Source organism: Pongo pygmaeus, chromosome 8, assembly GCF_028885625.2.
Source record: "Pongo pygmaeus isolate AG05252 chromosome 8, NHGRI_mPonPyg2-v2.0_pri, whole genome shotgun sequence".
In the NCBI taxonomy this organism is placed as follows: Eukaryota; Metazoa; Chordata; class Mammalia; order Primates; family Hominidae; genus Pongo; species Pongo pygmaeus.
In genome coordinates, this window is record NC_072381.2 from 20909942 (window position 1) to 21452758 (window position 542817).

At 40.1% G+C, this 542817-nt stretch overlaps 1 protein-coding gene, 1 long non-coding RNA gene and 1 pseudogene across 11 annotated transcripts; 2 read left to right on the plus strand and 1 right to left on the minus strand.

The window, feature by feature from the left end:
- Positions 1 to 420: 420 nt before the first annotated feature.
- Positions 421 to 400186, minus strand: NEBL (nebulette). Of its 10 annotated transcripts, none has more exons than XM_063669619.1 (31): positions 183178 to 183461; positions 170749 to 170836; positions 154512 to 154613; positions 125529 to 125601; positions 123105 to 123176; positions 116286 to 116390; positions 114544 to 114654; positions 107318 to 107428; positions 90191 to 90292; positions 89115 to 89216; positions 80122 to 80235; positions 78632 to 78736; positions 72916 to 73020; positions 70778 to 70885; positions 65649 to 65759; positions 61126 to 61236; positions 55671 to 55781; positions 51639 to 51749; positions 51362 to 51472; positions 49092 to 49196; positions 47010 to 47102; positions 43672 to 43764; positions 39886 to 39978; positions 38063 to 38155; positions 36085 to 36177; positions 34266 to 34370; positions 33098 to 33269; positions 30157 to 30249; positions 28861 to 29010; positions 7646 to 7752; positions 5768 to 6368 (listed from the first exon to the last, which is right to left on the minus strand). In XM_063669619.1, the coding sequence occupies exons 4-31, from the start codon at positions 125559 to 125561 to the stop codon at positions 6192 to 6194; spliced, it is 2997 nt and encodes a 998-aa protein (XP_063525689.1). In that variant the 5' UTR covers positions 125562 to 125601; positions 154512 to 154613; positions 170749 to 170836; positions 183178 to 183461; the 3' UTR covers positions 5768 to 6191. The 10 variants fall into 10 exon arrangements, with proteins under 10 accessions (XP_054359185.1, XP_054359188.1, XP_063525689.1 ...); XM_063669622.1 differs by lacking the exon at positions 154512 to 154613 and adding an exon at positions 174948 to 175014; XM_063669621.1 differs by lacking the exon at positions 154512 to 154613 and having other exon boundaries at positions 183178 to 183262; positions 183343 to 183357.
- LOC129044944 (uncharacterized) lies at positions 65980 to 136948 on the plus strand. Its single transcript, XR_008504861.1, has 5 exons — positions 65980 to 66096; positions 73387 to 73527; positions 85821 to 85903; positions 134832 to 134906; positions 136622 to 136948. It is a non-coding gene; the product is annotated as an uncharacterized LOC129044944 (long non-coding RNA).
- Positions 255684 to 257454, plus strand: LOC129006467 (eukaryotic translation initiation factor 4B-like; annotated as a pseudogene).
- Positions 400187 to 542817: the final 142631 nt, after the last annotated feature.

A 542817-nucleotide genomic window follows, 5' to 3' on the forward strand; every position in this document is an offset into this window, starting at 1 on the left:
TATACAAAGAAAAAAACAAAAATTTCCCTTTTACCTACTTTTTAGTTTATTATATGAGTATTTTTGTAGAAACTTATTTTGGTAGAAAAGTTGTTTGGTGTGCATGTCATAGTTACCTGTAAAACCTCAAAAATGTTTAAGATAATAAAATTATAAGCACAGCCTATTTAAAAGCTAAATTATTTTTTGTCAGAAAAAAAAAAAATCTAAGGTATTCATTTCCTCTGTGGCCTGGGTTCCAAAGAGTAAATTTATAATCGAATGGAAAAAATAAAAAATCTCAGAGGGAAAAAAATGTAGTGAATTCTTCAAATAAATAACTGTGCTGTCTTGTGATTTCAAATACAGTGTGCTTGATTCACAATACTACTAAAATATTCATTTCATACTTATGGAATATAAAAAACAGAAAATCCAATATTTGGAAGAAGTGTTTATTCTATGAGCAGATGTCATCCGCAAAGTTTATCAATTTACAATTAGGAAGGATTATGAGCCAAAGAGAAAGTTTTACAAAATAATACAATAAGACTAGCATCCAAATCGCATAGATTTATATGCGAATGAAAAATAGGGACTCACTTTTTCAATTATGGGAAGCGTGGGGGGGGAGAAAAGCAATTGTGTTCTGTGATAAATGAGCCTTTCTTAGATGAGAAATCAGAGTTTCTTCCCATTTTATGTACCCAATTTGTGCACTTTCTATTCTATGCTCCAAGCCATTTCTTTCATCTTATGAATATAAGAAAATTAGAACTGTACTGTTGAGGACATATGAGGAATTTATTCTTGAAATAAGTTAACTACAATGACGCATTGTTGCAGTGCTTTGATATAAAATCAGAAAGATACTGAGCTTGGAAAAGCATAATATTGTTATCACTTACAACTAAGTTTATTTGGGGGAGGAAAATATCTTGACTGATTCACCAGTGTAAATGCACTGAAGGCAGCACACACCTCTGATGTGATTTGATGTGAGTTGTCATGTTAAACCTCAGACCTGGGGTATTATTAGGGTGCATTGCTTGCATCTAACAACCCATGCTCCAAGAAACCACGGTGAGAGCCAAGAAGTGAACCATTTTTTTTATATCCTGCATTTATTTAAGCAAACCAAATGTGTAGAGATAGGAAATTAATGTGTTATAATGTTTTACAAATACAGAGAGAAAACACAGAATATTAAGACCCTGAAGAGAGTGCATTTGAGAACGCAGTTCTATCATAGGAGACCACTTGCAGGGAACACGTTAAAGCCATTGCTGACACAGCCATCTGTCATTCCTGGTTTGCCATCATTCAAGTAGTTTCAATAGATAAATCAGTGATTTGCTTTTAAACAAATATTAATGTTAATGATTAGGGTAGCCTTGAAGGGTTTGTGAGTGACTGTACTATACAATGTGATGCTAGGCTTAATGTGTCATTTCAATGCTGTTGTACATTATGCAGGGGAAATAATGTCTTATTACACATTAACTGCGACATCCACTAAAATGTGAACTAGTTTGCATAGGTTAGTCCTTTGGGCAGCACGATGTTGCTCTAGTCCACCAAGGCTTAAAGATTCACAGTGTAGAGGAAAAGAATATGAATTAAAGCATTTCTACTAAAATATATTTTAATAGCTGGTGTTAACAATTTGCATAACAAAAGCCAAATTATATTAGTAACATTGTAACATTCCGTGAAGCCCCTTCATTTGGAAAACATTCAATGTTTTCTTCAAAACTGTTACACTCTCAAAGTTAGTCTCGCAAATTAATCATCAACCACAATTCTACATATTTTGAAGCAAATAGAAGCCAAACTGCACAATGGTTTAATTTTGATCACAGGTCAAATATCAAGTTTCACATCATGCCTGTAATACACTTGGTGCTGCTTCCTAAATGCTCAGTAATTCATTACATGGACACTGGAGAATGGGACTGTGATGCAGTTTTCTCTTTTCCTTTAAAGTACATCATTCTTAACAGCAACTGGATTACAAAGAAGTGATACTATGCAAACTGGATACCATGTATCAAACACAAAAAATCCTATGGCATTCCCAGGAATATACTGAAGTCATACAGACAACTGAGAAAATTTGCTCAAAGATTCTTCCAAGTTTATGGGTTCAAGTAGTCTAAGCATCATGGAATAATAACCACAGAAGCAACATACAATGCCTTGACTTTTTTGATCAATAGTTGACAGTTAGTTGCGAGGAAAGGGTCCAAAAGGCATGGAATACTTCAGAGACTTTTATTTTAGCATCCTTGTTAGTTTACATAGCTTCTTACTTAACTAAAAGCTCTCCCACCTCCATATCACCTTACCCAAAACAACCACAATCTAGCTACTTTTAGATTATCAGAAGCAAATCGCTAAGGTATAATTAATTTACGAAGTGAAGTTCATCTTGCGTAGTGAATCCAGCCTCATAATTATTCTATCTTACAACAGGCATTTTAAATCCCAAATCTAAGGTTAATGTTTATATAGCTCATCTCTACATAAATCCACAAAGAACCTTTCAGAAATAGATGGAAGAAGTCGGCATTTTCTAAAGTTCTAAATCTTTAGGGATAAAATACAATCAGCTAACACCTTTAATATCTGAGGAGCATCCCACTTCCCTACCACAAAAATATCAATCATGTATAATAAAATATTACTATAGAATAGGCAGCAACTTGCTTGCTTGGTTTTCTTTCCAAGACCATACTAGACAAACAAGAGTAATCAAAAAGGCACCTATATTTGTATATATCTGTATTATAGTTTTGGTATATCTTTTATCCACTTTCTATAGGGATGTGTTATTAAAGATCATACACATTTTCTTCATCTTTTATTGAAAACATTCCACTGGAGATGGATGAACCTGAAAAAGAGGTACATCCCTTGAACTTCCACTATCTTTTTAGAAAAAGTATTGTTCCTCATTCCCAGAGTGTTGTCAAGCTCAGCACGGAGAGGATAAGGAAAGACTGTGGCACATTGGAAAAACCAGATCTGCATCTTCTTCAACAAATAAACCCAGTGGACAGAGAGGGGCTGGTCTAATCTTATCCATATTCCTACAAGGTGCTTGTGGAAACTGTGCTTACAAATGCCTGTGTGGTGTATGGAGGTCGAGGAGACCTGGGACCCTCAAGAGCCTCCTCCATGGACAGTTGATAACCAGATAAACATTTCAAACTGGGCTACACTGCAAGTGTGTAAACAATAACAAGAAGACATGAAGGATTCATTTTGCCATAGGTTAGAAATAGAAAGCTTTCTAGAGAACAAGAATTATTAGTAAAAACATGTACTACAAAAGCTTACAACAAAAGCAATATATTCTGTTGCTATACTTTGCTCAAGAGAAAGGGGATCCCTATACAGCTTTGTTTTCAGAACCTTTTAAAAGTGTATCAAACTGTTCCTTGTGCTTCTGTCAGGCTTGAGAACACATCAAACTTTAGAAAGGCAGGTGCATGCTCTCTCTGCTTGGACATTTACACAGTCATCTTTAACTCAATTTTTAAAATCTTCTTTAGCTGTCAGCTTCATGCACGAGATACTTGTTGCCAAATTGAAGGTGGGAGGGAAGCATGTGGAAAGTGGAAAAGTTGTTCAGGCATGTAATTTTTTTTAAATGATGCTTTTAAAAATAGCACTTTGGTTTTATACATATATTTTTCCAATATTTCTCCTGAGATGCTTAACATCCTGACAAGCTTTATTAACAACTGCCAACACTAACAAATTATGGCCTCAAGAGCATGCAACATCTTGTTCAGTTTTAGTCTTCATTGTAAAACAACTACCCTCTAGGTAAATTCTGATCAGATCTTAATTCCTAAAGGCTTGAAGCAGAAATATTTTGCTATGCAAACATTATTACGTGAAGCTTAAAATTTTAGGAGACTTATTCCTCAAATATGTATTGACTTTTATGCTCAGTCAATCTGGTTTTGAAACTGGTGGATGAAATTACTTTCCTGATTACAAGCATTATTTCAAGTCAGTTTTCATTGCGGTTCCTATAAATGTGCTATTTATCCAAAATTGTACCTGTCCTACATTTAGTGTGAAAATTTAATCAACAACTACCCTTTCTTACAATCACAAAAGAAAATGGCCTGCCTGGGTGAAATGTAAATATATACTTAGTAAAATAAAATTGAGCAGTTATTTTACCCTCAGTTTTAATGACAGATTTTTTTGCAAAAATATTGCAAGTTCAGTTTATTTTTGTAGGTTTGTGCACAATATACCAAAACAGATACGGGGTTTTATCACTTTAATCACGACTGGCCATTTCAGTGAGAGAAAACCAGCCAAACCCCCTTAAAAGAAGTCTCTAGTTATTTGCCTGCATTTATTTTTTCAACTTTATGTCAGTGACATATAGATGCAGCTTCAGTATAATAAAGCTTATTTACTCTTTTAGCCTAATAAAATGAAATCACAGATTTTCAAAAGCATGTGCTAACTTTTCTAAAGTGTAAATAAATTAAGCTTTGGCCTTTGGACTAGTAAACGTTTCCTTAAAAGATGTTTTACAGGATGTTTTGTTAATTTCCTTGAATATCATGTATAAGGCAGATATCCCCAAGACCCATACATTTTAGTACTTTTTTGCAATTTTGCTTTTCAGTTTTATCATAACTGTGAAGTCAGACCCTAAATGAATGCTGCCCTGTTGCAGGTCACAGTAAAGGGCACAATCAGAAAAACACAGGGTTGCTGATGGGTGCCAGTGGCTTGGTGACCTTCACTGCAGGCTCTGGATGAAATTTCAAGACCCACCAGCAAGGGCTAGCAAAAGCCTGCAAAGTCACTTATTTGAAAATCAAAACATGGCAACAATTTCTTTCTTAGAGAACAGGCTCTTGGGCCTGTACTGAAAAATCTCTGATGACATTCCTGTTTCATTTCCTTAAAGATGATTTAGAAAATAAAAGCCAAAAAATGGAAAAGGACATCTTTTGATTAACCAGTTTTGGTGGCTAGATTTCCATTCCAGAATTTGAATACCATTTTCCAAGAGAAGATACCAGATCATCTCTGTATGGAATTGATAACTTTGTTTGCTGAGTATTTTTCCAGTCACACTCCAGCTTCCATTGCTTCACTGGCTTCTGTTACATTTTCTTCACTTTGAAATCAATGGTGGCATTAAGTTAATCAAAGCTGTTCAATGGAACACCTAAATCGCTTATTTACTAGAGTATACATGTTATTTCCTAAGGTGTAAATCCTTCAAAACTAGAGTGCAATGCAGCAGGAAAATCTCAAGCATCTTTTCAAAGTATGTTTTTCTGATGAGCTGGCGACTAGAGGAAGAAAGGGCTTTTAGGTATCAGTCACCCTTTTTGCTTCAATAATAGGAACGCGCAGTGCAGCTGCCTATGTTACAGAAGCTTGAATCTACATGACATGCAACAGGGTAAACGCTACTAGGGAAATTATATCAATGACATTATAATTTGCCCTTTGCAGAGTAGCTGTGAAGTTATTTGGTCCTGACATTCTGTGGAACTGAGCATAGACTTGGGTCCATAGAATATAAATGGAGAGTAGAAGATGCCTTGGTACAAATGAGAAATAAATAGATCCCAGTCAGCCTAGGGAACAAGGAAATTTCTCTGTTTAGTAGAAGTTTCTAGATCCCTAAGGCCACCAGTCAATATAATTTTAACCAGACTGTCCTTCTGCCACTGTTTACACTTATTATATTGGGCAATTTTCACTAATATTGGAAATTGCCTCATGACTCAAAAGCAAAACGGGTTTTAAATTATTGGCTGCATTACTGAGTTAAGAGAATTGGCTTGGGGTGATTCCAAAGTGACAGCTAAGAAGTTTCATATACACGCTACATTTATGGAACAATCAACATCTCTATTAAAGTCTACAAAAATACATTTCCCAGAAGGGTTCAATAGCCAATCAAAGGAAACCATGAACACAATTAGCAGCACCAGGTGTCCAGACACAATGATTTTTGTTTGTAGTAATTACTGAAAATGCTGCTGTTTTCAGCCCAGAGGTCATTCCTTCTTTCTGGTACCTGTGTGTCTAATTGTCAAAGGAAGGATACATCATTGTAAAATAATGGCCAAGTTGTCTTAAAAGTATCTTCTATCTTTTAAAAAGATTAGGTTTGGGATACATTAGAATAAAGCTCAAAGGGCAGGGAGAAATAATTAATTAACAAACTCAATGTAATTCGCTGGGAGCATTCCTGTTCTCCCTGTTCTCTGCACTGTGCCGTACATCCAGCCATCATCAATGGGCTGCACGTTGACAATGTAGTCGCCGTCTCTAAAGGAGACCTCGTCTTCATCCTGGGCACTGTAATCGTACATGGCTCGGTAGGTCCTCTGAGAAAGGAAGAAGGGATTATACAATGAATACCAAAATAGCTACAGCCACAAATTCCAATCACAACACACCGACCCACACATAAAGTAACTATTAGGAATGTTTTCAAACACATGTATCTCTGGAAATCTGTAAACCTAGCATCTCATTGTGCTGATCTCAAGTTTACTAGTCTAGCAAATAGCTTAATATTTGTGGAAGAGGGATAGAAAAGTCACTAAATACGACAGCTAGCCCATCAAAAAGTAGGCTTTGAAATAATAAAGCCAAGTTCCCCCCAACTTCATATAACCCCAGAAACCTTAGATAATACATGATTTCATATTCTTCAGAGAACAAAACTCGTCATATGTCAGAGAAGTCCAAATCTCTCCTGGCAATGTACTTTTCTTAAGTTGATGCTAAAAATGTTCATTTCCTCTTAAAACTATGTAAAACAAATGAAAGAAAAAACCCATAATATACTCACTATATAGGTTTCTGTATCACTGTGAGAGAAATTTAGCATGTAAGTGTCCTGAATGCTAAGGTACATACTCAATTGTACTTATTATATTATGATTATAATGAGTTTTCCTATATTTGTTTTGTTTAAGGCTAAGCATTTAGCTAACATCAACATCAGACAATCTCAAAATCAAGTACATTCACAGACTGAGGACATGGCTGGGACCCAAAGAATTTTAGAACGATTCAAGTTACCGGACAGTGTAGAAGAGTTTTCTAGGTGTTGAGGCAAAGACCAAGAGACTATGTTGAAGGCTTATAGAAGAAATTTCTGCATGAGAAGCCAAGTATAACTAGCAAATGTTGAACACTTCTTCCAAGTTTTACACTGAATATATGAACCAGTTCTTCAAGATTTCCAATGGGGGATTTGAAGATATATTTTGGCCACATAATTTAGGCTTTTGTGTTCATTTTGATTAAGATGAACTTGTAAATACAACCATCAAATACCCGTGCTCCTAAGGCCTGAGTAAAGATCATAATCAGCTAGTACCAATCATGAAGTAACAACTAGGATACTGTAGTGGTAGATTCTTTGTATGTTTTATTGTTTTATATAATGCTTATTAATGCCTTCCTTTCTCAACAGTTTACCTCTGTAAGTTTTTTGCTTCCTTCAAAAGAGTTGTATAAATGGCAACACATCATCATTTATCTTTAAATGAAAATACCCAATATTCAATTCAACTCTATTCCACATGTATTTACATGCTTGAGGGGAAATGGGAAGACCAGATAAGGAGGAACGTATCAAATGGACACTTACTAGATTTGGTGAATGCTGCATTGATCTCATGGATGACACACTGGTCTGGTGCATGTAGCCATAGCCTTGGGAATGGCTTTGCTGATAGGCTCCGGGAAGAACAGGTGCTGCATGTTAAACATACACACACACAAAGATTCCTTAAAGCTAGCCTCGAAATACCCATACCAAGCCCTCAGAGTGATGTTATGCTCTGCTAGAAGCTTCTGAAACAAAATGCCTTTTCAGTGTTGTAAAATTTAAGTTGCATTGTTATAAGTGATCTCTAGATTAGTAGAAATCTTAGTAATTAGGGACACATAAAGAAACTCAGCTTAGCATGCAGTTAAATATACTTTAAATATTCTTGTTGCTCTATTGTAGATGCTATGTTAAAAACATAAACAAAAATTTTTCATACCCCCTTAATGAAATCATGTTTTTATTCGACCATGTGATCCTTTTAGGCATTTTCCAAAAGAAAAATAAGAATTTTAAAGGAATTTAATGACAGAGTATAAATGTTTTCACAGGGTATTTCTCATATAACAGATACTGTCAATATTTCAAGACATACAGCTGAATGTTACTTTTACAAAGATGGCAAACATAACGTATGTTTAGCAAAACGTTTGTTCAGTAGTTAACAAAAAGTCCATACCCTTTAAAGAAACATTTACTTAGAATATATGAAGTCTTTATTTTATGAAGAAGTGATATTCAGCTGACTTATCAAGGCTAAATAAGTCAGCTAAATATGTTACAAAAGCCTGAGAAACCAAATCCTTAAAGAATTTCATAAACATTATTCTTCTATATTAAAAAAGTATCAAAATAGTATTCATTTAGTATGTGCTCTCCAAACCACTAATTATGACACTGAAAAGGCATAGTTCCTGTTTTGAAGAACTCGGAATTCTAGAGAAGCCAACACAGAAGCTAGATTTTAAAATCCCACAGTATCAGCAGACATATGCTTGTGTGTTTCTCTGTGAATGTGTTTAAGTTATCTGTGACCAGAAACATGAGCTATAAATGAGGGTATTTTCGTAGCATGCCCTTCATTGTCTTTTGAATAATTTATATGCTACATTAGTAAAACTTATAGTCATATGTGCTATAAAATATATAATAGTTTGCCATTTTTGTTTAATCAGGTGGCGTATATAAAGTAATTATAATGGGTTGATTTATTCAGAACAGTTTTTATAATAAAAAAGATTTAATTCTGAGTGTTATGAATAATTAAAATTTTATAAGTAGAAAATTCACTCTAATAAGTGAGATCATCAATACCTTAAAGAAGTTTAATCATCAGAAAATTACAAATCATTCAATATGTTCTCCAGATGATAATTATATTAGATTGAAAGGGGAGTTTTTTAAAATAGTTCTTGAGTGAATTTATCTTATAAAGTTATTACAAATTATGCTTAATGTCCAGATAGGGGACCAAAGAGAAACTGCCAAGATCTCCACTTGAATTACAGTATATTGCAAAGTCATTAAAACATTATTAAATATCAAATACTTCAGAAAAGAACACTTTTTAACATCATCAACAAAATTTAAATATTTGATGTCAACAGATGTTAAGGATATTGTCAAAATCCACTCACGAAGAAAAAAGAATGAAATTCCCATAGATCTCCAGGTCCAATTAATTAGCTGAGCAGGGAGGCTTTTCTATGTATTAGAATCTGGAAGCCTTGACCATTGATTCATTCACTGTCTCTGCTCTCAGCAAATATTTATCAGTTAATGTGTGCACAGAGCACACTGCATTTCCTGGCACATAGTAAGCCTTCACAAATGGTAACAATAATTATTACTGTCCACTATGTTCAAGGCATGCCAGGAAGAAAACGGGTGACAAAAACAATTGCTATCCTGGAGCACCGAGGGTCCTGGGCACCTGGCCTTCTACCCAATTAACGAAATGGCACTGGCTACTCAGGGTATTTCCAATTAAATGATTCAGGCTGCATACCCCAGACTGTTAGTCTTACTCTGGTTTTTAACCATTTAAACAACTCATGGCTTCATTAATTACTACTTGAATCTATTTGTAAAGTTTGAAAGATTAAATATAAACATCTCTGTAAATTTATAAAAATTAAATTCTAATTCATTGTTATACCATTTAACTATGAACTTTAAGCTTTGATGTGTAGAGGTAAGCACAGCCATCTTTAAATGTTTAGGAAAAACTTTCAGGAATGGACACTGAAAAATTTGGGAAAATAGGCTATCTCACACTCTGTAATACATTTAGGTTCACCTAGTTTCTACATCACAGTCCCAGCTTAGTGCCCGTTAAGTACTGACAATTCAAGAATGTTGCTTAACAATGTTCTCTCATTTTGGTTTTGAAAAATAAGTATGCTGGGTATGATGGCTCACACCTGTAATCCCAGCACTTTGGAAGGCCAAAGCAGGAGGACTGCTTGAGCCCAGAAGTTTGAGACCAGCCTGAGCAACACAGCAAGGCTCTGTCTCTACTAAAAAATAAAAATAAAAAAACAGCTGTGTGTGGTGGTGCATGCCTGTGATCCCACCAACTTGGAAGGCTGAGGTGGGAGGATTGCTTGTACCTGGGAGGTCAAGGCTGCCATGTGATCTCACCACTATACTCCAGCCTGGGTGACAGAGAGCAACCTTATCTCAAATTTTATATATTTATATATATATATATACACACACACATACACACACACACACACATATATACACACATATATATACACACACATATATATACACACGCACACACACATATGTATATATGTATAGATATATGTGTATATATATGTATAGATATGTGTATATATATATATATACACACACACAAGGTATATTTATGCCTACTCCTTACTTATATCTGACTTTCAAAGGGAACCTGTGCTACTGTCAAATATAGCAAGAAAAGAAAGTAATGTATGAGTCCTAAATGTGTATATGTTGGAGAGAGCAGGGAAGAGAGTTTAGAATAAGAAACTTGGGAGTAAATATAAGCCATCTATCTAGCCCTTGCAGTTTATCTTCATGCCTTTATTGATTATTCTCATCTGCCGTCTGGCTGAATTCTGATGGGTCACACCTGTAATCCCAGCACTTTGGTAGGCTGAGGTGGGTAGATCACTGGAGGTCAGGAGTTCAAGACCAGCCTCACCAACATGGTGAAACCCCCATCTGTACTAAAAATACAAAAACTTAGCTGGGCGTGGTGGTGTGTGCCTGTAATTCCAGCTAATCAGGAGGCTGAGGCAGGAGAATCACTTGAACCTGGGAGGAAGAGGTTGCAATGAACCAAGATCATGCCACTGCACTCCAGCCTGGGCGACAGAGTGGAGTCTCTGTCTCAAAAAAAAAAAAAAAAAAGACAAACATAATTGAAAGCCTAAAGAAATCAACTTAGTAAAAGCAAATGGCAATTTAAGAAGAGGCATAAACACTGCTTTTCTATTGTTATGCTACAAGAATGCCTTTTTTGGAAACTTAGGTAAATAAAACAAGCAAAACGAAATCTAAAGCCATGGCTTTACATTGGGTTCACTGAGAATTTGGTTGAAAGATAGCTATTCCATGTATGAGATTTCTTCCATGAACATGTGGAATCAAAGGATTTTTAAAAAGTAAGATGTTAGGTTAATTTGGCAACAAACAAGGGCTTTTTAATCAAAGAGTAAAAGCATAGCGCCCTGTTTATTAAACTAGTAATCAGACACCATTAGCATTGCTAAAAATGGGGGACAATGGCTTTTCTAACCAAAGAGTTTGAGTTTGACAGGTTGTTTTATGTCAACAACATTAAAGCCACAAATAATAGTTTCAGTTATACTAAGTCAATGAAAATACACAGAAGTGTGCCTCAACTTTCACTTCACATTGGTAAGATTTATTGACCAAAGATCTAGAAGCTGACTAAAGCTCTAAGCATTTCAGGCTCTATTTAGAATATTCTACGATATTTATAATATCAAAATGCCTCTTCTACTGTACAATAAAGTACTTCCACAGATAGGCTATTTTCTGTTTAATGTTTATTATTAAAATGGAAAGAGATAAAACCAAGATAAAGAAGTGAATACATGTGAAGATCATAAAAGAGAAGATGAAAAGGGAGGAAGAAAAGTTTTGTTTGTTTGTTTGTGTTTTTTGAGATGGGGTCTCACTCTGTCACCCAGGCTGTAGAGTAGTGGTATGATCACAGCTCACTTCAGCCTCAAACTCCTGGACTCAAGTGATCCTCCTGAGGACTCAAGTGATCAGCCTCCCAAGTAGCTGGACATATGCCACCATGTCCAGCTGATTTTTTTTTTTTTCCCTACAGACAGGATCTTGCTACGTTGCCCAACCTGGTCTCAAATTCCCAGTCTCAAGCAACCCTCTTGTCTCAGACTCCCAAAGCACTGGGATTATGGACGTGAGCCACTGCACCCTGATAAGAACATTTTAAGAGGCTCACCAAATCTGAAACTGGAAAAAAGAGGAAATATATGTAAATACACAAAGATTACAGTAAATGAAAGGAAGAAATGTACCCAGAAGAAACGTTGAAGAGTACTCAAAAAGTTCACTGTGGGGGACGTACGCAGAGTGCGTGAAAGAAGAGAATATGATTAAGTGTCCTTGGTGTGCATGGTGCTTTGTATGCCGTCATTTAATTACTGCAACAATTATCTAAAACAGATACCATTCCCACTTTACAGAACAAAATACAACAGAGGCTGAGAGATTGAACAGGAAGGCAGCAGAAAAATTATTTGTGTAGTGAAGCCACAGTTAAGGTTTCAAGTCATCAAAGAAAAGGTGAAGGTTTTGAAGGCCCCTCAATGACTATAGAGATACAGTCGATGGCCAAATTCCAAATAGAAAAAAAAAAAGAAAGAAAGAAAAAGAAAAAGAAAAAGAAAAAGAAAAAAAAATAGTACTTTAACTATAGATGTAATGTGAAAAAAGAAAATAATTTGGGTTTTTTTCTATGGGCTTACTTTTTGAAAAAATCCAGAAAAAGGGAGAAAATCACCATTCAGAAATTTCCCAATAAAAAGTCTAGGATACAATGCAATTATTGTCATATTTTCTAACACTTGACTACTGTTTTATCAGCTAATGTACGTCAACTTAATGAGGTTTTGTTTTTCTTTTTAGGACAAAGAACCCCTATTTAGACAATCAGAGAGGAATTGCTAAAAGAGAAAGTATGACTATGCTGCTAGTTTTGAAGTAAGTATTAAATAATGAACTAGATCATAGTTAAATCCTATCTAGTCCTGGCCGGGCACGGTGGCTCACTCCTGTAATCCCAACACTTTGGGAGGCCGAGGCAGGCAGATTGCTTGAGCTCAGGAGTTTGAGACCAGCCTGGCCAACATGGTGAAACCCCAACTCTACTAAAATTACAAAAAATTAGCTGGGCTTGGTGACAGGTACCTGTAATCCCAGCTACTTGGGAGGCTGAGGCAGGAGAATTGTTTGAACCTGTGAAGAGGAGGTTGCAGTGAGCTGAGATCATGCCTTTTCACTCCAGCCTGGGTGACAAGAGCAAAACAATTCTGTCTCAAAAAAAAAAAAAAAAAAAAAAAATTCCTCTCTAGTCCATGAGCAAGGTGGCTGTGCTGCTTGGTTATAACATAGGGCCATGGTATGGACCTTTCTGCTCAAATTGCTCTTACACGTGTCACTGAGAGTTTCATGTCAAAGCCTCAAGTCCTATTCACATCTGATCACAAGCCGTAAGTGGGAGCTAAGTCCACAAAGTTTATATGCAATCTAGAAACAAGATGCTATTTTTTAATCTGAAAGGATTCTTAGCACTACAGAAACCCCTTTTCCTTCCCTGCAGGATACAGAAGCAAGCCAGATTGCCTCTAGATTTTAGTTTGCAGATTCTTAATTATAAGCTCTGAATACGGAACTGCCGAAGAAACAGGCTTACTGCATAATAAACTAAGAATACACAGACTTCAACATAAAAATGAAGTGCTCTATAATTGAGTTAAAACCACCAAGTTTTAAAGACATGCCTAATCATCGTGATACAAAATAATCAAGCTCAAGCTTTGGGGATCATTTAAAAATAAAAGCAGTCATTACTGTTTTATATGTTAAATCTTCAGTTTCAGCAGGAGCAACAAACCCTGGAAAGGAAGGACAGGAGATTAAGGACTGAGGACAGAGGAAGAATCAGTTACTTGCAGTGTTTTCAACCCTGACTGCATATGATGTTCAGGTCCCCCACACCAATTATAATAAATCAGAATCTAGGGTGGCGGTAAAGGAAATTGCATAATGGTGTCTTATTTTTCTTTTTTCTTTTTTCTTTTTTTTTTTTTGACACAGGATCTGGCTCTGTCACCACCCAGGCTGGAGTGCAGTGATGCCGTCTCAGCTCACTGCAGCCGCCATCTCCCAGGTTCAAGCAATACTCCCACCACAGCCTCCCGAGTCGCTGGGACTACAGGTGCATGCTACCACACCCAGCTCATTTTTCTGTGTTTTTCATAGAGATGGGGTTTTCCCATGTTTCCCAGACTGGTCTCAAACTCCTGGGCTCAAGCCATCCATCCACCTTGGCCTCCCAAAATGCTGGGATTACAGGAGTGAGCCACTGTGGCTGGCTGGTGTCTTGTTTTTTCAAATGAACAGCCACAATGCAGACCTACTGAAATGGCGGGCTTCATTCGCCCCCATTTGACAGGAATTTAGGCGCATATGCGGCTCTATTTGAAACATGCTACTCCCCAATTCCCTCTTTTCCCCCAGTGCTTTGTTTCCAATATCTGTGGAGGCGAATGTTTGAACCTGGGCCTCGGGAAGCAGCCTGGGACTGCAGGAAGAAATCCAAGTCAAGAGAAAGCTCATTGTAGAATAATTTGGAGGTTAGCGTGCAACATTCCTGGGAAAGCCAGTGCCACGAGGCGAGGGGAAGCGGACCCCATTTCCTTGGGGCGGAGCAGAGCAGGACCTGGCGGGCATCAGCTGAGAGGAAGGAGGAAGTGTACAGCCTAAAATGTCTTTGCAAAATCAAAAATCCTCTCTCAAGCCAATGCTAGGATCCTAATAATCAATTCTCTTCTTCTAGACTCTCATATTTTCTTTGTTTTAATTTTCTAGTTTTAGCTAAATTTTATTACCATTCCTGTAATATATCCTGTTTATAGTATATACTGTATCCTGCTTACTGCTGACCATACTACAGTAATACATACATTTATAGTGATAAAACAATTATTGCCATCATTAAAGATTGCAAATCTATTTATTGTGGTGAAATATACATACCATAAATGTATCCTTTTAATCATTAAGTGTACAGTTGTTTGACATTAAGCATATTCATACTGTGCAACCTGCAAATCTTTATAAGAAAATGCAACCTACATAAAAGTATTTAAGCACTCAGGTGTATACCCCTGTGAAAGTTAGTGGGGGAAAGAGGTAACATAAGACTCTACTTCCCCAGGAATACAGAATCTGCATACAATAAAAGTTTAATAATATAAGTAAGATGCTTACAACCCTGTTAGCTCAAGATTTTACTAGTTTAGCTCTTAAAGTTCTGCTTTTCAGGAACATCCTTAGTCTCGGGCAATTTGGGATGTTCGGTTTGCTTCCTTACAATGTTCCAGCCCTGCACTTAGCATGTCGCATGCTTTAGTTGGTGTAATTGTCACCACAATCTTCTTTTCACCAACAAAGGAGCTGAAGGTTAGCAGATTAAGTAATTTGGTCAAATATCAGAAATAAGGGGGAGCCAGAATTCAATGCCAAAAATCTGACTTCAGAACCCAAACTCTTGACTGTACTAAACCCAAATTATTACAGAAGAAATGACAAAACAGTGTGAGATTAATTTCAAAATAACCACTGTGAATTCAGAAAAGTGTAAGGGCACTATGGCATGTTGAGCAGAGGAGCTTCTAGGAGTAAGAAGACTGGATCTGAAGTTTGAAAAGGAGGCAGTCAACCCTTCCTGAGAAAGAGGGAAAGGTAAAGAAAAATGAGTTTAAATGCACGGGATATGTGCCAGCCAGGCTTGTTAGGCTCATAGAGGTTACTCTATTTGTCATTAATTTGTGTGTATATGTGTGGTAAACAACCAACCAGAAGTTTATGTGTATGTGGTTGATGAGGTATGCTAAAACATCTCTGGAAGAAATTATAGAAACAGCAATTCATCCACTTTTGGAAAAGCAAAATCAAGGTAGCATCATTTCTGAAGCAATGACTTTTAGATTTATTATAAGAGTCATTTTAGCATCTGACAGGTCTCTGGGGAGACAGAGAGTGTGTGCATGTGCGTGTGCAGTGTGTGTGTGTGTCTGTTTAATTTTTGTTTCTTTTTGCCATTGCCAATACCAACATATTTTATCCAGGGCAAATATTTAGTCGCCTTATCTTGTATGATAAATTTCAAGCCTATGTTCAATATCACGTCGCCTAATGTGACTTCAACCACATTCCCACTGAGTGACAACGGCTGCATAATGATGGCACCTAACAATCTTCAAAGTCACTGTGTACAACGCTGCCTGAAAAAGACCTCCCACCATCAGTATTAGAATAAGCAATGCTGCCACCAACATATGAAAGATTTAGTTGAAAATACAATTAATTCCAGAAGATTTTTAACCATTTTCTTCCCTAAATATAAATAACCAGGTTTATAATATTCCTTAAATATTAATGAATTAAAGATTCTTTACTGCCTGTGAACTGCAAAAGGAAACATACGTACTTTGTACTTTTTAAACTACATATGCAGCATTTCATTGATATATTTGACTTAGTTGTTTCAAATGAGAACTTCTAGGCTGGGCGTGGTGGCTCACGCCTGCAATCCCAACACTTTGGGAGGCTGAGGTGGGCGGATCATTTGAGGTCAGGAGTTCGAGACCAGTCTGGCCAAAACAGTGAAATCACACCTCTACTAAAATACAAAAATTAGCAGGGCACAGTGGTGGGTGCCTGTTATCCCAGCTTCTCAGGAGGCTGAGGAGAATCACTTGAACCCAGGAGGCAGAGGTTGCAGTGAGCCAAGATTGCACCATTGCACTCCAGCCTGAGGCGACAAGAGTGAAACTCAGTCTCAAAAAAGAAAAAAAAAAAAAGAATTTCTCTAAAATATTATTTTGGGGAATCTGCCGTTCCTAAATATTGAAAAAACACACAACATTAGTTGTATTTTTAATTTTCCACCAGTTAAACTTAATTAGCCTCAAAAACCAAGAAAATCAGTACATTTTGATTTTGAAGCCAACTGCTTTTTCTCTAGAAAAAATTAGTCTGCAAATGTTCTGACAGAACTGAGCTAAACCATAATATGGTTTAAATACAACTAGATAGCTTTAGATGTTAGAATTTCTGCTATTTTACTTCAGAATAATCTAGCCCATTTACTTCTACATTTAGATTCGAATTGCCACTTCCATTTTTTTCCCTCAGATTTGTTTCTCATTTTAGCTCTCTTAGGATAAACTCTCCAAGTTGTAACTATAATTCAAACCACAAATATAAGCAGGATTGTCGGTGAAGGAAAAGAAAATAATTTCTTCCCCAAATTATAGTCTTTAATAATTATTCTCATGGCACAAAATCCATATGGTATATGTCTGTGCGCACATGAAGACGTGTGAGCTATCCCCCAAAACAAGATAAAGAGAAAAGAAAGGAATGTACAGTGCAGATACATATTTAGCTTCCGGATAAGAACTACATAACTTTGGGAAGTTCTTTGATAAGGTGAAAGCAATTCAGAACATACAACTGGCAGGTAGACAGAGATGCTATTTCCACTCATGTATCCCTATCACTAAGACTAGCTTGTAGATGCAAATTATGCCATGACTGAAGAGTCAGCTCACAGCAAATCCCAACTTTCCTCAGTAAATACTACTATCCATGTTGTATAAATCAATATTTAATATGAAGATTCATCACTCGAGTACAATGAAAGAAATTGTCATTCCACTGCAGAAGATATTCTAGAAATACTTATTGGATCAATGCATGTAACATTTTTTAAAGACTTAAAATGGCATTGCCTTTGGTTTTTCTTGAACTGATGTATTCTAATACTGACCCTTAGATAATACCATCAATCCATAAGGAGTTCCGATATGTAGTTTTACACTAGACATCCTAAGTGACAAGCCACACTAAGTATCATAAATAGACATATCTTGCTGCTGATTAAATTGCTGAATGGGCACATATATATTGTCCAACAAATAGACATACATAAAACTGACTCAATGTGTCCCCGACATGATTTGAAGATAGAGAAATACGAGAAAGTAACTGTGAATGATTATCTGGGTCTCAGAGAGCCCAAATTCTCTATGTGGGTCTGAACAAATAGGCAGGTATGAAGATTCCCTGCCAGGTAGGGAGGTCAACAGGTTGGCTGCACACAATTTTAAGGATAGTTAGACAGGAGCAAGGTAAGAACTTGACAGACAGAACGGTAGACAAGTTTAACGCACATGGGTCAGGTATGGCACAAGAATAAGATCAAGGACCAGAATGAAAAATATAGGCACAGTGGTTCCATGCCTGTAATCCCAGCAACTCAGGAGGCTGAGATGGGAGAACTACTTGAGGGCAGGAGTTCAAAACCAGCCTGGGCAATAGAGCAAGACCCATCTCTGCAAAAAAACTAAAAAATACTAGCCAGGCGTGGTGGAGGATGCCTGTCCTCCCAGTGATTCCAGAGGCTGAGGCAGGAGGATCCTTTGACCTCAGGAGTTAGAGGTGCAGTGAGCTAGGATAGTGCCACTGCACTCCAGGCCCTAGATGACAGAGCAAGACCCTGTTTCTAATTACAAAAAAAAAAAAAAATGTAGCATGGGCATATCAGAAATACTAGGAGGAAAGATCAGGCAGTAATAAGTAGCAAATCTGGCCACAAGGGATGAAGTACATGACAAACAGCCAGGGCCACAGATAACGGGCAAGCAAAATGCAGAAAATTCATACACTATTTCCCCACTGTATTATCTCCAGCACGTGGAAATTTTACAGAGTTCCTCTAAAGTAAGGAACCAATCCCCACAACCTACACGCCTAGGGCTTGATGTGGGGTACCTGGCTGAAATGGAAAATGGGAGAAAAGCAGGGAAATTTGTGACTGTGGGGATCACATTATGACTCTACTGTTTTGCACGTGAGACAGGTGAGTATGCATATCTGTTCAGTCTATGATCCAACTTGGATATTGATTTTAATCTATATAAATCAAAAATGACTATTTTCATTTCATTTGCTAATGTTCAACCATCCGATAAGCAGGAATATTTATTTTCTCCTTTACATGCATGTCACTTTACAGTTTATGAAGCTCTTCCCAAAAAGTTTTCTCATTTGACACATATGCTAGAGCCACATTTATGTCCTTTCTGACGATCAAAACTTCTCTTTCTCCGAATCAACTCAGCCTCACAGGAAATATATTTTTAATGTTTTATTGTTTCTACTTTAAGTGTCAGATGTTTCTCCTTCACACACATACGGATCCCTTTGACTGAATCTTGGCAAATCGATGAAAGACACATGTGCATTCTAGAACAAGTGCTATTCATTAGTATTTGATCCTTTCCCCAACTTCACACTCAGAAAAGAAAACGTATGACACTTCTTTCATTCCATTTCTATTGAGACTAGGAATACAAGTTTCGCTAAGGGCTTCAAATTCAATCAGAAGCCCGAAACTTTTTCTTAGGTAAGTAATAGAATGAACGAATACTTGCTAACAATGTACAATGTGTGTTTTTTCACAGGCTAGATGTACAGACTAGATGGTAAAATATGATCATGTGATAGCCTACAAATCGGAATTTACATTATAAAGAAATAATTCATTTTTCTAATGATTAGATTCATCGCAGAAATTTATTTATTTTATTTTTGAGGCAGAGTCTTGCTCTGTCACCCAGGCTGGAGTGCAGTGGCACAATCTTGGCTTACTGCAACCTCCACCTCCTGGGTTCAAGTGATTCTCCTGCCTCAGCATCCTAAGTAGTGGGGACCACAGGTACGTGCCACCACACTCAGCTCATTTTTGTATTTTTAGGAGATACCAGGTCTCACCATGTTGGCCAGGCTGGTCTTGAACTCCTGGACTCTAGTGATCCACCCACCTCGGCTTCCAAAAGTGCTGGGATTGCAGGCGTGCCCGGTTCATCACAGACATTTAGTATTTCAATCATCAATTCTTCATATCTTCCTAAACTTAAATGAAGATAGCAGTTTTTTGGACAAATTTAAACACAACAGCATTTTTGGGACAAATTTAAACCAACTTCTCAAATTCAGTTTGGAAATAACACTCAAATATAGTTGGGAAGTACAACTGAAATTCTGAAATTCTCTTGCTGACTGCACATTCTTTACAGAAGTCAGGCTAGCAAGGAGTTGGATTGGGGAGTGATCTTGAAGGGTCACCAATCAGTAGTCAGAAAACCGAAGCAGTGGCTAAAATAGAAACACCAGCAAGTTTATTTTAAATGAAGATACATAGTTCTAAATCAGGAGTGTGTTTTCTTTTTGTTAAATAAAGCTCATGTATATTTGAAGTTTACAACATGATGCTATGGGATACACATAGGTGGTAAAATGGTTACTATAGTGAAGCAAATTATCATACCTACCATCTGGCACGTGTGTGTGTGTGTGTGCGCGTGTGTGTGTGTGAGAGAGAGAGAGTGCGCGCGTGAGAGAGAGAGCGAGCAAAGGGCAGCTACAATCTACTTAACAAAAATCTCTAATATAATTTTATTAACTACAGTCCACATGCTATATGTTACATCTCTAGATGTGTTTATCTTACATATCTGCTACTTTGTATCATTTGAGTTACATCTCCCCATCCCCCCACCCCATTGTAACCATTGTTTTATCTTCTATCTCTGTAAATTTGACCTTTCTTTTTCAGATTCCACATATAAGTGGGATCATGCAATATTTTTCTTTCTATGTCTGGCTTATTTCACTTAGTATAATGTCCTCTAGGTCCACCCACATTATGGCAAATGGCAGGGTCTCCTTTTTAAAGGCTAAACAATATTCCATTGTATGTGTATATATACCACATTTTCTTTACCCATTCATCCTTTGATGGGCATTTAAGTTGTTTCTATATCTTGGCTATTACGATAAAAATGCAATGAACGTGGGAGTACAGATATATTTACAAGGTGGTGGTTTCATCTACTTTGGGTTGGGTATATACCAGAAGAGGAACTGCTGAGTTGTATGGTAGTTCTGTTTTAATTTCTTTAGGAACTTCCATACTGTTTTCCACAACGGCTCTACCAATCTACATTCCCACTGTGTGCTAAAGTTTCCTTTTCTAGGAGTGTATTTTCTAATAGGTTTTTCTGGTTATCTAATTTCAGTGTTTCTGCTCTTCTGCATAAACAACAAATCTCACAATAAGAGAGGTTGCGATATTTGAAAAAAAAAAATCTACCAATACTATTTCTACATCATTAATCCCTCTAGCAGACCACTGAGAAGGTCTCTTGATGCCTGAGGAGTCAATTTCTTGGTAAAAATCTAAACAATGCAATGCAGACCAGATTCTTAGAAAAGCTCCAGGAATGGATTAAACCTCCAAGGAAGAGACTCCGCTCACCTACAAGTGTAGGTCACTGGTCCTCTAAATAGCGTTTAAGTCTCCTACAGGATAAAATCCAAGGAAAGTGTGCTGGGACCATGTTCCCTTGAGCCGTATCTCTGCAGAGATTGGGGTTCAGCACTGCCCGCGCTCTAGTTCCAGACTTCTTCTTCAGCCCATCTAGACACACAGCCTCAAGATATGCTGAACTATACCAAGTTCCCACGTGCTATGCTCTCTCTCGTCTGCTCTTTTTCTGCCTAGTACGTTCCTTTCCCATTTCTCTACTTGGCTATCTCTCTCTCTCTCTTTTTATTTTATTTATTTTTATTTTTATTTTTTTTGAGGCAAGGTCTTACTCTGTCACCCAGGTTGGAGTGCAGTGCTGTGTTCTCAGCTCAGTGCAACCTCCACCTCCTGGGTTCAAGTGATTCTCATGCCTCAGCCTCCTGAGTAGCTGGGATTACAACCAGCTAATTTTTGTATTTTTAGTAGAGACGGGTTTTTGCCATGTTGGCCAGGCTAGTCTCGAACTCCTGACCTCAAGTAACCTGCTTGCCTTGGCCTCCCAAAGTGCTGGAATTACAGGCATAAGTTACCATACCTGGCCTCTACTTGGCTATTTCTAACCCTATGCAATACTCCATCACAATGCGTTCCTGAGCACGATGGTTTTATGCAACTGGTTCACCTAACAGAATGTGAGTTCTCTGAAAACAATAACTGTTTCTTTCATTTGTGTGTTCCCAGTATCTCACACATACAAGAGATACTAGATAAATGTTTGGTGACTGAGCAGATGGAGTTACGGGTACCAGTAAAACACCAGGGCAATTGGCCGCGCAGTTGGTGCACTGCCCTCTTGATATACGCTATGAACGATAAACTGAGAATTCCAGAATGTACTGAAGCATCTCTTGCAACTCTTGAATACGTATTACATGGGATGAAATGCCAGAAGCATAGCCTGGCTAGGGTGGGTTAAACTGCTACGAAATTCAGAAACTTACTTTTAGTCAGTTAAGGCAGGACTAGGGCATCCCCATAAGATTCTCTCACAGCAAAATGGGAAAGGTCACGAGGTTGGAAAGCTGAAAATATCTATTTTGAAAAGTGCATCTGTTTTTCATTCCTCATCACACTCCCATATCCTTTTATGTTTTCCGGAGGAAAACAGAAACACATAGCATACCTGAAGCAAAACTGGATACAAGTTCAAATCGAGGCAGGTAAACACCAGGTGAGATTGCAAGCACATATGAACACTTTCAATACCAGAAAACTGCAAGTTAAGGAAAACCAAAGAAACACAAAGTAATACCGGGAAGCAGATACACGTTGCAGGCAATGAACTAGAGGCAAACACAAAGATCAAAGGAAACCTCACAGTGAAATAAGCTGAAATCATCAGGATCCTTTTCACCAAAGGAGCTGTGTGTCAAATAAAGTATAAGTTAAGCGAATCTAATACCAAAAGGCAGTAAAGATAATTTCAAGTAATACTATTCATGAATCAAAACAAAATTGGGTAAAGGTTAAATAAAAGCCTCTGTTCTTAAATCAAAGTAACACAGTAGAGATGTAAAATGAAAACCCTTTGGTAACTTAATACATTGAAAAGTAAAGAAAGTTCAAAATAATCACATAGGAAAATGAAAATACTGAACAATCAAAGTAAGATGGGAAAATATCATGGGAAACACATAACCAAAATGATGATAAAAACTTAAAGGAGAAGGCTTATCTGTTAATGCTCATGAAAACCAAATGTGAATGATGAAAACCTTGTACTTCTGCCTTAATGAAATGAGTTGATTGTTCAACCCTTTGTCCTAACAATCAGAACTTCCTCTAACTCGAAAGAAGGAACGAAAACTGTGACTCTCATAACTGCCCAAGTACTTCATTCATAAAGAAAAACAGACCACTTTCAGAACAGAAACACATTCTTACACATAGAAAGAAAAGAAAAAAAGTTTATTTAGGGCACTTAGCTGAGGAAATGTAAAATATCTGCTTCTTGTTCTGCGCCATTCTTACGACACATGCAAAATTTAAGCCTAATAAGGTTAAATGACCTCTTTGATAATCCGGACCAAGTCGTGAGAGCACTGGGACTTAAGTCCAATGTCTCGTCCTCCAGTTCAGGGTTCGGCCACCGCAGGACACCACTGCCACACAACCCACCCCAACCGCAAGCAGGCAACCAAATATTAAAACACGTCTTTCTGAGATATAACACATTTTATCATGTAAATTACAGCCAGACAGGAGGAATAAATTCTAGTGTTCTATACCACTGTAGGATGACTATAGTTAGCAAGAATATATTTTATAGTTTCAAATAGCTAGAAGGATGTTTAATGTTCCCAATACAAAGAAATGATAAATGTTCAAGATGATGAATATGCTAATTACCATGTTAGGATCACTATATGGTGTATATATCGAAACATCCCTTGGTACCTCATGCATATGTATAATTATTATTTATCCATTGAAACATTAAAAAAGAAAAATCAATCCTTAAAATAGCCCATTATATCAGTGGTATTGGGAAGATGATCTTGAACCAAAAAATTTTAACTACATTTTGTTTTTAAAAGTAAATAAATTTAAAAGAATCAACAACATCCAGAAGAAAAATAGCGTTTCTAAATATTTATAAACATTTCTTCATCTTACCCCTAACTAGTATTGTTATAAAATTCTTTTCAATTTCTAGGATAAAATTTAAACAAATGCATATGATTGACTGCTACTGTTAAAAGCACTAAAGATTTTCATCACTCCACTTTTTATAGAGTCAATCAGCACCTTCTCACCAGAGCCCAGCAGGGGACCCTAAATTTCAAAGCCACTGAGAAATCATGGAGACTTCTTTCCTTCTGTACGAAAAAAAAAAAAAAAATATATATATATATATATATATATATATATATATATACACACACACATACTGGGAATGTTTCCACTTTAGAGTATTTTTTCAGCTATGCTTTAATGTCATTGAAACATATCAAAAATTTAAGAATCTTCTTCAAAGCCTTCCCCAAGAGAATTTTATAAAAATAATTATATTTACATATATTTATGCATGTGGTCCTTGTTTTTAAAATATTCATTTGGCCATTTTATTCCCTCTCCAAATAGTTGCTGAATGCTTATTCTAAGAGCTAGAGATACAACAGTCAACAAAACAGCCAGTATCTCTGATCTTGTTGGGCATGCAGAGAGAACCAAATAAATAAATCAATATATAATATCTGAAGTAGTACCAGGTGCTATGAAGGAAAAAATTCAAAGAAACGGGACAGACAGTCAGGAAAGGGGTGCTATTTTATCTCTAGTAGTTAGAGAGGGTGCCATCTGAGCACTGGACATTCAATTCAAAATATGTACTCATTGGCGCACTTCAAGCAGTAGCCCAAACAATTCCATACAAAGTTCCCCTAGCAATCATCCTCCTGTTAGTTTTCTTGATAAGTGGATCATTTGCTTTATCAACCCTCATCACCACACAAGGTTCACATGACTAACCCTACCATAATGGCCTCTATCTGTAACATGATTTATTTCAACATTAGCAGAAACTAACCAAGCACCATTGCACTTAAGAGAGGGTGAATCAGAATTAGTCTTGGGCTCCAATGCTGAATATGCTGCAGGCCCACTGAAACATAAAGAAAAATGGCACTTAGCTAAGCAAATATCTGGGGTGGCAGGAGTATTCCAGGCTGGGGGATCAGTGTGTGCAAAAGCCCTGGGGGGAAGCATTCTTGGAAAGTTTGAGTAAAGCAAGGGGACTGGAAATGGTGAGAATGGATAGATATACTCGGAATGGCAGAAAATTAGTTCAGAGCAGTGGCCGGGGCCCAAGATCGGACATGGGTCTTGTACACAATGATGAAAATTTGGGTTATATTCAGAATAAAATGATAGAAGAGTGATATGATGTCACCAGGGTTTCAAGAAGATCATTCCAGATGTCAGGTGGAGAAGAGATCAGAGCAGGAGGTGGGTGGAAGATGGTATGACCAGAGCAGAAGCAGGCAAACCAGTCAGGCGGCAACTATGATTGTCCAAATGAGAGATGACAGTGGCTGACATAAGGGTAGGGCCAAGCATTCAGATTCTGGATATTTTTGTCATGGTCCAGCTGACAAGATTTGCCAATGAACTGGACATGGGGTATGAGTGAAAGACAAGAGTCAGGGATGACTCCAAAGGGTTTAAGTAGCTGGAAAGTTGTAGTTGTCACTTAGCAAACTGGGAAGCTCAGAAAGGAGATTTCTGCAGGGAAGGGGGAAGCAGAGAGGGGGTATTGAACTTATAAGGTTTGATATATGTCAGTAATCATTTGAATACCGACATCAGGTGCCAATTGGTAGAATGTGCTTTGCTTCACTTAAATTAAATTAGCATATTCCGATGTATCCTAAAATCTTTTCAAATTCATATGGATCTTTTGCGGGCACATGTCACTTGTGTTTATGTTATAAAACTTATTGGTACATCTTGACTTTTGCTTCATACCCCAATATCTATTTTTTAAAATAGGCAATGTCCCTAAAGACAGAGCATCTTGGCCTCAAAACAGAGGACTGAGAACAACAGAAATTTATAAATGACCCCAAAGAGTCAACTTTTTGGCCGGGCACAGTGGCTCATGTCTGTAATCCCGGCATTTTGGGAGGCTGAGGCAAGCGGATCACTTGAGATCAGGAGTTCAAGACCAGCCTGGCCAACACGGCGAAACCCCATCTCTACTAAAAATACAAAAATTAGCCAAGTGTGGTGGCGTGCACCTGTAATCCCAGCTACTCGGGAAGCTGAGGCAGGAGAATCATTTGAACCTGGGAGGCAGAGGTTGCAGTGAGCCAAGATCACGTTACTGCACTCCAGCCTGACTGACACAGCGAGACTCCAACTCAAAAAAAAAAAAAAGTCAACTTTTTCTTACAAGGCATTATTTGAGTCACTGAGTCATCGCTGCTGTCCAAAATCTCCCCCCATCTTTGAAGGAGTATGAAATTCCCCCTTTAAAAACAATATGATTATTCCCTCTTACCCATCCATGTGTTACTCTTACTCAAATTCTAGTATAAATGCAAGAATATTTGCCTATACCTTCTTCCAATGAGACATTTTCTTATTCAGCTTGGCTTAGGATAGGGTCCTCTTGCTAGAAATAATTAGAAAAGAGAAGGAATGTGGGCTTAAGAAAAAGAGGTGATTAACTAACAGCAGCAGGTTTTTACAGCCTCAGAGGAGAGAATGCAAAGAGACAAGTGACGTGGGTGTGGTCTGCTGCTGCAGAGGGAGTAGAGGCATCCAAGCAGAGGGCCTCCAAATTCCTGATATCTACACAGATTCATTCAGGACCTAAATCATAGACTTGGATGGATGATTTCCAAACTGACCTCCAGGGCGGCCTCCTCTTCTAAACTCTAATTGTGTGTGTGATGCTTCCATTTGAACATCTCAATGTTCTGCCCTATCCAATGCATGCTTCTATCCAATCAGATATTGCATGCTCTGTCCTATCAGAAACATTTTTCTCCCAAAGCCCCACAGCCTCGTTAACGTCCATCAGCATTCACATCTCTACTCAAATATCCCCTCCCCAAGGAAGGCTTCCCTGACATCAAGGCCAGATGCAGCTGCGCTGTTATTGTAGCCCTCTTTCCACCCCCTCACAGGCCTGATTCTGCTCTTCATTATGTATTACTTGTTTAAGTGTCTGCTAAATGTCAAGGTCCCCCCACCAGCCTCTAAGCCCCTTACAGCGGATGCATGTCTCTTTTGCTCACTGCTGTGTGCATTGCCAGATCTAAGCTCTTGGCCGGTGCACAAACAGCACTCGGTAAACATTTGGTGACTAAATGAATGAATGATGGGCTGGGGAGGATAGACATGAAATAAAAGGTCATTCATGAAACAAAGACTCTCTGGTAATTGCCTTTGGGAGAGACATTAATTCCAATATGCTGAACTGAGTAACATTAAATAGGTTGATCAGCATTTGTTCTTGTGTTTGCTTTGGGTTTTATTTATCTCTTTAAATATCAATATTATTCTGCATCTACAGAACCAGGAAGGACACTGAGGGGAGAAATCAGTGACCCCATGTCCAAAAAAAGTAATCAGAGGTCGGGCACGGTGGCTCATGCCTGTGATCCCCGCACTTGGGAGGCCGAGGTGGGTGGATCACTTGAGGTCAGGAGTTCCAGACCAGCATGGACAACGTTGTGAGACCCCCGTCTCTATAAAAAAATACAAAAATTAGCTAGGTGTGGTGGCACACACCTGTAGACCCACCTACTCGGGAGGCTGAGGCATAAGAATCACTTGAACCCGGGAGGTGAAGGTTGCAGTGAGGTGAGATTTTGTCACTGCACTCCAGCCTGGGCAACAGAGCAAGACTCTATCAAAAAAGTAATCAGAAGTTACTGAACCCTTCATTAGCAATTCAGACGGACACAAAAATGGGAGATTTTCTCATGTATATTTTACCCACAATAAAACAACCAGTTTATAATGATTTCATTAGTTACACAGAAAGGAGACCTTTAATAAATTTCGGCCAAAGTAAGGTCAGTCCAGTTTTACAATTCAAGATGTATAGAATATAATAAATTTTATTCCCATTCATGTTTCACTGTAATGAGGGCAAAAAAACTAATTACACAATTATAAAATCTTTTCGCAGCTTGGTCATTTCCTCAGTCACATTACTTTTTACCCACCAAGGTGTTAAGTTGCTCAACCTCAAAATTTCCTGCCTTTGGGATTTCAACAACATGGCCTTTGAGTTGAAAGGGAAATTCAGTATTGCTTTTGTTCTCATATGCTTCAGTCCTTTCCCCCTCCTTGCTGTACTAAATATAACTGCAATGAGGTGAGGAAACATTTTAGTCTTAACCTTTAAAAACAGATTTATAAGTAAAATTAGTTTAATATCCTAAAGAAATTCACTGAAGTTCTAGGCTTAATCCATCAGCCTGGATGCAGAAAACAGAAGATACAGGAAAAGAGTGGGTATATAAAATAGAGACAAGATTATTACCAATCAGTAGTATTTCTCATTTAAAAAAAAAACCCCTCTCATATCCCAAGTATTATGCCCTATTTCTTTTGGCAAGATCTAACTCTGTCTGCAAGTTTATATTAATATTTAAACATATACACATTCATTGTAACCTCTTAGGCACCCCAATATTACTGTAAGATTGATTTTTTTCCTTAATGGAAATCATATACAAACTATGCAGAACTCAAGTTTCTGCTATGACTGTGTAGTGTGTATATTTATCACATATAACTCCTGTGAAACAGACTCAAGTAGCAAATCTCAAGACCCTTCTGTCATTACAAATCCATTGCTGTGATAATAGTGAAGTAAGACAGGGAGAAAAAAGCCATGCAAAAATGCAAATTAGTAGCGTTTTTTCTTTAAAAAAAAAAGACTATTAACTTTTTTGAACTTAATTTTAAATTCTCAAATACAGCCAGGATAGATGTTCATGCAAAAGTGAAAAGAATTTTAAAGACACTCTTGTGACACACTTAAAAAACGAATCGACTTTGTTTGTAAGCGGTGAATGTTTGATACCTCCTTCATCAGACGGTCTTGTTACCTCACTGCAGCATGAAAAGCTAGGGTAAATCTCGGAGATTTCTGACCTGTCGTCTCCGAGACCTGTACCGAAAGTACTGCTGGAATGGGATCGAGACCAATGTCGCCTATAGTGACTCGCCTTTTCTATATTGGAGGGAAAATATTTACACGTGTGATTAAGTGACTCGAAAAACAAAAAAACAAAAAATTACTTAAAAGCTTAACAGAGAAGAAAAACAATCTCTTAGTAAAGAATAACTCAAAATCTCAGCTCTAGGCACCTATTCCCAAACTTCAGCATGCATTGCATCAACTACATGAATGACATAACCGTCGTTTTATGCTTTTTTTAAGTCTCAATTAAAAAGGATGGGTAAGGGATAGGAAATTGACAAGGACTAAGAAAACATTGGTAGACTAATAAATTTTTGTTAATTGTAATGCCTGGTTTTCAATAATTCCTTTAAACTATCACCAGATATATAGTATGTGTTGCCTTTTCTTTATTTTTAGAAAATCAAGTGACACTGTTTGGCTAACTATATGAATGAAATCGACTACAAAAGTACTAGAATTCCTGCTTTGCCTCGGGTATTCAATTCTATTCACATCAACAATTAAATATAGAGTAGAAATCGGGGTTAGAGCAGGATCTAAATGACATAGCTATCTATTGTTTAACATAACTGTATAACTGTCAGAGAAAATTTGAAATGTCAAATCAAGCCATCATTCATACCCCAACTATTCATTTTTTTGCCTTTAATTATGAACTTGCAATCTAAGTTAAAAGCCAACTATGCTTCCTATGTAAACTATTCATTTTACATTACATAAAGTGTCAAAGAAAATTTTAAAGGTACTTGAAAATGTATTTTAAGACATCTACGATGCCCTATAAAAAAACCTTTGTACTGTTCTATATATAATTCTTTAAATCTACCTTTAAAAAATTATAACAATGTATTTCATGAAACAAATCTCCTTTTGTATCGGCAGTTTTGTGCAATCCAAATAACTGTATTTGTAAACCCAGAAATAATATAAAAGCATTCTTACTAATAAAAAGCTTATTTAAATGAATCTAGGACAGACTAATTAAGATACATTAAAAAGTTTTCTTTTCGTAAATGACTAATTGTGTTTAAAAGTAGCACAGCATTTTTTTGGTTTGCCAAATTCTCAGCTTTAAAATTTACATTACACAGTACAATGAACCTCTACAGTTCATAGTGGTTCGCTTTTGGGACAAAACCACATAAATGGGATGAACTAAAAAGTGAGCAATACCAGAGAGCATATGGAGACTTCTAGACTGAATATTGTCTTCCAGGGGATCAAGGTCGAAGATGGAGCCAGGATCTGTGCGCCAAACTTTGAGGTCTTTTGCCAAAAGGAAAAAATCAACATTCATCAAGAAGGAATTAAAAAAAGGAAAAAAAAAAAAAAGCCAGTACCCAAAAGAGTCAAGACAAAGTCTGCAAAGGAATAGATAAAAAAAACAAACATGTAACAGACAAACTCACAGTGCTGCTGACTTCAGAAGAGAATGAAAAGATACTTGCCTTCACAAGTATCTGTTAAGAAATCTTTGTAATCAGATTAAAGTTGCCTGCTCTATTTATTGAGCTGCCCTGTCAGACCTTGCTGAAGTACCTGTGACCCATCACACAACACAGGAGCACATGGGGCAGCTATACGCAACCCCTCACAGCGCCCCCGAATCCCCAGTCACTCTTGTTCTCCACAGGCTGAAACAAGCAAAATGTTTGATTATAGTTTCTGATTCAGGACATGTGAGTAATTCATAGGAAACAATTGAGAAGTTTATGTTTAAAAAACAAAACAAAACAAAACGTCCCTTTCTATAACAGAAATAAATATTTAAAATGTGGAGTGGTGGCAAATCTAGTTTTCATTCTGAGTCTGTGAGTGCAAGCTAAGTGTATCTTAGGGGATGCATATCTTATTAGACACACTTATTTAAAAAGTGTTATAAGCAAGGCACACAGCAAGGAAATATGATGAATGACAACAGAAATAATATCACCTTCCTGCTATCAATGGACCCCTGCTATAGTCAGTGATCAGACTGTGCAAACCACTTTATTCTCCTCTTATTTTAATAACTTCTGAATTCATCAGTCTCTCCAACAAAAGGGCATCAGATCCTAAAATAAGCTGTTTACAGCTGTACCAACAACTGGAAAATAAAAACCTAGTTACAGACATACGGCAGAAATGGGGCTACAGCAAAAACAATTAATTTGTAAAAGGGAACTGGAAATTTTCTTGTCTGTTTTTAATTAATATTACGTAGTGCTGACCATATGCCAGGTACTATTCTCATTTAACACCTAATTAATTTAATAGTTTATAAAAATTTTAATAGTTTATAAAAATTAATTTAATAAGTTTCATACATATTATCCTCATTCTGTAGATAAGAAAACTGAGGCACAGAGAAATTGAGTAGCTTGGCCAAGGTTACACAGCTCGTAAGAAGTAGCAGAGCCTCTAACAAAAATAGAAGCAGCACAAATTGGCTTATCTGAATTACTCAGAAAATATCTAAACGTGTATTTTCACACCTGATACAGAAGCTGGCTCATTGGAAAGTTTAATGTTGGCCAATTATGGAAATGTCAACGGAAAACAGTTCTTCCCAATAAGAATAAATAAACTGACTTCTGGATTGCCAAGTAAGTAAATAACTTAGAGTCATACATCTTATATTTTATAAAACAATCATAATTTCAACCTCAACGGTTTTGAGTACTGAATTCTGAGAGCCCACGGTCTAGACAGTTTCATGGTTTTTAGCAATGACCTCACCATTATTCCTGACCTCCAATGTGTGCAAGGCCTGGGAGTAAGCTGTACAGACTAGCAGTTCCACCCTAAGTGAGATAAATCAGAACCCCTGCACTGTCCCTTAAGATAGTTCCATCCCTTTAGCACAAAGCAATGAAACTCTAATTTGGTGTCACATTTAATGAAAACATCACAACTCATCCATCCAACTTAATGTGATCCTTTTAAGTAATCAACTCAGGCAGATCAGCGAAGCTATCCATTGTCTACAAACATGTTTGGAATCCTTCTTCGGAAAATACTTTCAGAGTCACTTTAGTATAATCATCGAAGTTACTTAGTGCTGCTCTGACTTTAGTGCCCTGGTTTTGTAAAGATATTACCCTGTCAAATTTACACTTTCCCCACGTAGCTTATCTCTAAATGGCCTTTCACTAGTACCAAAAAATAAGCTCCTACTTTTGAAGATGAAGAAAACCTAACACTGATATTACTGATTGGCATATACCAAAAATATTCTTTAAGCTACATAACTACATAATTCAGAGGTTAACTGCTCTGAAGGAGACAATAGTCTTCAGTTGTTGATACAGATTGGAAAATCAATAACCACCCTTCCTAGCCCTCCCTGCCTTATACTTCAGTATGATCTTTTCTGATATCTCAGCCACCATTAACAAATATCTTTCCAGGATTTCTCCTGACTATAAGAAACAGATAGCAGGAAAAAGTTTGCTCTCTTAACTGCAACGCTTTCAGATGGCTCTCAACTATTCCAGTCCAGAAATAATATTTTTAAAATGAGCTATTACTATTATGGAATACCATCAGAATGCCCATGGCATGTCTGTTTGTGATAAAAGGACCTAAACGCAATATGGTTATTTCTGCCACTTATGCACGTGATGTCAACAGAACAACACATCAACCAGCAGAAAAACAATTCTGCTGCTTCTTTGCTTAACAAGGAGGAACTTTTCTTTTATTATACTTTAAGTTCTAGGGTACATGTGCACAATGTGCAGGTTTGTTACATATGTATACATGTGCCACATTGGTGTGCTGCACCCACTCACTCATGATTTACATTAGGTGTATCTCCTAATGCTATCCCTCCCCACTCGCCCCACCCCACAACAGGCCCCGGTGTGTGATACAAGGAGGAACATTCTTAAGATTAGCAAGGTATTAAAGACAGAGCTTCCAATAATAGAAGACTTGAGATGATACCAGGTGAACGCCAGAAATCCCATTCCACATCGTACAAAAATAATACTTTACCTGCAGTCCATTTTAAATTGGGTACCACAACAAACACGTGATGAGGACTCAGATGACTAAAGAGGGTAATTCTGAAGCTAGAGCAAGCACGATCTTTTCGACCACACACACCTGCCGAGAAACGCCGTCAGCTTACCAACAATGATTCCAGGTCTCCTGTCCATCTCCACGATGTGAGGGTGGACCCCTTTATAGGCAGCATCGCTGACCACCTGGGTGTTCTTCCTCACTCTCTCTGTCACAGGATCGTCCACGACAGGAGTAAAGCCTCTCCCCTTTGTTTTTTCAAAATCTTCATGGTATTTTACCTGAAAAAGGAAAAATCATCATACTGAATTTTGCGGATAGTTACCTCTTTCACAACATTTTTGTTAAATGACAGGTGTACACTGCACTGGTTGCACGCAGATTGTCTGCATGTATGTATCTTTTCCAAATACTCCAAAACTAAAGTCTGGAACTTCAGTTTCTTAGCATCAGAAATCAAGTGCTGATATTTTCACAAAGTTTTTAATCATTATAGCTCATATCTATTTTAAATTATATATAAAACTATATATATTATTAATGAAGGTTGTAAAAGATACATATTCTCAAATCCTGGTCACTTCCTAAACTATACTAATTTAAATATAAATTAAATTTCCTATCTCTTAACCTTCAGTATGCAATAAAGTGATATCTATTTCCAGGCAATCATTCATGAAAATGGCATTATTTAAAATTAGTTTGAAACTGTATAGGTAACAATATATACCATTTTTAATATAACTACAAAAACCTATACTTCAAAATACACTCTTTTCATGTCCTGAAATTAGGTCCAGGAGATAGTCGTATAACTGTAAATTATACTAGAAACCACTGAATTGAACACTTTAAATGGGCAAACTTTATGGTAGGTAAATTACATCTGATAATATAATTTTTAAAACACACATTTTTAAAAACACACTTTTAAAAACACACTACTTTTCATATCCCTTATGACAGGCAAGCAGACCAAATTTTGTTTTAGAATTAATTGGAAAGAAATCTACACAAATATCTTTCACACCATAAGTTTATAGCAGTCACGTTAGAAATAAAGACACACCAAAAAAAGTCACTGAGAAAAATCATTTTATTAGACTAAATGTTTCCATTGCATTTCAGTGTGATTAGAAATGCCCCTCCCTCAAAAGACAAGCCAACCACATTTCCATGCTTTGTTAGTTATCGGATTAATAGTGAAGTAATGCCATCCGTGCACTGGATCCGGCCATTCCTTAGCATGTTTTAAGAATGATCTGGTTGGACCCTACCATTGAAATATGATTTTGTGCTTCTTTAACATGTCTCATAGCAGGTGTATCTAAAATCAGACTTGGTCTACCTTTCATCTGTTTATGGTCCTGGGTATATTTTACCTGCAAAGTAAATAGTAGGCATAAGACAATGATAAGAAAACACATGATATAACATTTTTAAGCTTTACAAATGAGTGAAACATAAGCAACATACTTGAAATTATTTTCCAGGTAACTTTTTCAGTGAATTAAATTTTGTTCTATAATAGCAACCTAAAATTTTACATTCAAAGATCTCCACCACCGCCTACTGCAAAATGACCTAAATCTATCAACTGAAAACAAATGTGTGAACGATCAATAGTAACTAACTATCTAGTCTGTAAACCTCGGCAGGCCCGAGGACTCATGTCTGTAGTCACAGCACTTTGGAAAGCTAACATGGGAGGATTACTTGAGGCCTGGGATTTCAGACCAGGCTGGGCAGCACAGTGAAATCCCCCATCTCTACAAGTAAAAATTAAAAAAAAAAAAAAAATTAATTGGGCATGTGCCTGTAGTCCCAGCTACTTGAGAGGTTAAGACAAGACAGCTGCTTGAGCCCAGGAATTCAAAGCTGCAATGAGCTATGATTCTGCTATCGCATTCCAGCCCGGGCAACAGAGACTGTGTCTCAAACACACACACACACACACACACACACACACACACACACACACACACACACACACACACACACACACACACACACACACACACACACACACACACACACACACACACACACACACACACACACACACACACACACACACACACACACACACACACACACACACACACACACCCACCCCTGGTTATCATATTTGAGTTAAACAGAGAAAATCCAAAACTATTAAATAGAACCCAAAGTTATTTTGTTTCTAAATTTCCCCATTTTCTACCATAAGAGTGTTGAAAACTGCATAGAAACTACTCTCTATTTCTTTTTATTTTTTTCTCTGCTTAGGGAATAAGAAACAACGAGGAACAAATTTAGTTGTTCTTCTAAGCAGCCACAACTTAAAGGAAATTTACGTTAAATACGCACAGCATCTCTGGACAGAAATGTCACTAGGAAGCTGTAAATTGCAAAGCCTAAATGCTGATTCTCAGGCAAACAGCTATTCAGGGTGTGCTAAGAAAAGGGCCTGTGTTCTTCACAACTGCCCATCAGAACAGCCATTTATGAAACTGATTAGGTGTAAGATACGGATACCACTTATTGTGGACCTGAGGGCATTATGTACAATTCAGAATTCAAGCCCTGATATTCACTAAGAGGAAGCACAATATTCAAATAAGATACTAATGCACACCATTGGACTCTGGTGAGCAAATGAATTCTATGTTAATTGTATTTAAGGATTTTTTTCTGTAAGTCTTTAGTGGGAGTAATGATTCATCTCCTCTTTTGTTTTGCAGACAGCATTTAACAATCCATGTTCAATGAAATATTTCAGTAAAATGACAATTATTTAACGTACACATCAAAGGCTTTATCACTTTCAAAGACATGGCTAACAGCATGAATCATTGTTTAAATGAATATAATTTTAAACTAAGCTTTGAATGTAACTGTTGGTCACATCTGGAAATAACAAAGAGTTGCAAGATGATGTAAATGTTTGCAGTGGCAGCTCTTGGAAGTCATCTGAAATAACACATGTACTTATTGGACACATCACAAATGTTTCTTGAAAATAAGCTTTATTTTCACAAGCAAAAGAGGACCGCAAGTAAATAATAAAAGACACATCCTTTGTGATAGTCTAAAATGAGGAAAACCACTTGCCGAGCTAATATTTTCTTGATTCTTCTTCACTCTTTCCATTTCAGGAGTTACACGTAAAGCAGTAGCTCTTCCCAGCTGACCTTTGTAATAAACCTATCATTTCAGAGAACAAAAAATAGAATACTATGAATCAATTCAACTAAGAGACTTATTTATTTATTTAAGACAGGGTCTTGCTCTGTCACCCAGGCTGAAGTGCAGTGGTACAATCTTTGCTCACCACAACCTCGACCTCCCAGGCTCGGGCAATCCTCCCACCTCAGCCTCCCAGGTAGCTGGGATTACAGGCACGTGCCACCGTGCCTGGCTAATTTTTGTATTTTTGTATTTTTGTAGAGATTGAGTTTTGCCATGTTGTCCAAGCTGATCTGAAACTCCTGGGCTCAAGTGATCCACCCACCTCACCTCTCAAAGTGCTGGGATGACAATCCTGAGCCATGGTGCCTGGCTCATAGTATTTATTTTAATGAGTTAGTCAGGGAAGTTTTGTAGGAAACTACAAAAAATATTTTCAGAGGTTGAGTTGTATTTAAAATGCTGGCATCTTAAATCAATCTATTTCATTTCAACCCATAAGAGAGTACATGTGTCCAAATCACTGTGGATGTACTCGAATACACAGGCATACCATCCGTAAAGTTGTAATAAATATTTAATCACAAAAGGAAATGAGAATAAATGTCTTCATGGATATTACTTAAAGGTATTCACCATAGAGTGGTACTACATGGTCGTGGTTTCTTAGGAATTAACTGCGGCAGAATTTTTGTAAAGATGTATTTAAATAGGTGACTGTAGGCGTCCTTAAAAAAGCCAGCATGCTTCTCACTGGTCCATTCCTTGTCTCAATAACCATGTTCCTTTTTGAGAGTAATGGAGTCATATCAAGTGTGACTCTAAATATATGGGGGAAAGATGAGCGTCTACTTCTCTAAAATATAGTTGTTGGGAAAAGTATCAATCACCTGCCTTTGCATTATAAACTGGTAAAATGACTTTAAAGGTGTGAAGAATAAAAGATTTCTTTGAACGTAATAGATTTCCAAGTTTCCTCTTCCAAAGAACCCAATCTGTATGTTAATGACTTTAAAAGAGGACTTTCTTCTTGAAATGCATCCATGAATTATTTCAACAACAGGGAATAGGAGCAGGCCACAAGTTGGTGTCTAGGTAAAAACTGCCAGCTCCTTATTAAGTGCCCCCAGAATGGTCCTGTCCAATATAACCTATTCAGCCATACACACATTATCATTTCTTCCTAGACGTTGCCCAGAAATGGAGTCATAATTGTGGGGAGTGGAAAGTGGGGCTCAGAGGAACCACAAGAACAGGAACACATGCTGGTAGAAAAGGGAGGGAAAATGTTTGTAGGGCCAGGATTCCAGAAGCTACGACTGTGGGCCTTGAGGGGACCATAGCACCCATCAGCTAGATGACAAGATAGAAGGGATACACAACAACCTGTCAAAAAAAGTCACCCAGGCCCGGTGGCACACATCTGTAATCCCAGCACTTTGGGAGGCCAAGCCGGCAGGATTGCATGAGCTCAGGAGTTAGAGACCAGCCCAAACCCCATCTCTACAAAAAATACAAAAATTAGCCAGGTGTGGCAGCATGTGCCTGTAATCCCAGCTGCTTGGGAGGCTGAGGTGGGAGGATCACTTGAACCCAGAAGGCAAAGGTTGCAGTGAGTCAAGATTGTGCCACTGCACTCCAGTCTGGGTGACAGAGCAAGACCCCGTCTCAAAAAAACAGAAAGAAAAAAGTCATCCTGATGAGTCACTGGGAACCCTGAGGTGGGGAACACCTGACTGTACCCACAATACCAAAGTCCCTGAAATCTTTCAAATAAGTTGTTAGTCAAATGAGAACAGGACATCAGCTCAAGGTTATGAAAATTCTATAAATATAATCCCTTCGTTCACACATGGACAATGCATTTGATAGTGTAAGAAAAAAGTTACTAAGATGATCACACATTGCTGATGTTTTTCTGGTTTTCTTTTGCCCTCTTCAGCTCTGGTGGATCAGAAATTGCAGTTCCCCGTTGAAGTTCTCCCTTATATTTTACCTAAGAAGGATAAATAAGAACTTTAACAGATAGCACAATGGGCTCCACTGAAATACCACAGAGGGCGAGGCTCAAAATTAACACCATCTTTTTACACATTTTTTTCCACAGCTGATTACATCAACCTTCACGCTTACATATACGCCCACATTCCGATGGGTCTGATTTAGCAAGCACAAGTTGTTGGTGGTACTGTTTAAATAAGTCTTCAATAAATGCTTTCCTCTTAAATATCAAAATTAACCGTAAATTCCACAAATAAAAGTAATGGAATCATAAGGCAACGTGCTTTAAAAGAAAAGCCAGAATGAAGTCATTACAAGAGAACTCTTGTGAAGTCCATTCCCTGTCACCCTAGAAGGCTTTTTACTGTCTTCTGACCCTGGGGCTTCTCCCTTCTATAGAAGATAACGCTCTCTGACTCCTGCCACCTCCCAGGGATACTATAGGGATAAACAGTGTTGAGCCTCATTATCTCCACCCAGGAGAACCTGCTCTTACATTTTAAAGTCTTTCCAAAGTACTTGTTTTGGAAAAAGAAGGCTTTTGTTTGTATTGGTGAAAGTTCAGCAATACGTTCCAATCTCAGCTCTGCCTGTACTAGCTGGGTGGGGGGCCGGGGGTGGGAGGCCAGCATGTCCTCTGACCTTCCCAAGACTCAGTTTCCCATATCTTCCAACCAGAGGAACAAACAGTGCTGACCTCATGGGTTTACATAGAACATTAGTACAGGGCCCAGCACAGAGTAGCGGTGCCTTGTTAACTATTTTTGCTTTATTCACAACAGACTATTGAATGATTGAAAAATGTTTTCCATTTATAAGGCTCTTTGACTTGATACTATGTCTTAGAATGCCAGTCAAGCCAGGTCTTCTTTTGCCCTGTTCCAATACATATTTTTTCATTTCATATTGACATCAGATCCAGTATTCTCCATTAACTGCATTTTTTAAGGGATTTGCCAACTGAACTATGAGGTCCTTGAGGATAGAAAGTGGGTCTTATCCATCTTTGTGTCTGGGTGACCAGGGCAATGACCAGTACATTTGGGTACTTAATGAAGATCTCTTGAATAAGCATACACAGCTAAGATAGAGCAACACAGTCCCAAATTTCCTGGACACACAGTTCATGCCCTTCAACAAAGAAATGTGAAAAAGAACATCCAAAAATGCAGAGGGTGCAAAGCTTTTCCTTTTTAAATTTTTAGATAGTTTTATTAAATCTGGAGGTACTCCACTTATCATCATCATTATTATTGCAGTTGTTAAATTTTACAAAAGAATTAATGCTGCATGTACATATTCACTTTTTCATATTATAATGATATGATTCATCCATGTAATTGCATGTTGCTCAAATTCATTTTTTTTTAAACTTCTATTTTTAAGTTCAAGGGTACGTGTACAGGTTTGTTACACAGGTGAACTTGTGTTACGGGAGTTTGTTGTACAGATGACTTCATCACCCCGGCATTAAGCCCAGTACTCAACAGTTACTTTTCCGGATCCTCTCCCTCCTCCCATCCTCTCCCATCCAACAGGCTCCGGTGTCTGTTATTCCCCTCTATGTGTCCATGTGTTCTCATCATTTAGCTCTCATTATTATGCATTATTTGGTTTTATGTTCCTGTGTTAGTTTGCTAAGGATAATGGCCTTCCAAAGGGCATATTTTTAAATAAAAATATGTTATATTTGAGAAAATATAAAAGGAAACAGAAACGACTTGCCACACTCAGCTGCTCCTGGTTTCGCCTCACTCTCTCTATCTCCGGGGTCAGGCTTACCGGAGTGGCCTTGTAGTTTTGCTCTTTATACTGGAGCTGAGAGACAAGGTGCAAGACAGTTTGAGATTATGGGAAATAAATACACCCCAAAACATTGGAACAGATTTTTTTAAATGTCACATGGCTACAGAACATTCATTAATAAAATCATCAGGATTTCACAGTGATATATGTATTGCTTATAGATTTTATCTTCTTGGCAATGCCAGTCTTTTCCTTGTCAAGTGGTTTTGTTGTTGTTGTTGTTTTATTTTTGAGACGAGGTCTTGCTCTGTTGTCCAGGCTGGAGTGCAGTGTCGTCATCACAGCTCACTGCAGCCTCAACCTCCCAAGCTCCAGCAATCCTCCGACTCGGCCTCCCAAAGTGCTGGGATTACAGGTGTGAGCCACCACACCCAACCGTTATCAAATGTTTTAAGTCACAACTTTCATTGTTTTCCTTCAGATTATATTATTTATTGGTGGCCTCTCTGAGTTTGATCTCATCAGTAACAATGAATAATCCCTTCATCAGTAAGAATGAATTCTATGAATTCATTTCTTCATAGCACTAAAGCAACATTTATCAAATTGCCGTTTTATATTTAAAAATAATAATTCTACATTCTTATCATTGGGAAGGAGAGTCACAAAATGCTGTACCTGAACTTTAGTGATAGACTATTACTGTATAAAGAAACCATGAACTTCAAAGGTTCTTCTCTATGCCGTTCTAACATTGGAAGCCCCATCTCTGACCTAGCATTATAGAAATTTTCCTGACTTAATGCACAGAGGTGTTTTTCTTAGCTGGGGATTTAACTCCATTGTTTGTGGTCAGCTTTCCCAACAATTCCACAACACCTCCCAAAATAAATGAGCATCAAAAGAGAAAATCAGAACGGCAAATGAACTTTTGGCAGGCAAAAGTAGAGCTGGAAGTTAAGATCTCATTAGAAGAAACTTCACAGGGACAGTTTTAATGTCTTTGTAGACCTTAAAGTTCAGGTTAGGGAATTTTCTTTTACAAGAAATCCCCACAAGACCTACAGGGCCTGCTGATGAAACAGACTTGAGGTCAGGTGTGGTGGCTCACGCCTGTAATCCTAACAGTTTGGAAGGCTGAGGCAAGTGGATCAACTGAGGTCATGAGTTCGAGACCAGCCTGACCAACATGGTGAAACCTCATCTCTACTAAATAAACAAAATGAGCCAGGCAGGGTGGTTTGCATCTGTAATCCCAGCTACTCGGGAGGCTGAGGCAGGAGAATTGCTTGAACCCAGGAGGCAGAGGTTGCAGTGAACTGAGATCATGCCACTGCACTCCAGCCTGGGCGGCAGAGTAAGACTCTATCTCAAAAAACAAAAAACAAAAAAAAATAAAGAAAGAAAAGAAAAAGAAATAGACTTGAGATGCATACTCTTAGTAGTGAACATGAGAGTGAAGGGAAGTTGGATAAGTTTAAAAAATAAATGAAAAGGGGTAAGGTTCCTGTGGTCTCTTTCCTCGATATGTAACTTTCTTTGTGCCATGGTATGTAGTTTGAGATGTTAGGCAGATCCTTGTGACTGGGTGATTGAGCTAAAGGAAGGAAAGTTTCAGTTTAATCTATATTAATGGCAAGCTCCAAAGAAATCACTCTGGCTAAAGCTCAAAGGGGGTACATCTGAATAGTAAATTCACATTATTGACATAGAGAAACTCTTACTGCCAATTTCTAGTGGATGTAAGTTTGGGTACATAAGTTTGATAGAATCTTCACGTCTTGTATTCATCCCTTCACAAACATGCTGTGTGCTTCACAGGCAATATCTCTTCAATACTCTTATCCTTGCTTTATATAGAGAAAATTTAGGTTTCGAGAGGTGAATGGCTTACAACAATTATACAACAAGTAAGATCTGGAGTAGGATCAAACCGTCCAACAGTCCAGGGTCCATGTTCTTATCCACCATATGAGTGTTATCCAAATTTCCCAGATTTCTGCCATTTGCATGCCCCTTTCTATATGTCATACCAGATAAATACTACAAATAACACCTACACTGTTAAACTTTTTCATTAAATTAATTCACTGTTTATTTTCAAATAAAGTTATTTCTAAGAGATTGTTATATTTCTACCATCAATTGAAAACTAGTCACCCTTCTTTTGGAAGAAGGTAAACATTAAAACAATTTAATCATGAAGTCAACTGCTCTTAAGCATTAAGATTATCAGTAAGCCACATAATATCTACCGGAATGCCATAATGGTATATGAACCACACTTTAGAGACACTGTGGGAATCCACACTACCTTTTTGTGATCTGTATCTCAACTTCCCTCTCTAGCATCCTCTCCTGCCATCTTTCACCCCAAGTACTCATCACACTAAACCCTCTTCTTGAATCCTGGAACAAGCCTTGGATCCTGAACATATTTGGTTGCTCTGCCAGGAATGCCTTTCTTCACAAAACTCAGCCCTAAACCTTTTATTACTTTTTCAAGATCTAACTCCAACATTACCCCTTCCCCAAGGCTCTTTCTCTCTGCCACTGCATAGCCTTCCTTCTGCGTTTGCACAGCACTTTGCAAGAGGCATTATTACTTATGACTAAATGAGATATTGCAATGTAAAGTACTCAAAATGCATAGTAAGCACCCAAAAATAACGGTTATTGTAATGGCACTTAAACAATGAATCATAGCTATATACTCCTATCTCTGTTTCTCCTAGAAACCTTGAGGATGCCCACGACCCCTAATCTCAAGGCATACCTCTCATCTTTAAAATCCCCCAAGAACAAGAACAGAGAAGACATTCAATAACACATTTCATTTTTAGTTTTGTCACTTGTTTTGTTTTGTAGACTTATATATATATATATATATATATATATATATATGTTATCTATCTATAGATAGGTCTATGTATAGATAGATATCTATACCTATTTTCATAAATATATATATTCATAGATATCTATACCTATTTTCAGAAATAGGTATAGATAAAAGAAATAGAAAATGTTCTTTTTTGTGATTTGTTTTGCTTTGTAGACTAATATATATATAGTCTATATATCTATATAGATACGTAGTAGTCTAACTAGATACAGAAAGACTATATAGAGATATATACAGACTATCTAATATAGACTATATATAAACTATCTAATATAGACTATATAGAGATTTATGGACTACCTAATATAGGCTATATATAGATATATAGAGTCTATAAATATATAGATATATAGAGATTATATATATATATATGACTACAAAACAAATGAAAAAACAAAAAAGAAAATATCAATATATGTTTCTGAAAATAGGTTTCATTCTTTTTTAGTTTTTATAGATTCAAAGGTACAAGAACAGTTGTGTTACATAGATATATTGCATAGTGGTGATGTCTGGGCTTTTAGTGTAAACATTACTCCAGATAGTGTACATTGTACCCAACAATATTTCACCTCTCACCCTGTTCTCACCCTCCTACCTTTTGGAGTCTCCAATGTCTATGATTCCACTCTGTATGTCTGAATAATATGTGTCTTTAATAAATAAATGCTGACACAAGGCATTAGGCTAGGCGTCATGGAGGGCATACAGATGTGTAAAATGCTAGCTCCACTTTTAAGGAACCGATCCTCTCGCAATGAGGTTCATTGTGATGGGATTTGACCTGTACAGGTTTTATGCTGTCATTATATGTTGATATACAATAAAATTTTTTTAAAATACTTAAGAAATATGATCACATTGCTGATGTTCTTCTGGTTTTCTTTAACTCTCTTTAGTTCTGGAGGATCAGAAATGGCTGTTGCATGTTTAATCTCTTCTTTGTATTTCACCTGCATAATTTATAAGAATATAATGTTAACTTTATTCTACTCAAGGCTTTAAAATATTGAGAATTCTTCAATTGTAACTATTGCATAATTGAATTTTATTAATTCCAACATTACTTCTCCTTCACTGGGGACATAATTCTTAATTTTATCTGATGCTTTCAGGATTCCTTATTCCTAAGGTAAAAATAAATCCATATCTATTCACTTATTCATCACTATAGAAGTTTTTGAAGTAAAATAAGCAAATGTTGCTTATGAAAATAAATTTTATTATTAGGCAGATGCAGGAAAAAAACCTTGTAAATTATCTTAAATAAAATGATTATTTCCTATCCAAAAAGCAGTTTCTAGTAATGTGGTAATTAAAATGTAACAAGTATTTAAAGGCAAAAGTCAAACTGATTTAGCCACAGAGTCTGGGGAGCACTGTTTGTCTGACTGAGAGCACATAAATAATAAGGAAATAAATAAGGAAATAAGGAATTTCCTTATAAGGAAATAAGGAATTTCCTTATAAGGAAATAAGGAATTTCCTTATAAGGAAATAAGGAAATTCCTTATAAGGAAATAAGGAATTTCCTTATAGAATAAGGAAAAAAATAAAGTGAGCACAATAAAAGAAGAGAAAAAGGGAGACGGAAGGAAATGTACTAAAAGCATAGACCACTGGGTCCTGCATCACTATAAGGAAGGTCAGTGCCAGGAAGTCAGAGAGATCTGCTATCCACACAATCACATTAGGAAAAGCTCACCTTTATCCGGCTTCTACTTCACTCAAAATCTCCCCCATCAAATATATTTAGAGGAAGATCAATCAGGCAAATGGTAATACGGGCATACAGTTATGCATGGGACAAGAAAGATTCCTTTGAACTCATAAAATGATTAGTGATACTATCACTTCAGGTGGTATTTTAATATGTCTACAATTCATGGAAGATGATTCATATTCAATCTTCCTTGAATGAAAAGGATACATATATATGTAAATATATGAAAGCACAGGCTCAACTTAAGAGGCCGTGTTGAAATTTAGCAAATATCTAAATCTACATGAAACATGATTCAGAAATCACTTGGTAATGTTTAAAATGATTAAGGGTGAAATCCATGCAGACTGTCATAAAGAAACAGTACCTAAATATCTCAGATATCATCTACGTCTTAGTATCTATGGATTTCATATAAGTAACAATGCCAATATTAGTCCACACCCAAAACAGTTAAATTGGAAGTTCACTGAGACAGGCTACCTCTAAATAAAATTCAAAAATAGTTCTTAAGACAGAGAGCTAACAGCTAAAAGGCTTGTACTCTGGAGGTGGAAAATGTCGAGATCTTTAAATGTTAGAGAATCATATCTTGGTTTGACAGATCTAGCTAATCTTAAAAGGGCAACTTTCCATTTGAATACTAAGCAGGTGTTTATGGCCCAACCTCATGCAGATACAGAACTATGCATTTATTGTTTGCTGGAAGAGGCTGTGGGATGCTAAGAGACGAAATGATATACTGTAATACTCTGTGGGATTTTCCTCGGGTGAGAAGCTTAACATGATTAAAGATGAACACTTCTGTTTTTCAAAGCGAATCTAACCAAAACAGCACAGTTATTTCACTGTAGTCTATAGAATTGCACACTACAGAATATTTATAATATTAAGTCACAGTACATCAATGGGTGCATTTTAAACATTATCATTGGAAAGTGAAGCAATGAATATTTTATACTTCTCTCCCAAACTAATTTATCTACCAGGCTAACACAGGCTCTCACCATGAAAGATCAGAAGAACACACCATCCACTCTCAGTCACACCTTAAGCCTAGGTCCTCCTTACACTTTCTTCAAGAGACAGCTCCATGCGTGCTACAGAGGTTTTATTGCACTCATATTCTGCAGACTTTTTATACTTTTATTTTGAAGTATGCTTTACTATTGCATTCTCTTGCCTCTCCTACACTTTCTTCACAAATGCTGACCCACACTGATATTCTCTGGATGCTGCATAATGACCAAGTGACCCACAGATGAGTCTAATCAAGGCCATTCTGCTTGGATTACTTAAAGGGGAGGTGCTCTTTCCAAGGATGAAGGTGAAAAGATAAGTCAGAGTAAGGGATTTAAAGAACGAATCCTTTTTACTTCCTCAAGAAACTAAATGTAATGGACAGGCACAGTAGCTTATGCCTGTAATCCCAGCACTTTGGGAGGCTGAAGCGGGAGGATCACTTGAGGTCAGGTGTTCGAGACCAGCCTGGCCGACATGGTGAAATCCCATCGCTACTAAAAATAAAAAAAAATAAAAATAAATAGCCAGGCGTGGTGGTGTGTGCCTGTAATCCCAGCTACTTGGGAGGCTGAGGCAGAAGAATCACTTGAATCTGGGAGGCAGTTGGGGTGAGCTGAGATTACGCCACTGCACTCCAGCCTAGGCAACAAAGCAAGACTCTGTCTCAAAAAAAAAAGAAAAGAAACTCAATGTACTAAATATACATGGGAGAATATCTAATTGGTAAGGAAAGCAATTATCCATCGCAAATGTCAAATACGCAATGGAAAAAAAAATTTATCCATAACATGAAGCACCTTAATGTTAGAAGGACCCTTCTAACAGAAGAGGACCCTTCCCCCGAGTCTGAAGGTTATTGGAAGGTAAGTTATTTCACAATTTATAGTGAAGATGTGTGATTCGTTTTCATTTTTGCTGGAAGAAGCAGAAGGTAAAACGGGCTGGAAAGAAGAAATGGGCAGAAGTGTGTCTGATAAAAAGCTTAGAGATGCGACTGACATCCATTAAAAATGAACTGGTACTATTTGCCTTTTCAAATCTAAACCTTCACTTAAGCTGCCAAATAAATGTTCTGGGGCCTTTAATCATTGTATCAGGGAAAAATTTCTTTCTTCCAACTTGTGGAGAGGTACTGAAATGTATCCTTTCTTTGCAAAATTTAATAGAGTTAAAATTCTCTTCAAAGAGATGAAATCTAATCCTAGGTTTCATTAAAATGATCTAGCTCTTCTTCACTGTGATATATCAAAATGAAACACTGCTTCAGAGTCAAGGCGAGCAAGGATACAGTTTTTGTTCTGAAAGTTAGATCTTTGATATATGATGAAATAGCATTTCAATAAAGTGAAGAAGAAAAGGAAAAAAGCCACCAGTTGAGTAAAGAACTAAAAACATTTGTCTGTAGTTTCTGTTTGCTTTTAGAAAAGATAACTAATGCTTTAGAGAACTTACTGAACTAATATTCTGCTGATTTTTCTTCACTCGTTCGATCTCTGGGGTATCTTTTACTGCAGTGCCAGCTCCCACTTCTTTCTTATAAAATACCTTTATTATAAGAAAAGGAAAAGAATAACTAAGCTTGTCAGAATTCAAGTCCTAGATCCGCTTCTTAGAAAGACAATTTCTCAGGTTTTATAATAATACGAATACTGCATCTATTTATGAGTGCTGGAATTATAGGAACCAATTCAATAATCCATTAAGATAATCCATTAAAACTTTGGATTTATATCCCATAATCTTACAAATAACCCTCTCCTGCTCTAGGGCTAGACCACTACCATGGCTGACTGCAGATTATTTGCTTTAAGAGTACACACTGGCAAACCAGAGTTCCTTTCTTCAAATATAAATATATGGCCCACGTGTATTTGAGAAAAAGCAGATATTACAAAAGCCCATTAAGCCGTTATCACGGAATTCAAAAAGAGAATGACATTTTAGGCAACTTCTATGCTCCAAACACAAGGATGCCCACATTCTCTTCCAAGAAAATGCTAGCTCATCGTCAATATCGATGTTAATTTCAAGTCTATCTTCTTCATCTTCCACTTATTTTTTAACCCTCTCCCATGTGTCTCCACCCCTACTAACGTCTACCCTTCCAAACCCAAAACAGAACAAAAACACAAGAGTATTTATGAGTGCTCTCATTATGAGTACTCTGCAGAAAAACAGAGTAATTATAAGAAAGGTAAATGAAGACAGAATTACTCCCTTTCTTGACATTTGGTAATCCAGTGGCCCCTGCGTGGGTGGGAGAGCACGGTAGGAGAGATGGTTTCCTCCAAAGGCTAGAACTATAGAACACTATAGACTCACACAGCCTCCTTTCCTCATCCTTCCAGCAAGACTTTCCCATTTCTCAGTACAGCCTGGCCATCCCTGTGGAGACCCAGCAGACACCTGACCAGCTTACTCTGAGAGCTGGCGCTTGCCATCTAATTAGGAGGTAGGAAATATTCCAGAAGTCCTCACACTTAATAGAATTTATATTTTGATGAGATGCTTAACTATTAATGACTGAGCTAATTCTATGTTAAAATATTAGTTGTATGGTCAATTTTTACAATTTTAGAACAGAAGTCAAGTTTATACATTTATTAATGTTGGACCCAGCCTCTTAATTAATAGTGCTGATGCACTATTTACAATAGCAAAGACATGGAATCAACCTGAATGCCCATCAATGACAGACTGGATAAAGAAAATGTGGTACATATACACCATGGAATACTATGCAGCCATAAAAAAGAATGAGATCATGGCCTTTGCAGGGACATGGGTGGAGCTACATGTCATTATACTTAGCAAACTAATGCAGGAACAGAAAACCAAATAGCGCATTTTCTCACTTACAAGTGGGAGCTAAATGATGAGAACACATGGACACATAGAGGGGAACAACACACACAGGGGCCTATCAGAGGGTGAAGTAGGAGGGGAGGGAGAGGATCAGAAAAAATAACTAATGGGTACTAGGCTTCACACCTGGGTGACAAAATAATCGTACAACAAATCCCTATGACACAAGTTTACCTATGTGAAAACCTGCACGGGTACCCCTGAACTTAAAATAAAAGTTAAAAAAAAAAGTGCTGATGCAATTCCTCTTCCTCAAAATAAAAATATAGAAGTTTAGAAATTTATTAAGAATGAGTAAATCGTTAGATATATTATCAGTAAAAACAATCAATAACCAGGAATAAAATCACTTCATATGACTATTTTCATCTTCAAAGTAAAATCTGTGTAGAAGACAGACTTCTTTCCTGAGTTCAATTTTAAAATTTAGTTAATAACTGTCATTTACACCAAAGAGGAAATTTTGAATTTGTAATTCCAAAAAAATCATGAAAAATTATAATTTGTAAAAATTATCAGTATTCTTATTATTTTAAAGAAATAAAGATAATACACTTGACAGAAAATTCAAGTAAGACAGCAGAAAACATCAGACAATGAGGAAAAAAGACCATTTCTTACAAAACAAAATTTCAAGGTGGCAACTGAAAAGAAGTAATGGCTACTCACCGCACTAATGTTTTGTTGAGTTGTCTTAATTCTCTGAATTTCAGGAGTATCTGCTATGGTAGAATAGTTAGAAAGCATCTTCTCTGCTTCATCTTTATACTTTCTCTAAAAATATAAACAGTTAATATAATTCTGAAACTATGTGTGTGCACACGCATGAGAGGGAGGGAGGGACGGAGGGAATGAGGAAGGGAGACAGAGAGAGAGAGAGAGTAAAAAACTGTTTTTACTGAGTTACACTCCCAGAGAGAGACAGAGAGAGAGAGGCGGAGAGACAGAGATCGAATGATACCATACCACATGGCTTCTAGATTTATGCTTTGCTTCCTACTTCAGGTGAAGATAGATTTGATTAAGGGAAAGTTACCAGTATTTTGAAAATGAGATTAAAATCTTAATTTTCTCTCCACTAAATGAGCTACTATGAGCTCTAATACAACCCAGGCAGTATCTTATCCTAGTACCAGCACTTACGTTGTAGTTACTATGTAATGGGTACTGTTCTAAATACTTAACACACATTAACTCATTTAATCAACCTGACAAACAGATACTATTATTATTTCCATCTTACAGATGGAGAAACTGAGGTACTAGATAGTAAGTATCAGAGCTACAACTTGAAACCAGGCTCTCTGATTCCAAAATCAGTGAAGTTAATTATTCTGGCAAACTACTGCTTATTAAGAAAGGTAACTACTATTCATGTTTAAATGCACCAGGCTTCATTACACCCTCTTAAGTATCCCCATTGAATTTCAGTGATTAAAATCCCTTAAAATTAGATATATTCTCACATCACACTAAAAAAAATCTATGCTGTTAAGTTAAGGCAGGAAATCTGACAGCTCACGCACCTTCACTCTCAATACTTTTACTTTCAGGTATATATATCATGGTTGTAATACTATATTTACATGATTATTAGATTTGTCTGTAGCTTTCCAAGAGCAAGCCATGTCTAGTTTTGCATGCAAATGGGTGCTTAGGAGGTATTTACCTACTGAAGGAATGAATTTGGCATTCTTGAGAGAGTAAGTAACTCTTCTCCACTGACTCAAATGTCCATTTGTTGTTTAATGCATTGACCTAGGATTTTAGTTAAGCTGATATGGCCAAGCCAATGTCTCCAAGTTCACGGACACTGAGAACAGAAGAACACACATTTCAGGACCATCCCAGCGGCTGTGTCGTCTGCGGAGGCTGAAAGGCATACAAGTCCTCTGACATTTGACTCTGCCATCTTGATACTACCTTTTTGAACTAGTGGATGGTTAATGTCCTTGCTTATGTCTTAATCAGAATTTTAACAAATTTCACCAAATGTTGTTACACATTCCTTTCTGCATGAACTCCATTAATCAAAGTAAATTCTATGGTCAACTTTAAATAACCATTTTCATTTTTTTCATTCCTTCTATTTTTTTCCATTGGGAGTCATTCTTTTTTAGTAAATGTTACAGCAAAGATATTATTTGCTAATGAATGTTTTTGCCCAAGTCAGATTTTATAAATAAATTCTTCTTCCATAAATTTTTGTGGTCATTACTTCTCCCACATCCAGCTTTGTTTACAGAATATGGGACAAGTATATTTGACAAATCTAAATTTTACCAAGAAAACCTCACTGTTCCCTTAATTTTTACCTAACGCTAAACTTCACCTTATACCTTGTGCAGCTTTAGCCACTGTTAGTTTTATTTGGAACTATTTTAATATTAATATTCACTATGAAATGGTTAAAAGACAAATAGTTTGTAATTTATTTTTCTGTAGTATGAGCAAAAGCATTTGAGCCAAGTGTCCATAGAGTCAAAAAAAAAAAAAAAGAAAGAAAGAAAAGGTTAAAATATCCTTGGGCTGGGCACAATGGCTCATGCCCACTGAGGCAGGAAGATAAGCTTGAGCCCAAGAGTTTGAGGCGGCAGCAAGCTATGATGGTGCCACTGCATTCCAGTCTGGGTGAAAGAGTGAGACCTCCATCTCTAAAATTAAAAAAAAAAAAAAAAAGTTTTAATGTCCTTGGACTCAAAACAAGGAGCCCCAACAGAGAGGCTGTAGCTCTCCATAATGTCTGTTGCATTGAATCTATGACAGTTGTCCTATTAATTAGTAAGGTTAATCAAGTTTGGCCAATGGTTTCTTAGTGAAAGAATACACTAACTCTGAATGCAATGCCCTCAGAAAGATATCATTCATAGAGACATACAAAGCACATGGCAACATGACATTGGAATACACGATTCTGAGCATCTTCATTCTTGACCAACCTGGCTATAGATTTCAGATGTCCTCTTGGCTCGAAGGATATCCGGGATATCCATGCTCACTTGCATTCCTTTCCCTTTAATTTCATTTTCTAAGTCCTTCTTGTATTGCTTCTAAAAGAACAGAAAATAATCTTAGAGCTTTGCTTAAACTTTAATAGCAATGTTGAAATTTACGTGTTTGAATCTCAAAGCCACCCATGTGGAAAGAACACTTATGCTCTTTCTAGCTATGATTCACGGCATTTATTTTAAACTTTGTATCTCGCTGCTGTCTTACCTGGCTGGCCATCTCGGATGCTTTCTTAGCTCTCTGGACATCAAGAGTGTCTGTGCTCACCTGCATCCCTTTCCCTTTAATTTCAGTCTCCAGATCTCTTTTATAGTCTTTCTGCAGAAAATGAAACACAGTTAGTGCTCTCCAATCATTTGAGAAACTGCTCAAAAATCGAGATGTCATTTTGACATCAATACCATGTCTTTTGGAATGAAGTTGAATCCTTATTTCTTTTATTTCTATAGAATAATAGAGTTTTTACTTGTGGTAGGAATACAACTTAGTATAACTTATTCACCAGTAATCAGAAGAATTTTTTTCTGCTAATCTGAATTAAGAAGAAGAAAAAACAGAGCTAGCCAAGGGGGAAATTTAACATTTCAATATGATAAACTTGATATATTATTGGGTCATATATGGCTTAGTTAAGTGTCAGTCAAGAGTGATTGTAAAATTGCTGTTTTTCAATCTGTAGTGAATAAGTGTTGGGTGCTTCTCAGGAATCCACCCCTTCTTTTCCCTTCATTGGCTCCCTAATTTGCCACTGGACAACTCAATGTTCCCACTCCTAAACCATCCAGCTTAGGTGAGACTGGCTCAAATCTCTGGACTCCACTGGAGTTAAATAAATCATTATTCCCTTCAACGGCTCTCTGATTTGCCACTGGACAACTCAATGCTCCCCCTCCTAAACCATCCAGAAACTGGCCCAAGTCTCTGGTCTCTGCTGGACTTAATAAATCATTATCCCTATCACCCACACTGTAGAATTGGTTCCGGGATGCACACATCTTTTTTTCCACATAAGAGCCACTGGAAGCCTCTTTGCAAACAAGAATGTCTACCTAAGAACTGAAAGCTGAAACTAAATCTCATTATTTGAGTCCTAGATCAAGTCGTGCCTAGGAATTTTTCTACTGTTCAATCATAAGAACAACAAATAAGTTACCTGTGTTTTCTGTTTAAGCCAGTTGGAATTGGATTACCTATTGCTTACAAGATAGTCATAATTACACAGGCACACATGTCTTTAGGGACTTTTGTCACATTTGAAAACTGATTATAAAATTCAGCAAGCTGTACATATATAAATTTGCATTTTCTATATGTATATTATTCTTCAAAGAAAAATGTTATTTTTAAAAAAACTATTAACTATAGCCAATTAAATTTGCTTTAAAACAATTATTTATTATGCTGACACACTCCAGATTTGTAGATTCTCTGCTGCAAAGTAAATGTTGGTTTGCTTATTAGTAGATCCTCAAATTTAGACAAGTGGTAAACAAAAATCTCAGTCTTGGAGTATTTTGCCTCTTGTCTTCCACTCATAACCCTTCCTGTTTTTACTGACTTACACTCCCAGTATCACTTTTCTAAATAAAAATTTAATTATGTTTAACTTTCAAAATAATAATATTCAATTATTACTATGTCTATAAAAAGCACTCTGTTTTAGTCAGCCTGTTTAAAGCCCCAAGATAAAATGTTTCATTTGAAGGCCAACAAATATGATGAAACTGAGGCACTGATAACAGACAGCCACCAAGGTCCGATGGTAAAAGAATGTAACAATCTTCCAATATGAACTTTCAAATGTAAATGTGTTCTAAAGCACATAGACTACATTAGACACCCTTTGCATCAGTTATTTGTTGTCTGCATAACAAAACACACCAAAACTTAGAAGGTTTAAAACAACATGGCGGCATCCACATTCCAAGACGGCAAACCCTAATGCAGAAGTGTGCTTATAGTCTGAGTCACATTTGCTGATGTCTCATTGGCTAAAGAAAGTCACATGGTCAAGCCCAGCAATATGGGAAGGCCTGACTCTTGAGGGTCATTTGTGTCACAATATGATCCATTGACTTTATCTGAAAAATAAACTTTTGATATTAAACTATGGCAAAGTCCCGAACACTGGTTGAAAAGGATCTGAGCCTGTCATTTAGGCAAAATGGGACTTGACTATGATTATATGCAAATGAGATTATTATTATTATTATTATTTGGGGGGTTTTATTGACTAAGACTCTCAGCCTGAGAGTGGAGACTTCACCAGAGCCAAGTTAATCAATTTACACTGGATGTGACTGGAAACCACTAAAGAATTGCATGTGAGGAGATTAACAAAATTTCATTTAATTCCCTCAAGGATTCTACTCCTGCTGGGTTAAGAATGTCTACTAGGACCTGGGAGGCAGAGCTTGCAGTGAGCCAAGACTGCGCCACTGCACTCCAGCCTGGGTGACAGAGCAAGACTCTGTCTCAAAAAAAAAAAAAAAAAGAATGTCTACTAGGAAGGCAATAATAGCAGAATTCTGGTTAGGAAGCTATGGCAATGATCTAGAGGATAGAGATGGTGGCTTAGGACTAGGGTGGCAAGAAAGATGGACTTAGACCACCACTATGGGGGTGGCATCAATAAAGCATGCTGATGACAGGAATCAAAGTGACTTCTGTGCTTTGGTTGGTGCCATTTGCAGAGAAGCAGATCGGGGAAAGCTAACCTAGGGGAAAATTAGGGATTCTAGTTTTGGCCTGTAATGTTGAGATCCCATTACATATTTCCCTTGTAGACAACAAAAGATAAATGGTCACATATTCACATCCATGTTATAGAACTCTTCATTTTTCTGTAAGAATGAGGTAGACCTATACGAAGGAACACGGAAAAAAATCCTTAATATAAAGTGAGAAAACAATCAACCACTTAAATGGGGTCTGACCCCATTTAAGATTTTTTTAAGTCTCTGTGTGTACATGTGTATGTTTATCTATATAAACACAAAATAAATTTGGAAGGTTCCATAACAAACTTATAACAATGACTACATCTCAGGAGGAGAACAGAAGTAGGAAAGGGATAAAGGAGGTTTTCAAGTACCTGTTCCTCACGCTCCTGGCCGTCCACACCTGGTCACCACTTCAAAATGGAACATTTATTGATCAGGAAACCTATACCATCTCCACTTCCTTTGTCTTATTCAATCATGGCAATCCCATTTCCCTGGCCAGTGCCTAACTCTGGGGATGTCAGTCATTTTCAAAACAACAGTAACTTCCCTAGCAGCTAAGCAGCTACCTCTAGCCTTCCAGATTTCCTGTAAGGTGTCAGTCCTGAGTCAGCTCTTCCTAAGTGCAAAGGTCACACAACGGGTCTCAGAATACTCCACTGAAGCCCCCATCTAACCAGCCTTGAGATAAGTGAGCAGGACCCCTTCACCTGCACCCTGATTTTTTCTTCACATACACTGTTTATAAAATCATCACATCCCAAGTCTTCTTTACTCCAGCGATCCTTTTATATTCTCAGATTTTCTGGGGAAGTTCAAGAGGTACAGAGAAAGTTCTAGGGTATTTCCTTTGAAAAGTATGCATATGGTCTGACTCCTACAACCTTGTGATGTGATATCCATCCTGTCACAGAATTTAAGACAAAACTTCTAAATCAATATCCTGTATCGCATGAAGAAAAAACTGGTGTTAGATGAATGAACATGGTCATTCAGGTTATATCATACCTCCACCCAAAATGCTGACTGTGTAGAAATTTCAGGCATGCTGATCATGTCAACAAAGTCTATTTTAAGAACACGCAATCAAACAGAAATGACTATTGTTCTCATGTTAACTGTCCATATATGAAGTTCTGCTCAGAAATTTGGAAATACAGATATGCCAAGCAGCACACGATCCATCAAAAAACACCATGAAAACATTTATCATAGCCTAGATTATCATTAAATCTATTGTATTCTGAAATAAGGCGTGCAGGAGAGTGTATGTGTGTGTGTGTGTGTGTTCAATTAAAATGCCTCCCACCAAGCTTTTTTGATATATTGGAAGGATATGAGCAAAGCAAAAACTGTAAATTTTCAAACAGGCATAATGCTTTGGAAGAGTCTCCATTCCAAACTGTTAAACCAGCCACAATGCTTTGAGAAATTCCATATAGTAATCAAGTTGCTAATACAATTTGTTAGGTTCCAAAATCTGAGTCTTAAGGCCTGCATCACGCACCCTACTAACCTCACTCGCTATCTCTGCAGCCTTCTTGGCATGCTGCATTTCAAGGGTGTCAGTGCCAGCTTGCATTCCTTTCCCTTTAATTATTGACTCCAGGTCTTTCTTGTATTCTTTCTGCAAAAGACAACATTTTACGACATTCAAACACTCAATGGGCAAACATGCATCTGCAGTCAATGATACCAAAAAAAATATATAGTTAAACATATTTTACAAAAGAGGTAACGAAGCTCCTTGAGTACTATGAATGATCACTCACAACTAAATTTTCTGAACTGCTTAGAACGATTATCTCGTTCTCACTGAAGAAGGGCATGCAAAGCTCCGAAGACGTTTAGTATACAAAGGCAGTTGCCATGTGAAAATCTTCACTGGCAATTTTCTTTGGGGCTGGAAGATAGGGAGGTGGGTTTAAATGAGCTGCTGTTGTACAAAACAGATGAACTTGGGGGCCAGAGCACTCACCAGCTGTATGACACTGAGAATGCTTAACTTTTCCAGTTTACTCATCTGCAAAATGAAGGTAGTAATGCAAGCATACCTCATTTTTATTGTGCTTTACTTTATTGTGATTTGCAGATATTGCATTTTTTTACAAACTGAAGGTTTGTGGCAAGTCTGCTTGTCAAGCAAGCCTATCGGTGCTATTTTTCCAACAGTATGTGCTTACATGGTGTCTCTGTGTCACATTTTGGTAATACAATATTTCAAACTGTTATAGTGGTTTGTGATCAGTGATTTTTTTTTTTTTTTTTTTTTTGACAGAGTCTTGCTCTTTTGCCCAGGCTAGAGTGCAGTGGAGTGATCTCGGCTAACTGCAACCTGTGCCTCCTGGGTTCAAGCGATTCTCCAGCCTCAGCCTCCCAAGTAGCTAGGACTACAGGCATGAGCCACCGCATCCAGCTAATTTTTGTATTTTTAGTACAGACCAGGTTTCACCATGTTGGCCAGGCTGGTTACGAACTCCTGACCTCAGGTGATCCACCCACCTTGGCCTCCCAAAATGCTGGGATTACAGGTGTGAGCCACAGCGCCTGGCCGATCAGTGATCTTTGACGTTACTATTGAGACAGACAGATAGGATGGGGTCGCTGGCAAAACTCCAACTGGCCTGCACACTGGGAAGAGCATGTACTGGGGTGGAGCCACAGAAGTTCGGGCAGTTTGCAGCAGGGAGGAGCCTGGCCCCTCCTCTTCCTGTGTGGAACCTGGTATTCAAACTGTGAGGCGGGAAGCACTCTAGCAGGGACTCTGGCCTTGCAAAGAGTCCCTGTTTCCCCCTTTTCTTCCTTTACACCCAATAAAACTCTGCTTTACTCACCCTTCAAACCGTCTGTGAGCCTAAACTTTCATGGCCATGGTACAAGGATCCTGTCTTTAGCTGAACTAAGGAGAAGTCCTGCAACACTATTTTAATTGTTGGGAGATGCCACCAAATGCACCCCTATAAGTCAGTGAACTTCATCGAGAAATGTGTGTGTTCTGGCTGCTCCACTGATCAGCTGTTCCTCTATTTCTTTCCCTCTCTTTGGGCTTCCCTATTCCCTAAGTCAAAACAATATTGAAATTGGGCGGATTAGTAACCCTACAATGGCCCCTAGATGTTCAAGTAAAAAGAAGAGACGTGCTTTAAATCAAAAGCCAGAAATGATTGAGCTTAGTGAGGAACGGATGTCAAAAGCCAACACAGGCCCAAAGCTAGGACTCTTGTGCCAAACAGTTATTCGAGTTGTGAATGCCAAGGAAAAGTTCTTGAAGGAAATTAACAGTGCTACCCCAGTGAACACATGAATTATAAGAATGTGAAACAACCCTATTGCTGACATAGAGAAAGTTTTAGTGGTCTGAATAGATCAACCAGACAAAACATTCCAGACACAACATCCCCTTAAACCAAACCTAATCCATAACAAGGCCCTAACCCTCCTCATTTCTGTGAAGGCTGAGAGAGGTGAAGAAGCTGCAGAAGAAAAGTTGGAAGCTAGCAGAGGTTGGTTCATGAGGTTTAAGGAAAGAAGCCATCTCCATCATATGAAAGTGCAAGGTGAAGCAGCAAGTGCTGATGGAGAAGCCACAGCAAGTCATCCAGAAGATCTAGCTAAGATAATTAATGAAGCTAGCTACACTAAACAACAGATTTTTGATGCAGACAAAACAGCCTTCTATTGGAAAAAAATGCCATCTAGGACTTCCATAGCTAGTGAGGAGAAGTCAATATCTGCTTCAATTCTTCAAAGGACAAGCTGACTCTTACTAGGGGCTAACGCAGCTGTTGACTTTAAGTTGCAGCCAATGCTCATTTACCATTCTGGAAATCCTAGGGTCTTTAAGAATTATGCTAAATATACTCTGCCTATGCTTTATAAATGGAATAACAAACCCTGGATGACAGCACATTTGTTTAAAGTATCGTTTACTGAAGATTTGAAGCCCACTGCCAAAACCTAATGTTCAGAAAAGAAAGACTCCTTTGAAAATATTAATGTTCAGTTACAATGCACCTGGTCACCAAAGAGCTCTGATAGAACTGTATAAGGATATTCATGTTTTCATGCCTGCTACACAACATCCATTCTGCAGCCCATGGATCAAGGAAAATTTTTACTTTCAAGGCTTATTATTTAAGAAATACATTTCATAGGGCTATACCTGTCATAGATTGTGATTCCTCTGATGAATCTGGGCAAAGTAAATTGAAAACCTTCTGAAAAAGATTCACCATTCTACATGCCACTAAGAACATTAGTGATTCATGAGAGAAGTACAAAATATCAACATTAATAGAAGTTTGAAAGAAGTTGATTTCAACTCTCATGGATGATGTTGAGGGGTTCAAGACTTCAGTGGAGGAAGCAACTGCAGATGCAGTGGAAATAGCAAGAGAACTAGAATTAGAAGTGGAACTTGAAAATGTGACTGAATTGCTGCCATCTCATGATCAAACTTGAATGGATAAGGAGTTGCTTCCGATGGACAAGCAAAGAATGTGGTTTATTAAGATTAAATCCTTGTGAAGATGCTGGGATCACTGTTGAAATGACAACAAAAGATTTAGGATATTACAAAAACTTTGTCATTAAAGCAGCAATGGGTTTGAGAGGATGGTCTCTAATCTTGAAAGTTCTGACACAGGAAGGGGAACATCACACTCTGGGGACTGTTGTGGGGTGGGGGGAGGGGGGAGGGATAGCATTAGGAGATATACCTAACGCTAAATGGCGAGTTAATGGGTGCAGCACACCAGCATGGCACATGTATGCATATGTAACTAACCTGCACATTGTGCACATGTACCCTAAAACTTACAGTATAATAAAAAAAAAAAAGTTCTACTGTGGGTAAAATATATCAACAGCATCACATGCTACAGAGAAATCTTTCATGTGAGGAAGAGGCAATTAATGTGGCAAACTTCATTGTCATCTTATTTTAAGGAATGGCCACAGTCACCCCAACCTTCAGCAGCCACCATCCTGATCAGTCGGCAGCCATCAACATAGAGACAAGACCCCCTGCCAGCAAAAAGATTACCACTTGCTGTAGGATCAGATGATCATTAGTACTTTTATCAATAAAGTACTTTTAATTAAGATATGGATGTATTTTGAACATAAGCCTATTGCATACTTCTTAGACTACAGTGTGGTATAAACATAACATGTATATGTACTGAGAAACCAAAAAGTTCATGCGAATCACTTTATTGTGATATTTGCTTTATTAGGGTGGTCTGGAACCAAACACATAATATCTCCACAGTATGTCTGTACCTCCATGGAGGATTCATTGTGAGGATCAATGAGAGTGCATAGCACAGAGGAGATGATCAACACCTGACACCTTCTTCCAGTTTTTCAATCTTATTCTCCTAGGCCAGTCCTTCTTTCTCCTAATAAGGCCCAATTAATGCTGCTCCAGCCGCCATCCTGCCATTCAACTGCATCTGTCTGTACTTTGCCATTGAGAGAATAAAACAACTTTTACACATGCTACTGACAAGTAATTACAAGACAATCTCTGCATGTGGATTGGACATGTCATGGCAACAGAAGAATTTGCAGAAAATGACTAATGTAGGGATAATGTGATGACAATGTTAGCCACAGACCTCACCATGGGGATGTGTTGTTTATGGCTGACCGGCATCCATTCCTCCTCCTTCTGGTAAAAAGTTCCATGATTTCCTTTTGGGAAATGACCTCTAAGTTATCTCAATCCATACCCTTGGGAAGGATTGATTTCCATCACCTTCCTAGTCCCCACATATATTTTTAATTCTACTAAAGTGCCTTTTAAATGTTTCCTTTACTTAAAGAATGTGAACATAGCCAAGATTAAGGTCATGTTTTAAACACATAAAAATTTAGAATGTTTTATATAAGACACTGTTAAACTACCTCAACAAATGGGTGACCACGAGAGGATAATCAGCACATTCTACTCCCCCAACCCCAGACACAATGATTAGGTCAGGTGTGAGCACAGGATAGAGATTAATCCAAGGAGATTCAAACCTAAGACTTTAATTGGAACTATAAAAAGGGATGTTCACTTCCCACTGGGATTACTGGCCATAGATATGAGTTATCCTGTTATTAAGAGGGTTCATTGCAATGGAGACAGCCTTCCAGAAGCAAAGCCAATAGTGAAGATAACAGAACCAAGAGATGAAGGAAGACAGACATCATTTGAATTCCAACTTGACAGTAACTCAATCTTCGGATTTCTATTCCATGAGCGAATGCATCTCCTTTGTTGCCTACCCTAGTTTGAGTTGGGTTTCTGTCATTTGTAATCTAAGAGTCACCATCACCATCATCATCGCTATCATCATCATCATTATAATCAGAGTTTCAAAATATGGGGACAAGGCTTTAAGCTCTTTCACTACTAAATTCAGCCAAAGTCTCTTAAAAGCACAGTGATACTATATGACCCAAAGTAATGACATAATACAAGGATTACAGGACTGAAAACACTTCAGAGACATTTCAGTTCTCCTTATAAAGTGCATGAAAAGTGAGCAGAAACCACTTTCATTTGATAAAGAGGCTGAATAAGGTTCATTCAGCAGCCAGGGAAAGACTGGGAGAGTCAGTTGGGTTATGAGTGGCAAAGCATGTGAACTTTCTACCTGCAGTTACTGATGGACCATAATAACATACCTTCCCAATCACCTGCCTTTTACCTGCTTAAAAGATGAAGTTAAATCTCATTAAACTATTTTCGTTTATTATATGGATTTTCTCCAAAATGGGGAAATGGCCATTTTTCTCACATCACATAGAAAAGGGATTTTAAAAAAAATTAATAGTCCAAGAAAAGACTACAAGGATATAGCTATTTACAATCACTTACATATAAAAGTTATAGATGTATAGAACCTTTGAGAAAGATTGACAGATAAGAAAATTAGCTAAAAACATATTCATCTAAGGTGTTAAATAAACATACTCACCTCACTCGCCATTTCAGAGGCTCGCTTTGCTCTTTGGATATCAAGAACTTCTGAATTAAGTTCCATTCCTTTCCCTTTTATTTCATTTTCCAAATCTTTTTTATATTCTTTCTATGAGACAAGAATATCACAGTTCAAAACTTAGCAGGAATCACTTTATTCAGTGTGCTATTCCACATGTTTTCTAGAGATCACAGAAATGAGAAAATATTACTAGGAAGGAATGAATCAGACAGCTAAGTATTCATGCTTTTTTCCTACAGACACTTCATTTTCCCGTCTACCAAGTTCAGAGTGGCTTCCCATATTTTCAGCCTTTTCCTTTTCATACTTTTAGTCAATATGTTTTCGTACCATAGTGGATTTTTTTTAAAGACATCTTCTCTTTCAATGGTGAGGAAGATCTTAAGAATACATGCTCCTTATTAATTATTTAAAGTATTTTTGAAAGTTGTCTATAAAACATGCATTACCAAAAAAGAACATGGTTGCAAAAGAATGGAAAATTACAAAATCAAAAGGACTGACGTAGCCAAAGTTTTTTTTTAAAGTTTAAAAAGTGAGCAGAAACCACTTTCATTTGACTCAGGTCATTCCAAAATTATAAGCAGCCCATTTCAATGTCTAATAAGCTATTAGGAGTTTCAATTACTTGGGCTCACCACAGCCTGATAGATGGTACTTGAAAGCAGATACTTCAAGCACTATCCATCACAATTACTTCAGGTATTTACTTTACCCTTCTACAAGCCTCAGAATATTTCAAGGCCCTCTTTACTATCTCTGATGGAATCTACGGCTCAACATTCATGACGATGAATGGAATCATCCATAGATAATGAAATCTGCATAGATGATGGAATCTATGGCTCACGATGATGATGATGATAGTGATGATGATGGTGATGGTGACTCCTAGGTTGCAAATGACAGAAACCCAACTCAAACTAGGGTAGACCAAAAAGGAGATGCATTCACTCATGGAATAGAAAATCCAAAGATTGAGTTACTGTCAAGTTGGAATCCACATGATGTCTCTCTTCCTGCATCTCTTGGTTCTGTTATCTTCTCTATTGGCTTTGCTTTTGGAAGGCTGTCTCCTTGCAGTTTAAAGAATTGTAAAACCAAAATATTTTCTACAAATTAATAATAGTTTGAATTTCACCCATTTGAATTTCATATTTTAAGTAGATCCAAATGTCTTCTATGAATACTTACATACAACTTATTTTTCTCTGCTAATGAGTTGCTTGTTTTCTTACTTAATTGCATATGAAAATCATAAATATCTTACTCCTATTCAACTAAGTTGCATTTATGATTAACTTGCTAGATGAAAGATGAAAATTTCCTTTATTGATAAGAAATCAGGTTCCAGTTAATTCTAGGGTTAATTTCATGTTACTTTCCCTTCATCCAATATAATTAAATTAGCCTGTCCTCTGCTCAACTAATAGCTTACTAGACATTGGAATGGGCTGTTTTATAATTTTGGAACGACATGAGTCAAATGACCCAGGTGAAAGTCAGACCTCTTTCATTTATTTGGTGGTGTGACCTTTGGGAGGACTTTTAAGTAGCTCAACCTTGATTTCCACCCTGGTGAAACGAAAATAAAAATACTTGTTCTAGTAATGTCAAAGGGCAATGGGGGAAATCATAGGAAATGAAGTATAAAATAATACTTTGAACACTCTAATGCAATGTCAATGTAAAAACCACAAAGTAAAAAATGCAAAGTTCATTTGAAGCTAAATGCTTACACTTAGAAAGGGAACTAATAATTTAATTAAGTTACCAAAAGTCCTCTTTTTCAAATTAGACAAGCTATAACTATTTTTTAAGTTAATTTTTTAATTTTTAAAAAATTGTTATTGGAAGTTGACAATTTATGCTTGTGTATATTTATGGGGTACAAAATTATGTCATAATTTATGAATACAATGTGGAATAATTAAATCAATCTAAATAATATATCCATTACCTCAAATATTTACTTTTTTGTGGTGAGAACATTTGAAATTTACTCTCTTAGCAATTTTGAAGTGCACTATGTACTATCTTCACCACACTGTGCACTAGATCTCAAAAAAAGTATTCCTCCCGTTTAAAGATTTTGAACTCTTTGACTATCACCTTCCCATTCCTACCACCCTGCAGCCTCTGTAACCACCATTCTACTTTCTGCTTCTAGGAGTTCAAGTGTTTTAGATTCCACATAAAATTGAGAATATGCAGGATTTGTCTTTCGGTGCCTGGCTTATTTCACCTGGCATCATAGTTGTTATGAACTAAACGTTTCTGTCCCACCAAAACCCATATGTTGAAGCCCTAGCCCCCATTGTGACCGTACTTGAAGGTGGGACCTTTGGGAGGTGATTAGGGTTAGATGGGATTGTGAGAGTGGGACTCCCTTGATAAGATTAATATCTCTAAATGAAGGAGGAAAAACACCACAGTTCTATCCCTCTACTGAAGTCACAGCACAAAGGTGTCTGTCTGCAAGCCGGGAAGAGGGCCCTCGCTAAGAATCAAATCTGCCAGCACCTTCATCTTGGACTTCCCAGTCCCCAGAACTTTGAGAAAAGTCTGTTGGTTAATCCACTTAGTCTGTGGTATTTTGTTATAGCAGCCAGAACAGACCAATACAATATAGTGTTCTGAGCCTTTTCCTACCTTGATGCATGTATTCTGAATTAATAAATCAAGACTCACTCCAAAACAGGAATAAAAGAAAAAGGCAATGGCACATAGTAAAGTCATTTATGAATCTCAAAATAGACTTCACATTGCCATTAGTATATAAGTGATAAAAAAAAAGATTCTCCTTTAAAAAAATTAACATAAATAGTGTATTTTTAAATGGAAGACAACAGTAGTAGGAAGTTGTCATTATTTAAAATTCTTTTAAAAATTATTATTAAACTTTTTTCTTCCGAAAAGCCTTATGGCCAACTATTTCTCTTTTTTCCTCTTATTTTTAGTTGACACATAATTGTACATATTTATGGGATACAGAGTGATATTTTAATACATGTACACAACATATAATGATCCCATCAGGGTAATTAGCATATCCATCACCTCAAACATGTATCATTTCTTTGTGCTGTGAACACTCAAAATCCTCTCTTCTAGCTTATTAAAAATATCCAATCAATTATAGTTAACCATATTCAACTTACAGTGCTGCAGAACACCAGAGCTCATTCCTTTGTATCCATTAACCAACCTCTCCCCATTCTCTCCTCCTGCCACTATGTCCCTAGCCTCTAATACCCACAGCTCTACTCTCTAGGAAGTTGCCATTTGCTTAGCCTTCAACTTCAAAAATTTTACCAGGAACTAGAAGTGAGAAAAGATAGTGTAGCAAGATAACTCTTATAGGAATTACATGTCTATTTCAGCACAATATATATTACAACACTGAATCACATTAAATTTCTAAAACCAGTTAGATGGTATGGCCAGTTAGCATTTGCTTATTAAAGAAGTTCATGATGATGTGCTCCTATAGGTAATTAATCTCAAATTTATTTCACTGGTCTAAGAGATTTCCTTCAGGAATAGTTTTCTCAGTTCAAAAATTCAAAATGAAATGAAATCTCATATATATAGGTAATATATATTCCATTTATATATCACATAATATATATTATTATATTGTGTATAATATATATACATATATTACATTATGTACTACATTTATACTTATGGAACACTTTCCCTTAATATAAAGAGTATGTAAGCAGATTTGGAAAAGCTATGAGCTACATTTTGGCCATTTAAAAAACAAAAAAAAAATAGCTTTTAAAGGGGTGAACTATAGACATGATATTTTTAATTTTAAGGTCTTAATATTAAGAAAGTTTAATATATTACTTGTGAGCAAAAAGTGCAACATTATGTTTTTGGGGAAATTTTTGCAGAGAATAAAATAAAAAGTGGACATGAGTTCCTCTGTTCTATATGTTAAGTATATTATTTTTCCCTACTTAGAACACAAACTACTTATAAGTAATGTAGCATTTATCCAGACCTTCACATGTGAGCATCTTATTTCTGATATCAAATGTCAAGAGAGGGAGAGAACTCTGGTCTTTTTCCTCCTTCCTTTAGAGACATTTGCTGCAGGAAAGTGACAGGAAAAGCTGGTTCTAAAATGTTTTTATAATAATTAAATTTGAAAGAATCAAGCTCTCTCCACCCATATTCAAAACGTTTTTTTAAAAACTGCTATAAAACTATAAAACTATTTATAGAGCTTCTGAGCTACAATTAAAACAAAAAACAAGGCTGTTGCAAGTTTTCCCAGGAAATCTGGAAACTTTAACTGGAAATGTTAACACACACTTTCTTGCTTTTAATGAAAATGCAAAACTTTATTATTGAAGATCAAAGTGAAAAAAAAGAGTAATGCCTTAATATCTCAAACACTGAATTAGTAGAGAATTAGGTAAATATTTCCTGGGTTATTTCTTTACTTTTCTTGTGATATTTAATAATAAACACCAAGATCGTACCTCCCTCAGAAGACTGGTGATGTACTTTACATGTAAAAATTCTGGAGTTTTGTCTAAATCCAGTGATGACCTTCCTTTAATCTCCTTCTCAAAATCCTCTTTGTAAACTTTCTGTTAAATAAGACCACATAATTTTAAAGTTAGCAAATATTAGTGACCATTGAAAAGAGATTTGAACAAGAGTTCCCAGAACAAAAATGATGTTTTCTTAGGTAGTTCTACCACCTAAGGGGCATTCTATCAACAGGGAAATAAGTTCAACTTTATCACAAATTTTAGAATTCTACCAAACAAAGGAGAATTATTAAGTGGACACTGCCTCTGGTAAATCATTCTAAGTGAGGCTTCCTAACATCTTACAAGCTTAGGATTAACATCGGCCCATTTTTTGGAGGAGAACCAACAAGACTGGCTATTTGACTGGTTGCCCCAATTGGTTTACTCCAAGGTGAGTGGATCCACTGACGGGAAAATCTGGTGGCACGGAAGCCATTCAAACCACCATCAAACCCAAGCAGTATTAACGTTCATGTCCCCATCATCCTTCTTCATCAGATTTTTGCAAATTCAGGAAATATGACTTCTAAAATGTAATGATGCCTGAGGGTTAGGGAGGTGGTTTCCCTTTAATGATTTTGGACTTGAGAATATTTCTCTACCATCTATGGTGTTTGAAATGAATGAAGTTGTGCTGTGAGGAGAATTTTATCTTGAACCTTATAACTGAACTCCTCCTTTAAGTGAGAGTTCACAACAAGAAATGAAAGGTAGATGCGACGGTGATAGTTGGGGGCTTAGATTCAGACCACCATTACCCTTTTTAACACACTCTACCACTCTTTGGCTATGATTCTCTAAATACTAACACTTGAACTACACATTTGAAAAATCAGTGATAATGCATGCTTTATGACCATAAAGACAGCCTCTCTAAATAACAAAAATATCCATCCATGTGAAATATGGAAATACTAAACAAGGGCCCAGATTTTTTCAGCCAAATATTTTGTTCAAATTGCATCTCTAAAATGATAAAAGTAAATAAATTCTGCATGAAATTGTTATTCAAGCAAAATGAGAAGCTATTTCCCGGTTCATTATTTATTCATTACAGAGATAGGTAATTTTATAAATAATGTCTCTAAAACATGAAGGAGAATAAGAGAAGCATGCTGTCTCCTCACTTAGCACATGTGTTCCATACAGCAATCTAACAAACGATGTGGATACAGCCACAAGGAGACAAACAAAGGATGTTCTGAAAGTCTAACAAAGCTAAATAACCAGTTGCATTGAGAACATCCTGAACTAAAGAACTGAGATACAATGACCAAAAACAACGACTAGAAACTTTCCTCTTCCTTATGTGGAATTAGTAGAGATAACAGTTACAAGGCTGAATGTAGGGCATCTCCAGGCTAAAAAGGACTCTTTAAATGGTGAAACAGAAATATGCCTATGCATTCATGCATTCATTTACATCAGCTATTTCACTTCAAAAAGCCCTTCTGGAAAAAAAAAAAGTTATTTTACTGAAGTAAGTCATTAAGGGAGGTTAATTATGACTAGAAGTAGCCAAAATATATAGCTAGAAAAAAAAAAAACCTTTTGGGTATGCTTTTTGAAGAAAGCTGTATTTGTGAAATAAGACAAAGAACTTTTCAAGCCAAATTTAAAGATTTCCTCCAGAAAACACACACATTAAACCTATATCTGGCATTGGAAGAAAGCATGATAAACTTAATTATAGGCCATAGCAAAGATACCAGTGGCTCCTCCTGGGATCATAAATACTTAAGTTTACCTGTAAGAGGTTCCTTGAGAAACTCATAGTCAAACCTACCTCTCGGGAATAAAAAAAACATCTCTAAGACAGATGATTCTCTTTATACCTACTTAATCAGTCCTATATTTAAAAACATTTTTTACATCAAACTTCGTCTAAGATTTTTAGCTACTTTATTTTTCTAGCCTTTAGCATATGAATTGGGTCCAAAGATACTTTCTACTGAAAGATTTCACTCTTCTCAAGAAATGATGGTTGAGCCTAAAATATCTAATAGTCAATGACTATAATTAAAGGGAATATATGTCAGGGAAAACATGTCTCACTTGGCAAGAGTGAGAGAAGAAGTTGGGTGAAGAAAAGAGAGACTATCTAAAATCCCAAATCATAAATTACTGTCATTTCTACTACAGAAACATAGTATTCAAATATATTAATCATGAATTATAAGTTTCTGGATTTATCGGTGAAAGGAAAGTTATCCACAGAAGGAAATAAAAAAGTTAAGAAACTGTGCAAGCAGAATGATAAAACGGCGCTCAGCATGAATGTTTCTAGGGCTGAGGATCAAAGAAGAGGGGAGGGGGTAAACGGAAAAGGGCAGGGGAGGAAACTGGAAGAGGAGGCCCAGCCTGAAATACTGATGCTGCCAGAAGTGTTCTCAGAAAACGAAAGTGATTTTTGATCCCTGTGTCTTTCAGTGAAAATGTATGTTAACAACTTCATATTGTCTTAACCCATTTCCCTTTCGCCTCAAGAATACTCTTGTCTCTAATCCTAATGTAACATTATAAACCTGTCTGTTCCATTAGAATTAGAGACAAGGTCTGTTTAGAAATAACTCCAAGAACAGTTTTTATATTTTTTTTTCACGTTGAAAATCAGGTCCGATTTGCTTCAGCCTCAAAGAGTATGTTTATGTAAAATTAAATCAGTGCTGGCAGCAAACTGCACATTTTTTTTTCTAAATGGGAAATGGGTTAACCTTTCAGAAGACCCACTAAGCAAAAGCACTATGATAGCTCCTGAAAATAGAAACCTTTCTCTGGGCTGTGAGTCAGTGACAATGGCCACATTATCTCTACAAAATGGGGACATTCATTGGGTGGCTCTACTCCATCCAAAAAGTACTGCTGCAGTGGAAGATAGTAAAGCAATGAAAAGAATGTATAAAATACTTTATATACTTTATACAGTGTTTACAAACTATTATTTAAAGGAAGAAAAGATATTCTAGGGAAATTTATTCCATTAAATGTAAATTTTTGTAGGGTTTCTGAACTTTGACCAAATTCACTAGTATCAATTCACTTGAAACAAATAACTAATTTAATCAAAATGGTTACTTGATATTGCTTTATCAGATTCCTCTTCATTGGCTTAAGAAGATACAAGACAGAAGTCCCCAATCCTTAGACCATGGACCAAGAGCAACCATGGCCAGTTAGCAACCCGGTAGCAAAGCAGGAGGTGAGCAAGGGTGAGGGAGCATTCCTGCCTGAGCTCTGCCTCCTGTCAGATCAGTGGTGGCATTAGATTCTCATAGGAGTGCAAACCCTATGATGAACAGTGCATGCAAGGGATCTAGGTTGTGCACTCCTTATGAGAACCTAACTAAAGCCTGATGATCTGAGATGGAACAGTTTCATCCTAAAACCATCCCTTCCACCACCACCACCACCACTCGCCAGTCCATGGAAAAATTGTCTTCCATGAAACCAGTCCTTGGTGCCAAAAAGAATGGAGACCACTGAATAAGACATGAAAAATACAAGTAATTTTTTTTCCTTTTTGCTTGAAGAAGAAATTAAACAACTTTGTCTATTCAATAAACCACGGTAATATTTGAGTGCCTTTTTCCCAAGAAGATGAATTATAACATTTCAACGAATAGCATGGGTAATGCTCACAAAATTCCTGAGAGTATTTTTGCCCACAAGTTATCATTTCTGCCTGTTTTGATGTTGTTATTGGGCAACACAAAGGATCTTATTCATTGAGCATGCCTAGCATGAAGCATCAAGGTTGTATTGGACTGAGACCAGCATCCACTATTTCTGTCCCTTTGCATTAAGAACCCAGCTGCACCCATAAAACTTTGATATAGGTTGCAGACAAAACCTTGTGCGTCTGATCCTGAAAAGGAAGGAAAACACACACACATACACACACAAATAAGTCCCGCTGGAACAGAGGAAAAAAAAGTGTGGGGAATATTGAGATGTTACTTAGCATAATCTTAGGTTGAGAATAAAGTAGGTAAGTAGAAAACACCCTTAACTGTTAATTGAAAAAAAAATAATCAATCAAATATGTTGCCTATGCTTTGAATGTGTCCCCCCAAAGTTCGTGTGTTGAAAACTCAATCCCCAATGCAACAGTGTTGGGGGGTAGGAACTCTAAGAGGTGATTAGGCCATAAGGGCTCTGCCTCATGAATGGATTGATGCCAGTATCATGGGAATGGTTTTGTTATCATGGGGTTGGGTTCCTGATAAAAGGATGAGTTTCCCATCTCCTCCTCTAAGGCGTGTGCAAGCACTCTCTGTCTTTCCACCTTCTGCCATGGGATGATGCAGCAAGAAGACCCTTGACAGATGTGAATCCTTGGATTTTGAACTTCCCAGCCTCCAGAACTGAAAGAAATTAATCTCTGCTCTTTATAAATTGCCCAGTCTGTCGTATTCTGTTATAGCCACACAAAACAGACTAAAACATAAACTAAAGAAAAAAGGGAATCATTCATGATTTTGACCAGGTCCTAAAACATTAACATTTACTGGATACAGAATTTCATCTAAGACAATTTCAGTAGACACATTCTTAATCTACAGAGAACACCTTCCTAGCATCATTACTTTGAGGATTAAATGAGCTGACATGTATAAGACTCTTAGCATATTACCTAGCATGCATTAAGTATTTTTAAAATGTTAGTTCTATTTTCATTGAAAAAAGAAAGGGCCAGGTAAATAAAGCAACCTGCTATTCGTTTTTAGTTTTTATGAACTCATCATAGTTTTACATTAACATCTGAAAGGCAAAAGCTAAAATTAACATCTGAAAGTGTCAGTTATATTATCATAGAAAATTAGAACTGAGGGGGACTTTAAAAGCTCTTCTAGCTTGAGATCCATATTCACCAATGAGAAAAGCTAAGGACCAGATAAACTCAATGACCTAGACAAGATCCCAGACAGTGGGTGGCTGGGTCTAGAAAGCAGGTCCTTGAATCTACCCAGAGCAGCACTCTTTCTTCTAGACCCACTGAACATTCTGCATCCTTTCAAATGACAAAACATCAAATTTACATTAAACAATTAGTAACAAACTAATTGACCTACTTCACTTTGCATCTTTTGAGCCTCCTTTGAAGCTTGATATGATGGTGTCTCAACAAATTCAAGCATTGGCTTTCCCTTATTTTTCTCATATTCTTCTTTATATTTAACCTTCATTGGAAAAAGAAAAGCATATATAAATCGAAAGTCCTTATACAAACAGAGCAAAGTAAGAAAAAATATATGTTCAAAACTAGTCATCTTGTTGTCTAAAATCATATTATTCTGGCCATTTAGGTTGATCACTGGGTTCCCTTTGGTTAATGACATACAAGGAAAGTAAACAGGTAATATAAAATTTCTTAAGGGATAAAAATAATTTAAAACAACTAACTAATGTAGTTCTAGGAGTAGTATAAAGTGTCCTGTCAAATGGCTGGAATATATAGATATGTATCATATATATGGGGTTTTACATGTATATGCAAATGGCATACACACATAGGTAGCAGGTGTGGGAAAGAGAGAGATCCTTGAAGTTGCATTGATGTCTATTGGTAAATCAAGAACAAGAAAGAAAACATGGGTATGATTCTCTATTTCTTCTGTCAAAGGGAGGATGATGTCCTCCAAGGATGCTGAATTTTTTCATAGACACTGAGTAAAACACACAGACCTTATATGATTTATATCAATTTCACTATGCAATATTTAATATCATATTGTGAATTATTTAATTCAATTACAGTCAATCCTCATCTTACTTCGGTTTATAAAATGAGTGATATTTTTATCTTCCAATAACAAAAAATAATATGTAAGCCATCAGAATGGTTGGCTTTTTAAGCAATATACTGTTTAAAATTAAACTCATAGAAGTTTTTATACTTCATTTCATTCAGAAATGTGCTCTTGATAAAATTTGTTAAATAATTATCTATAAAATTATTTCTTATTAAAATAATAATGTTAATGATAATTCAACCCAAGAGAAATTTTTCAAACTTAGAACTTTATGAAACAGGAAATATGACACATTTTAAAATACCTATTTGTAGACGTAATTTTGTTGCAAAGAGTATGATAGAGTGATCAATAAAAGTATCGGGAAGTATAATAGCATACACCACTAGGATAGAATTTTGTGAAACGGCCGGGTGCAGTGGCTCACACCTGTAATCCCAGCACTTTGGGAGGCCAAGGCAGGCAGATCACAAGATCAGGAGTTTGAGAACAGCCTGGCCAATACAGTGAAACCCCGTCTTTACCAAAAAAAAAAAAAAAAAAAAAAAATTTAGCCAGGCGTGGTGGCATGCACCTGTAATCTCTGCTACTCAGGAGGCTGAGGCAGGAGAATCGCTTGAACCCAGCAAGCAGAGGTTGCAGTGAACCGAGATCATGCCATTGCACTCCAGCCAGGGTGACAGTGCGAGACTCCATCTCAAACAAAAATTTTGTGTAATAAATGAAATGAAAATAAGAAATTTTTAGAAACGATGTATATTTGCAAACTTAAAGGGGAACTGTTCTGTATATTTTTAAAACCAATGAAGGTGAGTATGAAATTATTATGGACTTTAAGTTCCACAGAATACATTTAAAAGAGTGATATAATATTTTATCTTAACAGATGCTGGAACTGACATCTTTTGCAACCATTGAAGCTCAGAATTTAAAAAAATAGATAACGACTTTAAAGTATGCTAGAGAGAATTCTTTTTTAAGTTTATTCAGGGGGTACGTAGAATTTCATACTGGAAAAAATATTAATCAAGAATACATTAGTAGTATTGTATTCCCTTTTTAATAACAATTATAATTGAAATAAGAAATTATAATAAACCTTGCATCTGGAAAATTAATGTTACTGCTCAAAATGACAAATCAAGACACTAGAAAAATTTAAATCATCATGTAGTTTGACCATAGTTTAATTAATTCCTATCTTGTAACTTTTTAATTATGTGAAGTAACGGTTATTTTATAAAATGCCTCTAGATTGAAATATGGTTCAAGCTCCCCTGACCCCAATACACACATAGCAAATAGTGTTTGAGATTTTCAAAAGTAATGTTAATATTCTCAGGATTTATTCTTTTCTGCAACTGTACATTCTCAGTTAAGACGCACGGCAGTGAGCGACAGGCCTCAGGATGGTTACAGGTTCCTGGCAGGGAGGGTAGGTGCCAGCAAGTGCGTACCTGACTTTGGAGGATGGCATTGCCTTTATGGTGCAGATGTTCCACAGCATCTGCATCAAAATGATACATTCCTTTGTTTTCCTCAAAGAGCTTTCTATATTCTCGCTAAAATACAGAATGTGAAAATAAATTTAGAATCAAAGAGACTGATAAGAGCAATCAATACTTAGAAATGCAAACTGCACATTACAAGCCACCAAGAGCCGCAAAGCTGTTGCCAAGTTCCCATCTGCAGTTGGCTGGGAGGTAGGAGGTTTCTGACACTGAGATACACAGACAATGCAAGACAGACCTGCTCTAGGTCAGCATATGAAACACGTAAGAGAGGCAGAGGACAATTAACCGCAAACATAATGTAAAGGATATGCACAACACCAGGGAGTGGCAACAGAAAGCTAGCGCTGGGACGCGTGGAAATAGGTAAAGTGGGGAAAACTAAAGTTAATTTGTCTTGCTCTTATCTTATGACAGGAATATATTTAATACTGTTCAAAAGAAGAGAAGGAAAGAAAAGCAAAAAGAACAGAGGAAAAGAAACCCAGAGGCAAGGAAGAAAAAAGTCCTATACAAAAAGACTCTACCATGAAGAAGATTGACGGTCACAAGGAAAATGTAAGAGAAATAATTCAACTATTTTTCCTAAAAGGAAAGGGTAAAAGGTGCCTAGAAGAGAAATTGAGAAATCTTGGAACAGTCAGTTGAGTTTTCAAGGTGAAAAAATTGGATGAAGGCTACTATTTGGACATATAGACAAAAAGTTGAATTTGGAAGACACCAAATTGAACAGGATGCCAAGTTTGGCCACTGAAAGATGCTAAATGTAACAGGCAGCAATACGACAAAAATTGTTTCATTAGCAACCTAAGTGTCCATCAACAGATGAATGAATAAAGAAAATGTGGTACATATACACAATGGAATACTATACAGCCACAAAAATGAATGAGACCCTGCCATTTGCAACAACATGGATGGAACTGGAGGTCATTATGCTAAGTTAAACAAGCCAGGCACAGAACAACAGATTTCACATGTTCTCACTCATATGTGGGAGCTAAAATAGTGAGACACCAGTTCTACAAAAAATAAAGAAATTAGCTGGGCGTGGTGACATGCACCTATAGCCCCAGCTACTTGGGAGGCTGAACTTATGAAGACAGAGTAGAATGATGGTTACCAGCAGCTGGGAAGAGTGGTGGGGAGAGGAGATAAAGTGGAGATGGTTAAGGGGTGCAAAAATACAGTTAGAGAGAATGAGTTTAAGATCTAGTATTCAATGTCACAATAGGGTGACCATAGTTAACAATAATTTATTGTACATTTTAAAATAACTAAGAGTGGAATTGAAATGTTCCTAACAGAAAGAAATTACAAATGCTTGAACTGATGGATACCTCAATTATCCTAATTTGATCAATACACACTGTATGTCTGTATCAAAACATTACATTTATCCCATAAATATATACAACCATTATGTATCAATAACAATTATAAATTAGAAAATTTTAAAAATGATTATTTCATGATTTCTACCATTGGAGATTGGACACTTTGTTATTTTGCCTTATTTGGAAAAGACCTTTAGAAGCAAATGGTAGCTCTTAAAGACGCAAGGCTATAGAGACTTAAGAAGCTAAAGATAGTTAGTTGCTTATTAGGCAACAACGGGGTGCCAGTAAAAATGGCAATAGAGTAGAGCGATCCAAAAACAGTATTTGAAAGGGAGCAGGAAAGAGCTGGCCATAAGGAAATTTGCATTTTGATCTTAGGGGATGCTCCAGGGATTTCAGAGTGAAAAAGGAAGAAAGCCCAGTGCTAGGAATGGAACAGATGCTCAAGTGGCCTGCCACAAGACAGCTGCCCTTTCATGTGAGATAAAGCAATAGTCCTCATAGGGAGCCTGGCCTCAAGTGCTTGCAGTCAATTAGGGAGCTGCAATATATGTTCCCCCAAACCTAACCAGAATAAAATCAGGGAGGCAAGCACCCACCACGAAGGTCATGAAAATGTTCATATAGTACTTTTTTTTTTTTTCCTTTGGACAGGGTCTTGCTCTGTCACCCAGGCTGGAGGGCAGTGGAGGGATCATGGCTCACTGCAGCCTTGACCTCCTGGGCTCAAGCAATCTTCCCATCTTAGCCTCCCAAGTACCTGGGGCTATAGGTGCATGTCACCATGCCTAGCTAATTTCTTTATTTTTTGTGGAGCTAGGGTCCCACTATGTTGCCCACGCTGGTCTCAAACTCCTGGCCTCAAGCCATCCTCCTGCCTTGGCCTCCCAAAATGCTGGGATTACAGACAGGAGCTACTGCACCTAGCCCACAGAGTACATCTTGATTGAAAGAAACAAGTTATAAATTTTGGCTCCTCTAATTGTTTTTTTAAAAAGCCTTTTTTTGGCTAGGCATGGTGGCTCACACCTGTAATCCCAGAACTTTGGGAGGCAGAAGCAGGTGGATCACGAGGTCAAGAGATCGAGACTATCCTTGGCCAACATGGTCAAACCCCACCTCTACTAAAAATACAAAATTAGCTGGGAGTGGTGGGGCGCACCTAGTAATAGTAGTAGTAGTAGCCCCAGCTACTCAGGAGGCTGAGGCAGGAGAATCGCTTGAACCTGGGAGGCGGAGGTTGCAGTGAGCTGAGACCGTGCCACTGCACTCCAGCCTGGAGACAGAGGGAGACTCCGACTTAAAAAAAAAAAAAGGTGTTTTTTTTTTAACCAGTTAAAATCTGGAAAGAAAGATAATAATATAGACTTTATAATCTGATTAGAAGTTATCTTATAACATGTATTTATAAAATAATCATGAATGTAACAAGCTACAATATAGTCCATTACTGAGTTAAAATCCACAACAAATACATATTAATATATCCAAAATAATGAATATATACTGAAAAATTCAGTAAATATTGTTCCCAACACAATTATCCATTTTAGTTACAAAGAATTTCAGAAACTCCTATTTAAGAAAACAAAAACAAAAAAAAACAAGGAAAACTTAATTGTATTAAGATCTGCAAAAGAACTTCGAATATGTGTCTTTCCTTATATAACAGTCTCTGTTGCCTCCTAGTGGGAGATACACAGAGTAACACAAAATATATATTTCTTACTTTATGTAAAGTTATAAAAGAAACTGAACACTACCAGAGGTCCATTTTCCAGGGAAAATGTTTTCCAAAACTTTAATTAGAATGGTTTCACACACTAATTAAGGCACTCATATCACTCTATAGAGTTTGGGTTAAAATAAAAGTAATTCTAATGTTGCTAAAGACATCTAGGGGTCTTTAAAACAATAGCTACTATGACAAATGGATAATTTTGGCAGAATATCTCTTGTTGAGCAATCTTATTCAATCTTTTAATTTATAAATCAACAAAATTTCAATTTTTTACATTAAAATGTTAAAGTAGGCTATTCTTTGTTTCTTCACAAATGCTAGATAAAGGAGGCCATTCTAACATACAATAAAGTTGAGCAAATGTACACAGCTTGGATACAATGTACACAACTTTGTAAGCAGACACTTCAAAAGGAACACATTTTTAAATCTTTCTCTCCCGTGAAGTAGTCACTAAATCACAATTTGTCTATGGGGAAAAATAAATCTGTCCTCTAGGCAAAAGCACCACCTAAATGAAGATCTAAACTTTATATATGATATATGAAATAAGTAACATATGACTTTGCTGCGTTTTCTCTGTTGAAGAGATGATAGAAACAACTTATATTAGACTGCAATTTTTTTCTCTGTTATTATAAAATAAAGGTCAACGTTCTTGAAAAGAAATATCGCGTAGGAGTAGCACGCTTTCTTCCAGCCACCAAATGTTGAAATTACCACCATGATATTTTTATTGGCTTATTTACACATGAATCCCCACGTCCCTAGGAAATTGAAGCTAAGTATGGCTAGAGAAAGGTCAAGGGCAAATGCCACTTCCATGATGAAAACCGGATGCCAAAGAATGAATGTGAAGAAAGCAGGGGGCTCAGGGAATAGAAATATATCAATTTTAGGAGCATATCTATGAGTCGTGGAGAAAAAAGAAACAGAGACACTCAAGGAGTAGAGGAATGTACAAAGAGGTGTGGGAATGAAGACTGAAGTGCAAGCCAGCATGATGTAAGTGTCCTGGAACTGACTGCCAATTCTGGGCCCTCCAAATGCTCCTCCAACCTCCATTCCCTGTTCAATAGCCTGGAAATGCTAATGTACTGCTTTTCATCCAAGGACCAATGATTAAAGAAAAAAATAAATTTATTTTTATTTTCTTTTACTCTATTTATTTGTTTATTTTTTAGAGAGAGTCTCACTCTTGCCTAGGCTGGAGCGCACTGGTGCCATCTCAGCTCACTGCAACCTCCCAGGTTCAAATGATTCTCCTGCCTCAGTCTCCTGAGTAGCTGGGATTATAGACACCCACCACCACACCTGGCTAATCTTTATCTTTGTAGTAGAGACAGGGTTTTACCGTGTTGGCCAGGCTAGCCTTGAACTTCTGACCTCAAGTGATCCACCCGCCTCCCTCAGTGCTGGGATTACAGGCATGAAACACCATGCCCAGCCAGAAAAAAAAAAACTTTCAAAAACTCTGTATGAATTATTTGCATGCATAATACCATTAAGGAAGGAAGACAGTGGCAGTGATATTCCAGAAAGGAGGCTTAAAAAATAATAAACATACATTTCAAAACACTGACGCCAAGTATAGATTATTTCTAAAATTGACCTGAAGCTGTATCTCATTATTTAACTGTCTGGAAACTAAGTTTTGCCTATAGATTTCTAAGTCTAGGCCCATCAACTGAAGACAACTATCTTCATTTTTTCTCATGTCTTCCCCAACATATATTTCTGCATCTGATCTACGCCTGGCCCAAAGCAAATATTCAATAAATTATGATTAATTTTGAGCAAGTGAGTGAATGAGAGAGTGATTGTTAAAATAGGTATGGAAATAATTTATGGTCAAATAAGAGCTCATTGCCAGCATGGGGCATCCTGAGATGTACAAAATGGAGCCAAATGTGACTTAGGGTTGTCAGTTATGAGAGCTAGCGAAGTCAGGGTCCTGATGTACTTATGGGTTGAAACAGCATTCAGGGTAGTGAGAGTCCTGCGGGACTGACCGTGCAGGCAGTGCACCCAGATATTTTCATCAAGACATGAAGAACTCACCCTTCTCTTCTGGTTGCCTTGACCGAGAACATGGAAACCATGACAAGACTAAAAGCAATGTGTCAGTGCAGTATAAATGCTGTTAGGAATTATTTTCAGAGAAAATACAGTTTAGACTAAGACAATTTTTCATGCTAGTGAAGGCGAACTAAATACAAGACACTCTGGTCTGGCCTGCATAAAATAAAATATCCCTGACTTGAGAGCCTCAACTTCAAGCGGCTTTAATCTAACACAGATGAAGTAAGGGAAAGAAGGATGATGGAAAGGCCACTGTGCAGACACTTTGAAGTATAGTTGTATGCAGGAGATACTGGAGAGCAAGCAAGAACCTCCTTTGCAAAGTGACAGCTCCAGTGGGATTTCTGCAAGCAGAGGACTATTTTTCAATGAGTTAGTTATCGAGGGAGGAGTGAGGCACAGGCCTTCTAAGGAAGCAGGTGAGCACGTGAACGCTGCAGACATATGGGCTTCTTGGAACCACAAGGCAACTACGGTTGCCACTAGATGAACCACTTACGCCGCTGAGCATTTTGCTGGCTTTCAAAACATGGTCTAGAAACAACAAATTTGGGAGATCTGAAACTGGATCATGCATATTTTGAATGTCTTTCTTGTACTTCACCTATGAAAATAACATGGAACAAAATACCATCTAGGAGAAGAAAATATTATGCTTTTGCATTATTGCATTTTTCATACGTCATAAAGTAGGACTATTTAGTGGTAAATTGACAGACGAATTTACAAGGAGCCACTAGATGGTGCTGATTTACTACTGAATGAATTTTAAAAAGTTATTTCTACATGGGCTTGAAAATACTTGGATAATTCCTTTTGTTGTTTACATATTCAGGAAGGGTAATATTAACAGAATAAAGTAATTTTCACAGTAACTCTGCTTTCAAAAAATAAAGAGAATAGCCACTTTATTCTTTAGAAATTACTACAGTATTTCAATCATGCTTTGCGGAGATTTGAGGATTTTGATGTTTCCCATCCTATCACCACAGACTTTTTTAAAGCAACTTTTTGAAAATATAATAACAGTAATAATAAAATATTGATAGCAAACATATCACACACTTACGATGTGCCACTTTTCTAAAATCCTTTATATGTATTAAGTATTGAATCTCCACAATAACCTCTTTATTAAGTAGGTATTTTAAGTAGCCCCATTTTATAGATAAGAAAACTGAGGCACAGAAAGACAAAGACATAGTAATACGTGATGAAACAGGATTTAGAGCCAAGCAATCTGATGCCAAATCTTCAGCTTTCAGCACTACGTTCCATGTTCCTTTAAGTATATTTCATCTCTATTTCTAACAAAGCAACAGATCAATAATACATAATTTTTATACTTGAAAAGGAAATCTAAATATTTTCAACTATAGCAAAGTAATCAATTTTTTGATGTTGCTGTTTTTATACTCTGTCTAATTCTAACAAGAATTTAAAACATCATTTCTTGTAAAATGAATTTTGATTATTTTTAAAAACACGGAATGAAAACAAATCACTTAAGGAAGTATTTCACAGCATTTACACAAGGGATAAAAAATAAATTGTAAGGCATTAAAGTAAAATTTCTAAAAACTTCTTTATATGATAAATTACCATGTACCAGGCAGTACTTTACAATAAACTCAATTTCATAGCCATAATTACATGAGGTAACTACTGTCCTAACCACTAATTTGTGGTAATACAGACCACTTCTCCGCAAAATTCTACAATCTATTTCCACTCTTGAACAGATATAATAACTTCATTTGCAACACTATTCCTACTTATTAACTAATTAGTAATCAGTAGCCATTAAAAATTAATTACAATAATATATTTTTCTCAGAAAAAGCTTTAGAAAAATATGCTTCAGTTCAACTACAAATTACTTGGAAGCTACATTATTTTGATTAAGTATCAGTAATTACAACACAGTCGATTCTAAAAAAAAAAGAATCAAAAGATATTGAAAATAATTTTCTATGAATTACAACTTACATTGCTTGCCAATGTCGCAGCAAGCTGATTCTGCCTAAAAGAAGCACTTTCAAGAGGATTGTAATGATGTTTCTTATCCTTCATTTCATTATCAAATTTTTCTTTGTATTTAATCTGTCATAAAAGAAAAGATAAATAGTACATGTATCTTTACATTTAAAAGTAACACATTTGATTTTCATGTAGATAAAATAAAAGCTACCTTAAAAATGAATGGTTGCAAAGTTTAAATTCCTGGTATCCATCTCCTTCTATAAAGCTTAATTAGGGACAAAAGTTTTTATTTTTAATTAAAAAACTCTACTTCTACATTGATCACAAATGCAATTAGGCATGAACTCAAATCCTATTACTGAGAATTATGCACTAAAATACGAAGATTTTTAAATGTCAGTTTTCATTTCTGCATTTCTATAATCTATGATCAATTAGAAACCTAGACCACAAATGTCTTAAGGTCTAACACATTTAGAAAATAGATTCTAGGCCCCAGAATTTAAATATAAATTTTCCTAAGGGAATTATTCCAAATAAAGAGCATGACATGTACCACAGTTTTCCTCATCATCTCCTATACTTCATTTGCTCAAAAATTTAGTTTTAGGAATTACATTTTCTGAAATGTCCTGGGTCAATTTAACCTCAATTTAAAACTTTCTCTGCTTTAACTCCACAATTTATTCAGCAGGAAAACCATCTCCAATACTCTCTCTAAATTATTTTTCTCCTTTTAAAGGACCCTTAGAACAACCAAAAAGGGATTATCAACTTTTTTGGTAGGACTATATTTTTCTCCATGTATAGAGAAATATGAGAATTCATGTCATAACTAATTAGAATATAAACACAAGTTTACTACAAAAAAAAAAGAAAACCTAGCTACTCACATGTCACACCCCCTCTAACTTACTGTAGCCAGGAAAGGGTGTATTGATTTCACAGGTCAAAGTAAGCTGTTTTGTTCTCTCATAATATTTTTCTCATGTTATAATTATTACCATGTTTTGTTTTCTAACAGCATTCTGATAATGCACCTTTATTCATACATCTAAATGCTCTGTCTTGCAGAAGACTTTATTAAAAAGCAATTTGGGATGGCTCTCATCATATATTTTAGGCGTACATAGGGTGATGCTCTCCTTCAGGGACACATGTTTGGAACCTATGAGAGAGAGCTAGAGAAAATCTTGGTGGGAATACAGCATTTGGTAAATATTTTGAGATGGTTTATAGGGAATATTTTCTGGTCCCATTTGATAATAACAACTTTCTGATATTTTCAATACCTTACAAATTGATTTTAAGTAATCAGCAAGACCTCTTTAAAAAAAGAAAAACTGACTTTATTATTTTGTGTCTTGAAATCAATAACAAAATTACAAATGAAATAAATTTAGATTTCCTTCAGTACTTTATACAGTAGCTGGAACAAAAGCAATGATTCACTCTGCCTGGTCCTCCCTTAAATATACAGTCTTATTCTTTTTTTTTTTTTTTTTTTTTTTTTTTGAGATGGAGTCTTGCTCTGTCACCCAGGCTGGAGTGCAGTGGCGCGATCTCGGCTCACTGCAAGCTCCGCCTCCCGGGTTCACGCCATGCTCCTGCCTTAGCCTCCTGAGTAGCTGGGACTACAGGTGCTCACCACCACGCCCAGCTAATTTTTTGTAGTTTTAGCAGAGACGGGGCTTCACCATGTTAGCCAGGATGGTCTCGATCTCCTGACCTTGTGATCCACCCACCTTGGACTCCCAAAGTGCTGGGATTACAGGCGTGAGCCACTGCCCCCAGCCACAGTCTTATTGCCCTCTTCACCCTTCTGTTATATGTTTACCATATTTTATTCACTGGTTCTGTCTCTCCTAAGTTTGTAGGGCCTAAAGGATATTAATTGAACAAAGATGGTAGACTCTTCAACAGCTTTCTGCTGGAATGACACTTCTGACTCAGCCAGATTCATTAACACTGTATTAGCTAAATGGCAAAAGTAGGTTATATGATCTTTGCACACAGAGAGCCCATCATACTGTTTTTGCAAACTCTGAGGTTTCCAGCATAATTACACTGGAGTACTTGAAAATGAAACTGATAAATTCCTTTGTTATTAAACCTTGCATATGCTCTCCCAAGTAAATGTACAGACACCCCTTCCTCAACTTATGATGGGGCTGCATCTCAATAAACCCACCATAAGTTAAAAATGTAAGTTAAAAATGCACCCTATACATCTAACCTACCAAACATCACAGCTTAGCCTGGCCTACCTTAAACATGCTCAGAACAATTGCCTTAGCCTACAGCTAGGCAAAATCATCTAATAACAAGCCTGTTTTACACACGTTGAACATCTCATATAATTTGTTGAATACTGTAATGAAAGTGAAAAGCAGAATCGTTATATGGGTACTTGAAGTATGGTTTCTACTAAATGTGTATCACTTCCGCGCCATGGTAAGGTTAAACAGTCTTAAATTGAACCACTAGAAGTCAGGGACCATCCATACATTTCTAAGAAACAATAATCTATCTGTCATTCATATATTTATATTAAATGTAATAATAAGCATTGTATTGTGAAATTTATCTTGTTTGAATGTTCACTACAGTGAGTGATTTGATTCAAGATGCCTAAGGAACAAAAACACAAGTTTCCCTCATTAACGAACCACAATAGTAACATAACTACATCATATAAAAAAATGCATGGACCAGACACTGACACTCAATTGTTTCTAACCTTGCTCTTTCTGTAAGGAATGCAGGTAAAATGAACTAAGAAGATAACCAAATGGTTGAAGTGAGTCACATCACTCACCTTCTGACTTGTTCACTCGCTAGACTACACAGACACACTCAACATTCTATTGTATTTTCAACCTAGAGTTCATACATTTGTGTGTCTACCTCCTCATGCAGGTTTGCATCTTCTGAGAGATCCAGGAAATGCTTTTCCTTGACTATAACTTGTTATCCAACCACGGAACAAGGCATAACCCTTTCAGTTTTAAGATCATTTGAGAAAGGGGGGAACAGGTATTGGAGTGACTTTGCCATGGTTTTAAGACACAATGTTACTCCTTATACCTACATAATTATTCTGGAAACAAATGAAGTTACTCCATATGACTGGCTTTATTTACATTATGACTAGTGTGCCTAGTGGTCCTAATATTTATCACCTTTTTTTATTAATTTTTTTTATTTTTAATCTTTGTGGGTACATAGTAGGTGTATGTATTATATTTATGGGGTACATTATATGTTTTGATACAGGCATGCAATGCATAATAATCACATCAGGGAAATAAAACCTTTAAAAAAATACTGTATAGGTATATAGGATCAAACTCCTAGATGTTTTTTAAAGAATTATAAGAGACAGCAGGATTTTCAGAGGCTCACACTTGGAGAAAACATGGATACTGTTAAGCTACAGTGACAGCATTGTAGCTCTCCTTAACTGCACAACTTCTCATATAAAAAAATGAGAAGTTACATCTGCATATCCTCATATGAGGATCCAGATCCTCATAACTGCACTTGGGTATGTGTGAAGTCTAACACGCAAACCCAAAACTTTATACTGACATCATCTGTGACTCAGACTCGCAAAAAGCCAGCAAAGGCACAAAAAAGCAGACCCTGAATGAAGGTGTTTCACCATAGCCACATAAACACATTTTAGCGAAGAAATAGCTTGATAAGTATACCTTAATTATCACTGAAAATGAAAAGTAAGCAAATAACACAATACTACGTATCTATAGATATCAATCCCCAGCAATCTTGGATGAAATCAAACTAAAAGCTGTCAAGGAAGACAGGACAGATTTTTACATAGAACTCATCATAAAATCAATAATATCTTTAAGTCTTAATTTTACACAATACAATATCTCTGCTCTAATTGTCCTTGCAAAATAACGTCTTACTGACTTTGCACCAAATGTTAATGATCCAGAGAATATTGGTTTAATCAGGCTCTATACATCTATTGGCAGCCTAATCTGTTTTCCCATAATAGTGGATCAAAGGCATATGAGCCCTGTCTCCATGGAGCCTGCCTTGTGGGAAGTGAAATGGATTTCTAAAACACACACATACACGTATATATTATGCAACTACTACAAATTGTATTAAGAACTGTAAAGGAGAGCAGAGAATAAAGGGGAGGAGAGCAATATTTCAATTGGCGAGTCAGGAAAATGACATTTGAGCTGATACTTGGGTGTGACGAGGCTGGCGCAGGGAGTGCTTGCCAGGATGGGAGAATGGTAGATTCTCCAAACCAATTAATACCCCTTGCAATTTAAGGCCACTGCTTATTACTAAATTTTCATGGCAATTTATAATGTGATTTTTAGGTTTAAAACCCATTCTTTTCAATGTATTAATGCAATTTTAGAACAATGCTAATTATTATAAATACATAGCTTTTCCTTGAGGTTATAAAACTGAACAAGGAATCTATTCATCATATAGACAAATTCCAAGTAACAAGATGATCAGTAGATATATTAATTAATAAACTACTCTTAGAATTTTTAAAGTCAATGAATTCAACAGTTACTGTACTTACATTTGAGATACATATACACCAATCCCTTCATCTTGGCACAGGACATTTTTGCTTTAGTTTTTTAATGACTTTTTTTAATAACCTGGCCATAATTTTATGTATATTGCAAATTTTAAAAAGGGAAAGTTTACAACTATGGGAACAAAGCTATTGTAGAAGCTAATATAAGAAGAGTTTGGTATGTGTTCCCATTATCTTTCCTGGGTAAAATCCCACAGAGTTCAATTTACAGATGAAAGGTGAGAATCCTGCCCATTCACTCTCTGTTCCCATCCTTTCATCAGACAGGTCTTAACCCCACATACCTTGATCATTGTCTTGTCATTGCCTTCTCTGTTACAATGCTTCTGGTGCTCTGGTGCTCTTTTTCCCCCTGCATTCTATCCATTATCATCTCCCTACTTATTAAATCCCTAAATCATTTGCCTTCTATGTATTTATGTGACTTTATCATTAGTTTAGGAGCAGACTAAAAGTTTTAATGCTCTCAATGAAAATAAGAAACTAAACTTGCTGCCCAAATTTCTGTTATAATTGATAGACCTGAAAACACAAATGGAATATACTGAGTTCATCCAAGAATTCCTATTATTTATTTTCCCAGCTTTCCCCTTTTCTTGTGAGTTTTATACAGCTTATAAAATCTTACATGACATGAAAAAATAAACACGATAGCTATAATGTAACTTAAAAATTACAATCTGCTTAAGAATCTGATTACTCAGTTGCTAAATGATTTGAGATTGAAGAAAAAAAATCTGTTTTCAAGCCCAAGTAAGGATCAAATGGGGGAATTTTTGTGGATTGAATTTGAAATGTGAAAATAAAGCTCAAATGTCAAAACTTTCTTCTAAGGGTTCTCAAACAGGATTGTGATGGAATGAATTTAAGGCCAGAATCTCACAGACAGTGTTCATATTCCTTCTCCATTCTGTGCATGAATTCATCTAAAAATGTAGAATAGAAAACTATTTTGAATACCTAAAGTAAAATTATTCCTATGAAATTATGTCATGTTTCTATGGGCCAGGCACCATTTTAAGTGTTTTACTCACAGTAACTCATTAAACCTTCACAGCAACCCTGAGAAGTAAGTACTGTTGCTGTCATCCCCATTTTACAGGTGAGGAAACAAAAATAGAGAAATGAAGCAATTTGTCCAAGATCATTCTGATAGCAAGCAACAGAACCAGGAGTGTAACCCAGGTACGGCCCTGCTCCAGGGTACATTTTCTTAACCACTAGACCAAACCATACTGCTTCTCCGGAATTTGTTTTCTCTCCTATGTAACTGATGGGGAATCTTTGTCCCCAGAAAAGGGTGAAGTTGTAAGAGGCCAGGTAGCTATGCTGGAAATCTGAAGTGATGCCCATATCTCCTGTCTCTTCAACAAGCACTACTGGGAATATGTAGAGCTTAGAGTCACAGCCCTTTAATGAGAATGTCACCCAGACATGTCCCCAACCTCTTGCGCATCAGTAGCCTCCTGAGTTATAAAGTTGCTTTATAAGTGAAAGTCCCTTGTTAACTGTAAAACAATTACTATGAGGCATAATTGCATTTGGGCATCTCTCATGTCTGCCTCTCCCAGGGAGCAGTTGTGTCCACTTCATTTTCATTCCTACTGCCACAGAGTCTATTCAGGTTCTCATCACTTTATGTACAGGTTACCACTGTCACAGCCCAGCTGGCTTCTGGGAGGTTCACCACTTGTGAGCCAGACTTTCCTGCCCAGTGACACCACGTTAACCTTCCCTAAGTATTTTCTTCACAATCAATCTTTGCTCAAAATCTTCAGTGATGTCTTCTTTCTTCCCTGAGAGACTACAGTTAACATGGCAAAAGGTAGTTCTGATGTTTACTTTTTGGAATTGAACCCTAAAATGCTTCCTATAATTGCGTTCTGAAATCACTTTTTTTTAAATCATTATTTGCTCATAGAACACACTATTCTGGGAAGGGGGCATTGGGATGAGTTATTATTTAACGGGTATAGAGTTTCACTTTTACAGGATGGAAAGAGTCCTGGAGATGGATGGTGGTGAGGGTAGCACAACATTATAAACACATTTAATGCCACTGAAATGCACACTTAAAAATGGCTCAGATGGTAAATTTTATGTTATATATATTTTATCACGATAAAAAAATGGGGAAAAATTATATATATGAACACATTATTCCTATTCTGTTCTCTAAGCAATGGCTTATAGTCAAAATCAATACACATTGACCCATCCATCATCACACAATACCTAAACTCCTCTCAAAATCCTTTTTATACGTGCACAACTATATCCTCCTGCTCAGAGGCTCCGCCATCAGATTTATGTCCCTTGGCATGCTTACTCCCAGCCTGTATTTGGGGCCTTCCCCTTGACTAGAGTTTACTTCTCCCATTAAATCCAAATTAGCTAAAATCTACCTCCGACACATGAACTTTCTAAGGACGCTTCTTTCTTCTCCACGCTAACAAGACACATTGTGATGGGTATAAATGGGTGTACAAGACATTTTGCTTTCACTTTGTTGGTATTTCCCTTTCTACTAATAAATTTGGGCATCTTTTCGCCTGTTGATTGGCCATTTATGTTTGCTCTTCTGTGACTTATCTATTCATTTCACTTACCCCTTTTTCTACTGGGCCGTTAATCTTTTTCATTCATGGTAAGAACAACATTGGACCCAAATCTTAAACCATATGCAAAAATAAATCCTTTTAAAGAATGTTTATATATTACAGATATTGTATATTATAGATATTTTATATTTAAAATAGTAAAATGTTCTCATCAAATGCATTAGAAGTACTTTTCCAAATATTTGAAGACCACTACTTTTTTTTTTATATTTTAAAAAACTATTCTCAGATACATCCTTCTCTGTATAAACTCTGAATTATTTAATTTATTCAAGTTTTTCATTTCATTTAAATTTTTTAAAGCCTTTTTTGGATTGCAATTGGAATTGCATGGAGCTTTTAACATTAACTTTGAAAGAATTAACATTTTTAGGATGTTTAGTATCAAGGCTCTTTCACCAACAGAATAGTATGTCTTTTCATTTGTTTGGGACTTATTTTATGCTCTTCAATCAGACTTCATACCTTTCATCGTTTACATCTCTCCACTTTGAAATGTAATTCAAGTAAGACTTCTGAAACTTGAGAAATGAGTATTTCCAAAGTCAAAAACACTATAAATGTGAAAAAATTACTGTTTGTTAGCATTATTGTTGGCTCTACAACCGTTACCTTTTTCATTCGGAGAGTTTTTCATTTTTACATAGTTAATGTGCCTACCTATCATAGCTTCTGGATTTCTGGTCTTGCTTAAGAACAACTCTGTTATCCTTATGTGGTATATAGAGTCTCCTGGATTTTCTTTGAAGATTTTAAAATTATTTTATTGTTTGCATTCACATTTTTAATCCACCTGGAATTCATTTTTGTATATGGTTTAAGATTTGGGTCCAATTTTGCTCTTCCCATGACAGATGGTATGTTATGTCAGCACCATTTATTAGCTAATCCAACTTCTCCCCACTGACTTGAATCGACACTTTTATCATATATTAAATTCTTATACATGTTGGAATCTATTTCAGGACTCTCTATTCTATCCTACTGATTATTTAATCTCTCACTACACCAATCCCATATTGACTTAATTTCAGTGGTTTTCTATTAACTTATAGTAACTCATAACTTAAGTTCCCCTTCACTGGTCTTCATTTTCATACTTTCAAAGGCTATTCCCTGGTATTTTCTTTCCACACAAACTTTAAGATCATTTTATCCATATTAAAAAAAAAAAAACACACTGTTGGATTCTAATAGAAGTTGCATGACATTTATATAGCTCTGAAAGAACTGACATCTTTATCTATTGAAACTTTCAGCCAAAAACATAAACTGCCTTTATACTTTTTCAGATCTTATTTTATGCTCTTTGATAAGACTTCAAAGTTTTCTTCATTTTCATCTCCCCTTTTAAATTTTGTGATTAAACAAAAACACTTGACAATTGGGAAAATTAATATTTTTATTACTAAGTTAAAAACTGTGTGTGTGTGTGTGTGTGTGTGTGTGTGTGTGTAGATTAAAACACAATTATTTGGTATGACTATTAATGACTTCTGGAAATCCAGGGAAATGTGACAACATGGCTAGAGACATTGAAAAATGTTCAGATTTATGCCTGGAGAAAAGAAAACTTTGCTTTATGCTTAAAATTAGACTTAATTTTTTTCCTTTATTGAAATTCATGATTGCAAGCCCATCTGAAATGGGTTCAGTAACATTATCTCTGTTTATCCTTGCAATTAAAGATATTATCTAAAATGAAATATTTTCCTGTGCTGCTAGAAACAAAATATCTGAATAAAGTCATTATAGAATCATCACTAAAGCCTTACTTGACTAGAAAGTTTAGAAGCTTCCACGGCATGTTCAAAATCTGGTCTTCCAATTACAGCGGGCTCTTTATTCATTATTCCTTGCCCTTTCTTGTATTCTGCCTAAAATGAATAAATAAGACAATGTTAAATATTTCTACCCTCCAATGATGAACTACATTTACATTAGCCAAAAAAAAAATAACAGACCTTCATCTCATTAATATTCCTTACAACACATCAAACACTAAAACGTTGACTGCTAAAGCAGAAATTGATTTTATCCTGTGCTTACATGAACAAACTCAACTTTTTGCAGTAAAATCATTACTAATTTTGAGGCTAAGTGTTCAGTCATCATCATCTTTGTAATTATATATAAATACTAAAACAAAATATTAGGGAAATTTTCTGGGGAATTGAGACCCTGTACTCTCCATATAGGTAGCTTTTATAGTTTTGTTTATTCTCAGGAACTGTTCTGGTCATACTTGATTGACACGCAGTTGAATACAGTAACGATTGATTTTAGGGTGAATTTAGCCAATGTTATGAAAATTTTTGGTTCAAGTTAAATCATCATTTCCAACCAGGGTTTTCAGCATGTTTAAGTAAAATGGTATTAACAAAAGCGGGCACCTTAGAGAAGATAAGAAACAGTTACGCCATGTAGGAAGTGGACAAAGGTAAGTGTTGGTGGAACAGAATGTACGCAATGAACAGCAGCAATATGGAAACAAGGCCAAGCAAGAGACTTTGGAGCAGGGTGAGGGGAGAGATTATATGGGACCATATGACTGATAACCTTGACTTTCAGGCTGAGACATCTGAATGTCAACTTATACCTAAATAGTATTTATTTCTCTAAAAGTATGATGACACTAACCATAGGCAATTTGAGTTTGGGCTGTTTCTGCATATACCCAAATAATTAACATAATAAAATAGATAATTTAGGGGGGGGAAATTGAGATGTATTCATTTATATTGATTAGTTACACTAATTAAACGAACAATCCAACCACCACTGAAGCTATGCTTTGCCTCCTACAAAAGTAAGAAATCATTTCTGTTCAAGGTTTAGAAAGAGAAGTTACATTGCTTATGATCTTAGAGATCTGGGTTGCCATCTTGATGTCCGGTCGGTCAAGCTCTGCACTGTACGTGTGGGTGTCCTGCACGTCTTTCCTATAAGAAATCTGATCAGAGACAGTTTTGGTTAAAAAATAAATAAATTAGTAATTTCACATAGCTACTAGTCTTAGTGTTCATAACATTATTTATTCTCATAATAATAGCTTAGAGAGCCTACTGACCTTAAGTTGGCTTTTTGTGCATCTATTTGTATAGCTATATTAACTCTTTATACTATACCTATGTCTCACTGATATTAACATATTTGGGCCAGGCACAGTGGCTCATATCTGTAATCCCAGAACTTTGGGAGGCCTAGGTGGGCGGATCACTTGAGGTCAGGAGTTCGAGACCAGCCTGGCCAACATGGTGAAACCCCATCTTTACTAAAAATACAAAAATTATCTGGGCATGGTGGTGTGCGCCTGTAATCCCAGCTACTTGGGAGGCTGAGGCAGGAGAATCACTCAAACCCGGGAGGCAGAGGTTGCAGTGAGCTGAGATAGCACCATTGCACTCCAAACTGGGCAACAGAGTGGGACTTTATCTCAAAACAAAAACAAAAACAAAAACAAAACTTGAACTGAATTTATGCTACCTAAGAAATAAGACTAAGATCAAAGCACAAAACCAATCTTAAAGGGTCTTTATATCTACCACTTTATGAGCATGTCTTTGTATCTAAGTGTATATATTTATACTCATAAGCAGAATATCCTCATCAAGAACTTCAACTTACCCATCACAAAGTCTCAAGCCCCAGTGGGTGCAAGATAAGCCCAAGCACAAGAATATTGCAAATTATTTCCTTGGGGATGGTGGGTGGTGAAGCTCTGTAGTTCTCCAGCATTTGCCCTTTCAACTACACCCTTCTCTCCCTTCAAATGTTCAAAGGCCCATGCCTAGGAGATCTAAGGTACTGATAGCTTTATCACCCAATAAATATCACTGCAATGACTTAAGCCTCCCAAAATAAAAACAATCACATTGAGTAACATTCTCCTTCTGAATGCATGTTACACACAAGCCAAAGTATGGTAAGTAGAGATTTAAAGAGAAAAATACATAAATTTTGCCAAATGTACTTTAGATCACATTCGTCATTTAGATTAACTGGACTGGCAATCGGAAAGAGAGACAAGAATTGAACTGGCATAATGTCCGATGGCCCATGTTTCACTGGTCAGCTCACTTCTTTATTTCTTGCGATTTGTCTTGAGCTGAAGCAATATTTGCCAGATGTGGTTCTATTTGGCAATATCCCCAGGGACCAGCTGGCACTTAAAGTATATTCTATTAAAGTCATAATGCAAAGTGCACAGTCATGGACATTCTTAAAATCCATCTTCATTTTTTCAGAGCACAGAAAGATCACAGAAATGTATCACTGGACATATGTACAAAATGCACAGTTAATTACATTGTGTACAAATATTTCTAATGTCACCTGCAACCTTTCTAAAATAGCATCATTTTGGGGTACTTATTAAAGATTTAGATTCCTGAGGTCCAGCCACAATCCTCTATAACAGAATTTTGATAGATGGTGCCCAAAAATCTAATTTTAATGAATTCCCTAGTTGACTGCTATAAACCAGTGTTCTGAGTAATATTAATATATCTTGTTAGTTTCCTTTCAATCTAGCAGAATTAAAAATTTCACCCTTTCTTACTCCTTTTAAAAATAAGATCAAGTGTAAGAAGTGACACTGCATTAATACATCAACAGGCTCCCTGTGCATTATGTTATTTTATTTCAATGAAACATTTACATACACTTCTATTTACTCTTTTATGAGCTTACATTTGCTTCACCACCAGGACTATTTTTTAAACTACATTTATAATCATGAATCTGTCTGACAAGTGAACACAGCTGAAACACAATTAGTATAATTTCAGAAAGAACATCTGTTTTCTTCCATATTTATATTTTCAGAGGTTTTATGTTAACAAGTCATTTCAGGTAGGTTTTATGCATACAGGTAGTAAAAGGAACATAAAAATAAGCTGGAAACTGAGTTATTTTGCTGGGCGGATTTTAAATCTTTAGGGATTTTTTTTTAAGCAGGCCAATTCCATTGGCTTCAAAAAGCAACATGCTTATCCACAAATGATGGTAAATCAATCTCATCCTACGCCGAGTTAAATACAAGCTGTGTAAACAAAAACTGGCTCTCAGGTGAAAACAAACCCAAATTATTATCCACCTACAAGACTAACTGTTTCTAAGTTACTACATTCATACGAAAACCGCAGGGGGGAAATGTCTTTTTGTTTAGAAAAGAATGAGGGTAAAAATGGAAACCCTTACTTTTTGAAAAGAACCGCAACCTTTCAGAAATCTAAGCTTTACATGGGTTACCTAATTATATGCTGTTCAGCCTAATGACTGCGTGAAGAGAGGTGAACGGCACAAAGGCGGCAGGAGCAGGACTTTGAATAGGGCCCCATCATCCATGTAAATTGCAAATTAGAGGCCGGCATATGTGACTCAAAACAAATATTAAGATTGACATGAACTGCAAATTCAAACAAGAGGACACCACGGAGCCACACAGAAAAAAGCTTCCGCGCCTGATCACTTGTCAGATCTTCCAGAATATCACTCCTTGGGACTATTCCATAGGAAAGGGGGCTTATGTTGGGGGACATTCAAGAGGGTTACACTCCTAATGTCACTATCTACAAGGGTGTCTGAATATATATGGAATGGCAACATGGCTTCCTGCACAGATGTCTCATTGTCCTACACGTAACTCATTGCTAGTGTCAGAGGCGTCTGAACCAGAGCAACTCCATCTTGAGAAGGGAATGGGTAAAATGAGGCTGAAACCTACTAGGCTGCATTCCCAGATGGTTAAGCCATTTTAAGTCACAGAATGAGATAGGAGGTTGGCAAAAGATATATGTCATAAAGACCTTGCTGACAAAACAGTTTGCAGTAAAGAAGCTGGCTAAAACCCACCAAAACCAAGATGGCGACGAGAGTGACCTCTGGTCATGCTCAGCGCTACACTCCCACCAGCATCAAGACGGTTTACAAGTGCCCATGGCAACATCAGGCCGGTACCCTATATGCTCTAAAAAGGGGAGGCATGAATAATCCACCCCTTGTTTAGCCTATCATCAAGAAATAACCATAAAAGTGGGCAACCAGCAGCCTTCGGGGCTGCTCTGTCTATGGAGTAGCCATTCTTTTATTCTTTTACTTTTCTAGTGAACTTGCTTTCACTTTATGGGCTCACCCTGAATTCTTTCTTGTGTGAGATCCAAGAACCCTCTTTTGGGGTCTGGATCAGGACCCATTTCCTGTAACACTAGGTTTAAGGGAACCTCATCTGACATTTCTCAATATGTATTTGCTCCAATCTACCATCCATCAGAGCTCAGGAAGAATAAAAAATGTAACAGCAGAAGAGAGGCTTGGAGGTCAAAGCGTGTGTATGCATATGTTTTTTTCTATTCCTTAATAAATTCAAACCCTAAATACTAATCATATTGGAACAGTGGACTGGCCTTCACTCTTCAGTCTTCTCATGACAATGTGGTGCTCTATAAATCTTGTTTTGCATAAGGACAGGGAAAAGAAGAAATCATCAACTCAGCAGAGATGTGAACTTGAGGGTCAATCATTGCTTTTACATCATTTTCCTTAATGTCTTGTTCCCTGCTCTGTCCTCGGAGCATAGCAGAGAACAAACAAGGAGGAGGAAGAACAGGAGGAGGAGGGGGAAAAGAGGAGGAAGAAGAAAGAAAGATTAAAGAAGAGAAAGAAGGAAGGAGGAGGGGAGAAAAGGAAAATAATAATAATGATAGTCTCAATTTTAGACTATTACGTACCATATTAAGGACTTAACGTTCACTCCCTCACTCAAACATTTTTTCAAGGTATGACCGTACGAAATTTTTCAATCATAATATCTGCTAAATTTTGATTTCCTTACTACTCATCTACTTCATTTATTTTCTTATTTTTATTAGAATAATTTTAGTCAATTCCACAAAAGAAATAACTGTAATTTTAATGAGCATTGCACTGATTCTATAAAATGCCTTAAAGAAAAATGATATCATAACAAAATGTCAGCCTTTTCCTAGGAGAAGGTGGTATATTCCTCCATTTCTTTAAATGTTTTATTATACCTTTAAATGAAGTTTCATCATTTTGTTCTATATGTCTGGCACTGGGCAAAGAAATTATCATATTATCATTTTTTTTTCTTTTATTATTATTATTATTATTATCATTATTATACTTTAGGTTTTATGGTACATGTGCGCAATGTGCAGGTAAGTTACATATGTATACATGTGCCATGCTGGTGCGCTGCACCCACCAACTTGTCATCTAGCATTAGGTATATCTCCCAATGCTATCCCTCCCCCCTCCCCCCACCCCACAACAGTCCCCGAAGTGTGATGTTCCCCTTCCTGTGTCCATGTGTTCTCATTGTTCAATTCCCATCTATGAGTGAGAATATGCGGTGTTTGGTTTTTTGTTCTTGCGATAGTTTACTGAGAATGATGATTTCCAGTTTCATCCATGTCCCTACAAAGGACGTGAACTCATCATTTTTTATGGCTGCATAGTATTCCATGGTGTAGATGTGCCACATTTTCTTAATCCAGTCTATCATTGTTGGACATTTGGGTTGGTTCCAAGTCTTTGCTATTGTGAATAATGCGGCAATAAACATACGTGTGCATGTGTCTTTATAGCAGCATGATTTATAGTCCTTTGGGTATATACCCAGTAATGGGATGGCTGGGTCAAATGGAATTTCTAGTTCTAGATCCCTGAGGAATCGCCACACTGACTTCCACAAGGGTTGAACTAGTTTACAGTCCCACCAACAGTGTAAAAGTGTTCCTATTTCTCCACATCCTCTCCAGCACCTGTTGTTTCCTGACTTTTGAATGATTGCCATTCTAACTGGTGTGAGATGGTATCTCATTGTGGTTTTGATTTGCATTTCTCTGATGGCCAGTGATGGTGAGCATTTTTTCATGTGTTTTTTGGCTGCATAAATGTCTTCTTTTGAGAAGTGTCTGTTCATGTCCTTCGCCCACTTTTTGATGGGGTTGTTTGTTTTTTTCTTGTAAATTTGTTGGAGTTCATTGTAGATTCTGGATATTAGCCCTTTGTCAGATGAGTAGGTTGCGAAAATTTTCTCCCATTTTGTAGGTTGCCTGTTCACTCTGATGGTAGTTTCCTTTGCTGTGCAGAAGCTCTTTAGTTGAATTAGATCCCATTTGTCAATTTTGGCTTTTGTTGCCATTGCTTTTGGTGTTTTAGACATGAAGTCCTTGCCCATGCCTATGTCCTGAATGGTAATGCCTAGGTTTTCTTCTAGGGTTTTTATGGTTTTAGGTCTAACATTTAAGTCTTTAATCCATCTTGAATTGATTTTTGTATAAGGTGTAAGGAAGGGATCCAGTTTCAGCTTTCTACATATGGCTAGCCAGTTTTCCCAGCACCATTTATTAAATAGGGAATCCTTTCCCCATTTCTTGTTTTTCTCAGGTTTGTCAAAGATCAGATAGTTGTAGATATGTGGCATTATTTCTGACGGCTCTGTTCTGTTCCATTGATCTATATCTCTGTTTTGGTACCAGTACCATGCTGTTTTGGTTACTGTAGCCTTGTAGTATAGTTTGAAGTCAGGTAGTGTGATGCCTCCAGCTTTGTTCTTTTGGCTTAGGATTGACTTGGCGATGCGGGCTCTTTTTTGGTTCCATATGAACTTTAAAGTAGTTTTTCCCAATTCTGTGAAGAAAGTCATTGGTAGCTTGATGGGGATGGCATTGAATCTGTAAATTACCTTGGGAAGGATGGCCATTTTCATGATATTGATTCTTCCTACCCATGAGCATGGAATCTTCTTCCATTTGTTTGTATCCTCTTTTATTTCCTTGAGCAGTGGTTTGTAGTTCTCCTTGAAGAGGTCCTTCACATCCCTTGTAAGTTGGATTCCTAGGTATTTTATTCTCTTTGAAGCAATTGTGAATGGGAGTTCACTCATGATTTGGCTCTCTGTTTGTCTGTTATTGATGTATAAGAATGCTTGTGATTTTTGCACATTGATTTTGTATCCTGAGACTTTGCTGAAGTTGCTTATCAGCTTAAGGAGATTTTGGGCTGAGACAATGGGGTTTTCTAGATATACTATCATGTCATCTGCAAACAAGGACAATTTGACTTCCTCTTTTCCTAATTGAATACCCTCGATTTCCTTCTCCTGCCTAATTGCCCTGGCCAGAACTTCCAACACTATGTTGAATAGAAGTGGCGAGAGAGGGCATCCCTGTCTTGTGCCAGTTTTCAAAGGGAATGCTTCCAGTTTTTGCCCATTCAGTATGATATTGGCTGTGGGTTTGTCATAAATAGCTCTTATTATTTTGAGATACGTCCCATCAATACCTAATTTATTGAGAGTTTTTAGCATGAAGGGTTGTTGAATTTTGTCAAAGGCCTTTTCTGCATCTATTGAGATAATCATGTGGTTTTTGTCTTTGGTTCTGTTTATATGCTGGATTACATTTATTGATTTGCGTATATTGAACCAGCCTTGCATCCCAGGGATGAAGCCCACTTGATCATGGTGGATAAGCTTTTTGATATGCTGCTGGATTCTGTTTGCCAGTATCTTATTGAGGATTTTTGCATCAATGTTCATCAAGGATATTGGTCTAAAATTCTCTTTTTTTGTTGTGTCTCTGCCAGGCTTTGGTATCAGGATGATGCTGGCCTCATAAAATGAGTTAGGGAGGATTCCCTCTTTTTCTATTGATTGGAATAGTTTCAGAAGGAATGGTACCAGCTCCTCCTTGTACCTCTGGTAGAATTCGGCTGTGAACCCATCTGGTCCTGGACTTTTTTTGGTTGGTAAGCTATTGATTATTGCCACAATTTCAGCTCCTGTTATTGGTCTATTCAGAGATTCAACTTCTTCCTGGTTTAGTCTTGGGAGGGTGTATGTGTTGAGGAATTTATCCATTTCTTCTAGATTTTCTAGTTTATTTGCATAGAGGTGTTTGTAATATTCTCTGATGGTAGTTTGTATTTCTGTGGGATCGGTGGTGATATCCCCTTTATCATTTTTTATTGCATCTATTTGATTCTTCTCTCTTTTTTTCTTTATTAATCTTGCTAGCGGTCTATCAATTTTGTTGATCCTTTCAAAAAACCAGCTCCTGGATTCATTTATTTTTTGAAGGGTTTTTTGTGTCTCTATTTCCTTCAGTTCTGCTCTGATTTTAGTTATTTCTTGCCTTCTGCTAGCTTTTGAATGTGTTTGCTCTTGCTTTTCTAGTTCTTTTAATTGTGATGTTAGGGTGTCAATTTTGGATCTTTCCTGCTTTCTCTTGTGGGCATTTAGTGCTATAAATTTCCCTCTACACACTGCTTTGAATGCATCCCAGAGATTCTGGTATGTTGTGTCTTGGTTCTCGTTGGTTTCAAAGAACATCTTTATTTCTGCCTTCATTTCGTTATGTACCCAGTAGTCATTCAGGAGCAGGTTGTTCAGTTTCCACGTAGTTGAGCGGTTTTGAGTGAGATTCTTAATCCTGAGTTCTAGCTTGATTGCACTGTGATCTGAGAGACAGTTTGTTACAATTTCTGTTCTTTTACATTTATTGAGGATAGCTTTACTTCCAAGTATATGGTCAATTTTGGAATAGGTGTGGTGTGGTGCTGAAAAAAATGTATATTCTGTTGATTTGGGGTGGAGAGTTCTGTAGATGTCTATTAGGTCCGCTTGGTGCACAGCTGAGTTCAATTCCTGGGTATCCTTGTTGACTTTCTGTCTCGTTGATCTGTCTAATGTTGACAGTGGGGTGTTAAAGTCTCCCATTATTAATGTGTGGGAGTCTAAGTCTCTTTGTAGGTCACTCAGGACTTGCTTTATGAATCTGGGTGCTCCTGTATTGGGTGCATATATATTTAGGATAGTTAGCTCTTCTTGTTGAATTAATCCCTTTACCATTATGTAATGGCCTTCTTTGTCTCTTTTGATCTTTGTTGGTTTAAAGTCTGTTTTATCAGAGACTAGGATTGCAACCCCTGCCTTTTTTTGTTTTCCATTTGCTTGGTAGATCTTCCTCCATCCTTTTATTTTGAGCCTATGTGTGTCTCTGCACGTGAGATGGGTTTCCTGAATACAGCACACTGATGGGTCTTGAGTCTTTATCCAATTTGCCATTCTGTGTCTTTTAATTGGAGCATTTAGTCCATTTACATTTAAAATTAATATTGTTATGTGTGAATCTGATCCTGTCATTATGATGTTAGCTGGATATTTTTCTCGTTAGTTGATGCAGTCTCTTCCTAGTCTCGATGGTCTTTACATTTCGGTATGATTTTGCAGTGGCTGGTACCGGTTGTGCCTTTCCATGTTTAGCGCTTCCTTCAGGAGCTCTTTTAGGGCAGGCCTGGTGGTGACAAAATCTCTCAGCATTTGCTTGTCTGTAAAGTATTTTATTTCTCCTTCACTTATGAAGCTTAGTTTGGCAGGATATGAAATTCTGGGTTGAAAATTCTTTTCTTTAAGAATGTTGAATATTGGCCCCCACTCTCTTCTGGCTTGTAGGGTTTCTGCCGAGAGATCCGCTGTTAGTCTGATGGGCTTCCCTTTGATGGTAACCCGACCTTTCTCTCTGGCTGCCCTTAACATTTTTTCCTTCATTTCAACTTTGGTGAATCTGACAATTATGTGTCTTGGAGTTGCCCTTCTCGAGGAGTATCTTTGTGGCGTTCTCTGTATTTCCTGAATCTGAATGTTGGCCTGCCTTGCTAGATTGGGGAAGTTCTCCTGGATAATATCCTGCAGAGTGTTTTCCAACTTGTTTCCATTCTCCCCGTCGCTTTCAGGTACACCAATCAGACGTAGATTTGGTCTTTTCACATAGTCCCACATTTCTTGGAGGCTTTGCTCGTTTCTTTTTATTCTTTTTTCTCTAAACTTCCCTTCTCGCTTCATTTCATTCATTTCATCTTCCAGGGCTGATACCCTTTCTTCCATTTGATCGCATCGGCTCCTGAGGCTTCTGCATTCTTCACGTAGTTCTCGAGCCTTGGTTTTCAGCTCCATCAGCTCCTTTAAGCACTTCTCTGTATTGGTTATTCTAGTTATACATTCTTCTAAATTTTTTTCAAAGTTTTCAACTTCTTTGCCTTTGGTTTGAATATCCTCCCGTAGCTCAGAGTAATTTGATCGTCTGAAGCCTTCTTCTCTCAGCTCGTCAAAGTCATTCTCCGTCCAGCTTTGTTCCGTTGCTGGTGAGGAACTGCGTTCCTTTGGAGGAGGAGAGGTACTCTGGTTTTTAGAGTTTCCAGTTTTTCTGCTCTGTTTTTTCCCCATCTTTGTGGTTTTATCTACTTTTGGTCTTTGATGATGGTGATGTACAGATGGGTTTTTGGTGTGGATGTCCTTTCTGTTAGTTTTCCTTCTAACAGACAGAACCCTCAGCTGCAGGTCTGTCGGAGTACCTGGCCGGCCGTGTGAGGTGTCAGTCTGCCCCTGCTGGGGGGTGCCTCCCAGTTAGGCTGCTCGGGGGTCAGGGGTCAGGAACCCACTTGAGGAGGCAGTCAGCCGGTTCTCAGATCTCCAGCTGCGTGCTGGGAGAACCACTGCTCTCCTCACAGCTGTCAGACAGGGACATTTAAGTCTGCAGAGGTTACTGCTGTCTTTTTGTTTGTCTGTGCCCTACCGCCAGAGGTGGAGCCTACAGAGGCAGGCAGGCCTCCTTGAGCTGTGGTGGGCTCCACCCAGTTCAAGCTTCCCGGCTGCTTTGTTTACCTAAGCGAGCCTGGGCAATGGCGGGCGCCCCTCCCCCAGCCTCGCTGCCGACTTGCTGTTTGATCTCAGACTGCTGTACTAGCAATCAGCGAGACTCCGTGGGCGTAGGACCCTCTGAGCCAGGTGCGGGCTATACTCTCCTGGGGCACCGGTTCCTAAGCCCGTCGGAAAAGCACAGTATTCGGGTGGGAGTGGCCCGATTTTCCAGGTGCCGTCTGTCACCCCTGGAAGGGGAACTCCCTGACCCCTTGCGCTTCCCGAGTGAGGCAATGCCTCGCCCCTGCTTCTGCTGGCGCACGGTGCGCTCACCCACTGACCTGCGCCCACTGTCTGGCACTCCCTAGTGAGATGAACACGGTACCTCAGATGGAAATGCAGAAATCACCCGTCTTCTGCGTCACTTGCGCTGGGAGCTGTAGACCGGAGCTGTTCCTATTCGGCCATCTTCCATATTATCATTTTTATACATTTATCTTGTACTCAAGATGATCCACTTTTTCCTTTTAATAGTGAATAACAGTATAGAGTCTTATCTGAAAATAGTGATTCTGGTTTCTTCCATAGGAACACCTAGAATTATTACCTTATGTGCTTGATCTCTTCCTCTTGGCTTCTTCTCACTGAATGTATCTCTTTATTCTTTCTCATTTATCTAAGTCATTCTCCTATCTAATCCCTTTGTAGTGGGCATGTGTTAAATTTTTTTGTCAGCCTAGGTTTTTTAATTTGGAAACAGCTCCCCCATCACTCCATGTGATTGGTGGGCCTCTGAAGTTCAGCCTGCCTTCATGTTGACTTAGGCTGTCCAGTCAGATACCCCATCCATTTGGAAACCATGATTAATGAAATTGGACAGACACATAACCCAACCAAGGCCAGAGTCATTTGAATGATCTGAGGCTGGAGGAGAAAGAGCTGCTCTTCTTTTCTCTGAGATCAGCTGCTCTAAGGATGATTCAAGTTTGGAATCACCAGCTGTCACCTTGAATCCACAGAGAAAGCACCTGTCTGAAAGTGTCATACACAGCCCAGTGCCCAGAGATGGGGAGAGAGGAAGAGTACTGGTAACACTGTGAAGCCTCCAGCCCACTTATGCCTGACGATAGCTTGGATTTGCCAATTACATACACAACAGAATCTCATTTTTCACTTGCACTAACTTGAGATAGATTTGCATCACAAAATCTAGAGAGTTCTAACACGGCCTCCATTTCACTTTTTTTTTTTTTTTTTTTCTTTTTTGGAGATGAAGTCTTGCTATGTCACCCAGGCTGAAGTACAGTGGCATGATCTCAGCTCACTGCAACCTCCACCTCCTGGGTTCAAGCAATACTCCTGCCTCAGCCTCCTGAGTAGCTGGGATTACAGGTGAGCACCACTACACCCAGATAGTTTTTGTATTTTTAGTAGAGACGAGGTTTATCATGTTGGCCAGGTTGGTCTCAAACTCCTGACCTCAAGTGATCTTCATACCTTGGCCTCCCAACGTGCTAGGATTACAGGCGTGAGCCACCACACCCAGCCTCACATTTTTCTACAGTGTCAAATCTGTTTTTTGTTGCTTCCAACGAATATTTGAATTCCATCAAAATCTGTCTCTGAATTTCTTTATCTCACCATATTCACTTTCACCCTGAGCTCATATTTTTATCTTATTTTATTGTCTTTTAATCTCAGCTTGTTCTCTCCTTATAATCCTTCCACTTCTGTTTCATAAGAGCCATGTCTTTTGCATGTTCCCTAAGCTCATGCAGAACCTCCAAGGTGCCCGGCTATCCTTTTCTGCATCAATTCATTAAATCCTCACTTCATCCCTGATGTGTCTTGACTCAACTGGGCTACATCAACACTCCCTTCTAAGGCTGGAACTACATCCTCCAGAATACCTTTCCTTAAATAGTTCTGGGTTAGACATGGCCAGTAAGAGAAATGCATATGAGATTGTGAAAGCGGACGTGAAATAGACGCCTTTATTCTGCAGGTATAGGCAGACACACGTGCAGTTGGAGGATTCACAGTGGCCTTCCAGCAAGCTTTTTATACTCAGGCAACAGTGATTTGAGACTCTCTGGTAGGTGAGTTAATAAACCAGAGAAAAGCAAAACCTCCACAGACTCTCCCTGAAGTGAAAGTCAAGGAGATGACTTTCACTTGGAGATGAGAAGATTGAGACAGCTCAGGAATGGCAACCTTGCAGGAGCGATAGCCAGCCAGCCAGCCAGCCAGCCAGCCGTGGGGTCTAAGGTCTGCATGAGCAGACAGACCTTAAAGAAAACAAATCCAGCTGACCCAGAACCCTTTGAAGGTTAAACTGATTCTTGGTGAGAAGAAACTAGACAGGATATATAACCTTTTAAGTTTGTGGAACAGAGGCAAATCATGTAACTGGTATATAGTGGTAATCTTTAAGCAATGGTTCAACCCATCTCAGGAAAACCTTCGTCTTTAGCAAAACTCTCACATTAGAGAAGCCCTCCAGGTATCATCAAATAGGCATGTGGACTGCTAATTCCATCTTAAATGATGCTTATCTTTGTCTAGGCATGCTGTGCGTAGAAACCTACTAAATTATTAAATTGTAAATATTATTTTTCTGTAAGAGAATATAAGCCTTTTAAATATAAGTAAAAGTAGGTTCTGATACTATTCAGAAGAGATAAAAAGTTTTCAATCTTCCAAAAGGAGGAGTAAAATACAGAGTTATGGCCAGAATGGCTTATCATTTAGGATTGCTGTCACTGTTTATAAATCTATAGTTGATAAAAGTTGTCTTATTTTCTTATTCATGATTTAATTTTATCACCACCATATTGTGGCATAGAAGGCAGAATAAGTATTACTAACTATTCTGTCTTAGAGATGAATAAAACACTAATATATCTAATTTTAATGCTAAATCCTAAAGCACCATTATTGTAAGTCTCATTGGGGAACTACAGAGAGCCACAATTGTTTTTCTAGTATCATTTTACTGATTTATCTTTAAGCTTTCTCACTTTCTGATGGAATAGAAATTGTTTACCGATAAGTTTTTATTAATTTTAAGAAAGTACATGTATCATTCTTGAAAAGAACATTAAGTCTTTCATTTCCCACGCTGAATACTTCTTTCTAATACACATTGAATCGATTACCAATATGGTGTTTTGGAAAAGTTTACCACTCCAATTTCATCACAAGTCTGTATAGACCACATTACTTACAAAACTTAAAATAGAGTTTAAAATTTGTTTGACTTATTTCAGAACTATTGGACTTCATGTCTCTGATAAGACTGATGAGAACTAATAATGTAACTAGGGCTTTCATTATAAGCCCATCTTTAGGGGAAAGTCACTGGATAGAATATCTCCAATTTCTCTAATTACATTAGAAAAAACTGGCAGGGGTATGTCCCTTAGGGTACAAAAAGATTTCGATTGGCTGTTTTTAATCATCTTCTGATTATAGTATTAATAAGATAGGTTCAGGAAACTTTTGGATATGCCCTTCCGACCTAAACATTTCTTAACATAAATTTCATATTGATTTGGCCTTTTATAAATTGAACTTCCTTTAATTGTTTCAAATTAACTATGACATCACTCTAAACTCCCAAATCATCCTTTAAAAATAGAAGGAGGACCAAATAGAACCAATAATGTATGCCAGCGAATTTTAAGATGGAGGCTCTGCTGTGAAGCTCCTTACACATGTTTCATTTAACACTTGTGAGAATCTTCAGAGGTAAATATCGTTGTCCCCATTTTACAGATGAGAAAATTGAGATTTAGAGACATTAAGTAACTCATCCAGGGTCATCCACACAACGTGTGCCCAAGAAGCATTTTAACCAATGTCTGACTCCAAATTCCTTTTTTAGTATATGCTACTGATACAGGAGTTAAGAGCAAATTATTTAGGCAGATAGTAAGGGTAAGGAAGTCCTTGATAAGGCTTTCCTTTTAATGAAAAGCAGCCCCAAAGTCTTTTTCTTTTCTAACAAAGAGCAGCCTGTAAAATCGAGCTGCAGACATACGCAAGTGAGCTGGAAGCTTGCAAGTGTGAATGTTAGCAGTTGTGACAATAGGAAAACGCTACCTGGTAGTAGGCATGTTCAAAATGGCAGCTCCATCTTCCCTTTTCCTTTCCAACATTGTGTGCAGTAGGGAGCAGACAACATGGAAACCGCCAGGCAAAGACTCCATTTGCATAATATGATTAGGGCGGGGCAACCAGCTTCCTCGCAGTCTATGTAAACGTCACACTGGTCCAACCAATCTGTGGGCCCTATGTAAATCAGAAACCGGCTCCTCAAGCCTATCTATAAAATCTGGTGCACTCTACCACAAGGCACAAGTCCCATTTGGGTGCACCTCTCTCTCACAAGAAAGAGAGCTGTTCTCCTTTCTCTTTCTTTTGCCTAGTAAACCTCCACTCCTAAACTCACTCCTTGTGTGTGTCCCTGTCCTTAATTTTCTTGACATGAGACGATGAACCTCAGGTATTACCCCAGACAATGACGCCACTTCACTACAGTAGAGGATATTCTAAGAAATAATTATTTTTACTGTTTGGAGATCATTTAATTTTGGGGTGGCGCAAAAGACCACTGCCTCCAGAAAACTCTTCCCCGGGAACTCCAATACTCAGAGGTGGAAATTCATCCATGCAGTCACATGAGCCCTCTCCCTCATTCTTTTCTGCTTACTCACATTACCAAAGGCACAAGAGAGAGACATCTTGGTTCACTAAAAGATATTAGAAATCTGACTTGATTTTGGTGGAAACATAAAAAAGTTAGGCAAAGATGTTGACTTCCATTGTTTTCAGGTGAATCAGATACACATATGACACACTTTTATTTTAAATTAAATGAAGTCATTTATAGCCATAGTGCAAAGTGACAGTCTGCATTATGAAAGAGTAATTCTACTAGTAAATTCTCTGCTATGAGTTTCATTGGGCTGAACTTTTACAGGAGACAGGTTTATGGGAGATTGTCTTTTATAGAGATTCCGTAGATCCACCCACTGATCCAAGAGATGCACTTTCAAGACTTATGTTTAAATTTCATATTGTAGGGACAACAAATGTATTATTCTAAGTGGCTTGACTCCAGAGGAATATCAACTACTTCACAGGTAGAATACAAATATCATTCTCACTTTAAATCTGAGTAAATAGTCTTAAACACTTTCTAAATCCTATTATATGTACAAACTTTGCATGCAAAGGTTGAGTCAAGTCGGCAGAGGAGTATAAGCAAACACAGCCTTCTCCCATAAGTACACAGTATTGAATGAAGGAGAAAAGGGCTTTATACTCTATTCCCTCAATCCCTCAATCAAAGACCTTTTAGAAGAAAAGGCAGAGTTAAAATAATAAGCCCAGTTCTATGATAAGGAACTTCCGTATTTGAATTTCATTGAATTATAGAGTTGGAAAGAGCCTCCTGGGGATCCGTGTAACACCAGACCTCAACCCAGATCACCAGACCACCTTCTATCCCGTGGCCTTTTGTGTGAATTTCGTCTCTTCAGTGCCAAAATACTGGAAACTCGGGGTTTCTCTGTCATTCTTTCCTGCAGTGCATTTGAAATCTGAAGATAACCTATTTTGCTCCCCGTTTTTAAAAACTGCATTTAAAACCTTGACTAATTGCCAGTGACCTTTAAGGTGGAGACAGCAAAGTGGAACAGACAGAGCAGACTCAGGAGTTTGATTTCTTAGTCTCATTTTCCTCATCTACAAAATAAGAATCAGTACAGGGTTTTCATGAGAATCGGAAATGATCAAAGTCCTGGCATAGTTCCTGGTGCACGGCTATGCTCAGTAAGTGGTAGTTATTATGATTATTACAGTCATCCTTAAGCAAACAGTTCTTATAAAGCACCCCCTTAAAAATAACCCTTAAAATAATTACAGACATGTAGCTTCTTCATCTCCTAGCAATCTTAAACAATGTTAGAAAAGTGCTCTGCTATTGGCATATGTTTGTATATTTGGGATAAAACGTAAAACCTCATTCCACTTTTTTACTTAAACATTTGCTTACTGCAATTTAATATCAAATAACAGTTGCCATTCTGTGGAAAACACTGAACAGTGGGACTATGGGGGCACATGGTCAGCCAAGCACCATTCCATTAAGGGACTAAGTGGCAGAACAGACTCGATGTGAGATGACAACTGTACTTCAGGTACTTTTCCAAGAAAGGGAGTTTCTTGACCCAAAAAAGACAGGCATTTTATCTTAACTGATTTTAACGCATAAAGAACCTGACCAACAGTTCACACATTCCTCTTGGAGAGAAGTCAGGATGAGGAGATTAAAAAAAAAGCTTCCCCTACAATTCCAGGAAGAAATTACTCTTCTAGGCCACCAGGATGGTGGTGGTAATTGAGCAACTGCATGCAAACCTTGATGCAACTGCTAACCTTTACCAAAGAAGAAACTGATTTTCTACTGACTGACTTCCTCTGTCTTGGCTTTAAAGTCAGCCATTAGGCATCTATTGCTGTCATATTCCCCATGGGTCTTAGGTTGGACCATTTGTTCTTACAAACATCCTAAAAGAAACAATAGGCCAGGCATGGTGGCTCATGCCTGTAATCCCAGCACTTTGGGAGGCTGAGGCAGGTGGATCACGAAGTCAGGAGTTCAAGACCAGCCTGGCCTAGATGGTGAAACCCCGTCTCTATTAAAAATATAAAAATTAGCCCGGTATGGTGGCGGGCACCTGTAATCCCAGCTACTCGGGAGGCTGAGGCAGAGAACTGCTTGAACCCGGGAGGCAGAGGTTGCAGTGAGCCGAGACTGAGCCACTGCACTCCAGCCTGGGTGACAGAGCAAGGCTCTATGTCAAAAAGAAAAGAGAAAGGAAAAGAAAACAGTAGTGGGTACAATATAGCTGGTGTTCATGAATGATCCTTCTGTGGGCCATTGATTCCTGATGCCCTTTCTTCCAATTCTTCTGTGATTCTAGACTTAGAAGCCATGAGCTTCAGCATCAAGTCAAGGAAGCTCTGGAAATGCTTGATAACCCAATAGGTCTGAAGGATCTACATTCGTCTTGTGCAAAGCAAAATTCCAATGCCTGAAAGTGCCTGACAACATAAAGGCATTCAGCAAGGTGTTAATGACTGTGGATAGAATAATTCAGATGTACCTCTGACTGATAAGAAATATTACAGTCTTTTTTGAATAGGGCTGTTGTAATGTTTAAATTTCAGCAAAATAATCATAAGCCCTGATATGACTTAACTACAGTTTGCTAGAAAATCATGAGAAATGAGCTTCCTTACATTACTCTGGTGTTTATTGACCTCCATGGCATGTTTAACCTCAGGGGGCTCCTTCATGTGGGCATAATCTGAGAATCCTTTGGCGGCATCATGTTTCTGCTTGTAGGCCACCTGAAAAACACAAATAATTGTTAGTCCCATTTAGAGGCATATAAATTATTGCCTGCTAATTTCAGTGTTTTGCCAGGACTTTATATATTTGAATACCACCACTGATAGTTAATTTACCTAAATCTCTGTAACAAGACAATATCCACAATGCATTCATCTTTGTGCTTCTGTTTAGATTCCTAATTCTACCTCTTTGTTGTTTACTTCAAAATGTCCTTGACCAAAGATGAAATTTCCTTTTTATTCATCTAGCTTAAACCTTAGGTGTAGTTTTGGGAAATCATCCATATCCAAGAGCTTTCTGGGATATGGATGTCAGAGATTTAAATCTTGGAAAAACAACTAAGTAGAAGGGAATTATAGGATATTTGAAAGCAAATTGTTTGTTTTCAAATGATTGGGTCTGATTTTATGTAGGCACAGCTATAAGATAACATAAGCCTCATTAAGTGCACAAACCTTTGGGAGAAAATATAGCATGCAGGCAAAATTCTCAGATATGTCAAGTCTCGGCCTCCATTAGGGAAATGGACCAGTGCCATCCATTACCACCATGTTGAATTTCCTCCATACTAGGATGGAGAGGGGATATGAGAAAGATATCTCAGAAGTAGATGTAACCAAACTCAACCACAAAGTTGGAAAGTAAAGAAGAACCTAAAGACAGCAACCAAGTTATCCCCTTGGTCTCCATTAATATTATTAACCTATTTATTTCCTTCATAATGTTTAATTACTTTGTTTAGTTTATGTATAATTACTTATCTATCTTCCCTTACTAAACACAACTGTCATGTTCACTGAATCCTCAGAACCCAGAATAGTGCCTGGCACAAAACATTTGCTCAGTGAATGAATAAATAAATGAATGAATAACTAAAAGAATGAGAATAAGACAATAACAAATGAAGGACAGAAAGGCAATATTAATTTTAAAATATACTAAACGTTTAATACTAAAAGGATGTTAAATGGAGTTGGAATTACTTGACATGAGAAAAATGGCAACTTAAGAAAGAAAAAGTAGGCTGGACTCAGTGGCTCATGCCTGTAATTAGGGAAGTCAAGGAGAGAGACTCACTCACAACAAAGTGAGGTCCCCATCTCTACTAAATATCGAAAATTAACCAGGTGTGGTGGCACATGGCTGTTGTCCCAGCTACGTGGGAGGCTGAGGCAGGAGGACTGCCTGATCCCAGCAGGTAGAGGCTGCAGTGAGCCACGGCATTCTACCCTGGGTGACAGAGCAAGATCCTGCAAAAGAAAGAAAGAAGGAAAAAAGAAGGAAAGAAAGAAGGAAGGAAGAAAGGAAGAAAGGAAGAGGAAAAGGAAAAGAGAGGAGGAAAGGAAGGAAAGGAAAGAAGGAAAGAAAGGAAACAAGGAAAAGAGAAAAGAAAGAAGAGAGGAGAGAGGAAAAGGAAAAGAGAAAGGGAAAGTAAAAGAAAAAGAAAAACTAGAACAGGCTTTACCAAGAACAAAACAAGATCTAGTTTTCAATGAAAAGAATATATAAAATTAAACTTAAGGAGAAAGTTTTTACCAATATGAGCTCCTTGGGCACATGTCTGTCTCACACATCTTTTTATCCTGTGCCTAACATAGTGAATGACAGAGTAGAAATGCAATAAATGTTTAGTGAACAGATGAATAAATGAGTTTACTAAACATTCTTGTGAGCTTAAACTCTTCACTGGCTTTTATAAACAGTATTAACCACCTATTCAACTTGGATAATATACCTATCTAAAGGATTAATGTGCTAAGTCTGATTTTTACAACTAAAGTCATCGAATCTTGTCATCCAAAAAAAAAATGTCATCTGGTATAACTATCAATGTTTAAATTCCCTCTCTGGACCGCCGTCTAGTTTTTCAAAAATTTCCACTGAAAGAGAACTCAACCTGGGCCACCACAGCCTCTAAATTTTGAAAGCTCAGATTGAAAGTTCTTTCTTTACTGAAACCCCAATCTATCTCCCCGCTAGCTGCATCTATGTGGCCATATGAAAAGAGCCTAGTTCATGAGACAGAACTTTCAATGTGGGAAGACAGCCGTCAATGACTTCTGTTCCTCCAGACTCACAGTATGGATTAAAGTGCTGCGCTCCTGAACACCTTACATGCTCTCTTCAGCCCAAATCCCAATTTATCAATCTCTTTCTTAAGGTGCTCACAATGGTCGGACCAATCTTAATTAGAACTGTTAGATTTAATCCAGGTTATCACCTCCCACATGCTAAACGTTATTAACACATCCATAGATCACAACATTTTTCTTTTGATGGCTATGCTGAGACTTCTGTCAACTGATGCCTTTAAGTCTTATTCAGTCCTGCCCAGCCATGTTTCTACCTCCAATCCTGTGGATTTGGTTGGTTACCAGGACTCAGAAGCAGCACCTCACAATGTTCCAGGGATAATTCATCTTGTTAGAGTCTGTCCACCAACATACTCCATCAAGATATCTCCCTCTGGTGACTGTATCTTTACATTTTCACCAATTAATTATGTTAAGCAGGAAACCCTTTAAGAACCTCCATTCAGGTGGAGAAAGTCCATTATCTCAGTTCTATTACATTCTGTGTTATAACTCAGAGGTAGGGAAAGGAGGAGTTTCATGGGTACCCAAGTCTATAAAGCCAAAAACCTCTGTGAGATTTGCTCCTTCTTCTTAAATGAAAAGAACTAGTATATGCCTATTTCCTTTTTCATGGTTGCCTGGTTTATTTTGTACTTTAGACCTACTATCATATACTTGTGACTTTATAAATGTAACCAATGCAGCTGATCATTTTGTGGGTTATCACAGAAATGATGAGTCATCAAGCACAATTTTAAAAAGCACTGTTTCTAAAAAGGCTATGTAATTTTCTACTTGCAGCATTAAAATCGTCATTTCATTTATAGCCGCTACTAAGTACCACTTTAGAATTAAGATTACATCAAATTGGAGGGAGCTGAACTTTAATTTATCATATTCATTTTCTTCCTTAAAATAGCTAATGGAAAATTGTGTCAAGCTAATAAATTTGCTGATAAATTTGATTTCTTAGGATTTGTCTTTATTGTGTGGCATTTCCCTAGATTAAAGCTGTTTTCTTCATACTTTGAGAACTGAGATTGTCATGTTACTGGGAACCTGGAGACAGGAGTCCACTTGGAATAGTCATATACACTTTGTTTATATAAGTGATAAATACATTTATTTTATATTTTTGATCTTACAGCATATTTTATATTTCATATGTATACAGATAAAATGCACATTTATGTTTAACTTATAGATTTTTTTTGGCATTTACTTATTTATTCATTTATTTTAGAGATGGAGTCTCACTATGTTGCCCAGGCTGGTCTTGAACTCCTGGGCTCAAGAGATCTGCCCACCTTGGCCTTCCAAAGTTCTGGGATTACAGGCATGAGCCACAGCATCTGGCCAAATTTGGCACTGAAATTGGGGGTTTCACAGATGCCCTGAAGCTTCTCCCTGTCCTCGCTTTCAGAAAATTCATAGATCTCTAAATTAAAGTTTACTGGACAAGGAGGTCAAGTATGAAAATTAAAATAATGGCTTTGCCTCTGAAAAGTAGGATTTATCTGGCTCCTTAATTCTACTTGATGGTTATTTATTGTGTCTAACAACATAGCATAGGATGCTACAAAGACGATCAGAATAATAACATAACTTACATTATATTTTATATGACACAGGTAAATGTGCTGTTATTCCCATAGCATAGACACCTCTGGACTTCTGAAACAGAATCCTGTGACCACCGTGGATGAACATAGACTCTCATTAAGCTGCAGTTCCAATGCCTGAGTAGCCTGAATTGCTTCTATGATAAGGCATTATTTAGCCTTTGCCTGAAACAGCCCTAATGGGAAGGATCTCGCCACCTCATGGCATGGTCCATTTCATTTTCAGAAGCTTTCTTTGTAATCTGTGCTTATAAAATTGTTAATAGGGGATAGCTAATAAAATGGCCTCCTAAAAACTCTACATCTCTCTCTTTTTCTGGCATTTCTTCCTTTCAGGCATTTTCTGTAAGTGTTCATCTAGCAAACTTTACCTTATCATTCTAGTTTGAATTTAAGCATCTGAGAGTGTTTGCAAATTGACTTTAAGATAATAGTTTGTTGTAATAATTTGTCAGAAGTTACAGAGACTTTTCATTAGAACCCAGAATATCATTAAATTTCTGAATTCATCCAATACTCCGAGTTAGGATATCACAAATCTGATACTATTTGGACACAGTAAATGTTAGTTCTTTAATTATCATAGATACTGTCAAATGGTTCTTATACTTTCTTGCCCCTCTGATTAGGTAAACTCTAAGAATCACAATTTTAACAATAATAAAATTGATGTACGTAACTCTAAAGAAATGTTATGAGTTACATAAATCTTTGAAATAGCTACCTTATTCAAAATCTAGGTTTTTCTTTATTAATAAGTTCAGTGACTAATTACAACAATGGAAATCAATGCTAATTGTGAGTGCATACGCACCTTTCCCAGTGGTGCCTATTTTAGTAAAGGATAACATGTTAACAATGTCAGTGGGAACCTATTCTGACAAAACAAATGATAGATTCCAAAATATACAACCTGGATTATTTTTCATGTTAAGTTCTATGTTGAGAGCTGTTGTGTGCTTCCAAAGAAATGAGGATGCAAACATCGGAAAAGTTGCCTTCCCAAGGAAGTATAAAAGCAATAATAGATTGTTTTCCTTTTCTTTCTTTATTGCTTAATTGTTGCTTGTCACATATCAAGTGTTGAGTTGTAATTATCTGCTTTTTAAAGTAACCCACATTATCAGCAAGTGCTTAGGTGGCCAGATATTGGCAGGAAAAATAAAGGACATTAGTCACAGTCACCCATGCAGAACCTTGACATCATATATTTTAAGCTGCATGTTGCATAACTGAGATTAGTTTACTGCCAAGTCAGGTACACAGTGGACATTTAAATGTGTAATAGTGAAATACTTAAAGGTGTTCTGCAAAGAATAACTATGCTCAGCATTTTTCAAGAGTAATGTATTTTCAGACTACTTAAAAATAGCTAATGCACGCTGGGCTTAATACCTAGGGGATGGGTTGATATTAAATAGGTGCAGCAAATCACCATGGCACACGTTTACCTATGTAACAAATCTGCGCATCCTGCACATGTACCCCAGAACTTAAAAAAAAATTTTTTTAAATAAGATTATCTACGTATCTCTACTTAAAAAGATTCTGGGGAAAGGTAGGGTGCAGTGGCTCACACCTGTAATCCCTGCACTTTGGGAGTCTGAGGTGGGCAGATCGACTGAGGTCAGGAGTTCGAGACCAGCCTGGCCAACATGGCGAGACCCCTTCTCTACTAAAAAAATACAAAAATTAGCTGGGTGTGGTGGTGTGCGCCTGTAATGCCAGCTACTCAGGAGGCTGAGGCATGAGAATAACTTGAACCCGGGAGGCAGAGGTTGCAGTGAGCTGAGATCAAGCCACTGCATTCCAGCCTGGGTGACCAAGCAAGACTCCATCTTAAAAAAAGAAATTCTGGGGAAAGAAGTAAACTTGCTTGCTTAATAAGAAAAAGAGGGTTGGAAATGGTAGGAAAAACATAGCATAGTGTGTGGTTAAAAACCTAGACTCTGGGGCCAGACTGCCCATATTCATGTGCTGGCGCTGCCATTTACTGGCTGTGCCACCTTGGCCAACTGACTTAACCTCTCTGTGCTTCAGTCTCCACAACTCTAATCTGGGGACAGCTCATTGGGTTGTTGTGAGGACTGACTGGCATAAATACACATGAAATGCATAGAACAACTTCTGTGTGTTTACTATTATTAACCTAAAATGTGAAATGAAGAATACAAACTATGTAAAAGGAAGCACATCCTTAGAAAGAAAATTTTAAAATTCCACAAAATCCATTTTACAAGTTTTTACTGAGCACTCTCTATGTGCCAGGACTCTTCCGAGCACAAGACCAGAGCAAGGAACAAGACAGATGAGGTCCCTGCTCTCATGTAGCTGAGAGAGCTAAAGAATAGATTAACAAAATAACCTCCCCAAATTTGATTGTTCTGTGAAGAAAACACAATATTAAGATGAACAAGAAAGAGGTGAAACATTCCATTTAGAAATTCTGTTCTAGGAAATGCAATAGATTAAGAATGCCTTATGTGTTGATATGCTACAAAGAGAAAATTACTCCTAAACCCTTCTGGATTCAAAATGAGTTTACATGATGACAATTCTTAAGTTCCTCTGCAACTGGCAATCATCAAATAGTAACTTCCACCTGATGGGGGCTGTTTTTGGTAGCCTGAGATATCCTAAAGGAAAAACACAATCCACAGAAAAGGAAATTCAGGAATCACTTGTCTAATTGATGAAGCAGATCTGTGGATCCTGAATTTAACCATTATCTTTTTTTTTTTTTTTTTTTTTTTTGAGACAGAGGCTCACTCTGTTGCTCTAGTTGAAGTGCAGTGGCATGATCTTGCTTCACTGCAGCCTCAACTTCCCAGGCTCAAGCAATCCTCCCACCTCAGCCTCCTGAGTAGCTGGCATCACAGATGCATGCCAACATATGGCTAATTTTTGTATTTTTGGTAGAGACCAGCTTTTGCCGTGTTGCCCAGGCTTGTCTTGAACTCCTGAGCTCAAGCAATCTGCCCACCTTGGCCTCCTGAAGTACTGGAATTACAGGCCTGAGCCGGAGTGTCCAGCCCCATTATCTCTTTATGTGGCTTTTAACAAGCTATTCAAATATTCTCTACTTAGGGATCATATATCAAATCAGAGAATAGTTTAATATTTACTATGAGAATTTCATCCATGTAAGCTGTCTAAATGAGATTAAGATTTGCTCTATAAATTGCGCTGAATGGGACTCAGAAAACAGTACCATGTGACTGACATAAACCTGCGTGTCCTTTTCATTTTCTGCAATTTCAACAGCAACTACTGACAGCACATTAATCAGTTGCTTTCAACTTTCATTTGGTATTTAACACCCACGATGAAAACATTTTATTAAAATGCTGAGTAACTTTTTTCCAGTTATATGGTTTATCTACAAAATTATGAAACACTTTAGAAAAACCCCACCTCACTCTGGAGCTGTGTAACTTCTCTTGCAAAAACACTGTCAATTGTGGCTGGCATCCGCTTGTAAAGAGAATTAGAAAGGTCCGCTTTAATGGTGCCTTTGTATTTTGCCTGGGGGAGAAAAAAACAGGAAAATAAATAAATACATAAACTTCCATTTTTTTTTAACTGTGATTATAAGAAGAAAAGAAGAAACTTTCTTCCAAAACAGAATTGATTTTAAAATCTGCAGACCATTTTAATTTTAGATACTGGAGCTGACAAACTCCAGTATTCTGAAGAGATAGAAATAAATCCAATTTATCATAGAGAACACTTTCTATGAGACATGCAGGATATAACGGCTTTCCATTTAAATGCAAGCACATTCTAAAAGTAAATCTATTTGTGTATATTGACAGTTTCATGCTGGATGAGTGAGCAAACAATTCGAGTTGTTCCAGAAAATACAAGTCGTTAGAATCTACTATCTAGAACATGACAAAGGACAGTGTTCTTTTATTCAGGTCTTCTCAGCCTCCTCCTGCTCCAGGGGGAGGGGTGAGTGAGTGCTTTTTTTGTTGTTTATGTGCCTACCCACCTCTAGCCTGCACTGTCTTTAAGCCATCTCAATCACTACTCTAAAGACAAACACTCTTTCCTCTTGGGAAAACTAAGGTTCAAGGGAACACAATAGATTGCTCACTTCCAATATTTTGCTCTGCAATTAACTCCTTCAGGAAACATAATCAATAATTGAGAACATCGAGTATTCATGTGCACGGGAGAATGGAACATAGCTAAGACAAACAAACTGTGTTCTTCCATTATCTGCAGATGAGTTCCTGATGTTCTTCCTGCTCAGAGCTAGATTTCAGTATTGATTTATTGAACACAGATCCTGTGCAAGCCTTCTGCTACCACACTCTTTGGATTTTGGTACTTAATGAAAGAAAATGTACTGATTTCATTCAAAATTGTTTCGCATTAGCAGAAATAATCCCAAGAACATCCAGTTGATCTTTTTCCAACATAATTTATGAAACACTAGAGGTCAGTCATTTACAACATTATTTCATTCATTTTCTTTTCAAACATATCTAAGTGATCTATTCACAGACTCCAGTAATGCCTCATCACAGAAATCATCATCGTTAACATTATGCTTTACAATGCAACATAAACTGTAGTTCTAAATGCTCTCAGAAAGAAACTACATAATTTTTCAGCTGGAAAATGAATATAGCGTATTCCTCAGTCTGTGATTTTATAACAGGTATCACTGTTGAACTGAATTTTATCCTACTCCAAAATAGTTTAAATTCATTTAAAATTATTTATCAAAGATATCACATTTTAGAAAACTGGTAAATCTTATTTATTTCCAAAATGATATTCAATCATTTATCTCTAATATATCTATTAGGAAACAAAATAATGGAACTTCTAAAGTGAACTATTGTGCCAGTGCTTTACTTATTTGATAAAAAGATGCCTTTTCAAGAGGAATCGTATATAAATAAGAAAGATTTAGAGTCAAAATATAGACATATATAATAGAATATATGAAGCATACATAGTAAAATATGTCAATCTATATGAGTTTAACGACAGTCCATCACATTAGATAATTATGTAGCTATTACTAACATTCAGTAGTGCTTTTGAAAATATTATTCTTCATCTCTTTAATGCACAGACTTTCATCTATATAATAAGAAAAAGATAAATGCAAGCCAGTTTGCAAGCTTTTGATACCTTACCTCAGAAATAAAAGCACCAATATTTTTTACATGGTTTAGCATCGGAGTGTCAGTCACAAATGTACACTTATCCTTGGACTTTTTAAACTCTTCTTTATAATGGATCTAAAAAAGAGAATGATTTACATAAGAAGAGAAAAAGAAAAACAATTCTAATGGCCTTTTTTGAATGAGAATTAGGTTGATAAAGTCCATTTACTGAAGTAAATACTCAAATGTGAAAGGGGCCTCAAAACAAGCCAAGTTAAATAAACGGATATCCAGCACAGGATTGCAAAGATGATGAGGCATAGTGAGGAAAGACCATTCTTTAGATAAGCGAGGGTCCAGTTAAGCATCAACACCAGGCGTGCTGGCTACGGGTGATGGGTCCTGTTTACCCAGCCTGCCCAGTGCAATTAGCAAGCATGTGCCATCTCACTCCTACAAGTGTCCTGGTGTTTTGTTGCTTTTTAGCCTTGACATGTAAGCCTTTGGCCAAACAGAAACACAGCTGCCTATCTCAAGGTAGAAAATAAGTAGTCAGCATGACAGATGTGACCAATTAAGAAGTAGAGGCAGAAATTAAATGGGGATCACTATTAGCGTTATTACCTAGACATACTTGATTACAAGAAGAGGCTTAAATTGTGGCCACCATGGGCTTCCTGTTACTAATTCCTCCCAATTTATGAGCACCCATAGGCTTCCCAATCCTCCTCCCCAGTGCAGAGAAGAACTGAACCTGCCCAGAAAGCTTGCTATGTAGTGGAGATCATTCCAGAAGACCTTCTTGCTGGAGATCAGCAAAAGAAAGCCCAGTGAGGCTTAGCTAAGCCTGCTCATCTCTTCTCTGCAACTCACAAGTCAAATGACTCACTCTCTTTCCCTTCGGGGAGAGGCCAGAATTGTTATGCTGGGGGAAGACCTGGGTGGATATTTGAGCCCAAAAGAAGTCAGGAAATGTGGAGAAGGACCTAAAATATAATCACACTGTCACACTAATTGCTGCACAATCTGGAAACTGGGAAGGCAAAACTATGACTCATTGAGAAGATGGAGGTAATTTGCTAGAAGTTGTATCACTCTGTAATATACTCGTGTTTATCCTCCCAAGACCGTAAATACTTAGACTGAAAAAGTGTTCCTGTTTCAGATGATAAATTATATGTTCTCCCTAATTATAACCCAAAAGCGGAGTTGAATTGCATATACTACCTGGTTCTTAGAGGACGTGAATAATATTGATGTTATATACTAAGAGTACATGGAGATTTTCCCATATGCAAACCTGATTTGAGGGGCATTACTTAACCTGCGGTAGAACTAGATACAGATTAAGTGAAGTTATTTCAAAACGCCATATTTCACTGCTGTGACTCTTGGATATCAGATGCCTGCCACATTAAACATTTGCTTTATTCATGAAATCAACATGAGAACATATTTATCTTATCTGAGCACTAAATTACTTTTTTTCTTCTCAGAGATTAGCCATAATTTTAGGTTCCTGCAAATCACCCTCCTCAGCCACTAGTAATTAAACTGTTAATGGCAGTATGATAAATAGTAGGCTATTTTGATCATATGGAGAAAAAAGTATCTCCGTTATGTAATTAAGTGTGAGAGAAAATAGCCTATCATTAGGCTTAAGTTTGACTCATTATTTTTATCTTTTGCCACCATCTATTCCCCATCACATTCACATTCTTCACTGCAGTGGTATGTGCTTGTGCCTACAGCCTCCTGATAAAGTCTGACACATGCAGAATGTTCAGGACAGGAGGACTGGATAAGGGTGAGGTATTTACTTCTTCTGTTAGGCAGACAAATAGCTCAGTCTTAATTGTAGACTCTATTTTTTTTCTTGGGTCTTTATTAAAAAGATACATATATTTGTATATTTTAATTGAAGGTGTATTTAAAATTTAAGATCCTTTACAATTTGTACAATTCAAGAGAAATTGTACAATTTGTTAGAAGTCACAATCATGCGTGATTTCAAGTGAATTGTGCAATATGAATGAAAATAAGCAAAGAATCTTAGATTTTTAAATACATAAGCAATATTTATATAAATATTAGATACATATTAGTAGCCTTCCTACACCAAGATAATAGGAAATGATCGTTGAAAGGGAACTATATTGGTCAATGAAACAAATCTTAGGTAAAATAAAAATCACTGAATAGATTGCTATATTTTATTACAGCCATGTCTACATCTTACAATCTCAGGTTGACGCCATCTATTGGATAGACTGGCCACTCCCATTATCTCCTATTAAAAGAGCCCAGATGGATTAATGAGAGCAGCCAGGCTCCTGCCCAGCCCCAGAGGACAAACTGATCTAAACCAGGCATGGTCATGCCATTCAGTGTTTGGCCTGGGGACGCCGCACGCTCTGTGACTTTAGTGGAAATCTTCCCAGAAGTGCTTCTAGCGTTTCTGGTATAAAGGGAGAGATGCTGCACAACCCTTTGACATTCTGTCTTCCACATTTTTCCTTCTCAATCACAGGGAAGGCAGCAGCAATGATGTCATTACCAAGGAAAAAGCCACCATACTAATGACGACAGAATAGAAGGAAAGGAGCCTGGGAGACTGATAACACCCATAGTACCCAGACTGAACTACCTACCTCCAGGCTCTGTATGTGGAGGCTGGGGAAACAAAAACCTACTTGTTAAGCCATTGTGTTAGAGTTTTCCTGTTTTTCCAGTCATCTGCACTCCTACCCAATACACAACCCAACACCAAAAGACAAAAAGGGCAAAATTGATGACTTCATGATCATTAAGATGTCCCAAACATTGACCTTCTCTTTTGCCCTCACCCACAAATCCCACATGTCTCCATTACAATTAGGATGAATTTGGTGCAGGGTCGCTTCCTCCTCCTGGCCAAGTTTCTTTGAATGAGTATGACATTAGCTAAAGGCTGAAATCAGATGACAGACATGGAGATGTTTGAGGATCTTTCCTTTCACAAGAATTCTTAACTGAAAGTATCTGGAAAGCCTTTTCACAAGTGAAATCACACAAGTTAAATTCAATAAACCCTGGAAGGAAGAACTATGGCTCCATCATTATTTAACTGGGCTGGACATAGCTAAGGTCACTCTCCCAGGTTTTCTGATACCATCTAAGCTTTCTCTGGAGGAGTAACCACAGAATTTAATGTTTTTGGCATTGAAAGGATTTACCCACAACAACGTTCATTTGCCTGGAAAATATTCTTCCTGCTGCCATGCAGATGAACACCCTAAACAGCCTTGAACTAAACACTGAGTGAGAGGCTGCACGCAGATGCGGTCCACCTGTTGCGGCAGAAGTCTCTTTCTGCCTAATCTACAAGAAACATTCAAAAGATTCCCTTTTGCCCAATCTTTTTTATGACTCCCCACCAGAAGGCTACTAGATCCATGATTCTGAATACTCAATAGAGAGGATAGGTTTAACTTATTCAAGGGATTGATTAGATATTGTTAGATTAGACTAACAGGACTAAATATGAGAGAGAGTATATCTGCGAAAATATATCTGAGAAAATACTAGTATTATGTGATTAACAGAAAAATAAAAGAGGCTGCCTCAGAAGACCAGCTGTTCTTCAAAATTGGGAAGTGAGTTGTGCAGAGAGAAACCCCATAACATGGATAGAGCAAGTGCAAAGCAGAAACTAGGTGGGGGGAGAAACAGAAAGAAAGAAAAATGCCTTATACTGATTCCCAAAGTGAAGCCACTTGACCTGAAAAACTGACATTTCTCTCTATGGAGAATTCTAAGCAGGCAGGCTTCCTAGGGCTGATCTCTAGGCCAATCTTGCTTAACATTTCTATAAATTGTCTGACAAGGGGATGATACAGCAGTGTCTACAGGTCTGCTGACTCCAAGCTGTCTCAGTAAGGGAAATGGCAAACTGAGACGAACTTCAGAAGTTCTCAAAGGGCCAGGCAAGAGGGCAGAAAACTACAGATTAGATCTAGTCCTAGTGTGGTTAAAATAATTCAAACTATTATTTAAAGATGGTGGGTCCTAAGCTATCAGCTACAGGTCAGAAATTAGGAATGAAATGGCTCTGATGGTCTACAGATCATCAAGCTGATCTAACAGCTTTCTGCATCTCCCAAGTCTAAGAAACTCTTCATAGCATCGTAAAGGGTGCTAGAAGCTAAGCATAACATCATCCTGCTCCAGACATGATCTAGACCATCCACATCTGTACCGCTCTGCACAGTTCTGATTATTACATCTTGGTTATTAAGGATATATGAAAGCTGGAAGAAGTCCATAGAGTAATAATTAGGCCGTACGAGGAAGAGAAGTCCATGAAACCATCCCTCTCATCTACAGAAACGAAGCAGGGCCAGCCCGGTGGCTCACACCTGTAATCCCAGCATTCTGGGAGAACGAGGCAGGAGAATCACTTGAAGCCAAGAGTTCGAGACCAGCCTGAGCAACATAGTGAGACTCCATCTCTACAGAAAAGAAAATGAAAATTAGCCAGGCATGGTAGCACACACCTGTAGCCCTAGCTACTTGGAAGGCTAAGGCTGGAGAATCACTTGAGCCCAGGAGATTGAGACTGCAGTGAGCTGCGGTCACACGACGGAACTCCAGCCTGGGCAACAGAGTGAGACCTTGTCTAAAAAAAAAAATAAAAAATAAAGAAGAAGAAGAAGGAGGAAGGAAGGAAAAAAAGAAAGAAAGTAAAGAAGAGAAAAAGGAAAAAAATCTAAAAATTAAATAAGTGTCTTAGCAAGTACAGAATTCTATTTGGAAGCAAAATGTGAATGTGTACAAAGATATAAATTAAGCCAGAATAATCATGTCCTAAATTTAAGTAGTACATTGTACCATGCAACAAAAATCTGTAATAAACGGAAAGTATGTCTATCTGTTTAATTTTACCTACATGGGTGTGAAATGTATGGCTTTGGCTTTTGCAAAATGACAAAGGCCACCACCCCTCATAACATGTTGGTTTTAAAGTCACTGATAAACAATCTTATCCAAAACAACTCCAACCAAATCACCTACTAACTACAGTTACCACTTTAGTCCTCATGGTTTGCACTTCAATAAAAATATATCAAAGCTGGAAGAGGTTAGGAACTTAGGGTTTTAGTTGGTAGCATTATTACTAATAATAGTAACATAATAAGGCGAATAACAACATTTCATGGAAATCTACAGTGAGAGATAACTTGCAGTGTAAGCCTTTGTGTTCAAATATTACTGCCGCTGCTTAACTGTGTGACCCAGGCAAGCTACTGAACCTCTCTGTGCCTCTATCTCCTCACTTCAAAAAGGAGAAAAAGCATAGCGCCTACCTCGCAAGCTGCAATCCCTGGCACACAGTAGTCACTAAATCTTAACTGTTGCCAATATTGTTATTGTTGCTGTTGTTGTCATTGTCATTTATTATTACTGCAATTTACAGAGACCTTTCACATACAATAGCTAATGACTATTAAGTAATAGCACAAAGAAATACTTAATTTAAAGGATAATTACATCACATGTCAAGTATATGGGAAAGGGTATGATTTCCACCACTATCCTTTGTGCTTGCCTTCTGGTTTGTCAGAAAGAGCCAGTCATATCTAAACTGTGATTGGATGGATGTAAAAGGAAGTGACAGACAGAGTAGTTAATAACAGCTAACATTTATGGAGTACTCACAATGTTCCAGATAGTTTATTCAGCATTTTAGATGCATTACCATTATTTAATCTTATTATAAATGTTACAGCTGAGGGATGGAGCCCAGCCAGGTTCCATAACCTTCCCAAGGTTACTGTGGAGTCAACCCAGGCAGGTTGACTTTGGAGGATGTGCGAGACCACTGCCCTCCTGCCCAGGACCGACTTCCCTTAGAAAACAAAGGTGCAAAACATTCTGATCATTTTGCTTATTATCAACAACAGAAACAACCAGTACTGTGCTCATCTCTCTAAATGAAGACACAGGCACATATTCACTTTACAGGAGTTACCCTTTCTCTAGACCAGCAATCCTCTTAGAACCGTTAATGAGGATCATCTAAATTCTCATCCCTGGTGAGCAATATTTTTCCTTGTACTTCTTGAATTCTAGCTTACATATTTAACATAAAATTATATGTTCAATCATTCAATAATTCTGGGATTCCCTTAAAGTGTAATATCAACCAATCCCAGTTACTAAAAAATGTCACAACAAAAATGGCCCTTGCACTAATATCCTTGCACTAATATCAGGGTTCTTAGCAAGCAGCTCAGTAATCCACAAATCCTGAATTGTAAGTAAATATTATGTGCATATATATATACATATATATGTATATATACATATATATATATACACACACACATATATATACATATATATACACACACACACACATATATATATAAGTGCATTTTCCTGTTCTGGAAGACAAGTCCATTCATTAGATTCTTCAGAAGGCCCCAAACTGTTAAAAAATGACTATTCATTTAGATAGAGGGCCTCCCAAGACAAATTACATCATTATATTCATTCTAAAATCTTTGGGGGTTCTCAAATGGAATAAATACTGCAATTCAATGCCTTATGATTTCATGCCAGAGTGACAGCAAAACTCATAAGGGACAGGATTCTGGATTAAGAATGAGGAGACTTGCTCTAGCAGAAATTCTCTGTATAGGTGACCTTGGGGAAATCACTTAAAATTTCAGGACTTTGTTCCATGATCTGGAAAGTGACTGTTTTAAAAGGTGATTTCAGGGTTTCCCCCACAGCTCTATGCCTCTATAACATAATAATACCACAGGTGCAATGCAAAATAAGACAAAAATTACTCCAGCCACTTACATCGCTAATGAGTTCCGTGCATTTTCTGGCCAATTCCATGCTTAAGTCTTCAATAACAGGCTTATAGAAGACCTATTTGAAAAAAAAGAAAAGAACAGAAAGAACATTTTTCTCATTGTCAATTTAGAGGAACAAACGCTGGTCTGAGTATGTGTTTTCTCACTCACCTGGTCTTCTTCATTTTCTTCTTCCCCTATTTTTTCTTCTTCCGTTTCATCTTTTACATCCTCAAACACAGGGACCCTCATTTTTACCCTTTAAAATATTTATATTTTTAAAATTTACTCATGTGGCGTCCTTTTTTGTACCACAGTGCCCTTGAGATGCTGACGTCTCTAGTGCTCTGGCAGAAATGCCCTTGCCCAAGCCTCAGCCCTATTTAGCCCACACTTCACTCCTTATCTCAGTGGTGTGTGAGTGAACAGAACAGGATCTCAGAGGTCTACCAGGCTGGCCTCACGAGTGGAAATAACGTATTCTTAAGCAAAATTTGATCTTATGAACTTTTAAAGTCAACATTTTTTTCCACTGGTTAAGAAATCCAAAAGAGAAAATTTATCTTTTACTAATTCTATTCATTCATAAAAGAGCATAAAACGGACTTAGAGATTCTGGGAAAACTGCTCAGCTCTAACACTCAAGATAGCACAGTCCAAAGCCTGTTATCTCAAAGATTCCTCGTCTCTGTCTAAACAAAGCTTTCACTGGAATGTCAGACTTCTTTCTGACTTGGGGTAGTGAATCTGGATCATTCAAACTCATTTTGTTAACCTAAATTATATGTTTTATCAGATATACCAGTACTTCTCACATCCTAAAAAATACCCACTTTATATTAGCTGATTAGAGGCTACTTATTTATTATGAAAAGCCCTTTGAACCACTTCAAAGAATCTATTGTGAGTTAATTATGACTGTTAGTCTTATACTGGCGAGTATGGTATTGTATTAATTGTAAACATCATTAAACATGAGAAGTTGCAGTTAACATATGTTGATACATAATTTAACAATTCTAGAAACATCGTTTCAAAAATAATCATCATCACTGAATTCTGCAGTTCTACTCATCATGTCAATTTTTACAAAGTCATTGGTGATTTGCATTATTACTCAATGGGCACCCCACATTCAGAAAAGTTTGGAAAAATAAACCATCACAATATTTATAATGTGGTATATGTCCTTGGTTACGTAAAACTAAGGTTAAAAAAAATTTCTCAAAACAAATATTTTAATGTCAATTCAGGCAATTCCAAGACTCTCTACAACTCATGATTTATTAATCTGGTTATGTAAATCCCAGGGTAAATTAATTTTACCAAGTCATAGCACATTAGCATTGGGCATAAAAAATACCCTACACTGAATAGTAATACTGATGATACAAAATACAAATTTATTAAAAATAATACGTCATTCTAAGTAGCCAAGCATAATTTTTTTCTCTTGATATCATATCTAGTTTTCAATGTACTGTAAAAAAAAAAAAAATGCCTTGGCCTTACCTAAACTGAAAATCCTAACAAGAAAAACATTCTACACAGTCATCATGTATAAATTATTTCTGAAATTGCGTTCCATGAGGCAAAAGTTCCACAAAAGATTCTGGGGGAAAAAAGCAGGTTTCTTAAACAAATGTGTTTGGGAAATCTGTACCCCAATCTCTGTCCCTGCCACTTAGAGATCTACAAGGCATATTGACATACTAGAAGTTCTGAGAAGACCTTCAACCAAAAAACCTGCTTAGGCTTGCTTAACCTCGTGTTCCCCTGAACACAAAACCTATCTATCTCATCAAATCTAATCCAATTTAATCTAATCTACCTACCTACCTATCTATCTACCTATCTTTTTTTTTAATTATACCCACTACCCCAGAAAACTAACACTGCTCTGTGAAATTTTACCTGTTACTTAGGGAAACATTGCTCTATTCTGCTAAAATACTGTGTTCTAGAAGGAGCTGTTGGTCTTGAACTAGTTTTTGATACAGGCTAAATTAATGGTATCACATATCCTGTTCACCAACAAAATACCAAAAAGAAATTGCCTCAAGCATGCTGAACTTGGAAACCACAACTCTAAGACTACAGCCATATCATGCTGGCCCAGTGTAGTGGATTCCACAAGGACATTCCTTGTACATTTTATTTGTTCCATAAAAGGAAAGAATGTGTGTATTCTAATTATTTCCCTCAAGTCCTCTGCTGGCCAGAAGACTATTCTAATATTCTATAGATCTATTACATTATCTTTATTTGGAAATAGGGAGGAGTAATTTCTGTAAACTTGTCTTGCAAATTTCTAGGAGAGCAGGGAGAAAATCTTGCCAAAACTGCCTGAGACACAGCTTTTGGCTCATATTTGAGGAGACAGTACTGGTGTTGCTCAGGGTGACACCTATTCCCCAAGGTGAATTACCTTCATCAGGCTTGCAGTGCAGTTATTTCTCATTTCCCATCACGTAATATGTTCTTAAGGACTCTTCACTGTGCTGCAAGAAAATAAGCTGTTGAGATTTAATGCACAAACTTTTGAAAACAAAAACCAAACACCACGTGCATTATGAACACAAATTTTCCATTTGAGATTCTAGAATCAGAATTTCAAGCCAAAGGGATCCTTAAGGAATCAATACACCTAAAGCCCTCTCTTTCACAGATGACAAAATGAAGGCTATGAAAACTTATCTGTCTCATTTACAAAGCTATTCAATGAAGTACTAGGATCAGAACCTAACTAGAGACCTGTGTTCATTTGTTCAACAAATAAATGTTGTTATGCCAGGCACTGTGCTTGGTGTTAGAGATACAATGGTGAATAAAATATTCTTCATACTAAGATAGAATTGGAAATAAAATACTCATCACTCAAGACTTGCTGGATGAAGTCTTTAATGGATTGTTTGGCAAGCTAGAGACACCGTTACTTTTGATTGAATGCATCTTTTTTCCTTTCACCTATAATATAAAATTCATGCAAAGTTTTCTCTAAAAAAATGTTAAGCCCTGCACTTCATCACAGCAAAGTTTTCTTGTCAATAGCTCTAAAATATGACATGGAGAATATGAAGAAAGTGTTCCTCATGGACAGCTATCATGTTTCAAAATCCCCTATCAACTTTTCCAAAAACCAAGCTTAATGTATTTTAATAGATATTTTCACCTTGGGTTGCTCCAAAAGGGAAAATCTCTGTAGCTGCTCATACCCTTTACTTATTGGGCACTTCTTTTATGTTATTTACTTTTCTACTTTTGTACTCTACCCATGCCTTGATACAGAATGAGACCAAGACACATCACTTATGGCTAGACTCTCAAAGTCCAGGTCTGGCTATGCCATGTCCTCTAGGGCAAATTATTTAACCCCTCACTTCCTCTAATTCTTCAGAGTTAAACAGAAAAACCGAGTTGACAGAAGTTAATAAAAAGAAAGCACCAGCGGGGTGCAGTGGCGCACGCCTGTAATCCCAGCACTTTGGGAGGCTGAGGCAGGCAGATCACAAGGTCAGGAGTTCGAGATCAGCCTGACCAACATGGTCAAACCCCGTCTCTAGTAAAAATACAAAAATTAGCCAGGCGTGGGCTGGGTGTGGTGGCTCACGCCTGTAATCCTAGCACTTTGGGAGGTCAAGGCAGGTGGACTGCTTGACCTCAGGAGTTCGAGACCAGTCTGGGCAACATGGTGAAACCCCATCTCTACTAAAATACAAAAAAAAAAAATAAGAAATTAGCCGGGTGTGATGGCAGTAGATGGGATTACGCCTGGAGTCCCAGCTACTAGGGAGGCTGAGACAGGAGAATCGCTTGAACTTGGGAGGCGTAGGTTGCAGTGAGCCAAGATCGTGCCACTGCACTCCAGCCTGGGTAACAGACTGAGACTCTGCCTCAAAAAAAAAAAAAAAAAAAAAAATTAGCCGGGCGTGGTGGAACACACCTGTAATCTCAGCTACTCTGGAGGCCGAGGCAGGAGAATCACTTGACCCAGGAGGTGGAGGTTGCAGTGAGCCAAGATCACACCACTGCACTCCAGCCTGGGTGACAGAGCGAGACTCCCTCTTAAAAAACATAAAAAGAAAAAGCACCTTAAAAATAGTGGAGCCCCTCACAAACACAAGCTTTTTTTCAACCACCAGTAAAGGTACACAGTGATGGGAAAAACACTTGGCATGAAAAGGTCTTCTCATTCTCTGTGCCATTACTATCCTTTTAAAGTCAAGAAGGGCCTTCTGCAACTAGACAGCTTAAAGATAAGAGCTCACTTGCATATTTATAATTCAGAAGTCTTCTGATCTTTTGATACTTTGATGTTTACGTGTAAGCAAATATATTTCCTTAGCAACTGTCAGGTGGGTAATTCAAGTCTCTGCAGACACAGCCCTGGCCAAGGGAACGTATCTGTGCCGCCATCTTGAGTCGTGCAGTGCACAACTGTCTTTACCTTCCTTGAGGTCACCTATGACAAGACTTTCTTGGTTTTTGACTAATGTTTCATACTTATTTCACTTTTTTCTCCTTTTTTTCATAATGATAGAACATGTACTTTTCCCCAACATGGTGATACATGATTTAAAAATAAAAATTTATAATAAACAATTAAAACAGATCCAGATTCAGTTCTGAGTGGGGGGAAAAAAGTACAGAGATAAACTGTTTTTCTTTTAACTTTAAAAATGAATTCAACATTTCTTATTATAAAATATTCATTCTAAATGGTTAGGTGAAAGAAGAATTTGTTTGCCTGATTTGTTTCCCTGCCATGATGGTTTCTTCACACTCATTTTTTGTTGCCTGGTTTTTGTTTTGATGACTCTCTTCCAGAAGGTTCCTGCTTCTCAGTTGAATCCCTAGTCATTCCAACTTTGCCTCACCTATTTACTCAGTAACTGGTATCTTCCCAAAAGAGAACTTTACTAATGGATGAGGCAAGATAAATCATTTCTTGAAAGAAGAAATGTAAGCACTCTAGGACAATTTGTCTCCTTTATAAAAGAGAAGAGTTTTGCTTAATACTGGTCCAATCAACTTTTACAATTTAGAATTCATGAACATATTTTCTCCTTTTTAATGGCTATTTCATTACTCTTTATTAATCAGAAATCAAAAGAACACAAAGCAACCTAAACATGTGTCACCATGACCAATTATGCTATTAAGATTTAATAAGATGGCCGGGCGCGGTGGTTCACACCTGTAATTCCAGCACTTTGGGAGGCCGAGGCGGGTGGATCACAAGGTCAGGAGATCGAGACCATCCTGGCTAACATGGTGAAACCCCGTCTCTACTAAACAAAATACAAAAAATTAGCTGGGCATGGTGGCGGGCGCCTGTAGTCCCAGCTACTCAGGAGGCTGAGGCAGAAGAATGGCGTGAACCTGGGAGGCAGAGCTTGCAGTAAACCGAGATCGCACCACTGCACTCCAGCCTGGGCGACAGAGAGAGACTCCATCTCAAAAAAAAAAAAAAATTAATAAGGTATATTCCATATTTATATTCCCCTTTTCACAGATGTAGATCCCATTCACAAATGAGAGCTACATAGTTAGATGGATGTTGGAGGAAGTGAAGAACAAGAAACTGGAAATAGTATGGGGCACAACAATTTCCAGTTTGGGTGTGGTGGGGAAGCCCAAATTAAAACGATGTACTCTGCTTCTAGAGGGGGCAGGAAAGTATTCTCAATGTCTACATTAACATAGCGCCCATTGAGCTGAAAGACTTTGGTTTCATTTGCAGCTTAAGACATCAGTTCAGTTTTCATAGCAATTAAGCTAATACCATGATCACTCCTGCAATCTTCACCACCAAGAGGAAGAAGCCTAAGCTCTGTGTGGTCTGTATGTGGCTTATATCCAGAACCAAAGGGTCAGGCAGGATCAAACAGCTTGACTCCCACAGAGTGTCCCTTTCCTAGAGTTTTATGTGAGATGTGTCAGGAATAATTGAGAAAGACTTTGAAATGGGCACAAACAAAACAAATTACTGAGTGTTCCCTTCAGGACTATACTGTTCTTTCATTATATTTGAACTACTTCACGATTCCATAAACTGTTGAAAACCGATAAGAATGAGAATGATTCTTATCCATAGAAATGCAAATTATAGTAGCCCCCAGACCTTATCCATAGAGGATGTGTTCCAAGCCCCCCAATAGAAGCCTGAAAGTGCAGATAGTATCAAACTCTATACATAGTATGTTTTTCCCATACATACATACCTATGATAAAGTTTAATTTATAAGTTAGGATAGTAATGACACGAAAAGACATTTCTCAAAAGAAGATATACAAATGGCTAACATATGAAAAAAGTGCTCAGTATCACTAATCATCAGACAAATGCAAACTAAAACCACAATAAGATACTGCCTTACCCCAGGCAGAATGGCTATTACTAAAAAGTCAAAAAACAATAGATATTTGTGTGGATGTGGTGAAAAGGGAACACTTAAACACTGCTGGTGGGAATGTAAATGAGTACAACCTCTACAGGAGACAATATGAAGGTTTTTTAAAGAACTAAAAGTAGAGCTACCATAGGATTCAGCAATCCCACTACTGGGTATCTACCCAAAAGAAAAGAAGTCCTTATATCAAAAAGACATCTGCATGTATTATGTTTCTCACAGCACAATTCACAGTGGCAAGGATAAGGAACCAAACTCACTGACCATCAACCAATAACTGGATAAAGAAAATGTGGTATGCGTACACCACGGAATACAACTCAGTCATAAAAAGAAGAAAATAATGTATTTTGTAGCAACTGGGATGGAGCCGGAGGCCATTATTCTAAGTGAAGTAACTCAGGAATGAAAAACCAAATACTGCATGTTGTCTGTCACTCATAAGTGGCAGCTAAGCTATGGGTATGCAAAGGCACATAGAGTACTGTAATGGCCATTGGAGACTCAGAAGGGAGAAGGGTAAGGGATTAAAACCTATAGATTGGGAACAACTACACTACTCAAGTGACAAGTGCACTAAAATCTCAGACATCAACACGATAAAATTCATCCATGTAACCAAAAACCACTTGTACCCCAAAAACCACTGAAATAAAAATAAATTTTAAGATGTCACAGTAAGAGATCAACTAGTAATAAAATAGAATAATTATAACAAAATGCTGTAATAAAAGTTATGTGCATGTGTTCTCCTTCTCTCTCAAAGTATCTTCTGCTGTACTGACCTATTTTCAGACCTTAGTAACTGAAACCTCAGAAAGGAAAACCGTAGATGAGGGAGCATTACTGTAGCTGTGTTCTTGGGAAGGCAACTGAGTATTGTCCATGAGACAGACTCTTTTTGCACCTATTTGTAAATGCATCTCAGCATTCCTTACTATGCATTTATATGTGGTTCTTCAGATTCACCTTTGAACCAACTGTAAGGTCTTACTGGTAACCTCATTTATTAATGAGTTAAAAATCTTTGAAATGTGTTTATGTTTTATGAGAGTCATGACTTTACCATTTAAAAAATTCTTTAATGATGCAAGTGATTTGATTATCCTCATTTCTTTAACATTCAGGAAAAATAGAAAGAAAAAAAGGCATTACTGGAGAAAGCCCACCTCTCAATTGTGAAATTTAGCTGTAAAAATTTCTAGCATTTATTGATATCAGCTTTTGGTTTTGTTTTATTTTCAGGTGGGATCTCATTTGACTATTGGCAAATGTCACATGTGTGCTTGTACATATGTACGTTCACACATGCAACACACACACGTAACAAGCAGAGTTAACTCACCACAGCTGCCAGTTCTCACTTGAAAAGCATAAAAGGCTTCAGTAAATGCAATGACTTAATTACTTCTCACATCTGGAAAAACTTGAATACGAGAGTGGATTTATTGAAGAAGCTCTTTGCTTGGCTGTCAACACCGCATCAAGAGCCAGAGAGAGAGCAGGCTTGATCACTCTTGGCAATTCTTTAACCCATTCAGAGATAGACGATCTACCAATTAATTCATAACATGTCCTGTTTATATGATTTATGAATTTTATGAAAACACAGCAATGTAAATAGTTTCCTAGTAATTTATGGAGAAAAGCTGTTTTTGTCACGTTTCCAGGAGGAAAAAATATCATACATTAAAATGGGGGAAATAATGAAGAAGTTTTTACATTCAAGGAAACAAAGGAAAGCGTTTTGGGAGTTGTAGAGCATATTGCGAACAACCATTAGAACTATAACTTACACAAACACATGCAAAACTAGATGATATGGCACTTTTTGGAGAAAGTGTAATATAGTGCTCCTAAAAGGGAATAGGAGATTTATATGAACTCATAGCAAGAAGGTTTAGCAGAAATCAAGTGTATTAGTCCATTTTCACATTGCTATAAAAACATACCCGAGACTGGGTAATTTATAAATAAAAGAGGTTTAATTGACTCACAGTTTTGCATGGCTGGGGAGGCCTCAGGAAACATACAATCATGGCAGAAGGGGAAGCAGGCACTTCTTACATGGTGGCAGGCAAGAGAGCCAGCAAGAGCAGGGAAAACTGCCTTATAAAACCATCAGATCTCATGAGAACTCACTCACTATCACAAGTGCAGCATGCGGGAAACTGCCCCCATGATCCAATCATCTCCTTCCCTCAACACATGGGGATTACAATTAGAGCTAAGATTTGGGTGGGGACACAGAGCCAAACCATGTCACCAATAAATGACCAGATCTCCCCTAGAAAAGGGTACTGAAACTGGAATTAGTCAAAATGATGATCAGGCATCCAAAGAGCATTTGCAAAGACCCAGAGACAAGAGTTGAAAGAACCAAAAGTTCTATGTCACTGGAGCAATACAATAGGACAGAGATGAGGGAAGGAGAGGAGTTGAGGACCCTTCAGCCTCCAGGATGTCGGGGGAGAGCTACATGAAGGAAATGTATAGAAATCACTTACCCTAACACAAAAAGCTGAAGTCAGTTTGAACCATGAACCCTTTGCAGATATAACAATTCCTAGTCAACTAACTGTGGAAGCAGCACTACTACAGCTTCTCTATTCCCTTTATGTGCCTTGAACATTATTTTTCCTTCTTCAGGTTATTGTTAGCCCTTCAGAATACTCTTTGTGTATGTGGACTTTATGAAAATTCTTAGTGAAGGAAGTGTTTCCAGATTCATGAGTCTTTGGAAGAAAAATATTTAAGGGAAATCCATTTGTATTATGTAGACCCTGAAATAAAATTTATGTTAAATGTGTTTATAATATAAATTTCACACTTTTACATTTCTATAATTACAGCTTTATTATTAAAATGCACCTCTTTTTTCTATTCTTTACTAAACAAGTGATGTCAATGTTCCTTCTCAAACCTTAAGCGTCAAGTTACTAACACCTATGTTCACTAAGGATTCCTTCCTCCTGAAATCATGATTTCATCCCACTTTAAGCCAGGGAAAACAATACTACTGATGCTCAAAAGTTTGGAACTTTTAAAACACTAATTTATGAGCCTTATTCCAATTATTTCCATGGAGCTTTTCCATGTTTAACTTAAACTATAAGACAATAGCAAAATAAAATTCTAATTAAAGTAAATAAGTCATTAAAACACCTATGAAGTTAATGATGCTTTAAAATAACTGGTACTCTCTGAAGACTGAGAACTAGTTTAACATATATTGGGGTGATTTCTCTCTGAGGACTTTATCTTCTTTATTATTTGTGTCAGGGTATGTGTTGGGGGTGTGGGTGTGTCTATGTTCATTCATTCATTCACTCCTTTGTTATATGAATGAATGAAGATGGACATGAATGAATTATAACAAATATAATTCAACAAATTTTGTTTGTTACTAAGTTCACAAATGTTTCTTGTGTGCATTTTACAGGCCAGGCACCATGTTAATCTCTCCAGTCAACGAACAAAACCAACAAAAATCCCTAAGTGTCTCTCCTATTGCAATCATACATTCATTTATGAATTATCTATGAGTATCTACTTCATACTATGCACTACAACGAGACATTTTATATTTTTTCCTACTAAGTCTTTAAAATCCTGTGTGTTTTAACTTCACAGTTACAGCACAACTCAATTCCAACTAGCCACATTTTAAGCGTTCAATGGTCAGATGTAGATAGTGCTGACCATGTTGGACAGTATAGCTCTATAGTAATGCTATAAGACTGGAAATAATTAGCTATTTTTCAATTTGATCATATATACCTCAAGCATGTAAAAAACATTTAAAATTAAATTTAAGATAATGATCTCAGGGTCTTAATAAGCAAGCAATAAAATCTACAATCTGATTTTAATTTCCAGACCTGTCTAAATAAGTCTTCAGTGTGGAAATGTATTTTATTAAGGGTTTAAATTTTTATTATAATCAATTAATTTTTAAAATTATGTTTTAATTAAGTTTACCAAAGACGTATTTTCAAAATGCTATCGTTTCATTAATGAAATCATGTAAAGTCCCACTAGTTTTCAGGATATTCACCCTCTAATTTTCTGTCTAATGAATAATTATATGACTGAATAATAAACATTCTATAATTCTCTATCTAAATAGCAAAAAGTCCAAATAGTGAAATATCTTCCATCCATACTCCCATTTTTAACTCAGACAACCGAATTTAAGCAAACCGTTCGTTCATCACGGTGGCTAGATAAGTCCTTTTAAATAATATTGTGAAGTAATGTCACCAGGAAGTATATGAGATTTTTAATAAAGAGGTTGATGTCTCATGAAAAGAACCTAAGCTTTACTGAAACCAGATTTTCCTATTTTAAAAGAATCTTTAATATTTTCAAGTGTTCAACAGAAAAGATCTTCATCAGTGAGGAAAAACACAGTATTTCTGACTTCTGCTCCCAGCGAATTCACCTCTTGCCCTGACAGAGCCAGCACAATTGGTACTTTAAAACTGCTGGAATCTTGAATAATATCCAAATGCAACGAAGTGCTTCGAATCTAAAAATACTGTTATGCAGAATGATATTCAAGGTCTTAAATTTTATTTGTGTTATACCTCATCCAAGCTATGCTGACATTTTTGGGGAAAGAGGAACTCCATATAAAAATGATGGGAGGCAGCCAAGAAGTCTTTGAAGTTCTTGAACTCTCCACTGACCTATACCAGGTACCAAGAAAAGGTACCAAAGGACGATCACTGCATGCCAAGCACTGTGCTGTGAGCTTTACATACAGTATCCCATGTGATCTTCAGACACCCATTTCACAGATGAGGTCACTAGGATTTAGACTGATAACTTGCTCAAGTTCTCACAGTAAGAGATTCATACCTAGGTCTTACTACTTCCATTTGTGTAAAACCTACTAGACCATAGGGCAGTAGAACACTGAATGGATGGATGCTTTTTATTTCTTTCTGGTAGTGATATTACTTTCTCTCACCTCCTTCAATTTCCAACTTCAAAGGAATTGTCATTACGGATGGTTATATAAAGGAAGAGTAGTCCTTGCGGTATGGAGACAATTTGGTCCCTGTGATCAGTGAAAACAAGCCCCCATGGGCGTTAGAAGCAACAGGAAAGGCAGGCAATAATGAAAGCATTATGGGGATCCTTGATCTAGCAGGAACCTAATTTGAGGAACTTTTCGTGCTTTTCATTCATTAAATGGCACATTTATGAGCAGTAGTGAGCTGGCAAATGCTTAACAATCAACTCTCTCAGGGTTTATATTTTTTAATTAAGAAATAAATTTTTAATTAAAAAACAAAATCTCTGCTCTGCAGCATAATCATGGAGTCGGGAAGAGATGAACACAATCTGCTCTGGTAAGCTGATAGGAGCCAGCGCCACACAGCACTGTGAGTAACAACAAAAGCCTATATCTAATGTTAAATGGACCAAGAAATGCCAATCAACCTGAGGCTAATCTTCCACATTTTTAAACGGGCATTTCAAGGTATACAGTTATGCCCTGCTGCTATTCTGTTCCTTACCTGTATGTTGATGAACTCATTCTAAATGGTAAGATTTCAAACTTATTTGTGCCACACTTTTTGCACTGATCACCAGACGCTGAGATCATAAAATTTGTGTTTGTGGCACTCTTTTTTTTAATTTTTAATTTTTTGGGTACACAGTAGGTATATATATTCATGGGGTACATGAAATGTTTTGATTCAGGCATACAATGCGTAATAATCACTTCATGGAGAATGGGGTATCCATCCCCTCAAGCATTTATCCTTTGAGTTACAAACAATCCAACTACACTCTTTGCATTATTTTAAAATATACAATTAAGTTATTATTGACAGTCACCCTGTTGCTATCAAATAGTAGGTTTCGTTCATTCTGGTTTTTTTTTGTGTGCCCTTTAACAGTTCCTACCTCCCCACCACCACCCCCACTACCTTTCCCAGTATCTGCTAACCATCCTTCTACTCTCTATGTCCATGAGCTCAATTGTTTTGATTTTTAGATTCTACAAATAAGTGAGAACATGCAATGTTTGTCTTTCTGGGTGGCACTCTTAATAATTTAGATGCCTCTAAGATATTGTACACACAAATGAAGCAAATGAAATGGAAAATACTTTTAAGAGGCAGATTTTCTTGCACCCAAATAGAGCCTGCCTTTTCTACATAGCTGTCTTCACACCGAAAAGGATTAAAACTTAAAATTTTCTTTAAGTAGGATCTAATACATAAAAATTTAGAATATAGTAAATGCTAATTGAAAATAGTATTATAGTAGTGACTTTTATACTATACAGTCTCTGATTCGCAAAAAGCTAATGAAGGTAATTTACAGAATAACTCAACAATTCTCTCAATTGGGCTAGAATATTAGGAGAAATTCACCACTAAATATTGGAACAATAATATATATAAAAGAAATACAGAATTGTCAGAGGAAACAATTTATGTAACGGCTTTAAGTCTTAAAATAAGGAACCTAGTACAGCCCTGATCCAAAGCACATACAGTGATATTTCTGCAGGAAAAAAAGAGTGTTTTATAGAATTATAATACTTGTCTAGTATCAAAGCTTAATTAAAATAGTGAACAAATATGTCCTTTGTATTTCACTGTGTGTCAGCAAAAATATCCCCTTTTCAGCAAACTTTACACTTAGGTAAAAATTTTGACATAGAAAAGATCCTCAGGGTAGGACTGTACTTTAAAAAGTTGAATTTTGGGGGCAGTTTGTCATGGAAAGTCTTAAAGCAGCTTCTCTGTGCTTTTCAGATGGATCGATTTAGAAGAAATGAATTGAGGACATACTTTTTTTAAATTATCTATATAGTTAAGCAAAACTGTCATTTTCAGCTCAAGGTTCATACAAAAGCAGTATTTCTTTTATATATGTTATCATGGCTCTGACAATTCTTTACAGTATTTATCTGCCATGATTTGACAAAGATTATAACTAACTCATGAGCTATTTAATCATGTAGCTTCCACTTAAGTTCCTTATGTTATACTCAAAAGCTAAAACACATGCATCAGATGTCGTGAGGCTGTAGTCCACAGTGACTGATGGCAGAACTGTATGCTGTTTTTTGGCCTGGCAGAAACACTACAACTGACCAGACAAGGATGACTAAGGACAGAAGAGATTTGAAGGCAGCTAAACCCTCACTGCATGAACCATGGTCAGAGAGATACTGTTTGAAAAGGAGCAAGCATTGGAAGCGCCACATTTGGGGTGGGCAGTGGAAAGCATGCCACACAGAAGGAGTCCTAAGACCTACCTTCAAAATCCTTATATTGTAAAAAATTAGACCGATCTTCCTAGTTCTAAGATTGTATGATTACCAAATTTATCTACCTATCTACTAATCAGCAGGGTACAAGGAATTCAAAGACGAAAAGCTCTTCTATTAACAAATTCTTTTGTCAAATCACTTTTTTTGTTTGGTGTTTTTTGTTGTTTTGGCCAAAGGCGGACAGAAGTAACCTATGCTAAAGAGTAGGCACTGGCCAGGCATGGTGGTTCATGCCTGTAATCCCAGCACTTTGGGAGGTCAGAGTGGGAGGATGGCTTGAGCCCAGGAGTTCAAGACCAGCCTGGGCAACACAGCAAGACCCTGTCTCTAAAACAGAAAAACTAACTGGCTGTGGTGTTGTGAGCTTGTAGTTCCAGCTACTCGGAAGGCTGAGGCGGGAGGACTGCTTGAGCCTGGGAGGTGGAGGCTGCAGTGAGCTGTAATTGTGCCACTGCACTCCAGCCTGGGCAACAAAACAAGATCCTTTCTCAAAAAATAAAAACAAAATATAAAGAGTAAGCAAAGAGTAAGCACTGCAGTAAGTCCTTTACACATCTTATCTCATAAAACACTCATAAACTCTCTGGAAAGTAAATTCTATCAGGATCCCCAAACTGAAGTTCAAAGGTAGCATGAACAAACTTAGAATAAGATCTTCTATGTTGATGTATATACCTGTTGTGAGCATTCAACACTGTGAAATGTACATATCCGTTGTGCGCATTCAACACTGTGAAAATGGCTGAAACCCACATTTTAAAACTCTCTTTGTATTATGATTACATTTCAGCAACTAACCAGGTATGCTTGAATGGCCAATAAAATATAGGACATTTATGAAACCTATTCCTACATATATCAAAATATTTTTAACTGTTATAAAACCATAGTCTTCAAACAACTACAAGGACATTCTCATAGTCTAGTTTTAAAACTAGAGCATTTAACTCAAGTACATATAAATAAGAAAGTATAAGTGGATTTTATATGTACATAAAATAGGAACGTATTCCCAAGGCATGGGAAATCATCAGTGATGTAGCTGTCCTCAGTGTATTCATGACTATGTGTTCCAAAATCGATATAAACATAATCAGTGGGAAATTAAATTCTGATAGAGCCAAGAGTATGACTTTGAAAAGCTTTTAAGCATTTATCTCCACAATGATCTCATGAGGAGTTCAAGTTTGCTTTTCAAGCAACAACACCGTCAAAGGCTCTAAAAAGCAGATATTTATCATAGCATTCAATCTGTTGCAAAAATTTCTTGGCAGTTTGACTCAATATAAGAAAAATAAGTTTTCGTGTCATCGCAAATGGGGAAATAAATTATTATCTTAAACACCACCTTTTATCTCCCAATTTAATTAACATTCTCCCTCTTAAGGTTATAATAACTTTTCTTATTCTTCACCCTAACACTATTTTAGTTTTTCTGCAAATATGAATGTAAATGTAAAAACATGAAAATTACCTTTAAAAATAAACTAGATAACCAACACAACTTTTTTTTATATTGCTTCTGTTTTATAGTTTCAGTTGTATTACCATGTCTCAGAGGAATGCCCACAGATGTGGCTTGCAAGAAGAGCAAGTCAATGGCATTGCTATGTTTGAAATGAAAATGCATTAGCTGGGTGTGGTGGTGTGTGCCTGTAGTCCTAACTACTCCAGGAGGCCGAAGTGGGAGGATCACTTGAGCCTAGGAGTTGAGGCTGCAATGTGCTACGATCGTGCCACTGCACTCCAGCCTGAGTGACTGAATGAGACCCTGTCTCTAAAAACAAACAAACAAAAACACCTTACAATATCTCAACACAAGCTTTCTTTTCTCATTCTTCACATGTTATCTGTTGCTCTGTTTACATTTTTAATATCTCTCAAATCTTTATCAACCACTTTCATGAATCCAGTATAAGTCTTTATCCCTTGCCGGCCTCTAGGTCATTTTGCAGAGGTCTTCTGATATCTTGTTCCTCTCATTTCAGCATTTCCTACTTACGTTGCACCTAGATTACTCTTTCTATATTGGATTTGTATGTCACTCCCCTGGTTAAAACGTTGTGACTTGAGATTTCTGATTGAATTATATACGCAGCTGTTGGCTTGACATTTGAAGCTATCTCCATTCTGCCTTTCCTTCAATCTTTACTCCTTCACTTTCCCTATGCCATGCTGAACTTGTTCCTCATGGGGGCCATAGTATCGCAATTCTTTTTTTTTTTTTTTAGACAGAGTCTCTCTCTTTCACCCAGGCTTTAAGTTTTTTTTGGTAGACACAGGGTCTCACTATGTTGACCAGTCTGGTTTCAAGCTCCTGGCCTCAAATGACCCTCCTGTCTCAGCCTCCCAAAGTACTCATATTACAGGCATGAGCCACCATGCCCTGCTGTAAATTGTTTTGAACAGAGGGTGAAACAGGCTTAGGGAGGAGCATACTGAGTCTGAAATAGAACATCCAGGTGGAGGATCAGCCATCAGTGAGAGCTGCACAAAGGTTATGATTAGAGAGCATTGACTCAGCTTAGAGAAGGGAGTCAGAGTTCAGAGAGCCACAGGCAATTCCTAGAGTAAGTGAAGAGAACAATTTTGAAAGGCACCTGCTGAAGAAAAGCAATTATTCATTCCTAAAATGCACTGCCGATCCTTCACATTGAACATCAGAAAAGGTACACTCCTGAAACAAGGTCTCCTGTGGGACAAAGAAAAACTCTATTCTGTTTCTTAATAATTCTCAAAAACCAGACCACTTTAATGGAATGCTTCATTAAAAGTATTTATTAAGAGATCATTATGTGAATTAGGAACTTGGAATATAAAAATATTTATTATGTGCATTAAGAGGCTTTAAACATCTTTGATATATTGTCTGGTTATAAAAATGAAAAAATGTTCAGTTTACTGGAAATAACAAAAAAGTACAAAAACCAAGTGTACGAAATATCGTATCAGGAATTGTTAAATTTTATCAGCTGTTTTTCCAGCATCAGATGGCATATTTGACTTTTTGATCAATATCAACAGCATATTAATTTTATTATATTAATAGATTTCCCAGTATTGAATCACCCTGCATTCTTGGGTTAAATACTATTTGCCTGTGGTAGGTTGTTGAATGAATATGATTTTATAGTATTTGTTTATACGATCATATATATGAGACAATGAATATTTATGCTCATGTAATGGAGCCATTTATGTTCAAAAACTGGAGTTTTCTTTTTCAGGCTGTTAGCCTTTTTTGTGCTCAATACCAATATACATATTTTGGAAATGGTCATTCTTGAAAATAGGATAGACTCATCAATAGAGCTACAGCAGACATGTCAATAAATTCACCAGTCCAAACTACACTCAGGTTCAACCTCCTCTGCACAGACTATGAATCAATCACATACCCTGATTATCCACCCACAGCTCATCAGACCAAAAGCAGACACTGCACTTGAGGAGAGGAAACACATTGGTCATTTGGTGACCAATGAGAATGTGTTTTGCGAGTTTGAACTAAGAGATATTTAGCTGTGGATAATTAGATGTCAGTAAGTGCTGGAGCTAAATGCTGGGTAAACTCGGGTGGGTCGCTATTATTCAACTATATACAGGCTAAGAAAACCTGTATTTGGAGAAAAGCAGAGAAAAAGAGCCATAGAAACCTTAAAAGATACAGTGAATAAGATTTGCTTTTTAATGACTTCACAGTTTACATGAAGTCCAGCCCTACTTATTGCAAAGGTTTTCTATGAGATTACCCTCTATGCTTCCTATAAATCCCTTTTCCCTTTAGTCATTCCTTGGAAGCAAACATTCGTAATACAATATTCATCAGGGACAGGAACCTTTCATAAAGCAAATTGTTTAATGATATTGTTCAATGCTTTCCTTGGTTATTGCTTTGTTCAGGTTTTCTAATTCCTCAAGTCTATTTTGGTAGTTTATATATTTCTTTTAAAACTCCATTTATACTTTCCAGGTTTGTTAACATAATGTCTTCTTGTGGGTTTTGAATTTAATGATAACCTAAGTCAGATTCTGAGCTAGCGGTAACTGCATATCCAGACAGAAATTGATGAGAGAGTAAAAACAATAGAAATGGGAATTTTAAATAATTGAGACAATTTTAATACCAAATTTACTATACATTGTGGGTAGTGGTTCTCAAGATGTATTTTTCATAAATTTTCTGGGGTTGTTTTGTTTGTTTTTTGAGGCGGAGTCTCACTCTGTCACCCAGGCCAGAATGCAGTGGCACAATCTTGGCTCATGCAATTCTCCTGCCTCTGCCTCCCAAGTGGCTGGGATTACAGGCATGCGCCACCACACCTGGCTAATTTTTTTTTTTTTTTTTTTTTTTTTGTATTTTTAGTAGAGATGGGGTTTCACTATATTGGCCAGGCTGGTCTCAAACTCCTGACCTCAGGTGATCCACCCACCTCAGCCTCCCAGACTGCTGGGATTACAGACGTAAGCCACCATGACTGGTTTTTATATTTTTTCTCAGTAAAAGTTATTTATCATAGTACAGACCAAGGATGCAATGAATGAAAATAAATGAACCCATCACTGCAATAACACCTCACCAACAAATACTTGTTAGACATTTATATATGCAATGAACCAGGCTTTGAAATTTTTAAACTTTTGAATTGGATCTGCAAGCTAACCAAACATTTATATCCAGGTAGTCAACGAACATTCTATTTAAAACAAAATTGTTAAAATGCATTACCAAATGTTGTCATAACCTTATCACTTAGTTATATAGGACAGTAAGACATAATAGACTGTCTTTCTCTGATAAACCCTTATTAACTAAGTCAGCCCTAATTTCAGAAATAATCTTTTATTTCCTAGATGAGAAGTAAAACACAATGAATCATGAGGTGATTAATCAGTCATCTAGTTTAACTAGATGTTTGATGGGTGCAGACTGCTAAATGTGAGAATTTTAGAACTACAGGCAAGAACCATGGGTTATGGAGTTGCCAACACCTTAATCTATACAATTCTGAAAAACAACTATACCTGAGAAACTGCAAAGTGGGGAAGGAGGGAAACAGAAGCAAACTATCACTTAAAAATTAAATAATTAAAAATATAAAAATAGCTAGAGTTCTATTATGAAATATTTCTTAGATAGCTCTGAAGAAGAAGAAAATGACTTAATTTTTTGTTTTCTTTTGTTTCTTGGGAAAGGGTCTCAATCTGTTGCCCAGACTGGAGTGCAGGTGCAGTGGCACGATCTTGGCTCACTACAACCTCCACCTCCCAGGCTCAAGAGACTCTCCTACCTCAGCCTCCCGAGTAGCTGGGATTACAGGCATGCACCACTACCACTTGGATAATTTTTCTGTAATTTTAGTAGTGACAGGGTTTCAACATGTTGGCCAGGCTGGTCTTCAACTGCTGACCTCAAATGATCCACCCACCTCAGCCTCTCAAAATGCTGGGATTACAAGTGTGAGCCACCGCGCCCGGCTTGATTTAACTTTCAAATATTCTCTCGATTAAAAGCTTCTAACCTGGCTTAGGTATAAAATGTATGCCCGACTGAAGTTCCTCAAGGAAACAGGCTATTTTATACTTTACCACTAGAGTGACACATTATGAAAATTTGAAGAAGAATATACAAATCCTGTAGTGTATTGACGTGGGAAAAAAAGTTAGACTTTTTAGAATATTTATTGACTTTTTTTAGTTCCAACATTCAGAAAAGAAAACTTTATAAAGCATGTGCATATAATTTATAGTAAATATAAAATATCCTGGGGAATGAACTCAGACTATTATTTAGTGAAAGGGACCGTATACTGAAAAAAAAAATACATTATGTACATTAAATTATAACCCTCCTGATTATGGAAACTAGACCTGCTTTAGCCTATTAGTCCATGTGTGCCTAGCACAAAGCTGGTAAGAACACTAACTTTTTATGAAGTTGAAAATCAGCTTGTAAACCCAAAGTCTGCCATTTTGTCCTCTCCCAGCATACACACAAACACAAAATTACACTTAAAATGTTACAGGCAAAACACTGTCCTCTAACAATCACTAATATTGTATTTTCACATTGGCCTGATACATTCATTTCTTTCTTCAAGGGTCCTCTGAACCATTTCTCTAGGGGCACAAACCCATAATGGCAATGAATTTTTCATCTTTTTCACTGATATACCCATTGGCGTCACAACGGAAGAAAAGGGTAGAAGGAGCATTGCTGAATTAGGCTAAAAGCTGAGACCGTTCAGGGGATGTCTATTTATTTCTCAATGTACGCAAAAAGTCCAAATTATTCACATGCTGGCCACACATTACTATGCATCATGTACCTGATTTTTAACTTGGATTTTGAGACAATGTGGATCTTAGAAGGGCTAGGAAAAATTAAGAAACTTATGCAAATTTTGACATAAACAAAACTTGCAAGTTCAATTAACACAGGAAAGTGAATGCTCTCTAAACGTCATGTAAAACACTTAACAACCATGTCTATAAAATTAATGTGTGTTTCTGTCTCACGGTGACCTTGTCCATAATTGTTCTATTTTATATTTCACTTTCAAGATACTTCTTTGAGAAGCCAAGATTCTATGCTAACTGAAGAAAAAATATTCTTAACTTCCTCTTATTAAAATCTGGTTTAGGTCATTTAATTGCGTTAAAAGAAAGATGTTATTATAAATAAAATTTAATATGATCATTGAGAAAATGAGGATGAACATTTCTGGTAAAATACTAATAAAATAACAGGATCCAAAATGATATATGCACGACACAATGAAAATAGTGGCTGAAATACAGTTTTTGGAGAAAACACACAGGAATTAGAATCCAAGCTCCAGGCCAGGTGCGGTGACTCATGCCTGTAATCCCAGCACTTTGGGATGCCAAGGCGGGCAGATCACTTGAGGTCAGGAGTTAAAGACCAGCCTGGCCAACATGCTGAAACCCCATCTCTACTAAACTATAAAAATTAGCTGGACATGGTGACAGGTACCTCTAATCCCAGCTACTCAGGAGGCTGAGGCAGGAGAATCGCTTGAACCCAGGAGGCAGAGACTGCAGTGAGCTGAGATTGAGCCACTGCACTCCAGCCTGGGTAACAGGGCAAGACTCTGTCTCAAAAAAAAAGAATCCGAGATCCACTGTTCACCAAGTCTATGAGTTTGGGAAAGTTATTTAATTTCTCAGAGCCAATCATTACTCACCAGTAACAGTGAAATAATAAAGATTGCATCTTCAGATGAGTTTTGTGATAATTAAATAGGATAATATACTTAGAGCACTTGAATCAGTGCACTTAAGTAAGTACATAATAAATGCATAATATTGGGGCCGGGCGCGGCTGGCTCATGCCTGTAATCCCAGCACTTTGGGAGGCCGAGGTGGGCGGATCACAAGGTCAGGAGATCGAGACCATCCTGGCGAAGGCGGTGAAACTCCCTCTCTACTAAAAATACAAAAAAACTATCTGGGTATGGTGGCGGGCGCCTGTAGTCCCAGCTACTCGGGAGGCTGAGGCAGAAGAATGGCGTGAACCCGGGAGGCGGAGCTTGCAGTGAGCCGAGATTGCACCACTGCACTCCAGCCTGGGCGACAGAGCGAGACTCCATCTCAAAAAAATAAATAAAATAAAATAAATAAATAAATAAATGCATAATATTACTGTCGTTCTCTCAAAATTGTTCCCACTTAACATGACGATAATAAAGTGAAACATTATGCATAGGAAAATTCTGGAAGGAATTGACCCAAGTAACACAATTCCGGAGGTCAGTAGTAGAATTCTGGAATATTTTTTCCTTTGGTATTACTATTACTCATTTCAAAAAGTTTCCAAATGCCTTAAGATGCAATATTATAATTAAAAAATAAGCTAAATTATGTATTATCCTAAAAATTCAAAACTAAAAAAAATATTTTGTGGCAAGAGAAGCCATCTGAGCTGTGGTTAAGTCTTTGCTGGGAGATTAGTCTCTCTTGCTTTCTGAGAAAATTATGTACTTTTTAGAAAATTATGCAATGTATTGCTTGAGAACACAGGTTCCAGTCCCATTGCTGACTAACTGGGAGACATTGGATAGGTTTGTACAACCTCTCTAAGCCCCACTTCCCTTCTGTGCACATTGGAAGAATAAGGGTAGCCCATTCACAGGGTATCTCTAAAAATTCTATCATTTCAAACTTTATGTTTCTATAATCATGGGAATCATGTCATGGTGACTTTTAAAGTACTTTTAATCCATTTTATGGAGAAAACTTCCATTATTAAAGCTGTGTGCTCCTGAAACATTAACCAATAGAATGAGATAAACAGTCCAGAGATAGACCCGTGTCCACAAGACAAAAGGCATCCAAGAAAAGGGAGAAAAGGACAACCCCTTAATAAATAATGTTAGAACAACACAGGAAATGCATATAATTGGATCCATTTCTCATGCCTCACACCAAGATAAATTCCAAAAGAGATCCAAATGCAGAATATGAAACCGTGGAACAAAACATAGGGGAATTGCTTTACAACCTGGGAGTGGGAAACCATTCCTAACTCAAAATCCAGAACCTACAGGAAAAATAACAACTACATAAAAATAAATTTGACTACATGAAAATAAAAATGAATAATAATCTAAAATGTACACAGAAAAAGAAAACCACCACTGCAAGCAAAAGAAAGGTAGTGGGGGGAAATTGCATCATGAAGGGCTAAGAGTCCTAACATAAAAGAAATGTCTAAAAACTGAGAAAAAATCAACAACCCGATATGGACAAAAGATGAACAGTTCACAGAAAAAAGATACAAATGGTCCTTAGCGTAAGAGAGGATGCCCAAGCTTCTCACTGGTGATAAGAGAAATACAAATTAAAAGAACATGACATTTTGTACCTTTCAAATTAGCAAAAACTGCAAAGTTTAACAATGTGTTCTGTTGGACTGTGGAAAAACAGGCCCTGTCATATATTACTGTTGGAAACATAAATGGTTCAACCCCAGTGGAGGAGAATTTGGCAATATCTAGAAAAATGACATATGCATTTACTTTTTAGCCCATCAGTCACTCTTATAACAACCAACCCTCAGGGGTACTGGTAAAAAATATGAGATGATAAATATACAAGACTATTCATTACAATACTAGCAATAGCAAAAGACTGGAAATAACCCAAATGCCCATCAACAAGGGACTAGTTAAAGAAATTGTAGTCCAGCTACACACTGGAGCTCTCACAAGGTATAAGGCAGATTTCTGCATACCGCTAAGGAGTCCAGGATATAGCAATAGAGGAAAAAAGCAAAGTACAAAAGAGTGTGTACTGTACATTACCATTTGGTTAAGAGAGGAAAGAATATATGCTATATGAACACATTTACTTCTGTATTCAAAAGAAATAAAGGAAAGACAAACAAAAACTAATAAAAAGAAAAAAATATTTACCAAGAAAAGGTCAGAATAGGAAGAAAGAAATGGGGATAAAAGTGAGATCTCTTTTAATACACATCATTTTGGAAAATCATGGAAACTTTTATACAATTAAAAATATATAAATAACTCAGAATACAAAACAAAGCAAACTCCACCATTTGAAATCAAGCTGAAATAAATGGAACTAATTATACACACACATTTTATAAATCTAAATTTGATGTACAATTAGGTCCATTTATTTCTAGCCAGGTTGCTATTCATATTTTGAAAATACTATATTTTTTCTCTTTCAAAGAAATACGTGTTTACCAGCTCCGTCCACTGAAAATGTCTGGAGTAACGACAGTAGGAACAGGGAATCAAAAAAGTAGAAAGAATATTTCCAATCTACGTTCATGAATAGTCTGAGATAATCACCCAGAAAGTGAAGTTACGCCTTTTCCTAACTCAGGAAACAAATGCTGATATTTTATTTAAACTGTGAAGCCAACACAGAGTAGTGCTGATCCATGCCAAATTTTTCAGCTCTAAGGTGAAATTCGAAAAATAAGGACAAATTCACACACACACACCTACCTGAGTATTCTCCATTTGCCTCCAGCCCAGCTCCATTCTTCCTCCCCTGCCCTGTTCCATGTTCCAGAAGGAGAACCTGAACCTGAGCACTGCTTCTCCTGGGCTTCCTTGCAGGTTGCCATCTAACTGAGTTTGGCCAATGGAGGCAGGGACAGGAGATCAGGTGACAGGGCAAGAGGGAGGTAGGGTATTTCTTCCCCACACCCTCCCTTCTTTGCAGTTTTTTCTCTGCCAATAGCCTCATCCTCTCAACTAAGTCTCCCTCTGGCAGCACCCCCTCCCACAATTCCAGTTCTCCATGGGCTTCAGCCCAGGGGATGGTCATGACTTCCTGAATCCCGAGGCACCTCACTATCCCTCGCTTGTTCCCCTAATCATGCCCACAGCTCTGCAAACTCTATTTGCCAATAAGTGGGTTTACTTTGTTTCCTGCTGCACCTTAATACGTGACAACACACACACACAACACATGCACACACATATCCATACACACACATACATGTACATGCACATACACACACATGCGTACACACATTCACACCCCCACACACATAGCTATACCTATATTTCCACATCCATACATCCATTCACTCACATTCATATACACACAAACATATACATATACAAATAAGTACATATATAAATATGTGTAAACATATATGTGTCTATGTAAGGTTGGTAATAAACCTCACTACAATTTTATGTCAAAATGCACTTTTTTGGAAAGGAAAATAGAGCAAGTAATGGTCTTCTAAGTAGGCTCCTAAAATTGTTTTGGCTCTGAAATGTTATGGCTCCAAATCAATTGTCTGGACACTGTATGACAGAGCAAAAACCACAAACACAAAGAAGCAACAGGGTCAAGAGAAAAGCACATGTGCTGGAGAGCAGGCAGCCTGGAATGGCAACTCTGCTCTGCATCAGCCAGGCTGTGACTCTGGCTGAGAATTAAACGATTCTGTGCCTCACCGACTCCTCTCTGTGTCGTAGCGACCCAAAAATAGGCCCTCCCTTCACCCCCTACCCATGGCTGTTGTGAGGCTCTGAATGCACTAAGTGCTTCAGAAACATTAAAAGCATGAGAACGACGTGTTTTATTCTCCATTTATCCGGGATGTGTACAGTGATACTCCAATAAATTCACAGAGTGTCACTTTACATCCCTCCCTCCTATACCAAAAAGCAAACTCATCCATTTAAGAGCACTCAAGACTGAAACCAACCTTGACAGAAAAATCTAGTCTATTCCTTCTAATCAGCAGGACTGCATCGAAGCCATTACGGACAGATGGGCATTTTGTTCTATTTCTGAAGACCTCCAGGGAAGGAGATTCTACAAACTGCCTTGGCAGCTGACGTGCTAATGCAATGTAGGATAACTTATAAATATAGGCAGAGTCAAGGAGGCCGTCCAGAATGCAGCCCAGCATGGGTGTGCACTTGCCCAGCCTGACACACAGCTAAGGAACATTCTGAGCACTCGAGCCATTCCTTCCACTGCTCCCCTTCCTTTTAATTATAATTGGTCCTTCAGAAACCAAGTCAATTAAAGGGAAAGGGAAGAGAAGACTTTGTGCTAGACAGATTCTGAAAAATGTAAAATGAAATGATAATACCAAACACACAGAAACCAATGACTTCAGGCAGAGATAAGGCAGACGGGAGTACAGGGAAGCACTTTTCCTTCCAGTACATGGTAGAATGTTTGTTCAATGAATATAAATACTTGTTAAATGAATGCATTCATAGAAATACAATCTCTCTCTTGTTCTTCTTTTTCTTTTCTTTTATGAGACAGGGTCTCGTTCTGTCACCCAGGCTGGAGTGCAGCGGTGCCATCAGGGCTCACTGCACCCTTAATCTCCCATCTCAATCAATCCTCCAGCCTCAGCTTCCCAAGTAGCTGGGACCACAGCCATGCACCACTGCAATACAAGAAAATTTTTGTATTTCTTGTAGAGGTGAGGTTTTGCCATGTTGCCCACGCTGGTCTCAAACCCCTGGGCTCAAGAAATCTGCCTGCCTCAGCCTCCCAAGTGCTGGGATCATAGGCATGAAACACCACACCACTTATTCATATTAATAAGAAATGTCTTCTGGCCAGGCACAGTGGCTCATGCCTGTAATCCCAACACTTTGGGAGGCTGAGGTGGGCGGATCACGAGGTCAGGAGATCAAGACCATCCTGACTAACACAGTGAAATCCCATCTCTACTAAAAATACACAAAAATTAGCCAGGCATAGTGGCACACGCCTGTAGTCCCAGCTACTCAGGAGGGTGAGGCAGGAGAATCGCTTGAACCCGGGAGGTGGAAATTGCAGTGAGCCGAAATCATACCACTGCACTCCAGAACAAGACTCCGTCTCAAAAGAAATGGTTTCTTGACATGCTATTTGGAAGTAACCACAGCACAGCTGATTTAATGTTGAAGCTGTCAAGCCTGCACTTCATCCCTTTGCATGAGTACTGGCTCCAAGAACCTGTTCTCTATCAATACAGGGCAGACCCTTGACTTAGAGCTCCTCATATCTAGGAACCCAGCAGGAATAAAAGGAGGGGAGAACTGGAGGATGAAACCCAGCCCACATTCCCAGCCTACATTTCCTATCTAGCCCTTTTCTAATTCATCTGGGTGTCTTCTAATTCTGCACAAAGACACTATGTAAGCTTTCAGGAGCTTTACTGGGCCCCACCTCTAGGTCCCCAGGATTTGAAGAGTTTCCTCTCGATATACAGCAATTCTTGGACAATGAATAGCAAATCCAAAATCACTCTAAATTGCTGATTGTCAGCTAGGGAGATTTTGCTCCCAGGGGACATTCAGCAATATCTAGAGACTTTTTCATTGTCATGATTAGGGGTTCTTATTGGCATTTCATGGGTAGGGGCCAGGGATGCTTCCAAACCTGTATAATACACAGCCCAAGATGTCAATAATGCCAAGATTGAGAAGCCCTGTGTCTTCTGAGACCCTGAAAGTTTCACCTGTGACAACTTACAGCACCTATCTGCTTTGTATCCACACCTTAAGTTACCGATTTGACAGATGTGTATCAAATGCCTGTAGTTCTCGATCAGGCATGAATTTAAAAAAAAAGAAAAAAGGCAACACCTTTCCTTTGTTTTGCACTTCATTCACTAAAATAAGTTCCTCGGAAGAGAAAGTGCAATACAGAGAGTATCTTGTTAAAAAAAAAAAAAATCCCAGCAGGTAGCTAAGCACCAAGCACATAACTACATATAGGGTTCTGGTCATTTCTGATGAAATGAGTGAGAATGTGAATGAATAGGGCCTCCTGGAATAAATCTGAAGTTCTTTTTTTAAAAAAAAATAAGGTGACGGAAGGTGAGGAAAGTGATAGACATGAAAGGGAGAGAAAATGGCTGGAGGCAGTTTGGTTTAGTGTGCTCTCTGGAACACTGTAGAGATTCCCCCATAGAAAGAGATTACAAACGGTCGTTCAGTTCCAGGTCAGCCCAGAAAAGCTTAGTTAACCAAAATCCAGCTGGCGCTATAAAACTGCAGGAGTCGAGGGGCACATGGTCCCTGAGGTTTGTAACTTGGAAGAACAAAGGACAAAGAGATGATCTGTCCCTTCCCTGTCTCCTCTCCCAACTCTGCAGACCCCCAAACCCCTGCTCTATACCACCTCTCTTAGAGATGAGAGTAATCCTATAAAACTAACTAGCATATTAAAAAAAAGTTAAAAGTAATATACACAAAAATGCAAAGTGTAGCCCCGGAAATAAAATAATACCTCAGACCCAGATCCCCCAGGCTCCCTTTGTAGAGACAAAGTCACTGTTTATTACATGTCTTTCAGATATATTCTCAGCACATACTCAAACATATACATGCATATATGCATGTATCACCTTTCAAATTATATCCAGAAATGGAAATATACAATGCAATCTGTTCCGTACTTTCTTTTTACTCTAAATTTACTTTATTTCTTTAATGACTATGGAATATTCCATGGTATGGATGGAATATTTGTATCAACATTAGGATGGCTCCTAGGAATACTCTGAAACAGCAAAAGTTCATCTTTCCCCTCTTATGACCTAGTATCCCACCCTCCATCCCCCTTGCAGAGCTTCCCTGAACCCTTCACCTTCTCTCTCTTGACTGGTTCTACTCTATCCTTTTTCCCAAAGGGTCCACCCTCCAAAAGCATGGACCCTCACACCAATAAATACACTTACCTTCTTTCAGAGTGGCTGGCCTGACTTACCTTATTCTGAAAGAAAGCAATCTGATTTCCCACTAATTATTATATGAATTGCTGCCAACTCCTTAACCCACACATTTAGAAAGATGTTTGTTAACTAAGTTGAACTCATTATTGGAATTCCAGAGAGAACAACAATTAAAAAAACAACAAAAACGCAGAACAGAAGCTATCAAGAGCACAGAGCACACAATTTGGAGTTGAGGTCAGCCATATTGGCTATTGTCTCATGCTGGAAAATCTAGACATAGAGCTTTCTCTAATTAACGATATTTTGGGCAGTTTTTTTGTTTCCTCTAGCTAAAAGTCAAATTATTCTTCAAAAGCTCTAAGATTTTTCACAATACTCTTATTCAGTAGGTGTCCTGGAAAGAGTAGGCCAGCTGTCTATAGGTGTGGGCCATCTGTAAACAGGTGTCCATAACATATGGACCCACCGTTCCCAGCCTGCCACCAGTAAATCGAGAAAGAGCAGAAAAGAACATTTTGTTTAACTAAACTCTCCATTATGCCTCTTATGAAATCTTATAGGCCATATAAAAATACCAATATCTCTTCATCATATGCACAGAAAAATGGCCTGAGTCGCTACTGGCATCTTTTGCTATGTTACAGGCAGAAAGAACCGGTTCCCTTTCACCAGGGACAGGATTGCTGCAGATTCATTTCTGAAATGATATCCTGTTTGGAGACAGACCCAAAGTAAATGCTGAAGTAACCTGGTACCACAGAGCTCTGAGCAACATTTATATTCGTGGGATTCTTTTGCAATCCTTTATAAAACTTGACTAATTTTTCTAAGAGGGCTTAAACAAACTTGTGATTTGATTATGTGAAATTTTGCTTCTTTTATGATCTTATTTTTCCTTTTTTCACTTTCCTATCAAACATTTTGGCTCATAAACAATGTGCCTGATGCTCTGTCTACACCTATATGAAAATTATCCACAGTTTGCCCCAAGGTTATCAAGTATGAGATATTGTATTCCAAGGATTTCTATCACATTCTATTCCTTAGGGGCATATTACTATAGGACTTATGCTCCAAGAAAGAAATCTGTCCCTCATTCGTTGGAGTAGCCAGGGAGGGATTTTAGCTGGATTCATGTGAGCTGAGCGGGTGCAGGGGGAGAGTGTATGATCTTGCATTCAGCAATGGCCAGCGGCATTACTGCCGATAGCACATCCAGCTGAAGAGTGATGCTGAATAAGCTTTGCTAACAGTATTCAGGAGAAAAGAATGCAAACAGAGAGTAAACACAGATCAGTTTCAATTTCTGAATAAAAGAGAAACACAACCTATGAATATTCCCATCGACTAAGCACAAGCTCTCAGATAAGACCTAAAAATGCATAGATGAAAGAGACAAAGGCCCCTCTCCTAAGAGATCACAGATGAGTGGGGAGGAAAAATCATTGAACGATCACAACTGAATGGAGAAGGTCTGAATTGGGCAGTGGTGGTGGTGGAAAGAAAGGATGGGAGGGACTGGAGAGATTTGGAGAGGAGTTTCAACATGACTGCATGTAGAGTGACAGAAGCTCAGGAGCAGAGGGTACCTGAAGTTTCTACTCTGGCCACTGTGTGTCCAGTGATAACATTAAATAAGATGGGGAATGAAGAATAAAAGGAATGGACCATGAGTTCAAGTTTGGGATGTGCTGACCCCCAGATGTCCACAGAACATCATGGTCGACTATGAACTTCAACCCTTTAAAATTTATATTAACTTTAAATTATTCCTATTAAAATAAATAGATCTTTCCTTCACAAAGATTCTTCATGAAATCTTAATCTGAAGACAGAAAAAGAATGTCATCAAATATGGAAGAAGCTTGGTTCTTGTAGATCTACTCCACAGAGCAAATGGTGATCATCACTGATAGTAAATAAGACACATAAAAGAGTTGACTGTTAGCCTATGGGCTCAAGGACAAGGAGAGCCCTAACTATAAACTGTGTATCCTCAATTTGATCAAAGCAAAGTCAGTAACAGTACATTAAAACCATACTCTGAGAGTCATAATTTCAACTATGAGTTAAAAACCAAAACCTATCTTTTAAGTGTTCATGTAAATATCCTTTGCCAGTGTAAACAAAGAATAACTCAAGTGCAAGACCTCACAGAATGACTTATGTGTGGTATACAGTCCAGAGCACAGCCTGTGGCAGCCAGACAGCCAGGGTTCAAATCCCAGTTTTGCAGCCCTGAGACCTTAGGCAAGAAGAATAAACTCTCTGAGGCTGTGTTTCCTAAACTGTTTCTGCTCCTCGTGGTGAGATACGAATTACTCCTAGATAGGCACGACCAAGTATACACATAAAATATGAAGCTTTCATCCTGTAAGATAGTGTCACCCAACAGAGATACAATGTGAGCCACATATTATATTTAACTTTGCTAGTAGGTACTTTTAAAAAGTTTCTTTTTAATCTAGCGAAATGAACTTAATAATATATTTTTAACTCAGCAGATCCAAATTGTCATTTCAACATGTTATTGATATAAAATTATTAGTGGAATAGTTTACATATTTTTTAGCCAAGTCTTCAAAATCACTGTACAATTTATACTTACAGCACATCTCAATCCAGATGCTAAACATCATCTGAAATACTTGGTACAGTTTAAAAAGTAGATTCACACGTCCCAAACATAGTAAAATTTTTCCAGTAACTGAATTGAGTATCAGTGTTTACATTTAAACTAAGTAAAATTAAGTGTTCAATTTCTCAGTTACACCAGCCACCTTTCAAGTAGGCAGCAGTCACATGTGGCCAGTGGCTACCATGCTAAACAGCTGAGTGCTAAGGTAAAAAAATTACTCTGGGTCAGGCTATGCCATCACTTGCAGGCACCACAAGAGAACTCAGACATATACACAACATAGACAACTGAATTGAGACTGCAGATGTGCAGAAACAAATCTTAAGTGCTAAGAAAAAGGACTGGAGAGAAAAGGAGAAGAAATAGCAGGCAGAGCCCATGAGAATACAGAAAGTAGAAGCAATCCATTGTGGGTGTCTCACTTTCCCCTGCCCATAACTGTAGACATATTTTCTGCTTTCCCTTCTGATCCAATGGAAGGAAATATTCCTGGATTCTACAGAAGGCCAACACTATACTTGTGCTTTGAATTCTATCCCCTTCTTTCCACCCTTCTCTAGAACTTTGCTCCTGCTGTAATCCCTCTCTCATATCACCGGTTTCTCCTACTCTATGAGATCAATTCCATCAACGTTAATTAAAACATGCTTTTGTAGCTCCCGTATTTAAAAACAAAGATGAAAAATGCAACAAAAATATTTTGATCTTAGACTACTTCCATCTTCAGTGCCATTTCTCTTTGCCCTTCACAGCAAAACTTCTTAAATGATTATCTCTATTCACTATTTCCAATTCATCCCCTCCTCTCTTAGCTTCTTAATTCTCTCTCATCTCAGTAGACCCACCTTTGCTTGTTCCTCCTCTTCCACCAGGCCTCTAAAGGTTGGAGATCTTTGAGAAACCTCCATACCTTACCATTTTGATCCAGCAATCCCACTACTGGGTATCTAACCAGAGGAAAAGAAATCAACATATCAAAAATATGTCTGCATTAGTATGCTTATCACAGTACTATTCGCAATAGCAAAAATACGGAATCAACCTAAGTGTTCATCAACAGATGACTAGATAAACAAAACGTGAGAGAGATAAATATATATATATTCCTATCACTGATTAAAGGAACTTCAATAGAGTTATTCACAGCTATTAAGTATATTTACATAAAACCATTTTATTTGTCAATATTAATGGTTATGCTATTTCTCCACCTGCCTTTCCTAGTCAATAAAATTTTGTTAAAAGGACAAAAGTTGAAAATTGTAACCTCAGCAATCCCTAACTTTGAGGACTTACCCCCTGATACGAATGTTCATGCATATGCATATTTTCATCACAGATGCAGACAGATGCCCTTGCATCTATGTATACATATACACATACACCATGGAATACTACTCAGCCATAAAAAAGAATAAAATCATATCTCTTCAGCAATGTGGATGGAACTGGAGGCCATTATCGTTAAGTGAAATAACTCAGGAAGTCAGATACCACATTACCACATGTTCTCATTTACAAGTGGGAGCTAAATAATGTGTACACGTGGACATACAGAGTGGAATAGACACTAGAGACTTGGAAAGTGGGGAGGGTGGGAGGGGATGACAGATAAGAAATTACCAAATGAGTACAGTGTATACTAAGGAGTACAGTGTATACTATTGGGGTGACAGTTACACTAAAAGACCGGACTTCACCACTGTGCAATATATGTATTTAACAAAACTGCACCTGTACCTTCTAAATCTATAAAAACTAAAAAAAAAAAAAAAAAAAAAAAAAAAAAAAAATTAAGGTTAGAGAGCTTCAGGCTTGGTACTGGGCCACTTCTCATTTCTATCTAAACTTTCTTGCTGGGTGATCTCACCTCATTCCAGGGTTGTAAATGCCATCTAGGTGCTGATGACTCTCACATTTATGCCTCTTCTCTGCCTTCTCCCCTAAGTTTCACACTAGTAGAGAGAACAGCTTAACGGCCACCTCCATTTAGATATCCACATCCAACCAAAATGTGTCTACCTTTAATTTATCCCTTCCCTAGTCTTCCTCATCCAAGCTAACTGGCCATTCCACTCACTCATTTACTAGAAACAAAATTCTAGGAGACGTTCTTGTTTTCCCTACTCCCTCATTACAAACATTTCATCCTTTGACATGTTTTATTGGATCTATTTCCAAAGCAAAACTTAAATTCATCTTCTTTTCTCTATTTCTATGGCCACCAGGCTTAGTCCAAACCACCCTATCTCAACGTGTCTCCTGTACTCATTCTCTGTGTACATTCTTGCACCATAAAACCCATTTTTCCTAGACATCAGCCAAGGTAGTCTTTTTGAAAATACAAATTAAATTGTATCATACCTCTACTTCAAAACTTTCATGACAGTGACAGTAAAACCCTAGCTCTACCATGGCCCTGCCTAGTCTCTCCTACTAAATCCTACACCAGTTCCCCTCTTACTCAGTCCAGCCTTCTCTCCACTTACGACACACCATGCTCCTTTTCACTGCAGAACTTCCCCACTTGCTACCCCTTCTGCCTTGAGCCTAAATAGATGGCTTCTGCTTAGACATGAGCCACATAAATGCCAACAGGAGAGACAAATCTTCCTTACAAATGATTCTAAGCCTCTTCTAACACACAGGAGTATGGAGATCCAGGACCCAAATCCCATACCATAAGGTTTGCCTAGAATGATGCTAAGTGGAAAACATTCAAAGCAGGCAATATTGTATGTCCATTTGCAATCTGGAACATCTAATCAATCGACGTCTGTTGTGTGGACAGTCACAGCCTTACCCTAAACATATAAAATATAGAAACGCACGCCTGTAACTTTACTCCAGTCAATCGTGGAAAATCAGTACTGATTAGGCTTTCAGAAAAGACATCACAACTCTGAGCAAGCCAGTCCTTTCAGATTCACACCTCAGTCATTCATAATTTTCTCAACCTTTCCTTTCCCATAAGAAAAAAAAATAAACTCTCTAGCATTTCAGCTCAAAATAAACTAACCAAAATTTCATTGGGAAGATGTTATCAAAGTATGACAAAGACACACCATAATTCTCAATCCTTCTAAACAGCTAGTAGATATTAAATTCTTCTGCAATGAAATTTTAAAAAAAGTCTTTAACACATCTTTAAATGGCAAAACTGATGTTTCAGAATCAACTCTGTTTATTCTTGGCCTGCCATGAACTGTTAACATAGAAGGCTGGAGCTTTACCAGTATATAAATAAGTTTATAAATTAAGAGAAACACTTTGCCATTTGAAACTAATAAATGGACAAATCAGAATTGAAAATATAAGAGATCAAAGAGAAATGTTCCTCTAAACTAACAAAGATATGGGATGAGAGTCAGTAGATCATCAAGGAATGAGGACTGTCAGCTCTTTTGCGCCATGGCTGTGGCCTGGAAAAAGTCCAGGCCTCCTGGGGGAGGGTCCTTGGCCTGCCTAGGGCGGTAAATCCCAGACGCTGGAGTTTCCAACCTGGGAAAGAGTCTCCGGCCCATGCAGGGCGCAGAAGTGAGAGCCACCTGACATGACATGGACGAGGGTCTCAACAGTGACCACAAAGAACTCGAAATCAAAACCCTTCTTCCCCACCCCAGCCCCATATTCTATCAACCTTTACATTCTTATGTGCATCTGGAAGGAGGTAAAGAAAGTCCCACACTAACCAAGCCTATTTATTTCTATAGGTCAAATTCAAGCCAAAGTACGTAAAGAAATAATAAAAAAAAAAATCAAACATTTCTTACACAAATTATTTTATTACTAACAGCATATTCTTTCACTCACTCCTTCCCTGGTGTTCCTCACCTAAGCTAACTGGCCACACCACTCACCCATTTACTAGAAACAATATTCTAGGAGACGTTCTTGTTTCCTCTACTCCCTCATTACAAACGTTTCATTCTTCAGCATGTTTTATCCATCTATCTCCAAGGCAAACCTAAAATTCATCTTCTTTTCTCCATTCCAATGGCCACCAGCTTAGTCCAAACCACCATATCGTACCTGTCTCCTGTACTCATATATAAGAATAAGTGCCCTTCATATACACCATGGAATACTATGCAGCCTTAAAAAAGAATGAGTTCGTGTCCTTTGCAGGGACATGGATGAAGCTGGAAACCATCATTCTCAGCAAACTAACACAGGAACAGAAAACCAAACGCCGAATGCTCTCACTCATAAGTGGGAGTTAAACAATGAGAACACATGGATACTAGGAGGGGAGCATCACACACCAGGGCCTTGGAGGGGGGTGGGAAGAAAGGGAAGGGAGAGCATCAGGATGAATACCTAATGCATACAGGGCTTAAAACCTAAATGATGGGTTGATAGGTTCAGCAAACCACCATGGCACATGTATACCTATGTAACAAACCTGCACATTCTGCACATGTATCCCAGAACTTAAAGAAAATTTAAAAAAAAAATTTTTTTAAAGAATAAGTATTCTTGCCGAAAACTGCTACACATTCTAAAATAGCATTTTCTAAAAATCATATCACTGATTAAAGGAACTTCAACAGACTTGCTATTAAGTATATTTATACAAAACCATTTTATTTGTCAATATTAATGGCTGTGCTATTTCTTCACATGCCTTTCCTAATCAAGAAAAGTTTGCCAAAAGGACAAAAGTTGAAAACTGTAACCTCAGCAATCCCTAACTTTGGGGACTTATCCTCTGGTACAAATGTTCATGCATATGCATATTTTCATCACAGATTCAGACAGATGCCCTTGCATTGATTTGAATACTTGCATAAATATTAATGTGTACAAATGCTTGCATGCAGAAAACCCATTTATGAAATATCCAATTGCATAAATTAGGTACATTAGATACTAACTGCATCAACACTTCAGAAAATACACGCAAAAGTTTGCATGACAAAAAAAAAAGGTACAATCCATTAGAAGAACCTAGATTCTCTCGATGTGTTTGCCATTCTGTGGGCATGAACTGGGGATCCCCAGAAACGATTTGAAGCTTTTAGATTACTTATGGTTCACCATTTGCATCAGTCCCTCCTGACCCAAAAACTAATTAAGCCCTTTTTTATAGTAAATTTATAAATTGTTGCCTGTGACCCTGAAAGAAAGTGTCAATTTTTTAAGCCATCAGATGCCCTTAAGAACTAGTTTTTTCACAACAAATATGACTCCGAAGTAATTTTCACAAAACAGCCTCAAAACTTACCTGTACACTACTAGACTATACGACTGACTCACTCTCAGGAGTGTCAGGTAAATATAAACCTTAAAAAGTAACAGAAGATGGCTGGGTGCGGTGGCTCATACCTATAATCCCAGCACTTTGGGAGGACAAGGCGGGTGGATCACCTGAGGCCAGGAGTTCAAGACCAGCCCGGCCAACATGGCTAAACCCCATTTCTACTAAAAATACAAAAATTAGCCAGGTGTGGTGGCACGTGCCCGTAATCCCAGCTACTTGGGAGGCTGAGGCAGAAGAATCACTTGAACCTGGGAGGCAGAGGTTGCAGTGAGCCAAGATCACACCATTGCACTGCATCCAGACTGGGTGACAGAGGGAGACTCCATTTCAAAAACAAAAAAAGAAAGTTACATAAGAAAATACAATGAAGCCTCACAGTTTGGTGAATTTAGATACAACACAAATGACATTGGCACTCAGTTCTAGTTCTCAAGTGGGGACAGTTCTTATCTTGGGGAGATGAGTGTTTAAGAAGCCATTTCCTTGTCACCAACTATTCAGAGTTTTTCAGTTCAGTATATGGCCAGTTGGGTACACTATCAGTTTCACTATCTTTACTTTTGTATTTTTTGTAAAAGTACAGGTTGATTTTAAAATATGTTTTCATTAATGATGAAATTTTTTTAAAAAGCCCCATTTTACACTTCAACTTTTTGTGCCTGATTTATGAAATGATTGCAAGTTCTCGCTCCCTGCTTCAGACTGGACTTTAGTCTCATCTGTGACTGAGCAAGCCTTCAGAGAAAGGTCTACGGCCAAAACAAAGGGCAAAGAAGATGGGTTCTGAGCCCGAAGTATTCCTTCTATTATAGAGAGTGCCTAGGTCTCCCTGAAACTCAAATTCGGCTCTCATGAGAATATGACAAGCATCTCAAGAGCTGAAGGGATATATAAAGTGTTTGGGACTATTTCTGCCTAGTCTCAAAGGATGTACTTTTTGATCAAAGAGTGTGCTGCAGGGACTTACTACTGTGCACTAACGCAGACTCATTAGTCATTCTCCTTGGCACACCATTCCACATTTTGAGCCTTCCACAGTGAAGTGAGTCCGCAAAACTGAATTCTAGCCTGTGGGATATGGATGGACGTGACGTACATGACTTCCAGACTGAACCTGAAACCCATGCTATCCACGGGTGCTAGAGAGAAGGGGCCTGGATCCCTGAATGACTGCATGGAACAGAGCCCTTTTAAGCCCCCTCCCTGCTACCAAGCTGTGTTGGTTTGCAGTGTCAGAGTAAAATAAACCTCTATTGTACTGAGATCTGAAGGTTGTTTATTTCAGCAGCTAACTTCCTGACTCATACAAGGTGCAACCACAGCATATAAAACGCACCTACTATTTCATTAACAGACAAATCTTTAAGACATAGCAACATTTCTGTCAGGAACAAAATGGGAAGAGAGATCTAGGAGAGCATCAAGACAAGTCAAGAGTTGTGATTGGAAATGAATCTGGAAATAAACTGGCATGCTGTGCAATAGTGAAGCAAAGTGCCACACGATTTTATTTATTCGTTAAAGCACTTACTGAAGGCCAATACATGCCAGGTACCATGTCTGGTGCTGGGGTTAAAAATATGACTGGCCACATTCCCTGAGCTCAAAGAACCACAGTCTAGCTGGCTGGAAAGAGAGGAAATTCAATCAGTCCTTCGACACAGTGTGTTAAGTATCAGAAAAGTCACCCTGAGGAAGCATCCATCATCTCCTCTCAGATGGAGAGTCTGTATAATACACAACATGGGTATCAATAACAAAGATCACAACATAGATTCATTTCTGGATAAAAAATAACAGAAATTTTGAATCTTCTCAAGACTGTGCTAAACATGACAAATCGCAACTGTGAGCCTACAAGTGATGCTAATATCAACTAAGGCAGCAGATGATTATCAGCATCTCTTCATCGAATTCACTAAGCACCACATGGAAGAATGCAGATAACAGAACTGAGAACACCCCCAAGAACATGCTCCCCTTGGTAGTGAGCCTTAAAATATCTGCATCACATGGAAATCACACGGACATTGGCAGATCTCCTCCTTTGCAAGGATACTGTGCAATCAGAGACTGAATCTGGAATCTGTCCTTTTAATGAAATGTAAGCAGAATTAAAACATTGTTACCTCTTTAAATTAAAATACAGAATTTCAGAAGAAATATACGGTTTTCTCCATCCCATCTTAAATAATCTTGATGCTTATCACAATGCTTGTAAGGATGCAAAGAATCATTAGGAAATTATCTAAAAATCTTAGGGTCCTGAGTTCAAATTGCAAAATAGCTCATTTGTGAACTAATAATCTAAGAAGAATTTTTTTCACCTTCAATACATGAGAATCATTATAGGCCCAATTTCCACTCTTATCATTGAAAGTTCTATAACGGACATTAGCTTCCAGAAAAAAATTGCAGTACTCTTTAATAAAGATATTATATCTAAAACTGTAAGGGATGGTAATCAAAATAATGTGCCTTCTAAAAAATCCAAATAAATATAAAATAAACTGTTGCAAATGGCAATAAATTTGAAAACTGGAAATACTGCTGCCACTTCTACAAATTCAAAATGACATGACTAATTAACGCATTTCCATGCCAAAATCTTTCCTCCATTTTCAGTTTATTGCATAATAATAGCAAAACTATCAATTATTAAGCACAATGACAAATCTTACACTCATATTGTAAGAGCTAATATTTAATTCTCATAAAAACTTTGCAAGTATTTTCATTTCCATTTTACACATGTGGAAACTTAGACATAATAAAGTGAATGAAACGGAACCACTTTATTACTCTATTTCCTATGGTAAAAGGGGCAATACAAAAAGATGTGGGCATTACAACTCAGGTCTTGTCTGCCTCTCAAATCAACTGTTTATGCTCAACAGGCTGTTGCGAATGGAACCTAAAAAATGGTGGACAACGATTATGAAATCTGTATAAGCAGAATCCAAATTCAGTCTACTTGTCACTCTGGCCCATGTCTTTTCTGTCCTGAATCACATAGTTAACTATGTCTGTTCCCCAATTCCTTTTACAATTAGGTCTGGCCTTAGAGCAAAAATTAAGTGACAGCTTAAATCCAAGGGACAGCTCCTTCTCTAGTGTACAAACATTCCAAAAAGCAGAAAGCCAGCTGCCTTTTTCTTGGCAACTTCCCACTGAATCTAAATAAATAATGCAGTGTTTTCTGTGTTTTAATTTTCTTTAGCATTACCGTTCATTATCGTTTAATTTCTGCCTGTTTTAATTATTGCCTTTTCTGACCTTCCAAATGACCTTGTAATCCAACACTGTTTAATAGGCTTGAACATCTCCCACCTTATGAATAAGCTTGGGTCGATTCTTTTTCAGCAACATAAACATTAGCTCATATCACATACTCTTAAAAAGAACAAAAGCATAAGAAGGAAATGGGACCTTTCATCAAACATCCCACTTTTTTGCCTGGTATTAATCCTCATTTCAAAGCAAAACATTTTGGAATCCTTAGGAATAATTAGCACCACTTTGCTTTCGATGTGTGATCTGGAAGGATTTAAAATTGCACCTGCCAAGTGCAGCCCAATGACATAGGCTGAGCTTTCTCCTGCCCTACATGAGGGCACACAGACGTCTCCAACTCTCCCAAACCAGGCTAAACAGTTTTTCCCATGTCTCTCAATTACATGTTAATAAAATTCTTAAAGGCCCAAAAGGAAAGCCTATCATCCCTTGGTGTACCCATCTCCATTGAAAAAGCTCAATTTCACATTTTTATTTAACAGCACCTTTCTTCTGAGCCATGCAAAGGACTTTTCCATCATGCGTTCATTCATCCTCGCAACTTAAAATAAGCATCAGATATTATCATTCCCATTAGAGATGTAGGAGAAAACAGGCATAGTGATTGAGGTACAATGTTCAGCTGAAACAGGTCACTTCAAAAGTTGAAAGAGCTGGGGGGGTGGAGACAAGATGATCGAATAGGAACAGCTCCAGTCTACAACTCCCAGTGTGAGCGATGCAGAAAACGGGTGATTTCTGCATTTCCAACTGGGGGACTGGGTTCATCTCACTGGGGACTGTCGGAAAGTGGGTGCAGGACAGTGGGTGCAGCACACTGAGCATGAGCTGAAGCAGGGCGAGGCAACGCCTCACCCAGGAAGCGCAAGGGGTCAGGGAATTCCCTTTCCTAGTCAAAGAAAGGGGTGACAGACGGCACCTGGAAAATCCAGTCACTCCCACCCTAAAACTGCATTTTTCCAATGGTCTTAGCAAACAGCACACCAGGAGATAATATTCCACGCCTGGCTCAGAGGGTCCTACGCCCACCGAGCCTCGCTCATTGCTGGCACAGCGGTCTGAGATCAAACTGCAAGGCAGCAGCGAGGCTAAGGGAGGGGCGCCCACCATTACTGAGGCTTGAGTAGGTAAACAAAGTGGCCAGGAAGCTCGAACTGGGTGGAGCCCACCACAGCTCAAGGAGGCCAGCCTGCCTCTGTAGACTCTACCTCTAGGGACAGGGCATAGCCAAACAAAAGGCAGCAGAATCCTCTGCAGATTTAAATGTCCCTGTCTGACAGCTTTGAAGAGAGTAGTGGTTCTCCCAGCACACAGCTGGAGATCTGAGAACAGACAGACTGCCTCCTCAAGTGGTTCCCTGACCCCCCAGTAGCCTAGCTGGAAGGCACCCCCCAGTAGGGGCAGACGGACACCTCACACAGCCGTGTACTCCTCTGAGACAAAATTTCCAGAGGAACGACCAGGCAGCAGCATTTGCTGCTCACCAATGTCCGCTGTTCTGCAACCTCCACTGCTGATACCCAGGCAAACATGGTCTGGAGTAGACCTCCAGCAAACTCCAACAGACCTGCAGCTGAGGGTCCTGACTCTTAGAAGGAAAACTAACAAACAGAAAGGACATCCACACCAAAACCCCATCTGTAGGTCACCATCATCAAAGACAAAAGGTAGATAAAAACCACAAAGATGGGGAAAAAACAGAGCAGAAAAACTGGAATTCTAAAAATCAGAGTGCCTCTCCTCCTCCAAAGGAACGCAGCTCCTCACCAGCAATGGAACAAAGCTGGATGGAGAATGACTTTAACAAGTTGAGAGAAGAAGGCTTCAGACGATCAAACTACTCCGAGCTAAAGGAGGAAGTTCGAACCCATGGCAAAGAAGTTAAAAACATTGAAAAAAAATTAGACGAATGGATAACTAGAATAACCAATGCAGAGAAGTCCCTAAAGGACCTGATGGAGCTGAAAACCAAGGCACGAGAACTACGTGATGAATGCACAAGCCTCAGTAGCCGATTCGATCAACTGGAAGAAAGGGTATCAGTGATGGAAGATCAAATGAATGAAATGAAGTGAGAAGAGAAGTTTAGAGAAAAAAGAATAAAAAGAAATGAACAAAGCCTCCAAGAAATATGGGACTATGTGAAAAGACCAAATCTATGTCTGATTGGTGTACCTGAAAGTGATGGGGAGAATGGAACCAAGTTGGAAAACACTCTGCAGGATATTATCCAGGAGAACTTCCCCAATCTAACAAGGCAGGCCAACATTCACATTCAGGAAATACAGAGAACGCCACAAAGATACTCCTCGAGAAGAGCAACTCCAAGACACATAATTGTCAGATTCACCAAGTTGAAATGAAGGAAAAAATGTTAAGGGCAGCCAGAAAGGTCAGGTTACCCACAAAGGGAAGCCCATCAGACTAACAGCTGATCTCTTGGCAGAAACTCTACAAGCCAGAAGAGAGTGGGGACCAATATTCAACATTCTTAAAGAAAAGAATTTTCAACCCTGAATTTCATATCCAGCCAAACTAAGCTTCATAAGTGAAGGAGAAATAAAATCCTTTACAGACAAGCAAATGCTGAGAGATTTTGTCACCACCAGGCCTGCCCTAAAAGAGCTCCTGAAGGAAGCACTAAACATGGAAAGGAACAACCAGTACCAGCCACTGCAAAAACATGCCAAATTGTAAAGACCATCAAGGCTAGGAAGAAACTGCATCAACTAACGAGCAAAATAACCAACTAACATCATAATGACAGGATCAAATTCACACATAACAATATTAACCCCAAACGTAAATGGGCTAAATGCTCCAATTAAAAGACACAGACTGGCAAATTGGATAAAGAGTCAAGACCCATCAGTGTGCTGTATTCAGGAAACCCATCTCACGTGCAGAGACACACATAGGCTCAAAATAAAGGGACGGAGGAAGATCTACCAAGCAAATGGAAAATAAAAAAATAAAAATAAAAAATCCTAGTCTCTGATAAAACAGACTTTAAACGAACAAAGATCAAAAGAGACAAAGAAGGCCATTACATAACGGTAAAGGGATTGATTCAACAAGAAGAACTAACTATCCTAAATATAAACGCACCCAATACAGGAGCACCCGGATTCATAAAGCAAGTCCTTAGAGACGTAGAAAGAGACTTAGACTCCCACACAATAGTAATGGGAGACTTTAACACCCCACTGTCAACATTAGACAGATCAACGAGACAGAAAGTTAACAAAGATACCCAGAAATTGAATTTAGCTCTGCACCAAGCGGACCTAATAGACATCTACAGAACTCTCCACCCCAAATTAACAAAATATACATTCTTCTCAGCATCACACCACACCTATCCCAAAATTGACCACAAAGTTGGAAGTAAAGCACTCCTCAGCAAATGTAAAAGAACAGAAATTATAACAAACTGTCTCTCAGACCACAGTGCAATCAAACTAGAACTCAGGATTAAGAAACTCACTCAAAACCGCTCAACTACATGGAAACTGAACAACCTGCTCCTGAATGACTACTGGGTACATAACGAAATGAAGGCAGAAATAAAGATGTTCTTTGAAACCAACGAGAACAAAGACACAACATACCAGAATCTCTGGGAATCATTCAAAGCAGTGTGTAGAGGGAAATTTATAGCACTAAACGCCCACAAGAGAAAGCAGGAAAGATCTAAAATTGACACTCTAACATCACAATTAAAGGAACTAGAGAAGCCAGAGCAAACACATTCAAAAGCTAGCAGAAGGCAAGAAATAACTAAGATCAGAGCAGAACTGAAGGAAATAGAGACACAAAAAACCCTTCAAAAAATTAATGAATCCAGGAGCTGGTTTTTTGAAAAGATCAACAAAATTGATAGACCACTAGCAAGACTAATAAAGAGGAAAAGAGAGAAGAATCAAATAGACACAATAAAAAATGATAAAGGGGATATCACTACCAATCCCAAAGAAATACAAACTACCATCAAAGAATACTATAAACACCTCTATGCAAATAAACTAGAAAATCTGGAAGAAATGGATAAATTCCTGGACACATACACCCTCCCAAGACTAAACCAGGAAGAAGTTGAATCTCTGAATAGACCAATAACAGGCTCTGAAATTGAGGCAATAATTAATAGCTTACCAACCAAAAAAAGTCCAGGACCAGATGGATTCACAGTCGAATTCTACCAGAGGTACAAGGAGGAGCTGGTACCATTCCTTCTGAAACTATTCCAGTCAATAGAAAAAGAGGGAATCCTCCCTAACTCATTTTATGAGGCCAGCATCATCCTGATACCAAAGCCTGGCAGAGACACAACCAAAAAAGAGAATTTTAGGCCAATATCCCTGATGAACATCGATGCAAAAATCCTCAATAAAATACTGGCAAACCGAATCCAGCAGCACATCAAAAAGCTTATCTACCATGATCAAGTGGGTTTCATCCCTGGGATGCAAGGCTGGTTCAACATATGCAAATCAATAAACGTAATCCAGCATATAAACAGAACCAAAGACAAAAACCACATGATTATCTCAATAGATGCAGAAAAGGCCTTTGACAAAATTCAACAACCCTTCATGCTAAAAACTCTCAATAAATTAGGTATTGATGGGACGTATCTCAAAATAATAAGAGCTATCTATGACAAACCCACAGCCAATATCATACTGAATGGGCAAAAACTGGAAGCATTCCCTTTGAAAACGGGCACAAGACAGGGATGCCCTCTCTCACCACTCCTATTCAACATACTGTTGGAAGTTCTGGCCAGGGCAATTAGGCAGGAGAAGGAAATAATGGGTATTCAATTAGGAAAAGAGGAAGTCAAATTGTCCCTGTTTGCAGATGACATGATTGTATATCTAGAAAACCCCATTGTCTCAGCTCAAAATCTCCTTAAGCTAATAGGCAACTTCAGCAAAGTCTCAGGATACAAAATCAATGTGCAAAAATCACAAGCATTCTTATACACCAATAACAGACAAACAGAGAGCCAAATCATGAGTGAACTCCCATTCACAATTGCTTCAGAGAAAATAAAACACCTAGGAATCCAACTTACAAGGGATGTGAAGGACCTCTTCAAGGAGAACTACAGATCACTGCTCAATGAAATAAAAGAGGATACAAACAAATGGAAGAACATTCCATGCTCATGGGTAGGAAGAATCAATATTGTGAAAATGGCCATACTGCCCAAGGTAATTTATAGATCCAATGCCATCGCCATCAAGCTACCAACGACTTTCTTCACAGAATTGGAAAAAACTACTTTAAAGTTCATATGGAACCAAAAAAGAGCCCGCATCGCCAAGTCAATCCTAAGCCAAAAGAACAAAGCTGGAGGCATCATGCTACCTGACTTCAAACTATACTGCAAGGCTACAGTTACCAAAACAGCATGGTACTGGTACCAAAACAGAGACATAGACCAATGGAACAGAACAGAGCCCTCAGAAATAATGCCGCATATCTACAACCATCTGATCTTTGACAAACTTGACAAAAACAAGAAATGGGGAAACAATTTGCTATTTAATAAATGGTGCTGGGAAAACTGGCTAGCCATATGTAGAAAGCTGAAACTGGATCCCTTCCTTACACCTTATACAAAAATTAATTCAAGATGGACTAAAGACTTAAATGTTAGACCTAAAACCATAAAAACCCTAGAAGAAAATCTAGACGATACCATTCAGGACATAGGCATGGGCAAGGACTTCATGTCTAAAACACCAAAAGCAATGGCAACAAAAGCCCAAATTGTCAAATGGGATCTAATTAAACTAAGGAGCTTCTGCACAGCAAAAGAAACTACCATCAGAGTGAACAGGCAACCTACAGAATGGGAGAAAATTTTTGCAATCTACTCATCTGACAAACGGCTAATATCCAGAATCTACAATGAACTCCAACAAATTTACAAGAAAAAAACAAACAACCCCATCAAAAAGTGGGCGAAGGATATGAACAGACACTTCTCAAAAGAAGACATTTATGCAGCCAAAAGACATGAAAAAATGCTCATCATCACTGGCCATCAGAGAAATGCAAATCAAAACCACAATGAGATATCATCTCACACCAGTTAGAATGGCAATCAGTAAAAAGTCAGGAAACAACAGGTGCTGGAGAGGTTGTGCAGAAATAGGAACACTTTTACACTGTTGGTGGGACTGTAAACTAGTTCAACCATTGTAGAAGTCAGTGTGGTGATTCCTCAGGGATCTAGATCTAGAAATACCATTTGACCCAGCCATCCCATTACTGGGTATATATCCAAAGGAGTATAAATCATGCTGCTATAAAGACACATGCACACATATGTTTACTGCGGCACTATTCACAATAGCAAAGACTTGTAACCAAGCCAAATGTCCAACAATGATAGACTGGATTAAGAAAATGTGGCACATATACACCATGGAATACTATGCAGCCATAAAAAAAGATGAGTTCATATCCTTTGCAGGGACATGGATGAAGCTGGAAACCCATCATTCTCAGGAAACTATCACAAGGACAAAAAACCAAACACCGCATGTTCTCACTCATAGGTGGGAATTGAACAATGAGAACACATGGACACAGGAAGGGGAACATCACACACCGGGGCCTGTTGTGGGATGGGGAGAGGGGGGAGGGACAGCATTAGGACATATACCTAATGTTAATTGATGAGTTAATGGGTGCAGCACACCAACATGGCACACGTATACATATGCAACTAACCTGCATGTTGTGCACATGTACCCTAAAACTTAAAGTGTAACAAGAAAAAAAAAGTTGAAAGAGCCTTACGAATTTATCACATAATCCATATAGCATAGGAAGTTATTTCTTGTTTCTTACCCACATGTCCTGCTACAATGCAAAGCTAACTTCGTTTGCTTTCAACTAGGATCAAGTCGTCGATTCCTTACACACGTAAAACTAAGTCGTTCAAAACTCTTCAGTTACTAGGATCTTACTTCTCTGTATTCTGACTTTAAGAGTCAAAGTTAAATGACCTCAAGCAAGCATCCTCATAAGCTGCCAAAAAATGGTAATTCCAGACAGTGTCCTGAGGACAACAGGGACCCAGGGCCATCTCTTGGATCATCTATATCCACCAAAATGACCTGTGCTAGTCAATCAATGTCTACGGTCTAGTCTCTGGTCGGTTTAATGAACAAGAGGCGGTTAAGTTTTGGAGTTAAAGTTAGCTGCCTTATGGTTCACCATCTAACTTTCAGACACACAGTCAATAAAAACAACAAAAGTTAAGGCTTAACTTGTATTTAAATATAGTTAAATATAGGCCGGGCACAGTGGCTCAATGCCTGTAATCCCAGCACTTTGGGAGGCCGAGGCAGGCAGATCACCTGAGGTCTGGAGTTCAAGACCAGCCTTGCCAACCTGGTGAAACCCCGTCTCTACTCTAAGTACAAAAATTAGCCAGGCGTGGTGACAGGTGCCTGTAATCCCAGCTACTTGGAAGGCTGAGGCAGCAGAATCACTTGAACCTGGGAGGCGGAGGGTGCAGTGAGCCAAGATCGCGTGACTGCACTCCAGCCTGGGCGACAAGACCAAGAGTCTGTCTCATAATAAAATAAAATAAATTATATAAATAAATAAAATTAAATATAATAATTGGTTTACCAGAACACCCCACATTGCAGACATTTTAGGTTAACTGAGATTTTCTGTGTTTGCATGAGAACTAATGTAGCATTTCTCCATATTTTCATGAGAACTAATGCAGCATGCAAGGCTAAAGGCATACATATTTATATGGGTTTGCACTCTCTCACACCTGCCAACCTGAGAGCATGTCTGAGACTAGCTATCCCAGGCTTGTATCACAGTTGGAGCATGAGCACACCATTGCCCAATTTACAAACCACAGACACCTTTGCTCAACATTTGTCATTCAATTCTAAATCAATGCAAAAAAAGTGCCTACTTTTTTCATTGGCATTGCTTCAACATACAGAGATACAAGAAATCATAATTGTTTCCCTTTTATTCTCCAAAAGCAGACACCTACAAATCCTAGTGCCATAATCATACCCGGCTCAACAGTCAGACATAAGAGGCCATAAGATCCCATATGACAGTTAGAGTGAAATCCAATCCACATAAGGGCCAAGTTGACCACAGGACTAGATCAAGCACTCTCAATATTTAAACAAACAATAACCCTAAAATGTAGGATCATTTCCTTACTAAAAAATACTTTTTAGTTACTCTTCAAAACTTTCAGGATAAAATTAGTATTTGCAGCTCATTAAACACCACGCAGTCTCATTCTTCATTCCTGTATGTGCAGTTTCCCTACATGTGAAGTTTTTTGCCACCCACCATTCACCACTGCCAAGTCCTCACTTGTGTCTGTCCTCATTCATTCTTAAAAACTCATCTCAGGACACTTTCTTCTGTAAGCCATCTGGGACCGTCACCAAACCCCAGCTAGGGTTAGGTGCCTTACTCTGTACTCCACAAATTCCCACTCTTAACACACTTACCAGGCTATGTTCTGTGTTCTGCGTTGACGGCTGTGCTTAGATCTTGTATCCTCAGCTCCTAAGATAGTGCCAAGCTCAGAAAAGGTACCTTCAGAGAATGGAGGAACAAGTAAAGTAAGCATATTCTGAAGGAGAAGAAGCATCAACCCTTAATAACATCATGCATCACATGAATAAACCACATGTAAATTGTCTGGGAAAATGAAAAGCCTTCTTATATCCCAGCACATAAAGGAACATCTGAATGAGAGATTCTCCTTGGGGATGAGAAGCCAGTCTGGTTCCCAGTGTTAAGAAATTTGGAACTTCAAAATCTGGTCCTAATACTCACTATGCAGACCCCAAAATGCCGTTTAAGAACACACTAGCTTCCGTACCGACAAAAAGAAACCAAAATCTTTGGACATTTGCTCTATGACACAAGGGCTCCAGATATAACATATAATCAATGCTCCCAAAATCCTGGTGTAGAGGAGTCAAGTACTGGACTTTGAAGTCAGAAAAAAGAAAAACAAACCAACAAACTTGGACTCCAATCCCAGCTCTGTTCTTTACTCATTGTATGCAATTAAATAATTCATTTATCCTCTCTAAATGCCAGTTTCCTCATCAGTGAAACGAGAATAATTACAAGTATTTCCAGGGATTGTTGCTAAAAATAAGTGAAATAACAAACATGAAAGATGGCCCAACACACAAGAGCCCTTCACGAATGTTCATTCTCATCTCTTCCCTCTATTCGGGTATGTGAGTGTCACCTACGTATGAACAGGGATGCACAGATGATTGACAGGCCCCTGCTTGAGTCCTGAACAGCTAAATGAGGACAAGGAAGGTGAGAGGCAGCCCTTATAGGCTGTATGATCAAGGAGCCAATCATGTTTCCTCCAAAGTCTATATGTTGTTTCTGCACATGGAAATTGGATTTTCAAATAATCTTTTCATCTTTTCAGGAGCTCACTATGAAAATCTATGTTTTGAAGAAACTGTGGCCCTCGTGCTGCTGGTAGTTAGCAGGATGAAGTTGAGTCAAGGAACACACAAAGGCCTTCAGAGGTTTTTCAAATATTCCACTTCTTGAGCCAGGAGTAGCTACGTGGCTACCCATTTTATTATTTTTGTTTTTTGTTTGTTTGTTTTGAGACAGGATCTCACTCTGTCACCCAGGCTGAAGTGCAGTAGTGTGATCTCAGCTCACTGCAACCTCTGCTTCCTGAGTTCAAGCAATTCTCCCACCTCAGCTTCCCAAGCAGCTGGGACTACAGGCGCACGCCACCACACCTGGCTAACATTTGTATGTTTGGTAGAGACGAGGTTTCACCACGCTGTTGGCCAGGCTGGTCTCAAACACCGCACCCAGTGGCGTTTTATTATTCTTTAAACTGGACATATGTTTCTATCAACTGTTTTGTATGTGTAATATAGTTCACAATCTAAAAGTGGGGTAGAGTGTTAATATCAGGAGGCTGGAATCAGGGATCCTAGATGTGGAAATCCTGGCAGCATTTAACAAAGGATAACATTTATTTTTTTGCCTCCTAAACTGATGGGTTTTTTTTGAATCGTTAATAGCTACTTCTGCGGAACCCGTACAAGTGCCAGGAAGCTCACCACCCCAAGACTCCCAGAAACTGACTGACTCCAAAGCATTTGGTAGTGATACATACAAAGGTCCCCTAAAAAATAACTCCAAAGCATTTGGTAGGGATACATACAAAGGTCCCCTAAAAAATAACCAGGAGTACAGGGTGCATCCTGAGAAGAGGATGATGCTGATGATATTTGAAGGATTTACAGTTTAATACTTATGAGTCCTTTTTTGAATACACCTTGAAAGTCTGTTTCTGAATGACTGGGAATTTCAGCAATGCCTGTGGATGTGAGTTTCAAAGAGTCACATGTCGAAAATGAAAGGCAACCTGGACTAGAGGTCAGAATGCCTCGGTGCTAGCCCCGAGTGTTTCACAGACAGCCTTAGGGGAGTTGTAGGATAACTTTCAAAGTATTCAGGCAGCACAGACTTAAGATGAGACATTACTTTGTCTGACATCCTCATATCCTCACTGGCTAGAACAGCAAAACATAGGCTATTGTATGAGGGCAAGCTAGAAAGTGTCAAACTCACCTGCTCGCCTCTTCTTGTGCCTTCTCTTAGGACAACATTCCCCTCCCCACCCCACTACCTCCCAGTTTTTGGTGTATGTATGACAAGTACAAAATAATTTAACAAAATATTTAACTTCTGAAGATATAATTGTAACAGTCACAGTAATAATCGATGGAGTAATCTGCAAAAGTAAAACAGCACTGATGAGCTTCATAGTTGTTTATTATCATTGTGCCAGGCTTTGTTTGCTATTTATAAATCACAGCCATTGACATTTTTACTGAGAAATCACACACACACACACACACACACGGTGTCAGGAGACAAACGGGTAATAGTGTAGGAAGCAGATGGAAGGATGGCTTCATAGCAGACTGAGCACATGCTTCATGCATAAGTGAGGTAAGGGGCACCCAAAATAGAAAAGAATTCAACAAACTTACACAGAAGTCTGCAATCAGACAATCTAACAAACACTGAATTATTTTCAGGTTATCAGTATGTCTTATGCTTTAGAGCAGGGGTGTCCAATCTTTAGGATTCCCTGGGCCACACATAAAATACGTTAACACTAACAAAAGGTCCATGTATAAATCTCATAATGTTTTAAGAAAGTTGACAGATTTGTGCTGGGCCACATTCAAAGCTGTCCTGGGTCGCATGTGGCCCAAGGGCCATGGGTTGGACAAGCTTTAGAGGTTGAGTGTTGTTCCTATTGATTTTTAAATTTCTTTCATTTAGGGAGAAGTATCATCTTTTTTATAGAATTTAGAGTCTTTAATGGTTTTAATCTAACCCTGAAAGCAGAAATAATAATGGGATAGAGGTTAGAAGCAATGTAAATAATTTTAACCATCTGTCCGGCCTCTTGCTAAATATTTCATGCCTTTCAACCAATAACGTAAAGCCTAGGATCAGAATCCAATATGCTAGTCAGTTTACTCCAAATAACCCAGTGGTGTGGTTTATTTCATTATACCCATGACACTAGTCCTTTCCTTTTATAAATACCAAAAAATACTATTTTCTCCCTTAAGTAAATCAAGTAAATAATGGCTTACCCTTCACAGTACTCAGTTATTTAATGTATCAAATGCCTTATCTGGCAAAACCTGAATGTGAAATAGTTATGGAAGTGTTTACAATAAAGGCACAGGGGTGGACGAGAACAAGTTTTGGAGAAAATGAGGGGAATAAATGGTTAACTGCCAGCAGACACACACTCACGCTGGAGGACACAAAAAGGTTCACAGCAGTTTTGAAATCCATTTAGAGAAACTCACTTTATTTCTCCAACAGAGCTCTCACCAGCTAATCTGTATTACAACCTGCAGGATTCTTAATATTCTCAGCAGGATCAAGATTTGGGCCACACTGATTCAGCTATTTAATCTTGCAAGAGAACAATATTTGGCAGGAAAAGACCCCACAGCACTGAGGGGATGTCCCAGTGGTTTGTCGTTAACACAGACTGGGCCAAGAACGCCAAAGGTGGAAACCAAACAGCACTAAAACCAATGTTTCTCTTTTCCTTTCACTAGCTCTGTCCTCAAACACATATGTGCACTCTACGCATACGTGGCAAACACATATGTCACATGTGCAAAGACAGCTATTTCAGATGCATGTACGTTTTTAAAAGGCAAAATATTTCCTGAATATTTTGGGCCCTGTCATGAAAAATTTAAAATTCAAAAGTATTGACTTCCTCTCTTCCTATTTGAATACCCTTTATTTCTTTGTCTTGCCTGATTGCCCCGGCCAGAACTTCCATTCTCAGCAAACTAACCCAGGAACAGAAAACCAAACACTGCCTGTCCTCATTCATAAGTGGGAGTCGAACAACGAGAACACGTGGACACAGGGAGGGGAACATCACACACTGGGGCCTATTGCGGGATGGGGGGAAAGCAGAGGGAGAGCATTAGGACAAATATCTAATGCATGCGGGGTTTAAAACCTAGATGACAGGTTGATAGGTACAGCAAACCACCATGGCACATGTATACCTATGTAACAAACTTGCACATTCTGCACATGTATCCCAGAACTTAAAGTAAAAAATAAAAAAAAATTCAAAAGTATCACTCACAGGTTGGAGGCAGGAAAAGAGATGAAGGAACAACAGCTAGAGTTTCACTTTCGAACTCTTTAATCTTCTTAAGCATTGAAAATCAAAATAGTAAAAACATTTATGAATTTTTAATGTATACAAATTTTTAAGATTTTTTTAACCATCTTGAAATTAATAAGCTGAACAACACTCTTCTATATTGAACATTTGTGATGTTTTATATAGAATACTGTGGTTTGATTTCCTTTTGTGTTTTGTTTTTTTCTGTTGAGGACATCTTTATTTCTTTATTTAAATGCCTGTTAAGCGATTTAGATGGTTTGACTTAATTTTTTGTGGTATTTTCTGGAATACTGATAGGCAAATAGGGAATAAAGAAAACAGACATACAGAAGCGGACAAACTTAAAAATAAGATATATAGCTTCTATTATTAAACAAAGATTATAAATCACTCTTGAAATCAATGATTCAGTAAAGTTTTTAACAACTAATAAAATAGTATGACTCGTGTTCAATTCCTTTCCCTCCTAAACCTGAGTTTGTTACCCTCTGATGTTAACACAGCGTTTCCCTCTATCTGGCATTTCTCCCATTTAGAACATTAGATGTATTATCTCATATACAGAGCTTGTTGCTCTAACATCGTCTGCTTGCCTGTCAGGCTAACTACAAGCCGCAGGGCATCAGGGGTCATCTGTGCTTTATTCCTCATTAATCCCACCTCCTAGCAATGTGCCTGGCACATAGTAAACACTTCAAAACATGTTTGTTAAGTCAATAATTAAGTTCTCAAAAGTGGTATCTCCTAGAAATGTTTATTATGGATTTATAGATGCCCAAAGTATGCACATTTGAAAATACGATAACTACTCCTTCAACAATCCTGCTTCAACCTGTATTTCAGGAATGGGATCTCTCCCTGCACTCTAACAAGGAGACGCCGGGTGTTCCTAACCTTATATTCATCTCTTCCTTCCTTCTGCCTCTTCTCCCTCATAAACACTTTTACATCCAACCGAGGCCCTCATGCATCGTAGGATGAACATGAAACACATCCAGAAAAGTGGTTTTTCACTTTTTCTGAAATCCACACGGCCTGATGCAATGTCATGTCCAGAGCCAGTGTTTCATGAATGAAGGTGTATATGTGTCAGGTAACTGTGAAGGTAATTTCTACTTCTGTCTTATACTTTACAGTCAAAGCCCCAGATTCTGGAGGATTTAAACATGATCAAGAAATGCCACTTATCATCAAAGGCCTCACCACAATTACACAACAAAAATAAATATTTCAATCACTTTGTTTATGGGAAATCGATTCTATCAAAAATGACAGTGTTGAGAATAATAGAATGGTTTTTAAGGTTTTTTGCCTGTATTCTTTTTTCTAAATCCATACTCTTTTTCCTGGTTTGCTAAACACAGGCAAATTCTAACACCTTTATAATTCTAAGGACGCAATGATACAAAGCTTAATTCAAATGAGTTAAATATTCCTTTGTGGCCTGGTATGGTGGCTCATACCTGTAATCCCAGCACTTTAGAAAGCTGAGGTGGGAGGATGGCTTGAGCCCAGGAGTTCAAGACCAACCTGGGCAATATAGGCAAACCTTATCTCTATTCGAAAAAAAAAAAAAAAAAAAAAAAAAAGAAGAAGCTGACTTTGTTACAATTGATATAGCCACAAAAGGAAAAATCAATCAAAAATATAAAGAAGCAAAAAACATGACTTCCTACTTCTTGTCCTTGGAACCAAATAGAGTCTGGAGGCATTTCACAAAAGCAATAGGTCCTTCAGACAGAAATTTAGATATCTTTGTGCAAGCAGCATTGCATATGATTCTGTACAAGAGAGAAAAAGGCTACAAAGCAGGCCACCTGACAACCATGAATGAAAAGAAAGCTATAGAAGAAAATATGAGCAAAAAAAAAAAAAGAAAGAAATGCAATTTTTATGACATAATCCTTCTAGGAAAATGCAAAGCAAATTAGAGAGCATAGTTGCATACTTTAAAAAAAAAAGACAGTCTTGTTTCTAACTTCCAAATCATAAAATTTTTTCTAATTGTATAAACTTGGCTTAGATTACCAATGGATTTTGAATTAAATCTCTACACAATGTCTCCCTTGACTTATGACCCTCCAATAAGCTAAAATAACACTCAACTATTACTCTTAAGAACTAAGAAAACAACAGGTTTTAAACCTGCCTCTAAAACTTCATTGACATTGTAATTATATGGCCTAATTATTAATGATAGTCACATCTGGGACTTCAAAAATATATACATAAGAGTTCTGGTTTTTCTTTAACATTCAGGATATTCTGCTCACTGTGGCTATGTCCCAAAAGGTATAATAAAATCTGGAAGAAAATTTAGATACTTTCAAAGTTCTAAATCTGCATCATGCACTGGAAATCGAGACATGAAGCTAGTCTGTGTTAGACTTTCCCTGCGTCCTGGAAATTTTTTTTCTATTCTCACCTCTCTGTCCTCCTTTTTATTCACATCTGCCCAGGCTAAACTGCTAGCACGGGACATGTGAAGTCTACATTCTGAACTACATAATTCAACCAAAATCTGGAAAACTTAAAAACTTCACTACTACCCTAAAGTATCTGTGTTTCTATCAATGACTAATGGCTCAAACCTGGAAATAAAAAGTTTGAAAGGTTCAGTTAAGAACTGGGGCAGGGCGCGGTGGCTCACACCTATAATCCCAGGACTTCAGGAAACCGAGGGAGGTGGATCATCTGAAGTCAGGAGTTTGAGACCAGCCTGGCCAACACGGTAAAACCCCGTCTCTACTAAAAATACAAAAATTAGCCGGGTGTGGTGCCAGGCACCTGTAGTCCCAGCTACTAGGGAGGCTGAGGCAGGAGAATCACTTGAACCCAGGAGGCGGAGGTTGCCTTGAGCCGAAACTGTACCACTGCACTCCAGCCTGGGTAACAGCATGAGACTCTGTCTGGAAAAAAAAAAAAAAAAAAAGAACTGGAAATAGGATATAGGAGGAATTTTTTTTCTTTTTTTAGTTAAGAATATTCAGCTTGAAAATAGGGAAAAGTTTAAAACTGAATGTAGACGTTTTCCTGGAAAGGCAACAGGTAGAGGGTAGTGTTATCTAACTTCACTAAAGAAACTAGCTCATCTGTCAGGGTACAGTGGCTCACGCCTGTAATCCCAACACTTTGGGAAGACGAGGTGGGCGGATCACTTGAGGACAGGAATTTGAGGCCAGCCTGGTCAACATGGCAAAACCCCATTTCTACTAAAAATACAAAAATTAGCTGGGCATGCTGGTATATGCCTGTAATCCCAGCTACTCAGGACACTGAGGCACGAGAATTACTTGAACCCGGGAGGTGGAGGTTGCACTAAGCCGAGATTGCGCCACTGCACTCCAGCCTGGGTGACAGAGTGAGACCCTGTCTCAAAAAAAAAAAAAAAAAAGAAAGAAAGAAAAAAGAAAAGAAAAGAAAAAACAAGAAATTAGCTCATGATAGCAGCTTATATTATAATTATGTGACACTTTGGATATTTCAAAGCACGTTCACAAAGTGTATGTCACTTAAATACCTCAAAATTTCCCTGTTATATATGCAGATCATTCCCCATTCAGCCCTGGTATGGACTGAGCTGTGTGCCACCCCAAAATTCATACGTTGAAGCCCTAACCACCAATGTGACTGTATTTGGAGAGGGTGAATTTAAGGAGGTAATTAAGTTTAACTGAAGTCACAAGGAAGCCCTGATCCGATTGGGTCTGTGTCCTTCTAAGAGGAGGAGACACAGAGATCTCTCTTGCTCTTCCTCTCTCTCTCCGCATGCACACACCAACGAAAAGCCACATGAGGACACTGCGAGAAGGCAACTGTCTGCAAGCCAGGAACAGAGCCCTCACCAGCCCTACCATACCTTGATCTGGCACTTCCCAGCCTCCAGAAATGTGAGAAAAATTTCTGTCGCTTTACGCTGCCCATCCTGTGATATCTTGTTATGGTGCCTGAGCAGACTAAGACAAGCCCTAATTTTTTTTTTTTTTTAGGTTCTTGGATTAGACACCAGAAAGAATTCCCTATGATATATTAAATAGGGGAAGTCCTGGCATTTGTAATGTAATTAGAAAATAAATTATCCTGCTTTACTGAGGAAATGTTGCTACAATCCTTTGATAAAACTATAGAAGTCACTGAACACTTAAGGAGCAGAGAATAAAAGATTGTGTTTATCAAGCAGCACCAAAAAGAAAAGAATCATAAAACTGAAAGCAACTTGAGAAACTAAAAATATCCTTGCAAAGAGGAGTTTCAAGAAAAAGAATGTACAAAATTAGTCAGTATTTTACATATTACTGCCTCATTCATTTATTCCACATGCATTTACTGAGTACGTGCTCTGTACTGAGCTCTATTCTAGGCATAACCAATCTTGCGTTGAAGGGGTAGACTCATTCGTTGCTCCACTATGGCAGATATTCCAGGAAAGATTTTATTTGCCTAGACTGAAAAGTGGATGGGATGGCAAACTCTTCTTAAGGAAAAAAAAAAAGAAAGAAAAAACACCCTGGATATAGAGAAAGTAATCCCATAAAATAATCCAGCTATTTACTGAATAAATATTTATTTGATAACTACTTTGTGCTAGAAAATGATACAATAGAAAAAAAAATCTGGGAGCTTTCAAGAAGAAAACTGATGTGCAATGGATATCTAGACCTTGAAAGAGATTAGAACTCCTAGTAATAATCTTCACTGTAAGATGAAATTCACACAAGGCCAAGAGATTCACTCATCAAAGTAAAAAATAAAAAGATTTGTTGACACAAATGGTCGATTCATTTGTTTATTAAATTTGGCAGTAGGCTAGGCCCTGGGTCTGTAGAGAAAAAAGACACAGCCCATTTCTTCAAAGAGTTCAGTCTGAGGGTAGGAAAACTCATAATGCAGCTATAGAAGCTGACTGTCAGAGCAGCTAGGGAAAGATGGTGTTGCAGGACTTTTCCTTAGTTCCACTAAAGACGGGGTCTTCTGTCCCACGGCAATGAAAATTCAGGCTCGCAGACAAATTGAATGATGAGTAAGACAGGGTTTTGCTGGGTGAAAGGAAGAAAAGGGGGAAACAGGGACTCCCTGTAAGGCCAGGGTCCCCTGCTAGAGAGCTTCCTGCCTCATAGTTCGAATTCCAGGTTCCACACAGGAAGAGGAGGGGGCCTGGCTCCCCCACCACCACCCCGCCCCCCGTCTGCAAACAGCACAAACTTCCCGAGGCTCTACCCTAGTGCGCAGGCTGGTTGGAGTTTTTCCGGGGACCCCCTCCCATCTGGCTGTCTCAATGGTAGCCTCTGAGCCAGTGTGGATGGGGAGAGGTATGAAGGGCCTTGCAGGCAGAAGTGTGAAATGGATGGGTTCAGGTTGCAAGAGGGCCTCCCAGGCTAGAGGTCTCAGCTAGCACTAAGCCAGGGACAGCCTCACATTCCAGGCAAAAGATTTTACATTTTATCCTAAAGGCAGTAGAGAGACTTAACAGATTTTAAAAGAGGATGTGACATGATCAGATGTGCATTTTAGGAAAACCTTGCAAGAAACTATAAGGAGAATAGCCCAAGTCAAGAGACTATTCCCATATTCCTATCAAGGGGTAGGGAGGGCCCTAAATTAGAGAGGTGACAAGAAAGGCAAAGTATAAAGCACCATCTGGCGCGTTCTTGCAGACATAAAACATAAATGGAAAGAGGCATGGATGATCTTCACCTATGGGAAGTTAAGGAGGTCAGACATATAGACACATAATATGCTAACTAAAACCAAAGTGGAGAATATGATTTGTGAAATGAGTGGTACAAATGATAGTGTTATAGCACAAAGCCCCACAATAATTCAGAGATGAGACACATCACTGTAGCTGGGTTTGAGTATGTGTCTGGGATCAGGGGGCTGGGCTGTCATTTACAGATAGTGTGAAATTGTCCTAAACATGCAGAATGACTCATGCAAAAGCCCAGAACAGAGTAAGCAGGCAGGCCTAAAAGAAATCGAAGAACAGTGATGAAGGGCAGTGAAAGATAAGGTGAAAAATAGCCATTTAGGAGCAGATTGTGGAGGGTCCTTAGAGTCAGAATTAAAGGGTTTAGGAGATTAGACTTTATCCTACTCAAACTGGAGGTCCATGGAAAGCATTTTAGTGGGTCATAATTAGGGTCTTGATGAAAAAGATATTTTAGAACAACTCATCTGGTGATTGTGTTTTAGATGCAATGAAAGGAACAGAAGGAGATAAGGCCAATTAGGAAGTTACTGCAGTAACTCAGGCAAGATAATGGCCTGAACACAGCGAAACTGAAAAGAAAGGAATATGGGAAAAAAGGATTTCATGAAAAACGGATCTTCACAAATTGTTTGCTGAATCCCTCATCTCTGTTTAAAAAAAAAAAAAAAAAAGTCATATGTGTTAATTCTTTTATTACCGGGGCTCTTCTCAAACCTCCCCTTTAGACAATGCCATTTTACAACCAAAACTCTTTTATTTGACATGCACAAGTAATTATTGGTCTGGGATGTATTTGTTTCTTTAAGTGACTGTGGCTGAAAAATTGAGGCTAAAAAGAAGAGATCAGCCTTTGAAGTTCTGCTCTACATGGAAAAATAAAGCAAAACCAGGTGTAAGGGAAACCACGGATTTGGAAACAAGAAAGGACCAAGAGGTAATTTTCCGTACATTTCTCACATGAAAATATAAGTAATCCTTATAGAAATACTTTTCCCGAGGAGCAGTTGTTCAGAGGATCTAATTAAACAGGGTATGTCAAAGTGTTTCAAAATAAATGAGGTATTCATACATGTGTTAGGTATTATGAGAAAATATGTGTTATTGCCCTATCACTTTCTCTTTTTTTAATCTTTGTCTTTAAAGATAATGCTACTGACCACACTATTCACTGGGAATTCATCAGAGTTATTGGTTGAGATGAGCTACAGATAAGGTCTAGTCCACTAAAGCAATATAGAGATTCACTCTGTAAAAATACTAGCCTTCAAGAGCTTAAATCTAAACCACTGACCTCATAACTAATCATCTATGTTAATCAACCCACTTATGACTTACACTAAAAATAACATTCATTCTCATGTCAAACTGCTTAGTATACTAGATTTTACTACTCAAAATCAGAAGCTTTTACATAAATGTTTCAGTAGTTATAAAACTTCTGCTTCTTGTACAAAGAGCAAAATTAACAAATAATGTATTTCAACAAATGACTTTATAATTTTTACCTTTCTCATATTTAAAGAAAAAAGTTTGCTGAATATAAAAAGAAAAAAAATCTCCTTCAGTGTCAGTTGTTCAGATTCATATAAGACCTAATGCCTCATACACAATAATTTTGCCACCAGTTTACAATTAGCATGCATTGCTCATGCATGAGTTGACCCAATTACATAACAAATTTCGCCTTTGGTGATTTCTCTTGACTGCTTGTCTTCTGTCCACCATACAACTCAATTTCACACTGTCAGCAGCCTGAACATGGTTACAGTCAGTCTCTGGCAAAATGATTTATTTAAATTTCAAACAGAGACCAAATCCCTAGATAATTGTCCCTACCCTCATGTTCAGCCTTGCACTCAATCGAACTTTGAATCAAATCTTTTAATAGCCCATAGACACTACTATTCAATTATTAGGCAATGTTTAGTCCCAATAATCTAATATTGTTGAAGCTAACTCACAAAATCTCAGGGAACTAAATCAGCAGTATCCGTGTGAGCTTATTGGTGGGCATATAATTTATTTTACATTCTAAGAAGTCAGTGAAAAATTATGTAGTGTAGGAGAAGAGCTAAAAATAATTATATTGCAAGATCAAATTATAGAGAGGTTACTTTTTGGCATACTTTTTTTAAAGTGCCATTCTTAGCTTTTCTTGTAAAGTAGGCAAGCATTTCTTATGAATGGGTATGCAGAATTGAAAGTGGTAGCAAAAAAGGATATTTGGGAAAGCAGACAGATAACCAAAATTGTGAACATTGACAAGGTAAGGGAAATAATATAGGGCAGGTGAAACACTAATGTCTATAGACATTAGTCTATAGTGATCTAGGAAAATGGGGTTTTAGACACTCTCATTGAAGTCAACACACAGAGGTACATACACAGATATACACACACAGACATGCAAAACTATTTTCTCCATTTGTCAAGAACACGCAGAAATCCTGACAAATCAAATAATGGTACACTCACCATTTCAGTCAGTCTTTAAAATACACGATTTTGTCATCTGGTCGATTTTTGTTTCTTTCCCGTTCACTTGATATTTCTCTTCCCCCTGAAATAAATTAGAAAATAAACATCCAGTTTTCATCTATGGCACAAAGTCTGTAAAAGTCTCTTGGGGTTTGACTTCACCATTTTATTTCACAATTTATCCCCAGACTGTCTCAGCTAATTGAAAGTGCAGCTGATATGAGTGGGTAAACAGCCAGAACGAAACATCAGTAATTTTCCCAAGGCTAGCCTGAGTCCCTTGAACGTCTGGCGATGGTTCTGCTTTGAGATCCTGCTGCAGGTACCCTGAATGCATTGCTTGTAAACTTGAAGGTGGGAACCACCTGAAATTAGAAAGAGCGTTTACAGTTACCCACATGAGCTAGCCCTGTAGCAGCCACAGAAAGGCGTGTTTTGTTTTTTTTAATGCCCATGGGCACAGTATTCCTCAATTCATATTTGGACACTGTCCCTTAAGAATATTTTCCTAAAATATTGGTAAATAAAGAAAATGTGATGTACAAAGATACTTCTGCCATTTCTGAATTTATGCCCTAGAGTCTGGGGGCAAGGAGAGGGTGGATGGCAATTAAGTGACACAGTTGTGAAAATCTGTAGGGCAGGGCTTTCTGGCCCACAGTTCCTAAGTCAGTGCTGAACACATTGGCTGTCAGGTTTCATTCTGCTGAAGAGATACAGTTTAAACAAAACCTAGACTTCTAAACATTATCTTCAATTAAACGATTTGGCTGGATTTCCTGACTTCCTATAAAAACTGTTCCCAAGCCTAACATTCAATTTCATAAGCAACCAAACCCCATCTGAATATTAATATATTCAATGAGATGAAGACATCTTCTGGAATTTCGTGGGGAAAAAAATAATTTTCCTTTATTTTAGAAGCCAAGTTCTTTTTCTTCCTAGCCATTTAGTCAATTCTGAAATCCTGCCTCTTTTCTTGTTTTGTTCTGTGGCTACACTAAGTGGGTAACATAGCAGAAGAATTATCAATTGCAGTATTTAATAAATCTCCCATGTTCAATATGTTGTCATTATAGCTACCCAGAGAAGGCAAGTTCACCCACTCTCACCTCTTTCATCACACTCAATTTGAAATTTACGGTTGTATTTTATCCCACACCTCAGTAACATATGCAGACTGAGTGGTCATTTCCAAATGATTTCAAATCCTCAATAAACGATCATAAGAATAGCTGAAAAAATTTCAAAACATTGACATAGACATAAGCAATCAAAAATTTCCATTCATCCGTAACATATTACCCAAAACACCTAGGAGTTGTCATTAAATTCACTGCTTTATGTCTTTATACAAGAGAGATTAAAAGCAGCTAAGAAAGAGCCACACAATATTCAGAGATAAACCAGAAACAAATAAGAGAAAATGAAACACAGGGAAACATAAAGATAGCAAAGACTGCCAATCTTAGTTAACCTACCTACATTAACCTATATTAAACTTGGCACTCAAATGCAAGACTCACAAATTTCATACCCCTAATAATCTTCAGGATTTATAATTTTCAGGATTATAATTTCCCAGCATCTCTAGCCGGAAGATTCTGGGTCTTTCCAGTCTAGACACTTTCTCACCTGTTTCCTCTCATAACAGACACAATCCAGCCACTGTCAAAAAATATCTGTTTGGGTTTTAGCCAATATTGTTCAGTGGGTTTAGATTAAAGTAATATGGAAAACTGGACTTGCCAAAGTACTACTTTTTGGATCAACCCAAGTTTCTTATAGAAAAAGATCCTTGAGTAATATGGAAAACCTAGTGAGGTAAGGGAAAAAGTTCATGAAGTGGCAGTCTTATAAATGAATAATAAATTCACCAGACCTCAGAGCACTTAACAGCCTCCCTTCTTTAAGAGTTGGTCCCTAATGGTAATATTATGAAGTCTATATTTTTTACAGCTATCCAAACATTTAATATGCCTCATCTTGGCTAACAGAACTACTTATAAAACTGCTATGGCTGCTAACATCAAGACATCGCAAAAAGTTTTTTTTAAAAAAGAGATGTTGTCTAAGTTACATGCTTTTAAAAACCAGTGTTGTCTAAATAATAGGCTTAATCTAAATGGTGCTTTTTATACTGCTGTCTATATAACATATTATATATGATAAATATAGATTAATACATACCTGTGTGATAAGGGTATTTTGCATAATTAAGAATGGATCTGCAAACGACCTCTGGTATTGAATAAAATGTATATTCCTGCTAATGATAAAGGTTGGTAAAATGATCAGTATTTTCTAATTAAACATGAATATTGACTAAATTTGAATAAAAATTAAAAGGCTTACCTTTGATCAGCTGCAATCCTTATGTTAGCTGTCACATGGATGTCTTAGGTAGAAAGGTTTAGTTCTTTTTGAAATAAAATTCAGTGATTGTTGAAGATGTATGATATAACTGTTTTTGGCAGAATTATTTTTTAAATAAACATTTGCCAAAAATAATCCAAAGAAAGAACTGTTATTAAATGTAACTGCCAGTGAAACAGATCATTGATTTGCATTTTTAAAAGCAAAAATAGGTTTTTGGTTTAAGGAAAGAATAAAGAGGAAGAAAAATAAGGCAGTGATCTTCAGTATTCATGACTGATGGATTGCTGGGATGGGGTAGAAAAACTAAGGGACAAATGTCATGAAGTCTTAAAATTCAACTCTCTTTCTTCAAAGGAAATCCCTACTAATATAAAATGTACACTTAAAGAGCAAAAAACAATGTGTACTTTGCATCCTCCCACTTCCTAATAAATTGTTTAACATGAAATAATTCTGTTTTTGAACTTTAGGCATATAAAAAGTTTTTTCTCAAATTATATATAATTCTAGCTTCAAATTATATATGTATGTGTGTATATATTATATATGTATGTATATATACACATATTTATATATAAACACATATATAATATATACACATGTATTATATGTACACACACACATATATACATGTATACATACATCTCATGATGATGACCAAATATCAGTGAGTTTAAAACCATCTGCTAATTAAACATGTCCTGGAAATTAAGGCTACATCAGTTATAACACCTAGATATACAAACTTTAGTGACTTTATAAGTGACGCACAAAATACAGTTCTCATTAAAAATGGTATGAGTGTTGCCTGTTTGCTCATACTTTTATGTCACTCACACATTTGTTAATTTTCATTCATATTTCCTCTTGGATATCTAACATTGAATTAATTTTTGTGAAGAAAAATACATCCTGACACACTTCACATAATATTTTGGAAGAAACATAATCACAGGTGTGAATTACAAAAACTAAGAAGAGCTGTTTATCCACCTTTAATAAGTACTGAATTAATACCTCCCTAATATGTTTTGAACTTCTGCTAGTCTCCATTTTCTCTTTCAAGGAAACTATATTAATAAACAAGGCACAGCTTCAAGTACAAAGCAACTACATATATAAATGTTTATTTCAAAAGTAAGATGTAATACCTGATTTCAACAAATAACTAATTCAAAGTATGAAATCTTATGGACACATAGTCAGCAAATAGGAGATTTTTTTTAAGACTCCTAACCTTATATGTATATTTTATATGCTTATCCACAGTCAAAACTTAACTTTCAAGTTTCTTATTTTAATTATAAAAGGCCTATTTTGGAAAAATTTGAAAGCTGAGAACCATTCAAAATGGAATAAGGAGACCTTCTATTAGGTAACTAAGCACTGGGCCCTAGATAACTGTAATGGAACCAGAGGGCAGGGTTTACCAGATGAAATTGGCATAGTCTATGCGTGCACAGAGTACTGCTTGCACCCCACAGCAACACAAACACTTCCAAGTCACCCAGCCTCCCTTTCTCATCCGGAAATGCACGTCAGAGCCATCATGCTATTGAATAAACAGGCACCTACGTTACTGATTTGCTCCTGAGTCCTCTTCAGTCTCTGTAGCTCAGGAGTGTCCGTGACAATGCTGAAGCCCCTCCCTTTGCTTTCTTCAAAATCTCTTTTGTACTTGACCTAACAAGAAGGGGGAAAAGAAAAGTGAACAGAGGGATCCCAAATCCCACTCAGGATAGGCTGGGCCAACGAAGCTGCTGGAATTGGAAACAATGGCTAAAAACACAGGTCTCGGCCGGAGGTGCAGTTAAGAGCCAGAAGGAAACAGCCAGGCTACCTGGTTTGTGTCCCAGAAACTCCACTTACTATTTGTGTGACTTTAAGCAAGTTCTTTAACCACTCTGTGCTCAGTGGTGTCATCTGTACAGCGGCAATAACAACAATGGCTATTTAACAGGTTGTAGGGATGGGATCGGACTAATTGATGCATGAATCCGGCTGACAGAAACAAGTACTCCATACTAGCTATTATGATTATCACCACTAATACCATTACCACTGTGAAAGGAAAGAAAATGTGGAAAAAGAAAGCTAAATCTTCTTCTCCTCTTGTGCCCACCTGTCAGTGAAAAAGCCTCATTTTGAGCCTAAACTGCCCTATGGAGGAGGGAGACGAAGAATTGACAGCTAGCCCTGTCCAAGAAGTTTTTATTCAACTTCAGAAGGCAAACATATGGATACAATTACACAATGCTGTATTGCCAAATGGCAAGTATATAAATGCTTATGAAAATATTTATAAAATAGGCCACACCTAGAGATTAAAAAGCTGCTCACACATGCCCTCGGCATACTGTGTGCCGAAGTAGCGAAGACTTTTTTCAGTATTTAAATATACTTCTTTTCTAATTACAACCCAATGGAGCTTAATTTTACTGTTTCCTCGGAGGACTGGAACAGCTTATGCTTCATCTTACAGAACCCCATCTCCTGTTATTAGCATAATGACAATAACTGTCCCACCAGTTAAAGATTCGGCTTGTTAATGATTGAGATGGTTACATCACTTTGACTGTTCTTTTTTTAAACCTAAATATCAAGAAATGTGGAAACATATTTTGATAATCCATAGAATCCCCATTTTACATTCAAAATTACAAGCTCCCAATTAACACTTAAATTGATCATTAAAATTAATTAAGTTAATTTAGGGTTGCCTATTCAATATGATTGTTAGTGTAGTGTAGTCTTCTGCAGAAGGTAGAAAAGTTCACTTCGTTGAACATGGAATGGCTGTTTCTGTTGAGTCATGTCTGTATTTAAATACACAATTCTATCAAGCATTATTATCCTCAAGGATACTGCAAGATTTTCTTTTACCGGACAAGCTTGAAAGAAAAACAAACACACACACACACACACACACACAGGGAAATCGAGATACTCTCATCGCTTTTAGCTTAAGAATACCTAATTCTTCTCTCTGTACTTTCGATCTGTAAAAGCACTAAACCCCTTACTTTATTCCCATAAGTAAAAGGTCAAATAAACTGCAATATTTTTCTCCACATAAAATGCTGAGAGATTAGCCTTCTCACCCTCCATCTCCCAGCATGGGTAAAGATCCACACGCTGGCACATTCTCAGTGTTTCATGCCTAACTAAGCAGGCAAGCTATTTAGCTTTGCTGGTAGTAAGCACTGGAGCTCAGAGTAGTAAAATAATAAAAGTTAAAAGGATGACAAGGTTGGAATAGCAACAAGCATGAAGGCATAGGAAGAAATGCCTGTGAAACAAGTTCTAGCATTCCTAACACCAGTCTCACAGAAGGCACAATCACATATTATTTTTGTTACTCGTTTGTATTTTTTAATAGCAATTTCCAAAGACAGAGGTGAAAAGAAAAACCAATAAATTCTAGAATCATAGGTATTTTTGGTTTTTTCTTTTTGTTTTGGTAGTGATGGGTTCTCACTATGTTACCTAGGATGACCTTGAACTCCTGGCCTCAAGTGATCCTCCTACCTTAGCCTCCCAAAGTGCTGGGATTGCAGACATCAGCCACCACCACACCCAGCCTAGGATCACAGGTTTTGAGCTGACTACTGTTCAACAATCCTTTCTACATTCACAAGACACAAAAGAATCATCTGACTTTGGCTTGCCTGGTTGGGTGACTAGCTTTGAGAAGTGTACAATCACCTCTATAAATGGCTTGCAGAATGTTGCAGGATTCCTATTTCTTTTGAATGGTGTGAAACACAGCCAAGCCTCTTACCCTCTCAGCACCAGTTCAAGCACCAGCCCACCAGTATTTCTTTACTACACATAGGGAAACTCCGAGCCACTCGTCAGCTCTCTCTCTTCCACACTCCCACCCACTTTCATCCTATTTACTTAGGTCTAATTTTAAATGTGGTATCAGATGGTTTGTCAGTCATGTGTAGTCTGATTCTAGGAGGCAAGTGGATATAAAAAGAGAACAGAGGACAGAGGGAAGTAGCAGGATGCCTCTCTCCAATCTCATGTGGCCCCTTTGCCCTTACGTGACCTCATCCAGCCAAAAACGACACCACATCCACAGACCCTGTGATAGATCTTGGGAGGGCCACATAATCTTGCAAGCATCCAGGACCCTCAGTTCTGGGACTCTGGCAGGAACTCTTGGGAAAGGGGTTGTGTCATTTATTTGTGCTGCTATAAAGGAATACCTGAGACTGGGTAATTTACAAAGAAAAGAGGTTTATTTGGCTTGTGGTTCTGTAAGCTGTACAGGAAGCATGGTGCCAGCATCTGCTTCTGGTCAGAGCCTCAAGAAGCTTCCAATCATGATGGAAGGTGAAGGGGAGCCAGCGTGTCACATGGCAAGACAGGGAGCAAGGGCAGGGGAATGTGCCAGGCTCTTTAAACCAGCTCTCACGTGAACTCATTGTTGTGGGGAGGGCACCAAGCCATTCATGAGGGATCCACCCCCATGATCCAAACACCTCCCATTAGTCCATACCTTCAATGCTCAGGATCACATTTCAACATGAGATTTGAGGGGGACAAACATCCAAACCATATTGGGGTGCTCTTTTGCTATGGTCTGGCTAGTTTAATTGGCTGTAAAAGTGGAGTTGCTGACTACCATGTGGCCACCATCTGATAATGAAGTCAACACAGAGGCAAGCAAAAGAGTGATTGAGATAGAGTCCTGACATCACCATTTGAGCACCTGAATTTAACTCTTCCAAAAGCCAGAAATACCAGGTTTGCCGGTTACGTGAGCTAATCTCTTCCTTTTACAATCAAAAGAATTCTGATGAACATAACCAGCCCCCGTGTCCATGTGTTGTACACACGTATGACAAGGCTCCCAGTAAATACAAACATGTAAATTTCTCATTGACTTCTATGCCCTGATTCTTCCTATGCATGTTACAAGATGTAATTGTTTAGATAAATAGCAGATTCTATCAAGGAAAGGGCATTACTTTCATGGACAATCCTTTGCTCATTCAGCAAATCTTTACTGAGCACCTTCTATAGGCCAAGACCTGTTCCAGGTATAGAAATGATGTGACAAAGAGAAGTCATTGGTCCCTACCCTCGTGGGGCTTATGTTAATTACAATGCAAGAGATGAAAAAGACACAAGATCTATGTAGGTCATAAATGGTATGTTAGTGTGAAGCGCTAAGAGAGAAAAATAGCGAGACAAGGGGACGTGAAGTGTCAGGTAGTCTGCCCTTCTAGACAGGGTGGTCAGGGAAGTCCCCAGTAAGAAGGTGATATTTCAGTAAGGCCTCAAAGAGGGAGGAAGAAAGCCACACAGAGTTCTTCCAGGAGACTATGCAGGCAGAGGGAACAGACAGAGCAAAGCCCTAAAACCCTTTAGAAAGGTCAAGGAAGGCCACTGTGAATGGAGCAACCTTAGTGGGAGGGAAGAGGAAGAGGACTGCAGACAGTGGTCACACGGGGCTTTGCAGGCCCTGAGGATGTTGGCTTTTCTTCCCTGTGGGGCATGAGGCCTGTGGAGGTCTGTATGCGGAACAGCGGCATGCCCTGACTTGTGTTTTAAAAGGCTTTCTCTGACTGCTGTCCTGCAAACTCCTTGGAAGTGTGCAGGACAGAAGCGAGAAGCCCAGGTAGGAGCAGGCAATGTCAGTCCCCTCCCCCAGTCAGCCACTGTCAGAGAACTGTCTCAGGACCACAGAAAAAAGCAAAAGTTCTTGGGCCCAGCCTCAGGGCCCTGGCGTCCCCGAAAGACCCCACCAGGCATGCTACACACTCTTGTCAGAACGGAGCAGGAAGGGCAAAGAGGAGAGAGGACAGAATTAAGTTACCAACCTGAGCTCAGAAAGAGAATGTGCCATACCTGGGAAGTAACACAGTCTTATCTCCCTACAGTCTTATCCCTTCAAGATTGAAGAAAGGCACTTTGAAAACGCATTCAAAGTCAAATGTGAGAAATTCACGTAATAGGCAATTTGCTTTGCCATATTTGCCTTCAGAAGTAACTTCAAAATGTCTTATTGCAAATATTGAATACTATATATTATGGACATTCTATGTATGTCTATATGTGTTGACATTCTACTTGTCTGTGTGTATATGTTGCATGTATGCGCAGACACATGATAGGCATGTGTACATATATAACTTCCTGCAGCATAGATTAGAACGCTAAAGCAAGAATCAAGAAACCTGAATTTAAACCCTGATTCTTTTCTGTGATCTTAATTTGCTCTATTTCTCTACCACTCCTGATCCTCACTTAGAAAATAAAACAAGAAAATATGCAATATGCTACACATTAAATGAATGTTTTGCAAGGTTAAAATAAATAACATGTGAAAATACCAAGCAAGGATATGACCCTTCAGCAAATATTAGTTTCATTCTTTTCACTAAATTTTAAAAACAGCCTTTGCTGCTGAAGCATGCGCACCTCTGCCAAAGTGCGCACCCTTGGTGATAGTTTCTGTTAATGAAGTCATCAGCAATTAGCCCTCCCAAGTTCATGCAGGGTGACAGCCTAGACACCAGAGCAGTTCTGGACCAGCTTAAGGAAAAGGCTCACAGTGACTAAAAAGGAAGACTTCTGAAAAACAAAATAACGGGCAGAGTGGCAAATGTAATTATTTACTAACGCTGAGATAAAAGTTCTCTTCCCCAAATGCTGCAAACAGCACAATTATTACTATTATAAGACATCAGTAAATGGAGACAATTGAATCCACTAAAGAGAAAGGCCACTGTTAGGCAGAAAGCCATCGTGGATGAAGGAAGACGGAAGCCAAATGGGACCAGAGACTGGTAAATTGTTGAATGACAAACTAAAAGGAGATTAAATAACACTTGGCAATGAATTCAAGGATGGGCACATCCTACAGCTCACCAGCTCTACACCAGATCATGCTTCTCTCCAAAGAGAGAGCATCTGGAGACCTGGACCGACATGTTCTTAATAACATTGTTTCTATTTTCAAAGAAAAAAAGATAGGAAACAACCTAAATCTCCATCCACATGAGAATGAATAAATCCAATGTAATATTATTTAAGAGTGTGGATGAGTCTCAGAAACATTATGTTGAGGGGAGGAAAAAGCAAGAAACGTAGACACAGGGCTGGACATGGTGGCTCACGCCTGTGATCCCAGCACTTTGGGAGGCCGGGGCAGGTGGATCACTTGAGGTCAGGAGTTTGAGACCAGCCTGGCCAACACGGCCAAACCCTAGCTCTACTCAAAATACAAAAAGTAGCTGGGTGTGATGGTGCACCCCTGTAGTCCCAGCTACTTGGGAGGCCGAGGCAGGAGAATCACTTGAACCTGGGAGGTGGAGGTTGCAGTGAGCTGATATCACACCGCTGCACTCCAGCCTGGGTGACAGGGCGAGACTCCATCTCAAAAAAAAAAAAAAAAAAGTGCATACTGGTGAATGTATGGTGGGAGGGAGCTTGATAACACAACATTCAGGGGAATACTGACAAGACCTGCTCGTGGAAAAATGTACAGGGAGCTTCCCTATTACTGGTGATGTTCTAGCTCTTACATTTGATGGTGAATTCACATGTTATCTTTTTATCATCACACTATAAAACTTGCATGTACACATTATATATAATCTTTTGTGTTGATCAACTATCTTACGATAAAAATATTTTCAAAGAAAGCAGGGATGGAGTTTTAAAAGTCCTGATGCAGAAACTGAGGAACCCAGAGGTTAAACAAAAAACATGAGTGAGAGAAGAGAAAATGAATATTATAACCAGGAATTCAGTTGATATTTTCAGTCAGCCAAAGACTTGGGTTTTTTCATAAATGGCAGGTGAGCTAGTCAATGGGTATCCACCATTTGCAGAAAGTTAAATCAGCCACTCTGAGTTTCTTCATCTTAGTGAGGCTGTTTATATCAGCAACAGACTTGAAGCAAAAAGGTAGGAAAAATTGCATTGAGAGAGTGCAAAAGGGTGGTGTTAAAGGGATTCCAAATATGGATTAGGGCCAGGCTCATGCCTGCAATTGCAGGACTTTTGGAGGCTGAGGCAGGAGGAGTGCTTGAGGCATGGAGTTTGAGACTAGCCTAGGCAACATAGCAAGGCCTCACCTCTTAAAAAAAAATTAAAAATTAAAATCAGCCAGGCATGGTGGTACATACCTGTAGTCCCAGCTACTAGGGAAGCTGAGACAGGAGGAATGCCTCAGCCCAGAAGTTCAAGGCTGCAGTGAGCGATGTTCACACCACTGCACTCAAGCCTGGGCAACAGAGCAAGACCCCATCTCTAAAATAATTAAATAAATATATAAATATGGAGGAGGGAGGAATCATAGAAGTTCAAGGGGATGCATCGCATGTATCACAACAGACAAGAGCAGTGAGAACTATGCAAGGACGGAAGTATATATAGGAGGAGAACAGTATTTGCTTTAATGCAGCTTGTCAGAATATGTTTAACAGAAGCCTAAAATCTCAGGCACATGTATTATTGACTCTCGTTATTCTGCTCTTTATTTCATACATTTCTGATACAATGAAATCCATGACTAATTTCATTACCTTTCATGACATGATAGATACTCCACATTTCTTTAAAGGGAGATGGTGAGGGTCGCAATATATTAAAACTACATGCAAAATTCTTAATTCGATCTGCAAAATTTAGTGCCCAATTATGTATAGTTCTTGTATAGCTCGTCCTCATCTTGTATCTTTCCACAGATTTTAAGGTACTAGAAAATGTAGACCACATGCTTCTTTCTCTCTCACTGCATTTTGTTTGGTGCTAAGCATAGATTAAAAGCTTAATAACCATTTCATGATTGATTACTATCTAGTTTTTTATGTTTAAGGTCTAAAATGCAGAAAATTGGTTAATCTCACAATGTTAGACGGGAATTAAACAGTACAAAAGAAAATCTGATTAAGAGTTTTTTTTTAAGGTGAAGTTAATTTTAGCAAATGTTAAGTCAAAGGAATGAGCTCAAAAGTAAATTTGCTTTTTTATAAATTAATCTCATAATTTGTAAATCTATAGTTAATTAAATAAAATTAAAATTATAATTACCTGTTTAAACATAATTAAAAAGCATTAAAAATCATGTCCATAGATTTCTAAGCTTTCAATTAAACTTCTACTGCATTCCCAGAGGCTCTTAGTGATATTTACTGTTTTGTCAGTTTTCCATGCATATTCACAATCCAACTTTACCAGATTTGGGGTTCTTTTACTTAAAAAAGAATGAAAGATTTTTTTTTATTCTAAACAAAAATGCTAAATACATTAAAAAGGACTTTTTTTCTTTTCTTTCTTTTTTTTTTTTTTTTTTTGAGACAGAGTCTCTCTCTGTCACCCAGGTTGGAGTGCAGTGGCACAATCTTGATTCACTGCAACCTCTGCCTCCCGGATTCAAGCAATTCTTGTGCCTCAGCCTCCTCAGTAGCTGGGGTTACAGGCGTACACCACCACACTGAGCTAATTTTTGAATTTTTAGTAGAGACAGGGTTTTGCCATGTTGCCAGGCTGGTCTCAAACTCCTGACCTCAAGTGATCCGTCTGCCTTGGCTTCCCAAAGTGCTGAGATTCCAGGCGTGAGCCACCGTGCCTGGCCCCAAAAAGCACATTTCAATTTCTCAATCAGTTAAGATAATTAAAAATTACTCCTAAGACACTCAAGTGTAGCTTAGTGTTTAAAAACATAGCCTCAGAAATTACACAAACTTGTCTTGGGCCCTGACTCCACCATATTAGCTGTGTGACCTTAGGCAAGTTACTTAGAATCTCTGAGATTCAGTTTCCTCATATACAAAATATGCATAATTTTAGTACAATATGGACAGCACTTTTGTGAGAATTAAATGAGGTAATACTAGTGCCTGACATCTATTAAGTGGCTCCTGGGTTCCAAGCATAGTACTGAGTGCTTTACATTATTGTGTGAGCAGAGCGAGGATGGGAAGCCCAGCGGATAAGCTGTAAGAAGTGCTCAGCACTCCTTATTGTACACACATGTTGACTCACTCACTCATCATAACTCAACATCCTACCCCATGGCCAGGGGCTGTGCAATCTGCATTTAGGAGCTCCTTCAGTCCTTTTTGGATCAAAAAAAGAATATAAATAGGCTGGGCACAGTGGCTCACATCTGTAATCCCAGCACTTTGGGAGGCCAAGGCAAGAGGATCACTTGAGCCCAGGAGTTCAAGACCAGCCTAGGCAACATAGCGAGACCTTGTCTCTGCTCCCCCCCAAAAAAAAAATTAGCTGGACATGGTGGCACATGCGTGTGGTCCCAGCTACTCAGGAGGCTGAGGTGTGAGGATTGCTTGAGCCTGTGAGGTGAAGTCTGCAGTGAGTTGTGATCATGCCACTGCACTCCAGCCTGGAAAACAGAGCGAGACCTCATCTTTAAAAAAAAAATTAATAGAATATAAATAAATAAAGGCAACAATAATTACAAGGTACATATATCATCTTCAGATAAATCTTAGCAGGTATGCACATTAAGGTCCATTTTACAGATGAAGGAAGTTTGCAGAAGTCATGGAGCTGATAGAAGGCGGAAGTCTCTCTGACATCCACCTGCCCAGCATCTCCCCAGATGTTGTCTTTCAATTCATCTGACAATGAAAAAGATGCCAAAGTGAAAAATATCAAAGTGAACACAAGTAAAACATAAACAACATTCTGTAAATAAGCAGAAGTGGAAGTGGAACTAATTGAATATTTCTTAGTATAGGATACCAAAAGATTTGCATAACCTAAAATTAGTTAATTTATTATCTGTAATGGATCCTGTAGTGCCACAAAAGAGACAAATTATCACCCAAAGTAAAGTTTAACACAATCTACATTTCAATAAAAGTGTTTTCGGGTCTTTCTGTTGAAGTCAAAAATTGTTCAAATTTTCTTTTAGGAAAGATCAGATTAGCAGGGAAATACCATTGCCAAAATGGTAGCACTGGCAAAAATACTAATTCAAGGCAAAAAATTATATCTATATTAATAAAGAAAATTGAAGCCTAAAATAATTCACTAATAGCATTTAATAATTTGGACAATTGATAAATTTTGCTTCTGAACACGTTCTCTTAATCCTTTAGTCACATCTTTATATGATTATAATTTTTAAATATAAATAGCTTAATTCACACATAGAATAGAATTTTTTTTTTTTTTTTTTTGAGATGGAGTCTCACTCTGTTGCCCAGGCTGGAGTGCAGTGGCACAATCTCGGCTCACTGCAAGCTCCGCCTCCCGGCTTCATGCCATTCTCCTGCCTCGGCCTCCCTAGTAGCTGGGACTATAGGCGCCCGCCACCACGCCTGGCTAATTTTTTGTATTTTTAGTAGAGACGAGGTTTCACTGCGTTAGCCAGGATGGTCTTAATCTCCTGACCTCGTGATCCGCCCGCCTCAGCCTCCCAAAGTGCTGGGATTACAGGCGTGAGCCACTGCGCCCGGCCATAGAATAGAATATTATTGAAATTACTTTGAACCAGAAGGTACCACACAAGGTTAAAATAAGGAGAGAATAAGAAATCACAACAGGGAATGGTCCTGTGTACATATTCTGAATTATAAAGTATTAGGAAATAAGTAATTTCCAGTTAGAAAATAACTAATTAGGAAATGAGTCATTCAGAAAAGAAAAGCTACATCCTAACTAGCTTAAAGAAAAGAAACAGGATAAAACAAGAATCAAGCAAATATAAACGAAGTGAACTAACACAAAACAGTCATGAAAGTGAAAATAACCTGTCCTAAATCTCAAAGTCTCGTCACAGCTGATAAAAGTGACAGATTATTCCTCAGCGTTTCTAGATATGCAGATTGATAATGTCATTAAAATTGTTCCTAACCTCCCTCCCATACCTGCAATGGCATTATTCATCAGGCAAACACCAACTGTTTTTCTATAACAAGATATACTTCTTCCACTCTACAAAACTGAAAAAAGAAGAAAAAAACCCTGTAAACAGCAGAAGAGAAAAAGAAATACAAATTCAAAAACCAATATAGGCCAGGTGCAGCGGCTCATGCCTGTAATCCCAGCACTTTGGGAGGCCAAGGTGGGCGGATCATGAGGTCACGAGATCAAGACCATCCTGACCCACATGGTGAAACCCTGTCTCTACTAAAAATACAAAAAAAATTAGCTGAGCGTGGCAGTGCGCGCCTGTAGTCTCAGCTACTCGGGAGGCTGAGGCATGAGAATTGCTTGAACCCGGGAGGCAGAGGCTGCAGTGAGCCAAGATCGCGCCACTGCACTCCAGCCTGGCAACACAGCAAGACTCTGTCTCAAAAAATAAAATTAAAATTAAAAAAAAACAACGTAAATGCATTACACTTAGTGTGTACAAAAATGACACAAAGGGATGACAGACAGCATGGATCTCAACAAGTCATTTTAATCAAAGCATGTAAAAGATTATTTCCTTAATGCTGAATTTCATTTAAAATATAAATCTCCTAGAAATTTTTACAGGTTATTAAAAAAATCTATGTTACAACTAGAAATAGAGCACTAATTCACATCTTCCATAAGAAAGAAACTATTAAAAATAAATATATTAGAAGTGTTGAAGAGTTACGTGAAGAATTACGGCTTCTTAGCTAACAGTAAGAGCTCCACATTAATTACACTGTCAGTGGTAAGAAATGCTGGAATGTTGCCTCCCTGCTATGTAATAGCAGCTATGATTCATTGAAGACCTATAAGGTATCAGACATTGTTATAGGCACTTAACAGACTATCCTGATTAATCTTCAAAATTACTCTGTAAAAAAGATATTTTACCTTTTTCTTTTTTTTTTTTTTTTTTTTAAGAGACAGAGTATTGCTCTGTCACCTAGGATGGAGTGCAGTGGCATGATCATGGCTCATTGCAGTCTCCAATCTCCTAAGCTCAAGCAATCCTCCCACCTCAGCCCTCGGAGTAGCTAGGACTTTGGGCATGAGCAACCATGTCCAGCTAACTTTTTCTTTCAATTTTGTAGAGACAGGGTCACACTATATTTCCCAGGCTGGTCTCAAATTCCGGGCCTCAAGTGATCCTCCTGCATCTGCCTCCCAATGTGCTGGGATTATAGACATAAGCCATCGCTCCCAGTCTACCATTTTTTTACATATGAGAAATGTATCGGAAACCTATAATTTGATCTACCCAAATCCTCCCTCCTTCTAGTAATGGTCCTGAGCCTCTTTCTCTTCATGTAGACTTTGTCAAGAGGTGCCATTTTTTAATTTAACCTCCTTCTTTAACCACCATGGATTGGCCTCATTTGGCCTAAGCCAGTCCAAGTCAAGATATTTGATCTAGGAACTAGAACCCAAAGTCTGGAGTGAATCTTTCTCTCTAGTGACTAAAACTCTAAGACATCAAACTTTAGAACTATCAACAGCCATGTTTGCCATCACAGATGTGGAGGAACAGATGCAGTTCATTTGCCAAAAACAGTCTTGGTCTGATGGCATTTGAATCCTGACCTCCCACTGTTCCTGAAGCCCAAGCAGGCACACTTCTACCCTTGGATTTTGTACCCCAATATCCTCAAAATTCTCATTTTGTTTGAGTTAATGAGCATTGGGTACTTTTATCACTTGTGACCAAGAATTCTAAATAATATGAGAAACTGAGACTTAGTGGTTTAGTGGTTACAACCCAGGACTAGCGTTGCCATCTGTGAATAGTACAGTCAGGATTCAAACCCAGATATGCTGTCCCCAAAGTCTTTGCCCTTCCCACCCTATCATGCTACAAAATGGCAATTCAAATATTTCATAAACTTCAAAGACCATCGCTTAGTTTTTTTGTTTTTTGTTTTTTGTTTTTTCTTTTAGACAGGATCTCACTCTGTTGCCCAGACTGGAATGCAGTGGTGCAGTCTTGGCTCACTGCAGTCTCAACCTCTTGGGCTCAAGCGATCCTCCCATCTCAGCCTTTCGAGTACTTGGGACTACAGGCATGCTCCACCACACCCAGCTAATTTTTGTATTTTGTGTAAAGATGGGGTTTTGCCATGTTGCCTCTCGAACTCCTGAGGTGGGCAAGTAATCTGTCCACCTCAACCTCACAAAGTGCTGGAACTATAAGCATGAGCCACTGCACCCAGCCTTGAAATGTAATTTAAATTAAAATGAATCATTATTTTTTAAAAGACTAGATTCTAAACAACAATGTAAACAAGATCTTAATTTTTAAATTGTTCTTACATGTTAAATACATTAGCCAATATCAGACCTTTAATGGTTACCCATACTTCCAATTAGATGCTCAGTAGCTGTCCATCAAATGAGTAAATAACTAAGATAACTACTTAAAATGACCTGTAAAATAACTGCAGTCTTAAAGCACCAACTTAGAAAAGTGTGTAGGTTAATTCGCTAGTTTGACTTTTAAAAATTAACGTGAATTTTCAACAGGAAAAAAACGGATACTAAATAATTCAAGAAAATCCCAAACTTTGTTAACATTATAATTAGAAAAACTATTGCATGAGTTTGTGCTTCGGTTAATCTATTATCTTGACTGTATTTCTGCGAAGTTTCAAGTTTCATGATTCAATATAATTTCATGGTGTTACAGGTACAATTATATTTGTCCTTTGCTGACTCTAAATGGTCCCCTCAGCCTGAAGACACTAACGGACTCCAAGCAAGTCCAGTTCTGGGTCAGTTTCTCAAAATGACATAGGATCATTCTTTTTCCTCCACAATAAATACCTCAAGAGCCCATCATATTGTTTTCTTTGTAATGTGGATATAAAGAACTGGATTTTACAATTACAAAGAGAAAGAATTAAAAATAAGATCTTAAAACTACTAGAAGTGGGAAAGGGGGGCCAGTTTGAGGTTGACATGGATAAGTGTTTCTACTTCTCTTAAGAATCCTAATCTTGGAATGTCATTCTGCCTGGGCCCATGAACAGCTCACTCCTATATTTCATAGTTCATGAGAGTACAGCTATTTGAGAAAAGCAATAAGTTGGCATTGCCAATGAGCCAGGTGGTTCCACTATTTGGAAACCATCTGGTCCGAGTTTTCTCTTTGTCAGCACCATCAATACATCAGTAGCAAGAGCTATTATAGGGATTGTGTATGTTTCGTTTCTTTAAATAAACTCAAACAAAACTACCCTGAATATAAATTTGTTATTTCTTTGAATTGTTCTTTCAGAGTATAACGAAACCCATGTCAAGATGAGTTACACTTGAATACCTACAGTCATTACATAACTTTATAAAACAAGGTGGCAAAAGACTGGAAGCCTGCCTCCAACTCCAGCATCTCTTGGTCATGTTAACCATTCATGAGGTAACTACTGCCCAACCTAGCACTAGCAAAATGAGGACTTTTCTGCTGAGGCAGCTGCCAAAGGAAATCTATGTGTCCTTATAGACATATATGTGGGCTGTAAAGAGATTTAGATAGAGGTGTTATTTAATCAGTCAAGAAAAACTAAAAGAAAGGGCTCTGAGAAACTTAAACCTAATTAATCAGAGGCCCTACTGACCCCATCCAGTAGACAATATGACAAGCCAATGAGCAATACTCATCAAATCACTGCCCGTATTGTGAAAAATATATGACAAAAATGTGCTTCAAAGTTTGGAGATTTCAGCTGGGTATGGTGGCTCACACCTGTAATCCCAGCACTTTGGGAGGCCAAGGGAGGCAAATCACTTGCGGTCAGGAGTTCAAGACCAGCCTAGCCAACATGGTGAAACTCCATCTCTACTAAAAATACAAAAAAAATAGCTGAGCATGGTGGCAGGCACCTGTAATCCCAGCTAGGGAGGCTGAGGCAGGAGAATCGTTTGAACCCAGGAGGCAGAGGTTGCAGTGGGCTGAGATCACACCACTGCACTCCAGCCTGGGCGACAGAGAGAGACTCTGTATCAAAAAAAAAAAAAAAAAGTTTGGAGATTTCTCAAAGAACTGAAAAATAGAATTACCATTCGATCCAACAATCCCATACTAGGTACATACCCAAAAGAACATAAATTGTTCCACCAAAAAGACACCTGCACTTGTACATTTATCATAGCAGTATTCACAATTGCAAAGACATGGAATCAACCCAGGTGTTCATCAACGGTGAACTGAAGAAAGAAAAGGTGCTACATATACACCATGGAATACTATGCAGCCATAAAAAATAATAAGATCATGCCCTTTGCAGCCACATGAATCGAGCTAGAGGCCATTATCCTAAGCGAATTAACGCAGAAACAGAAAACCAAATACCACATGTTCTCACTTATAAATAGGAGCTAAACATTGAGTACACATGGACACAAAGATGGGAACAATAGACACTGGGGACTTCAAAAGGGAGGAGGGAGGGAGGCAGGCAAGGGTTGAAAAACTACCTGTGAGATACTATGCTCACTACTCAGGCAACAGCAACATTAGAAGGTCAAACCTCGGCATCACACGATATACCCATGTAACAAACCTGCATATGTATTCCTGAATCTAAATTAAAAAAAAAAAAAGTGCCTTACCTGTACCTAAACAAAGGAACACAGCCAACCAAAAATACTAGGCTTTCTGTAATACACGTATATGAAGAGATACTGGCATTAATAAACCTTGTCTTTTAAGCCCTTAATCTCAGTTTCAGTCAAAGATAAAGTTTCCAGTCCAGGTGTTTTTATCAGAACACCCAAAGTCAAATCTCCCTAAATGCCAGCATCTACCCTCCAAAGGCCGACCTCCATTTCACTGCCCTTTAGATAGAAGCCGGAAGTCAGCATGTCATATTCACTTAAGAAGGGACAAATTAAAGAGGTTAAAGTACTGACTTAAAGTTAAAAGAGAAAGAAAGTGAGGCTGTAAGGGATTTTGCTTTCTTCTAGTGGCAGGTCATCTTCATTCCCCCACTTCTTAACCAATGTTTGACTTGTCAAAATTGCTTTGCTTCATCTGCACCTGACATCTAAATCATGTGACAGGCATATAACCTTATCAAATTTCTAGTTATAGTACAAATAGAGGTAACAAACCATATCCACTGAAATTGATAACGGCTCACATAAAGAGCTGAAAGGCTGGGCTTGCAAGACAAGGGAGAGGCACCACAGACAGGCGAGCTGGCCTGTGAGCCCACAGAAGGAGGAGGAGGAGGAGCTGGCCAGATGAAAGGCTAATTTCACCAAATCCAATTGGTACTCAAATCCTTCTGCCAGAGATTGAATCAATCAAAAGACCCCGCACTGGGGTGAAAAAAAATTGTGATATCAGTGGTGTCAGCTTGTTCCAACTAGCATTTAAACTTAAAAGGCAAATGTAACAAAAGCATCAGAATGGTACCTTTGAAAGTTGTCTGCCATAGTTCGCCCTAATACGTTGCCAGGTTATGAAGTACCACTTCCTAACTCAGTCTTGCAATGCAAGGAATACTAAATACAGTCCCGGTTTTATCTGTAACTCAAGCCTAATCTCCCTGCTCATCTCTAGGATTTGCTCGGAAACAAACAGGGAAAATAGGGTCTGCCACGAAAAGAATACAGTATTTTAAGGGAATATAGTACATCGAAAATTAATCTTAAAATGTGGTATGAAACATACATCCTTTTAAAAATCTTTTTTGTTTGTTTAAATGCTCTGGGCTCCTAACACTTCAGGAAATACTGCAGAAGAAAAAAAGGAAATAGATATGAAAAATAGATGTAGTCAGCTAGGCAATCCCCCAGCTAAAAGACAGACCCGAAATTAGATTCAAGTTTATCCAACCATAAATATTCCATCTTCCCCAAGACTTCCCTGGTCTGAGACCTTTTATCCTACCTAGTCTCAGGAAGGGCTCCTCTAAGACTGAATACTCTAATCAGAACACCAAATCTTTTTAGTTTTCTAAATGAAGACAGATCAATAATATCCCAAAGAATAGAGAGCTTATTCAAGTAATATACAAGGCCACTTGTGAGTCTATCCTATTTATGACATTTCTCCGTAAAATTAACAAGAAAAGCTAACCAAAAAAATAACGAGATATTTGATGAAATCAAACATTTAGAAAGGGCTGGGTGCAGTGGCTCACATCTGTAATTCCAGTGCTTTCAGAGGCCAAGGTGGAAGGACTGCTTGAGGCCAGGAGTTCGAGAACAGCCTGGGCAACATAGCAAGACCTGGTCTCTACTAAAAATTAAAAAAAAAATTAGCCAGGCATAGTGGTGCATGCCTGTGGTCCCAGCTACTCGGGAGGCTGAGGTGGATTGCCTGTACCCAGGAGTTTGAGGCTGCAGTGAGCCGTGATTGTGCCACTGCACTCCAGCCTGAGAGCCAGAGCGAGACCCTATCTCAAAAAAACCAAACAGTTTGGAAAGGTGTGGAGCATCCAGTAATCGAAACAATTGCTGCTAAAAATAAAAATTGGAGCCACTCGAGAGCAAGAGGAGTACCATGTCTCCATATCTACCCCTAGAAAGCCTCCTCATGCACAAGGATAAAGAGCAGAGTGAAATCTGCAATCTAAATGTCTCAATACACAGATAAGCCGGCGTACAGTCATATTACGGCATCTTAGGCATCAGTTCAAATTAAGTAAATAAGTAAAAATTAAATCAATTCTATTTCTCTAGCTGAATCACAACTCTGCAAAACATTATTAGATAAAAAAAAGCAAGCTGGAGGATAAATATAGGATATGAAATCTTTTATTAAAATAATATATATAGGACTGGGCATGGTGGCTCACGCCTGTTATCCCAATACTTTGTGAGACTGAGATGGGAGGACTGCTTGAGACCAGGAGTTGGAGACCAGCCTGGGCAACAGAGCAAGACCGTGTCTCTACAATAAGAATAATGATAATACACATATAATATTGTATTTTCTATGAGTATTTATTTAGGTATATAAATGCAAAAAAAAAAAAGAAAAACCTGGAAAAAGGTACACCAAAATGCCAAAAGGTAGGAATGGTCCTTTGAGAGCATGAAAGAGAAGAGGCAAAAGGTGGTCAAGAGAGCCCAGGTGGTCATTAGCCTTGTCTATAATATTTTTATTTCTTACATGTAATGTATTTGTGTTTTACTCATATAATTCTCAGAAGAGATCTAATATTATTACTTCAAGAAAACATGCCATATTATTTTAGATCTTTCAATGTATAGAGTAGAATTGCATCATGAAATGCTTATCCCATAGATTCTCTTTATTCTGATTGACTGAATAAAGGTAAATAGTGATGTAGACATAAATAATGTTTTAAGCAAACATAATATAACACAGTTTTTTTAAATTCATTTATGTGTTTGTTTAGTAGAGACAGGGTATCACTCTGTCACCCGGGCTGGAATACAGTGGTGCAATCATGGCTCACTGCAACCTCTAACTCTTGTGCTCAAACAATCCTCCTACCTCAGCCTCCTGAGTAGCTGGGACTACAAAAGCACATGCCACCATGCTCATCTAATTTTTAAATAAAATTTTAATACAGGCCTGGGCTGGTCTCGAACTCCTTGCCTCAACCAAACCTCCTGTCTCAGCCTCCCAAATCACTGAAATTAACAGAAGTTAACCACTACATCTGGTCACAGTTTAATTTAAAATTTTAATATGTGAATATATTCTTTTAAAGTGTCTCATTTCCACAAAAAAAAAAAAACATAAAATTCACCATGAGATGAGTTTCTATAGAAATTCCATAGGGTTTGTATTCAAAGAACTCAATTTAAATGGCTTAACCTGCTAGCAAATATTTGTGTGTCTGTAGCCTATACAGAAGTGTACAGTGTTGGAGTTGGTATCACCTACAAAACTCAAATGTCATCAGTGAATGGGCTAAGCCACACTTTTGTCCACCTCTGGTGGTCACAAAGAAAAGTTTCTTTTTTTTCAGAAACATAAAAAAGTTTTTTTGTTCTGGAACAAAAAGAACAAAAGAAAAGTTTCCTTTTGTTCAGAAACAAAAGAACCAGGAAAAGAAAAAAAAAAAAGAAACATTTAGGTGCTTGAGAAAGAAGAAGAGACACTGAAAGAAAAGTAGAGAAGAAAGAAAAACAGGCAGATGTACAAACACCTGCAGTGCACATACAATCTGTTGGTTAAGGTCATGTACATATAAGTGTGCATGGTACAAACAGTGCAGGTAGCATGGAGGTGACCACCAGTAACGAGTAACCTTATACTCGGTAAAGTACCAGCCAGGGCCCCTAGAACAGAGAGAGCTTCTATACCTCAAGACCAGTGTGACGGCAAAGATCCACATCTGCCATTCCCTCCCCAGGCTCTAGAAATTGCATCGGGTACAAACTTAGCAGGTTGATCACTATCCTAGCTCCCAGCTCTTCCTGGCTGCTTTTGTTAACAAAAGTGGCACTGATTTTCTTTATAAGTATCAATGCTTTTTGAATCATCTTATAAACAAAGCATATTTTAAGTTTATTACTTCTTCCTTCTAACAGGCAAGAATTTAATATTTTTCCAAGGCTGGTAAGAACTGTGCTTAAGACATTCCATCAAGGTCTCAGAGTCTAATCTAACATTTTTTAATCCTTTTTAATAAATAGAGATGGGGCCTCACTATGTTGCCCAGGCAGATCTCAAACTCCCGGCCTCAAGCGATCCTACCACCTCAGCTTCCCAAAGTGCAGTGATTGTAGGCATAAGCCACTGTGCCCAGCCCCAACAAATTATTTATTCAAAGCCACCTCACTAAAATTCCACTTAAACACACAGGTTAATTCACTGTCTTACAACATAGTACCTGGTCAAACTTCATGTGTCCTGAAGATAGAGAACACATAAAGTTCAAAATATAGATATATTGATTTGAGGACAGGTCCTGCTGGAGGCACAGTCTACCCGAAATGGCTTCAAACACTGATACAGGCCAGAAAAGAAAAAAAAAAAAAGACATTCTAATGTTGACTTCACAAACACAGGAAAATTATTTATCTCTCCCCCTTCCTAGTATTATGAAGAATTCTACTGCATCTTATAAAAAAAACCACAAAATTATAAAATAATCACTTTATAAAGTAGAAAACAAAAATTTCATATATACTGTGGTCAGCATTTGTCATTCCTTGAGCAGTCAACATCCTACATCCCTTCTTTGGGTAACAGCACCCTGACTTGCTTTTGAAAACTCAGCACTCCTTATCTCTCCCAAGGCTGGATAACATGACTTGGGACTGGCTAATCAGAGTACCATACTTCCCCATTTCAGTGACTTGTTCAGCCATGGACATGATATCCAATCAGGGTCAGAGAGACCCAGTGACACCGGTGATAGGGGCCTCTCTTCCACTGGACTGACAGCTACAAGGATGTAGGCTGAAGGTCTGGCAGCCACCTTGCGACCATGAGGTAAGCCTGCCTGAAAATGGAGTTGTCACAGAAGACATGAATTGAGAGATAGAAATAAACAGCCTATAAGCCCCTCTTAGCAGCCTTGCCCTAATGCCAGTTTCACCCCCCCGGACTCCTCAGGCACCAGAACCAACAATGTTAATGACAATTGGAGTTTAGATTTCTGGCACTTCCAACAAAAAGAATTCCTAACTGATACACTCATCTACATTTTGTTAGCATTAAAACATATCTCAATGGGTTTTAGAGTCTTCCAGATTACTTTTCTCCTGTATCATACCTTTCATCTGCCAGGCTAAGACTTAACACAGCTGTTTGTAATTAAAGTTCAATCACCCACCCTAACAGCAAAGTGGTTCAGAAAATCCTAAACAGCAGGTACTCAAAAATCATTTGCATATGGTTTAGGAATGCATCGTGTAGTTATAGAAAATTCGGAAACATCGTCAAATGTTGTTTAAATATTTTTTTTGACAGATCCTCAGACCGGACTCCCCTTCTCCAAACTACTGCATGTAAGTCTAACTTCAGGCATCAGTGCTCACACAAATTTTAAAAAGTCTCAATTTCGGCAAGGGTATCCTATTTTTTTATTTGTAGAACGTTGAACTTGAGCAAGAATTCTTTTTCTAGAATTTGCTGGGGTGTTACTATTTGAGCTTCTGGTGATAACCATATTTAATAAGTACACTATAATATCACTAAAATGGTATTTAAAACAATTTTCAGAGGAGAGAATAATTCCACAAAATGACTGAAAACAAGATAACTGTGATTTAGCTGTGTATATTCACTGATTCTACATTTCTGTTGAAAAGATGTTTTCTGGATTATGCAAAATTCCTAAAAACCCTAAAAGCAAGAACTGACAAGCATCTTACTTATACCTTTTTGGATATCTATTAATCACTTAGCATACCATAGGTATTCAAAAGTTCTTAGTATCACCTTCCCCCAAAAAAAATTTCTCACTATCTTTTATTTCCAGCCATTTTAATATTTTATTTTTCAACCATAGTGTTGTTTAGTAATGTCCATTAAAAGGGATAAAAGATAATTTCTGATATCAGGGCAATCATATCTTAAGAATGCCAGGTTTTACATGGGTTTGAGAAGCTTGACAATAAACTTAGTATTTAAACTGATCACAGTAAGACCTCAGAACATTCACTAGAATGTTTTATCTACAATCTAATTTCAAAAAAAATAAAGAAAATGTGAAGGCTGGAAACTGATCTTCTAGGATGGGTAGGGTAAGGTAGATACCCTAATCCTTGGGAACTGAAGTGGGGAGTATGGCAACCTGGTGAAAAATCCTGGATTTCCAACTTGGAGCTGGGCCTATCCCATGGTGAGACCTTAGCAACTATCTGGAGAAGCATGTCTCTTCACTTAGGAAGTGAGAAAATCAAATTAGATAATCTCCATAAGTCTTGTAGAATGCTGAGACTTTATGATTCATTCCAGAGAATTGCCTGGAAAATTAACCATGAAAGACAGAACAATTATCTTGAGACCATTTATAATAATCACCAAATACACATAAAATCAGTGTACTGCAAAAGTATGTGCTAAACTTCAATGCAAAAGTATGCACTAAACTCCAATGATAGCTTAATTTTGATTTATGGTAGAATGATTTTCAAAAATCATCAGTGAAATAAAGAGAGTTTTCTGATTAATCTTTGGCTAGCCAAAACAGTGAATCTGGAAAAACCTCTCTTTCTGTAAGTATTCCAATTTTATTTGGCAATAAACTTACTAGTTGTTATCAAATTGCAAATCATTGTACCCAAAATATCTGTCCATAGGTATTCACAAGCATCCGGTAATAACCAGTGCAGTCTAATTGTGTACAAGGCAAAGAGAAATTAAATTAATTGGTGTGTCCAGGGACAGAACCCAAAACTTGGCCTCATTAATATTGGCTAGGCCAACTGAGCAGCCCATTAGACACAAACTAATGAGACATATACACTTACCCCTGGTATGAGAGTCTCCAGGAAAATGCTACACATGACATGTACAATAAGTAAAAATGGCTAAAATCATCAGACACTAAGAAATCCTGGGTGACTATAAGTTACACTTTAGTTAATCAAGTCCTATTTAAAATGCCTCAGGGAACTGGTATTTAAAATTTTTTTATAGCAATTACTTTTTTAAAGAGAAAGTAATGACCCTAATTTATCTATTTTGCAAATCTATGTAGTTTTTCAAAAGGTAAAAACATTAAACAGCTCACCCAATAATTAGTTTTTTAATCAAAACCTACAAGGGAGGGAAAGGTACTTTTTAATAATGAAGTTTTACAGGCAAACATCCAAAAATCCAACAGAAAATGTACCTGGAAAAAGAAAAAAGCTTCAAACTTCTAAAAAGTAAAGATTATACTAAAAACAGGTACACCAAAAACACATAGTAAAAATCTAATATCAAACTTGTGTATGCTACATTGATTTCCACCATCATTTTAAAACAAACTATCATGATGTTATCTCAACTTAATAACAAAATTATTTGTTTCCAAGCTATAGGAACAATGTAGTTGTCAGTTTGTTTGACAGGGTCCAAGGGACAAAACTAATCTAGAGGAATGGAATGTTATTTATGTTTTTCATGTAGGACAAAATAAAATATTGAACTAAAGCTATTATTTCTAGAGAGAAGGCAAATTGGTGAAAATTTTCAATCTGACACAGAAGAGTACCTTTGTTTCATCAGGTTTTGACAATGAGATTTCTCTCTCCTAGTTGAAATTCGACTTGTTTTAAGCCAGAAAATTGAAGAATTGGAGCATTCTACAAGGCAGAGTCATTCTTTTTATTCTGAGATACTGAAGGAGCCCTGAAAAATCTTCCCCCATTCATTCTCTGTGCACTTGGGCCCTGCAGTTCTTCCTCACCAAGCAGAAGTCAGCCTTGGTCTTATGCTGTAAAGCAGAAGTCCCCAACCTCCAGGCCACAGACCGGTACTGGTCCATGGCCTGCTAGGAGCCGGGCTGCACAGAAGGAGGTGAGCCACAAGTGAGCTAGCAAAGCTTCATCTGTATTTACAGCCGCTCCCCATAGCTCCCATTATCGCCTGAGCTCCGCCTCCCTTCAGATCAGCAGTGGCATTAGATTCTCATAGGAGCACGAACACTATTGTGAACTGCACGTGTGAAGGATCTAGGTTGCTTGCCCCTTATGACAGTCTAATGCCTAATGATCTGTCACTGTCTCCTATCACCCCCAGATGGGGCTGCCTAGTTGCAGGAAAACAAGCTGGGGGCACTCACTGATTCTACATGATGGTGAGTTGTATAATTATTTAATTACGTATTACAATGTAATAATAGAAATAAAGTGTACAATAAATGTAATGCACTTGAATTATCCTGAAACCATCCCATGCCCCATCTATGGAAAAACTGTCTTCCACAAAATTGGTCCCTGGTGCCAAAAAGGTTGGTGACCGCTATGCTGAAGAAAATGCCCCACATCTGTAATGCCCTTCAACCTCAAATGGATCGCAGCAACTCTATCCTCATAGGTTAGGTGGTCAAGGAAACCTCCTTTACCCACTCACAAAAAATTTTGTTCAAAAAATATTTTTTATTCAGTCTTTAACATTCTAATAAGATTATCTTCATATAAAATACCAGAACATGGATCAACTGTATTACCATGAAATCTCAATCTAAGCTGCTAATTAAATATCAGACTAACCAGCCACATTTCTCCTTGAATCCTGCTACTCATTTCAGGCAGTCAGAAACATCTATTAGTAGTGAAAACACTCTACTGTTTTAGTTGAAATAAATAAATAAATAAATAAATAGTATTTATTTATTTCCCACAATCTACTAGTACTCAGCTATACTGAACATACAATATTCAGGATGGAGAGTAGCTCTGACTAAAAAGGTAAGTGAAAGCTATAATGAAAATTATGTTTTAAAAAAAAAAACCAGTGTACATCTCTATATAAAAGGACCAGTAGGAAAATAAAAATGTTGATGCATTAGATTCTTAGAGAATGGGCCTACGGGTGAGTTCAGATTTTTATTTTCATTATTGTTGTTATAAAATTATTTGTGCAAGAATTAAAAAGTTTAAAAACACATCCCTTTAGGTTAAGGGGATTTGATCTATTCTGGACCTGGTGGCATTACAAGCATGGAGAATGGACCCTGCTCTACAAGGCGGAAATGAACTGCAACTACATAAAAGCAGGCCAAGTGCTAAATGGAAAATACATCAGAGGCAGTGATACATCATAATTCGTTGTCCTCCTGCCAAGTTCTAATACATATGCCGTTGTGTATAGGTGCTTTTTCCAAATGAGTACAATATAACCAGGAAATATCATACCATATATATAATTCATGCAAAGCAACCCAACAGTTCAAAGGTTGGTTCCGCTGTTGCAATAACTAGATTAGTCTACTCCAAAACAAACACAGATTTTAAAATAGGGATAACAGTAATGGAAATGTCACATATCTCATTGACCTAAGCAAAATAATTAAGCCAAAAATAATTCAGCAACTGTTCGCTTCCCTTCAAAATCCCCAAAGTACATTTCGGTTAGATCCTAACTGAGCAACTTAATGCCTATTAGTGTTACAATCAACCCAGCTAATTATTGCTCAAAGTTTGCCAGCCTTCCGATGCCTTAAATGTTCCTAAATAATGGCTAAGGAAGATTTCAACAAATGATACCTAAAATCCCTTTCAAAAATAAGTTCTGTGTTTCCCTAGTATCTTAATATATCAAAACATTGATGCACACACGTACAATTTATAGGTTCTTGAAATAAACTAGCATCAATTAAATCATAATGAACAAGTCATTCTCATTTCATATGTTTAAATAAATGACAGAGAACCTTGTTTTCTCTTGAGTATGAATTTCTATGACAGAGCCTAAATAAAACTTGAAAATGTAAAATGAAATAAATGATACTGACAATATAAAAACATACTCTCTCCAAATAGAATCAGAATAATAAATCCAAGCATCTGCTTTATAGTCACAGGAACTTCTTTTCTTCTTTTTATTTCATTCAACTATGGGGACTTGTTAGCACAGAACTCCCAACACCCACCAAAAAAATGTTATCGACTTACTATCTTTGGAGTCCTATTTTAGCAATCGTAAAGCATCGTTATTTGAATTTAGAAATTCATTTCTGATATTACATTTCTCAGGTATTTGCTAGATGAAATGTGGATTAAATGGATAAAAATATTCATGTATTTTTCTAAGCTATTATACCATGTTGCTATAATTGCATATATACTATCTGTAGGACTATCATGGGTAAACCTATAAACAAGATTATTGCTTCTTTTTTTTTCCTAAGACATTGACATATAGCTTCCATTCTAACCAAACCCTAAGTGGGTATTTCCTAAGGACAGTGTTTCCCTTGAAGCCCCTCAAATGATAACAAGTTGAGTTGGATGACCCCATTCCTGCCCATTGCTGCTTCCAGGCCTTTGTTCATCTCTCCTCCCTGCTCTTTTGATGTACATGTTGCTGGATGACACACCCATTACTCCAGCCACATCTCTTCATTTAATCTTTCTCACTCCTTCACCTCTCTTTGTGCTTTCTCAGTGACCTCAACGTCACTTATGTAATGCACCGCACATCTTCACTCCTCAATCCTTAACCACCTCTCCCAAACACTATATCCTCCACTCAGCTCTGCCTCCCACCACCAGAGCCACAGCCTGGAGCATGGTGCCAATAGCTGTGCTGCCTCCCAAGTCTATTTCAAGCATCTCAGTCTATACTAGGATCCATCTGAGACTGAAGGGATTATAGCAATGTGGGGCATTTTCTTTAGAGCATAAGACCAAGGCTAACTTCTGCATGGTGATGAAGAATTGCAATGAACAAGTGCTCAGGAATAAATGGAAGGAGATTTTCCAGGGCTCCTTCTGTACCAGCACCCCTTATTTTTCCACTCACTCCTTTTAACACTTCAACAATCCTCTGACATCACTAGGACTTCCACTGACTCCACCTACTGGAATTGCCCACCAGTCTCCACAGCTTCATTTGTTTCACATGAAACTTATATTCCATGGTACAGCATTATGGTTACTTCCTTATGAGATGATATACCATCTTCATGGACTGGAAAACTGGATAAATATGTCAAGTCTTCCTCAAATTGATATATGGCTTCAATGTAACGCCAATCAAAATCAATTATCCTCAAATACTCTTCCCTTCTGCTCTCTGTGGGACTCTCCTAGCAAAACCACAATTCTGGTAAAATCCAATCTCTTCCTACTTGGCATTGTATCCAAAAGGCCCAGTGTGGTAGAGAAAAACACATAGCCATGCTCTCTGGCTCCAGCTTATGATCATTTCAACTAAGCCCTTAGCCATATCTGGCAACCCCATGACTTGTCCTGAGTCCATGACTTTCCCACTCCTCAGAAAAACCCTTTCCACACTACTCTGCCTCCTCAACATTCCACAGCTGTGCCTTCACTCATTTTCAATTGATAATAATTTTTACTTTACTGAAAAAATGGCACTACTTAGAAGAAAGCTTTGGCATTTTCCCACCAAAAAAAAAAGTGACCAACCCTGTGCCTTGTCTCTGTTTCAACAGATGAACTGTCCTGGTTCCTAGCTAAAGCCAACCCCTCCCTCCATTGTGCAGTAAGTCCTATCCCCCCTTGCCTAGCCAAGGACTTTGCCCCCAAAAATTAACCTCTCTCCCGTCCATCATCAAATTGTCTCTCTCTATTGGGTCATTGCCATTAGCATACACACATACTATGTCACCTAGATCCCTGTTTTTCTGCTACTCTATAGCAAAAACTCCTCAAATAGTTATCTAGATTCACAGCTTTGACTTCTCTTCTCTTACATGGGCATGAGCACACTGCAAGCAGATGTTTGTCCCACCACACCATGGAAACCACACTTGGCAAAGCCACCAGTGAACTCCACATTGCTAAATCCAGTGGGCAATTCTGCCATCAACTTCTTGGGAGCATTGTAGCAGAGTTGAAACCACCCTTCTTGAATGATTTCCTTCACTTGACTGCATCCCAGTCCACAGAGAAGTGCATGGCACACATTAGGTACTCAATACATATTTGCTGAATGAATAATTAGTCCATTGAAATTTACACTGCTCTTATTTTCATAACTAAATATTATCAGTATGAATTTACAGTAAATGTCAAAACCATGATTACTTTAAGAATTTTTGCTGCCAGAATCTGATTTGTCACTTATTTAAATAAGTGGTCAATTTTCTAAAGTGATGCTTTTAGTACAAATGAATAGAAGATTTGTGATCTTGGGAGATGGGTGCATAATAAATACTTGTATCTCGAGGCAGCCAAAATCTTAAAATCACCATTTCCCCCCAACTTACCTAGTTTAAAAACATATTTAATCCAACTTTACTTTGGGGAGGTTTTTTTTGTTTTGTTTTTGGAGGAAATGATTTCCAAAGGTGATCATTCAAAACATGTCTTAGCCTTCATTAGCAATTTGTGAAAACCAAAATAAAAGATGATATACCATTCTCATGGACTGGAAACCTCAATAAATATGTCATAGTCTTCAAATCGATATATAGCTTCAATGTAACTCCAACCAAAATTCCAAAAAATGTTTTTTTAGAATGCAGTAATTTATATGGATGAATAAACAACCAAAAGAAACCATAAATTTATGAAGTTTGAGAATACAGGGAGGAAGGGAGTGCTGGCCTTTCTGGAGAAGAAAAACATTATAAAAACTTCATGAATTACTAGCACGGGACTAGACAAATTGATCAACAGAAGAAAGCAGAAGGCCCAGCAATAGAACCCCACTTATACTGACATTTGATTTATGACCATTATATCTGAGGGATTCTTGTTCCTTGGAGGATCACATGCTCAATGAACATTTACAGGAGTAAATCTTTTGGAGCAGGAGTCCTTACCCTAACGTCTGCAGAGGTTAGGGGGTGGGCTGTGGATAAAATTCAGAGAGTCAGTAAATTCAAATGGGGAAAAGGAACATCTTTATTTTTACTCACCTCTAACTGAAATTTAGCATACCAATTACTGCTGAAATATGAGCAGAACCTGTGATGTTAACATTGATAAAAATCGGAAATATTTTCCTGTCACATTAGAGTTGTTACAGATATCTTGAAGTATTATTTATACTTGTCATTAAATTGAAGTTATGTTATTTGGCATCTTAATAATGAAGCCATATTATTCTATTATGAATTCTTTTTTAATATTTTGATAACTATATTTTAATATATTTCATTTCCATGTGATCAATTCTATTTAATGGAATTAAAAACATTTTTTCTAAATAGCAGCTGATAAACTTTATACAACTGCCAAAAGGGTCCATGGCATACAAAAAGTTTAAAACCCCTGCTTTGAAATCTAACAACACTTACAGCTATGTTTGTGTCCTCCCCAAATTCATATGTTGAAACCTAATCTCCAGTGTGATGATATTTGAAGGTGATGGCCTTTGGGAGGTAATCAGATCATGAGGACAGGGACCTTGTGAATGGGATTAGCCTCCTTATAAAACCACAGCACTAGCTCTCTCTATCTCTACCATGCGAGGATACAGAGAGAAGACAGCCATCAGCAAACCAGCAAGAGGGCCCTCACCAGACACCAGATCTACTGGTCCCTTGATCTTCAACTTCTCAGCCTCCAAAACACTGAGAAATAAAGGTTTGTTGTTTAAGCCACTCAGTCTATGGTATCTTGTTGTAACAACCCAAACTAAGACACTTACCTTCAGGCCAAAGATATCTCAGAGAACCAACACTATGCAGAGAATTTATGCAAGTTAAAATTACTCACTAAATGCAGCTTAGCCAGCCTAGCAAAATGACAATTTTCTGTCTCACCCAGTGTGACTCAGTCACTAATCTTCAGCCAGAAAGAATGCTTGCCACTATTTACTACATCCAGCAGATAATCCCTTGGTTTCAGATCATTCATCCCTGCTCTGATTTTCTGATTACCAATCTGACTGCCAAGTCCTCTCCACTTCCTGCTTTTCTCCTTCCCTTGCTTCCGGCCCCACTACTCAGTCCACAAACCTGGGCACTCTATTTTGCATGCTGTCCATCAATCAAGCTCTGCCCTATACAACAAATTAGCATCCCTAACACATACTCTGACATTTGACAGCTTTTCTCTACAGGGACACAGGGGCTATAATTTAATAAACAAAACCTATAGAGAAGTATGAGATATTTCCACATTGGTTCATTTAACAATTTTCTCTGCAGCAAATGAAATGTTCTAGACTTCATTCCTATTTCCTAAATGGGGAATTGGCTCTCTGACTTAATGAAGAATGTATATAGGAGATTTTTTGCAGTACATTTATAACTGTCAAGCCCTCAAAAAAAAAATTCTATTAGCTTGATGACAAAAAAAATGTTGAAAAATTATCTATAAATAGGTGGTTCTAAAGTTTGAAAATTTTTATGACAGTGTTATAAACACTGTCATATTGTGGAACTGACAATCAATTTAGTCACATTTATTATCATAAATTTTGAATAAAATTTAAATCAATTAGATTTTCATGGAAAAGAGAAAATTTTACTTGATATTTGCTTTTTGAGGCTGTTTTAAAGAAAGTGCCCAGCTGACAAATATATGCCTATAAGACCAGTGGTTCTATTGAGATTTTTAATTTGTTTATATAAATGCTCATTTTTCCTTTTTTTGTTTTGTTTTTAATTTTTTTAATTTTTTTTAATTTTTATATTCAGGGGGTACAGGTGCAGATTTGTTACACGGGTATGTTTCATGATGCTGAGGTTTGGGCTTTTAATGATCTCATTGCCCAGGTAGTAAACACAGTACCCAATACTTTCTCAACCTTTGCTCCCTCCCTCCCCTCCCCTTTTTGGAATCCCCAGTGTTTATCATTCCCATCTTTGTGTCCGTATGTACTGAGCATTTAGCTCCCACTTACAGATGAGAACATGCAGTGTTTGGTTTTCTGTTCCCACGTTAATTTGCTTAGGATAATGACCTCCAGCTGCATCCATGTTGCCACAAAGGACAAGACTGTATTCTTTTTTATGGCTGTGTACCATTCCATGGTGTATGTGTACCACATTTCTTTACACAGTCCACCACTGATAGGAACCTAGGCTGATTCCATGTCTTTGCCATTGTGGATGGTGCTGTGATAAACATGAATGCAGGTATCTTTTTGGTAGGAATGCTAACCCTTATGTTTTTAAAAGTAATGAAATAAATTACATTTTCACTTTTTAAAAAATACTACGCTAATTAGTAGTAATTAAACGTTGGTTTAAAAATAGATATTACAGATGTATATGAACATTTTTTATGCTTTATGACTATCTAGCATCTTTTGAATGTCTTTCCTAAGCTTCATCAATTTTCCACATTTTAAGTCTTGCTTCCCACCAGGTTGAAGTTATAGATACTTTCTCAACCCCCCTTGCAGTTCAGACACAGGCATGTGACCTAGGCAGCATGAATTAGATGGACCCATAAGAGTCTTTAATTCCAAAGAGAACATGGGGAAGCAGGCACCATGCAGAATTTTTATTTTGAGTGACGACAGAGGCTCCTGGGCTCACAGGCCCCAGTGGCAGAGGTTCTAGGACCCAGAAGCCCATGAGAGCAACAGGAGCTGTGAACTCTTATCAGCAGATTTAATAGGGTTCTTGCTGACGGTCACTGTGCACTTTGAGAGCCCTATCCCTGACTGCTTAGCCTCCAGACCTAGCTCTCCTACCCTCGCCTTGAGCTGCCTTCCTTCCCTGAGCTACCTACTATCCTCTACTAAAATTTACTTTCTCCGTAGACCAACTACAATGAAATCAGTCATTTGCAACTACAAAGTCTTTTTTTTTTTTTTTTTTTTGAGACAGAGTCTCGCTCTGTCACCCAGGCTGGAGTGCAGTGGTGTGATCCCTGCTCACTGAAGCTCCGCCTCCCAGGTTCATACCATTCTCCCACCTCATCCTCCCCAGTAGCTGGGACTACAGGCGCCTGCCACCATGCCCGGCTAATTTTGATTTTGTATTTTTTTAGTAGAGACGGGGTTTCACTGTGTTAGCCAGGATGGTCTCGATCTCCTGACCTCATGATCTGCCCACCTTGGCCTCCCAAAGTGCTGGGATTACAGTCGTGAGCCACCGCGCCTGGCCTGCAACTACAAAGTCTTTTAGGGATTTTTCAAAGTCTTTTTAAAACAATCATGTCTACATGATGTTTTAAAACATGTAAAATCCCAAATAAAAAAGATTAAATAGGGGTGTCTAATTCTATTAATATTTAAGAGGATATATTCATGCAACCTCTGGTCATGAAAGTTTTGCTAGCAAAGGACATTACCACATTGCAGGCAAAAGATACCACTAAGTTATGAATGACGTTGATTTACTGGTAAGGTGAGAACAAGGATCTAAATGTAAAAGGAGCTTATTAATCCAAATGAAAATCTTACAAGGAAAGGGAATTTTTAACATAGGTACACATATTAGCTATTTCCACAATTACACTGCATAGCAAACTAGCCCAAAAGTCAGTGGCTTACAATAATAGGCATTCATGCATCTTGCTCATGAGTTATAGTCTACTTAGTTTTAGGTTTCAGGGTGGCTTTATTTCTGCTCCACATGTCTCCACACCCTGCTAGACGGCAGCTATACAGAACATGTTCTCACAATGGGTTGCAGGGATGCCATCGAAGCCTATCTAAGTCCTCTGCTAGTATCATGTTTATTCAAAGCCCATTGGCTGGCATGAGTCACATGACCATGGCCAACATCAATGGGGCAACAGTACCTTCTCTAATAGAAGATCCTACAGAGTCACATGGCAAAGATGTGGGCATACGATTCAAAAAGGGGGAGGTGACGAAGGGAAGGAAAACACTTCAACAATTACAGAGGCACCCACTCCCTGATCTGGGGCACTGCCACCCTAACTAACTCTCTAAAGAATATAATACATTGGTTTATCACAGCTTAACAGGCTTTAGCCACCCATCGTCATCTCACCCAAGGGCACCTCACATTACTCATAAAGGTCAGACCAACCCCTCACAATGGCATGTTAAACCACAGCCACATAAACAACTACAGCCATCTCACAACAGAATCATCTCACGGCAGACAAAATAAAATGTTACATAACTCCAATTACTGAACCTCAGAATGCAAAGCGATCCTTCCCATCCCGTAATTTAAACTGTCTTTCAGTTCAGCCAGCTAAATCATGTTTTCTCACACTTTGAATTACGCTGACCTGAAAGGAATACACCTTGTCACTGAGTCATTTATTTTATGTCATACTTAATTGCTCTCTTTAGTCTCTCCATGTGTACTCAATTTATCAGACAAAATGTATTTGAACTTGAAGCTGATTCCATATAAGAGAAGCTAGAGGCAAAGTACAGCGAAGCCAACTCCAGGGGGATCTTTCAATGAATTTAATCTATGAGATCCAAAAAGAGTAATTGCGTCTGTAATATACATTAATTCAAGCCTCAAAAATCACTGCATTAATTAATGGATAAGATTTAAATGTAACTAATTCAATGTCTTTTTGCATTCAAAATCCAGACTCAAAGATAATTCCTTTCACTGGCCATAATCTAAAAAGCCAACAGTTGACCCTTGAAGAATGCAGGGATCAAGGGCATTGACCCCCTGTGCACTCAAAAATCTGCATATAACATTTGGCCCCCCAAAAACTTAACCACATATAGCCTGCTGTTCACTGGAAGCTTTACTGATAACATAAACATTCGATTAACACATATTTAGTATGCTCTATGTATTATATACTATGTTCTTACAATAAAGTAAGCTAGAGAAAAAATGTTATTAAGGAAATCATAAGGAAGAGAAAACACATTTACTATCCATTAAGTGGAAATGGATCATCATAAAGGTCTTCATCTTCACTGTCTTCATGTTGAGTGGGCTGAGGAGGAGGAGGAAGAGGAGGGGTTGGTCTTGCTGTCTCAGGAGTGGCAGAGAGGGAAGAATATCCACTTATAAGTGAACCCATGCAGTTCAAACCCTTGTTGCTCAAGGGTCAAAAGTAGTTATACCAAATTAACTTATAAAAGTAACTAAAAAGGCTTACAAACACCTCTCCCAGAAGCCAACCACAGACATCCACATTGGATTGGAGAAAACACGGAAGGCATGGGGACCCCCTCACCTTTGAAGCAAAGTCTGAAAGTCAGGACAGGGAAAAATGCCAAGGGAAAATGATCCTGAAAAGAAATGGTTATTCCCCTCTGAGAAATGTACAGCACCCCCCAGTGTCTGAGAACAGGAGCCCAGAGCTGACAGAGCCAGCATGCAGGGCAGACATCATAAAAAAATGATGTTTCCAGTCCCTGGGGGTGGGGACAGCAGCTAGTGCTGTTTTCTTGGGAAGGCAACAGATTAGCAATTGCAGCCGTGTGAAGGTGGCTGCTTGGTCACCTTTTCGGTGCAGGACAATCACTGTCGTTTTTGTACAAAATGAGAGCTGCCACATACAAGGAAAAAGGGTCCCTGAGCATAAGCAAGGCCTAAAAAGTAAAGATCCTCCAGTTCAGTGTAATTATGAGGGGATTTGCAGCAGCACCGCACGCTGAGGAATACCAATGAGCAGCTCTATGGTAACCGAGCAGACAAATCTATCAGCAAGATAAATAGGAGGATGCTGGAGAAACGAAATGAACTCCCAACTTCACTGTTCTATATTTTTGTAAACTGTTGCTAATAAACCCTCCACATCAAAACATCCTTGAATTCCTTTTTAAATTTCCAAAACCTACTTTCAGGGTTTATTCTTGAGCAGTTTTCACACACGCTAAAGCTGACGCAGCTGTTGCCGAGCCACCTCTACAGATGCTGCTCGGCTTGAAAATAATTATTTCTGAGTGGAGAAGGCCTGCTCTGAGCTAGATGTCGTGAGCAGTAATTCTTACTGCTGTACCCACCAACTTACCCTTTGTGGGACTAATTCTTTTTCCTTTACAGTTTATTATGAAAAAAAAATCTGCACCTCCATACTTCCAATTTTAATCTTATAAAGGAAGAGTACGTTTTATAAGATTCCTTCTGTGGCCAGATTCCTTCACACAACTCATCTTCACCAGCAAGGTTCAGAGAACAGCGCGTTCTGGCTCCTAACTCAGGCAATACTAATGGGGGTTCTCAGGTCAAACACAGCACAAACCAAAGAAGGCTGGAGACTTCTAGATGCTCCTTACATCAAGTGAAACAAAACTGGTTAATGTGCCACTACCATGTGACACCCTTTCAAAACTCTCCCATATGAAGCTTTAGGAGAGGACTTTTCCCCAGGGGATGGGGCAAACTAACAAATTTTGGGGATATGATTTCCAGAATCCTTTTTACTTGCAATTCCCATCCCACTCCCAAATATAAGAGTAACATCTGTCATTTTCAACACTGATCAATATCACTTTATAGACAGTGAAGTGAAAATGCAGAGTATCCCAAAGATAGTGATTGTGGTTATTTCCTGAGCGCCTGGAAGTGCCAAGGATTGTCCTAGGTCTACTGGCTTGATGCCTTATCACCAACCTTTTTAGAGAGATAAACATCACCATTCTAAAATAAAGAAAATGAGAGTTTAAGTAACTTGTCCAAGGACACACAGTATTAAGTGGCAGAGATAAATTGAAACCCAAGTTTAACTTCTCCCAAAACCCTCACTCTTTCCTTCACATTCCACTAGTTCTCAGGGGGCTAGACTGTAATGCCAAGCTATTAAACTGAAAAAGTTACCTTCTTAAAAGTATCATATGGACTGCCTAAAAACAGCCAGAAATTTTACAGGGATATTTTTGATATCCCTCAATATCAAGACTAATGGTAAATCTAAAAATCTAAAAAGCAGTTCCAACTCTCAATACTGTTTTTGTGCAAAGATTTTTTCTCTGGTCTCTTTCTCTCTTTGTAAACCACAGAATAAATTTGGAAATGTGTATGCAATTGATCAATGCCTTGGCCATTTTGAAAAATAAATGTTCAAACTGGATAACAGTTCATCATACATAATCTATAAAATGTGGGTTATTTATCCATAATCATAAACATTTAGTTTCAAAAATCCATCTTTCTATACTGTAACCAAACATAATTTTAGAAAGCTTTGGTCACTACTTGGTTTTTACTTTACTACCACTGTTTGTCCAACAGTATGAAAGTCATTTCCCCTTAAACAATAGCCAAACTCTTTAATCCTAATCCTGAACTCACTCACTCACTCACTCCTTTATTCATTTAAACATTTACAACTGTGGGGTTGCAGAGACAATGAGATTAGCAGGCCCCCTGCCCTCTCAATCTGACCACAGCCAATAACAGTCCCTGTTACTCAGGTCTAGAATCTCAAAGGCATCAATGACATTAGACTTCCATCTCTCTCCATGGCACTACCAAGGGGGGCGAGGTGGGGAAGGAAGTGGCCACAGTCACCATTAGGTACCCCCATCCCTACAGCTGCAAACCACACCAAATAAACGCGCAGTCTCAGTTAAAAAAAAAAAAAAAAAAAAAAACACTACGGTGGCTAGCGAACAGAGCATCTGGACATGATGTCTAAGTGCCTAAGTGCTCCTCCCTACTTCCCGCCGGTTTTCCAATCATAAGCTCCTCCAAGGGAGATTCGAGCCACCACCACCTTTTCCACTCGTTTATGATCACTCTTCAATACTTGCCTCCTTCATGGTCCCGTCTCCCTTCCTTTCCATTTTCTTGATTAACTGTTTCATTATAATGCACTTTCACTACAGCAAATACGTCCTAACGTGGCTCCATACTTCAAATCTCTCCCAGTCCCATCTATTTGCTGCCAGATTCATTAGCAGCAAATCACTCTCCTGCCCAGCACCTTGCAGATCTCTGCACCTCATAATGGAGCCCAACATTCTTGCGTGTCATTCAGGTCCTCTGCAACCCATTTCACCTCCCCTCTTCTCTTCTGGACTTTCCATAGTCACTGCTCCATGAATGGTCAATTAACACATCTATCACATTCCTAGCTAGGATATACTAGGTAAACCTAGAATATCCATCTCTCCTGCCACCGGCTGATGCCCCCTTCCTCCAGCAAGGCACCTCCTCCTCCAAAAGGCCTTGGTTTCTTTCTGATTTTACTCATAAATATCCTTTAAGTGTGTTTCAGTGAGTTACTTTCAAATCTCTTTGGTGCCAGCAGACTGCAGAGTAAAGACCCTTCATGCATGCAAGCAGGAGCACACATGCAGAAACCCCCAGTGAGCCCAACCATAGCAGGGAGCACAGCTCATGTTCTCTTGTCGACAGTACCCGTAACTGTAACTGCACTAGCTTTTCTCCTATGGAACTTTGCTTGCCAATAACAAGCTGAGCAAAGTCAGAAACTACAACTCACGCTGCTTTGATGCTTTGGAGCCCCCAGAAGCAGCGCCCTAATAGTTGTGAGATAAACGGATGCTGTGGGTTGCTGAGGAGTCTCAAGAGAAAGACAATGAAGTCATGAGATGGGAAGCATCTTCAGCAATAAAAATGAACTCCTGGGTTGGGCATGGTGGCTCACACCTATAATCCCAGCATTTTGGGAGCCCAAGGTGGGCAGATCACTTGAGGTCAGGAGTTCGAGACCATCCTGGCCAACATGGTGAAACCCCATCTCTACTAAAAATACAAAAATTGGCCAGGCATGGTTGCAGGCACCTGTAATCCCAGCTACTCAGGAGGCTGAGGCACAAGAATCGCTTGAACCCAGGAAGCAGAGGTTGCAGTGAGCCAAGATCACGCCATTGCACTCCAGCCTGGGCAACAGAGCGAGACTCCATCAAAAAAAAAAAAAAAAAAAGAACTCCTGAAGAATCTAGGATTTGGATTAGTGGTCAACCCTCCAATGCATTATGGATTAAAGTGTTCAACCAGTTCCAAACAAAGTATCATTACACAGAAAAGCAAATTTCTAATATAACTGGGTACTTCCTATGATCAGATCTACTTTTTAAAATGTTTTTGAAATGTGAATAATTTATTCTTTCATTGGTCTTATAATAGCTTCAATGGTAATGTTCTGATCAGTAGTATAGCAATAACTGAAAACATTAGATGCTTGAGATAGGATCCTATACAGAATTTGAATTTAAAAATCAGTAAGCTCAGAAAACATGAGGATATTTATTCAATACCAGTTATGATGGGTGCAGCCAACAAAATGGAGTGCTGCTAAAATAATAAACTGGCTAAAATCATTGCACTCCAAATGAAAAGTTTACTACATAACTTAATTAAAAGTATTAAAAACATTCAGGAATGATGAAAATCAAATGGAGCCAAAAAAAATTAAACACAATAAAAGGCTATTTACCAGAAATCACAATTTTTAAAAGTCCAAATATAAAAATTTCACCTAATGAAGAGATCCTGGAGAATTTTAAACCTAAATTGTCATATCACTGATACGATACGGTATGGAAATCACAGAAATGTCATAATAATGACTATGCTGAGACAGCTAATAAGAAACATCTCAGGCTTTGGAGTCAGAAAGTCTTAAGGCCAAATATTAGCAAGGACCCTGCGTAGCTGTGTGGCCTCAGGCAGTTTACATGACTTCTCTGAGACACAGTTCCCTCATCTACAAAATGAGAACAATCATGCTAACCTAAGAAAGTTATGGGGAAGATTAAAAGAGATACTGTACAAAAAGCCTTAGCAAATGACTGGCTCATCGTTAACTCCCAGTAAATAATGTCTGTTATTGCGTCCAATAACTTATTCATTCATCTAGAAGCTACGGGGAGTCCAAAGATAAGGTCTCCACTCTTGCCAGGATCTCAACAATAGGCATTTAGAAACCATGGCTCCTGGCTGCTTCAAGAAATGTGCAGATACACGTATGTTTATTGCAGCACTATTCACAATAGCAAAGACTTGGAACCAACCCAAATGTCCAACAATGATAGACTGGATTAAGAAAACGTGGCACATATACACCATGGAATACTATGCAGCCATAAAAAATGATGAGTTCATGTCCTTTGTAGGGACATGGATGAAATTGGAAGTCATCATTCTCAGTAAACTATCGCAAGGACAAAAAACCAAACACCGCATGTTCTCACTCATAGGTGGGAATTGAACGATGAGAACACATGGACACAGGAAGGGGAACATCACACTCTGGGGACTGTTGTGGGGTGGGGAGAGGGGGGAGGGATAGCATTAGGAGATATACCTAATGCTAAATGACAAGTTAATGGGTGCGGCACACCAGCATGGCACATGTATACATATGTAACTAACCTGCACATTGTGCACATGTACCCTAAAACTTAAAGTATAATAATAAAAAAAAAGAAATGTGCAGATAAAAGAAGGCAGGGGAAATGATAGAACAATAAAAATGCTATGTCTACATCTCATACTTGACATCAGAATTAAAATACATATAACCAAGCAGATGGCCAGGAAGAAGAGAAATTACAATAATGCACACAGCAATAATACTATCCAATCTGCATATCACATTAAAAATCCAACTGGCATTGCTTTGAACACTCTGCAACATGTCAACTCTGACACCCCCTAAAAGTCACAATCTGGATTCACAACTAGCCCCAATGAAGTCCCTTAATTCGATCACTTCGTTTGTCTATGGAGTAACTTCTGTCAGTCCGATATATGGATCATGAGGACCGTGAGATGACAAGGATGGAAGGTCACACCCCAGCAAGTTCTGGGGGCCACCGACAAGACAGGATCTGCCATATGGAACAAGTGAAAATACGCTGGGTGTTCGGGGTCAGGCAAGGCCTGGAGTCAGAGCCAGTAAAGAAGTCCAAGCAAACAATAATTCATTCCCTTTTCCAGACTTAGGTTTCCCAGACTTATTTTTATCTGCAACACCAAAAATTTCCAAATCCTTGGCTTTTACCGTACAAAAACTATACAGAAACCCAGAGGTGTGTGGGGGAAAAAAAAAAAAAAAAAGGCTGTCAGGGAAGAAGGGCATACTCTCTGAGTAAGACTCTGGTTTATTCCAACAATCATTTATTGATTGCCCAATTATGTGTGAGAAGACCTGCAGTGATGCTATATTCTCCCAGCCCCACATGAAATACAAGCCAGGATGGATGCAGTGACTCACGCCTGTAATCTCAGCACTTTGGGAGGGTAAGGTGGGAGGGTTGCTTGACCCCAGGAGTTCAAGACAAGCCTGGGCAATATGGCAAGACTCCATCCCTACTGAAAATTTAAAAATATTAGCCAGGCATGGTGATGCATGTCTGTAGTCCCAGCTACTCAGGAGGCTGAGGTAGGAAGATCACTTGAGCCCAGGAGGTCGAGGCTGCAGTGAGCTGTGATTGCACCAATGCACTCCAGCATGGGCAAGAGAGTGAGACCCTGTCTCACCTCACAAAAGAAAAAAGGAAAAGAAATACAAACCAAACTGATTCTATATCCAGGATTTATATACCCAGGGTTGTAAAAGCCAGAGCATTTTCCCTACACTCACTGGGACTCATCTAAGGCAATGAGGTCCGATGGCTCCATGTTCTCTTACAACCCCCGCTTTAACTGCCATGGAGACTGTGAAGCCTGTCGTATTTCTTCAAATATAAACATGAACGCTGCTCCTTTAATGTCTTTCTTCTCCCATAATAACCTATACTCTAATTCAAAGAAATGCAATTTCATCAATGGTTCCCCATGCTGATGTTTGAGAAAAGATCATGTGATGCAAACCGTAATGACTAAGGAATATAATCAAGACAACGCCAGTAAGTGATTTCCAGCAATGTAGTCATTTACTATAAAGCACTTCCTCCTCTGATGGAAGGTTTTAAAAAATTAAGCTGTCACTGCTGCCACGAACTGTTGTAGTTTGGAAGGCGGCCCATGGCAGTGTCACCATCTTCGGTGAATCTAGTGAAGAACTTTGGCCACTAGGACAAGGAAAAAGCCAGGCAGAGCGGGGCAGAGTGGGGGCAGAGGGGGATAGAGGGGGAATAGAGGCGGTATAGAGGGGGGCGGGGGGGGCAGAGGGGGGCAGAGAGGGGCAGAGGGAGCTGCAGCTACCACAACAGGTTTATTCTTGCCCTGCCCTCAAGGGGCCATATGGCCCCAGCATGACCCCAGGAAATGACTACTGAGAGGCCCTTAGTGCTAGCTGGGTGGGGTGGTTTATAGTGTTCCATGCTGCACTATGGTAGGGGGGATTCTGGTCCCCTCATTAGTCCCCAGTCAAAAGTGACTTTTCCTGGCCAAACAAATTTATCCCTCCCCATCTACACAGGGTTGCAGAATGTTGACCTTCTGCAAAGAACAGAGGTCTCTAAAGAGAGGGAAGCCACCCATTCCCAGGTAAATGAGTTAAGCAGGAGACCAGCCTTTGCAAAGGAAGGAGCAAAACATTTGTAGAAAAATAAAATCAAGTGGGTAAGAATTTGTTTAAATTGAAACTCTGAACATTTTGAGATAGAAGGTTAAATACTTACTGGAAACAGAAATAAGGCTCCCAAAACAAGAAAGCAACACCCCAAAATGACTAAGTGAGCAAAAGACTGCAATGGAGCAGATGACATCAGGTAAGATGTCTCTTGTCTTTCTGGATGCTGTTTTTGTAGTCTAATATATGGAAGAAAGCTGATTCACTGGAGAGAAATCAAGTGCATTGAAGGGAGAGAAAGAAGGTAGGAATCGGATGGCCAGGAAGGGCCACATTGGGATTTAAGGGCAGAGAAAAAGGGTAGAAGCCCCAGATAGAGCTGGAGAGCTGGCCTCCTGCAGACAAAGCCAGCACAGGAGGCTCCTGACTTCCTGGTCAGGAATTCGCTCCTGCACACCCAATCTTCTGCAGTTCCCTCTGGAAACCAATGCAGATCCCCATGAGCTTGTATAGATCCTCCCTTCTCCACAGAAAGTAGCAGCTAAGATGTCAGAGGGATGGAGGTGGTCAGGAAAATGCTAGTCTAGCCCCAGGCCTAGACTCCATTGCCTACTTCCCCAGGTCCAGCCAGCTGACAGACCGCCAGAGACAAAAAGCTGGCAACACCTGGTTGTCACATTCCAGGTGAAAACAGGTACCTAGTGCTAGAGGAAAATCGGCAAGTAAAGAGAATGTCTTGTCCCACAGACATTCCCTGGGACAAGCTGGGAGCCATGTAGCAGCTGGGAATCAGAGAATCCAGGGAGGTGGAACACAGCCAAAGTTCTTCCTATCAGAAAGATTTTTCCAACTTGTAAGGTGGACATCATTTCATAGCTTAGCAAAATAAATGATTTGCCGGACAAGCTATGGCATTATCACAGATACTCCAGGGAAAGAAACCCCCAGGAACATCATGCCACTACTGATAAAGCCCGATTTTCAGTAATTAGGAGGTAACTAACATGCAATCCACAGGTGAACCAACTGCAGAAGCCTAGTGCTCCTTGGGAAGTCAATATACTCACAACTTTTTTTTTTTTTTTTTGTCTTTAGCCCATTTATGCCTAGTGTTCCATTATTGGAACTCTAAGCATGTGGGAGTTATTTATATCCTACGGCTCAAGGTCATCGCCAAGGTCTGATTGCAAAAATTCAAAAACCTGCAACCTCAGACATGAATGGATTAATTGCCATTTGTTTTGTTTTCTAACAGAAAATAAGAACTGATTTCCTCGCTCTGTTAGGTAGCAATCTGATGTACCCTTTCTCTCCACCCACCATACCACATATAAGCAAAACTGGTCTCTGTTTTTCCACCAACACTTATTTCTCATTTGTAGATTGAGCTAAAAACACACACAATTAAAAAAGAAACATAAAGCCAACCTTTTCTCTGCAGGTAGTAATTAAGGTGATTTGTTAGTTAGTTGGGTTTTTCTACATGTATTTCTTTTTCAGAGATGAAAGGTACTCGCTCCATGTAAATGTCAACCTCCAAAAAGGAGTAGGTGCTTCTTAGACAAGAGGAAGATATTCTTGATGTGGGAAGGAGAGAGTGTTTTTTTTTTTTATGGTGATGAAACATTGTTTTTTTTAAATGTTGATTTACAGTAATCTTACTAACATGAGTCATAAAAAAGGTTATTCCTAAATAATCGTAGCAGAACTTCGTGTCCTATGCAGGAAAAAACGTCATATAGAATTGCAGATTACTTTCCAAGATAAACACCAGAATTCAGTCATCTAGCACTTACTCACCACCTACTACTTAAACCTTATAAAGTTATCCTACACTGTAGAATATTTACCATGTCAAAGGTCTGTTAGATGATATTTGTATTTTATTACAGAAATAAATTCTTAAATTATAAATCAACAGAAAATTAAAGATTTAAAATTGTATTAGTCCATTCTCACGCTGCTATAAAGAACTGAGACTGGGTAATTAATAAAGAAAAGAGGTTTAACTGGCTCACAGTTCTGCAGGCTGTACAGGAAGCATGGACGGAGAGGTCTCAGGAAACTCACAAGCATGGCAGAAGGCAAAGGGGAAGCCAGCACATCTTCACGCAATGGAGTACGAAAGACAGCGAGCAAAGGGGAAAGCGCTACACACTATTAAACAACCAGATCTCGGGAGAACTCACTTACCATCACGAGAACAGCAAGGGGGAAATCTGCTCCCATGATTCAATCACCTCCCACCAGGCCCCTCCTCCAACACTGGGGATTACAATTCCACATGAGATTTGAGTAGGGATACAGAGCTAAACCATATCATCAATTAATGAGGTCTCTTTCACACCACTACCCACAGCATTCACTCTAATTTAAAATGCCTTAGACTAAACCCATCGTGATGAGTTTAATAACGTCACAGGTATTTTCATTATGCGGCTTTTTTTTTTTTTTTTTTTTTTTTCAAATTTAGCCCTAATATCCCATTTTCTCCAACAGGAGCTGTAAGTTTTTCTTCTCTGTTTTCACAGCGACCACCTTGATCCTGCCTGCTAACTTCTTCACATTGGGCTTCTTTAATTTTCCAAGGTTTGCATTTCATAAAATCCCTAGACCACAGCTCTTCTGCAGTGTTTCCCTACCCTAATTAAAGAATTCATCACCTGTTTCTACTAACGCTTCTCCCACCCTGGGGAACACAGGTACCCACCTGCCTGACCTCCCACACCACGCAGCTGACACCTTTGGAGGGAAAGAGCTTTATGGATTAAGCTCACACTTTTCTCATGTCTTGTTTCTGTTCCATTGTCTCCTGACAGCCCATGTCCCTGCTGCCAACACCTCGCCTGCCCCACAAACTCTCCTTTAATGCTGGTTTCCCTAGCATTTTGGTTGAAAGGATCTTTTGTTATGAAGCCATGTCAAAACATGCACATTTGAAGTATTTTCTGAACCAGATTATTCTTCAAAGACAGAAACCATGATTTTCCTCCTGTATCCCTACTGGTACCTAATACCTACATCTGAAACCAACTCTATTCAATCAATGATTATTGACTGAGGGATGACATCATGAGTTTCTTGAATCGACTTCGGTTGTATACATCCTGCTGTGCAGCTAAAAGGTTCTCAGGCAGGATCTTTCTAATCAGAATAGGGTTGTTCTCTGCACAGGTACAATCGCATGAGGAATATAGGAAAATTGTCATATAATTCTGTTTTTCATAGGAACTAGACTTTGCTTAAATTATTCAATTATTTAAAGATTTTACGAAAATCTCAAAATGTATCTAAATTTCTTGGGGAAGAAATGTTTGAAAGGGAATAAAAAATATCTGAAAAACACTTTCAGTTCTTGTCTCTATTATGGAACTTTATAAACAAACCAAAAGTAGTCCAAAAAATCAAGAATCCATGAATGTATCAAATGTGTATCACGGGTGAAAATTCTGGTTTGATTCCTGTAGTTCAAAACAACAGAATGCATTGTAACCTGAAATTTTTTCTTATATGTATGCACATAAATACATGTATATTAAAGACATTTGAATTTGAGCATCAGATTGTTGATTTTTTAAAACCATTCTAGCCTTTAACTGACCTACATTGATTCCTTTACATTAAGAATGCAGTGGATATTTGGTAACAACAGTGTTGTTTGAAGAAGTTTCCTCTTCATGAACTCTCCTCTAAAATGCAGACATTGTTATGAATAAATGCATCATTAATTAATAAAAAAATAAAAATTCAAAGCCATTGAAATATTGGAAAAATTTATTAAAAGAGTAAAATTTTGGAAAAAAAATGCCAGGAGTGTTCATTATTTGGGACAACGTTTTATGGAACTGGTTCTCAAATATTAACAAGCATAAATAAGAATCACCTGGGCCAGGCACAGTGGCTCACGCCTGTAATCCCAGTACCTTCCGAGGCCGAGGCAGGTGGATCATGAGGTCAGGAGATCGAGACCACCCTGGCTAATACGGTGAAACCCCGTCTCTATTAAAAATACAAAAAATTAGCTGGGCGTGGTGGCGGGCGCCTGTAGTCCCAGCTACTCGGGAGGCTGAGGCAGGAGAATGGCATGAACCCGGGAGGTTGAGCTTGCAGTGAGCCGAGATTGTGCCACTGCACTCTAGCCTGCGGCACAAAGTGAGACTCATCTCAAAAAAAAAAAAAAAAAAAAGAATCACCTGGAGAATTACCAATGCAGATTTCCCGGCCTCCCTCTCAGTGGGTCTGGGGCCAGGCCCATGAATAAGCATTCTCACCATATTCGCTAGGTAACTGTGATGTATACAGGTAGGCAGGAAAAGACTATTTGGAGAAACACTGACTCACAGAAAGCATCTCACCTTTCTTTTTCCTCTAAAACCCTTTCAGTATTATCCTCTCAAGGTCTTTAGGCATTTCTATGGAGAAACTGGTGAATTAAGGGCAGGCCATTTAATAGAGGTAAAAAAGGAAATCAAGACCTCACCCAAACAAATTCTTAGGTTCTTACTGGCCTGAGAGTAACACCTTATGCCCTCCATTTTGCATGCTCACAACCAAATAAACAGACAAATACCAAATTGAAGACAGAACGTTCAACTGCAGCTGTTGACAGCCCCTGAGTTGTGCAGACACACACACACTCACATCTTAGTTCTTTAAGGAGCACGAAGCCTAGTATATGACATAAAATAGACATCCAATAAACATTTGCTAAAAGACCTAATGCCTTTAGAGCAATAACTCACAGAATATCCATCTAAGAAGTCAGCAGGGAGACCCCCAGCTGGTCAAATTGGCCAGGTCAGCCCCCAGCAGCCTGAATGGTAAAGCCTCAGTGTTACTGACTGTGAAGAAGTAAAACAGTAAAATTTTAAATATACATAAGCAAATCTGTTTTAAAATCATTATCTGGCCAGGCACAGTGGCTTGCACCTGTAATCTCAGAAGTTTGCAAGGTCAAGATGGGAGGATTGCTTAAGCCCAAGAGTTCGAGACCAGCCTGGGCAACATAGGTAGACCCCATCTTTTCAAATAAAATAAAATTAGCCAGGCATGGTGGTGCACACTTGTGATCCCCACCACTTGGGAGGCTCAGGTGGGAGGACTGCTTGAGCCCAGGAAGTCAAGGCTGCAGTGAGCTGTGATCATGCCACTGCACTTCAGCCTGGGTGACAGAGCAAGTGTCTCAAAAACAATAATAATAATAAATTAAATACAATCACTATTTTATTTCTTTTTACATCTACCCACCCATAAGTATAATCTGATACAATGAATTACTGTCATACTAACACAGTTTTTTTTTTTTTAAGTATTGCAATCTTTTTTTTCCTTTATTTGCTAGGCTCACCCTGTAAGCCCCTAGAACCCATGTTAGTAACCTGGAATATATTAATCCATATTTTTCTACCTATACATATATTCCTAATCAGAGCTATACATATATAGACATAGATACGCACATGCAGGCACACACAGAGGGTTTGGTCATCTCTATGCTTTTCTGCATCTGTGTTTCTCACTGAGCAACACTTCACAGGCATACCTTCAAGGCATGTGGCTATAGAGCTCTATTTCCTTCTTTTAAATGATTGCATCATATTCTTTGGTATGGATTATCATAATGTAACTCACTATTCTCTTGCAGATGAGCTTTCACTCTGTTCCCAGTTTTGTGCTACTACAAACGGTGCTGTCATAGACATCCTTGTACTTACGCTTTCTATGCTGATAATTTTGTTTCCATGGGAGAGATTCCCAGGAGTGGAATTGCCAGAACAAAACGTATTTGTATCTTTCAAGTTTTAACACTTGTTGCTAGATTGCTTTTTTTTTAAGGCAGTAAGAGTTCATGTTTCCCAAAGAGTCAGTATTTTAATGGAGATAAAATAAAATTGTGCTTAGAAGGCAGGGAGTCCATAATCTTTCTGTGACAATGCCACCACTCTCTATGAGACCTGTAAATCCAACCAGTCCTTCTTCCCTGTTCCTTCCCTTGGCCAGCCCAGCCACTCCTGCTAAAGCTTGAGACTTTCTAAGGTTCCACTGACAGAGTTCACTATGCCCTGAACTTCTGCATTTATATTCTAAAGCAGGCTATCATAACTTTTCCAAGGAGGAGCTGCATGGCTTTCACCAAATTTTCATAGTGGTCCAAGATCCAAAAAGCATTAGGAGCCACCCATCTAGAGTCTGATGGATGACAAGAGGATTGCGATATTGCTTACAACATGATTTAATTTTGCCAAGGATAACAATAAGAAGAAAGTTGCTTTTATTGGAGAAGTCTTCCTGTGTCCATGAAGCAATCAAAACCATTTTCGATCCACATTATTTTAAGAAGGATCAAGTTCTATAAATAGTTGACAAAAAGGCACAGGTGTTGGGTGGGGAAAGAAAAACAGAAAGAGCTCCTTCCAAACCAGGTAAAGGATCCTTTCTTATTCTACATATTTCTCAAAGAATTTGGCATCTGATCCATGGAAAGAGGAAAAGAGTCACTTTGGGGTTTCTTTCAAAGAAAGGATAAACATTTCAGTGGAGAATGAGAGGAGAAAGCCGAATGAAATACAGAAAAAAAAAAACTGTTTACAGAATTTGGGAGAATATATTTTGAGGGGACCCAATAAACACCTCTAAGTCAGGGGTCAGGTCTTTCCTCCATTCACCTTCTCTCCCCACAGCCGCTGGTCTCTTGCCTCACACAACCTGCACTCAAGAGCAGGCAGGGCTGGGCCAAAGGATGTATCCATTAAATGTAGATTAAACCAACAAATAATTAAAGCAGCCTTATACAGATAAGTTACAGGAAGTATGGAGGGTCCTTCAGTGAGATTTCTTTGCTAGTAAAGGTTTGAAACCAAAAATACCATGGTTTTTCTCCATTTGTAATTTATGCCAAGAAAGAACTGGAAAAGCATCTGTTCACCTGTCAGAAAAGCGTCTTGTTCTTCATTCCTATAAGACTCTTGCTTTTTATGAAACTACCTTCCATTCTTTCTACTTGATTTCATACATTATCACCCTTATCATCTGATGGCACAATATCATCCAGGCGATTGCTTAGTGTGGTTATTTATTAATAACCATTAAATTAAATAGGATCACTGGCCTGTAGTTTAAAATCTACAACAAAGGACAAAGATGAAAACAGACATAAAAACACCTTAAATTAATGAACAAACTACACAGAGAAAGACCCACTAAAACAGGTAAAGCCTCTTGAATTAAGTCTGTGCTTGTTATATAGTAGAATGAGTGATCTATCCTCTGGAATCAGTAATATTTGGAAAAAGATCTCGTTACCACACTTCCAGAAGTAATACTACATGTTTCTGTTACAGTTTTTCACATTAGCTATTTCTTAAAACATATGGAATAACTAAAAGACACAGAGACTGCAAAGCTAATTCACAGATGGGGAACTTAGATTGCAATAAGGTGACTGTTAGAGTGTCCAGCAGTGAATTAAATCATACTTAGACATTCGTAACAAAAGAGAAAAGACACTTCATGTTTTCTTGGTCTTTCAGGTTTTCAAGACTTTCCTGAACATTGTCCTTCCAAGTTAACTTTGTTATATTATTATATATGTGTGTGTGTATATATGTATAGGTAGATGTTATACAAATGTCTGTAAAAACATGCATATGTTTATATGCATATTGCATACGTTTGCATATTGTATGCATATCTATATATATGTACAGTAGTCCCCTCTTATCCCTGGTTTCACTTTACACAGTCAACTCTGGGCTGAAAATAGGTGAGTAAAGTACAATCAGATATTTTGAGAAAGAGAGAGACCACACTCGCATAACTTTTATTACAGCATACTGTTGAAATTATTCTATCTTACTATTAGTTATTGTTGTGGTTTTTTATTTTTAAATTTTTTTCCATAGATTTTTGGGGAACAGATGGTATTTGGTTACATCAAAAAGTGAGCTAAGGACATGAATAGACAATTCTCAAAAGAAAATATACAAATGGCCAACAAACATGTGAAAAAATGCTCAACATCACTAATGATCTGGTAAATGCAAATCAAAACCACACTGCGATACCACTTACTCCTGCAAGAATGGCCATAATCAAAAAATCAAAAAATAATAGATGTTGGCGTGGATGCAGTGAAAACCCGCTAGTGGGAATGTAAACTACTTATTGTTGTTAATCTCTTCCTGTGTCTAATTTACAAATTAAGTTTTTTTGTAGATATATGCATATAGGAAACAACAGTATTTATAAGGTTTGGTACTATCTGCAGTTTTCAGACATCCACTAGGGTTCTTGGAACATATTCCGTGCAAATAAGGGATGTCTACTGTATGCATATTCTATGTAATGTATGTATATTATATGTATATCTACATACATGTATATTACATATAATATTTATTATATATTTATATAAAAAACCCATATACATACACACTCCTAAGATATTAAGTGGTATTCCTATGAAGAATAAAATATTCCAGAATAAAAAGATACAAAGCCTTGGAAATTATCCAATTCTAAGGAAAACTTATATAACAGATATGTTCTCTGTCCAACAGCAGAAATATAGTTAAGAGCTACTTTGGTTTTAATTTTAATGGTTTATAAGAATTAAAGCCATTCTAGAGGTTTTTAAAAGAATCAGTATTAAGGCTCTATGACTGCCTAATTAAAAATAGAATAAAATTCTTGGTTTTACTATATTTCGCTTTTTTGTTTAAGTAAATCGCTTGGAATTGGTATATTTAGTTGTGTGGTGTCTAAAATACTGTGTGCTTAGGAAGCTAACTCAGTAGCTAAAGATGCTTATTAGATTTCCCTTAGAAGACATTCACAGATCATGGATTCCTGTAAATAAGAAAAATTCCACAGAAATAAGAACTCAGTGTCAGTCAAAAGGGGTCCAGAGTAGTTCTACCAGTTAGGATCAAATTTGTGTTGCCTTAATTTCTGATTTAGCATCACCCTGACCCTTCACTTCACCAAAAATCAAGAAAGAGGGAAGGAGGGAGAAAAGGAAATTCTAATTGCTCTCTTCCAACATTTTGTAATGAGAAAAACTCCATTTTACAAAGCACAACCCATATTTTGGAGGTCCAAGTATCTCATTTCAGAATACAATACAATTGTCCCAAACGGAAGCTTTTTTAAAGAATGATGTTAACATAGTCATCTTTTCTCTACAGAATTTCTTGAGCCTGTTTTTATCCTTTGCAAGGCCCCCAGAGAATTCCAGTCGGAAGGTCCTTCTGAAGCTAATGGACGCTCTAAACAAAGTTCTGAGGTAAAGGAAAATGATAAGTAGGCTAGATAATTTCTGCTTAAAATATATATTTTTTAAGTACACATATATATACTTCATGAGAGTTGAAACATTCGGGTCACTAATAAGGGCTACCGCAGGTGGCTGGTTACCCCTAGAGTTATTTCCAAGAGGCCTTTTCTGAATTCAATATTGTCCTATAAATTTGGTTGTGTTGTTTAAGACCATTAGGAGACAGTAGTTCCTAAGTAGTATCCTCCATTCAAAAAATACATTGTTAGGAAATTAAGAGTGTTGATTAAGGGTATTAAGAAATAGTTCCCTTATGTGCCTGTTAATTTAATGAAATGGGATTGCTTTAGATCAGCTTCTCTGTATGAGGGATCACAGAGACATGCTGAATTGAGACATATGGTTTTTGTTTGTTTGCTTTTGTTTTTGTTTTGTTTTGTTTTGCTTTGAGACAAGGTATAGCTCTGTCGACCAGGCTGGAGTGCAGCAGCACAATCATAGCTCACTACAACCTCGACCTTCTGGGCTCAAGCGATCCTCCTACATCAGTCTCCTGAGTAGGTGGAACTACAGGTGTGTGCTACCATGCCCAGAGAATGTTTTAATTTTTTTTTGCAAGAACGGGGCTTTGCTATGTTGCCCAGCCTGGTCTCAAACTCCTAGCCTCAAGCCATCCTCCCACCTCGAACTCCAAAAGGACTGGGATTACAGGCATGAGCCACCACACCCAGCCAAGACCAACTTTTGAAGTTCAAAAGCTACCACATAATCAATCAAAGCCATTCAAAAAAAAAAAAAGAAAGAAAAAAGAAAGCATTAGGAAGCCCTAAAATAAGACATTTCATAAAAGTATACTAATATATAGAGTTACTCTACTTCTACATAGAAAACTTGAAAAATATCTACTGAGCTAATTAGGAAGTTGTGTGACATGGCATAAATGACTTTGAACGTAGGTTATTAAAGCTCAACAACTGAGTTAAATGATGAGTTGCTATCAGTGAATGAACAGCATGACTGTAGCTATTCTTGTCTTTCATCCTGTGCCATTTTTTAAACATCTTCCAATGTGAAACTGATTTGCCCATCGACTTCCCTCAGATCTATGTGACCTCCCAATTATGACCTTCAGCCAGTATTTGAGACCAGTCCAGGGAAGGAGCTATTTAGAGAATGGTCAAATGAAATGGCAGGCCTGACAATTACTATTTTGGCAGAAAAGAAAAAGTAATGGTATTTTTTTTCAAGTTCTTTTATACCTAGATTGAGACAATATTGCAGAACATTTTTGTGCTAAAATCAGAGACTATTACAACTGGAAGGAATTTTACTACAACCTATCATCTTATGCCCTGAAAAAGGTTAGGAGTACCCAAAGTCACACTTAGTGGCAAGGACAGGGGGAGAGCCCAGATCACTGGGTGGCTGGTCTAGTGCTATATTTACCCAATAAAATCAAAGTGTATACAACAGGTCAGCAACTTATTTACAATGTACTCGTATTCAGATACAAAAGAAAACCAAACTTCTTTATGTCTTAGAGCTGCCCTGTGATTCCTCACAAGTCCGTACCACACGGAAGTGGAAAGAACTAAATTTAGTTCCATCGGTTGCATTGAGTCCATTCAATAACTTAAACAGTCAGCTTAGGTCAATTCTCATTTCCTCCTGCTTCGTGGTTCCCTCTGAGATGATGTCCTGGAGTGTATGAGTGAAGGAAGAAGAAAGCCTGGGACCCATGCCCACATTCCCTCCTTCTCTCCTCAAACTCCTTTGGCCTCAGTGGTGTCTCCTGTCCTCTCAGGCGCCAGGCACCCTGTTGGCATCAATGTTGAAGAAAGACAGTGGCTGGTAACCCTGTGGTGTGTTCTTTGGCTCAGGAACAGCCTAGCGGTACCCCCTGAAGACACTTCCTTCCATGCTTCTCGTTGAGGTCTAACCTCTATTCCCCACCCGCGCATCCATCCCTGGCCCCGGGGCCACACTGTTCCTGCAATGGCAATGCCCCTGGCAGCTCCCAGCAAGCACCTCAGCATCCCTCTGCAAGGCACATTGCAGCTGCCATCGCCTTCCACACTACAAGAGAGACTAACATTCTGGGAAATGCAACCCACATTCTTACTTTGCCTGCCATGCTGCAGAGGCCCCAAGTCTGCCACTGAGGTGGGAGGAGACTGGGAATACATTTTGTGGGGTGGTTTTCTCTGCTTTTTGCACTCTAATCTGCCTCTCCCAACTTTCATCTCCGAGCCTGCAGTCAGCAGAGAGAGAGGAGGTTATGTTTCAGTCTCCGATTTTCTGCTTGCTTCGTACAATCTACCACGGCCAGAACTGGGAGTTGGGTAGGCGCCCCGCTTCACGTGGGACCATCTTCCCTCCTTCCCAGAGTGCCACTCACTCTTCACTCTGCTTCTGTCTCTGGGGCCACAGGTGTGAAGCAGGATGGCAGAGCATGATTTATGTGAGAGAAAGATGAAAAATGCATTGATTGTGTATATATTTATTTATTTATTTATTTTAATTTTAGAGACAGGGTCTCACTCTGTCATCCAGGCTGGAGTGCAGTGGTATGATCATAGCTCACTGCATCCTTGAACCCCTGGCCTCAAGTGATCCTTCTGCCTCAACCTCCTAAGTAGCTGGGGCTACAAGCATGAGCCACCATGCCTAGCTTATTTATTTTTATTCGTTAATTTTTTTGGCAAATACAGTGGTCTCCCTATGTTGCCTAGGCTGATCTTGAATCCTGGCCTCAAGTGATCCTCTTGCTTCAGCCTACCAAAGCATTGGGATTATAGCCATAAGCTACTGTGCCCAGCCTGATTTAATACTTTTAAAACATTCTCCTTGATAGATAGACTATACATTGAAATGCCTAATACAAGGGCCAGTTACCAGACTCTGACCCACTTACTCTTAACAAATAGCCTAGAGCCTGCCCACCCAAAATACAGCACTCACACCTCCACCATCAGCTCTGGGAATGGTGGAAAGGGAGGTACGGTGGGCCAAGAAGGAATCAAAGGACCAACTTTCCAGGCCCTGGGAAACAGATGAAAAGGATGCAGGTAATCTCAGGAGGGCTGAGAGTAGAACACCAGGTCCCTGTGATTAAAGGGTCAAAAAACCAGTGGTGCACAAAAATCAAAATATCTTGGTTATTTTCCTGTCTCCCACTACTGACATTTTTGTCTCTTACATCATTTTATCCAGGGGTAAAATGGGGGCATGGGGGCAGGGTGAGGATCTGACTTATGGGAAACTGTGAGGGTGAGAGAAATCGCAAAGGTTGAAATTAACATCTGCTTAGCATGCTGTGCTCCCTGAAGGAAATGTACCACATCCAGTGAATTCATATGTCCCTTTGAAGTTCTCATTCACATTCATCCATTCCTATATGTGAAACGTAATCTCTCATCATTTATGTTGCCTCAAAACCTTGAAAAGAAACACGCTGAAGCTTCTCCCAATGAACTTTTACCATTACATACATGAGAAAGTGCTTACTCGGAGAACAAGAAGCATTACCATGGATCAGAAGACAGCATCAAATGGTGGAAAACCGAAAGGTGGAAGTGTAAAGCTGCCAAAATTACGTTCAAAGAGAAGAGAAAGTTAGGAGGCAAGCATAAAAGGCTTCTTGTCCAAGACCAGCAGAACCCAACAAAAACTGTCTGGAGAAACAGTGTTTGTGTTTAGAAGTCTGAAGTTGTCCAATGAGATAAGACATAATAAGAGGGCCAGGCGCAGCGGCTCACGCCTGTAATCCTGCTACTTTGGGAGGCCAAGGCGGGTAGATCATTTGAGGTCAGGAGTTCGAGACCAGCCTGGCCAACATGGTAAAACCCCAACTCTACTAAAAATACAAAAATTAGCTAGGCGTGGTGATGTGCACCTGTAATCCCATCTACTCGGGAGGCTGAGGCAGGAGAATCGCTGGAACCTGGGAGGCAGAGACTGCAGTGAACTGAGATTGTGCCACTGCACTCCAGCCTGGTGACAGAGTGAGACTCCATCCAAAAAAAAAGAACCCAATGAAGAGCAGAGTCCCCTAGGATTAAAAAATGGGGAATATGGATATACATTTGGAAATGGGCTCCGGAGCTGAGCAGGATACAGCAGACTGTTCTAAGATTTTATTATGCATCTGCTGCAGAAAGGTATGCAGGCCTCCAACTCCCCAAAAGTGCCTTAAAACGTACTTAAAATACACTCCATCCTCTCTGCAGGTCTTGTTGCAGTTGTAATTTTTCCTATTTTTTATTATTATTAATATTATTTTAGATTTAGGGTCTCACTCTGTCACCCAGGCTGGAGTGCAGTAGTGTGATCGTAGCTCACTACAACCTCACATTCCTGGGTTCAAGTGATACTTGCACCTCAGCCTTCCAAAACACTGGGATTACAGCAGTGAGCCATCAGGCCCGGCCTATTTTTTATTACGTTATTACCACCCTCTCTCCCACTAGACCATAAACCCCCTGAGAGTAAGGGCCTCATCTGGTTTCACTCACTGCAAGATATCCAAAATCTGACATGCAATCGGTATTCAGTGGCAAAAGAAATTTAGGTCAAGTTTATGATGGGGCAATCATACAGAGTGGGATTTGAAACTTTTGGACAATGCTATCCAAAATAGCTCTCCAATTGTCTTTGGACAGTCAATGGAGTTCCTCAGTCAGGGATTCTTTGCTTTGAAGGAAGTCAGACTTCAACAGACACGCTTTAAGATGCAACTCCCACCTGAGAAAGGTTCTGCTTTAGGTAATACTTACCAGTAAGGTTCATCTTACTGGATGGTTAGATGACAGATAACTGAGAGAAAACCCTCTGGAAATGGAATATAAAATAAGAAGGTTCAGAAACGTGCCAAGGGCAAGCCACATTACTGCCTTCTGAAGCTTCCAAAGGTTTATACTAAACATGTGCCTTCATTTCTCCCAAAAGATGTTTAACTATTATGTTCCCTATAAAAAAAAAATCACTTTTACTTCTCACCCTTACTACTATCATATATTGTACATCCTATGAAGCATGTTTTTATGCCTCTGCAGAAACCTGGAAGAATAAAAAAGAATCAACATAGATTACAAAAGAAAGACTCAAAGGTTCCAGAATGATTTGCATTCTCTCCATTATCATTTTCCATCTTTCATCGTATCAGCCTTCATAAATTACACATACTCCATTTAAGACCACAGTGAGCCCCAAATCCCTCTTATTTTCAACATGATTGCAAATAGCTAAGCCAAGCACATAAACAACTAAGTGGGGAGTAGCTATTGTTTTGTCTTCATTTTAAGCAGCCTTTTTCAAAACTATGCTCTACAGAAGCCCAGGTTTCCTTAAGGCTCTGGGGATGGGAAGATGAGGAGAGTCAGGGTGGGCTGGAGATGCCAGGGGCTTGCCCCCCTCCCCTGCCTCAATCACGACAGCTCCGTGTTGTTGTCTTCTCAGTGGGGACTCCCACTCAAAATGTCATCGGAAGAACCATTTCAACGGCTTTGAGAAGTCTCCAGACCCCTGGTTCAGAGTACCCAAAGCATCTATGCCTTCCCTTCCAATAAGAGTGTGCTACACAGCCCGAAAAAGGGAATGCTTTCTACCACATGATATTAAAATAATCAGTAAATTTCTTTTTTCTGTTTTTTGGGGTTTTTTGTTTGTTTGTTTCTTAGAGTCTTGCTGTGTCAGCCAGGCTGCTGGAGCACAGTAGTGTGATTACAGCTAACTGCAGCCTCCAACTCCTGGGCTCAACAGGATCCTCCTGTCTCAGCCTCCTGAGTAGCTGAGACTACAGGTATGCACTATCATGCCCTAATTTTTTACAAAATGTTTGTAGAAACAGGGGTCTCCCTATGGTGCCTAGACTGATGTCAAACTCCTAGCCTCAAGCAATCCTGCCACCTCAGCCTCCCAAAGTGCTCGATTTACAGGCATAAGCCACAGCACCCAGCTAGAAATTTCTTTTTTAAGGGGACTTTCATCTCACCTGGATGTTTTAAGTTTAGGGATCACCCAATTTACAAAGAGTTTGTGTTCCAAAACTTTTGTTTCTAAGTCAGAGCTTTGGATCTCACTTTCCTAAAGAAAATGAGGTGAGCCAGTCCCAAGGCAAGCAGTAAAAGCCTGATGCCCCCGCAGGTGAACTATAATGTTGCTGATTCCACTAGAAGCAGTTTTACTTTTGCTTCTTGTTGAATGGGCTACTGTGGGCCCATGGGGGCGTCTAACCACTCTTTATGCTATTTCTTTGAAGCAGTTCATGCTGTGATGTGTGATCAAAAGGGAACTAGTGACTATAAAAGGGCTTTCCCTCCCTCTCTTCCTCTTGACTGCCAAGGTCCAGAGCAGTCCACATCTACTGCAGTCAGGGGCTGGCCAAGTGGATGTTCACCAGGTACTGGATAAAGCCTGTGAACCACTGGCTTTAAAGAGCTAACTCTTGGTTTGTTTGTTTATTCACAGTATTTCATAAAATTTTATTATGACAATCTGGCACCTGATATAGATTCCAAAAAAAGCTTGAGAGGATTTAGCATTTAGATTTAAAATATTCACAGTGTTTATAACCCTCTCAAGAAGAGAGGGGGGGGGAATAAAAAGAAAAGAGAAAATTTTTAAAAGAAAGAGATAACAGTGGGTAACTATAAATAACTTTCTAGATTGAATTGGAAAATAAATTTTGATTTTCTTTATTTTTGGCTCGCTTGGTAAGCTAATGAACTGAAAGAAGAGAACTGGTTTTAACCAGACAATTCTAAAAGATTTCAGAATTTGAAAACTTGGAGCTATGAATAGATGTGATTCATTTAGCATCACGAATGATCAAAATAAGCCTATAAAATATTAATAGTCAATTTTCCACCAAAACCAGTGAGCTGTTCAGAACTCCAGACATCAAAACTCTAAGGAAATGCTCTCATGCAGAATCAAATCATTTAATAGGCTAAAATGAAATCCAATGCCATTACTGAGTGTTACCATTAGGATAGATACCTATCCACGTTTTTGCAAAAATGGAAATACTCTTACAGAAGTGTTTTCACCTCTCACCCAGAAAAAAAGAAACCATAATGACTTCTTCCTACTTATACTTAATGCCAAATTCTACCTTTACATACATTGCATCAACCCTTGTATTGCAATTCTTTGCTTACAGATCTTTTCTAGGTGCTCTCTGAGCAAAGGGACCAGGGTACTGGTGAAGAGTGTGGACAACGAGGGCTCAGAGATCTAGGTCCCATTCCAAGACCTATTCCATACCAGCTAAGTGTGAAAGGGCAGGTTATCGAAATTCTCTAAAGGTTGAATGTGTTACCTAAATAGAGATAATAATAAACACCTGTATCATTGAAGTTGTTTATGATTAAATAAAATAATACATGTAAAATTATGTCCTTGGAATACAGCAATGCTGTTGATGATGATGATGTCTTTATATCCCAGTGCACAGAGTAGGTAATCAATATGTGTTTCTTGAATTGCATCGAATTTCCCCATGTTGTCTGCTTGATGGAGCCCAAATGCTTCTAAAGAAGAGGACACTTGAGCAAAATCTTTATAAAGATCTGATGCCTTCCCCTGACTGCTGCTTGGCGATCCCACAGATCTTTGGACATCTCGCCATTAGCTCTTGTCCCACCAGCCTATAATTATTTGTATATGCTACCCTTTGAAGCTTGCAGCTGACCACATCAGGGAGAATAAAATCAGCCATTCATAAAACAGTGACCTTGTTCTTCTTTGCATCTCCAAAGTCAGGCACATAATAGGAAAACAATAAATGCTTGCTCCTGGGACACACTGAAGGCATCTATAACCACTAACTGAGCCCAAAGGGTGTGGTGTGCCTTCGAATGGGAGAAGACAGGGTTTATATCAGATTCTTTCTCAACCTTCAAGGCTCCATTCAAATCTCACATCTGGCACAAAGCACTACGGAGTCCAATCCACACTGATTCTTCTCTTTTTTTTCCCCCCAAGATAGAGTCTTGCTCTGCTACCCAGGCTAGAGTACAGTGGCATGATCTCGGCTCACTGCAACCTCCACCTCCCATGTTCAAGCAATTCTGCTTCAGTCTCTAGAGTAGTTGGGATTATAGGCATCCGCCACCACTCCCAGCTAATTTTTGTACTTTTTGTAGAGATGAGGTTTCACCATGTTGGCCAGGCTGGTCTCGAACTCCTGACCTCAAGTGATCCACCCACCTCGGCCTCCCAAAGTGCTCGGATTACAGGCGTGAGCCCCCGTGCCCAGCCTGATCTTTCTCTTTTTCAGTCCTTATAACAAATTAAATATAGTATTCCAAGTGTGTGTTAGTCCTCTTTCCTCAGACACCCTATAAATTTATGAACGGAAGAGAAACTAATTATAAATTATTTTGCACAGTACCAAAGCATGTCACAGGCAGGAAATGAGTATTTGATTGCTTGATTTAGTTCTATGTCTGGTGTGTACTTGTCCAGAATTACCTGATGAACCCTAACTTGAAGAGAAGAAAGGCACATTGGATATGCACAGAGCAGATCCAGATTCTGGTACCCCTGGGGGTGTGAATGAAGAGAGGTGTTCTTGCCAGCCTCCATAATAGTGTCTCTCTTTGGCCAGCACCCAATTTTTGTAACCAAAACCGGTACACAAACACCAGCATTTTACACAAACTAAAAAATAGCTCCCAACCATGTATTCATGGCATTGTTAACCAACAGTAAATTCCACTTGGAGATTATTTCCTCTAATTAAATGGACTGAGAAGAGATCCCAAGTCCCCCAGAAAGAGACTACAGGCAACCACAACCTCCCCTGTGATTAGATACACCATCAAGGAAATGATTCAATCCCAAGCCATTGAGAGCTGCCTGCTGTCATTAAGAAAGAGCTTCAGGCCAGGCGCAGTGGCTCACGCTGTAATCCCAGCACTTTGGGAGGCCAAGGCAGGTGGATCACGAAGTCAGGAGTTCAAGACCAGCCTGACCAAGATGGTGAAATCCTGTCTCCTCCAAAAATACAAAAATTAGCTGGGTGTGGTAGCAGGCGCCTGTAATCCCAGCTGCTGGGGAGGCTGAGGCAGAGAATTGCGTGAACCCGGGAGGCAGAGGTTGCAGTGAGCCGAGACGGCACCACTGTACTCCAGCCTGGGCAACAGAGCAAGACTCCGTTCTCCCACCCCTCCCCCCAAAAAAAGAGCTACAGACTGACATGTTCAAGCCTGTTAGCTGGACACCTCTTTCCTTCACAAATTCTGTGCGTTTCCCTTTCACATACCAGGAATTCTCAGGAACCATCATTATCACCATCATAACAAGCCTCCAGAGTCATAGAATATCTTCTCACTTTTTGAAATGCTTTCACACCTAACTACCTCATTTAATACTTACAGACACCCTCAAGACAGGTGGACAAGAGGGACTGCCTCACTGCACGTTAGTGCAAACATCAGAGAAACTGGCCTAAGGCCACAGCCAATGAACAGATGAAGGAGGCCTACAACCACCTAGCCTCCCCTACCTCCACCTCCCTTCTCCCCTCTTCCCTCCTTACTTCACCACTGACCAATGGATTGCAATGTAGTTGCTCAGTGTCTTACTACGGGGTGCCAGGAAAGACAGCTTCTTTGAAAGAGAGCACCCCATGTTTACTAAAAGATTGGGTGTCCCTGCAGAAAACCCTGCCACTCACAACCCTAGTCTTAACTGATGTGTTTCACCATATTGAAGGCAAGTTGCCATCTAACATGGTTGACGGGGAGCCAATTGTGGTGTTCTCATCTTTGTTCATGCTGTCAATGTGACATATGAAAGAAATATGAACAAAGTGACAGGAGGAAAACAAAGCCCGTGGCTGGTGTGAGATACACAGACGGGGTGTTAGCCCCACATGCACTGCAACTGGGTCAAGTTAACACCTTGTTTTTCCCCACATATGCGGTGTGGAAAAGCTATTTGTAAAACGTGTTTAAATATTTAGGACCAAATAAGTCAAGATTGTTGGAAAACATTGACTCTGACCGGAACTCATTTACTTGCCCTAGTCCAATGTGAATAACAAAACTGAGAATATCAGGACAATTCAAGACCGGGAACAATACAGATGTTCAACACTTTCACCCAGAATTCCCACACAGGCCTGCTTTCGGCCTCCACACCGGCTGGTGACCCAGCAGGAACAGTACGAGGACAAGAATCTCAGAAGAGCAGCCTTGTGAAAAATCTTTAGTGCCAAGGGAACAAAACAAATCTTCTGGAAGTTACCTGACTCTGCAATTCACTTTGCTGCTTCAGGCGAAGATTTTCAGGTGTATCTGCCACCGTGGTGAAGGACTGCTTTGGGTAGTGTCTGTGGAGAAATTTTTTAAAAGGACATAATTAAAATATTGTGCTACAAAACAACACTTTCACACCCATTGTTTTGCGCATCCCCCCCTTTCCCCACCCCGTCACAGTGGAAGACGGACCTGAGCTTGGCTAAGGTCATCTCTCTGTCATTATTCTGGACCTCATCCCGTTCTCATGGCTCTGTCGCTCAGACATCCTCACTCTCTCCCACAGCTTAACCTTGGCTTCTCTTTTCTAGGCGCATCTTCACGCATGCTCAAGGTTCTCCTAATCTCCGCCGTTCCTCCACCCCACACACCCTTCCAGCATGTGTGCCAGCTCATCCATCCTTCAACCAAACTTCCTGACAAAGAAGCCTCACCTCACTCTGCCTGCCCATCTCCTCTCCGACTCATTCCCCAACTCTATGACTGGCTTCTGGCTTCTCTTTCTAGAAGTTTCTCTTGCCCACTATAATGACCTCCTGTGGACACAACCAACAGACATCTTGTACTCCTCCTCTTGGGCGGCCTCCCTCCTTCTTGAAATGTCCTCTCCCCGGGTTTACACACACCCCCTGGCTCAGCTCCTCCCTCTAGTGGTTCCTTCCCTGTCTCCTGCGGGCTCTCCTAAGTCTGTGCATCCCCCTACTCAAAGTCCTCACCTGGGATCTCTTCTCTTCTCAGTCTACACCATCACCCAGGGATCACATCATTCCTGCAGCTTTGGGGTCACTCTGTGAGCTGACTACTCCAAGGTCTGAGTTTCAGATCCAATAGCATTTCCATTTGCAGATTCCATACCCAGCACAACTCCACCAGTCCAAAATGCAGCTGTTCATCACCCCACCCCTCCCTAACACAAGTTCCTCCCCTGGATCTTCTTTTTCATTTACTATATTAGTGCCCCATTGCCCAAGTCAGAAAGCTGGGAGTAATCTAGATTCCTCACACATCCAATCACTCGTTCACCAAATCTATTGATCTTGTCTGCAAATATATCTCAACTATTTACTTACATAAATGTATATATGTGTATATGTCTCCATCTTGACTCCATTTTTAATTGTCGGCCACATTTATCATTTAGGTGACTACAGCGCCAGCCAGTCTTACCCTTCCCATCTGAGAACAAATGTTCTCAAATGCAAATCTGATCACGTCACTCCCCTGAGTAAAACCTTTCAATGGCTTCCAGTTGATCTTGGAATAAAGTCTGGCCTCCTGTCTGCCAAGGCCCCCATGGCCAGACCTCTGCAGACTTCTCACTGTGAACACCGCATGCTCTTGCTGCAGGGATCACTTCAGTCCCCTGAGTTCCCCCTTCTCATTCCCACTCTTCCCCTGACACGTTATTCCCCTTTCCTGGAAAACCCATCCCTCTTCCCACCCCACTGCCCATTTTTTATAAACTGTGTTTATTTTTCAGGTCTTGCCTTAGATGTCACTTTCTCCAGGAAGCTCTCCTGGCCTCCCAAGTTTGGGTCAGGAATGGCCCCTGGATGGACTTTTCTGCCCCTGTGCTAATGCTTATTATGCTCATGGCTTTTCCTATTGGCAGGCCTCTGCCTCACAGTACAACGAAAGTTCTGTGACAGCAATGGTGGGCTGTCTTGTCCCTTGCTGGGGTGCATTCCTGCCTATATCGCTAGCACCTGCTAGTGTCTGCCTGTTAGTGTGACCTCAGTAAATACTTGTGGACAGAAGAAATGAAGGGATGGAGGGGGCAGAACAACCACACAAGGAGCCCATGCCTTGGCTACAGCCAAACTTCAGCGTGTCCTATAAGGCATGTCATTGCATTTGTGCAAACATGCAGTGGCCTCTTATGTTTGCAGATGACTCCCCTGGTGGTGAGGAGATGGCATTTCCTCCCTGTGTGCAGGTAAAGACTCAAACACTGATTCAGAACTGCTGTCCCATCTACTCACTGCTCCCATGTTCGGCTGGCGCTGAGGAGACAGCTTTAGCTGCTGTGACCCCATGGCCACAAAAGCCACAGAGCTCAGAGCTGCTCCTCAAAGAACATCCTCCCCGTTTGCTTCTCTCTAGCCCCTCTCCTTTCTGGTATCCATGTGTCTCTTCCTGTGGCTTCTCTAATGTCCTCACTGTTTCAGACTCGACTCTCCTGGTAAAAGGTTCTTTTCAGCATCTCTGTCCCTGGCGTCCCATGAGAAGGCTGATGCATTAATCATTTGTTGGTGCGGATAAAACCTACCCAAAGCACGCTAGCACTTCTGAAATAAAGATTAAATATTGTAGCTTCCATGGAGTCAGATTCATGGTAGGAAAATGTACATGCAAGTCTCATTTTTCCAGCATTCCTCAGGAATTTAATGTCCCATATAAGCCAATGTTCCAGGTAATTGGAGTTAACCCCATAACTGCTGGACTCATTTTAACTATTTTAATTAACATCCTTCAAACCCCTTTACACAATTTTCCTGCCTTCTTAGAGTATAAATGAATCTAGTTGTATTTTTTCCTGATAATGTAGGATCATCTTAATAGATATTATCAGACCATGACATAAAGAAGTCATGCTTTTGAAGTTTATAAAGGTAAATAACCCAAATCATACGAGATGATTGTGCTGGTATAACCGCTGGCCTGTCAAGAGATAATTTCTCACACACAGCATTCAGTTCTGCCTCATCTTCTCTAGATAGTCAAGTTTGTTTAAAATGTTAGTAAATACGAGAGTTATTGATTCAAGCGAGTAAGGTGTAGCAGGTAAGGTCTTTTGCTCTCCTTATGCTGAAGTCAGACAAAATGTTGGCCACATTCTTCCAGGGGCTACTTCTGAACTATGTTCCAGACAATAGACAGAGGAAGTTGGACAGACAACTCTGGTGTGTTATGTAATATTTGCAAGTTCCAACTTGGAAAGTTGAACTTTACTGAACTTTAAAATGTAGCAACTACGTATGGCTGTATTTTAAAGCTATAGTAAAAACCGAGCATGTTTTCTTGTGTTTTGTTTTTCAAAATGTATTCTGTGGGATAAAGTTGCCACTGAGATTTTCAGGTCTCCACGATGTTTAATTTGAAAATTTTACATATGGATTTTAACCATTTTTTAAGCTGTAATTAGAATCCACTGTCAAATGTGTTACAGAAAGTTTAGCCCGTTGAGCGATCCCCTTCAAACTAACTTGCAGGTTCACTCAGTTTGGGGGCATGCTTTGGGGAACAACCTTCTTCTGCCATTTACGTTTAATTTAAAATTCTGGGCCGGGCACAGTGGCTCACCCCTGTAATGCCAGCACTTTGGGACGACGAGACAGGTGGATCACTTGAGGTCAGGGGGTTCGAGACCAGCCTGGCCAACATGGTGAAACCCAGTCTCTACTAAAAATACAAAAAAATAGCCAGGCATGGTGGTGCGCACCTGTAATCCCAGCTACTTGGGAGGCTGAGGCGGGAGAATCGCTGGAACCCAGGAGGCGGAGGTTGCAGCGAGCCGAGATTGTGCCACTGCACTCCAGCCTGGGAGACAGAGTGAGACTCCATCTCAAAAATAAGTAAATAAATAAATAAATAAAATAAAGTAAAAATCTGCTTAATTATTTAATTAAAGAGCATCCTGAGATTGAAAAGTGAACTGTTGGAGGACAGCGCAATTTGTACCTCTTCACTATGTGTGCACAAGTTTCCTCCATGCAAGACAAAATGAATTCTATTTGGATAGTAATGAGCTTCACTTGCTGCCCATACCACTAAGTTTGAAGTATCGTTTCAGGAAAATAATCGAATTGTTCTCACCATTTGACTTTGCAACATGAAAGGGTGATAGATTTGAACTTATAAAATACATGCATATAAATAAAACACCACTTTGATATGTTTGGTATGAGCATCAAAGTTCTATTTGGAAAAAGGGTTACTCTGGGAAAAAAAAAAAAACATTGAAAAGCTTCTACTGTCTTTTAGAAAAATATTCTGCTAATCTCATGACCAAAGTGCAAACTTACTGACACACTATGCAATGTACATTGATATCTAGGCCTAGAAACAGATAACAATGCTTTGTGCTCTTTCCAATTATCTTTTTAAATCCTAAGATTTAATGATTTTTTAATAGTGGGTTAATCAGTATGTAGCATAACTTTCTCTGAAGATGCATAACAGGAAGAAATTATCCAAAATTTTGATGTAGGAGAGAAAAAGTTCAATTTAGTATTAGTAACCAAAATAATAAATGCTGAGGGGAAGAAGGAATTTATACCTGAAACTACCAGGGATCATGAGTACTAAAATGAATTAAAACCTGAGGATTGGAGGATTCACATTATATTCAGGGCTAGCAAAATGCAAGAGAATAAGATCTTCCAAAAAAAAAAAAAGAAGGCTTAACTATTGAGAGAGAGTGGGATGGCCTCATGAGTTGAGACCATAAGACTCAGAAGAAATAAGTGTAATTACAGTGATGGCAACTCATACTACCTTATATTGAAAATAAAAATTACAATATCTGTAGGAACCTAATTAATTTCAAACTCAACACATCTGAAAATCCCATCAAACACTGGATTTCTCAACATCATGTCCATGTAGTAATGTCCATCTAATCTAATCCAACAACATTCCGCTCTGAAGTCACAATCTCAACTTCCACTCACCCACCACTCCACCTCTCCAGCAAAAAAGAAGAAGAAAAGAAAACCAGATACAGAAATAAACTGAGGGGCTGGTGGTCCTCGTGGGATTATAGAAGAGAGAAGTCAAGCATCTAACACGAATCGGTGGCACCATATAATTAGTTCTAAAGCCCTTTCCAAACACTGCATTTAAAAGGCTGTGAAAAGTCTTCCTAAAATTTGTCTTAAATAGAAATCTTAATGAAAACAGAAGATTTCTCCACCAGGCCTAGAGGAAGAATAACACTTTTTTCCTCCTCCATATTAAGAGTAAGAATGTAGGAGAAGACACAGGGCATGAGAAATGGATGTTCAAAGAGAATCAGGAAACAAATTAAAAAAAAAAAAGAAGGAATGGATGAATTGACACATTCATAAGTTTCCTGGAAAACAAAACATAATTGTGGAAATATGACATGTAACGCATTCAGAGCTGGTTGAGAGATGTGGGGAATATGCTGAAATGTTTAGCATCATAAACAGAAGTCTCTTAGATGAGCTATGCAAGAATTGGCTGAACTGTGTGTATCAAGACTGAGCTGACAGTTGCAACAAATCCAGATTTCCATAAAATGCTGTATTAAAAATAAAGACAGAGAGAATCAAGATAATAATAGAAGACTGCATCTGAAATAGCAAAGTTAGGTCACAGAAAGATGACTTCAAATTTTTTTTCTCTGTGAGATTCAGTTGTTAAAAATATACGAAAAGTTATATGCAAATCACTAGACCTCGTCAGAGCTCGTCAAAATGCAGGAAGCGACATAAGCAAATGGCAACCTCCATGGAGATGGGAATGAGAAAGAACGTGACTGGGGAGAGCGAGAACCCAGAAACACTCTCTTTTTATCCAGATTCCAGTGCTTATAGGAGCACAGGAGTCAAAGTGCCTGGGTTTGTACTCGGCTTGTCTACCTTCCATCTGTGTGCCTTTGGGTTAGGTTTCTTAACCTCTCTGGCCTCAACTTTCTCATCTATAAGAAAAACATAATAGTAGCAAGATTCAGGCTTGCTGCAAAATTCACACGTGTAAGTCATTTGAAACCATTTGTGGCTCATAGTAGGCACTCAAGAAAATGTCTACCATTAATTATAATATTATTATTACTATTACTATTAATGCTATGGCTATTAACTACTACTACTTTCTCTTTGCTCTCCTGCAAAGTAATTGAACCACTGTGTCTCACGACCTTCATCTATTTAGTGGGAATAAAATATTCCTGGTTCTCTCATGAAGTTGCTGCTGGAATCACATGAAAAAGTTTTATAAATGGAAAACTACTGTAAATGTGAAATATTAGTGAACAACTCAGACATATAAAGCTAAGATCTTCATGGATTTATTTTCTGTAAATCCCATGTTTTCATACTGTCCTCAGAGGACATTTGGCAGTAGGCAATGTCTGGAGACATTTCTGGTTGTCACATTTGGGAGTGAGTAGGGAGGGGAAAATACTACTGACATCTCTTGGTCAGAAGGCCAGGAATGAGGCTATTGTACAGTACACTCTACAGCCCCCTCCCTGACAGACTTATCCTGTCCCAAATGTCAACAGTGCTGAGGTTAGTAAACCTTGTTTAATAGATATAAATCTCTAACATTATAGGCAACCACTAATTTTAAGACTTCCAGCTCTAACAAATCTCTAAACTTTGTTTTCATTCCTGTCTCCTGGTGAAATCAAACAGCCACCACGGCCCCTTAATCTTTTGCCATATTCTAAGTCAATTATATCCATCTCCATCTTCTCCCTCCTGAGCACTTAAGTCCACCTTCCCTGGCTTTCCGTTTACCTAACCACTGTCACATTTACACTCAAACTAGAGGATCTGAGAGCAGAATTCAGATGTCAAAAGAATTTGTTGCTATATGATGATTTCCTTATGGGCTGTATGTGAAAATGAGTTAACATGGCAGGGCTGCCTGCTAGCATTTGAAAGGCCTGCTTACAAGGACAGCCCTTCTCTGGTGTCTGGGAACTTGAATTTGGGGAGGGTTTTCTACCACCATTAACCACCAAGAGTGGTTCACTGTGCTAAAGCTGTTAGTACAAACAGCTAAACACCTGCTTTCTTTATGGGTGTCTGGAATTTGGTGATAACCCACTCCCCCTCTCCGCCACCCCTGGGCACTAAGTCTTTAAGGAGCTTCGCTGGTTGGCAGTGTTTGACGTAGGTTGTCACAATTCATTGCTGGAGGAGTTAAGCGCATCCTGTGTGGTTCTGCTAGAACAAGCGTCTTGCTTCCTCCTGACCTGTCCCCATGCATTTTACCTTTGCTGATTTTGCTCTGTGTCTTTTCACCATAACAAATCATGGCCACACGAATAAGCAGGACTGTACGCTGAGTCTTGTGAAACCTCCCAGCGAATCATCAAACCTGAGGATGTTCTTGGGGACCCCAGCACAGGCCCCTTTGTGCGTAACAGGCTTTCATTCATAAAGGAAGAAGCACACTAAATATTTAACGTATTGCCTTTAAAAAAAAATACTTTATTTTTTTTTTTCAACTTTTCAGATAGAGTCTCACTCTGTCACCTAGGCTGAAGTGCAGTGGCAGGACCACACATCACCGCAGACTTCACCTCCCAGACTCAGGTGATCCTCCCATCTCAGCCTCCTGAGTAGCTGGGACCAGAGGCAACTGCCACCATGCCAGGCTAATTTTTGTATTTTTTGTTGAGATGCGGTTTCATCACGTTGCGCAGGCTGGATCTCGAGCTCCTGGACTCAAGTGATCCAACCAGTTCAGCCTTCCAAAGTGCTAGGATTACAGGCATGAGCCACCACACCTGGCCCTACTTTTAAAGAACATTTAAAAAGCAAAAGTCGTGACTTCACATCATGAAACTGGCTTTTTAGCTCCTCCTCTCTGAGTTAGGAGAGAGACCAATCTCTTTGCTGGGGACCATCTTTCACACTCTGATTTTAACTGTGGAAGTCATTTTACCCAACGACCAAGACCATAACTAACTGTTAGGGATGTAGGAAGATGATACAAGGTTTAAATGTAATTTTAATTATTCCTCCTAAGTCTGAACCACTCCATTTTGTAGCAAAAATGATTGTTTTATGTCATTCAAAAGTATCTTTAAAGAATGAGAAATAGGCCAAGTGCAGTGGCTCACACCTGTAATCCCAGCACTATGGGAGGCCGAGGCAGGTGGATCACATCACCTGAGGTCAGGAGTTCAAGACCAGCCTGGCCAATGTGGTGAAACTCTGTCTCTACTAAAAATACAAAAATTGGCCAGGCATGGTAGCACACACCTATAATCCTAGCTACTCAGGAGGTTGAGGCAGGAGAATTGCTTGAACCCAGGAGGCAGAGGTAGCAGTAAGCTGAGATTGTGCCACTGCACTCCAGCCTGGCTGACAGACCGAGACTCCATCTCAAACATCTCAAAAAAAAAAAAAAAAGAAGAAGAAGAAGAAGAATGAGAAATAAAACATTTAAAAATAAGCAGACTCTGAGAGAGATTACCACCATCAGGTCTTCTATGAAGCTATTTATTATAAAGAATACACTGTCAGGAAGAAAGAAAATAATTCCAGATGAAAAAGCTAAAATGCAAAAAAGGAGAGTGGCAAGCAAATAGAATGTAAATGTGCACACAGGCATACACAGGCACACACACAAACACACGTTGTGTGGAATAATAACAATGTCTAAAATATAGGATTTTTTTAAAGACAAAGCTAAAATACTGGACAATAAGTTGAGAGGGCATATGAGAATGAAAGTATCCTAAGATCTTTCTATCCTTCATGAGAAAGGTTAGAATATTATTGAATTTTAGATTTTGTTTAAGCACATGCAACAACATTTTAAGTATAATCACAAAGAATGGAAATAAGATTACATAAATTCAAATCCTACAAAAGGGAAATTATCAAATTTTTTAGAAGAACCAAAAATCTAACTCAATATAATTTTTTTTAAAAATGAAGACAGCGAGAAAAAGCATAGAATAAACAGGACAAATAGAAATTTAACAGTTGGGAGAAACAATTCAATAATCATAAAAATGTAAATAGGCAATATTTGCCAGCTAAAAGATTGATATTGTCATATTTTTAAATTCCACCATAAAATAGCTATACTAATATGAGACAAAATGCTTTTTAAAATGGAAGTGTTGCTTTCCCGCTCCCAACATGGCGGCCTCAGCAAAAAAGACGAATAAGAAGAGGAAAAGTATCTCCCTAACAGACTTTCTAGCTGACGAGTGGGGGACTGGTGGAGGAAGCACCTATGTTTCCAAACCAGTCAGCTGGGCTGATGAAACAGACGACCTGAAAGGAGATGTTTCAACAACTTGACCCAGTAATGATAACAATGTGTATAGGGCGCCTCCAATTGACAGTTCCATCCTTCCCACTGCTCCACCGGCTGCTCGGGAACCCAATATCGACCCGAGCCTTCTTCCCAAATCGCCACCCTACGCTTCTTTTCTAGGGAACCTATCCTATGATGTGACAGAAGAGTCAATTAAGGAATTCTTTAGAGGATTAAGTATCAGTGCAGTGCGTTTACCACGTGAACCCAGCAATCCAGAGAGGTTGAAAGGTTTTGGTTATGCTGAATTTGAGGACCTGGATTCCCTGCTCGGTGCCCTGAGTCTCAATGAAGAGTCTCTAGGTAACAGGAGAATTCGAGTGGATGTTGCTGATCAAGCACAGGATAAAGACAGGGACGATCGTTCTTTTGGCCGTGATAGAAATCGGGATTCTGACAAAACAGATACAGACTGGAGGGCTCGTTCTGCCACAGACAGCTTTGATGACTACCCGCCTAGAAGGGGTGATGATAGCTTTGGAGACAAGTATCAAGATCGTTATGATTCAGACCGGTATGGCCATGGGTACTGGTATGAGTATCGGGATGGCCCATGCCGGGATATGGATCCATATGGCTGGCGGTAGGGATCGCTGTGATGACCGAGGCAGCAGAGACTATGCTAGAGGCTATCATTGCTGGATAGGCAGTGGCGGAAGGGCATTTGGCAGTGGGTACCGCAGGGACGATGACTACAGAGGAGGCAGGGACCACTATGAAGACTGATACAACAGACGGGATGATGGGTCGTGCAGCTCCAGAGATGATTACTCTCGGGATGATTATAGGTGTGATGATAGAGGTCCCCCCCAAAGATCCAAACTGAATCTAAAGCCTCATAACACTCCTAAGGGAAATGATTCTTCTGCTAGTACCTCCCAGTCCAGTCGAGCTGCCTCTGTCTTTGGAGTGGCAAAGCCTGTTGATACAGCTGCTAGAGAAACAGAAGTAGAAGAACGGCTACAGAAGGAACAAGAGAAGTTGCAGCGTCAACTGGATGAGCCAAAACTAGAACGACGGCCTCGGGAGAGACACCCAAGCTGGCAAAGTGAACAAACTCAGGAACCGGAACGGTCGAGGACAGGAAGTGAGTCATCGCAGACTGGGACCTCCGCCACACCCGGCAGAAGTCCGTCAGACCAGGATGCAGGAAGGAGAGACACTGAGAAGTCTCTAGAAAATGAAACACTCAATAAGGAGGAAGACTGTCACTCTCCAACTTCTAAATCTACCAAACCTGATCAGCCCCTAAAGGTAACGCCAGCCCCTCCACCAAAGGAGAACGCTTGGTGAAGCGAGGTTCTAACCCTCCTGCTCCATCTCAGAGCTCAGACACAGAGCACCAATACCCTACAAGTGGTGAGGGAAAAGTAACTGCAGCTCAACTGTCTGAGGAAGAACCAGCAAGGAAAGATGAAAACAAAGTAGGTGCGATGAATGTCCCAAAAGACCACACTGGGAACTCTAGCCATGGTCCAGGAGACAAAGGGAACAAAGACCACTGGAAGGAGTCAGATAGGAAAGATGGCAAAAAAGGAGCACGACTCCAGATCTGCACCTGAGCCAATATGTCAAATACGGAATTTGTGACAAAGATATTAGTCATGTCTCCAGGCAGGGGTGGTATTCAAACCACTTAACACCTGTACATCATGACACTCACCAATCAAAAATGGCATCTGAAAGATCAGAGCAGGCCTGGGTACAAATTACCATTAGGACACACCGGTGTGTACTGATGACCATCACCCTGCCTCCAACAGCTCCCATGTGGTGGAAAAAGCGTGATGCCCACATGTACCATATGGAATGAGAACAGAGTAGTAGAAAGAAAGAATGATTCTCTCTGTTGTGACACTGGCTCTCCTCGTGGAAGTCTGTCCCATCTGAGTTAGCTTCACTGAGGATGTCTGCATTTAAGCCCAGAAGTAGTGAGAAAAGGAAACAGCATGCCACTAGGGTGGAGGCAGACAGACCTGAGAGAGAGAGAAAGAGAATGATGATAAACCCTATGGGGGTCAGCCATCACCTGCTCACCATGAGAAAGCTGCCACCACAACTACCCCAGGAAGAGAAAGCCCGGAGCTGCAGAAGCCCAAGGAATCCAACGCTCAAACAAAGAGGTTTCCCCTGGCAGAGGGAACAACGGGAACAAACACAGCCAGAGGACCACAGGACAGAAACCAGGCATAGGGATGAAGATTGGATGGACCAAGACCGCGCCTACTCCTGCCGGGATGGGAGGCCCAGGGGAGCAGTGAGATGCAGCAACTTCAGACAGAAATATGAACTGGTGAATTTACATCTATGTGGCGCTGTGTTCTCCCCAAAACAAAAATGTTAACAGATTTGTTTAAGGAAGACCTCCTCCAATGCCTAGAAAATCTGAACTGAAGCCAGCTCCAAGCTGCCGCAGCAAGAACAGAACAGAGTCGGCCACTTGCTTTTGCAGATGCCTCTGCTGCCTAGACAGTTTCTCCTCCTACCATTTTCTTTCTTTCCCACTGGGAGCCCAAGTTGTAGAAGACCTGAACCCCCAAAAGCCAAGCCCTGGGCCTCCTTCATCACTTCTTCCAGGACAGAGTATACACATACTTACTTTACTTGTCTTCATATTTTATTCCCCATAAGAAGATTTTAAAACTCACATTAATTGCACATAAAAGATTCTGTCTGTTAGTTTCAGAACTGTAAAGCAAAACCGCCTATTATATGAGATAACAAGAAAAACGGAACATTTTTTCCCTTGAATAAAAAACTCAAAACTCAAAACTCAAAAACTCAAATGAGTAAAATGTCCTAGGAAATGGTATAAGAAGCTATTAATAATTTACAAAAATAATCCAAATTGGATTATAATTTCAGGTGTGTAAAATTGTACAAATGAAGAAATTCTCCCATCAAATGTTTTAAGTCTCATGATAACATAAGTGCAACAATTCTACATATTTCCATAGATTTCCCATTTGAGCAGAGCCAGGAGAATCACCGTTTAATAGGTAGACATTTTAAGATACTACCTTTTTTACATATTGGGGTCAATCTGGGCATTTTCCACTCAATCGAGCCACTTAAGTAAAAATTTGGTAGTGTACCATTAGCACCATTCAACATCAGCCAAAGACATAATTACAATGACTATAAGCCTGATATTCTTCTAGGATTTTGGGGTCTAAGATGCTTTTTGAGCCTATCTTCCTGTAGTGTTGATGCGATGTCTACTCATGAATTTCCTTCCACAGCCATCGGCTTGTTCTTGATTCTACCACTAATCTTCTTCCCTGTAGCAGCACCTCTATAAACAACTCACATATAATGCCTCTGGTTGCAAAATATCAATTTTATAATTTTTTTAAAAGACAGTGAATTAGAGCACATAAATGGGGAATGCTCTTCAGAAAGCAGATTCATGAGAGCTGCTGATAGATAACATAAAAGCAAAAAATGGATTATGATAATGTAGGCCTCTCATAGGTGAAATACAAGCCCCAGCTGAAAGGAGTTACAGAATCCAAACCCCTGGCTCTCTAAAGGGCAGTCAATAACCTGTCTAACAATTTACCAAATTCTCTTTCTGGCTCGAAGGGTCAAACAACTTGCCACCTATTGATCTACTTCCTCAGCAGGACTCAATTGTAACTTCTCTCATGTATTTATAAAAGAAGGCATTATCAAAGGGATTACACGGTAAACCTGACCTACCCCACTATGAAATGTTTATTGGCTATTGGAACATGTCACCTAGATTTTGAATTATGGTGTAAAAGGCGAGAAATTAATACACACTCACACACACACCCCTACATGTTGTTTAAGAAAAATATGAGCTGGTGGAAAAGAGTCTATCCCCTGTGCTGTTGCTGATATTGATCGCGGGAATACACAAACAAGGAAATGTGTGACATCGAGCAGCCCTGTGATTTGTGCCCAGGAATACCAACCGGCACTGTTGATTACAGCCAAGATAAACACATGCAGATTTGGGACTCGAGTATCTAAGATATGAGTATAGTCTGAAAAATATCAAAACAAAGTTTATAAGAAAACAGAACATTAGAAGCACAAGAAGGATCACATTCGATTCCTTTGATAAAGATAATAAATAAGTATCATACCTATAGCAAATGTGCAATATGAACAAAAATAATTATTTAAAGCCTAAAGATGGGGGAAAACCATAAAATAATTCTATTTTTAAGAAAAGACCACGTGTAGATGGACATAAATGTGTAAATATTTAGTTCCCACTCATAAGAATATATCACAAATATTAAAACTTAAATCTCTTATCACTCTCAAAATTCATCCATGTAGAACAGAAATCTCTTATTGAAAATTGTCCCGTCTCTACTAAACATACAAAAATTAGCCAGGCATGGTGGCGTGCGCCTGTAGTCCCAGCTACTCAGGAGGCTGAGGCAGGAGAATCACTCGAACCTGGGAGGCAGAGGTTGCAGTGAGTCAAGATTGCACCGCTGCACTCCAGCCTGGCAACAGAGTGAGACTTCGTCTCAAAAAAAAAAAAAAGAAAGAAAGAAAAGAAAAGAAAATTGTATGATAAAATATCAATATCTCACTTGGCTCTTATATGAAACTACATCTTCAAATAAAATATTTCTTTAAAAAACACCAGGCTGGGCACAGTGGCTCACGCTGGTACTCCCAGCATTTTGGGAGGCCGAGGCGGGTGGATTGCTTGAGTTAGGGACTTTGAGACCAACCTGGGCAACATGGCAAAACCTCATCTCTACAAAAAAATACAAAAATTAGCTGAGTGTGATGGCACATACCTGTAGTCTCAGCTACTGGGGGGCTGAGGTGGAAGGACTGCTTGAGCCTGGGAGGTTGAGGCTGCAGTAAGTTGTGACTGCACCACTGCACTCCAGCCTAGGCAACAGAGCAAGACCCTATCTCAAAAAAAAAAAAAAGACCCAAACAAAACTAGAAATACCATATTACATTCAGGTATATATTTTCCATTAAAATATGGTCTTATAGATAAATGTATGGACCAAAATAATAAATAAGCTAAATAAATTGTGGAAAACTAATAATTAACAATAAAAATAACAAGAACAACCACTACCACTGGCATACTGATCTATGCCTAGCTTATGTGCTACCTCCTGTGCTCAGAGCAGACATTACTAATCACACCACTCTCAGTAGAGTCCAGAAAAGATCCAACATTCTTCTCAGCACAGTAATGCAGGCACCTGTTGCCAGACATCCTGGAGCACAGGATAAGCCTCCTTGCAATCCGTAGACTCTACTTATTTGACAATTTGCAGATCAGTTATTTCCTAACTTGTATGGCTACAAAAGCAATTTCAACAGACTAACATCTATGTAACCATTGGCCTCCACTATGGAGTAAAAGGACTGTTCTTGGGGAGAGGAGGAAACTGTCTAACGCACTTCAATTTATTAAGTTCCAAATTTTATACATTAAATTCATTTAAATATGGTTTTTCAGGATAGACAGACTGAGGGAAGGGAAAAATTATACCAAAATTAGCATCTTTTTTTAATTTTTATTTTAAGTTCCAGGGTACATGTGCAGGATGTGCAGGTTTGTTACACAGGTAAATATCTGCCATGGTGGTTTGCTGCACCTGTCAACCCATCACCTAGGTGTTAAGCCCAGCATGCACTAGCTATTTATTCTTATTTATTTATTTATTTATTTATTCATTTATTTTTGAGACAGATTGCCCAGGCTGGAGTCTAGCTCTGTTGCCCAGGCTGGAGTGCAGCGGCACAATCTCAACTCGCTGTAATCTCCACCTGCCAGGCCCAAGTGATCGTCATGCCTCAGTCTCCTGAGTAGCTGGATTACAGGCGCCTGCCACCACGCCTGGCTAATTTTTGTATTTTTAGCAGAAACAGAATTTCACCATGTTGGCCAGGCTGTTTTCGAACTCCTGGCCTCAAGTGATCTGCCCACTTCGGCCTCCCAAAGTGCTGGGATTACAGGCATAAGCCACCATGCCCAGCCCCCAAGCTATTTATTCTGATGCTCTCCTTCCCCCCGCCCCCCAAAATTAGTATATTTTACAACAGTATGTGTTAAAGAAAATGGAGTAAGCATTGTGTACAACACTGTCAACTACTGTGACCCCGACTATTCTCCTCACCTCTTCCAAGCAACTCAATAAGGAAATCACATTCTCTTCCTAGGTACTTCAAGGCAGAATCTAACCACAAAATATATCAGCTCTTCTTTAAATATACTTATTCCTGGTCATCGATTATATAATTAAAATAAAACTCAATAGGTCATTATACTTCTGCTGTGTTCAGTGCCTTGAATCAGGAGAAAGATGTCCAGCTTTAAACCTTTTCCATCACAGGTTAATGGCATAGGAAGAAAAGAAGATTTTTGTAGAAGGTCTGAACTAGACACCATATTTTAAAATAAATATCCTTATTACCTTCAAAGTCATACACATTTTCTTCTCAAATGGCAAACCTCCCACCCAAAGCCCAGCTGAAATATTTTTAAATGTACATACATACATATATAACATGTACATACATACAGAGAGAGGAAGAAAGAGAGTTGTTTAAAAGAATAAAAGAGCTGGGCACAGTAGCTCAGGCCCGTAATCCCAGCACTTTGGGAGGCTGAGGTGAATGGATCACTTGAGGTCAAGAGCTCAAGACAAGCCTGGCCAACGTGGTGAAATCCCATTTCTACCAAAAATACAAAAATCAGCTGGGCATGGTGGTGCGCACCTGTAATCCCAGCTACTCAGGAGGCCAAGGCAGGATAATCACTTGAACCCAGGGGGCAGAAGGTGCAGTGAGCCAAGATCACATCACTGCATTCCAGCCTGGAGGACACAGCTGGAGTCTCAAAAGACAAAAGAAAAAAAAGAAAAGGACAGGCGCAGCGGCTCATGCCTAAAATCACAGCATTTTGGGAGGCCAAGGCGGGAGGATTGCTTGAGCCCAGAGACCAACGTGGGCAACATAACAAGACCTCCTTTCTACAAAAAATTCTCAAATTAGCCCAGGTGTGGTGGTGTACACCTCTGGTCCCAGCTACTCGGGAGGCTGAGGTGGGAGGGTCATTTGATCCTGGGAGGTCGAGCCTGCAGTGAGCCATAATTGCACCACTGCACTCCAGCCTGGGCAACACAGCAAGGCTCTGTCTCAAATTTAAAACCTTAAAAAATAAAGAATAAAAGCATTGACAGTAGAAAGGAAAGAAGGAAGATCCCTTAGTTGATAGTCAATGAATAGGAACAGATTCATAGAAAAACAAAACAGCCAATAATATCAGACAGATAGGGGCTCTGGAAATGTCACCAAGCCCACAATGGCCAGGCTATTCAAAAAGTGCATTCAGATCAGCTGGCTACTCAGGTCCTTTGCACCCTCCTTTTACTCCATATAAGCAAAGAACATTCCTCCAGCAGAAGAGGCATCTACCCCAGGTACAGACGTAAGCTTGTCTCTACAGAGAGCGAGCCATCCACCTGAGCGTGGACATACCCTGTCTTGAGGCCAGAGATGAGGAAGATAGGCCTGGAGGTGACTTGTAGATCTCCACATCAGACACCAGGTAGGGAAAGCAACACTACTCAAGGGTAGAATATTCTAAAGCTCTTGACCCCTGGAATACAGCCCTCCTTGCTTTTGTTTTGTTTTGTTTATTCCAGAAACTCCAGAGGTTCTCCACCCTAGCTGTTCCCACCTGTGCACTTTACAGAAGCTGGTCTGTTGACACCCCTGGCCATGCACAGCACTTGTAGAAGCCCACAGTCAGCATTCCCAGTCAAGTCTAAGACCTACTCAGGAATCAGGCCTTCCCCATTGCAACGGAAACCCATTCTGGCTACCTGTGCTATTCAGCCTCCTCTTTGCTCCTAAAAATGAACAAGCAGCCAGCGACCCTCCAGTCATTTAAGAAAACCCAACCAGCAAGAAACAAAAGAACGAAGATGAAAATGAGGGTGGGGGTGGAGGGGATGGGGAGAGGGAGAGAGCGAGCACAAGACAACATGGCTAGCCCTGGAAGAAGCAGATAATTCATGCATGAGAACCCTGAAAACCATTCAAGAGGACATGACATCACATGATTTTGAATATCACAACAAAATCAAGTTAGATCAATAAAGTAAGAACAAATTGCAAAGAAAAAAATGGGAATCAGAAATACCAAGGAGCCATTAAAAAATTTAAAAAATAAAAACATATGTGTTGAAATTAGTGGTTCATGTGGGCCGGGGTGACAGTCAGGACAGGTTCACCACAAAGGGGCCACAAGAGAGAATTTTAGGGAGTGATGAAATGTTCCATACTTTGATTGTGGCAGTGGTTACTCGACTATATGGGTTTGTCAAAACTCATAGAATCATATTCCAAAAATAAATTTTACTTTACATAAAATTTAAAAAGTGATTTTTAAAAAAAATGTGATTGTTGAAATAAAATATCAACAGAGAGATAGAATAATGGAATGAACATTCAAGATAAATTGGAGATCAAAAAACCCTCCTCTAATGAAGAGTAGAAAGATAAATAGACAAAATAAGAGAAAAGCTAAGGAAACTGTAGACAAATTCATTTAATACGAGGTTCAGAAACAAGAAAGGGAGTAAGAACCACTTGCATCTTCACCTCTGAAGAACAAACTAAATGCCCAGCAGAAACAGCAAAAATATCTCCATAAGACATACCCTAGGGAGATTTCAGAATCAAAAGCAGATTCTTCAGAAACCTTCTAGAGAGAGAGAGAGAAAAGTTTGCCTCTAAAGTTATGATATCACATCTTCTTATCAGCAAAACTATGCCTTTAAGGTTTTGAGGGCCAAATTATTACCTAACTATGAGGGGAAAAGCATGACCTTTTCAATCAAGTAGCAACTCAAGGTTATAACCCATGCACTCCCTCTATATATATTTTTTATTTTACTTTAAGTTCTGGGATAGATGTGCAGAACATGCAGGTTTGTTACATAGGTATACATGTGCCATGGTTGTTTGCTGCACCTATCAACCCGTTATCTAGGTTTTAAGCCCTGCATGCATTAGGTATTTGTCCTAATGCTGTCTCTCCCCTTTACCGCCAGCCCCTGGCAGGCCCTGGTGTGTGATATTCTCCTCCCTGTGTCCATGTGTTCTCATTGTTCAACTCCCACTTATGAGTGAGAACATGCAGTGTTTGGTTTTCTTGTCTCGTGTTAGTTTGCTAAGACCGATGGCTTACAGCTTCATCCATGTCCCTGCAAAGGACATGAACTCATTCTTTTTTACAGCTGCATAGTATTCCATGGTGCATATGTGCCACATTTTCTTTATCCAGTCTATCATTGATGGGCATTTGGGTTGGTTCCAAGTCTTTGCTATTGTAAATAGTGCTGCAATAAACATACGTGTGCATGAGTCTGTATAGTAGAATGATTTATAATCCTTTGAGTATATACACAGTAATGGGATTGCTGGGTCAAATGGTATTTCTGGCTCTAGATCCTTGAGGAATCACCACACTGCCTTCCACAATGGTTGAACTAATTTACACTCCCACCAACAGTGTAAAAGCATTCCTATTTATCCACATCCTCGCCAGCATCTGTTCTTTCCAGATTTTTTAATGATCACCATTCTAACTGGCGTGAGATCGTATCTCATTGTGGTTTTGATTTGCATTTCTCTAATGACCAGCAAAGATGAGCTTTCCTTCATATGTTTGTTGGCTGCACAAATGTCTTCTTTTAAGAAGTGTTCTGTTCATATCCTTCGCCCACTTTTGATGGGGTTATTTGTTTGTTTTTTTTGTAAATTTGTTTAAGTCCCTTGTAGATTCTGGATATTAGACCTTTGTCCAATGGGTTACTTACATAAATTTTCTTCCATTCTGTAGGTTGCCTGTTCACTCTGATGATAGTTTCTTTTGCTGAGCAGAAGCTCTTCAGTTTGATTAGATCTCATTTGTCAATTTTGGCTTTTGTTGCCATTGCTTTTGGTGTTTTAGTCATGAAGTCTTTGCCTATGCCTATGTCCTGAATGGTATTGCCTAGGTTTTCTTCTAGGGTTTTTATGGTTTTGGGTTTTATATTTCAGTCTTTAATCCATCTTGAGTTAATTTTTGTATAAGGTGTAAGGGAGGGGTCCAGTTTCTGTTTCTGCATATGGCTAGCCAGTTTTCCCAGCACCATTTATTAAATAGGGAATCCTTTCCCCTTTGTTTTTGTCAGGTTTTTCGAAGATCAGATGGTTATAGATGTAAAAATTGATATAGGACATTTTCTATGATGACAAGAAAATTCAAGAGAGAACTAAATTATATAAAAGATTCAGTAACCACTGAACATGACTTAAAATGGAGTTTTTAAAACTTTGATTAGAGCCCACAGTAAGAGATGCATCTCACCTCACAGCTCAGTACATGCACAGATGCATATAAAATGCAAGCTTCGGAATAATACCTAGACTAATTTTGTGTGATGCCATTTAACTTTTTCTATTTTATTCTAGTATATTCATTTTTTCTTAATGTTGGTCTTGACCCATTAAATCAATGTCCTGACCCAGTAAATGGAGCCAATCCACAGTTTGACAAATACAGACCTCACAGAAGCAAGCAGGAAAACAACTAATCATAAAGAATGGGAGGATGCAGTAGACCGTGCCATGTGGGATGATCCTTTTGACTGGCAGAGGTTTAATAGCATAGGATTATGCAGCCAGATAATATTTTTGAAATGCCAACTGTTAGTCTGTTTGTATTAATATAAGAATACCTGAGACTGGGTAATCTCTAAAGAAAGAGGGTTTGCCTGGGCGTGCTGGCCCACACCTGGAATCCCAGCACTTTGGGAGGCTGAGGCAGGTGGATCACGAGGTCAGGAGATTGAGACCATCCTGGCCAACATGATGAAGCCCCGTCTCTACTAAAAATACAAAAATTAGCTGGGTGTGGTGGTGGGCACCTGTAATCCCAGCTACTTGGGAGGCTGAGGGAGGAAAATCGCTTGAACCCAGGAGGTGGAGGTTGCTCCAGCCTGGTGACAGAGTAAGACTCCATCCAAAAAAAAAAAAAAAAAGAAAGAGGGTTTATTTGGCTGACAGTTCTGCAAACTGCACAGGGAGCATGGCACCAGCATCTGTTTCTGGTGAGGCCTCAGTAAGCTTCCAGTCATGGCAGAAGGTGAAGGGGGAGCAGGTGTGTCACCTGGTGAGAGAAGGAGCAATAGAGGAGAGAAGGAGATGCCAGAATCCTTTAAACAGCCAGCTGTCATGTGAATTAACAGAGCGAGAACTCACTCATTACCATGGGGAGGACACAAAGCCATTCATGAGAGATCGGCCCCCATGACCCAAACACCTCCCACCAGATCCCACCACCAACCTGAGAAATCACATTTCTTTTTTTTTTCTTTATGGTTTGGATTTGTGTCCCCGCCCAAATCTCAGTCAAATTGTAATCCCCAATGTTAGAGGAGGGGCCTGGTTAGAGCTGATTGGATCATGGGGGGATTTCCCCCTTGCTTTTCTCGTGAGAGTGAGTTCATTCTCATGAGATCTGGTTGTTTAAAAGTGTGTAGCACCTTCCCCTTAGCCCTCTTCCTTCTCCTCCAGCTATGTAACATGAGCCTGCCTCCTCTTCACTTTCCACCATGATTGTAAGTTTCCTGAAGCCTCCCCAGCCATGCTTCCCGTACAGCATGTGGAACCATGAGCCAATTAAGCCCCTTTTCTTTATTAATTACTCAGTCTCAGGTAGTTCCTTATAGCAATACAATGAACTAATACACTTTCCAACTTTTATTTTAGGTTTAAGGGCTCCATGTGCAGATTTGTTACATGGGTAAACTGCATGTTGTGGGGGTTTGGTGAACAGATAATTTTGTTACCCAGGTAATCAGCATAATACCTGATAGTTTTTCAGTCCTCACTCTCCTCCCACACTCCATCCTGAAGTAGGCCCTGATGTCTATTGTTACCTTCCTTGTGTCCATGTGTATTCAATGTTTAGCTCCCACTTATAAAGGAGAACATGCGGTATTTGGTTTTCTGTTCCAGCTTCATTCTAGAGCTACAGATGTCCCATCAAAAGCTTGCAAAGCCACTGCAGCTTCAATATTGCAACAGCACTGCCAAGATTGAGCAAAGTCAATGTCATCATCACCACTAACAACCAACGGAAGATGCAGATGACATGGAAAAAAGCCAAGAAGAAAAAGGAGAGTTTTGACCTGAGAGAGAAATTGCTTTTACTAAAAACAAGCAATAACAGAAAGAAGGTTATACTAACCTTCAGCCCATTCTTAAATGCATTTGAGATTTAAAATCACTAGAAGGATAGTCAGATATACAGCCATATGGCATTCCCTCTACTCTTTGTTTTTTTTATTGAAAGCAAGTTTATTAAGAAAATAAAGGAATAAAAAAATAGCTACTCCATAGGCAGAGCAGCAGCGTGGGCTGCTCGACTGAGTATACCTATAGTTATTTCTTGATTATATGCTAAACAAGAGGTGGAGTATTTATGAGTTTTCCAGGGAAGGGGTGGGCAATTTCCAGAACTGAGGGTTCCTCCCCACTTCAGACCATATATAGTAACTTCCTGACGTTGCCATACATTTGTAAACTGTCATGGTGCTGGTGGGAGTGTCTTTTAGCATTCTAGTGCATTATAATTAGCATACAATGAGCAGCGAGGATGACCAGAGGTCACTTTGATCGCCATCTTGGTTTTGGTGGGTTTTGTCTGGCTTCTTTACCACGTCCTGTTTTATCAGCAGGGTCTTTGTGACTGTATCTTGTGCCGACATCCTATCTCATCCTGTGACTAAGAATGCCCAACTTCCAAAGCTCTAATGCTAAAAATTACTTACATTTACTGAGCACTTAGTACGGTGCTGGGTACTCCTCCAAGGACTCTGTATTTAATATCTCATGTAATCCTCCCAACAACCTTATGAGGTACATACTCTCATTTTCCTCACTTTGGGACTGAGGAACATATGTCTTGGAGATTACACAGCTAGTGAGTGTTGGATCCAAAAATCTGACACAGGCCGGTCTACCAGCAGTGGGCTAGAGTTGGCTCACACTGGCTCATGGGAGCTGACTGTGCACTTTTTGAGAATTTTATGAGTAAGTTGCTAAATACAGCCATTATTAAAAATTAAATTGTATCAACTTATAGTTAAATCAATGGTAATATAAGCAAAGGTAATAAATGTTCAAATCTCTTCACTTCCTAATTATGTTATTACGTGGTATTATCGTCTCTGCTCTTAGTGACATCTCTTGTATCTGTAAGGGAAAACGCCATCAGGATGTGCCTTTGCGCCGTTCTTTCCAACTTCAGATCATGTAATGCCAGCTTGATGGCTTGAAATTTACCATGGTGGGAGTATTTTTCACCACAGAACATGGCAAACACTGCAAATCAGGCCTTTTTGTTCTCCGAGAGAGCCAGTTTTTAACCATTGACCAGCAAACCTCTGGATTCTTCCTGCAGACCACAAGCTCTTAATGCAACAATTTTCTCTTTCACCTGATAAGAAGTATACATTCATTTTGATTAACAAAAACAAATGGCTTTCACAGAGAGCCTTTGCTTTCACTTAAAGAATTAAACCATATGAAAAGTAAAAGTAGTTAACTCCATTGAACCATTTAATTAAGTCCTCCGAGAAAGACTTTTCCTTTCTTGTTCAAAAATAACATTGCCCAAGAAATCAAGGAGAGAAGGTGGAGAAGTCTGCTGTGTATGCAAACAAGAAAGGACAGTGCTTCCCCCAATATCTCCCTGTAACCTACTTATACAGCCCTTCTAAAGACTTAAATCTGACAGAAGTAGGCCCTTTTCCCTCATATAGCACATTTTGTATCTTAAAAAGGGTCTCAGGCGATATCCCAGCAACAGCCTTTCCTCATTACACACTATCTCATAGTACAATGCTTCACATCCAACAGATGGTGGAGCCATTTTTGATACTTTTCTTTTTTCAATAAAATGGAGCAACACCAACCAGTTGTCATCCTACAAAAAGACAGCCGTCAACATTGACGAATTTAGAAGCAGCCCTGTCAGAATTTTGAAAGCCTGCAATCTTACAAAAATCCAAGATCTTCAAGTATGATTTCTATGCACAATAAACAGGATAATTAGCTCTTTTCCTTGAATGCTTAACTTTCTCATTTAAGAGGGACAACTGTAAGATATCATTCTTCAAATTTTAATTTTCTCTTTAACTAAATAGCATGCATGTGACTCAATTTTGTGCATACAGACATACATGATTAAAGGAATTCTCTTTTTAACTTATTTATAAACTAGAATTCTTTGTACTCAAAAAGAACTGTAGATGGGAATATTTTAATATCATCACCTTTCCTAGTGAGAGAGTTGCACACGTTGTAACTGTCACTCCCCAGCAACAGATCCGCCACGCCAAACAATTGAGGTCTCTCAAATATTCATTCTTTCAACAAATAATTATGATGTATCAAATAATAATCATGTTATATTTATTCAACATAGATGCATCAGACTATGTAACCATATGTAAGTTTATGTGTTTGTTTTTATTATCTATTATAAAATTTAAAAAGTTGCCAATTCAGGATGAGAAGAGAGAATTGTAAAATGAGTGGAGAGATCCTAGTCTACAACTCTAAATAGATCCACAGTGTGCATACGGCCACCTGAAGCTCCTTTCTACAGATTCATCTAAAAACAGGGTGGGATATTTCTTCTACAGAAAGCTGATGTTGGATATTATTTCAGAGGAACATTCCCTAAACAATGCTCCATGGAACACAGATTCCACAGAATGTTAAAAAGCCACTATAGGCAGGGCACGATGGCTCACGCCTGTAATCCCAACACTTTGGGAGGCCAAGGCGGGCGGATCACCTGAGGTCAGGAGTTCGAGACCAGCCTGCCCAACATGGTGAAACCCCATCTCTACTGAAAATACAAAAATTAGCTGGGCGTGGTGGTGGGCGCCTGTAATCCCAGCAACTCAGGAGGCTGAGGCAGGAGAATCGCTTGAACCTGGGAGGTGGAGGTTGAAGTGAGCTGAGATGGTGCCACAGCACTCCAGCCTGGGTGACTGGGTGACAGAGTAAGACTCAAAAAAAAAAAAAAAAAAAAGCTCCTAACTGCAATATTTCTCAGATTTGGCCCTCTTTTTCCAGGAACATCTTACACAACTGGTACACTTCAGAACATACCCTGAGAAATGCTGATTCATGCAGTGCTGTAGCCAAGTATTTAAATAGGAGAGCGGTGCTTAAAAGAAGAGAAAATAAATTCACATGACTGTTCACAGATTCTTCCCACCGCACTGAGATTTCCAAACAAATCCATTTGCTTTTGCTATTTCTTAAATGTGTTCTTCTTCCTTGCTAAATGGTCAACATCTATGTACCCTTTACAACCCTGCTCGAATGCCCCTGCTCCATAAGCCCTTCTCCATAATACTGCATGATCCCCCAGCCACAGATTCACATCAGCACTTCTGCAACTCACTCAGGATAATCCATCATGACATTTGTGCACATGCCCATTGTCCCTAATTGCCGGTATGTTTGTCTAGGGGAGGAGGAGAACTGACAAAAATACTTAATGAATAAATGAATTACTAAAAGACTGATTAACTGAAAGAATGATACAACAAACAGCTCATTGGAAACTATTGAAAATAAAAAAAGTATAATTGGCTTGAAATACAGGCATTCTCAGAAGAGAGTTAATTATAGACTATTTTGCTAAAATGAAAATTCAGCCTTTTTTTCTTCAAATACATCCACATTCTCATGGGCTTCCATAAATTGTTAAAATTAAAACTGTATCTTTAAAATTGCTGTATGACTTTGACTCTGTGCCTCTGCTTAAAGTGAGTAACATTTTTTATGGTTTCTGAATTGTAGGAAATACTAAAGTAAATTAATAGAATCAAAAGAAAACGTATGCTCAGAGATGAAATCTGACCATTCAAGTATTGAACAAACCATAATTCATTGGAAAATTTAATTTACACATTTAAAGAAATATGTTCCTTTTCTTTTAGGTGTCAAAATCTCAATCTCGCAATACTAACTGCTAAAAACCAAAAGCATATGCATAAATGTCATTGACTCCAGTGCTCAAAAACTCATAATACACCAAAAACCACTGTAAATGTTCAATTGCTTAAATAATCAATCTACTCTGGTCAAGAAATAAAAGGAGAAAGAAACTCAATAGTAAGAAAACAAATAGCCTGATTAAGAAGTGGGCAAAGGACCTGAATAGACATTTCTCAAAAGAAGACATACAAATGGCCAACAGTGTATGAAAAATGCTCAACATCACCAATCATCAGGGAAATTCAAATTAAAACCACAATGGAAAATCGCCTCACACTTGTTAGGATGGATGTTATCAAAAAGACAACACATGTTGGCAAGGATGTGGAGAAAAGGAAACCCTTGTACACTGTTGATGAAAATGTAAATTAGTATAGCCATTATGGAAAACAGCATGGAGATTCCTCAAAAAATTTAAAATAGAACTACTATGTAACCCAGCAATCCCACTACTGGGTATACAGTATATCCAAAGGAACTGAAAACAGTATGTCAAAAAGATACCTGCAATCGCATGTTTATCACAGCACTATTCACAATAGATAAGACACAGAATGAATCTAAGTGCCCATGGGCAGATGAATGGATAAAGAAAATGTACACACGCACACACACGTGTGTTCACTGGAATACTACTTAGCCTTTAAAAAGAAGAAAATCCCATCATTTGTGGACAACATGGATAAAACCTGGAGGGCATTAAGTGAAATAAGTCAGGCACAGAAAGATAAATACCGCATGATCTCACTCATCTGTGAAATCTAAAAAAGTCGAACTCATAGAAACAAAGCAGAAAATGGTGATTTCCAGAGGCTGGGAGATGAGAGGAATAGGGAGATGTTGGTTGATGGATACAAAACTTCAGTTAGGATTAGTCAGTTCTGGAGACATACTGTACATCATGATGACTACAGTTAATAACAGTGTATTTTATACTTGAAAATTGCTAAGAAAATAGATTTTGTAGTGTTATACGAAGTAATACATATGTTAAATAACTTGATTTAGCCATTACACAATGTACACATGTATCAAAACATCATGTTGGACACCATAAACATACATAACTTTTGCTTCTCTATTCTAAAAGATAATTAAGAAATAAAGGCAGATATATGACTTTTCATTTGTTTTCTGCTTTAAAAAATTTGGATTCTTTAGCGGCAGGTTATAAACCTAACCTCAATATTTTTGTTTTTGTATTTGTTTTTGAGACGGAGTGTCGCTCTGTCGCCCAGGCTGGAGTGCAGTGGTGTGATCTCGGCTCACTGCAAGCTCCACCTACCGGGTTCACGCCATTCTCCTGCCTCAGCCTCCCAAGTAGCTGGGACTACAAGCGCCTGCCACCATGCCCGGCTAATTTTTTTTATATTGTTAGTAGAGATGGGGTTTCACCGTGTTAGCCAGGATTGTCTCGATCTCCTGACCTGGTGAGCCGCCCGCCTCAGCCTCCCAGAGTGCTGGGATTACAGGCGTGAGCCACCGCGCCCGGCCCCTAACCTCAATATTTTTATCATTTGTTACTTTGTTTTAATAACTAACGGGGAAGACACCCATTTTGGATGGGGAAAAAAACAAGAATAGATATGATTTTAGACCACGGTCTCTTATAGTGTTATATTTTCAAGCAAGTATGGTTTACAGAATAAAATGTGATGAGTGTGACTGCCATGCAGACTTTTCAGATGTACTGAAAGTCAATCACTGACTTCCTGATAATGAAAAAGCCACACATTTAAACTATGGGGAAAAGTAGGTCATCTATTTAGTCACTTTTACTCAATCAGCTTGTTGATTTACTCAAGAACAAAAATGCAAGATCAACCCAAGTAACAGACACTGATTATGGTCATGAATAAAGTGATGATTGAGACATTCCTTTGTCAAAATGTCTGCCAATACTTGAACAAGTCATATCCTTCCTGGGAGCTCTGTGCCCTAGGACAGTATCCAGTCAGGTACTTGATCAGGAGAATGGGACAGAAAACAACAAAAATATATGTGGGGTTCTGCAATGTTTTAGTTATTTCTATAGAAGAATCTACCAATAATACAACTCACATTTCTCCTAAACACATTCAATAATAGATCACCTCTTATTTAAAACTGCCCCAAATGAAGCTTTTTAAAAATATATATATATTTTTTTTTTAAAACACACTCTACTTTGTCCCACAAATAAATGAAGGTAAAGTGGCATAAAACAAATATTGGCCAAGTACATAGTATTGACTAAAAAAATGTGCTGGAGGTTTATGAAAATCTGTGCCTAAAATAACCGAACAACTATTGTATGAATCAGAGGGGATGAGTCTTAATCCTTGTTCTGCCACCAACTAGCTCTGTGACTTTGACCAAATCACTTCATCTCAAGAGGTTCCCTTTCCTCACATTGTTAAAAGCAACTGGAATCTTCCCCACATGCCCGAGCAATATTGTCAAAGGTGTTTGCTGAAATAAGTCATGAAGAGATACATAAATTTCAAGTATTATTAACTTTGCCAAGAAGACCACTTTCACCCTACAATGTTATTGCCATATAGCATAGAAGCTTCCCTTTTTTGTGGGGGTACACAAGCACCAGAGGATATTTAAGCAACTGATAAATCACAGAATCCATCCTTCTGCACATCACAATATCAACACATTGCAATGCAAAGTGAGCGGTTCTCCACGACAAAAATTTCTGCTGTGGCACCTTCACTAGGAGGAACATCCTGCACTGAACTTTCCCAGCATCCCTTGTCATTTGCATGGGCAATTTCAGTCTTGTTCTCCCCTCACACACTGTCCTCAAACAGTTGGTTTCCCATCAGTCACTGTGACAGCCCCACATTACAGTTCAATGTAATTTGTTTACTGACTTCTGAATACCAAATTCCTCCAAGGAGAGTCACAGACCCACAGCATGCTGGGGAAACACGGCTGGAAAACATGTAAATACAGATGCAGCCTGGCAGCTTCTGATGGTTGCCACTCAGAAAATCTCCCAGGGCGCTCTTCTTCCAAGGGCCATTCTACTCTTAGACATAATAAATTTCTACCAAAAACAAAAAAACAAAAAAAAAACCTAAGTAACAGAAGAGAAACAATAGATTTAGCACCACATGTGTTTTAAAAATATAAAAGTGTTAAAGATGCAAATGGTTGCAGTCTTAGAGTCCTTCCAAGAAACAGAATCAATAAGAGGGAGAGAGAGAGAAATTCATTTTAAGGCATTGGCTCACATAATTGTGGGGGCTGGCAAGTCCAAAATCTGCAGGGTAGAGACCCAAGCAAGAGTTGATATTGCAAATTCGAGTCTAAAGGTCTAGGCCGGGCGCAGTGGCTCACGCTTGTAATCCCAGAAATTTGGGAGGCTGAGGTGGGTGGATCACCTTAGGTCAGGAGTTAGAGACCAGCCTGGCCAACATGGTGAAACCCCATCTCTACTGAAAATACAAAAAAAAAAAAAATTAACTGGGCATGGTGGCAGGTACCTGTAATCCGAGGTACTCAGGAGGCTGAGGCAGGGAGAATTGCTTGAACCCGGGAGGCAGAGGTTGCAGTGAGCCAACGTCCCACCACTGCACTCCAGCCTGGGCGACAGAGAGAGACTCCAACTCAAATAAATAAAAAAATAAAAAGACGGTCTAGAAGAAGAATTCCTTCTTCTTTAAAAGAACTTAATCTTTTCTCTTAAAGCCCTCAACTGTTTAAATAAGACTTACCCACATTATGAAAAGTGATCCGTACTAAAAGTGTACTGATTAAAATGTTAATCTCATGTTTTTAAAAAATCTTCATAGCAACATATAGACAGGTGTTTGACTAAAGACTGGGTACCATGGCCTAGCCAGGTTGACATATCACATTGAACATCACAGTGGCCTTTTAGAGTTTTTCTCCCATGAGGGTTGCTACCGTCTAGCAGGCCCACCACACCCAGAGTCTGGGGCCCGCTGCTTTGCATTTTTGGGGAAGAAAGTTTATCAATTCATTGTAGATTTGGGTGAGAACCTAGCAAAATTATTTATTCTAACCAAGCTCATAAGAAGATTGATTACACGTCAGAACCAAACTCAACGGCATAGGATGAGACACCACATCACTCCAGAGCCTAGAATGTCATCTGTGCAATTTTCATGGCTTTGCTTCTACTATTGTTCTCCCACCCATCTATTTATTGAAATCTTCTCATTCCTGGAAAACACCTGTCAAATGCCACAGTCTTCAAAAGCCCTTTGAATCTACACAGTCAAATTAAGCCAACCGCCCACCCTGCCCCCGTTCCTCACTTTCTTTATTCTGCTTTACTGCTAGTTCATTGTTCTCATGCTTCTCCCCCTACTGCAGTGACATCCCCTTCTTTGCAGGCAAAGGCTTTGTTTCTGTGTCTCTCTTCTCTAATGTGAAGAGAGGAAGGCCACTTAGAGGCAAAGTGAACTGTCTATTACAGAAATATTTTCCTTCCAATTTTATTTAATTTTTGTATATTACTTCTTATTGGTATAAAACCCCAATGGGCTAGAAAAATGGTCTCTCCAGAATACCTCATTGATGATGAGTAAGAGCTTTCGTATCCCCCAGGAAACCAAAGTGAACCTGAAAGGTTACTGAAGAGCATAGGCTTTGAATGACCTTGAGAGACCAAATGAAGGGGGAGGAAGACTAGGTAATATCTAAGGTCCTTTCCAGCTCTAAGTTCTAGATAATTCAACCTTATAAACTGCTACTATCTCATAACAGAGCATACCATTCTTTATAATCTATCTTTGGTTTCACCAGGTAGAGTTTCTCTTTTGCCTGGACATCATTAGATACGTGCTGATAAATTCTTACTTTCTGATTTTACTTTTTCTGCACTCTGACGGAAACTATCTGACTTCTGTTGGCAACTTTTTTTTACCTTTTCTCAATTCAGTAGTCTTTCATAACATCATCATCATAACTACATTTTAAACACATTAAAATCAATTCTCACAGCCAACATGTAAAATTCCTGTATTATTTCCCTCTTTTTACAGGTGAGAAAATTCAAAGATATTAAATATTCTTAGAGGCAATACACTTTGCCTCTAAGTGGCCTTCCTCTCTCCACATTAGAGAAGAGAGATGCAGAAACACAGGCTTTGTCTGCAAAGAAGCGGATGTCACTGCAGTAAGGGGAGAAGCATGAGAACAATGAACCAGCAGTATAGTAAAATAAAGAAAGTGAGGAACGGGGGCAGTGTGGGCGGCTGGCTTAATTTGACTGTGTAAATTCCAAGGGCTTTTGAAGATTGTGGCATCTGACAGGTGTTTTCCAGGAATGAAAAGATTTCAATAAATAGATGGGTGGGAAAGCAATAGTAGAAGCAAAGCTATGAAGATCACACAGATGACATTCTAGGCTCCAGAGTGATGTGGTGTCTCATCCTATGTAGAATGCAGAAAAAGTCAAGAAGCCATTTGGCTGTAGGGGCTGTGCTCTCTCTCTCTCCAGTACACAGCACTGTTTCCTATGTTAAAAAATAATGCTTCAGAATCCCTGAGTCTTACACACCCTGTTTCACTGACTTTCATCCTTTTGCCTATTGACTTTGCACCTAGATTTGGCTTCCATCTATTATGAACACTCCACTCAGCCATGTATGTATGGAATATACAGAATATCCTTCATCTTTTGAAGAAATGATATGCCTGGCTGAAACCCAGCCAGGATGAAAAAAGAAGAAAGAGAATAAAGCACCATCCCTGATGTCTGGAGATAGGAAAAAAACACATACACCTCAACCTCAACCTGACTATGACTGCATCATACCCCTTACCCAAGAAGCCAGTCAGAGCTTTGTCAGGATTTATATTCAGAGATCACATTTTTTATTGTAATTCTCATTTGTAATCCATGCTTTTATTTTCTGCATGATTTAAAAAACAAATGCATAAAATTAGAAATCAATATTAATGAGTAGACAGTGTGTAGAGATGTAATTTGTGATACCAATAAGCTAAAGGGGATAGAAATGTAAAGCAGTAGGGATTTTGTATGTGGTTGAAGTTAGGGTGATATGAATTCACAACAGATAGTTATAGTTTAGGATGCTTTATGTCATCCTCATGGTACCCCCAAAGAAAATATCTACATAGTATACATAAAAGAAAATGAAAAGAGAATCAAAGTGTGACACTGCAAGTAATCAACTAAACACAAAGGAAGAAAGCAATGGAGAAGTGAGGCACAAAAAAATCTACGACACATGGAAAACAAATAACAAAATGAACAAATTAAGTCATTCCCTAACAATAATCACTTTAAGTATAAATGGATTAAATTCCCCTGTGAAAAGACACAGATTGGCAGGATAATTTTCTTAAATGTCCTAACTATGTTATCTACAGGAGACTCTGTTTTTAAAACCACTTTATTGAGATATGATTGAAACTTAAAAGCTGTACATATTCAATGTATACAACTCAATGATCACATTTGTTCCTTAAGTATTTAATTTAACTGAAAACTTTACCTATGAGGGTGTGGTGGTGTGCTGGCCTGTAGTCCCAGCTACTCAGGAGGCTGAAGCAAGAGAATCATGTGAGCCCAGGAGTTTGAAACCAGCCTGGACAACACAGCAAGGCCAAAAGAAGAGCAGAGAAGAGGAGAGGAGAGGAGATATTCACATGGTTCAAAATAAAAACATATATTTTTTAAAGATATATGATAAAAAGTTTTGAAAAAAAAACTTTACATATCAGATAAGAAGGAAAATGACACGAACAGCACCAAGTAGTGTTTGTGCTTTTTCCTTCAGAAGGAAATGCAAGTTGCAATGAGCTGTCACCCTCCATAAGGAGTGGTTCTGAGGACGGATGGCCAGGCTTGTTTGTCAGCAGATGTCACTTCATGAGTCAACACCGGGAAGAGAGCAAACGACCTCAAAAGTTTCACAAAAAATGATGACACAGGTCAAGTCTGCATTTTGCTAAAAGAAGCTAAGCTTTCCACCTCAATTCTCCAACCACTTCCCAATTTTTCTGCAGTAGAATGATAGGCAGCTAACAATAAGACTCCAGAGAGCCTGGCAGCAAAAGACACCCACAGCCCAATCCAGCCTTGCTCAGGATCCACAAAGCCCACACAGTTCAAAGTCAGTGGAACAGGGGACTCATCCCTGCCCTTCATGTGGAAGCTCAGTCACCAGCTGACTGTCACCTATTGGTCAGCTGGGTATAGGAGCTCTTCCTATATAGAGCAAAGTCTGTAGAGATGTTAAAACCAAGATTAAATGGCATGATCTTGAAAGAGCATGGATAATCCAGTGAAATCACCAACACTCAGGAAGAGCAGTGCCACTCCAGCCCTCAGAATGGGATTTTACAGACCGGGTTCTCTCCAGCCATGTTCTGTAGAAATGCCACCTCCTTGAACCCTGGGAGGGCCACCGGTGGTGCGTACAGACAGAAAATGCTCAGCCCCAACCTGTTATCACCTAGTCCTACTGATGACCCCACTAAAGACCTGGGGTCCACATAAATAATTCACTGACATACAATTAAATGGAAAGAGCATGTTCTAGGGTTTGACAGCACAGTAGGGTGACTATAGTCAACAATATATTGTCTATTTCAAAACAGCTAGAAGAGAAGATGTTCCCAACACATAGAAACGATGTTTGAGGTGACAGATATCCTAATGCCTTGATGTGATCACTATACATTGTATGTATGTGTCAAAATATCACATGCCCCATAAATACGTAGAAATATTATATCACAATAAATGAAAATAAATAAACACATAAAACTTTAAAATAAAAAAATTAAAAGAATTCACTGACAACGTTCTTTCCCCCCACCACCTTGAGCACATACAATGTAAGATTTGTAGTTTGGAGAATTTTGGGGAGAAAAGAGGAGTGTTAATTAAGTGATGTTAAGCAGACTTCTTGGCTATAATCCCACTTCCCACTCTTTTAAAATCCTGGCTTTCTAGATGCTTTCTGTGTGTCCCTGCATACTCATCCACACTCACAAGAGTCTGAAAGAAAATAGGCAAAAATATTATCTTTGATTGTTTCTGAAGGATGGGAATTTCAGGCAGTTTATTCTTCTTTATTGCTTTATGTTGTTTAAAACATTTATAATGAGCATCAGTAGTTAAGGAAAAAGATAATAAAGCTGTTTTCATTTTTCAAGTATAAAAATAAGCCTACCCATTGGATTCTTTATAAGCTTCATCCAATGTTCCCTTATTATAATAATCTCCAAGAAGTTATGAAAATCAAGGCCTTAGCAATTCATTTTTAAGGTATGGCCTGAAACTTGAGCTAAACCAACATGAAGGGTTGTGTGTGAGCGTGATAAAGTGGGATTTAAGAAGTATGCCTAGGGCCGGGTGTAGTGGCTCAAATCTGTAATCCCAGCACTTTGGGAGGCCGAGGCAGGTGGATCACTTGAGGTCAAGAGTTCGATACTAGCCTGGATAACGTGGTGAAGCCCAGTCACTACTAAAAATACAAGAATTAGCCAGGCATGGTGGTCCGCACCTGTAATCCCAGCTACTCAAGAGGCTGAGGCAGGAAAATCACTTGAACCTGGGAGGTGGAGGTTGCAGTGAGCCAAGATCACACCACTGCACTCCAGCCTGGGTGACGAAGCAAGACTCCATCTCAAAACAAAAAACAAAAAAGAAGTATGCCTAAAACACTCAGGATATCAGGGCAAAATGGACAAAATAGGAGAAAAATTGAAATTTTTGCAAAAATGTTTTTTCAAATAAATTTTTTAATGACTCATCAAATAGTGCTGTGAGAAATGAACTAGAAACAGTAGAAAGGTGGTTTGGGGTCCACGTATGTTTTCTCTTTTTTTGGTGTTTTCTGTTTTCTGTTTGTTGTTATTGTTATCATTACTATTAACAAGAAAAACAAAAAGTGCCAGTTAAGGTAGAGCCAGGCCAAATCTGTTTAATGGCTATTTTTCCCAGTTGGTTGTATGGTTTATAGGTGACTAGCTGGCATTGTCCAGAACGTTGCAAATCAACCGTTTGCCTCAAGCATTTCCGTGCCATTCTGATCTGTCCAGCCTTGCACTTAAGCAGCTGTACTGCCTCTCGGACAGGCATGGGGCATTGTTTTTGTTTGTTTGTTTTTCTGGCTCAAGAACAAGCTTTTCCTGTTTTCTTTGAAATGTGAGAGATTTAAATAAATTTTTCTAAGCCCTTTTCAATTCATAAGTTTACATGTAAATTCTCTTGGATACAGATGAAAGGAAGGACCACAGCACAAACGTATTTTTTCCAAACTGTTCTAAGAATTTTGAAAAACTTATGAAAATGCCAAGCTCTGCCCGAGATCCCTATTAATGTCATTCGAATAAATTTTTATTTTATTGAAACTCTGCATTAAAAGAAATGTATGACTTGGCATTTACTCTGAGGCATATAGTACAATTATAGTATCCAAAAATGCCCAAATTTTTCAATTTCATGAAACTTGAGAGTTAATTACCCAGGCACTGCAAGATAAGTGCTAATATAAACACAAAGACAGATTTCAATGTCTTAGTATTACTTTATAAAATAAAGTTGTTTTTAAAGCGTTCTTACTTCTGGGCAGAACTGATGAAAGTTCTGTTTCTGTTAAGAGGGAGATGAACTTCTACCCTGAAGAAGAAAATGTATCCGGATAGTTTCAAAACCAACATAGTTCATTATATCTGAGGGAGTTGTAGGTACTGAGAGTTCTTTTAAGCTTCTGCTATTAAAAAGTTTTACAACCATATGCTTTCTTAATTTTATCAGAAGCATTGTAACAAGTTATAACCTTGAGCTAGGACTATCAAATTGGAAAAAAACCAAGCAAATCTTTTAAAATCTATAATTTCAGATAAAATATTTACAGTTTTAAGTACTGGGAAGAATTCTCTGAGACTTCAAGAGACATTGTAAAGATGGAAATATTCAGCTAGCAAGAAATTTCTAAATCGGCTAATTCACGCACCCAAAAGGAAATAGGTCTGGAGGTAGAGAGTCTGTGGCATCAAAGCCACGGATCTTTTAACTTTGGTGTCAATGCTGTATTGACACACAAAGATCAGGGCACCAAATGATCGTGTGACATAAATGAAAACCCACCCACCTGTTTTGCTACTTTAAGGTTACCATTCTGCACGTAACCACATCCTGGCTCTATCACCCACCAGCTATGTCACTTGGGAATGTTATTTAACCTCTGTGTCTCGGTTCTGTCATCCCTAAAATGGCAATAATAACAGTGTGTACCTCACAGAATTCAATTAATATCTGTAAAGTGTTGAATATGTCTGGCACAAAGTCTGTGTTAGATAAACTGCAATTTACACAACTCCTGCCACCCAACTCCATGACAAGCCTGTAGCGCAGATAATCCAGCCAAATTAGCATCAAGTGTAGCCACCACGCCGATGAGGGCGTTCAGGGGTCTCCCGTGTGAGAATGAAAAGAAATGATCCAGAATGACTCCAAGTGGATGCACCACAGCGAGGCACACATTAAAATCAGCTGGAGTATCTTGGCTGTGGGCTGCCCTGAGGCTACACAGGCAAATGCTTTGATTGTCCTGAGGCTTAGTTGTCTCTGGGTGGTTCATCCCAATGCAGACCAGTGAACTATATTCAGAGTCCTGCCTTAACATTAGAGTGGAGTGAAATAGAAAAAGCAACTAGTACTTCCTGAGCTCTGACACAGGCTAGACACTAGGTCAGATGTCTCCACATCATGATGTAGGATGATCATCTGCTTTTAACAGTAGAGAATATTTTGCCATCATGAAGCTATTAGGTTTTGCACGGTAGGAGGAGGTTATAGAACTCACACCCAGATCCCTGATTGCAATTTATGGGCTTTCTCCTACACAGCCCTCTCTCTTGTTCATAAAATCTAATATAGAGTACTTTAAAGAGAATGGGGAAACTTATTCAATCCTTTAATTCAACCAAATATTGAATCAGACAATCAGGAGTTACTAAATTTGCGCAAAGTTCCCTGTTAAAAGCTAGACCTGCAAAGAGAGAGAGAGTGACTGTCCTGCCGGAACTTTAAAAGCAGTAGGAAAAGGTTTTGGAGCAGGAATCAGTATATGTGGCTGGTGGGAGGATAATTTTAGTACAACCATTTTAAAACACAAAATAGCATCACATCCTAGAAATGTTGAACATGCATAGAGAATGAGCCAATCCACTCCTAGGTATATCTTCTAGACTTGAAACTCTTGCACATGTACACCCATATTGTCTTGTCAAAAGAACTGGATATATTCTACATTGGAATATTACACAACAGTGAAATTGACAGCAGTGATGGATTGCAACATTAAAGCTGTATGGATGCATCTCAAAAGCAAAATACTGCGAGAAAGAAAGCAAATCACAAAATCATCCACATGCAGATTAACTATAAAAGAAAGCAAGGAAATTATAACCACAAAATTCAGGATGGTGGTTCATCCAGGAGGGAGGTATGGTCAGGGAGGGCTCCATGCAGTACGGCTAATCCCTCTCTTAAGCTCAGAGCCAAAGCCAAAAGTGCTCATTTTATGATTCTTTAAAGTGTGCATTCAATTTAAAGCTTTTTGTATATATGATATATTTATCAAATGAAGTATTTTTTAAAAAAACAAGTAGAAAAAGTCAAGTTTACACCATTAAATGCCAAAGGCAAAATAGTCATATATACAAGAGGCCACAAAATAAGATAAAACAAGTGGTTAAGCTGAGATTTCTGGGTGCCTATGTCCCAGATCTTATGCTCGGCTTTCACATCTAAAATCTTATTTAAAATAACACAGACGTTATATGGGGTTTCAGACAAAAGGGAGATGACACCTGGTTGGGAGAACAATTTCCTGGGAAGTGTTGCTCTTTGACTTTGGCGGTAAGGCAGAGTAATGTGTGTAAGTAGTATTAATAGCAGGGAGATGCAGCATCTCAGGTAAAAAAAAGCAAGATGTGGAAAAGAGGCATCAAAGGGACCTTGCGCATATCAAAGAAACACCAAGCAACACCGAGGAAAACCATTTGGGACCTTTATCTTAACTGTGTGTCACCGGAGGTAAAGGTTACTACAAACTAGTTTTCAAATCTGAAATTCTGTTAGGAATCTGAATGATCCCTAATAGCCAATGAAATTCCTTTTTTTTTTTTTTTTTTTTTGAGACGGGGTCTGACTCTGTCACCAAGGCTGGAGTGCAGTAGTGTGAACTTGGCTCACTGCAACCTCTGCCTCCCAAGCTCGAGCAATCCTCCCACCTCAGCTTCCTGAACAGCTGGGACTACAGGAGCACACCGGCACACCCAGCTAATTTTTGTATTTTTTGTATATTTTTTATAGAGACAGAATTTTGCCATGTTGCCCAGGCTGGTCTCAAACTCCTGAGCTGAAGCCATCAGCCCGCCTTGGTCTCCCAAAGTGAGCCACTGCACCTGGCCCTGATCTGTTAATTTATTCATAACTTAACATGACATGAAAAGGATATTTAAAGCTAGACTTATTTTTGCATTTCCGAATTTCATCAGTAAATCATATAATCGTGAACACCAGCTTACTCCACCATCAAAAGGGAAAGTCCTGACTTTCCATCTGTTTTTTCTGAAAGATACATCACTTTGAAAACATGGCAAACTTCATGTTATTTTTACAGCCAATTGCAATCAGCTCAGCATGTTTTCTCAGAAATACTACTAATAACAGCTACTATCAATGTGAATAATTTTCATTCCAGGGGTTTTGGAATGTGGCTACCAGTGCCATTGTTCACTGGGTCTTTTCATTTTGGTCAGGAGTCAGGGTTAGTTCAGACATGCTAGACTTGTGTCCTTGCATTCTGCCTGCAGTCCTGAGAGTATAGCATTCTCCCTGGCCAAGCAGAGCATAGATATAATCCATTCTTGCTCTTTTGGACTTTTGGAAGGTGCTTTAAGCTAAACTTAGCATTAAACTGTTCTATTAGATCAACTTTCACTGCAAGTTTTAAATTAAGCGAACAAAAAAAATTCAAACACACACAAAACAGCTTCAATTTCTTATAAATATAAGGCTTTAAAATATGGAGAAAAAAAGGAAAGAAAAAGAACAAGTTGAAAACCTATAAGCCAAAATCTTCTACTTTGGAAATGATGACAGTGTAGGTAAAGTTTTACAGTGCATTAAAAAAATAACAACTTGTAAAAGAACCAACATTATTTAATGGCATGTTTATCAAATGCAACATTAAATACAAAATTATCTCAGTCATCAATCTCAAGCTAAACTTTCTTAAAAGTTCCCAATTATAATATCAGAGTTGCATGTAAAGGTTTACAATTTCAAGGGAACTTAAAGACAATTCAAACAACCTTTAAATTACTGCTGAACTGTAAGTTGGTCTAGTATATAATTTAGTTCAATTCAGAACCAGTTCTAAAATCAATCATAATTCATTTCCTTAACTATAGGTACAAAACATTTAGACCAGGATTCAGATGTGCTGAGTATCAGGCTTGGCTCCTACCAATTGTGTAAAGTTGAGCAGGTCAAAGGTTCTAAGCCTTGATTTTCTTTCTTGATCTGCCTATATATTGGGTGTTTGTGATGATAAAACAGATGGGTATAAAAGTAATTAAATATATTAAAATGTGAAATATTATAATACATGTTATTATAAATGATTTAAAAGATTACATATTAGACAGGATTTACTATCACTTTCCCCCATTTATCAAGCTTACTATTAACCACCACCCCCAGCAGTCGGGGTGAAGCCCCCCTCACTAGTGCAGCCTGAACACCCTGCACCTGCATCTATCATTGCTCTTATCATTTTGTATGAATTACAGATGCTATTTTCTGGGTGCCATTCCACCAACCCAGACATTCCGTATGGTCTGCACCAGCTGTGCTGGGCACAGGCACTCTATCTGTTGGATGCTGAGTGAAAGTTCCAGGATGAAAATGTTAACATTGGCATTAACAGATGGACAATTAACAAAATCCCAGAATACTAAAGGACAAGTCTCATTCCAAATTTCCTTAGATATGTTCAGAGAAACTAGGGAAATCACTTTCTAGTATCAAAAGGCACTTCAAATCCTTTGTGACTACTTCAAAGGGGAGGAAGGGGAAAGACCTCTTGAATATACAACATTAATAACCTTATACTTTCTACCAAATAAAGCAAAATCAATATTCTCAAATTAATTTTAACAGCTAGAAAAGCATAATGCTCTGTGCCAGCCAAACATTTGTTCACACCAAGTTATTTTACTAAAACTCAGGTTAGTTACTGCGTTGATTGAAACTCTTCCCATTGTCTCAACTTTTTTCAGTCCTGTAACATTAGGAAAATTAAAATCAACTTTAATCGACTTGAGAAAGAAAGTATGGCCATTTTTTTAACTGTGAGTTTTAGAATTAAGGTTATCTTACAGTGATAATGCCAATCTACAGCTCCAATTTATAAGGAACAAAATAAAGTCATAAGATGGCCAGACACTTCAAACTGGGGATCCTTCTTTGGGAAGGTTTCAATGAAAATACTAGATCATATTTTAAGGAAACTTGATATACAACAATTTGATACAATAGCATTGGGGTATTGGGACATTAATTTGTTATACAGCCTTTGGGTGCTGCCAAATACAAATATTTTAAGTCCCTGTGACACTCTCTTCACTATGCTAGGGTTTAATGCCCGGTCATCTAAAAAATAGCAGCTGGAGATGCAGCCAGATCTCCCAGGCAATGATGAAGAGGAGCTTCTAAATGACAGAAATTATAGTTTAAAGAGACAGTACAGCTGATTAAGCCTCTCAGAGTAAAGCACAGATGGAGAGCTACCACTCCCCACAGCACATCTCCCTGTAATACATGTGATCACATTCCATCTCAACTCATTCTTCATATACATTAGGCAGTATCAACATTCAAAACAAAAGAGGGGTTTCATTTTCAGCTAATGGGGTAAAAGTCATCACAAGGCATAGAATTTTAGAGATTCCTAGAGATTACCTGGAACAGTGGTTCTCAAACTTGAGCATGTGTCAGAATCGTATGGAGGGCTTGTTAAACCAGCCATATTCTGCACAGCTATTAGATCGTACACCCTCTCGCCTACTCAAAGACATCACTCTACAAACTGTCTCCTTTTCCTGTAATATTTTCCCCCTCTACTGGCTCATATGTTTTAAAATGGTTTTATTTATCTCATTTTTTTTAAAAAATCCCCTCGAACACTGGTTCCTTCTCTGCCATCCCCCATTTTTCTCTTGCCCTGTATGCAAAACTCTTCAAAAACCTCTCTATGCTTGCCTTCTCTAACTCGTCTGTTTCCATTCTCTCTTCCATTTCAATCTAATTCTCATCCTTACCCCTAAGGTGAAACCACTCACTCCAAGGGTGATCACAACCTCCACATTGCTCAATCCAACCGTCAATCTTTAGTTCTCATCCTATTTGCTCAGTCAGCAGCATCTGATTCAGTTTATCCAACCTTCCTGCCTAGAGCACACTCTTCACTTGGCTTCTAGAGTGCCATACTCCTTTGGTTCTCCTACTATCAGCCTCACTAGCTGTTAAGGGTTGAATTGTGTCCCCAAGAAAGATTTGTTGAAGTCCTAACACCAGGTGCCTGGGAACGTGACCTTATTTGGAAATAGGGTCTTTGCAAATTTAACCAAACTAAAAAGAGGTCATTAGGGTGGGCCTTAATCCAATACAACTGGTGTCCTCATAAAAAGGGGAGCATGTCCCCTTTTTTATATATTACACATGATACATGTTCTTATATGTATTTTATATATCATATGATATATTATTATAGATCATATAATATAGAGATGTGACATATTATATATTGTGATATATTACATATTATATAGTGATATATTAGATATTATGTGATATGTAATATATTACATATTATATGAATTGAATTTGTTTTATATCATATATATCATATATTACATGGTATATGATACATATCATATATTACATGGTGTATGATACATATCATATATTACATGGTGTATGATATATATCATATATTACATGTAATATATATGTATATATGTAATATATATCATGTAATATACGATATATATCATACATTACATTGTATATTATATATCATATATTACATTATATATTATATATCACATATTACCTTATATTTTATACTTATATAAATATAAATATAAATAGCATAGTCTTAAGTTCATCTACCTAAACTTCTCTGAAGTTGGGATGAGCACAACTGTATCTCAGCACTGCAGCTATTATGGCCATAAAAGAAAATTCAGAGACCCTGGGAAAAAAGAAGCATGCTAATAAGTTCTTCCTTTAAATGATGTTTTTATCCCTAAAAGTGGTTGGGACCTCCTCAGCCTCACAGGGTGGATAAGGACTGAGCCACCTAAATAATGTGACTGCTTGGCAGGGGTTTGTCCCCTGCAGTGATTGTACTTGGGTTATCTCTGTACTTAAAGCTACAACACTGTCCTAGAGACAATAATTTGTACATTGCTGCACTTTAGGTTAACATAAGCTATAGATGCAAGCACAGAGCTAGATGATTCACATGTCTGCTTGAGCAGGATGAAATGATAACCCTGAAATTTCCTACTGCCCAACACACACAATGCAAACCCGATGAAAAGAGCAAAGATGTAAAACTAGAATATCTAAGCAGTCAGTGGTGAAGATTCTCGTCGTGTTCTATGTGTACACAGCAGCTGCATAGCTTGTGAAGTTTAATTTTATCAGTCTGACTTATATTTTATGTGCCAAGTTTTCCCCTTTAGCATTTCAGCAGGTGCAATGGGACAAATCAATACAGCTAAATTCTTAGCTACAGAGCTAAGAAAACTCTCTTTCACAACTCACACATCACAGCGTGAGAGACTGCAGAAGTTAAGGGGAGGGGAAAGAAGAAAAAGACAATGAGGTAGAAAGAGATGAGATTTTAAACGAAAACTGTTATGTATGCCTAGGGGTGCTGTTAGAGAACTCTGTTCCTGCTGGTGTAGTGGCTCTCACCTGTAATCCCAGCACTTTGGGAGGCGGAGGTGGGAGAATTACTTGAGCCCAGGAGTTTGAGATCAGCCTGGGCAACATAGAGAAACCCTGTCTCTACAAAAAAAAATAAATAAATAAAAATAAAATCAGCTGTGCATAGTTGTGTGCACCTGTGGTCCCAGCTATACCAGATGCTGAGACAGGAGGATGGCTTGAGCCCAGAAGATCAAGGCTACAGTAAACCATGATTGCACCACTGCATTCCAGCCTGGGTGACAGAGTGAGAACCTGTCTCTAAAAAAAAAAAAGAAAAGAAAAAAACTCCATTCCGTTTCCCTATCTGAAGGATCTAGAATGAGATCAACCCTCTGAGTTCTGCACCAGTCTAGACATTCCTACTACAACATACCAGCACTGGGGCTTCAAATGTGGTCTCTGGAAGGTAACAATGCTGTGATATCAATTTTTTTTAATGTTTTAAGCATTTGAGTCTACAGACAAGTGTACCCATAAGAGAGAACAGAGAAGGACAAGAACGGCCAAGCTGTGGGCTACAAGATAAATCTAAAACAGTGATTTTGCTACAGAGGAGACTTGGAGGGGAAGTTGAGTATGCAAAAGATGAGGCAATAGAAATAAAGATTGCAAGGGTCGGGGGGTGGCCTCAGTTACATGAAGGCCAAAGTGATGTCAGCATGGGGATGCCTGCAACATAACTGTGGGTGCTCCATTGCTCAGAGGACTGAAAACACACACAGCAAGACCCCGGCACTTAAATGGCCCTCTTAACGCCATGCACACGCAGTTCCGATCTTGCTCCCCCATACCTGTCAGCCGTGCTTCTGACCTCCCTAGAGGCCCACGTGCTCACTTGTCATATTCATGGCAATGCTCAGAGATCATTCTATGATCACCATCAAGGACACGGACTGCGTCTTCTGCCTTGTATGATACTTAATGCTCTAAGTTCCCAATTAATAGTTAATCACTAATAGTCATGAGATGCCTACTATTTGAGACTCACATTAGAACAGTCAGTCAAATTTAACAAGTCTTAATAAACAACATGGAGCCGAAATCCCTCTTTAATGAAATCCATGGAAAAATGACAGAAATCACGCAAGTTTTCTATTGACATGTAGCAAATCAACATTGGTTATATTTTTCTTCTGATTCTCACTGCAGAACAGGAATGCTTTTAAAGATCTCTGGAGGTGGCTGGATGTGGTGGCTCACACCTGTAATCCCAGCACTTTGGGAGGCAGAGGCAGGCAGATCTCTTGAGTTCAGGTGTCTGAGACCGGCCTGGGCAACATGGTGAAACCCCAGCTCTGCAAAAAATTTTAAAAATGTGGTCCCAGCTACTTGGGAGGCTGAGGCAGGAGAAAGGCGTGAACCCGGGAGGAAGAGCTTGTAGTGAGCCAAGGTTGCGCCACTGCACTCCAGCCTGGGCGACAGAGTGAGACTCCGTCTCAAAAAATAAATAAACAAATAAATAAATATAAATATAAATAAATTAGCCGAGTGTGGTGACATGTGCCTGGGGTCCTAGCTACCAGGAAGGCTGAGGAAGGAGGATTGCTTGAGCCCGGGAGACAGAGGTTGCAATGAACTGAGATCGCGCCACTGTACTCCAGCCTGGGCAACAGAGGGAGACCCTGTCTCAGAAAAGCTTTCTGGAGTTAAGCCTTCTCTTTACTCAGGGGTTTTTGTTTGATTTTGTTTTGCTGTATCTGTTGTTTAAATAATCACAGCAGTAGAGGAGACTTAAAATAGAAACATATCACATACTTAAATATAGAGTTAACGTCGAAAAAATTGAATTCAAATGAATTTTCTAAAAATACATACATATTTCCTTTTTGATTTCCACAGATTTGTTCGCTTCTTTGAAAATTTTTATAATATTTTAGGATTTCACTGCAAAGCCAAGATAAGCTTTGATTTTTATCTAGTGAGGGTGTTGCCTTCCCAGAAAAACAATCCAGGTTGACAACCACAATAAAAGTAAACACAATGGCCAAGGATGTGGAAAAAGAAAACTCATGATCCCAAACTCAATTGGTAGGGCTCTAACTCAAACTTCAGAAAAAATGAACACTATATACAATTCCCTTTACAAGTCTAGTTTTATTAACCATTTAAAAGCAACTGAAAGTTTCTATTAGCTTTTCCTAATTAAATGTATGTTGCTTCTTTATTAAGTGTTGTTGGTGTTTTAAAAGTAACAGTGTTAGGAGATGCATTTCTAATTACTATTTTGAAAAATAGTACAAGCCATGTTTTTACCATATCAAAATGAAGCAATTAACTGTAGATGTCCATAATTAGAAATGCAATGTAAATTTGATTCTAACAAACCAACCCATTGTGTCTTAAAGATAGGATAATTAACAGAGATACTGTTAAACTGAAATCTATGGTGAGAGGTGCCATAAAGACTTACAGACAGATCATAAAAAGCAATCTGAGAAAGGAAATTAGGTGGTCTGGACAAGCAGGAAAAAAAAATATCTTTAAGAATGAGATAGAAAAAAAGGAAGCAAGAAATAAGAAGAGTGAAGGGTATTGTAACTGGTTTTAGGGAAGGTGTGTTGGAATACATATTTAATATAAGTAGTTCTCCATATATACCTGAGTCTGCCCAATAATGAGGCATCGTGACCTTTTACTGAACAATAAGATTTTCTTCTTGATAGCACTGCAAAAAAAGATTCTTTATAAACATAGAAATGGGTGTAAGGAACAAATGAAAAAAATCCCCTTTGAGTGAAAAGAAAAATCTGACCCCACAGCATATGCCTTAGTTACAAGGAATACAGCAGTCTTTCAGGTTTGTTTTGTATTTAAATCATGAGCTTGATCACAATTTTCTGATGAACACACTCTGTTTAATCCACAAATGAATAAAACTGTTGTTTTGTCTTCTTCAAACTTTGCAATACTTTGGGAGAATTTGAGATGATAAAAAGAAAGTAAGTGTGAGGGAGGAAAAAATTAGGTACCCAGTCTTGACTTCATAGAAAAACAGGGAATATATGATTGTTTTTCCACCCACAGTGCCAAAAATGAATTAAGCACTTAGCAGCTCAGGGGACATTTGTTTCAGAAGAAAGAAGGTGTGAAGGAAGAAACTTGTTTACTTCTGAAATGCAGGTAGAAACTGTGCTAAAACACATTAATGTCTTAACTCATGATTCTTAATGCAAAACCTGTCACATCCACCTCTAGCATCTTCACACAAAGCCAGTGGCATTTATTGAGCACCTACTATGTATGAGGATTGCCCCTTCGGCAGCTGCCACTCTGTATTAGTCTTTAATCCTGCAGCTGAAAAGCCCCAGGGGCTGTGAGCAGATGGGGCTAGTAATGGTGCATCACCCTCCCTGCAACCCTATCACTCCATCTGGCACATCTTTCCTGGAACAGTCCCTGGAAAAGAAATTGCACCAGGTTAAGAACATTAACAAAGGGAGGGTGATGGGTTTCAACAGAAATTGCATCTAACAGGCAACCTTTCTAGTCTTACCACCAGCAGCTGCACACCTCTCTTCGACCTGGTTACGTGTTAGCTGTCTTCTCTTTATCCTTCTACACCACCATCCTCAATTCACCCTGCTCTTAGACTAATAGTTCTGCCAACTCAGGGTCCATCAATCTTTCCATATGAGCATAAGCTGGATGGAAATGGAAGAGAGAGTGAAGTACAGACCTGTGAGTTGGGCCACCTCCCTCCATTCTCATGGGCTTAGAGAACTCATTAACCTCTTCCCTGCTTCTCCTTCCTAACCTGTCAGAAGTATATGCTTCTTAAAGCTGTTCATTTTCCTCTTCCACATACTTTTACAGACTCGACATAGGATAGGAATGTTGCAGTTGTTGAAAAAAAATGTTAATTATTGGTGAACTTTTCATGAATACAGTAATCACCACCTAAATAACTGAATAAAATTATCTGTTTCTTATAAAGATGATAGCAATTCATTGTTGATAAAATGTTTTTCATGCTAATGATTAAAAAATAAAAGTTAAGAAGTAAACAAAATGTAGTGAGTACACAAGACATGATTTAAAATGGAAAAACCAGGAAATGAAATGATACACACCTTCTCTAAAACAAATATGTCTAAGATATTTAACTAAAGGAAAAAAAGACTGATCCAGAAATGTAAACGGCCAAAGCAAACAGAGAATCATTAATAATGGAGTTTTATTTTAAGCCTCCGAATTTCCTTTAAAAAGCTAAGATTTTAATATTCTTTGCTTAGATTTACCATTGCTTAAAACACAGCAATACAAGAGAGAACAATGAGACATCCCTTCTTAAGAGTTCATTTACTGGGTCAAACGCATATTAGAATCTTAATTCCCATCTACAAAATCATTGTTCTCTTACATTGATTTTCTTACATTGTTCTCTTAATGGTTTCTCTATTTAACTGAATATTTATATTCATGGGCTATTTAAGGACACTTAAGAACTTTTAGCATCATGCCCAGTTTGCTCCATCTCATAGAATACTTAGGACACAAAAGATGCTTAAAGACCTATGTTTCCTGAAATAATTTAACTTTTTTTTTTTTTTTTTTGAGACAGAGTCTTGCTGTGTTGCCCAGGCTGGAGTGCAATGGCGTGATCTCCACTCACTGAAAGCTCCGCCCCCTGGGTTCACGCCATTCTCCTGCCTCAGCCTCCCGAGTAGCTGGGACTACAGGCGCCCGCCACCAGGCCCGGCTAATTTTTTGTATTTATAGTAGAGATGGGCTTTCACAGTGTTAGCCAGGATGGTCTCGATCTCCTGACCTCATGATCCGCCTGCCTTGGCCTCCCAAAGTGCTGGGATTACAGGCGTGAGCCATCACGCCTGGCCGAAATAATTAAACTTTTAAAATGAAATACATAAATGCTGGAGAATGCTGTTTTAAAAATTCAGTTTTGTGATAAACACTTTATATTGAGTCTTCAAACTGTAATTCATTAAGAAACAAGAGAAACTTTTAAAAAGGAATTACATGTCCAACAATTGTCATGAAATTGGATTATAAGCTTTCTTTATATCATAAAAAAGAGAAAGCAGGAGGAGGGAGGAGAACAAGAAGGGAATAACTAAGAGAAACAGTTATGTATAGCCAAAAAACAAATTAGACTTTGAAAAGAACAAAGGAGATCTTGGAAAGATTACATTTATTTCATGTAACTCCAAAAGGCAGAAAACAGACCATTAGAACAAAGGCAAGGCAGAAGGGGGGACCTTTCAGCTTAATATGAGAGAGAACACCTTCCTATTAAATTGGAAAATAGGCTAGGCACAGCGGCTCATGCCTATAATCCCGGCACTTTGGGAGGCTGAGGCAGGCAGATCGCTTGAGCCCAAGAATTCAAGAGCAGCCTGGGCAACATAATGAGAACTTGTCTCTACCAAAAAAAAATTTAAAAATCAGCTGGGCATGGTGGCGAACCTGTGGTTCCAGCTACCCAGGAGGCTGAGGCAGGAGGATCACTTGAGTGCAGGAGGTCAAGGCTGCAGTGAGTTGTGACTGCACCATGCACTCCAGCCTGGGTGACAACAAGACACCATCTCAAAGAAAAAAAATGTAATGTACTTCCCTATGAAGTAATAAACACAACATCCCTAGAGGAACTCAAATGGAAGTTGAAATACTTCTTAGCAGGAACACTGAAATTGTGAATTTCTCCACTAGATGGGAAAAAAGGCTAGGAGGTCAGCTCCATGATTCTACACTTTACATTTTTTCCTTCTTTTTACAGGTGTTAATTACATGGTTTTAGTCAAATGTGTTGAACACTTTTATAAAGTTAAAAAAGCAATTGTCAGCACTTTTCGAGAAACAGGTTTAATTTATGTCAGTGACAGACAGCTGTATTTTGGGGCCAGCAGCCATATCCTTCCTTCTGATGGTGTCAACTTGATTTCCCCTTTGAAATACACCCAGTTCTTTTGGTTTGCGTGGGGCTGTTTCAACCCCTACTCCCTCAGTTTGTACTCTCCTGGCTACAGGGATGGCCATGTGACTAGAATCAGGCCCAGCCAAATAACCTTGGAGCTTTCAATCAAACTATTGGGGGAGGAACATTCTTTCCTCTGAGATGGCTAGGATGTAAGCCTGAAGCTGCAAAATGTCATCTTGTCACCATAAGGAAAGAAGCTACCCAGAGAAGAGCTAAGAGGGAGAGGAGGTGACACCTGACCATAGACCCCAGACCCATGGGCTCGAGTCTTTTCAGCTGTCAGCTACTAAGCCAGTACACCCTCTTTTCTGCTATAGGTAGTTGGTGTTGAGTTTCTGTCACCTGCAACCAAAAAGTCCTGACTAATGTCAAAGAAGGAAATAGGGAGAAGGAAAGCTTGAATATCTAAATAGGCTAATTATCTAGTTTGCTGTAAATTTCAAACTTTAAAGCTTGAAATATTTGGAGTATTGCTCTGATGCTCATTACATTGTCTCATCTTCATCATGTTTGTTGTTGTTGTTGTTGTTGTTGTTGTTGTTGTTTAAGACTGATTCTCACTCTGTCACCCAGACTACAGTGGCAAGATCACGGCTCACTGCAGACTCAAACTCCTGGACTCCAGCAATCCTCCCACCTCACTCTCCCGAGTAGCTGGGACTACAGGCACATGCCACCACACCTGGATACTTTTTATATTTTTTGTAGAGACAGTGTCTCACTATGTGGCCCAGGCTGGTCTTGAACTCCTGGGCTCAGGTGATCCTCCTGCCTTATCCTCCCAAAGTGTTGGGATTACAGGCATGAGCCACCACACCTGGCCCATCATAACTATTTTCCAGTTTGCGTGGAACCCACTTTGCCCCCAGCTTTCTGCCCTGGTTGCCCTTAAGCCCCTCGAGAAGTTCTCCCTTCGTTTTTCATAATCTCCCAAGAAAGAAATGAAATAGGGCCGTTTATGGCAGGCACACAATTCTTCCTCATGGCATTGTTCTCCCATGCACCATGAGCACTTGGAAATTTCCCCTCTAAGTGAACAGATCGCTTCAAGAAACAGGATTCCAGAAATAGTTTGTCAAGCTGTCCAGGTTGGCTGTTTTGAAACCACGGCGCCCGCCAGAAGAATCACTCTCCTGCTCCCTGAATCCCAGTTTTCTCAATGAGTCTCGGGCCCATTAACCAGGGCATCCTGAATCTCTTCATCCTTCCACATTGAAGTGTTCTGCATTTTGGAGCATTTAAAAATCTTTATGTAGATTTTTCTCGCAAACTGAGAAATGGTTTATTTTACACATTTTCATACAACCTGGCATGGACCAGGGCGAGGATAGAAATCTCATTGCTAAGGATCACTGTTTCTAACCTTCTATAGAACAAAACAAAGCACAGAGTCAAACATGTACATTATTATTATATTCATCTGATCAATATCTAACTGTATCTAATTATATTAATCACAGCACTGCCTTTTACAGAAGATTAAAACAAGTTTTTTAAAAGAATAAATCTTCTGCAATTTTCCCCTGATAGCGCAAGTCATGTAAATATCTCCTATCGTGTACTCATGGCGGCTTAGGGACTGCGCCCCTGGAGCCAGAATGCAGCCACTCATAATAGAAATGAAGCATCTGATTTGCAGCACACGGTGTCACCTCCACACAAAGCCTCACACTTCGGGACAGGAAGGAAAGAATAATACTGTATCCACTGGTAGCTGCAGGGGGACTTTTCGGGAGGCAAAATAGCATTACTTGAGTTGGAATTTGGCCAGGACACTGGGGCTAAATACCCGGACTCTTATGGAAAGTGCTCTAGGATTGTTAATGCCCTTGAGTCGTCAGGACCTCAGTTTTGTGTCTGCTATGAAAAGAAAAGCTGATTAGATCATTTAAGTAAATCTCTCAGTGGGCTTCTTTAGCTTCTGATTATCTAGATATGCTTTAATCACCGTCAGATTGCCCTGGTTAAAATTAATGACAGATTAATGTAAGACTCTCCAAGATATCAAAGCACCAAAATATATACTACCTCAATAATATATCACATATATATTTTTTCATTTGTTCCCCAGGAGATTAATTTAGAGCCCCAGCAATTCCTACTTGGACTAAATCATGCTGTTTTAAAGAGTACATAATATCCTAATTATCCAGTTGCCCTTAGCTTCATGAGTCTCCAAAGGACAGATAACCTAAGTGGGCGATTTGATTTAATACCACATCCCTGAAACCAAGACACACTTAAAAAAAAATTACTCTGAACATTAAATCTTCTATGTTATTTACCAAAATGCTTACCCATAACAAGACCTCAAACACAATTATTCATCTTCTTTTCCATACAGAAATCTAGGCTGTGCTTGAATTTCTTCAGGGAATAAGGAAACGGAATCTTTATTGAGGTGGCAATGAAAATCATAAATATTTTAAACTGGCATACATGTCTAAGAAGGAAAACATTTCTTTTATCCTACACATGAACAAATCAACTTTCAGAAATGATTTAGGCCAGATGGCAGTGGCTCACACCTGTAATCCCAACACTTTGGGAGACTGAGGTGGGAGGATCTCTTGAGGCCAGGAGTTCAAAACCAGCCTGGGCAACATAGCAACACTCTGTCTCTACAAAAAAAAAGTAGCCAGGTGTGGTGGCATGTGCCTGTAGCCCAGCTGCTTAGAGGGCTAAGTCAGGAGGATCACTTGAGCCCAGGAGCTTGAGGCTAAAGTGAGTCATGATGGCCCACTGCACTCCAGCCTGGGTGACAGTGACACTCTGTCTCTAAACAATAAATAATAATAATATTTTATTTTTAATATTATTATAATTTTTAATAATATTATTATTTTTAAAAATAAAAAATGGATATGGGGGAAGGTCCCTGAAAAATATTAAAAGGTGAATTCTTCCTCCCTTTTTTAGTCATTACCACCCACAAAACCCAAAAATGGATTTTTTTCTAAAATTTTAATTTACACACACACTCCTTTGTCCTCCTTGAGTGAGTTGTTTTTCCCCTTTCAAAACCCTACAAAAGGACTTTTCAAATTTTTCTCCAGACCACAAAGCAACTTTGCTGAGTCTTGGTTTTCTTATCTGCAAAATGGGACATCTGGCAAAGATCTGTGGTTCAGAACCCAGGCTGTTCACTACAATCACCTAGGACACTTTTAAAAATATTAATCCCTTGACTCAGCCCTCAGAGACTCTAATGCAGTGGCTGTTCTTTTTAAACGTTCTCCAGGTGATTCTAATGACTGAAAGTGACTGAACTGGGATCTCGAGGATTCATCCAGGATTGGTTTGCTAGGGCTGCTGTAAAGAATTACCATAAATTTGGTGGCTTAAAACAACAGAAATTTATTCCTTTGCAATTCCAAAGGTCAGAGGTCCAAAATCAAGTTACAATAGTGTTGGGTTTTTTGTTTTTGATTTTGTCTTTTTTTGAGATGGAGTCTCACTTTGCTGCCCGGGCTGGAATGCAGTGGTGCAATCTTGGCTCACTGCAGCCTCTGTCTCCTGGGTTCAAGCGATTCTCATGCCTCAGTCTACTGAATAGTTGAGACTACAGGTGCCTGCCACCACACCCAGCTAATTTTTGTGTTTTTAGTAGAGATGGGGTTTCACCATGTTGGCCAGGCTGGTCCTTAACTCCTGACCTCCAGTAATCCACCCACCTCAACCTCCCAAAATGCTGGGATTACAGGCATGAGCCACCGTGCCTGGCCCATTGGTTTTTTTTAAGGAGGTTCTGAAAGAGAATCAGTTCCATGCTCTCTGCGGCTCCCAGTGGCTGTAGCCCTTGGCTCTCCTTGGCTTACAGACAGGTCACTTCAATCCCTATCTTAGTCTTCTCATAGCCCTCCCTTCTGCGTCTGTATACCTCTTTTCCTGTTCTGTCTTTTATAATGTCATTGGATTTAGGGCCCACCCAAAGCCAGCACATGCTTATCTCAAGTTCCATACCATATGTACATCTCCCGAGACTCTTACTCCAAAGAGGGTCACATTCTGAGGCTGTAGGTGCACATGTCTGTTGGGTCCCCTATTCAACCCACTGCACGAGAGGTGCCACTTTTATCAGGAGCCACCAACAAAATCTTCTGGAACAAGTGGTAGGGCAACTAAAAGGCATGGTGTATACAGGTCATACAGGCCACGGGGCTGTCGGCTGCCACACAGGAAAAACAAAGGACAGAGTGCGGAGCACAGGAAGGGTATGCCCAGGGGGATCCAGGCCAGTCCCCACTGGCAGCTCAGGGCTCAGCTGTTGGTCGTCTCTATTCAAGTGACAGACTCAGTGTGTCAAGAGAGAAGCCAGCCAGGTGCAGTGGCTCATGGCTGTAATCCCAGTACTTTGGGAGGCTGAGGCGGGCGGATCACTTGTGGTTAGGAGTTCGAGACCAGCCTGACCAACATGATAAAACCCTGTCTCTACTAAAAATACAAAAGTAGCCAGGCGTGGTGGCAGGTACCTGTAATCTTAGCTACTTGGGAGGCTGAGGCTTGAGAATTGCTTAAACCCGGGAGGTGGAGGTTGCAGTGAGTCGAGATCATGCCACTGTACAACAGCCTGGGCAATAGAGTAAGACTCTGTCTCAGAAAAAGAAAAAGGGAGAGAGAAAGAAGCAGCCACAGCACAGGGCTCCCCCAATGCCAACTCCGTGCTGGGACAGAGGACGGGACAGGTTGTGTGGCCTACAAAGAGGGACCAGTGTTTGAGAAGGCCTGCTAGGACCACTCAAGAAGTATGTACTCCCCAACCCTGGAAAAACGTCTTCATTCATCAGGGCGCAGTAGTTCACATCTGTAATCCCAGCACTTTAGAGGGCTGAGGCAGGGGGATCGGATGAGCCCAGGAGTTTGAGGCTACAGTGAGCCATGATTGCACCACTGCACTCCAGCCTGGGCAACAGAGGGAGACCCTGTCTCAAAAAAAAAAAAAAAAAAAAAAGCCAGACACGGTGGCTCATGCCTGTAGTCCCAGCACTTTGGGAGGCCAATGCAGGTGGATCACTTGAGGTCAGGAGTTCAAGACCAGTCTGGCCAACATGGTGAAACCCCATCTCTACTAAAAATACAAAAATTAGGTGGGCGTGGTGGCACGCACTTGTAATCCCAGCTACTTAGGAGGCTAAGGCAGGAGAATCGCTTGAACCCAGGAAGCGGAGGTTGCAGTGAGCTGAGATCGTATCGCTATGCTCCAGCCTGGACAACAGAGCAAGACTCTGTCGCAAAAAAAAAAAAAAAGGAAAAAAGTCTTTATTTCAATCATATTACTGCTTTCTTTTCCCCACTGCTCCCTACTCCCAAAGAAAAACAAATCTCATACCTAATGTATTTCTAGGCAACCTGTTAACATACATGGCTAAAAGGAAAAGAGAGGAGCTGAATGCTATGAAATGCCTACTATAGCCAGGCGCTGTGGCTCATGCCTGTAATCCCAGCACTTTGGGAGGCCGAGACGGGTGGATCACAAGGTCAGGAGATCAAGACCATCCTGGCTAACACAGTGAAACCCCATCTCTGCTAAAAATGCAAAAAAATTAGCCAGGCGTGGTGGCGGACGCCTGTAGTCCCAGCTACTCAGGAGGCTGAGGCAGGAGGATGGCGTGAACCCGGGAGGCAGAGCTTGCAGTGAGCCGAGATCGTGCCACTACACTCCAGCCTGGGTGACAAAGCAAGACTCCATCTCAAAAAAAAAAAAAAAAAAAAGAAAGAAAGAAATGCCTACTATAGCTATCATTTAGCTTTTAGCTTTTATGCCAAGCCACATTATTCCCTTCTTTCAAAATTCTGTTTCAAATCCTCACCCTTTCAGGACCCCTCCCCACCCTAGGCCTAAGCACCATGTCAGTCCATGTGCCTTAGCATGAACTTCTGTTATTTTAACTGTATCTGCTTGTGCCTATCCATATGTTTACTCCACACATCTTTAAGTCTCTTTAAATCTAGGCTTCAGGAGGCTGAAAGCTCATCACAGGCAGAAATCCTGCCATTCCTATGGAATTCCTAGAAACTAATATTGTCCACTTCACAGAGGATGCTGTCAAATGAGAGATGATTATATTGTACATCTCTTGTAAAATGCTGCTCCTCATTTAACTTCTTTCTGAATTTTTTTCTTTTTTTTTTTTTTTGAGTCAGAGTCTTGCTCTGTTGCCCAGGCTGGAGTGCAGTGGTGATCTTGGCTCACTGCAACCTCTACTTCCTGGGTTCAAGCGATTCTCCTGCCTCAGCCTCCCAAGTAGCAGGGACTACAGGTGCACACCACCAAGCCCGGCTAATTTTTTTGTACTTTTAGTAGAGACGGGGTTTCACTGTGTTAGCCAGGATGATCTTGATCTCCTGACCTCATGATCTGCCTGCCTCAGCCTCCCAAAGTGCTGGGATTATAGGCGTGAGCCACTGCGCCTGGCCAATTTTTTTTTTTTTTTTTTTTTTTTTTTTGAGACAGGGTCTCACTCTGTTACCCAGGCTGGAGTACAGTGGCGAGATCTCACCTCACTGCAGCTTTGAACTCCTGAGCTCAAGCCATCCTCCCACATCAGCCACCCGAGTAGCTGGAACTACAGGCATGTACCACCATGCCCAACTAATTTTTTGTGTTTTTAGTAGAGGTGGGGGTTTCACCATGTTGCCCAGGCTGGTCTCGAACTCCTGAGCTCAAGTGATCTACCCGCCTTGGCCTCCCAAAGTGCTAAGATTACAGGTGTGAGCCACGACACCCAGTCCAGAATTATTTTTTTAAAAAGAAGAACAAGAGCCAGAAAGACGAAAGTTGATGAAAGAAATATTTCTCTTCTGAAACAAGAATGGCAAACCCATAGTGGAAACACAATGGTAATACTTTGTGCTACAAATCCAGGAAGAGGCCCAGCAAGCCAACAATTAAAATGCTGAGTGCAAATCCTCCCAAAAGCTCAGTAGTTTCTTTGCTTCTTTAAAATTGCTGGAGACAGACTGAGAGGGTCACTTGCTGATAATGGGAGAAGCTGTAAATGAAGAGCTTATTTTTCCTCTTCAGTACCCTGAAACAACATGACTTAAGAGGGGCTCCGCCACTATTTGATTACCTGGCTCTCTGGCAGTGACCTTGGTGATCTGTGATGCTACACCTGATGGCAATGATTTCACATCACCAACCTGCCACAGTGAGTTGACAGGGGTTGCTTTGTCCTTGCTGAGCCAAATCCTTCCAGGAGCATGATGTAGTTGCCCAAAAGTGAGAGGTTGGCCACTGGTCTGCAGTGTGGACGGTCTGTCCAGAGGGAGGCCCTCATTTTCCTCAACTCTTAGCTTCAACAATTGCAGTCATATCATAGGATGCTTGATTTTCTCAAGCTAGGGCATCATCCGTTTAAATCGTCAGTCCACTTGAATTTAGCTACCCTCAGAAAATACTTGCAAATCACATATCTAATAAGGGATTGATATCCAGAATATAAAAAACTACAACTCAACAACAAAATAAAGAACAACCCCATTTAAAAAAGGGCAGAGGATTTGAACAGATACTTCTTCAAAGAAAATAGACAAATGACCAATAAGCACATATAAAAGATGTTCTACATCAAGAATCATTAGGGAAATGCAAATCAAAACCACAATGAGATACGACTGCACACACATGATAATGGTCATGATTTTAAAAAAGGAAGAAAATAACAGCGTCTTGGTGAGGATGTGGAGAAATTGGAACTTTTATGCATTATCAGTGGTAATGTAAAATGGTACAGCTATTACAAAAAAAACTGTATAGCAATTCCTCAAAAAATTAAACATAGAATTACCAGCCAGGCATGGTGGCTTACACCTGTATTCCCAGCACTTTAGGAGGCCGAGGAAGGCGGATCACCTGAGATTGGGGGTTCAAGACTGGCTTGGCCAACATGGCAAAACCCCACCTCTACTAAAAATACAAAAAAATTAGCCAGGCATGGTGGTGCACACCTGTAATCCCAGGTACTCAGAAGGCTGAGGCAGGAGAATCGCTGGAACCTGAGAGGCAGAGGTTGCAGTGAGCCGAGATCGTGCCACTGCACTCCAGCCTGGGCGACAGAGAGAGACTCAGTTTCAAAAAAAAAAGGATTACCACACAACCCAGCAATTCTACTTCTGGGCATGTAACCAAAAAAAACTAAAGTGGGAACTCAAGCAAATATTTATACATCCATGGTCATAGCAGCGCTGACCACAACAGATAAAAGGCAGAAGCAACCCAAGTGTCCATCAATGAACGAATCAAAAAACAGAATGTGATGTACACATATGATCAGCTGCTATTCAACCTTAAAAAGGAAAGAAATTCTGATGCATACTACAACATGGATGAAACTTGAGGACATTATAATTGAAATCAGCCAGTCACAAAAGGACAAATACTTATATGAGCCCACTTATATTTGGCCCTAGAGTGGTCAAATTCATAGAGACAGAAAATAGGCAGAGGACTTGAATGGATATTTCTCCAAAGAAGACAGAAAAATGGCCAGAGACAGAAAGTAGGATGACGGAGGGGGAAATGGGGAGTTAGTGTTTCATGGATGTGGAGTTTCAGTTGGGGAAGATGAAAAATTTCTAGAAACAGACAGTTGCACAAAAATGTGAATATACATACTGCCACTGAACTGTCCACTTACAAATTGTTAAAATGGTAACTTTTATGTTATGTATATCTTACCACAATTTAAAAACATATTTAAAAATAGCCACCCAAGCCCAGAAATGATCTACAATATAATATTATACTCAAAATTAAGGTAAGTTATTGGGGTCTATCTTGGTTTTTATTCTGAACAGTACTTAAAAATCACCCTTAATCTACTTTTCTTCAAAAAATAAAAATAAAAAAATCAAACGAATGGGGGGAAGAAAAGCTTTGTTCCTCACTCCGTTATATTTGCTATGGAGCAAGGTACATTTTAAATTGCTTTTGTTGGCCTGGCGCGGAGGCTCATGCCTGTAATCTCAGCACTTTGGGAGGCTGAGGCAGGTGGATCACAAGGTCAGGAGATCAAGACCATCCTGGCTAACATGGTGAAACCCCGTCTCTACTAAAAATACAAAAAATTAGCCAGGCGTGGTGGCGGACGCCTGTAGTCCCAGCTACTCGGGAGGCTGAGGCAGGAGGATGGCATGAACCTAGGAGGTGGAGCTTGCAGTGAGCCGAGATGGCACCACTGCACTCCAGCCTGGGCGACAGAGCAAGATTCCATCTCAAAAAAAATAAAAATAAAAATAAATAAATTGCTTTTGTTATTTGTCATTTTTATAGTTAGAATTCAGTTGATGCTCTGTTGGTCCCTGCTATCTTTTTCCCTTCTTCATTTTCTGTCCTCCCTTCCATCTCATTCATAAATCTCCTAGCACTTGTCCCTACCTCCCACACACCTAGGAAGTGGGAGGAAATCTCTCTACCCTGGGGTAAACATTGTTAGGCACAACAGAATTGATAGACCTTTCAACAGCCCAAGCTATGGGCTTCCCACACTATTCATGACCACGAGAAAGTACTTTAGCTCTTAGAAAAGCGACACTACAAGAGCCACAATATCAAGTCCGATGGATACTGCAGAGCCGGCTGTCACAGGGACACTGAGGCACATTCTAGAGCATGGATTGACTTTCAATACGAGATTATTCTGAAAGCTAGGTTGTGTGCAGAATGGATGGGAGGAGGAGATCGGAAGATGGAAATGCATTCTATGGGGGATCGAAAATAAAAATAATGGGGAAAGCAACAATCAAAGCTGGAAGCTTATCTCAAATTAGTCCTAAAAGGAACACAGCAGCATGAGTACAAAATAGACTCTTTCTAATGACAAACAAATGAACCAGAATGAAATGGATTTTTCTGTATCCTAAAAATCTTGATATTTTGTGTTATTTACAAGGTGTTTAACAGCCAGTAGAATGTATTCTTTTTAAAGTAATAAACCTTTCAAATTTTTACAACGAACACTTTTATGATCGGAAAAAGAAATGCTCTAAATAAAAAACGAAAAGGTTACAGACTGTAATAATATAAATGGTTTCCTCTCCTAAATAGAGTCGTGTGTGTTGTCTATGCTATTTGCCATCGTGTATAGTATTTGTCATCCTGAGTTTCACCCCTGGTTAATACACCTTGGAAATCTTCTTGAATCCCAACACACACAGCCCCCATCCCTCAGTTTTTATAAATGACCTGTATACACGTATGCAGAGGTATCTACTCCTATGACACGCTCATTTGAGCGGGACTTTAAAGGTTTTGATTGTTTAATAAAGAAAAATCATGTATCCAAGCTCTAAAACATGCCAGAAGAAGGTACGTTTACAAGATCATTCTCTCTATATCCATCCAAGGAAAATATACTTGATCTTATTTTTAGAAAGAAAAAGAGTAAGAGACGGAGACATTTGGGCAAAGCACTAGAAGAAATTGCAGTCTTAGCGTTTCAACTTGCTTATTAGCCGGCTGCCACTTGGTGGCACTGTTGATTCCAGTTTGCTCCCAGATCCAGGGAATGGGTGTATCCACTGATCCAACCTTAATAAGCACGTGCGGCTCCTGCCCCATGAGGAACTTCATTAAGTCCTGACAGCCTTTATAGAAACATCAGAATGTCTGTATTTCTACCACCTCCAGATCTAAATGGTAAATGGCACAGCAAATGCCCTCCTCTTAGAACTTTCCCTGGCTTTTTCTCCAAAGCAGTATCCAATCTTTCCTTCCAGGTGTCTGCCTCAGCCTCTCTCTCTCTGAAACCTTCTATTAACTGTAGCCAGAGCCTCCCATGGGACTTGGCAAATCTAGGAAAGTGTCCTGGGTGCATCCTGGTGGAGGAGATAACAGGGCAAGACTGGAAAAAGAAAATGAGGAGGTGAAGAGGCAGTAGTACCACCATCTTGAGATTTTTAAAAATACAAGATAAAATGCAGGGAGCACAAATCTTTGGTAGGCTCTCATTTCTGTGATTTATTTGGCAGGTGCTTTCATCGAAACCTCCCAGCACACCTGTGTGAGGACCTTGTTTTGGAAGTGAGAATACTCAGGCTCACAGGGCTTAAGTAACTTGCTCAAGAGTGGGCACACAGAATTTGTGGGTCCAGGACTGGAGCTTCATCCTCTTCTCCAAGTTGGCAACACCACACAGCCTTCAGAGGGCTTTATAAAAATAGGGCTCCCAGTATAAACATAGGGAGGCCCAACAACTTCTCACCCAAATAGAAGGACAAAAGTGGGCCGCTTCCCTCTCAATAAGATCTATGTTTGTCATCTTCACCTATCTGCCCCATAAACACACAGATTGAGCTGCATATTCCTTTATTTATTTTTCCTCCTTTGAGATGGCCAAGTCTGTTAATTTTCAAAAGATTTCAGTTATAGAAACATTTGGAGGAAGCACGTGCACAGACATGTAAGATCATTATTTGTTCTTTGTACTCCGCCCCACCACCCAAGGTAGCTCCACCTCTGTCCTAAATTGAACTCTCATTTTTCATATAATAAAAGAACATTACTAGAAGCCTTGAACAATTACCAATATAGAATCCTCAGAGAGGGGTGGAGTATGGATACTGTATATCAATAAGTCTTACACTATTGCTTTGAACAGCAGGTATTATGATCCTTTCCTGGTGAGAAGAGCATTCAACGATGGCTCAGCTAACTCAGAACATAAATCATCGCAGGTGAACTGTAAAGCATAGAGAGACGGTTCTGGTGGCTGTGATCTTATAATAAGCATATAATTTATAATGCATATAAAACATGGCTGACCATAAAGTAATGAAACTGATTTCTTAACACCACAACTCATAGATACAACAAAAGAATGTCATCATTTTCTAAATAGATACTTTGGGATATTATATCCATATTCTGTGATCTTGAGACTGCTCAAAACTCTGTGAAAATTCCTCTTTTGATATTGCATTCCGTGCATGAGACATATATTTTTGACTCTTCTCAATTGTGGTAAATATTCATACTTTGAGGGCGAATTTCATTTTTGGGAACAGCTGAGTCATCTGGGACTAACTCTGGCATATAAGCTGGAGAAAATTGAATCAAAGACAAGATTCATTCATTGAATAATTCAACAACTATTGTGTTGGATGCTGTACAATATGAAGTTAGCCTCAGATCTTAGGGTCTCACAGACTAGAGGGGAAGATAAGCATATAGATAAATCATTGTAATAAAAATAATTTTCCCACAGAGATTTATGCAGCTCTGGTTGCTTTTAACTAGGACTACAGTGGAAAAGAAGCAAGGCTGGGTTTCTGGATTGGGCTTGGAAAGTGGTTCTAAAAACAGGTCTGGAAGGAGGTGTCCAACGTGTTTGAGTAAATGCAACTTTGATGGAATGATTATATACCCTCCTAACAGTGCTAATTCTGGCTTATTCAGATATTGATATTCTGGTATGCATCATTTTTAAAATGTGATCTGGTTTTTTTGTTTGTTTGTTTTTTGTTTTTTGAGATGGAGTATCACTCTCACCCAGGCTGGAGTATGATGGCGCGATCTCAGCTCACTGTAACATCCACCTCCTGGGTTCAAGCCATTCTCCTGCCTCAGCCTCCCAAGCAGCTGGGTCTATAGGCATGCACCACCACGCCTAACTAATTTTTGTATTTTTAATACAGATGGTATTTCATCATGTTGGCTAGGCTGGTCTCGAACTCCTGACCTCAAGTGATCCACCCACCTCAACCTCCAAAAGTGCTGGGATTACAGGCATGAGCCACCGTGCCTGGCTGATCACATTCCAACCCCAACAAACTGCAATCATGACTTAATAATCAAATGATGCAAAAATTTTCCACTGTGTTTTTCTAAGCTGGCCTAAAATCAATGGGGCCACCATTCGAGTTGGGGGGAGCTCCAGCAGCTGGCACAGGATGACAAAGCCTTTCACGGGAAGCGGGGGAAAGGCAGTCAGCTACAGGGATGTGAGGCTTGTTATGCACAGGAGGGTTGATCAAATAAGTAAACACATAGAAAAAACCAGGAGCCGGGTTTCTCCTCATGGCTCCTAGTGGGAAAACTGAAGGTGGAGATATTGGTGTGAACTCATTTTTAATAATACCTATAATAGATAAAGAAATTGATATTTAACACACACATGTAAACACATATATTTCCTAGCTGTGTCCACTGAGAAGGTCAAGGAGCAATGACACTCCAAGAGCAACAAACATACTTAATGTCCCTGGACGGTTCGTTTCCAAAGACTGTTCTTCACTAAAAGGAATCAAGCATCCTTGGAGAAGTGATTGATTCCAGGGATGGGGGAGGAAAAATATAAGATAAGTTGGAACATCTTTACTGTGCCAAAAAGTAAGGATGTACCCAAAGAATGATGGAATTGTGCTATAAGGACCTGGAAACTTGCTCATAAGGGCTCCCATGGGCCAGGTGTGGAACAATTTAAGGATAGAAATAAATCATGACAGTGATGGATTATAACCCATTGAATAAAATATGAAACTGAAGTCTATACCAATAAAAATAAAAATACATGAGGAAATTAAAAGTTTGATGAGGTCCAGGATACATCATGTCAATTACCTTCATCAAATGATGAAAGTTAACATCACCAGGTTTGGTGCCACCTGACAGGATACCATGAAAAGAACATAGCACCCCTTCCATGAAATCCCTGCCAGCCATGCCTAACCTCAATATAACCATGAAGAAACATCACCCAAACCCAAATTGAGGAACTTAACTGGCCTTCAAAAGAGTCGTGAAAGTCACCAAGCAACGAAGGAACTCCTGCAGGTTAGTGGAAACTGAAGGAACATGACGATTAAGTACAAGGCATCATTCCAGATTGGATCCTTTTGCAATAAAGAATATTTATTTGGGCAAGTGGCAAAACTTTAATGGGGTCTGAGGATTAGATCACAGTGATAAATAAATATTAGTGTTCTGATTTCGATGGTTAGAATGTGGTTATGTAAGAGAATGCCTTGTTTGTGAGAAATACACGCTAAAATATTTGGCAGTGAGGAAGCATCATTCTGGCAACTTCCTTTCAAGTGATTTCAGGAATAAAAATGTTCTTTGTAGTGTACTTAAAATTTTTTGTAAGTTTGAAGTGTTCCCCACCACCACCAAAAAAAAAAAAAAAATTAAGACTGTGTAGAGAGAGTGGAATAAATGGTCCAACTCACCAATGGGCTATTTCCTCACCTAATTCCGATGCCCATTTTGATCCTATACCAGTGAACTATCACAAGGATGGAAAAAGTACTGTACTTATCACACAGGACTTGAAAATACATTTATTTAAGAAAGGAAAATTATGGGATATGCAGGAGGGATGCTTTTTTTTTTTTTTTTTTTGGAGACAGAGTCTTGCTCTGTCACCAAGGCTAGAATGCAATGGCACAATCTTGGCTCACTGCAACCTCCAGCTCTCAGGTTCAAGCAATTCTCCTGCCTCAGCCTCCCAAATAGCTGGGATTACAGGCGCCTGCCACCACACCTGGCTAATTTTTGAATTTTGTAGAGATGGGGTTTCACCCTGTTGGCCAGGCTGGTCTCAAACTCCTGACCTCAATTGATCCACCCAACTCAGCCTTCCAAAGTGCTGGAATTGCAGGCGTGAGCCACCGCACTTGACCTGAATGCACCCTTTCTTTGGTGACTGTTTCATTAAGCAGGAGCACAGTGCTAAGGAGAAACATTTACACTTACCAGATGCCATCAGAGCCCCTTTGGTATAAAAGCCTTAAAGATTCTTTAGAGAATAGAAACACAAGTAAGTTAGGAAGGCCTGTCAGGGAAAATGCTGGACAGCATAGCATGACCCCAGGGTAAGCAATAGTCAATTTAAATTGATTTCACAAATGGACTTTCAAAATGAAACTGTGTAGCTGTTGTATTTGACTATCCAGGAAGTTTTTGTCCCTTCTTCTGGGCACTCATCATGTCCCTCCTCCCCAGTGGCAGCACCCCACCTCCTTGTGGCAATGATCTGTTCAAGGGGTACACTGAGAACCAAAAGAGCCCATCTGAGTTCTTTCTGAAATATTTTTGCAATGCTAGAAGGAAACTCTCTCTTTGCACTGCAGTCACTTAGCTAAGATCACCAGCTTCTATATACCGCTCCTCTCAGAGAAGTCCCTGGTGGAAGAGAGAGAATAACGCCAGTGTGCAAAGATGAGGCCAAGGCAGGAGGATCACTTGAGCTCAGGAGTTCGAGAACAGCCTGGGCAACATGGCAAAATCCCATCTCTACTAAAAATACAAAAATTAGCCAGGTGTGGTTGCGTGCAGCTGTAGTCTCAGCTACTTAGGAGGCTGAGGCAAGAGGATGACTTGAGCCCAGGAGGTGGAGGTTGCAGTGAGCCACGATTGTGCCACTGCACTGCAGCCTAGGTGACAAATGTGCAAATGTGCAAAGACAAGTAGGGAAGGAAGAAGCTACACTCTTACAGGTCTGCCTATGACTGGAACAGATACTCTGGCATCCTTCCAGAGCCAGCATACCTTTTCTTACTGAAGAGCCTATGGCCTGGCTTCTCTCATTTGTCCCCAAAGAGTCCTGACTAATACAATTGTCATCTTGGGAAAAGCCCCTAGTATAAACAACCTGAATTTCCAGCACAGTTCCCTAGTATTTGGGTGGCACAAGCTGGTTTTTCAGGCCCTAATCACCTGCTGGATAAACCAGCCACTGTGGTCCCAGATTGAGTATTAAATCCTGCAGTCCAGAGAAATGGGAGTGTCTTTGAGACTTTCTCAAATTTCTCTGCACCCTTCATTTAACTGCAAGCGGTCACAGTGTGTGGGTTTATGGGTTGAGTGTTGAATGCAGCTATATACATTGTTGCCTCATTCACAAATTGCTTTATGTCTGTATGGCTTGCCTCCTCAGTTACACTCTAACAGTTTTACGGGCAAGAATCTATACTTTGTTTCTCTCTCGCTGCAATCACTGAGTAGATACTCAATAAACAAGATTGAATGAGTAGAGCAAGTATAAAAGGCCAATGTTAAAACTAAGTCTCAGCCTGTAATCCTAGCTACTGGGGAGGCCGAGGCATGGGAATCACTTGAACCCAGGAAGGATCCCAGGAGGCAGAGGTTGCAGTGAGCCGAGATCGTGCCACTGCACTGCAGCCTGGATGACAGAGCAAGATTCCGTCTCAAAAAAAAAAAAACAAAAACAAAACAAAACAAAAATAAACAACAACAACAATGAAGTCTCTGAGGGAAATAAAACTAAAGAGAGTAGAAGAGTTCAACCAGAAATTAGAAATTCACAGAATTCAGGATGGATGTCTAAGAAATACTGAATGAATGAAATAACCTTGCCTTCTCCCTCCTGTTCCATTGCCAGCATCATTCAAGCCAAAGCACAGGGGCATACACACTAGCACAGAGAGAACCCGGTTGCTGCCAAGACTCAACATGACTTTACCACCTGGTCTGGTCATGGTTCTTGGTCAACTCATTAGGAAGCTTGGTGGGGAGTTTATGCATGGCTAGCCCTGTTGCACATGAATGCTTTTTAGAAAAGAGACCAGTGGGTTAGTGCGGAAATATGTGAAAGGGTTATGCCAATCTGATTTCCTCTAGCCTATGGTAGCGTCACTGGGCTTGTCACATTGGCTGTGCCTGAATAGCTTCTTCCCAGCCACCAACCAATAACACTTGGAAGACAAACCTGCCAGAGATTTTGAAAGAATTGCCTTCTAAACTCGCTTGATTTTCATGTGAGGACCCATTATATTTCTCACGCTCCATCACATGCTAATCTTGAAACATTTATATTTCTTCCAAAAATAGAATGCCCTTCTGAGATTTTACTAAGTCATAGCTACTTTCTTCTCATTGTTTTAGAGATGTGGAATTTTTCCAATTGTGCATTTTCAGTTAATTTGTTTTAAAACAGCACATAGGCCAAGTATGGTGGCTCGTGCCTGGAATCCCAGAACTTTGGGAAGCCGAGGTGGAAGGATTGCTTGAAGCCAGGAGTTCGAGACCAGCCTGGGCAACAAAATGAGACCCTGTCTCTACAAACAACAAACAAACAAAAAGCGTAATTAGCCAAGCATAGTGGTGCACACCTATGGTCCCAGCTACTTGGGAGACTGAGGCTGGAGGATCATTTGAGCCCAAGAGTTAGAGGCTGCAGTGAACTATGATCTTGCCACTGTACTCCAGCCTCAGCAACAGAGTAAGACCTTGTATCTAAAAATTAAAATTAAAATTAGAAATAAAACAATATATATACAAAAGCTCATTTAATTAATACCTTAAAGCAATTTTCTACATAAATATTAAGAAGTTTATATGTGTTAAAGTAAAATTTTATTCTAATATAAATGCACAACTATGAAAATATATATAAATGTAGGACCTCATGGCAACAGGACAAAAGAGGCAAAAATATGCACTTCTCATTTACATCTCACTCGGCAGGGCAGGCAAGTCTCTCAGATATCATGAATAAACATTTAAAACTTTTTAGATATACAGGAGGAGCTTTTACTGAAATCTGCATTTTTTTCATTTTGGATTTTCTTAAAATGGGCTATATCTGTACTTTTCCTTGTCTTCACAGTACTTCTTTGATAAGACGTACTTTGAAAAAAAATCCATAAATATGTGTGTTTTCAACCGGAAGAATCTGGCACTGTATTGGTGTACTAATGTAGAAAACAAGCAAAAGAGACTAGGCAATGCCGTTTGTTGCCCATTTTCACAATTTCCATAGGAATTAAAGAGTTCAACTCCACGCTGTTATCATTTAGGCCCACATGAAATAGAGCCCTTTTCTAGAAGTGTTTAGAAATATCCCAGAAAAATATTAGCTTATCCAAAACTGCATGATTTGTGTAAGGTGAAATCAATGACAACAGATTTCTCATTTTCTGTCAATTGTGCTAAGACCCTGTAACTCAAACAAGGTGACACTATTTCCAGATGGCTATAGCTGCTCCCTATAGGTCTCCTCTCAAACGTAAAAGTTATTCTTTAAAAACACTGAAGCCAATGAATGATCTAGAGAATTTCATTTCTGAAGGTGCAGATTAGAAATCAGATGTCTAGTCGGGCATGGTGTCTCACACCTGTAATCCCAGCATTTTGGGAGGCCAAGGCAGGAAGATCACTTGAGCTCAGGAATTTGAAACCAGCCAGAGCAATATGGTGAAACCCCATCTCTACTAAAAATACAAAAATTAGTCATGTGTGGTGGTGTGCACCTGTAGTCCCAGCTACTCGGGAGGCCAAGGCAGGAGGATGAGTTAGGCCAGGGAGGTGGAGGTTGCAGTGAGCCATGATCGTGCCACTGCACTCCAGCCTAGGTGACAAAGCAAGACCCTGACTCAAAAATAAAAATAAAAATAAATTACTGGAAATTAGACTTCTGGTGAAACTAAAAACCAATGACAAGGACAGATACCAGTTTGCTGAAGAGTTGAGTCATACCTCTTATGTCTGCCACCCATAGGGAATGTTCTCTGCCTGAAAGATCTCCCCGCACCCCAACACCAATCCCAGTCAATTTGGTTATCTGCTCAACTACCCATCTACACTCAGCAGAACCATTAGTTTTCCAAGGGATGTCTCTTAACCTACCACCCTCCCTCATCAAGAATTTGCCTCTCTCTTCTGAGCTTCCATCTCACCAACTGTATATTCATTTCCAGTAAAACATATAACACAGTGTCACATTTATGTATTTTTCTATCTCTGTGAACTCCTGGAGAACAGGGACAGTTACTGTCTCCTCACCCCACCCCCCACCAATGATTAGCAGTGTCTATTTTAGTCAACAATAAATATTTGCTCACTAAATAAATGAGTCAGTAATTTTTCTGAAAACCAAGTTCATGATCTCGTTTTGACTTTTTATGGAAATTTAATTATGTGTTGTACCCTAACAAGGCAGATGAGCCTGGCTTGTTAGGGTACAACACATAATTAAGCTTTTTTTTAATTGATGACCCAAGTTCATTCTCACTTTAAAAAACACACACTGAGAACCTCTGCCTGTTGATATGTACAGAATGCCACCTAGAATTCCCAAAAAGCCTCTGTCTCTCCTCTTTTTTCAGACTTTCTCTTCTCCCAGTTTTTAGTAAAACTGCCTCTAATAGAATTCACAATCCACCTCTCCTAATTGGCAGCCTTTAACCTGCTAAGGGCAGAGGAATTTGATAACTAAGCTTGTTAAACTCATGTGACTAAAATGAAATAGTCTCTGAATTGGTGCCTATCGAGTAATAATGTCTTGGAGCTTTGGAATTTGGAATGTGTGACAATTAATTCGGTGTTTGAGGTCTTGAAAATTACTTCATGATTTCTCCACCCTAGTTTGCAGCCCTGACCTCGGTATAATTGTGATTTTATAATATTTAAGTGCCTTAGATATGATTTACCATAATCCATCCTTAAAAGAAAAAGACTTATATGGAAACCACTCAGAATCAGAAAATGGACATTTAAAATGAATTAAATGGCTCTTGGTACACTCTGAAATAGGCAAATCGATCTCTGCCCTGAATCTGACCATTTGCAATATCGAAAATGCCACTACACTACTTTATGGAGATATTATGTATCAGTCAGAACAGGCTTGATTATGCTGTACAAACAACATGGAAAAAACAAAGTGAAGCTTCCCCTGACAGTGTTTCCCTCCCCCACAATTCATGCTACATGTCCATCAGGAGTCACGCCTGGGTCTACATTCTCACCCTGGGGCCCATTTGTTTCTCTCCACATTGTCAGTCTTCTGGCAGAGGGAAGGGACACAGTGTACCACATCCTGGCTCACAAAACTTCTGGCCAGGCACAGTGGCTCACACCTGTAGTTCCAACACTTTGGGAGGCTGAGGCAGGAGCATCACTTGAGCCCAGGAGTTGGTGATCAGTCTGGGCAACATAGCAAGACCCTATTTCTGAGAAAACATTTTAATTATCTGGGTGTTGTGGTCCAAGTTACACAGGAGGCTGAGGCAGGATTGCTTGAGCCCAGGAGTTCAAGGCTGCAGTGGGCTATGATTGTACCACTGCACTCCAACCTGGTTGTCATGGTGAAATTCTGTCTCTTAAAAAACAAAACAAAACCTTCTGCCCAGAAGTGACACACATCACTCTGACCTTCTTTCAATGGCCAAAGCATGTCCTATGGCCACTCTGAGTGCAGCCAGGCACTTCCCGCAGGGATGGGAGCCGCAGGGATGGAAACTAGAATATTTAGTAAACAGAAATACAGTCCACTATAATGACTGTAAAAGACAGAATGCAGGGATCAGATGCACACATTATCAGCAAAGAACAGTGACAGCCATCCTTCCAGTGGAAGATGGACTGTACCTTGGAATCTTTCTTACTCCAACATTCTGGACAACCGCTACCAACTGGCAGAGGCCAGCAAGTAAGATAAGAAGTATCTGCCAACCCTTCTATAGAGTCAGATAGTCCAAGCTTCAGGGTTAAGGGAAGTCTTTCTAGAAGAGCTGGAGACTTTCTGGAAGAACTGCCCTCCGCCGTGAGGATGGGCAGTTAAGGAACCATGCAAGGCAGGAAAGATTGTTTGAGGTAGCAGCACAGGTGAAGCTCTAGAGGGGAGATGGGTGAAATGAGGGTCCCCTGGCACTCTCAATGAGGAGAGATGGTGCAGTGACAGAGGAGACAGAAAAAGGGAGGCACAACAGGTGTTAAGGAGGTCAAGTTGATTAGACAGGATTGTGTGGGGATTAAAGAAGAAGCAATGAAAGAGGACATTTGAGTTTCTGCTTGAGCGGAGTCTAGAGGATGCTGACATTCAGGAACTAGGCAGGAGGAAGGAAGGACAGGTCTGTGGGGTGACATGAGGTCAGGGCCGGACATGTGCAGTGTGAGCTGCTGTGGAGCCACCCAGGGCACAGCTGGATCCCAGGCCTGAAGCTCAAGGTGAGAGCTGAACTCCAAATATGAACATGAGCATCGTCAGCTTAGAGCTAGCCATGGAAGTCCTGGACTCCAAGACTGCATTGGAACAAAGTGACTGGGACATGCAGCACGGAGGATTTCAATCAGAGCTTTGAGGAATGCTACTGGAGAAGGGGAGTAAGAGTGTGTAGCCAAAGAGGTGGGGGGTGACACGGGTGAGTGTGGCAAGAGGGAAGCTGAGGGCAAAGAGATCGAGAAGGAGGAGACTGATGGGGAGCCACTGAATTCACTCAAAAAGTGGTGTACTGGTGCCTGGCAAAAAGTGGGTGAAAGTCTGGGTAAGGGGGGCAGGAATGGAGGCTGCCCTCAATGATTGATGGGTGAATTGGAAGCGGGGAGGCAGAGGCATCCTTCACTCACCAATGTGCTTCAACAACAGAATCTTCTCCCTTTTCTCCCTCCTTCCCCTGCCCAGATAAACATCAAATCCTCCTCCGAATAAAAGTCCCCATTCGAGTTAAAATAAGAAAGACGAAAACAGATGGGTTTTCCAAAAAACATGTTCATAGTTCCAATATTCAAAATTACCCATTTGTAGCACTGTGCCTTCTTTTAAATTTAAAAACGATTACACATCATCTTCTACAGTGTGTCACATATGCAGAGAGTACAAATGGCCTCTATGTTGATGACTCCCCGGTTCATATTTCCAGCCCAGATCTCTGCCCCAAGTCCCAGCTGTCCCATTGAACATCCTGCTCACAACTCAGACCAAACATGGCCAAAGGCATCTTCCAGGTGCACTGTGAGCTCCAGGAGAATGGAAAGAATGAAAGTCCTGTCCGGTTAGGCCAAGAGCTACGATCTCCACAGTGAAGTGCTTGCAAAACAGTATTTATCACCCCAAGAACCAGTGCCTAGTAAAACTACACACAAAGATTCTTGCTATAAACAAAGATACATGGATATCTTCTAAATCACAAGGGCACAAGTACATTCAGTCCTCCGTATCCATGAACTCAACCAATCGCCAATCAAAATATTTGAACAAAAGTGTAGAAATTCCTTTTCTTGTCATTATTCCATAAACAATACAACAATTATTTACACAGCGTTTACATTGTATTAGGTATTATAAGTAATCTAGAGTGATTTAAAGTATACAGGAGGATGCATGTAGGTTATATAAAGACACTATGCCATTTTATGTCAGGGAGTTGATGTTCTGGAACCAACCCCGACAGATATTGAGGGACTGTATTCCCTCCTTTGTTTTCTCCCTCAATTGTAAGAATATATTTATACAATAAACAAATTAGTCACACTTAACACTTTTATTTTGGTACTTATCCAACTCACTGACCTGTGTTACACAACATCACTTGGAGCCAGATGCCAGGCTTTAGGAATTAGGAAGCTGAATGGCCGCCCTATCGCCACCTGGTTTTGTCATTAGCCAGTTTCCTCCTGGCTCAGAAGGCACCACAGCTCATCATTGCTGGCCCCTGCTGTTCACTTCCTGTTTGTGGTTCAGTCTAGATCCATTTATCTACTGAGCTTTAGAAACGTATCTCCAACCCACCAGCAGATCCATGCAGATGTCCTGCAGACACTTCCAGCTCAACATGACAAAACCAAGGTCATTATTCTATACCAAAAATGCCAATTCTTTCCCAGCGTCCCGCCACCACCCACCCAGCCACCCCAACTAGAACCTCAGCACAATTTTGATTCCGCCCTCTCCTCCATGCCCCAAGGTCAACTCCACCTCCTGAACCTCTCTCGGATTCGTCTGTGTATTTCCTTCCCTACCACAATGAACTGAGTTCCAGCCTCCGTCATCTCTTTCCTGGCTTACTAACAGCCTCTGACTGCAATCAAGAAAACAAGTTCTTGTTTCACATTTAGCTAAGAAGACTTTAAATGTCTACACATGCAGTTCCATTGGTGGGGGCCGGGGGTTGCCCCTTATAAAACATCTTGGTTATAAAATTTTCCTGCCAGAACATTTGAACTTGGATTCTCATTTTCCTCAAAAATCTTAAGAGTTTTTCATGTGTCTGGGCCATTTCAATACACAAATAAAAAAGAATAAGGGATCAAGGATCCTAGCTAGATGTTATGTTCTTTTTATCACAATGAAAAAAATGTATGAGACAAATAGCCTACAAAATACACTGTTAATACAAAACAAAAATACTTCACTTCTTTATCCAATTAGCTATCAGGTACCTCAAGTTTCCTCTGAAATTCTCCCAAATTCAGTCGTTGTTCTTCATCTCTCCAATTGAACTTATTAATTCATGCTTAGATTGCTACATTCATTTTATTATATTATTTGGGGGATGGGGGTCAGGGTCTCACTCTGTCCAAGGCTGAAGTACAGTGGCGCAATTATAGCTCACTGCAGCCTCAAACTCCTGGGCTCAAGGGATCCTCCCACTTCAGGCTCCCAAGCTGCTAATACCACAGACGCACGCAACTACACCAGGCAAATTTTTTTATTTTTATTTTTTGTAGAAATGGGGTCTTGCTATCTTACCCTGGCTGATCTTGAACTCCTGGACTCAGGCAATAGTCTTGCCTCAGCCTCTCAAAATGCTGGGATTACCGGCACGAGTCACCACACCCACCTTGTCACTTTCAGATAGTTTTTTCTCATCTTGCATTTGGTATTGACATTTTTATCCATAGCTAATTTAACCCTATAACATATCTTTTTTTTCTATTTGTTAAGGGCGATTTTAGTTATGTCATATTTTATAGAGTATCAGCAACTACATGCAATCTGATAATGGAAGAGTTCTGTCCTCAATTCTTCATCAAGTTGTCCAAACATACATTAAGCAGAACTGGTCGCTATGTGCTATCACTATTCATATGGCCTTTCATTGACTGTGGGAACAGTGATACATGTTCTATGGGTGTGCCATTCATTCATTCATTCATTCATATGCCATTACTACAGTCGAGAGAAAGCACCAGCTTCCCAAAGTTAAAATAAACATATCTAGTACTATCCCACTGTTTGCCTGTGCTTCTAAATATAGAAGGCAGTTAGATTGCTCTAATGCCATTTAGTGGGTGCAAAACCCTGTTTTTTACTATGTTCCTCTAGAAGTAACAGTAAATTATATGATGATTTATTGTGATATCACTTCATGTATTTGAAGTTAGTCTGACCTGCCTATAATTTCCCTGGTCAATCTCTTCTGGCTGTGTGTTTTATAAGCTAGTCACAATACCATATTTTAATTCACATGGACTTTTTACCTCTGTAATTTAATAATAATAATAACAATAATAATAATAATAATGGCTCACCACCAGAGTAGCACCTGCCAGTTCCTTTAGTAGCCAACAGGCCTTACTAATACAAATAGCTCCAGTTCTTCAAAGCACTTTTTAACTCTTTTTCTATTTTGACTCTCTTTACTTTCATCAAACCTGGGAACTGTTCCAGGCCCCTTCACATCTGATATCTCTTATGAAGAGTGAATCGAGTAAGGCATTAAAAAGCCTTTGCCTTTTCACCAGCTTATGTTATCAGCTTTCCCAGCCTGTCCATCAGAGACCCATGCCAAGCAACTTGTGAAATTATATTACTCTAAAGTCTTTCTGGAACTTTCAGTAGCTAGCCCATATGGACAGGATCCAAAGTGGACTCACAGTATATTTTCTCTGATGTGGGAAAAGTTTATGACAAGAGAATAATGAAAATCTAGATTGCCTTGTACAATTCATTGTATTTTATTTTTGTTCTTGGCTTCTTGCATATGTACCAAGGAGAAAAGAGGAAATAATTTTTTAAGAGTATTTTTATTCATTTAGCAACAACTCTTTTTTTTTTTTTTTTTTTCATTTTAGCAGAGCCAAATGAAGATTCTTCAAGATATGGTATCTTTTCACTTGGCTGTTTGTGCCTGGGTGACTCAGAGGATAAGTATTTGGCAAAGACATGAATGGTAGTGCCAGGGTCCACCAGCCCAGAAGTATTGGAGGCATTTTATCTTAGGACCATGAGTTGGACAAAATTTTATAGGTGGAAAAAAAAGAAATGGGCTGGAGAAAGGAGACTGTCGTCTCTCTTGGCTTGCTCTGTCTCCTCTCACCCATCACGTCAACGGAATCAGGCGCCCAAAGCCAAGTTCATCAGTCCCTCCATCAGCACTGAAAAAATCCATCAGTGTTCATAAGCTGCTAAGCTTGTGTAAACTGAATGCCATCTCCAAATTTCCAGTCTTGCCAACAAGCTGAAACAGGAGAAAGAATATGCAACCAGATGGGGGTCACAGCATTTTAAGTGCTTTCTTCAAGATTAAGAGTTGGTAGAATCAAGAAAAGGAAAAGACATACAGAATGTCTTCAGCTCATGTATCCACAGATCTCTGTCTTGTTCAGGTATATCTAAGTTCATCCACTGGAAGAGGAGAAAACTATTTTATCCTGAAAAATCTACTGCTTCGTAAACAAATCATTACACTTCTTGTGAAAATCTTTTATAAAAATGTCCTAGACTGGTTTCCTTAGCCTTCATTGCTTGTGTTACTCATGATCCATGAATCACACAAAGTTCTCACTGACATTCTTTTGTACAGAGATATTTTTTGAGGGAACCAGAAAACATTTTGTCATTTTTGTGAAAGACTATTTTCCATTCTAAGCTTTCCATAGAAAACTATATTTATCTGTGGTTTGACACATTAAGCATCATTACTCAACTTAATTTGTTCTTACGGGTCCTTAAGAGTCTAAAAAAGACCAGGCTGGGTGTGGTAGCTCACGCTTGTAATCCCAACACTTTGGGAGGCTGAAGCGGGAGGATCACTTGAGTTCAGGAGTTCAAGACCAGCCTGGCCTACATGGCAAAACCCTATCTCTACCAGAAATATAAAAATTAGCCAGGTGTAGGCCGGACGCGGTGGTTCACGCCTGTAATCCCAGCACTTTGGGAGGCCGAGGTGGGCAGATCACGAGGTCAGGAGATCGAGACCATCCTGGCTAACACGGTGAAACCCCGTCTCTACTAAAAATACAAAAAATTAGCCAGGCGCGGTGGCGGGCACCTGTAGTCCCAGCTACTTGGGAGGCTGAGGCAGGAGAATGGTGTGAACCCCAGAGGCGGAGCTTGCAGTGAGCCGAGATTGTGCCACTGCACTCCAGCCTGGGAGACAGCGAGACTCCGTCCCAAAAAAAAAAAAAAAAAAAAAATTAGCCAGGTATGGTGGTAGAGTGCCTGTAATCCCAGCTACTCAGAGGCTGAAGCAAGAGAATCACTTGAGCCTGGGAGGCAGAGGTTTCAGTGAGCTGAGATTGCCCCAATCCACTCCAGCCTGGATTTTTGTTTAAAAAAAAAAAAGGCTAAAATAGACCAGAAGTCTGCTCCTTTGTAAATGGGATTCTTGGGTGGTGGCATAAATATTACAGACTCCTGTTAAGATCAGATGACAAAGAAAGGTCACCTCTTTGCTTCTAAGTTTCACGCTGTGAAATTAATTTCACCGAACCAGATTCAGCAATTGGAAGAATGGCAGTATCATAGGTGAGACTAGAACCCTCTCATCATAGTTTCCCAGGGACGGTGAAGAAAATCCTCGGGCCAACAGACAGAACACAGAAAACGCTCCCTATAATTAGGTGAAGAGATCCAAAGTGTAGGTGTGCCTATGTCTATAGTGGTGTATCCAAAATCTGACACCAGTAAGCATTATGATCTGGGAACCACCTGCATCCCATTGAGAACTCACTTAGATAGTAAGATTTGTTTCCAATTCACATTCCAAGGCCTCATCTCAGACCAACCAACCATATCAGAATCTAGAGGTGGGGCCCATGAATCAGCTCTCTGGGCTGTTCATAAGTCCACTAAGGTTTCAGAACCACTGCCCTGAAAGCTGAGCCTCACAAAAGTTCCATCCAACAGGGAGTTATCTAGGGAGTAGTAAAAGGTAAAGACATTTGGCCCCGGTATTGATGGAATCAGGGAAATTCTAGCCTAAGAAAACAGATAAGAGAAAAGATAAGACGAACATGGTCAGAGTGATGACTGTTGACAAGGAAAGATGGCCAAGACCAACTACAGATTCCCTTCGATGTAGAATTTTAAAATTCTAAATCACTAAACTTTTGGGAAATGCTGAGTTAAGGGCGTTAAACTGTGCTATTAGCATAACTGTACCTTTTAAAACCAAATCACTAAACTGCTATTTAAACTGTTAAGCTTAAGGATTTTGAAGCTAATTGGATTATTTAGGGTGTGATTTTAAAGTAAGTAGGGTCCAAATAAGAATTGCAATTTTCTATTAAATCTTGAACATTTTTCATATCAATTCATCTTAAATCTGAATTTGGGGCACTTGGTGCTCAGAGAGAAAGGGACATCTCAGAGGCGTCTGTCTCCTGGTCACTGGTTAGCTTCATCTTGACGCAATGAGATGTAATATATTCCCTTCAGCTTTTTGAGAAAATGACAAGGAAGACTTGGGGTTATCTCTCTCATGCCTCCCTCATCCATGAGTCCTCTTAGTACTGTTCAAAAGATGACAGAAATAGAATGTAAGAAAACCTGGGTTCTGAGCTCTACAAATCCCGTAACTAGACTGGATAAGTCATTTAACCTTGGTAGGTTGCAGCTTCCTAGTCAGTAAAATGAAAAAGTTAGACCAGATTATCCTCTGGCTCTAACATTCGAAATGTAACATCACACACAATAGTGATGCTGTGCTTTAGGCTTTAAATAGGATTAAATAGATCCCATAAGCATGTCCATTTATTTTCCCCTAAAAAGAAATGTAATATGTCAAATATCCTTTTGTTAATATTGTGACTTTGAGTGGAAAAAGCATACATGGAAAGAAACAAACACTACTGTGGACTCAATACCACTGAGTTCTAGGATCCTCGTCCTTCCCTCTCTCTTCCCACTGTCCTTTCATTCCCTCCCTTTCCCTATTCTCATCCTCAATCAGCTAATTTCCCTTGTTGGATATATATGGAATATAAACCATAATACAATTTGCATATAAAACTCGCTTCTCTAAAACAGTGTTGAGGCCAGTATCTTAGATTAGCCTGAAGAAGTTGTTTAAAAGCCCTTTTATTAAAGAGTTTATTTAAAGAAAAAAAAACAGAATGTTTACACAGGCTTTAGAGCGACTTGGTTTTGAGTGTCTGTGTGTGTGTGTGTATTTTTTTTTTTTTTTTTTTTTTTGAGACAGGGTCTCAGTCTGTCACCCATGCTGGAGAGCAGTGACCTGATCATAGTTCACTAATGCCTCAAGCTCCTGGGCTCATGCAACCATCCTGCTTCCATTTTCCCAGTAGCTGGGACCATAGATGCTCACCACCATGTCTGGCTAATTTTTACAATTTTTTATAGAGGTGAAGTCTCACTATGTTGCCCAAGCTAGTCTCATATTGCTAGTCTCAAGCAATCCTCCTGCCTCAGCTGCGGCAGGAATACAGGTATGAGCCATCAGGCCCAGCCTGAGTGTGTATTTTTTTAACATAGATTTTGGCTAGTTTCATCACATTGATCTTTCTTTCATTAACTTATCTCTCCTTTTTGCATCACTCTAGACCCAGCTATTTCATCTGAGCTCCCCACAAATTCCTCTACCCTTCTCTATCACAAAGAGGCTCAATCAAAAATCTCCAAGGCATCCTTAAAAAAACAAAAAGTAATATTGCTTGACTTATATTTTATTTAAATACACTTGTAGGAGTTTTACCTTCCCAGATACCACTACTTTGGAAATTTTCACCTCCACACTCTCAATACTTTATTGTTTCCAAATAAAATTTATAATAATTATTCATTGCCTCTTTGCAAATTAAATGAGCTCAATATCTGGCCGGGTGCGGTGGCTCATGCCTGTAATCCCAGCACTTTGGGAGGTCAAGGGGCGGGGGGGGGGCAGATCAAAAGGTCAGGGGTTCGAGACCAGCCTGACCAACATGGTGAAACCCCGTCTCTACTAAAAATACAAAAATTAGCCGGGTGTGGTGGCGGGCGCCGGTAATCTCAGCTACTCAGGAGGCTGAGGCAGGAGAATCACTTGAACCCGGGAGGCGGAGGTTGCAGTGAGCCGAGATCACGCCATTGCCCTCTAGGCTGGGCGACAGAGCGAGACTCTGTCTCAAAAAAAATAAACAAATAAAATGAGCTCAATACAATGGTGTGTCCTTTCTGTTTCCTATAGCAATAGGCTGACCTCCATTTCAGCATGGCTTAAATGAGTCATTTTGTATATTGCCAGGCCCTGGGCTCTGCCTGTACTATTCTGGTTACATCATTACCCACAAAAGATTTACAAACAGGTTTCCATGGCAAGCTACAAGGACAAATGAAAAAAGTCCAAGAGAAGTGTAAACAGAAAAGATAAGTCTCGGTCAATTTCTGATGAAACTGGAATGCAAGCTACCCAAAGCAACGACTTCAATCACCACAACTGAAATGATTGTCATTCCCCTGAAACATGACAGGAACCATCCAATAAATGAAGACATTGGACTTTTTTATGGATGTAATAGTCACAGCTCCATGACAAAGACTCTAGTAGCACAAGGGCAGTCACCTTCTGTATACCAATTTTTTTCCTTGTTTAATGGTCTAGACAAGTGTTACTGCTGTAATTTGTGACCCTACGTGAAATGAACATTCGTAATAATCTCCTTTTGAATCTTGATGTTTTCTGTAAACCTGGTAGCTAAGTGCTGATAACAACAATTATCTAAATGTTCCAAAGGATGAAATCAGTAACAATGGGTCTACTGAAAAGAGGCAAAAATGTGAGTGGATATGAATTCATAACAGCAATAGGGCTAAAGCTGCAGGGCCCTTTCATGTAGGAGGATAGCAACACACACACACACTCATTCTCACACACACACACTCATTCTCACACAGACACACATTCTCACACACACATGCACACATACATACACACACTCGTACACATTCATACACACTGTCACACAGAGAGTACAGATATGAAAGGAGACATTTTCACACATCCACACAAAAGACAAAGATCAAACTATGACTCTTTCCTCTTTGCAGCCCTACAACTTTCCCTATCACACAGCAGGTCATATGGTACCAAATGCAGACTCAGGAAACCCATTGGTATTTAATAATTATTATGCAAATAAAACTGCATCATTTCACACAGAAATAGGGGTGACTTGTTCTACCTCCCTTAGTAATGAGAAGCCATTCCGGACGTCTTACTGCTAGAACTGGAATAATTTCTTGTTTCTCAATTCCCTCTCTTAATAATTCCTCCCTTCCCAATCAATCCATGAAGATAAACTCAGTTCATTTGGTGTCCTAGATGATTGTTACAGGAGCGCATAAATACACTCCTATATACATATGTATCATCATAAGCTGAATGTATATAGAAAACAAAAAAAATTAAGGAAGTCCTCCTCTGGCCAGCTTTTCCCCATGGCCTCTCACCTAAACAGTTGTTTTGCCTATAGCCACAGGTTTAGCAAAGAAATCAAGGTGAGATAAATCTAGCCAGGCATGGCAGCTCATACCTGCAATCTCGTAATCCCAACACTTTGCAAGGCGGAACCAGAAACATCACTTGAGCCCAGGAGTTTGAGACCAGCCTGGGCATCACAGCAAGAAACCATACCCACCAAAAAAAAAAAAAATAGCTGGACATGGTGGCACACACCTGTGGTCCTATCTACTCGGAAGGCTAAGGCGGTAGGATGGCTTGAGCCCAGGAGCTCATGGCTTCAGTGAGCCATGATCGTGCCACTGCACTCCTGGGTAACAGAGAAAGACCCTGTCTCTAAAAATAAAAATAAAAACAAAACAGAGTGAAGCATATCTGCCTTTTTCATAGACATATCATTTTTTAAAATGATATGAACCTACTGAGTAAATTATTAAACTAAAAGTGACGGGTATGAATTCAATGATTCCCATTTCTTCTTCTATAACCTCACACACTTAGTAGCCCACCCACCGACATGGCTGCTTTGCTCAGCTTGCTTCTCTCCTCTCCTTTCGCGTCCTCCCCTGTCTGGTGCCAGCCTGTGTTCTGTCCCTTCACACCAGCTTGCCATTGCTATTCCTGCCATCTGGAGTCGGTTTTCAGTATCTCTGTCTCATCAGCTCTCCATCTATTTTAAAATATCATCTGAAAACATATGTTCCCCCAACCACCACCCCTTTCAATTTCCTCTCTGCTTTTATTTATTTCATCTTGACTTCCTTTAGCTCTGAAAAACTCATCTGATTCACTTCAGAAAACTGCTCTACAAAGGGCCGTAACTGCATTTGATATGAAAGATTGTAATCTCTCAGATTTGAAATATCTCATATGAGTGGCCAGCACATGTTCTTCCATTTTATCTCCAGGAAAGGATGGAAGGAGGGAGAAAGACTGTGAGCCAGGATATGAGGGTATTTCCAACATTAAAATCACCTTGAATGTCGTAGATCAGTTGCAAGTGTTCACTGTTGCACACTCCTCTGTTGAACAAGGCCAAAGAAGAAGCCAACCCAAGATGTTACAGTCACTGAAGTTTTGAAAGCAGGCTGTTCTGAACATCTTTGTAAACACTTATAACTCAGTAAGAAACTGTTGAACCCCTGTTTAGGTTTGCCAATAACAGAGTTGCCAAAAAAAAACTAAAAACAAGAAGTCCTCCTCAATCCCTTCTATTTCCCTTAAAAACATGCCCAAAACCTGGCCTAAAAAGAAACAAAACCCCAAAACAGGGAGGGGATGAATGTGCTTAGACACCCACTCAGTCAAAAACTTCCATTTCCAGACTGCCCGGCCATCACATTCTATTGACTCTTTAGTTTCCCTAATTAACCTCTGCTGCTGTGATCACCCCCTTTTAATTCTCTTGGTGAGCATTTACTAAGCATGTGTGGGATGTGTGGTACCCGACCATTCCCCACCATCAGCCGGTCCTTTTCCACGCTGTGCTGTTGACTGTGTTTCTTTCATCCCACTTGCCTTTTCTTTCTTTATTCCCTCTCGCCACAGTGAAGAAGCTGAAAAATGAGGAGCTCACTCGCAAACTCTGCTCCATTGTCAGCTATGCGGGCTGCCACAGTTGTTAGAACTGGAAGAATCGATGTTGCTAAGCAACACTTTTGCACCCTGTGTAAAAGATAAAGAGTGCAAAGCATAGCTCTGAGGATGAGGCCGTCCAGTTTCCCGTGAACCCTGGGGGGCTGACCTCTGTGCAATCAACAGAGAAATGTAAATTCTGTTAATACAGGGCTTGGGGAGGAAAGTTCTTCAATTTTCTTTCTTTTTCTTTAGATCATTTCTAATTTTCTCCAAAAGAAATATGACCCGATGGGCAAAGAGATGGATAGCAAACCCCTAGTTCGGGTTTCCAGGATTGGTTTTGCTTCAGATTTCCTTGTTGAACAGAGCTACTTCATTCTATATCCTTCCATGACTCCGTTTCTTCCCTGGGAAAAAGCGGAAATGAAAATCAGCTGCTTCGCAAAATTGTAAGAGTAAAGTACTCAGCAAGGACTAAACTGTTATCCATTAGATGATGATAACAAATTTCCTGTGATTGGTCTCAGATGTCTCTTGTAACAGTTTTTTGTTTGTTTGTTTGTTTTAATCGAAGGTTCCATTCCCACACATCGACCTTTCACAGGAACATTTTGTGGCTTTTTCTGGAAGGAAATATTCACCAGAATGTAACTTTAGAGACACAGGGGAGGTTATTTCCTTCATTCACAGGCCTGAAGCAGAAGTGGATGGACCAGGGATGAGGTAGAAAGGTGAGCCCATCTCCTAGCCACATGACTCAAGTCTCCCCTCTGTGTCACTTCCTGAATTGAGGCAAGAAATGAGCAATCGGGAGACATTATGATATCATGAATTTCCATTAATTCTAGTCATCTGTAAGGCTAAAGCTTCTGTGATACACAAATCCTTCCCTGTGGCTAAGGCTGCTAGGCAGCCTCACAGTATCGATTCTCAGCTCTTCCAAGATAAGACTTCATGCCCAGATCACTTGCAGGCAATGTGGTCAAGTGACAGCTCTGGCTAAAACAATCCACGCAGAAGTGATGGGTAGAATTTTCTGGTAGTAGTTTTCACTCCTCCTTCCTCTACCCCTTCTTCTTAGAGGGAAAGTGGACATGATAAGAGCCACTGTGAAACATCTGGACAAAGGCAAGACCTGGAGATGGTGGGGAAAAAAGAAAACAAACCTGGGTCCCTAATGGTTTCCCAGAGCAGAGCCCCTGCATTAGCTAAGACTTAGGCAACAGAGAAGTACATTTCCACCCTGTTTAAGCCACTGTTGTTTGGCTTCTCTGTCACTTGCGCCAAACTCAGACCTTAAATATTATGTACCCCCACAATTTATGTTCCACTTCAGAAGCTCTTCCAGACCCAAGGAGTGTCAAGCATGCCACTAAAACAACTTTGTGCCCAAAGGAAACTCCAAATGAGCTCAATAAGTGGAAATTGTAATAAGATCTACCACTTACTGAATGCATCTTTCCACTATACCAAGAAAGTGAAGCACTTCTCATCTATAATTCAGTTTGGGAAACATCATGCTTTGACCAGCCAGCGTCTATTTACTGAGCACCACTGTGTACAAAGCATTGTCCAAGACAGAGTAGACGCCACGAAGGTAGACAGGGCAGGCCTGTCTTCCATAACATTCTCATAGGTGTGTCACGAAATGTAGCATTCCGTTAAGGGCTTAATTAAATTACCTGTAACTATCCTGAACAATTCATTTTACTTCTCTGCGATGTCAAACATCATTCCTAAGGTCTCATCTGCTCTAAATGTCCAGACTTCTAGCACAACTGTTAATAAGCTACTTGAATGTTTCACCAAAGGCATAAGTTAGGATTCTTAGCCAATGCACAATCTAAACTTAGTCTCGAAATTCTCTATATCTTCTTTTTTTAACAGCTTTAATAAGGTATAACTGGCTCACAATATAATGCATATATTAAAAGTGTACAACTTAATGGATTTTGATATATGCATGTCCATGAGACTATCACCACAATCAAGATAACAGACGTTTTCATCATCAACTGTTTCCTTATATCTCTTTGTAATGCATTCACCATCCTTATCCACTAACCTAAACCCAGGGAACCAACAATATGCTTTCTGTTGCTATAGATTCAATTGCATTTTCTACTATTTTATTGAAATTGCGCCATATAGTGTGGACAAATTACTATCGTCTGGTTCCTTTCATTCAGAGTTTCCTTTGAGTGCAGTTGTCTTACTGGCATGCTTGACATTTCTTGGATCTTCATTCTTTTGAGAGTCTTTAAATATATTGATATTTCCTTTTCATTATGAGTAGTATTGCATTGTATGAATACAACAAAATTTAACCAGGTACCTGTTGGAATTCTGGGTTATGTCTAGTTTAGAGCTATCAGAAATAAAGGTGCTATGCATGTTTGTGTACAAGTCTTTATACACGTTTGTTTGTTTTATTTTTGTTTTTACAGTTCCAGGGTACACGTGCAGGATGTGCAGATTTGTTACATAGGTAAGTGTGTGCCATAGTGGTTTGCTGTACCTATCAACGCATCACCTAGATATTAAGCCCAACAGGTATTAGTTTAATGTTCTCCCTCCCCCAACCCCACACCCAGACAGGCCCCAGTGTGTGTTGTTCCCCTCCCTGCGTCCATGGCACACATATGTTTTTATTTATCTTAGAAAACTATCTTGGCGTGGAATCAATGGGGGGTGGGGGTGTGGTATCTAACTTTTTAAGAAACTACCAAATTATTTTATAAAATATTTGTACTATTTTATAAAATAAAATATATGTACATGAGCATATGAGAGTTCCAGTTACTCCAAATCTTTTTCAACTCTTGATAAGGTCAGTCTTTTCCACCTTAGCCATCCTAACAGAAGTGGTTTTACTTTATATCTACTTAATGACTAATGATGTTGAAAAAAAGAGGCTCCTTCAACACTTCTGCCCATTTCTAATTGGGTTTTTGTCTTCTTCCTGCTGAGTTTCAAGAGTTCTTTACATATGTGTGATATATATTTTGCAAATATTTTCTCCTATTCTCTGGCTCCCTCGTTCATGACATGCAATTATTAGTATCTTTTGAAAAGAAAAAGGTTTTCATTTTCATAAAGTCAATGTATCCATTTTTTTCATTTATAGTTATACTTTTTGAGCCAAATTCTTAAAATATTTGCCTAGCCCAAAGTCACTAAGATATTCTACATTTTTTTCTAGAAGTTTAATTGCCTGAACTCTTACATTTCAGTTTATGATATGCTTCAAGTTAATTCTTCCACGTGCTGTGAGGCAAGTGCTGAGGTTTTGTTTGTTTTGTTTTCCTGCTTCTGGATATACAATTGTTCTGGCACCCCTTGTTGAAAGAATTCTCCTCACCCAACTGAATTAACTTGGTGTCTTTGTGGAAAATCACTGCTCTACATTGCCCTGTAAGTCTTCTACCTGTATGATATTACCACACTGTCCTGATTACCAGAGCTGTATAATAAGGTTTAACATCACATACTATAAGTGTTCTAACTTTGTTCTTCTTTTTCCAAAATTGTGTTTTTGAATCAGCAAGTCAAATTCTACAAAACAAAGAGCCTTCTGGAATTTCAATTGAAATCATGTTAAATATATAGATCACTTTGGGGAGAACTGATATCTTAACAATACTGAGTCTTCCAATCTATGAGCATTGTATATCTCCCCATTTCTTTAAGCCTTATTTAATTTTTCCAGCAACATTTTGTAGTTTCCAGTGTAGAAGTTTTATACATTTTTCCTCACATTTATCCCCAGTATTTCATAAGTTTTGATGCTATCATAAATTGAATTTTTTTTCAATTTCAAGTTCTGATTGCTTATTGCCAGTACATAGAAATGCAAATGATTTTTATATTGGCTTATACACTGCATTCTCACTAAATTTACTTATTAGTTCAGTAGATTTTTTTTTCAGATTCCCTAGGATCATCCACATAGACAATCATGTGGTCTGTGAATGAAGATAGTTGCAACCTTCTTTTCCAATCTGTGTGCTTTGTATTACTTTCCCTTGCCTTACTGCACTGATAAGAACTTCCAGTACTACGTTAAATAGAAGTAATGAGGCAAACACCCTCACCCTGTTCCTCATCTCAGGGGAAAACTTTCTGTCTTTCACCATCAAGTAAGATGTTAGCTTTACATTTTTTGTAGATGCCGTATATCAGGATGAAGAAGTTTCCATCTATGCCTAGTTTGCTCAGAGTTATTATCAAGAATTGATGTTGTGCATAGTAAAGTGCTTTTCTACACCAATTAAGATAAACATACTGTTTTTCCTTTTTAGTCTGCTGATATGAAAAACATTGATTTTTTTCAATGTTAAGCCAACCCTGAATTCTTGGAAGAAGCCCCACTTGGCCATGATGTTATCTTTTTTACATATTGTTGAATTTTATTGGCTAAAAGTCTGTTAATAACTTTTACATATGTGTTCATGAAGAATATTGGTCTGTAATAATCTTCATTTCTTTTTCTTTTCTTTTATATTTTAAGTTCTGGGATACATGTGCAGAACATGCAGTTTTGTTACATAGGTATACAATGTGCCATGTTTGTTGGTTTGCTGCACCCATCAACTCGTCATTTACATTAGGTATTTTCCTAATGCTATCCCTCCCCCAGTCCCCCATCCCCTGACAGGCCCCAGTGTGTGATGTTCCCTGCCCTGGGTCCAAGTGTTCTCATTGTTCAACTTCCACCTATAAGTGAGAACATGCAGTGTTTAGTTTTCTGTCCTTGTGATAGTTTGCTTAGAATGATCATTTCCAGCTTCATCCATATCCCTGCAAAGGACATGAACTCAACCTTTTTTATGACTGTATAGTATTCCACGGTGTATATGTGCCACATTTTCTTAATCCAGTCTATCACTGGTGGACATTTGGGTTGGTTCCAAGTCTTTGCTATTGTAAATAGTGCTGCAATAAACATATGTGTGCATGTGTCTTTATAGTAGCATGATTTATAATCCTTTGGGTATATACCCAGTAATGGGATCACTGGGTCAAATGGTATTTCTAGTTCTAAATCCTTAAGGAATCACCACACTGTTTTCCACAATGGTTGAACTAATTTACACTCCCACCAACCGTGTAAAAGCGTTCCTATTTCTCCACATCCTCTCCAGCATCTGTTGTTTCCTGACTTTTTAATGATCGCCATTCTAACTGGCATGAGATGGTATCTCATTGTGGTTTTGATTTGCATTTCTCTGATGACCAGTAAGGATGAGCATTTTTTCATGTGTCTGTTGGCTGCATAAATGTCTTCTTTTGAGAAGTGTCTGTTCATATCCTTTGCCCATTTTTTGATGGGGCTGTTTGTTTTTTTCTTGTATATTTGTTTAAGTTATTTGTAGATTCTGGATGTTAGCCCTTTGTCAGATGGGCAGATAGAAAAGATTTTCTCCCATTCTGTAGGTTGCCTGTTCACTCTGATGATAGTTTCTTTTGCTACGCAGAAGCACTTTAGTTTAATTAGATCCCATTTGTCTATTTTGGCTTTTGTTGCCATTGCTTTTGGTGTTTTAGTCATGAAGTCTTTGCCCATGCCTGTGTCCTGAATGGTATTGCCTAGGTTTTCTTCTAGGGTTTTTATGGTTTTAGGTCTAACATTTAAGCCTCTAATCTATCTTGAGTTAATTTTTGTATATGGTGTAACGAAGGGATCCGGTTTCAGCTTTCTACACATGGCTAGCCAGTTTTCCCAGCACCATTTATTAAATAGGGAATCCTTTCCCCGTTGCTTATTTTTGTCAGGTTTATCAAAGATCAGATGGTTGTAGATGCATGGTGTTGTTTCTGAGGCCTCTGTTCTGTTCCATTGGTCTATATATCTGTTTTGGTACCAGTACCAGCCTGTTTTGGTTATTGTACCCTCGTAGTATAGTTTCAAGTCAGGTAGCATGATGCCTCCAGCTTTGTTCTTTTTGCTTAGAATTCTCTTGGCTATGTGGGCTCTTTTTTGGTTCCATATGAACTTTAAAGTAGTTTTTTCCAATTCTGTGAAGAAAGTCAGTGGTAGCTGGATGGGGATATCATTGAATGTATAAATTACCTTGGGCAGTATGGCCGTTTTCACGATATTGATTCTTCCTATCTATGAGCATGGAAAGTTCTTCCATTTGTTTGTGTCCTCTTTTATTTCATTGAACAGTGGTTTGTAGTTCTCCTTGAAGTGATCCTTCATATCCCTTTTGAGTTGGATTCCTAGGTATTTTATTCTCTTTGTAGTAATTGTGAATGGGAATTCACTCATGATTTGGCCCTCTGTTGGTTTGTTATTTGTGTATAGGAATGCTTGTGATTTTTGCACATTGATTTTGTATCCTGAGACTTTGCTGAAGTTACTTATCAGCTTAAGGAAATTTTGGGCTGAGACGATGGGCTTTTCTAAATACAGTCATATCATCTGCAAACAGAGACAATTTGACTTCCTCTTTTCCTAATTGAATACCCTTTATTTCTTTTTCTTGCCTGATTGCCCTAGCCACAACTTCCAGCACTAAGTTGAATATGAGTGGTGAGAGAGGGCATCCTTGTCTTTTGCCGGTTTTCAAAGGGTGCCCATTCAGTATGATATTGGCTGTGGGTTTGTCATAAATAGCTCTTATTATTTTGAGATAAGTTCCATCAATACCTAGTTTATTGAGAGTTTTTAGCATGAAGTCCTGTTGAATTTTGTCAAAGGCCTTTTCTGCTGCATCTATTGAGAGAATCATGTGGTTTTTGCTGTTAGTTCTGTTTATGTGATGGATTACGTTTATTGATTTGCATATGTTGAACCAGCCTTGCATCCCAGGGATGAAGCTGACTTGATCGTGGCAGATAAGCTTTTTGATGTGCTGCTGGATTCAGTTTGCCAGTATTTTATTGAGGATTTTTGCATCGATGTTCATCAGGGATATTGGCCTAAAATTCTCTTTTTTTGTTGTGTCTCTACCAGGCTTTGGTATTAGGATGATGCTAGCCTCATAAAATGAGTTAGGGAGGATTCCCTCTTTTTCTACAGATTGAAATATTTTCGGAAGGAATGGTACAAGCTCCTCTTTGTACCTCTGGCAGAATTCGGCTGTGAATCCGTGTGGTCCTGGACTTTTTTTGGTTGGTAGGCTATTAATTATTGCCTCAATTTCAGAACCTGTCATTGGTCTATTCAGAGATTCAACTTCTTCCTGGTTTAGTCTTGGGAGGGTGTATGTGTCCAGGAATTTATCCATGTCTTCTAGATTTTCTAGTTTTCTTTTCTTCTTTATTAGTCTGGCTAGTAGTCTCTCTACTTTGTTGATCTTTTCAAAAAAACAGCTCCTGGATTCATTGATTTTTTGAAGGGATTTTTATGTCTCTATCTCCTTCAGTTCTGCTGTGATCTTAGTTATTTCTTGCCTTCTGCTAGCTTTTGAGTTTGTTTGCTCTTGCTTCTCTAGTTCTTTTAATTGTGATGTTAGGGTGTCGATATTAGATCTTTCCTTCTTTCTCTTGTGGGCATTTAGTGCTATAAATTTCCCTCTACACACTGCTTTTAATGTGTCCCAGAGATTCTGGTGCATTGTGTCTTCATCCTCATTGGTTTCAAAGAACATCTTTATTTCCGCCTTCATTTTGTTATTTACCCAGTAGTCATTCAGGAGCAGGTTGTTCAGTTTCCACATAGTTGTGCACTTTTGAGTGAGTTTATTAATCCTGAGTTCTAATTTGATTGCACTGTGGTCTGAGAGACAATTTGTTGTGATTTCTGTTCTTTTACATTTGCTAAGGAGTGTTTATTCCAATTATGTAGTCAATTTTAGAATAAGTGTGATGTGGTGCTAAGAAGAATGTATATTCTGTTGATTTGGGGTGGAGAGTTCTGTAGATATCTATTAGGTCTGCTTGGTCCAGAGCTGAGTTCAAGTCCTGGATATCCTTGTTAACCTTCTGTCTCATTGATCTGTCTAATATTGGCAGTGGGATGTTAAAGTTTCCCATTATTATTGTGTGGGAGTCTAAGTCTCTTTGTAGGTCTCTAAGGACTTGCTTTATGAATCTGAGTGCTCCTGTATTAGGTGCATATGTATTTAGGATAGTTAGCTCTTCTTGGTGAATTGATCCCTTTACCAACAACAGGTTTTCTAAATGTACAATCATGTCATCTGCAAACAGAGACAATTTGACTTCCTCTCTTCCTATTGGAATACCATTTATTTCTTTCTCTTGCCCGATTGCCCTGGCCAGAACTTCCAATACTATGTTGAATAGGAGTGGTGAGAGAGGGCATCCTTGTCTTGTGCCAGTTTTCAAAGGGAATGTTTCCAGCTTTTGCCCATTCAGTATGATATTGGCTGTGGGTTTGTCATAAATAGCTCTTATTATTTTGTGATACGTTTCATCAACACCTAGTTTATTAAGAGTTTTTAGCATGAAGGGCTGTTGAATTTTATCAAAGGCCTTTTCTGCATCTATGGAGAGAATTATGTGTTTTTTGTCACTGGCTCTGTTTATGTGATGGATTATGTTTATTGATTTGCGTATGTTGAACCAGCCTTGCATCCCAGGGATGAAGCTGACTTGATCATGGTGGATAAGCTTTTTGATGTGCTACTGGATTCAATTTGCCAGTATTTTATTGAGGATTTTTGCATCAATGTTCATCAGGGATACTGGCCTGAAATTTTCTTTTTTTGTTGTGTCTCTGCCAGGTTTTGGTATCAGGATGATGCTGGCCTCATAGAATGAATTAGGGAGGATTCCCTCTTTTTCTATTGATTGGAATAGTTTCAGAAGAAATGGTACCAGCTCCTCTTTGTATCTTTGGTAGAATTCGGCTGTGAATCCATCTGGTCCTGGACTTTTTTTGATTGGTAGGCTGTTAATTACTGCCTCAATTTCAGAACTTGTTATTGGTCTATTCAGAGATTCAGCTTCTTCCTGGTGTAGTCTTGGGAGGGTGTATGTGTCCAGGAATTCATCCATTTCTTGTAGATTATCTAGTTTATTTGCATACAGGTGTTTACAGTATTTTCTGATGGTAGTTTGTATTTCTGTGGGATCAGTGGTGATATCCCCTTTATCATTTTTTATTGTGTCTATTTGATTCTTCTCTCTTATCTTCTTTACTAGTCTGGCTAGCGGTCTATCTATGTTGCTAGTCTTTTCAAAAAACCAGCTCCTGGATTCATTGAATTTTTGAAGGATTTTTCATGCCTCTACCTCCTTCGGTTCTGCTCTGAGTTTAGTTACATCTTGTCTTCTGCTAGCTTTTGAATGTGTCTGCTCTTGCTTCTCTAGTTCTTTTAATTGTGATGTTAGGGTGTCTATTTCAAATCTTTCCTGTTTCTCCTGTGGACAATGTTCATTTATTATAATTGCTTTGTCTAGCTTTGAGAATCAAGGTCATGCTGGCCTTGTGCCCACTTCTATTTACTGAAAGAGTCTGTGTAGAATTGATACTTTTTCCTTCAATCTTTGTTAGAACTCACCAGTGAAGGCAACTGGGCCTGGAGGTGTTTGTTTTTATAACGGGAATGTTCTTAAATACAAATTTAAGTTTCTTAATAGGCCTATTTCTTCTTAAGTGAGCTTTCACAGTATGCATTCAAGAAATTTTTCTCTTTCATCTAGAAGTTATCAGATTTATTGGTATAGAGCTACTCATAATATTCCCTTACTATTCTTTTAATATCTATACAATCTGTAGTAATGTCATTTCTGTCATTCCTGGTATTGATTCTTTGTTCCCTATCTTTTTTTCTTAATCATTCTGCCTATTTAGCGATTTTCATACTCTCAAATAACTAGCCTTGGTGTGATTCTGTCCTGTACAGCTCTTCTCTGGAATAGTAGTCATTTATCTCCATCCACCTTCTCTCCTACCTAAGCACATGCCACCACCCCATGGAAGGTTCAGTGGACATGGACATGAGCCCCCTGAGGCCCCAGAACCAACAAAGATTATCACTTTAAAGTGGATATTGATGAAAATGAGCACAAATTATCTTTAAGAACAATCAGGTTAGGGACTCATGCAAAGGACGAATTGCACATTGTTGAAGCAGAGGCAATGAATTACGAAGGCAGTCCAATTAAAGTAACACTGGCAACTTTGAAAATGTCTGTACAAAATCAATGTGCAAAAATCACAAGCATTCCTATACAGCAATAACAGACAAACAGAGAGCCAAATCATGAGTGAACTCCCATTCACAATTGCTACGAAGAGAATAAAATACCTAGGAATTTAACTTACAAGGCATGTGAAGGACCCCTTCAAGGAGAACTACAAACCACTGCTCAACAAAATAAAAGAGGACACAAACAAATGGAAGAACTTTCCATGCTCATAGATAGGAAGAATCAATATCGTGAAAACGGCCATACTGCCCAAGGTAATTTATACATTCAATGCTATCCCCATCAAGCTATCACTGACTTTCTTCACAGAATTGGAAAAAACTACTTTAAAGTTCATATGGAACCAAAAAAGAGCCCACATAGCCAAGACAATCCTAAGCAAAAAGAACAAAGCTGGAGGCATCATGCTACCTGACTTGAAACTATACTACAAGGCTACAGTAACCAAAACAGGCTGGTACTGGTACCAAAACAGATATATAGACCAATGGAACAGAACAGAGGCCTCAGAAACAACACCATGCATCTACAACCATCTGATCTTTGATAAACCTGACAAAAACAAGCAATGGGGAAAGGATTCCCTATTTAATAAAATGCGCTGGGAAAACTGGCTAGCCATGTGTAGAAAGCTGAAACCGGATCCCTTCGTTACACCATATACAAAAATTAACTCAAGATAGATTAGAGGCTTAAATGTTAGACCTAAAACCATAAAAACCCTAGAAGAAAACCTAGGCAATACCATTCAGGACACAGGCATGGGCAAAGACTTCATGACTAAAACACCAAAAGCAATGGCAACAAAAGCCAAAATAGACAAATGGGATCTAATTAAACTAAAGAGCGTCTGCACAGCAAAAGAAACTATCATCAGAGTGAACAGGCAACCTACCAAATGGGAAAAATCTTTTCTATCTGCCCATCTGACAAAGGGCTAATATCCAGAATCTACAAAGAACTTAAACAAATTTACAAGAAAAAAAAAACTAACAACCCCATCAAAAAGTGGGAAAGCATATGAACAACACTTTTCAAAAGAAGACATTTATGCAGCCAACAGACACATGAAAAAATGCTCATCATCACTGGTCATCAGGGAAATGCAAATCAAAACCACAATGAGATACCATCTCATGCCAGTTAGAATGGCAATCATTAAAAAGTCAGGAAACAACAGATGCTGGAGAGGATGTGGAGAAATAGGAACGCTTTTACACGGTTGGTGGGAGTGTAAATTAGTTCAATCATTGTGGAAAACAGTGCGGCGATTCTTCAAGGATTTAGAACTAGAAATACCATTTGACCCAGTGATCCCATTACTGGGTATATACCCAAAGGATTATAAATCATGCTACTATAAAGACACATGCACACATATGTTTATTGCAGCACTATTTACAATAGAAAGACTTGGAACCAACCCAAATGTCCACCAGTGATAGACTGGATTAAGAAAATGTGGCACATATACACCATGGAATACTGTACAGCCATAAAAAAGGTTGAGTTCATGTCCTTTGCAGGGACATGGATGAAGCTGGAAATGATCATTCTAAGCAAACTATCACAAGGACAGAAAATCAAACACCACATGTTCTCACTCATAGGTGAGAACTGAACAATGGGAACACTTGGACCCAGGGTGGGGAACATCACACACTGGGGCCTGTCAGGGGATGGGGGACTGGGGGAGGGATAGCATTAGGAAAATACCTAATGTAAATGATGAGTTGATGGGTGTAGCAAACCAACAAACATGGCACATGTATACCTATGTAACAAACCTGTGCATTGTGCACATGTACCCTAGAACTTAAAGTATAATAAAAAAAAAAAAGAAAAAGGAAAAAAAAATGAAAATGTCTGTACAGCCAACGATTTCCCTTGGGGGCTTTGAAATTACACCACCCAGTCTTACAGTTGAAGTGTGGTTCAGGGCCTGTACATATTCATGGACAGCACTTACTATCTGTGGAGGAAGATGCAGAGTCAGAAGACGAACAGGAGGAGGATGTGAAACTCTTAAGTGTAACTGGAAAGTGATCTGCCCCTGGAAGTGGTAACAAGTTTCCACAGAAAAAAGTAAACCTTGCTGCCACTGCTGAAGAAGAAGGATGAGGATGGGGAGGGTGAGCAGGAGGAGGAAGAGGAAGGAGAAAGAGAAGGAGAATAAGAATAAGAAGGAGGAGGCGGAAGAAGAGGAGGAGGGAAGAGGAGGAGGAGGAGATTTTGATGATGAGGAAACTGAAGAAAAAGTGCCAGTGAAGAAATCTATATGAGATGCTCCAGCCAAAAATGCACAAAAATCATTTCCACCATGGAAAAGACTCAAAACCATGAACACCAAGATCAAAAGGATGAGAATCCTAAAAAAAAAAAAAAAAAAAAAAACAGGAAAAAACTCCTAAAACAGCAAAAGGACCTAGTTCTGTAGAAGACATTAAAGCAAAAATGCAAGCAAACACAGAAAAAGGTAGTTCTCTTCCCAAAGTGGAAGCCAAGTTCATCAGTTATGTGAAGAGTTGCTTCTGGATGACTGACCAGGAGGCTATTCAGATCTCTGGCAGTGGATGAAGTGTCTTTAAGAAAACAGTGTTAACAGTTTGTTAAAAATTTTCCATCTTATTTCGTTTCTGTAACAGATATCTGGCTGTCCTTTTTATAATGCACAGTGGGAACTTTCCTTACCATGTTTGATAAATGTTGTCCAGGTCCCATTGCCCAAAATGTGTTGTCCAAAATGTCATTTAGTTTGTAAAAATGGAACTCCACCCTTTCCTTGGTTTCAGTTTGTATGGAATGTTAATGTTCCATACATGCTTAAAGTATGTATGTACTGCATACATAGTAGTACCAATTGTCAGACATGGAAATAGTGGGAAGACAAAAATATACGTGTAAAATAAGCTCAGTATATTAATAAAGTAAAAAGAAAACTAGCCTTTGCTTTCATTGATTTTCTCTATTATTTTTCTGTTTTTTATGCCATTGATTCTGCTCCTATAGTTTATTATTTCCTTTCTTCTGCTTACTTTTGCTTTAATTTGCTCTTCTTTTTCTAGTTTCTTATGGTTGAAGCTTAACTCCTTGGTTTTAGAACCTTCTAGTTTTCTAATATAATACACTTTTAATGCTATTAATTTCCCTTTAAGCATTGCTTATTGGTAACTCACAAATTGTTGTTGTGGGTTTCAATATGTTGTTTTAATTTTCATTTACTTCAAAATATTTTCTAATTTCACTTGTGATTTCTTCTTGTATTGATTCAGGTTATTCAAGTGTGTTGTGTGGTTTCCAAATATTTGGGGATTATCCAGATATCTTTCTGTTATTATTTCTAATTTAATCCCACTGTGGTCAGAAAACATACCCTGAATGACTTAAATCTTTTTAATTTGATTAAGATTTGTTTTATGGCCCAAAGTATGGTCTATCTTGGTAAATGTTCTGTGTGCACTTGAAAAGAATTTGCCTTCTGCTGTTGTGAGATAGGACGTTCTATAAATGTCAATTTGATCATGTTAATTATAGTGTTGTTCAATTATTCTGTATTCGTACTGATTTTCTGTCTATTTGTTCTACCAATTATGAAGAGTAAGGTGTTGAAATCTCCACCTAAATTGTGGTCTGGCTAGTTCTTCTTTCAGTTTAAGATTAGAAACTTCAACCACATTTAGGATTGCTATGTTTTCTTGAGAAAATGATTCCTTTATCATTTTGAAATTACCCTCTTTATTCCTAGTAATATTCCTTGCTCAGAAATATACGTTGTTCCACATGCATACAGCTACTCCACCTTTCTTTGATTAATGCTGGCATGCTATATCTTTTTCCATCCTTTAACTTTTACCCTATCTGTGTCTTCATATTTAATTAGATTTCTTTTAGCCAATGGAAAGTTGGGTCCTGCTTTTTTTTTTTTAATCCAGTCTGACAGAGCCTTTTAATTGACAGAGTTTAGACCATTTACATTTAATGTGGCTATTAACATGATTGAGTTTAAATATATCGTCATGCTATTTGTTTTCTATTTTTCCAATCTGTTCTTTATTCCTTTTTGATCATTTTTAACTTCTTTTTAATTAAGTGTTTTTTATGATTCCTTTTTATCTTCTTTATTGGCTTATTAGCTATATCTCTTTATGTTGTTTCTTTAGGCATTTCATTAGGGCTTGTAATAAACATCTTTACATTAATACAGTCTACCTTCAAGTTCTATTATACCAGTTTATATATAGTATAATAACCTCATGACACTTTTTCCCTTTTGCCCCTTCCTAGCCTTTGTGCTACTATTGTCACAGATTTTACTACCATAATACCTTGTTACAATATTTGCTTTAAACAGTTAATTGTTTTTTAAAGATATTTTTAAAAACAAGAAGTCTTTGTATTTATGTTCATATTTACCTTTTCTAGTGCTTTTTATTTCTTTGTGCAGATTCAATTTCCATCTGGTATCATTTTCTTTCTGTCTAAAAGCCTTCTGTTAACATTTCCTGTACTGATAGTCAGTTGGTGACAAATTCTTTCAGGTTTTGTGTGTCTGGGAAGGTCTTTATTTCATCTGTTTTTTAATTTTTTTTTCACTTGGTATGGAAGTCTAGTTTGAGAGTTTTTTTTTCTTTCAATGCCTTAAAGGTGCTGCTCCATTGTCTTCTGACTTGCATTGTTTCCAACAAGGAGTTCACTCAATATCACCTTTGTTCTTCTGTGCATAATGTCCTTTGTCTCTGACTGCTTTTGATTATCATGTGCCTTGGTGTAGTTTTTTTCACTTTCTTCTAGTTGGAGCTTATTGAAATTTTGGGTCTGTGGGATGATTATTTTCAGCAAATTTAGATATTTTTCATCCACTATTTCTTTAGATTTTTTTTCTGTTCCTTCCCCCTCCTCTCTTAATTTTTTAGCCATTATTTTTTAAGGTATGTTTCTTTTCTTCCACTCCTTTTGTGACTATAATTATAAATATGATGGGCTATTTTCTATGGTCCCACTACTCACTGATGCTCCGTTAATTCTTTTTAGTCTTTTTTTTTCTTGTTTCATTTTAGATAATTGCTATATCTTCAAGTTTACTAATTGTTGCTGTTTATCCCTCTCATGTATCTTCCGTCTCATATTTTTTTTCAACTCTTAAATGCTTGTCTATTTTATATCTCCCATGACTCTCTTTATCATACTCTTTTTTTTTCCCCCTCTACATACTTGAACATATGCAGTATATTTGCAATAGTTGTTTTAATGTCCTTGTATTAGCTCAGCCTGCTATAACAAAATACCACAGACTGGGTGGCTTAAACAACAGATATTTATTTCTTACCATTCTGTAGGTTGGAAGTCCAAACTCAAGCTGCCAACCAATTCAGTTCCTGGTGAGAGCCCTCTTTTTGGTTTGCACATCACTCCTTCTCACTGTGTTCTCACACGGCACATGCAAAAAGGTAATCTGTATCTCTCTCTTCTTCTTCTTATAAAGTTATTAATCTTATCATAAAGGCCCTACTCTCATAACATCACCTAACACTAATTACCAAATTACCAAAGTGTCCATCTCCAAGTATCATCACATTAGGGGTTAGGACTTCAACATATGGATTTGGTAAAGATGAGGAGGGTCACAATTCAGTCCATAGCAGTCCCTGTCTAGTAATGCTATCATCTGTGTCATTTCTAGGCCTTTTTCTATATACTGTTTTTCTCCTCATTATGGGTCACATTTTCCTGCATCTTTGAATGCCTGGTAATTTCTTTTTCTTTTTACTTTTTTGGAGACAAGGTCTTGCTGTCACTCAGGCTGGAGTGAAGTGGCACAATCATAGCTCAATGCAACCTCAAACTCCTGGAGTTAAGCAATCCTCCCACCTTAACCTCTTGAGTAGCTGGGACTACAGGTGTGCCGCACTAATCCCAGCTACTTTTTAAATTGTTTTCCAGGGATGGGGGTCTCACTGTGTTCTCCAGACTGGTCATGAATTCCTGGGCTCAAGCAATCTTCCTGCCTCAGCCTCCCAAAATGCTAGGATTACAAGTGTGAGCCACAGCACCCAACCTGAATGACTGGTAATTTTTATTGGATTTCAGAAATATACATGTTACTTTGTTGGTGCTGGAGCTTTTTATTCTTTTAAATATTGCTGAGCTTGAGCTGGGTGCAATAAAGTTACTTGGATACAACCTGTTCCTTCCATGGCTTGCTCTTAAGCTCTGCCAAGTAAGACCAGAAGAACTTTTGGTCAAGGGCAAATTTGGCTCCACCGTGAGACCCACCAGGAGACAATGGTTCCCTGAGAACCAGAGCCTTTCTACTCTGGGTGATGGGGAAAAAAACAAACAAACAAACAAAAACTATTGAGCTCCTGGATGACTCCACCCAATTCTTGATTCTCTCTTGCATCTTTCTCTAGCCTCAGGAGTTTCCTCACTGAAAACTCAACAGATCTCCAGAGTCACCTCTCTCTCTCTCCTAACCTCAGTTAGATCTCTTCTAACCAAGATCTGGCCCTGTGAATTCTAGCAGCCTTAGTCTCTCCAACCTCTGAACTCTGTCTCCCCAACTTAGGGTAATTCCTGGGCTCTGTTATATGTCTAGGAATATAATATGTATTTCCTGTGCCTCAGCCTAGAACTCTCTCCAGGCAGCAAGCTGCAACAATCTCGTTTGTTTGCCTTCTCTGAAAGGTCACTGTCTGTGCTGCTTGTCTAATGTCTGACAACTGTTGTGTCCTATATATTGCCTAGTTATTCTTAGTATGTTACGCTGAGAGAGTAATTTCAATCCCTTTTGCTCAATCATTGCTGAACGCATCTCTCTATAGCTAAAAAGCTTCCACATCTTTTTCATCTGTTCTCTCAAATATCAACTTTAGAGAATCGGTTGAGTATAGCGTGGTGGTTATAAAACAGGCTCTAGAGTCAGACAACCTGGGTTCAAGTAGCAACTTGGCCACTATTATCTCTAGCACCTTACATAAGTTATCTAACCTGAGTCCACCTAATCTATAAAAAAAGAATATTAGAAATATTTCTTACCTACCTCGGGGTATAGTGAGGTTTAACTGAGAAAATACACAGAAAACATTGAACATCACTCCTACCACAGAATAATTACCCAATGGTTGCTAACATAGCCATCATTATGATTTCCTCATGTGCCCACTGAGAAGGATGGCACCCTAGTGTCAGTCTGGCTGATGCAGCACCCCACAGCCACTACCAGTGAAAACTACAGCCTTCACCTGAACTGTCTATACCAGCTGAAGAAATTCATCAAGTTCAATGCCTGACAGGAACATCTCCTCCAGCTGACAAGTTATGTTTGTGTTCCATAATCCCTTCCTTGTCGTTCTTTCAACATGGTTTTCTTCCAGTCAGGATCAAAATGTCACCATTTTACAGATATTCTGGCCTGCTTCCCTGAGAAGGGGCAAAATGTTCACTCTCCAGGTTCATGTCACTACTCCACAGACATTGACTCCATTTTACATTTAGTCTAACAGTAAAATCCTGAACACATCCTTAAAAAGAAACCTAAATTGAAATTATCACAAGATAATAGCACAGCATGTAACTCCAAGCTTTTCTCTACTTGATGTTCTATTGACTTATATTAAAGCTGCTGTTTGCTAGTTTTCCAACCCCTGGGGAAAGATTTTCCATAAATGCAACTGGCTAAATGAGCATTAAAAATAAGTGAAATTTTGTTTCTTTACTGAAAAAAAAAAACTATTATTTGTTAGATGTATTTAGACACTGTTTTAGATATGCCATGGGCAGAACTATATTAATCTCAGCGAAACAGAGTCAGTTTTCTTTTTCTAAATTACATACGTGTGAAATGAGTCTTAATAAAGCCACTGATTAAGTTTCTCTTTCCTATGAATGCATAGTCATTCATAGAAAACACAAACACTGGATGTTGTACTTCAGCACAAGTTACAACCCAAAATACAACATTGGGTGTTACAGTTCAGCACAAGTGACATCCTAAACACAAAGCTTAGAGACATTACTTTCACCGCTTACAGAGCACATTCATACACATCTTCTCAATCATTCTTACAACAATCTTGTGAGCTAAGGACTTGCAACATGAAAAGCTAATATCCTGGAAACAAAAGAAGAGAGAGACTAAGATGCCCAACAGCAATCCTTTCTCTACTCCAAAAATAGTTAATTCTGGATGATCTAAATCAATCTCACTTTACAGTTTATGTTTGTGGATACTATGTCTTCTAGCTTTGCTTTATTCGACAATAATAACATGTCATTTTCTCATGAACCTAAATTTAACAGCTCAACATGTTTCTCCACTACCTCATCTCTAACACTAAGTTCTTTTTTCCTAACTTTTTATTCTGAAAAATTTCAAACCTGCAGAACAGCTTCAAAACTAGCATGATGAAGATACCCTTCATCTAGATTCACCAATCACCAACATTTCGGCATATTTGCTTTATATACATACACAAACGGATATATGTGCAGGTATAAAGCAAATATTTGTAATATACTTAATATAACATATACAGTTACATTGAGTAATATACTGAATATAACATATATAACATTTATTTTTATCATAAATAAATATTACCATACATGTTTTAGATAATTTATATGTATAAATGTGAACCATTTGAAAGTTAGTAGCAAGCATCATGACAGTTAAGTCATAAATGCTTCAAAATGAATCTCCCAAAAACAAAAACATTCTCTTACATATGCATAATTATCACACTCAGGAAATTGACCATTGATACAATATCATTATCTATTATATAGTCCATTTTCAAATTTCCCCAAATGGACCAAGAAATGTTCTTGATAGCTATTTCCCTGATCCAGGATGGGATCGAGGATCACATCCTACATTTAGATGTCATATCTCTTCAATCTCCTTTAAACAGCTCCTCAGCCTTTCTGGTCCATAATGACTGATATTTCTTAAGAGGATAACACCTCATTTGGGGATTTATCTAATTGTTTCCTCACGATTCGATTCAGGTGGAACATAGTGGGGAGGAATACTAAGTGATGGGCAGAGAATAAGTCAACGGGTAAACGATGTCAATTTATTACTCTAGTAATGATGTTAAATTGTTTAAATTTAGCCAGCCACAGTGGCTTACACCTATAATCCCAGCAGTCTGGGAGGCTGAGGCAGGAGGATCCCTTGAGACCAGAATTCGAAACCAGCCTGGGCAATATAGGGAGACCCTGTCTCTACCAAAAATTTAAAAATTAGCCCTGCATGATGGCATGTGCCTATATCCCCAGCCACTCAGGAGGCTGAGATAGGAGGATCACCTAAGCCTAGGAGGTCAAGGCTACAGTGAGCTGTGATAGCACAACTGCACTCCAGCCTGGGCAACAGAGTGAGATTCTGCCTCAAAAAAAAGAAAATTATTTAAATTTGATCACCGATTTAAAGTATTCCCCATCATAAAGGTGCATTTCATCTTTGTAACTAAGTAGTCCAAGGGTTGATCCTTGGAGAATATTCTATTCTTCAACAATCTTTCACTCACTGATTTTAGCACCTGCTGGCCATTCTTACCTAGGTCACTTATTAATTACTAGGGCAGTCATAAAATACCGGTTCTGTCTCCCATCATCCTTCTATATTTATTGGGGATTGGCACTCTTCTAAAGTATTTCATGACAGCAAAAAAAAAAAAAAAAAAAAAAAAAAAAAAAAAACCCAGGACCACCTATACAAGAGGGTTAGAGTGAAGAAGTTCCCTGTGGAGAACTAAGCCCTGCAGAGGAAGAACACACGCCCAAGTGAGGACTGAAGTCAGTGCTAAATACACACAGCTCTGCATTGGCTGCTATGAAGATATTAAGATATTTTCCCTATGGTTAATCTGGTTCAAAGGAATTATTCCATTCTATTGTGTAAGCTGTGGATGTTTACCATATTCTTTGTCCCAAGATGATGATGGGACACTGGCACAGGATCTAAAGGAACTACATTTTCAGGCTTCATACGAAAACTTCTGACTTCCTCCCTGGAGTAGAGAGGAGGCATCTGAAAACATCACACTGAGAACATTGGACCTGACTGAAAACCCCAGGAGATCAATTCTAAAGTATGTTTGGCCCTGAAACTTTTTTTCAACAGTATCTACCAAACGCCTTAAAATTATACTCTTTCATTCCTTATCTCAAATGGCTTCAGTTCAAAGAAGGAAATGGTATTTCTTTCCATCCCTTTCTATCTTGCCTATGGAGAGCTACCCTGAGCCCTTAACACTGTATAACTTTATAAGCTTAGGCTAATTGTCAGGGGATTAATCACTTTATTGCCACAGTCATGCCAATCCGTGTGCTTCCAAGGTGTAGTCCCTACGTCTTGAGTTCCATCCTACCAAAAATGTTGGCAAATAAAGTCAAGATAATATTTATTTTAGTTTAATTCAACAATCATAGTATAATCCATGAATACTCTGCCACCCTCAGACATCATTTTTAAGTGCTTAACTTTCTGCCTTCCAAGTTGTCATAGGAAAAGTCCAAATCAATGTACGCCTATCACGTGCAAACTATATTATAGTAGAAATGCCTTATGAAATAATTGTCTTATGAATCACTATAAAGTTAGAAAATCCTAATCTTAGAATGAGTTGTAGAGAGCTAGTCCAATCTCCTACCCAATGCTAAGCTCACATCTTCAGTATCTGAAATAGTGATGCCATCTCCGTTTAAATGTCACCGGGGAAAGACAGCCCATAACACATGACAGTTCACTCCACTAATTGACAATAGCACATTAGACAGCCTGGAGATAGATGTGTTTTGCATGTAAACCCACCAGGATTCCAAAACGCAGTGATAGAAAATGCAAATTTAAAGATGCAAATTCCTTTCAATACTAAGCTTTTCTAAAACTTTGAAAGCAAAACTCTATCAAAATTTGATATACCAACATTAAGGAAGTTAACAGGTAATGTACAAACAAATAAATTTTCAGGCCAAGGAATTTGGGGATTTATCCTGTTGTTGTTGTTGTTGTTGTTGTTGTTGTTATGAGACAGAGTCTTTCTCTGTCACCCAGGCTGGAGTGCAGTGGCGCGATCTCGGCTCACTGCAACCTCCACCTCCCGGGTTCAAGTGATTCTCCTGCCTCAGCCTGCCAAGTAGCTGGGGTTACAGGTGCCCACCGCCATGCCTGGCTAGTTTTTGTATTTTTAATAGAGACAGGGTTTCACCTTGTTGGCCAGGCTGGTCTCAAACTCCTGACTTCAGGTGATCTGCCCACCTCAGCCTCCCAAAGTGCTGGAATTACAGGCATGAGCCACCGCACCCAGCCGGGATCTCTCCCACTGTTCTGTCTTGCCCTGAAACAGATGTATCTCAGTGCCACCAAGTCACAACTCTACCATCTGTGTCTCCCACAGAAGAGACCTGAGAGTGTCACTTAATTTCCTTCTCTCCTCCATACTTGTTTTGCATATTTGGGCTCACTTGATTAAAAATCTCTCTATTCTCTTGATCTACTCACAATCCGGAATAAGTGGCCATGGCGACCGATAAATATAAAGATGTACAGATATGCAGAAATAGTCAATGATTTTGAGCCTGAGTGATTAGAAGAAGGGTACTATAAAAGGCAGAAAATGAGACTTAATCTGGTTGGGAGAGACAGAGTTTGGGTTTGGAGATCTGAAGTTTAGGATGGTGCAAAAATGCTCAGTGTCTGGGTAGGGAATCCAGAAGAGATATCTATTTGGGTCACCAGTAGAGATAGTAGTTGAAAATATGACAGATCAATTTCCTAAGGAAAAGGGAAATGAGAGAAAGAACAGCAGCAAAGACATCCACTTATACCCCCTTCAAGTATTCCCTCTTTGTATATGTCTTTATTTCCTAATTTTCCTCCAGTGAATACTCTCATCTTCCTAATAAGCTCTGTAGGATCAAGAATCAGGGGTCTCACATATTTCCTTGTAGGCTGCTGGGGTCATAGAAGATACTCAATAAAATCATTGTGGCTGGTTCTAATAACAAGCCAGAAATTTTTTTGAAATATCTCATATCAGTGGGATTTTATCAATGCTTAACACTTTCCCTGGACAATGAAGACTGCCTTCTACAGGTGGCCTGGAAAGTCACATATACTATCCCTTTGAGGTCGATACCAAAGGATGTCTTTATATTAAATCCAAGCAACTCTTAAAAATCCAGCAAGTGCCAAGATTCTCACTGTTCTATATCTTACTCTGTACAAAGTCAAAGATAAATCTGTGCTTTTTGTCATTTTGGGACACTCCAGTGTATTTGCAAATATAAATACTTGTGATTTCATAATTTTCTTTCAATTTTGGCAAACAGACTAAACTACTTAAGCTAGCAACAGTATAATTTGGGGATAATTGCTACTTCATATCTGTACAGAGAACTGCATATTCTTAAAGTTCTTTATCATCAACTTTATTCATACACTGAAGATATGAGTAAAAAGCTCACTAAGCCTTTTATATCACAAGAGCCCTGAGCTCAAGTCATCCTAGCCTTCCATAAATGCCCACCACTTAGTCCTTCTTTTTGAATTTACCGTTGTTATTTCCCATGCCTGGAACTCTTCTTCTCCCCACCTTGCTCCCCTCTATCCACATTATCCAAATTCTTCCTTTTCCTTCATATTGGCATCTTCAACTTCATCCAATCTATAGTTCCTTTTCTCTGAATTCTGATGATCATATATCATCAGAATACATATATATATATAAAATCTCCAACCAATATATTCATAAAATCTTCAACGTATATAATTATATATATTATATAAATATACATAATCTCCAATTGGTTGTATATGTATATGTATATCTCCAACCAATCTAACATTTAGGTTTAAGTTTTCTTATATTATTTAGTAAATATTTCATGTAAGTTCTTTTTTTTCTTTAATTTTTCTCTCCTAGAATACACCGGTAAGTTCTTTGAGGCCAATCCTCACCTGAGATATGTGTGTGTGTTCACTGGCACCAATCTATGACATTTTATGCATACAGAAGCTAGACAATATTTGTAAATCACTGAAATACTTCTTGGTATTTGTAGAATTTCATATAATTCCTTATCTACTTGGCCATTGAGAAATGCTTTTAAATCATAATATTGCCTACTAGACCAACATAAATTCATTGTACTCATAACCCAATCCTTCAGGGAAGGTCCTATTTTGATTAAAAATGAAGGAGTAGGAGGAGGTAAAGCTTTTAGCATATTGATAGAACTGTTACTAATATTGTATTACTGTCCTTTATAATTTAAGGCAACATCACTAACAAAGATTAGGGAAAAGATCAATAAGTTATGAGTTATTAAGGCAGGAATGAAAAGAAGTCCAATACCAAAGACATTGAAGCTAATAATATCTTCTCCTCCACTTGCTGACCCATTATAATCAGGCCTGGGCCTTTTTTCCCTAGCAGAGGTGATAAATGCTTACAGAGTGGCAGTTTCTCCGTGAGCTGTCAAAAGACCCTAATGCAATGAAACCAACCACTTCAGGCTCATTAGGGTCACTTTTAACAAGTTAGGCAGAACCCACCACCCAACCACATCAGGATTCAAAGTTTCAAAGAGGATGGGGAATGTAGAGTTTGGAAAAGAGCAATAAAAATGATCAGAAATAAATAGCCCAAAAGAAATAAAAACAAGGCCAAGAATAGTGGATCATAGCTGGAATCTCAGCACTTTGGAAGGCTGAGGTGGGAGGATTGCTTGAAGGCTAGGAATTTGAGACCAATCTCGGCAACATAGCAAGACCCCATTGTTACCAAAAATACACGTTTTAAAAATTGGCCAGGCATGGTGCCATGCACCTGTAGTCCCAGCTACTCAGGAGACTGAGGCAGGAGGATGTTTGAGCCCAGGAGTTTGAGGCTGCAGTGAGTTATGATCACAGGACTGTACTCCAGACTGTGAAGCAAAGCAAGACTACATCTCTAAAAAAGAAAAAGAAATAGAAACAGCACAGCCTGCATCAGTCTCCACTGAAGTGCGGTGTTGAGAGGTGACGGGGCAAGGCAGTACAAACACAGATCATGAAGGAAACATCTCAAAAACAAGCCATAAAGAACAGTCCTGTGGTGGCAAAGAAGAGACAAAATTGCTGAAAGCAATGCTGACATCTCTAATTCTTATGATGAATGGAATTCCAGAATCTCTAGAAGCTCACAGGCACACACACGCACACACATACACACATGCATACACACACACACACACACACACACAGCCACTGTGCACATGCATTAGGTTGAAGCTATATTTGCTCATCACCAAGGGGTCCCATTGAAATGAAACCAGGAGCTCCTTTTCACATCATAAGACTCCTATGAAAGGGATGTTTCATGTTTAAAAGTCTTCCAAACAACTGTTTTAAATTGGGGGTTGGGGAGAAGAAATGGGAAGTTGTAGAGGGGACTGCTTAATGAACTGGGCTATTTAAGGCTTCCCTTGAAATCTAGCATCATTCTTGCCTTTTTTCCTGCTAAATAAAGCCTCAAAGTAAGAGGAATGCAAGGGTTGAAGAAGTGGAAGCCATCACTGTAGAAAAACAAAGGTGGATCTGGCAAATGCAATGAATTTAGAGGGAATGTAAGTTTTGTTTCCCAGCCATCAAAAATAGTTTGATGGATTTGTGCCAAAATGAGAAATAAAAGCGCACTCCTTCTTCCCTGCACCCTACAGAGCTGCCTTTGAAGTCACATGTGCTCCACAGGGCACGGATGGAAACAGAACTCAGGCTCATTTAAAATTTTATTGTATATGGTTCGGTATAAGACAGTGTACTTCAGACATTTACAAAAAAGTCATTTTCAGCACCTTCTTAGATATGTTGAACTTTTCTTTTATGCCCTGGAATTTAAATCCATGCTTCCCTTTGGTTATACCTTCTGGTCCCAGAGACAGCCTTGGGGACTTGGCCCAGTTGCCTGGATCTGGTTCAGGAGCTGCCTGGATGGACGGCTTGTAGAGACTGAAGCTGACTCTCCGCAGCCACCTGGCAAGCGTTGGCCAGCTTTACAGCCTTCTGGTCTCCCCAACCAGCTCCCTGGGAGGCCTCAGGCCCTTCTCAGCTCTCCGTTCTGCCTTACAGGCCTATGGGATGAAGTGCAGCTGTCCGTTCTTTATGCCTGGTACCCCCCATAGAAGGGAAAAAAAAATACCACATTTGGAATAATAACATCTACATTGCTGGTTATGTTTCAAAACCAATCCATCTTCAAAATCAGGGACTTCTTTTGTAAGCCTCATTACAGCCTTAAGTATAGAAATGTTTATATTGTTTACTTTGTTTGGTTTTTTACCTAGATACTGAGATTAGAGTGTGGACCCCTCTCAAGCCAGTGTCACATAACTAGGAGCTAAAAGATCAGAGAGAGAGAGAAACAAAAGCATTCTATATTTTCAAATGCATTAGTTCACCCAGTGTGTGGACTCTAAAGAGGGAAAAAATAAAAATAGTAGATTTTCAGCATAAGAGATTTAGTCGTAGCATATACCATCTTTTTTTCTGGAAGGGAAGCTACAACTAAAAGGAATCATAAAGACCAACTAACCAAATTATTTAAAGAAGAGGAAACTGCTGCCCAGAAGTTAATGGCTCAGATTAAGAGTGTCAAAGAGACACACAAGCCAATTAGAAGAAGCCTCCATTGGGCCGGGTGCAGTGGCTCATGCCTGTAATCCCAGCACTTTGGGAGGCCAAGGTGGGTGGATCACGAGGTCAGGAGTTCGAGACCACCCTGACCAACATGCTGAAACCCTGTCTCTAGTAAAAACAAAAGAAAATTAGCTGGGTATGGTGGTGCACTCCTGTAATCCCAGCTACTCAGGAGGCTAAGGCAGGAGAATCGCTTGAACCCAGGAGAAGGAAGTTCCAGTGAGCAGAGATCGAGCCACTACACTGCAGCCTGGGTGACAGAGGCAGACCCTGTCTCAAAAAAAAAAAAAAAAAAAGTCTCCACTAGCCGAAGATGGGACAATATGAATATCAAAAGGAATTACTGCAACTGATTCAAATACACTCAAATGCATCCATGGTTTTTTAATGAGTTGATATGATGTTCCTCCCACTCCTTTCCCTCTTCCCCAAAAAGTAGAGGACAATTCCCTGACCCCCAAAAAGGGAGGCTGCCAGGACCCCAATTCATTATTCAGAAAATGGATCAATAATAGAAAAGAATGACAAATGCATCTTGCTTTTTCTTTTCAAACTATATTTCAAGATATCAAATAAGTAATGATGAAAAATTGATCCCTACTAAAGAATTCCAACTAATAAATGCAGAAAGAATGATGGAATGAAAAAGTTTCCAGTTTGTGACTTCTAGAGAAGTCCATTGCAAAAACCATTACTTAAGGTAATGTATGGTTGATCAGGAACCTTATAAATGGTGAACCAGGTATACAGCTAAATCTTCTGACCAATCTTAACTCACTAAAGTTGGGACAAACAGATACTATGTCTCTCCCAATGAGATGTACTAGAAAGTACATAGCACCAACTATACAGTGATCTTGCCTAGAAAAAAAAAAAAGAAAATTTGAGCCAGAATATTATCAGGCCTGTTGATCTATGAGTTTATATGAAACGTGGAGATAGAGGCACAACTTAAATGACACTAGAAAGAAGCAATCAGCCCAATCCAGAATGTAGGACATGCTATAAGGCAAAAACCTGACGTCTGCAACAAATAAAAGGAATTAAAAAGGGGAAAGGAGTGGAAGGGGGCTATTATAAATTCAAAAATATTTAAGAGACAAAGCTGCCAATTCAATAAGTGTACTTCATTTGGCTCTTAACTTGAGCAACTACTAAAACAAAACAAAACAAAAGACTTTGCAATTTGCAATTGAAAGAGATAACCAATAAAATGTGAACATGAACTGTGTTAAAAGGAATTAAGTAATTATTATTAATGTTTTGCAATATTTATGTTGTAGGTATTTATACATATAACTAGGTACTTATTTGTTAGGAATGCATACTAAAATATTTTGGCATCTATATTTTTGTAAAAAGGAAGTTAATGATGCGGTTGGGACTAGAATCTGTTTTTATGGTACCCAGCACACATTCATTTCATTATAACCAAATTCAAAGGAAACAAAAATAGTAAATTTTTTTAATTCTTAAAAAAGAGCAACACCAACCATCACTTGTTTTCTCTCTTCCCTCCATTAGTAAGACATGTATGTTTGAAGACCATAGATATTTTCTTCCTTTTGAAACAACAAAAACAAATAAACAGGATTACTTAATAATCTTATAGATTACAGTAATTACAGTGGGGTTTTGTGCACTGGGTGAGTTAACCTAAATGTAAAAAAGGAGAAGAGTGTCCCTAGACCAAAAATATCACACACACACCCCCAAGAGCATTTCAAATTCTCATGTACACTTTACACATGTGATATGGAAGGAATGTCACACTGAGCCACATAACCTTGATTACTGTATCAGATTAAATTTAGTCTAAAGAGATAACACACAGGACAACTAAGAATCTGTAAACATACAGAGCTGAAAAATCCACAGTAAGGAGCCTTAATTATTAAAGATATAAGAGAAATGGGTGTCTAGAAAAGAAAGTTCAGAATGGAAAGGGCGAGAGAACAAAAGCAAAAAAAGGAAGACGAACAAGAGAACATCATCAACACCTTTTCCAAATCTCAACTCTCAACTTATCCCATAATTGTTAAAACACATTTTTTAAAAGTGTGACAAAAGTGAAAATGTACTCAAAGCATAAAAATATAACATTGAAAAAAAACAGAAAAGATGGTCCTCAAACTCCCACTTGAATCTCCATCTTCAATGAACAGCATGAAAGAAGGACATACAGGGTTTAAGGCTGTCAGTGGGCTAAGAGCTGAATATCATATAAGCCACATGCATATTAACTAGAAACAACAAAGTTTCAGAAACAATGACAGGTGCACAACTTTCAGTGTGTGTTTCCACATGTAATTAGTTTGGAAGCCACCACCCTAGAATTCTGTACTCTGCTAAATTATCCTTCAGAAGTGAAGGAGAAATAGCAACTTTCTCAGACAAACAAAAATTGAAGGAATTTGTTGCCAATACACCTGCCTTGCAAGAAATGTTAAAAGAAGCTCTTTAAAGAAAGAAAATGATGAAGGTCAGGAACTTGGATCTACATAAGAAAGAAAGTACATTTTTTAAAAAGGCATAAGTAGAGGTAAAATTAAAAATTTTTTTAACTTTTTTATTTTATTTTATTTTTTAATAAAAAATAAAATATTGCCCAGGCTCTGGCCTCAAACTCCTGGGCTCAAGCCATCCTCCCGCCTTACCCTCTTGAGTGGCTAGGACCACAGGCTTGTGCCACTATGCCTGGCTTCTTATTCTTAATTGACCTTACAGAAGTTTGTTCAAAATAATAGTAGAAACAATGTATTCAATTATATATGCTTATATAGAGATATTTTATGTATCTATATATGTGTATATAGATATCTATGTACAGACACACTCATATATGCTTTTGTATAAGTGAAATGGATGACCAAAAGGAATGAGAGGGAGGAATTAGAAGAATTCGAATTATTTTATTATAAGGTACTCATATACCCATGAAGTAGCATAGTGCTATTTGAAAAAGGACTTGGATTACCTGTATATTGCAAACCTCAGGGCAACTACTAAAAAAAAAAATACTTTAAAAAGCAGTATAATGGATATGCTAAGAAAGGAGAGAAAATAGAATCATGTAAAATGCTCAATTAAAACCATAAAAATTAGAAAGAGTATAAGACAGAGAAATGAAAGAACAAGGGCAAAAAATTTTAAATAGTAATAAATATGGCAGATATTAACCCAATTATATCAATAATCACTTTGAACATCAGTGATCTAAATGCACCAACTGAAAAACAGAAATTTTCAGAATGGATCAAAAAAATATGACCTAACTATATTTTGTCTACAAGAAACCCATTTTAAATACAAAGTCATATATAAATTTAAAGTAAATGAATGGAGAAAAAGATATCATGATAACACTAACCAAAAGAAAGCAGGAATAGCTATGTTAATTTCAAAACAGGGTAGACTTCAAAACAGGGAAAGTCATCTGGGACAAAGAAAGCCATTACATAATAATAAAGGGGTCAGTTCTCCAAGGTGATATAACAATCTTTAACATGTATGCACCTAACAACAGAGCATCAAATTACACAAAGCAAAAACTGATAAAACTGCAAGTAGAAACAGACGAGTTTACTCTTACAGTTGGAAATTTCAACACCCCTCTATCAGTACCAGACAGATCCAGCAGGCAGAAAATCAGCAAGGACATAGTTGAATTCAACACCAGCATCAATCAACACCATATCATTGACATGTATAGACTACTTTACCCCGAAACAGCAGAATACATACTCTTTTCAAATCCACATGAAACATTCACCTAGACAGACCACATTAAATACACCTTAACAAATTTAAAATAATAGAAATCATACAATGTCTTCTCTCAGATCACAATGAAATTAAACTAGAAGTCAATAACAAAAAGATAGGAAAATCCTGAAATTATGGAGAATTAAATAACACACTTCTAAGTAACAAATGGTTCAAAGAATAAATCTCAACATAAGTTATAAAATGTTTTGAACTGAATGAAAATGAAAATACAACTTGTCAAAAATTGTGGGATGCCACGAAATCAGTGATCTGAAAGAAATTTATAACACTGAATGCATGTATTATAAAAGAAAAAAGATTGAAAATTAATAATCTAACTTTCCACTTTAAGAAACTGGAAAAAGAAGAGCCAATTAAATACAAAGTAAGCAGAAAAAAAGAAATAATAAAAATTAGAGCAGAAAACAATAAAATTGAAAAGCAGGGGCTCCATAGAGAAAAAAACGTCAATGAAACCAAAAAGTGGTCCTTTGAAAAGATTAATAAAATCAATAAGCCTCTAGCCAGGCTAAGAAAAAAAGAGAGCAGACACAGATTACTAATATCATAAATGAAAGGGGGCCATCATTACAGATGCCATAGATATTAAAAGGATAATAAAAGAATACTACAAACAACCCTATGCTCACACATTTATTAACCAAGATGAAATGGACCAATTCTTTGCAAGACACAATCTGCCAAAACTCACACAACATGAAATAGACAATCTGAAGAGGCTGATATCTGTTCAAGAAATTGGATCAATCATTAACAATCTTTGAAAACAGAAAGCACAAGGCCTAGATTAGTTCACCGGTGAAGTCTACCAGACATTTAAGGAAGAAATTATACCAATTCTCTACAATCTCTTTCAGAGGACAAAAGCAGAGGGAATACTTCCTAACTCATTCTTATGACACCCTCATTTCCCTAATGCCAAAACCAGACCGAAATAATGACCATGTTGTATCCTCCACAGCTGAGTCTCAGTGGGCCTGTACTCTGCTCACTGTGATAATTTTCTCTGTACAAATAAATAAATAAACAAACAGAAGTAACAAAACCAAAGCAAAAAACATCCCAGCTGGAGAAAAGCACAGGACTGCAGAAAACCAATAAAAGCAATGTGGAAAGAGACAATATTTCCATATGTTATTGTTTTGGAATCCATGTAGAACCTCTGGTGTGTATGACAGGTCATGACGTAGAACACTGCTTTAAGATTGAAACAGAAGCAGCATCTTTTTTCTCTGCACTGAACTGGTTATCTCCTCCAACCACAAAGTTTGGGAAAAGGAATAAGGAGAAGAAAAAAATAAGAAAATGAAAAGTTCATTTGGCAAGGAGCTGGGTCCCAGTGCCCTTGGGTGCCCAAAGTGAAACTGGTAAAAGTTTCCTGCTGTTGTATTTTTTGAATGGTCAATGCTAACTTTGCTTCCTACTTTCTGCAAAAAGGCAGATACAGCTTTCTTTTTTATTTTTGTATATGTAGGTATATATTTACATTGACATGTAATCATAATACCATAAAATTTACCTTTTTAAAATGTATAATTCAGTCAGTTTTAGTATATTCTCAAAGTTATGCAATAATAACCATTATATAAATCTAGAACATTTTCATCACCCCGGAAAGAAACTCGGTACTCATTAGCAATCACTCCCCATTATCCCTATTCTCCAAGAACCTCTGGTATCTGCTAATCTACTTTCTGTTTCTATAGATTTGCCTGACCTGCACATTTCATGTAAATGGAATAATATCATATGTGGCCTTAAGTGTTTGATTTATCTAGCTTAACGTTTTCAGGATTCATCGCGTTATATTAACAGCACGATCAGTGCTTCACTCCTTTTAAGGGGTGAATGGTGTTCCATTGTATAGATGTACCACACTTTGTTTATCTACTTGTCAATTAGTGGACATTTGGGTTGTTTCCACTTTTTAGCTGTTATGCATAATGCTTCTGTGAACATTCATGTACAAGGTTTTGTATGGACGTATGTTTTCAATTCTCTTCGATATATACCAAGAAGTAGAATTACTGGATCATATGGTAATTCTTCGTTTAAATTTTGAGGAAATGCTAGGCTATTTTCTAAAGTAGCTGCACCATTTTACATTCCCACCTGCGATGTGTGAGGGTTCCATTTTGTCCACATTCTCACCAACATTTGTTATTGTCCACCTTTTTCACCATGTCCAGTCTAGGAGATATGAAGTGTCTCATTGTGGTTTTGATTTGTATTTCCCCTAAGAGTGATGATACCAGGCCTTCTTTCATGTGTTTATTGACTGTGAGTCTTCTTGGGAGAAATGTCTATTCAAATCTGTTGCCTATTTTTAATTGTGTTACTTGTCTTTTAATAACTGAGTTGTAACCATTCTTTATATGTTCTGGGTACTAGTTCTTTATCAGAAGAATGATCTGCAAATATTTTCTTACATTCTAGGGGTAGTCTTTACACTTTCTTGAGAGTGTCCTTGAAGGACAGGTGTTTTTAAATGTTGATGAAGTCTAATTTGTATTTTCTTTTGTTGCATGTGTTTTTTGGCATTATATATAAAACCACTGCCTAATCCAAAGTCACAAAGATTTACTCTGTTTTCTTCTAAGAGTGTTATACTTTTAGCTTTCACATTTAAGTCTTTAGTCCACTTTGAGTTAATTTTGTATGTGTGTGAGGTGGGAGTCCAATTTTACTCTTTTATCAGCTTTCTTTTTGTGCACTTTCAGTTTGATTTTTGAAGCTGCAGCCCTCACACCATTTACCTCAGTAGAAGTCATGGCTTCAAGGTAAGAAAAGGAGATGATGTTTTTAACCTGATGAAATTACTGGTTAAATCACGAAAGGGAAAAAGTACTGTGTCTTGGGAGGCCAGGCTCAGTGGAGGGGGCTCCTTACTGTGGGTGAAATGTGACCTGTTACAATTTCTCTATGATTCCTCAATCAGTGTGGGGCAGTCCACAAGGGATTGATGAAGAGCAAGTCCCAAAGCCAGATTCCATCTTAATTCTACAGGCTGTGTGCCTTTGAGTCAAGTTATTCTCTTTTCTGTGTATCAGATCCTCCCCGTCTTAAACTAAGAAGAGAAAACATAGAGAATCTTCATAGAGTTGGAAGGATTATGTGAATGAATATAAGGCAAAGCACTCAGAACAGCATATGGCATGTTGTGAACATCCAGTACATATTAGTTGTTATTATCAGGAAAGAGCCCATCATATTAATCCTAAGGGAATAGTTTCCAAGGAAACCTATGTCTCAAAATAATAGCCGAGTAGGGTTTGGTTGGGTGATGTGGCTGTCATGATGACATCTCTGATTCTCCCAGGTGGCTGCCTCAAATCCAAGAACCTTAAGGAGCTTGGGGACCACTTGATGCTGATGGTCATCTTTGTCCTGTGTATAAGTCAATCTCTGTTTTGTTTTCCACAGACCTACACATTTACCAAAGGCAAATTCTTAAAAGGGCTGGGCACAGTGGCCTACACCTGTAATCCTAGCACTTTGGGAGGCTGAGGCAGGCGGATCACCGCACATCAGGAGTTCGAGGTCAGCCTGCCCACATGGTGAAATTTCGTCTCTACTAAAAATATAAAAATTAGCCAAGCATGGTGGCACGGGCCTATAGTCCCAGCTACTCAGGAGGCTGAGGCAGGAGAATCACTTGAACCTGAGAGGCAGAGGTTGCAGTGAGCCAAGCTCGTGCCATTGCACTCCAGTCTGGGCAACAGAGTGAGACTCCATCTCAAAAAATAAATAAATAAAATCTAAGTAGGTGCCAAATTTTCCATCCCATAGGAAAATAAGACTTCAGTTGAATTAAGTCATGTCCTACTCTCCTAGACTCAAAGCTGCTTTATAAAGACAATGTATTCTTATTTTCTACAGTATTTTTGTTTCCGGGTCATTTAGCAACAGTGTTAAAAACCCTTTGTAATAGTAAAGACAGAGGGCAGGATTAATTCTCTTAGTCTCATTTGTTTCCAGAATTTTCTGCATATGTTTCCTAAATTTTAGAAGACACTATTCAATCCATGTAAACCCACATTATAAGCAACTTTAAAAGTCTTCTTCCAAGGACCACCTTTTACACGGTCGATCCCTAATTATCCGGATTTGGACAAGTTTCCATTCAAAAGTGATGTCCATCCAGTTAGAAAGCTTCTAGAACATTTTCCTTCCTACTCTCACAACTATTCCATCAATTAGTGTATGTTTAGCAATTGCAAATTACTTTTAATATTAGCAGATGCGCAACATAATTACATGGGGAAACCTTCTGGGATCAAATCATGTCTTGGGTGATTACTGAGTTCTGACAAACATCAGGATTCATTCAGCCATAAGAACATTGTTCTCTTTTCCCCTGGAAGGTACGCTACTCTGCAATGCTGCCGTGCTTAAAACAATTTTCAGAATTTCTCTGATGAATTCCTCTCAAAATCTGTTTGTGGTCTATGTACACACATCACACACACTTAATATTTTATACCTTTTTAAAAAACCAGACATGGGATTATTCAGCTCGATTATTCACCCGTTCCACCCTCCATCAAGGGCAACATTTGTCCAGGTTCCAGTACACTCTTTCATTTCCTCTGGACACCTCTTGTGAGTCATTTTAGTTCAAACAGAGCTTTGTCTGTAACAGGCCCTATTTCATCCCAGAGCTCAAGCTGAGAGGAAAACAGCCTGAACTCCACCTTGGGGACATTCCTCATTCAAGAAAACACATTTTCCTCTTCCAAACTGAATTCAGTAAGAATATAGTACAATCTCTCTAGGCTAATAGTAAAGCCACTGGGTGGGGCGAGGCCACAGGGCCAATGCTGACAGGACAGCCCATCCTCCCTTAACTCCTTTGTGTGGTACTTCCCCATCCGTATCCTCCAAAGGGCTGTTTGAAGATCTAATTTCTCTAGTCTCAGTGAACTCACATCCTAGTTACAGCCTCAGTGGAGATTAAAAAAAAAAAAAATCTGGCAATGATTCTTGACATCATAGTATTTGACAAAAAGGAGGCACTGAGGAGTTACTTCTCAGACCAGGTAAGGCTACCAACAATCAGCCTCCTGCAACTCCAGGAAACAAGCCAAGGACACTAAACTGAAAAGAGCTTTTCTGCTAAATAAAAAAGAAGCAGCTCCTGTGGGTGCACCAAATCTACTCAGTGAGTGATTCCCCCGGCCTGAGACATCATGGCACAGCCTTTTTGTAGCTGAGTAGAATTGGTGAGGGGTCTAAACCACGTGGGCTTCTGTACAAGGAGGGGACTCACCATCCCAGTGTGTCTGGGACTGTCCCAGCCTCAGCACTGAAGGTCCTATTTTCAGCGGTCACCCTACTTTTCTTGGCTCTCCATGCAGCTGGAAATCCAGTTCTTCCTCCTCAAACCCAGCCAGGATGAGAGATGGAGCCAGAAATTAATTAGCTAAGAGGCAAGGAAGAAAAAGGCAGCCTATCCCTCAGGCAGAACTTTCTGGAACTTGAAAAGCTTTGCCTGGATTGATTAAGCACATTTCTCAAAGAGAGGAAGCCCTTCTTCAATTCAAACACCTTCAGCTGTTCAACCAGGGAGTCCCCAACCTCACAGAAGCCACAGGATCACATTCTGGGTTGGGTGTAGACTTGCCTACCAGCCCAGTGGAAGATACTCTAACCCAAACTTTCCACAAGTTTGGTCCTCAAAGCATCTGCATTAAGATCACCTAGTGAGACTGATACAATCCAAGTTCCTCATTCCACTCCACACTTGCTGGATCCAATTCTCTAGCAATATATTTCCAAAATCTCCATTTTTAAGAAAGTGCCAAATACGACTGGGGACTGTTGAAATCCAAGGACTGCTCTCCTTACTACTTTTTTATTGTTGTTTAAAGACAGGTTCTCACTCTCTTGCCCAGCCTGGAGTGCAGTGGCCCCATCACGGCTCACTGCAGCCTCAAACTTCTGGGTCCAAGAGATCTTCCCACCTCAGCCTCCCAAAATGCTGAGATAACAGGCATGGGCACCATGCCCAGCCCTTTTTACTTCTTATTTCAAACCCTCACCCTCATCACCCACCAACAAGAATCCTCAGAGTCAGCAAAAGCAGGAGAGAGGTGAACTTGTCTTTGGAGCTTCCCCACCTCTCGTTCTGTATCTCTGTCCTATTTCAGCCTTCCAAGTTCCCTCTTGCCTTCCTCTTTACTTTCTACCCTACGGCTGGACAAAGTTCGCCAAAGCCTACCCTACTCTAAAGGGTCTCCATGTTCCAAACCAGCTCCACTTTCTCCTTCCCGAACCAGCAAATATTTTATTCACACAGTACATTGCAGTTGGCTGTTAGGAAAGCAATCTGGGTAAATTAATTCCTATCTAGAGCAAAATGACTGACATAACTTCTTACTCGTCTCTGGATGGAGGAGTTGCTTATTGCCCCCAATGACTCATGGACTGGTAGAATTAATGGATATCTAGAGACAATATTTTTGGAGTTGATAGGTTCTTTAAATCAGTGCTTTCTGGTGACTTCCCTGACTGGCGTAACATTTTCTTAATTTGGCAAGGAAAAATCCCACTAAGTTAGTTGTTAGAAAATTCCTTATGCCATTTGTCTACAGGGAAGTGATTAAAGCATGGTCGTTGGTCTTAGGTAGATATGCGTCTTAGTCCTGACTCTATCACTTACTGGCCATGTGACTCTGGGCAATGAATTTAACCTTTTACTTGTAAAAGTGGAGATAATTATAACAGTTATCTCAAAGGGTTGTTAAAATCCAAAGAAATATATTTTTTCAAACTATCTGGTATCTGTACTTAATAGTAATTGGCATTATAAGAGTCTGTATATAACAAATATCCATCCAAACAACTGCTGTATTCAGTTAGCCACAGCTATTCTTGCATGCTTAGTCTTCATTGTTAACTGTTCATATAGCCTTGGTGTTCATTTATAACTCTGAAAAACTGAGAAAACATCAGTCAGGACCAATCTGGTTTTGCCCTGGGCAAGTAGAAATCTGTAGAATTATTCCAGTTTGCTCCTGCTCGGTGTCTAAGAACACTATGGCTACTGCTGCCCCATTAGGTTTTCAGTCTTTAAAATCCACTCAAGGTCTTGGTCACTGAGGTTACTACATCCTTGGCCACTTCTGATAGGTGGGACAACCTAAGCTAAGTGAAACTGGAAGTGAGCCAAGCGTGGTGGCTCACGCCTGTAATCCCAGCACTTTGGGAGGCTGAAGCAGAAGGATTGCTTCAGGCCAGGAGTTTGAGACCAGCCTGGGCAACATAGTGAGACCCCTCTGCCATCTCTACAAAAAAATAAAACTAAACCAGCTGAGCATTATGGTATGTGCTTGTGATCACAGCTTCTTGGGAGGCAGAGGTAGAAGTATCACTTAAGCCTGAGAGACTGGGATCACAGCACTGTACTCCAGCCTGGGTGACAGAGCAAGACCCTGAAAAAAAAAAAAGAAAGGAAAGAGAAGGGAAGGGAAGGGAAGGGAAAGGAAGAAAGGAAGGAACTGGAAGTGGATGGAGAGGAGCCCAGCATGCTGCGGATGGTGGGTATCGAGATTTCCAATGGTCAGTGGTCAACTCCTCCTTGTCAAGTCCTCCACCTAGAGGGTAATGATGTCTATAACCCTAAAGAACAAGGTAGGAGGGAGCATGAATCTGGCTTCCGAAAACAGTAGAAACCAAAACAGTCTTATATTATTGGGACAACGGACAGCACTGTCCCAACTCACCATAAACACTGCAAAATGTGTGCATGTTCCACTGGAAATTTCCAAGATCAAGGAGAAACAGATGCATCCAAGGAATGGCCTCTGAGGTGGAGTGGAATGATGGCTTATGGATTCCCACCAAGCTCAACACAAAGAAGCCCAGAAGGTACAACTGAGGGGCTCTCCCAGGAGACAGAGGGAAGAAATCTTTATAATAAATGGACTGTCCACTATACCTCTACCATGATTACAAGGTAGAAGAAATATATAATGAATATAGACAATGCACAGCTATTAGAGAAACCAAAAGAGGGGTCAGGGTTCAATAAAATGTCATCAGGAGAGGTGAGGCAGACCAGAAGCAATGGATAAGGACAGAAACACAAGAAAAAATGGGAAGTGTGAATAATAAACATCATTTTAAAAAAAACTATACTCCAGGTGCTATGTTATGCATTCCAAAATCAACCTAATCCTCATGACAACCCTGCAAGGTACCCATAGGAGGCTCCGAGAGGTTTGGTAACTTGCCCAGAGTCACACAGCTAAAAAACTGCAAAACTGCAACTTGAACTCAAGTGCAGCTGATTCCAAAACATGTACTTTTAGTAACGACACCAAACTAAACTATTAAAAAAAAAAAAAAAGATTAATGGGACAGAATATCTGCCAAGAAAACAGAGAGTGATTACTATTATTCCAGACACTCTAAGTAAGCAAAATTAAATTAAATTACCAAAAGTAAATAGCACATCGTAATAAATAATAGCCACTATCCATGAGTTCATGATGTTCTTATACGTGATCTATTCCTACTTTGATTGTATTTGTTCATTTGTAATTTAGCCTTGAAGTCTGTTTGAAAGCAATTCAACAACAAAATTTAAAAGAGAACACACTCAGTCATCTCTAGTTACAATATGTACACAGAGCTCTCAGATGTTAAGAGTCATGGCTGGCCTAGGAATTTTTATAATCAAGTTACATAGCACTAGTGGAACTTTTTCTGGGAATCTAAGTCAAGCTCTAAAGCCTATAATTCAAAGTAACATGAAGAAATTAGAGAAGGGCATTTTCATTAGCATGAAGCTTTGGAGTTGTGGCCAAAGGTTTTGAAAGAAAATGTAAAATCCAATCAGACAGAATAAAATGATGATATAATCCTGCCAAGAGCTAAAGAAATGCAGAATGTAATCAAGCAGGAGGGGAAATCGGTTGCAATTTGGATGAGGATACCCTATGTCCACTCAAATCAGAGGAAAGAAGAACATAAGGATATCAACCCAGGAGACCAAGGTTGAAAATCCATCGCATCTGAAGGGTGTGGACCACTATCTGTTGTCAAAGCAATTATATGAGGTTTAGCCTCATGTTGTCATAGTAATGATGAAATGGATTTATTTGTAGTCCAAAAAGAATGTGGACATATGGTTCCTCAACCCCAAATCTCTGCCAGATAAACAATTGTATAAGAGGCACGTATAAGCACATGTCGCACCTATTAGCATGGTAACCTCAATCCAACTCCCATTATAGACCTGCTTTCCACAGTGCACATTTGTCTTGGCAACCTTGGGAAGGTATGGAATTAAATATAGAAATGCCGAAGTCTATGAAAGCCACAGTATTAATAACTTTGTGTGAAGCTCAGAATAATCTTCGTACATTAGGGATTAAAGTATATGGAACGTGGTCAGGCACTAGTGGCTCACGCCTGTAATCCCAGCTCTTTGGGAGGCTGAGGCAGGCAGATCGCTTGAGTCCAGGAGTTCGAGACCAGCCCGGCCAACATGTTGAAACCCTGTCTCTACTAAAAAAAAAAAAAAATACAAAAATTATTCAGGTGTGGTTGCAGGCACCTGTAATCCCAGCTACTCTGGAGACTGAGGCACGAGAATCACTTGAACTCGGGAGGTGGAGGCTGCAGTGAGCCGAGATTGCTCCACTACACTTCAGCATGGTTGACAGAGTGAGACTCTGTCTCAAAAAAAAATGTAAAATAATAATAATATATAAGGTGTATGGAATGGTTCAGAATCTGATATCTTTGAAAATGTGCCAGACTTGAATTGATTTTAGATGTGACTGAGTAAGCAGTGAAAATGTGAGTGTTTTCAAACAATATTAGAATGTCCAGAAGAATGAGGAATCTACCGTATTTATACATTTCATTTTTAATTTGCAAGAATTATTCAAATACTTAGGAAAGTGTTTGCTAAGGTCTTCAGGTTTGCTTTATCAGGCATTTAAAGTGATTAAAAAGAAGATTAGACATATTTATTTACAAATACAATTTTAAATGTTTAAGAAGATGTAATTAAGTTACAAACTGAATGGATTAATGGGAATTTAGTCTGCCCAGCCTGAGTTTATCAAGCATCATTTAAAGCAAACACCCATAAATGATTTGCTCTTATTTCATACTCTACTTTTTAGTTTTATATATAGAATAACAAGACATTTATGGTAAAATAAAATCATACAATGAAAAAAATATCGTTTTCAAATTGAATAAATCAATACTAATTAAAAACTAATATCCATCTAAAACTAATATGAATTACAATGAGAACACATGGACACAGGGAGGGGAACATCACACATGGGGGCCTGTCGGGGAGTGGGGGGGCAAGGGGAAGGAGAGCATTAGGACAAATATCTAACACATGCATGGCTTAAAAGCTAGATGGTGGGTTGATAGGTGCAGCAAACCACCATGGCCCATGTATACCTATGTAACAAACCTGCACATTCTGCACGTTTCCCAGAACTTAAAGTAAAATTTTAAAAAAAAAACCTAATATCAATTTTGGTCCCATCAGTAATGCAAACCCTGAATCTAATCATGAGGAGACATCAAATAAATGTAAAACAAGAGGTATTCGACAAAAAAAAAAACAAAAAAAAAAAACCTGGTCTATGCTCTTCAAAAATCTCACTATATGAAAGAAAAGAAAGAAATGTCCCAGATTAAAGACACCAAAAGGCCATGAAACACAATAAACTGCATGATCTTGGATTTTCTTTTGCTTAAAATGGCATTATTGTTTCATTTAGTGAAATCTGAACGAGGTCTGTAGATCAGATAATACAACGGTATCAATGTTAATTTCCCAGTTTTGAAAGTTGTATGGTATTTATGTAAGGGAATGCCTTCGTTTTTAGGAAATACACAGTGCATTATTTAGGGGCAACGAGACATCTTATCTGCACTTACCTCAATGGTTTCAGGAGAAAAAAAATAGCATATAGAGAAAAAGGATAAAACAAATGTATCAAAATGTGACCATTTGGAGAATCTGGAAAAAAGCATACGAGAATTTTTCATGATATTCTTGCAACTTTTCTGTTTGTCTAGTATTACATCAAAATAAAAGTTGAAAGAATGAAAAACTAATATTTAAAGTAAAAGTGTTGTTTTTTTTTAATGCCACCCTTGAACATCAAAAATCTCCCATTGACGGAGAAACACAAAACAGATGGTTAAAAGCTGAAAAAGTAAATCTAAGTGACTAGAACAAGATTGAATAAAATGAACAAAAGGGAAAATTCCCATTCTTAATAAAAGTCAGAAAATCTCAGAGTGTGTTATCTGAAGTATGTTCATCTTTCCTCTACCTTGAACCCAAAATTGATAACATCCCTTTGGATGAAGCTCTGATGCAAAGCATGTGAGATGTTCACAGCAAATACCTGTCCCAAGGGTATTTGGGATACCCATATGGGTATTTGGTATACCCATAGGGTGCCTGAGGTCCAGGATTATTCTCCCACTCCACCTCCCACACCTTCAGCAGAACTCCTGTTCTAGAAAATCTTCCTCTTGACATAATACTATATCCTTCTAGGTGGAAGACAGGCCCTGCCCCTGGTATCCAAACATCAACTCCAGCCTGGCCAGGATTAAAGGATTTTGAATCACTCTCTCTAATAGGACAAAAGACCTCATTCAGTGGCGAAACTTGTAGGAACAACAATTCTCTTAGCACTCTCCTTGGTAATATAACCCATCATTCCTAAGCATTCACTCTTGGTGGTATTCCTAATACACAGACATCTGACTTAAAATATGCCAGCCTTTCTCAGAGACCATGACCGGACAGACCAACCAAACAGCCTAGAAATATTTATGATTTCACCCTAGGTTGCACCAGCCCTGTCTATTAGCACAGCCTGAGCCACCTATGTACTGCAGCCACGCAGACTCCAGCTTGGCTTACTCTGACAGCACCACGAGACACCACCCCGGAAGTTCCAGATCGCCTTACCACTCAGTCCATGGCAAAACTACCCATTCAGGGTGTATAAGAGAATAGTCGGGCAAACAAGCGAGCACAGGAGTCAACAGCCACCTGTGAAACAGACTAAACCAGATGAAGTTTTCCAACAGCGTCAGTTATGAAAAATCAAAATGAGCATCTAAAGGAAATTGTGGGATCCTTTTCTCTATTTAAAATCATGGGAAAATGATTTACTTTTAATATTTCAAATACTTCATGCCTGAAAACAGGAGATAGACTATATCAGGGGTCCCCAACCCCCAGGGTGGCAGACAGTATGGCGAGCATTACTGCTACTGCCTTCTGTCAGATCAGCGGTGGCATTAGAGTCTCACAGGAGCATGGCCCCTGCTATGAACTGCACATGCCAGGGATCCCGGTTGTGCTCCTTATGAGAATCTAACTAATGCCTGAAGATCTGAGGTGGGACAGTTTCATCCTGAAACCACCCTCCCGCCCCCCACCCCTGACATCTGTGGAAACCACAAAACCTGTCCCTGGTGCCAAAAAGGTTGGGGATGGCTGGACTATATAATCTTCAGGTAGTTATACGGTGGTAAATTTGAGACTTAAGTGTGTGTGTGGGGTGTGTGTGTGTGTGTGTGTGTGTGTGTGACTAAAGTATAGAAATACATAACAATTATCCTTTTGTTAATTCAACAAGGGTCAACTAAGCACATGTTATATGCATAACGTGAATGTAGAAAAAGAGGGGTTTTCATAAATATGTTCAAAGGGAGGTTAAACTTCAAACATGAGGCCAGGCACAGTGGCTCACACCTGTAATCCCAGCACTTGAGGAGGCCGAGGTGGGCGGATCACTTGAAGTCAGGGGTTCGAGATCAGCCTGGCCAACATGGCGAAACCCTGTCTCTCCTAAAAATACAAAAATTAGCCGGGCATGGTGGTGTCTGTAATCCCAGCTACTTGGGAGGCTGAGGCAGGAGAATAGCTTGAACCCGGGACGTGGAAGTTGCTGTGAGCTGAGATAGCACCATTTTACTCCAGCTGGGTGAAAAGAGCAAAACTCCACCTCAAAAAAAAAAAAAAAAAAATTCAAACGTGAAAAGTGCTTTATCAACTACTTAGCACAACAATTCAATGCAATAAGTACAACCAGAGTCATTTTCAAGGTAAGAAATCCTAAGGTAAAAGAAAGGAGAACATAGACAAATATCAGAAACATATAAAATGGCTCAATCAGAAGTCCCAAAACAGTTGAAGAGGACCCCAAATTCTAGTCTTCAATCTGGAATAACTGAGTGCCTTGGCAAACCACCCCACTTCCCCAGATCTTAGATTCCCTATGTGTTCAATAAGTGACTTGAACCAGAGAGCTCTGAAGGTTGCTTCCAGCCTTTACAAACAAATAAATACATCTAGATTTTCTATTCCAGGACTTAGCCCCATCAAAAACATCACAAGCCAGATCAGGATAAGAAAAGAAAAAAAAAAAAAAAAAAAAGCTTAAAATAAGACCATTCCAGAAAAACTTTATATCAAGTTTACTCTTTTACACAGAAAAGGAGAATGGTAATTATTCAATCAGAAAAAAAGAAACGATGATTATTCAAATAAGATACCACTGAAAACTCCAACAAGGAGAGGATTTTTGCTTCAAGTATTTTGTGATTATTGACAATAGTCATGTTCTCTGGTCTCTGTAATACGAGGCATCTGCAGCACTGTTTGTGCTCTTGGAGGGCAGAAAGGTGGCACTGCCAAGGAGCTGTTACTCTACTCCTCCTTTGTCTTTGTATCCACCTCCTAAGGAACAAAGACACAGTCATGGCCCTCAGGCCCTCAGTCACCTTCACTTTTTCCCAGGATTAGGTAACACCTGCAGATGGGGCTGGATGGCTGCTGGTACTGAAAGAAACCTGTGCTGGGCACCGTTCCCCTTCCTTAACCCAGTGGCTTCCCTGGTACTGCATTCAACCATCCAAATCGCCCTACAAGGTAACCCACCCTCCTTGGCCAGTTGAGCCTCCCAAATAACTCCCTCTTGCTCAAATAAAATCAGATTGGGGACAGGTGCTGTGGCTCATGCCTGTAATCCCAGCACTTTGGGAGGCCGAGGTGGGTGGATCACCCGAAGTCAGGAGTTCGAGACCAGCCTGGCCAACCTGGCAAAACCTCGTCTGGACTAAAAATACAAAAATAAGCCAGGTGTGGTGGCACTTGCCTGTAATCCCAGCTACTTCAGAGGCTGAGACACGAGAATCACTTGAACCCGGGGGGTTGGAGGTTGCAGTGAGCCGAGATCATGTCACTGCACTCCAGCCTGGGAGACAGAGTGAGACCCTGTCTCAAAAAATGAAAAAAGAAAAAAAGGCAGATTGGAATAGGAAGAGCCACGTTCCAACCCAAGCCCCATCATATAAGGCCAAGTGACTGTAACTAGCTATTCACTTCATATGTCTCTCATCTCCTCTGTAAAATAGTGGTTAGCATGGGCTCTCTCCTCTCAGTGAAAAAGTATATAAAATGAAATGAATAAATATTAAACATGTTCAAGTATATAAAAAGCCCCTTCAAATTTAAAAAAAAAAAAAAGATGTCTCTCCAAGCACACAAAAGGGGTAGATAAAAAGGCTAACCACAGAAGTAAAAATGGCAAAAAAAATAAAATAAAAGATGCTCTTGGATAGAACAAGAAACCAAAAATAACACAACCATTAGATATTACTTTTCATCCAGCAAACTAGTAAAATTGGAAAGATTAGATTCACAAGATAGGGAAAGATGGGTATTCTCTTACATGTAGTCTGGGACAGTACGTTGCTATTGCCTTTTGGTGTGTTTGATAATGGCCAACAAAATATGAAATATATAAGCCTTCTGGCTTGGCAAAATCTCTTTCAGTACTCCCCTAGAGAAATATTCTCGCATATGCCAAAGTTATATGTATAAAGATGTTCAATGCAGCACTATTTATTTAAATGTCCATTAATTGGGGAATGGTTAAATAAATGATGGAACACCTATTTTATAGCATATTAAAATGTCATTAAAAATGATTAAATAGATCTATTGATTTGTTCTGACATGAACTATATTATGGAACTAGAATAGTGCCTGACACTTAGGAACCACTCGGTAAATATCTGTTGAATAAATGAATATGTATACACCTTTTCATAGCACTTTACATAATCTATCTCCTCTCATTCTTATGCCAACCCTACAATATGAACCAAGTGGCTGTTATTGTGCACTCTGTAAGGATGAGGAAATTAAAATCCAAGGAGGTTATGACCTGCCGAACATCCCAAACATAAAGTACGGAACCAAAACAGAACCAGATCTACCAGTCAGTACTCTTTGGTGGCTGACATCCATTCTGCCTGCAACAAGGCTAACCTACAGGGAAACCCTGTAGGGAAATGCCAAGGGCTCCGGCAGCTGGAGAGTGACTCAGTAATTGCTTGCTGATTTGGACTGACTGAATCTTCTTTTACTAGCAAAGTCCTCCATTAGGTGAGGCTCGGCTCTCTGGACCACAGCTCGGGCCCATTGGGCATCTAACAACAGGTCTGAAAGGAGGTCATTCAACAACAGGTCGCCATGGAAACCCTAACCCCCTCCTCACCCCGGAACAAAATGGAGTGGGAAGGCAAAGAGGAGTATTTGTTAAGCGCCCGCTATGAGCCAGGCACCATGAATAGGGAAAAATTCATCTGAGTCTTCCTTTACAAATCTCCAAAAGAAAAAGAAACTGTGCATTGTTAAACAAAGTACAGAACAGGCCTGCGTCGCTGCTTAATCTAGGTCAGTGATAACTGCAAAGGAAGTTTATTTCATGCAGAGGGTACTCCGTTCACCCCTCTTATAGCTGCACGTGTCAGGAAGCATCATTTACATCACCACGTGGCCCTGTCTTAGCACAGCCATGCAGTATAAACCTGCCCCCAACACATACTCTACCTGTTCATGTCTGGAATGTACATTTCAGCCACACAAGAAAGAAATGACTGGTTGATTAGTAAAACACAAACACTCTCTCTCATATAAGCTAGAGGACAGCCAATATCTTCAGAAATTTCAGGTGCCATGCTTTCCATAGAGTAGATTCTTCTTTCGCTTTTAGCCATCCTACTCCTGCATTATCAGAAAATGGTGAAAATGGTGCTGTGTTTGGGCATTGTTACCTTGGAACTTTCATCTTAATTACAGAAGCTCTTAGCAACCGTTGCTTAGTAACAAACACATTTGAAATAGATTTGTTGACTGATTATGAGATGCTCTGAAAAGTCTGCAGAGTGAAATTCACTGATGGAAAAGAATTGCAATGCGCTGGTAAAGTAAAAATTTTTTTAACTACAAAAGTACTCACAAAACTTGGGCTACGAGCAGGTCCCAAGGACATTACTGAGCTTCTGGAATAGTTTCATAATATTTTATGCTGCTTTATGGCTGGTCTATTATTTTCAGAATCAATTCAGACACAATTATCTGACGGAACAGCTGTCGAAGCTCTGGGAGATAGGCCTTAGGGTTTTAGTCAAAGCAGGATTCTGCACAGAAAATCAATGGCTTCTTGATTCCCACGGGTCCACAAGGTCCTCCCTGCCATAATGCCTCTTCCCACTCAAGATTTCTGAAGGGCCTGAGGCTTCTAGTGACTCTTCAAGTCAGAAGCAAAAAGCAAGGAAAGCTTTGCCTCCATCTTTCCAATAATATTTCTTCAGCACCTGTTAATAAAATCTGTGATAAAAAGTAGAAATGGAGATGCGTTTAGGACTACATCCACTCACATCTTCCCCAAAGCAAAACCCCAACTCCACACACACTCCCCTCACTGAGCCTGGGACCTCCTCCTGCCTCTCGACAAGGTCTCATTGTACGTTAGCCATTTTCACCTCAGAAACTAGGAATCTTCGCCCAGTTTCTCAGAAGAAGGGGTCCTCATCGGCAGAGAAAGTCCCTCCCCTCCCTTGTATCTTTCTGGAATTCTTCTCTGACCCTGTTTCTCCTCCGGTTTCTTTTCTTGTCCTTTTTTTTTTGGACAAACTTCTCAAAGGAGGAGCCTCCCTTCACTGGCTTTCCCTTCTCACTTCCCACTCAGTCCTCAACCCACTGCAGGCTAACTTTACCTCATGATTTCCTCTTTCAGTCACCATTGCTGTGGATTCCAGAAAGACTTCAATGAAGAGTAGTGTAAGTTTCCTCAGTCTTCTCTACTCCATAAGTCCTGTCTTCCCAGGGAGTCCTTGATATTTACCACTGTTCAAGCCTACATCCCTGAGTAAGAAGAATCCGCCTCCACAGAAGGAACAAGAGAACATCCACCAAGCAAGCACCTGTCCAGAACATTCTATCTGGTTGCCCAGAGCAACTCATGTTCTTCACAGTCTGCTTCAGCCATTTTACCTTAGCTACCCGGCCCCTTCAGCATTTGGACTTGAGACTGAGGGCAGGGATCTTTGTACTGGCCTTCCTGTCGCCAACCAAATTCAATTCACTCACAGGTTCTTTCATGAAACAAATATTTATCAATCACAGATATTTATCACCATGCCAAGCATTGTTTTTAGGCAGTGATGATACAATAATGTCCAGAAAAAATAACGGAACTCTTCTTTATCTTATGGAGTTCACAGGATAAAGAATTACTCGAATAAATATAAAATGAGTGCTAAGAAGAACTACACAAGGCTAGAGGAATTTACAGTAGAGAGCACTAGCCAGACCAGAAAAGGCATCCCTGTTGACAGTTGAGGCCTAAAGGACAAAAAGGCATCAACAAGACAAAGGTGTGTGGTGGGAGAAAGTTCCAGAAAGGGAATAACACGTGCAAATGTCCCAGCTTCTTCTCAAATGATTTATCCAGTATACTGTGATATCATGAAGCATGTACATTGGTTTCCATCCACGGTTCATGGCTCATCACTCCCAGGACCCTTGTTATTTCCTAAGTGACTGAAACAATAAGTATCTCTTCTGTTAAAGTATGTGGACTTCGGTCCATGTTTCCCAAAGCAGCTTTGGAACAGCATCAGAGTGATGAAGGTGAAAAACAGTCCTATGTTAGAATGTTGGGATTCTTTAGGCCTCAGAAAACAGAACCTCTCAGGCAGAGTTTTATCCTGCCCTCCTTTTTTGTTGTTGTTGCTGTTTTGTTTTCATTTTTGTTTTTTAGACAGAGTCTCTCTCTGTTGCCGGACTGGAGCGCAGTGGCATGATCTTGGCTCACTGCAACTTCCACCTCCCGGGTTGAAGCGATTGGCCTGCCTCAGCCTCCTGAGTAGCTGAGACTACAGGCGCATACCACCATGCCCAGCTAATTTTTGTATTTGTAGTGGAGATGGGGTTTCACCATGTTGGCGAGGATGGTCTCGATCTCCTGACCTCAAGTGATGCACCCGCCTCGGCCTCCCAAAGTGCTGGGATTACAGGTGTGAGCCACCACGCCCAGCCCCTGCCCTCCTTTTATCTGCTCCTTTTCTCCCCAAGACAGGCCATAGAAACTAAAAATATGCTCTCCCATTCCCCTACCTTTCCATAAAGAAATTCTCTGATGTCCATAGTCTGATTGAGGGTCACAAGACCGCCATTTCAGAAGGGGTCCTGCTCCATACCCAGGAGGAAGGAATCCTGCACAGAGAGGCCAAGAAGAACCTGAAAGGATGGGACTGGCTGGGTTTCCCCACTCATCTGTTAGGATTAGATCAGTCCCTCTGTGTCTAATCACATTTCTCCATGGGTGTCCACGCTTCGATCACACCTATCCAGTGAAGTGTCCCAAAAAGGCCCAAGAGAACACGGTAGTGAGAACTTCTGGACAGCTGTTCCTAGAGGGGATGCAGCAGGGGAGGACATGGAAGCTCTGTACCCCTTCCTCACCTTATCCACCTCCTCATCGGTATCCTTTGTAATAGTCTTTCTTTTTTTTTTTTTTTTTTTTTCTTTTTGAGACAGAGTCTCTCTCTGTCACCCAGGCTGGAGTACAATGGTGCGATCTCAGCTCACTGCAACCTCCGCCTCCTGGGTTCAAGCGATTCTCTCACCTCAGCCTCCTGAGTAGCTGAGACTACAGGCGCCTGCCACCACACCCAGATAATTCTTATACTTTTAGTAGATACGGGGTTTCACCATGTTGACCAGGGTTTTCTCAAACTCCAGACCTCAAGTGATCCACTTGTCTTGGCTTCCCAAAGTGCTGGGATTATAGGCATGAGCCATCGTGCCCAACCTGTAAGTCTTTCTAATAAACCAGTAAACATAAGTAAGGGTCTCCCTGAGTTCTGTGAGCCACTCTAGCAAATTAACAGAACCCAAGGAGAGAGTCGCAGGAACCCTGATTAATAGCCTGTTGGTCACAAGCACAAATAAAGCCAACTGGAGCTTGCGATTGGCATTGGAAGTGGGTGACGGGGGCGGTCTTGTGGGACTGAGCCCTCAACCTGTAGGATCTGGTGCTATCTCCAGGTAGATAGGGTTGGAATTGAATTAGAGGACACCCAGCTGATGTCCACTGCAGAACTGATCACTTGCTTGGTATGTGTGGGAAAATCCCTCACACATCTGGTCACAGAATTCTTCTGGGTTGCTTGCTGTGGGGTAAAAGCAGAGGAAAAACAGTTTGTGTTTTTTCCACTCAGAACTCTCCCCTTAGGGAGGTTCTCTACTTAAGTTATGTTCCTTTTTTAGCATATTATTATTGACTTCTAAACTAAATAAAGGCTCCCATTGCAAAATCAGAGCAATGATTATTTTTGAAAGACTAAGACTGAATTATGAAATAACGAAGGCCTCACTTTTAAATTATTTACAAAATAAATAAATAAAATATGGACCAAAAATATTTTTCTCTACTTCCATAGCCTCATTTATGTGCGGCTTGCATCTTTTTTAAACTAAGGATTTATATCGAACTGTTGGAAGCTTTCGCTTCTCATCAACTTTCCGACAAATTCTGCTCAGAACAGCTGCTACCATAAAATTTAATTTGCTACTTCCCAAAAAAGTCACTTCGGTGTAAAATAACTTTGCCTTCCTGCTAATATTTTACAACCAATTAAAGCTGAAATGATGGCTGGGAGTCTACCCAGTGAGGCTCCAACCACGGACTTGCACAACTACAATATGTGAAGAAAAACATGAAGTCACATGTGCTGAAGAACATACAATATATCTCCAAACATTTGCACTGCCAAGAAAAGAAACTGGTGGGGTTGTTTGGCAAATATAAAAATGAGATGTGAAAACTTTAGAATTATTATCTGTGTAAATCCATTTCCATGTTTCAAAAGTTTAAAAGACAGAATCATTACATGTTCCTAATTAATCTTTATAGTAATCATTCTTCGCACACCTTCTGTACAAAAGTCACACCCAAAGCCAACAGCCTGGCACACCATGTTATGGCATTTATTATGAGCTCACAAAATGAAAACTTTCTTCAGATGTTTTCCTAGGTGTCCAAATTGTACAAGAAAATTAATAGGAAGTGGAATTTCGCCAACTTCTTCAACCCTGGCTGAAGAACAAGGTTCCGTTGTCAAAACTCATTCACACCACGGTGGTGCTCGATGCTCAAAAGAGGTGACAGGAATGTTTCCTCAGCCAAGCCAAGGAAAATTAATGACCACCACTCAGAAATATACAGACTGTTAGGGCAATTCCCTGCCCTCTGATCATCACTGAAGGGCAGAGATGGGAAGGATGAAATGAGGGAGAGCAAAGAAAGGAACTGAAGTCATTTTTGGAGAAATAAACAAGACTCAATTCTTCTGCAGGATTTTTCCAAGTTCCATCTAAAGCAATCTAGGCCAAAATTATCTTCAGGAAACAAAAGATATCTTTTTGCACATATAGCAATGCACACCATGTAATTCACCCTGCTTCAGTCAACAGTCATGACTTTGTCACTGATGATGACAGAATCCTCCTGCGTCACCACTTTCTTCTGACATTCATGTGTAGAAACTTCCAGGGGGTCCAACTCCCTCAAGGACCATGGCCTCATGATAACTCTTGGTACATTTTAATGACAAAATGCACTCTTGTTTACACCCAATGGGATATCATTACAGTAAATATGTGACTGTCCCTTTAGAGTGAGCACACACACAAAAGTCCTTTTTTAGCCCATTAGTGCTTTATTTTTACAGCCAACCAAAGTGAAAAAAAGCTAAAAACCTAAATCACACATCACGTCACTCCTCGGCTCAACACCCCAGCAACTGCCCCCTTAGTCAGAGCTGCCCAGATTCTGTAGTCCCTGTAATGGTTTACAGGCCTTGTAGGGTCCCCACCAACCCCAGGCCCCTTCCTCCCTTCCACACAGGCTTCCTGCCTGGATTGCTTTTCCCACACACCCCAGGTTCACTCCGTGCCCTTGCTATTCCCTTGCCTATACCAGGTTTTGCTCCAGTGTGAGAGCTAGACTTCCCTGACCAACTTAAGCAAAATTGCAAACTCTCTTCCAACCCCCTGCCCAACCTAGTGAAACTTATCTCTTCCCCTGCTCGATTTTTCTCTATAGAACGTATCCGTTTCTAATATTTTACTGATTGTTTGGTTTTGAGTTTTGTCTGCTTCTTTCCAGTAAGAAGCTCCACGAGGGCAGGAATTTTCCTCTACTTTGTTCACTGCCACATTCCAAGTACTTAGAACAGCACCTGGTTCATAGGAGAGGCTCTTTCAATATTAAGTAAATGAACAAATGAATTCCATCATTACTGAATAATAAATGAAGGAGTGAGTGCATTTCCGCTATCCAGAAAAGGGACAGAGAAGGCAAGCCTTCCAGGGCCTGCGAGGAATGCAGGTGGAGTCAAGTCTGATCTTACTTCCACCCAACATAGCTCAATCCATGATGGATTCTCTTTCGGGCTCATCTGTCTGGCCACCCCTTGACTTCCAATGATCATTAACGAATCTTATAGATTGGACCCCAAGGACAGTGATGCCAGTGTAATATTTTAAGTCCATTAGTCCCAAGAATTCCAAAGGCATCCAATGAGCATCTCCTAACCTCCATTTCCCAATGTTACACAATGCCCCTGGGCTATTCTTCACATCTCAGGCTACAAGGACAATAGTATCCAACATTGACAAACCTCAACATAAATCCACGGGACACTGAGGTGGGAGGATCACCTGAGCCCAGGAGTTCAGGGTTACAGTGAGCTATGATTATGCCACTGCACTCCAGCCTAGGAGACAGAGCAAGACCCCGTCCAAGAAAAAAGAAAAAAAAAGAAAAATCCAGAGCAACAAAAGCCAAAAAGAAACAGGAAGAGGATAAAATTTCATCCAAACTTCTAACTATTCTGCCCAATTGCACATCAAGTAATATTATACTTGGTTGAAGCACAAACTCCACTCTGAATTTAAGAACCTCAGAACAGTAATTTAACTTTCTGTTTGGAGAGAAAAGAAAGACTAATGAGTCAAGCTGTAGTCCAGAAATCCAATGACTGCACTATTTTCCTTCTTTATTCTTCTGAAGTGAAGAGTGATCTTGAAAAAACAACTGTACATCAATTTCCTTGTTTGTAGCAACATGAATAATAGAATAACCCCACAGAAAACCAGCACCATCTTATGTACTTAGAACCAAAGTCTTGGTCTCCTTGGTCTCAACCTCCCTTTTCAGACTTGGTGGATTTTATCTGGCTGAGAAACTCCAGTCTCCTAGGCCAAAATTGTCCACCCCACATCACGAGCCTTCTAGCTCACAACTGTGCAATGACTGTGAAAATAGGTAATATTTATGGGTCAGGCACTCTATATGCATTATCTCATGTAAACCTCTCAACAACTCTTGGCAGTAGATGCTATTATTCAATATTATCTCCCATTTCACAGATAATAAAATGGAGGTTGGAGAGATGAAATGATTCCCCATGTGGGTCTAGAGCTCAAAAAGAAGTAAGTCTGGCTCTTAATGCCCACGCTATACAGCAAGGCTGCAAAGCCCCTTGTATTATAAACTAAATTTTTTTTTAAGATGGAGTTTTGCTCTGTCATCCAGGCTGGAGTGCAATGGTGAGATCTCAGCTCACTGCAACCTCTGCCTCCCGGGTTCAAGTGATTCTCCTGCCTCAGCCTCCTCAACCTCCTGAATAGCTGAGATTACAGGTGCCCGACACTACATCTGGCTAATTTTTTGTTATATATATATATATTCTTTTTTTTTTTTTGAGATGGAGTCTCACTGTATCTCTCAGGCTGAAGGGCAATGACGTGATCTCAGCTCACTGCAACCTCCACCCTCAGGGTTCAAGTGATTCTCCTGACTTAGCCTCCTGAGTAGCTGGGATTACAGATGCACACCACCGCAACCAGCTAATTTTTGTATTTTTAGTACAGACGGTGTTTCATCATGTTGGTCAGGCTGGTCTCGAACTCCTGACCTAGTGATCCTCCCTCCTCAGCCTCCCAAAGTGCTGGGGTTACAGGGTGAGCCACCACGCCCGGCCATAAATTAAGTTCTTAAAATAAAAGTATATACAGAAATAAATGTAAGTCTTTACATCTTAAAAGTAAGATGCAGGACCTCATTATATTTGTTAAATGACGCAAAATAAAATAATACCACATGAACAAAATAGAATGGGCAAAATAGAAAAGTTCACAATGAACACAGACGTGATATATATATTTTTCAGAAATCTATTCCACCTGATTCAGTGTTTTTGGGAAACTGTTTCCTAAAAATTGGCTTAATCATAAAGAGAATGATTCTCCAGTTCAGAGAGGAACTTCTCATATTATTAATACCATACAGAGAATAAATTTTCTTTAAAGCAAACACTAAAGTCATATTTAAAAGTGAGCCACAGGCTGGGCACAGTGGCTCACATCTGTAATCCCAGCAGTTTGGGAGGCCGAAGCAGGCAGATCACCTGAGGTCAGGAGTTCGAGACCAGCCTGATCAACATGGTGAAACCCCGCCTCTACTAAAAATACAAAAATTAGCCAAGCATGGTGGCATGTGCCTGTAGTCCCAGCTACTCGGGAGGCTGAGGCAGGAGAATCGCTTGAACCTGGGAGGTGGAGGTTGCAATGAGCTGAGATAGCGCCACTGCACTCCAGCCTGAGCGACAGAGTGAGACTCTGCCTCAAAAAAAAAAAAAGTGAGCCACAATGTAAACAAGCTATAACATTAAATTTTCATGACTTTGTGCTCGTGGGTCTCAACAGCACCTGCGTTTAGAAATTCACAACATGAAACAGAATATGGGAAAGGTAGCACAGCACTCAAAACCAGCAGCACAAACTCTCCACATTACCCAAAATGCTAAAGAGATGCTGGATGTGCACTTTCCTCAATTATCAACATTGTAAAATAAATCTTCACAGCCTGGAGTCTCTTTATTGCCTTTATTAACTATTATTCCAAATCCAAATCTTACACAAAATCTAAAATAATTTGAAAATGCATTCCAATTTGAAATATATACAGAAGTACTTTTTGAATTTTTTTATTTTAACCTTTGTGGGTGTATAGTAGGTGTATATACTTGTGGGGCACATGAGATGTTTTGATACAGGCATACAATGTATAATAATCACACCATGGGCCGGGCGTGGTGGCTCACGCCTGTAATCCCAGCACTTTGGGAGGCCGAGGCGCATGGATCACAAGGTCAGGAGTTCAAGACCAGCCTGGCCAATATGGTAAAACCCCATGTCTACTACAAATACAAAAATTAGCCGGGGGTGATGGTGCACACCTGTAATCCCAGCTACTCCAGAGGCTGAGGCAGGAGAATTGCTTGAACCCGGGAGGCAGAGGTTGCAGTGAGCTGAGATCTCGCCACTGCACTCCAGCCTGGGCGACAAAGCAAGACTCCCTCTCAAAAAAAAAATTTTTTTTTAGTAATCACATCATGGAAAATGGGGTATCCATCCCCTCAAGCATCTATCCTTTGAGTTACAATCCGATTATATTCTATTAGTTATTTTAAAATGTACAATTAAATTACTATTGACTATAATCACCTTATTGTGCTATCAAATACCAGGTCTTATTCATTCTAACTAATTTTTTTGGTACCCATTAACATCCCCACCTCCTTGCCACCCTCCCACTAACCTTCCCAGCCTCTGGTAACCATCCTTCTACTCTCTAGCTCCATGAGTCCAATTGTTTGGATTTTTAGATCCCACAGATAAGTGATAACATACAGTGTTTCTCTTTCTGTGTCTGATTCATTTCACTTTATACACAGGTACTTTGGAAATCTTGAGTACTGTGCCTATAATAAGGTAACATTTCAACTTTCAAACTCACATTCAAAACCCAAGTAATCACTGGTAATCACTGCATTGCTACAGCTCAAACAATTGACAAACTTGAAAAGACCAGAAGAGTGAAGTAGGGAAAACATTGCCTGGTTCCAGAAAGAAAACTGACTGGGCAAGGGAGGTGTGTTGGAAAAGCACTATCACATGGTCATTCGTGTTTCCATTTATTGAGCTGTGCCCAGTTCTTTATAATTATCCATTTTCTCTTTTCCTCCACACAATCAATTCCTCTGCAGAGATTAACCCCCACTGCATGACAAGAACAGAGGCCCCAAGAGGTGGAGTTGGCCCCCACCTACTGATTATTGCCACCCCTCAAAAGCAATATGGGGAACAGCCCTACAGTCTCCAGCAGGGCCCAGACCCCATATTTCAAAACAACGGTTCATAGAAATGTTAAAAACATCCATCATACCACAAGTGCTGAATTTCTGGCCACTCAAGTGGGAAAATAGAAAGAATCAGTAGAAACTCCAAGGAAAGAAAAAACTGCTGGCATTCATTTATTGGGGCACAGGAGGAATTCTATTCATGTAATTTGCGAGAAGTAGCTTTGCCCTTTCTTTAAAGACCAGGAGAGTTTTCCATTTGGCATCTTTTTGGTGTGGTTGTAAGCACGGGGCAAAAAAGTACAAACGTGCTTTTGTACAAATGGACAAAGAGTTATCAAAAAATTAACTCAACAGTATTTAGGAGGCATTGAAAGCTAAGATCTGATTATGAGGAGGAAAAGAGAGCGGTGTGTTTGGGATTTGTTTTCAAAGTCAGGAGCAAACATGGAAGAAGAATGGTGTTTTCAAAACACACATTAATTCAATTGACGGATAAGATTTCTATCAGGTAATAAAGTTCACCTGGGAGAATAGGCTAACCAGGGAGCATGTCTACTGGAAACAAAGCAAGACCAACCCATTTCTTATCACGGGACATAACTATGCCGCCTTCGTGCTTTTTTTTTTTAGGAGCCCATTACTTATATATAAAAAATGGCAATTACAAAAGTCTATTTCACTCACTCCTGAAATACAGATACAATCCTTCATTGCTTAATAAAATAATAAAAGAAGTTTTAAGAAAGTGAAGCTATCTGAGAAAGTTTCATGAGAAAATTAATAATTAAATTTTGAAATTGAAATAAATATAAATCCTAAATTGCAAGACTATTAAGATTATAAATCTCCACACTAGAATCTCTACATTGAACTACAGCCAAGGTCACAATCATGAGTTTTTCCCCCATCTTTTTAAAATAAAACAAGAACTATGTCATTTTCTATAAAATTTTAAACCATATTTCTTCTTGCCATTTGAAACTGAAATTCATTTCCTTATGAATATTTCAATACCATTCTCCTACAAGCAAGAACAATGTATCAGAGAACAATTTTCTAATTGTTTTACAAACTTACAAAGCACATAATGTCACAAAGTAAAGGTCTCGGGTGAAAGAAGAGAAGGTTATTACTCCTTGAAAATATTAGTGAAATCACGAAGATATGCGTGTCAAAGGAAGAAACAGACACCGTGGTCAACTTGTAATTCAGAAAAAGTCTCTATTATTCCTTCAGTTTTTTTTTAACACTGAACTTTTATAAGCTTTATTGAGGTTTCATTGATATACAAAAAATTAACAGCATTGAAGCCAGGCGCAGCGGCTCATGTCTGTAATCCCAGCACTTTGGGAGGCCGAGGTGGGTGGATCACTTCAGGAGTTCAAGACCAGCCTGGGCAACATGGTGAAACCCGTCTCTACCAAAAATACAAAAAATTAGCTGGGTATGGTGGCATGTGCCTGAAAGTCCCAGCTACTCAGGAGGCTGAGGTGGGAGAATCACTTGAGCCTGGGAGGCAGAGGCTGCAGTGAGCCGAGATGGTGCTACTGAACTCTAGCCTGGGTGACAGAGCAAGATTCCATCTCAAAAAATAAAAAACAACAGTATTGAATTTGTTTTATAAAATTCTTCAGTTCACTGCGTATATATTTCCTTTCTTCTCTAGCATCAAAAACACAGTTAATTTTACTCTGCTTGAATTTTCTTAGTGAACCTGTTGGAGTTGAATTGTGTACATATTGGAGTCCAAAAAGTGTGTTAGAGTCCTAACCCCACAGACCTCGGAATGTGACCTTATTTGGAGACAGGGTCTTTGCTGAGGTAATCAGGTTAGAATGAGGTCATAGGTGTGGGCCCTAATACAAGATGGCTGGTGTCCTTAGAAAACGAGATTAGGACACAGACACACATGAAGGGAAGTTCATGTGAAGACACAGGGAGAAGATGGCTGGCCATCTATTCAACATAAGCCAAGGACAGTGGCCTGAAACAGATTCTTCCCTCACAGCCCCCAGAAGAAACCAACCCTACAGACACCTTGATTTTGGACTTTTAGTCTCTAGAACTGTAAGACAACAAATTTCTGTTATTTAAGCACCCCGTTTATGGTACTTTGTCACAGCAAGCCTAGCAAATTATGACAGAACCTATGAGGACTTTTTATTTTGAAGTCTTTACAAACCATCCTGCACTCATCCATGTGAGGATTTTGCCAGGAATTAATGTCACATTAATTAGGCTGTAATTTCTACAATCTGTCTCTTCCCCTTTCTAAAACTTGGGATGTTTTCCCATCCCCAAAGCTTTCTTTTGCTGACAATTTCTCAAAGAGAATAGGCAATAGTAATAATAGCCAACATTTATACAGTGTCTACTCTATGTCAACAATTTACATAGATTATCTTATTTATTCCTTGCAGTAACCAGAAGAGGTAGCAAATACTATTATTATCAGCAACTGAGACACAGAATGCCCATTTTGCAGATGGGATAACTGAGACAACATCACCATTTTGTAGGTGAGGAAACCGAGGGATGGCAAGGCAAAGTAACTCAACGTCAGCCCCAGAAGGGAATGGTCCCTTCACTCCCCCACCACATCCGCTCTCACTGCTAAGGGACATGATTCCAGTGTTTCAGTTCCAGGACCACATCTACAGGGTTTTCTCAGGTCCCTAAGATGCCACCCTCTGGATGGACAGATTCCAATTTCTTTAACCCAATGCAAACGACTTGATGTCTGACTACTGGCTCTCCTTTTACTTTAATTTCTTAATGATGTTTTGGATCTTTTTTACTTGTAAATCTGTTCTTCTCAGTTGAAAGGATAAAAGCTAAATAGGAATTGCATAAAAGCTGAATAGGATTTTTTCCTGTCATCGTTTATTATCACAATTATCCTCCCCAAGCCAGGGTTCCACTTTTTTCTTAGAATATAAGTGCTGTTGAAACCCACTTTGTCTTTAGAATTGTCACAAGCCGTGGTTTTGGCTTTTCTGATCCCGTTCTTACTGTGTCTGCCATCTTTGAACACTCAAGTCATCCATCTTTTAAACTGTGTGTTAGGCCTATCTGAGCTTAGAAAGCTCCCAAGGTATGTCCTATGATGCTTTTCCTCCACCCTTTTTTTAAAGATGTATTCCCCCTTTCTCTCTCTGAAATAATTAACACTTTTTCAATCAGGATTTTATTTTTCAAAGTCTTCTGTCTCACTTGAGCCACCTTTTTTTCTTATTCCTTCTTTTGTTTATTCAGTAAATCTTTATTAAAAGCTAACTGTGAGCTAATGACTGGACCAGTCACAGGGATATGGCACACATCATTTATCTTAGAGTTTCTGAGAACCTAAGATTTCTTGAACAAGCACAGCCTTTCCTTCTTCCCCTACACCGTTTGAAGGCTTTCTTAAAAGGCTAGGTGTGGTGTGACTCCTTCTTTTGCTCTTGCGAACTTCAACATAACAGAGACTACTTGTTCTAAAGTCCTCACAACTACTACCCCATTGACCAATTCTTTTCCAAATTAAGCGCAAAGCAGCTTGAAAGCAGTGACATTGTCCACAAAAGAAAAGCAAGAAACCAACCAGTATTCTCTCTTAAACCTTCAGCAGATAGTTCATTGAAAAAGCCTCCGTGACATTTCCAACCTGGACAAGAGGCACATGGTCTGCCCTGCAGCGGGGCCACCTGTTTGCCTTCTTTTCCTTCTCACTCAAATGTTCTCCATCATCTTTTCACTTTCAAGATTCTTTCTATTCATGGATTCACCTCCTAGACATGTTTCTCTTTTAGCATACCAAGCCTCTCCACTGTCACAATTTAATCATCAGCCTGCCCCCATCCCACATTGGCAAAACTCCTGGATCTTATGTATCTCCTAACGTGTCTATGCATTGGTATAGACAGGCGAGGTCGTAAACATTCCCCTGCTGGTCTCTTCTGAGAATTACTTGATCCTTCCTCCATTCAGGGACTTCTTTTATGTTACCACCTGTTTTCTCCTGCTGGGGAATTAATTTTTAAATCCTCGGTAACAATTGTTCCTGACCCACCAGTATAGACCCAGAGAAAGAAGCCAGACTTGGGAAGCTTGCTATCAGATCAGCGACTGCTGTCTCCCATTCAGAGTAAAGGTTCTTTTACAGTCAATCAACACATGTTTATTCAGTCCCTGTTATATACTGATCACTGTATAAAGAAAAAAAAAACTAATATGCTTTTCTTTCAACGTCTGCAAAACTGCCATTCTGCAGGACACTTCCTGGGCAGCAGCCCGTGTATGCAAATCTTAAGTGCTTTTTACGGGCCACTCAGCCCTGCAGGTATATATGACACAAGAGGCACACAAATAAACCAGCTTCCTGACTCCCAGCCAATTAAACCTGACATTACATAACTACCGTTTTAAAAAAAGACCACAGAGGCAAACCCTCTAAACAGAATTTTCTTTCTTTAGTAGCCTCTGAGGAAGAACTATTCTAATATGGTGTTTCTATTCCTGATAGGAATAACCCTTAATTATTACGTGCCTTAAGCATCTAGAAATTTTTAAATAGAATTCCCCTTAATGTTAAGAGAATCAGAACTACGTCACTGGCAACAGAAAAGACTTCAAACAGAGAGAAAGAGAAACGGAGAGATAGTGGGGTGGGGGAGGGTGGGTTGGGGGAGAAGCACTGATCCTACAGAGTTATTTTTAAAGTTCTGGAAATGTGGGAGAAAAGGCAGAACATCGAAGAAAAATCACTTGAGAAAAGAAGATTCTTCCACAAGAGCCTGTTAAGACCTTTTATTCATCAGGAATTGACCATTAATCCCTGATTAAATTTAGTTTCAGGAAATGACACCATCAAACTTATTTCCAGGGGGAAAACAAAAAAACAAAAAAAACGTGATATGCAAGTAAATGTGTATATGATCTGATGTCTCAAACACATCGTTCACTCCTAAGACTTTGAAAAACAGAGTTGTAACAAGGTGATATTTATAAACTACCTTTGTAGATGACATTATTCTTGTCATCCTTTGTTCCATTGCATGTCAGTGACCAGTAATCCAGCTATAAATTTCAATATTTCACCTAAACAGAGGAAGTGTTCACAACTGTTCATGTGCATTATCAGTCCAAGCATGGCCAGCAACAGCTAAGATCGCTACACAGATCCTTATGGAAAGATATGTCTATTGTTTCTCTTTTATTTTTATTTTTATTTTTTGTTAGAGACAGGGCCTTGCTATGTTGCCCAGGCTGGTCTTGAACTCCTGACCTCAAGCAATTCTCCTGCTTCAGCCTCCCACAGTGCTGGGATTACAGTCGTGAGCCACCACACTCGTCCTCTATTCCTTCTCATTGAGTCAGCTTTCTTGGCTGGGGATGCCTAGAATAAGGCTAAGCTGTATCACCCAGACAGCCAAAAGAACTCACCATGCCCCCAACAAAGCTAGATGGGCAAGCTGTTCCAACAGAGGGACAACTTCTGAGCACACAGCATGTGTGCTATGTAGACAAAGGCAATTAGGACCATTCCTGACCTCAAGAATGTAATTGGCCAATAGGATAGACTCATGTATCAATAAAAACAAAATCTAGAGAGTTATATTAAGAGTCTGCCCATGATTAGTGCCCCCCCACCCCCCGCTCCTGTTCACAGGCAGCAAACTATTTCTAATCTTCCCCAGCTTCTATTGACTGACTGGGGATGGTGGATTTTAGGCCCTCATTCGTGTCCTGATGGAATAGGAAGGCTCAGGATGTAAAGAGGCAACCCATCAAAGGTACCTTTGATGGCAACAGTGTGAAGTATGCCTGTTGTATAATAAAGAATTTGAATGGCCTTTGTCCCTGGTTCCTGGGAGGCATACTCTAAATACTTGAAATTTCCCAAGTAATTGGAATGTCTTTGTTATTCATGAGCTCCTTGGACCATATCTAAAGGGATGTGATCAAGGTGGCTCATTGCACCAGAAAAACCAACTCTGCGATTAGAGGTTTGGGGTTTTGAGCCGGATGAGATCAGCTGACCTTTTCCAGGGAAGAGAGGGGGCTGGAGATTGAACAATCACATCACCAATGAGCCAATCAATCATGCCTACATAATGAAACCCCAATAAAAACTCTGGACACCAAAGATTGGTGGAGATCCCTGGTTGATGATTGCATCAATGTGCCAGGAAGATAACACATATTGATCCCACAGAGCAAGGACAAGGAAGCCCCATGTCCAGGATCCTCCCAAACTTTGCCCTAAGTGTCTCTTCATCTGGCTGGTCTTGATTTGTATCTGTTATGCTAAAACAATCATCTTAAGTAGAGCACTGTCCTGAGCCCTGCGAATTGTTCCAGCTAATTATCAAATCTGAGGGGGTTGTGGGAACTCTCAAATTTGCAGCCAGTTGGTCCAAAGTGTAGGTGACCTAGGGACTCCTGGGCTTGAAGTGAGAGCAATTTTTTGGGGGTCTGTGCCCTTCACTTGCAGAGTTGATGTTAACTCCACATAGTTGGAATCAGAATTGCATTGTGGTATTGTAACACCCATTCTCAATTCCTTACACACTTGCTCTTTAAAAAGTAAAGTAGTCCCTTCAAGGAGCAAAGCTCTTGAAGGCTGACTTGACCTCGCCTACCCCAATCCACCTCCCACTCCAGGCTGAGAACATCTATGGTCCAATTTCACCAGGAAACCAACTCAAATGGGAAGACAAACACGACCATAGTACAAAGCAGGCTCTTTGATAGGTGATATAATTGAGGCATAAAAAGTACAATGGATGCACAAAGAAAGAGTTCAGTAATTGATTGAGAGATTCAGAATATCTTTGCAAAGGTAGGCATAGCCTTACAGATTTGCCTTAGGGATCAAAGTCACTCCAATGCCAGAGGGCATAAGAATGGCATGAGTAAAGGGTCAAATCACTGTGTCTAGTTAATAATGATGAAAATTACAAATATATCTAAATTTTATTAATTCCTTATCATGTTCCTGAAACTCTGCTAAGCTCATTATTAGACTGGATATTCCAATGAATCCTTAATCCTAAGAAGTAGAGTCTATTATACCCATTTTACAGATGAGGATACTGAGGCTTAGAAATTTGGTGAAGGTTTCAAAGCTAGCAGCCCAGTGTGGCTGGAGAGAAGGAGGTTAAATGGAAGTGGATAGAGGAAGGTAGATTGTGAAAGGCTCTGAATGTCTGCTAGAAACACAATTTTTTTTCCTATAACCAATAGGGAGCCATCAAAGGTGTCTGAGCAAGAGAGTAAGTAGTATAATCAGAACCATGTTTTCAGAAAATAACTGTGGTGGCAGGAAACGCATGAAGCTCAGGAGACTGGGCAGATAGTCGGGAGAGTAGGCAGGAGAAGACAGTGCAGGTTATCCAAACAGGCCACCAAAAATACATCTACTTACAGGGCACGTCTTTCTGCACTGATGTATGCATTTGCTGCAGTGTTCTTGCCACTCCCATGCATTGCCTGAATTTGCTGGAATTCACACTCTGGATCAATTAACAGATACAGGAGTCATATTTAAAAACCAAATTCAATATTGGCAGGCAACCATCTAACTCTCGCTTCACATCCCAGATCTATAGACCCTTGGCTGAGCTTAGTCATCCTATTTCTCCAAGTTCTCTGTGTTTGGTTGCACCTGGCTTTGACGGATAATGAGCATCAGAGTGCTAATCAAAGATTTTTATCCAAATGGCTTTTTAGACCGCTGAGCTGATGCAGAAGTACAACAGACCACCAGTCTGGTTATTGATCAGATGCTATTCAAGAATGCACACATCGAACTAGTTCTCTTCTGGCTCCTCCTAGAATTCAATAAGAATGAGTTAACAGAGAGTGAAAAAGTAAACAGAAGTCAAATGCGAAGCAACTCCCTCCAAGACTCTGCTAAGAAAAATGCACAGCTAACTATAAATAAAATTAATACGGGATTTCCAGTGATGGAAGAAACAATCATTGCCACTTAAACCTGGTCCTTCTCACAACTTCCTGTTTTCATGGTTAGGTCTGTGCCCTATCTAGGTTCAACTAGAGAGGCCTGAAGAACTGTTAGACCCATTAGCAGGACTTTGTTGAATTCAAATAGCCAACCTGAGCACGGAAGAAATCAATAATAATCATTTTACTTAGTTCCTAAAACGTTCTGGGTACTCAGCTCATAAATATTATTCTAGATTCCACGCTAAAGCCAAGGTCTCCTAAGGCTAAAAGCCAAGGTCTTCCTAGTAACACTAACTGTAAGAACTGAAACAGAACAGAAAAGTAATTGATTTCTCCTTCCTGTAGAGACTTAAAGGAGTTCTAAGCCCTCGAGGACAAGGGTGTCATGCATGGCTATGTCTGTATCTCTCTTACTCCCTGATGTCCTAGGAACCACTCTGTAAAGCACTCGTCTGAAAACATTTAAAGAGGACCCACTGAAATGTACTCTCACATGGGCCGTTGACACATAATCAATATACCTTTAAGCACACATATCTATATCTTGCATTAACCTTGCATTTCACCATGATTGAGGAGAGATCTGCTGGGCTCTATCTCAAAATCTTTTCTAATCTGACATCATTCCATAATAAATACATCATCATAAACAGGCAGAACTTACACATCAAAGGCACCTTTCAGAAACATTTTCAAATGGGACAGAGAACCCAGAGCGTGATTTGTAAATATGATTCCCTACAACGACTTCAAAAGATACCAAAATGCATTAGATATTGCCAACGGTCCAATAGAGTGACTGAGAACCAGATCATTTTGCATATACACTAGAACCTTTTTATTGGTTCAAAGTATCTCCTTCCTTTGTTTTCAATCATCCAATTACAACCAAAAAAGAAAAAAGAAAACTGTCATCCTCTCACATCAGATACTGTGTCAAGGGGCAAAGGTTTAATTTTTTCCATGAGGTATGTAACTAAAAATTCAGGCAGGGCACATTGCAGTGGATGCTAACTAGAACTCTTACATGCCACAATATACTTCCATAGAAACGGTCGCTTTTAACAATGTGAACTTTTCTCTTGTCTTTAAGGGAGAAATATGAGACAACAATTTTCCATTTACTGTTATAAGTAAAAGAGTGGACTGACATTTGGGTCCTTAAGTGTTATTTGATGGGCTCAAGCTTACAAACATTTCCCCATTTAATCTCTATAAAGTCCCTGGTAGGTGGGAATTATTTTCCCATTGTATAGATTATAATTTAACCCAGAAGGAAATAAACAAGCATTCATAAGAAATGTTTTTAGAAAGATGTCACATTTTGAAACCAGACCTCTAAGTAGTGAAAGTAAATTCCCACTACGTTCATTACAGATCAGAAAATGTGAGACTATCCCAACAGCAGGATACTTTATTATCCCTTGGAATTCAGGCTTAATGAACCCTGGTCACCAGTTCACATGGATCAGGCTCCTCAAAGCCTCATCCTAATCCAGTTCTTCTGGATCATGCAAACTCTGTCTGCCTTCAACTAGCCTGGGCCTCATCCTAAACTGGGGGCTAAGTGCAGAGGCTACACACAGTCCTCACAGTCACTGAGGTGACTAATATTATCAAGTACCTTCTAAATGCCAGGCTCATCTGCGGCCATATCACCCCGAACGTGCCCAATCTCATCTACATGCCAGGCTTGGGGGGATACGCAGATACGTGGGACAGATCTCTTGGAGGATACAGACAGATAAGCTCATGGTTCCTGCACAGGATGGTGTGGGCTTTTACTGCTGAGCTGAGACCTATGTGGTGACTGTGTTGGACTGAACCCCAGGGAAAGGTATGGGGTCGGGTGTGATTGGCACAAACAGAAACGTGGCTGTTATGATTCACAAACTTATTGCATGTCATTGTACGTTACAGGTAACCTTCAATGCTCTCTGATGTACGGAGCATTAAAAATATGGAACTAAACTAGTGTTTCTCTTACCTTTCAATCACCACTTCCAATAAAAAATATTTTCTATTGGGAGGCCGATGTGGGAGGATCACGAGGTCAGGAGATCGAGACCAACCTGGGTAACACGGTGAAACCCCATCTCTACTAAAAATACAAAAAATTAGCTGGGCGTGGTGGCGGGCGCCTGAAGTCCCAGCTACTCAGGAGGCTGAGGCAGGAGAATGGCGTCAACCTGGGAGGCAGAGCTTGCAGTGAGCCAAGATCAAGCCACTGAACTCCAGCCTGGGCGACAGGGCGAGACTCCATATCAAAAAAAAAAAAAAAGAAAAGAAAGAAAAAAAATTTCTATATCATGATCCAGTACACATATGTACTCATATCACTGAAAAAAATATGTTTCCCAAAAGAATCCTCTTTTTAGTACTTAAATGAATTCTGATATTTTCTCTTCTCTCATTCTGTTTTCTTCCTTCTTTCAATTCTGGTTACAACTCTCTAATGGGCAGCAGCCCACAGTGTGAAAAACTTTGGTATAAACCTTTTAATAGGTGTGAGTGAGTTTTATTATTTATTGAGGTACTTCCTCTTCTCTCTTCCCCACTCTTTCTTCACACCTCAAAAAAGTACCAATGAGGAAAGAAGGACACTACTGTTTCCTGGAGGTCTGCCATGTGCCAGAAACTAGGCTACAGCCTATCCTAGTGTTGTTTTGTTACTTCTCATACAGCCCTGTGGGTTTAGTATTACTGTGCCCATTTGACAGACGGAGAAACTGATGCTTGGCAATCCAGAGACTTGCTCAGTAGGCCAGGCTGGAGCTAGGATTCAACTCCAGCTCCATCTAGCTCCAAAACTCCAATTACAACATGTTGTACTTTGTGACACATTGTTTTGTAATCAAAGCTAACTTCATAGCAGGAATTTCATCAATCTCCTTGAGATAACTCAAGTCCTTGGAGTGTTCTAGAACCAAATTCAGGAGGCCCAACTACAGATAAGGAAAATAGACGGTGGGAATACTCTCAGGTTTCAATTTAATTTCCTTCTGTGTCCTCTGATCACCCTTAGGAAAGGCACTAATGAGGAGTGACCAGCAGCGAAATGGTACGTGAGAGGCAGCGGAGCACTGGCCTTGATAATCACACTCAACAGGGGCCGGCAGAACTGTGCTGACCGTTCTGGGTGACTCCTCACGAGATGCACCCAGCCCAGCCTCTTGCAGGCGGTAGAAAGTCAATAAATATTCACGAGAGGGAATGCGAACACAGGCAGAGCGAAAGTAAACACAACACTCAGCGCCTGCTGTTTTATTTTTTAAAGTCTTTGGAAACCTTGTTAAGTGAAACTCTTTGATGAGAGGGAATCTTATTAGGATCACTAAAGATACTTCAGTGGATACTTGTGTTCTTTTAGCCCCATCATTAAAGATACATTTGACTAAGATAAAAGGTATAGTAAATGTAGGCAGGTCAGAACAAATGTTCAGCCCAAAAATATGTCTGTGAATAATGTTCAGCCGAAATAATGTTCTGGGGAAATTATTGGCAAGGTCATGTTAAACTACTGCATCGTTCCTTGGTGGCACCCCAGACCTAATATAACTTGACATTTGGTGAGAACACTTTAGCTGGTCAGTCTTGGCAATGCTACTTGTAAGTGGTAATACCTCTCAAGAAATTTTAAGAACCGATGTATATTTTAAAAACACATAGTAAATGCAATTTTGACTTATACACACAACAAATTAAATAATTTATTTGACAAATGGTCTTAGGGTTTATACTCATTGTGTGGCTTGCTGGGTAGCAAAATGTTTATAGTTTAGCTTGGCATATAAATTCACACAGAAATATTAGCTATGTTTTTTGTCTAATCATCTAATGTTATTTTCTCGGCACCTCTTAGTGATAAGAATTTTGCCTAATCCTCATTTCTTTGCAAGTTCCATGATGAAAAAAATCCCAAATGTGCTAAAGAATCCATTGCCTGCTTATGAAAACATGGCACACACTCAAGTACACCAGTTTGTTTTTAAATATTTTAATAGTGTGCACTGCTGCGTTAGGAGCAAAATGGGTATTACGCCCAATCTTACATCTAGTGTGTACTATACTTTGATCGTTCTATCAAAAGATCAAAATTTAAATATCATGTAAATTATATTTTATACATGCTCTCCTTTGCATGAAATCAAACGGAATACTTGTTTCTTCTCTAAACACATGAGAATATAAACAAGCAACATATTTAAACTGAAGAAGCACTCACTACTTCATTCCATTAAAGAATGCCTTCAGGTAGCAATTAAAATAAGAAATCTTTATGTTTTCTTACAATAATTCCAAATGTCTATGTTCATGCTTTCCAATTCTTAAGCATATTCTTAATATTTATTTTAAAGGTTCTTCATTTAATTATGGATATTTTTCCATAAGAAATGTTACTTAAGCCCTTTTCTTGAAAACTGTGAGAGATTCTGTAAATCAGTAGAAAGAATAGCAGAACTTGAATAACTGATATTGACTCTCTAATAGCTAAGAAAAGTTGTCATTTTGATAACAGCTAAATGTAAAGTATGAACCCTGATTGGATCCTGGCTTTTAAAAAAAACAACTATAAAGAACATTCTTAGGACAATGGGGGAAATATAAAGTTAGGATATAAGATGTTATAATAACACATTTGTTAATTTTCTTAAGTGTAATAAAGCTCTATGATTCTTTAAGAAAATGTCCTTATTCTTAGTGCATGCATGATGTAGATTTTAGGGATGAAATGTCACGATGTATGAAACCAACCTAACCAACTTGATGTATGAAATGGAAAAATGGCTCAACAGTAATAAAAGTATTTGGACATGGCCAGATGCAGTGGCTCATGCCTGTAGTCCCAGCACTTTGGGAGGCTGAGGCGGGTGGATCACAAGGTCAGGAGATCGAGACCATCCTGGCTAACATGGTGAAACCCCATCTCTACTAAAAAATACAAAAAATGAGCCGGGCTTGGTGGTGGGTGCCTGTAGTCCCAGCTACTCGGGAGGCTGAGGCAGGAGAATGGCATGAACCCAGGAGGTGGAGCTTGCAGTGAACCGAGATTGCGCCACTGCACTCCAGCCTGTGCTACAGAGTGAGACTCCATGTCAAAAAAAAAAGAATATATATATTTGGACATATAATTAGATAGATCAAAATATGAAGCAGCAAACATGGCAAAATGTTAATAATAGCTGAATGTCAGTGGAGGGGATGGAGATGTTCCTTGTATTATTCTTTTACTTATTTTTCATGTATGAAAATTTTCACAATAAAAAGTGACAGGGGAAGATGAAGAGTTGTTTTCATTTAAGCATGTATATACATTGATTCCTGAACCAAACCAGGTACAGATAAAATATTGCATTACATGGAAAGCAAATGTTTCATTTTCTGGTAGCAGTATACATAAGAGAATCAATTTTCTACCACTGACCCAGAGAAATTATGGCGGCCCTCTGGCCACAACCACAGGGAACAGCTGATTGACATGCACCACCTGAATTAGAGCAGATGAGTCAGGATCCCCAGAGGGCAATCCATACTGCCCAGCCAGTTTACATGGCAACACGTATCCTTAGCAGACTACAGACTGACAGCAGGGACCTTTGAGCCCAGAACCCTCTTAGCAGACAGAATCCAAAACTTTGCCAGGCTCCAAAACTTTGCCAGGCTCCATTTTCTAGAGGTAGCTCATCAAGCTATGACATGAACCTAAAGCTAAATTTTAAATATCAGCTGTCTACTCTTTCATTCACTAAGGATGAATTCCTATTTCCCCCTATTTATCTGCTCAATACAGTGGACTACCAGGTTCAAAATGAGGCAAAAATCCTAGGGTGCTACCCCCAGAATTCAACTTAAAACTAAAAATAATGTACTGGAATCATATGAGAAATTTTAGAGAGAAAAATTTATAAACATTCTATACAGGTATGTTCAGAGTATTAAAAATAAGGTTAAGACCTGTGAAACAAAACAACAGGACGTTTCTTTTTCATAAGTAGAATCATTTCCTTTTGGGGCCCAAATCTCGACGTTTCTGGGCACTCATCACTATCAAGTCAAAGTGCAAAATAGCTCTCCCTAACTCATCCAGAATCTCATAAACTTTTTAAATTAGATTGAACCTGAACCAAGCAATAAGCACTAAATAACTTTCAAGTAGCCCAATGCAGTCAACGACTCTACTTCATTTGAACCTTTTTCTGGCCTTTTATTTTTTATCATTTCTTTTTCTCCCTTATCCAATTCTCTCTCACTGTTGTAATTGCTATTCTCTCCCCATTTTCTTTCTCTCTCTTTCCTCCTTCCCTCCCAATCCCTTCAGGCCTACCAGGGCCACCCAAAGGCATTGTTATCACTGGGGTTAAATTCCTGGCCCTGCCCTGTAAAGAATCCTGAATCCTGATGTGGTCCATAAAGCCTGATGGAATCAGGCTGCCCCCTGAAACAGTTACAGGAAGAATGGTTCACTTTCCTTTAACCGAAGAACAATTATCCCGTTTATGGGTGGTTGGGGCCCTTTCCCTTCTCCTTATGCCTGCCTTTGATCTTTAACCAGTCGTTTATGGCTCTCTGGAAGGGAAGCAGGAAATCATGACACTGAAACCTCATTTTTGCTTCACGCTATTCCAGTAGGAAGCACGGTATAGGAGGATCGAAGACATCAGAAAGTTTGGGGAATATCTGTGGACTTCCCCTCTCCAAGAAAGTCCTGAATTCTGTTCAATGCCCCCATTTTCTGATTTCTTGAAAAGTTTCTGGTCTACCTGTAAGCACTAAGGAGTAAGGAAAAACAAATATTAAACAGTCTTCACCAGATAAAAATTTTTTTAAGTTATTTGCCAGAGAGGTATGAGCGAGTCCATTTGCTTACCAAAAATATACTGTCTATGATAACATACTGTCAGTATGTAATGAAGCATGAATTAACCAAGGGCCCTCCATCTCCAGGAGACCTGAATGATGAACCTACTTCAAAAACTGTAGGGAGGATGAATCTCTGGCAATATTCCAGCCAAAAGGGCAGGGGTCCAAAGACCCCTTTTCTGCCTCCAGACTATGCCAACCCCACAGGGGAACTGGTGAGAAAACTCAACCGTCAGGCCAGATGTGGTGACTCACGCTGGTAATTCCAGCACTTTGGGACGCCGAGGCGGGCAGATCACATGAGGTCAAGAGTTCGAGGCCAGCCTGACCAACATGGAGAAACCCCGTCTCTGCTAAAAATACAAAATTAACTGAGCATGGTGGCACATGCTTGTAATCCCAACTATTCAGGCGGCTGAGGCAGAAGAATCGCTTGAACCTGGGAGGTGGTGGTTGCAGTGAGCCAAGATCACGCCATTGCACTACAGCCTGGGCAACAGGAGCAAACCTCTGTCTCAAAAAAAAAAAGAAAGAAAGAAAAAGAAAAAGAAAACTTAACCATCAGGGCCAAGAGCTTACAGTTGAAAGCAGTCTGGGGTAGGGGGATGCTCACAGGAGTGGAGAAACATATGCCCCTGGGCAGCAAGGTAGACATTTGGAAACACTAGTCAAATCAAACCACCAGCAGCCTCCAGGAGTGATCTGAGCCCCCTCCTGAGCCGGATCTTCTCAAGGCCTCAATTTCATTACCTGCCACATGGGGGTAATAATAGTGTCCCCTAACTCGTAGGGTCATTGTAAAGATTAGATGATCGGTATGCATAAAGTGCTTAGAACAGAGCTTGACACATGGTGAGCACAATATAAATGCTAGCTAATTGCTATTCTAGGCTAGCAGCATGCCTACACAAAAGCCTTCCAAAGAAGGCTTACCTTTTTTAATCCCCACCTACTACAGCACTAACCAGCCGGAAGTACCTGGTCTACTGCAGTAGGTCTACTACAACCGACCTACTACTAACCAGCCAGGAACACCCGTGTCTTTGGTTCCATTCTCCAAACCATTCTTTGACTTCCTGTTTAAGCCCAGAATCTCTGCAGTGGTCTCAGCTAAGACCAAATGAGCAAGACTCCTTTCCATAGCAACTAGGTTCAGGTATGAAATTGCAGTATGGCAACATCCTATGATTAAAATGGAAACTGACACAGGATTAAAATGGAAATCTACCTGACATGCACTTCAGAGCCCACACGTTCTCAGTGGGGAAGTTCTGCAGCTTCTAATAAGTGTCCCTAAGTCTGTAACACTGTGAACCTCAAAAACTAACCTGGCTGAAGGCGCATAGAAGTTACCTGACACATTAGAAAGGTATAAAAAGCAGTGACTGTCAACAAAGTACCTGGCCCCAGGGTCTGTGATATAAACAGGTAACTGGCCCCTGCCACACCTGGGTGACACAGCGAGTCAGTTCTTCAAAACAGGCAGGTCCACTGGCTCTCAAGCTCTGAGGCTGTGCCACACCTGGACAGCATGTTGACAATACTTACGCATTACAATAGGGCTTCTTTTCATAGCCTTTGTAGTTGTTCATGTTGAGTGCCATCTTGCAGACCTCACAATGGAAACATCCTTTATGCCAATACTGGAAAAAAAAACATTTAAAAATTCAGTACAATGCCAGTTCTCACCAGGATGGGCACAGAAGGAAGGCTTTTTAGTGCATCACAGTCCCTGTAGCTGAAAATACTACAATAAAATGAGTGTAGGGAACTGGGGATGTGTTTACCTACTTTCAGCTAAGTAAATAAAGCAGGCAGCTCTGAAAATTGAGTCTTAAAGGAAGACCCACCACAATATACAGACGCACCATGGAAGAACCGTCAAGGCTCTGTCGAAACAGCACTTCTATGAGCAGCCAGAAAGGAATTCTGAGCTCGGTTAATAAAGAAACGGGGCCCAGAGAGTGGCTTCGAAACCAAAAGGAATCCAGTTCAAAGTGTCTAAATGCAGAGTTTGTAGGATCTCAATAAATATGTGTTCACCCGAAGTCAGGCAAGCTGAGGGGGCTGCAGGAGAGCTATGTAAGTACCCCTACACCTGACCAGCTTCCATGAAAATGCTGAACCTCGGACTCTGCCCGGGATGACCGTCAGGATGGCAGCTTGTTCTAAGGAAGCATTTGTATCTTCAGACGCAAATTTCCCCAGAACGCCCCTGGCTGGTTTCAACTGTCAGTCACTCCGGATCGCTCCTGGGTGTCTCTCCCCAGCTGTTCATCTCCGTCCCTGCCCGGGAAGGGCAGGGGACAGGGCTGGAGGGGCCCGGCTACAAAACTACTTCCCCTGGAATTCCCCACCCGGTGGATTAGACACCCGTGGGTCCGGCTTGCCGCGCTGAGCCGGAGCTCTCCAGCAGGGATTATTCTTAGCAATGCGGCAGCGGCCGCCCCATGACATATTAATTACTATTTGCCTCTCCCCCTCGCCGCGGTCACAGGAGGCTCTGGGGGTGGGCGGTGAGGTGGGATCGCGGGCGGATCTGTGGGGTGGGGGTCGGGGGTATTGTGGAACACGAGTGGAGGTGGAGGGGTCGCGGCTCGCCGAAGTGCCCCCCTGGGTGCCCAGCCTGGTCCCTCTGGGGTCCGGTGCCGCGCACCGCCGTGCGCCTCCGCAGCGGCTCGGCCGATGTCGCACAGCCCCGCACCGCGACAAAAGCCCTTCCCGGTTCCAACATCACAATCGCCAAGCGTGGTCTCTGACACTCCCGCGGGCGGCTTCGTTCGCGCGCCCTCCCCCCCTTGCCAAGGCACACGCACACGCACCGACCCACTCATTTCTTTCCATCCCAGGTGCCAAAACTTCTCGAAGCAGGTGCAGCCCCTCGCCCGGCAGGTCCAGGCTGGCCCGGCGCCCCCTCGCTCACCTTATCCAGGCAGTTGACTTTCTCGGTGGGATACACGACTTTTCCGCAACGGGCGCACTGGGGGTTCATGATCGCAGTTCCCGGGGGCGGCGGCGGCGGCTGCTGGCTCCCAGGAGCCGCTGTGACATCCCCCGGCGAGCCCCGCACCGCCTCCTGGCAGGCGGGAGGGCTGCGGGCGGCGGGCGCCGGGTAGGGAGTCGGCGCCGGGCCCCGGGTGAGTGCACGGGGAGGGCGACGGGGCCTGGCGCCTGGGGCCGGCCGCGCTCTCGGGCTCGCAGGCGCTGGGGCTCGGCTCCGACTCCGGCTCCGCGCCGCTGGCTCTGCGTCGCTCTCACTCCAGGTACGGGTGACTCACACAGTCACTCGCGCCCGCCCCTCGCGCTCACTCGCTCCCCCGCCTCGCCGCCGCCGCGCAGGCCAAACCCACCGGCGCGCCCGGACCGAAGTGGCAGGGAACGTGCACGTCGGGCACCCTGGGAGGGAGGGCGCAGCGGGGGAGGGGGCGGGCAGAGACTCGGAAAGCTCCGCAGACCGCCGTGGGTGCGACTTTGCGGCCTGGGGAGTGAGCCTCGCGCCACCGCCGCTGCAGGCCGGGGAGCCCAGGTGGGCGGCGGCTGGGGAGGGAGGGATCCAGGCAGGGGAGGTGACAAACACCGGTGGGGAGAGTGCTCAAACCCGCTTACTCGCTTCCCTCCCTCTTCTCTTCCCCAGCCGGGGGCACCCTCATCCCAGGCTGACTGACGTCCCTGGCACCCAAAGGTCGCGGGGAGTGCGGGGCCAGGGTGCGCCCTCCCTCCCCCTCCAGCCAGTGAAACCCGGGACAGCGGCACCCAGTCCCAGGGCGGAGGCCGTCTCCGCTGCGCGCAGCGACGCACCCAGGCCCAAGGGCCGGGAGATCCGCGGGGAACCCGGAGACCTGCGTCCCAGAGGGGCCGAGGGTTGCGCCGCGCCCGCTCCCACGGGCCTCTTCCGAGAGGACGCTTCTCCCGCGTGTCCGCGGGAAGTCCTCGGATCCTGGATAAGAAAGAGCCTTCTCTCACCGGCTCCCAGACCCCGCGCTTTTTAATACCTGTCCTGACAGAGCGACTGGTCATTTTAGGCCCGAGTCAAGCCTCTCTTGATTAATAAATGACCATGGCTCGTTTTGTTTTAAGTGTGCGTGGATGTATACGTTGTATTGTTTTGCAATTCAACACAGCAAAGATCTGGGAAAAGTTCTTCACCTGCATTAAGGAAAGCAATTACAAACTCGTAGTCCAAACCAGAAGAGCCAGAAAATCAAGCAGAAGGCTCAGGGTAGGATGAAACCAACGGGAACAGGAATCGTTTCTTCCTTTTAATAAGATGTCAGGTTATTGGACTCACTTGATGAGAGGCAGCAAAATGAATGGAACACAGCCTGGGTTCAAAGCCTGACCCCGCCATCTAATGACGTGATCTTGTGCAAATTCTTAGTCGCTCTATGCCTCAATTCTTTAATCTACAAAATGGGAATAAGGACGCAGCTACCGAACAGCTTCTACTCTCCTGCTGTGAGGATTAAATGAGTCAGCAGTTCTGAACTGCTTCAATCGGCCTGGCTCAACGGAAGCTCCACGGAAGAGTCAGCTAGGATTATTATAAATTGGTTATAACAAAGAAGCGAACACATTCCGTTGCTAGCTCACAGATTAAGACTCAGTAATGCCACATACCAACTGCCACTACTCTGACAAATATTTCTGTCATTTCAAAAAAAATATCATGGCTGCAGCTTTTCATGACGAAAGAAAGCCATTGGTTTCTGGGCCTCTTAAACAGATGCACTGATGGACATATTCATAATAATGCTGTACTGTTTGACTTCCCAGAAGATGTAACTTCTTCAAAAGTATTCACCAAATGCAACAGCCCCTGAGCCACTCACTCACTGCCATGTTCACAAGTCCACCTCAAAAGCAAATAAAATGAGAATTTGCTGTCAGAGAGGATCAGTTGTCTTTTAAAAATATTTCAGAGCTCATTAGAAATGTATGAGGAGGGGAAAAAAAAGTATGTGATCGCCTGAAAGGCACTAGTTTTTTTTTTAAACATTTACATTTTCATAACTGTAGATCACGAAATGTAGTTTGAATATCTTATTCTCTTTTTCAAATTGTAAGCACAAAATTCAGAGCAAGAATGCTGGTGATATGTGACATTATAACTGATTACATCTGACCTTTTAACTTTAAGTTATGTTTAATCTTTTTTTTTCTGAGACAGGATCTAACTCTGTCACCCAGGCTGGAGTGCTGTGGCACAGTTATGACTCACTGCAGCCTCGACCTCCCAGGCTCAGGTGATCCTCCCATCTCAGTCTCCTGAGTACCTAGGACCACAGGCATACACCACTATGCCCTGCTAAATTTTGTATTTTTTGTAGAGATGGGATCTTGCGGTGTTGCCCATGCTGGTCTCAAACTCCCAGGCTCAAGCAATCCTCCCACCTCAGCCTCCCAAAGTGCTAGGATTACAGGCATGAGGCACCACACCCAGATACATTTTATAATTTCTTACTAAACCAGCAATGATCACAGTGCCTGACATACAGTATGAATGAAATGAACAAATACAGTAAAACCATATTCATGTGATATTTTATTCTCTGAAGAAGCGATACATGCTCAGTTACATTTTTCTCTCATTTTTTCTCATTTTCTACATCAAACCGGCTTCTAAGTTTCTTAACGCCATTTTACTGAGGTAAGAAGAATTTTAATACCATCTGTCTTAAAGGAACTTCTTTATTTCCAAATTCAAAGTACTATAAACAAAGAATCAGCAGAAACCTGTCCTCTAGCCAGTCTTCCCTCTTCAAGCAGATAAATGATTGAATTGTCTGCTAGGGAGAACTTTTGCCCTTCCATGTCTTTTTCACTTGACTGGTTAAGAAATTGTTCCTTATGTTAACTCTACCCCAATATCTCTACTTTAATTTCAATTCTTTTCTGCTGACAGGGACACCCACAGATATAAAAAACAACTGACCTTCATCACTATCCTAAAAACACTTCTATATTTATAAAGTTGAATTTTTTTTAGCTAAAATCCCCAAATCTGCTTACTTTTTCCTCCTATTTATGAGAGCCCTATTTATGCAAAATCAATTATAATCACCTTTATTATTCAGGCTACATAAATTGAACTCCAAATAAAAGTTTTAAAGCATAACTAATATCACAAAAGGCCAAACAATGGCTTTGACTAATATCAGTTTGGATGCAGAGTGTGATGGATGGTATGATTTGTTCACAATTTCTTTTTCCTTCTATTCTGGCACACTTCCTATAGGCAGTGTGCCTCTCCCCACTGAGCTTGGCCGTGTGACTTCCTTTGGCCAATGGAATGTGAGTGGACATGACATATCTGAGCAGAAGCTTAAAATGCACTTGCATAGTTTGCGCCTGTTCTCCCACCTTTTTGGGCTTTGGCCCTTGGCCTTGAAAAGATCATACCGCAGGGGGGTGACTGTTTCTTTGACTTTTGTTCAACAATGAGACGGGCTGAACCATGCCCAACAGATCCACAGCAAGCCCACAGCCCTCACATGACGGGAGTCAGAAATAATTGTTGTTATAAGTCACTGAGATTTGGGGGATTGTTTGTTACTGCAGCAAAAGCTCACTAGTATGTCAATGACGAGACTTTAAGAGAAATGTTTTCCACTTCATCAACAACAAGAGACTAGTGAATTTACATAAAAGATTCAGTATACAGTCTTTATTTTTCCTTTTTTTTTTTTTTTGAGATGGAATCTCGCACTGTCCCCCATGCTGGAGTGCAGTGGCACGATCTCGGCTCACTGCAAGCTCTGCCTCCCGGGTTGACGCCATTCTCCTGCCTCAGCCTCCCAAGTAGCTGGGACTACAGGTGCCCGCCACCACGCCCGGCTAATTTTTTGTATTTTTAGTAGAGGCGGGGTATCACCGTGTTAGCCAGGATGGTCTCAATCTTCTGACCTTGTGATCCGCCCGCCTCCGCCTCCCAAAGTGCTGGGATTACAGGCGTCAGCCACCGCGCCCAGCCTACAGTCTTTATTTTTCTGAAAGGTGAGCTGTTAGAAGTGTAGTGGCCAATAAAGTATAGAGCTCTTATTATTAATTATTTCATCATCTCATTTTATACAGCTCAACTGCATGTTTTCCATTTGTCAGATATTGTATAAAATTGTGTATGTTGTTCCTAGCTGACTCAAATTCACCATGGAGGAAAGTTTTCCCAACCAACAACTTCAGTGGCAAAATGAAAGGAAAAAGGTCAATTTTAGCTCACAGTTTCATTTGATATCCACATATGAGCTTTAACCTAATGAAGCATTTCTCCAAAGATCTTAAGCACTGTAGAAAAATTATCTCATTTGCCATGATAGTATTTCTGCAAGTCAACGAGAAATGTAAAATACAAACATTAGGGGAAATTCAAGATTCAGAAGCTATTATAGAAACAATTACCTTCCTTCATCCATTCAACATATAATTATTGGTAGGCAGGATGTTAGACACCAGGAAATGCATTGGGGAATAAAACATGATCTCTGCTTATAATAAAATCTAGTGGGACTGAAAAGTAAGCAAAGAATTATAATACAATACGATAAATGCTCTAAAATAAAACTCTACTCTAGATACCATGGAAGAACAGAGGAGAAATTTCTAATTCCCACCGGGAAGTCAGGAAAAGATAGCTAGAAGAAGTCGTCGCTACTATACATCTCACCAGGAGTTGGAGCTACCAGATTTTCTCTCCTGCAGAAAATATAAGACCCCCTAAAGTGAAGGGTTTGGGTGTTTACTATTTTTCCTGTTTTGGGGATTATTCTGCTTTGGCATACATGCTGAAAATTTAATTACATCACTTTAATGCCCCAACATAGCACAGCACAGTGACAAACTTCAAATAATGATGAAATATTTCTTGGTAGATGACATATCAAAATAAGTCCCAAACTTCCAATTTATCAAAAGCATCTGTAGATATCAACTCATAATTGCAAGTGTGAGCCAAAACCTTCCAAGACTTGGAAAGAGGAAAAAAGAAAGGTAGGAGGACAAGCAACCCTTGTTTTGCCCCTTCTGGGATTGAGTCTCACGGGATAAAGGACAAGACAGACCCTTTGTGGCAGGCAAAATAATCCACTGCCTAAAATGTCCACATTTTGATGCCCAGAACTGGTGAATATATTGCTTTACACAGGAAAAGGGACTTTGCAGATGTGATTAAGTTAAGAATGTTGAGACTCGGAGATTATCCCAGATTATCCAGGAGGATCCAGTGTAATCACAAGGGGCCTCCTAATGAAACTGTCCCTATAAACTTTATAAAATTAATCAGGGAAAAAGGGAGGGGGAGAAACAAAAATAAACCAAGCTTATAGCTCATGCAGCCTTAATCACAGGGTCAGCCTGCTCTCTGACCTGCTGCCTCATCATTATTTGGGGCCTATTGCTTCAGAATCACATAGACCTTGTTACAAGATTATAGTTCCCCTTAACTGCTCCATAGATAACAACTTGGACATTATGAGACATCAGTTTTCCCGTTGAGATATTCTTTCAGGTCCCACATACCAGTGAGGTCAGCTGCTCTGAAGGGCCCCACAAGAGGCTGACTCACCAAAGAATGCAGCGTCCATGTCCTGATCATTTCATCTCCCTTACCCCAACCAATCAATGACCCCCACCCTCCAGCCCCTCACCCTCCATCATCCCCTTAAGAACCCCAGCCCAAAACTCCTTGAGGAGATAGATTTGAGGATCTCCTCCCATCTCCTCACTCGGTGCCCTGTGATCATTAAAGTTTCTCTGCTGCAAACCCTACTGTTGCAGTGTATTGGACCATTACTGTGCAGTGAGGCATTTGCATCTGTTGGTCCTATAACACTAAGAGGGAGGCAAGAAAATCAGAGTCAAGGAAAGAGATGTGACAAAAAAAAAAAAGCACAGATCAGAGAGAGAGATTTGAAGATGCTACCCTTCTGGCCTTGAAGACGGAGGAAGGGGAAGGGGCCACAAGACAAGGAATGTGGGTAGCATCTAGAAACTAGAAATGGCAAGGAGGCTGGGAGGGGTGGCTCACATCTGTAATTGCAGCACTTTGGGAGGCCAAGGCAGGCAGATCACTTAAGGTCAGAAGTTGAGACAAGCCTGGCCAACATGATGAAACCCCATCTTTACTAAAAATACAAAAATTAGCTGCGTGTGGTGGTACGCACCTGTAATCCTAGCTACTCAGGAAGCTGAGGAAGGAGAATTACTTGAACCTGGGAGGTGGAGGTTGCAGTGAGCTGAGATCGTGCCACTGTACTTCAGACTGGGTGACAGAGTGAGACTCTGTCTCAGAAAAGAAAAAAGAAAAGGCAAGGAAACAGATTATCTCCCGAGCCTCCTGAAGGAATGTGCCGCTCAGAACTGTGAGATACTAAATGTGTGCTTTTAGCCAATTAATTGTGCTGTCACAGCAGCAAAAGGAAACTAATACACCCTCTCTGTGTAAATTCTGATCTCTCTTTAGGGAAATAATGACGTTCTGGGACTTCTAAAATAATCAGTTGGAAGGGGAGATGGTATGATTCCTTCTCCGTGTTGTCTCCATGAAAGAGACCTTAAAACAAAGTGGGTAAAATTTCAACAACTGTCATTCTCTCTCCCCGCCCCATCAAAATAAAAGGACTTATTTTACTTGCAGTATTCAGATAATTGCCTCACTTCTCCATTTAATTTTGCACAGGTAGACACAAGTATTCTAGGTAGTTTGCAAAGTCAACCTATTTCTCTCCAAATTTCACCTACTTCTCTATAGAGTAACTCCATTAGTAGCATCCTTATCTTCTGATCCAGAACCCTAAATGTCCATACTAACTCCTTCCTCTCTCCCTAAGCCACCTTGTCCAGCTATCTAATTCTGCCAATTTTATCTCCAAAAAAAGCTCTTGAATCATCCCCACCCCCAGACCCACTGCCACTGCCTTAGCTAAGCAATTCATCATGTCTTCCCTGGTTGGTTTTGTAATGATAAGACTCTCTGAGGTCTTATCATCATACCAGGCAAGAAAGGAGGTAGGATTTTACTCTCCTAGACAGGATGTAGAAATGTGGTAGATTAGAAAATTGTTACCTGCAGGTCTGAGACCTCTGCACTGTATTTTTTTTAAATAAAAATTAATTCATGTAGGCCAGGCACAGTGGCTCATACCTGTAATCCCAGCATTTTGGGAGGCCAAGGCAGGCAGATCATTTGAGGTCAGAAGTTCGAGACAAACCTGACCAACATGGCAAAACCCCATCTCTACTAAAAATACAAAAAATTAGCCGGGCATGGTGGCACACGCCTGTAATCTCAGCTACTCGGGAGGCTGAGGCAGGAGAATCGCTTGAACCCAGGAGGCGGAGACTGCAGTTAGCCGAGGTCGTGCCACTGCACTCCAGCCCAGGTGACAAAGCAAGACTCCAACTCAAAAAAGGAAAAAAAAAAAAAAAAAAAAACTCATGTAAACCACAGAACACAGTTCCTAGCAAATATTTATTTAATCATTCAATGACTACAATAAACTTAGCAAATATTTATTTAATCATTCAGTGACTACAGTAAAAGATAAAATCAGACGCCTTGATATATTTTAGTACAAATCAGATGGAAAGTGGCAAGCATGATGATAATTACTCTCGCTCTCCTTCCCCATGTGAGGACACAGCAAGAAGGTAGCCGTTTGCCAGCCAGGAAGAGAATCCTCTCACCAGAACTATGCTGGCACCCTTATCGCAGACTTCCAGCCTCCAGAAGTGTAAGAAAATAAATTTCTGTTGTTTAAGCCACCCAGTTGATGGTATCTTGTTATGGTTCCCTGAACTGACTAATACTCTACCTCAGCATGACTTACAGTCAATTGAGAACTACATTAAGGCTGCTCTGCCTATGGAGCAGCCATTCTTTTATACTTTACTTTCTTAATAAACTTGCTTTCACACAAAAAAACACAGAGGCTGGGTACAGTGGCTCACATCTGTAATCCCAGCACTTTGGGAGGCTGAGATGAGTAGATTGCCTGAGGTCAGGAGTTCGAGACCAGCCTAGCCAACAGGTGAAACCCTGTCTCTACTAAAACTACAAAATTTAGTGGGGGATGGTGGCATGCGCCTATTCAGAGGCACATGCTATTCAGGAGGCTGAAGCAGGAGAATCACTTGAACCCGGGAGTCAGAGGTTGCAGTCAGTTGAGATAGTGCCACTGCACTCCAGCCTGGGCGACAGAACGAGACTCTATCTCAAAAAAATAAATAAGCCAGGCACAGTGGTTCACACCTGCAATCCCAGCACTTCGGGAGGCCAAGGTAGGCGGATCACTTGAGGTGAGGAGTTCGAGACCAGCCTGACCAACATGGAGAAACCCCATCTCTACTAAAAATACAAAATTAGCTGAGCATGGTGGCGCATGCCTGTAATCCCAACTACTTGGGAGGCTGAGGCAGGAGAATCGCTTGAACCGGGTAGGCGGATGTTTCAGTGAGCCGAGATCGCACCTTTGCACTCCAGCCTGGGCAACAAGAGTGAAACTCCATCTCAAAATAAATAAGTAAATATAAAGAAAGAAAGAGAGAGAGAGAACTAGATCAAGGAAAATGTTTTTCTTGCGCAATAAGGATAGTGATGGAAATAAAGACAAGTTGTTTCTGAATTCCTTGCAGTAAGTTCCTATGCGTTTTACACCAAAGCTCTGCTCACTAATTAGCATCAATTTTGAACTATGAGGAAAGTCGATTTTCAAACTGCTTGGCAATAATTGCGATTATGTTCAGTGACAAATTAAGGGATCATCCTCCTCTTAATATACAAAACAGCAAATAAATGTTTAATCATTTTAAAGAGTCATATTAAGTTATATGATTTAGTACCAGTCAATGAAGGGTTGTTTTAAGTAGTTAAAAACAAAAAACAAACAAGCAAACAAACAAAACTAGGGTTATAATGGATTAATTAAACTTCTGTGTGAACTCAACAGAAAGCAAGCTGGAGAGAAGTAAAGGGGGGTGGAATGTACCTAAAACTCAAAAGCATTTTATTTTAGGGGACAAAAGAAATTAACTCTAAAAATTATCCAAAGTAGGCTGGGTGCAGTGGCTCACTCCTGTAATCCCAGCACTTTGGGAGGCTGAGGTGGGCAGATCACGAGGTCAGGAGTTTGAGACCAGCCTGGCCAACATGGTGAAAGCCCGTCTCTACTAATACAAGAATTAGCCAGGCGTGGTGGTGCATGCCTGTAATCCCAGCTACTCGGGAGGCTGAGGCAGAAGAATCGCTTGAACCCGCGGCGGGGAGAGGTTGCTGTAAGCCAAGATTGGGCCATCGCACGCCAACCTTGGCAACAAAAGTGAAACTCTGTCTCAAAAAAAAAAAAATTATCCAAAGTGAATGTAGCCACGTTCTGCGCATGTATCCCGGAGCCTAAAGTAAAATAATAAGAAAAAATAAACAGTTATAGTTAGAGATGAAAAAATAAAAAACCAAAGTGAAGGTAGCGTTTTCTGTAAACTGTTTGGTTAAAAAAAACAGATAGCTATCATATACTGCCAGTAAGAGGGAGACTCATGATCATCTTCCCCATATGCAGGAACCCAGGAAAAACTGAACAACCCAGCTTCAAAAAGGAAGAAATCTTTGTAAAGCTGGGCCACCAGAGAAAAAAAACCAACCCCCTCTGTAATAGAATCAATTCAAGGGTCTTCACCTGAGCGACCCGCATTAGCATAACATCTCTGACCTTCCCAGGTGAGTTTCTCGCAACACCACATGCTGCTTTTCACTCTCATCTGCCAATCATACCTGCTTCTTCATGCACAGGTTTCCTTGCCCACAGAGCGTACTTTCCCACAATTTCCTCTCTATAATGTTGGCTGGCCGTGACCACACGTGGGCCCTCCTGCTTCTCTTGGCATCTTTTCATCTTCACCTCCCACAAACAACAGCCTTATTCTTTCCTATTTCCAGTAAGGATTCCAAAGAAAAACATGCTGATTGGCCCAGCTCACTTTTGCACATCTCTGGGTCATGAATCTATGTCTGGGTTGTCCTGCAGCCATGCCTAAGCAGTTCTGGAGGAAGTGAGGAGGTGGACTGGACAGGACCACATGGGGCACAGGGACCTGCCCATCAGCAGAGGCATCTGATGGCCTAACCTATCCAGAATATTAAGGGAAACCCAAGAACAAAAATGGCAGAAGGGCTAAGGCTCATTTTTAAAAATCTGGATATCATTATAAACTAAAATTTAACCACGGACAGGGTATGGCTGCTGGCATTTTTTTTTTCTTTTAAAAATTCATTTTAGGGCTGGGCAAGGTGGCTCACACCTGTAATCCCAGCACTTTAGAAAGCCGAGGCCAGAGGATCAAAGGAGGCCAGGAATTCGAGACCAGCCTGCGTAACAAAGAAAGGCCCTGTCTCTACCAAAAAAATAATAATAACTAGCTAGGTGTAGTGGTGTGTGCCTGTAGCCCCAGCTACTCAGGAGGCTACGGAAGGAGGATAATTTGAGTCCAGGAGTTCTAGGCTGCAATGAGGTATTATCGTTCCACTGCACTCCAGCCTGGACAACAGAAACAAACCTTATCTCTAAAAAGAAAAAAATATATAATTTTAAGACAAATTAGTAGAAGTGCGTATATTCTTGTCTTTAAGACAAATATTCCCATTTCCAAAAAGTAAAAGTAAATAAAAACAAGAAAGTCATAATGTCCTCAGAAGAAAGTTCTGAGACTTAGCAACTAGAAAACTGCAAGTTCTGAGCAATAGTCCAAAGATCCACACATGTGTTGTCCAACAGAAATATAATGAGAGCCGCAAATGTGAGCCACATGTGTAATTTTAAATTTTCTGGTAGCTATATTTTAAAAAGTAATAAGAAACAAGTGACGATATTTTAGCAACATATTTTATTTAACCCAATGTATCCAAAATAGTATTTCAATATGTGATCAGTATTTTAAAAGTTAATGAGATCATTTACATTGGTTTTCTCATACTAATACTTCAAAATGCAGTACCCACTTTACATTTATAGCACCTCTCAATTTGGACTAGCCACATTGCAAGTGCCTCAGAGCCACCGATGGCCCATTGGACAGCACAATATTCATTCACCCTAAGACAGAAAGCAGGTGGCATGAACAGGGCCAGGGTCAAAGAACTGGGCAGGATTCGCATTTGCTTACTCTGAAGGGTTCCAGGCAGGAGTAATTACACCAGGGGCACCCCAAGCAGGGACACCACCAAATTCTGCTGACATGAAAACCGCTGATACACTCACCTCCCTCTCTGTTCCCAGATCTCGGCCCGGCAGCATGAATGAGAGAGAAATAGCAGAGATGAATGAATAAGTCACCATGAGAGACAGACAAAAAGAGGGCAGAGAGGGAGGAAGATGGGGAAGGAAGAAATAAAGTGAAGAAGGGAAGGAAAGAAAGGCGTGAGGACAAATAGACAGGGTTGGAAGAGGGGAGAGCCGCAACCACAGGACAAGAGAGCGTCTGGACACCACCAGAAAGAGCACAGATACAGGGACCTCTCAGCAAACTTAACAGGGCAAACAGAAGAGGAAACAAGGAAAGGACCCCATGAATTCAGGGAGGCTGCAGGGTTTTCTGAGCCCGGAAGTGAACTTCACAAAAACCAAGAGTCTGGAAAAAATCAGCAGGGCAGTCTCAAAGACAAATGCCATCCACATCATTTACAAAAGTAGAATGTTTTGTTTTATATTAACAAATTAATTCAGTTGCTTAGTCTGCTTGTGGTCAACTACTAACTCTGCATTTAAGCTCAGTGCGAAGGGCTTAAGCTCCTGGGAATGAGGCCCCACTTGCAGGCCGGACATAAGGAGGAAATAGTTGCAGGGTGATATGATTTGGCTGTGTCGCCACCCAAATTTCATCTTGAATCATAGCTCCCACAATTCCCATGTGTTGTGGGAAGGACCCAGTGAAAGGTAATTGAATCATGGGGGAGGGTCTTTCCCATGCTATTCTCGTGATAGTGAATAAGTCTCACAAGATCTGATGGTTTTATTAAGGGGAGTTTCTCTGCACAAGCTCTCTTCTCTTTTCTGCCATGTGAGACCTGCCTTTCACCTTCCACCTTCCACCATGATTGTGAGGCCTCCCCTGCCACGTGGAACTGTGAAGTCCATTAAACCTCTTTCTTTTGGAAATTTTCCAGTCTTAGGCATGTCTTTATTAGTGGCGTGAAAACAGACTAATACACAGGCCAAGTTTTTAATGAGTGAAAAAGGGAAGCCTGGCCCAAATGAAAACTAAGCTAGTAGTCCACGTGACTATTACTTTTGTTTTCCTATTTCTCTGATCATTTTCCAGTGAAATGTGGGTGCAAGCTTGTCCAAAGGTGTTTTCTTGTCTCAGATAATGCAACAAAAATGTCCCGTGGCAATCAACAACAGAAGTAACCCATGCTAACCCACTGCTGGTTACTCAGTAAAGGGGCTGAGATTTCACTGAAAGATCTGGAAGGTGGTTTTCCCTTCAGGATAATGACTCATCAAACAAGCATGGAGCCTGCTCTTGTACCAATATTGTACAAATGTGCATGGTACACAATGTGCTCATCAGCAGTAGACATCAGAACAACCAAGTGTCCTTCAGCATGAGTAATATTAATTAAGTGAAATGAATGAACCTGGCTTCATGGCGATGGCTGGAGAAAAGAGCCTTCATTATATGAAAAGGAAACCTGAGCCCCTGCTGCTGCTGCTGCTGCTAGGGGAACTTCATCCAATAAAAATAGGTATCAAAGCTCAAATAAAACAAAACAGAGATGTCATGTTGGAACAGAGTGCCTCTTTAAAGTGAAAAGGTAAAACATAATGTTAAATAGAATTTTATGACATAAGAAGATGTTTCTGATATTTTGTTAAGCGAAAAAGTTATAAAAACATTTGTTCGTGATGATGTCATTTTTTGTTAATTTTATATAAGTGAAAGTGTATAGAAAACATTGGCCTAGTGTACCCAAGACTGTTAACAGAGGTGGGATTACATACAGTTCATTTGTATTTTCCTGTGTTTTCCAAATTTTCTACAATAAACATTATTTTAACAAGTCAACTCTTCTGTAAAGCATGAGGGCTTTGTTTTGAAGATTGCTATCTTACCTTCTCCCATCCTGGCCCCACGTCTCCCCTGACCAGGCTCCATCTGATTCCACAACCATTAAAGATGGTGGCCCTTCCCATAGTGGCATGTCTCTTGCTCCATTAGACAAAAAAAGGTACCAAGAGAAAGTAATGACCAGTCCTCAGGACAAATTTTAGGGTGTGGCTTCTGTTTTGTTTTGTTCACATTTTAAAGAATGTAGCCTGCTGGTAACACCCAAGCCACAGCCCTTGTTCTGGCTCCTCACAAGAGTGAAAGGGCATGAAAAGGTCACCGTTCCCAGAAACTGCAGAGACCTGCTGGGCAAAGGTGGATGGGAAATAATCCAGGTCTTTTCCATTTCTGGAACTCCTGGGGGTCAGGGTGTAGAGGAGGATGTGGCTTCTCAAAACTCACCTCTGTATGGAAAGAGGTCACCACCAAGCTAAGCACACAGAATTTCGACTTCTCTTTCTGTTCCATTTTCTTTCCTTTTTGTTTTTTTTTTTTTGACATAGAGTCTAGCTCTGTCACCCAGATTGTAGTGCAGTGGCGTGATCTCAGCTCACTACAACCCTCCATCTCCCAGGTTCAAGTGATTCTCCTGCCTCAGCCTCCCAAATACCTGGGATTACAGGCATGCACCACCACACCCGGCTAATTCTTGTATTTTTAGTAGAGATGGGGTTTCGCCATGTTGGCGAGGCTGGTCTCGAACTCCTGACCTCAGTTGATCCACCCCGCCTCAGCCTCCCAAAGTGTTGGGATTACAGGCGTGACCCAATGCGCCCTACCTCTTTCTGCCCCCTTTTCCTCAGACCCTGTGGCTCATGCATTGCCTTCATAAAATTCTAGTAGTTTATGCAATCGATTTTGCTATTTGGGAAATCCTCATGTCTGACTTTAGTAGACTATTTTGGCTGAGAACAGGGATTTCAGTTATATTCCTGCTGCTGCTTGAATTCCAGAGAAGCTCACTAAAGTTGTCAGAGATGTGTGCTATTGGGGCTTCCATTCCCAATGAGAAGATTGTTTGGTTTCATTTCCATTTGTACCTCTCTAATTTCCCATCACTTCATAAAACATCAAAGCCAAAAGTGACTTTTAAATTTTAAGACTTCAGATGATACTAAAGCACACTTAAAACTTTAAAAAATGTGTTTTTATGCATAGAAAGCTGTTAGAGATGTATTAAATGTGAAATCAGATAGAACATACATAACCATCCCCTTTCAAAAATTTTTTATATATACAGACACACACACACACACATACACACACATTCCCCACCCCCCACCATTAAACATATGCGTTGAAGTCCTAACCCCTAAAATAATGGTATTCAGAAGTGGGACCTTGGGGAGGGGACTAGGTCATGAGGGTGTATATGTGTGCATACAGTTGCCTTTGGTATCCATGAGGGATTTGTTCCAGGACTCCCTGCAGATACCAAAATCTGAGATGCTCCAGTCCCTGATATAAAATGGTGTAGTATTTGCATATAACCTACACACATCTTCCTCTATTCTTTAAATCAAGTTTGTCCAACCCATGGCCTACATGTCACATGCAGCCCAAGATGGCTTAGAATGTGGATCAACACAAATTCATAAACTTTCTTAAAACATTATGAGAATTATTTGCAACTTTTTTTTTTTTAGCTCATCAGCTATCGTTAGCGTTAGTGTATTTCATGTGAGGCCCAAGATACTTCTTCTTCTTCCAATGTGGCCCAGGGAAGTCAAAAGATTGGACACCCCTGGTTTAAATCATCTCTAGACAACATATAGGCAATACAACGTAAAAGCCATGTAAATAGTTGTTATGCTGTATTGTTTGGAGAATAATGACAAGGGAAAAAAAAGCCTGTACATGTTCAATAGGAATGTGCTTTTTTTCTGAATATTTTTCATCTTTGGTTGGTTGAATCTACAGATGCAGAACCCACAGATATAGAGGGCCAACTCTCTGTGTGTGTGTGTATACATATGTATATGTAATAATTTTTTATTTTACCTCTATTTATTCCTAACACTCTTCCTCTTTTACATAGATCCAAGTACATACATATGTATATATACATACATACATACACACATGCGTGCGTGTGCACATTAAGAGGTCTGAAAGGATGTTTACCAAAGTGCCCTGTGAAGAGGTGACTTCCACCATGATTGTAAGTTTCCTGAGGGCTCCCCAGCCATGCAGAACTATGAGTCAATTAAATCTCTTTCCTTTATAAATTGCCCAATCTCAGATATTTCTTCATAACAGCGTGAGAATAGACTAATACACTCTCCTAAGTGAGACAGGAAGAGAAGTCTTGTTGGGGAAGCCTGAAATTGGGTATTTCTCCTTCCCACACGGGGATGACGCTTTGTCGAACCTGATCAGCTAGGATCTGATAAAATAATTTCCTTTGAGGGCAAATCTTGGCTTTTTAAATTTATTATTATTATTATTATTATTATTATTATTATGTTATTGTTATTATTAAGATCAGATCTGTCACCCAGGCGGGAATGCAGTAGCATGATCATGGCTCACTGTAGCCTCAACCTGCCAGGCTCAAGCGATTCTCCCACCTCAGCCTCCTGAGTAGCTGGGACTACAGGTGTGCACCACCATGCCCTGCTAATGTTTGTATTTTTGTAGAGAGGGGATTTCACCATGCTGCCCAGGCTAGTCTCGAACTCCTGAGTTCAAACAATCCTCGCACCTCAGCCTCCCAAAGTGCTGGGATTACAGATGTGAGCCACAGCACCTGGCCACACCTCGTTAAGAAAAACAGAATGCTCTGCTTATTTCAAAATGGTTCCTTTTTCCCCTCTGCCTGCCAGAAATATGATGGGATTTTTCTCCCTTCTTCACTGTGAGAGACTGGTAGGGCTCCTGGAAGTAAAACTCGCAAAGTGTGGAGCCGCTGTAAAACTAGGCCCCTCTGGAGTGTTTACCTCTTGGGCTTGTCTTCACCGAGCCTTCATCAATTACAGTTAAGGTTTTCCTACCCCAACACCAGTTCTCCTGAAGGTTTCTGTTTACGGGCTTCTGCTCCAGTATGTTGTCACTCTCTTTACCTACATTTCTGTCTCTCTAATTTTGGGGTCAGTGGTTTGCCCTGTGCCCTTAATTCTCTCATGGATCTAAGAAGATTTGCTGATTTAAAATTATTCAGCTTTCTTCTTGTGTGGACGGGAGTAGCAACTTTCAAGCTCCTTACGTGCCCAATCAGAAATCAGAAGTTGTCGTGTAACACTTTTTATGGCTTATATTCTAGTTTCCCGTGACCAGACAGCTCATGTGAGATCTGGAACACTAAGAAAATCCAAGTACCTCAGCATCATTTTCACAAGTGTGATATAAAAACAGTTGTCATTTCTAGCTAGACTTGTCACAGTTTGGGAATTTATATTTCCTATACTAATTATAAGTCTGATTTATTTCTTCTCAAAGTTTAACATGTGTTATAATAGCAAAATGCCTAAGTATAATAGTTGCAAAATGTGAAAATGCAAAAATGAAATTTAAACATGCAATTGGATATATAGTAAAATCTTTTTTTTTTTTTTTTTTTTTTTTTTTGAGACAGAGCATCGCTGTTTTTGCCCAGGCTGGAGTGCAATGGCACAATCCCAGCTCACCGCAACCTCTGCCTTCCGGGTTCCAGCAATTTTCCTGCCTCAACCTCCCAGGTACAGACACCCACACCACAGCAGGCTAATTTTTGTATTTTTAGTAGAGATGGGTTTTCACCATGTTGGCCAGGCTAGTCTCGAACTCCTGAGCTCAGGTGATCCACCAACCTCAGCCTCCCAAAGTGCTGGGATTACAAGCGTGAGCTACCACGCTCGGCTGTGAATTCTTAATTATCCACATAAATGAAGAAATAGAGTGGATGAAAATTACTATTGTTTTAGGGGACATACTTTGTCACCTACAATATATATAAGATTTTCTGAAGATTTTTTAAATAAAAATATTGGAAATATATATACTGTAAATAACTATAGTAGATTGAATGGTGGCCCCCAAAAAGGTATGTCAATGTCCTAATCCCCAACATTTACAGAATGGTACCTTATTCATAAAAAGGGTCTCTGCAGATTTAATTAAGTATCTTGGGGTGAGGAGATCATCCTGTATTATCTGGGTGGGCCCTAAATCAAATGGCAAGGCTCCTCATAAGAGAAAGGCAAAAGGAGATTTAAGACAGGCAGAAGAGGAGGAGACACAGAGGAAGAGGCAATGTGACCACACAGGTAGAGACTGGAGTGATGCAACCACAAGCCAAGGAATGCTGACAGCCACCAGAAGCTGGAAAAAGCAAAGAATGGGTTCTCCCCCACAGTCTCCAGACACCTCGATTTCAGACTTTTCCCCTCCAGAACCATGGAAGACCAGGTTTCTGTCGTTTTGTTTTTGTTTTTGTTTTTTGTTTTTTTTGAGATGGAGTCTTGCTCTGTCTCCCAGGCTGGAGTGCAGTGGCGCGATCTCTGCTCACTGCAAACTCCGCCTCCCGGGTTCCCGCCAGTCTCCTGCCAGTCTCCTGCCTCAGCCTCCCGAGTAGCTGGGACTACAGGCGCCCGCCACCGCGCCCAGCTAATTTTTTTGTATTTTTTAGTAGAGACGGGGTCTCACCGTGTTAGCCAGGATGGTCTTGATCTCCTGACCTCATGATCTGCCCACCTCGGTCCCCCAAAGTGCTGGGATTACAGGCATGAGCCACCGCGCCTGGCCCAGCTTTCCGTTGTTTTAAGCAACCACCTTTATGGTAATCTGTTAAGGGAGGTCTGAGAAACTAACCCAACAATTTGGAAAGTTTTTCTAAAGTGTCTATTTTTCTCATTCTGCTCCCCTGCTCAGAATCCTTCGGGGCATCACAGCATCTCATCTCTGAATGACGCAAAATAACAGCTTCAATTCAATTACTCTGCTGAAATGTTTCAGAATTTCAGACATCATCCCAGAATTGAGGTGTTTTGGATTAAAGTGGTCTTTTTGCTTCAGGGCAAGAAGGAATTGGTCTCCCCTAATACATTATAAATTCTTCAAGTGCTAGGATATCATGGATAATTCATCTTGCTACCCCAGCACAAAACTTGACACATTATAGGCACTCAATATTTGGTTATTAATTGACTGAAAAGACAACACAAGATCCTGGATTAGGCCAGGCCTAGTGGCTTACGTCTGTAATCCCAATGCTTTGAGAGGCCAAGGTGGGAGGATCACTTGAGGACAGGAGTTTGAGACCAGCCTGGGCAATATAACAAGACCCTGTGTCTACAAAAAAAAAAAAAAAAAAAAAAATGTTTAATTATCCAGGCATGGTGGTGCATGCCTTAGTCCCAGCTACTCAGGAGACTGAAGCAGGAGAATTGCTTGAGCCTAGGAGGTAGAGGCTACATTGAGCTATGATTGAACCACCGCACTCCAGCGTGGGTGACAGAGCGAGACTGTGTCTCTAATTAAAAAACAACCAAAAAACGATCCTGGATCTGGTACATCTCTGAGTAGTTAATAAGAATTTGGAAGACAAAATCGTCCAAGTATAATTTAAAGTAGATGATCTACTTGTTGATTATTAGAAGTGAATTATACAATGTAATTAATCTCTTAATGCAACTTGGGTGTTATAATCTGCTTATACCAAACATTTAAAGGACCATGAAGAATAGATGTATTAAGAATACAAGATCTAGAGATCCAAACTGTTCCTGATATTGAAATGTACTTGTAGAACATAGAAAAATGATTATTATGCTTGTAGAATAAAACAAAATGCTAATTTAACCAGCAAGTACATAAAGCTATGTAATAGATTTGTCCTTTTTATTAACCAGCTATATTTTATTGTTTGAGGTAAGTAATATCTGAGGGCTTCCAAATTACCTTCTTATAATTCATCTTCCCCCTCTCTCTGAGGACCAAGAATAGTACATTTCCAGAAAGGAACTAGGCATTGCTTTCTGTTCATTTGTTCCTTTGGAAGTGTTCCCCCATTTATAAATAATAATGCCTGAAGTATTTTTTATTGATGGAGGAACCTTAAACTACTTAGAATAAAGCGATGCAGTTTCATATACAATATGTTCTGTGTTGGGCTTAGGAGCATCCACAGGTGTTCTTACTCAATATGCCAATTTCCCACCTGGGATCTCACCTCCAAGTACTCTTAAATCTGATATAGTTTCAATGAACACTCCTAGGAGCTTATGATATGCCAGCAGTAATCTAAGCACTCCACATGCATCGACTATGCCTCACAATAACCCTACTAGTATTATGATAACCCCATTTTATAGATGAGGAAAATGAGGCACATGGTGTATAAGTAACTTGCTCAAGATCACATAACTAGTAAGGCAAGAATCTGGATTTTCATCCAGACCATCTGGCTTTGGAGTTGAATTCTCACCCACCATTCGATATTAGGATGAGCTGAGTCTTCTTTATAGTACATGGATACCAGGTTAGGAAGTCAGAGTCAAAATTTTTCCTATCAATGGAAGTTCTTATCTTTGGAATGTCCTATCGTATTGCCAGGACAACACCTGAGTAACAACTTTTGTTGTTACTTTGCTAGGCCTGTGTAGGAGAGGCCTATTCAGAAGAAAAGAGTGAAACCAGCATTTGCTACTGGCTTCTGTGATTCCATTATGTAATTATTTGACCATATGCCCAAAGGCTTTAACAATAGGTACATTATAACAATACTGTTGCTTTTAGCTGAAGGCATTCTATATGGTGAGTCACTCTTATCAAAAACCAAATCTCATCGCTTTCAGAATCATTTTCCCAGCCCCTCCCTTTGTAAATACGACATGCGTTCCCACAAAACATTTGATGATCAAAAGCTTCCCCAACTTCTAAAACTAGAAATGATGCAGGAGACCTGGAGACAGTGGGGAGCACGAAAGAATGACAGTCAAGTATCTGTAAAACCAAGTTTTTGGAATATCTCTTTTATAGGCTTAGCAGGAGTATTAAAGGGTTATTGATTGCTCTTCTCAAAGGGGTCCCAAGGTTTTTGTTTCTTTAATGACCTACTCAGTAGAGGGTATCTTATGGGTAATCCATCATTCCCAGGTTCTCAAAAAATCTGCTTCTTAGTAGATAAACTCTTCTAGGCAATGCAATTTCTAGGCACCACATTCATTCATTCACTCATTCCCTCTCCTAATTTGATAGACTTTTTTTTTTTTTTTTGAGATGGAGTCTCTCTCTATCTTCCAGGCTGGGGTGCGGTGGCACGATCTCGGCTTACTGCAAGCTCCGCCTCCTGAGTTCACACCATTCTCCTGCCTCAGCCTCCCGAGTAGCTGGGACTACAGGTGCCCACCACCACGCCTGGCTAATTTTTTTGTAATTTTAGTAGAGACGGGGTTTCACCTTGTTAGCCAGGATGGTCTCGATCTCCTGACCTCGTGATCTGCCTGCTTCGGCCTCCCAAAATGCTGGGATTACAGGTGTGAGCCACCGCACCCGGCCAATAGACTTTTTTTTTTTTAATGCCAGTCACTGTGATAAACATCAGGAATAAAATAAGAGGGTACAATTTCTGGCCAGGCGTGGTGGCTCACACCTGTAATCCCAGCACTTTGGGAGGCCAAGGCGGGTGGATCACTTGAGGTCAGGAGTTCCAGACCAGCCTGGCCAACATGGTGAAACCCCGTCTCTACTAAAAATACAAAAATTAGCTGGGCGTGGTGGCGCGTGCCTGTAATCCCAGCAACCAGGGAGGCTGAAGCAGGAGAATTGCTTGAACCTGGGAGGCGGAGGTCACAGTGAGCCAAGATCGTGCCTTGCACTCCAGCCTGGGTGACGGGCCTCAAAAAAAAAAAAAAGAGGACACAATTTCTGACTTCAAGGTGCTCACTGTCTAAAAACAAGGAAACAGAAAAAAATATACAAACACCTTGAATACCAATGACATGATGAGAGTCCCTAGAAAGACTGACTCCGAAGGCACACTTTATTCCAGAGATGGAAAATCTCCAGGACTGACTCCGTGTTGAATGTTCAGGGATAAGAAGTTTGCTGGGCAGTCAGGAGGGAACAGAGCACTGCAGACAAAGGGAAGAGCGTGTTCAAATGCACTGAACAAGCTCCCAATGCTCCCAGGACGTAGCAACCCAGTCACAGGGATGGGGTGGAGTGGAAGGCGGACAGGGAGGAGGAATGGGACAGAGAAGGTAGAAATATGGGGGAAGAAGTGGGTGAGCACCTGGAGACCTGGAAGCTACAGCAGCCAAGAGATTCACGGAAGCCAGAGATCTGAGCTCACACAGCTAGTAGCTGGAACTGGACAGAAAGTTGATTATTGATGGTTGCAAAGAAATTTGAGAGCCAGAGCCAAAAGCCTGAAATGGTCAGAAACCAGCAGGGGTGCAGGAGTGATGAGTTGGGGAAGCTTCAAAACCCATCCCCACTGAAATCACCATTATCTATCCCTTCATCACCCACGCTTGCATGATACAATCCAAGTTTTAAGGGCTGCACTAGCTGTACAAACACTATTTCAAGCCAAGTCCTACAGAGCTCCTTCCAACCAGATTGCTTGTCCAAAGCCCTCCTCTATAGAAATTCTAGAGCAACCACTGAGCAACAGAAGGACAAAGGGAGAAAAAGGTATGAATTCCACAACCTCATTTTGAGTAATAATTGATAATAATTATAGCTGATATTGATTGAGGGCTTACTCAAGCACAGTACCATATATTTTCCTTGCATTGTGCCCTTGATTCTTTATACAGTCCTGTATGGAAGCCTGTAATGGACTGTCACTTACAGTGTAGCCATGTTTATTTGTTGTTGTGGAGATTTCTTCAGCACAAGAATTATCTGCTGTTGAAATTCAGCATCTTTTTACATGCATATTATTTTTAAATGTTGCAAATTCAAAGATAAAATACTATCATCATATTTCTCCCATTGAAGAATGTAGCTTCTCAAAACTAAAATGTATTTTTTAAATTTATTTATTATCTTTTGAGACAAGGTCTTGCTCTGTTGCCCAAGCTGGAGTACAGTGGCGTGATCATAGCTTACTGCAGTCTCGAACTCCTGGGCTCAAGTGATCCTCCCTCCTCAGACTCCTGAGTAGCTGAGACTATAGGCATGCACCACCATGCCTGGCTAATTTTTTTTTTTTAATAGAGATGGGATTTCAATATGTTACCAAGGCTGGTCTCAAACTTCTGGCCCCAAGTGATACTCCCCCCTCAGCTTCCCAAAGTACTGTGGGATTATAAGTGTGAGCCACTGCCCCTAGCCTAAAGTGTATTTTAAAATATTTAGATTCTACAAAGTTACAATAAATACTGTCAAGTCTAGCAACTCTTTTTTTAATAGAAAACAAGTTATTGAAGTAAGCATTGATACCAAAAGGAAGCCATGTAACTGTTCAACAACAAATCATTAAATCATAGAGATTTTGACTATCTAACTGTTCATTTGGAACTAATTACTAATTTTTATGACCTCATGTTCAATAACTGATCACCTTTAAAGAATTATTTTCTAATCTTTGTTATTATGAGAAATACAGTGTACTCACTTAAATGTTGTTTACTTAAGGGAAGGGCACCTTTTTCTAAGTCTCACAAAGCCACTATATGGGCCAGCAGCTGCCCTGGGAGTGGAGCCAAGAATAGAGAAAGGGAAGCCCTATGCCTGTCCTTTGAGGCCACACAGAGCCTCTCCCCAGATCTGTCCTGCACAATCCAATTACATCAGCCAACAAATTCCTTTCAGTTTTGCATAAGCTACTTTGGTTCAAGTTTTCAATCATTTGCTACCCCCTGCCCCCCCGCCCCGACCCCCATCCCCTGCCGCAAAAAAATACTAATACATGGAGCTATGTAGTCAGATGTAATCTGACATGACTCACTTCAGGGAAATCAGAAAGGAAGCTAATGACGTAGATCAAGGGAAAAATGGGTACTGTTTGTATAAGGCACCTGTAGTGGGGACGGATTCAAGAGGTGATCAAAGCCAGACTGGATAGAGAGAACTTGAACACGAATGGAGAGTCATTGAAACGACTCCCACTTCTAAGTACGTTTTAGAATTTCACAAATTATTAACTAATAAAATTAGATAATTTCCTAGCCCTGTCAACCCTCCTTTCTCCTATCTAGATGACTGTCAAATCAATCCAAGCAGTCACCCTAGAAATGTCAGTAGATACAGTCATCCTTATGAAAGGAAGATCTTCAAATTTTTGGAGAGACATCACTCAACAAGACTAAACCACAAGGAAGAAACAGCAAATGACAATAAAGAAGGAAATACACCTAGCTCAACTTGACTGACAGCCATATAATTAAACCTACTTAGGGTGTTTTCTAAAAACATAAATCTTCAAGTTGTCAGGTGATGTTCAGCCTAAAAATCACAACATATCCAGATGTACAGTATATTCTAGTAATTAAATTGACTATCTGTCACCAGGAAGGACTTTTATTCCCACCGAATATATTCCATCCATGAACCTGCCAGACCGGCTCAAAACATGAGACAGGTGCTTTCAATGACTGGCTAAATACTGGATGTCAGCCATTTAGTTGCATAACTGTAATTCCAAGAGTTGAAAAGCAAACTCATCTTCATTGTTTTTACACCATGTAACCACATACCTCCCTCCCTCTCTCTCCTTAGAGTTTAAAGTATACATGCAAGTAATTTAAAATATACATGTAAACTAGTCAAGTTTAAAATAATCACATGTATATTTTATACTCTAGGGATAGTAAATTAGCTCTCAGTAAATTCAAAGTTACCAAAATATACTATAATCCAACAGAAATATTGGTGCTATTTGATATTAATTACAAGCACTCTGTAAATATTTTTTATTGATCTCATAAGGGCTATATATTCCCATAACCAAAATTAAAGCAATTGATTATACCAACACAAAACCCTCCAAAGAGTTTTGTTTGTTTGTGTCCCTGGCTTTATTTTATTTTATTTTACTCATACATTTGTTTATTTATTTATTTATTTTTCAGATGGAGTCTCGCTCTGTCGCCTAGGCTGGAGTGCAGTGGCACAATCTCGGCTCACTGCAACCTCTGACTCCCGGGTTCAAGTGATTCTCCTGCCTCAGCCTGCTGAGTAGCTGGGATTACAGGCACGCACTACCATGCCTGGCTAATTTTTGTATTTTTAGTAGAGACAGGGTTTCACCATGTAGGTCAGGCTGGTCTCGAACTCCTGACCTCGTGATCTGCCTGCCTCAGCCTCCCAAAGTGCTGGGATTACAGGTGTGAGCCACCGTGCCAGGCCTTTATTTTTATTTTTATTCTTATTTATTTATTTATTTTGAGACAGAGTCTTGCTCTTGTTTCCCAGGGTGGAGTACAATGGCGCAATCTTGGATCACTGCAAACTCTGCCTTCCGGGTTCAAGAGATTCTCCTGCCTCAGCCTCCCAGGTAGCTGGGATTACAGGCGCCCACCACTATACCTGGCTAATTTTTGTATTTTTAATAGGGACAGGGTTTCACCATGTTGGCCAGGCTGGTCTCGAACTCCTGACCTCAAGTGATCAGCCCACCTCAGCCTCCCAAAGTGCTGGGATTACAGGCATGAGCCACCATGCCCAGTTGTCACTGCTTTATTTTGGCACTATTGATACTGGAGACAGCTCTTTATTTCTGAATCTCTCCACTTGACTGGCTTCAAGGACACTACTCAGCTTGTATGCAGTGCCAAAACTCTTCTGAACAATTCATTTGACAAAAAAAAATAGTTTTAACCACTCATTGGTATCACTTTGACCCAGTCTATGTCAATATCATTAAGCATTCTTTTAAAAGCTCAAGCTTTTGCTCTAAACTTTTTCTGTATAATGCTATCTTTCCTCTAATACATGTCCAAGCTTTGCTGCGAAGGAAATGCACTACAGCATTTTCCATGAAGTGCGAATTTTTTTTCTCGAATGTTATTTCGTTTTCTCACATTCCCAGTTAGCAGTTGTGATGGATCTCATAGTTACAAACTAAAAGCATGATGAAGATACATTGGCACAGATTCCTCAGACAAATCGTGGCATATTTAATTTTGCTCTTCCACTTGTGAAAAAAATGGTTACTTCTCTTCTGGTGAATTTTATCCAATGATTTTCTCTAGCCATGGCACTCAGCCCTGGCTGTGCATCAGAATCCCTATGAGGTTGTTTAAACATACAGATGCCCAGGGCCCTGCTGCCAGGAATTCTGAAGCTGTAGCTGGCATTTGTATATTTAAAAGCTCCACAGGTAATCTTGATGGGCAGCCAGGCTTGAGAACTGCTGTTCCACAATATGTCTAGAAGTTTTTCTTCTCAGAGAATGGAGTATAAAGTTGCATTAATTCCCAAATTTTGAAAGCAGCAATTAAACATTGATCCATGTTTGTATATTGTGACTCAAATGGAGAAGGGGGCTGGAGCGAGATAAAGAGAACAAGGATTATAGCCTTGTCCCCCTGTGAAACCATCCCTAGAAGCTGGATAAAATTTAATCAGGGAAGAAGTGGGGAAGGGGAGAAACAAAAATGAAAATAAGTCAGGCTTACAGCACACTCAGCATTGATCACAAGGTCAGCCTTCTCTCTGGCCTCCTTCTTCATAACCCTTTGGGGACCATTGTCCTAGAATCACATAGACCCTAGATTAGGGTTTCCCTTTACAGCTCCATAGATAGCAACTTGAACATTACAGAATGTTAAGTTTTCCCTTTGAGATATTCTTCCAGGTCCTGCGTACCAGTGAAACTACTGATGTCGGCTGGTCTTTGAGACCCCATGAGAAGCTAACTCACCAAGAAACGCAGTTTCCATGTCCTGATTATTTTATCTTCCTTACCCTGACCAATCAATAATCCCAATCCTCCAGCCCCTCACCCTCCATGATTCCCTTAAGAACCCCAGCCCAACTCCTCAAGGAGATGGATTTGAGGGTCTCTTCCTATCTCTTCCCTCAGCCACCCTGCAATCATGAAACTCTGTCTCTGCTGCAAACTCTGCTGTCTCGGTGTGTTGGTAAATTACACGGCAACAAACAAACCTGTTGGTCATGTAACGTCTGTAGCATCATACCTTACAGTGATCACAGCCTTCACCAGCCTCCTCTGAATACCAGTTTCTTCCCTGTATTTCACAGCTGTCTGCTGCCTGGATATTCCTAAATCCTTCAGCCTGCTAGGTCACCTTGTTCTCTTAGCTCATGAGAAAACTGATGTAAACCCCATTTCATTAACTGGGGGAAATTCAAAGACCTTTTCCATATCTTTAGGATGTATTGGGAGGAAGAACAGGAAGTGTGGAACTGTCATTTTTCTGGGTTCTTTGGTCTTCAGGCTGCTGCTTCCTTTAAAATCCCTCTCTGTGCCTCCTGGTTTTGCCTCTGTGCACACAGCATCCTGCTGGATAAAGCTTTGACACCCTTCTTCCCAAAGCACCACTATCACAAAAAGGAGAATGCTAGCAAATGTGGAATGTAGGTTTAGGCAATAGAGGTGGGCTACTCAGAGCATAGAACAGCTAAAAACGCCAAGTTTAATATTAAGAATCTGTGCTGTAGAAATCCCTTGGCCATTCTTATTCCAGAAGTCCCTCTGTGTCTGTCCCTCCATAAAGAGCCTCCCCATTGCTAGGTTACCTGCCTAGTCTTCCATACACTCCCCTCCCACTGCCAGCACCAGCCACTAGTGCCAGCTACTTTCCCCATGCAGAGTAACTTAGCTCTTCCTCTGCCCAGAGCCTGCCCTATGACAGACCTTCCCCTATTATTCCCCCAAAACTGTCTAATTATTGAATAATCCAGAAAATGACCATTTTCTCTCTCTCAGGAACTTTACCACCTGCTTTTAAGCTAAATTGTTTCTGTCCATCAAACTGGTACCCGATTACCTTACAGAGATGGGCCTAAAAGAGATTAATTTTTGATTTTTTATTCTATTCTACTTTTTATTTATTTTTATTTTTATTTTATTTACTTATTTGCACCACTGCACTCCAGCCTGCACAACAGGGTCTTGCTGTGTTGTGCAGGCTGGAGGGCAGCGGTGCAATCACAGCTAACTGCAGCCTCCAACTCCTAGGCTCAAGCAATCCTCCCACCTCAGCCTTCTGAGTTGCTGGGACCACGGGTGTGAGCCACCACACCTGGCCAAATTTTAATTTTTTGTGTTTTTAGAGTTGGGGGTCTTGCTATGTTGCTAGGGCTGGTCTCAAATTCCTGGACTGAAGCCATCCTCCCACCTCAGCCTCCCAAAGCACTGGGATTACAAGTGTGAGCCACTGCACCCCAAATGGAATAATTAATTTTTAAAAAAATCATTATGTGTCTTTGGACTCTTGAAAGATTTAACAGAAAGTCCTATCACAAACCTCTTGAAAAATCCCAAAGTCTTTACCAATTGCATATTAGGATCTTTGAATGTGGCATATCTGAATTCTTCCTATTCAAGTGGAAGCCCCCTTAAATGTATATATCAGGCAACTGACTAAAACAAGATAGTACACAGTCACAGGTGGGCACATGAACACAGCTCAAGGGTGATTCAGAGAAATGACTGCTTGGACTGATCTGAGGAGGAACTGTGCTGTTAGGAGGCAATGCATGGGTGGCCACCCACATAATCCTTCAGGATGAGCCACACATCTCTCCAGCTGCTGGGGACATTGGCAGCTAAGGCTCATCAGTGAGTCCCTCTCCAGAAGTCACTCTTGGCCAGAGAAATCTACCCTCCCCAAGATGATGCTCTCACACCCAGGGTGTGCCAGGAATTTTTTGACAACTGGCTGGAGGTTATAGAAAGCCTGATTTGTAGCTTGTCAAGGTATCAAGGCTCCCGTCAATGTGAATTTCAAGCTGCAATGTGGCATTATTGAACACAGAGCTGGGGAGAGACTGTACACTGTTGGCTCTGCACGGCACTGAGGTAGCCCTCATCTCACGGCTGCTTAAAGCAGGTAACACAGATCATCTCCTTGTCTCAGTCCGAACAACTCTAGGATGGGCCATCCTAGCTCCAGAACTCCCCGTGGGATCAGCTGAAGTCTCAGCTGCAACTTAATGGTATTTCCATTTCTGCCCCAGCCCAACCCTGCATTCCTCGCTGCCCTACAGGTGCTGCACCAAAGAGCATGTGTCCCCCACTCTCTACTCAGACTCAGGGTCTCAGAGTCTGCTTCTGAGGAAACCTGACCTAAGACGACAGCTGGCTACATCTATTGACTGTTTTCATCCAAATTGGTCGTATGAAGTGACAGATCCAACGGATTTTTTTCTTTTTTTTTTTTTTTTTGAGATGGAGTCTCTCTCTGTCGCCCAGGCTGGAGTGCAGTGGCACAGTCTCGGCTCTCTGCAATCTCCACCTCCTGGGCTCAAGCGATTCTCCTATCTCAGCCTCCCGAGTAGCTGGGACTACAGGTGCACACCACCACGCCCAGCTCATTTTTGTATTTTTAGTAGAGATGGGGTTTCACCATATTGGTCAGGCTGGTCTCAAACTCCTGACCTCAGATGATCCACACGCCTCGGCCTCCTAAAGTGCTGGGATTACAGGCATGAATCAATGCGCCCAACCCCAAGGGAATTTTAAGATGGCCACAACTCCAGAGATGTTTGCAAGATGGTATTCAAAATACTTAACACCTGTTAGAACATGAGCATCCTGGAGTCAGAGCAGAGGCCAGCTGGGGTCAGCTGGCACACCTGGACCATTGTAGGCCAGCTGAATGTCATTTTGAATTTTGGTGACCTAAGGTTACAGCGATGGAGATGATTTAAAAAGTGGAGGCCAGGCACAGTGGCTCACACCTGTAATTCCAGCACTTTGAGAGGATTGCTCGAGCCCAGGAGTTTGACAGCAGCCTGGGCAACATAGAGAGATCCCGTCTAAAAAAATTAAAAATTAGCTGGATGTGGCGGCACAAAACTGTAGTTCCAGCTACTCAGGAGGGAGGATTGCTTGAACCCAGGAGGTCAAGGCTGCAGTGACCTGTGATCACACCACTGCACTCCAGCCTGAGTGACAGAGCCAGATTCTGTCCAAAAAAAAAAAGTAGATTTTTCAGCAACCATCCAATTCTCTCCTTCTGCAGAATTTTGTTTGCCATAACAATGAGGACAATGCCAAAGCTGGGGTGCTAAGACAGAAATGGTTATTACTTCAACTATCTGCCTAATTCAGGATAAAAGAATACAACTTCCACTTCTTCATGAAAATGGGTCTCATCTCCCTGCCTGTGTCGGGCTTTCTCTAGTAAGTATGTACTGAACAAAAAGTAGTTTCGTACATGGTGGCTAGAACAACAGAGTGTGATCTTTATGCTTTCAGGGGCAGAATTCCAAAAGCCTAACATAAAAAGAATCTTTCCTAGGTACATCAGAATTTATTGTGAAGCATGATTAGCACATTTATATTCATAGGTAGGAAGCAGGGATGGATCCAGGTCTTGTGGGTCCTGAAGCTTATACAATTTTGGAGTACTTCCTTAAGGAAAGGAATACAAAAATTATAAACACAAAAGTAGCTATGAACCTGAATATATATTTTTTAAAAAGATAAAATTACAACATATTTCAAAAAGTGACAATTACTGCAAACATCACAAAATCTGGAAATTAAAATAATATCCCTATTAATTAACTGACACACTTCTATAATACAATATGCCTGCATATTCTTTGATATCATCATTTTTGGTAATATTTTCATAGAAAATATTACAAATATTTCAGTCTTTCCTCTAGCATGGTAATTCCATCTTTCCTCTAGCATGGTTGATCTTTTTTTTTATTATTATTATGGATGGTTTGGAAAAGTTTCTTTCAACTTCACAAATTGCTATTCATAAGGTCACACAAAATTTTTAGGAATCAAATTTGGGAAAATAAATTCTATCGGATTTCTTTTTTCATGTAGATTTGAAAGAATATTCTATGGAGTAGCTTGTGGCTCCATGCATTTCAACATTTTTCTTCCTCTCTTGGCATCCTTTGGGTACTTTGCACTGTAGTCTGATTTCCTATCGTGATACAACATCTGTCTCTGCATCTTGAAGATGTGACACCAGGTAATCCACAATGGTAGCAGTAAAAGAGAATCTATGCAGGTCATATCAGGAATATGCAGGAATATGATCTGCCCTAGGCACCCCACAAACTTAGGTGGGTTTTTTTTATGTCTAGATTAAACGTGAATAGATGTGAACAGCACTTTTTATAGATGATAGGTAATTTTAAAAATGAGTAGTCATTGTGTTTTTTAAGTATTGTATATGCAAGCTACTTTTAACAAGATTATTATTTTTGTGAGATAAAAAAGATCTGAAAGTTCCTGTTACATTCTCCGTGCCCACTTCTTGAGTCACCTGCATTCTAGAAATACACATAACAGAACCACTAATAGAAGCTTGGACAGAATATAGTTGATTGATTCACCTTCTAATAGTTTTTCTTTTCTTTTTTTTTTTTTTTTTTTGAGATGGAGTCTTGCTCTGTCGCTGAAGCTGCAGTGCAGTGGCTTGATCTCGGCTCACTGCAAGCTCCGCCTCCCGGTTGACGCCATTCTCCTGCCTTAGCCTCCCAAGTAGCTGGGACTACAGGCGCCTGCCACCGCGCCCGGCTAATTTTTTGTATTATTAGTAGAGACGGGGTTTCACTGTGTTAGCCAGGATGGTCTCGATCTCCTGACCTCGTGATCTGCCCGTCTCAGCCTCCCAAAGTGCTGGGGTTACAGGCATGAACCATCAGACCCAGCCTTCTACTTTCTAATTTTTCTTATTCTTTCTCTTTTCTTACTAGCTCCAAAAGTGGAGACTAATTTTACTTTGAACTTTGTAAAATACATATTAAAAGACTGAAAATATTACTATACTAAGTAACAGTAGCATCAGAATGTAAACCTGGAGCAGTTTATCCAGCTTCCTAAGAATTTCTGCTCAGACCACAGAAAATTCCTGACAGACTATGAACGGCGTGTTAGAGTTAGCAAGTTTGGCAATGCATTTATTTAAAGCATATTTGCAGTCATTTAGGAAACTTAATGCTGCAAGATACGGAATAAATTCCTTGGAAATGAAGTTTCTGTTCTATTGGAGATTCCTGAATCAACTTATTACTATATAGGTACTTTTTAAAAATCAGCCTTTATTAACATGCTGCTTGTTCTCTTGCAAACAGGATTCTTGATGAGACAGAAGAACACGACTAAGCTGTTCCCTCATTACCACCAAATCATCTCTCTCTCTCCCAATACGTTCTCTATACAGTCATTTCCCAGGCCCAGATGGCCACAAGCTCCCACATCAAAATTTCAGAACTCCTGAGCTAAGTATTTTCCCTGGAGGATCCACAATTATCTATATAAGTTAGTGTAAAAAAGACTGAGAAATTGCTTTTATAAAAAAGTTCTCCAACTTGTGGACTGAAATCCCGTGGGTGTTTACCCAGGCAGTAGAATTTCTCACTTCATTTCTGTTTCAGTCTAAGAGTGGCCAGTAGATAATTTTCTATTTTGGTGGAACAGCAGCAAATGCTTTATTACTCCCTCTGTAACTGGAATAGAGTGGGGCCGAATGATACAGAAGAATAAAAGGAGAAAACAGCAGTATTTTATATGCTAACAATGGCTTTTGCAACAGGTCTGAATGCAACCTGTTTCTGTAATGGGGAAATGGAGTAACCCAACAAAAATACACAGATGGCCCCTCGAAAAGGACATTTATTGTTCTTTTGGACTGCGCAGTATCAAAAGCTCCTTCCTGCATTTGATGACCTTCCCACCTGATGGGTCTGAACTCGGGATGACTGTGCCAGAGACTTGCTTTTCCAGGCCCCCTTGCAGCCCGTGTGCAAGCAGGTACTATTGCCCACCCCTACCAGACCTGACTCAGAGCGCAAGAAGCAGGGTCAGTGCTCTTTCCCTGACGTCAACAGCAGCTTTGTTTCACGAATAAGTCCATTGGAATAAGCCTATCTAGCCAGTCAGATTCCCCAAGAAGCAGACCCTGAAATCAGGCTTTGAAGACAAGCTGTTTATCGGAGATGTGAGCTCAGGAAATATGGATTGAAAAGTCAGGAACAGAAAAATGTCAGTAAGGTACTTCAATGAACAGGTTACCCCTGTGAGCACCTGAGCTTCCGTCCTACTGGGGTCCTCTGGGAGATGGCTTAGAACAAGCCTCAGAATTAGTTACCCCCACTGTGGGGGGAGAAATCCAAACTGCTTAACTTCTGTTATGGACTGAACATATTTGTCCCCTCAAAATTCATACATTGGAGCTCTAACACCAGTGTGACGGTATTTGGAGTAAGGAAGTAGTTAAATTAAAATTAAATGAGGTCAGATCAGGGTGAGTCCCTGATCTGATAGGATTAATGTCATTATAAGAAGAGACAGTAGAGATCTTTCTCTCTCTTTGTTTCTGTTTTTCTCTCTCTCTTTCCATGCACACATGATGACAGACCATATAAAGACACAGCAAGAAGGCAGCTGTCTGCAAGCCAGGAAGAGAGCCCTCACCAGAAACTATACGGGCCAGAACTTTGATGTTGGACTTCCTGCCTCCAGAACTGTGAGACAATAGATTTCTATTGTTTAAGGCTTCCAGGCTGTGGGAGTCTGTTAAGGCAGCCCTAGCAGAGGAATACATCCTCTGATTCTCTTTTGTCCTGAGGGCATCATCACTCCATGACACCCAGCCTGCCCCAGCTGGGGTGGGCAGAGCGTTGTCAGAGGCAGCCCTCAGGAAAGAATCACAGGTACTTTCAGAATCACAGGTGACTGAGGAAGGACTGGTGGGTGCCAAGCAACTGCAGGTGAGGCATTGACAGAGCCTGCTGCAGTCCCCATCATGAAACCATGACATTTAGCGTTCTGTGGCAGCAGACGTGGTTTTTTTCTGCTGCATCATTTTCATCCCTTTTTCTGGCTGCCTAGCCTTGCACCAGGGTCCTGCCCTCCAAAAATTCAAAGAGCTACTATTTCATAAACTACTTTCCTGCTTCAATCAGTCAGAGTCCATTTCTGTTGTTTGCAACTAAGAATGCTCACTGTGCACTCCAAGTTGAATCTAGGCATGAAAACAAGAATTTATCAGTGTCATCTGCATCTTCCAATCCAATATGACAACAATAAAGGTGTCTAATTCATGACTGAAACGAGGCAAATTGGTACATGACCCTGAAGGGATACTTTTTACAAAGTAAGATTACAATATCTGCCCCCAAATGTCTAGCAAAAGCCTTAACATTTTGTTTACCATGTAGTCCAGCAGTTCTATTTCTAGCTAATTTGTCCTAAAATACTTGGACAAGACCTGAATGAATGTGTATTGTGATGAACATATAATGATATTTAGGGCAATGTATATAATGTCAAAAATAAGAAATCAAATACCCAAAATCAAGTGAATATTTAAACAAATTACAGTATATCTTTAGTGGAATACTTTGCAGCTATTAAAAGTGACATTGCAGAAGTATATTTTTTAATATGAAAAAATACTCATGATGTAAGCAAAAAAACAAATTACAGAACAGTATAGATCCCATTTTTGTAAGAAGAAAACTTATTAAGTCCCGGACAAAATTCTGAAAGAATATATACCAATATATTACAGAAAAGAACACAATTACTTTGGCACCAACCTATTAATCAAAGCTAAATTTGGGTAGGAGAACAAAGGTGATTTTTATTTTCACCTTATATTTAGGTATATTTATGATTGCTCCATAATAAGTATTAGATACTAACCAAATTTTTACATAATAATAATATTACCTATTCTACCTCATTCACAGGGATAGGTAGGAAAGTGTGATTGTCACTAAAAATTTCATAAAGGTGCGGCTAAGGAAAGCCTCCATAGAATAAGATATATGATAATCTTCAAAACAATTTAGCACATAATTTCACAGTGCATTAGTAGGACTGCTATGATTAATATCAGCAGGCACTAAAATAATGTTAAGATTATGCACGAACCATTAGTCATCAAGTGCCAATTAATATGGGAATTCACTCATTACTAAAAGTACAAACCTAAGATTGTCTTCAGCATCAGCTTCATAAAGATGTTCTGGAATAAAACCAATTACAAGAGACCAAAAAGTCCTGGCCAACAAAATGATCATTGGATTATATAAAATATTAATAACGCAACGGATCTTGCTAATATCCTAATCGCTGTTAGCAGGAATACTTTTAAATCCTAAGGAGACGGAATTAAGTAAGAAGCTCTGGCAGAAGAATTAAAGCAAATATATACATTGAATACTATTAAATAAGTTATTTTGTCCTGGCAACTCTAATGCTTTGATAAATAAGTTACTCGACATCTTACAGTACTTGGAATTTAACATGTGCTAGTGACAATTCAGAAGTCATTCCTTTTACATACTTGTCACATGGCCAAAATATTTTTATCTCAAAAATAAGTTGTAGCCATGAATTTAGCCCCCAGGGTCTGAGATCTAACCAGGGGGGTAGAAACTGTGGATTGCTCCTCACCCTCCCTTACTGTAACGGTAATAGGTTCATTGCCTGCCCGTTGCTTATGGCAAGTCAACATACCTAGACACTGGGTTGCAGCAGAGAAGAAAGTTTAATAGTAGGGCCACTGAATGAGGAGACAGGAGGAACCTCAAATCTATCTCACCAAGGAGTCTGAGGCTAGGGTTTTTGAGAGTTTGGGAGTGGGCTGAAGTAAAGAGATCGTTGACTGGTAGAAGAGTGCCAGATGAAGTCGTGGGACAGGGGGATGAAGAAGCTGTATTCCCACGCCCATCCCATTCCTCTGTGGGGGTTTTCCAGCTGGTTGTCATCAGCTGTTTCACTGGAATTCAGGACCAGAAAAAACATACTAAGTAATTCTTAAATAAAAGCCTTACAATTCCAATGTTGGGGATCCTATCTTAAGCAAAAGCCATATTATTATTTTCTTTTTCTTTCTTTTTTTTTTTTAGATGGAGTCTTGCTCTATAGCCCAGGCTAGAGTGCAGTGGTGCAGGCTCGGCTTACTGCAACCTCTGTCTCCCAGGTTCAAGTAATTCTTCTGCCTCAGCCTCCTGAGTAGCTGGGATTACAAGCACCCACTACCACGCCTGGCTAATTTTTGTATTTGTAGTAGAGATGGGGTTTCACCATGTTGGCCAGGCTGGTTTCAAACTTCTGACCTCAGGTGATTCACCTGCCTTGGCCTCCCAAAGTGCTGGGATTACAGGTGTGAGCCACCACACCCAGCCAAAAGCCATATAATTCTAATGTCATACATCTATCTAGAGTAATGATGGGGATGTGAATGGTCTATATCTAGTACTATGTGACTTTCAGTCATAAGGAAGTGGGTCAAAGTACAGCCTGATTAATGCTTAATTATAACAATATTTCTGTCCAGAATTCTTATTAACTCTATAAAGATGGCATCATTGTCCCCTTTCCAACATCCTAACAGAACCCAGATTTGGTTTTTGTATTGACTGTGCACACACACACAGCCTGTTGTCTCCTCCTTTCTCCACCCTACTTTGCCCTAGGAGCCTGAGCCCGCTGGATTATATCATGGGCTCTCCTGACCTTGGGCTTCTGGTTGGGTTTGGCCAATGGGAGCCCCTGCAGGAGATCATGGAGCAGGGGAAGGGTAAAGCCAGGGTAGTTCTTTCCCTGGCTTCCTCCTTACAGACTGGTTGCATCTCTCAGCCTAAGGTCCTAGGACTGGAAAAGCAGCCCTCTACCCACAGACTAGCTATACCTATGGAACATCTGTCTCAGGTTCTAGAAACCATTCATTAAAAAGCGGACAGAAGATACAGGGTCCAATGGGGTGAATCTCAGGATTCTTACTTGGAACGTAGGCCTGAAGCAGTCTCTCTTATGACAGATATTGTTGAATTAGTTGATACCAAAGAACCCAGCGTCTCAGTGGTGTCACAGGACCAACAGGTTCATACGTCCACTGCACAGTAACAAACCAACTACACTGAGACAGCAGAGTTTGCAGCAGAGAAAGAGTTTAATGATCAGAGGGTGCCAAGTGAGGATATGAGAGGAAACCCTCAAATCCATTTCCCTGAGGAGTTCCAGGCTGGGGTTTTTAAGAAGATTGTGGAGGATAAAGGGCTAGAAAATTGGGGTCATTGATTGGTCAAGGTAAGATGGATGAAATCATCAGGACATGGAAATTGCATTCTTTGATGACTCAGCTCCTGGGGGTCCTTCAGACCAGCTAACATCTAGTTTCACTAGTATGCAGGACCTGAAAGAGTATCTCAGAAGGAAAAATTAATGTCTCATAATGTTCAAGTTGTTGTCTTTAGGGCAGTTACGGGAACTATAATCTTGTAACAGGTTCTAGCGATTCTGAGGCAATAGGTACTGAACAACTACAAGGAAGAGGTCAGAGAGCAGGCTGACCTCATGATTAATGCTGAATATGCTACAAACTTGGTTTATTTTTGTTTCTCTCCCTCCTTCCTTCTCTAATTAATTTTATAAAGTTTATAGGGACAGTTTCAGTGGCTTGACACAAGGGAAGTTTATTTCTTGTTCATGTTCCAGAACAGTGAGGTTCAGCATGAAGTGGGAGGGGTCTACTCCCAGAAGTCACCATGAACCCAGGCTGTTTTCCTCCAATGTCTCCACTATTCCCTATGGCCCCTGTTCTTGCTGCAGGTGGGGAGAGCACGAGCAAGGAGCAGGCCTGGAAGTCACATACGTTCCTTCCACATTCCGTTGGCTGGAACTCAGCCCTACAACCCCACTTAACTGCAGGGGCCTGGGAAAACGTAGTCCAACAGCATGGCAGGGAAAAAGAAAACAGAACAGTGTGGTAAACAACCAGCCAGTCTGCACCTCACCCTTCCAGCAAGGAGTAGCTAGATGAGTCAAGACTGCTCCTGGTAGCATGTGATAGGAACTGAACTATGGTGACTCGGCCAAATAAGGGTGCCCTTTGTTTGTTTTCATACAGCAAGGAATCTGGGAGTAGGTAACTCAGAGATGTTTAGGGAATCCAGCTTCTCCTCCCTTCTTTCTCTGCAATCCTTAAAGTATGAATTCTGTCTCCCAGTTGCAAGATGGTGCCAGGTATTCTGCCCAAATTCCAGGCAGGGGAAAGGTGAAAGGGCAAAGTGCAAATGACAAAAGGAATGTGTCTGACAAGTTTAGTCGCTTTTTAAAAAGACTTTTCTGGAAGCCCCCCTCTCGTAGGATGGTCTCTTTCATGACTACACTGCCTTAAGGAAACCTAGGGAAGGGTTGCCAGATAAAACACAGGACGTTCAGTTAAATTTGAATTTCAGATAAACAACAAATAATTTTTAGTATAAGTATGTATGTCCCATGCTGGGTATCCTGTTTTTTGTGTGTTTTTTTTTGCTAAATCTGGAAAGTCTAGCCTCGGGAGATGTGTATTTTTTTATGGATACATTGCCTCTCTGAAAAAAGTCAAGATTCTGTTGAAAAGAAAGAGAGGAAAATGGACTTCAGTTAGGCAGCTGGAAGTATATGTCCCAGTGACCACAGGACCCAATACGTGCCAATAGCACATAAGCAGAAGTCTGCAGGGTGTGTCTTCCAGGAAGTTTCTCCTGTCTCCTGATACAGTTAGGCACTTGACTTTTTTTTTTTTTTTTTTTTTTTTTTTACCGCAGTTGTGACTCCTGGAGGCCCAGCAGCCATCTTGAGATCATGAGGTAAGAAACATGAGAACAGAGGCCTACACGTCAAAGATGGAGAAACAGAAAGATAATCAGTGCCTGGGTCCAGAAGGGATTGTTGCCCTGCTTGGGAAGGCCATCCAGGCTGACACTGTCTTTCCTTGCACTCCACGATTATCCTTGTGGAGCCAGGAGCTGGTGTCATGCTTGTCAGGATGAGGGACCTTAGAATTAAATCAAGACCAAAAAGAGGGTACAGCGGATAGAATTTCCCCAAAACCAGACCCATCTGGTTAACCTGACCCTAAAGCCCCAATTGCTCAATACCTCCAGTTCCATGAGCCTCAAAATGTCCTTATTGTTTAAGATCATTTGAACCAAGGTTTCTGTTCCTCGTAGGAAAAACATCTTGGGCCGGGCATGGTGGCTCACACCTCTAATCCCAGCACTTTGGGAGGCCAAATCAGGCAGATCACCTGAGGTCAGGAGTTTGAGACCAGCCTGGCCAACATGGTGAAACCCTGTCTCTACTAAAAATACAAAAAAAGTAGCTGGGTGTGGTGGCAGGCGCCTGTAATCCCAGCTACCAGTGAGGCTGAGGCAGGTGAATCACTTGAACCTGGGAGACGGAAGTTCCAGTAAGCCGAGTCTGCACCACTGCACTCCAGCCTGGGTGACAAAGCAAAATTCTGTCTCAAAGAAAAGAAAGAAAAACATCCTAACTAAGAAAACCAGTTTCTCCAGTCCAATACATATACTTCTAACAGATTTGACATTTATCTCATCATACAAATATGCAGAAATAAAATTAACATTAGGCAGTATAACATTGCCGCCATTTTTAAGGAGGAATATGTACATTTTCACAAACAAAAATTCAAAGCAAAATCATACAATTAAATGTTTATGTCAAGTACGTTTTTTCCATATCATTCTATGTATCTTGTAAGGCCTGTAAATAGATTAAAATTTTTGTTGTTACTTATTCCCACTGGTTCCAGAGTCATGCACTAAAGTGCTGCATTTTTAAGTTTCAGTAATTGGACTGCTGAGACTCACAGAGAGGAGGAACATATATTAAGATGTCATATTCTATTCTCAACATGTGACTGTCATTATCTTCCAACTCAATAATGCTTATAAATGTACATGCTATGTATGAGCTACTGTAAGTCTTTAAAAATCCTGTAGCTTTACATTTATAGCTATCCTAGCCAGTAGGAGTTAATTTTAGCTAGGTTGCACCTATTGTTTGATGCATGCCCTCTAGGTTCTTTGGAAACACTGTAAAATATTATGATCCAAAAACAGAAAACCATCATCCATATCCTCAATCAGGTTTTCTTTGACATGAGCAACATGTCACAGATTCAGTAGGAATAAAGGCCACTCGCAGAAAGAGGAGATAGACTAAGTCTCGATTTGATCATCCTTATCAATGCTATGTAGAAAAGGAAAGGAAAATCCTGGCATGAAAACAATCAAAAATAGTCACTGCCTGAGTGCAGCAGCTCATGCCTGTAATCCCAGCACTTTGGGAGGCCGAGGCAGGAAGATCACTTGAGAACAGGGGTTTGAGACTAGCCTGGACAACATAGGAAGATTCCGTTTCTACAAAAAAATAAGAAAAATTAGCTGGGTGTGGTGGTGCACACCTGTATTCCCAGCTACTAGGGAGGCTGAGGTGGGAGGATTGCTTGAACTTGGGAGGTGGAGGCTACAGTGAGCTGTGACCTTGCCAGTCTGGGCAACAGAGTGAGACTCTATCGCAAAAGAAAAACAAAACAAAACAAAACCCTAAGGTTTTTTTTCTCCTCAGTTAGCTGATGTGTGCATTCAAAACCCTCTCTCCAGTTAACTGGAGAAAAGACTGGCCCCTTTAAAGATCTTGCTTCCCTGATGAGGAAAGCCAACGAGCTGCCATCTCCTCTTGAACAGAGATGCCAAACCCAGTTATGTCAACTTCAAAAACCCATCTGAGTCCTTTTGTAAGGGTAAAATTTTGTGGTGACAAATGTTTGTTGTGTCAATGAAGTTGGCCATTGCCAAGGAGATCCTTTTGTTGGGGAAGGATCCTCAAACCAGCAGTGATTGTGATGATGGAAACGGATCTGTCATCGTGGCTTCATTCATTCTCCAGTGGTAATTGGAGAAGCACAGAATTTCTCACTCATGCTTAGGTCAGAAACATTTCATAAATGACCTACCAAGTTACTATCAAGTGTGTTTGCTCTTATGTAATGCTAGTAAATACATTTCATGTATTTACTTACTTACTTAAATTTAATTAAATTACTTAATTAATTAAATTACTTAATTAAATTACTTAATTCTCTCTCTTCAGATATATATGTATAAACATATGTACTTATGTAAATGTTATGCATATATTATTATTACATATTATATATCTATTACACAGTATACATATAATAGATACTGTTAGATATAGTATATATACAGTATTATCTCTACATCTGAATGATAACACTATGTATACTATATATAATACTGTATACAATGTATGTGTAATATGTCAGAGAGATAATACAAATATATGATTTATTATGTTACATATAATATACATATATAACAACCTGTAAATTTATATATATCTGTAATGTACAACACAATCTTTTTAATCTTTCAGGAAATTCACTGAAAATTAAACTGACAAACAAAGATTTCCCAATTAGTGCAATGTTGGCCCCAACTTTCCTTGCAAAGATTTCGAACACCCAGCACTAATGTTTGGACAGCGCCTACCCCTCCTCAGAGTGATGGGAGGAAAGAAGGAAAGGCAAGCAATGGCTGAAAAGATGGAAGGAATAAATCATCACTCGTCATTTCTCAAGAGGTTGTGAAACTTCCCATTTTCTGTTAAGGAAGTAAATTACGGAAGCTTTGCTGAAAGGGGTGGAATCGCCCGATTCTTCAGCTTTGCTTAGCTTGTTGGATGACCAGGGACATCTCAGATTTTTGTTACCACACCTGGCTCCTGAGCCAGGTCCTTCAGTGAGTGCTTTCCAAAGGCCCTGTGGCCACTTGCGACTTCCACTGGCTTCTCGTGTTTCCACACTAGTTTTATTTTTGAAATACTTGCCACTTTTCATCATAGGAAATAGCTGGCTTGACTACCGTTCTCACTCCTTTAGCTGCTGTGTCAATACTTCAAAACATTCAGTCAGTTAACTCGATTCAGTCAAAAATTGTCACAATGTTTAGCATTGTGTTGACAAAGCCTATGGCTTTGGAGAAAATACAGCTCATTAAGTTCTTAGTGATTCTTCATGGTGCAGATCTACAGTAGCAGCTACAAATGTAACCAGACCACCCTGACAAAAGGAAGGCAATGAATTAATATCGGAGTGCTCACCATGTGCCAGGCACCCGGTTAGAATTCAGCCCTGTCTCATCTCACTTTATCTCACAATAACCCAAGCCCTTCAAGCTGATGGTTGCCCAAAGTTGGATTGAAATGATAGTTTATTATGCCATTTCTGTTTACTCACTAATACTCAAAGAATGCAGAAAAAGATAAGCTTGACAGGCAAATTTCAGTTGATGGTTCAGTTTCCTTGAACTTGTATTTGGTCTTGTTGCAAACTGATTTGGCTCCCTTTAAAAAATCAGAATGTAGAGTGTCTGGGCTCCTGTGCCCAGAGAAAGGACATTAGAGAAGATTCAAAACAGATGGAGATGTAGAGCTGGTTGAGTGCAGGCGGAGGAAAACGGGAGAGGAGGGGAGAACGGGGGAAGCTTCAGTCTAAAGAACAGTGTCTATAAAATGCACTTTCAAAACAACACTGTCTGAATGCCTCCTGTGTGCAGTTACAGGGCTGACCAAGAGATTTTTAAGTAACCAGGAGAAGACACTAACTTTGCTAATGAATAGCCAGGAAGTGTTAATGAGGCATTCATGAAGATGCTCTCAGGATTTAGCAATGAGAATGTCCCAAGGGAGGGAACCAGGGCAGGAGAAGGCCTGGGGCGACCTGGGCTTGAGCAGGAGAGTAAATAGAGAAAAACCTTAGAAATGGGTTCTATAGCAGCCTTTAGCTATAATGTAAGTGGAGTTTATATCTTAAATATATTATTCTATTTTTACTGCAAATATTCCTCTCTTAAAAGGACTAATGAATATCTATACATTATATACCTGCTCATTTTCCATGTTCTGTGCCCAGAGGAAGTCCAACAAGCCCGAGACACCACAAATCATTTGTGAGGGAAAGGACAAGCTCTTCCTTAAAAGCAATAAACTGTGTCTCCTGGACTTTCACGTAAGTTATCGGCTGCTAAAGGGAGTTGTCACAGGCAATAGATTTTCCCCACAATTCTAAAACTCAGCAATTTTGTGTCTTGAATGATGATAATACAGACAGATAATTGAATCCTAACTTCTGTCTTAGTCTTCTTCAATTCTCAACAACGAATTGGTAATTTACTCATGAATTTCATGTGTATATATGTATACGATATGTATGTATAAATATATATGATATAGATGTATATATATGTATATCATGCACGCACACAAAAGGCAAATAAGAGTGCTTTCTATGTTACGTTTTTTCAAATTAAAAATTTGTATCTTGCACATATTTTTAATGGTATCAAATAAAGCATTCTTTGTAGTTTCTGAAGATTTATGAAGACACTAATAAGCCTTTATGCATTTGTGCTAAGGGAAAAAGGAAGAGAGGGAGGAAGGAAAGAAATAAGAGAAGAAAGGAAAATGATCTCCCCAGTATAATAACTACCCCATACACACATGCACACACATGCACATTACACACACATTACACACACATGCACACACACGCACATTACACACACATGCACATTACACATACATTACACACACATGCACACACATGCACATTACACACACATTACACACATGCACACGTGCACATTACACACACATGCACACACATGCACATTACACACACATGCACACATGCACACACATGCACATTACACACATGCACACACATGAACATTACACACACATTGCACACATGCACATTACACACATGCACACACATGCATATTACACACATGCACATTACACACACATGCACATTACACACATGCACATTACACGCACATTACACACATGCACATTACACGCACATGCACACACATGCACAGTACACACGTGCACACACATTACACATATGCACATTATGCACACATGCACATTACGCACACATGCACATTACACACACATTACACACATGCACACACATGCACATTACACACATTACACACACATGCACGTTACACACATGCACGCATACACATTACACACATTACACATACATGCACATTGCACACACATGCACATTACACACATGCACACACATGCACAGTACACACACATGCACAGTACACACACATGCACACACATACACACACACTACACACACATGCACATTGCACGCACATGCACATTACACACACATGCACACATGCAAGATTTTTGGGTATAGTGAGGAAAGAGTTATTCAAGTGCTTTTTTTTTAACTGCTAATACATGGTATTTACAGAAAAGTCAGATGTATGTAAAAAGTCTATATAGTATGTAAAAAGGGAAAAAACAGAAATCACTTTTAATTGAAGCTCCCAGAATTAATCATTGTCAATATTTTTAGCTATACTCTTAACATTAGATTCTTTAAAGAGAATATCCTGTGTTCTTTAAGAAAAGAATAGAAAATAAATTGAAGGACGGGCCCTGCTGTGTCTCCCTGCCCCCATCTCCTGGAATCTAGTTCCCTTTTCCCTGCCGGGGAGGAGCAATAAAGTGTGAAGCCCTCCCTGTGCCACCTGCCTCACCCCACCCTGATCCCTCCAACCCAATGAAGAGATGTCAACTTCCACTTGGCCAGAGTTTTAAATCTGCAAAACTTGAAGATTAGAGCGAAATAACTAAAATGAACTTTTAATTTCTGTCTTCTTACCTAACATACAATTTGGTTAGATTTGCACAAATTAGTAGCACGTGATGGCACACACCTGTAGTCCCAGCTACTCAGGAGGTGGGGTGGGAGGATTTCTTGAGGCCAGGGATTTGAGGCTGCAGTAAGCTATGATCGCGCCACTGTACTCCAGCCTAGGTGACAGGGCAAGATCCATTCTCTTTTAAAAAGAGTTTTTAAAAGACCTGCACAAATGAAGAATGTGTGTTTGTAATGCGCTGTCTTATTGTGGGCATTTCATGGTGTTCATAAAACTCACGTTTGGGAGGCTTTTCTGGAGCATCTGTATTCAGGGAGCAAATTAAGCAAAACAGTACAAACTCATGAATGCAAAATGTAGCACAAAAGTAAATATTCAGAATGAGAAAAGAATTCACAACAAATAACACATCTTTTAAAACTAATAAATACCGCAAGTGCCACAAAAGGCAAAGAAAAAGATATAACCTGTTTATTAACTGGCTGGCCCACTACCATAATATTTTCCACAGACTAGTTTTTGTTTTGTTTTGTTTTGTTTTTGTTTTTGAGACAGGGTCTTACTCTGTCATCCAGTCTGGAGTGCAGTAGCACAATCACAGCTGACTGCAGCCTCAACCTCCCAGGCTCAATCGATCCTTCCACCTCAGCCTCCTGAGTAACTGGTACTATAGGCATGTGCCACCATGCTTGACCAGTTTTTGTTTTTGATTTGGTTTTTTATAGAGACAGGATCTTGCCATGTTGCTCAGGCTGGTCTTAAACTCCTGGGCTCAAGTGATCTTCCTGTCTCGGCCTCCCAAAGTGCTGGAATTATAGGCATGAGCCACCGCACCCACCCTCCCAAACTAGTTTCTAGCTCTACTTGTTCCTCCTTCACTTCCTACTTCCCGGCACGGTCAATATCCTGACAGGTTCACACCACCGTTCCGCCCCTGACTCTAGGCCGTCATTCATAATTCCAGTCAAGTTATCACAATGTGCAGTAGGGTACTGCTGAAACCCATTCCAACGTGAGAAAGCCAGCCACAAGTTGTCTACAGAGTGACTCTGAACCACCAGAACACATCCCACTAAACTCTCACTAAATATATACCCCTAACCTGACTTCCCCTTAGCCACATATTCAAGTGCCTGTGGCCACTTCAATGCCACCCAACTCAAGGAGAAATTAGACGAGGAGAAGTCAAAAGGGGAAGACACAGTGGTCCTAACCAGCTGCAATTAAAAGATCATACTTTTTGGCCGGGTGCAGTATCTCACGCCTGTAATCCTAGCACTTTGGGAGGCCCAGGCGGGCAGATCACAAGGTCAGGAGTTCAAGACCAGCCTGGCCAACATGATGAAAACCCATCTCTTGGGCCAGGCACGGTGGCTCACGCCTGTAATCCCAGCACTTTGGGAAGGCAAGGTAGGCAGATCACAAGGTCAGGAGTTCGAGACCAGCCCGGCCAACATAGTGAAACCCTGTCTCTACTAAAAATACAAAAATTAGCTGGGCATGGTGGCGCATGCCTGTAGTCCTAGCTATGTGGGAGGCTGAGGCAGAAGAATCGCTAGAACCCAGGAGGTGGAGGTTGTGATGAGCTGAGATCGCACCACTGCACTCTAGGCTGGGCAACAAAGCGAGACTCCATCTCAAAAAAAAAAAGAAAAAGAAAAAAAGAAAAGAAAGACGAAAACCCGTCTCTACTAAATATACAAAAATTAGCCAGGTGTGGTGGCACATGCCTGTAATCCCAGCTACTTGGGAGGCTGAGACAGGAGAATCGCTTGAACCCAGAAGGTGGAGGTTGCAGTGAGCCAAGATCGCGCCACTGCACTCCAGCCTGGGAGACAGAGCAAGACTCAGTCTCGAAGAAAAAAAATCATACTTTTGCTAATTTTACTAAACTACTACCATAGGAACACAGTGCCCCTGGGAAGGGGCTCTGCACTGAGGGGACCTGATGTGAGTGTCATTAGCTTCAAGGTAAGTCCACCTCTGCACACACAATTGTTGGGGAAGACTTCTTCAGTAGCACCCAGAGAAGCTGGCATCCCCTCAAAACTTAAAACAGATGAGAGGGTAGTTATCAGGTTAAGTATACAGAATTTACTTAAGAGGTCATGGAGAGGAATCCAGAAGTTTCCTCCAAATTGAGCCACAGCTAGAGACAGAGAAAGCAAACCAATCATAAGCCCAAGTCACAAGGGACACTGCTCCAAATTACAGGCATAGATTTGCCAAGGAGCTGCTTCTCACAGACGAAACTCTATCTGGTTTGTTCTGGAGTGGGGAGCAGCAGCTATTTATTTATTTAAAGGTGGTGAACAGTTCTCCCAAATATTGCCAGGTGGCCAGCAAGTTCTAAATATGAACTGGCTTCCAATAATTTGAAAACTTTAACATTGATAGCATCTGCTGTTGAAAAAAAAAATGTAGTCTTTGGGTGCCACACAACTGTGGATTCAAATCCAGGCTCTGCTAGTTACTGGCTATATGACCCCAGGTAAGATACTTCGCTGCTTGGAACCTTGGTCTTCTCACCTGCAAATGGGTTTAACAATATTTACTCTATAGTATTACTTGAAGATTCATGGTATTTGTGACAATTCTGCCACAAATGAAATTTTCATCAAATAGTAGCCATTATTATAAAGCTGTATTTTCCATTTATTTTGCCTTGGCACAAAGATGATTCAAACCTCATCTGCAATTTGTGCATTTCCATCTGGCAGCAACCAACAAGTCAGATAAGATGGCGACTTACTCTAAGGGTGCAACCTATAGCAAGCCTGTCCATCATAGTACTAGCCAGCTAAAGTTTGTTGCAAGCTTTCAGTCTGCCGCGGAGGAAAAAGCTGGACATCATTTGGGGCTCTGAGCGTCTTGAGTTCTTACCTGGTCGGTGAGCTAGTGTATGAATATTCCACATACAAATTCTTTGGCCTCATGGATACTTTTCGTAAAGCTACCAGAAGAAATCCTGACACCCAGGCAATCACCAAGCCAGGCCACAAGCACAGGGACAGACATGGGCTGCTATCTGTAGGCGCAAGAGCCTTGGCCCTGGAAATAGCCACTTGTCCCAACATCCTGTGGCGATCGTCACCAGGCAGGTGAGAAAAGGCACAGCACTCCCCAGCCCCACCGTTACCATCGATAAAAGTAATGTTTGCAAAATGCACATCTAACAATTTAGGACAGTCAGGTCTGCTTAATAGTGTTCTTTAATTTGCCTGTTTAAACCATTCTACAGATAGTTTCATGACTGTCAGATTACGGAAGTTATAGTGCAATGATATTTGAAGACTCTGTGTGATGGGTGTGTCTTCTTTCTCATAAGATAAACTTTTTTTTATCTTTGCTTTATCTTAAAAAGGAGTTACGTATCAGACATGCTGTGTGGTATAATAGGTGTAAAATAAATTATTTAAAAGAGGAAAAAATGCAGGAGTGTTGAGGAGGAAAAACTTTTCCTCTGCCCATGGAACACAAAAGTTCTACGACTTGGGTCCTTCACATTTAACTGATAAAGGACAGATTAAACAGGAGAAATGGAATACACAATTTATCGATATCTACATGCATTGGGAGGTCAAAGAAAAGAAGGAGAACCCAAGGAAGTGACTAGACTTGAGGACATATGCCATTGTAACAAAGGAAAAAGGGTTTGGGCTTCAAGGGAAAATAAATTGTAGCAAAGTGAGTAGGAACTATACGGAGAAAGCTAATGGGAGATAAGGGTTATTTTCGTAAAATCTGTTTATGCACATTCATTTTGCTGGCCCTCCAACTTCCCGGTACAGTTGCTCTCCTCTTCCTGGTACAAGACAGGGGAAACCTTCACAGATGGAAACTTACGCCCTGCTTTTAGGCAGAAAAGAGGAGAGAAGAGAATGCTTCCTATTTGATTCTCACTGCCTTTAGCTCAAAATAATCCTCATGCCACAGTGGCATATTTTGGGGTGGCATACCCCGATCCCCTGCAGGAGCATGTGGTCAGGCCAAGACATCAGCCTTCGATTTGTTATAAATGAAAACTTTCTAAAAATGTGAGTTGGGTATGTGTTTGGTGTGTATTTGGTTTGGGAATAAAGTGAGAAAAGGTATTAATTATAAGTAATAAATGAAATTAAAGTTGTATTTTTTATAAGTGAGGGCTATATAAATTACAAAGTAGTCAGGACTGACTTAAAGTCTAGAATTTCTGCTACTAAAATGTATATTTGGGAGGCTAAAACCAACCTATTGACATTCAAGAGTATTAAAGCAAATGTAAATGTGTCTGTACTCCTAGACTCTACTACCATTTTTTTCCTCAAATAAGCTCATTTTGGCATTTAAAAAATAACTGATATTTTTACTCCAGTAACATGCTGTTTTGATTACTATAACTTTGTGGAACATTTTGAAATGAAGTAGTGTGATGCCTGTAGCTCAAGATTGCTTTGACTATTCCTGGTCTTTTATGGTTTCATATGAATTCTAGGACTGTTTTTTTCTAATGCCATTAGAATTTTGATAGAGATCGCATTGAATCCATAGATCGATTTGAGTAGTATATGTATTTTAACAATATTCTTTCTGCCAATTCATGAACATAGGATGTCTTTTCACTTATTTGTGTTTTCTTCAATTACTTTTACCAATATTTTATAATTTCCAGGGTACAGATGTTTCACCTCCTTGGTTTAATTTATTCCTCAATTTTTTGTGCTATTGTAAATGACATTAATTTCTTAGTTTTTTTTTTTTTGGGGGGAAAGTTCATTGTTAGTGTATACAAATGCTACTAATTTTTGTTTGTTTGTTTGTTTGTTTGTTTAGACAGAGTATTGCTTTGTTGCCCAGGCTGGAGTACCATGGGGCGATCTCGGCTCACTGCAAACTCCACCTCCCAGTTCAAGCAATTCTCCTACCTCAGCCTCCCAAGTAGTTGGGATTACAGGCACCCACCACCATGCCTGGCTAATTTTTGTATTTTTAGTAGAGGCAGGATTTCACCATGTTGGCCAGGCTGGTCTCGAACTCCTGACCTCAAGTGATCCACCTGTCTTGGCCTCCCGAAGTGCTGGGATTACAGGCATGAATGAGCCTCCATGCCCGGCGTGATTTTTGTGTGTTGATTTTATATCCTGCAACTTTACTGAATTCATTTATTAGTTCTAACAGTTTGCATCTGGCATAAAAACAGACATATAGGCCAATGGAACAGAGCAGAGAGCTCACAGATAAGTCCACACTATTATGATCAATTGATCTTCGACAAAAGTACCAAGAACGTACAATAGGGAAAGGACAATCTTGACAATAAATGGTGTTAAGGAAACTAGATATCCACATGCAGAAGAGTGAAATTGGACTTTTATCTCCCACCATATACAAAAATCAACTCAAAATGAATTAAGGGCTTAAATGTAAGATCAGACACTATAATGCTACTAGAAGAAAACATAGGGGAAAAGCTCCATGACATTGATCTGGACAATGATTTTCTGGATGTTACCCCAAAAGCAGAGGCAACAAAAGCAAAAATAGGCAAATGGGATTGCAACAAACTAAAAAGCTTCTGCACAGCAAAGGAAATAATCAACAGAGTGAAGAGATAACCTATAGAACCGGAGAAAATAATCTGTAAATCATACATCTGAGAAGAAGTTAATATTCAAGATATATAAGGAACTCAACCAATTCAATATCAACAAAACAAATAACCTAATTTTAAAATGGACAAAGGACCCGAATAGATTCTTCTCAAAACAAGACATACAGTTGGGCGTAGCGGCTCATGCCAGTAATCCCAGCGCTTTGGGAGGCCGAGGCGGGAGGATCGCTTGAGCCAGGAGTTCCAGATCAGCCTGGGTAACACAGCAAGACTCCATCTCTACAAAAAATTTTAAAAATTAGCCAGGCGTAGTGACATGCACCTGGAGTCCCAGTAGTCAGGAGGCTGAGATGGGAGGATTGCTTGAGCCCAGGAGTTGGAAGCTGCGGAGAGCTATGACCACGCCACTGCACTCCAGCCTGGGTGACAGGGAGAGACCCTGTCTCAAAAAACATGTTTAAAAATAACTACATGAAGTGATGGAGAGGTTAATTAGCTTGACTCATGCATTTCACAATGTATACATATATAAAAATATCACGTTGTACACTGTAAATATATACAACTTTTATTTGTCAATTGTACCTTAATAAAGCTGAGGGGTGAGGATTTAAAAATAAAGAGTAAAAAACAACTGACACAAATGTGCGAGGCTACTCTGATGATAGCTAGGCCCCTGCAGTCACAGCATGCTAAACTATCATTGAATGAGACACACCTAAGTCAGCCTTCACCTTCTCAGTGCATTCTTTCAAGTCCTACCTATTCTACAAGAAAAACAGATGTCTGATTTCTTTCTTTTTCTTTTTCCTTTTTTTTTTTTTTTTTTTTTTTTTGACAGAGGCTTGCTTTGTTGCCCAGGCTGGAGTGCACTGGCCCAATCTCAGCTCACTGCAACCTCTACCTCCCAGGCTCAAGCGATTCTCCTGCCTCAGCCTCCTGAGTAGCTGGGACTACAGGCATACGCCACCACACCTAGCTAATGTTTGTATTTTTAGCAGAGACAGGGTTTCACCATGTTGGCCAGGCTGGTCTCGAACTCCTGACCTCAAGTGATCCGCCCGCCTTGACCTCTCAGAGTGCCAGGATTACAGGCATGATTTCTTTTCACTTAAAAGGAAAAATTTTTTAGCAAGTTACATCAGGGAATTAAGAATGTCCTGGCTTCTGTCCTCTCTCATTCATCTTTGTATTTTTCCTTTTTACGTAAACACTGAGACCTAGGTGCCTATCCTGGCTGCATGGCCTTTAGTGATGAAAGATGAGACCCCCTAGAAGGAGGCAGTGAGGCTCTGAGCAAGCCTGTTCTCTTTGGTTCCCCCGAGAACCAAATGGGAACCTGTCGTTGGGCTGCAGTGAACTCTGCCATGTTCATTTCAACAGGTTTTATACCACTATCTCATTTTGAAGTTTATATTTTCAAATTATGGTATACCCAAAATGAAGAGGTGCTTTCAAAAAGTTTAGTGATTTGGGCTGGGCACGGTGGCTCACACCTGTAATCCTACCACTTTGGGAGGCCGAGGTGCGAGAATCGCTTAAGCCCAGGAGTTGAGAGACCAGCCTGGGCAACACAGTGAGAACCTGTCTCTACAAAAAAAAAAAAAAAAATGTGTAACGATTTGAAACTAGGTTTCAGTTTAATTCTCACCATTTTTGTACACTAGAGAATAATTCATTTAAATTGCATATTTTGCTTTGTTTTGTTCATTTTTTTACTCTTCAAATCTCATTTTCTCCTGTGAAATCCACAGTTTAATTGTTCTGTGTCTTTGGTGTTATTGTTGCCGAAGGTGTTTTTGGTTAATATGATTAAAGAAAAATTTTTCTACTAATACTTTATTGCTGCCAATTCTAAAATGTCTAACCCTGCTAAGTCACTACTATTTTCTTTTTGTTACTTTTTTAATTTTTAATTTTTGTGGGTACATAGTAGGTGTATATATTTATGGGGTACATGAGATATTTTGATACAGGCATACAATGTGTAATAATCACAAGGGGTAAATGGAATATCCATCACCTCAAGCATTTATCCTTTCTTTGCATTGCAAACAACTCAATTATGCTCTTTTAGTTTTCTTTTATTTTGTTAGACAAGAGTTCTGTTCTTGTCTCCCAGGCTGGAGTACAGTGGTGCAATCTCAGCTCACTGCAACCTCTGCCTTCCAGGTTCAAGTAATTCTCCGGCCTCAGCCTCCCAAGTAGCTGGGACTACAGGGATGCACTACCATGCCCGGCTAATTCTTGTATTTTTAGTAGAGACATGGTTTCAGCATGTTGGCCAGGCTGGCCTTGAACTCCTAACCTCAGGTGATCCACCCACCTTGGCTACCCAAAGTGCTGAGATTACAGGCATGAGCCATTGCACTCGGCTCTTTTAGTTATTTTTGAATGTACAATAAATTATTGTTGACTTTAGTCACTCTGTTGTGCCGTCAAATACTGGATCTTATTCATTCCATCCAACTACATTTCTGCACTCATTAATCAGTCCCACTTTCCCCCATCCCTGCTACTCTTCCCAGCCTCTGATAACCATTCTTACACTCTCTATCTCCATGAGTTTAATTGCTTAAATTTTTAGCTTCCATGGATAAGTGAGAATATGTGAAGTTTGTCTTTCTGTGCCTGGCTTATTTCACTTAGCTTAATGACCTCCAGTTAAATCCATGTTATTACAAATGATAGGATCACATTCTTTTCTATGGCTGAATAGTATTCCATTGTATATATGTACCACATTTTCTTTATCCATTCATCTGTTGATGGACACTTTGGTTGCTTCCAAATCTTAGCTATTACAAATAGTGCTGCAATAAACATGGAGTGCAGAGATCTCTTTGATGTACTGATTTCCTTTCTTTTGTGTATACACCTAGCAGTGCAATTGCTGGATTAAATGGTAGCAGCTCTATTTTCAGTTTTTTGAGGAACCTCCAATTGTTCTCCATAGTAGTTGTATTAATTTACATTCCCACCAATAGTGTGTGAGGGTTCCCTTTTCTCCATGTCCTCATCAGCATTTGTTATTGCCTGTCTTTTGGATCACTGTAGTGAGATGATACCTCATTGTAGTTTTGATTTGCATTTCTCTGATGATCAATGATGTTGAGCACCTTTTCATTTATCTGTTTGCTGTTTGTATGTCTTCTTTTGACAAATGTCTATTCAGATCTTTCACTCATTTTTAATTGAATTATTATATTTTTTCCTATTGTTTTGAGCTCCTTATATATTCTGGTTATTAATCCTTTGTCAGGTGGATAATTTGCAAATATTTTCTCCCATTTTTCAGATTGTCTCTTCACTTCGATAATGTTTCTTGGCTGTGCAGAAGCTTTTTAACTTGATGAGATCCCATTTGTCCATTTTTGCTTTGGTTGCCAGTGCATGTGGAATTTGCCCACTCCAATGTCCTGGAGAGTTTCTCCAATGTTTTCTTTTAGTAGTTTCATAGTTTGAGAGCTTAGATTTAAGTTTTTTATCAATTTTGATTTGATTTTTGTATATGGTGAGAAATAGGGGTCTAGTTTCATTCTTCTACATATGGACATCTAGTTTTCCTAGCACTGTTTATTAAAGAGACTGTGTTTTCTTCAATGCATGTTCTTGGCATCTTTTTTGCAAATAAGTTCACTGTAGATATATGAATTATTTTCTGGGTTTTTTATTCTGTTCCATTGGTCTATGTGTCTGTTTTTATGACAGTGCCATGCTGTTTTGATTACTATAGCTCCATAGTGTAATTTGAAGTCAGATAATGTGATTCCTCTAGTTTTGTTCTTCTTGCTCAGGATAGTTTTGGCTATTCTGGGTCTTTTGTGATTCCATACATTTTAGGATTTTTTTTCTGTTTCTGTGAAGAATGTCAATGGTATTTTGATAAGGATTGCATTTATTCTGTAGATTGCTTTGAACATTTTAACAATATTTATCCTTCCAATCCATGAATATGGAATATCTTTCCACTGTTTTGTGTCCTTTTCAATTTCTTTCATTAGTGTTTTACAGTTTTCATTGCAGAGATCATTCACTTATTTGGTTAAGTTGATTCCTAAGTAGTTAATTTCATTTGTAGCTGTTATAAGTGGGATTACTTTCTTAATTTCTTTTTCAGATTGTTCACTGTTGGCATACAGAAATGCTACTGATTTTTGTATGTTGGTTTTGTATCCTGCAACTTACTAAATTTGTTTATCATCTCCAGTAGTTTTTTGGTGGAGTCCTCAGGTCTTTCCAAATATAAGATCATATCATTTACAAAGAGGGTACTTTTACTTCTTCCTTTCCAATTTTGCTGCCCCTTTTTTTTTCTCTCTTGTCTGGTTTCTCTAGCTAGGACTCTGGTACTATTTTGAATAACAGTGGTAAAAATGGGAATCCTTGTCATGTTCCAGATCTTAGAGCGCTTTTCCCCATTCACTATGATACTTTGGCTCTTGCAGACTTGTAGAGGTATCACAGTGGTTTTGGGTAAGATCCTGAAGAATTCTCTAGATGACAAGGCAGAGACTCTTTTCCTCTTCCCTTAACTTTCTCCCAAACTGAGTCTCTCTGTGCTTAGCTCCATGGAGCTGGGGTAGAGGTGACACAAGCACCCCTGTGACCACCACGACTGGGATTTCCCTAGATCAGACCTGAAGCCAGCACGACACAGGGTTTCACTCAAGGTCCACAGTAACCACTGCCTGACTACCGTCTATGTTCACTCAAGGACCTAGGGCTCTGCAATCAGTAGGTGGAGAAGTCAGCCAGGTTTATGTTCTTCTCTTCAGAGTGGCAAGTTCCCCCAACCCAAGGCAGGTCCAGAGATGCCATCTGGGAGCTAGGGCCTGAGTCGAAAACCTTAGGAATCTACCTGGTGCTCTATGCTACTGCAGCTGAACTGGCACCCAAGCCACTAGACAAAGTTCTTCCCACTCTTCTCTCCCTTTTCCACAAGCAGAGCAGGCTCCCCATGGCCACCACCTCCCCAGGTTCATGGCAAGTACTGCCTGGCCACTGCTGATGTTCACTCAAGGCCCAAGCGCTCTTCAGTCAGCTTGTGGTGAATGCTGTAAGGCCTGGAACTCTTCCTTCAGGGAGGTGGATATCCCTCTTGCCCAGAGCAGCGCGGGAAATGCTATCCAAGAGCCAAGCCCTGGAATTGGGGCCTCCAGGAGCCCACTTAGTACCCTGCCCCACTGTGGTCAGCTGGTACCTGAGCTGCAAGACAAACTTCCTTTTACTCTTCCCTCTCCTGTCCTCAAACAGAAGGAGTCTCTCCTTGTAGTCACCACAGCTGGGAATGTGCTGGGTCACACCTGAAGCCGGCACATCTCTGAGTCTCACATGAGGTCCACAACAAGTATTGCATGGGTCTCACTGCTGATTATTCAGGGCCCAAGGGCTCTTTAGTCAGCATTTGATTATCCTGCCAGGACTGTGTCCCTCTCTTTAAGGCAGCAGATTCCCTTCTGGCCCACAGTGTGTCTAGAAATGTCAGCGAGCTAGAGCCTGAAATTGGGGCCTCAGGACTCTGCCTCGTGCTTTATCCTACTGTGGCTGAGCTGGTATCCAATTGCAAGATAAAGTCCTCTTTCCCCTCTCCTCTCCTCAAGCAGAAGGAAGGATCTCTTCTGGAGCTTCAAGCTGTGCTGCCTGGGGTTATGGGAGTGGTGACATCAGCACTCCCTTGGTCACCCCAGCTAGCATCTCACTAGTTCACATGCCCCAAAGTCCATTGGCTCTGAGCCCAGCACAGCACCAGGAATTGCCCAAAAATTGCAGTCCTGGTGGCCTAGACTGCCTTTCAAGTTTATTTAGAGCCCCAGAGCACTTTAGCCCATGGTAGTGAGGCTTGCCAGAACTCAAGTTCCAACAGCTGGGATGAGTGATGCCCCTCTGGCTAGGGCTAAATGCTCCCTCCGTGGTCACTGACTGAGATCTGCCTATGTTGCTTTCTGCTGTGACAGGGCAGCACTGAGTTCCAGTACCAAACCCCACAATCACTTTACTCTCCCTCCTGCAAGCACAGAGATTCTGTCTGTGCCACACAGCCACTACTGGGGAATGGGAGAAAAGCGTATCAGCAATTCAAGACGGTCTTTCCCACCCTCTTCAGTGCCTCTTTTGGCGATACGAAGGTAGACACAGGTACTGTTTCTCTCACCTGACTTTTAGGTCCTACACTTTTTTGTGTGGATAGTATTCAATTTGGTGCTCTCATGGAAAGGACCATCACTGGAGGCTTCAAATCAACCACCTTGTCCACCTCCCCACTACTATTTTTTTTTTAATATTACATTTCCCAACTCCCAAATATCACTCTGGAGTTGGAATAAGATAAGATTTCACCAATTCAATTATTAATATATTTTCTTATAAAATAGCTGAAATCTCAAATCAGTTAACAATGTTGTTATTGTTCAGTGATGGCTAGATTTAAACTTTTCTCCCCCATTAATTGGAAATTTTCTGATCTGTAAACTTAAAAACCCACTTATGGGACAGTTTGTTGATCTCATTGCATCTTCCTTTGCCCAGGATAGAGGGTTCCTTTTCAGGACATCCTCCTTGCCTCCATTCAGTTAATTCTATATTTTAGGGCTCTTGTTTGTCTACTGCAAGAGCTCCCAAACTTTTGGGAATTTTAGCATTAGTGTATACCATTTATATACCTACTTGCCAGATATATAAATAAGTAATGTTAAATTCTACTTTTAAAATGCCATATGGCACATTTCTAATTTAAAGGAGGTGAACATTAACTTTGTGTTGAAAATGTTGATTCTCCCTGTGATCACCAGAAATGGTTTCCCGATAAAAGGAAACACTTTTTCTTGAAGGTGTTTGACTTTCCACCCTCTCTGGCTGTAAGCCAGTTCCCCCAGGTCAGAAAAAAGCTGTATACTTTTTCAAGGTGCATTTTACTTTGCCAGGAAACATTGCACTAAGGGAATTCAAAAAAGCACTTGAGGTTTCTTCTTCTCCTTCTTCTTCTTCTTCTTCTTCTTCTTCTTCTTCTTCTTCTTCTTCCTTCTTTTTCTTTCTTCTTCTTTCTTCCTCTATCTTATTCTCCTTCTTCTTCTTCTTCTTCTTCTTCTTCTTCTTCTTCTTCTTCTTCTTCTTCTTCTTCTTCTTCTTCTTCTTCTTCTTCTTCTTCTTCTTCTTCTTCTTCTTCTTCTTCTTCTTCTTCTTCTTCTTCTTCTTCTTCTTCTTCTTCTTCTTCTTCTTCTTCTTCTTCTTCTTCTTCTTCTTCTTCTTCTTCTTCTCCTTCTTCTTCTTCTTTCTTCTTCTTCTTTTTATCTCAGGATACCTTGAGAAAGAGCACTCATAAAAATGTAAATGGTAACGTTCACAATCTTGTGGCAAGCACTGATTTTTAAAATACATATTTACATTTACATTCTTAAAGGCAGTTCCAAAATGGTCTGATTTTGAGAACCAGAATTAGAATAACAGAGAATGGTAGTGTTCCCACATGAAGGAGTATTTTCTTCAACTTGGCTTACTTGGAGTTCAAAAAAGTTAATCCAAAGTTTTTTGTTTGTTTGTTTTTTTTTTGAGTTGTTGTTGTTGCTATTTCTTTGTTTGTTTGCTTGTTTGTTTTTTAAGACAGGATCTCACTGTGTCACCCAGGCTGGAGTGCAATGGGACAATCACGACTCACTATACCCTCAAACTCCTGAACTCACGCAATGCTCCCGCCTCAGCTTCCAGAGTAGCTGGGACTACAGGCGCAAACCACCACACCCAGGTCATTTTTAAATTTTTTTATAGAAATGGGGTCTCACTTTTTGCCCAGGCTGGTCTCAAACTCGTGGCCTTAAACAATCCTCCCGCCTCAGCCTTCCAAAGTGCTACGATTACAGGCATGAGCAACTGTGCCTGGCCAACCCAAAGTTTTTAATGGGTGATTTTTTTGAATTGGCCAAGGACAATTAGACCATCTTGCTCCCTGGCAGACCTATCATCCACATGGGTTACTCTCTAAAGACAGGTAAAGAACAGGTACATTTTTACAGATTAGAATCTAAGGAAAAGCAAAATAATTGTATTAAATCACTTTTAAATGGTTAATAAAAACAAAGTAATTTTTAAAAATTAAAAAGTCATCATACATTTAACTTGAACTTTATCCTAAATTACTTTCCATAAGTAAAATTTCTAAAATATAACCATAATGGAGATATTAGATTCAAGAAATGTAATTCTACCTTATGAAACTTTGCCCTATCTGCAGGCCTGTTACAGTCATTCATTTTACTCATGGACTATTTCTAAATCCCTGCACTTCTTACTGCCCTTGTGCTTGGATGGGACCCAAGAGTTAGTAGTAGCCCATGGGTTGAAGTGGAAGTGAAGTGTTAGACTCTCCACAGCTCTCTATTTCCTCTGTCATAGCCTGCATCCCAGTAAGGATAAATTAGGACGTGAAGCAGAGCTCCCACCAACCCATAGTGGACATAGAGTGTAAGTGGAAAAAAAAAAAATCTGTTACAATTTGGGACTATTTGTTACCTCCCTATACTCTAATCTGTACTGAGTAGTATAAATTCCATATAATAAGATAATTAAAGCCAGGTGCAATGGCTAACACCTGTAATCCCAGCACTTTGGGAGGCCAAGGCGGGCAGATCACTTGAGCCCAGGAGTTACAGACAAGCCTGGGCAACATGGCAAAAGCCTATCTCTACTAAAAATATAAATATTACCCAGGCATGGTGGCATGCACCTGTGGTCCCAGCTACCTGGGAAACTGACGTGGGAGAATCACTTGAGCCCAAGTGGTTGAGTCTGCAGTGAGCCGTGATCACGCCACTGCACTCCAACCTGGGTAACAGAGGGAGACCCTGTCTCAGAAAAAAGTGGGGGAGGGAAATAATATAATAAAATGTTACCAATTTGGAATAATGTTTAAAAAGGCAGCATGAATTAGTCATTTCTCTGAATCTCAGAAGTTTTAAGAGCATGTTATGTCTTACGACTGTCTACCATGGATTTCACCCTCTACTGAAACTCCCTCAGCTCTCATCTGACTGGAGAGTAAGTGGTGTTATTTTCAACAGTTTTTATTCCCACTTGTTTCATTTCTATTCTGTATCTCTCAGGAAGGTAGGAGGGGATATATCCAATTGAATAGAGATGTCGACAGGAGCAGATGGGCCTAGCTTTCAGTCACGTCTCTGTAACACACCAGCTGCTAACCTTGACCACCTCACGTACCTTTGTATGTAAAATGGGGATAACATGTGCCAGAACAGAGTCTGGAGTGTAGTGAACTGACCTGGTAAACCTCATGTGGGAGCCTGACATTATCAGAAATCATTCAGAGCAGAAGCTTTTCCTGTTAATATGTAACTCACGTTGCATAGCTCAGTGCCCTGCATGGGGTGGCCACTCTGCTAACGTAGTTGGCAGGCAATATTTTTCAAAATGAATCGACTCTTCTTTCTCCAGTTCATGGTTCATCAAATAATTCCATCTCTTGGGTTAGAGATTCCTGCTGTGGTGTTTTTAGATGCAAACATTCCATTTCATTTTTAAATTGGAATTTTGGTAGCCCCTAAAAATAATTCAAATATACCTGTGAGATTCTCACCCTAGTTTTCCCCATGTGAGGGGGTCTAAGGAAATATAAAGAATATGGGCTTGTCAAAGGACTATAAATCATGCTGCTATAAAGACACATGCACACATATGTTCATTGCGGCATTATTGACAATAGCAAAGACTTGGAACCAACCCAAATGTCCAACAACAATAGACTGGATTAAGAAAATGTGGCACATATACACCATGGAATACTATGCAGCCGTAAAAAATGATGAGTTCATGTCCTTTGTAGGGACATGGATGAAATTAGAAATCATCATTCTCAGTAAACTATCGCAAGAACAAAAAACCAAACACCGCATGTTCTCACTCATAGGTGGGAATTGAACAATGAGAACACATGGACACAGGAAGGGGAACATCACACTCTGGGGACTGTTGTGGGGTGGGGGGAGGGGGGAGGGATAGCATTAGGAGATATACCTAATGCTAGATGACGAGTTAGTGGGTGCAGCGCACCAGCATGGCACATGTATACATATGTAACTAACCTGCACATTGCACACATGTACCATAAAACCTAAAGTATAATAATAATAATAATTAAATAAATAAATAAATAAACAAAAATGTTAAGTTACATGAAATAGCTGTTACTATTATAACAACATTAAATAACATTTATCGGCTTGCTGATAAAAAAAAAAAAAAGAATATGGGCTTGGGAGTGAGTCAAGCTGGATTTGAATCTCCCTTCTGAGCTTCACTATGACCTATGGCAACCATGTAAATTTTCTCCTTCTCAACTTCCTTATCTCTAAAGGGCTAACAACACCTATCCTAGAATGAGCTGAGCACGCATGTTAAAGTGCATTACATGGGAGACAGTAACTGCTCACTTAAAAAAATAAAGAAAAATGTTAGTTTCCTTCCCATGCCATGCTTCTGAGAATTCAACATGATTTATTAAAATGTAAATTACTATGCTTTCCAGATGAATGTGTCGACAATCTCACTTTCTCAGAGCTTTTTCTATTCCCTTTTGTTTTGAGAGAAAATGGATGAACTCTACTTGAATTTTAAGCTTAAGACCATCTGCAAACTGGAAACCTTTTTTTTTTTTTTTGAGATAGGCGCTCGCTCTGTCGCCTGGGCTGGAGTGCAGTGGCATGATCTTGGTTCACTGCAATCTCCGCCTCCCAGGTTCAAGCGTTTCTCCTGCCTCAGCCACCTAAGTAGCTGGGATTAAAGGCACCCACCACCAAGCCCAGCTAATTTCTGTATTTTTGGTAGAGATGGGGTTTCACCATGTTGCTCAGGCTGGTCTTGAACTCCTGGGATCAAGTGATCCACCAGCCTCGGCCTCCCAAGGTGTTGTGATTACAGGCATGAGCCACTGCGCCTAGCCACCAACAGTCTTAAGGAACAAAAAGGATCCTCCATGCCTGTCCATTTCTTCTTAATCATTTAATTCAACTGAAAGCTATTAAAATTCTGCTTTACTGTATGTCTTCCATCCAAATGAAGCACGATTCATGGACCAAAAGAAAGTCAATTGATTCACAATAATGCTTTGCTAAGAGGCATAAGGACACAAGTTGATGTATTCATTCATTCATTCTTACTATGTCCTCGCGATATGCAAGCACTTCTTGGTTTGGTGGATACAGTGATGAACAAGAAAGCCAAAAGAGCCACCTTCATGGAACTTACATTCCAGTGGAGGAGACAAGCAAGTATGTGCTGTGAAGAAAAATAAAAGGCTGGGTGCAGTGGCTCACATCTGTAATCCCAGCAATTTGGGAGGCTGAGGTGGGCAGATCACCTGAGGTCAGGAGTTCAAGACCAGCCTGGCCAACATGGTGAAACCTATCTCTACTAAAAATGCAAAAATTAGCCAGGCTTGGTGGCACTCACCTGTAATCCCAGCTACTCAGAAGGCTGAGGCAGGGGAATCGCTTGAACTCAGGGGAGGAGGTTGCAATGAGCCGAGACAGGGCCACTGCACTCCAGCCTGGGCAACAGAGCGAGACTCTGTCTCAAAAAAACAAAAAAAGAAAAGAAAAGAAAAACAAAAGAGGATAGTGAGACAGAGCAATGTGGGGCAAGGGAGCAGTGTTACAGTCAGGAGAGAACATCAGAGGAGATACAGTGAACAGGTGCATGAAGATCTGGGGAGAGAACGTTCCTAGAAGCCAAACAAGACAGTCAAAGCCCCGAGGCAAAGCGAATTTGCCAAGTTCAAAGAATAGAAAGGCGTCAGCAGGAGGAGGCAGGGAGAAGGGTAGGAAACAAGATGAAAACTAAAAATAAAATTCTATGCCCTCCGACCACGGAACAGACCCCCTCTTGGCCAAGGAGACCTCAGAAAAAAACTTGAAAACTGAATTCCCAGGCATGGCAGGATGGGAGGCCAGACACACCTCGCTATGCCCCCTCCCTTTTGCGGTTTATACACAACAACTGACCAGCATTAGTGTTAAAATAGGGATCATAAGACCAAAAAATGCTCTTCATGACAATATGATATCAAATTATAAATAGGACCCAAAGCCATGCCAGACAAGGGTTAAGTTACACGCCCCTTCGCTTCAAGAATAAACTATGTTCCAACTGCCACAGGGTTGTTTTTTTTTTCTCTCTCTCTCTCTTTTCTTTTTCTCTTGCCAGCAGGAGGAGGCAAGAAAAAGCATAGGAAACAAGGTTAGGGAGCAAAGTAGCCATACACCATGCAATTCTCTGCAACCCATAATACAGAACTTGGATTTGACTTTAGATAGTCTAGGAAACCTTTAGAGCAGCAGTCCCCAACCTTTTAGGCACCAGGGACCAGTTAAGTGAAAGACAAATTTTCCACAGACCAAGGGTTGGTGGGGGGTTGTTTCAGGATGATTCAAACCCATTACATTTATTGTGCACTTTATTTCTATTATTATTACACTGTAATATATAAGGAAATAATTGTACAACTCACCATAATGTACAATCAGTGGGAGCCCTGAGGTTGTTTTCCTGCAACTAGACAGTCCTATCTGGGGATGCTGGGAGATAGTAACAGATCATCAGGCATTAGATTTTCATAAGGAGCAAGCAACCTAGATCCTTCACATGAGCAGTTCACAATAGGGTTTGCACTTCTATGAGAATATAGCACTGCTGCAGATCTGACAGGAGGCAGAGCTCACGCGGTAATTCAAGTGACGGGGAGACAGACAGGTACCAGTCAGTGGCCTGGGTTTGGGGGTTGGAGACCCCTGCTTCAGAGGGTTTTGAGCAAAAGAGTGACATGGTCTGACTTACATTTTCAAACAATCGCTTAAGTTTCTACATAAGACTAGACCACAAAAAGGCAAAAGCAAAAGCAGCAGCTCTATCAGAAGTTGCAGTACTTCAGGAGAGATGATTCCAACTCAAACTAGAACAGTAGCATTAGAAAAAGTGAAAAGTAGTCAATCTCAGGGTATATTTTGAAGACAGAACCAAAAATACTTGCTGAGCAATTGAAGATGAGCCGTGAAGGAAACAGAGGAATCAAGGACAATGCCTTTTCCCATCTTAGGTTCAACCACATTTCTTTTTTATTGAGACAGAGTCTCACTCTGTTACCAAGGCTGGAGTGCAATGGCACAGTGTTGGTTCACTGCAACCTCCACCTCCCGGGCTCCAGCAATTCCCCACCTCAGCCTTCTGGGTAGCTGGGACTACAGGCGCACGCTAAATTTTGCATTTTTTGTAGAGATGAGGTTTCACCGTGTTGCCCAGGTTGGTCTTGAACTCCTGGGCTCGAGCAATCTGCCCGCCTTGGCCTCCCACAGTGCTGGGATTACAGGCATGAGCCACTGCACTTGGCCTCAACCACATCTCTTGACTTGCTCCAAACTCTGGCACACTACTCAGAATTGTAAGAGCATATTTGGTCATCTGACATTTACTACTTATAATTTGGGAAGGACTCTTCCATACTAACACACATCCAGCATAGATATAGATAAATATATGCATACATATCTATATCTATATCATATATATATATATCATATATAGATATATAGGTGTATATATACCTATATACATATATACATATATATACATATATAGATATATATGTATGTATATATATATGTATATATGTGTATATATATATACATATATACATATATAGATATATAGGTGTATATATACATACATATATAGATATGGATATATATACACATGTACATATCTCTGTATCTATATATACATATATAGATATATATCTATATAGAGAGAGACATATCTTTATATACATATATAGATATATATCTATATATATCTATATCTAGATATAGAGACTTATTTATATATGCATATATATACATATGTAGATATATATTACATATATATGCATATATACGGATATATATTACATATATAGATATATATTACATATATATATATGCTGGTTGTGTGTTAGTATAGAAGCATCCTTCCTAAATTATAAGTAGTAAAATTTAGGAGATTGTGAGATATATATATATATATATATATATATATATATACACACACACATACATATATCTCCAAGGAAGCTAAACACTCCAGGAAAGTACTATTTTTAGGACCGTAAGTATTATAAAAGAGCTACTTGTTGAAAGGTAGGTGAGTGAATTTGACTTTCCTATGCCAAAGTGGATTTGGATTCAGAGACTCTGGACCTGATGTAGTTTGGATGTTTGTTTCCTCCAAATCACATGTTGAAATGTAATCCGCAATGTTGGAGGTGGGGTCTGGTGGGAGGAATTTGGATCGTGTGGACGGATCCCTTATGAACAGCTTGGTGCTATGCTATCAGTAATGAGTTCACCAGACAGCGGGTTGTTGAAAGAGCCTGGCGCCTCGGCCTTCTCTCTCTTGCACCCTCTCTCTTCATGTAATTCATCTGCTTCTCCCACTTCACCTGCTGTGGGTAAAAGCTCCCTGTGGTCTCACCAGAAGCCGAGCAGATGCCAACACCATGCTTCCTGTAGAGCCTACAGAACTGTGAGTCAATTAAACCTCTTTTCATTATAAATTACCCAGTCTCAGGTATTCCTTTAGAGCAGTGTAAAACTGACTAACACAGACCCTTCTTCCCATTGAGTAGTGATGTGCTCTTAATCCCCCTCTCTCTGCTCCAGCCCACACTGCTATCCACCTCCCAGAGAACCTCAGCCGACTTGGATCAGAAATCTGGCTTCTTAAACAGAGACCAAATCAGCTTTAATGGATGCAGAGAAGCCAGCTGAACCCACAGTGGCCACCTCCAGTTCACCGTCACTCAGCAGCACTCTGCACTGAAGTTTCAGAACACCTAAAGGTCATTGATTTGTCTGGAGGGAAGTTACAAGGAACAGCTGGCTTCCTCCAGTACAAGCCAAAACAAGACTCAACTGTGAGATATAACCAACACCCAAGGCCTCTTTAACAGAGAGAAAGGAGAGGACCTAAGAAGATTATAGAACAAGAGCCATGAAGCAATCACAAAACAAAAAGTAGCCAGGCGTGGTGGCACTTGCCTGTGGTCCCAGCATTTTGGGAGGCCAAGACAGGAGGAGCACTTGAGCCTGGTAGTTCCGGACCAGCCTGGGCAACATAGTGAGATGCCATTTCTACAAAAACGTACAAAAATTAGCTGGGCATGGTGGCGTGTGCCTGTAGTCCCAGCTACTCGGGAAGCTGAGGCGGGAGGATCACTTGAGTCCAGGAGGTTGCGGCTGCAGTGAGCTATGACTGTGCCACTGCAGTCCAGCCTGGATGACAGAGTGAGACCCTATCTCTTAAAATAAAAAAATCCAAATGTTAAAAAATCCAAAAGCGTGTTTTTATTTATTTATTTATTTAAAGACAGAATCTTGCTCTCTCACCCAGGCTGGACTGCAGTGGCGCGATCTTGGGTTCAAGCGATTCTCCTGCCTCAGCCTCCCTAGTAGCTGGGACTACAGGTGCCTGACACCATGCCCAGCTAATTTTTGTGTTGTTAGTAGAGACAGGGTTTCACCATTATGGCCAGGCTGGTCTCGAACTCCTGGCCTCAAGCGATGCAGCCGCCCTCAGCCTCCCAAAGTGCTGGGATAACAGGCGTAAGCCACTGCGCCAGGCCCATAAGCATTTTTAGAATTCAACAATAGTTCTCCCAAAAGTGAATATGAGATGGCATAAGTCATTGGGGGCAGCAGATTAACTAGCACCTATGAACTGGGAATAGCAAATAAAAACTTGATAAGATTCTTATAGATATCTGCCTGTTTTAAAAAAAATATTTTATTGTCAACTATAATTAGGGATCAGGGATGTGTCAAGACAGAAAAAGTGTTTTACTACGTTGTGCATCGATTTATGACGCACCTATCTCATCTGAGATGTGGCGATCATTCATGCTTCCTGAAACATAGGTCATCAGTCAAATCGCCGAGAACATATTACAAAATGGAAAAGAAACGACTTTTTAAAAAATGATATATTGCACAGTCTTATAGCCCCTTATGGTTGAGAAGGGTTCAAGGTCACCAGCTTTGACATTCATGACCCCCATAGTCTTTATTTATATGACAAATAGAAATTGTTCCCCTCTGGAACGATTTTCTTTTCAACTGTAGAAGATTAGCATTCAGTAATTCTTTCTACAGGTGTTTCATATCAAATCAATTCACAATAGCTGACAGTCTCAATCATGGGAGGGAAATCTTAGCATGGTTAGCAGTTTGGAGCTATAGCTGGAAATATTTAAAAAGACTACAAAGAATTTAACAACTGAATTTTACTATGTTGCTTCCTCATGTTTTGTCATTCTGGTGCTGTTACTCACCTACTTTATTTTATTCCTTTTTTTATTTTAATTTTTTTTTTTTTTTTTTTTGAGACGGAGTGTTGTCCTGTTGCCCAGGCTGGAGTTCAGTGGCACAATCTCAGCCCACTGCAACCCCCACCTCCCGGGTTCAAGCAATTCTCATACCTCAGCCTTCGGAGTAGCTGGAACTACAGGTGCACGCCATCGTGCCTGGCTAATTTTTTGTATTTTTAATAGAGACAAGGTTTTGCCATGTTGGCCAGGCTGGTCTCGAACTCCTGACCTCAGGTGATCTGCCCGCCTTGGCCTCCCAAAGTGCTAGGATTACAGGTGTGAGCCACCGCGCCAGGCCACTCACCTACTTTAAAAAAATAAAATCTTTGAAGATTTCCCCATGGCCTATCAAATTAAATATAAATTTAAATCTGATATAATTTAGGCCCCAAAGTGAACCCCAAATTCTTTCTAGTCTCATAAACACTGCACCACCTACTAAACTCCACTAACAGCTACAACAATCACTAACATTCCTAAAGCCTTTACTGTAAGTCAGGAACAATTCCAAGAGTTTCACATCTTAAATAAGTTAGTTCTCATAACTACCCAGTAAGATAGGTACTATTATTATTCCCCCTTTATAGAGAGAGGACCAAGGCAACGGTTAGTAACTGACCCAAAGTCACAGAGTCGAATTCAGTAGAGTTGGGATTTAAACCCAGGCAGCCTGACACCTAAGCCCAAATGCTTGATCACTTACACTCCTTGAACTTTCGTGTTTTGTAGATCCCTCTCTACTCTGCATCTTAAATAACCTCCTCCATAAAAAATCCATTGTCAAAATCCTGTCAAAGCCTGTTTCAAATATGACATCTTTCTTTTTTTGTTTGTTTTTGTTTTGGTTTGTTTTGTTTTGTTTGAGATAGAGTATCACTCCATTGCCCAGGCTGGAGTGCAGTGGCGCAATCTCAGCTCACTGCAACCTCCCCTTCCCGGGTTCAAGCGATTCTCCTGCCTCAGCCTCCCGAGTAGCTAAGATTACAGGCGCAAGCCACCACACCTGGCTAATGTTTGTATTTTTAGTAGAGACGAGGTTTCACCGTGTTGGCCAGGCTGATCTCAAACTCCTGACCTCAGGTTATCCACCCGCTTCAGCCTCCCGAAGTGCTGGGATTACAGGCATGAGCCACTGCACCCTGCCTAATATGACATCTTTCATGAAGCCTTTTTTTCTATTAACATCTAATTGACATCTGGACTTCCTTGGAGACCATACAGCATCTCCCTCATATCTTTCTATCTCCCGGATGTTCTTTTTTTGAGACAGGGTCTTGTTCTGTCACCCAGGCTGGAGGGCAGTAGCACCATGTCAGCTCACTGCAACCTCCACCTCCCGGGTTCAAGGAATTCTCCTGCCTCAGCCTCCTGAGTAGCTGAGACTACAGGTGTATGCCACCATGCCTGGCTAATTTTTGTATTTTTAATAGAGACGAGGTTTCACCATGTTGGCTGGGCTGGTCTCGAACTCCCGACCTCAGGTGATCCACCCGCCTCAGTCTCCCAAAGTGCTGGGATTACAAGCATGAGGCACCGCACCCGGCCATATCTCCCTGATGTTCTATTCTACCTTAATTTATTGTTGGTTTTCTTGCCTTAGACCCCTCAGTGATCTATAAACCTTTGAGCACACGGACTAAGTGTCTTCATCCCTACAGCCCATGCAGCAGCTACCAGAATTCCTAGAACACGGAGAGCTCTTAATAAATGTGTTCACCTAATGAATGCTTTCTTCCTTGTTCTGGTCTGATTTTACCCGGGGTGCAAAGCAAAAATAGAGTCTCAACTTTCAGCTGTGGTATCAGGTGGCCTGGCCTTGTGTTATGTCACCCTCAACAACAGTTGGGAGAAAGTCAAGGAAGTATACTCACATTTTCTGTAAAGTGAGTCATTTCAGGGGAAAGGGTAATTGTATTGATTGACAATTATCATGTAACAATGTCCAGGTGAAAGTCTAAAATAGTTTGTACTTTTTCGTAAGAGCTCAGAGGCATAATCTAGCTTTGCACTTCATAAAAGTGAGTATGATGTTTTTCCTTTAAAGTTAAGAAGGTTGGGCCAGGCGCAGTGGCTCACGCCTGTAATCCCAGCATTTTGGGAGGCTGAGGCAGGCTGATCACCTGAGGTCAGGAGTTCAAGACCAGACTGACCAGCATGGTGAAACCCTGTCCCTACTAAAAAAAAAAAAAAAAAATACAAAAATTGGCCGGGCTTGGTGGTGCATGCCTATAATCCCAGCTACTGGGGATGCTGAGGCAGGAGAATCACTTGAACCTTGGAGGCGGAGGTTGCAGTGAGCCCTCGCGCCATTACACTCCAGCCTGGGCAATAAGAGCGAAACTCCATCTCAAAAAAATTAAAAAAAAAAAAAAAAAGCTTGAGGGGAGAGGAGGAGGAAAAGAAATAATTCTTTCTTTTCTTTTAAGATCCCCCCCCCAAAAGCCTGTATAACTCAGTGGCAGGTGTCTGACTAGTTACTTTTCAAGGTGTGTCTGATGTTGATTTGGAAGGTTCAAGTTACCAAGAAAACAGACGCTTTGGTTACCTTGACAACATAGGAAACTCAGGGCTACAGCATGTTTGACTCAAAATTCCCTTTCAAAGCCTTTGTAGATTGAGTACCATTTTATAAGAACGACATGCCTGAAATTCTTGTTTCTGTGATAGATTAAAACTGCACTAGAAATGGTTTTCAAGATAAATATATCTTTTGTTTCATGGATAAAGCTACACAGCTTTAATAATTCTGATAAGCCAAGTCTCCTATCTTGAATTGCCTGGGTTGGTTATCTCTACTGCCCAAAGCCCCTGAATAATAGTCCCAAGTCTGTTCCAACTTGTGCTGGTGAGGTGGCAAACATAGTGCATTTTACTTTTTATTTTAAACAAACACGTGAAAATGAGCTTTGGCCTGATGTTCAGATGCTGAATATTTTACTCTTCATTAAACATAAAAATGCCAAGAAATAGTTGTTTGAAGAGATCCAATTATTTTTTCAGGGATCTTTTCAGCTGCTGCTGACTAGATACCAAGGGAAACAGATACCCTGAAATGCTGTCCCATTCTGCACACCCACATCCCATTTTCTCACTCCTGCCTTAGTCTTTTCCAGTCCTGTCAGGCTCACTGAAAGGACTTGTCTGCAAGACCCCCAAACCCAGAATTTTTAGAGTGCTGCTCCCCTAAAAGCTCTGGGAGGTCTCTTCTTTGTACTCCATTCCCAGCCTCTGAATCCCTTTCCCAAGTGCCAGAACCTCCCAGGCCTTGACCCTTCTCCCTTGGGACTGCCAGTGGCAATGTGATCTTAGCCAGCCTCGTCCAAACTCAGAACAGATTTTATCGTTAAAAAAGGCAGTAAGTGGCCGGGCGCGGTGGCTCACGCCTGTAATCCTAGCACTTTGGGAGTTTGAGGTGGGCGGATCACGAGGTCAGGAGATCGAGACCATCCTAACCCATCTCTACTAAAAATACAAAAAATTAGCCGGGCATGGTGGCGGGCGCCTGTAGTCCCAGCTACTCTGGAGGCTGAGGCAGGAGAATGGTTTGAACCCGGGAGGCAGAGCTTGCAGTGAGCCGAGATCGTGCCACTGCACTCTAGCCTGGGTGACAGAGCGAGACTCCGCCTCAAAAAAAAAAAAAAATGAAGTAAGAAGTAGTGAATGTCTGCATTCCTGTTGGTACAATAAAATAGAAGCAAAATAGAATTTTATAAACTAGCCTAACAACCTGTACATGGCTGGTATCTCTCTTTCTAGCAGGAATGTTTTCTAAGTTCAAACCAGCTAAGTTACCGACAAAACTCTTGGAACCGAATATATTCACAAATTGGATTCTGTCTATATTTCTAGCTTTTCAGTGCATTGTACACATTGAAAATCCCTTTGTTAGTTTAGGATCGTAGAGATTCGTTGCCTGTAAGTATAGTCTAAGGAAAATCAATCACTTGGTTCATTTTTTTAAAAAGCCATGATGTGACCAGGCGCAGTGGCCCACGCCTGTAATCCCAGCACTTTGGGTGCCGAGGCGGGAGGATCACCTGAGGTCAAGATTTCGAGACCAGCCTGGACAACATGGTGAAACCCTATCTCTACTAAAAGCACAAAAATTAGCTAGGTGTGGTGGCACTCGCCTGTAATCCCAGCTACTTGGGAGGCTGGGGCAGGAGAATTGTTTGAACCCGAAATCGCGCTACTGCACTCCAGCCTGGGCAACAGAGCGAGACTCCATCTCAAAAAAAAAAAAAGGCCATGATATTAGACGTGCGAAATAGAAAAGCAATACTTAATATCGTTACAAGTTATTCTTGGATTTGGTTTTTAATGTTTTTGCATTTCTAACAAATGACGTTACAAGTTCAGAATATAAAATAATACACCATCTTTTAGTTTTTTTCTGGGTTAGGATAAGTAAGTAAAATTGTAAGTTTAGAAGAAAATAGTTACAATAGAATTGTATCTCCTGGGAAGAAAAGGAGGAGGAACACTCATTTTCAGAACAGAACAGGGCAAAACACACACACACACACACACACACAAAACCAGTATCAAACTGTCTACAACTTTTGGCATGTTGAGCATTTTCTACTGAGCCCCATTTTTGGGGCTTTCACGATCATATTTCCTGTTTCTTCTGTGGCTTTTTTTTTATCAGCTTCACAGATTTGTGAAAAGAGGAGTTCTTCCCAGATTGAAATATGTTTCACTACCCTTTCACGTGTTTATTTCTTGGCTTACATTCAAGCTTATGTCCTGATTTCAGGTTTGTGTTCTATCTCTCGAACATGGAATGAGCTCCTTCACAGAGTCCAGAAACTAGAAAACCCCGATGCCAGCAAAATAAATAAATAAATAAAAATAAAAATCAATCAAAAGGACCAAGAGCCAGCCTTAGCCAGGCCACCAGGGGGCCGCCTGCGGGATGAGCTTGTTTGGCCCCCTGGGTTGCATTCCCATTCCAGGCGGTACATCTGTGGCTGTTCTGCTTCCTGTAGCTTTTGGAAACATCTCTCCTACTTCGAGCATCCCCCTAGAGGGATGGTATGTTTTGCAATGAAGTCAACACAGCAGTAACACAACCATGGCTGATATTTCTGCCTTCGTGCCAGAAAAATAACACAACCATGGCTGACATTTCTGCCTTCGTGCCAGAAAAATGTTCTTAGTGTATACTCTTCCAGAACATTCTGTTTGTGCTTCATTGTCATGTTCACAAGAGGTCATTTGCTACAGGCTGAAAAAGAGAGAAAGACATGCAAGATTTTTCTCCACATCTGGAGAGCCAGATGTGGAGCGTAGATAAGGAGGTTCCTATGCTGTACGGAAACCAGGCCACCACCCGGGCATTTGAGTTCAGCTTGGTCAGCAGGGTGGTGACAACGCTATCAGCATTAAAGAGGAATTAAAAGACATTAACCTGGTGACACTTTGTAAAGTCATCCAGTTCTTTATAGACCTGGGATTCCATTTCTGTCTTAGTACATCTTGGTCATTGACTGGACCCACAGCTCATCTAAGAAATGTTCTGTAGGCCAGGAGCAGAGGCTCACGCCTGTAATCCTAGCGCTTTGGGAGGCTGAGGTGGGTGGATCTCTTGAGCCCAGGAGTTCAAGGCCAGCCTGGGCAACATGGTGAAACCCCATCTGTACACAAAATATAAAAATTAGCTGGGTGTGGTGGCACGCACCTGTGGTCCCAGCTACTTGGGAAGCTAAGATGGGAGAATCACTTGAGCCTGGGAGGCAGAAGTTGCAGTGAGCCAAGATCACGCCACCACTGTATTCCAGCCTGGGTGACAGAGCAAGACCCTGTCTCAAAAGGAAAAAAAAAGAGAAAAGAAATGTTCTGTAAAGAAAATGTGGTACATATACACCATGGAATACTATGCAACCATAAAAAGAATGAGATCACGTGTTTGCAGCAACATGGATGGAGCTGGAGGCCTTTATCCTAAGTGAACTAACGTAGGAACAGAAAACCAAATACTGCATGTTCTCATGTATAATGGGAGCTAAACACTGAATACACATGGACACAAAGAAGGGAATAACAGACGCCGGGGCCTGCTTGAGGGTGGTGGGTGAAGACTGAAAAACTATCAGGTACTATGCTTATTACCTGGATGACAAAATAATCCGTACACCAAACCCCCATGACACACAATTACCTGTATAACAAACCTGCACATGTACCCTAAGCCTAAAATAAAAGCTTTTTAAAGAAAAGAAACGTCCTGCTGTACTGGCCGAGAGGTGCACAATTCACTTGGGTAAATTGAGGAAGGGTCCACTGCACTAATAATCCCATAGGTAGTTTGTGTTTACAAAGTACTGGAAGCATTTCAGTATACTCAGCGGCTAAAAGAATTGACTGTTTTTCAAGCTAGGACTGGAAAAAGAGCTAGCTTGTCCAAACACCTTTACCTAAGGAAGCTGTAAACCAAGTCTCAGACAGAGTGAGCTATGAAAGGCCAACAAGCAATGTTCAGGGGTGGGAAGAACAGAAAGAAAAAAGCCACAAGGAGCCCTGAGCACACCCCTGCCTTGGGAAATCAGGCAGTCTCCTTTGGGTGGCAGAGTTTTAGGTAAATAGTGTTTCTGATCTTATGAGGGTCTCAGAAGTCTTTGACCTTTGCTTTTTCAGCTATGCCCACCTGAAGGAATGCATGATCAGGCAAGCTGATGAGAAAGCTGATTGCCACACTCTGATGAGTCTGCACTTACAATCTGTTGCTCCTGCTCCTGTCCCGGGAGTGGGAAGTGTCTATTGAGTGAGATTAAAATCATGGTAGACATCCATTCAAGATATCTAGACCTTTGCAGACATCTTGTCAACCCACAGGACCAAACATGACCTAGCCCCCTCTGTAGGCAAATTCCCCTGGGTGATTGAGCATTCTTTTTTTTTTTTTTTTTTTTGAGTCGGGGTACCGCTGCATGCTGTCGCCCAGGCTGGAGTGCAGTGGTGCAATCTCGGCTCACTGCAACTTCTGCCTCCCAGGTTCAAGCAATTCTCCTGCCGCAGCCTCCGAGGTAGCTGGGATTACAGGTGCACGCCATCACGCCTCGCTAATTTTTGTATTTTTAGTAGAGATGGAGTTTTGCCATGTTGGCCAGGGTGGTCTCAAACTCCTGGCCTCAAGTGATCCACTCGAGCCACCACGCCTGGCCCATATTATCATTAACTAATTATGTGTATTGGCTCGTTATGACACACCAAGAATCACACCAGTCATTTCACAAGCATTATTTCTTTGAAAATTTCAGTAACTGTACGAGGGAGGTGCCAAGGCTTTATCCCCATGTGGTAGGGGGATTGAACATTTGCAAATATCAACCTGCGCTTCCTTTCCCCATTCTCCCCGCACACAGCGGCAATGGGGACATTCTGCACACATTCCCCTAGGCGTACAGATAGCACAGCAGAAACAGTGAAAGAAAAGTTTATTCCCAGGTCCAAATACACTTTTGAGCAAAAAAAGAAAGAGAGAGGGAGAGGAAGGAAGGAAGGAAGGGGAAGGGAAAGAAGATGGAAGGGAGGGAAGGGAGGGAAGGAAGGAAAGGGAAGAAAGGGAAGAAAGGAAAGGCATGTTTTTTATCAAGATGTGATTTATTTTTAAATAAGTTGTTTTAGTTTTTTTAAAACTAAAAAATAATAATGAAAATCAGCAATTCTTCATCTCACCCCTTTCCATCTTTCCCCAGGCCAAATCTTGAATGTCACAAATTTCCACTCCCTAAGCTTATTCTTTTTTCTTTTTTTTTTTTTTTTTTTTTTTTGACAGAGGCTCGCTCTGTCTCCCAAGCTGGAGTGCAGTGTGGCCCGATCTTGGCTCACTGCAACCTCTGCCTCTTGGGTTCAAGTGATTCTCCTGCCTCAGCCACCTGAATAGTTGGGATTACAGGCGCCTGCCACCATGCCCAGCTAAATTTTGTATTTTTTTTTTCAGTAGAGACTTGGTTTCACTGGGTGCAGTGGCTCACGCCTGTAATCCCAGTACCTTGGAAGCCTGAGGCAGGCAGATCACCTGAGGTCAGGAGTTCGAGACCAGCCTGGCCAACATGGTGAAACCCCGTCTCTACTAAAAATACAAGAATTACCTGGGCATGGTGGCCGGCGCCTGTAATCCCGGCTACTTGGAAGGCTGAGACAGGAGAATCGCTTGAACCTGGGAAGTGGAGGTTGCAATGAGCCAAGATTGCACCACTGCACTCCAGCCTGGGTGACAAGAGCAAGACTGTCTCAAAAAAATAAAACTAAAAAATTTTTTTTAAATTAAAAATTAAAACATAAAATAAAAAATAAATAAATTAGGCCAGGCATGGTGGCGCACAACTGTAGTCCCAGCTACCGAGCAGGCTGAGGGCAGGAGGATCACTTGAGTTTAGAAGTTCAAGTTCAGCCTGAGCAACACAGTGAGACCCTCACCTCTAAAAAATAAAAGTAAAAATTAAAAGTCAGGCCAAGTGGAATAGCACATGCCTGTAATCCCAGCACTTCAGGAGGCCAACATGGGAGAATTGCTTGAGCCCATGAATTCGAGACCAGCCTGGTCAACATAGCAAGACGCTGTCTCTAAAAAAAAAAAAAATTTTTTTTAATTAGCCAGGCATGGTGGCACATGCCTGTAGACCCAGCTATTCAGAGGAGATGAGGTGGGAGGATCACTTGAGCCTGGGTGGTTGAGGCTGCTGTGAGCTATGATCATGCTACCACACTCCAGCCCGGGCAACAGAGCAAGACCCTTTCTCAAAAAATAAAAATAAAAAGTCAGCATTTATAAAGGTCTACATCCTAAAAGAAAACATCTGGGAAGAAGGAGAGAATACTCAACCTAAGAGAGCAGAAATCTCAAACACCTGTAGAAACAGTGAGTTTGACCCACGCTTCTGAGAAGCATCAGAGAATTTCTCAGTTCAGATAAGGTGCATGTTAAACTATGGTATGTTTTATTCTGTTTTGAATATCATACTGAATACACTACATAAGCTTAATGATAAATGTTATCTATCAAATTAACTATTTAACTATAAGAAGTCTGCCCCAGAAGGGAAGTAGGGATTTATCCTTGCATTTATTCATATTTTCTGATCTGGAATTAGGTTCTGTTTGGGTTTGTTGTTGTTGTTGTTATTGTTGTTTTGAGACAGAGTCTGGCTCTGTCACCCAGGCTGGATTACAATGGCACGATCTTGGCTCACTGCAACCTCCACCTCCTGGGTTCAAGTGATTCTCCTGCCTCAGCCTCCCAAGTAGCTGGGATTACAGGTGCCCACCACCATGCCCGGCTAATTTTTTGTATTAGCTGGGCATGGAGACTAAGTCTCGCTCTGTTGCCCAGGCTGGAGGTGCAGTCTCCACTCACTGCAAGCTCCACCTCCTGGGTTCACACCATTCTCCTGCCTCAGCCTCCCGAGTAGCTAGGATTACAGGCGCCCACCACCATGCCTGGCTAATTTTTTGTATCTTTAGTAGAGATGGGGTTTCACCGTATTAACCAGGATGGTCTCAATCTCCTGATCTGGTGATCCGCCCGCCTCAGCCTCCCAGAGTGCTGGGATTATAGGCATGAGCCACCGCGCCCGGCCATATTTTACTTTTTTATATACTTTTTTCCTTTTGTGTCCCCACACAGAGCTACATTCACTTCATCAGAACAACTTGGCAGTGAACAGGAGGAGTGCGCTGTGTGACCTTGATGCAGTTACTCTACAGACTTTTGATAAACTTGACCACAAACTCCTCTAGAGCAGGGACTGTGTCTTCTCTGCCTTTCCCTAACACCTTTGCACCATGCCAAGTGTTTAAAAAATATTTGTTCTGCCAAGTGCTGGTGAGAATGTGACACAACTAAAACTTCACTAGTACAAACGTGAAACAGTATAGCACCTCTGGGCAGTTCTTACAATATTTAACATACACTCGCCATATAACCTAGTAATCCCACTGCTGGGTATTAACCTTAGAAAAGAAAAACGTTACGTCATACAAAAACTGGGACATGAACGTTTATAGCAATTCTATTCATATTTGCCAAAAACTGAAAACCACTCAAATATCCTTCAAGGGATAAATGAGTCTTTTTTTTTTAAATTGGGCCAGGCACAATGGCTCATGCCTGTAATCCTAGCGCTTTGGGAGGCCAATGCGAGAGGATCACTTGAGGCCAGGAGTCTGAGACCAGACTGCCTAGTGCTTTGGGAGGCCAAGGCAGGAGGATCACCTGAGGCCAGAAGTTTTTGTAGAGACCTGGTCTCTACAAAAAAATTAAAATAAAAAAATCGTCAAGCATGGTGGTGCATGCCTGTAGTTCCAGCTACTCTGGAGGCTGAGGCAGGAGGATTGCTTGAGCCCAGGAGTTTTGAGGTTGCAGTGAGCCATGATCACACCACTGCACTCCAGCCTGGGTGACAGAGTGAGTCTCTATCTCAAAGAAGAAAAAAATAAATTGGTATATCCATACTGATATAGTTTGGCTCTGTGTCCCCACGCAAATCTCACCTCAAATTGTAATTCCCAGTGTTGGGAGAGGAACATGGTAGGAGGTGATTGGATCATGGGTGTGAACTTCCCCCTTGCTGTTCTCGTGTTAGTGAATGAGTTCTCATGAGATCTGGCAGTTTAAAAGTGTGTAGCACCTCCTCCTTCACTCTCTCTCTCCCCTGCTCCACCATGTGAAGATGTGCCTGCTTCCCCTTCGCCTTTCCTCCATGATTGTAAGTTTCCTGAGGACTCCCCCGCTATGCTTCCTGTATAGCCTGTGGAACTGTAAGTCAATTAAACCTCTTTCCTTCATAAATTACTCAGTCTCACAGTTTTTTATAGCAGTGTGAGAACAGACTAATACACATACAATGGAATACTATTCAGCAATAAAATGGAACAGACTATTGGTACAACAACTTGGATGAATCTCAGGCATTATGCTAAGTGAAAGAAGCAGTCTCGAAAGATTATTTACTGTATGATTATTTTCACTTGACATTCTCTAGAAGACAAAACTATAATGATGAAAACCAGATCAGTAGCTGCCTGGGGTTGGAGTTGGGGGAGCAAAGAAAATGTAGATCACAGGAGTAGGGCAGCTCCAGGATTGATGTAGGGACTCCCTAACATAGCCAGAGACATGGGTCTTTCTAATTTTTCACCTCATCATCCTCAGCAAGTGGCAGGTCTGCTTCATTCTGTACTGAAACTCTGTTCCCATTAAGCAATAATTCCCCTATTTTCTCCTTCCCCAAGTCCCTGGTAACCACTGTTGTGCTTTCTGTCTGTATGAATTTACCTATTCTAGGTATCTCATATATGTGAAATCATGCAGAGTGTGGTGCTGTGACACAGAGGAGATGGCTCCACTTCATAACCTAACACTTTCTGAAAAAGTGCTGACAAATCATCCCAGTTGGACAAAGTTTAACTTCCTAGATATGTCTCTAGATGACATTATAATCTATAAAAAGTTAGAAGAGATAAACGCTGAAAAAGAATAAAAGAACCACAGCAAAAAGGATTCACCTTCAAGACAGCAATCAAATGCTCATGGACATCACCATCAGAGAGGATACCCAAGATTCAGAAGCAACTCTGAGGAAAAAAATTATGATAAAAAAACCATCCCAAGAAACTTCTGGATTCAAGTCTGGACAGCGCCCTTTAAATGGGCAGCCTTTAATTGATCAGGGTCTCATTCTGTTGCCCAGGCTGGAATGCAGTGGTGCAGTCATGGCTCGCTGCCCGCTCGACCTCCCGGGCTCAAGTAATCCTCCCACCTCAGCCTCCTAAGTAACTGGGACTACAGGCATATGCCACCATGCCCTGCTAATTTTTTTTTCTTTTCTGTAGAGATGAGGTCTCACTATGTTGCCCAGGCTGGGAAAGCATCCTTCTATTGCTCATACTTTCGAAACTTTTGAGACTATCACTATAGCTAAACTCACTAGAAAAAAAAAAAAAATTACCTTGCAGTAAAGAAATGTATTTTAAAAAATTAGTGGAATCATGCAATATTTGTCCCTTTGTGTCTGGCTTATTTCACTCAGCATAATGTCCTCAAGGTTCATCCATGTTGTATCATGTGTCAGAGTTCTATTCCTTATTAGGACTGAAGAACATTCGATACATGTAGATCACATTTTGTTTATCCATTGATCTATCAATGGATGCTCATGTTGTTTCCACCTTTTGGTTATTGTGAATAATGCTGCTATGAATATGAGGTTATAAATATCTGTTTGAGTCCCTGCCTTCAATATTTTTGCATATATGCCCAGAAGTAGAGTTGTTGAATCTTATGGTGATTCTATATTTAATTTTTTGACAAACCACCATAACATTTTCCACAGCAGCTGCACCATTTTGCCTTTACACCAGCAATGCACAAGGGTTCCAATTTCTCCACCTTGCCAATCTTTGTTGTTTTCTGGTTTTTTTGACAATAGACATCCCAATGGGTATGAAGTGATGTCTCATTGTGGTTTTGATTTGCATTTCCCTAATGATTAATGACATTGAGCATCATTTCATGGTGCTTATTAACCATTTGTAGATCTTCTTTAGAGAAATATCCATTTAAGTTCTTTGCTCATTTTTGGGTGTTTTTGTTTTTGTTTTTGCTTTGAGAGACAGGGTCTCACTCTATCACCCAGGCTGAAGAGTGCAGTGGCATGATCATAATTCATTCCAGCCTCAAACTCCTGATCTCAAGTGATCCTGCCACCTCAGCCTCCCAAAGCACTTGAGTTACAGGCATGAGCACCATACCCAGCTCCATTTTTTAATTGGGTTGTTTGGTATTTTTTGTTTTTGAATCTTAGGAGTTCTTTATATATTCTGGATATTAATCCTTTATGAGATATGTGATTTGAAAGTATTTTCTTCCATTTGACCCACAGAATGGGAGAAGATATTTACAAATCTGCTGATAGTGTCCTTCAATGTACAAAAGTTTCTAATTTTGATGAAATTCAATTTGTCTATTTTTCTTTTGTTGCCTGTGCTGTGGGTGTTATAGCCAAAAAATCATGACCCAATCCAGTGTCATGAAGCTTTTCCCTACTACAAGAGTTTTATGGTTTTAGCTCTTATGTTTAGCTATTTCATCCATTTTGAGTTAATTTCAATTATGATTTTAGGTAAGGGAAGGGTCCTATTTAAATATCTTATTTAAATTTTATTTTTTGTCTTTTATTTTTATATATTTTATTTTTTAATTTATTTATTATTTTATTTAATATCATATTTAGAATCATGAGTCAAATATTACATGTATCTTTAAAAAGCTCCTTAAGTGGGGAAAATAAATGAATAGAAATAAATAAATAAAAGCCTTTTAAAATGTTTCCTGGCTGGGCGCAGTGGCTCACACCTGTAATCCCAGCACTTCGGGAGGCTGAGGTGGGTGGATCACCTGAGGTCAGGAGTTTGAGACCAGCCTGACCAACACGGTAAAATCCCGTCTCTAATAAAAATACAAAAATTGACTGGGTGTGGTGGTGCGCACCTGTAATCCCAGCTACTTGGGAGGCTGAGGTACAAGTATCACTTGAGCCCTAGAGGCAGAGATTGCAATGAGCCAAGATCACGCCAGTGCACTCCAGCCTGGTGACAGAGCAAAACTCTGTCTCAAAAAAAAAAAAGAAATCATATTTCACAATGGATCTCTGTGATGGTTAATACTGAGTGTCAACTTGATTGGAATGAAGGATACAAAGTATTGATCCTGGGTGTGTCTGTGAGGGTTTTGCCAAAGGAGATTAACGTTTGAGTCCATGAGCTGAGAAAGGCAGATGCACCCTTAATCTGGGTGGGCACCATCTAATCAGCTGCCAGCTTGGCCAGGATATAAAGCAGGCAGAAAAACATAAACAGGCTAGACTGGCCTAGCCTCCCAGACTACATCTTTCTCCCACGCTAGATGCTTCCTGCCCTGGAGCATTGGACTCCAGCGTCTTCAGGTTTGGGACTTGGACTGGTTTCCTTGCTCCTCAGCTTGGCAGCCAGCCTATTGTGGGAACTTGTGATTGTGTAAGTTAATACTACTTAATAAACCACCCTTTATATATATACATATACATAGACATAGACATACACATAGACATAGACATATGCATATACATATCCTGTTAGTTCCATCCCTCTAGAGAACCCTAATACAATTTATGTTTCCTCTATAAACGTCCTTTATGATAAAGCCTCTCATATCCAGTACTTTCTAAAGTTTTAAAACACCTGGCCGGGCTCGGTGGCTCACACCTGTAATCCCAGCACTTTGGGAGGCCAAGGCAGGTGGATCACCTGAGTTCAGGGGTTCAAGACCAGCCTGGCCAACATGGTGAAACCCCATCTCTACTAAAAATACAAAAAACTTAGCCAGGCGTGGTGGTAGGCACCTGTGAGGCAGGAGAATCACTTGAACCCAGGAGGAGGAGGTTGCAGTAAGCTGAGATGGCGCCATTGCACTCCAGCCTGGGCGACAAGAGCAAGACTCCATTTCAAAAAATAATAATAATAATCTTTTGGAACTATGGTATGTTTCTTTTTACTAAGTAATGAAGTCCTTGTCATTTTTCATTTTTCCTTTCTTGTCTGAGTTGAGAAGAAACTCAGAACTAAGAAGAAGTACTTTTTGATGAATTGCAATTGTTCCTCTTAAACCTAGTTATTTAGTATAATCATTTCCTCATCTTCCTTCTCCCTTCTACACTACCCAAGATTGTATTATTTTGCCTGTGATATTTTACCTTGATTGCACTGATCTGGTAGTAGCTGTTTCTTTTATTTCCTTTTGGAGTAGGAGCTAGCCAGATACACAGTGATGTGGCCATTTTAACCTCAACATTAGTTAGATAGAAATAAAAAACTAGCTTGTTCATTTTCTGGAACAGTTTAATCTTATGACCTTCACCCCTCTTGGTAGCTGTGGCCAGGTCGGGGTAGGGCTATTTGAACTAGCCAGTTAATGGTATCTCAGTCTCATCAGGTTGTAATAGTCTATTTCAGTTAGGTCGATCTCTTTCAGATGAATGTTCAGTATTTAATATTAAGATTTTCTCAGGCTATGTAGTAGGTTGAATAGCGTTCTCCCAAAATTCCACCTGGAACCTGTGAATGTAACCTTATTAAGAAATAAGGTCTTTGCAGACGTCCCTTCTCCAAGAGACCTTGTTAGAGACTGAATGTTTGTATCTCTCTTCTCCCAATTCCCCAAAAATGTGTATGTTAAATCCTAAAACCAATGTAATGGCACTTGGAAGTGGGGCTTTTGAGAAGCTCCACTCTCATGAATGGGATTAACGCCCCTATAAAAAAGGCCCCAGAGAAACCCCTTACCCCTTTTGCCATATGAGGACACAGAGAAAAGACGGCCATCCATGAACCAGGAAGGAATCTGCCAGCCTCTTGATCTTGGACTTCCCAACGTCAAGAACTGTGAGGAATAAATGTCTATTGTTTGTATCTACCCAGTTTATGGTATTTGGTCATCACAGCCCAAAAGGACTAAAACAGACCTCAAAATGGAGAACAAGATAAAGCCTTCTCAGCTTTCCACTTCCCTCTCTTCCCATCTAAAACCAACCCCACCTCCCAGGATGCCGGTCCAAGGAGGGAAGTCAGGCCTCACAGCTTCCCCACCCTCCGCCTCTCTTCATTCTGTGTCCTCAGGACTAAAAGGCGTCAGCTTCTCCTACTTCTCATGTACATCATAGCCTTGGCTTATAGAAAAGTCTCCGGCTTTTGAAGTATTAAAGGGAGCTTAAGAAACTTAGAAAACACTTCCTCTATTACAGTCTGGTTTTCAATAGTCTTGCTCTGGACTCAAATATCCTATTTCGGATATCAAACACTTACCATTGATTCTTTCTTTTTGCATTTCTGTGTAATAACTCTAATCCTCCCCAAGGCAAGTAAATGCCTGTGGCAGAATAGGTGGAAAATCACACAAGCACTAAAGACAGACAAAAAAAGCAGAAACATGTTGATTGATTGATAGATAGATAGATATTTTATATTAGCCTTGTTACAGGAAGGCAGGGAAAAAGCAAATTCCATGCCCTAATTTTAGGTGAATTAGTTTTGGATCTTGTAATTCATGTTGAGAGTTTTTAAGGAATTGAATTATCCTAAAGAAGCAAGCCCATAGATACCACATTTTTAAAATGCACAACCTTACTGGGAAAAAATATATATAAATATACAGAAAAGGGGCCACATCGAAGCATATACAAGTAGAATATCTTGCCTATAAAAATGAGGCAGAGGAGGCTGGGCGCAGTAGCTCACACCTGTAATCCCAGCACTTTGGGAGGCCAAGGCGGGCAGATCACCTGAGGTCAGGAGTTCAAGACCAGCCTGACCAACATGGAGAAACCCTGTCTCTACTAAAAATACAAAATTAGCCAGGCATGGTGGCACATGCCTGTAATCCCAGCTACTTGGGAGGCTGAGGCAGGAGAATCACTTGAACCCGGGAGGTGAAGGCTGTGGTGAGCTAAGATTGCACCATTGCACTCCAACCGGGGCAACAAGAGAGAAACTCCATCTCGAAAAAAACAAATAAATAAGGCAGAGGCCAGGCATGGCTGCTCACGCCTGTAATCCCAGCATTTTGGGAGGCCGAGGAGGGTGGATCACCTGAGGTCAAGAGTTCGAGACCAGCCTGGCCAGCATGGAGAAACCCCATCTCTACTAAAAATACAAAAATTAGCTGGGCATGGTGGCAGGCACCTGTAATCCAAGCAACTCAGGAGGCTGACATGAGAGAGGTGAGAAAATCATTTGAACAAGGGAGGCGAAGGTTGCAGTGAGCCAAGATCGTGCCATTGCACTCTTGCCTGGGCGACAAGAATGAAACTCTGTCTCAAAAGTAATAATAATAAGGCAGAAGCCAGAGACTACTGACTGTGGAGTGTTGAGAAGAAACAGGGGCCTGAGTCACAAATAGAGACAGATTTATAGGTACAGAGCACAAGAGAAAAAGATAATCTGGATGCTCCTGACCAAATTTTTGCGAGCCATGGCACACAGAGGAAAAATATTGGCTTCGCATGCTGGGATAAACTAGACAACATTGAGGGTAGGCCACTTATAGAGTACTTAGTGGGAAAAAGTCATTACTTTTTAACCTTTTTTTTTTTTTTTTGAGACACAGTTTTGCTCTTGTTGCCCAGGCTGGAGTGCAATGGCACAATCTCGGCTCACCACAACCTCTGCCTCCCGGGTTCAAGCACTTCTCCTGCCTCAGCCTCCCGAGTAGCTAGGATTACAGGCGCCTGCTACCATGCCTGGCTAATTTTTGTATTTTTAGTAGAGATGGGGTTTAGCCATGTTGGCCAGGCTGGTCTCGAACTCCTGACCTCAGATGATCTGTCCACCTTGGTCTCCCAAAGTGCTGGGATTACAGGCATGAGCCACTCACGCCTGGCCAAAATGCCAACTTTTTAAGGATGATCTCTTCAAATTCTTGGAAGTCATTGTCAATGAGATCACTTTTAAATGAGAAACTTTAGAGGTTTTAAATGAAGAAACTTTGCACAAATACATGATAAAGAACGTAAAGTGATTTTTACATCTATCCAAAATGTACAATAGTTGAAATATTGAAGGACTTGATTATTCATATTTTTTACTGATAAATGTAACATTTAAATGTCTTATGATAATATGGATGGATTTCTAATTCAATCAGATCTTTTCATATGTAGAATTTTAAAATAACAATGAAAAAATATTTTTAGAGACACGGTCTTGTTCTGTTGCCCAAGCTGGAGTTCAACGGCATGATCATAGCTCACTGCAGCCTTGAACAACTGGGCTCAAGTGATCCTCCCATCTCAGCCTTCCAAATAGCTGGGGCTACAGGCACGTTCCACCATGCCCAGCTAAGTTGTTTTTGTAGAGACAGGGTCTTGCTATGCTGCCCAGGCTGGTCTTGAGCTCCTGACCTTCCATCTCAGCCTCACAAATTTCTGGGATTACGGGCATGAGCCATCATACCTGACCTAATAATGTAATTGTTTATTGCTTTTTGTTTTTTTTTCTTTGAGACATTGTCACCCTGTCACGCAGGCTAGAGTGCAGTGGCACAATCTTGGCTCACTGCAACCTCTGCCTCCCAGATTCAAGCGATTCTTATGCCTCAGCCTCCCAGGTTGCTGGGATTACAGGTGTGCACCACCACATCCAACTAATAATAATGGAATTTTTAATTCACAGAACATGCATGTGTTGTTGGGGCAATTAACCAGCCCCTAGTTTAAGCACCACTGCAAGGACGTGGCCAGGCACAAATGGACAGAAGTATCTGAAACAGGTGAAGAGGAAGATTTGGGACCATGCAGGAGCTGCACCCACCAGCAGCTGCACCCACTAGGGGCCCCTGTCTGGACTTCACATATCCTGCCCGTGACTGCCTGGCCTTGGGGCTTGTGTCTTACTTCCTGGAGACCTAACTGGACACACCAGGGCCGCTGGTCTAGACCAGGCAATGTCCCATGCTGTGGCTGGCTGTTGAGGTCCAAGTTCATATGGCAGAGCACCTCATTAGCCACACATAGTGTGTGTTGGGGTAACAACAGAATGTTGATGTAGCTGGAGTTCTCTGCCTTGGAGGCCATAGGACAGTCTATCAGACTGTGCTCCCTGCAAACCTCCCTCCAAAGGGCCCCAAACAAAGCTGCTTGAGTCTGAAGATGGTTCGCCCAGGAGCTTCATCCATACCAGGCCCTGCCAGGCTATCCTGAGAGTTTAAGAGGGCGATGGCTCACAGGCACATGTGTAACCCATGAGTGGCACATATGGGAATTAGAGCGAGAACATCATGTCCTGAGGCCAGATATGAGAAGCAGCTGAGTGTATACATTAGTGATGGAAACAAGACCCATGGAGGAACCAAGGTTGAGAGGAGGAGTCAATACAGGCAGATAGGCTGAGAGATGCTGACTCGGGTATTGCGAGCTGAGGAGCTAACATGTGATCTGATAATAAAGACCTACTAAAAATCATATGGCAAAGTATAAGCTGTGCTGTTCAATACGGTAGCCATTAACCACATGCAACTACTTAGATTTAAATTTAAATTCATTAACAATAAATAAAATTGTAAATTTGGGTTCCTTCATTATACCGGTCACATTTCAAGTGTTCAAGAACTGACGTGTGGCTAGTGGCCACTTTACTGGACAACATCATCATAGGAAATTTCACTGCAATGCTGCATCAAAGAATATTCCCCCTTAACTATGATAAATCTTCAGCATCAGGGAATAATTCAACCTCTGAAAAGGATTCATCTCCAGCTGGGTGCGGTGGCTCACCCCTGTAATCCCAGCACTTTGGGAGGCCGAGGTGGGCCGATCACGAGGTCAGGGGATCGAGACCAGCCTGGCCAACATGGTGAAACCCCGTCTCTACTAAAAATACAAAAAATTAGCCAGGCGTGGGTCCCAGCTACTCGGGAGGCTGAGGCAGGAAAATTGCTTGAGACCGGGAGGCGGAGGTTGCAGTGAGCCAAGATGGTGCCACTGCACTCCAGCCTGGGCAACAGAGCGAGATACTGTCTCAAAAAAAAAAAAAAAAGAAAAAGAAAAAAAAAGGATTCATCTCCAGCCTTCTGAGACAAACTTTAATGATAAATTCATTACTGAAATTTATTTTTATGTCCCTGTTTTGGGGATTGAGTCTTGCTCTCTTGCTCAGGCTGCAGTGCAGTGGCACAATGTCAGCTCACTGCAACCTCCACATCCTGAGTTCAAGTGATTCTCCTGCCTCAGCCTCCCTAGTAGCTGGGATTACAGGCACCCACCACCACACCTGGCTAATTTTTGTATTTTTAGTAGAGATGGGGTTTCACCATGTTGGCCAGGCTGGTCTCAAACTCCTGACCTCAAGTAGTCCACCCACCTTGGCCTCCCAAAATGCTGAGATTACAGGCGTGAGCCACCACACCCAGCCTCTTTTTATTTCCCTTTCAAGCCACAGCTTGAGGTACGCTGAAGCCAGTTTATACTGTCCCACAACTGCTGAATGTTAAATTTCCTGGGATATTACAAACCAGTTGCTAAACATAACCACTATTAAAAACTAAATATGTCACATGCATATGTATGTTTACTGCAGCACTATTCACAATAGCAAAGACTTGGAACCAACCCAGATGTCCAACAATGATAGACTAGATTAAGAAAATGTGGCACATATACACCATGGAATACTATGCAGCCATAAAAAAGGATGAGTTCATGTCCTTTGTAGGGACATGGATGAAATTGGAAATCATCATTCTCAGTAAACTATCGCAAGGACAAAAAAACCAAACACCTCATGTTCTCACTCATAGATGGGAATTGAACAATGAGAACACATGGACACAGGAAGGGGAACATCACACTCTGGGGACTATTGCGGGGTGGGGGGAGGGGGGAGGGATAGCATTAGGAGATATACCTAATGCTAAATGACGAGTTAATGGGTGCAGCACACCAGCATGGCACATGTATACATATGTAACTAACCTGCACATTGTGCACATGTACCCTAAAACTTAAAGTATAATAATAAAAAATAAAATAAAATAAAATAAATAAAATAAAAACTAAATATGTAAACTTAAAATTAAATAAATTATATTAAAAACAAAGATAATAGGCTGGATGAGATAGCTCATGCCTGTAATCCCAGCACTTTGGGAGGCTAGGATGGGAGGATAGCTTGAGGCCAGGAGTTTGAGACCAGCCTAGGCAACATAGTGAGACCCTGTCTCTAAAAATATTTTGAATATTATCTGGGCACGGTGGCTCGCACCTGAAGTCCCAGCTACTCAAGAGACTGATACAGGAGGATCCAGAAACTCCTTGAGCCCAGGAGTTCCAGGCTTTAGTGAGCTCTGATCGTACCACTGCACTCCTGCTTAGGCGACAGAGCAAGACCCTGTCTAAAAATAATAGTAAGTACTCAGACTTACTGTTCCTAATTATTTTTTCTACATTTGACTGCTATCTGTGCTGTTGAGGTTTTGTACGTCTACTGGATCTATAAGCAGAAATACCATATAATGGTGGGCTACCACCATCTCTCCCCACTGCCATGCTGGTAGCTTGAAACTGGCCATAGTGGCAATAGCAACACTATGAAAATTAGCCATCAATGAAAACAGGGCTTTTGTTTCAGAGTGCCAATTGCTAAACATTTCTCAGCATACTACTGCTGCTTTCTCACGGTATTATCTATCAAGTGTTTTATATTAAAACTATATGACTTGGGTCCTGGAATAAACACTACCAAGCAAAGGATAAAGTCTCAATGTGGCTACTGTTTACCATCAAGCATTGTTTTCAGTATTTCTATGAGGCCCTGAGATTCAGACATACCTATATAAATATCTTCACTCTGCCATTTACAGTCCTGTGTCCTTAGTAAACTAGGGAAACTTTCTTACTATGTATCCTCAGGGAATCTGGTGAGCTATACACCTCTGAGCTTAGCCAAGCCACTTCAAGTACAGTGGAGATAATGATAAGAATCTTACAGCGTTCTCCTGAGGTTTATGTTTTAATATGTATGTAAAGTGCCTGGCACATAATAGCTAGTAAGCACTGGTCCTCACCTCCATTGCTGTAGGAACTGAAAAATACTAAAAAAGTTTGAGTCCTGGTCTGTTTTCACAAGAGGCGACAATCTGGTTGAAGTAAAAAACCACCAAAACGCCAGGCAAGGTGGCTCATGCCTGTAATCCCAGCATTTTGGGAGGCCGAGGCGGGCGGATCACAAGGTCAGGAGATCGAGACCATCCTGGCTAACATGGTGAAACCCCGTCTCTACTAAAAATACAAAAAACTAGGTGGGCGTGGTGGCAGGCACCTGTAGTACCAGCTACTCGGGAGGCTGAGGCAGGAGAATGGCGTGAACCCAGGAGGTGGAGCTTGCAGTGAGCCTGGATCGTGCCACTGCACTCCAGCCTGGGTGGCAGAGCGAGACTCCATCTCACACACACACCCAAAAAAAAACACCAAAACACACACACACACACGCTACATACATATATTGTTTTTTAATATCTTTAAGTCTAGATTACATGCTTTCTTGGTTTGGATTCTCCCAAAAGCAGAGCCTGAGATAAGATCTTGTGTTGTATTTTGTTTGGAAGATGATTCCGGGAAACAGGAGTGAGAAAGTAGGGAGATTGAGTGTGAAGGAGGAAATAACAATACAAGAAAGCATGATCAAGATCACTGCTGTAAGCTGGGCACAGTGACTCAAGCCTGTAGTCCCAGCAACTCAGGAGGCTGAGGCGGGAGGATGGCTGGAACCCAGAAGTTCAAGGCTGCAATGAGCTATGATTGCACCACTACACTCCAGATCACTGCTATAGAAAACAGAGGTTGAGGCTGGGTGCAGTGGCTCATGCCTGTAATCCCAGTACTTGGAGAGGCCAAGGCAGGTGGATCACTTGAGGTCAGGAGTTCAAGACCAGCCTGGCCAACATGGTGAAATCCCCTCTCTACCAAAAATACAAAAATTAGGCTACCAAAAATACAAAAATTAGGCCAGGCGTAGTGGCTCATACCTATAATCCCAGCACTTTGGGAGGCCGAGGTGGGTGGATCACCTTAGGCTGGGAGTTTGAGACCAGCCTGGCCAATGTGGTGAAACCCCATCTCTACTAAAAATACAAAAATTAGCCGGGTGTGGTGGCGGGCGCCTGTAATCCCAGCTACTCAGGAGGCTGAGGCAGCAGAATCGCTTGAACCCAGGAGACGGAGGTTGCAGTGCGCTGAGATCGCGCTATTGCACTCCAGCCTGGGTGACAAAAGCGAAACTCCATCTCCAAAAAAAAAAGAAATTAGCCAGGTGTGGTGACAGGTGCCTGTAATCCCAGCTACTCAGGAGGCTAAGGCAGGAGAATTACTTGAACTCAGGAAGCAGAGGTTGCAATGAGCCGAGATCACGGCCACTGCACTCTGGCCTGGGCTGGAATAATAATAGCTAATATTTACTGAGGACCTGCGTTGGGTCAGGCAATGTTTTAGGTACTTTACGTAGTTTAGGTCATTTAATCCTCACAATAATCCTATGAAATAGATCCTATGGTTACCCCCATTTTACAGGTGAGGAAAGTGAGGGCTGAGATGTTAAGTAGCTTGCCCAGTAGTGGTGATACTTGGGGAAAAAAAGACGCACAGTCTTTTTTTCTTTTTTTTAAATAGCTTTTTTTGTCTTTTTTGAGACAGAGTCTCTCTCTGTCACCCAGGCTGGAGTACAGTGGCAGAATCTCAGCTCGTTGCAACCTCCGCCTCTTGGGTTCAAGCGATTCTTGTGCCTCAGCCTCCCGAGCAGCTGGGATTACAGGAGTATGCCACCACGCCCAGCTAATTTTTGTATTTGTAGTACAGACAAAGTTTCACAACATCGGCCAGGCTAGGAAACACACAGACTTCATCACTAGGCTGTGCTCATCCCTACTTGGAGAAGACGAGGAAGAGAGTGAATGGATACAGGAGGAAGCGAGGGTGCAGCTATGAAACTGACTCAGACAGGCTTCAAGTTCATTCCCACCCTTACTTCCTAGGGTTTGGGATGTTACTTCACCTTCTGTTCCTCACCCCGTGCCTCTTTCTAGCCTTTCCCACCCTCAAAATATCCACACCTAGAGATGACACCTGGTCATTGCTTAACCAGCTCCACCCCAAGCCCCACCCTTACCCGCATCCCTCTTGCTAACAGCACCTCGACTTTCCTTTGAGGGAACACCAATTTTCCTGGTAGCAAAGGCACCTGTTTGGGGTGTGATTGGCCCCTACCCTCAGCTCCAGGGGAGGCCCCAATGGCCAAAAACAGTCAGCAGAATTGCACCCCACGTGCGATGGCTTCAGGGATGTGTAGTAATCCAGGCCTAAACCAGTCAGCCCCCGGGCTTTCCTTGGCCACAATATTGCAAGCGTCTTCCTAGAGGGCAGGGGGGTGGATCTAAGGTGGAACAGGAAGGTGCAAGACTTTGGCTTGATGTTTGAGTGGCCGAGGAAGCATGTCACCCTGAAGGCAGTTAGCAACCACCTTGCAACCAAGAGAGAAGCCAACCTTGGAGTAAACCTGATACCACTGGAGGCAGCACGGAAGAGAAAAAGAAATCCAGTCCTTGGCAATATCATTGAACCATTGGATCCAACCAGCCCAGTCCTTCCTTGCATCTGGGCTTTCCTGTTACACAAATCAATACATTTCCAGATTGCTTGAACTGGTTTGCATTGGGTTATGCTGAAACCGAAGCATTCCTTAATGACTGAGTCCGCGGGAAGCCCTAGAATGAAACAGCTCATCCGGGAATCCAGTCCAGACTTCTGCAGCCTCTGGCCCTTTGAAAACAGCTCCAGACAGGAGCAGGTCATCCAACCCTATCTGCTGAAGAGCCACTTTTCCAAAGGCCAGAAGGCTCTGGAGAGAGCCCAGAGCCTGTGGTGTGCCAAATTTGCTAACAGGGCCTGCAGATTCCAGACGCAGTCTGATGGGCTTCTTTATTCTATCATTATGTTCATCATTTTCTTATTTGCAATTAGAAACATTGACTTTTAATTTAGATAATTTTGTCTTTTTCTTTTTGCCTTGCCTTTAAAATAGATCTGCTCTAGGAGGCTGCATTATAAACTGCCCTTGATTGTGTGTTCATTTGTTCAAGTATTTGGTATATTGGCAGCCAAGAAGCCCCAGGCTCTGAATCACTATGTTCCCCTGTTTTCCCTTTCCAAGTATTCCGTTAAAATCCATGATGAAACCAGACAGGCAGAGCTTTTAGGCATTCTTCTGAAGGTCGAGCCCTTCTCTTCTGCACCCTGGTCAGCTCCTACTCCGGACCTGGCATCTCCTAAAAGAGAAAAAATGTTGCCCCTCATTGTGCCCTTGCTGAAGCTCTAGCCACACACAAAACAGCAAATCCCTTCAGAGCAGAGGAATTTTCTTTAGAGATTCTTCCAAAATCTCAACAGCAATGAACAACAAAATCTTGCAGTGAAAGTTAAAAACATTAGGGAGTCACAGGCGCTCTCGATACTTAAACCTCATGGTGGTGCACAGGAGCACTGGTGTAGACTTGCAAGCAGGAAGCATTTCCATTTCAGTCAGTAAGAAGGGATCGTGGATGGCATGCTTTGATGTGTTGATCCTCTTATGGAATTTCTTTCTCTAGTTGTTCTACTTGTGAGGATAGTTGTCTGCTTGAATCACTAATGCTTCTTGCAGGTCTTGGATTACACCTATTAGACTAAACACACCCCATGGAAATGGCGGGTAACCCCTGTCTGAATACACATGAAACATCAAGGCAGTGGGAGCCACAAGGCTCCAGGCTGCTCTGCTAAATGTCACTGACATTAAGTGTCCCAGAAGAGTCTCTAAAAAGAAAGCAAAATTATCTTGATTCCAACCTTCAATAATGGACACTGAGCCTCATGTGGAATTTTTTCATCCTAATCATCAGTACCTTCAAAATAAAGAGATAGGCTGGGTGCAGCGGCTCACACTGTAATCCTAGCACTTTTGGAGGCTGAGGCAGGAGGATTGCTTGAGCCCAGGAGTTCGAGACCAGCCTGGGCAACAAAGTGAGGCACTATCCCTACAAACAACATAAAAATTAGCCAGGCGTAGTGGTCCCAGCTACACAGGAGGCTGGGGCAGAAGGATTGCTTAGGCCAGTGAGAGGGAAGCTGCAGTAAGTCATGACCACACCATTGCACACCATCCCAGGTAACAGAGTGAGACCCTGTCACAAAAAAAAAAAAAAAAGAAAGAAAGAAAAGAAAAAAGTGTCCCAGGAGACGCTCTAAAAAGAAAGCAAAAGCAAAATGATCTTGATTCCAACCTTCAATAAAGGATACTGAGCCTCGTGATAGACTTGTTTTCATCCTAATCACCCTACCTTTAAAATAAAGAGGAGTGTCAGCTGCAACACACACTCACATGCACAAAAACAGCCCTGCGTGTCCTGCTTAGACATGCTAACTCCCAGCTGTTGCCATGGTTCACTCAGACCAGCAGCAGCCGCCTGGAGACCGCGCAGGAACGGAGGCCACACTGTTTAGTCCAAGATATCGCCTGGGATAATGAGCAGAGGCCTAAGGATTTTGAAAGCCAAAAGGCCCCTCTCTTTTGTAAGGCTGCCCCCAATCGAAAGCCGACAAAAAAGAGAAGGGTAAAATAAAACAGACTTTGTCTTATTATCCTGGCACACACGCCTGGTGATCCCTGGCTTAGCTGGCAAATTGCGAAGGCCTCGATAGGAGATTCAAAACTCAACAAGTGGCTGTCACTACGGAAACGGCTCCAATGAACCCCAAGAATGAAGGACGCTGGCCTGGGGAAAATGTCGGAGGAGGATCGCTGTGTCTCTGAATATGCCATCACGAAATGCTTTGCTGGGGAAGAGGTTAAACTGATTGAACAAGTGCCTCTGCACAAACTTCGACACAAGAAGTTTGCCCCAGGTCACAGGATTTAGAAGGGAAGGTGCTCTCCGGCCCACTCGGCTAGGGGGACCCAAGCTGCGTGAATCTGGCCCCACGCCTGTTCCCTGTGGGGGTCTCTGAAGAGTGTCAGTCTTGCAAAGCTCCCAATGCCAGAGCTGGAAACCCAGGGAGAAACGAAGGAAAGCAAAATGTATCTGGGATTGGAAATTAAACTAGGGCTTTGATGAATTCAAAGCTGTGGGCAGTTAAATATAGGGCTGAATTTTCTCTCAGGAAGTGATCAAAATTAAGGTCACATTTTTTAAAAGAAATTTCCCCAGAAAAGCCTCATTTCCAAGAGAAGGCCAGGCTTGTGTCTGAGCACATTGGTTGAGCCTAGGGTCCGGCCCCAAGGCTGGGGCTGGGGATGGAAGGCTGGACTTAGCATCTGCCATCCCTCCCTGGTCTGTGACTCCATGATAATTGGCTGGTGGGTGTAGTGGTTTTCCAGTGTGCCCATGATTACAAACCTCTTTTTAAATTCACAGTGTAGACATTCTAAATAGCACGTTTGTAGACAATTACCCAGTCAGGAGATTATACAAACACAATAACTAACATCAGAGCAGGATTCTCTTTCAGCATCAGGGGACAGAAAAGGCCATCTAAAAACAGTACCCACAGCCCCTTTTTGGTGGGCTTTTCAAGAAGATACAGATGTATTATCTACTTTGGGCCTTTTGTGGATGCACAAGGTGCTGTTATAGTAACAGTAATAATAATAAGAGAAATAATCACAATGGCAACAGCGATTGAACACATATGTTCTGGGCATTGTTCTAAGTACTCTTACGTGTAGGTATTTGCCCATTTAATCCTCATACTGCTTGAGTTATTGTAACCAAGTCCAAAGCTTGTACTGCTCACTGCATCACAGCCAACAAGTCAAGAGACAAGGAGTTGGGACAAGGAAAACAACTTTTATTAAGGAGATCCAGCAAATTGAGAAGATGGCGGACTAGTGTCCTAAAGAACCACCTTAAGCTAATAGAATTCTAGGCTCCTGTTATGTTAGGGGAAAGGGAAAGGGGGCGGGGGGTTGAGACCAAGAGGTGACTGATGATCACAGACATCTGGGTGGCAGTAAGAGTCCAAGCTGGGGAGGTTGTGAAACTTCTTTGTCCTTGACCAGGTCACAGTGCTTCTATAAATTTTAGCATAGCATGGTTACTTGTGTGTGCTCTCCTATCTCCCTGGGGGTTACTTTTGGGAAGGGACTATGATTATCCTTGCTTTAAAATTAAACTCTAAGCTAAGTTCTTCTCATAGTTAGCTTGGCCTATGTGCAGAGATAAGCAAAAGCAGTTAAACTGGCCAGGCGCAGTGGCTCATGCCTGTAATCCCGGTACTTTGAGAGGCCAAGGCAGGCGGATCACCTGAGGTCAGGAGTCCAAGACCAGCGTGGGCAACATGGCGAAACCCCGTCTCTACTAAAAACACAAAAATTAGCCGGGCATGGTGGTGGGTGCCTATAATCCCAGCTACTCGGGAGGTTGAGGCAGGAGTATCACTTGAACCTGGGAGGCAGAGGTTGCAGTGAGCCAAGATCGCACCATTGCACCCCAGCCTGGGCAATAAGAGTGAAACTCCGTCTCAAACAAACAAAAAGCAGTTAAACTAAAAGATATCACCATGGCAGGAGTAGGAGGGAGGGTGGTGCAGTTAGGGGCAAAATGGAGCTAGTCATACTAGGCCTCCTTTTCTCTGCTACAGTATTCCTCTTTTCCAGATCTAACAGTTGAAGAAACTGGCCCAGTGGTGCCATAAGAAGTTTATATTGTGGTTGGATTTGAGGCATATCCACTTCATGCTGTGTCCCCAGCTGGGATGATCCTGTAGGGAGATAGCCTGAAGCAGAAGTGTGGGGAGCTGGAAAGGTACAGCACTGATATACAAAGAGCATCTCTCACCTGCCCCCACCACGGTGCTGGGACAGTGCAGGACCATTCTCCATGGCCTTCCAGGCAGCACATGGCCCTCTGCAAGGGGCTAGAGAAGAGACATTTGCTGGGCCTTTGCCTCAGGAATGAACTGGGTGGGTCATCCCATCCCCACAAGAGCAAAGGGCTGACAGAGCAAGTTGCCACCCTTCTGCAGGTGTTGTCCTCAACTCTCCTTCTGACTCACTCAAAGTATTACAGTGAGTTCTTACAAGATATGAGGGAAAGTTGTGGAAAAACAATGTAAGTTTACAGGTGGGGGAAAAAAAAGAGTGATGATTAATGCAGAGGTGTCCAGGCACGTTGTTAAGCTCATAGACCAGAGTATACTTTCTGTTGCTCTGGAAAGCATTGGTCCCTTAATTTGTTCCAGTTGCTATTAAAAAAAAAAAAAAAAAAGCCTTACACTGGGTAGTTTGTTAACATGACAACAGAAATGTATTGCTCACAGTTCCGGAGGCTGGGAAATCCAAGACCAAGGTGCTAGCAGATTCAGTGTCTGGAGAGGGCTTGTTCTTTTTCAAATATGGCACCTTCTTGCTGCATCCTCATGTGACAATAGGGGCAAGAGAGCTTGCTGAGCCTCTTTTATTTTATTTATTTTTATTTTTATTTTTATTTTTGAGACAGAGTCTAGAGTGCAGTGGTGCAATGTTAGCTCACTGCAACCTCCACCTCCTGGGTTCAAATGATTCTTCTGCCTCAGCCTCCCAAGTAGCTGGGATTACAGGTGTGCGCCACCATGCCTGCCTAATTTTTGCATTTTTAGTAGAGACAGGGTTTCACCATGTTGGCCAGGCTGGTCTTGAACTCCTGACCTCAGATGATCCACCCACCTGGGCCTCCAAAAGTGCTGGGATTACAGGTGTGAGCCACCGAACCTCTTTTATAAGAACACTAATCCCATTTATAAGGATGGAGCCCTCATGATCTAATCACTTCCCAAAGGCCCCACCTCTTAAACTATCACATCAGTTATTAGGTTCTAACACAGGAATGCTGGGGCAGTGGGAGGGGGACACCAACATTCAAACCACAGCAGTCTCTTACTCTCACGCTGCAAAACCCCGTCACAGGTTTTATAACTACTAATCTCACTGTGTATGGTGAGCACCATCATACCCCAAAAAATAGTCTTTGAATTTAAGAAGCTGTAAGCATTTCTGATTGCTGTGTGACTGTATTGGTTGAATTCCCTCAGAAGCAGGTTTTGATGCAATAATTCAAGTGCACATAGTTTATTTAAGAAGTAAAACATTAATAGAAGAGGGGAGACGTGAAACAGGAAAGGGAAGAAAGCCAATAGTGCGTTATCAAAGTGGCCACTGTGGGCACCTGAAGCTCAGTCCCACCTGGAACCTGGGAAACCGTATAAAACACGGAACAGTACGCTTTTCTGAAAAGCCCAGACAGTAAATATTTTTGGCTTTCCAAGCGATGCAGTCTCTGTCACAACTACTCAACTCCACCATTGGAATGTGAAGACAGTCATAGACCATATGCAAACAAATGATCATGGCTGTGTTCCAATAACACTTTTTTACAAAATGGGTGGTGGCTGGATTTGGTCCTTGGGATTTAGTTTGCTGAGCCCTTGTGTAGATCACAACTTGGCATTATCCCAACCAAGGGTGAAGAAGTTGGAGTATATATCAACAGACTCTAATCCGTCATTGGTTAAGAATTGCTTCTGGGAGCATTAATTCTTTAGCACCTCTGGCTGCCCCTGCAGACCAGTGGAAAAGCCCCTCAATCCTGCTGCCCCCCATATCTGATCTATCACCAGGTATGCTGATTTTTTTTTTTTTTTTTTTGCTAGTTTCTTTTTGTTTTTGTTTTGTTGAGATGGGGTCTCACTCTGCCATCCAGGCTGGACTGCAGTGATGTGATCTCAGGCTCACTGCAACCTCTGCCTCCCGGGCTCAGGTGATTCTCCCACCTTAGCCTCCCGAGTAGCTGGGACCCCAGGTGCACACCACCATGCCCAGCTAATTTCTGTATTTTTTGGTAGAGACAGAGTTTCACCATGTTGCCCAGGCTGGTCTCAAACTCCTGAGCTCAAGCAGTCCACCCAACTTGGCCTCCCAAAGTGTTAGGATTACAGGCATGAGCCACCACTCATACAGCTCGTTACTCACGGTAGTTAACGTTCTAGAACATTGCTGCAAGCACTGACTTAGCGAATATTCAATGGAAGATACTGCTCAAGGCAGGCCCCAATTCTCCACACCCACACTGCATGAGGCTCTTCCCTCACCTGAGTCCCAGGGTCGAATCTTAGGAGGATGTCCTGAGAAGCCTTGGTTTGCCCATGGATCCACACGGTGCTCCCTGGGGGGACTCTTTTCAGATGACTGTGTCTCTTGTCAAACAGCCCAGAATCCTCAGGGGAAGCACTAAGGTAAGCATCTCTCAATGTCAGCAAGGGAGAAAATCCCAGGCTTGGTTTTCAATTGGCAGAGTTTGAGGGGCTTGTTTTGGAGACAGAGTCTCACTGTGTCACCCAGGCTGGAGTGCAGTGGCACGATCTCAGCTCACTGCAACTTCTGCCTCCCGGGTTCAAGCAATTTGCTGCCTCAGCCTCCAGAGTAGCTGGGATTACAGGTGTGCACCACAATGCCTGGATAATTTTTGTTTTTTGTTTATTTGGGGTTTTTTTGTTGTTTTTTTTTTTCAGACGGAGTCTCACTGTCGCTCAGGCTGGAGTGCAATGGCACGATCTCGGCTCACTGCAACCTCCACTTGCCAGGTTCCAGCAATTCTCCTGCCTCAGCCTCCCGAGTAGCTGGGATTACAGGCACTCGCCACCATGCCCAGGTAATTTTTTGTATTTTTAATAAAGATGGGGTTTCACCACATTGGCCAGGCTGGTCTCAAACTCCTGACCTCAGGTGATCCGCCTGCCTTGGCCTCCCAAAGTGCTGGGATTACAGGCATGAGCCACCGCACCTGGCCTCTAATTTTTGTTTTTCTGGTAAAGACGGGGTTTTGCCATATTGGCCAGGCTGGTCTCAAACTCCTGACCTCAAGTGATCTGCCCGCCTCGGCCTCCCAAAGTGCTGGGATTACAGGCATGAGCCACCACACCCAGGCTGCTGTTCTGATGTGTCTTATTTGAATTGTTGGGAAAGAAACTTTTCCCAGAAGCACTTTCCTCCCACCCTCGTTGTACAGACATGGATCACAGTCAGGGCTGCTGTGGGCCTACACTTTGCCTTTATGCAAACTGGAGATGGGATCCTCTTCCTCGAGCAAGTCTGCTCCTTGGAGACACTCCTCTGGTTGAATTTGGGAGTGATTGTGTGTGTACGTGATCCCGACAGTGTGGTCTCAGTGGAAGATGCTGAGAGGGATGGATTTATGATCTAAAACTGCATGGTCCAATATGGCAACCATCAGCCACATAATGCTATTTCAATTTAATATTAAATTAGTTAAAATTAAATAAAATCAAAAATTCAGTTTGTCCGTCAGTTGTACTGGCCACACTTCAAGTGCTCAGTAGCTACATGTGGCTAGTGTCTGTTGTATTCAAAAGAGCATTTTCATCAACACAGAAAGATCTATGGGACAAAGCTGCTCTATAATTCAGCCAGAAGGTCAGAAGCTTCATGCCTGAGCACTCTCATCAGTTAATGTATGTGTATGTTGTGAATGATGCCCTCTTAGGTGTGGTACCTTCGGACTGTGTGCAACATGAACACTGATGTGTGGCGCCCCAACTACATGCTCATTTATAAACCAAGACTCCTAGGATTGCCTTGGTCTTAGACCAACCAGGAGTCAGTCCTGGTGTTTGAAATACCTCCCTCCCACTGCATGTGACCCCTCAAAAGAGAGTGGAAACTACAAAATCAAGACTGTGGCAACTGAAGTTGGATGTGGGGTTATGCCTGTAATCCCAGCACTTTGGGAGGCTGAGGCAGGAGGATCAGTTGAGGCCAGGAGTTCAAGACCAGCCTGCACAATAAAGTAAGACCCCTGTCTCTTCAAAAAATAATTTTAAAAAGTTAGCCTGGCATAGTGGCATGGTGGTATGCACCTGTAGTCCCAGCTACTTGGGAGGCTAAGGCAGGAGGATCGCCCGAGCCCATGAGTTTGAGGCTGCAGAGAGCTATGATCATGCCACTGTGCTCCAGCCTGGGCAACAGAGCAAGACTCTATCTCTAAAGAGTAAAAAATACATTAAAAATAAAAATTTTATTTATTTATTTATTTTTTTTTTGAGATGGAGTCTTGCTCTGTTGCCCAGGCTGGAGTGCAGGGGCGTGATCTCGGCTCACTGCAACCTCTGCCTCCCAGGTTCATGCAATTCTCCTGCCTCAGCCTCCCAAGTAGCTGAGATTACAGACACGTGCCACCATGTCTGGTTAAATTCTGTATTTTTCAGCAGAGACAGAGTTTCACCATGTTGGCCAGGCTGGTCTTGGACTTCTGACCTCAAGTGATCCACCCACCTCGGCCTCCCAAAGTGCTGGGATTACAGGCATAAGCCACCACACCTGGCCAAAAAAAATTAAAAAAAAATGTAAGAGACTTTGGCAACAAGCAGATGGGGTGGATTACGATTGGCACACAACTCATAAGGTGATTGTATGAGTTAAAATAAAACATCCAGAGCAGTGTGTATAATCCCTAGAGCATAAGTACCTAAGGGATCTTAACTTAGGTACTTTAATCATAATCATTATTGACTGATCATTGCATCTCCTTTGTGTTTTAACCACCGCCAGAGAAGAGTGTCTCACAAGAATGCCAAAGAAGCACCGTGGGGATCCCCATTTCCTGCTGGGCACAACAGAGCAATGGAAGACACTTGTCCCATCTTCTCCCATTGTGGCTTTCCATGAGGGCATTCCTAAGTGTCTTGGCCCTCTGGTACTCAGGGGCCTTCTGAGTCCTCTAAGTGGGGTTGGTTGTGTACAACAACAGTAGATGCTGAACTCCAAGGGCTGGCCGAGGCAGCCTGGGCCAAAGCAATTGGGCCCTCCTCCCCCTAAATGAGAGCGCAAATGAACATGCCTGTCACAGCCACCTCCAGAGAGATGAAGGCAGGTTCGTAGAGATGGGATCTCCCAGATAAAACCTAATAAGAGCTTTGGGCTTCTTGGGAAATTGTCTCGATGAGCACAACAAACAGGATTGCTTTTATCTTCTTCACACTCTAAAGACTGAGTGTTTAATATTCCAAAGCAGGCCAATTTGTCAAACAAAATAATGAACATTTGTGGTTAGAACTATGCAGCAGCATCAGAACACTTTGACTTCAAAGGCTACACCCTCTTTCATTATCAAAGATTACTAAATATCAACACATTAGGATGAAGCCCACAGCTCATTAATGCTGAATATAATTGCATCAGGCTGTCCATACTGGCTTTTCCACGGGGCTGAATCTGTTGTTTATCGAGATTTGCTTTAGGGAATATATTTGCATATACAGTGAGAGTAAATGCCTAATAGAGGAACAAGTTTACCTCCAAGGTGGTGGTCTTCCCTACCAGACTGGGTCTCCAGGCACAGCTCTCTGCCACCTTCTATTAATCTCATTGTCACTTGACTTAGAGCAAATACAAAAAAGTGGTTAAGACCCAGCTAGGAAAATGGGTCAATGTACGGAATTTACCTGAAAGAAATTTGAGTAGTTCTTTGTTTTTGAATTCTCTATTGCTTGTGTGCATGAACTCCATGTAAAATTGCAGTAAGAAAATTATTTATGTCTGAAACAGGTTAAAATATCTTTCTAGACATCATCTTGAATTTAACCACAACTGTACTTGTATCCCCAAAGCGAAACTCTGGAATTCCACTGAATGGTGGCATCATCTGGTGGACATAAATGATACTGCAACTCCCCTACAGTTTTTGTCATCCCTCTGTGAGAAATATTAATTTCTTAATTGTGCTAAATTACTCAGAAATTGTCGTAAGCCACAGAAGTTTCCTCTATTAAGCATCTTCAATTAAGCTGCACATCTCCAAATTGGTATAGCCCTCCTAGACTGTTATAAAACTCTTATAATCTGATAGAGCCTGAGACTATTTTCCATATATATATATTTTTTTTAAGACAGAGTCTCACTCTGTCACCCAGGCTGCAGTGCAATGACGTGATCTTGGCTCACTGCAACCTCCACCTCCTGGGTTCAAGTGATTCTCCTGCCTCAGCCTCCCATGTAGCTGGGATTACAGGTGTGCGCCACCACACTCAGCTAATTTTTTGCATTTTTAGTAGAGATGGGGTTTCACCATGTTGGCCAGGCTGGTCTCGAAATCCTGACCTCAAATGATCTGCCCATCTTGGCCTCCCGAAGTGTTGGGATTACAGGCGTGAGCTACCGTGCCGGGCCCATAACTTTTAAATTGTTTGGTATATAGATCTTATCTCACCCCAACAGGTCATGAACTCCTTGAGGACAAGTCGTTCAATTCTTTTTTACACCTTGTACTTCCTACTGTCTTAGTGGGTTCTCAATAAGGACTTGTCCAGGACCGAATAATTCACACAACATTTGGATATGTACATTAAAGAGAACAGAATGTGCAACTGAAAGTGTACAGAATTTGGGGACAAAATCCCAGGGATCTCCTTGTCTCTGCTGGTGAGATTGTAAATTGGTACAGTCATTATGGAAAACAGTATGTCACTTCCTCAAAAGACTGAAAATAGAATTACCATATCATCCAGCAATCTCCCTTGTAGGTATACATCCAAAGGAATTTGTATCTCTACTCTCGTGTTCATTGCAGCATTATTCACAATAACCAAGATATGGAAACAACATAAAAGTCCATAGACCAATGACTAGATCAAGAAAATGTGGCATATATACAATGGAATATTACACAGCCTTAAAAAATAAGGAGATCCTGCCATTTGCAACAACATGAATGAACCTAGAGGATGTTATGCTAAGTGAAATAAGCTAGACACAGAAAGACAAATACTGCATGATCTCACGTAAACTTCTAAACAAACTCTAAAACTTCGACTCCTAAATAGCTTCTCAAGAAGTTGAACTCATGGAAGTAGAGAGTAGACAGGTGGTTGCCAGGGGCTGGAGGGTAGAGGAAATAAAGATATTGGTGAAAGATTACAAAATTATAGTTACAAGATTAACATATTCTGGATTTCATGTACAACATGGTAGCTATAGTTGATAATAATGTTTATATACTTGAAACTACTAAGAGAATAGTGAATAGATTTTTTTTTTTCTAGATGGAGTTTCACTTTGTCGTCCAGGCTGGAATGCAGTACCTCAATCTCGGCTCACTGCAGCCTCCACCTCCCAAGTTCAAGCGATTCTCCTGCCTCAGCCTCCTGAGTAGCTGGGACAATGGGCACCCGCCACCATGCCTGGCTGATTTTTGTATTTTTAGCAGAGATGGGGTGTCACCATGATAGCCAGGCTGGTCTTGAACTCCTGACCTCAAGTGATCCACCCGCCTCAGCCTCCGAAACTGCTAGGATTACAGGCGTGAGCCACTGCGCCTGGCCGAGAATAGATCTTAAATGTTCCCACCACACACAAAAAATAGTAACTATATGAGGTGATGGATATGTTAATTGTGGTAATCACTTCATAGTGCGTATACATATATCAAAACATCACATTGTACATCTTAAATATAAACAATTTTTTTTTTTTTTTTTGAGACGGAGTCTCGCTCTGTCACCCAGGCTGGAGTGTAGTGGTGTGATCTCGGCTCACTGCAAGCTCTGCCTCCCAGGTTCACGCCATTCTCCTGCCTCAGCCTCTTGAGTAGCTGAGACTACAGGCGCCCACCACCACACCTGGCTAATTTTTTTTTGTATTTTTAGTAGAGACGGGGTTTCACCATGTTAGCCAGGATGGTCTCGATCTCCTGACCTCGTGATCCACCTGCCTTGGCCTCCCAAAGTGCTGGGATTACAGGCGTGAGCCACTGCGCCTGGGAAATATAAACAATTTTTACGTGTCAAAAATAAACAAATACACCTGGTGTAGTGGCTCACACCCATAATCCCAGTGCTTTGGGAGACCAAGATGGGAGGATTGCTTGAGGCCAGAAGTTTAATACCAGCCAGGGCAAAATAGCAAGATCCTGTCTATACAAAACAAAAAATTTTTTAATTAGCCAGGCATGATGGTGCACATCTGTAGTCTCAGCTACTCAGGAGACTGAGGTGAGAGGATCACTTGAGGCCAGGAGTTTGAGGTTACAGTGAGCTATGATCACACCACTGCACTCCAGCCTGGGCAGCAGAGCAAGACCACGTCAAATAAATAAATAAATAACAAAACACCAGATCCTCCGTTTGATAGCTGTGTGGCATATGAGTAATATCTACAAGTTGCTTTCTGCATCTGTAAATTGGGTATATTAATAGCTCTCTTGCAGCATTATCTTAAAAAAATCAATGAGATCATTGGAGTGAAAGAGGAGTGTCAACTGTGAATCATTATTAGTTGCTCTTACTGTCCTTTATCTTCCTCCTCCCTGGACAGTTCCGTGTGCCTTTTTTTGCTTTATTGATATTATGTCCATCATAGTTATTGTGCCATAAAATGGCAAGATAAATTGTCCCTTGAAGCCAGGATCATGCTGGCCATCTCTCTTCTTGGATGTACAGAATACACAAGGCTCCTTCTTACTCTGCCACCCTGCCCCAACCAAAACAAACAAACAAAAATCTAGGTACAGGAAAGAGGAAATTTGACTTGGCAGCTGCTCACCAAAGACAACTGGAGTCATCTACTTGATTGGAGGTTCCACATGATGAAATTGGACAGCCACAGGGTTGGGAGCTTGTGGGCCCTCGGAGGAGGTTAATAGAAGGGCAGTTTGTGGGGAGGTGAGAGTTCTCTCTCACCCTTCTCATATCTGCTCTAAACCAACCACATCTAAGACACTATTTATACCTTTGAGCACCAACCCGTAAAATTTCAACAGGAGGAAGGATCCCAAACAGCAGATTTCTCCCTTGGAGAGCTGGTCTCCAAGAGAAAAAGGGAAATGAGCTTCAGGGAAATAGATTTCATTTCTGTATAAGAATAAATTTCCTAATAGTCCTGGAGGGAGTGGGACAGAGGGTATTCCAAGTCTAGGGGACTTCCTCCCACTGAAGCTAGAGAGAGGGGCTAAGCATCACAGGGCTGGTAGAACTGACCAGCCTTTGGGCTGAGATCCAATTTGTGAGGCTGGGGTTTCCAGTTCAGTTGACACTGAGGAAGTGGACAGTCCCTCCCTATCTACACCCTACAGCCTCTGCCAAGTGTTGCTCTGTGGACCAGCCATGAGGATTCTCCAGGGAAACACAAGAAAGACCACCTGGCAGAGAGCAGCACATACCTTAAGACGCAGCTTCTAGTCCTGCCCTCAGGGACTCAGACCCAGGAACCAGGGAGTTGCTGAGTGCTCTGCCCAGCTGAGGTGTGGATCTCACTGTCTGGGACCAAAGGCTCCCAGTGTTCTCAGCTTATCTCTATACACAGATGATTTACCTTTGACCTTTCCTTACCAACACCCCTTCTCCTTCACCAGAATTTGCTTAACCCTGCAGCAGATGCTGTAAGTCCTGCTCACATTCCCTCTGCCCACACTAGCTCTGCCAGGCAGCCTCTAAGATGGCTTCAAGGAGACCCATCTTTGTTCATGGCCCTTGTGATCTCCTTGAGTAACTTGCGTCTGACCAATAGAATATGGCAACGTTGAGGGGATGTTACTTCTGTGAGTAGGTTATAAAACATTCTAACTACCATTTTGTGAGAAGACTCTCTTTCTTGCTTTGAAAGCAAGCTGCTGGTTTAGAGAGGCCCAGTGACAAGAAAGTGAGGGCAAAATCCAGCCAACAGCAAGGAAGGAGCCCAGGTTCTCAGTCCACCATCCTTGGAGGAAATACAGTAGACCCTTAAACAATGCAGGAGTTATGGGTGATGGCCCCAGACACAGTCAGAAAAATCCATGTATAACTTTTGACTTCCCAAAAGCTTAACTACTAATGTCCTGCTGTTGACAAAAGCCGTACCAATCACATAGTCAATTAACACATATTTCCTATGTTCTATGCATTATACACTGTGTTTTATTTAGTTAGTTAGTATTATTTATTTATTTATTTTTGAGACAGAATTTCCCTCTGTCGCCCAGGCTGGAGTGCAATGGCATGATCTCAGCTCACTGCAACCTCCACCTCCCAGGCTCAAACAATTCTCGTGCCTCAGCCTCCCAAGTAGCTGGGATTATAGGACTGCACTTGCATGCCTGGCTAATTTTTGCATTTTTAGTAGAGACAGGGTTTCACCATGTTGGCCAGCCTGGTCTCGAACCCCTGGCCTCAAGTGTTCCACCTGACTTGGCCTCCCAAAGTGCTGGGATTACAAGTGTGAGCCACCACACCCAGCCTATACACTGTATTCTTACAGTATGCTAGAGAAAAGAAAAATGTTATTTAAAAATCATAAGGAAAATATATTTGCTTTTTTATTTTTTTAATTTAAATTATTAATATTAATTATTTTAAAATAAAATTTAAAAACAAAATATATTGACTATTCATTGAGTGGAAGTGGATCATCATAAAGGTCTTCATCCTCATCATCTCCACATTGAGTAGGCTGAGGAGAAGGAAGAGGAGGAGGGGTTGGTCTTGCTGTCTCAGGGAAGGCAGAGGAGGAGGAAAGTCCATGTGTAAGTGGACCCATGAAGTTCAAGTCTGTGTTGTTCAAGGGCCAACTGTAAATTCTGCCCACCACCATGCAAGTGAATTTAGAGGTGGATTCTTCCCCAGCTGAGCCTTCAGATGAGATGCCCACCCCACCCTGCTCAACAGCTTTATCGCGGCCTCATGAGCGACCCTGGAGCAGAGCATCTCTCAACTAAATCATGCCCAGGTCCTGACTCCCAGAAACTATAAGCTAATGAATGTGTGCTGTTTTAAGTCATTTTAAGCTTTTAATAAATACACTGGCTTTCTGCATCTCGCTTCCTGTGGGCGTTTTCTTTCTCAGGCTTGACCCCAGCAGATAACATTACCAGAGTAAACTTCAACCACTAAATTTGGATAAATTTCCCCAGCTTCCAGACCTTAAGTGGGATGATTCCAAAATAGGGCTCTCCGAGAGTTCCTCTCACTGAGCCCAAGTGGTGCAGAGTGCCCACTCACGAAACCCACTTTGCAGATTTTCCTCCTCTCTCTTTTTCACGTCCCCACTCCTCCTAGTATTTCCTGAGATCACCTCTGTGAAACCTACTTGCACCTGTATGTCTTGTTTGCTTTTGGAGAACCTGAACTAACACAGACTCATCACCTTACCAGCCACTTTTTCTTTTTTTATGTGTTGGAGTTTTGCTCTTGTTGCCCAGGCTGGAGTGCAATGGCGCAATCTTGGCTCACCGCAACCTCTACTTCCTAGGTTCAAGCAATTCTCTTGCCTCAGCCTCCTGAGTAGCTAGGATTACAGGCATGCGCCACCACACCCGGCTAAGTTTTTTTCCTGTTTTTTTTTTTTTTTTTGTATTTTTAGTAGAGATGGGGTTTCTCTATGTTGGTCAAGCTGGTCTTGAATTCCAGACCTCAGGTGATCTGCCCGCCTCAGCCTCCCAAAGTGCTGGGATTACAGGCGTCAGCCACCACGGCCAGACCCTTCTTTTTTTTTTTTTTTTTTTAAGACACAGCCTCACTCTGTTGCCCTCGCTGGAGCGCAGCCATGTGATCTTGACTCACTCTGACCTCCGCCTCCCAGGTTCAAGCAATTGTCGTGCCTCAGCCTCCTGAGTAGCTGAGAATACAGGTACGCACAACCATGCCTGGCTAATTTTTTGTATTTTGAGTACAGACAGGGTTTCACCATGTTGGGCAGGTTGGTCTCAAACTCCTGACCTCAAGTGATCTGCCCACCAGAGCCTCCCAAAGTGCTGGGATTATAGGCTTGAGCCACCACGCCCAGTCCACTTTGCCACCTTTCTGTGCTTATAAAAACCTAGAATATTTTTTCTACATGTCCTGGCTCTGCTATTGTGAGGTTAACCCACACCTTTGGCTTCATCCTACCACAACCCTCCACCCACCTACCCCCAGTGTGGCCCTGGTGTGGCTTTTCAAGTTCCTTGCCACGAGACCCACACTTCCTATAATCTTCTGCCGCTTCCTCACAGAAGCCTTTTCTCACCAAAACTGAGCCACAAGTAGAATATGGTAGTTTGTTGGTCAAAACTGATTGCCACCCGAGTACGATGGCTCATGCCTATAATCCCAGCCTTTGGGAGACCAAGGCGGATGGATCTCTTGAGTTCAGGAGTTTGAAACCAGCCTGAGCAATATGTCAAAACCCCATCTCTACAAAAATACACAAAAATTAGCCAGAGGCCAGGAGTGATGGCTCACATCTGTAATCCCAGAGCTTTGGGAGGCCAAAACAGGCAGATCACTTGAGGCCAAGAGTTCGAGACCAGCCTGGCCAACATGGGGAAACCCCATCTCTACTAAAAATACAAAAATTAGCCAAGAGTGATGGCAGGCACTGGTAATCCCAGCTACTTGTGAAGCTGCGGCATGAGAATCACGTGAACCTGAGAGGTGGAGATTGCAGTGAGCCAAGATCATGCCAGTGCACTCCAGCCTGGGTGATAGAGCGAGACTGTCTCAAAAAAAAAAAAAAAAAAAAAAAAAAAAAATTAGCCAGGTGTAGTGGTGCACACCTGTAGTTCCAGCTACTTGGGAGGCTGAGGTAGAAGGTTCACTTGAGCCCAGGAGGTCAAGGCTGCAGTGAGCCATGATGACCTACTGCACTCCAGCCTGAGTGACAGAAAAAGACCCTGTCTCAAAAAACAAACAAACAAACAAACAAACAAAAAAAAAAACAATTGATTGCCCATGCCTGCAGGTATACAGCCTGGAGCCAATGCACCTAATATTTCTTTTTTTTTTTTTTTTTTTTTTTTTGAGACGGAGTCTTGCTCTGTTGCCCAGGCTGGAGTGCAGTGGTGCAATCTCAGCTCACTGCAAACTCCACCTCCCAGGTTCAAGCGATTCTCCTGCCTCAGCTTTCCAAGTAGCTGGGATTATGAGTGCCCGCCACCACTCCTGGCTAATTTTTGTATTTTTGTTAGAAACAGTGTTTCCCCATGTTGGCCAGGCTGGTCTCGAACTCCTGACCTCAAGTGATCCGCCCACTTTTGCCTCTCAGAGTGCTGGGATTACAGGCCTGAGCCACTGTGGCTGGCCCAAAACTTAATCTTTCTACACTTCAGTTTCCTCACTGGTCAAATGGAAATAGTGATAGGATCAATAACATATATTGGTGTGTGGGTGCATGGAACAGAACATATAGTTAGTCATTGGTGCTACCCAGTGCTCAGAAATCATTATCTTCTGTTACTGTGACCAGTTATCATTCTCTGCCTCTTGCATTCTTTTTCGGTCCCAGGTAGTGATTCTTCTGACACAATGCTTTGGGCCTTTCCATGTTAACATAGTCTTCCAGGACTGTTTTGAACACCTTGTCCATTGGTTTTATGAAAGTCATTTTTTTCTTTCTTCCTTTTTTTTTTTTAAGAGACAAGGTGTCTTGCAGATGTTAGGCAGGCTGGCCTCGAACTCTTGGGCTCAAGTAGTCCTCTGCCTCTTCTTGTTTGTAAACTGGGAGTAATTATAGCACCTACTTCATTGAGCTGTTGTCTATATTCAATGACAAAAGACCACTTGATGCTTCGCCTAGTTATCTGGAAAGCAGTAAGTGCTCAGTAAATTTTAGCTGCTACTATTACCAACAACATGTGAGGGATGACTGGGAAACGCCAGCACCACAGAACATTCTGGTTGACTGAACCAGAATATGTGGCCTCAAAGCATGCATGCAAAGATCTGATTTGAGCCGGGCATCGTGGTGCACACATGCAGTCCCAGCTACTCGGGAGCCCGAGGCGGAAGAATTGCTTGAGCCCAGGAGTTCAAGACCAGCCTGGCCACACAGCAAGACGCCATCTCTACAGAATAAAAATAAAAACATGAGCTAGGTGTGGTGGCGTGTACCTATCATCCCAGCTACTCAGGAGGCTGGGGCAGGAGGATCACTTGAGCCCAGGACGCCGAGGCTTCAGTGAGCTATGATGGCACCACTGCACTCCAGCCCAGGTGACAGAGCAAAACCCTCACTCTAAAAAATGAAAAGTAAACTAGTCTGGGGCTGTTCTCAGTGATGAGGCCCTGGACCCATAACTTCTAGGGTGGGGAGGAGTTTGGAAATCTCTTCTGTGCAGTCATCATAGGTCAATGAGGGAGGTTTAGGCCAAGACCCACTTCCAACAGAGACTCTTCACCTTCAACTGTTTACTGTATTAGGGGTCTATAGGAGCACTGATTTGAGGAAAGGATTCTGCTAAGAAGAAAGCAGAAAGGAAGGGACAGAGGAAGAGAAGGAGTTTTAGAACCATTGAGAGTACAACCCCCCCCCTTTTACAGATGTGGATTTGAGGCCCAGAGAAGTTCGGTGAGATCTGCCCCTGAGCTCCATAGCCAGGGAGTTATCTAAAGGGCCAAGATTAGAATCAGGCCTCCTCACTCCCTGCAAGGCCTGTCCACCACACTGGCTGCTTCAAATCCAACGTTGCCTCCAGGGGGCGCTATACCCCTTGTATTGTATGTGCATGGCACCTCCCTGAGGCCCTGCACCTCCAGAATCTTAGCAATTAGATAGTTCATAGCCCCAGTGCCATAAAGAAAGATCACAGCTACAACAAGCATGTCTTATGTGTGTACTGTGCCTTACAGAGGCGGGCAGAATTTCTCTGTGTGGGCTGGATAGTTAATATTTAGGCTCTACACATCATACCGTCTCTGTTGCATAGCCTCAACTCTGACATAGAAGAACAAAAGTAGCTATAGGCAGTAAGTAAACCAACCAGCCTGGCTGCGTTCCAATAAAACTTTATTTATGGATACCAAGATTTGAATTTCATATAATGTTCACATGTCACAAAAATAGCCATCTTTTTATTTTTTCAACTTTTTTTTTTTTTTTTAGACAGTCTCCCTCTGCTCCCTCTGTTGCCTAGGGTGGAGTGCAGTGGCGTAAGTAGCTCACTGTAACCTCGAACTTCTGGCCTCAAGCAATCCTCCCGCCTCAGCCTCCTAAAGCACTGGGATTACAGGCCACCATGCCTGGCCTATTTTTTGTTTCAACACTTTAAAAATATAGGCCAGGCACAGTGGTTCATGCCTGTAATCTCAGCAGTTTGGGAGGCCAAGAAGGGCGGATCACTGGAGGTCAGGAGTTCGAGACCAGCCATGGCAAAACCTAAAAATACAAAAAATTAGCTGGGCATGGTGGCAGTCACCTGTAATCCCAGCTACTCAGGAGGCTGAGATATGAGAATCACTTGAACCTGGGAGGCAGAGGCTGCAGTGAGCCAAGACCGCATCATTGCACTCCAGCCCGGGTGACAGAGCCAGAAACCATATCAAAAAAAAAAAAAGTAAAAACCATTCTTAGTTTGTGGGCTGTACAAAAACAAGCAGCAGGCTAAATGTGGCCCATGGGCCATCATTTGCTGCCACCTGGTTCATATGATTCATTGGTATTCTTGTCTCTCTTGAGCTTTGCAAGAGTTATAAAAGCTGACAAGGGAACTATCAGATCTACTTCTTAGAAACAGAAATGGACCAAAACCCAGAGGTTAATTTTATACTTTATTGCCCAAACTCTAAAGCTTCTCTGCCTCTCAAGAGAAGCAAAAAAGTCCCCTAAAGACCCAAAAAAAGCCAGTTTTGAAATAACCTTCTGATTGAGGCTGCCTAGAACCCAAGTGGATCTTGCAGATTAGGGTCACCTGGGGTCTTTCCAGGGTTCGTTCCAGTCCAAGCATAAATCCCCGTAATGCCCCTATAGCAAAATGGAACCAGCGTGGGGTCCAGAACACATGGGCCGAAGTCACACGACTATCTATTCCAGGGGTGCAATTCCCGTTTCTACACGTGAAATGGATCACCCACATGCTCCCATACATAACCAACCAAAAAAAACCAAACTGTTAAATGTATGAGTTTATAGCACTGCCCTAGGCAGCAGAAGAACAAAATAATTCTAAGTCCCTATAGGAGTTGGATTTCGGGCAAAGAGCAATGAATGGGGAGAAAGATTCTAGGCATTCCAGCCCGGAGAGATACAAAAGGCAGATAGGAAGGTGGGAGGTTGTATTGGGGCGACTGAAAAAGATAGTGGCCTAGAAGGTGTGGATGGTGAACAGGGGTCCCCCAGAGTCAAGAAAGAGCCAAGACTTCATGTAAGGGACATTGTAGGTATTTTTCATTTTTCTTTTTCCTTTTTTTTTTTTTTTTGCCTATTGCCCAGGCTGGAGTGCAGTGGTGCAATCCTAGCTCACTGCTCACTGTAACCTCCACCTCCCAGGTTCAAGCGATGCTCCTGCCTCAGCCTCCCGAGTAGGTGGGATTACAGGCACACACCATCGCACATGGCTAATTGTTGTATTTTTAGTAGAGACGGGGTCTCACCATGTTGGCCAGGCTGGTCTCAAACTCCTGACCTCAGGTGATCTGCCCACATTGGCTTCCCAAAGTGCTGGGATTACAGGCATGAGCCACCTCACCCAGCCAAGCATTGTAGATTTTTTAAGGTGAGAAGTAACATGAAGAAGTGCATCTTAATCTGATGATATTGTATAGGATGGTAGAGAAATAGGCAGATATGTTCAAATATTCAGAAGACTGTTAGAGTATGCCAGGGATGAGCTAAAGGAGGCCCCACCCACAGAGTCATGGCAGAGGTCAAGCACAAATGCTCTTCCAAAGGAAGGACAGAATGCCTGGGATTCACCAGACCTGGAGGCCTGAGCTGTCAACAGGGATCTAGTGAATCCAGCCTGAGTGAGTGAACTACTTCCTCCTTTTATGAATAATCCGTTTTTCTGCACTGACTCTAATTAGTTGAAATACAGTGAACCTCCAGCACAAAATCCCAAGCATTCTGGCCCAGTGCAAGCCCTTGTTTTTTGGTTTTGGGGTTTTGTGTGTGTGTGTTTTTAGAGAGAAGGGATCTTGCTATATTGCCCAGGCTGGTCTCAAACTCCTGGCCTCAAGTAATCCTCCTGCCTCAGCCTCCCAACTTGCAGGGATTACAGGTACACACCACCACTATTGGCTGCTTGTCTTTCCTTTTCCTTCTTTCTTTTTTTTTTTTTTTTATAATTAATAGACATTTTTAGAGCCATTTTAGGTTGACATGAAATGGGGTAAAATGTGCAGAGTTCCCACACAGCCCCTCCCCAAACACACATTCATCCTCCCCACCATCCACATCCTGACATCCCACACCAGTGTGGGACATTTGTTACCTACATAAACCTACATTAACATATCACGATCACCCGGAGTCCATAGTTTACTCTGGGGGTTCTGTCTGTGTTGTGCATTCTATGGGTTTGGAAAAATGCATAATGATGCACATCCTCCATTTAAAGGAACCTACAGGATAATTTCACTGCCCTAAAAGTCCTCTGTCCTCCCCCTTCTCATCCCTCCCTCCCCTTCAAGCCCCTAGTCACCAACAGTCTTCTTACTGTATCCATAGTTTTGCCTTTTCCAGAATGTCATGTAACTTTTCCTTTTGAAAAATAAATTACTTTCTTTTTAAGTAATACATGTGAAGGCACAACAAACAAAAGATACAATTGTTTTCAAAGTCTCCCTCCTTCTGTCCCACAACCATTCCTCCAGCCTACCAACTTCTTCCCATTCCTATAGATGCAAGTGTGGGATTTATGTGTATGTGAGACTTTTGAAGGGAGAGGTTGAAAATGAGGTACTAGCAAGACAGTTAGCTAAAGAGATCAGTAAACATCTGCAACAATGGAAGAGGAATTCCAGTGACAGGTCTGACCTGAATATGCAGATTTAGGAACCTCTCCCCAGCCAGTAACTACTGTGAATGGATGAGCTCTCTGTGGGGAGGGGGCGGGGTGGGTAGAGAGCAGCAATCCAGGACTTGGGGAATTCCTTCATTACAAATATTTATTAGTACCTACAATGCAAGAGGCTCCGTAGGGAGCACAAACCTAAGGAAAGGTGCAAACAAACAAAACCGAGGTTTGGTCAGGAGGCAAAAGGGAGGGACAGCTACCGTGGTGTCAGGGAATGATGCCAAGGAAAGAGCTCACAGGAAGGACGAAGACATACCTTTGCCACCAGATCAAGAAGTTAAGGCCAAAGGCGGGGGGGAAAACAGAAGAAGAAGCAGCAAAAAGAAGCATTGATGAGAGAAAGTTCAGCTGGAGCCTGAGGAACAAAGCCATACATTGAATTAATAGGGACTGTGCAGTGAGGAACTAGAGGCTGAAGAAAGAACATTTTACAACAGGTCATATTGTCAGAGGCGTGTGAACCTCTGAGCAACTCCATGTTGAATAGGAGCTGGGTTAAATGAGGCTGAGACCTACTGGGCTGCATTCCCAGACGGCTAAGGCATTCTAAGTCACAGGATGAGATAGGAGGTCGGCACAAGATACAGGTCAAAAGATCTTGCTGATTAAAAAAAGGTTGCAATAGGCAGGGCGCAGTGGCTCACGCCTGTAATCCCAGCACTTTGGGAGGCCGAGGCAGGCAGATCATCTGAGGTGAAGAGTTCGAGACCAGCCTGGCCAACATGGTGAAATCCCTTCTCTACTGAAAATACAAAAAAATTTTAAAAATTAGCCAGGCATGGTGGCACGCACCTGTAAGCCCAGCTACTTGGGAGGCTGAGGCAGGAGAATAGCTTGAACCCAGGAGGCAGAGGTTGCAGTGAGCAGAGATCATGCCACTGCACTCTAGCCTGGGTGACAGGGCAAGACTCAGTCTCAAATAAAATAAAATAAAATAAAAAAATTGCAGTAAAGAAGCCAGCTAAAACCCACCAGAACCAAAATAGCAACAAGAGTGACCTCTGGTTGTCCTCACTGCTACATTCCCATTAGCGCCATGACAGTTTACAAATAAATGCCATGGCAACAACAGGAAGTTACCCTGTATGGTCTAAAAAGGGGAGGCATGAATAATCCACCCCTTGTTTAGCATATCATCAAGAAATAACCGTAAAAACGGGCAACCAGCAGCCCCTGGGGCTGCTCTGTCTACAAAGTAGCCATTCTTTTATTCCTTTACTTTCCTAATAAACTTGCTTTCACTTTACTCTACAGACTCGCCCTGAATTATTTGTTGCGTGAGATCCAAGAACCCCCTCTTGGGGTCTGGATCTGGATCCTTTCCCTATAACTTTGGAGTCTGTGGTATTCCAGAATTCGGATGATTTTTGGGTTTAGAAAGGTTATAGAATACGTATATTCTATTATATTCCATGTAACACACCCAGCAGAGTCTGGGATAAGACCCCGCAATCAAACCCATTAGTATTTCTGCAGTGAATCATATGAATATTCATACTAAGTGGGATAGGTAAAGACTATAAAATTTCAGCTCCTCCTTAAGAAAATCTTTTGGGTTTTCAGAGCTTCTGAGACATCAGAACAGATAAGGGACCTGAGCTGAATTTCTTTTCAGCTCTTAGGTAGAGCAGCATGGGTTTATTTTAGGTCTTAGACTGCAACAAATAATGAAGGTCCTCCATCGGACTCTAAGTGGCTTGGCCAGTCAGGCACGGTGGCTCACGCCTGTAATCCCAGCACTCTGGGGGGCCCAGGCGGGTGGATCACTTAAGGTCAGGAGTTCGAGATCAGCCTGGTCAACATAGCAAAACCTCATCTGTACTAAAAAAAAAAAAAAAAAAGAGCCGGATATGGTGGCTCACGCCTGTAGTCCCAGCTACTCAGGAAGCTGAGGTGGGAGAATCTGTAGAACCCAGGAGGCAGATGTTGCAGTGAGCCAAGATCACACCACTGCACTACAGCGTGGGTGACAGAGCAAGACCCCGTCTCCAAAAAAAAAAAAAAAAATGAAGTGGCTTGAAGACAGAATTCAAGTCTGATGATATTTCCCTGGCACATAGTGCATGTCCACTAATTTCGGCTGCACTGAGCTTTTATTCTTTCAAATCATTACAATGCCCAGGCCTGATCACTGTCCCAACTTGGCTCTCCCTGCAGCCCACCCTCCCAGCCCAAGTCAGCCCAAGTTCCAGAATTACTCCTCCATTGATATGCAGCAAGCACATCCTATTTCTCTTCTTAAATCCAAACTCAATAGCCATCTGTTTGTTCTGGTATTCTAGCACTAATTGCCATTCCTGATTTTGTTTGATATGTTTGACCTGGTATTTTAGAACTAACTCTTAATTGTGTTTTTATTTAATATGGATAGCACATATAAAGGAAGAACATAAGGAGTGCTATATAAATGCAAATTTTATTGTATTTCACTCCAGACCTCCGAGACTTACCAAACTTGGTTCTACTATGAAGAAGTTTTGCCCTAAAGGGGTTAGGGAGGTCTCCTCACTCTCCCTTGCACAGCTTCCTCAAAGCTGGACTAATAAAAAGACGAAAACCCATCACATTCAAGCCAACTGGTCTACTGAGTTTTGCATCAAAATTAACAAATCTCACACTAGATCATGATTTTTCACATCCTGTTTTTGTGAACTGATTGTGCATTTTGTATGAAAAATCACCATTCACAGGGCATGGTGGTTTGTGCCTGTAATCCCAGCTACTTGGAAGACTGAGGCAGGAGGATCATTTGAGCCCAGGAATTTGAGGCTGCAGAGCTATCATGGTACCACTGCACTCCACCCTGAGTGACAGAGCAAAACTCCACCTCTATAAAATAAGAAAATAAGAAAAGCACCATCCTAACTGGGTCACTATGACATTGTTTAAAGTTTAAGTTTGCATTGTGGAAAAGACTATTTTAATTTTCTCTTTTTTGAAGGACAGATTCATGGTTACAGAAGAGTGCCATTATCAAGTAGATCATTGGTACAGCTTGTAAGGCTTGTGAAAGGAAAATAAGTCTTGGGGCCCCAAATCACTAAGCTAAAGGGAAAAGTCAAGCTGGGAGCTGCTTAGGGCAAATGTCCCTCCTATTCTATTCAAAGTCACCCCTCTGCTCACTGAGATAGATGCATATCTGATGGCCTCCCTTGGAAAGGCTAATCAGAAACTCAAAAGAATGCAACCATTCCTCTCTCGCCTACCTGGAAGCCCTTCCCCATCTTCCTGCCTTTGCTTCAAGTTGTCCCACCTTTCCAGACCGAATCAGAGTGCTTCTTACATATATTGATTGGTGTCTCAAGTCTCTCTAAGATATATAAAACTAAACTATGCCCCAACCACCTTGGGCACATGTCGTCAGGACCTCCTGAGGCTGTGTCATGGGCATGTCCTCAACCTTGGCAAAATAAACTTTCTAAATTAACTGACACCTGTCTCGAATTTTTGGGCTTCACAGGCTTCACTGAAATTTTTCAAGATAAGCTGTTCTACTTCCAGGAAGTGTCTAAAGTCGTTATTACAACGAGATTTCAGATCCTGTAAGAATCAAATAAGGCATCAATCACTACAGCAAAGGAGTCACTCTTGTGACTCATGAATCTTCCCATTTAGGGGCCACTGAATCGCCATGCCATGCTTGGCTGCTATGCTCTAAACAGCCACTCCGAACCCCACACCCTGTAAGAGTTTAGTGCCTCCGCTGTCCAGGGTCTTAATTTTGAACTTCTCGCCCTGACCCATTCCTCGGGCCACATTCCATGCGGGGCTCAGGCCTTCTGGCTTTTTACATCACCGCTCATTCTTCCATCTCTGCTTCTCCCCCTCTCTTTAGACTTGGCCTTCAGATTCTCTTCCTCACTATGACCTGGCTCTTTCTCAGCCTATCTGTGACTGGATGAATGAATGGATTTTATTTTCTATTTTCTCTTAGTCACTGATTTCATCCTATTGTGTTCTTGAAACAGTCTAATAAGTTATACATGTCTGCAATGTGAACAGCATATTTGGTTTTCATCACTGAAGACAGAAAATACTTGCCATTTCAGGAATCTTTTTTCTTTAATGATTTATTTAATAACATTCTTTGTAGCCCAGAGCTGGTCTTGGAAAATTACTAACATTCTCAATTTGTGGGGCACGGCCAGGCCAATGAAATGCTACCAACATTATTATGTCTCCATTGATATCCTATCTGAAGAAAATTGCCATATTAAGAAAGATGTTCTGTTACTAAACATGTTGTCTTGCATGTATCACCATGAGGCTGACATGCCTCTACCCCTGTTTTTGGCCTTTAGCAGACTGGATTCAGACTACAGCTATAGCCAGGCATGGTGGCTCAAGCCTGTAATCCCAACACTTTGGGAGGCCAAGGCGGGCGGATCACAAGGTCAGGAGATCAAGACCATCCTGGCTAACACGGTGAAACCCTGTCTCTACTAAAAAACACAAAAAAAATTAGCCGAGCTTGGTGGCAGTTGCCTGTAGTTCCAGTTACTCCGGAGGCTGAGGCAGGAGAATGGCGTGACGTGAACTTGGGAGGCGGAGGTTGCAGTGAGCAGAGATGGTGCCACTGCACTCCAGCCTGGGTGAAAGAGCAAGAATCCATCTCAAAAAAAAAAAAAAAAAAAAAAAAGCAGACTACAGCTATAAAGATTGTAGAAATCATACATGAACAGACAATTTGACCTTTGTTAACACCAGGGTGGAGATGGCAGTAGTGATAAGTGTGACCAACAAAGGGTGGTGGGGAGGCAGAGGGTACATACAGACCAGAGAATTATTCAAAAAGGTCAAGATCCAAGTAATCAGGATGAGAATCTCAGCAGAATTCCCTAATAAGAACCAAGGCTGGTTACGGGTTCCAGAAGCTGAAAAGCCACAACCAGAAGCAACCATTAACAGAGAAGCAAGTACCGGCATCCATCACAAAGACCAGGAGGTCAGCAGTGGCAGGTCAAGGGAAAGAATCCAGGAAGTCATGAGAACTCCCTTAAAAGAAGTGGAAGCTAAGAGCCTTGGTCAAGAGCCAGAGGGTTAGGCTGGGCTCAGTGGTTATGCCTGTGATCCCAGAATTTTGGGAGGCCGAGGCAGGCAGATCACTTGAGGTCAGCAGTCTGGTACCAGCCTGGGCAACATGGTAAAACCCCGTCTCTCCCAAAAATACAAAAACTAGCCAGGCAGGGTGGCATATGCCTGTAGTCCTAGCTACTTGGGAGGCTGGGGCAAAAGAATAGCCTAAGCCCAGGAGGTAGAGGTTGCAGTGAACCAACATTCCGCCACTGCTCTTCAGCTTGGGTGACAGAGTGAGACTCCGTGGAAAAGAAAAAGAGTCAAAGGGTTGAAAATATGTTCAACTCTACATACCATAAGAGAAATGCAAGTAAAATTAAAATTATAATGGGAGACCATTGCAAGTATTCATTAAAAATCTAATCAAACCCCTATAATCCAGAAATATCACTTCACAGGAAATACAGGAGATAGAAGAAATGTTAAATGTTAGTACATACTGAATCAGCAAAATCAAGACTGAAAATAAATCTAGAAGACAAATAATGACATTCTCTCAACAACAACAAAAAAATTGCAAAGAAAATGGAAGAGATGGAAAAAGGGTACAGCTGTCAACCAACTGCAATGTATAGACCTTATTTGGATCCCAGTGCAAAAAACTGTAAGAAAATAAAAATTATGAAACCATCTCTGAAAAAAAATAGGCAGAGCATACGTTCATATCGATATACTATGTGAGTTATTCCAGGCAAGCTATTAATCTGTCTCAATTTTCTCATCTGAAAAGCAATGAATAATGCAATGTATCCCCATAGGATTGTGAGAATTAAGAGATAATGCATATAAAGTGCTTAGCCAAGTACCTGGTACCTAGAAACCATTAAACAAATGGTAATCATTATGACACCAGTAATCAAAGGAGTGAAGTAATAACAAGACATGAAAATCATTGCTGCCAGGCGGGCATAGTGGCTAACACCTGTAATCCCAGCACTTTGGGAGGCCAAGGCGGGCGGATCACTAGGTCAGGAGTTCGAGACCAGCCTAGCCAACATAATGAAACCCTGTCTCTACTAAAAATACAAAAATTAGCCAGGCATGGTGCCAGGCATCTGTAGTCCCAGCTACTTGGGAGGCTGAGGCAGAGAATCACTTGAACGCAGGAGTCAGAGTTTGCAGTGAGCCAAGATAGTGCCACTGCACTCCAGCTTGGGTGACACAGTAAGCCTGTGTCTCAAAAAAAAGGAAAAGCCCGACGCAGTGGCTCACACCTGTAATCCCAGAACTTTGGGAGGCCGAGGTGGGTGGATCACGAGGTCAGGAGTTCAGGACCAGCCTGGCCAAAATGGTGAAACCCCACCTCTACTAAAAATACAAAAATTAGCCAGGCCTGCTAGCAGATGCCTGTAATCCCAGCTACTTGCGAGGCTGAGTCAGAGAATTGCTCAAGCCCGGGAGGCAGAGGTTGCAGTGAGCTGAAATCATGCCACTGCACTGCAGCCTGGGTGACAGAGTGAGACTCCGTTGCAAAAAAAAAGAAAAAAAGGAGAAAAAAAGAAAATTATTGCCATCTGACATATATATAAATTTTTTTTTTTTTTTTTGATATGGAGTGTTGCTCTGTCACCCAGGCTGGAGTGCAGCGGCATGATCTCAGCTCACTGCAACCTCTGCCTCCTGGGTTCAAGCAGTTCTCTGCCTCAGCCTGACGAGTAGCTGGGATTACAGGTGCCTGCAACCAGGCCCAGCTAATTTTTGTATTTTTTAGAGAGACAGGGCTTCACCATCTTGGCCAGGCTGGCCTTGAACCCCTGACCTCGTGATCCACCTGCCTTGGCTTCCCAAAATGCTGAGATTACAGGCGTGAGCCACTGCGCCCGGCCCTTTTTATATTTTATGATAGGGCAGGAATCAGGACTTAAGCCCAGTTGTTCCCAAACTGGAAAGAATAAGCAGGAACATAATTGCACCTGATCGAATGAGGGCCTTATAGCTACAAGGGAATCCTGACACCAGCTGGGTATGAGAGAAGCAACTCAGTATTCACGGAGATCATGAAGGACTGTCTGGAAGACAAGCATGCAGCTCATTGCTCAGCTAAATGGTCTCCATTTGATGTCAAGTTCAACCCAAACCAGCAGCAATAGGACTGAAGTGCCTTGTGTCCTCAAATTTGTTTTTCTAAAATATGCTTCGGAATTGTGCCCTTGGCTCACTTAAACAGTTGCTTAACAGCAACTATATGAAACTGGCTACTGAAAATGTAATGCTGTGGACTTTGTCCCTTACTGGTGTAATGCCCCCTTTCTCAGGGCCTTTAAGAGATTATCACAACCACAGTGTCAGGACTTCTCCAGAGCACCCAGTGTGTGTTAATCTCATGGAAGTAAGCCTGGTCTTACTCTTTGCTTTGAGCTTTAGGAAACTCATAACTAAATTTGGGCCCCTTTGAATGATGATATGGACACTTCAATTATGCAGTTCACTGAAAATATATTTTCCTTAGTTTAATTTTAATATTCTGAGGCTAGATAGTGGGTCAGAAACTACAGTCAAAGGGCAAACTCAGCCTGGTGCCTGCTGATTGTTCCGTTGAAAATGCTTATTCACTTGCCTGTTGTCTGTGGCTGCTTTTGTAGCACAACAGCAGATAATTGCAACAGAAACTCCAAAGCCCAAAAAGCTAAGACTCTTTACTCTCTGGCCCTGTACAGAAAACATTCATCAAACCCTTCTCTAGACTTACCTTTTTCTAACTTTTTCTCTTGATCTTTACCCCGTTGTGGGTGTTTTATAAATCCATTTTAGAAGAAAGCAGGTTGTAAAGAATCTAATAAGGAAGCAGGGCCAAGAGGGCCATGTGATGCTGTGTGGTCCTCAGCAACACCCAAACACACCCACACTAAAATGTCTGTGGGAAATTGGAACCACTCTCCCTGCTGTCAGCACAGACAGTCTATCCACTGCATGAGTTGTAGTCAGAGTAAAGAGAACCATCCTCCATCCCAATGCTGGGGCAAAGAGCCCCGCAAAATATGGTGCTCTGGTATGCTGAGCATTTTTGAATTAAAGGAAACTGGAAAACCTTAGAAGCTACCTCAGAATCGACAATTTTTCTAACCTTCTCTTGTTTCTTTCTCCAACCCCTGCCCCTACAAGCCAAGCACATGCAGAGGTTCACTCTGGAAGTTTCTTTATCTGATTGAGGAAAACTTCTTCCAAAAAAAAATACGATTGTCTTAATACCCCCTTCCTAGGAATCTTATCAAATAACCAAGAAAAATTAACCACCAGAGGAGAGAAAGACTAAAATCATCACAATGTTCAGACAAACTTTTCTTCTGTTCTTCTGAGGGTAACTCCAAAAGATTATTAGGAGATTTTATCTGCATAATAAGACAACCTTTGTTCACAGTGCAGTTCTGCCCCTCACCTTACCACCACCTCCCCCAGAGCTCAGAACTTTGTCCCAGGCCATTGTCTATTATTTGGGCTCATCCAATTCCCTTGAAAATTATTTACCACCCCTTAAAAGTACCTACACCCCCCATTTCCCTCTCCTCTATGAAGAGTATATTTAGGCCTCAACCATCTGATCCTCCCTTGAGTCTCATAGTTTTGCATGGTTCCCATGCTTATGCATGTTAGTAAATTTGCATGCCTTTTCTCCTTTTAATCTGTCTATTGTCAGTTCATTTCAGCAGACTGGAACCTTCAGAGGGGAAGGGAAAATTCTCTTTACCCCCACAGCCACACCAGATGCCAGTAATGGGTCTTCGAGATTCCTCTCTCCTAGACCTCAGTAAAGTTATTTCTGTCTTTAAGAGCTTTCTTTGCTAATTCCTCTAAATAATCAGTTTTTAGTAGATCCCACTGGCACCTAAAAGAAGAAATACTGGGCAAAGAGAAGAAAGGAGTGCAATGGGGTGGGGGGAAGTTAAGAGGGTCTAAAAAGGCTAAGAGAGGCCAGGCGCAGTGGCTCACACCTATAATCCCATCACTTTAGGAGGCCAAGGCAGGCAGATTACTTGAGGTCAGGAGTTCGAGACCAGCCTGGCCAACGTGGTGAAACCCTGTCTCTACCAAAAATACAAAAATTAGCCAGGCGTGGTGGTGCATGGCTGTAATCTCAGCTACTCAGGAGGCTGAGGCAGGAGAATTGCTTGAACCCAGGAGGCAGGAGTTGCAGTGAGCCCATATCACACCACTGCACTCCAGCCTGGGTGACAGAGCAAGACTCTGTCTAAAAAAAAAAAGAAGAAGAAGAAGAAGAAGAAGAAGCCTACAAGAGTCAGAAGTCACATGTTATCCTTCCTACTCAGCACTGGGTTTGACACCAAAATTGGGTCATGAAGATGGCAATTATGAAAAAAAAAAACCAGACCAGGCGCAGTGGCTCACGCCTGTAATACCAGCACTTTGGGAGGCCAAGGAGGGCGGATCAAGAGATCAGGAGTTCAAGACCAACCTGGCCAACATAGTGAAACCCCATCTCTACTAAAAATACAAAAAAATTAGCCAGGCGTGGTGGTGGACGCCTGTAATCCCAGAGGCTGAGTCAGGAGAATCACCTGAACCCGGGAGGCGGAGGTTGCAGTGAGCTGAGATCACGCCACTGCACTCCAGCCCGGGGAACAGTGCAAGATTCTGTCTCAAAAACAATAAAAAAGAAAAAGAAAAACCTTATTTGTTTTACAATTAAACCCATATGCAGATGATAATTGCTGTTATAAGTTTAATGCCCAGACTTGGTTTCTCTTCCAAAAAAGTATAAACACAGTCCAGCTATAACTTTGTAATCCTCTTAAATGTGTCTTAGTAAGGAGCAAAACATCTGATTTTCAAGGTATTTGGAGTTTGGGTCTCTGTAGCTGAAAGTGGTTTCTTTTTCTCTCCAAAGAGGATATTTCAAGGAAGTCTTTCATCAAAAACTGCTAATTTAAGGCTTTGCTTTGTATAAAAGTTTATTTTGTATAAAAGTTACATGCTTCCCAAGATCACGTTTTAATTAACAAAGCACTGTATGGTCTTATCTAACAAAATCCTGAAAATCAAGTTGGCCATTAAAGGGTATTAAATGATTAATTGATAATCATTAAATGATAGGCAAACCAGCATATCACTGGAATTGCATGATGATCTTATCAGTCTCTCACACTACCTACTGTCAGTGCAAAAGATCACTTAGGAAGAAAATTTATGGCTGGGGTTGAAATAAATGTTAGACCCCTGAGAAATTTATTGAAATTTACTGAGAAAGTAACATTCGGGACTTTTTTTCCTGAAAACTGTTCAAGCCTTAAGCAACTGCAATTATACTTTTATCTTACTGTAAATACTGTCTTTATAATTAAGAAAAACATCCCTTGTGCCTATTCTTTTAAAAGGGACTTTTTCCCTTTATTTCCCTTAAAAGGAAATCAAGGTTTTACATTTTCTAGTAAAAGCATAAGAAAAACGATGAAGGTATCTATCTTGGGAAAGGAAAGCTCATCAGCATCAAATGTAAAAATCTGTATAAGGATAGATTGTTTCATTTTGTTTCTTTAGAACATAAGAGAATCCGAATCACTTACATTCTTGGCTCTTTTTCCACCCACGCAGGGAAACCAGGAGGAATTCCGGAATCAAAGAGAACCGCATTCCTCTCTACCACAAAGTACTCACACTTGGCAAATGGCAAAGATTTGGGTCATCATTTTTTAAACGGCAGCCAAGCATTAAAGAGCCCAGGCAGAGAGCAAGTAAAAGAGTCTCCACGGTTCCTCCCAGCGCTAGTCTGTGGCGTCAACAACATAGCACGTTGCAGGAAAAATTCCAGATTTCTGGGTCCCAAGGGGAGGCATTACTCAGCAGTGTCAGCGGTGACGGCGTCAGCAGGACAAGAGCCATTTGCTCTGGGAGGACTTTGATGTTTCTTTAAATGGTTTCTGCATCTAGTCCAATAGAATGGATATGGAATTATATTTATTACAACCACAAGGATATGCAAATTTATTTATGGTATAAAAGGTTCTTTCCACAAGTCCAAGCTGTCAACAACTCCTTATTTTCCTGGAGTGCCTTAGAAGCCAAGAATGTTTTGTTTCTTAAGCTTCCTACCTGGAGAGGTAAAATAACAATCTTGTTAATGAGAAGACAAAGAAGCTAACTGTTCTGTTTTGCAGCGTTCCTACAGACCGTACCTTTTAATTGCCTAGTGCTGGCAACTTAACATACTGTAATGAGTACATTGTTCCTCTTTTTTTGTTTGTTTGTTTGTTTGTTTTTTTTTTTTTTTTGCACATAGCTCTCTCGAAGTGCGTTAGAAACTGAGTTTGGTGTACAGAGCAGAGAAGATTCTTATTAAAAACTGGCAGAAGCATTTGGAACAAGCGGTTTATTTTGACTGGTGAGGTATGTCTTACATAGTTTGCATTCAGATGCAAGAGGAAAAAGAGATAAAGTGAATTAGTCCCAATCATCTGGGAAATGACATTTCTTGCCGTGTTTGAAGTACTTCATGAATTAGAGAATGGGACTGATTTTGAAGGCTAAATTAATTTAATCTGTTTGCTTTTGTTTGATGCAGCAGCTGCAGCGACACACCCTACTTCTTTGAAAATCTGCAGCTTTCAAGGGTTTGGGTTTAGAAGAGAAAGAGTGCAGCTAAGTGGTGGTGGCTTGCTTGTTGGGGGTGCTGGGGGAGGAAATTCGTTTGCAATTTCCCCTGGTGGAAGTCTGGCATTCTCAGAGAGGGTTTGTCTCAGACATCAAGGTAGCCGCTCACTTATGCCCACCATTCTTGTTATTAAAGGAGAAGTTTCCAGGTGAAGCAAACAGGAGGCAAAGAAAGGAAATTATCATCCAACTCTTTCCACCACCACCCCCCTCCCCCCAGCACATTTTCATTAGGGAAAAAAAAACCTCCAGGGTAAAGATAAAAGAGGCAGAAAAGTTCCCATTGGCCACGGTCCATTAACAGTGACTGACACCCAGTTTGTCACACAAGAGCCCATAGCCCATAGCCCATAGCTTCCTTATTTGTGTTTGAGTTGGGGATTTCTTTGGTGCCGCAGATGGGCTGATAGGTTCAAGAACTCGATACTAACAATGGATGTATGTGCCATCATTTTCGTTTCTCTACCTTAGAAGATGAGGACTGTGCATTTCCAAGCAGCACAGAGAGACAGCATCTTTACAACAACACTGAGTATACATAGGTCAATTTCTCAAAAACGGATTAGGTTTCTAAGAGGAGAGCAGCTTCACCTGGTACATTTTCACCATCAACCATCGAGTCAGGGAGGCTTTTTGCAGATGGATATGCTGAGGAGCATTGGACCATTTCAAAGTTCAGAAAGGAGTTGGGTTCAGTGAAATTTGCCCATCATGGTACTAAAGGCAGGAGATAAGGTCACATAATTCACCCCTGACTTGGTCTGGAAGAAAAATAGGCTGGCCGATTTTAGAAAAGGAAATACTGTACTTGGAGAAATCAAGAAGAGGCTAGAAGTGACCACAGACTGTCACATCATACTGGGCAGTGTCTGGTTGCAGAGCAATATTAAAGTCCACATGGCTTTTATGGATTCATTTCCATCACGACCTCCAGAACTGTAAGGTGAAGGAAAAAAAGCTTGATGTATTTTCTGATGAGTAACACATTTATCGGGGCATTCGTCTTGTAAAGCAAGCTGAGCTGGGCCTGTGTTCTATAATCTGCTACCTAAGGTAGACACAGGGGCTGAATGCCCAGTCTCTGTTCTACCAGAAGCAACTGGTACACGGAGTGTGATGGGCTTTGTTCCTTCTAAGAGGGCCCAGGATAAGCCAATGACTGTTTTTTGGGTTTTTTGTTTTTGTGTTTTTTTTTTTTTTTCCGAGACGGAGTCTTACTCTGTCGCCAAAGCTGGAGTACAGTGGTGTGATCTTGGCTCACTGCAATCTCTGCATCCCAGGTTCAAGTGATTCTCCTGCCTCAGCCTCCCGAGTAGCTGGGATTACAGGCGCTTGCCATCATGCGTGGCTAATTTTTGTATTTTTAGTAGAGACAGGGTTTCACCATGTTGGCCAGGCTGTTCTCGAACTCATGATCTCAGGTGATCCGCCCATCTCGGCCTCCCAAAGTGCTGGGATTACAGGCAGCCGAGACTTTAAGTAAGGTTAAAGGTGAGACCTTTTTCCCAGAGCAGTTCAGCTCCTCCCTGAGACGAGATCCTTGAATGATAAAACACTCCCCACCCGCACCCTCCCTCTTAAATTTTCCCTCTACATTATGGAATATTGTTTAATATTGATTTTTTAAATTAAAAAATCACTGCTTTATATCTTTGAAACGAAATGATCATTTACTGAAATTGAAGCAAACATGTTGCATTTATTTTCACAAATCCACCTTTTCCAAGAGCTACATCCGGTCTCTGCTCAGAGCAAATGGCACAGAGCTTACGAGGCAAAAATGCAAGCATGTGCTCTTCTCCCTCACGCAACTGGTTCAGACATCAGGACAAACGCCTCCATCAACGAAGTGTTTTCGGGGCAATCTCATAATTCTGTGTTTCCAAGACCAAATATTTCTATGCAGTGAGCGGGAGACAGTAAAAACAAGAGTAGCGGAAAGACAGGAAGAATAGCTGGTAGGCCCAGGATACCAGGAACTGAAAATAACCAGGAAGCAGGTGCAGGCATGCTCCGGCCACGCCCTGCCCTCTGCCTTCTCCTCTGTTTCTTGCCCCTGCCAACCCAGGTAAAATGCACCTGCGTCTCCCCACCTCCCTCCAGCTCTCCCCCTCCTCCCCAGTTGGGATTAAAACTCTTCCAAGGGAGCCAGGCACAGTGGCTCACACCTGTTAATCTCAGCACTTTGGGAGGCTGAGGCAGGTGGATCACCTGAAGTCAGGAGTTCGAGACCTGCCTGACCAACATGGTGAAACCCTGTCTCCACTAAAAATACAAAATTAGCTGGGCATGGTGGCACATCCCTGCAATCCCAGCTCTTTGGGAGGCTGAGGCAGGAGAATCACTTGAACCAGGGAGGAGCAGGTTGCAAATTAGCTGGGCATGGTGGTGCATCCCTGTAATCCCAGCTACTTGGGAGGCTAAGGCAGCAGAATCACTTGAACCAGGGAGATGGAGGTTGCAGTGAGCCAAGATCATGCCATTGCACTCCAGCCTGGAAGACAAGAGTGAAACTTCATCTCAAAAAAAGAAAAGAAACTCTACCAAGGGGCTATGAGAGCAAATTTTCACTAACAGCAGCTGTGGCAAGTAACTGATCACAGTGAACATCCACAGTGTCCCCATGTGCCTTGGACACAGGTCTTCCTGGGCGAAGCCACAAAGCAGCCGGGCAGCCACAGGAGGCTCCACCCAACATCTCTCCAGACCGTATGGGGAGAAACCCACCAGCCCTGACCGGGGCCTGCTCATGGCTACCACATCAACCCCTGCTTGGAACCCAGCTCCAGCAACTGTGGGTTTTGTTTTTGTTTTTGAAGACAGGGCCTTGTTCTGCCACCCAGGCTGGGATGCAGTGGTGCGATCGTACTCATTGCAGCCTCAATTTCCCAGACTCAAGTTATTCTCCCACTTCCACTTCCTAAGTAGCTGGGACCACAGGCACATGCCACCATGCCAGCTGATTTTTTTTTTCTTTTTTTTGAGACGGACTCTTGCTCAGTCACCCAGCCTGGAGTGCAGTGGGGAGATCTCGGCTCACTGCAACCTCCACCTCCCAGCTTCAAGTGATTCTCCTGCCTCAGCCTCCAGAGTAGCTGAAATTACAGGCGCCTGCTACCACACCTGGCTAATTCTTGTATTTTTAGTAGAGATGGGGTTTCACCATGTTGGCCAGGCTGGTCTTGAACTCCTGGCCTCCAGTAAGTAATCTGCCAACCCCGGCCTCCCAAAGTGCTGAAGTTACAGTAATTTTTTAATTTTTTGTAGAGATAGGGGTCTCACTGTGTTGCCCAGGCCTGTCTCGAACCCCTAACCTCAAGTGATCCTCCCACATGAGCCTGCCAAAGTGCTGGGATTACAGGTGTGAGCCATCGTGCGTGGCTGCAGCTGGTTTTCAAAAGCGATCCCTACAACTTGCAGGTGTGTTTGCCAAGCTCTGCGTCTGGAACTGCTTTTCCCTTGATGTGGAGCTGAAGCTCTGCCTGCTCCTGTGTTCCTCTCCCTCCTAGTAGCAGGGCCCAGGGCTCCGTTGACATGGCTCTTTCCTGTCTAAGAAGCAATTTCTTCATTACCGAAAAAATAGACACCATATTTCCACAAGGAAGACCCCTGACATGAATAGTTTCAACCTATACATAAAGTGTTTTGGATTCAGATTTGCAAAGCTGTTCTGCCATTTTGAGTTGAAAGAATCGGGCCCCCTGACTTTCTGCACAGGCACCTTGAGCCTAGGAAGTTCGAAAATAATTATAAATAATAAATCTGTTTAAGCCACGCAGTCTCACCATAAGAGGACAGAACAATACCAAACCTACAGAGAAGTCCCCGAGAGGTTAATTATCCTGCCCCAGCAAATAGAGACAACTTGGAGGGGAGTCCAGCAGGAACTCCAGGCCCTCCTCCAGCTCCAGCTTCAATTTTCATTTAAATCATGTAATCTCTCCTGTTTCTCTTTTCTAAAGTGTTGGCCTCATCCTTAGAAAGCAGATTCTAGTTGTAATTTAACTTGGACACTTTCAGGTCCAATACTTGTTTTTATTTACGTCGGTTTCTGCGAATGGGAGTTAGGTCAGAAAACAAGAAAGGACAAAAGAGAGGAGGGAAGAAGGCAGGCAGGCAGGCGAAGAAAGAAAGAAAAGAAAAGGGAAGAGAGGGAAAGAAAGAGGGAAGGAGGGAAGAAGGAGGGAGGGAGGGAAGGAAGAAGGAAAGGAAAGGAAAGAGGGAGGGAGGGAGGGAAGAAAAGGAAGGAAAGAAAGAGAGAGAGAAGGAGGGGAGGAAGGAAGGCAGACAGGAAGATCATGTAATCTCTCTAAGCCTCTGTTTTCTCTTCTGTAACTTGGGAATGAGAATTCCTACAGCACTGTCATTGTGAAGACAGAAGATTACATAAGGCATTTAAAACCCAGCTTTACATAGTCAATGCTGCACAGCAATTACTGTGTTACGGTTACTATTGTAACCATCACATTGCATCATCTTAACTCTGTTGGGAATTCATTTATGAAGTTATATTTTCTTGCTTTTTTGTAAGAAAATTATTTGCAAACAACCAAAGTATAGCCTTAGCCAATATAAAATGAAAAACACTTCTTTCAGGAATACATACCTGGTCATCAGTGGATTTTAATAGTAACACCACAGTATGAGGCAAAACATTCTTAATTAATATTCCGCCTTGGCTGTGGCTTTTGTCAGAATATATTTTTCTGCTTTCTTTTGTGTGTTTATGTGTTAAGGGTATCAAGTTTTCTAATTTTTTCAATCACCTACTCTGTCTAAAATGTCACACTAAATGTTGAGAAAGACATAGATAAATGTTAGAAATAGCTATCTTAATTCAATCAATGTATGACTCCACTGTCAAAATAATAGTGCCCATACTAGTCTGTCATTTGCAAGTGACAGAATCCCAATTGAGACCGGCTCAAGAATAATTTATTAGCTTGTGTGCCCCACAGAGTAATGGAGAAGTTCACTGAAGAAGAAAGGATGTACCTAGGAAGAGGAGAGAGGATTTTACAAGCTTTTTACAAGCAGTTACCACTACACCCCCCAAATGATAACATCATCATCTTCATTAATATAAACCATATCTGAAGTGAAACAAAAATAGAGGCCAGGTGCGGTGGCTCACACCTGCAATCCCAACACTTTGGGAGGCTGAGGAAGGAGGATTGCTTGAACCCAGGAGTTCAAGACCAGCCTGGACAACATAGTGAGACCCCCATCTCCACACACACAAAAAAAAGTCAGGCATGATGGTGTGTACCTATAGTCCCATCTACTTGGGGACTGAGGATCACTTGAGCCCAGGAGTTCAAAGCTGCAGTGAGCTATGATCATACCACTGCACTCCAGTCTGGGTAACAAAGCCAGACCCTGTCTCAAAAAAAAAAGCACATGAACAAGAAGTTACTTTTAAAACTGATAAAAGAATGATACTTGAGTTTTCAGGGAATTACATCAAAGTAGATAAAACATTCACACCAAAGGGATCTTCCAAAGGCAACCGAATTTCAGTGCCTCCACTCAGCCTAATTCTAGAAACCTAGTACATTTGATCAGAGGAGAGGTGGAAAGAAACAGAGATGCCCTCCTTCAACCCACTCCCTAGTACGGCTGGCACTGGGCAAGGCTGTCCACCCCCTTCAGCCCTGCTCCAGGATGACAGCTGCCTCCTCTGGCACTCCCTGGGCCGTCGCACAGCATCTTTCTTCCTGTTTCTCTCTCCTGCTCCACAGTAGGCTCTGAGGGACAGCCACTCCAGTCTGTCCTACTCCCAACTTACTGAGTGCCTACTATGTGCCAAGTGGGGCCATAGACGTGAGCAAAACAAATCACACATTTCTTTCCTGCATTCCAACGCACACAAACAGGTGCGTCTATGTCAGACGCGAAGGGAAGGCCAGGGGAGGGGAGGGGAGGAGAGGGGAGGAGCAGAGAAGAAAAAGACAGCAGGGTGAGTGGGAGACAGGAAGGCGACCTTGAGGTGGGGTGCTGGCGAAGCCTTGCCTGCCCTGGAGGAGATATGGGGAGGACCAGGCTCCAGAGCAGAGGATACAGCCAGCACTGAGGGCAGAGGTAGGAGTCCCCGGCCCATCTGAAGAGCAGCATCAGGGGTGGGGAGTGAGGAGATGGAAAAGGTTCCATGGTAAAGGCTTAGGATTTTATGCTAAATAAAATGCGAAGCCATTGGAAAGTTTTGAACAAACAGTTTTATTTATTTATTTATTCATTCATTCATTTTTGAGACAGAGTCTCACTCTGTTGCCCAGGCTGGAGTGCAGTGGCACCATCTCGGCTCACTGCAACCTCCGCCTCCTGAGTTCAAGCAATTCTCCTGCCTCAGCCTCTGGAGTAGCTGGGATTACAGGCACCCACCACCACGCCTGGCTAATTTCTGTATTTTTAGTAGAGTCAGGGTTTCACCGTGTTGGCCAGGCTGGTCTCGAACTCCTGACCTCAGGTGATCCGCCCTCCTCAGCCTCCCAAAGTGCTGGAATTACAGGCATGAGCCACCGCACCTGGCCAAGAGATTTTAGTATTAGCATTCAGGACCTTGCCTCTGTGTCTTTAGACACAGTCTCTTCCCCCATTGGCTCAAGGCCCAATGTATGAGAACAGGTTTGCTCTCAAAATTTGTCACATGATATGTTAAGGTACATACATTCCTACAGTAACCCTACAATAATACTTTAATTCCTCAAAAATGTCCTGAAAATAGTATATATTTTTTAATTTCAAAAGTTATTAAGAAGCCTGAATACACGTGAATCTCTCTGACCTCCTTCCTAAGTAATCTTGTAGACAGTGACAGTTCCTCGATGGGTCTACTTGGGTTTTAACCTCAGAACTACTGAATGTCATCCTCTCAATCTGTTCGTCTTTCTTCAAGATAGAGGAACCAGGCCTTTGCTGGTTACAGCCATTGTGGGAGGGTAAAGGGATAGTCCAGAGATAAAGGAACCAAGGCTAGAAGGCCCCTGCGGGGTCTAGGATGGATTTTTTTTCTCAGTTGGAATAGCTGTGGGTAGAATGTTCTCCAGTCCTGCACCTCACATAACAATCACTGTCATCTTCCACCTAGAAATCATCCTTATAATAAGGTGTACACATTCTTTTCTTTTTTTAGAGTTGGAGTTTCTCTGTGTTGCCCAGACTGGTCTCAAACTCCTGGGCATAAGTGATTCTCCCACCTCAGCCTCCTCAGTACCTAGCATGACAGGCACGTGCCACTGTGCTGGGCCTAAAGCACATTCTTAAGAGAATATCGAAATACTTTTCCAGAGACACAAAGCATTGTCTCATCTGGGAAAACAGGAAGATGGAAACTCGGAGAAGTTAAATACTTAACTGAGATACCCAGAAGGTCAGCTGTCAACCAGGCAAGACATCTGAGAAGGCTGTTCCATGAGTCTGGCTTCTGTCAGTTACAGATATTGCATCCAAGTTATGTTATATCTGTGTTACTTTGTCAAGTAAAACGGCACACTCTCTCAGTCATAGTCTTTTTAATTTTTTTTTTGTGACAGTCTCTCTCTGTTGTCCAGGCTGGAGTGCAGTGGCGAAATCACAGCTCACTGCAGCCTCAACCTCCCAGGCTCATGTGATCCTCCCACCTCAGCCTCCCAGGTAGCTGGGACTACAGGCATGCGTCAGCACGCCCGGCTAGTTTTTGTATTTTTTGTAGAAACAGGATTTCACCATGTTGCCCAGGGTGGTCTTGAACTCCTAGGCTCAAGCAATTCGCCCCCCTTGGCCTCCCAAACTGGTGGGATTACAGGGGTAAGCACTGCGCCTGGCCAGTCATAGTCTTTACACTATTTATTCATCTGCTGGGCCCTATGATGTCCTAATTCTATCTGACTTGCCTAGATGTAAATTTCAGTGGCCAGGACCAAGGGTGGGTCTGCCTAGATTCTAAAGTACCCAGGGCTTTGTGAAAGTTCAAGAACCACATGAATACCAGAAAAGCAGTGTCCTGGGAAAAGCTTCTATAACCGACTCATAAATGGATGATTCTCCAGGGAGGGCATCAAGGGGAAAAAGAAATATGATCTTCCTCCACCCCCATCCCCCTCCACCTCTTTGCTATAAAAGCCTTATTTCTTATTACTTTAATTAAGTTTCTGGCATGATCCCGGGTAAAAGGCTTTATATTCATGCAGCCTCGTAGAAAACAGCCCTGAACTGGCCAGGCGCGGTGGCTCATGCCTGTAATCCCAGCACTTTGGGAGGCCGAGGCGGGTGGATCACGAGGTCAGGAGTTCGAGACCATCTTGGCTAACACGGTGAAACCCCGTCTCTACTAAAAATACAAAAAAATTAGCCGGGCGTGGTGGTGGGCGCCTATAGTTCCACCTACTAGGGAGGATGAGGCAGAAGAATCGCTTGAACCCGGGAGGTGGAGGTTGCAGTGAGCCGAGATCGCACCACTGCACTCCAGCCTGGGTGACAGAGCGACTCTCCGTCTCAAAAAAAGAGAAAAGAAAACAGCACTGAACCCCACAATGACAGCAGCAAACCTAAGAACTTGGTCACCTATACAAGCCCCTACCTTCTCTCCTGCCAGTGTTAACCTAGGCCACCAACATGGCAAGGTTGGCCAGGCATAGTGGTTCACACCCATAATCCCAACACTTTGGGAGGCCAACATGGCATTGCTTGAGGCCAGGAGTTTGAGACCAGCCTGGGCAACAAAGCAAGAACCGGTCTCTGCAAAAAAGTGTTTAAAAGTTAGCCAGGTGCAGTGGTGTGTGCCTGTAGTCTCAGCTACTCAGGAGGCTGTGGCAGGAGGATCACTTGCGCCAGGAATTGGAGGTTGCAATGAGCTACGTTCACACCACTGCACTCCAGCCTGGGCAACAGAGCAAGACCCCGTCTGCAAATAAATGAACAAATTAATGTCAATGCTATTATATGCAACAGAGAATCAAATCTTTACCCGAGGTGAAGGCATCTGGTTGTGTCTTGTCTTGCCTTGTGTTGTTCCTTTTTCCCTCACTCCAATTGTCCCTCCACTTCCTATAAGAATCGATCTTTAAGGCCGGGCGCGGTGGCTCACGCCTGTAATCCCAGCACTTTGGGAGGCCGAGGTGGGTGGATCACCTGAGGTTGGGAGTTCGAGACCAGCCTGACCAACATGGAGAAACCCTGTCTCTACTAAAGATACAAAATTAGCCAGATGTGGTGGCGCATGCCTGTAATCCCAGCTACTCAGGAAGGCTGAGGCAGGAGAATCGCTTGAACCCAGGAAGCAGAGGTTGCGGTGAGCCGAGATTACACCATTGCACACCAGCCTGGGCAACAAGAGCAAAACTCCGTCTCAAAAAAAAAAGAATCGATCTTTAGTTTCTCTAAAACTGATGCTACTGTTCTCTCTTAACAGGAAAAGCCATCCAAGGTTCCTGTTGCCCCAGTGGGTCAGCCTCAGGGATCGCCACCCAGGAAGGAGGGTGCTCAGCCCCGTGGAACAGGTGCTAGAGGTAGGCCACTACACATCCTCAGACAGTACAGGGACAGGGGATATTCCCAGAACTCTGACTTAAATGAAGAAAACTGCATTTCAAGACACAATTGTTCGGCCGGGTGCGGTGGCTTATGTCTGTAATCCCAGAACTTAAGGAGGCCAAGGTGGGCAGATCACTTGAGGTCAGGAGTTCAAGACCAGCCTGGCCAACATGGTGAAACCCTGTCTCTACTAAAAATAAAAAAATTGGCTGGGTGTGGTGGCACATGCCTATACTCCCAGCTACTTGGGAGGCCGAGGCATGAGAATCACTTGAACCTGGGAGGCAGAGGTTGCAGTGAGCCAAGATCGCACCACTGTACTCCAGCCTGGGCGACAGAGTGAGGCTCCATCTCAAAAAAAAAAAGAAAAAAGAAAAAAAAAGAGAAAGGACACAATTGTTATCACTGGAGAAATCATAACTTTTTTTTAGTCTCTAATATTGATAACTTATATTGTTTATTTATCTCTAATATTGTAATATTGGTAACTTGTTTGTTTATCTCTAATATTGGTAACTATTTCTGGCTCTCACACACACAAAAAAAGACATCAGTCAGGCCAGGCGCAGTGGTTCATGCCTGCAATCCCAGCATTTTGGGAGGCCGAGGCTGGTGGATCACCTGAGGTCAGGAATTTGAGACCAGCCTGCCCAACATGGTGAAACCCCGTCTCTACTAAAAATACAAAAATTAGCTGGGCATGGTGGTGGGCACCTGTAATCCCAGCTACTTGGGAGGCTGAGGCAGGAGAATCACTTGAACCTGGGAGGCAGAGGTTGCGTTGAGCCGAGATCGTGGCATTGCACTCCAGCCTGGGTGACAGAGCAAGACTCCATCTCAAAAAAAAAAAAAAGACATTAGTCAAGAGATCTCACTCAAAAGACAACCTAGGCTCTAATCTTCAGTGTAGTCCACGAGAATACCTTCAATTCAGCCAGTGATTCAACTCTGACCCATAATAACGTCTTGCATTTCTAAAGAACATTCCAGCTTTGAAGTGCTTCCTGTGTATTTCTTCATCAGGACTTTGGGGCAGTTCGGTAGTTTCTAGAGCACCCATGGCCCTCCCATGTCTTGTTATCTCAAGGCATAACCGTACCATACCTAACTGGTTCTTTAATGCTCTGAGTGGTTACAGAATCAGCCCCAAGTGGAGATGGGCCATGATTTGCCACTGAAGACAGCAGTTAGGAATTGAGAGACATCATGCCTTAGGAAATTAGGGCATTCCTACTTCCAGAATCTAAAAGTTCATATAACATCTACTTACAGAGAAGAAGAAACAACACTCAAATGAAATTTCATTAGTATGCTAATGCATCGCTGTTGAAACAGAAAGATGAGGTGCTTTGACCGCTTCCACCAGAAATATTGTTATGGGCCTGGCACAGTGGCTCATGGCTATAATCCCAGCAGTTTGGGAGTTTTGAGGCAGGAGGATTGCTTGAAGCCAGGAGTTTAAGACCAGCCTGGGCAACACAGTGGGACACCATCTCAAAAAAAAAGAACAAAAGAAAGAAATACTTTTATAGTTTAGTGTATTTAACACCCAAATGCAGAAATCATACCAATTGCATGCTGAAGAATAAAAATACCCCCACGTTCTAACCAACACCATGCAGTTTATGCTTTTTGTGTCTTTCATTAAACAAATAATTATTAGTGAACTACTTTGGGAAACTTATTTAACATTTTGGGTCTCGGTTTCCACATTAGTAAAAGGTGCATAATAATAGTACTTATTTTTAAGAACCGTCCTAAGGATAAAGTGGGTTAATTTATGTAAAGTGCTAGATACTGTCCCTGGCACCTGACAGCTTCTCCAACACCATCTTGGGCTACTCTACCCAAACTAACTATAATCTGGGCCATTTAGCTTTCTTTCCTTTTTTTTTTTTTTTTTTTTTTTTGAGACAGAGTCTTGCTCTGTCGCCCAGGCTGGAGTGCAGTGGCACGATCTCAGCTCACTGCAAGCTCCGCCTCCTGGGTTGATGCCATTCTCCTGCCTCAGCCTCCCGAGTAGCTGGGACTACGGGTGCCCGCCACCACACCTGGCTAATTTTTTTGAACTTTTAGTAGAGATGGGGTTTCACCATGTTAGCCAGGATAGTCTCGATCTCCTGACCTCGTGATCCACCCACCTCAGCCTCCCAAAGTGCTGGGATTACAGGCATGAGCCACCGTGCCCAGCCTCTCTTTCTTTCTTCCTTTCTTTCTTTCTTTCTTTCTTTTCTTCCTTTCCTTCTCTTTCTTTTTTTTTTAATAGGTCTTACTCTGTCACCCAGGCTGGAATGCAATGATGCAATTATAGTTCACTGCAGCCTCCAACTCCTGGGCCCAAGTGATCCTCCTGTCTCAGCCTCCTGAGTAGCTGAGACTAGAGGTGCATGTCATCATGTCTCCCTATGTTGCCCAGGCTGGTCTTGATCTCTTGGGATCAAGCAATCTTCTCAAAGTGCTGGGATTGCAGGTGTGAACCACTGCACTCAGCCCACATTTAGCTTTCTTTTCCCTTCCTCAGAGTCTTTCCATGTGCATTTTCCTTCATGAAAACTCTCTTTCTGTCTCTGGCTGCCTTATATTTACCCTTCACATGTCAGGGCAAAAACAGCAGAAAAAGATCCAGGGGTCATAGCTGATCACACACATACAGTATGTAAGCATATATGTTTATGTGTGTGTATGCACACATATACACACTTACATATGTGTATATAAGTCAGCAATACAGTGCTCTGGGTCTAGGTAGAGGCTGGGTCTATATGAAATCAGTATGTTCTAATAGGCATATGGGGTCCTAGGGCAGGAAATAGCTATAGTACTTTCCATTGTATTAAGCCGACATTTTTAAGAGTATTTCATGCTATCGTGGTCTCTTTTTTTTTTTTTCCAGACAGGGTCTCACTCTGTCACCCAAGCTGGAGTGCAGAGGCATGATCACGGCTCACTACAGCCTCGAACTCCGGGGCTCAAGCCATACTCCCACCTCAGCCTCCTGAGTAGCTGAGACTACAGGCATGCACCAACTTGCCTGGCAATTTTTTTATTTTTTGTAGAGATGGGGTCTCTTGTCTAGTCTGGTCTCAAACTCCTGGGCTCAAGTGATCCTGCCATGTCAACCTCCCAGAGTGGTGGGATTACAGGCGTGAGCCACCACATCTGGCCCCTGACTTTTTTTTTTGTAATGCAATTGTGAATGCATTCAGGAGATTCCCAAAAAGCTTACCATGAATTATTAAAAGCATGAAAAATCAGTCCTGTGAAGAAAGTCATAATGACTGGAAGAAAGAAAAGACTAAGGGATGACCAAATGCCTCCCTTCAGAATTACTAGTAAATTCCATTTTAGGGAATGCTCTGTCTGCAGAAGACAGAAGACAACTTCCTTGGCTGGGCATGGTGGCTCACACCTGTAATCCCAGCACTTTGGGAGGCCAAGGTGGGCAGATCACGAGGTCAAGAGATCGAGACCATCCTGGCCAACATGGTGAAACCCTGTCTCTATCAAAAACACAAAAATTAGCTGGGTGTGGTGAAGTGCGCCTGTAATCCCAGCTACTCGGGAGGCTGAGGCAGGAGAATAGTTTGAACCTGGGAGGCAGAGCTTGCAGTGAGCCGAGATCATGCCACTGTACTCCAGCCTGGCTACAGAGTGAGACTCCGTCTCAAGAAAAAAAAAAAAAAAGACAACTTCGTTAAGCAACAAGAGAGACCATTCTTACAACAATATAGTACACTGACAACTGGATTCTTGGTGTCTATAACATCTAGATTGTCTTCCCTGTGATTTAGAATCTGACAGCCCTGAGTTCGAATCTTGGCTCCAGGGGGTTGAAGAGTCTGATCAGATGTGGAAGGTGGAGATTCTTGCAAAATGGACATAGCAAGATTTTTGCAAAAATTGGGAGGTACCTTTGTACAGACATGGAAGCCCACAGGATAGACTTAGTTGGGAAAGCACCTCAGAGGAGCCTGTGTAACTCTCAGGGGGTTTTTCTGCTAAATGGGAATAATAATACCCACCCCACCAGTTTTTGTAAAGTTTAAACAAGATCATCATTTGTTCCTGGCTTTTAGTAATGGAAGTAAAAGCTGATTCCCTCATCCACCTCCTAAGTTACTCCCCTCAAGTTTGGCCAATCCGCTTGAAGAAACTGTCATCACAGAAAGACAAATACCTCCTGTTCTCTCTTAGAAGTGGGAGCTGAATAATGTGTACACCTGGACATAGAGAGTGGTGACAACAGAGTCTCAGAAGGGTGAGACAGTGGGAGACAGGTGGATGGTGAGAAATTACTTAATGGATACAATGTATGATACCCTGAAAGCCTGACTTCACCTCTGCGCAATCCATGCAGGTAACAAAATTACACTTGAACTCCATACATTTATACTTTTTTTTCTTTTTTTGAGATGGAGTCTCACTGTGTCACCCAGGCTGGAGTGCAGTGGCATGATGTCAGCTCACCACAAACTCTGCCTCCCATGTTCAAGCAATTCTCCTGCCTCAGCCTCCTGAGTATCTGGGATTACAGGCACCCACCACCATGCCAGGCTAATTTTCTATTTTCAGTAGAGATGGGGTTTTACCATAGTGGCCAGGCTAGTGTCAAACTCCTGACCTCAGGTGATCTACCCACCTCAGCCTCCCAAAGTGCTGGGATTACAGGCGTGAGCCACTGCGCCCAGCCTCCATAAATTTATACTAATAAAGTTCCTTTAAGTTTAACAATAAAAAAAAGATATTGTGATCAAGAAATTTTATCATTCTATTCTGTATTATATATATAAAAGAATCATTCAGTGCAAAGAATATTATATTCTAAATGAAATTAATCTGCAAATGATACATCTAGAGAGAACATGAAACTTATTCCAGAACAATCATTTTAGGCCAAAACAAAAGGTTTAAAGTTAGCTAAGGAAGGCACTTTGGTGACTACGTAGTGATCCATTCACCCACAGGTTCAATAAAATGGTTAAGTGGCCAGCAATTTGGCTAATTCACACTGGTGATTGCCTGGGAGAAGGAAGGCTGAAGAGTTCAATTTAGATTAAAAAAAAAAAAACTTCCTTTGAGACAACTTGAACGTAAAGACCGCACCACACATTTTTGAGTAATAGAAATAGCAAAGATGTATGTATCTCTTGTCCTTTTCTTTTAAGGAAAGCTGAGCAAATGGTACAATCTTGAGGAACAGAGTAAGTGTCAGCGAACCATGTGTTTCCAAAATGACCCGGGAACAAGAGTCAGTGTCTGCAGTAAAGCTCTTCAAAGCCCGGGAGAAACCATGGAGCTGACGTATCAAAATCACACCCAAGACAGAGTTGATTTGTTTCTTTAATGTCCCTAACGTTGTTCATGCAGAATTCACTCCTTGAGGTCAAAGAGTTCATCAAACTTCTGTAGAAATTCCAAATTATTTTATAGATTCTCAGCATTGCAAAAAGAGAAAATTCTAGTTTAAGGCTCCAACTCAAAGTGTGCCTCTGTGAAGTACTCTTGAAAAAGAAAAAAAACAGCAACAACTGGTGCTTCTGATAAGACACTCTTCTTCACCAAACTTTGGTGAGACCCCTCTGAGCCTTTGAATTTCTGTGTCTATCTTCGCATCACCTAATTTTAGCAAAAATTCTGCTGCGTCAGTTAAGCAAGAATCCCTCCATATCTGATCAAATTTCTCATCCCCGCCTCCATCACCAGGTGGTGTCTGATTACCTTAGCCTGCCTTGAAGGAAGGATTCTGTCGAATTGGTTTAGCCAGAATCCGCCAATCCCTGATGCTCCTTCCTGGGAACTTTTCATCCCCTTATCTCCACCCTACTTCTTGGCTATGAATCCCCCGTGCTGTGTTCAGAACGGAAGCCCATTCTGCACTGAAGTCTTTTCCCCATTGCAATAGTTCCTAATTAAAATCTGTTTCAACCAGGCATGGTGGCTCACGCCTGTAATCCTAGCACTTTGGGAGGCCTAGGTGGGCAGATCTTCTGAGGCCAGGAGTTTGAGACCAGCCTGGCCAACATGGTGAAACCCCATCTCTACTAAAAATACAAAAGTGAGCTGGGCATGGTGGCAGGTGCCTGTAATCCCAGCTACTCAGGAGGCTGAGGCACGAGAACTGCTGGAATCCAGCAGGTGGAGGTTGCAGTGAGCTGAGATCATGCCACTGCACTCCAGCCTGGGTGACAGAGCAAGACTCTGTCTCAAAAATAAAAATAAATAAAATCTGTTGGCCAGGCGCAGTGGCTCACGCCTGTAATCCCAGCACTTTGGGAGGCCAAGGTGGGCAGATCACCTGAGGTTGGGAGTTCAAGACCAGCCTGGCCAGCATGGTGAAACCTAGTCTCTACTAAAAATACAAAAATTAGCCGGGCGTGGTGGCAGGCGCCTGTAATCCCAGCTACTCGGAAAGCTGAGGCAGGAGAATCGCTTGAACCTGGAAGGCAGAGGTTGCAGCGAACCGAGATCGTGCCATTGCACTCCAGCCTGTGCAACAGAGTGAGACTCCGTCTCAAAATTAAGTAAACGAATAAAATAAAACAAAATCTGTTTCATCCCTTTACTGTCTGACTCTAGTTTTTCCTTAACCCTTCCCAGCCTGATCACTCACCTCTTCCTCAGTCTTGGCTCCCAACTACTAACTGTTCCTCAAAATCAAATATACCCTTGGAAGATGAAGATTCTCCACCATTAAAGATGGATGAGGCTGGGAGCGGTGGCTACTAAAAAAAAATAAATAAATACAAAAATTACCCAGGCATGGTGGCGGGCACCTGTAATCCCAGCTACTTGGGAGACTGAGGCAGGAAAATGGCTTGAACCCGGGAGGCAGAGGTTGTGGTGAGCCAAGATGGCGCCACTGCACTCCAGCCTGGGCAACAGAATGAGACTCCGTCTCAAGAAAAAAAAAAAAAAAGATGGATGAATGTCTGTCTATGCTGTAGGCTTAGAAAATAAAACCAAAAGAGGAGTTGTAGAAATCTCTGCATTGTTTGAACAAACAATCCAACGTGACTGCTTTAAGGGTGACAACTATTATCTGACTGTTTATGTTCCATTTTTTTTAATTACCTTACTTTGTAGTCATATCTCTCATAGTCACGAGGTAAAGTTGCATGTCAATATGGCATGTCAATGCTTGAACTAAGTTGGCTGATGGTGTCAACCGGAGTTAGCTTCAGTTTGACTGACTTTCTTTTTTTTTAAACAGATTCTTGCTCTTTCACCCAGGCTGGACTGCTGCAGAGGCGCAATCACAGCTCATTACAACCACAAACTCCTGGGCTCAAGGGATCCTCCCACCTCAGCCTCCTGAGTAGCTGGGACTACAGGCACACACCACTGCACTGGCTAATTTTATTTTATTTTATTTTATTTTATTTTATTTTATTTTATATTTTATATTTTATTTTTGAGAAAGAGTCTTGCTCTATCACCCAGGCTAGAGTGCAGTGGCACGATGTTGGCTCACTGCAATCTCCGTCTCCTGGGTTCAAGCGATTCTCCTGCCTCAGCCTCTCGAATAGCTGGGATTACAGGCATGTGCCACCAAGCCTAGCTAATTTTTGTATTTTTAGTAGAGATGGGGTTTCTCCATGTTGGCCAGGCTGGGCTCGAACTCCTGACCTCAGGTGATCCATCCACCTCGGCCTCCCAGTGCTGGAATTACAGGCTTGAGCCCGGCCACACCTGGCTAATTTTTTTCAAAGAAATTTTTATAGATACCGGTCTTGCTTTGTCACCCAGGTTGGAGTTCAGTTATGCCATCATAGCTCACTGTAAAGTCGAAACTCCTGGGATAAAGCAATCCTCCTGCGTCACCCTCCCAAAATGCTAGGATTACAGGCATGAGCCACTGTACCTGGCCCAGTTTGATTTTCTAGCTCCACTTTTGCGGACTCCCCAGCCTACAAGTAAAGTTCTTTCTCAACTCTTTGGTCTTGGACAAAGCAAAACTCTTTCTGCATGGGTCCTTCAGTCCTTCTTACCCTCACTTTCAGGCAAACCAGATTATTAATACTACTAACATCCTCACTGGTCATACCCCAGGATCTCAGATCTTGCCTTAAACTCTCAGTCTCTCTCTGTCTATATACATATATATATCCCCCCGACTCCTCCCTCTCCCTCTTTCACATTTTTTCCTACTGATACATAATATTTTACATGTTTATGGGGTACATGTATTTGCTACATGCATAGATAGAATGTGTAGAGAGGTGAATAACTCCATCACCCATCACCTTGAGTATTTATCTTTTTTTTTTTTTTGAGACGGAGTCTTGCCCTGTTGCTCAGGCTGGAGTGCAATGGCACAATCTCAGTTCACTGCAACCTCTGCCTCCCAGGTTCAAGTGATTCTCCTGCCTCAGCCTCCTGAGTAGCTGGGATTACAGGCGTGTGCCACCACACCCGGCTAATTTTTGTATTTTTAGTAGAGACGGGGCTTCACTATGTTGGCCAGGCTGGTCTCAAACTTCTAACCTCATGGGATCCACCTGCCTCAGCCTCCCAAAATGCTGGGATTATAGGCGTGAGCCACCGCACCTGGCCGAGTATTTATCATCTCTATGTGTTGGAAATATTTCAAGTCCTCTCTTCTATCTGCTTTGAAATATACTATACATTCTTGCTGGCTGTAGTCAGCTCCACTATCAAACATCAGAATTTGTTTCTTCTGGGCGGGAAGTGGTGGCTCACGCCTGTAATCCCAGCACTTTGGGAGGCCGAGGCGGGCAGATCACCTGAGGTCGGGAGTTTGAGACCAGCCTGATCAACATGGAGAAACCCCATCTCTACTAAAAATACAAAAACATTAGCCAGCATGGTAGCACATGCCTGTAATCTCAGCTACTCGGGAGGCTGAGGCAGGAGAATCGCTTGAACCCGGGAGGCAGAGGTTGCGGTGAGCCAAGATGGTGCCATTGCACTCCAGCCTGGGCAACAAGAGTGAAATTCGATCTCAAAAAAAAAAAAAAAAAAAAAAAAAGAACTTGTTTCTTCTGCCTAACTGCATGTTCCTACCCATTCACAACCTCTTTTCCTCCCCCTCCCACCCACACCTCCTTCCCAGCCTCTGGTATCTATGATTCTGCGCCACACAGTCCTCCCTTTTTTATATCTGCCTATTTGTAAGTCTTTCCCTTATAGCCTCCATCAGCTCATTGTCCCAATATCTGGCAAGCAGATTCCTTCTTTTCTGTTTGAACATCTGTTCCTCTACCACCCCACAGGCCTTCACACTTACCCATCCCCAGTCTTCCACCTGGAGCCTCAAGCTTACATCCTAGAGCACCCCAATTCCTCCTCACTTCAGCCTCCACCTCCCCCTACCCACCTAACAAGGCAAAGTACACAAGCCATCACTGATTTCAACATAACCATCATGAACTTAATTTTTTCTTCTGAATGAGACAATAGGCTATTTATTTGATTTTATTTTTGAGATGGACTCTCGCTCTGTTGCCCAGGCTGGAGTGCAGTGCAGTGGCGCGATCTCGGCTCACTGCAAGCTCTGCCTTCTGGGTTCATGCCATTCTCCTGCCTCAGCCTCCTGAGTAGCTGGGACTACAGGCACCCGCCACCGCGCCCAGCTAATTTTTTGTATTTTTAGTAGAGACAGGGTTTCACCATGGTCTCGATCTCCTGACCTTGTGATCCTCCCGCCTCGGCCTCCCAAAGTGCTGGGATTACAGGCGTGAGCCACCGCGCCCGGCGACAATAGGCTATTTATTTAGTTATTTAGAGACA

What these genes read in the sequence shown, in the direction of transcription:
- NEBL (XM_054503210.1), bottom strand. Translation starts at nt 123,352, where the DNA reads ATGAGGGTCCCTGTGTTTGAGGATGTAAAAGATGAAACGGAAGAAGAA. An exon ending in TCTCTAAGATCATAAGCAAT is followed by an intron (nt 89,217 to 90,190) that starts GTAACTTCTCTT and finishes TATTCATTTTAG; the next exon opens with GCAGAATACAAGAAAGGGCA. An exon ending in CTGCAGAGATAGCGAGTGAG is followed by an intron (nt 51,750 to 55,670) that starts GTTAGTAGGGTG and finishes CATTTTCTGCAG; the next exon opens with AAAGACTATAAAAGAGATCT.